The sequence below is a fragment of the Catharus ustulatus genome, chromosome 4 (genome assembly GCF_009819885.2).
Source record: "Catharus ustulatus isolate bCatUst1 chromosome 4, bCatUst1.pri.v2, whole genome shotgun sequence".
Lineage (NCBI taxonomy): Eukaryota > Metazoa > Chordata > Aves > Passeriformes > Turdidae > Catharus > Catharus ustulatus.
In genome coordinates, this window is record NC_046224.1 from 53,291,024 (window position 1) to 53,867,739 (window position 576,716).

Consider the following 576,716-nt stretch of genomic DNA (forward strand, 5'->3'; position numbering starts at 1 on the left):
TCATGATTTTTTTGCTAAGAACAAGAATTGGTATTTGGTTTTATTTCCTGTAGAATAGTTGCACATACACTGTTTATGTATAACTACTTTGCACGTGGTTTAGGATAGAAGAAATATATTTTCTTAAATAGTAGGGACTTGTGAATGGTGACTGGAAATCAAATCAATAAGTGCCTCTTTAGATTATTTCATATGTGAAGTCTGAATGATGGGTTTGTGTTGGCAAATTGGTTTCTCTCCTCCTGTATATTTACTGTTAAAAATATGGCAATATTCAATTTTTTTCCTTAGTTGCAGGACTTCTGGACTCCCCATTAATGTTTTAACCACTCTTTGTACTTACAGTACAAAGTTTACACAACAGCATGAAGGACACAGTCATTCACTGCTGGCAATGGATTTTTAATGTAGCATTTCAAAACTTGTTTCTTGTAGGTAATGTATAATCCTGACTATGCCTAGGAGCTCTGGTCTGAGACAAATATGATTAATTGATCTGTTCAGCCTACACTGAGTTTGAATATAGTCCACTGAAAAAACTGTGTAAGATTTCTCAGATCCAGACTTTGTTAAGCAGTCACACTGAAGCAGGACCAAAATAAATCATTGAAGAGTCTCTAAGCCAACAGATATCATTAGACTTGGAGTTACAGGCTTAGACAGATGTCCTGAGACTGCACTATGCATCCATCTGTAATCAGTGAGAATGAAGAAGAAAAATTTTCACTTGTACCTCTACAGTGAATACAGATTGAATCAAAAAAGTCTAGGCACTTCTGACCACCCCTTTTGAGGAGCTCTGACATTGCTTTATGAGGGGGGAGCTAGACTGTGTTTGCATATTTGCGAGTGATACATAGATGTTAAGTCTATTTAGTAACCTGTATCTCACAGACAGCAGTCATTGAGTACCACCTCCATACTCAGAAAGTGTGAAGAGGAAGGAGAGAAAGATTTTATCCTTTCATTACTTTGTGGTTACAGAATATCAACTGAAAGGTTTCAACAGCTGTCAGAATTTTTTCCCACTGAAAAATCTTACAAGAAATAAAAGCTCAAGTAACTTTAGATTTCCAGTTCTTCCAGTAATGGGAGCACTGGAAGACCTGCCAAGTCAGTACTTTCACAGCATTTTTAGTTGGTTGCAGAACAAAGAAACTCGGAGTATAGATATGCATATGAGATTAAATGTAGATTTTGTCCTTCAAATTACAATTTCAATGCCTTTGAATTTCACCCAATCAGTGTTCCTGATTTTCAGAGCCTTTCCTTGTAACCTTCCTGTGATAGATTCCTGACACTTCTTGCTGTCATCCACATTCAATCAAGATTCAGAGAGGGTGCTTGCAATTTATATTTTAATTTGATTCTTTTGAAAAGTAACTCTGATTCTTTCTCTCAGAAGGGACTGGCACATTAGGCAAAACACGAAAAAACAAACAAACAACAATTGGAACAAGTAGTGAATTTGAATTTCTATCATTTTTATTTTGTTCTATTTGATTTGTTGCCCTCATTTACAGAATCAGACAACATATCCATAAAATTTCATTCTCTACTCCTCGTCAAAGTTATTACTTCATTCATATGTTAAAAGAGCTTCAGAAAGTTTTCATATCTTCATAGCAGACTGGATAAATTAACTAACACATTACAGTGAATATATTTATGATGAACTCGTCTTGTTGCTATGAGTGTATCTAGCCAATGATTATGTTCTACTCTCACTGGATAGATTACAGAATCACAGAATCACTGGGTTGGAAGAGACCTCCAAGATCATTGAGTCCATGCAAGCTTCCTCATCACCCTGGGATGGATCCCATCTGGTCCCATAGATTTATGAACATCCAAGCAGCTCAGCAGTTCTCTGACTGCCTCCTCCTGGATAACAGGGGGACCATTCTGCTTGCTGACACCATCTACCAGCCCAGGAGGACAGCTGTCCTGAGGACAAGCCATCTTCCCACTAAAGACTGAGGCAAAGAAGGCATTAAGCACTTCTGCCTTCTCCTCATCTGGAGTTACTGAGTTCCCTGCTGCATCCAGTAGAGAATAAAGGTTGGCCTTACCCTTCCTTTTGCCTTTAATATATTTGTAAAAAACATTTTTTTATTACACTTAACAAAAGTTTCCAAATTAAAATTGAACTGATCTTTGACCTCTCTAATTTTTTCCTGCATTCCCTAGCAACCCCCTCAATACTTCCTGAGAACCTGACCCTCCTTCCAAAGATGATACATCCTCTTTTTATTCCTAAGATCCTTCAAAACCTTGTTGCCAATCCAGGCTGGACATTTGCCTCATAAACTCATCTTTTGACACACAGGGACAGTCTCTTTCTGTGCCTTCAAGATCTCTGTTTTGAAGCACTCTCACCTTTCCTGAACTCCTTTGTTTTAAGGGCTGTTTCCCAAGGAGCTCTCTGAATAAGTCTCCTAAATAAGCCAATGTCTGCCCTCCAGAAGTCCAAGGTAAAAGTCTTATTGATTGACATTCCTCCTGATTTACCAAATATCAAGAATTCTATACTTTCATGATCACTGTTCCCCAAGCGCCCTCCAACCACCACATATCCCACCAGCCCATCTCTATTTACAAGCAACAGATCTGACATAGTCTCTCCCCTGGTGGGTTAAGTCACCAACTGGGACAAAAGGTCGTCCTCCACACACTCTAAAAATTTCCTGGACTGCCTCTTTTTTTCTGTATTAAATTCTGAGCAGATGTCTGGTAGGTTAAAGTCACCTGGAAGAACAAGGGCTGATGATCCTGAAAACATTCTCCAGCTGCTTATAGAATAAGTTGTCCACCTCTTCTTCTTGGTTGGGTGGACAATAACAGACTCGCAGTAGGATGTCAGCCTTGTTGACCTTCCCCTTAATTCTTACCCACAGGCATTCAACTTTATCGTCTTTAGTTTCAACAGCCATGGCATTGGGCACGCCTCCACCTCTTCTCCCTTTTCTGTCTCTTCTGAAGAGCTTGTAGCCATCCAGTGCAGCCCTCCAGCTGTGTGAGTCATCCCACCACGTTTCTGCAATGGTAACTACATCACAGCTCTGCTGTTGTGCCATGGCTTCCAGCTCTTTAGTTTGTTACCCATTCTGCATGCACTGGTATACATGCACCTTAGCTGAGCTACTGATTTCACTACTAACCCAGGTTTATCACCCTTGCACCTGCCAGATAGTCCAGCTGCATCCCTTCCCCCCTTCAAACCTAGTTTAAAGGCCTTTCAACAAGTTCTGCCAGTTCATGAGCTAAAGTCCTTCTGCCCTTTACAGAGAGATTGAGCCAATCCAGTTCCAGCAGTCCAAGTGCCGAAAAAGTTGCCCCATGATCAAAGAACTCAAAATTCTGCTGATGACACCAACCCTGGAGCCACCTGTTGGTCATGTGGGGTCTTATTCCTTTCATCGTTTTTCTCCCCCACCAAAGGGACTGAGCACCTGCTCTGTCAATCCTTGACCCAGTGCCCTAACGCCCCTTTGAATTTCCCTGATACTCCTCTTTTCAATCCCATCACTGCCGGACTGGGGTACCAGCAGTGGGTAATAATCAGAGGGCTGAATCAGCCCAGGAAACCTCTCAGTGAAATCCCATAGCCAGCCCCTGGAGAGGCAGCAGACCTCCCTATGGGATGAGCCTTGTCAATGTATGGGCCCTCAGAAGGGAATCATCCACCACAACTACCCTTCTTTTCTTTTTGATGTTAAAGGTAGTGAGTGATCTGTCGGACAGGTGAAGCATAATTGGGTGGCCCACTGGGTGGGTAATTTTCTTCTACACCATCTGGCTGACCCTCTATGTCCAGGGCCTCATACCCATTATGAACTGGCAGCTGGGTAGGTGATGTGGGTCAGGAGGAAGTTTTATTGCCTCCCTGAACAGAAAACCATTTCCATTTCCCTTCATCCCCCAGATGTTCTCCTGTTGTCTGACACTGGAGGCATGGGAGTCCTGTGACTCCTGGTGGGCCTCCCTCAAGGATGGAAGGGTGGAACTCCACCAATCTATTTCCCTTTCTCTTTCCCTAATACTCCTTAGCCTTAAAAAGGATATTAACTCAATTGCACTTTATAATATTCATACTGCAATTATACCTTTTGCAATGAGAACAAACAGTCGTTAGAATAGTCTTTCTTGTGAGTTGGTGGATTTCCTCAACAGTGAACACCTTTAGGATTGATCTGGATAAGATGCTGGGCCATCTTGCCTAGACCATATTTTCATTAAAAAACTTTGATCGAGATGATCCTTGAGGTACCTTCAAAGCTGATATTCTATGATTCTGTGAATTATTTCTGATCCCTGATAGGATGAGAGATCAAACACCTTCAGCAGAAATGTTAAAAGTTATTTACTTTTGATTTCTGTACCATTCATGCCAGTAAACAGCATTTCTTTAATGTCTGTGGAAAATAAATATTAAAAAACTTGGAATTTGTCTAAATTATTAATTTATAATACCAAAAAATTCTCCTAAGAGATTTTGGATTGCTCACCATACAGTCTTTAAAGATTAAGATCTGAGGTTGGTCCTGGACATAACTTGGTGCCATAGGTGAGCAAGGAGATAAAGCTAGGAAGAAGTCATTATATTGCATCTTGTGGCCATATCTTTCAGCTTTCATTGCACAGTAACAATTTCTAATTAACTTGAAAGAAGGAAGTTGATCCTACAAAAGTCTCTGGTAAATGATGCTGAATATTTAGAACAAACGGACAACAGTTGCATAGATTTTTGGACGAATATGGTTGTACAGGAATGAAATTACAACCATTTCTAGTATTGAGCACTGAATTTTTTACACATGTATTTTTTGAGGTTTTTTGTCCTTCTAGTAAATTTTTTTTCAAATAAAATGAAATTGGAACTTTTTGAAATGTCCTAGGCAGGTTAGGTTTTATTTTGATAGTGTCAAACCAGAATTTTCTTCTATGGTCTCTTGTGAGAGAACATAGAGTGTGTCGATTGAAACAGAAATAGGCCTTATTTTTCATGTTTATTGTATTGCTGCTTAATTGAAGAATAGAACATATGACACAGAAAGCATTAAATAATATTTCTGATACAAGATTTTAGAATTGACATTCCAAGTTTCCAAAAGAACTACATTTAAGAAGGAAGGAACTGGATAAGGAATGAAATGGTTTCAGTGATTTTCAGACTGGCTCATCAATATGGATTCTTACTGTCGCTGCAAATCATTCTGTTCTGGAGAATTTAAGTCAATGGTTCATCATTTCTCCATAAGGGCAGTGGAAACATACCTTTACATCTCATGCAGTTTACCAGAGTGTAATTCATCTCTTACTTCCAATTGCCTTGCTGCCTCTATTTATACCATTAACACTTCCCAAGCAGACCAGACAGAACTGTAGAAATTAAACGTAACTCTGAAAGCACTCAGGTGTTTGTTTTTTTAAAAAAAAATTGTTAGTTTTCTCCCTTTATCTGAGAGAGTTGACTTTTGAATACATCATAACACTGCGATAAAAGAGGAACAATTTCTGAAGAGAAACTGTAAGCAGAGCTGATGATCAGCTGAGGAAGCTGTCAGTTCTTGGAATGGGGAGTAGATAGAAGTACTGAGCAACTGCTGAGATGAATAGCAAACAAAAGTGTTCACACAAGTTAGAGTCAAGAAGAAAAGAAAAACATACTTTAAAAATTACAGTAGAACAAAAAAAAAAACCCCTGCTTATTTACCCAAATCTATTCATGGCAGTCTAATTTTCTGAAAGAATAATTCCTGATTCTTATGCTGCTGCTCAGGATTACAGTGGTGTCTATACACCATCCAGGAGAAAGATATTTCTAAACACTGCTGTATTGAAGTGGAAGGGTCATGCCCTTTCAGTGACAATGACCTGACTCATAACAATTTCACACACATATTTACATAGTGACGTATACTTTGTCATTTATACAAGAATTCCCATACACTGCTATAACGGATTTCATGTACCAATCTATTCCTCTCAGGAAGAAATTCATATTCTAGCTCAATTTTTAACCTGATACAGAACTTGAAAATCAATTAGGTATGGAGATCTGCTCAGAAACCTCATCAAGTGGTCACATTATCTGCCTGAACAATGCCATCTGATACCCAAAATTAACTGGTTTATCCCGGATATTCTTCCCTTAATCTTAATTTCCTTTTATTGTGTGTTAAATGTTTACACACATATACACACCCCACATGCACCTATATGCATATCTAAAGGACATTTTTTGCCTTCCAAGGACTTTAGTTTGAAGAAACTCTTGGATGACAGTTTGTGCTATTTTCATCACATTCCTTCTGAAATGTCGGTCAAGCTTAGTTTTGACGATATCATCTGTTTTGTCCTGTGTGCTTCAGGCCAAAATTTAAACAAAACCTGAGAAAACTTTGTCATTAAAGTTTAAGAATGAGGTAAGTACTACGTAGCAAGACATCCTGTGTAGAAGTGGGAAATCAGACCTTCCTGTCAGCTCCTATTCAGGATATTTACAACTATAATGCTATCTCAGTTTTAATCCTGCCTTTAATCTTGAAGCCTTGATACATCTTTTTTATCTGATGCTTCTGTATTGACTTAATAGCAGTTTTGTAATTTGCTCCCTATTGTGAGTTTGCTCTCAACATGATGTAAGCAGTTACGTGCAGTACTTTCTAAATTTATCCTATTTTAAGAAAGAACCAGAATGTGTGTTGCAGAACAATTCGACTTCTTGACTTTTTCATTAATGACAAAAGTTGTGCCTCAGATGCTGTATCACAGGGGGTTGAATTCATACCGCTTTCGTATCATGGGATCCCACCTGCTATTTTTGTGAAAAGATATAGGGAAAAAAATTAAATAATGCTCTTCTATTTCCTCTCTCTCCTGTAAAGAAAAATAAGAGGAAAAAAAAAAAGCAAAACCCTGTAGTGAAAGCTGTGGTATGGTAGTCTAAGAAGCTGATAAGTTGGCTAGTTTTAATTCAATTTAACCAAAATATACATTGTATGTTGTGATAGAAATGCTTTGAGCTACTCTCGCAGCCTGACATATCCCAGCTTCCCCTGTACACTTTTTTTTGTCAGTATAGCTCTTTCTTTTGCCTTGTGATTTGCTGGTGTTTGGGGGAAAATAGGGAGTTTGCTCTGTAATACAAAGATACTGTTCTTCCAGTCCTACATAGCAAATCATATGATCTATTTTTTCTCTCCCAGATGAGGGTTCTAAGCAAGTACAGCTCTGGAAGAGTTAAGAGATTCAGTTGTACTCTAGATCTTCAGTGAAAAACAAGTGATTGGTGAAATACCCTCATCTTAGCTCTGATGTATAATTAAGTGTTGATTCCACCAGGGAAAGGAAATTTAAACAGATGTATATGCATTTGTGCACTTTACATATTTTCTCAAGGATCACTTTTTACTGAGAAAAACCATGGCTCTACTATTAAAGCTGTTAAGTCAATATTTGAAAGAAAACCTGAAACATTGTTTTTTTATCTTCTGACTCATGGAATTCTAGAACCAATAAGTTCCATTAGGGGAATATATTAGCATATGTAGTGCCTGCCAAAATAGTTTCTGGGACTTAGTAATAAACCAGTCTTTTTAAATAAGTTCTTGTTTCATGCTGAATGGTTTTACAAAAAGAAGGAAAGACACACAAGAAAGTGGTACAATCATTTTTAAAATTGTTGGGTTTTTTTAACTTTAAACATTTTTATCATTAGTCTACCTCATCATCTCTAAAATTAAGCAGCAATATTAACTTATTAATATCATCAATATATCCAAGACAAAATGTATAGTACACAAAATTTCCAGGAGGAATTCCTTTCTATAAATGTTACTAAGTATTCCGTATTCAGTATACTAGGTATAGTAATAAAGCTGAAACAAAATATGTGGCAATGGAAAAGTCAATCTGTTAATTTGGCACAAATTTGGTGCTTGATTTTAAAATGCAGAGGGAACTACAATATAGAGGTTTTTATTGAAACAATAACAATAACAATGCTCTCTTCCCAGAAATTTCATAGTCTCTTCAAAGTTCAATAAAAGGAATTGTTGAAAGAGCTTCAGTTAAGTTCATCTTTTAAAATTTCTAGACAACCAAAAATCGTTGAAGTTTCACCATGTTTGGTGGCTGTAATATTGGTATCTTTTATATTAGTGAGATCAGAAGTTCATCTGTAAGTTATGAGGTTGCTGCAACAATATCTCTAGCATATGTAGATATATTTTATATAGATATATTTTGGAGTTTTCCACATACCTATTCTGAACTACTGCTCTAAGTCATAAAATTCCGGTCAATCCATATTTAAGAGTTTATAAATTTGAATTTTTTATTTGAAATTTTACAAAAATTTCCCATAACAATCTCCTCTGAAAGTTTGTACATACGGTTTTTTATATATACATACAGATGAAATTAATACCTTATAATAAGAAAATAAATTTTGTAACTTTGCAGTTTGCAGTATTCCCAAGTTTGTGCCTGTTCAATACTATTTTTAGCACACCCAGATAGAATAAGATGTAACAGCCATGCATTATTTAAAAGTCATACCTTGACAAGTGATGACAATTGAGCATGACAATTTTGGAAACTCTTATTTGTTAAGATTTCACCATAATCACTTCTCAGACTTCTTCCAAAATTCCTGTTGAATAATAGTTTGAGGCAGCTCAGCAACAGTACTTTATTCTATTAAACTAGAAAGTTCCTCCCCAAACCATCTGGACTGGCAGGTGCTCATCACCAGATCTAGGTTGCTAAGAGACAAGATTTGTTTATACTAATTAGTCACGTAGCATGAAACTCCAGTTTTGCTCATTTGAATCAACTGCGAGGGCGTATTACCAGCACCTGTAAAGCTCAAGGTGTAAGATCCCAGTTAACAATGTCAGAAAAAGAGAAGACAGGGACTACTCATACATGTGAAACATTCCAGGATTGCTCCTAGCTCTCTGACCCATGGAGAGTAGCTTATTATGAATGGTGCAAAAGTGTTTGCCTCTGTGACACAGATTAAGTCACAAGGCCAGCTCAGTCATTCTGTTTAACTAACAGAAATTAAGAGTGTATCTCCAAGTTGGAGGCATTGTGGTGTTGAATTTTTCTCCTGAGAGCCTTCCTAATGCTTTCAAGCCTGGGACAGAAGACAGGAGATGCTATGTAGTTCAAACACTCAAGTTATGATTTTTTAAAATATTTGTATTAAACTGAAGCCCAGAAGATTAAGGTAAGATTAACACAGAATTCAGTAGCCAACATTATTAACAGCCAATAGACATGCTACAGAATTTTCCATATTAGAGTTGAAGTAACCTAAGGATAAAATTGAGACAATCCAAAATCAGTATAATTTGAGATAAATTCAGGCAGTATACTCTCCAACCCTGGTAGCATTGTAAGTAAAATATAATTCCAATTCTGAATCAAAAACTTTCCTACATGCTTGCCAACACTCCATATAACCATCTAGCCACTTAACTGTAAACCACATCAAAATTCAAAGATAGATTGGAAGAGGTATACAAGCATTGATTATGTTTCCACCCAGCTGAAGATGCTGAAAAGGGATTGAGTTCATACTAAAGAACATTTTTTCCAGGATTTCACACTCATTGTGGTTTCATTAAACTCTGTGTGAACCAGAGGAGCCAGCATAATGAACAATGTAATTCAAAAGTTTCAGCTTCTTATCCCTGTGTCCAGGGTAGCATACACCTATTTTTCTTTAATACAGTAAGTGTAAAGGTTTCTAAGAGACAAGAATATAGACAGTCCTTAGGTCCCTGGCATATAGTTCAACACAGTCTTCCTTATGAGTTTTTTTGCCCCATAAATCCTACAGAGCTTGCAGAAGTGCCTTTGACAGGGAAAAGGCAGGTTGTCACAGTCATACCCATAACTGGACAATACTGAGGCTTTGAATTATCTCTGATCCATTGATTCCCCATTACCCTTACCTAATACCAGTTTCTCTGGTTTTTTTTCAAATACTCAAAGCTATTTTTCTCTTCAATGTTTGTGGCTGTACTGACACCCAACTAAGAGATTCCTAATGAACAGCCTTTATTCAAGTGCCAAGGCATCTGAGATTGCCTTAGACATCTTCTTTGCCTACCCTTTTTCATTGTCTTGCTGTAGCTACTCCATGCTAAACCTGCAATAGCACTAAGTCACTCTGAGGATCCTATTGGATGCTAAAGTACTGAGCCTCACATTGCTGAAATTAAGTCAGATCCAGTAGAAGCGTCTGTATCTCCTGAGGTCATACATTCCAGGTATGTAATTAGTTGAAATAGCATGACAGAATTTTTTTTTCTCTTTCATTCACATCCTGTTGATTTTTGGTGTACTCAACACAACTTGTGTCACAGACTGACTCCAAGAAGGTGACTCCAGGGAGTTGTAGCCTCCCCAGTGATTAATACTTGATTATAACTGTTCTAGAAAAAGCATCCATGTGGTTTAATTAGTATATAGGGGCTCAGATTATATTTTCCTTTCTCTTGATAGCACACAACCACCTTGACAATAAAGCAATTATAAAAAAATTACTTATTTGATGTGACAGACAAGCTTATGATGAGTACAAAAATCCATTAGACTTTTAATTCATAATACTAATGAGCAACAGACAGCTTTCCACAGGACCAGTGATTTTAGTGTGTAGTTTATGCAGTTTTTTCTTTTTTTCCCTGATTTGACTGCAGGCTGGTATTCATTTAAGATCCTTCTGGGGATCTTTAACCATCTCCAGCTCTGTCTAAATTGGCAAGTCATAAGGATAACAGAAGTGGATGCTCAAGAATTAATCACATGATGCTAAAGACTTGAAATCCATACGTGTTTTGGAGGTTGAGACAGGGTTGTTAGAAATGGTATATTTTATTTCACGAAGTTCTAATACTTGACTGAGAATGTAATTTTGAATGTCAGTACATTTGTCAATTTTTGTTGTCTCAAAATACTAAGTCTCAAAATCCAGTAACAATGATGAGTGGAACTATTAGAATTCTTGCAGAGCCTCTCTATTTCAGATTGTAAAGAAATGGTCCCTCCTGCCTCCCAACCTTTGAAGTTTCCATAATTAAAAAATGTTGAAAAGAATTTAAAAAATAATCCCCACAGCAAAAAATGTTGTGGCAAGGGATGAAGACACGTGAAGTGTCCCGCTCCTTGTTGAATGGAATAATTAGCCTGGAATAATTAAATTCTTATTCATTCATGCAGCAAGGAAACTGAGAAGCTTGTTGATTCAAGGGAAATTTGATTATTTCATAAAGATATCATTCTTCAGCCAATTAAGGAGAAGCAAAATCTGGTTCTGTCTTGATGTGGGGGACAGCAAAACAGGCATTTAATTTTCTGGTAGCACAGAATTATAAATTGAGAAGGAAAAAATATAAAAATAAACCAAATTTATCCTAACATTTTTTGCTGAACCAAGTACTCAATGCCTTTCTTTATAAGGTTAGTGAAATGTAAAAAGCTGTATGGATATTGCGAGATTTACATAAATTATTAATGAGTACCTTCTTATTTTAATTTACCTGCAGTTCTGAGATTGATATTTATCCCACTAGCATTGTATTTTTGTTCTTTATTTTGTTTGTTCAGAAGAAAAAAAAAATTATCAGCAATTTGTGCAAAGTATAGTACAAACACTGTTTTTGTCCCTCTCTACCTGATCTGAAACGCATGGGTTACAAGACAAGGAAGGTAGTTTTCCAAGCCACTGAACAATCAAGTCAAATGGGTAAGGAGGAGGAATATGAGTATTCTTTTTACACAAAGGTCTTTTTCTGGAGAGCATTTGTTCATCAAACAAAGAGTCAACCATGTAGCTGGATAATAAGACAATTTGAAAGACTGGACATTGCCCAACATGAACTCTGCAGAACTGCACTTGTGCTGACACAAGCAAACAGGCTTCCTGAATCATCCAGACAAAGAGCTGATGCAAAGGAGAAATAGCACAAACAGTTCTTTTCTCAGGAAACACAAAATTAGAATGAAAAGGAAAAAGGAATCAGAAACAGAATAACACTATTTCTGGCTTGCACAACAACCTTCCAATAATATGAAGGCTGTTGAATATTTTATCATACTGTCCTCCTGTGTTCTCATTAGCCTCTTGTCTTCTGAAGTCAGGTCACTTAGTTCCCAAATAGTAATTTTAAAAACACTATTTGTAACTTTAAAATAAAGTTTTCAAGTTAGAATGACCACCCTTACAATTTATTTTCAAAGTGGCGAATATGCATCATTGTAGGCACTAAAGGGCAAAGAAATGCTGTCTTTTCTATTGTCCTCTTTGATGTCTTCAGGCAAACATCTTTCCTATCTGTTAAATCAAAGTTTGATGCAGCCACGAAGTTGAGGTGCTATGTATGTCCAGAAATAACCTGTCCAGACAACTGCCAGAAAAGGAACTAAAAAGAGAAACTTTCTTTTCATTCTGTAGTAATGAATGCATAACCCGTGGGTTTTATTCAATCTTTACTATTAGTAACACAGACCAAGACAACATGCGTATGAAAACACTCACACATAAACATCCAAGGTAGGAAGAAAGAGTAGGTGCTCAAATACTTACAACCACAAGACGGATGAAGAAGATGGTGTGGTGGGTGTCACAAAGTTTCTGCTGGGCATAGAACACTGATTTTGCATAGCTAAAATACTAATGAAATGGAAAGGGGACACTGGAAAAGATGGAAAGAAAGAAAGAAAAAGAGAGAAAGAGAGAAAGAGACAGGGAGAGAAAGAAAGAAAGAGAAAGGGAGAGAGAAAACCAAAAACACCCCAACATTCTAGAACAAGAACCTGAAAAATAAGCTAACAAAAAACATACCTAGGAATTTTGAATAATTTTATCAGAGAAAAAGAATTTAATGGTAAATTAATAGAGAAGGTAATAAAAATAAATTGCTTTTTATTTATAGCCCTATTAGTACCTGGATACAATATGCTAAGCTCCCTTAGCCACCAGTTTATTGGGGCAATATATTTATTTGGCATGATTTATTTTATGTTTATCAAATGTTAAGGATGGGAACTCTTCTCATAACTCTCTCTTAAATATTAATCAGTTTTGGAATTGCAAGCACTCAAAACTTAAGAAAAGAAGACAATTGCTTTCAGATGTTTAAATCTGTGAGATCAACTCAGAGGTGATTTTTTCCCCCCTTGGCGCGAAATGAAAAAAATTGCTCTTATTTTTTCTAGATCTTTAACCTTAGTTTGACTATGAAATTAATAGATATAAAATTACAGAAGCTTTTGAGGAAGCAAGTAGAAAATTAACATGAAAATATTAATACAGTAAATTCATGAATACAAGCCGCACTGACTATAAGCTGCATCTCTGGGTGTTGGCAAATATTTCGGTTTTTGTCCATAGATAAGCCGCACCCGAATATAAGCCGCTTTGTCGTTCGCAGCGAGGACCCGCGTGCAATTAGTAACAGAACCGCGGGAGGGCGGGGTTTACTGGCTGAGCTAAGGCTGTGCAGGCTCGGCCCGCTAGGGGCCGCTGACGGGGCCAGGTGGTCCAGCCCGGTGCTGCAGCTCGGGGCCGGCCGGCGCTGCCACTGGGCTCGGTCACCCCAGCCCGGCGCTGCCCCGCGGTGGCAGGCAGGGACGGAGCTTCCCCTGCTCCTACGGCAGCGGCGGCGGGCGGGGAGGGAGCTTTCCCGCGCCCGTGGCGCCGGCGGTGGGCAGGGACGGAGTTTCCCCGCTCCTGCCGCGGCGGGCAGGGACAAAGCACCCCGTCGGCTCCCCGAGCCGCGGCAATGGCGGCGCGCGCTTCCCCCCCTCCCTGGGCCACAGCAATGGCGGCGCGCGCTTCGCCCCCCTCCCCGGGCCGCAGTAATGGCTGTGCGGGCTTCCCCCCCCCTCCCTGGGCCGCAGCAATGGCAGCGCGGGGCTCCCGTCGGCTCCCCGAGCCGCAGCAATGGCGGCGCGGGCTTCCTCCCCCCTCCCCGGGCCGCGGTAGGGGCGGCCCGGGTCCCCCCTCTCCTCCCCGGGCTGCGGCAATGGCGCCGCCGGGCCCCCCCCGTCTCTCCCCTGGGCTGTGGCAGAGGAGGAAAGAGAGCTCTCCCGCCTCTCTCCCCGCCCCCCGTGCTGCCTACAGGGAGCCAGGCTCCACCCGCAGTGCAACAGAGTAGCGATTTGTAACAATCGCAAAATGCCGACTTTGCAGCTGCTCGGCTCAGCACTCTGGCAGGCACTTCTGAGGTTGTATTAGCCGCTCCTGATTATTAGCCGTATTTCCGGTTTAGGAGCAAAATCTTAGTCAAATTGGTGCGGCTTGTATTCGTGAAATTACTGTACATTTGTATTACATTATATTTATATCTTTTAATTACATTTTAATTATTGCCATGAAGTAAAAAATGTGAAGGAATCCACAAAAAAACCTAAAAACTCAGAAGCAAAACCAACAAGATGATAAATGCAACAGAGCTCCTGTTTTATTCTTGCTAACACAATTTGCAGGATAGCTCTCTTAGCTGTTGTACTTGTTCTGTCCCTGGGTAAGATTTTAAAGGAGAAACCAGCTTCAGTACAGTATATTATATGAACAGGACCTGTCATTCATAGTTTCAGAAAACACTTTTTTGTGTAGCAGGTGTTCTCTGGATGCAAAACCTTCAGAGAGATTCATAAGCAATTGAATTCATTAATGAATGAATTCCAGCTTTCATATGTCTCAGTTGATGGATAGATATCAGTATTACAGTTTCCTATGGAAATTAGCAAGGAAACTTTGGGACCCCATCATATTTTCTATTTCTATTTCCCCTTTATATTTTCTCCTGTAACTGCTTAGAAAAAAATTGACACTCAATATATAATTGGCTAATCTGGATGGAATGCCATATTTTTTATGTTCAGATTCAGCAAGCCTCTTACAAAGCTCAGCAAAATCATAGATGAGTTTCAATACCTCCAATAAAGAAACTTTTCAAATAAATAGAAAAAAAAACACCCACATTTATTGTGCAAACGAACTTTTTTTTTTTACAAAGAAACATTATCAACTCTCAAATGTAAATCTGAGGTATGCTTTCATAAATAGTTTTCATGAACAATAAGACTTGTATGACAGTCAAAGGTTATATCTCTATGGACTTATAAAACATTTGATCTACATGCAAGAGAACTCCATAGTAAAATGTGCTCATTTCACCCCACTCTAAAGTATAGTGTATTAAATTTAAAAATCCCACTAAATCTGTGGGAGAGAAAAATCTCTTAAAAATACATAATCTTAGTCCTTTTTTCTTTTTAATACTTACATTTTGATTACACAATTCCATATAAATGTAATTTGATCAAAATTAAAATGTTTTCTGTAATTGTGAAAGCCAAATTAATGTTTACAAAGGAAATTTTCTAATTCCCCAGAAAAACTTCACAACAGATAGTAGACTTCCATTGTATGCATACAAGTATGTCCAATCTCTCCTGGAGAGTCACCTTCTCCCAGTTTCAAAGTCATCAGAAGTGTCATCCCAAAGACAGGAGAAGGCTGAACAAGTTTCTTGACAGCAAGCATGTAGAACACATTGCTTTGCATTAAAAAATAACAAACGTTCCCTATTACTTCAAATACAATTTTCCTCTTTAACTCCTAGGAGGTTTTGAAAATTATTCCATTCCTATAGATTTCAGAGACATGTCAAATTGTAATTTTTCAATGAAATAACTTTGTTTATTCAACTTCAGTGCAGCAACTTTCAGGAACCTTTATCTTTGGCATAATCTCTTAAAATTCTACAACAATTAATTAAGCCACTGTTAATCACATTTAACCATGAAATTGCTGGTTCTTAATGAAATGAGGTTGCAGGAAAAAGAAAGATGTATTATTTTACTATTACAACTTCTAATATCAGTGATTTTAAACTGGAATTAAAATTAAATTTCAACAATTTTGGCAATGCACATTGGCACACAGTGCAAGCATTGCTGAAGATAACCACAGGAGTCTGTTTCAGGAACTGGTATGTGATTCATCCTCGGGACACGGTAAAAGGCTTACATTCACAAATATCTTCTCACAGTCTTTTGATGTGGCTGTGGGAAATGATTAAGTTGCAAACACTTATCTCTCCCATTTTCCTGTGTAAACAAAGACAGTATGTAAATAAAGGCTTTCAGAGATTAAGTGAGATGTATTGAGTAATAGTGCCATTAGTCCCTCACATTCCACATGCCTGGACTTGAAGAATATATTTCTGACTATAAAAATGCAGTCTCTTAGAGTAAAAATATGCAAATACAGTTTACTCAATAGAGTAACTCAGCAGAGTTAGAACACTGCTGAATCATTGAGCAGTTGGCAAAATGACTCAGGAAAGTTTGACTTCCATAACTCGCTGTGACAATGGGAATCTCTATGGGATTTTTCCCATCACATATTTGTGACAATATTATCACATCCAATTCTGTACTGAGAAGTATGTTCATCTAATCTTGTCCACTCTTATTGGGAAGCCTCCCATTAGGTAACATGACAAAAAAAGGCTCCACACACAAGAGAACGCAGAGGAAAGTCATAGCGAAGCAAAACCTACTCGTGGAGCATGGTGATAGAGGCAGTGTAGGGAGGCACCTGGAGAGAGTGAGGAACCAGACCCACAGCTGGGCAGGCTGAATGCCCATGACTTGGAGATGCACAGTTTGTGACTCACTAGACAAGCAAGTTCTCAGCAAGCTGGCACACACTGTGTTCATGACTCATGTTTTTGATATACACCCTTGATTCATCTATGGTAATGCTACTCAATGAAAGAGAAATTACCAAAATAAGGAACTTTTTATTTCAGATTTGAATCTATGTGACAAAACCATACATGACAATTAGTGCTGTTTCATTGTTTTTCCCTCTTATAAAGTGATTTCCAACTGTTTAAGAATAATTGTTTGGCAATGAGAAACTCTTGAGGTAGATTTAGCCTATCTAAGTACTAGATTCAGATAAACCAAACCAGAATACACTGCCCCAGCCAGGAGCAGGCAGCTGGTTTTTGGAAGAAACAATTATGTGTAATTTCTAGGGTTTATTGAAATTATGAATTACTTTGATTTAAAAAAATATCAGGTTGGATTTCTATCAGGCAGCAGTGAAAGACCTTGAGGAGTTAACTTCTTAATAGTTGATCTCGATTTAAACACTGTTGTTTTTCATGAGCTATTTCTACCTTGGTAAAACTCTTTCTTTCTTTGCTTAGTAATTTATAAAGTTTATCTTATAATATATTCTGAATAAAAGTGCTCGGCTCTAAGGTCCAACGAAACCCCCAAAATCTGGTCATAAAAATAATTTCCATGCTGTGGCCTAATAATGATTTTGAATACCCTTATCTTTTATGAAGTTTCTCAAAATAACAAAAAATTATTTAATTTTCAGCACTGATCTAGACTACCTACACTTTACAGCTTGTGCCAGTCAATTAAACTAATGAAGAAATGCAGGATGAATTCTATATAAATATTTTGCAATAAATACAAAATTTTTCTATGATATTAATTGTAATTTTTTGATACACAAACACTAGTAAGGTAGTATTGACCACAATTTTCTGAGTTATAAAACCATACTTACTAGGTTAAAAATTCCAGATTTTGTTTTGCTTTCAGCTTTAAAGAGCAGATTTCAAGAAGGTGAATTGGAATTCTTGCATCTAGGTCATTATCTAAAACAAACAAACAAAAATAAAAAGGAAAGGATGATCCTGTAGTTATACCATAATGTCTACTGGACAGGTACACAATACTAATCTTTGTAGAAAAAGAACGAAAAGATTTATTAGATGACTTACAAAGCCCAAAGTTACCCCTGAAATGAAACTGTACAGTATCTTCTTACATGTCAAGGTTTTTTGCATATACTTTTTCATATGAAAGTTCCTCTGATTTCTGCACACCTGGTTCTGGTGCATGCACCTGGACAAATTCACTTTTCCAAAGCATCAGTGAATTCTAGAGACTATGGGACTAATCCAAAGGTCGCTTGAGTTGAACACTGACACCTTTTCCTCAGGTCTAATGACACTAACAGGAATCAGGCACTCATGAACGGAAGGCACAGGTTGTTGACACTACCCAGTCTGCACATCATACTCACAGTTTTAAGTACAGTAATTTCACAATTATATACCTGAGTATAAGTTGCACGTCTGGGTGCCGGCAATGTCTTGGGTTACAATACAGAGTGTGATAAAAAGTGTCTATTCTATCACCATAGAGGGAGGGAGCAGTGATCCTTATCTCCACGGGAGATATTCTGCTAATGGACCATCCACTGAAACCAGGCGGGGCATTGTTCTTTATCTTTTCACATCCCATCCTTCCTCCAGTGAGTCATTTTCTGCTAATGGCCCATTGAGTCCCACTGTGGGACTGATAAAATTACTGCATCCCATTGGAAGTTGCTCCAACCAGGGGGAAGAGCCCAACATTTCTTACCAAGATAAAAACAGAGGTTTTGGGACACCAAGGGAGCCCCTTTCTCCACTGGACTCCAGAGGGAAACCGGATTTCTCCACATCACCACTGGACCTCCGGAGGGAAACTGCACCTTGTACAGGAGCACTGTTCCAACTGAATCACATCTGTCACTGCAGGAGGATGCAGCCACCATTTAATGGGACTGCTACCAACACCCTGCCTGACAGGGTGTCAGGTTGTACTCTGACTTTGTCAGGGCTTGGGGTTTGTTCTTTGTAGTACTGTATTTCTATTTTAATTTCCCTAGTAAAGAACTGTTATTCCTAATTTCCATGTTTTTGCCTGAAAGCCCCTTGATTTCAAAATGATAATAATTTGGAAGGCGGGGGTTTACATTCTCCATTTCAAAGAGAAGCTCCTGCCTTTCTCAGCAGACACCTGTCCTCCAAACTAAAACAGCAACTTTTCATTCTTTGTCCATATATAAGCCGCACCAGATTATAAACTGCACTTCCAGGTTTGGACCAAAATTTTAGTCAAAATGGCATGGCTTATAATCGTGAAATTACTTTTTATATTTATTTCTCTACCTTGGAGGGAAATAGAAAGTTCTAAATTTATGTTTCTGTATTTCATGTATTTCTTAAGAAAAAGGTTTAGTAGGCTGGATAGCCTCCTCCTCAGGAAATAGTATGAAAATCTACAGTTTAATTGTTAGACTACTGACTATCTTCAATGTTACTAAGCTCAAGTCCTCAAGCCCTTCTTCAGTTTGCATTATACTGCTATTGAATGAAGCAGCAGCAGCAACAACAACAACAACAAAAGCAACAAAAAGGTGGCAGACCAAAATCTGAGTCTATTTGGCAGGGAAGGTTTAATATAAAACCATAGAATTCTTTTCTCATCTACTTCCTGCAGGACAAGGATCCAGCATCTCAGCAATTACACAGGAGAACGATAACACACCCTTAGACACTAGATAGTCTTTCTGCTGGAAGCTAAGGAACTTTCTTAGAACATGCAGAACTTTGAATTCTAGTTTCCCATGGAATGCTGAACCAGAGTATCACTCTCATTAACAACACTTTAGGTAACAAGAAAAGTATAAGCAAAACCCTGAACTTATTGTACTATTGCCATCAAAACAAAACAAAACAAAACAAAACAAAACAAAACAAAACAAAACAACCCCAAACAAACCAAAAACCCCACAACCTCCCCACCAAAAACCCAACAACAACAACAACAAAAATCAAACAACCAAACAAAAAGGCATACAGATATATTCCAAGTAGCAATCCTCTGAATTTCAGGCTCCAGTTTCTAAGCAGTAGTTTTAATACTTGAGGTAAAGTACAGACTAGTGCTTAGTAGCCTGATGAGTAGCTCAGAGTCTAATCATAATTCTGGAAAGGAAGAATAGTTGAAAGGCACAGTGACTGCCTGTTTAACTTGAAGGTACCTAAACATTTAATTTGATCTAGTCTAAGAAAATACTTGCAGGATATTCTTCTAACATGTAACCATCTGTGCTTACATGTAAGGGACAATCACAGCAGAACAAAAAATTGGTATTGCCTTAACTGATAGGTTGTTCAAGTTATTATCCTTTGCTATTTGAAGACAATTATTTTTCTTTTCCTTTTCATTCACCACAAGTGGAGATAATTTCACGCTTTGACTCAAAAGAAAAGTGTCATTTAGTAACTGCCGGTACTAATTTCTGGATCATGCATCTTTTCCTTGATAGTCTCCAGACTGAATGCATTCACCTTTCTGTTCATCCACACGTTAGATCTGACAGGATCACAATACAAAGTAATATGGCTGCAGGGCACATAAATAATTATTTTACACCTATGAAAGGTGTAAATCTGACTTTTACAAATGCAAGTCAGAAGATTCTGCAGACACTCCACAGCACAAAAATGAGGTCCTACTCATGTAATAGAACTTTCTAATATTCTCTCAAACTGGAAAAACAGTCCTGAGGGCAGGGCAAGAGCTGCTGCCTCTGACTGGGGCATTGGGCTCTGCCCATCATGGCATTTCAGAGTTATTTCTTAGTCAAAAAAATGGTTCTTTCCGCACTCCATGAGGTTAATGTAAGCAGGGTCTGCAGAAGCGCTCAAAGAATGGTGGCATGAAACCTCCATTTTTCTTCCACTCCTCCAATCTGAGGGAGATACAATTATAGGTGAAACTGCAAAGGTTTAGAACTCTCTTTTTGCACACATTTGAGATCTTGTTATCATTCCACAAACCAATTTGGCTAACAAGTACAGGTATGTCTGTGTCTTACCCTTTACACACATTCTTCTTAGAGTAGTTAGAAGAAATACAATTTGTAAATGTAATAGTCTTGCCTGTCTTCCAAGCAATTTTCTCAATCCCATCAAACACAACTAGTGAGACTGCATTTCTCAAAGTAAATCAAGATTTTATATTTTAGAGTGGAACCCTGCTGGGACAGAAGAAAGTGCTCATAGAAATACTCACGTTCTTTTTAGCCTCTATTTTAGAGGCAATTATTAGCCATTATTTTTATTTTTTAGCCCATTCCTTGAAGTGCCTGATAAGAATAGATATTTGCAGGTTTTTAGCCAGAAGTTCTTTTTTTAAATAAACTTTTTTATTCTGGCATATATGTACTTTACCTGTATGCTATGAGTGTTTTATGTTCTTACTAACACTGAAAAGCAAAAGCATTCAGATTCTGATATATATGGATATGTCATTTAATTAATTAAAAGTTTCAGGGGCTCATTAGAGTCAACAATAATAATTAAGAAAAAAGAACAGTTAAAATACCAGAAAAAAAGTAAAAGGAAAAACATTCTTGAAATATAATTATGGACTTAAGATTGAGCAAATAGGTCAGAGAAGATGAAGCATAAAGCAACAGTAATTGTGTAAGTATATTTCACTAAAATTAAAGCAATAACCTCATTGCATCTGAGTTGGTTGATCTTTTATTTAACAATTAGCTAATGAACGGCATTTTTTACTACAATTATTTTTGTGTTGGAGATGTTGCTTAGGATTTTTTTGAGAATATCCAAGATAATGTTCCATTATTCATACTAATCATAAACAAAGGTCATCTCTCAAGGGGTTATTTAGAAATACATTTTCTTTTTAAATAAACTGTATAGTTCATTCACATGTTATTCTATCATAATTTCAGATTTAATTTTTTCTGATTATTAAGAGAAAGCAAATTGTACTTCATAAGCACATATTCCCTTAAGAGATACAAGGATTAATTTATTACTTTTATTTTTGTTTTGATTTGGATAAATTATGAGGGGTGATGCAAAGACCAGTGATGGAAACACTTTTCCACTGTTAATGTAGAGAGTTGAGTTCAGCACATGGATGGCAGTTACCCTTGTTCTATTTTCTCTAACCCCTCAACCCTTGCCCATGCTGCAGTCATTTATATGTGCCAGTGACAAGTGAGATAGAATTAGGAACAAGGGAAAACAAAAAGTTTTTTTATTCCCTTTGAATTTGTAAAAGTGGCTGAAGTGAATTCTGTGATTTGTCTCTTACGATGTCCTATTGAAAAAAGAAAAAAAAATGCAAACGAACAACAAATAGCTTCAATATCTCCTTACCCTATAACACATTACTTAATGCTGAAAAAATACTTCCAGTGGGATAGAGGATTCAGAAAGAATTTTGTGGCAGAAGATGGATAAGAATAAACTGAGAAGAAAATTAGGAACTAGAAAAACTTGTAACGATAAAATTAAAAATCTTAAGTCTGATCTGAAGATGTGTATATGAGTCAACTCCTGTATGGTTTTAGATTTATTTGATTATTCTCTTATACTTGGTTCAGCAGAATCTGATTCTTAACAATGACCAGGAGGAACCAACAATTACCATCTCTTTCACATCTGAGATGTTGTAGTAAAAACCAGCACATACTTGTAGAGTTTTAAAAAATTAAGTTCAAAAATAAAGAAAAAAGGAGTGACAGGAAAGCATATGAGCATGATGGGGAGAGGAGGAATATTTGCAAACTGGAAAAGATTGAAAAGGTCGCACAGATTTTGGTAATTTCTTTAGTGACAAAGAGACTAGATAGGGTGGCAAGCCATTTGGGTTTTCTTTCTGCTCCTCATCAAGGCTGACCCAATCTCGCACTTAGTAATTGCATCTCTTTTATCAGAAAACAAAAGTGCATCTTTGAAGTGAGACTCCAGGAGCCAATTAGGCAGATTAGTTTCAAAACACACAGGATGCAGCTGTTCCCATTTATTGACCCTTGGATAGCTGTGCTAATGATTTTGTCTCTATATCATCAATGCATTAGTTCACTTGCAGCTACTTTAGTTTTTAAAAATGTTAGGAACTTGATTAGCTACCCCAGCCTAGCTGGAATATGTGGGCAGACTGTCGAGCTGTATCATCTGTTGCTCAGTTTAAAAAAAGAGGACAAAGTCAGTGAAGTGGAGTGGTAGCTCAAAGTCCAGGTCTAAATGTTCCTAACTGTGATTGCTTTAATTGGCTTTATCAACAGAAATTTTCTCTGTAAACAGTGTATTGTTTATCTAAGATAGAGTCAGCAACACTGTCAGAAAATGTACATATTTTGCTCTTACTACATAAAAGTAATGAATAAATTCTAGCTGGATTTAATTTTTTTCAAAGCTTTTGATTTCTGTATTTTAAATTTCCATATCATGTTATTTGTAAATAGACAAGGAATCTACAGCTATCCCTTTCCCTCGTAGTCATGGACAATAGTAAGCTTGCTAACAAATAGTCAAACTTCAGTTTAATATTTTAACAGGAATAAGTCAGATCTTATCACATATCATATATCATATTTTCTTCTTGGCCTGTTGAAAATCTGTATTGAATCTAGTTAAGGCAAAAAAACCCTAAGAACTGAAACGTGATGATTTTCAATAAATATGGAGGAATGTGAAAGATACTACATAATTTCTATTGTTGTTAACATTATAGAGAAATATACTACTAGACCCAATTTATGCTATCATATTTGTGCTGGTGATCACTGTACTATGAAATCCATTAGACAGTTCTGGAAGGGAGAAAAAACAGTTCAGGAAGACTGTTCTTTGCAAAACATCATTAAGGTCAGGGTTCTGTGAAAAATAAATTTATGAACCTCAGACTGAACTAGCCCTACCCCAGGGGTAAACTGGGTTTATAATACTGAATTTTACTGCTTGATTAATAAATAGGTCTTAAAAGACTTTTTATTTTGATAACTTTACTAATTACTTTTTTTAGTTGATGACTCGCAAAACCAATTTTTTGTACTTTTTAAATGAAATATGAACACTGTAGAGAAAAGCTAAATTTTGCAGGAAGAAAATGAGTTAGGGTGAGGGAAAGGCATAGGGAGATGGAGAAGGAGATGGAGGAGGACACAGAGAAGGACAGGGACAGAGACAAATATTCCACAGTCACAGTGTGCAGGAAGAGACAGGCATCTTGAAAATTAAGTTACTTAGAGCTCTGAGTACAGCAGAAATCCTCTTCTAGAATTTATGACAACAAAGAGACAAGTGACTTAATGTGTTACACGGCTGAGGTATCAAATACAAGCAGCATACTAGTAGAGAGATATTTCCAAATAGTGCAAAACTACTTCAGTTGCAAAATGCCTCCATAAATAACTATTAGCATTATTGTTAATAGGGTTACAATGTCAGATCTACCATGTAGCCAACGCGTTTCTAGTGAAAATGTTTAGTTCAGTCGCTGAGTTCACAGAGATTAGGAGTTGGCATTTATATTCTTGGAATGCATTCCACTATGACTTCTTCAAACTTCACAAAACCTGTGCTGTAAACTTTGTTCTTTTTCTTGCTATCTGGGTGGAATTATTATGTAGGAAAACAACAATTTAAAAATAAATACAGTGCTTGTGCTGTGCAGAAATGTAGCAATAGTGTTGATTGTTCAGACAAAGATCTGAGCTCTCAAATGCTATTACTTAATCAAACTATGAATAAAGTTTCACTTGGATCTATTTTTACTTAAAACATGCGTTCATCTTTTCGTATATATTCAAACACTTTCACAGTTTAGGCATGTGACACAACAAATCTACTCATTTTTCCTGAATTTTTTTGTGACAAATTGACACCCTTAAAACCAGGCTTGTAGTGCTTCATATGATGTATGATTTAAAGAGTGAGTTCCTCAAATGGTCAAATATCAGTTGTTATAGTTCCTTTATATAGCAGTCAAATATCATTTAATTCTGGGAAGGTAATCTTAACTATTTCTTGCATTCTGTCAGCAATTTTTTTCTCCTCGTAGTGTTGAATACAAATACCTATGTTGAATACAAAGATCTTTCAGAAATATGCCAAGAAACTTCATGGAAACTTCTTTGCCTCTGGAGTGGAAAAAAACTCTTACTAAATGAGAGTCATGACTATGAGATTTTCCATAATGCTGTGGAAATAAACAGATGATTGCTTCCTTTGCACAGGGATTTACTGCAATGCTACGGGCAGGACACCAGAAGACCAGGTTATCAGAGAGGGTCAGAAAGTCATAGATAGCCATAAAATTGTAAATTCTCAGAGTCTTACATAAAGAGTTGCTTCAGCACATTAACCAGGTCTTTGATGACTTTTTGGGTTTTTTTTTTTAATGTATGCAATTTATTGTACTTTAGTCCACATCTTGAAACTACTTTAAAAGATGTAGAGTCCTAACTGGACTTCTTACAAGACGACTTTTTAAAGATTTTATCACTCTTTAAAGATTCAAAACTAAATTTCTAATTTCCTGAACTCAATTCTAAGCTGCAGTTTTGAAGTTTGAGAAGGCCAAAGATGCCTTTCATTTCTTTTGTGAAAGTATGGATTTCATGAGCAGAGCAGTAAGTATGCTTTTTGACTTTACACAACTTTGATTGCCAGAACATTTCAGGGCCATTTCTTTAATCTTCTGAGAAGATTCTCTTGATGACTCAGATCATAAAGATAGATCTCATTTACTGAGCCGTGCAAGCAGATGAAGTTTCTGACACTTTCATATATGTTCTTTTTTAAATAATCTTCCTAATGGAGGAACTTAAGTAGATGAAATATAAAATAGACAGTTAATTATGAATATAGAAAAACTGCCTGAATTAAATGAGGATTGTTCCCTATGAGCAAAAAAGCTTTAGAAGTTGAAATATGAAACTTTTAAAATGATTAATATTTTAAAATGGAAGGGAATCAAATGGAAATACAGCTGAAAGTTACCTGGAGAGCTCCATAGAAAGTGTATGTTTAGTATAGCAGAGTCTTATGGAACTTTGTGAATAAGTGCTAGGGAAAATGAAAGTGAAGAGATAAAAGCTATATTCAGAATGGAGATTTTAAGTTATTTGATAGGGAATTAGAATTTTTTTGTGTTAGTGATGAGTTGACAGATTCTTTTTACAACACTATTTTCTTTAAATGTAAAGAGGTCAGGAAAATAGTTCTGTAAAGTATTTGTTTTCTGAAGCAAATTAATAATTTTTTTCTGTTTGTATTTATTATATATATACACTTATATATATGTCATGTTCCCGGGGATTAATTTAAAAATTGCAGTTCTCTGCAGTCACAGTCAGTTTCCAGAACTGCTACCTATGTAACAGCTGATAGATTTCAGTGGTAAGATTTACCCAATGAAATACATGGCTGGTAGCTTCGAAGCTACTCCTGATTTCTGCAGCAGAGAGACACCAAATTATTTAGATCAAGTTGCAAGCAAGAAAAAAACTGCTGAACAACTCTGAAGCTTCCAGAGCTCCAACAAGACTCTCAGTTTCCATACGTACTCAGAAATTCATTAAATCCAATGCTTTGGATGAACATCACAACAGGCATGTTCATTCCTGCTCTGTATTAGAAGGTTAATTGTAGAAGGCCACAAACTGTCTTTTTAAAGGTTTATTTGTTCCAACTCTTCTCTAATGTAATGGAAATAATACTGTAAATAAAAACTGACATTCAGAATTGCCTCACAGCAGGCATAAACTCTGCATCTAACCTGTACGTCTCTGTCATGTATTGAAACTGAAGGCAACAGGCTAACTGTGATCTCCCTTAGTTCGTAAAATATTTCAGAAACGCTATTGCTACCTGAACCAGAGACTGCCACATGTTACACTTTATAAATCAGACATCAAATAAACAGAGCTGATCAGGTCTTCTGCGGATTGCACTCATTGTTTCCTTCCTCCCTTCTTCCTTTTAGTTGTGCTTTTGAAATCAAGGCTTTGGAGAACAGTAGATTTGCTAACCCTGAGAAGATGTCATCGTTTTCATTGTAGTATTCCAACAGGTAACTCATTTATGATTGTGTCACAGTCACATGTGGGTTGGAAAAGCTGAAGCAATCACATCACATGGCTCTAGAAGGCCTCCCCATTCTCTCTGCTCGCCTAATAGTCTTACCAACCAAGTTAGTTTGGAGTGCTGTTCATCAACCCATACCGCTCACACAGACATCCTGTTCAGAGTTGCTTTCAGGAAGATGCAAATAGGAAAAATAATGTCGTTTAGAGAGCTATTTGCTTGTTGATGTAGATCAGCCAGGCTTAAGGATAGCAGAAAAGAGATGGTGTGGATGACACTTAAGCAAAGATAATCTGTTTGTCTTAGGTAATCTGTTTCTCTATCTTGAAGCAAATGGTTACTGTGACATAAATATTTCACTGAGTGTCTACAACAATATGTGATAACCTGTCATGCAGTAGCAAAACCATATTTCAGTAAGAATACTACTCAGCAGCAATCACATATATTTTTAGGTAGAGACCATTTTGAGAGGCACAACAGTGCATTTAGAAAGTCCCTGTTAAAGAAAAATGTGAGAGAAGAGCTAGCCAGGTAAAGACCAGCTTCTAGACTCCACTTACCTGCTTTTAGCTTAGATATTACTGATGTATTAATGGGAAAGCAGAGATTTTCTCCTTTGTTGCATCTTGTCTCGAGACTAGAAGCTATGAAAGAGCATGCCCTATCTTGTGAAATTGTGGAAGAGATGGAAAAAGAACATAATTTCAACAGCATATGGTCTTTTTTTCAATCACTGCCAACAAAAACGGTGTTGTCTGTGTTTCAGCACAGCAGCTAGGAGTGCTCCAGGTTGTATGGACCTTCCTTGTGCTCCACATCCTCTGCAGGTCCACAACACTGCATAATGTAAACCAACTGATTCAATGTAGGGCTAGCCAGATGATTCAGACACTTGTTTTCATAGTAGAAAAGGAGATATGGTAACTGTAAGATGACTTTTCAGAAGGATTAGATGCTGCTTCTCAAATTGGTGATTTGTATTTTTAGCTTCAGAGAGCATAATATGTTCTTTGCATCTAATCCATTAGCACTGCTAGAAATGCCCATATATATGCTTTCCTATAGTAATAAACCCCACTTAAAAAAAACTTCAAACAAACAGATGAATAGAGAAACATCTTTAAATTTTTCTGAATTTTTCTGAGCCATGAAGTTCTTTTCAGGCCAGATGTGTTAGAAAGTGAGTGGCTGTGTTGTACTCTTTCTTCAGGGATGCTAGCAATTTCATGCTGAGAACTTATTGCCTGCAATTCTGTAACAGGGGAAGTGGTTCTTCAGCTGCTAAAAGCTGACATGAAAAACATTATGTGTTCTGAGAACAAAAAAATACTAGTAATCACCGATATTCATAGATTTCATCTTTCTTCACTGAGGTCTCTAGCCACAACTTCTTGTGTACTTAGAAAGGTAGGAAAATTGGTCCAGAAAGTTACTCGGAAATTCCCCATAATAATTCAGTATATGTACTGAATAATACAATATAGTACAGAACTGAAAGAAATTTAAATTATCTTGCATTTTAATTTCTTTTTAATTATATTGTGACTCTATTCAAAAGTACAATTTTCTAAAGGTATAAACTTTCCCCTAAAGTCTGTATTAAAAAAAACCTTTTCAGGAGTGAAAGAGAGATCTATGGAGGTGTTCTTATGTAATCTTGTTACAGTTGAAACTTGTGTTTTGTTCCTCCCACCCAGACTAAGGTACTTCCAGCATGTGATTACTAAGAATTTTTCCAGTCACGTGTTGGTCAAAAAATTTTTGACCAAGTATGTATTTTTCCATAACGTTCCATAAATGTTTCTTGGCAGATAAACCCTCCTAGGTACACACACCCTGATGTGCAAGAATCTATTCACAAAGACCTTCGATTGATTCATGTGAGTTTTTTCATGATTTGGTAAAATATATCAGAAAGAGAATTCCCTAAATTAAAACCTTTGCTTTTTCCCTGTCTATTATGTTCATCCACACTTAAGCTTACAAAAGAAAGAACCACATAAACTATTTATCCTAAAAGTTTTGTGATCATCCCTTGGCAGGGTTTGAGGTAGAGTAAGGAAGGGTCTGGACTGTGTTTAAAACAGATAGTTGTTGATGTAACCCAGTGAGATAAGCCCCTAACCCGAGCACCTTGCGGCACTGGAACAAGGCATTGCTTAGCGGGGTATTGTGGATGCTTAGCTGTATTCTGGAGAATGTGCAAAAAGTGTGAGGCCAGCAATTTCCACTTCAGGCTCTACAGTCAGCTCTGTCGTCAGCACTCCGGGGAAGGTGAGAGAAAGGTTATCATGGAGGCCTCTCAGTGATTGTTGCTTCCATAAACAGAAAACACATTGCTGAGTCTGAGCACACAGGTGTGGGAGTAAGTTATTAACAGATAGTCAAAAAGGGGTTGTAAATGGCTTCAGGGTGTTTCATGCTTCTTGATGATGCCCTACACCAACCAAAACACTTAAAACTGTTCTCTGATTGCAAACTCCCGTGAGTCTCATTCTTGAGACAATTGAGTATGTCACACTTTCAATATCTAGGACTACATATTTCTGCTAACAGCCCACTTGCAACCCTTTGCCACTGAATCTCTGGGTTGCTGCTGCTGCAAAGACAGAAGTTAAGAATGAGGTTTAATATCCTTCCCTTGATTAATTTTAAGAGAAAAATCTTGATTTAATAAACTTGAGTAGAACCCAGAATTAAGAACATTTAATGACTCTGTTACTTGTGGGAATACCATTGCCAGAAAAATTAACTCTCTTAGAAAAAAAATATGCTACTTGAGGCAATTTCTAATTTTCAGTAACCTTTTGTATCCAGACCAAACTTTTATGCCTCTGGGTTTGTGGATGGGTAAAAAAGCATCTAGTTCTGGAGGTAGTCATTTGCAATTAGCAGTGCAGCCTGACAGCCAGGAGGGCCAACACTGTCCTGGAGCACATCAGGCACAGCATCCCCATCTGGGCAAGTCCTGCTTTGCTCTGCACTGGTGCTACCTCACCTTGAATATTGTGTGCAGTTTTGGGTGCTGCAATATAAGGATATAAATATAGGAGAGTACCCAAAGAAAGGCAAAAAAAGATGGTGAAGTGTCTGGACAGGAAGGCTGGAGTAGAGGCTGAGGTCACTTGGTCTGTTCAGCCTGGAGGAGACTGAGGCAAGAGCTCCCTGCACTCTGCAGCTTCCTTATGAGGGGCAGAGGAGGGGCAGGCTCTGACCTCTTCTCTGTGGTGACAGTGACAGAACCCAAGGAAACAGCCTGAAGTTATGTCAGGGGATGTTCAGGTTGGATATTAGAAAAAGATTCTTTACCCAAAGGGTAGCTGGGCACTTGAACAGGCTCCCCAGAGCAGTGGTCATAACACCAAGCTTGACAGAGATAAAGAATCATTTGGACAACACTCTGGGGCACATGGTGTGGGAGGTGTTTTCCAGGGCTGGAACCCAATGAGTTGGACTTGGTCCTTGTGGGTCCTTCATGAAATCCTACCTCAAACAAATACAATAAATCCAATGTCTATGTAAACACAAAGCAATAACTATGGATTTTATTAATACCCAACAACAAAGCCTTTTATTATTTGCTGTGGACATCAGCTGAGTAAAAACAAACAGATTAGTAATGCCAATCTACTTTTTTTTTTTCACAGTCTTTCAAAAGCCGTGGGTGCTGTGACTTTTCAAACCAATGTATTTGCTATTCCACAGGGGATTTTTGGTGTGCAGATACTAGTGATTACTTTTACTGGTGTTCCTTCACTTTGTATAAAATATTTGATGTTGGAAGTCATATAGCCCAGATAGTACAGTGGCACTGTGCAAACTGGAACAAAAGATGGTTCACTTCTGTGGCAGTAAAATATATGAGCAGTAGAGAAACACAGTCCTGAATCCTCAGTAGATTTAGAAGAGGGAATCATGGGGTCATTCATGTCAGGCAGAACTGAATCTGTCTCTCAATATGTCTAATGAATAATGTGACCATTACTAAATTCTGTTGTTTCATAAATTGAATCAGATTTTTCTTTTATGTTCATTTAGGAGGTTCAAAATGGAATTGAAAAGCTTTGTTTTGTAATTAAGGCAAATAAGCACTTTTTCTGTGAGGGCAAAAAAAACCCTCTTCATTTCATCCTAAACCATTTTCCCCCAATTATTCAGTTCAGTGATTGAACTGAAAAATTATAGTGCCTAACTGCTATTCATTTATCATTCAGACCAAAGTGGAATTGCAGTTATTAATCAAAGTATATTATGATCGTTGGCAAAATGAATCACTGCTCCTCCAAAACAAACTCTTTGTAAGTGAACACTGACACATGTATGATATATCAAAAAATGTTGCCATTTCTTTTGGTACCTAGCTACAGCTTTAGGGTTCTACAGGACCATTTCTGAAAATATTTTTTTTGTGGAAAATACAAGCACAAAAAGTTAGGGCTATCTGAACAATATTATCTAAGATAAATTTTCTTTTACTATTCAGTTAAAGCTTATTATAAAACAAAGCTTTGAGAGTTCTACTAGGCTTACATAATACATTTTCCTAAATATTTCACATGAATTTTGTGCTGAGAATTTGATGCCATATAAAAGTTTAATTAAATGCACATGTAGTTTTTAGGTCTTCATGAACCCTGATGAGGACAATAAAGCTGAAACAGACTGTGCTGATGAACTTCTGCTTGTCTTAAATTAAGAAGCAAGTTAAGCAGCATTAGCAAATTTTCCTTTCCAACTTCATAGACGTTAAAGTGTTCAAATAGACTGTGCATATTTCCATCTTATGAAAAACGATATGAAGGGGAAGTAGGAACAGCTGTAAGAATTTACTTGAACTCTATATTGTTGATATATGAGGCACAAAAAGTATTCTGCTGTCACAGGTTTTATATATATATAAACATATATTGCTTGATTAACTATGTTTACACAATTTCCAGGGGAAAAAAATTATAATTCAATTCTGAAAAAAAGAGAAACATGTAAAAGAAAAAAATTTCATAGGTGTCTTTAATGAAACAAAATAAATCCTTGCTTAGATATTACTCTTAAAAGCATTCAAATTAGAATTGACAATTTCCGGGCAATTAAATCTAGTTCAATCTTAAATTGAAATAATGTGTGCAGGATTTTAGGACGTTATCTGCAAATGCTGAGCAGTATTTTCTCCAAGCATGCATTTTGATTCATTTTTTCTTTATGGAGACTTCACAATTTCCAAGAAATTTCTCATAGGTGCTTTTTATTATATAAGGTCCAAACAGTTGGAAAAGAAGTTAAGTTCTTGTGTTTATTAGTTTGGGTTTTGTTTGTTTGTTCTTAATGTTACTTACTGTTGTTGATGGGAGATTTCACACTGAGATAATTTTGTATGGATGTTCACTCCTTCTGTCACACCCCCAAAACCTCTCCTCCTGTCCCTCAGCAGCAGGGAGTGTGTGTGAACCTGGCCTCAGCAGATGAGCCCGTGGGCGGTGGCCTCCCTGACCACGAACCCACCCAGAGAGGATTTTCAGCACAGCTGCCGAGTTTGGCTTCCCTTGTGGATTCATTCTCCCTCAGCCTTGCTTACTCCTCCTTAGACCTGAGGTATTTGGACAAAAGTACCACTTTTATCGCAAGTTCCCATCAGAGTGCAAATTCCTGTCAGGAGGCATATTCGGGGAGGGGTGGCCTTCAGTGGTCAGTAGTCACTACAGTGGATAAAAGCACTTCGATGATCTTAACAATGTTCAAACCATTAATCATTTTCAGTCTCTCACAATTGCATAATCAGTATCAATGAGAACGTTAGGAGGAGAAGGAACATATGAAAGAAAGGAAGTAACTTAATTACCTTACAGGACCATTTACTCTAAATTTTGACAAAATCCCAGAAAAGAAGACAATCTGAGTATTAGTTTTGACAAAATACTTTAAATTCTCATATATTAATGTCAAATATTGATTTGAGGTAATTTTCAAATAATACATGAAATCTGTGATTATAAAATTTTAAACTGAATTCAAGACACTACAACTCCAGGTGTTTTAAGATCCATTAGTACTAATTGATAAAAAGTGAGTAAAATGTCCTTAAAATGTCAACCTGACTCAGTGTTTCTGGATTTTGTCCAGGTGCATTATCTTTCTTTTATGTCTTGTGAGAAGAAACAGTGAAATTTTGGATAGGTCAGGAGTTCCTTTGTACAGAAAAGCCAGCAAGACTGAGGTCTCATGCTAATCAAAAAAAGAACAGAATCATATTCTCGCATATAAGTTTTGAGGTAAGAACATCATTATGCTATACAATAAGAGTTGTCTGTCAAGAGTTTCCATGACAAAAACAGGCGTTCAATGAGTTGATATATTTTAACCAAGAAGGACTTACAGTTTGATGTCACCGGGCACAGGGTAATTAGAAGTCAATTATAACGACTTATTCAACCAGTGAATCACAATCACCAATTATGTAATGCAATATATATAGAATTTGCTTGCTAATGCACTAAATATATAATTTAATTTTCTTTGACTTAGGATTCAGACTTTATATTTAAAATACAACCTGGTGCCTCTGATCTCTAGGGCACAGCTTCATCTGTAATGTAAGAAGATGAAGAAAGACATAATGTGCTATGGCAAATGCAGATGTTTGCCAGCTTCTAGTCAACTGGTTCCTCTTCAGATTCCCAAAAATGTTGAAAAAAATTGATGGAGGTCTTGCAACGATATCAGTCAGCACTTGGAGTATTCTCAGATCAATCCTATCAAGTCCCATAGACTTTTAGGGAACCTGCTGGCACAGTAGATCCCACACAAATTCAGGGTTGGCTGCATGTTATAGATTAGGAGCTTCAATGAATGGTCATGTTTTTAAAGTCCTAATCAGAGGAATAAAACTCTGGAAGCTATTAATGTTGAATTGCAATGGCAAATGCAATCTGTTTACTCAACTTGGAATAACCAGCAGAGTTAAAAGGGCTCATTACTAGAATAAAATAACACTTGATGGAAAAGAATAACAGCTGATATTAGAGATGAACTAAAGATTGAGGTCTCCATTAATCTTGCTACTACACTATGAAAACACAAAACCTCAGTAATAGGGATGATTTTTCTGAAATCAGTATTTCTTTCTCATCAATGTATTTTAGTCATGCATTTTGATTCAGTGAGGTAACATATCCTTAGGTATGAAAGTGATATCAGCTGTGTCTTTGAGCAGGGTTAAATATCCTATCTTGTTCATTGTTCTTGTTCATAAATATCTTTATATTTTATAACTAGATATTTTTAACTTTTTTTTTTTTATTCTTTTGCTTGGTCAAAACCTGAAAATGGATTTTTAGGTATATTTAAACAGTCATATATGCAACTACTACAAGGATCCATAATCTAAACAAAATCTAAATATATTTTGGTAGCTGAATCAAAACTTTTGTATCATGAACTTGTAAGTATAATTCTTTGAAAACAGATGTTAGTCATTAGAAATGTAACAACCATTTGCTTTGATAAAGTTATTTCTTTCTTATTCAATAGCTCATCTTTTGCATCTTTGTTTCTCAGTAGCTTACTGTGCATCTGTAGAAGATATGTAGATAGTAGGCAAAGGTACATCTTAATACTGTCTATAACACTCCCTATCATATCTTAATGTAAAATATCCAATCGCATTCTGTAAATAAACAACAATTTAACTGGGGGAAGCAATCACAGACTGAAGTCAATCGGCAAAAACCTAGGAACAGACAATATTCAGAGGATACAAAGTAAGACATATCTACATACACTGTCACTAGACTCGGATAAATTCCTCTTCTGCAGCCAAATGACTATTGGTGATTAAGGAATAGCATTCCATGTACATGGAATATAGGAGCACATCCCAGTCCAAGTAATGGCAAAAAACCCCCCTGGTATCCAGATGGCATTTCAGTGATGTATGAGAATAAATCCTAATTATGGTGAAATTAGGAATAGCAAGGGGTTGGTACAATGTTCTGCTACTAGTGGTACCTTTTCTCCACAAGAAATCTTGAAGTTCTGTTTCTGTATGCAACAAGAAGTGATTTTGAGATCTTTGCTACAACTGAATAGTGAATCAATCTAAATATCTATGAATATTTGCACACTCTGAAAGTGTAAGTATTTAATATTAAGGAGCCTAAGAAAATATAATTTACATCCTTTCAGAAACTTTACATGGAAATTTTATTTTAATTTTTCTTTCTTTCTCCCAATTGCTTATTATACACAATTTTCATTGTAATTTCCCATAAATATATATGGACAAACTTGACATATTACACAGTAGTACAAGCCTAGAATAGAAGTTAATGAACAAAAATGCATTTAAATACAATTTAATGCAATGCATAAGCATTTTACAGGGTTAATATACATTATGAACAATGAATTTTGTCAGATCAAAAAAAGGATTTGGCATCTATAAAGATAATGTTATCATTCACTCATATCTCTTTGGAACATAAATAGCACCTCTAGCTAATAAATGATTGTAAAAAAAAATTCTAGCCAATATATTCAAGTAAAAACCATACAGTATTGCAAAATACAGAAAGGAAGAAACAACTTTATTAGTCAACAACAATGGTTACTGCATGTTTAATTATTGCATAGCAATACCAGGTTCTCTTGATAAACTGCAGATACCATGAACTTTCCAAGTAGGCTTTAAGTGGAAAACGTAGCTGTATCACACTTCAAAGAAGGGAATTTATGTAAGTGATTTATGTATCACTCTGAAAAATCTCCCAGTAATCTTAAGGTATAACATTTTAAAGAGTGAAACCCCAATTGTAGACTTTTCATGGGTTTGCCTACTTGCAGACAAATTAAAACCACCAAAACCTGTAAAAGGTATGATACATTGTCAGTGTTTTTAGTGACTAGTGTTCTGGAGAATTTCACACATTAATATAACAGGAATATTGTTTGCAGGCGCTTGAGTATTCTCACTTTCCATACTTATTACAAGAATATCATGTCCACCAACACTTCATATTAACTGTTCATACATATCACATTAGATGAAAACTCAGTATACCGATTGCAGTCTGTTCAGAGATCATTTAGTTAATTTCCACAGCAATGACACCCTACCAAGTTTACCAACAATGTAGGTTTTGCTGTCTACCTCAATGAACATTCTCAGTGATCTTAGGCTGTTTTGAACTGAGTCATGGTTGGAAACCAGTGTTATGTAATACTGCAGCTTTTTCTATGAATTTCTACTATAAATAAATCTAGCAGAAAACTGAAAAATAACATATGTTCTTACAGAAAAGCTTCAAATTTTCCTGTTGTTTGTGGAAGTTTTTTATTTGCTTACAATTATGTTTCATTTATCAGGCACAATATGCAACTTACTCTAAAACATTATATATATTTTATATATACATAAATATATATAATATATATAAATTAGAGTTTTGTATATAGGGGAATACATATATACACACATAACACATCAGCATATATATTCCCTTATATATGTCCATATATACATTCACAGAAGACATAAACCATTTTCTCTGGAAATAAGAAAAATGAAGGTTATAAACTGCTCAAAGAAGGCTTGAAAGGAAATAGCTAATTTCCATTGGGTTAACAGACTTGTTTGCACATTTAATTAAATATATACTCTGTATTTTATAATCTACATTCAGAGTGTATGGTGGGATTTGCTTTTTATTTATTTACAGAGACTATTAAAATAATACATATTGTGCGTTAATTTAGGGACTGATTCATTAGGAATATTATGCAGGCATAGCAAATTTGCCAGTTGTAACAAATCCTGCGTTTGCTGTGTTATATCTGACAGTCCTGAGATTTGGAATGGAGAAAATAAGGCTGAAATCTCCACTAAAGTCACATCATCTCCAATGTCTGATAAAGCTCTTTGATAGGTATTTATATGTTGGCTTTAGTGGATTTTGTAATAGGTCCTAGAAGGCAAGAACGGTTTGAAGAATATCTTTGAAGGAACAATCATTTCTGGTTTCGCAAAGACCATATGAAGAATAACCAACATTCCTTGGCCTCAATCTAATATTTTGTGATTACTTCCTTCAACTGCCCCATAAAAGGAAAAGTAAGCTAAAATTTGCTATTATTTCTAAATCAGAAACACTTTTTTTTTTTTTCAGGGATGCAAATTGCAAAATGTTCCGTAATAATTTTAAAAACTGTTTGGATATATTAACTTTGTTAATTTCTCTAACTCAGAAATTGTAAGAGAACAGGAAAGGAATAGTGGGCCAGCATGTCACAGAAAGATCAATAGACTTTGGGTATGTAAATGACATGTTGAGTTTTCATACCAGATCAGTGATGCAAAATCGTCACAGACATGGATTAAGAATAAAGATATGCCAACTAATATAGATGTGGTCATCAACATGCACTGCATTGAAAACAGAAGTGTAAGCAGCTTTAAATATTTGGGAGATTTTCTAATAGTCTGTACAGGTTTACCATTATGAATTTTGTTAACTCTGTTCTTCCAGGGTTGTGCAAGTCTCCAAACTTCAACTGAGAGGTAGATGATGAAAAAAATTTGAACTGCAAAACTACAGCATGCAAATTATGTTGCAATCACACAGCAATGCTTATGCAAATTCTGACAAAAAATGTGATAGTTCATGCAAGCACTTTCATTATATATATATATTTGCACAAATATCAGAAGTGCACCCACTCCCAAAAAAATCCAAACAACCTTGTTAAAACTGGTAAGTCATCTCTGAAAATAATTATTTTAAAATTCCCTTTATATTCTTCTCTGTGAGTAGAAAAATAGTCATCTATAGAGAAACTAACAAAAATTGCCTGGTTCAATTTTGTTATAGGCAAAATTGCCAGTGCCATTTATAGTATGTTCATCTATAAAAGTGGTGACTGGCTTTGTTTAGTGAAATCCTGATAGCAGTCCAAATTCTGGCTACGTGTGTTATTTGTAACTTATCTGTCCCAGTAATATCTCTCCACTAATATTCACAACCAGGCATGAAAAAAGCAAGTGAAAAATGTTGCATTTGGCAACATGGCAAATGTGTCATTACAGGAAAAACAATAAGAAAGAATTAAAGATAAGTCACTACTTACCCAGTCCAAATTTTTGTGTGAGATCAAAATAAAGTATGGGGTGGTGGAGCTGGGGAACGCTTAAAAGGAATGAGAATTGTCTGGGAGGAACAATCAGGTACACATTGCCAAATGTTTTTGAAGCACACTGGATGCTCATATGCAACAAAACCATTAAAATTCATGTGAATTTTGAATGAGAGTCAGTGAAATTGCTGCCTTTCTCTTCAGTAGTAAGTAAAGCTGAACTTCCTCTCAATAAGGACAGTGTCCCTTTAAAAAAATCTATTTGAAGACAAAGTAAGATGTTCCCTAGCTCTGTCAAAATAGTTCACAAAATACACTCCTGAAATAAAAGCATTGTAGTCATTCACTTAAAAATGCTTTGCTGAACTTCATGGAAATACAGAACGAACAACAATTGCAATCACAGTTCAATGAGGAGAGATGGAATGAGTGAAATTTTCATATGCTCCTGAAATAGTACTGAGAATTATTAGTGGGGAGTCTTTCTCTGGAGTTGCAAATGGCAATATGGGAGAATTCTTGAGTTAATAGTGTGTATGACATAAAAAAGCTCTAAAGAGAGAGAAGTGTCTGGACGTGTGCTTTAAAACAACTTTAATCCTGATATGAAATTGGGGAAAGTATTATTAATGCTATCCTCCTTCCTACTAGTTTTAAAATTTTGGCATTATTTTTTCTAGAAGAGAAAAGGGGTAATCAGGTTTAGCAATATTGTGGGAGAGAAATTAAAAGAATGAAGTATACATGAGTACAAATGAGAATAAGAGAATAAGAGCAATTAAGGATTTGTTTGCACTGACTGCATCTACAGATTCTTAGAGCACATAAGAGACACGTGGTAGGAATTTTGAGTACGTTTCTTCATCACTGACCAGGGGAATGCCTTAGTCCTGACCCTTCAGGTTCAAGCTGAGGGTGAGGAAATTAAGAGAAAACAGAGTAATTTAGAGAGATTATATATATACCCAGCTCTAATCTCGAAAGCAGAAATGTAATGATGAAATGATTTACAGTACAAATTACAGGTCAGTGCAAGTAGGAGTCATATTTAGGAGTTGGAAGGCAAGCTATACTCATTTTGCTACTCTGATGCTCAGAATAAAGTTGATTCAAGGCAATTTATTATTACCATTACTTTTAGAAATAAGAGCTAGCTATACTAGGCAATTGCCCCTTTAGGACCTGTTATTTGGAAGACAGGTTTTTAATTCGAGGCAGTTTTTGCATAGATACAGTTCCAATTTTTTTCACTCATCTCCGGGTTTCAACTTCTTTAATATTCAGTAGTATCGAGAGTATGCTGTTAGGTTTTATTTTGTTGCTATTATTAAGAGAAAGAGTAATGAAAGAGGTGTAAGGAAATGTTTAACTTCACTCTTCCTACTTTATATTGCTCTAGTTACCTGCCACATCATTTTGCATTATGTGATTAAAAACTGCACGATGGTGAGTGGTGGTAAAGCAGCTCTTGCGCTCCTATTATCTTTTAACATAATTGACAAGAAATGAAAGAGTAGCATCTCTGTGGAGTGTTAATAGAAATTTTTATTTCCTCTGAGATAGTGATGTAATTTTTGCTACTTGTGGTCAGGTGTGTCTATGGCTCAAGGAACTTTGTTTTTCCCTTATTTCCTATGCCATGTTGTTTTGTATTCTGAGAACCTGCATAGAACAGGCAAGTTGCCTGCTTATTTCCTGAGAGACATTTCAAAATAATTTTTCTGAATCCTTTATTTACTCAACAGCAACTTTCAACAGCCTTCAGTCAAAAGTTGACACTCCTGTCTTCTACCCTGTATTCTTAATCATGCTGCTTTTTTTTTGCAAAGAGATAATAAGCACCTACAATTTTACCTCAGACATTTTGGTTTACCTCCTGTATTAATCTCTTTTCAAATAATCTCTGCCTTTCCATCAGTGACTGTCAAGAGCAGAGTGATATTCCTGATGACTACTCTTCAACTAAAATTTCAGTTCATCTTTGACAATCCAGTATTTATAACTGATAATCCTCACTGTATGAAAGTTCAGTGTCTGTGAAACTCATCACTTTCTGGCTATGGCTTCCCCAGATCCTGGAATTTACCCAGTATGTTTGTACAGCCAAAAAGAGAGCAGTGCTTTCATGTTATGGGGTGATGGCAAGGCTAAGGTTCAGAGGGAGGTGCAATGTATTTACTTCCTCTCTGGAGGTTGGGAGAGGAACTGCAATTTTACTGGGGCTAAATCATTCCCCTTTACACAATACATGGCTTGAATTAGAACATGCAACACGTATTTTCTCCCAAAACTCTGAAATGTATATCTTTTGTTTCTGATGCTCCTAAAGATTTGCAGGATTTGTTGGAGAAGTTTGGTCTTCCTGAATATAACTAGGTAAAAAGTAGATATTAAATTCTGTACCATGCTGAAAGTAGACTCATGATGTTTGTCCCCAAAACAGTGATGAGAAAATTAAAAAATTCAGCACTACTGTGGAACTTTATAAAATGATAAACCAGTAAAACAGAAGCAAGCACTATCAACATCTTTAGAAGAAAATTACAATAATATTGAACACAATAATATTAAGAAACAACTTTCTTAAAATCCTCCCATATCTACTAGATTTTACTACTGATTTTTAAATTTTGTTATTGGCACTTCCAAGCGTGTTTATCACAGTTAGCTCTCTGTCCAATATATTTCCAACTTTTTGAGTTGTAGAAGAGGACTAAAATGAATAATTTTCTTTTCCTGGAATTGAGTGTAGGTGTATCCTGCATAAACAGTGCATAAATGTTTTATGAATCAGACCCTTAATTTTCACAATTTTTGCAATTTTTGAGGCATTTATAAGCATCCCTCCAAAATGAATAGCACCTTTCCTTACCTAGGAATAGAACAGAAATAATTTCACATATTACCTTCAAAAGCTTGCACTTTTAACTTTCAAATGCTATACTAAATGATTTCCGTAAAGTAAAATTGTAGATTTATGCTTTCTTTTGTCTAAAGGAAGAGGAACAATTGTGTACATTTTAATTTATGTGACAGTCTGCATGAAATTGTAGACACAAGACTAAACATCCTGCATAAAACTGATGTGACAATACAAAGCTTCCAGACTGGCATTGTAAAGGTGCTTTGCAGCATTTTTTCTCAAAGCAGCACTACAAGAAAAAAAAAAAGAAGTAGCTTTTCACTAAATTCGCAGGAAAGGGAAGTGGGAACTGGTATGAAGCTACTCATCTGCAAAGATCTGAAGTTAGATCTTAAATCTCCTCTCAGGAAGCCATCAGACAACTAACGACTTGTCAATAAAGCCAAGCATCTACTTTGAAGTCATTGTCATGAAACTCATTAAGGCCACAGAAGCCAAGGGTTAGTATGCTTTTAACATCAGCAGATTATGAATCTAGTCCCTTTAGGAAAATGGCTTCAGAGTCTGATCCAGATCCTTCAGCTACACAGGAAGACATAGTCAAACAAACTGATTGCCATTCTCGTTAGAAATGTTTATCTTGGGTTTAAATCTTTTATGTACAGGCAGATTTTTAGTTTGAATTAGCAGGGTGAATAGAATTCAAATGTATATGTTGAAGTACTATGTAATCAGCTACCACTGGAGGAAACTACTTCTGGAATATATTATAAGTCAGCTTTTTATTGTACTTTAGAGGTGTGTTCACCAATTACTTGTCTCCTACACTTAACTTTTATATCCATAATTGCTTATGCAGCCATATTTTTTATCTAGCGGGTGTACAAAAGAGAAGGATGTTTCAGTGTGCGTCAGTCAGGTATTATGTCTCTTTTGAAACAAATCTTTATGTTCTGTTTAATATTAGTGGTAAGTAGAATTTGGGCAGAATATTTCAATAGACTGCATTGTAAAGATGAATGCAAGTAACTTCCCAAATAAGGTAGAGATACTTTTGCATTAGATACACTTCTGAAACAAAACTGTCATTGGAAGGCTTTATAGCCTGGGTTATCTGACTCTTGATTGTCCAGAGTCAAAATTCAGTGGACTCATTTGCATAGAGTCACTGCCTCTGTAATTGTAATTTTGTATCACTGAAACAAATAAACAAATAAACTTCGCTTAGAGTCTTACCATAGGGCAAAAATCTGTTCCCATCCAATACTGTGACTGATCAATATTACCACAAAACCAGGCCTGTGTCTTGAAGACATATTCCTAATGGAAGTCATAAATGTTGCCTTCTGAGCTATATTTCAAATTAAATATTGGTTTCTCTTTCTGATGGATCTTCAAGAGCTTTATCAGCTCTGCTGGAAGCATCTTCATTTTCATTGTTTGTTAATGGTTCTGCTTCCTTTGGGTCAGCGTTCTTCTGTGCTTTCTGCTTCTCCTCTTCTAACTTCTTTTCTTTTGCCAAAAGCCTGTAGTTGATGGCATTGCCAATGAACAACCAGATACTGGCCACAGTCACAATCACTCCGCAGACAAAATACATGTACTGATATTCACCTGTAACATCTACTAACCAACCTGAAATACAAAGATAAGAGGAGACAAAAAGAGTATTTAGACTAGGGTACCTAATATAATCCTCATCTTTTCCTGGGAGATATGTCTATATATTTTCGGTTTTGAAGTTGGAGCAGAAATGCATTTTCAACATGTACAGCTGGCTGACATAGACAGTGGAACTTCTAAAAAACCCCTGTATTAGTCAAGATAGCAATTACCATTGAAGACACTGACAATAAAAAAATATTGAAGAACAAAGTAAGTAAAGCTTAATGAATAATGACAGTTTTTCAGCTCTTTTATTTTCATTCTTTCATTGCTTTATTATTTTATTCACCTCCTAATTGTGTTTCCTATTGTTTGGAGTGACAGTCTGACACTCACTAAGGCTGCATAAAGACAATAAGATGAAGAGGTATGTGCTTTTTTAGGCTGCTGTCTCTGTGCATCAGCTGCCTGCTTTTCGCGTTTACTTTCCTGTGACTGGCGAAAGAGATAGAAAGGCTTCTCCCTTCAGCCATCATGCTCAACTGCTGAGTTTTAAACTCTGAGTCTCTACCTAAAACTTACATTCAGACCTCTGAGTTTAAATTTCTTTATGACAAGGAGAGTAAAATTTAACAGTTCTTCCAATTTATGAGACATTCTTTCTAAATTTCCCAGCTCCCAAATTAACATTTGTACATATCCAAGTATTTAGCTCTGAACTTTCCTACACTGTAATTGAAACTCACAAGGTAACCTGCAGACTTCAATTTAGTATGTATTTAGATACTCTTACTGGGTTGAAAACAAAATGCCAGTGTATTCACCTGATACACATTTACAAACCATTAAATTATTCCAGACATTTCTTTTTTTTCATAAACCTAGTATTAGGACAAACTCAAAGAGCACTGTAAGTGTACGATTCACCTATTAAATACTGAAATTAAATAGTAAATAGTGCAATTTGCTGATTTTTATCAATGAGAAGTCTCATAAAAATACATGTCTAAAAGCAAAATTCTGAATTAGCAATGCTTCAGCGTATCACTTTAAAACATATGAACTAGTCAAAACTGAGCCTAGCTTTTCCATGTGTCTATCCCCTTTGTTGCCTCTGTTTAACAAGTTAAATCAATTATTCACAGTGTTATAGCACAAAAAAATGCTTTCCAAAACTCCTGAAAAGTTAATATACTGAAAAATAAGTAACTGCTTATGAAGCTACTGCTCCATAAATATTAGATTTAATACTTTTTGAGTTGATACTGATTTCAGAACCTGACTTAAAAGGCTAGACTCCAGTGGTTACAGGCTCAGACCCCCCACTAGGTGGCACAGAAAGAGTTTGTATGAGGATATATTTTGCTCTATGTTTGCCAAAGTGGATTTATATGTTAAATGACGAGAAAAATATGGAATGCCTTTAGAAGTATTAAAAATTTACTTGTACAAATATCATTTTACTGAAGTGAGTGGAATTGTTTTGGCATATTCAGAATTGCACACAACAATGCTATTTTCATAGAAATACTGACAGTAATCTGACTTTGTACTTTGGTATATATAAATGCTTTTAGGCACACATAATCTTGCTGACTTCTGAGGTAGTGCTAATCTGGGTACAGTAGATATTCATAAGACTCTCACTATCTTTACATTCTCATGTTGTTGGGCTTATACTGAAACACATACACCAAGATGCACACCAATGCTTCTCAATAAAATTAGAGCATCTAGTTTTTTAATCTCTTATATCATCAGAGATCTCAATAATATAAAGCTTGCTATCAGCATTACTGAATACTGACAAAAAAACTTGCAAACTGAAAATACTTTCTGAAAATACTCTTCATTTTTGCTGCTAGAAGATCAAGTGTTAGGAATACAGTCTAAGCAATACATCTACGCTCCCTTTAAGCTCCCCTTACACTTGGAAAGAGAATTTGGCGACACTGACATCAGTGAGTTTCAGTCAGTTCACCCTCTCAGTTGTCTTGCCCACATCTATTGGCTATTGAAACAGGCTAGGGGACTGGCTGTGAGCAGACCTGGGGTGTGAAGTCATGCCAAGGTGCAATGCTTCACAGCACCCTGATGGAATCCCATCATGTGTGCACCCTGCCTAAAAGGCTGAGCAGGCTTGTGCTCCTCCTGACACTTGGCTGTTAGTTTTTTCTCTCTGTAATTGCCAATCATCTCTGTTTAGATAAAGTAAAGCTGTTTAAGCAAGTGTAAATGACCACTTTTCAAGCTGGCCCTAGGTTGGAGAAAACTAACTGATGCATTATTTTTTACTATCGGACTGTTAACGGTGCATTTCTAGTCACAGCAAAAGCATTAAATAACATAAAGAACAATGTTTATATTAATTCAATGTTACATTGCACGATTATGCGGTAACGTCTGACAAAAATGGAAAGAAGCAGATTCTTACCTCCTAGAGGAGGGCCTATGAGGACAGGGCAACATTCCACGATGGTGACAAGTCCCACCGCACTGGAAAATCTGGCAGCTCCAACAAGGTCCATCAATGTCTCAAAAAGAACGCTGCTAACCATTCCAAATGCAAACCCAAAAAATACAGCATATATCACCAAGCCAGTGTAATTTTTTGCCAGAGGGCACAAGATATGACAGACACCATTATACAAGACAGCAAAACTAAAAAAATACTGAATCTTTGGCCGGATAAACCTGGAGTTTGCTACAAGTCCCATGGAAGGCCTAGCAAACATGTCTACAAAGGCTAAGATAGAGAGCAAAAAAGCAGCAGAATATTCATCAATTCCCTTGTGCTTGGCATAAGGAGCCAAGAATACTATTGGAGCAAAGAAACCAATAAACATAATGACATTTCCTGACAAATATATCAGAAACCCTCTGTGTTTGAAGAGGGACAGATCTAGATACTTATTTATAGTTTGCCAACAAGACTTCTTGTTGTTTTTGTGCAAGGCAGAATCTCCTGTGCCTTTTTCAACATCTTTTTTCACAGGAGGTGCTTTTTTTGGTCCAACAGGTCTCATAAGTGACCCAGCCACACAGCAGTTCAAAAGAAGTCCTCCCAGAATAAGAAAGCTTCCTTTCCAGCCAAAAGCATTAAAGAGGAATTGATTGAGAGGTGCCAATGTGCTCAGAAACACTGGACTTCCAGCCATTGCCAATCCATTGGCGATGGGACGCTTCTTATAGAAGTACTTGCCAATCATGGTCAAGGCAGGCTGTAAGTTGAATGCTAAACCCAGACCTAAACAACACATAAAAGACAATATATATTATAGCAGGTCACGCAGTGAAAATCACATTCCACTTCTTTCAAGTTATTTTTAAAATGATCAGTATTCAATCCAGTAATTCTCAATACAGAAACCAGCTAGCATCAGAGAATGAAATACAGCCTCATTGCTGCTTGTGAACATTAATACCAAGACTGTGTCATGGTGGCCTTTGGTCATTTTCCCCTGCAATGCTGCATTGAAAGCCAAATCTCCTTTTTGTGTTTCAGCAATAACAGAGACAGGCGAATCACTTTCAGAAGAATGATGGTATCAGTGCCTTGACTCACCATTTTCATATTTGCTAAACTAGAATACAATTCTCTCTTGGCTCATTTAACAAAAGTTATTAAATGTCACCTCAGCTACAATGAATATAGGGTTTATTTAAATGCATAAATCTCCTCATTTCTTAATTCCAACCCTAATTAAGATCCAACTTGTCTGCAAACCTGGAGCATAAAATGGCAAATTGCTTTCCAGCACGTTCAGCTCTCCTTCCTCAGGTCGCTATCAAGGAATTGTAAAGGACACATGTGGGAGCAGACCACCTACCCACATCAGTTAAGTGTATAAACTGAACCCAAAGCTGAACTTCCACACTTTCTCTCTGTATTAAGGCATCTAAGCCATAAACTCTAATATGCTTCTAGTTGATGGCACAGGAGAGAAGCTTTCTTCCTTGATGGGCCCATTCCCGGACTCTGACTTTACTCTTTCAGTAGGTGCCAAGTTTAGGATGTCAAAAGTAAGAATTTTAAGGATTAACCACTGAATAAAAAACTCCTTTAGTCCCAACATAAAGGAAGATGAGCCTGAATATACAAGTAGTATCTCATTCATTTCTTACCTGCCAATATTTCACCTCTCCTTCCTTTTTCTGAGAAGGGAGTTTTAAAAACCCCACAACTTTTAATAAGGAGATTCTTTAATTTACTGGCATTGCAATAACTTTAATTCATTGCTTTGGGCAATATATAGGCCTTTGATAGATGATTATGAATAATTTTATTTGGGGGATTAAAAAAAAACTATTGAACTGAAAGTTGTTACACTTTTCTGTGAGAGTATGCACATGTACAAACCTACAGAAAGCTAGTACAAGCTTTCACAATTCTACTAGAATTTGGCTAGCCTCTGCCACTCTGTTTGCAGTGCAACATGATTGAAAGCTAAAACAACAAATGTGAAATTGCCCACAAATTACTGTATTAAGTGCTGTCATGAGCCAATAAATTTTTATACCATAATTATAGTGCAATGTGGAAAACTGCATACATACAGCATTTATTGAATACTGTATTGTTTCTGAATTGTCCTAAAAATCATTTAACACCATAACAGTTAATTTAAAAGATTAGATAGTTCAGGTAGCTGAAATTAACTGATCTTACTACCTTTTTGGATTGCATCTGTACACAGAGAATTCTTGATCAGTGAGGTTAATTTGTGGAACAATATTAGAAATAATTTGATATAACTTAACCTTTTAGACAGGGCTCTTACCTCCAACCACACCGATACATATGTACAGTTCAAGGACACTATTGCAGAAAGAGGATGCAATCATTCCAAAAGAACACAGGATACCCCCTGCTATCATCACAGGTCGGCTGCCATACTTATTCACCAAAATGCTGCTTATGGGACCTGTGGGTAAAAAGAAAATGCAATTCCAGTTAACTGGCAACTCTATCTTTGCATTTACAACATGCTGGAATGTTTTCCTCTTCCATTCCGGAAAATGTTAAACTGTTTCTATACCAATCTGTCTTACAAACACTCTGCACTCTGCAAGTTTGCAGATACAAGACTGGATGTGGACATACTGCCTCCATGACAATACAAATACTGATTAGTTATAGAGACGGATAAAAAGATTAAAGACATCAGACAAGCTAGAGGGATTGTTACAGTTCACAAACAATCAATACCAAGACTAGTCAATGGACATTTTGAAAGTGCAAGGACTGAAGAATTTCAAGTATGAGACAGGTATCAAAACTCCAGAGATCAGGAGGAATCTCCAGACAAGCAGACTAAAATTACTTAATATGGCAGCATGTCCTACACTCCTATTTAGAACCATACATAGCCTTAAAAATCAGATTGTCAAATCAGAATATAAATCTCTGGCCCCTGAGAATGATTTCCCTTACCGTACCAAGAGGGGTGTGTTAATGAGCAGTAAGATGACTACAGACTGTCTGGGAAAATCTAAAATGTGGTTTAGAATAAAAACCCATAAAATTTTAAAATACTGTTATAGGTCCATTTTTCAGTTTCAACTGCAATTCAGTTTATGGTATAATTACATCTATACTAACCAAACAGCTAGCCTGCAATTTAGCATGACATACATTATATGTTTTTGAACAACCATGGCTAGAATAGATGGTGTGCTACATATCAAGATTAAGAGGTTGTCAAAGCTCTTTAGGTAAACCTGCATAGCATCTGATTGCACTATATTTGGCCCAAACCATTACAAATAGTCTTGCCTTTGCAATAACTAAAGTCATCCAAATATTTAAAAAATAAAAATTAAAAAAATAAAAGCGAAGAACCCAAAAAACCCAACAGCATAAAAAGCAACGCATTTCAAACTTAAGATAGAGCAGGCACCTAGCACAAAGTGGAATGCCTTGATTTGCATCTGAATTCACTGCAAGTTATTTACTATACTGATAATAGCTTTAAGTCTGTTTTTATAAATATCTAAAGGATTAAATGCCAGAAATTTCATGCAATGAAAAACCAAATCCAATGAAATTTTAAAGCGTTATTTTTTAGACTCCACTCTTTGAATTACCTTAAATGCACTGGAGTGTTATTATTGATAGACTGCAAGTGTTAATTACTATTTGGATAAACAGAAAACAGAAGTCTTAAGAATATGCCAAATGAAAAATTTTACCTTACTTCCATATGAAAATAAGCTTCGACAACAGACTTGCCCTGTGCCTGCCTGTCTTTTCTAATAGCCCATGAATACAGAGATCAACCTGAAATTAACTTGACTGGAAAGCAAAGATTTGAGTGATGTTTTGATCTTAGTTTATGTATTCAATAAATAGCTTGAGTCCCAAGGAGTCTTAAGCATAACCATGTAGCAAAGCTAACAGACTTAAACATCGACAGCATGGAATAGACACTCAAATAGACAGTAGCCCAGGGATATATTAAAAGACTTTAGAACACTTATGAAGCATTAAAACCCTTAACTAACAGCTTATACGATGACATAACTAGCATTTCTTTATTTCCATTTGAGGGGAACCACTAAGCAGAACTATGACAAGCTAGGCTTTCCCCTTTGAGACCATATGAAGAAAGCAGTGAAACATGAAAGACTTTTTCTTATATATAGAGCTATGTTGGGAAAATCAGTGGTTAGGCTCATGTCTGAGTTAGAATGCAAGCCTTTTAGCAATATGTTAACAATAGAAATAATTTATCTGAGTTAAAAAATAAGACCCTTTTAACTGGAAATTTCTTAACTCAAAGCAAAAAGTTTCATCCCCGTATCAAATAATAGCTATAGGTATGAAAATAAACAAAGACAAGTTAAAAAAAATCTGACCTTATTGCTAAACACAGCATCAGTATTGACTTAAGACATATCAAAACAATTACTTAAAATTTTTTTTTTATAATTTCCCAGTTCTTCTTCCTGTGACGAGATGGAAGTATTTACAAAATTGAAAATTAAAAATCTGTTTAGTATTTGTTAACAGATAGTTCCTTACCAGGAAAAGGAAAACTGAATCTCTGCAGATCTTCAATGTGGCAGTTAGGCCAGGACTTTAAGTTACAGTTTTTCAGATCAAAGCACATAATGTTAGCTTCACCTACAAGACCTAATAGCTGAGTTCAAATATGGAATGTCTTAATTTAGGTGGGTTGTCTGAGCCTAACTCTGTACTCTCAAATGGCATAAATCTCGAATGCATGATGAATTTAAAAATCCTTTAAACATAATACTCGCTTTGAGATGTTTTCTTTAGGTTAATGATGTGTACTTACCACCACAGCTCCACTTAATTTGAGGTTTTCTTTACGTATATTCCAGTATTTTGATTTAAAATTTGAACATGTGGGAAATATTAATTGTTCTACAATCTTTAGTTTAAGCTCCCTAAATTGTCTACAAACTCTTCCAATGTGATTAGTAGGTTAAACATTTTATTCTGACATCTGTGCATACATTTGATTATGAAGTCTCATAAAATAATGCATATTTATACCTAAACATAGATGATTCTACATAAATTCCAGCTGTTTGCCTGTCATCATCTACTTTATAGTCTTTTACAAATTTCATGTCATATCTAATATTTATAATTATTTAAGCAATGCTCACGTGTCAGCATAGGTCTATATTCTTTTTGTATTCTTTCTTTTTAGTTGAAGGAAGATTAAGTTGTTTAAATACTGTTCCACTGCCAAAACCTTGCTATACATTAATGTATGTTAATGCACGAAAGGACTGCAGGATCTCTGAATCTACTTTCTTGAAGCCTTAAGTAACTGCATAACAGATGTTAAGTCAGAAGACCCACAAGAATATTTATTCTGGTCTCTCCCTTAACACCCACAAACCATCAGCCACAAAAGATTATATACTCCCTAAACCAAATTTAAGACCATTATCATAATATGCTAACACTCTCCCAGCTGTATTCTTGTTTTATATCTTTCTGTTTCAGGAAAGGGACCAGGCTGTGAAAAGGTGTAAGACAGCAACTGCAACCAGTGCCACAGAAAAACATTTTCAGGAAGGGCTGTGCTTTATAAGACAAGAAATAAATAGCTGTTTTTCACATTATTTGTCATTGTGTCAAGGGAAAAGTGGCAAAAGTCATTTCAGCTGTGTGAGGAAAGATGGAATCATGCATTTTGGAGCTGTTTATGATGTTCCATACAAAGTCTATATACTGTGACACCTATGTTCTGTTTCAATGGCTCAGAAGAGCATTTACACGCACTAGTGCACAGAGTTGTGGATGCTGAGAGCACATTTAGATTAGATGGAGTCATGAAGAAAATCTTCCCTGTTGGCTGGTGAGGTGCTGGAAGGGGCTGCCCAGAGAAGCTGTGCCCCATCCCTGTGAGTGTTCTAGGCCAGGTTGGATGGAGCTCTGAACAATCTGGTTTACTGGCAGGTGTCCCGTCCATGGCAGGGGGGTTGGAACTAAATCACACCATCAGCCATAGAATGGTCTGGGTTGGAAGGAACTTTAAAGGTCATCTAGTTTCAAACCCTTTAAGGCCACTTGCACAAAGTCTCTCTCTATCCTTCTTGCAGGCTCCCTTCCAGGCACTGGAAGGCCACAATTAGGTTACCTCACAACCTTCTATTTTCCAGACTGAAATTCTCTCAATCTTTTCTCACAGGAGAGGTGCTCAATCCCTCTGATCAACTTGGTGGTCTCCTCTGGACTTGATCCAACAGGTCCATTTCCTTCCTGTGCTGGGGGCCTGACAGAGGAATGTAGCAGTGCAGCTTGCAGAATATAGGGGCAGAACAGAGCAGAGCAGAGAGGAATCCCCTCCCTGCCCTGCTGCCCACGCTGCTCTGGATGCAGCCCAGGACACGTTTGGCTCTCTGTGCTGTGAGTGCCCATGGCTGGGTCATGTCCAGCCTCTCCTCCAGCAGCACCCCTGAGTCCTTCTCATCAGGGTTGCTCTGATCTGCTCATCCCCAGCCTGTGCTGATACCAGAGTTTGCCCCCACCCAGGTGCAGCACCTTGAACTTGGCCTTGTTAAACCTCATGAGATTCCCATAGGCCCAGTTCTCAAGCCTGTCCAGGTCCCTTCTAGATGGCATCCTGTGCTTCAGATGTGTCAAATGCATCACTCAGCTCAGTGTCATCTGCAAACTTGCTGAGGGACCACTTGATCCCTTAATCTCTGTCATTGATGAAGATATTATATATTATAATTTATAATAATAATAAATAAGGTCCTAGTGCACACTCCTGAGAGACAGAATGTGTCACAGATATCCATCAGCACGCTGAGTTATTAACCACTATCCTCTGGATGTGGCTGTCCAACCAATTCCTTACCCAGCTATGAGTCCACTCTTTAAGTCCATCTCTCTCCAACTTAGAAACAAGGATGTGGAGGATCAGATCAAAGGATTTACAGAAACCCAGAGTGATGACATCTGTAAACTTTCCCCTGTCCACTGATAAAGTCACTCCACCACAGAAGGCCAATCACTTGGTCAGGCGGGATTTGCCTTTTGTGTAGCCATGCTGGCTGTCCTGAATCACCTCCCTGTTCTCCATGTGCCTTAGCACAGCTTCTAGAGGAGCTGTTCCATTAGTCCTGGTTTGATTTCTCACTGCTGTAATACAGTGATATAATTAGAGATCACTCTGTAATTTGTTTCACATACCACCAGTGCATTTATGCTTTTTATTTTGCTACCTCCATTGATTTTAGTATGGAACTAGAGATAAACTTTCCTTATAAAAATGTAATTTTTTTAAACATATATTGACAATGTCATTACAGTGTTCATAGTGTCATCGACCCAAAGCAGCATGAAATGACTCAGTCTGAACAATATGACATTTATTTAAATGAAGTGAATTGCTGAAACAAGTTGAAAATGAATGTAATAATATTTCAAATTGCACTAATGCTACATTGTAGATTGCATCCTGTCAAGTGGTTTAAACACATTTTCAGCCATCTGCTCTGCAGAGTAAATGCAGGTGTCTTTCCAGTCAAGGTTTATCTTTTATTTCTGTTTCCTACAAGGCTGGAATAGCCCAAGGAGCTCCAAGAATTAATATTAGTATAAACTATTTGTTAAGATCAGTGCAACTTTTTATTCTTCCTTTTCTTTTTTTAAATAAAATATGAGGTCCACTAACAAAAACTCATTCAATCACAAGGGCTTTAAGCAAGTACTTAGTACTGGATGGAATAGGATAGGATGAAATCCTATCTTTGCTTTACAGAGGAAAAGCAACTCAAAATGCTTAAAAACCTGTTCAATAACTTGAAAAAACTTTCCAAATATGTTCTTTTTTCTCAAGTAGGACTAAGTCAAAATATTATGCATTCTGTGACAGTCTTATCTCTTGTTCAAAAAACTTTTGGCTAAATTATATTAATACTCTTGGGCAGTCTTTAGATAGAAAAACCATTAAAAATATTAAAAAGTCATGAACTACTTTGTATTATTTTTTATATTTATATTCTTTATCATGTTTCTGGGAATGGCAACCTGCATTTCTGACATATCCTATGTGTTTGTGTAAATAAATTAGTTCATGAATCATTGGAAAGTTTTCTCTGTAGTTCCTCTATGCATTTGGCAGTATTTTTTGTTTCCATTTCATATAACATTTACAAGTGGCTGTACTGATTCCACAAATCTAGATAACACCAAAACCTTGACAGAAAGCAATGACAAAAAATCCTCTTACTGTAAATACCACCAAACAGAAATGTGTAACATCGAGTTAGGGTTGTTAGACTATGAGTTAGGAGAGCTCAGCAGCTGAAAGCTCAGCCTGCCTGGGAGGACGCCGTCAGTTGCTCAACCATCCATCACAGTTTGCCCTCCACTTCCCCTGCTCTCAACTACATTTGCTCAGTGTCATTACTCTGAATGCTCACATCCTCACTTGTGTTCTGAAGGACACATGTATTCTATCAAATTTTTATCTTTTGATCTCTAATGAACATTAATTTGACCTTCATCTATTCCTTAGGAGGTTTATAATTGTAATTGTGTGTGTGGTAACACACAGGAGTCTGACTGATGGAAGAGTGCTCAACTCTGGCTGCTTCCTCATCGTTCCTCCTCCCAAAAAGGTTACACCTGCAAGTTTTGAAGTACTCAAGTCAGAAACGCATATATCTGATTGCAAATATAAGCTGCCTTTTCCTGAAATGTTCAGGAGAAACAAAATAAGCGATCAGTGGTACTGTTACTTGCTCTAAGTACTTGCTTTTATGGAGAAATTACAGATCCTTCATCTGCTTTGGTATTTTATGTTTTTCTAGTGATACATCAGAGACGTGAATCAAGGGCTTTACATATTTTGATTAAAGCTCCTGTTTGGCTTGCAGGTTTTTTTCCTGTTTGCTAGGATGCAAATGTGTATGGAGTTATGGACCATGTAATTCAGGAAATGTCTTCAAGTTAGCAAATTGCTCTATATCCATGAATTTTAAAAGGTTGGAAAAATGCCCAGTTTTTAATCAAGGAGTAGCCATGTTGATTATTATTTACATGGATACGTATCAATGCGTTATATTAATTATGCTTTGCATGCTCTGCTGCAGAATTTTTTTCACGAAAGGCTAAAACACTTGAACAAAATGCAGGAGATTTTAAGATATATTATGACATTTCTTTTGAAATTAGAAATGTGAAACTTCATCATATTTAATAGTGAATGAGTGTAATTGTATGAGCTATTGAATGCTCAGCAGATTACAGAAACATATATGGTAGCTTTGGCCCAAAATTAACTCCCTGAATTTCACACTGACATCTTTATTATGAAAAGAAATAAGATGAAGAAAAATATTTTAGCATTTTTTAAAACTTTCCTTTTATTTGGTTTCCTGTTACCTTCAGCATCACTGAGTAGAGTGAAGCCCATGCATGGATATTTTTAAAACTAGTCTTTCAACTTATAAAAAGGTACGAAACAATAAAGAAGAAAGGAAGGAACAAGCTAATGATGAGATGGAACACAAGCACCTACAAGAGAGTTGTATTTAAACAGTGACCCTGTAACACCAAGTATGTATTTTTCCAATGGTCTGCATGCCTCTGTAAAGGGAAATAGCATCAGTGCATTATATGTGCATTGTAAATAATCTTCTCATAAAAATGAGCTTGTAACTTGAGCATTTAGTGTATCAACATGAACATCAGAAAATTCAATGGCAAATAATGCAGGTACTGGAAAAAATCAATGAAGTTTTCTGCAGAAGAGAAGACAATTTTGAAGCTAAGTATTTAACAGTAATTAAGTCAGAATGTCATAGACTGGCATGAATCTAAATTTAAAACAGATTTTCTGACTCAAAAATTGTGTTAGGGATTTCACTTAAATAATATTACTGTTAAATGTACAATGAACCTGTGCCATTAAAAGCTACATGTCCTTCAAATGAAAAACCAAACTAGGACTTATTCACTATTCCCCCCTGGAAATACAGTAAAGATAATAATACTAATATATAAATATTAATAAAGATAATTATCCCCAGCAGTATAAACTATACAGGGTAATAATAAATTTCCATTTCTTTCAGGGATTCATCTGGAATTTCATGAGGCATAACTAAAATGTTCTCATGCAAATGTGTAGTGGTTTTTTTTTTTAGAGGTATCATCTTTGGAGTGTTGTCCTTCTGCCTCTGTAGATTGCTGAAATGAAAGGCTAAGTTCAATTTGGTAATATCTGTGTTTGAGGACATGAACTGAAAGTATCCCATTTCTGAATATTTAAAATAAAGCCTAATAGGTCTACTTTAAGGGAACAAAGGGAAAATAGTACTAATCATAAACTAGAGGTTTATTTATAGCTAACCAGTATTTCTATCTAATAGTTTTTCTGTCTCAAAAATAATCTTATTTAAAAACTCCTATGCCCAGACATAGAGACTACGTACTCACACAAACAGAAAATGAAAAACCCCAATGCTTTCCCTCATCTGATTGATGGACTTAGTGATAAAAATGGTTTGTTTTTTCCAGGGATAATAGAAGATCCTTATCCCATTCATAAGTATTTTTCATCTGAAACTTTCTGAACTCACTCTCTCACTTTCAAAGAACTCAAAAATTTCTAATTGAAGATTTCGTGTTTAGTACTTGGTGCCTTCCCAAAGCAGGTAAAAATTTTAGATATGAAATTTGTCTTTACAGCTTGCTAACTGTGAACCAGATTGACAAAAAAGTTCTGTATATTCTGCTGTTAGGAAAGGGGGCGGGGGAAGGATTTTCTGCAGATCATAAAACTGGAAAAAAAACCACAGAGGTTACACTATACCATTGTAAAAATTATAATTATAGCAACTTGAAAACAAGAGATATGAAGTTAATCTAAGAGATAAGTGTTGGGAACTCTTTGCAAAACAGTCAAACAAACAAACCAAAAAAAAGGACAAAATAACCAAATTGAAGAGTTCATGCAAATATTTATTTTAATTCTTCATAGACATTTACCCTAAATCATGTTACTCGATAGTTACAAAGATTTTCTTTTTTTTCTTTCTGTCTTCCTCTTTGAGGAATAGCTGTCTTGTCTAAAATCTGTGTATATGCACATGTGAATACAACATTTGTAAATGCTCATTACTCACCACCTTCTATTTATTATTCCCTATTATCATTCATTATTTTTATACTCCTACTTAAAAAATCCCTGGCTACTTTATCTGGCAGAAGACTGATACTTTGTAAATTCTGCCTAGCAGAATTTTAGAGAGCAAAAATTCGTAACAAATACAATAGCCCAGGTTATTTAGTAGGTCTTAGGAATACAGGGCATATTCTCTCCAAGTCAAGCCAGTACATTTTTCAGATAATTCATTCACACTGAAAAATTCAGCCAACTTTGGTTAAGAATAATATTGTCATTTGGATTTCTCTGTCTTGTACAAATTACCCATCATATTAAAGTTCATATAATATCCTATTTCTATCCTGCTCTTCATCCTACAGTTTATTTGTTTTCTTTCAGAACAATATTATAACTAATTCAACTTGGAAATATTTCCTTATAGACTGTTACAGGCAATAATATGTAATTTCAGACAAAGCAAGAGACGTTTCTTTTGAGTTGCTCCTTTATCATACTCCTTTCTCCTCTCAGTTTTGCACTGTATAATTAAACTTCAAATTGAAGATACTGAATCTATTACCTAGGATGTTTCTGTGGACGACTTACTGTGAATTATGGATCATGAGTGGATCATTAAATATCATCTACATACTTAGAACAAATGTGATGAGAAGTATAAATCTGGATGTATTTATAACTTGAAAGTGTACAGAGAAGTCCTCATATTTAGGTCATTGCCAATAACATCGTAAGATTATTTCGAAATGCACTTAACACATCAGTATCATCAGGCTTAAACTATATTTTATAGAAAAAAAAACCCTAAAGCATTATTTTATCATTTTAATTGCAATTTACTAATATCTGGTAAAATGCATATGGCATCTTTCAGGGTTAACATTTAGAAGACTAAGTGTGTCAATTTCCCAAACTCTTTTACAAACCATAAATTACATAATTTCTAAATAATTTGATATAATAATAAAATATTATATTTAGTAATATAATAAATATTTAAAAATATGCGTTTCCCAATGTGCTGAGGGAATGGGAACAGGGAGGGAAAAGGTAAAAGGGAAGAGCAAGAAGAAAAGAAAGGACAAAAGAAATAGAAGGGGAAAGGGAATTTATCTGTGTTTTAAAGATATAAAATGGCAATTAAGCATTCTCGTTAGCTTTTGGCACCTATTTAGAGTGTAAGTGCAGACATTAGTAGTGTATTAATGGCATCATATAAGATGCATAATTTACATTTTTCTCACTATTTCAAAATACATTCATTTGCCAATTAAAACTGAGACTCTTTGTTGAGCTTCATTTGGTTTGTTTTTTCCCTGTTTTCAGGGAAAAAAACCCATGTGCTTATATTGAGAAAAATCTGTTAAATTATAGAGTGATACGTAAAGCAAAAAAACACTATTTGTCTTCCTGGTCAAAAAGACTAAAAGCAATAGAAACTGTTAAATGCCTAGAAACATGAAGGAAACAAAAATCAAAATTTGAATAATGAATAGCCAAAAGTTACCAGAATAACTCTTGATCAAAAACCGTAACAAGATTTATGAAATGTCTTTCATTTTTCCAATGCATTTTCATTGCAACTGTGCTCAAATTAGTAGCCTTTATTACAACCTAAAATAAGTGGAAACATTGAGGATAACTCAGTCAACATACACAAAATTCTGAAAGTGTCCCAACTCAACCTAGGGTCAACTATGAGTCTGTGATTTCCAATTTGCTTAAATTTAAGACAACCCAAATTTATCTGCTTTCTAAAAATAATATTCAGTAAAATATTTCCTGAACAATCAATAATTTGAGTGGTTTCTATTATCTTCTATTTTTCCTGCATCTCTCTAGCCTTTTACAGCCAATATATGTCTCAAAATAACTCCATTCAAAGAATTTGAAGAAGAAATCAGAAACATTTTTAAAATCTTTACATCTGAGTAGATGTCAGTTTATCTTTGCATATTCCCATACCCACCTCACATACGTTTTCTCATCAGAGCTGAATTTGCCTTTGAACTGTCACTTTTAGATTTCCATACATTTTAGAAAGAGCTTTACTTAATGCACTTTCAAAATTTTAAATTGTTGTCTGTGAAAAATCACATGCCCTTTATTTTATGGACTCAATCAAAATTAGCACAAATTATGACTAAGTTAGGAATGAAAGAGTCATGAAAAATTCATAGAAAAAGCCTGGGACTTGGATAGAGGAAAAGAAATATATTGTGAGGGAGTTAGACAAAGGCCGCTTTGGCATTTGCCCTTTGGTTGGACTAGAGAGGAAAAAACATTCATAACATTCTCAACACAGTCCGTTCCCTTGTAGCAGCAGAGAGCCCCTCCACAGACAAGATTTTCTGAAAGTGTGCAGGTAGGAAAGTCTAGATGAGGTCTGTTTACATGAACAAGAAGTATTCGAGCTCTGCTTTAAAAAGCAACATGAAGGGGCTGGGTGACCTAGTTCCATCTTCTTGCACTTGAAGATAGTATTTGTGTGGTTTTTGAGCGAGGGGTTTTTTACCTGCAGTGAAGAAATAAAACAACCTGCCACTGGCAGAAACCTTATTCTCCATCTAGTAATGTGAAGCAGCTTCCTTCTAATGACTGTGATGCATCATAAATTCAAAATAAATTAGTGCCCATTAAAATACAGGCTTTTCATGATTTGTATTACCGATACTGCCTAAGCATCATGCATTTCTGGAGCCACCTTTCAACTGAAAAATTATGTTGACATTCTTCAGCAAGAACATATTAAAATAGTCCAATGAAATATACCTACTTCTGCAAAGATTTACCATGTGTGCCTGTGAGGAGAATATTACTGAGATTACTGGGGAAAGTAATATTTTCTTCTACAGGAGGAATTATGTTTCTTTAGTAAGTTTTAATACACCTTACTAGAAAGCAATTGGTCAGAACTTGGACTGATCTAGGCAATGTGTATATCTGAACACCTTGTCAGGTAATTTTTTTATAACATTGGGTGAAATAAACTGGAAGAAATTCCATATTACAAATTTGTTCTTGTCTTAACCCCATTTGCCACTTCAGCTCTGGTTCTCTGAGCAAAGGGTCAAGTGCTTTGCACTCAGCTTACTGTTTACATTTGAGTAAGTAAATATGAGGAGCTTCTAAATCACAATGGCAAATGTAAACTTGCACACTCTTTCCACAGGTATAAACTATGGTGCTGTGTAAAAGCAAGAGAATCACTCCCACACAGGTTATGTGTTATGCTAGTTGATTTTTAAGGAACAATACAGAAAATTAAAGCAAGCATTGCATGAACCAACTTTATGCTTTAACATAAATTTTATTCTCAAGATGAAATAAAAATTTCAAGCCTCAGAATTTTTAGTTAAATTAAAACTCTACAAAAAGCTCACTCTGAAATATCTCTAATGTGTTCTGCCATACCAATAAACAAATTAAAAATATGACTGTATGGCACTACCATAAACTAATTCTTCCTCTTTGCTCAAAATAATTACAAACATTTTTTTCAAGGTTATTGGGTATCGTATTGCATTTCCTTACCAAACAGTTTCAGGAAACTTGCAACTCTACAGTTTCTTATTTTAGTATAAGCTCAATGTGTTGTTCATTACTGTATATGCAGAGACCTCACACACACTGAAGCTCTCTGAGATGAACTGCCACATCTCATTCTGTGAAGTGTTGTCCTCTGAGTGACTGTTCATGTAAGGAGGAATGAGCCCCTAGAATCATCTCCAATGTTGACTACATTCTCTTCCCATGTGGGAATCATACAATTTCATGTCACCACCTGGAAGTGTTCTGTCAACTTCTGCTGCTTCAATGAATAATCCTTACAGTCAACAGTCACACTGACTCTTGACTTCTCAGAGAACTTTGCAGCATTGGAACTCTATGGAATCCAATAATTCATATAAATTAAAATTTAAGTTAGGAGATTCATGCTTAAGGTCAAATTTTACTGTGTCCTTAGATTTTTGTTTTCTATTTATGAAGCAGAGATAAGCTTATTAACAAATAAGTCAGAAGTTTTATCCAGTGATTATTTCAATAGAGTGAATACCACCAGCTTTGCTCAAATCCTGTAGATCTTCAAAGCCAGTATTCTATATTTTATTTATATTTTATTTGAGGAAAAATATATTAATAATTTATGGATCATGTCTTTTTAAGGTAAATATAAATAAAAATGAGATTTTAATGAATGCCTCTGGAATCACCTAAGTCATTGAAGATACACTGTCAAGAAATCTTGATGTTGCAAACACACCTAAGGACGAACATATTTGCATACGTATATAAGCAAGTTTATATGCTGACTTTGGTAGGTAATTTAACTTTGAACTTTATGAAACCACTAAGATATTTAAAATGAAGCATTTCTTGTAGGATAAGCACCAATCACTATACTTGAAATGGAGTCCCAGGCAGTTATTTTAGATGTCTCAGATAATAGAGTAACATCAACAGTGAAGATGTTCCTTCTCTCCAGCTTTAAACCCTTATGTTCCTTAATTAAATGTTTCATGGTAACTGTTCTGGAGTCTTGGTTTCTTATGGATTGTATAGTTCCTCTAAAGGCAGTCTTTAAGTCAAATATCCAGAAGTAAAACCCCCTTAGTTTATTTACTTGCTGCTCTAAAAATTACAACCATTCTGATAAGGCAAGTAATAGCATCACTTTATTACGTACTCTTAAGGTTTAGCAATGCCACAATACAGAGAGATTAATTCTGTAAGCTGGGTATATGCCAATAATTTAAATAATTTAGACCAGCACTGCTCTAGGAGCTTTTCTGAGTGAAATTTTACTTCCAAGGACATAAGATTACTCCACCTTGTAGGGACGGCCAAATAGGACATCTGCTGCCTTCTCTTGTGACAGCCCAATCTCGAAAGCTGGTGCTGAGTTCTTGGGAAATCCTGCAAATCTGGAAGCAATATATGTGGGACAGAAAAGCTTATCCTTGGAAAAGAACTGAAAATTTCAGTCAAGTAAGTCCTGTTCCAGTAAGAGCAAAGGATTCCTCCATAGGAGAGCAGTATGAGTAAGGTTTGAATCATAACAAAATTGGTGCTGCCAGCTGATACCGATAAGAGAAGTGTTTGGGGATCTTGTTCCAAGGAGAATGAATTTAACTTTTAAATCATTCACAGAACATAAGAAAATATAACAGATCCACTGATTTCTATCAGCTTATAATCAGCTACAGAAGAATGTAAACCTGGCCAATTATTAGACAAGTCAGTTGTGTTTTTCTCTTATCTGGTTATGGAAGAAATGGAATTATAGGTATGAGGAAAGTCATTGCAAGGTAAGAGAAGATTTACATGATCAAAGGCACTGTTAAAATTACCAAGTATTTTTAATAGCATTAAAACTAATGCAACTGAGTCCAGTGTCACTGAAACTTGAGAGAATTATAGCCCATTGAACATACAAGAAGGTTAAAGAAGAAAAACCTTAAACACAACACGCTCAAAATTCCTAATAATGGGTGTGCATCTCTAATAAAATGTTTTTAGATTTCAAGATCTCTAGGTAGCAAAATATAACATATTAGTGCAGGGCAACAATCATGTAGGGTGGCATCAATTCAGATTTGTGTAAAATTTGAACTTTACTTCTAGATTCTTTTAGCACTAGAAAACCAAAGAAGTCTTTATATTTGATGTGTTTTGGACATTTAGTTTCAGAAGGAATGAATTAGAAATTCCAATCTTTATTGACTGACAACAAAAGGTGTCTAGTGAACTGGTCAGATGTAGATGCCTGTGCTGAGGAAGACTAAACACATGAATCTATTCATATTAGCTCGAGTTGCTACTGCTAAAAAGCTATAAGGATACCATTACTTTCTCAAAGTTTTCTAAAACTTAAAGCTCTTAATGGTAAATGTTTCAAAGCATTACACATAGAAAACCAGGTACACATTCCCATCATCAGTGATAAACAGTCAAAAGATGTGTTTGAATTATATGAGGAAATCAACATCTTATTTCACAATAGAGTTCTGGTTTTAATCACATGCTTTCATTTGGATGCCATGTCATCCAGTAGATATTCCCTCATACAAAAATCAGGTAGAATTGCAATGCAAATACTTCACTGTTTCTTGACAATGAAAAAATACCTGCCAAAATTTCTGTAAAAAAAGCTAAGATTTTCTTTGGTTTGAATGCACCCACAAAACATGTATTACCTACTAAAGCTGCATTTGTTTGTATTCTTTGACATACAGAGGTTCAATAGAGTATCACTATTAGATGACATGGTTCTGACTCCTGAAATGGAGTTCATGTGGTTTATACATTCAAACACATGCGCAATGTGGTCTTTGCAAAAATCTTCAAAACCAGTAAATCAATTTAAAGAGTGCCTAATATAATCATTAAATACATTCTAAACCATCAATTTTTTTAATTTCTCTTGTTCCTCTGGTAACACCATAAACATGCCACTATGTTCCTGGCACACTCACCTCTGTCAATGACTGCAGAACTACGTATCTTCAGGAATTACAGTACATCTCAGCTGTTGCCATTTGATACTGGCTTCTAAACATACCAGTATAACTCTGTTTTCCTTGAATATATCCTCCAAAATAAACAAGGGAATACTTCTTAGACATTCCAAAACAATGGACCAGTAAAATTCTATAATAAGTTCTTTGTAAAGTGCTGGGTTTATTATTTCATTTGAAGTGTTGAGTGACTACAATGGTATACACAGACTTTTCCTTCCCCACAGTTCTTCTCTTGTATCTGCATAAATGTCTCATGCTTCCCAGTTGTGCTAGACCATTGTTTCATTACCTTTGAATTACCCAACACACATCATGAGCACAACCATTGTACTATCCACTGAAAAACTATATGGGAACTAAGCCAAGATTTGCAGTACTCACAAAATAAGCATTCCTTCGTCAAAATTTTACAAGCTCAATGAACATATCAAAGACCTCAGTATGTCCCTTGATACCTTTCTTAAACAAACCCAAAGTTTTAGCCCCTTAGAAAATGATGCATGTTATTTGTTATTATTAGACTTTGACCTATTAACTGAAACTAAGTGGAAATCAAAAAAATCATCTTTTCAGATAAAAAAGCTGGCAATATTGATTTACTTATTTAAACCCCTGTCTACAAAACCAAGTCAAGATAAAGACAATGACAAAGTCTTACAAAGGGAAAGAGTTCTTAATTAATGTTCATTATGTAATCTGCATTGCCTACTTGTATGTAAATTAGATCTGCTTTAGTAAAAGGCTCAAGTTAATTAAATTTAAGTTACCACAAATATTTCTATAGAATCATGGAATTTTTAAGGTTGGAAAAGACCTCTAAGATCACTAAGTACAATCATTTACCCAGCACTGCCATGTTTAACTCTAAAGCACACCCCAGATGATTATATGTATAAAACCATGACCAATACCCTGTGGCTGGAACACCAAAAGAGGTTTGTAAAAATACAATGGGAACTCTGTATAATGTAATGTCCTTCTGACAATTACTCAAAATTAACACAAACATGCAATAAAAGGTAAAAATCTCCTTATTTCTCTCAGCAGAAGCATGTCCTTAGCTTTGAGACTGGCTTCCTGAATGTATTTGGATCTCAGCAAAACCTCTTTTTCATGAAAACTTGACAAAATTGGATCCTCAAAAGGCACTGAATATTTAGCAATTAGATCTTTTTTTTTTTTTCAGTAAAATGTAACAAGTTGCAGAGTAAAAAAGCAGCTTGTTCTGGAACATATGGTGATAAACCTGTTTGAAAAGTAAATGTGTTAAACCATCTTCAACATATATGTTTTGGTTTTTTTTCACCCTTTTTCCATTGACCATTTTAGAGTGTTTTCCAAACATCTAGGAAGACATCTCTGTTTAAAACATCCATTGCAACTGTAGAATACTACCCTACAATATCCAGTTTTACTAAAACTCAAAGCCTTCCAAGAAATATAAGACCTGGCTGTGTTATCCTTCCCAGGTTTTAGTATTTTCAGGTCTTGTTTTTTAAGAACTGAAGTAATGTATATTTATGATATTTTGTTACTCTTATCTCCATTTGCTAATAAGAGTCAAAATGCTCTGTTTTGTGAAACCTCATTACAACTCCTTTTCCTTTATCTGTGAGTCTCAAATTAACTTGACATAGATGTTTTACATATATCTTAGGCTAAATGGAAGTATTCCCTTATGCCCATGAGGCACTCAGAAACTTAGTAAGTTCTGCTTTCAAGGACACTCTAAATGAGGCTATTAAAATTCAACACTTTGCATATTCTGATGGGGAAAAACACTTGCCCCTGACAATAAAAGAGATAGGTCAATTCAAGAAAGTTTGTCAATCTCCATATGGATGGCCACTGAATTCCTTGTGCCAGTATTTGCAGAACCAAAACTAGAAAATGTTATCAGAGAGGAAAAAAAGTGTAGGAACTCAGGTCCTGCCCAAAAGTAAAAATCCATAACCATCTGTTGTTTGTGTTACATGGATTTCACAACTGTCATCTCCACTGTGCACGCCATTTCATCTTCACAGCAATATCACCAAAACACCCACTGAGATAAAATCACAAATATTTTGAACATACCATATGATACATTATTTTCCAAATTAATATTAGACAAAGTCAAAATGAGGACTTGTCTATAGGTTGCTTTTGTGCTGTCACATGAAAAATCCTTCTAGGGTTTGGAAAAACTTAACTTCCGACTCAAATAACTTAAGCAATACTGAAGAGAAAGTAAGATATTAAACACTACATTTTTTAAGTACTGGCATGTTTTGAAAAATTATAATGACCACTCCATACACTTATATAGCATCTTTCTCCAAAAGCAGTCTAAAGACACATTTTAAACTGTTTACTCAGAAATATTATGCAGAATTTAAATGAACCTTTTATGTTTTCTGAACTTCAGACCAGCAAGACTGTCCCACATTTCACAGCTGAGTATGGCTTGGAGGATGTATGAGCTCTCAAGCTAATCTTCATAACTCAATGTTATACTCAAAAAGTTTGTTTTGAGAAAACAACAAACAAGCAAAAGAAACAAAACCCACACACTGAAACTGCCCTTGGAAAAGTGACAGAAAAAGAGTTAAGGACCAGAGAGTGAACAAACTACTTTTTCCCTGAGGAAATATAAAACTCAAGGTCAGTTCTGTCTGAAATCACCAGACCTGTCACATGGTTTTCATAGCTGCCATTATAGCTCCTATCAAACCCGAACTGAAAGCAATGAAAACATTTTTACTGGAAACAGATCGAGCTCTGATAAGAAGCTCCTTAATCACCTTTTGCTGATAACACTCCACAAAGTGAGAGGTAAAGTTTTGAAAAAGAGAAGAAGGAACTAAAAGAACTTGAGGTCAAATGTTTTTGACCCTTTTCTTTTATTCCTTAATTTCTCTGTGTATTGGAGCAGAAATACAACTGTAAGTATGTGGAAGCATATATATTTTATAAACACAGGAATACATACATGCACATGCATTTTATACAAGTATCTGTTCATAAACACACAGGAACACAGATTGTGTTGTCAGGATAATGCAAATAATTCCATTTTATCCCAGCTTCTGTCCTCCAGTGACAAAAGTCTGGTGGTCCCAATCTCAGTCCCTTGGGTGTAGGAATCCATCACAAACCCATCACCCTTAATTTAATGCAATTGACAGTGTCTGCTCAAGAGAGGCAGAAGAAGGAGTTACCATGGAGACTGAACGACTGCTCTTCTCCAGAGGATGCTTTTATCAAGCATGGCCCGAACAGTAGATGCTGTGCAATACTTGTAACCTTAATCACATCACTGGATCTTGCTTTTTGGGATGCCTTTTTAGCAAACTCTAACAAACATCAAAAGGTTGGGGGGTGGGAGAAGAAGGAAGACAGAGCTTAAGAAAACAAACAAACTGACCCCCTAAAATACAACAGAAAACTGTATGAAACTGCATATTGTGCCAGATTGAGAGAAAAAAAGGATTTCATATTGATTTAATTTATCAGATTTGTCACCTCTGCCTGGTGCTTTCCTAACGGGGTGAATGCTGTGCTTGACCTATTTGCTGGAATTAACCAGGACTGCAGAAGACCATATGGATTGCCAGATGGTCTGCTATAATTTAATGCCATTTATTCTAAGTATGAAGTAAGTGATAAATATAATTAACATTCTTTTAGCTCCTTACCGGAGCTTTTTTCTGAGGCTTGAAAGGTAAGTTAATACCTTGTTGCTGAAACACAGATGCCAGCTAATTACTGCAAGAGGCTGCAGCCTCCAAAGCAAAAAGTGTCTGCGCAGAGTCTAACTTATCCACTGACCTCACTGTGATGATTAATAAGTTGAATGCTAAGCTGTAATGAGGATGACAGATCTTAGATGTTTTCAGGTTACCTTAATTAGTAGCATGATGAACAGTGTTTATTGCAGGTGTACATATCACACTTCATAGTAAACAATGCACCTTGTACTTGTGGCCTGAACATGTATTCCACATTATAGCACATCAAATGTGAAGGAAGAATCAAACCCCCTTCAGACAGCAAAAACAATGAAGCGATTTCCTTCAGAAATGTTTTTCCGGATTGCTATTTCATATTCTGCCAGTGATTGTCTAAATGGCCTAGTTTTTAGGAAGTGGTCCTAGAAAAGCTTTGGCTTCAAAGAGTGTTTATATCAGGCAGGGTTGTCATTCTCAGCATTTTAAAATCACGAGTCTGTAACAAGATATCCAAACAACTCTGCTTACTGTTCCTCTTCATAGTAAATGTAGTAGGTGTGAGCAGAATGAATAGCAAACAATTTTGTAGTTTTAAATGTCAATATACAAGTGGGGTTAGTAACTAGTAATCAGAACAGTCAGGGAAGTATAAAACAAAAGGCAGAAATACTGAATCATTTGTATTTAAAATAAAAAGTTGTGCACATTGAACCTCACAGATAAAAATGACCAGAGCCAAATGTCCTGAGATTTGCATGTGCACTGTTAACAAAACCAGGGTGACCTGACAGAAATGGCAAAAATTAAATGCTATGCAGAGAACACAACATAGCAGCACCTGCACTACAGAGCAAACCTGCTTTACATTGTTAAAGGAGCTCAGGGTCAGCAAGTCACAACACACAGAAAGCAGAAGAAAATCCAGCTTTTCAACATCTCTGTTCTTCCCAACGCTCCAGATTGCTTCAGCACTGTTCAGAGGCCTCCAAAGTTACACTCCACAGTCCAAGTGCTGATGCACCCTTAAGAATGTGCTACCTTAGGGGGAACTTGAATGTGATGAGACACACTCTCTTTTACTCCACACTTGTGGGAGCAATACCTTCAAGTGATTTCTTCACCTGGTGAATTTTGGTGAATTCACTTGACTGTTTTCACTGGTCCTATAAAATCCTTTATATTTCTCCACCAGCACATGAATAACTTCTGATTTTCTATTAGTATATAAATAAAAACAGTATCAAAATATCTGAATAGCATGTTTTTATTGATATTGATACCATTTGTCAAGATATCTTCATAAGGTCTCTGTGATTGACAGAATTTGAAAAAAGAACCATTTTTCCATACCATCAACAGAAAAGTATTTACCTGAGGTGCTAAAGCTAATGCTATGATGGCTCCAGCTTCATTATTGTAGTCAGAGGAGAAAAGGCAGTAGTTGGAGAGAGAATCCAGATAGCCTGATCCTCTTTGTAGACATGCTTCTTACTTCCCTGACTGCTAAGTAAGGTAGGGCCATTCGTGTGTCAGAGATTAGAGAGACTTAAATAAGGGATTAAAAAAACTACCATGCTGAAAATGAGACTTCTTTCATCCTTCAATAGCTCATTTGTTGAACCTGACAACACTGTACTTTGCTATTACTCAAATACCACTTGTGAAAAAGATTGGAGTGATACTCTTCAGTGACTAAAGTGTTTCAGTATCAGTATGCCTTCACTACAATGTTTGCAGTCTCTATGTCTATACATTCACACCTATGTACATGTACATAAACACACATTTATAAATGCATGCATTTAATTGCTCCATCAGTGCAAATAGTCAGATGCTCCAGGTACCATTGCTACCTCTTAACATTAAAGAAACATTAAAAGAAAGGGAAATACCAGATCTGTTGCCTGAATTCACACCTTTGAACTAAGTGTTTTGCCTAAGCAGCATCTAGCTCTCACCAACACTTAAAAGAGAAAAAAACTCTGAAAAAATGAAGAAACCATGAAGAATTTAGCAAGTTAGTCTTTGGAGTTGATAGACACAAAGCCTGTCAAAGCAGATTTGACACTTAGTTTTTAAACATAGCTTTATACTTTAAAATCCTTTTACATCTGTCTTGCTTGCTTACAAGAAAAAAGGTATCAGAGAATTTATGTTCACTGTTCAGTCCCAAGAACAAGATTATCTGCATCTTAGCTGTCATACAGATAGCATGTTTCAAACATTATTCTTGGCCTGAAAGGAAAATAGGATTTTAGGACAAAGAAGGACCAGATATAAACCCCTGGTCTAGAGGGATACCTGTGACTCATGAATGAACCTTCATTGTCATAATTTTCTGTGATTAAGCTTCATCATTGGATTTACTGAGAGATCTCACCAAGGCAATGGAAACCGACCAAATTTACCTCCAGACCCAGAAAAAATTATTTGGGCATTGACTTGTTAGGAAATTATACTCTCAAAAATTGTGAATTTAGGGAAAGACTGCAAAATCTTTTTTTATTTAAATTCCTAAATCTTAGGTAGAGGAACGAAACCAAGGCCCTAAGAGGAAAAAATGTTTTAAGACCATAAAAAAAAACAACCAACCAAGCAATACTATTTACTAATTTCACTAATGTCTTACCTCCTGCATACATGACAGCCAACATTATTGATGATATCCAAGCAATCTCACTATATGATGTGTGGAAGATCTCTTGTATTTCTTTGAAGAACACTGTGATGGCTTTGGGGAAGGCATAGGAAAATCCAATGGAGATAAAAGCCCCAAAGACCACAACCCATCCCCAGCCTCCATCAGGAGGTGGGTAATCTGGCGCTCCAGTTGCAGGTGGCATTTTTTGGTCTCTGTCTCTTCTCCAACTAGACTGAAAAACAAGGAAAGAAAAAGGATGTCAATTTTTTTCCCATATCAAACTACATTATTTAATAGTCATCTGCAGGGCTCACAAAAACCCTCAGAGGAAAGAACAATTTCCAGCTTCATGGGACCACAGAACAAGACTATCTGTTTTAAGAAGCAAAAGCTGTTCTTCCAAAAAAAATTGTGGCAAGAATATTTCCAATAGTCTAGTCAATATGTGGGAACTATCAAAAACCACTGATCTCAGTCACTGAAGTTGTGTTTGCAATTAGTCACTTATTGCAAAGTGACTAGTTTTTGTGGGCTAATTTACGTAGCTCTACCATCTACAGTGTGAAGAAACAATGGAAAAATGTTACATCTATATTATAACTAAATGTTATAAATAAGTGAGATTTATTGGTACCATAGCAAAATCATCATCAATAACAGAGGAACAAATTGAGAACATCTGAAAAGAGATCTAAGCAGAGATTTAAAATTCCCTGTGTATCCATAAACTAAATACACAGTAATAAAATTCTGTACTTTACTCTTAAGATTTTGATATTTTGATGTTGATATTACTTGCAGGAACAAGGTGTAGCTTGATGGTACTAATTTTGGACATATTAGAAGATGTCAGGAAGAGTTCCACAGCTCTTCTATAATTTAGAATCGACCATAAGAGCTGCCACCACAATGGTACCTTGGAGAGGTTCTAAGAGGTGCAGCCAACACATTTGGGCAGCTCAAAGCCACATAAAAATTCTAAGGCCTGAAATAAATTTCATATTGTTAATATCATCCTCATATCTAAAACCTTACTTTTTTTTACATTCTGCATTACCTTTTTAGAAAATACATAGCAGTGAAAACCCATTTTTCATTTCTGAGATCTTTTCCACTGACAAAACCCACTGTTATTAAACACTGAACTGGAGTCCACTGTGGTTTCTCCTGTGTAATCCAGCCCCGAGACAGTATGAACTGCAAACTCTTCTTTGCTCCCTGTTTCTTTCTCGGGCTTTTAGGCAACTTTTTACTCTTGATTGGTCTCCTGCCATACTAGTATTGAAAACTGTGGATGATAACAGTGAGTAGGTTGTTGTTATGCTTATGATTACCAGCAAGTCTCTACATGATTTTTTCTGCGCCACTTACAGCATATTCCAATTTCTCACAGTATTAGCAGTGGGAGTGAGATGATTACCTTAACAAAAACTAAAAAACCCCAGCTGTGGCAGCTTATACTTATCTCTTGGGATAGTGCCTGGAGTACTTTTAATGTAGCACTGCATGCAATATATGCCACAAAACAAGCAAAATGTTGTTTTTAAGATTAGTTATTGCTTGGCTAGCCCTGTGATAGAAACCCAGTGTACTTTTGATTCTCCAGTTCACTGAAGCTCATTGTAGACATCTCATGTAGCTAGCACACCTCTGGAGGAAGCTAAATCAATGACTACAATATCTGACTTTTAGACAAAATTTTAAAAGCCCAGGTAATTTGGCTTCTGCACCATATAACTGAGATTTCCTGCTGGTAGCAATAGGTATCTGTTGCTCTGTACACAGAGCACATAAATCTTTTTATATGCATGTCCAGAAAGAACCTCTGGAATGTACTTTGCTTCTTCTTATCCCAGCATCAGTTTAATGTTGGTTCCCTGAGAAAAGTCAGAGAGGAAAACCTGAGCCTGCCACTAAAACGAGTTGGACAAACAGAAACAACTCTGCTGAGACTTAACTTTGTCAACACTCTTAAATACTACGTTGTTTTTGCTAATAACGATCCATCAGAAGGAAGAGTATCTCAGAAAGCCCACTGTAACTTAGAGCACAAATAAAAATGATCAATTGCATGCTGAAGAGCACAAAACCTCAAATTTGCCATAAAAACCAGAATCCCCTATCTGTGAGTTAAGTGGAAGTAAAGAACAAGAGTTTGCCATCTATCCCAGAAAAGCTGTTGTTCTGCTCATCTGAGAAAACTTTTGGTTGTTTAATGGAAAAAGGTTAACTATTGTTTTCTTACACTTCAAAAGCTTAAGCATATTTGTTTTCATATTTAATATTCACATGACAACACTTCTATCGCTATTATAAATTTTTGTAATGGCACACAACATCAACACATTGCTCTTCATAAAAATGGCTTATCAATTTACTGAGGAAGCACTCCTTTTCCTAAAAATAATATAAAAGCACTTTGAAAAATCACAGCTACCACATTAGTCAAAAGAATGCTGAAGTTTCCTGAATGTCACTAACGAATGGTTTGGAGAGATCCCACCATATCCACCCCTTTAGGGCAGAAGAACAGGCTCTGACAGTTCAGTGCTTTCCTCCCTTTAAAAGCTTCACAGTAAATTACAGGAGCACTAAGGAGACACCCAAAGGGGCATTGGTTGCTCCTGTGCCTTAGCCTGGAGGCAAATTGATGCAAAGGCCACTGCATGGTTCTGTCTGCCAACCTACAGCGGGCATTACCCTGTCACGAAGAAGAGTCTGGATCATAGTATCTCACACCTCCTGTTTATCCCACAAAGTAGAGCTAAGAATAGCTTCCCTAATATTCCTTCATGATCATCATGGCCAATATTAGCTCCAGTCAATAAAAGGTGAATTGGAAAAAAATAACAAATACATGTTTGTACCAAGGTGAAAAGATGTATTCATTTTCTCACAAACACTAAATCCAACATCTCAAACATTCCATACATGGTCAGGAGCTAAAGCAGTATTCTCTAGTAAAATCTGCACTTACTGTCCTGCCACAATCCCTGAAACTGAATCCCTCCTAAAGAAGTCTAACCCATTCATATACCCAGCTCTAACCTAAGCCTAACTAATAAGATTTGAGCAATATAGGTAGTATTATGACAAATGCAAAATCCATCAGCAACCGAAAAACCCCGGGATTTCACATTGGTAGACACAAATGTTGATAAAGGAAGAAGCAAAATATGAAGGAATGAAGCAGGGATTATCAAAATGCCTTTTCAGAATGCTTATATGTTATTATAGGCCATGAAGAATGAAAATAAATATGGTAGAAATCACAAAAAAAAGCTAAGTACCAGTTCAAAAAAAAAAAACAAAAAAAAAAACTTGAGTAAATAAAGATCACCACCAGTGTTTTTAGCCAGTCATATGAATTCCATCATGTGCTTAGTTCATACCTATGCCTTTACAGGCAAGCAATGGGTGAGGAACAGTTTGCCCCCTCCCAGGGAAGCAGCAGGGGAATAGTGACTGGAGTGAAGCCATCAATCTCACTTCTTGCTGTCAAATACACAGAGATTCCTCAGCCTTTACATACCCTGAGTCAGACGTGCACAAGGATTTTCTCCTAAGCTCCTTCTAGCTCCCCTGTATAAATCCCATTTATGTAAGCAGTGAACAAGAACGTAGCTTACTGTAATAGGAGCTGCATGTGTCTGCTAACAAATAATAACAGAGAAACAAGAGGACACTTTTAAACATCTGATAAGCAACATTTTAATTGCAGTTTTTAGTGCATTTGAACTTAATTAGGCATATGAGAACTAGTGAACAAACGAGAGAAAGAGAAAAAAAGAAGGAAGGGAGAAAGGCTAGATGTGAAAGGAAGGAAAGAAGGGAGAAAGAAGAAAGAAAAAAGAAAAAAAATAGCAAGCCAGCAAGCAACAAGGTCAAACTAAGAGCAAACGCTACAAACAAAGAATGTATCTTGATATAATGCATTGTAGACTTCAGTCAGTTATAACCAACCTGTCCAAACTGCTCATGTTCCTACCAAAGCTTCATTAATATTCTGCAGTTGCCAGCTGCCAGAATCAGCTATCGATACAACAGCTTGTCAAAGACCCTTCTGAGAAGCCTTTATATTGTCATCTTGTTTACTAAGATTCTGATTTTACTGGGAGTTTTAGTTGTTTTTCTGCAATGTTAGAGTAACTATTTGCTTCCCTGCTTGCATTTTATCTGACTTGTCCTCAATGTACCCCATCACCACTTGACTCAGCAGCCACATGTCCCAGAGTAAAGACCTGGCATGTGAAAAATCTGTCCCCAGCTGCTGTAGGATAGGAGAAATACTTCACATTTGTGTACTGCCCTCCAGTTCCAGACAGTAAGCCAAGAACTGCAAAAAGCTTTGCAAACGTGAGCAAAATCAGTTTTATCCCTGTGAGGTGACTGAGAAGTATAATCCACTTTTAGACACAGGAAACAAATGTGACAATAAAATGAGTAACCTAAGTCTTCTCCCAGATGAATGTCAGAGCTGGCATATAGACTAATGTCCAAATAAAATGTAAGTTATTACTGAGATTTTCAAATATGTGTGTATTTTAGAATCTCATTAAGCAGCAACGCAGATTATCTGTATGCTGAATATTAGAACAGGTGCTCAGGTGGGGTACAATGTTTGCTTTACAGGTTTGAATAGTCTGCTGCTCCAACTTACCCTTAACACATATTAATTATACTGCTGTATTTGAAATAAATTGCTTTGTAGTATAATTAAAACACAATGAGTTAAATAAGAATTATTTATTTATCAAAGATCCTGGCTTAAATGCTGTAAGTTTTTCAATTTTCATTAACTTCTCTTTAATGAGTTCTAAGCAGGATGGTAGAATAGCAGGTATCATCTCATCAAATGGAATTGCCTCACCAACTTCTATAAATTATTGTCATAATTTTGGGAACAACTTTGAGCCTTTGAAGAAAAACATATCTTGATAGTTTTGTGAGAAGGCTTTGTTCCTATTTGAGATTTTTTTTTTTTTCTGGAGAAAGGGAAAGACTATAAGGCAGCAAGAGAGTCTGTTCTCTGCTTTTAGCTCTAACTACTCAGATCTGGAGGCAAAGTAGCTCCGAAGGAGCTCTGGTACCTAGCCTTAAAGAACGGGCTAATTGTCCTGAAATGGGAAAATAGTCTCCTATTTGTCTGTATTAAGAGACTAAGGAGTACGTGATAAATAAATCCCAGATAGATGAAAGATGCACTCTGAGTCAGACTTCACTGCCTTTTTTCCACTAGGGTCTAATCTTCAGGACAAATACACCCTGTGTGAGACCAAAAGTACTTAAAGTGTGCCCAAGCTAGATAGCATTTTAGAAACCTGTTGGGTTTTGTAAAATTTCTCCTACAGGCTTGAATCTAAGGGTCATGTCTGTAAATGCTTTCCAGACTTCTATGTGACAATAAAATAACTTACATACAATATATTACATTAAACTGTATTTATAGGGCTAATGTTAGAGTTTGCTACTCTTGCTAAAGTCCGAGCAAAGATAATCCCAAAATCACCATTGTTACTTAAAGCCTATTTCACTTCATTCTTCAAAATTTATCTACAGGTAGTTTGAGTCTAAATCTCTAGCTTTTTTGTTTTTTCTCGAAGAGCAGATGAAGGAACTAGCTCTAAATACTTGTATCTAAGAAAAAATGTGGAATTATTTGCAGTTAAGAATCAGCATTGTGGCGTACTTGTCATCCCACTGAAGCAGTAACAAAACAAGTGTTTGAAGCAGTGTGGGAAAGTAAGAGTCTCTCACACATCCAAGGCAGATGTATGCATATCATTGTTCCAACTGTCTAGGAAGTTGGCAGAGGCAGGCTCCATGGAGGGAAGCAGAAAAGAAGGAAAGGCTCATGCTGTAAGATAGAATTAAAAGAGCAATCCCCATAACTTTCTTTCTTCTTAGGGTCTAGTATTTCAATTGAATGATTCTTAGGAACACATGAACTGGGCAGATAATTGGATGTTACAGCAAAAATTCTTTGCTGAGCTATACGAGGATGATTGCAGATCTGAGCTCCTGATGGCTGTGGGAATATTCATGGAACCACTGAACATGCTGAGTTGGAAAGGATCCACAAGGATTATCAAGTCCAACTCTTACCCCTGCACAGGACACTCCAAGAGTCACATCACACACCTGAGAGTATTGTGCAATCACTAGAACTCTGTCAGGATGGTTCTGTGACCACTTCCATGGGGAGCCTGTTCCAGTGCCCAGCCACTCTGGGTGAAAAACCTTTTCCCTGATATCCAACCTAAACATCCCCTGACACAGCTTCCGGCCATTCCCTCTGTCTGTCACTGCTCATCACAGAGAAAAGATCAGTGCCTGCCTCTTCCTCATGAGGAAGAGTCTCCTGTTCTCCAGGCTGAACAGACCAAGTCACCTCAGCCACTTCTCACACAGTTTCCCCTCAAAGCCTTTCACCATCTTTGTTACCCTCCTCTGGACACTCTCTAATAGTTTAATGGCTTTTTTATATTGCAGTGGCCAAAATTGCACACGATATTCAAGCTGAGGCTGCACTCTGCACCAGTGCAGAGTGTATTTGAAGGTCTAATTCACTTTGACCAAGAATAAAGGTACATCATGTACAGTAATTTCACAATTATAAGCCGCACCTGATAATAAGCCGTATGTCCAGGTGTCTGCAACCGTCTTGGGCTACAATACAGAGTGTGATAAAAGGTATCTATTCTATCACCATTTGTTGAGGGTGGAGGCAGTGATCCTTATCTCCACGGGAGATACTCTGCTAATGGGCCATCCACTGAAACCAGGCGGGGCATTGTTCTTTATCTTTTCACAACCCATCCTTCCTCCAGGGAGTCATTTTCTGCTAATGGCCCATTGAGTCCCACTGTGGGACTGATAAAATTACTGCATCCCATTGGAAGTTGCTCCAGTCAGGGGGAAGAGTCCAACATTTCTTACCAAGATAAAAACAGAGGTTTTGGGACACTAAGGGAGCCCCTTTCTCCACTGGACTCCAGAGGAAAACCGGATTTCTCCACATCACCACTGGACCTCCAGAGGGAAACTGCACCTTGTACAGGAGCACTGCTCCAACTGAATCACATCTGTCACTGCAGGAGGATGCAGCCACCATTTAATGGGACTGCTACCAACACCCTGCCTGACGGGGTGTCAGGTTGTACACTGACTTTGTCAGGGTTTGGAGTTTGTTTCTTTGTAGTACTGTATTTCTATTTTGATTTCCCTAGTAAAGAGCTGTTATTCCTAATTCCCATATCTTTGCCTGAAAGTCCCTTGATTTCCAAATTATAATAATTTGGAGGGAGGGGGTTTACATTCTCCATTTCAAAGAGAGGCTCCTGCCTTTCTCAGCAGACACCTGTCCTCCAAACTAAAACAGCAACTTTTTGTTCTTTGTCCGTATATAAGCCGCACCTGATTATAAGCTGCACTTCCAGGTTCAGACCAAAATTTTAGTCAAAATGGTGCAGCTTATAATTGTGAAATTACTGTAATTCCATTCTTCCTCTTAGAAGATGCAAAATAGGATTACTGACACGGACACGAGTCCTGAAAGATCCCACCCTATAAAAAGCAAAAACATCTAAATTACACTGTTAGTGTAATTCAAATTCCATTTGCACTATGGCCAAAAGTTATTACTAAGTCAGTAAAGTGAGGTTTTTACAATACTGGAACCTCCATCTGAGAAAACTGTATTGTAAATATATTGGAATTGTTACATCATTGAAATCAGATTTGGAGCATAGCTAAGTCAGTAGTGAGATAACTAATGTAATCTGTCAAAACTAATATTAATTCAGTATTTATAATTACTTTGATTTTTGTTGCTGGGTTTGGTTTCCTACTTGTTTTTTTTATTTTAAACTTCACATGTTGTGCTGCCATATTCTCCTAGGAATCCATTATCTGTATCCAAGTCACAGGCATGAGTTGGACTTCCATTCACCATCTCTTCTGTTATTACCTTTTTTTACTGTTTTAAAGGGAAACCTATTTCACTGGCTTACTCCAGATGACTAAATACCTGCATGACTAGAGATAAGTGAAATGAATTCCAACCAAAGTGATTGCAATTCTGTTTTAATTACTTCAAAAAGACAGTTAATAGAATATCTAACCTAAAGAGGTTGTCACTCCACCAAAATTGAAGTGCACTAAAATGAAATGTGGATGGCTAAATTGAAAATGCCAGTGATCCAGTCTGAAGAATTAATCAGATTTAACAAAAAGTTGATGCAGTTGTTGACAAATTCTGCAGACCTGAAAAAAATACATCACCAAACTAATCAACCTTTCATAAAGACCCAAACCAAAACTTTCTTCTGCCATTAAAGAACTAGTTTTAATAAGCTCATCTTAACCCTTTATAAGTCTTAGCTCCCTACACTGCTAGAGTATTGATAAACTTATTAATTAATTTCTAACCACTATACCATCTCTTAAATTCTAGCACTATTCCCACATATTTAAGTATGGTGGTTACCAGATTCACAACTTAGAGATGCTTGATATTTTAACTCTTTTTGGACCAATATTGAACTGTTTTTAGTAACATTACCCTTTAAACTACATCAGCACACTCATCTTCTCCAAAACTCACATTGAATAAATGTTTTAAAAAGAAAACAGAATAACAGAATTCATGTAAATTTGGAGCTTTATGCTTGATATGTATTTGAAGAATTCTGATGTTTGGAAGTGGGGAGTTATAAACCCATAGAATTGTAATATTTTAAAAATGGAAGAACTAAGGTTTGAAGTCAGTGTTAATGGAGTTATCTGCACAACTGTTGAACACTGCTTGAAAAATAAATAGCATAATCTTTCTAAAGCAGCAGATTTTCTATTATCAATAATAACAGATTCATTTTAATACCATTCTTTAAATATTAAACTGCAGGAACAAGTGTCAATTATGGGAAAAGCTAGACTATTCTTAGGCTGCACCACTAGTTAATATTTCCAAAATCTAAATTCATATCTTTTTAAACAAACACATAATTTAGAAGTGGCAATATTTAATTCATTTATTGCTTAAATAATATTCATATTCATCTAAGAGCTGAATATTTGACATTAGGAAGATGCAATAGATTCCAATTGAAATTCTGCTGATATTAATTTCTGTAAACTTTATGTTAATTACTCTGGGCACTTGCGATCAGAATCCAACCCCTGGCTGTCTTCTCTGTTCCAGTATTATGGCCCAGTGTATTTTTTGTATATGTGCTACCACTCTTTTTAATCCTGGCCTAAAAGAATCATCTCTCACATACTGGGAAAATATTTTTCTCCTATTCTCACACAACACATGACTCCCATGGGTGGAAATAGTTACTAATGCTTAAGTCTCAGTCACAACTACTTAGATTATGTAATAGGAAGTAAACTGATCTGGATTCTATTCCTAAGAGCATATGACAGGGAATATATAGCAGGCCAAGGCTGGAAAACAACTCCAGACTGCAGAATTTTATACAGGGTTCATATTTCTTTTATTCCTGCCAATATGGAAATTGACACTAGTTTAAGAAATTTTTCTCTATTACTAATAAAATGGACAAACTTAGGAATGCTTCTGATGACACAGTCTTTTAGAAGTGTGAACTGGGAAAGCTAATGAATTATAAATCACCTTTTAGCAAAGCTACAGTTATCTTATGTACCTTATAGAGAAACAAGTAAAGAAGGCAAGAAGTAAAAGGGCAGAACTACCAAAATTTATAGTGAGGAAAATATCTTTTAAAATAAATTACATGGGGACCATTGCATGTTGAAAAAAACAGCAAAAATTCTGCAATTCTGGGTATCCAGTAGGAAAACCTCTCCAGAAACTAGGTTGGAAGTAATAAGATGTTCAGTTAATATAGACTTTAAAAGTTGTGTGAGAGTAGAGGAAGCAAGCCATCTATTTGTATGAAATAAAATTAAAAACATATAGATAATTGAAACTGCAAAATCCAATTGATTCAACTGTGCCTGTAAAGGCTTGATGTGTGAGCTCTTTCTGCTACTGAGAGTTAAAATGTGAGCCATTGATTCCAAACACAATATAGCCAAAAAAGTAAAATAATCCAAAAGTCATTCTGAAATTACTAAAGCATATTAGGTTATATATTAGTTTAGAAAAAAGAAAAAGAGAAAGAGAGGGAAAGAAAGAGAAGGAGAAAAAGAGAGAGAGAGAAATAGAGAGAGGAAGAGAGGAAGAGAGGAAGGGAGAAGAAAGGGAGAAAGGGAGAAAGGGAGAGAGAAAGAAAGAAAGAAAGAAAGAAAGAAAGAAAGAAAGAAAGAAAGAAAGAAAGAAAGAAAGAAAGAAAGAAAGAAAGAAAGAAAGAAAGAAAGAGAAAATTATTTCCCAGTAACAGAATTTAGTAGAGACGAAATTTTTTAAGCATTTATTAAAAAAAAAAATAAATTTAGAACCTAATCAGTGTGACTTTGCAAAACAAAGGGAAAGAGTTATGGAATGTCAACATTATTTTCACAGAGACATCTAACCAAAAGCTTTTTTCAAGCCAGAGGCACTAATTTTCATTAACTGTCATCTCATGACCACTGATAGCCATGGCTCTGAAAAAGCAAAATGTGACAGCAAGGTACGCTCCCCTCTCCAACAGTTTCCAGTTCCTGGCAAACACATAATCACACAGTATCATGTCAGGTGTGTTAACACAGTGCTTATGCTTGGGATCAACCAGGGGCCATCCCTGAAGATGCACTTGCCACTTCTTAACTGCAGAAATCAGATGCTAACAGCACCCTGAGGACAGTGCAGGGGAATTTCATTTCTCTAACCACCTAACATTAAAGTCAACAGCTATGTCCAGCCCACTCAACTTTCTGTCTTTCTCATGCTGCTATTTAGGCTGGTAAGAGATCATAAAATAAAGTCCATTCCTATCTAATAACCCACAACTTTGAGCAAACAGCTAAACAAACGGGGAGGTATACATTTATATGGGACAGTGCAGTACTTCACAGACACACTTGCCATGTCTTGATGACTAGACATGGCTAGTAGGAACAGAAAAGCTGTGCTAGCTCAGTATCCCATTGAGGGAACATAGCTCTGTTTGAGTATCATGGCATGGTGCTACATAAAATAAGTACACGTATGATGTTTATTCATCCAGTCTGGAACATAATGATAAAAATATTCATTTGAAGTATGTACCAAAACTAACATAATTTAGGCAGTGGCAATGCTGTAACATAAACAAATATAGGGAAGGAAGAATTTGTGATTGTATTTGATTTCCATGGGAAGGAAGAGGATGTTTAATTACAAACTTACTATGTACTTTGTCCAAGTGTTAATGAGACGAGCTGCTGGTATATATACAAAACAACTTTAAAGACCAAGATGGTTTAATCAAATTCTGACATGTACTCCTCCACCTATTGTAAGAAACCGAGCATGGGGAGATCAAAAAACCTCTCTTGATTATTACAGAGGACACTTTTTCCTAACACAGAAAGTACACAACACCCAAAGAGTACAACATATTGCTGTACCTCTTAGAGAACAGTTCTACAATGTGACAGCAAAAACAATCTCCAACCAATTTCCAGCAAGCTTAACAAGCTTTAGAATTTATCAAGGGTTTTACGTAAATTGTTCGTTGTAAACCAAATCATGTACATGTATTATGCCACTTACTGATTCCTCACAGAATACCCAGAATATACACATGAAGCCCATGGTTCTGCTCGGGCACAGTGGCACTGAAAAGTTGTTTAGTGCTTGTCAATACACTCAAAGAGATGATCAACCACTGAAGGATTTGTGAGAAGTACTAGATCTTTCTGAAAAAAAAAAGAAGGACCTCCCTTCTTATGCTGACATCAAGAATTTCTGAAGAATCCAGAAATCAATTTTGTCACAATTTTTGGTCATATTTTCCATATTTGAATCTCCTATTATAGATTTTCCATTTAATCCCACCACTATGGATTTAAGTTAATACCATCTATTTTCCAATTCATTTACTATGGGAAACATAATCTTTCTGGAACATAAGCCTTTTGACCAGAACTTACCAGCTATCTCAGCCTCATATAAAAGTGCTCCTTTCAAACATTAAGACAGAAGAACTCTTTTTCTTACCATGGACAATCCAAACAGGCAACTGCCTGGGTTGCAGACCCAAAAGGTAGAACTGAAAGCTGAAGTCCTGAAGTGCAACAGCCTGTTACTTACAGGATATTAACTTGCTCAAGCATTAGCTGTGTTTTAGGTGGTAAATTCCTCATTTTGCTTGATAGAGAATATGGGGTAGCACTGATTCATTGCTCAAAAGCAACCTGATAAATCCACTGCAAGATGCATTTTTGTTGAGTTATGCAGGACTCTTAACTGTGAAACTTTTCCCACATACCAACATGCTTTGCACTACATAACCCCTCTTTGCCAAAGCTATACCCATGTAAACTCACAAGCATCAGCATTTAAATCTCTACATCACCACAAGAAAAGCTTTACACTTCAGATTATTTTTCTGCAAACAGAGATTACATAACACTCCTTATTCCCATTATTTAGAATCTATTCAGAACAACAGAATTCAGATCCTCAAAATTTGAACTATAATAGCTATACAGAAACAGTAGTAGAGTTTACAAAAATATATAGCAAATGAGACAAAATATAAAGATCTCTGTGGCATTTGCATCTTGCAATTAGCAAAAGGGCACAAGAAAAATATTCACAGAAGGAACTAGTTAAGTCATATTTACCAGGAAACTTAATAAATCAAGAGCAAACCATATCCAGTGTAGGACAATAAGCACATCAATCTAAGAAATTAGTTTTGTCCCTTTCAGGACAGAAGTTTAATCAGTTCAGAGGCAAAACACTGAGTTGTGCTTTTCCTTGTAAAAAGCATATATATATACACATTTGGTTTTTCCTGAGTTCTGCTGAAGGCCCATGCACTCGTAAGAGTTTAGGCAAACTTTCTATTTGCAAAATGGTTTGTAACACATAAAAACATGTACAGGACACTCTGCACAACTATTCATTTTGTCTTGATAACAAGACAAAGAAGTGGTAGTGGAGTTGTGTAAATCTCAAGGTTTTTCCTTGAGAAGGAATACAATGCTGGGATTCAGAGCCTGAGCATTATAGTCCCCTGAAGACTTCCAGTTTGAAGACAGTAATCTTCTTTGTGTACAAAACAACTGTGGAGTTTGTGTGTTCTTCTAAAGCCTTTAAAAAACACATATTTTACTTCATTTCACTGAAGTCTTAAACTATTCTCTACCTATGCATAGATATGCAAAGACTTTCCTATACATAAACTCACATAATAGCCCAACTGACTTCAAAGGGGAGTAAATGGATTTGAACTCCATTCAAGTTTTACTTAGCTAGAACCTTTCTCAGTCAACAGCTGCAGATGAAACAACCACCACCTCCTGGGATGACTGGTTTAATTACAATTTGGTTTCTTTGCAGATTCTTCTCCAAACACACTTTTCAATATTTCCCTTACCTCTCAAAATATTACTAGATACACTGCAATGTGTTCCTGAGAAGTTACTCTTGCTGTAATCTGATTCAAGCACAAAATCTATTTTCTATTCAATCCTAGCATTATTTCATTTTCATATTTTGCAATTTTATTATTAAACATGAAATTTGAGTTTGTCCTTTTTCTTTTCTTCCCTTGAAGTTAAGCATTGTCAGATTCATCAGTCAACAAAATTTTTATATGAAAAAAGAAACATCGGGTAAAATGAGCGCTGCCCGAATGAGCTCCAAATAAATATGTATGGATTTTTTATATGGAAAAAGCATGGTTTGTTTCTTTCCTTTTTCCTTAATATAACTTATTGATTCAAAAAATCATGTCTGTAAAATGCCACATGCATTTATTGCACCCTTTAGATGATGAAAGAAGCATATGAAGGAAAAACATATTTAAGTGGGGGGCTTGTGACTGTGTATCTCAGGAAATGGTACAAAGTATGTAGATGATAGTACCTATGGAATGAAATTTCAATGCATAGATTTTTATATTTGTAGGGAAAAGTGTGATTGGCCCCTGCATAATAAAGTTGACTTTTAAGAGATGCAGTATTTATAAATCTTGATTTTTTAGGACGTTAAAAAGGACAGTAACAGAATGTACCTGTTCAGATTTCCAGAGCAAGTAAGTGTCAGAGAGCAAAAAGATGAAGTAAAGAGTGTTGGTTTCATCTTCAAAATGTGAGTAAATCTATAAATCCTCTGCAAAACAAAACAGGATTTTGAGCTGGGAGCAAATGAGACGTTAGCTGGCTCTGGCTATTTGAATCTTTCAATTGGCTCTAGCTTCTACCTGCTCTGCATCACACCCAAATCTGCTGTGTAGGCTTAGCTGTAGTCCTGAATACATTTCCAGTTCATATGCATAACAAAACAGTCATTATTACTACCCATGACAGCTGAGAATGTTTTAAATGGCAAATTAACACAAAGCACTTTTTAATTTCCACCAATCAGAAGAAAATAATACACTTTTTCTAGCGCCATCCCTAAAAGGACTATTATTTTAATATGCTAGTTCAAAGATTTTTTTTTGCAACCATTAAAAGGAAGCAAATAGAAATACAAAGATGATGTACAAATTCTGAAAATAAGTGAATAAAATGTTTTTTAATACAGACTTCTTTCATATTTCTAGAAACAACAGAGTGGGGATCCCACATCTTACACATCAGTACAATAACAGAACAGCAAAGCAATAACATAATGCTAAAATCTGATTTTGAATGATGGCAAGCTTTTAATACTTTCACACTCCATATTTGAACAGGTGGGTAGATGGTGGTTTCTAACAAGTGGATGTTTATGCATCTACCTCCTGCAAAATAGCTCATGAGTGCTCACTGAAATTTAAAAAAAAAAGCTCCCTTAAACTTAATTTGGCTTTGACAATTAATTCTGATCTGGAAGGCTGTTGCATGAAAAAAAAGACAAAACCTTTTTAAAACAGAACAGGTACTCTAATAATTGAATTGTTCTTAGATATAAAATTAAGACTGAAACTCTTCACTTAGAATATTCTGTTATACTGAATTTGTATTATTAGAAAAGCCAAACCCAGAAATACAATATAGTTCTCTTAATAAGAATACTTGACCAAAACTGCGACCAGAAGCACTGTAAGAAAACATAAATACAAAACCAAACAAATGAACACTTCTGTCATATAAAGTTGCATGCCTTCTGTGATCCAGGGAAAAAAACACAAAACAAAGAACCTCCTTTGAGGCACATAGGACAAAAATCACATGTAAAGCTACAGCAATACTACAGTAGATTTAAGGTTAAGATTAAGACTGAGTGATTGATTACTCATTACTTAATGCTCAGCAGATGTATTTCAGACCAGTGGGAGAATCACCCATTATATTTTTTTCTTTTATAAATGCTGTGGTTCATCCTGATTTCTTAAAATATCAAGAAACAAAATCATCTGGAAGAATATACCACATCTATCTGCATTTTTCATCGCTATGGGTTGCTCCTCACTGTTGGAAAAGGCTATTCTGCCCCTTATCTGAGCCTTGAGTCATTCATGTTCACCCTCTTCAACACTTTTGTATTATTCATGAAATTCACTGTATTTTGGCTTCTGCATGAGGAATGCCTCCAAAGTTCATTGGAAAATATGCTACTGCAGATACTATGGAATTATTTAGTGTCTTGGTTTTTTGGTGATTATAATAAAAACATACTTACAAGTTAACACAGTTTGAAAGAAAATCTTTACAAACAATATCTTTCTCTAAAAACCTAAGACAGCAAAACAGGACAATATCCTCTGTCAAAAATGATTATATAATATCAAAAATCACTCAAAATTGACAAAATTTCTTAGCCATAGTAATGATGTTGACATAAGCTAAACAAATAAGTTGTACTCAGGCCTCCTTCATAATCACAGAAGGAAAAAGTAACTTACTATTACGTAGTTCACATACCCAATATATGAACAAGTATTTGTGATGAACCTGTGCACAGCTACACCTTATTTCAAGATTTTTTTTCATCTGTTAACAGAGCAAAGTGATGGTTTATTTACTTTAATATATCCTAAATACCTGCTCTGATGTGAAATAATGTACTACCACCCTGCCATGTGCTGCCAAGTAACTACAAATTCATTGATAATTGCCAATAAAGCACTTGAAATAAAGTGCTTACTTAAGCACAACAAAGATTGCTCTAGGGCATATTTTTTATCATGGGACAGACATAAAATGGCTCCCTAACAATTCAAAGTGGAATCTTTATCCCTCTCAATCACAAAGAAAGGTATATTTTATTAATAAAGGGTTATCCAAAACAGAATTATCTCCATTCCAGGATATTACACTTCACAGAAGAATGTGCATATGGGTAAATTTAGATATAATAATTGGTCATAGATTTTTGCTTTATCTGGATATCAATGCTGAGCAGAAAGTGAAAAATATGCAGCCTTTCTGAATTACAATGTTTATTTTATAAATAGGCTAATGTACCCAGCATAGGAAACAAAGAGCAGAGAGATGTACTAAGTCTTTGAAAGTGTACATCAGCTCCTTCTGCTCGTAACATAATTCCACTCCAATATGAGTTGATTGGTTTGTATCAAGTTGATTGACACATTTAATTCCTCCTTTTTTGAAGATTCTTGCTTTTTCATAGATTCCACTGTCTTTATTCTTTTATCTTAATGATGAATTTTTCATTATCGGTACTTGTGAGTGTACCAATAATATTAAGTATGCACTTTTAACTACATGCCTGACATATACGCACAATCTTCCAGTCAAGGCAATGACTTAGGTTTCTGGTGACCTGGACCCATTCTCTCATTCTGCATCAAACTTTTCTTGTATTTTTAGGCAAGAGTTTCATATCTCAGTTCCACAAAGAGCTTAATAATGTGCATATATCCATCTGTATTTCAAACAAAACATTTAAGCTTAAGACCTTTGCAAACTGGTTGTTGATTACAGTTGTCGAATGCCTGTAGAGGAAAACCTAAAGCCTACAAATCCACATCCAAAGTGGCAATTTCTCCTGCTCAGAGTACATTTTGTTTGTACTTGAATTTTAGCAGCCAAGGAAACCGAGAGCATTTTCTTCAAAATAGGACAATTTTATCAAGATCAACTGACAATGCCCTCATGAATAGTCTCAGAATTAAAATTCTGTCCTGAAATGGCAAAGATGTTGGTTAGAATCTTCTTGCATAGAAAGCAGACTTAAACATTAAGAAATGTCCTACTTATTGTCCAAGTGCCTAAAAAAAGGAACTGCCTGCATCACCTTAAAAAACCCAACATTGTGGCATGCTATTTAACAGGAAATCTCTAAAACATAGAACAGTCCAGACCTAAAAAATTACGTCATGTTGTTTATTTAATATACCCAATGGGAGCAAGACATCCAGCATAATAGAATCTGGGGCATTTCTGACCATGTTAGAGCAGAACTTTAGCCCTGTAAGTCAACTAGGAAAAGAAATTTAAGGGTCCTTGCTATCATACAGCAGTTCTTTGAGGTTCTGATTACTAGAATTTATATATATGGTTATTTTTATCACATACCAAACTTACACATGAAACTTACAGTCCTTTCTGTATCAAACTTTATTGTAGTGAATTAAAGGATGATGACACCTGGTCAAATATATGTCTCCAATGCAAACAGCAAACAAGACCATTTTCTCCAACTATGAAAACCTCACGGTTTAGGTGCTTCTATATATACATGCATGTATGTATTTATATATGTATAGATAGATATATACATATAGATATATGATATATAGATTAGATATAGATAGATAGATAGACAGATAGATAGATAGATAGATAGATAGATAGATAGATAGATAGATAGATAGATAGATAGATAGATAGATGGATGGATGATTGGTGTTGTTATCTTTCTTCTGGTCTTTATGGGAATTCAGTGATGAGTGGGAGCTGTTGTAGAATACATTGTTTATCAGCTTCTTCTTTCCTCATTCAGTTTTCAGTGGGAGCCTATGTACCCTACTCAATGAAAGGTCTCTAACACTGTATTATTTTTGCCCTTTGAAGCTGCCTTTTGCACAGATCACTGTCACAACTTACTTAACCTATCTGCATTTTTAAAGTATTCATCACTGTGGTATTGCCACTAGAGTGGTGTCAACGATTTAAAAACAACAGGCAGGCTGTCTGCAGGTAGGCAGGAGAATCTAAGTGTTCAGAATACTGTGAGACCATGATGAAGTTTCTCTAGAACAATCAAGGGCAAAATAAAAAAAAAAATAGGTTCTGCATAAAACTTTCTGAAATGAAAATGGTAGTGGGGAATCCCCAATATCACATTTTTTGTAATGTGTTTATTTTCCTTCATTCATGAAAAACCATCAGTACTTTGTTTATACAAATAACATTTATCTTAATGGGGAAAAGGTTACTTCAGAAACTTTTTCCTCTTCCAAAATTAAATGAGATAAAATGAAAATTAAAAAGAAAAAAATCTACAAAACCATGCAAACTCCCCACCCCCAGCTTAAAAAAAAATATCCATTTTTTAATGCAATTTTCTTATTTGATCTAGTACACTTATTCACAATTTATAGATGCATATACTTTGCAGAGTGAACAAGTCTGGTTTTAGCTGAAAAGAGACAAAAATCATTAATGCCAACATTTCAGATGAGAAGTTTTAGTGATATGTGAAACCATTACAAATTAAAGATAATACTCCAGTCTTTAAAAAAAAATTCCCCTTTGTCTTTGTACAAACTTGGCAATTTCAATGCCAATCACATTTTTAATTCCAAATGAATGACGCCTAGTAGCAGTGTTAATCTGTTGACTGTATGCTAGCAACAGTCCCTCTGCAGTTCATCCCATTATTTTTCCTAGGCAAATAAATATATATTTTTTTATTATTCTGGATACAACAGAGTCCACCTTCAGTGGGCCAAGTGGAAATCCAATATTCGAGTCATTCTACTGGAAAAAATGACATCTTGATTTTGAAAATCTGGAATAAAAATATAACAAGAATCTTTTCTTTTTATTTATTGCAAATGAAAGAAGCAATCTGTTAAAAAAGTTCAGTATTCATCCTGATATGTACTGATTGAAAAATTGAAATCAATGATGGCTTTGGTGCTACACATCCCTTAGCTGGAACTATACATGCAAAGTCCACATATTCAGCACTAATCAAGCTATTACCTGTTTGCATTTTGCAGTATGAGCAAGTATTTCTTTAAATGGCATGCACAAAGAAGGAGGAGCAGATTAGCATTTTGTGGTGCCAAAGCAGAAGTCAATAAAAAAATTTAAAAAACTGCCATGAACAAACCAGGAAAGCATTCTAAGGGATTAGCATTGTATGTGTAACATTTTTTGAAGGCTTGATTTCTTCATCACATTGATCTTATTTAAACAGGCTCTCATTTCTCCAACATGTTAGTATTTGTGCTCACAACTCAAGGACCTCGAGAGGCCTCAGCTGAGATTTGGCATCACAGCCTAACAAGGTCACCTTTTAGTCTCATGACCAGCGCTTTTGGTTCACCCTCATTGACCCTGCCTGTACTATATTCTGAGTTAAGTCATGCAAGGAGGTGGAAAGGATTATGCAAGAAAATGTGGGCAGGCTCAGTAGCATGTATAACCTTATGCACTTAGAAAAGAAGCACCCAACTCTCCCCTCCAGCACGGTTTGCATCTCTCTGTGATATTCAGTCGCCTTTTTCTTTCTGTCCTTTTCTAGTCAAGACAGATACAAATCCTGTACTTTCACACAAAATTAAAGGCATCTTTCTTTTGTATGCTATGGCACAGTCACAGGTATTTTAGAGAACTATTTGTGGCTTCCTGACACCCTGAAGCACTTTTTCCAATGGCCATTCTCACCTCAGCTGACCAGTAGAGAACAACATGCCATTTCTGGAGAAGAACTGCCATGCCAGAAAGCTTTCAACTGTGAAATCATTCAACAGATATAGGAAACAATACAGCCAACTGAGTAAAACTGCTGGGTTTTATCTGAAAGAATTTATAAACACAGAATTTCAGGGATATTTAGTAGTTGATACTTTCTTCATCAAGTGGTGTGATGAAACATTAGATTTGGGTAATTTTTATTCTCTGCAACTGTTTTCTTACTCTTTAGTTTGTTTCCTGGTATCCAGCATATACCCAGTTCTTTCTTTACAATTATCAGATTCATTATTTCCTGCAAGAAATATAGATGCATGGGGATCTCCAAAAACAGTGCTGGCTAACATAGTATGAGCACAGCCACAGATCAGCTACAATGAAGAAAACAGAGCAAAAAATTGTTTTTTACCTTGAAAAATCAGATCCTGAACCAAATTAGGGAGGAATATCAAAAGGAGTTAATAACTAGGATCAAAGAAGAGAAATAGCTACCAAAATAATTTTTTCCTTCCCTCAATTTCAGAAGTCTTACACATAGGGGAGGGGAGAAAAGAGGGCAGAACACCAACCAGTTTTTATTATTGGAACAAAATTATATAAAACTTTTCACAGATTATTTTATTAGAAGTTTCTAGCAATTAAATCTGTATGAAACTTGGGCTTTGGATTTAGTTTTTGCCAACATGTCTGAGACAAAAGTTATATGAAACATTAATGTTGATGTTAAAGTAGTTGAAAAAAATATTAATTGAAATAGATAAACAAAAAAAAATCAGTATGATTTTGATGTTGAAATAATTCTCCATATTCATTCTCTGTTTGATTCATGTCTGTCTCATCTGTGCATGCAAATGTTAAAAGAAGCTTCTCTAGGGAAAAAAAAAATCTTACAACTGTTAGCTTTCAGTGAGGACTCAGAAATTATTTTTTAAATCTAACAGCTATTTAATGAATCTCAATTTCTGAGTCTTCAGCTCATGTCACGCCAAAGAAAAGACTTATCTTCAGAAACTGTAGAAAACACATTCTGCAAAGTAACATGGTATAATTAGGATGTAAGGCAATAGAAACATGATTCCATCTATGCAAGACACTGACCAAGTATTTCAAAATTATCTCTTAAATCAGAAATCACTATGAAGCAATGATGCTCATTTCACTTTCCAATTTCAAAACTGAAATATCCATTTTAAGAACATATATGAAATATCTCAATAATGCAAATGAAGAATGGGATCAGAGTATTTAATATCCCACACATTGGTTTGTATGTACCAAAAACAATTTAAGCATATCAGCCATGGTGTGTAGCATTTTCTGAAGCATGAGCAACAAGACAAATAAACCACAGAGCGAAACATTGAAAATTATGTTAAAAGGCATAAAAGCAAACCAAAATCAAACTTATTTTAGTTCTGTTCCACCAAAGCTCAGCAATAACTCTACATCCTACAAAACCTGTTGCAGGACTTAAACTACAAAACTGTTTGCTGCAACCTGACAAGAGTAATTAATGACCTATCAAAAGTGACACGGAAGCAAATCTTACACTAACAGGAATCCAGACAAATAAACCAAGGTACACCACACTACAGCATGGTTTGAGTACAATTTTCCTACTTGCATGGTATGCCTGTGACAAATACAGCCTGAGGTTTCCAACAACAGAGATACTGTTATGGCAACTGCACAGGGTTATAAAAGAAACCTTGTAAAAACCACACGTGACAAAAGTTGAAAGGAAAGTCACACTAAATTGCTTCTCTGAAGCTGGGCCTACTGCTATTGTTTGAATTACTTTCATGACTGCTTGTTATTCTGCAGATTACAATAATTCTGTAATTAAATTATTTTTATTAGCAATACAGTTATGCACATAATGTTAAATGCTGAAATGAGAAATTTGTAAAGTAAGCTTGAGGCTCGAAGAATGTAGTGACATTTGACTATTATATAATTATAGCATCAGTCCATTATCCTTAATGGACTTCATCCTCACTCACAGGGCATAGGAAAGAAAAAAAGTTGGTTCTCTATTCATAAATGTGCTAGGATGATCAAAACCTGAAAAAGTTATATATGCCTTTGAGATTTTCATGATAAATTTTTTCTTAATACCTGTTTAAACAGGTAAGGCATTTCTGGTTTTTAATACAGAAATGTGAAAATTTAATGGAAGAGAAATCAAGGTGAAAATAAATCAATAAAGAACAGGAGATAAAAAGATTAAAATAAGTACCAAAAAATTTTAAGGAAATGTGCTGATGTAACAACAGGTAGATTTGTGGCAATATTAATGTAATGCAAATAGCTTTTATAACTTGTAATGCTGTCAAAACTTCTTCCTGACATCTTCTACCAGAAATACTGTTGATAGAAATCTAGCATTTCTAATGTTGGACATACCTTTTCAGTTCTGAGCAGGCAGAATCACATTTGTACTGTTCATACTGTACAACAAAAGAAAAGATCAACAAGTGGCTAAATGCCAGTACCTAGGCACTTCTAAATCAGGTTACAGTTTAAGAAAAATCCTCTTTTCACTTCATTATAGTCAAACATACTTCAGAAATTATAGTACTCACCATGAAAAAACAAACAAGCAGTGCTTTCAAAACAAGTTCAGATACTGTCCTCGTAAGAAATAAGGAAATAGTGGAAGTAAGCCTTCATGTGAAAGAATGCCCCTCTTGAATTTTTGAGATTCTACATTGCCATTTTGAGGCTCTACAGCGAGGTATCTCACAAACCAAGACCTAGCTCATTAGTTTAAAATTACTCTCAGATTCATCAGCAATGTTTTCTGTCTGATGCCTCATTACATGTGGCCATCAGGACACAGACATAAGGACATAAGGACAGTTATATACAAGGAAAAATATTTTCAATTTCTTAAATATTATGGGTATCAGGGAAAGAAGGATGAGGACTTTATATGTAGATAAAAAACTAAATTTCCTATGTAACATAAAGAAATTATCTACTTTTCAGTGAACCTAAGTCTAAATTGTCCTTCAGCAACATGCTAGAACTTAACTGTTCCCCAAGAATAGATATCAACTGTTAGAAGTGATTTGGTGTCTCATCAGATATAGATGCAATAACTAAGGAAGCTCCATTTCTGTCATTGTTCTGTGCCACTGTGGTATGTATAATGCTTCTATTTGGGAAAGACTTGCAATTTCTCTTAAAATCTTCTATTTCAATCCTACAACACCTGCCAAATCATGAGCCTTACAGCATGATTTGATTGCACACAGTGCTAACAGCACTATTTTCCTCAGTTTGCATCAATTGTTTAAATTACAGTGACTTTTATTTTAGAACTAATGGCATTTTCCCAAATATAAAATGTTTCTGCACTGTCAGTCTGTTTAATCACCATTACACAAGAATACTGGGCACTTGAGCCTAAAATTATGTATATTTGCATGCCATTTTGTTCTCTTACTGCTATCACACGACTAATTCTGCTGCACTATGTGGCCAGATGTTAGTATATACTGTCGATCTATATCATTCTTGCCAACTCAAAAATGAATATCATGGGATAATTTTTAACAAATGAAATACTTACTGAGGGATAGAAAACAATGTGTTGTATGTGAAGGATGCAATGCATCCCACAACACTTTTTTTAATAGAGTGTAATTAACTTTAATATTTTCAGTGTAATTAACTTTAATATTTTCATACATGATAGAAAGTCTTCCTCATAAATCAGGGATGAAATATTAAACAAAATAAATGTAATTTTTTTTCCGATGGCGTGTTCCATACTGATTAATACAAACTAGCTTCTTATTAATACGCAAAGAACATGCATTGCTAAAGCAAAAATTTCTAATCTACAGAATTACATTCCTGTTCACCTCTTCTCTTACTTTCATGTTAAAAATTACTCATTTTAAAAAGAGAATTTAAAATTGAGAACATATCAATAATTTTATGTATTGCAGTGATACTAAAATTCAATTCCTACTCTCTGAAAAGTAGTAGACACCCAAAAGCCCAGACAGCCCAAAATGGTTGTTCTGTTATATCCCTATTTTAGTACAGCAATAGTCTACTTGTGATTAATGATTTAAAGTGTCTGTAATGACATGTTTGTTTAAAATAATCTTTAAATATTCCAAATTCCATGAGGGGGGATTTCTTGTCTCTTTTCCATTTTTCTTTAATTCTCTACTCAGTATCTGAAAGTTCCTCTTCAGTGTTCATGAAGGTACATGAAATGAAAAATTACTTCTTCCTCATACTATGTTCATTCTTGTGATTTGCACAAGGTGTAATTTTGTTCTGAAATAATAATTTTTTTCAAGTTGACTTTTAGCCCTAAGATGAGTGATTTTAGTAACAGGGAGAAGGGTGATGGCTTTCCCTCTTGCATCTTAAGAATTTCTGCATTTAAGTAGCTAAACTTGACTAATGATGCTCCAAAACAGATGACTTTTAATCTTCTAGTCCCATCCCTTTGTCCTAATCCAGAAAACATCAATAGGAAGGGATTTTTGGCTGCTTCTCATGAAGTCTTCTTCATTATATATATCACGTAATTCATACCAGTTACCTCCTCAGTTCTTTTGCCTTTCAACTGCATGTTTCAAGATTCCACCTGACATTCACGTCTGTCATTCCCTTTATCCAAAAGAGTCAATCCTAAGGGGCTCAAGAAGACTTTTTTTCCCAGATCAGCTGTCCTAGTTTTGCTTTTCTACCTCCTTTTCTTGACCCAATGCACTCTCAGCACATGCTGCTTGAGTTGCACACCACCATCAGGTGCTCAGCTGAAGTTACAGTGACCTCAGGCTGAAGTTACATGAACCTGCCATTTTCGGTTGAAATTAAGTTTCTCTTCTTCTAGTGCCCAAATTCAGATGCCTTCAGGCAAGGGCTAGCCAGCAACAGACATGAGCTACCTCCTAAGTTCTGGAAGGGCTGGCTGCAGTGCACAGTCTGCCAGGGGCTTCCCTTCTACCACAAACCCGGGCACCCAGGCTGCACCAGCATGTCTCCATCTCTGCCTTCCCAAGGAAGTGCAGGCTGCAAAGCAAACACACAAGCCAAACCCACTATGTTATCTAAGGAGTAACATTTTTTTGCAATATCCCTTTCTATCATACCCTTCTTTCACAAATACCTGGCATTTACTGTCAACCAGGGAAAGCGCTTCAGCTTTTATGAATCTGACAGCAGTGAGGGAGGGTGGAAAAATGAATTAACACTTGATACAGAAACCACAAATTGATACCCAGAATAAAGTGAAATACATGAAAAGGCTCTTCACACTCAATCTAAAGATGATGCAATGACATCAATCACGTATTCTTGCTGCTCTCTGTCCGTGACATAGTAAAAGCACAATGATCCAGAGAAGGATAGTAGATGACAACTATGTGCTATTTCTCACAATAAAAGGATGATGAGCTACTCAAATAATTGATAAGGCAAACTCTTTAATGATGCATGGTTTTAGGCAAAACTACAAAAATTGAATTTATTTAATTATAATTCCCTATATAAACTTTGAATTTGGCCTGAAACCTAAGGGGAGGGGTGCATGGACTAAACAGAAAACCACTACTATCCTTTCCTTAGAAATCCAACTCCTCAAATAATCCTAACAGTCACTCAACATACATTTCTCTCAAAACAAATATTAGAGGGTGTTTTCGTGGTATTTTATCCTGCTCCCACAGGTCTAGATTTCAGAAGTCACTCTGAATAGCCCTTTTGCAGTCACTGTCAGAGCATTTCCTGATTCTATTGCAAAATTTTATTTTGAAAATTACTCTCCATTACTTTCCAAGGGAGAGTAATTATTATTCACAAATGTCGGAGTGAATCCTTAGAGACAAGGCAATAGTATATTTGATAAAATATAAAACAGTTGGTTAATTACCAAGTATTGCAAACGAGTGTTTACCAAGAAAGCACTGATTTCTTGCAACAATATTCCCATAACAAACCTCAAAAACCAATCTCATTATCAAGTCCTAACAAGGCCTTTATTCTTCTAGGAAAAGACTCCTCAGTGATTCAGTGACACAAACATACACTAAATATTTTTCTAGGTCAAAGCTAGAAAGCCCAACATTCCCAAGGACTGAATTTTAGACAGGAAAGTGGCTGTGAAGTGCACCTACCCCTTGCGATTCATGTTTGCAACTCAGCTGCATGATGGCTCAAGAGCATAACTACTGCTGTCAGGCTGATCTCATGAAAAGGAGGGGTATGTACAGGACAGCTGGCCAGCAACAGATGGGAATATGTTGCTCCATCTCACAGGTTGGTAGAGTTCCTGCTGCAGCACATGCTGTCCAGAAGGAATTCTTACTCTAATGCAGCTCTGTCAAAGGAGGTTGGCTTTAAGCCACAGTCAAGTCCTACAATTCAAAGAACTAAAATTGTCTATCAACTCCTTGTTTGTGTTGAGAGTTAATTCTTTTAATTCTTTTTGGGTTTTTTTTTAAGGTGTAAGGTTTTATGAGAAGAACTTGACATAACTGTTGACAGCTTAAAAATTTTTTCCCTTGAAGAAGAGAATTATTTAATTTTCCAATAACATGATAGATGCAAAAAGGTCATCATCAGTTGCAGTCACCAAAAGGATTATTGCTCCTGCTCATTCTGCTTTATGGTAGCATTAGCTTTGACCACCAATTGACTCCTAAAATAGTTCAGCTGCATTAAAATTAGAATGTTGTTATTACAATTTACAAGGTAATTGATTTATCTTTTATTCATTCTCTTAACTTTGTATAGACAACAAGAATTTAATTTGGTTCTTTTGATATTTCAAATTAAATATTACTTGGGAAAAAAAGTAAAACTCATTTGAAAACTTAGAGAAACAGAAATTAAGATACCAGTTCATTCTGACCTTCTGAGTGGAAAGAAATGAATAAATTGAACATTCATGCCACTTCTCATTATCAAGGTGTCTGGAAACAACGGTAGGGAGCTCATTCCACTATGCAAACTCACCCTGACCCAACCAGTCATTGTGTGTCAATGTAAAGAATTAGCATCTCATCACCTAAAAATAGAGATACTGTCATGGATAAGGTTATCTATACCATAAAAGACAATATTCATTCGTAGTGATAGATCCACACCAGAGGTTAAATTGCAAGACACTAATATAAATTAATGGAAAAGCAGGTTAAAGGGGATTATGAAATAGGATTTGGCTGAGAACGATTGCTTTTTTACATTATCAACTTTGGCACTACGTACAAAGAGTGATACAAGTTCACAGGGTACAACAAGACACCTTGAGCTCATACTCTGCAGACAATTAGAATTTCTATGCAAACAATGCCTCTACAATTCTATCCGTATATGTAAGTGTTCAATAGGACAATTTTTTCCTTTTCTCTTTTCAAAAGGCTTTCAAGTAAAATTTATATTAACAGTGATGTGTAAACACAACTCTGTAGTAGATGCTTTTTAAGCACACAAATTAAAAATTAGAAAAATGGATATGGTCTAATATTCAGTAAATACCATTTCTGCATTTCTTTTCTTTTAAACTGAAAGATCAGTTCACAGAAATACATATACAGTCTGACATTTTGAAATGCCTCCCAACTTCAAAGAATATCTGCCTCAGAACAAGAATCAATGTTTTACAGTTTCTTCCTCATCAGAAAGCATTTCAGTATTCAAATGAAGGGAACAATTCTTGTGAATACTTACACACAGAATTTTAGTACTTGAGCATATTTTTATTATATCCCACAGCAATATAGTTCACTCTCATGAGCTTTAAGGAGGGTTTTGATGAAAAAGACCCATAACTTTGCGTAATATGCTCTACAAAATAAAACCACCCGGAAATTCTGAATATTCACATAAATAAAATGAATATTCTGTCGGAATGTTTACAAATATTAACCTTAAACAAATGCAGCAAGCTAGAATTGAGTTTACTTCACTCTGTAAGCCACTAATGCGTCCTCACTACAAACCAGAATATTAATATGATATAGATCTACTGAGAAAAATAAGTTGAACTTGTTGAATGAAACACTGCTATTTTAATGTTTTCTCTTTTTCTGCAAACTCTGAGCCAACCCTTTTCCTTTTTTATGGTCTCTCTGCTCTTAAATTTGAGACCTACAGAGCACCAACAGATTATCAACTGTCAAATATTTTTAAATTATTAAGAGTAAGAATTATTCTAGCCTCTTATTTTTCTACTTTCTTCACACATCAAATATTATTGTTTCACACCCATGAGTTAAAATATTAATTTAAATGATAAATCATGTATCAGAGTTCAAAAATTAATGTAAAAGGTCAAAAATAAGTATATATCCATAATTTGTATAATTGGTGCATATAGTATATATGGCTTTTATATCAGAAGACATCATATACACTGACATTTTTGTGATTACTACAATGCATTACTTATGATCTACTGTTGCTTAATACATAATATTAATTTGCTGCAGAATAATGAAAGAATAAAAATTTTAATGAATATCTGAAGATGGAGATAGCAGAGTGTTTTGTCAGATTTAAGGATCTTTAGAACCAAACATCACAGATGGCAATTTTACCTAAGGTTGAAGACCATTTCCATTTGTCATCTCCTAGAAGTTGAGTCCATCAGTTTTGTATTGTTGTGAATCACCAGATGGCACTTCTCCCTGCTCCTAAGACTTACCCTGAGCATGTAGGAGTTAGATCTGGGATAAACATTTCCAAGTGAACTGAGATGCTGTATAGCTGTTGAGATCTTTACCATTAAAGAAGCACTTGTCTTGTTTCAATCCCTCTCTTTAAATGAAAATATTCTTTCTCAAATTAGTTGCTGTAGACGAGCTATGTCTACAGAAAGGGAAAATAAAGTATTAATTCCTGCACACACACACTTTTGTCAACACATATGCACTGCCCTGCCCAGGAACATTTGTAAAAGAATTCTTTCACACTGTCCACAAGACTATATTTAAAGCTGCACTTCTAACTTGAATAAAATAATATTGACAAAACAAAATAAAACTGTGTTGAAATTTTGTCCATTTCTAAGCAGCATTGTAATTTCACAGCCTCTATTCTCATTCCATTCTTCCAATGATTTCTCTCTCTTGTTTCCATGTGCAATCCACAGGAAGGAAAAAAAATCAGAAAAGTATATAGTCATGGTAAGAGCCCTTGGTGAAGTACAACCACGATTCATTATCATCTCATACTAATGGAATATCTTGCTGGAAACACCATAAAGCAATGTTCAAACATCAGGCAGCAATTGCTTTATATTTTCTGTAACTACACTGCACATACATCTTTCCTGCTTCCCTCTGTTACATGGGACAAACACAAACTCCCTTTTCTCTGGGACTTTAGGAAGAAGAGACAGGTCATTTTGGATTTCCGTCCCCCGCCCCCCCAATTTCTTTCCTTCTTGTAGCTGTTTAAGGAGATACAGAGTTGTACTGGTAAGTAAGTTTTGTGTGAAAATCTGAAAAAAAACCCAGGTTTTTAGGAGATAAGTTAAAGCAAAAGGAATTTTCTCCATATTGAAACTTCACTTAGGTTGCACGCAGCATCATGAAAAGTCATTTGTTCAAGCATGACTCCTTTACATAAGGACTTGGGGACCTCTCTACTATTACCCTGTAGGAATACCCTTCTGTTATCTCCTGGTTTTCCTAACAGTAAAGGCAATATTTTTAGTGTTGGAGAGTTATTGTACAACAGTTCTACATGAGAGTGGGATTTTGAGAAAATACACTGAAGTCTCAGCCACTGGTGAAAAACAAAATATTACTCCTTTTTCGATCTCCCAACAATATTATTTTTAGAAACAATTTATGAATAATATTTCATGTAGATTTGTTGATAATCATATCATAAGCAAACTAAAACGAAAAAATATAAAGAAAGGTATAAAACATCCATTGGAAATGTTTGAGGACTCCATCGAGGAGTTTGATCTTTCTTCTTTTTTAAAATTTAACCCACTTAACTCCACAGCCTTAGTGTGTGAGAAGCCCCTACAAGCTTCTGACGTCAAAGAGTTGGGAAGATGACAGCCAAAACCCTGGCCTCTAAGCCACCAGCCTACTCTGGTGAAATCAAAGACAGCTTTAAACCCAGTTTTGAGCTTAGTAAACAGATTTAAACCCTTAAGCTTTGATAACAGGGATGACAAAAACAGCCCGAAAAATCACCAGGTCATCTCCATGAAATAAACTCAGCAAACTTTTCTTCAAAATTATGTATAATCAGCCTTTCTAAAACTGTTTGTGGACTACTTGTAAAACTGTTTAGGTTGGTTGGATATTTTAGAGTGGTTGCTATAATGAAATAAAAATTAATTGGAAATTGCTTTTGCACTTGATTCTAAAGAATCTAGCAATTTTTAAGCACCTATATCCGAAATGCGACATAGTATACTGAGTTCTGACATTGCAAAAGACAGAGTTACTTGTGTCAGTAAAATTACTTCCCATCTTGTTTGCTTTAAAGCAACCCCTCAACCTTTATGATAAAAATCTCTGGCGATGCAGAACTGTCTGTGTAAGTGCTCAGTGAGGATGAATAACCTTCATTTCAGCACTTGGTTTCATGCATGGGGATTACCTTATTGCTCCATTCCCAAATCCTTATGAAAATAAGATGTTTATCATGAAGACTTGTCTTGTAAATAAAATTGATGTTGCATTGATAAATCAGGTGTTACTTCAAAACACATGGCATAAATTCTTTCTATCTGATCTGAGCTACTGATGCTTCTCCTTCTTTTAACTTTCTCTTTAGCAGACTCATCTTTGAAGTCTTTATTTTCTCAGAAATTTTGGCAACTTACATGAACAAAATATGTCCATCAAATCCATGGAGTTTGGTTGAACTGGGAATTGTCACTATTCAGTTGTTAATCCTTGTTATAACTTAACAGGACTAGACAGAGTAAAAGAATATTTCTTTTTTGAAGTGCTTCACACTGTTTTGTCAATCCATGTTAGACAATCATTAAAAAGCCAACAGCAAATATTGTGCAACATGTGCTGGTGCACTGACTTGTCTTGCATTTAATTAGTCAATTAGTTTTGCATGGATTATCACAGTAATCTGAAACTGCCTATTGCTACTAAATAAAGCTAAAAGGAAATAGAAAAGCAGCACATTACCTGGCAGAGAGCTGCTGTCCAAGACAATAATCAGAACTTGAGAGATACAGAGCCTTTGTTCAGTTTGAACATTTAAAGACTCTCTGGAGACCTGATTGGCCGATTATCACACATGATGTTTGGACAGTTTATTTTGTGTGACCAATTGCCAAACCAACAAGCATCTCAAATTACTGAGGTGCAAGAGATTGCGGTGAAGCTCAACATTCAGAACACAATCCCACACAAGGACATCCTCAGTTTATTAACATTCCATCACCTGTTCAGGGTTTCCTTCACAGCTTCTTTGTCTGACATGTAGGATTTTTTCTCAGCATCCTCTGTTCAGTTTCAAAATTCTATTTAGATGCTATATATAGACTTTAAAATGAGTGCTAATGTGTGGGGACACCTGAACATAGTTTGTGTCTAATGCTCCAGGAGTTCAGCATATACAGTGCACCTGATTGGGAAACTGCCTTTTATAACATACACTAAGTTAAGACCAACATTAATATTATTTTGTTTAATGAATAAAAACTGTAATAAAAATGCTTTAAAGATCATCAGTAAAAGCTTAAAAGGAAAATTAGAGGCACTTAATGCAACTATCATGTTGCAAAAGTCCTATTTTTTCTCATTTAGACAAAATTGTCCAGCAATTAACAGTAAGTGTGCAATTAACTTAGATGTTTCTAGACTGCTCAATTAACAGTAAAAGTATAAAATACTGCATAAGGCTTTATAGAGTAATTAGAAACTGTATTAATAAGCAATGTTAGCCATCACAATATTTAAAAAGCTGTGTTTTGCTGGAGATAATGCAAAATTTGCTATAGAGCTCCAAAAATTATTTTCCATTATTTCTGAAATTTAAAAAAAATTCACTATATTTGTATAGGAAAAAAAAAAATGAATCATCTGTAGAAATGATGATAGAATAAATGTATTACAAGGTAGGTTGTACCTAAGACCAGATCATACCTTCACTCAAAAACTCTGAGCAAACTGCTTTTCAAAGTTCACATCAAAAGCCTTTTCTTTTTAAATGCAAAAATGTTCTTAACTATTTTGCTGGAAAACCAGGCAACAAGGTGTGTATGTCCTCACAACTGTTATTTTTCATCAGTCTCACACACCATACTTGCCTTGACCCAAAAAATGCTGGAAAGGATGAAACTGCCTGGCCAAAAGAAACAGAAAAACATTGTGATGACTCAGGCTGGAAAAAAAATTAAAACTTTCTCTTGTCCTAGATATTCACTAAGCAACTGATATTCACTAAGCAACTGATATTAAAGCCTCAAAGTTCTTAGAAGTGCTTTGTTTGGGAATTTCTGGCCATCTCTGGGACAGATTTTAAGGGCAAACTGCTGTTACTTTCCCTGACAACCACTTTGAAAGTTCACAGGCAAGAAAGCAATTCTCAGAAAAAATTTCTTGATTTATCTGAAAATAATGATGCTAATGATGATCTGCATTTCTAGGATGTGTGGCAAAAAGTAAAACAAGGTCTAGAATTATTGAACGCTAACCCAATAGGAGATTTTCTTAAAAAAAAAAAAAAAAAAAAAAAAAACCAGCCTAATCATGAGAAAGTATTATAATTTAATTGATCTCTGTATTGTCTAAAACTTTAATTTGAATCTGAAACAGTTTTCTCGGGAAGAATGAAACATACTGGGGATAGTGCATGGCAGTGATAGGTGAGCCTGTAATGCCAAACTGCGAGGAGGATGCCTGCAAGGGATGTTCATCTCAGCGCTGAGCACAACAGCAGGAAGGGAACTTGTTTGCTGACACAAGCACACAAGAAGAGGACAACAAAGAAAGTAAACACGGGTTGCTCAACACTGACAAAGACCCCGCAGTGACAACAATACCGCATTTCCTGTAATTGGAGTAAAGTAGGAAGGGAGACATTGTTATTGCTGGACACCTTCTGCTACATTTTGACAACTTGTGTTTAGTCCCGGGGACAGCTTCCCACGTGTGTCAGCAAAGCTGCTCTCCCCCACTGCGCCCTTCGGGGGCAGGCCCTTCCTTCCACAGGATCCCCATCCCACCCCAGGCAGGGGAAGAGAAAATCACCCCAAGGTTTCTGCACCCGTGAGAACCAGCCACACAAAGATGGATTAACAGCAGGTACCACTGCAAAGTCTCTAGGGATGCTGACCACAAAGTCCACAGGAGCAAGCACAGCACCAACTTGGCACCACGGTGGGGACCACAGCTGCCTTTTGTCCACTGACTTCAGAGAGCAATGAGAACTAAAATCTGTGCCTATCCTGTGGCTGAGCTTTTTAAATTCAGGGAGCTGAGCATGAGGTAGAAGTCAGAACTAACACTAAAGTGTATTTCTGAGTGACACAGCTAATTGGCACGGGCATGTCAGTGGTAGATGATCTGCAGTCCACTGTCAGCTTGAACTTGACAAAAACAAAAGTTAATACAGTCTTGGACTATTGTCTATATAAAAACATATCAATACCAAGAGGACTATTACTCAACTCACCATATGAGACTGTATCCATCAGGGTATTTTGTAAATAGCAATGGCAGTGGAGTTTTACATATAATACGAATCCAGTTACTAAAGAACTCTTCTGAGAAGGGTGCCTAGAGCTGGCTCAGTTATTGCACCTTGCTGCCCCTTCACACATAGGCGCATATTAAATGTAACTATTCCTCCCTGGAAGAGAACCAGACACCAAAAGGAGAATTTATTTTGGGATCATAAGACTTAACTCTTAAAATTGAAGTAAACTCAACCATTTAGTCTGGCTGCTGATGTGAACTTCAGCTCAGGCATTCTACACACTAGCATCTGCTTCACTACCTTGTTTTAGTAATAGACAGTTGAAAAGAAATAATCTTTGTTGCATATAGTCTAGTGCCACCATTAACACTGCAGCACAATTTTTCCTTCTGTCTCAATCCTTCTCAAAAGAAAGTCCTACATTAGCATTGGCAATAATAGCTAAAGCTAGATAGCAGCTTGTTCTAATAACGGATGTTTGGTAACAAATTGTTTTCATTTGGTGTGAATTTTTACTATTTTTTTTAATAACTCCATGCAAGACCTAAGGTACTGGGTGTTAATATTCTTTTTTCCTACTAGTATATACTCTAGATTAACATATTTTAGAGAAGATTTAAGCTTGTGATACAGATCTGTTAGACATTCTTTGACTTACACATAATTTGACTTTTTCTCATTTAAGGGAGCAATCCATCACTACAATATTTTGACATTAAGAGTGTTGATATCTGCACGTGACCTGGATATGTAGGGCTCACTTATAATCAGTAGGCAGAAATGAAGTTCTGGGACATCTCTCCCTGACCTGCTTTAGACATGTAAACTACAACAAAATGATATGTAACCTACAGGTGCCTATATCTCTCCATTATTTAAAGTACATCTGGAAAAGTTGTTTAATTATAGATGCATATGTTACTGAAGTCTGTGTTTGGATGAATCCAGACCTATATATAAAGTTGCAAAGCAGTTTCTTGGTATTGCAGTGGATTGAAAATAATGACCCAGTCCCTTCTTCCAGAACAGTGTTTTTAAATCTTAAGTGTCTCGGGGGAGGTAGGACAAGGGTTATCCTGTTGGATTATTTAGCTCTTACAAAACAAGGAAGTGAAAAATGTATGCTCTAGATTCTAAAAATGTTCTTTCCATCTCCTTTGAAACTGATCCACAGCTTAACAGCATGATGTTGAAATCTGAAATTCTGCAACCTTTTCTGTACCACTGAGAAAAATATGCCCATTTTAGTTGAGTATTGCATCTCTGAAAAGTATGTGTTGCAAGGCCCATATTCTGTCTCCGTATTGCTAAAATGTGAACTCAGGACTGTTGCATCACAAACATTTTCTGTGGTTGTCATGGCTTCATAGAAGAAAATTTATGGAAGGTACAGACCATCTAGCGCTTTGCATACCACAGACAACTATATTTTTTGAAAGTAAATCTTCCAAGTCAAGTCTTATGCAAAAAAGCATAAGAAAGAAAATCACTGGCATGATAAACAAAATAGTGACAAATTTCATACGTGCAATTTTAATTGACAATTTACTCAATTAAGTCACTGGATAAACCACTCAAAACTTGAAACAATGTTCAGTGCCTTACAGAACAACATAGAGGACAGCTTACCTTATGTCAAGGTTGGACATTTGCCCAGATCTGCAGAATTGGAGGCATAATTTTTAGAGAAAATTTGTGATTGCACTGATTAAATTGCTAACAAGACATCAATTTTTATATGCATACATACTTTGTCTTCTATTTTTGTAAAATTTTCTGAGATTGTATTTTCTAATGTCTCAATATGTGGCATTCTACAGTTCTGTAAAAGTACCTGGCATTAAATACAACTTTTTCCAAATGTGAAACAGAGGCAGCAGAAAAGATTTGATTCAGGCAACAACATAGCTAGGGCTGTCTCTGACGATATAGATCTCAAATATGCATCAGGGACTGCTCAAAAAATAACAAAAATCCAAGTAACTTTTGCCAAAGATAATGCCAAAACTTTTGGAATAAGCTCAAGAATTCTATTTCAGATCCCTTCACAGAACAAATTTTAAAAAAGAATTAAAAAAGAATAAAACATTTTAAAAAAGCAAAAAGCAACGTCAATTTAAAAACTACTCTCTGTGCAGATAATCCAGTCTGACATTTTGTTGGCTTAGATAACTGCAGATACACAAGAATCTGAGTAATTAGACATGCCATAGGGTGTGCCAATACACAAGTTTGAGTGTGTTAGGTATGAAGGAAATATAAATCTGAAAGGTATGTTGCACATCACATTGCCCAACATCCCAGCTTTTGGGTTGCTTCTTGTCTGTTTCTGTGTAAAAATTCTTCACCAGTGGGTAGACTCAAAGGATATTAAGGAGTGAATTGAGAATACCATCAGGAACCATGAATGAAGAAAAGCAGGGCAAGACCTGCTGTAGCTGGGCAATATGAAAAACAGATTTTCTCATCTGCCAACATGGCAGTAACTCTTACCTCTTCCACACCACTCTTCAGAATGAGCTAGACACACTGATGGGTTAAAAACCACCTGTGCACAAGTCACAAACACAGAGGTTAGAGAAATATCAGTGGTTTCCTTCTCACCAACTGGTACATTAACACTCGTTGCATGGTACTGCAATGGAAACACGTTCCCCCACCAGCCCTCCTCAGTCTGCAGACACTGCTTCAGACTGTCCACAGATTGCCCACTGCCCTCCCTCCACTCTTCCTCCCTAATCTCTCAGCTTCACCCAGCTGTCTCACCCCTCCTTGCTCCAAGAGCTCTAGTAACTCAAAAACATGCCAGCATACAAAGTCCAAGGTAAGGAAAAACTACTCCAGAAATTACTTAGAGCTTCATCATCACAAAACTGGTATTTTAGGTTTCCCTTGGTTCCTTGATTTCCCTTCCGTTGCCCTCACTATCTTGTATTTAAATGTATCTGTGTGAATGCATAGATAATCATATATAAAATAAAAGAATGCAATACCATAGAAGTAACTTTTAAGGCTCCTTTGTCAGGGCAGAGTTTAGCTGTGATTATTTGACTATCACTTTCTGCCTTTAATAAAGAAGTATAAACTTAGGCACTAACATTCTCACTTTTCAAAAACACTGCAGTAGCTCATGAAGACCAAATGTGTTCAAGTCTAATATATTCAGGTAATTTTACTCTTTTGCTCAGATTACTTTAGATGCTTATATGAAATCCATTTCTTTGTCTTTTACAGACTATTTGTGGGCAAGTATATTTTTTAGAGTATAAAATCTTTTTAGTTTTTTCTAGTCAGATAAGGTAGTATATGTGAGCCTAATTCAGTGGAACTGAGTGTGTACGTGAAATTATTAGAAACTAAAGGGTGTTTTTCAGAGGAGAGAGGATGCTGTGAGGACATTGCAAAATACAAGTGAAAAGGATAATGAGCTTGAATGCAATAATACTATTGTCTTTACTAGTATCTTAATTTTTATGGTATATATCTTCTGAAAGCCTGTACCTCTTACTTTTAACTTATCAATCTTTGTCATACACAATTATAATGTTAAGCAAAAAATACTTCTTTCTCACCTGTAAGAAAATGCAAAATGTTCTCCAGCTTGAAAGTTTATTATTTATGCACAGATATATAAGTTGCTAAATATGTACTATATTTGTTGGTGGTTCATTTAGATTTTCATCTGGATTTGGACCATGATTATGGGAGGCATTTAAAACAAGTAAGCAGTAAGTGTAGGTATAGTGCTATAGTGGGAAAATGACACTTGTACTTGGGTATGTACTACTTAGACAAGCACAGTAATAAAGATATTCATCAATTGACAAAGTGATTTTGTTTAAAGACAAGAAGCAGATACAACCCAAACTGATTAAAGGGTGTAGTATAATGTATTTCTACTTTGCCTTGAAGGGCAACTACGCTGGCAGAAGCTCTCACCCCTGCAGGATCAGCTCTTGACTGTAGCATCTACAAAGCTAAAGCGGGGGGAGGGGGGTGGTTTACATGTAAAAATCCACACAAATCTTGCAACTGAGGGTCCTCAGAAGACAGAAACATTTTATGCAACTCCCAGCAGGCCTGAACACTGCAACAACAGAGCACCTTTCCCTTACAGCTCACTTTTCTTTTTTTGCACTCTGGACTAATCAGTTTCTTCCAAGCCACCCTGAGTAGATATATTTGAGATACATACAACTTTTTTAACTGCCACAGGTGAAAGATGTTGTACAGTTTCACTGCAGCTCTACAGCAGCAGGTTATTTAGCAGAAACACAAACCACTTCCCAAAGGCCAACCCAATGTCTGCAGCAGAACTGCTCCAGCTATTCTACTTATGCTGCTGCATTTTAGGATTGAAATTAAAGACAGTGCTTCAACAGCTTCCTCTTTGAGGCACAGTGTACTCTTTAGGTAGCTCATGCTGCCATGGCTTTCCTCAAAAGCAGAGCAGTGCATTGCTGGACTGCCCGAGAATTAAAGCCCAGTAACCTGATAGTTTACATCACGTACACTTCCCTCCTCTTCCTCTGCTTTCAAGACCTTGTGTCTTTTCATTGCTGCCACTAGCCTTCCTACTCCTGCTTAAGGAATCACTGCAACATCCTCTGGATATTATCAGTTCTCTGAAAGGAAAAAAAAAAAAAAATTAGAAACCATCTTGGCTTTTCTCTCTTTAGGACATGAGTCTCTCATGATTCCTGTTTGCATCAGAAAGCAGGTAGCCCATTTCTATCCTCAGCAGGGCCCAGATAAGCAGTTCCACCAAACATAGAAAAAAATAGGGATTCCCTCTGTCAAAATCACAGAAGTCGAATAAAATGTGCCTGGGAGCATGAGTTCAACCAAATATAAAAGGTTCTGTGCTCAGCAGGGTTTGGTTAAATAAATCAGGTCCAAACTTTTAGGAACACAAACACAAACCATTCCCCTCTCAATGGGGAAACAGAAACAAACACACCAAGTTAATGAACGCAGCAGGGATTGACCAAACAGTTCAAACTCCTCTTTGGAGCAGTGAGAACAGCTATGAAGCAAAAAGCCTTAGCCTTTTGGCACAGGAAAACAGAACCTGCTCTGCTTTGGTTGGATGACTAAAAACTTCCTTGATTACAGAAGTCCTCAATTCTAAAATGAGAAGCTAAACTCTCTATGAAATGTTGACTAAATATTCATCCATTCAGTTCTGACAGTTCACATGCCAAGTCAAAGTATTGGCACTGAAATGTCTCCTCCAAGCATTTGATTCTGTTGTTTTCATAGCAGGTCCAAATACTGCATCTCCTCACACTCCTGTACTGCCAACATCACCCATCAGTACCCACTACTCCTTCTATGCACCTGGTATAGAACTGTTCCACGGAGGTCAAAAGGACCATGTGGAAAATACACATGTATATGCAGTATTTATGGCTGATTACTACAGGCTGTAAATCCCATACTGCAACACTAGAACTTTCCAAAGCAATATAATTGCATCCTTCCAGGGTTTATTTCATTTCCCCACTTCACCTCCTACTATGCACCATGTTGCATATTTCTTCGTTTTTTCACATCACCTTGTGTATTTGTATATACACATACAATTATTACTATTGGAAAACTATCTACTCACTTATGTATATTCAGCTGCCATACTGAGAAGTAAATACTTCTTTCAGACTACACCTGAATGCAAGATTCTCTGCATACAAAACAGCTGTAACTACTGTTCAATGTACGTATAGAACAGGGTGTTCAGCATATAGTTATAACTTCTGCTTTCATCCAGTACATGTTTGTTGGTAGAAGGGATTGATTTAAAAGTAGGATTTAAGCTTCAGTTATATTAGGAGATAACAACCTACTTACCCAGGATCCACTCACACAGAAATTGGAGTCTAATTTAGGTGGCTAATTTAGGTATCACAAGAGTATAGTCCTGCATTAAAAAATGGTTGTATTTATACATCTGGTTGTATTTATACATCTGGGATAAAACTGATAAATGGGGGACAAGAAAAAAAGTAAGAAAGAAATTTGTAACTACCTTAAAGTTAAAAGCATATCCTGGATACTTAAGAAAACATACTACTCAGTGCAATTAAACTATCAATTAAAGCATAATAATTCTGAAGTAAGCTTGGATACGACAACTACTATAGCTTTGCTATAGTGCATAGGAAATATATGCAAGAAAAAATGATCATGGTCTCATAGCTAAAATCCATTTTCATTGAGAACAGTATAATTTAAGTCACCATTTTACATATACAATATTTCAGCCATGCTGAAGTGTATCCAGAACTGCAAGCTCATTATCCAACTTAACCACTGCATCTTGTTTCATTAACACCTGTCTATGCTATTACACTCAAAAGAAAAATCTATTTTAATTGTGGAAAGGACAGGACCTATTATAATACTATTAATCAACAACAAAAACCTTCCTATGGCCTACAATTAGAATAAAGAAATCATAAAACCAAACACCAATATTCTCTCTATTCCTTTCTCAAAAAAAAAAAAAATTAAGATCAGAAGACAACTAAAACCTGCACTGACTGAAAACATGACATGTCATTCCACTTCTGCTAGGTTGGAGATATTTGCCTCTGTGAAATACCTCACAACACTATTTCCTTAGGGTAATGTGTTCTCCCTTCTACTCTGTTTTCACCTTCTAATGTGTCATTCTTCCAAGGCTATGTTTTTTAAGAAACCTAATAATGACACTTGAAAGGCAGAATTAAAAACCATAAAGATAAAGAATGTAAACATTTGTAACTCTAAATAATATAACATGGTAAAACATCAGTAATGGTAACTTCAGAGGAGCATTATCTGTATCATATGAAAAGAGTCCTAAAAATGACAACTGCCACTGGCAGTTTCAAGTTTTAGTGTGGAAAACCCAGTATGTTAGTAGGATGAGAAGAGTAGAATACTAACTTGCTACTGTATCTTGGTTTCCATTCTAATAAATGGGGAGAAGGACAAAATTCTCACCAAAATAAAGATGGGAATGGCAGAGAAGATGGACACAGTAAAGCACTTACTTGGAAACAGAGACATCATTTGGCAATCATTATGAGAAATAACTTTAATTTAACCTAATCAGGCAAGTCAAAGCAAGCGATCAAAAAGACTAAATAACGGAGTCTTAAGAAACAGTCAAAGAGTCTCTTCAGCCATCACTGGTTGTAAACCATGAGTAATCCCTTAAAACCCAGTAGAATGACACCAAAAGAATGGAGCTCAAGGGTGGACCTGGAGTCACAGAAAGAGAGGAAATGCCAATCAAGCACCATGGACATATTGACTGAGAGAAATCACCATGGTGCTTTTAGGTGTAACTTCAAAATGCCCTTTCTGTACTTTTCTATCTCATGTGAGCTTAGTCCTTATGTTCATTAGCTTAAAAAACACTTTCATTACTTTCATAGAGTTAAAACTGAAACAGATGACAGGCCATGCAAGGCAGTCATAAGGTTCTACTGTTGTTATGTATGAACGAGGAAATAAACTAAATTGAAATAATGTTCTCCTATTTCCAGCACAACTACAACAAAACATCCCTTTTTTAATAACTACATAAGAAAAACATGAGAAAAATGCCTACCTTATGCCTCTAGCCAACATAATTATAGCTGCACAAGAAAAAGAAGACAGGTTGTCTTTTTTCCTATTCTTCACAAATATAAAGTATACTTCATGCACTGTAAATACAAGCTATTATGGCATATTCTTTTCTTCCTATTTTCTTTATATATACAACCCAGAGGTCAAAAAATACAAGAGCTTTTTTCATTCCTTGCTAAAATATGTTGTTGTGGTTTCTAATCATGTGCTATTGAGTCCCCTGATTGGTCTTTTGTAGTGTTGGTAAGAAGAAGGGAAAGAGGCTGCCTAATGGAACATAAGGACTTAGGATCCCAGTGTGATAAAATGAGTAGAGCTCTTACAAATTCCTCAGGGCAGAAAGGAATCCTTTAGTTTAGTACTATGTACAAATTATTATAAAGATGTACATTCTCAAAAGGGACTGGTAATAGGTTGATAGGCCCACTGCTGCCTTCAGCTTCCAGCAGCGATTTCCTTCACAGTCTATTCAGTTCTCTCCACCTGCTGCCAGATGTAACCCCTTTGCTCAGTCTGCTTGAATCTTTGTTCTAGGCACACTTTCTTCTGTCTTTGAAACCAGTCTTCAGTTCTAGTTTGCAATATGTATATCAACAACTTTCATTTCTACCATCAGCAGGAGGCACTGCTGAGAACACAGGGTCCACCACCTAGATTCAGACCCAGGTCCATCCCTGGCAAAGCATGCAAAAGCAAATTCTAGAAAAGATCTGTTTAGTGGAAAGTATACTCAGAAAAGACTGAATTAGCAAGGAATTTAGCACATAAAATTCCAACTGCTAAGAAACCAGACACTTAGATTGCCAAGGGGAGTTTATTTGCATCATTAAGTTGTTCTTTTCTTGGTTTCTTTTGCGGATCTGCCCTGAAAACTATAGGAACTCAGTGTAGTAATGACAACTCCTATGGCATTTTAATTCAATAGCACAGGTAACCGTAGAAATATCCCATATTTTTAGGTTCCAATTTCCATCCCTCAATAAAGTCAGCAAAGAAAAGCAGCTATGTCTCTCAGAAGCCAAGCTGTTAAAGCCAGTAGTTTGAACATAGTCATGTGTCACTTCAAAACTTCTCATCTTCACCACCAAGTATTTATATTGCTATCCCAGAGATCTGAAAAGAATACCATACAGAACTTAATTTCTAATGGTTTAAAAAAACACTCTAATACAATTAATTAGAAAAGCATATGCTGGAAGTGAGCATATGCTCATTTCTCTGTCTGCAATACTAATCAAATACATTGCAGTAGGAGCTATGCTAAAAAAAATCAAATATGCATTTTGCATATATGCTTTTGCCATTTTTGTCAGCACAAAAATGGGGATTTCTTTTTGGTTTCTTCCTTCACATGTTTTTAGTATTTTAAAATAAATACTTGCTCTCAGTATTTCTTTATTTCAGAACAAAACCAATCGAAAAGTAAAGCTCTGAAGGTGACACTATGAGGTTAAAACTCACATGACAGACAAACTGAGATTTCATATTTTTTTGTCTCTTTTTTGCTTGTACCATAGACACCAAGAGTGTTGAAGTGCTGAGTGGCAAGTGTGAAAGTTAAAACCCTAATGAAACTATTTCTATGGGGGGAAAAAGTAATTTTTATCTTTAGGGATGATGTACTGCTGTTTTGTGATTGATTTTATTAATTTTGATTAAAACTAGACCACAGAAAAGAAGTCTGTCATTACCATCACTGCAGTGACAGAAAGGCTGAAGTTCTTTGACGACAAGCACATTTTGAACACCATTACAGCTCTTTGCTGTATATGCTATCCCCAGGTGCCAAACTTGGGAATGTTGCCAACAGTTTGCCAATCCTGAGGCCACATGGTGGAAGGGCACTACACAATAGTCATGCCTGAAGCTACAGCAAGAGTCTGTTTGAAGGTATGGGAAGATGAGCTACTCTGAAGTACCAGAACTTTTTAAATATATAAATAAGAAAAGCTATGAAATACAGTCATTCCAAGCCGTCTTCTGTGCAACAAGCTTTCTGAACCTTGATCATCACCTACACATGAGTCATCCACTGGAAAACCTTAAAGAAAGACAAAAGTGAAATAACTACCAATCTTGCTGTCAAAACAACTGGAAAGTGTTCTTTTAGTGGATACATATATTCATGCTGAAAGAAAACAAACACTTTTTCAGCAATGTTGCATGATTGGGCATCTCCAGTTTGAAGAGTTTCATGATTTGACTGGTTTTCGAGGAGTTTGATACCGCCTTTATCTTCCACAGTAACAGTATGAAAATAATGTCAAATCCACCTATTCTCAAATATTCCAACTTCTACAATGTTTGGGCATCCTGTGGTTTTTTGACAGGTGACTTAAAAACACAAGTTTCCTACAGCCTAAAGTTCACAGCCAATTTTACATGATTTACACTACTATTCAAAACACAGCTTTCTTGTTGGGTGGAACTGAAATACTTTCAACAGCTAGCATTCAATAATCATGACACTAAGTTGAAAGAAAATGCATTAGCACTAAAAAAAAAAAACCACACCTGGCTTAAGTTTGTTCTCTAGTGCTCCCTTCCTTTATGAATTAACATTAATTCCATTTCTTAAGTCTTACAACTAGGAAGGAAAAGAGTATATTGTGATAAGGCTCAATTCTTTTCCATTATTTTCCTCCTTCACTTTTGCGAACCTTTTTAAGTAGCCTAGACATGTTCATATCCTTTTGGAAATGCTTTTTCATTTTTACAGTTTTTCATGGATACCTCTTCATTTACACCAAGCTTTTCATATATAAGTGTCATAAGACAAAAAAGCACTGTGTCTCAAAAAAAAAAAAAAATATTAGCATGGAAACTTGACCTTGAAAATATTCAAATATACAAATAAAGGAACTACTTAAAGACAACACATAAACCAAAACTAAGATCTACAAAAAGAGATAATGACGATGAATCTTCCTTCTCACCACCATCACCCCCCATTCCCCCCCCCAAAAATACTATGAATTAAAAATCTTAAGATTGCAAAGATAAAAACAGAGCAATAAAGACTGTGACTCCTTCTAGTTCTTCAGCTACTGTGACCTAGTTAGATAAGTCTTTGCTCTTCAATAAGAGTTTAACAAGATTCTGATTGCTTGACCATAAGAATGAGAAATATAAAGATACTGGATAGATTGTAGGGTCAAATAGAACTCCGTAATCAGTTTGTCCAACATCTTCAACTCCTTAAGTCATACAGTATTGTCTCCTCACTCCTGTGGCCAAATTACTTTTGTTTGAATACTGCAAACTTTTCTTCAAACTTCCAAGATTCACAATAAAATTGGAGAAGTTGGCCCAACAGATCACAAATACATGCAAGTCAAGGAATGTAGGTCTGGACTGAGATGCGTATGTGGGACTCAGCCAGTTCCTCATTTGACACACAAAACAGCTGGTCAATGACATCATATTTTCCTATCTAACCTCCTCCTTGGTGCTGTGCAAACATTATGCCATATATACATTACACAAACAGACACAGAGACTGGTAACATTCTCTATCAATGATTTATAGCTCTGACCTAACCATTTTAATAAAACTCAAAAGATAATTACATTTTTGCAATTATAACAACCTTGAAACATAAACAACACAGATTATTAGCATGGCCCAAGAATCTTCTTGATTCTGACACAAGAAAATTGACAGTCCAATTTCTGGCAAATGGTGTTAAGTGATACAATTTAATCGAGAATTATATTCAGACACCAGCCTTGCTAAAGCAAACTTCTCCTCAAGAAAAATGTAACTCTTCAAAAGCAGCACATGATTCTGCAATGGGAAATAAAATCAGGTAAGTCATAGCTTCTTTCCTTGAAATAAAATGGGTCCAACAATAAGCATATTTACTGGAAATAAAGCCACCTTCTCATTGCAAAAAGAGGACAACATCATTTACTTAAGAAACAGAGGATACCAGAGAAGACTTTTTCCTAAAATGAAGAAAAAAGAAAAAACACTGAGTGCCAGGAAAAAAAAGAAAAATCAAAAAATAGAAGTATTATGTAGTGAACCATATCCAAGAAAGAAGAGTAATGAAAGAAAAACATTTTTAAAAAACACCAGTTTGTGATTCAATAAATGTTTTTTCTCTCCCTTAACTTGTCTGTCCATAAATTTAGGCTGCCCAAAGACCTACTGCCCTGAGAAAACTTGGATTCTGGAATAAGAACTCTGCCATTGCAAGAGCCAAGTGAGCTTAAATACAATACACACTACATAGAAATGACAGATGAAATCAGGTTAAAGAGTTGGAAGAAAAATTTTTAAATATACTATTAACAATGCATTTATTTACAATGAAAATTGCTGAAATGGAGTTCATTCACTCCTTACTGCAGCTGCAGAGTCACAATATTTAACTACACTGCAGGGTTTTTTCTTTATATTTTCAAAATATCAAAGTCTCGTCCTTTGCATATAAAATACATGTTCAGATCAGTGTATCACTACACAATCTAAAGTTTTCCTATCTATAAAATGCATGAATTTGGTTTTCCACCATCCATTAAGACCTTCCATGAAGACCACAGTTCACATTCAGGCTATTCTACATCTCCATCATATAAATAAAATCAGGTTTTCTTCACTACCAAAATTATTTAAAGCTGCAACAAATAAAATCCATAACCTCCAGACACCCCTCTGCCTTTTCAAAATGATCAGCTGTTTTGCTTTGAAGCCACGTACACTGTAAACACTGTGCTGCAAACTAAGCTAGCTGGGCCCTTACAGATACATGGAGTTACACTACTGTAACGAATTGCACAAAAAACAGAAACATCTGGAGTATAATCTCTTCTCTAAATGTATTCCATCATGTAGAAGGAGTTCAGCACTCAGGCTCAAGTACACAATTCAAAGTTAGCAACAATAATGCAAGGAGATAGGAGAGAGCTGATTTAAAAATAAGAAGGGAATCACTTATGCATTATTCCCATACCTAATACTTGTACATGAAAGTATGTATCACTTTTACTGAATTATTTGTCAGTTTCCTCCTTTAAATATGTGCACATCCCTCTGTCAATAAATAACTTTCCTGTCATGATTCATGTAGACAGAGCTAAGGCTCCCGAGTTGTTGGCTCAACTGGTGTGTGATTAAGTTTATGGCCCCATTCCTGCAATGGAAGCTGCAAACACCTTTTCATTACTACTTGATCAGTAACTTGAGAGCCACAGATGGGAGCCACTATGGAAACATGAGCGATTATTATGGACACTAACAAAACAAGAATGGGCACCTTCATGAGGTACCAGCTTTCTTTAATTTCTCTCTTTTTCCTGAAAGAGCTTTCAACAACTATTTCAGTTAAACTCCTTTACCAAAAGTTCAGGCTGGCACTGGAAAATCCAGGTACCTGCAAATGTTTTTCTGCTTTGTTTTGTTTTCCTATCGACCTCACTGGAACAGCAGAGGAGAACTTGTGTCAGTTCAGTGACCCTGCAGGACTGAAAAGTAATGGGCTTTCCCAAGAGTAACAGGGGTCACTTCGGTCTCTGAAACATGAACAGGGCAACTTCTTAATCTCTCCTAAGACTTACTGCCTTTTAGGGGCTACATAAACAACGATGAACCCCGAACAATTGCTCCTTGCCAGGGAGAGTCTTCAGACCATTCCCTTCAAGGACTGGGTGCTAGCAGAGGTCAAGTGAAGAGAATGATGGAGGACTATTTTCGTGGCTCTGGTACTACTTAGACCAGGACCTCTGTATACAGCCATTAACTAGAGCCAGCAGCGTTTCGAGATAATAACGCAAGAGCTGTGGGGCTCGGAGCAGCCCAGAGCACGGAGCTGCAGCAGGCACGGAGCAATTGCGGCTCCATCCAGATCACCTTCTCCAAGGTGACCTCGAGCACAGAGCTCCTGGCAGGCCGTGTCTGAGGGCGGGCGCGGCGGCACGGTCCGCGCTGCGCTGCTCTCCGCCCCGTTTGCCGGCGGAGCTCCGGGCGGGGGCCGCGGCTCCGCTGGCGGTGCGCGCTGCCCGGGGCGCGCAGGCAGGCTCGCCCCCCGCGGGGATGCGCGCAGCGGCGCGGGGGCGGGATCGCGCCTCGCTCCCCCCAGAGCTGCAGCCTCAGCCCGGCCCCGCCGCCCGCCTCCCTCCTGCCCCGCTGTCAGAGCCGCCCGCCCGCGTGGCAGCGGGGCACGGCGGGCCGTGCGGCGTCTCCTTGTGCTGGCTGCCTTGCTACTGGGAACGACAGCTGCGTCTGTCCATCCATCCATCCATCCATCCATCCATCCATCCATCCATCCATCCATCCATCCATCCGTCCATCCCTGCGTGGGCGCGGCTCGTGTGTGTGTGTGACTGACAGTGAGGCGCGCTCTGCGCGGGGGCAGCGCTCGCTCGCAGCCCGCCCCGGCTGCGGCAGCCACTTCTCCGTGCCCCGGAGCCCTCCCCGCTGGGGACAACCTCAGCGGCCTCGCTGCTCGTCCTCCTCCTCCCTCCTGGCGGGTAGGTTACATTACCTGGTCTCTAGCTCGGACTGGATCTAATCCCGCGGCCGCCGCCGGCTCCTCTCCCGGCCGCGGGGGTGAGTGGGGGAATTAATTTATTTATTTTCCATGAGGTGTCCTCTGCGGCGGAGTAGCGGCGGGAGAGCCGGGGCCGGGCGGCAGGAAGGGAGGCCCGGGTGCTGCTGTCCCGGGGGTGCTGCCGGGGAGCGGCCGAGGCGTTCGGCACCGGCGCGGGGGGGCGGGGGCTGCGGAGGAGACGCCTCCCGGGCTGCCCAACCCGGCTCCGCGGGGCTGGCGGGGGCGCGGCGCCCGGCCCGGGAGAAGGGGATGGAGCCAGCGCGGAGGGGGGACAGCGCGGGATGCGCGGGGCTGGGACAGCGCCCGGCCCGCTCCCCTGGGGCCAGGCGTGAGCGCTCCCCGCCCGCCGCTTCCCCGCCCCGCCGCCCCGGAGCCCCCTCGGGCGGGATTAGCGCCGGGGAACGGGAGGGCACCTCGCTTCTGGCAGCGCTGTCCATGCCCCGTCCCACCCCGATCTCCTCCTCTCCAGCGCTGAGGGCGCCAAGTATTTCACATTAGAGGGAGTTTGCGCTCTCTGGTTCGCCGAAAGTCTTAAAAACAGTGTATCGGTTTCCTCGTGTTAGGGGAAAAATGAAAAGAAAATTAACCGAATTCGTTTTGTGCTCAACGCAGGGCCTTCATCTTCTGAAACGGGAACTGAAATTTGGCCAGTCAGCATCGAGTTACTGATGAAAATATTGGTCACCTCAGCATTTGCCGTCTTTTTGTCTCCTTAAGGAAAAAAAAAAAAAAAGTTTTGAGAAGTGTGTTGTACGTATGATGAACATATTTACGAAAGTGACCGCTAAATTATCCAGAAATCCTGTCATTGAGGCTAAAATCCTGTTAAGAAAGAGATAAACATAATCATATAATTGCATAATTAGAGTCTTTACCATAATACCTATTCTCATCTAAAGTTTGCACGTTGTGTGCAATACTTAAGTACTGTGAGGAAACCAGAGTAATTATAGTTGTTGACATTGAGTTGTGAAATGTGCAAAAGGAAATGTTAATCTTTTTTTTTTAAAAAAAAAAAAAAGACTGATTGCAAGCACTTTGTTAGAGCTTTATGAACAGGATCATTACAGGCATGTCAGGAGCTGAGACTGTTTTTATGTAGAGGAGAACTTGGGCTGTAGTTGGGAGTATTCTAGTTTCCTGAGCTGATAATAAAGGAAGGAAAGACTTGAACTTGTGCAGTTTATTTTTGTCTTTTATTTTCCATTAATAACATTTGAATCCCTTAGCTAGAGTCAACCACTTTAGAAAAGTTTCAAAAAGTAATTTGGAAAGGAGCATATGACCCCTCAAAAAACCAGCAGCATGAATGCAAAGAATCCATCCACAGAGGACTGCTGTCTGAAGCACAGAATTATTAGAATTTAATAGTAATTAGAAATAGAAGTAGAAATCAGACTTCTTTTCTCCTTTTCTTATGAATTGATTTGCTTTTATGTGAGAAGTGTTAGGAACTTTTCTGTGTTTTAAACTGTCGGAAGACACAGACCTGGAAATATCAGTAATGTAACATTTTAGCATTCTTTCATTCTTTAGGATGTTATTGTTATTATTTATGTATCATCCATTTCCAGGGCAAGTCTTCCAGATTCAGGAGGGAATACTTTGTCACATGTTTGTAAAGCAACCAGGTCTCTACAGTCTCTGGGCAGATTTTGTAAAGAACAGTAAGTAGTTCACTGGTAGAGACAGCAAACTGTTCTTCCTGAAACAAACTGAGCAGCGTGGAGTCATTTTTGTGACATTGCATAGGCTAAATAGTACTTGAGTTATATATCTGTGCCCAGGGGCACTTTCAGGAGCAAACATGGTGCCTGCCAGGCCAGCTAGTGGAAGTCCCAGCTGCATTAATTTAGGTAGCAATATCAGTCATCTCTTGTGCAAGTATGTCAAAGGAGCCTGTGCCCAGCACCCTCACAGTCACAGTGCCTGTCCTGGCAGCAGGTTGCACTTCAGGCATTGGAAGACCAAGGATCCACGAGGAGCCCACTAAGCCTGTTGGAGGTGAGAAAGACACTAAGCCATGACTCGTGGGCATGAAAGCTCAGGTACTGGCGCGACACCCACGGTGAAACTCTTCCAGTCAAGCCCGCAATTACAGGGTTAAAAATGTTGAAAGTAGGATGAAATTGGATGTAAAATCTTTTGTAAAAAATAAGCTGCCAGTGCTGAAATCAAAGTTGTATACTTGACGTTACAGCAGTCTAAAGCTGCCTTCCATATTCAAACACTTTTTTTGCCTTGAAGAAAATTGTAGGCTGTATAGGACCTCAGACAGTTCTTGTAAAATGCAAAACATGTTTACATTGCCCTTCACAGTGAAATAGTGAAGTTTACATGCTGTTTTATAGAATTTTAGAAAAGTAATTTTCAAAGAGAGATGAAAAATAAACACATGAAGGTAGAAATTATACCTGTTTTTTATTGCATAGTTCTATTTCCTCCATTGATATGCCCTAATTAAAATAAATATATATTTATATGGATATAAATATATATTTTAATGTGTTAATGTATACTGTATTATACACAATAAATTCTACATAGTGTAAAATTTATAATTTTACACTTATGTGTGGTTAGGTATATCGCACACAGTATTTGCTGCCCTATATAGTACATACTGCGTGCTGTATGTAACAGTGCTACATAAAGTACAAGTTGATGTATTCTGTGCTAGTAAATAAATTTTTATTTATATTACACTGCTTGTATTAAAATCTTATAGAAATTGAAGATTATATTATCATATATTAACTATTACAGGCATATACATCTTCTGTGTATATATATAGATATATATATATGTGCTTTATGCAGCTTCTTTCAGTACCTCTTTTCAGAACACTCTCCGCAGGAAAGGTGATCTTAATTGACTTGTTGTTGCTGTGTGCTTCATTGCATTTGGTGTTTTCTAGTCCAAGGCAGAGTCAGAACATAAACCAGCTGCAGGTATGACAGTGTGGGATTCTGGCCTACAGTCGGCACAAGTTCAGATACAGGGTGTTAAGTGTCTGCAACTTGCTTAAAGTCACAAAAATTGCCATGAGCCCTCAGACTAGAAGTTGATGTATGAACCAATTTTCTACTTGGCCTTTGATTGCAGTTATATTGTGTTTTTAAGTGAATACACTCCTCTGTGAGTGTCTGTAGAGTGAAGGGGCTGAAGTAATTCGGTTCTCAATTGCAAATTGAAAAAAAAACCCTGTTGTCATTCTGCATCTTTCCAGTCTTAGTGTACCTTTGCTGTAGGAAGCCCATTATTCAAATTAAAAATATTTGAGTGGTAGAAATTAATAATTTCTGAGTGAATTTTAAGAAACTACTAAAGGTTCACAGCTCTGTGTGCATGTGTATGGGAGTGTGGTATTCTGCATTTTTCAGTGAATTATTTGTTAAAAAGAAATTAAATCAACTTATCTATATATGTGTATGAAAAGAACCACTCTCTGGTGGTTAGTTTTGTGTCCAGTTGATAGATTTTTGTGAAGTTGCATGTTAAATGGTATCCTGTTTTGCTTATAACAGCTTGAGTTTTTTAGAGATATTAACATAAAAGATTTGTAAGTATTATTTTTTCATTAGAGAAAAAGAAAATGCTGCAAATGTTGAATACCTGGCGGTACTTTCTGTAAGTCTCTCCACTCCCCACATACCACTTGTCACACAGCTTTAGCTGAATCCAGAACTTTACAGGTCCTCTTCTAAGGTTAGAACTTCTCTGCTACATTACAGGGGTTGTGTCTTCTTGTTACAGAGTCTGAATCTGAAGGTGCACGTTTACAATCATATGTCATTCTGGCCTACGTCGGATTACATTCTGATTATGTTCTATTTTTTTCTGCATTGATTTCGGTTCCATAAATACACAACTTGAACTTCTCTCATGTCCATAAGCAGGGTGGTGTGCATATTCTTCTCATCTCCAAGTGTTGCACAGGATAATAACATGAGTATTATATTGGCAAAATATCTAGACTACCTTCTGTAAACTTTACATCAACAGCCAATAATTGTCATCCTGTGGCTCACTCTACCTTCATTCATACCCACAGATAGCTCTGTCACTAGCATAGAATTTAATCCTAGTTCTGTTAGTCCTGTACTTCAAGTTTTGTGATAAAACTCATATAAATATAATTAGAATGTAGAATTCTGTGATACTATATAGCCAAAGCATGTCTTTCCATTGAGGTTAGTTTTCCCTGTAACCATCAACTGTGTCTATTCTAGGCCAAATCAAATTGTTTTCTTTTGCAGCTCACGGTCACACAGAACATCACATTGTAACTACAGGAACAGACTCGACTGTGAAAGATCTCTATCAGGCATCACAGAGAATTTGAGGCAGATGGCAGTTATCAGCTGAAGCTGTTAGTTAGTAGAACTGTACAAGATAAATAGATAATTGAGACGCACTCTGGAAAGCTGGAAGAGATAATAAGCCTCTCTTCTAGAAGGGAGGTAACAACTCAGGTAGGTGGCTGCTGAACTCAACTCCCAGATCAGTGCTTTGTCTAATATCACTAAAAATACTGTGGCAGTTCATGCCTGTAATATTCATATATAACATGAATATTATAAACTAATATTCTGAATATTCTGAAGTCATATTCAAGTTGTTGTTGCTAAGGCAGTTTGGCATATTCAGTTATACAAGAGTAAAGAAGGATTTTACTGCTGAAAGATGGGTGACCAAAAAATCCCAGGAGCAATATGGCCCTTTGTTAAATTACAGTTGCCAAAACAGAAAGCTAGTTACACACCCTTTTTACCCTCCATGCTACTTTGTTTGTACTGCCATGCAACCAATAGTATACCTGCCACACTGACCATGGTTGTCTGTGGGGCAAGTGATTTCCTTTTTTGGGTAATTTATACTTATATTAAGATAATGGAACTACTTCTGTTTTCTTTACCATGAGCACAGAGAGAGGAAGGAAAGGAAGGAAGTCTATGAGTAAAAGGTGTTGATCTTGGTAGCTGCTTTTTAAGAGTCCTAAAAAACATCTTTCTGTTCAAGTCACTCTTATGATTCTCAAATTACTGACTACAGAAGGTGTGAAATTTTGCATGAACATGCAACGAAACTGATACCATTTGGTAACTCTTCTTACTAGGTTCTGATCTCTTGTAGGGCTATATTGGTTATAGGGAGAGAGTATGAGATATTTTTGTGTGAGTGAGCACAGGAAATAAGTTTTTGGCCTTTTTCAAAACAGAAAGTGGCATCTTTTCACCAGAAAAGTGCTTGAATTGGTCCACTGACAAATATTTTGTTAAACCACTTAGGTGGATCACAGGAAATATTAATTCTTGTGGAGCTGAACAACATAAACAAGCAAAAAATCCCAAAAAAGCCAACAAAACAAAACAAAACAACAGCAACAACAAAACTTTTGCTGCTCAATTTATTTTGAAAGATGCTGTTAAAAATCTGTCTCCAAGAATTGTGTCTGAAAAATTCTGTCCATTTACACTGGAGAAAACATAGAGCAAAACACATGCATCAAAAATATTTTTACAGTATTAGTTGCTACAATTACAGTAGCAGTTACCATGTTAGTTGCTACAGCACAGTAGCCAGGAAAGTAACATATTAAATTCACAAAATCCATTAACAAAAAAATTTGCATGTGTCCATGCTGCTGGTTGCAGAAATAGTGTGATTAATTTGAACAGTCTCTAAGTCTTTAAAAGTGACTGCTGGTTTGTTTTTTGAATGTATTGTTCTAATATTTGTTTTACTGTCATACTGGACATGAATTAGTTGTGCACATATGTAAATCCTGCTTCTATGTATTGACTTTTGAGAATGTTTCTCTGTCATATCTCATTCTATGACTGTTAAAACAAAGAAGAAAAAAGACAATTTTTTAAAGCTTACAAATGCATCAAAAGTGTAAAATTAACATTTGCTGTTTTGAGGCCTGATTGATCTTTCCATTATAATCCTAGTGATAGACTTTGGTCAGTCTAGAGTAATTTTTTATATCAGTGTCTCAGTTCAGATTAAACTGTACAATTGTAAATTACCATTGTGTTGTGAGATATGCCTAACTTCATTAGATTACAAAACTTCTTAGGTAGCAGGAGAATTTTCTTTCTGACTTATGTATTTTTATTTTCTTCTAAATGAAGATGAAATGTATTAGGCAAAAAACAATTGTTTTTTAGAAAAAATTCCAGAATCTGCCTAAATATTTATTATATAAGAATCCAATATATCAATAATTATAGACTAAAAGGATGTTGACAACATTGCACTGTAAACAGTGTAAATAATACTTAGAATAATATGCAGAGCCAGAAGTAGAAAAGCATCACTCAGAGGCAAACAGCCTTATAATTAGAATAGAAACAGATCTATTTAACTTTTTTTTCTTTCTTGTGTATCCTTTGGGTATTTCAGTCTTTTTCTGTGCTGTGATCCAGATTCAACCAGAAAATAGAAGAATAAATAGTTCAGCTCAGGCTCACGCTATATAACTTTCTGAAATTTAGGTATTACTGTAGGAGGTCTGAACAGAGGAAAGTCTTAGAAACTCGTTATGGTCAAGTTTGCTAATTGTGCCTGAAGGGGGACATCCTTCATTATCTGGTTGTGCTCAAATATTAACTAGTTCTCTCAGTCCCAGGGGACTATATGGGCACATGTCTTAGATTAACTGTTCAGGCATCATGTCTGAGCATTCCCAAAGCTATATGCTTTACCATCAGGAGAAAGGAAAAGGCTTCTCCCTTAAGGGCTCTGAATTTCATCATGGAGGGACTTAAACCCGTCCTTTTTTAAGAGCTGGGAATAAGGCCCTTGAGAGTAGATGGGTTTGCAAAAATGTTAAGCATCAGCAATGGGACTTAAGCACACTGATGGGATCATATTCTGCACTCAAGGTAACATGGCAGTCCAACTCCTGAACAGTTTCACAGAACATAATAAACTTCTTGAACACCATGAGTACATTGAAATAATCTTCAGTGCTTCACTTGTTATTCATTGTGATGAAAGCACTGGAGTATATGATCAAAATCATACATGAAGAGCTTTCACATCATATTATTATGTATTCTTATTAAAATGCTAGTTTACTTTGCAACTCACTTCTGGCATAATCTTATTTTTACAGTGTGTAAAGCCTTAGAAATGGAAGTATGGTTGGAATACTAGTGCTTGGCATGCTTCAAAACTGTAAAAATCGACAGTATATAATGTATTTACTTTCTTTACTAAATAGGTCAAAAATGTGTGTCTACGTTTTGGGGGACACATATCAAACAAGTTCTTCTCCTAACACACAAATGAACACCAGAAGACTTTTGAAGAAGAAAACACACAGTATTTATGTGTTTGGTTCTAGAATGCAGTATGAGGAAGCAGAAGTCAACTTTCTTTTTGGGGAAGGTTTCAGATCAATAATCCAAACCCAACAAATATGTGCATGGCAATGTGTTTGCAGGTGTTCACATATGTCCTCGTACTTTTTAGTGACTTTCTTGTTCTTTAACAATAAGGCCTGATGTAACTTCTGCTGGTGCCCCAAGATCACAGTGTTGTTTTTTGTTTTTTTTAATTCCATGAAATCAGTGTTAATAATTTCTTTTTTCCCATTTACATTTTATTGTCGGTCATTGATTCATTGTCAACAATGTCTTTGGATGTGCGCAAGTCTGAATTGGTAGTCAGATATCTACTTCTTGTCAAGTAGCTTGAATTCTGCAACAATTTATTGTTGTCTAGGGTGAGATTTAGGGGCAGATCAAGACATCTTAGGCATCTATTTATATGGAAGGACCCAAATGTAAACTGTATGTGTAAACTCTTGTTCTAGACAACAAAAGTCAATGCAATATTCAGACCCTTCTTGATGCCTTGTCTGCTGGTGAGCTGCTTTGCACATGGTTCAGAGGGAATTGGGTTGTTCTCTAAGCTCCATCTGAATACAGACAAAAATTATGGCATCGTGAAATGTACTGTGAGTTTCTGTCTAGCAGTTCTCTACAGAATAAAATTCCCTAAAACTGGACAAATACATTTAAAATATATTTTAATCACTAAATTCCTGACAAAAGTAGTGAAAAAAACTTTCTTGAGTTTCTCCCAAAGACAAAACAGGATTCCGTAAAATTCTTGGATCTTCACTTATCGTTTGCTTTGACTCATGCATATCATACAACAGTGCTTGAAGATACTGGCCAGGTAAAGCAGTCTTGGATATCTTCATGTGCCTTTTTTCTGAAAATGTGTATCCATGTACCTCTTGGATCTTTCAGGCTTATTCAATGCATTTAAGATATTAACAGGATTATTTGAGTTGGTAACCTGAAATAATCTGACACTGCATTTATTGATGCAGAAGGTTATTCTGAATTTTATGTCCTCATGTCTTACTTACTTTACAGTTCCATGTGAATAAAATACTTCGCTTTAAACATAGTTTTTTCATTTCCTTTGTAGTGGTACTGTCTACTGTGGAAGGTCATTCATTCCTTATCTCCTAGAGATTTTTGCTTCTCGTGGCACTGACACCACAGGGGTTTTTAGAGCATTGGGTTAATCTGAAGATTTTCAGCTAATATAGCACGGAACAGGGTGGAATCCAACCATAAAATAAGATCAGAAAGCAACAGCAAAGGACACAGTCGAAGTTATGGTCAAACTAAGGTTACACAGTGTGGCTACTGCCCCAGCAACAGAGCCTAGACAGCTGCAGAGCAGTGGCAGCCAGCCAGCACGCCTGACTAGATGAAGACAAGGCCAAAAGGAGGAGGACTTAAATCTCAGATATTAGCTGCTCTAATATAGAATGAACAAGCTATACAAGAGCCTTACATGCCCAGAAAAGAACTAGAACAGCTATTTGGAAACAAAGTCCTTGAAGTTCCTTCTGCAACTCTTCAAATATAAATTATGACAACCAAAGTATTTTAAAAATATTAGCTTTTAAGATGTTTTTAGTTCTAAAAATTTGTTTTTACTGAGCACATCATAAACAATTTTTGCCCTCAAATGCATCATATAACCAGTAATTGTATTTTCTCAAATGTGAGGCCATTAAATTGAGGCCATGACTTCACAGGCACGTTACAGTTTATGCAAAGGTAATCCTGGTTTTCCTTCTTCGACTAGGAATTAGAATCTATTATCCTAACTATGCTGTTTTTAGTATCCTAACTAACCCACTCTTCGTGTTGGGTAGTTAGGATACTCTGCTGTGTCTTGTGTACTTTAATTGCTCTTTCAAGAAACAAACCTATGAAAGCCCCATTTCTCTCTGAATAGTAAATTTTTCAGATGTAATGTGTAAGCTGTCTTATCTCTGCTGGCTGAAAAAAAATTTCCCACTCTATTTATAAAGGATATTATTACTTTACAGGATAGTTGCAGACTCTGACACAAAGGCATGGCAATTCAAAAACAGGCAATTAAATAGCTCAAAAAGGAGGGAAAGAAATACAATTCAAAAATATCTATGCAGGGAAGCCATAGCTGTCTGTAACCCTCCCTGTTTCTTTGTGTAGGTAGTACTCAGGATTAGCTATGGAAAAAAATGATGTCAGAACCACTCCTCTAAACCTTTTGAATTTTCCAATACAAAAATATCCCATAGAACTGTGGTGTGATTTCAGATATGAAACAAACTGTTTGAGCATTTTTTTAATGTCAATGTATTTTTTTCAATTAAATTTTAGTTCATCTGTGCTGTATACTGTGTTGTTGTTTTTCCTGTTAAATAAAAAATCATTCCTTATCAGGACATCCTTTCTGAAAGCACTTCTAAAAATGGACTAGCTTGATGTTGTGGATAGTGCTTTGACATTGAAGAAAACCAGTGAGATGGAAAGAAATTCTTGCAATGCTGGAATTGATGCCTGTATACTTTAGAAATGGTTTGACTCATTAGTGGATTAATAGGCTGCACAGAGGGCTGGATCTTTGAAAGAAGTCACTGAATTAAGGGCAGACTATTACCCTGTAGCTCCCATCAGCCTGCACATTAACCATCTAGATCTACAGATATTTTTGTCCAATACAAATCACTGGAATAATGAATGTAGGTTTTATATAAAATCGTCATGGCCATAAAATGGAATGTAGGAACATTTTGCCACTACTGCATTTAGAATGGCCAAAGCATTTGAATACAGCTTTGTCAGGATTTTTATTCTCAAGAACCCACCTATTCACAAATCTAGGATAGCTGAACATCACAGAGTTAGATTTCCTGTTATGGTCGGATTTTTTTCCTGTAATAATTTATAATATCATTTAGCTACTTTCATGGAAAAGTACAATTTGACAAATCTGATGGAAAATATACCTACTCTTGGCTGAGGGCAAAGGAATGGCTAAGAGGACCTGTCATCTCTGATTGCAAGCTACTGTTCCTATCCTTTATCTTTCAAACAGTGATGAGTTATGATGACAGACACTGTGAAATATAGCAGCCCCTTCCAAAGGGCTTACAGTGTTCTGTGTGTGCAGCGAGGTCATAGGAAAGGTCAGGAGGGTCATAAACATTCCACATGAAAGAGTTCCTTCATGGGGAGGAGCCTTTCCAGGGGCATTTTGAATTCCAGTTACTCTACGTGAGATTCATAAAACCAAATGAAACTTGCAAAGAACTAGCTACATTGGAGCTAAGCATCTTGGCTTATTCTCAGTGATTAGTAATAGATATCTGATGGACACAGCTGATTTTATCAAAAAGGTCTAAAATGGGTCAATGGAATTGTGTTCTGGAGCTACCCATTGTCTCTATTGAGTATAAGGACAAGACACTGTGTTAGTACAAGTATAAATAGCAGCAGTTTAAAAATCAAAAGGTAAATGAAATTTCTTTTTTTCTGACTTTTCCCTCATTTTCATATTGCCATCCTTTTCCATGTAAAAAAGTGGAAACAGATTTATCCTACTGCTTTTAGCTGACTTTTGACTACTCAATAGTTCATTATATCCACTCTATAGTACAATAACTTATCCTATATTTCAAATTTTGGGTAATACTTCTGCACTAGATAAACACATTGCTTGTTAAACTGAAGAAAATAAAACCAAAAAGCCAAGTTATGCATGCTAACTTCAGAATTTCCAGGGTAATAGACTTTCTCCTGCAGTCTTCAACAAAGAACAGTGACAAAATTGGAAAAGATGAGGATTGCAATATCTTCCCTGATTTTATTTTAGATGCAATGAGAGAAATTTCAGCCTGGTCCTGCCTGCCCACCAGTATATGCACCTAAACACAAAGACAAAACTTTGTTGGTCAGTTCACTTAGCTGCAGGTTGCTGAAGTCCTCCAGAGTTTCTAATGTGCTCCATTTGAAAAATGTGCTTTGAGAGGATCCTGTAGTGTGGATGCAATATCCAGTAGAAGCTAAAAAATAGCACAACTTTACTGTATTTGGATTTTGTGTAAAATATAAAAATATAAAGAATCTTCTTACAGATGGTGAGAACCCCCATAAAGCTTTGCATGACCAGGAGTAGCAATGCAGCTACCACAGACCTGCCCTCAGCTGGCAGCTGAGCTGGGATATTCATGGAGAAGATATTTTTTTGGTGTGTGCAACATCAGTGAGTGTGTTCAGACTTAGCACAAGAAGAAATATTCAATGTTCAGCTATTTTCTGCTTTGATAGGAAATACTGGTGGTCAGTGGGATTTTTCTCTCCCATATGACAGCTATATTCTCTGTTTCTTACAGACTTCATAAAAAATTAGCTAACCAGAGCTACAAAAATGCCGTGAAAGAAGTAATATTCATTAAAAAACCCTTGTGACCAGTATTCTTGTACTGATATGGATAATTTAGAATTGTCCAATAAAATAAGACACTGGCACTCAAAGGAGAGCAAATTGGATGTATATGTAACGAATTCATTTTCCATTTATTTCTCAGTGAGGATCTTTGAAGGAGAGAAAGTTGGAAAATTATAGGCATGTTTTGAGTGAACACAATGAGACTGATTTCTGTTTATAAACCAACACTCTCATTTTGTTACGCATATACAACTATACAGTTAATTTTTTATATTATAAGAGTGTGTTTATTTGGTATTTTTGTCATACATTTCTGTCACTGCGCTGAAAATAAAGGGGTGAAGATAGTATGACTTAAAAACATTGAAAAGAAGCCACCCAAACAAATAGCTCACCTTCCAAAAAAAACCAAAAAAACCGAAACCAAAAGTTCCGAAGAGAAAATCTCTTTCTATATTGGACTAATATTTGGGTAATATGTTGGTGGTTTTCTGAGTGTTTAATTTTAATAGGGGTATGGTAATTATTTTTATTGTGAATGAACTCAGAAGTGTTCAGATTAGCAAATGAGGGTTTTTCTAAATCATAACATTGAAAGATCAATAAGTGATTATAAATTACTTGTGACATATCTCAGCAATAACAGAGGAATATAGTTTTCAATTCATTTGTGTACTTCAGTGCATTCATTCCAATGAGACTGATTATATGTTATGGGTGTGCAAAGAATTGATTTTTTCATTTAACTTCTAAATTAAGCAATTGAAATAATTTTTGTTCTGAAAAACAAGCGTTTTATGTTTGGGGTTTTATTTTTCACTGTAGTTCGCAGAATGATGAAAATAAACACTTAGTTTGAGACTAAATTGTATTGTGACCTTGTACAAACAATTTTCTTGAAACACGGGTAAGAAAAAGCAAAGAAGATGGACCAGATCCAGACAAAGCTGCTGGAGAAAGCCAAATCTTTCTGTTTGGGTGTTATAGTATCCATCTGCACTGTGCACCTTAGGTTTAGTTTCCAGTTCAGCTTATGGGAATTAAAATTCTGTAATCTTCAATGCCAAGTTGTGAATGGTTTTGAAAAGAGGACAATTCTACCAGACTTAAGAGAAACCTCATCTCCTCTCTTCACTGCTTTATTGGCAGAATATCTAAAACCCTAGGAGAAATTAATAATTTAAACATTGAAATAAACTGTTTCAGATTCCTAGCCTCAGTCAGAAAGAGAACAAACCTGAATTTGGGCAAGAACCATAACAGGTGGGATGTGGAGCATGTGAAGGCTGGGAAATTTATGGATCGTATATCCATATGTTGGGGATACTCCATTTTCTATGAGACAGCACTGAGTCAGAGAGAGCAATAGCTTGATAACATGGGGTTCAGAAAACCTTTCAAGAACCACTGGATTTAAAAGAGTTAAAGCTAAATGATCTCTCATTTCTGCTTTGTACTCTGAAGCTAGGATGGTAACCTAGGATCTGTCAGAAAGCTGGAATTGACTAATAGACTGCTGTATTTTTTATGAATGTCAGGAGCAATAGATAGAACAGGCATAATGATAAATTTGCATGTATGTAATGAAATTTCGAAAATTCTGGTAATGAGCACATTTGGCTTGCGCTTACATCATTCTGAAGGCACTGAAAATGCATTTTGGGAAAGAATTTATGCTTTGTCAAATTATCATCATCATCTCTGCTCATGTCCCCTCATCTGACATCAGCCTTAGCTGCAGTTCTTCAATGGATGAAGATGGAGCAGAAATAAGAAATTCCATTGGGAACACTTAGCACAATAAGGGTGTTTGATATGGATTATGTTTCATTTTGCATCATGTCACTAAATTACTGCAGTTACAGGAAAGGGGGGAAGAACTGCTTCTAGTTTATCAAATGCATCAAGTGTTGGACTTGCAGAATAAAAACATTTGACTTCAAGGATTGAAAAGATTAAATGCAGATTTGGGGGGAAAAATAAGAAGATAATGATGCATTGCAAATTTGGAACATGACTGTATGAAAAATGACAATTTGCAAATACAGTAATAGCTCCCTCTACTCCTCTACTTATGGGGTGTAGTGACTTCCTTGACTCTATTTGGACAGATTTTGTTTTCTTTGTCATGTATCTCAGTATTCTGTAGACTGAAGAAAGAGACATCAATCAGAATTACATCAGATCCTATTTCCTGCCATGTTATTACCTCCTTAATACAAAAGTCTTCTTTCTCTCTGTCCCACCTTTACACAGAGAAAATTAAGAATAAATGAGTTTTCATAATCTGATGGTTTCAGTTTATGGATGAGATTAGAGCCTAAATTAAGTCCAAATTAGCAAAAGGAAATGAGGCCATTTTACCATATTAGTGCTATATAAACTTGTTTTTGAAAGAAGGGACATGAATGATGTAAATTATATTGGTCAAACTAAAGTTACTCTTGATTACACAGTTTTGAGGTTTCTAGGGAAGTCAGAGAGAACCTAAAGAGAAGTCAGTCTAGGGAAGTCAGAGAGAACCTTGTCTTACTGAGAACCTAAAATTTCTTGGAGAGGAAATGTGCATTCACAGTGCTATCAGAGGTTTCTTTCTCTAAGTCTCAGGAAGAGTATTTCAAAGGACATATCAATTTTCTGCTATTTCTGACTATGTTGTTTCAATAATTTTTAAGATTTGGACATCTACATTAAAATAAACTTTTCTTCCCAGAGTTCCTCAATATTCCCAAAGCTCCTCACTCCAAATGGATGCATTTTAGAGCTTCTCTTATCCGGTAAGTGTTATGATCTCTTTCTACTGAAATGAGATGCAGTACTTGCCACATCCAAGGTTTCTGTTTGCTCTCCTTACTCACGTATTTATCTTTACCTTATTTTGACATTGTTTTAAAATTAAGCTCCAAATTAGTTTTTTGAATATATGTCTACTTTTTTAATTCAAGCTTCAAGTTGCTCTCTGTAATTATTGCCCTATTAGCTATGTCTTGACTCAAGAAAAGATAAAACTTATTAATTCAAAGAACTAATGATGTAAATTCATGAGTGAAATGTTTTCTTTCACTGCACTCGGTAGTTAGGTAAAACTGTCCATTAATAAGTGTATTAACACAAGCATTTTCATCAATCTGTGGAGTTTACCCTGGGTCTTAATTGAGGCCATTCACAACAGTAGGCAGCCATTGATTTAGCAAGAGTCTTGGGATGTGTCATGCAGAGAACTATTTTTGAAACACACTGTAAGAATTTTGCCAAAAGACAAGTAGTTATTCTCTCCAAAACTGATAATCTTTTGCTGCATTTGCAGAGGCTAGGCAGATTCTCTTCCTGCCATTTTTCCCCTTTGACTTCCTTTGCAAACCAAGAATATAATTCTTAATTCCTTCAACACTTAGTTACCTACTCCCTACAGCTATTCTAATTCAGATAGTAGCCTTTATATTATTTTTATGGAGCAATGTCTTTTGCCAAGACCTTTAAAATTGACTTTCTGTGATGCACATAGATTGAATTTTTGGGTCTATGCTTTCCATACCTGAAACTGATAAAAATGTTTCAGAAGACACATACTCTTCTGCTATTCTGAATCTAGAGATGTCCGTATGTAATGAGCCTGTCTTTTCAGTCTAAAGCTTTGTAGTAATGTACGTGATTGCAGAATTATTTTGTCTTGAGAAACACTGCCTTCTGTACATTTGAATTCCATTATGTTTTAGAAGCCTAAAGACTGTTTCCCAAAAAATCCAATCTAGAAACTGCTAGTTGGACAGCCTCATGCTCTGGCAAGAGAAACCATTGCCTAGGAAAAAAGTGATTACTGGGGTACATTTACTTGTCACACTGCTTAGAGGTTGGAGCATCCTGGTAGAAGGCAATATACATATGTTTCATCCTAGATAATTTGTGCACATTTAGTGTAGGATTAAAACAAAATAATAATGCCAACAATATTATTCACCCTCTATGAAGCCTATCCAAAACTAACACTTCTAGCTGGGTGCTTTGGATACCACTGTCAGCCCCAAGCTAAGATAAAGTTTTATTGGGAGGCAGTTTGCTTGAGATATGAAAACTGTGGATTTAAGCTTGCTGGAGTTGAAGGGAAAGACATAATTTTCTACAACATATTTATGTAGCAAGCTGCATTCAAAGAGTTGGTAGCATCAGATGCTCTTTAACACAGTTTAGCCATTCTTGATTGTTTATATGTTTAGCCTAAGGAAAGAATTTAGCACCTGAATTCAAAGTGCTTAGTGAAGTCTCTTCAGATAAAAAAAAAAAAAAAAAAAAAATTGAAAGGAAAACTGATTGGTCAAACCCTTCATAGAAACTCACTATCCCTCCAGGCCTTCATACTAATAATGTGTGACCCATAAATAGCTAAGCCTTGACAAGTTTAGTGACTTTCTGTATCAGAAATAACACTGACCTGCATCTTCACCCCTGCAACAACTGGTGACACCTCCTACTTTTGTGACATCACCTCCCTATGTGTAACTGCCAGGGAACACTCTTCAGCTCTAAGGACAACTGACACAGACTGGCCACAGCCATATAATATTCTTAGCCTTGGGCACATGCCTAGGAGAGTATCCTTGTATCCACATATACAGTAATGACTTTTAATATTCTTTATATTTGAGTTTGTATGTTTGAAATAGTGAAAGAATGTTGAAGCCCAGAATTTTGTTTTCAGAGCTTGTTACTGAGGGCATCTGTTATAGGTTCTGAGATGCCACAGACAGGATTTGTGGGTGTATTCAAGGTGGAAGACTTGCTGGAATAGTGCTGGAGGTGGCAGTAAGTCAGTAGGGGATTGCAGGGTGGAGAGAGCTCTGGGTGGAGGAACGGCCCTTGGCTCTTGCAATGCCAAGCATTTTCCAGAAGAGTTACAGGATACATGTGAAAACCATGCCAGAGAGTATGTAAATTATTAAGCAGTACGAATGGTTGAGTTCGGGGTTTGAGCTTGCTCTCTAGGCCTACTTTATTCAGCAGTGTAGACATAGACAAATGAGATAAGGTTTTACTGCTGGGGTCATTTTCCCCTAATCCAAAAAATGTTCAAACATCAGTAGGTAAGGAGATAGAAGTAGATAACATCAAGCTGGTTTCAATAACAAGGACTGGGCAAAGGTAGCACTAAAGGCTTGGTTTTCCCCTTTACATCTGAAGTAAACTATTCTTTTACCCTCTACTAAACATAGATGTTTAGCAGATTTTTTTAGAATGGAAATGCTGAAGGGACACCAGAGCAGAAACAGAAAGTAAAAGAGGAAACCAGATCACAGACATGCAAAGAAAGAACTATGAATGTATTATAAACCCAGAGCTACAGAAGTCAGTAAAGAGGAGCTTTAAACAACTGTTTCGTAAAAACAACAGATTGCAATGACACATTCATCCTAGGCCCACAGTAGAACTTTGGAAGGACTACTGACATCACTCCTATGGTATCACATTTTTTTCAGATATTTGTTTTAAATAGCAGTTCCAAGTAATAAATTAGTCTAGAGAAACATCAGTAAAACAGAATGGCTTCTTGAATTTTAAAAAAGAACTGATACATCTTTGGACAGCCCTGGTATCCAAATCTATTTCTCTTAAAAATTATTAAAGTGGACATCATCCTTTGAAACATTTTGAGACAGTATGTCTATAAAGTAAAATAAAATGGGAAATATAATCAAAATATAAACACAGAAATATAACAGTTTATTTCATTCTTTATAGATTTTTATATTAGCACTTAGTTCTAAATGATAATTTTGTAGCTTTTCAATTTACTCAAATTTCTACCATTAGTATAATTTGTGAGTCTTTGGTTGAAAATTACTGTAGCAATTTTTTACGGGCAACAGACACATGAGATTTTTCAATTGGCATGTTTCTGAAACAAATAATATGGTAAATAAAGAAAAAAATCTAATTGTATTAATTCCAATTAATTGTAATCATGTTACAATTCAGTTGTAATTGTTTTTAAAATGCAAGACTCTGTTTCTGCTTCTCGAAAAAATCTCTTTGTAATTTTCCTCCCAACACTCCATGCTGATGGTTTTGTGAAATATTTATTTAGAGGAATGTTGAATCACTTTTTAAAACATTGTAGGTGATCATCAGTTACACGCTTATGCTATTTATTTCAATAGGACAAATTTAATGCTGTGACTACACCCTCAACAAAGTACATTGACTACAGTAGAAATGTGAATCTGTCAAGGGCTGAACTGGCAGGTCATTCTCCATGCAGTGCTTCTACCTTTCAATTCCAGTACGATTTTTGAGACTCAGAGTGAGAGGTGCTTCACTGAATAATGGCCTGAAGTGAAGAAGAGCTGATCAAGCCTTTTGTCATTGAAAAGTAAATCATCAGCCTGCTGGGTTTAGAAACTCATGGACATGGCCTCACAGTGTGTCTATGAGAAATACTATTTCTAATTTTTCAAGGGGATAAGCAAATCTGTAAGAAATGCTTGCTGAGAAATCAAGATCCCAAGTTGAGAAGGAGGGATAAGATATAACTCTAACACATTTGATTCCTTTGATGATCCCCCACTAGAACTGTCTCGTACTTCTGGCAGGAGCACTAAGCTATTATTTTTTAGTGCATTGACAGCCATATAAAGCTGCAAAGGTACTGAATCAAGTACATTATTTACTAGCAAAGATGACAGTGGGAAAAGCCTGAATGACAGTTCTGTGCTCTACATTGCCATCTAAAGATGAAGATCTGAGAACAAATCTATCATAAGGGCTTTGTACTGTAAGGACTTCTCTTTCAGAACAAAGCCCAAAGGGCTGCAATCACGTTCTCATGAGCCTGAGAAATCTTGATCTCCTTCGTGACTAGGAGAAAAGATGCTGTACTGCATCGTCCAGTAGCTAGTTACAAGCACAAATCCCAATAAACTTAAGTAGAGTGTATAATACTGTATTAAAAGGTTTTTAAACTGTCTTGCTTAAAAAGATCTCTGATCTGCATGGAAGATATTATGATGATCAGCCTTAGCCACCCAGTCCAGTAATTTATTAAGAGCATGGATTTTGTCCAGATTCTGCCTGCTACTGTTTTGTGAATTGCTGTCCTGCAGACTCTAAATCTGAAGGAAACTAGATTAATTTCCTCAACTGTCTACAGTTCTCTACCTCATTCAACAGTGACAAATATTGGCCCTATGTGCTATAAAAGCACCTTTTTTTTTTCTTATATGAAAGAAATCCATCTTGGAACTAAACAACTTGCTGTCAGGGTCCTTTTTTCTTTTTTTGTTGTGTTGATGTGGTATTTTCAGATAACAAGAGAGACTGGCCTGTGCTGAAATCAGGCACTCTCTACAGATGGTATACTGGTATTTGCCAGTGAAATTGGAAAAAGCTTTCTCTGTCCTTGCATCTTAAAAGGGAGGGAACATGTTTGGATGAAGTATACAAATATGATTGTGGATGAAGTAAGAAGGCCAAAATGCATTGACAAGGACTGGAAGGAGTCACTGTAAGCTTTGGTGACAACATTTGCATTGCGTTAATCCTCTTCACCAAGGGGAGAACGCACTTAATACAACAGATTGATTCAAGGCATTGGGAGCTTGTGAATCCCTCATAAAGACAAGTGTGAATCATTTTTGTGGGAGAGGAATAAAAAGGAAAGGGACACCTCAACATCAGAGAGATGTTTCTCTGAGAGGCAGAGAGCCACATTCAACCTTCTCCTCTGTGTGACTTAGAGCAGAAATTAAAACTCTGCTCTCATTCTGCATTTAAGAGCAGAAATCCTGTTTTGAGAAACAAAAATGACATGAAATTGGTATTATGCATAATTGTGTAAATAAACCTAGTTATGCAGTAGCTGTAGTTTATTTAATAAAGTGCCATATTTCCAAGTTGCTGGGAATGAATATCTGAATACAGATATTTTCCACGATGACATAAATGTTTCATGCCTAATTTTCAAGTAGTTGTGGTAAAATAACTGGCATTTTTCCTGCTGATGTGGATGTATTCTTGTAGAATTCTTTTGTTGGCTAGTAAATCAGCTGAACAGTCTATCACACATCACAGTTTTTTAGAGTTTATGGTCATACCCAAGGAAAGCATTTCAGTAGGTGTCTCTCAGTAAATAAAGGAATGGCCATCTTGACTTCAGAAATGTAAGGCAAAGCTTTTGTTTGTTTCTTCATGAGGAAAACTAAATTCTACAAATAACTTCGATCTTTCTCCTCAGAGATAATAAATTTACCATTATCTTCTAGAACTTTCTTATTTTGTAATTCAAATTTGAATTTCATATTTAAGGAAAAAGTGTATGGCATCAGTAACAGATGAACCCACATTTATTGAACAAATTTGGAAAAACGACAGAAACAGTAATTTATATCCAAGAAGTACCTGATTTTTCTGATAAACAAGTAACAATATCGATTCCCAAGGTTGTAATTTCTATCACTATACACTACACTAATGAAAAAAGTATGTATTATAAAATTGGTGAATTTAAAGCTTCATGTTATGCTCTATATTTTATGGTATAGCTTTTTATCAGTATATTTTGTATTATGGTAATGGAGCTTGGTAAGCATAAAAATAGCATTATGCCAGATGGTTAATAAACAAACAAACAAAACCAAACAAAAATTAACCAAAAAACAACAAAAACAAAGAATCAAACCAAATAAACAAACAAAAACCAAACCAAGGGACAGGCACTCGGAGAGAAACATCTATGAAATAAATGTTTATATAGTATTGAATTTGAAGAAACAATTCAAAACCAGTTTTTATTTTTGTTTGTGAAGTATTTCCACACAATGAAAGCTCACACTTGTAGGTGAACGAATGTTTAAAAACTGCAGAAGAAATTGAAGACTGATAATAGCACACAGAAAGAAAAACAATCTTAGCTATAGATACAATCTCATGCATCAGTGTAACTGTTTCCACATGAAAAGAGATCTAGGGAGATTTTTGTGGTCAGATCCCTGACAATCTGAGTTTGGCATAGAGCAAAGCAGGGAATATAAATATCCTCATGTGTAAAAGTGGTATATGCAGATGGTAACTCTTTTATTAATTTCTGAAAACAAAAACATATAAAACCCTCCAAAACTATAGAAGGTAAAATAAGAGGTAGAAAATTGCTTAGGACAAGTGGAAAACAAAGTTAAGATTTTTTTGTGTTTCAAATTCTGATTGCTTCCTTTTCAGAGATGTAATTTCCAGAGCATGTGCTTGCCATGTTTTTATCAAAAGGACAAATAATTTAGTATATTCCAGGATGCTCTTTATCATTGTATGTATTTTCTGTAAGAAAGTGTATGAAAATCAGATACTAAATTTAGTCTTAGCTATCCACCTTAGCTATGGCATCTAATCAACAGGGAAAAATAGATGCTACAGGAAAGTTTCAGCTCAGCTTAAAATAGTGATCCAAATTTGCTCCAATGTGCTGCCCTTGAGGTGTCTACTTTCATCCATCAATCCTAAAGATGGCTGAGTGTCTAACTCAGCTGCAGTAATGTGCTACTGGTATTTCTGCCACATGTATTTCTGCCACCTCTTTGGCCTACAACTCTGTCCTGAAGAAATATAACGATGGAAGGTTGATCAGCTTTCACTTCACTTCTGAGATAGCTAACTTGGCACAGACTGTTGGCCATTATCTTATCATACAAGCCTTTAACCAGGGAAGAAATAAGTAGTTAGCAGTTTATAAAAGAAAAGCCTGAAAAAGCCCCAAAACGATCAGTTGGAGCTACTGATTGAACAAACTACTTCTAGTGCAAGCACTAGCAAGGAGAGAGGAGAGTTTGCATACTGTGTGCACTGCTTACTTCTCTTCAATGTACACTTATTGCAAAGCTTCTATTGTTTCTAGAGTAGTTAGTAACTACAGAAGAAAACAGATTTTCAGTGGAGTATGATGATCTTAATGGAATGGGAACACATGAAATACTAATAATATCGAACAGGTCATGAGTCAGAGAAACAGTTTTTCAGTTTCCTTGCAGACCATGCTGCTTCTCCTACCCTTGAAAAAAATCAGAGTGCTTAAATCTGACTGTAAGGAATTTTTCGTAAAGTCGTAATTAAGTTTCAAAGCCAGTTGTAGCCAAAATATTGCAGTGTAAATATTCATAGGAATTTTCTGCATGATTTTATTAGTTAAGACTGTGTATTTTTAGGCAGTTTTATTGTTATCTGAGAAATCCATTTCCAGCATAGTTTGTTCATGACACTGCTCAACCATTGTAAGCACATAAGATTTGTCCTTCAGCGCTGCATAACCTTCCTGTCAGTTTTTGGGATGATTTAATAAAATCATTGTTGACTTTAGAATGCGTAATGGTCTGGAACATTTTTGTATTAACAATTTGCATATTCCTAATGAAAACACTGTGAGGTATTTCACTGTCAGCTGTTTGCCAGTCAGAAATATCACCTTGCAACCCTTAGACAGAAAAACATTTTTTTCTCCATGTGCCCTTATTGCATGTTTTTGCTTCTTGCTATTTTTTGCTTAGCATTAAAGCTGATGTGAAATTAGGTGCATAAATATGCCTTTTCTTGTACATTTTTGCCCAAGACAGTAAGGCGGCAAACCTGAATCTTCTATATTTAGTAGCACAAGTCCAACTTAAAAATGCAGGAGTTTGATGTGGTTCAGTGAAAGCACACTCATATATTAAAGGAGGAAAATAAAGGTGTCAGGACTAAGTGCAGATTTAGATACAGAAGACTATTCAGTAGAATTAATGAATTCTACTAATGAATTAATTCCTTTTATTCTTTAGCACTGAATGTGAGAGTTATTTTATTCCAGACCATTATTATTGTCTGTATCCAGCATGAACTGTGGAAAATGTACTGTGATTTGCATTTTATCAAAGAGAAGTTATGCTTGTATTATAATTAGAAATATTAAACATGTAGTAATTTCACTCTTCGGCTGTCCCTGTTGATATGGCAACTATTATATTTGGTTTTTATTAAGTAGGAAAGATTATCTTTCATTTTAACAAATGTCTTGCACTTTTACTTTCTAATGAGAGAAAATGCCTTCCACAGCAAATTTGGCTGTAAGTTTTGTCAGTAGAAGTCTGCCCTATTTAACATTGTTCTTTCTGGAACTTCTCTGTCTTGAGGTTACTAGAGAATGCTATTGTTTTGAGGGGGGTTTTGTGACTTTATTAATACTGCTTCAGTACATATGACATCAACACTGGAGTTACAGAAAACAAAAAGAAGATAATAGGTTTTTTTTTCTCTTCCAAGAAGTTAGTGCACTGTCATTGATTCAGAACTAAACTTTTGGGCACTCAACAGAACAGAAAAGGGTCATTCTGAGCAAATAGTTTATTGTCAAGTTCAAATCAATCAAAATAATTTGAAATAACACACATTCCAGATTTTTTTTATGGAAATGTTTTTCTTTCCCAAGGTGAGACCTGTTCATACTCTATTTACTAGTATTTTTTTTAAATCTTATTGCCTCTTCTCTCAAATTAATACCCAAAACATGAGACAAGTGTACAAGCAGAAAAAGTCTGATTTTGCATCTCTGTTGCAATTAATTTTCTACATAGATATAGATAATAACTGAAGAAGAGAATTCACCTTTACTGTGGTTCTTCACAGGGGTGAATTTTAGTTTCAGAATAGGTAGTTTCCTTCTCTCTAGCAAGAATGTTTAGTCATTTATATGAAGACAAACAACTGCATAGAGATATTGATGTTTAAGACAATCACCTGGCATGTAGAAAGGGCAGGTGAGTTCTGAAAAGTCTCCATATTGTCAGTAAATATCAGACATGTTCTTTAATCTAAGGATCCCTTTCCAGGCTGATTATCCACAACTTCCCAATGTTCAGTGTTTTGTGAAGAGGCCATTACATGGCTGGGTGGCATAGCCTGTGATGAGTTTCTTCATCTTTTAAGTTCAGGATAGTTAAACCTTTCCTGGGATCTTTATTATCTTAACTTTTTTAGGAGCTTTCTCTGTACACCTGATATTCCCACTCATTTTTCAAGCATTTTTTTTTCATGCCCATATTGCCTGTGCATGGCCACCATTCTTCAGCATCCTATCACACAAATTAGCCTAACATTCCCACTGAAAAAACAGACTGAGCCAAAACAGTTTTCTCCTGAGTCCTGTGTTAAACAGACAATTATCCTTACTTGAATTAAGTTACCCTTAATTGAGTTCTAATAATTTCTTTCTGTCCTTGACAGATTGCTCAATCTCTACAACATACTGAAATACATGTGGTTCACAAGCACGGCCATGAACAAAACTTGGTTGATAGATGTTTTCTTCTCCTTCCGAGGAAAAAGACAGACAAGGGAGGAGCATAATTTGCAATGCCTCTCTTCAGAAGGAAGTTTACAGCTCTAGTCTTGAGTTGAAGAGCCAGTTAAAGAGCTGAAAGACGTAGTCCAGAGCTCTGCTGGCTGTCTTGGGGGTGGGTGTGTGTGGGTGTGTGTGCCTGTTACAAAACGATGGCGCCTGCTTTAAAAACCTTTGGCTCTGTCACAAATTTCCTAAACTGGACACACAGGTAGTTTCAATAAGGAAAAATAGCTGTCTTTAAAATATTCAGTTCCCTGGCTTTTGATAAACTACAATATCAGTTCAACAATTTTTCCTCTGTTTTTCTGAAAATTATTATTAGCAAAACTGAAAGTGAAATATGAGTCTGCGACAAATAAGGTCAGACTCACTCCTAAATATAATTTGCTCTTAGCATGCTGGTATTACTGTTATGTCTATTATGACATTTTTATGAATAAATAGTTCATATTATAAGAAGATCTATTTCCATTCCAAGTGATTTTTTTTCATTTTTTCCCTAGAAACATTCAACCAGAAAGTGATTTACAAGTATTACCTAGTTTTTATGTTGCAGGGTCTTTTTTTTCTGTTATATACTTACATACACATACTCATACATATATAAGCATGCATATATTCATATATAGTTTTCTACAGGTTTAAATCTGCCAATTTGAATTGTGAAATACTATAACTGCTGCAAACAGAGCAAGCAATTATTTTTGCATCAAAAAGTACTCAATATACAAACTTATGATTATAAGAACATTTCTTTACAGTGAAAATATTACTATTCTAAATATTAAGTTACATTGACAAGGTCCCCTTTGCAATGCAGCTTTATATACATCTTCAATCTTTCATAATCTCACCATTCTATGAAAATGTTGTCAAATAAATGAATGCAGTATGTTTTTACGTAACCCTGGAATCACTATATATAGAGCTCAGAAGCAGAACAAAGGAGAGATATAGAAGTAAAAGAGAAAGAAAATCCTGATGTTCCTTCCACATATGAGACTCTAGGAAGCATACGCTTGAATGAGTAAGAAAATCAAGCTACAATTATTAGACATCAATGTTATTTTAGAACAGCTACTGCAGATGAACAGAATTTCTGTAAACCAACAAGACAGGCAACCACTTCAAGCACGCAGGTAAAATCACAGAGGAGAACCTGTGCCTTATAGAATATTTAGCATTTTGCCATCTCAGAAGTCATTCTTCTGTTTTCCAGTTCTGGATGGTGAATGTCCTATTTTTGTAGACATTACATAGAATTAAAAAATTTCTAAGCAATTGGGTTTTGTGTCTACCTGCTCTTATAGAGAAATACATCCATTCCTCTAAAATGGTTTGGTGGATTTTTCTTTCATAGGAAAACATTGCATTTAACAGGATAAACATTACATGTTTACACAGGTGAATAAATATTTTACAGGGGAAATATTAAATAAGTTTTCCACTGAGATGGTCTGGAATAGTTGGAAGACATTTATATTTGCAGCATCCTCTCTCTTAGTGAATGGAAGGGATTGTAATAGTGTCAATTTATTTTGCTGACAAAGCTGTATTCTTTGACAGAACTCCATATACTGTATTAAGAGCATAAGTACAGAGAAAGAAAGTGACTGCAGATAAATATGTTTTAGCATATGACGTTTTCTTTTGTGGGGGTTTTTTGTCTGGGGTTTTCATTTTTGTTTGTTTGTTTGTTTTTAGTGGGTTGGTTGTTGGTTTGTTCTTTCCCTCACAGAAATTCCTTAGCCATAGAAAGAATAACTCTGATGATAATGAGGATTTCTATACTGGCAACAGAAAATATAGTGGTGTCAGAGTGTCTGTTTCCATCATGAGTTTCCTAGGGGACCAGTTTGAAATTAACCTAGTTAGCAGTCACAGCCAGCGTATAGCAGGCTCTCCTAAAATTCCCATTTCAATAAAAGCAACCTCATCTCTTAGCAGTATCACTGGGTTCCATAGAAGATATGAAAGCAAAATGCACTGTGAATTTTGTTGTTGAAATAATTTTTATAAAAATATTATTGTTGTTGTTGTTATTGTCTCTCATAAGTAAAGACTAGGCCATCTTTCAAGTAACAAAGTATTCTATACCATCTCAGAGTCTATGCATTTTTATGATATAATTTAAAATTAAGAATTATATCAAGATTCTGACATAGAATTAGTTTTTTAATTCCCTTTTTTTGTTCTTAATTTCTGTCCTAAGGCAAAAGTAAATAATACAGTTCAACACTGAGTTTTGCACTGGATTATTGCAGTATCCTTTTGAAGTATAAGAAAGATGTTAGAGCTCAGAAAGGCACCGCAAAACTTTTCTATGTAGATATCATGGTGTAACATATTTTGATATAGCATCTTATTTAAATTCCAGTCTGGGTAACCAGATTCAGAATAACAAATTTCTCTGTGTTTCGACTGAGAATTTCAAGGCTGTCTGTGAGGTGAAGTGTGGGTCTCCTGTTGACAGTACTGGAGACTACAGGGACTTCATTAGATGCAGTATCTGTAGAAAAACAGGCACATTTATAGATGGTATCTAGAGGAATGGCACAACAGGGAAAGATTTGAGTTATGCAATGATCAAGGCCATCAGGATTAGCAGGATAACAGGTTGCAAAGAGAAATGCAGTTTGCCGGGTTTTTTGAATTGAAAAATTCTTTCAAGGAACTCAAAGTATTGTAGTCAGTCATTCAAACAAGACTGTCCAAACTGTGGGTATTCTAGTAATTGAAAGACATGACCAATGGTTTTGATTTTTTAAATGTCATACTTCCAACTGAAATATGTTCCTTGATCCTGAGTAGCAGAACGTAGATTAACAGTAGTCAAATATTGATGGCATCTCTGCCACTATAATCCAGCTTTATAAGCTGAGAGAAAATGTCATCAAAGTTTATGACTTGGCAGTTTCTAATTCACAAGAGAATATTCTGCTTAAAAAAATCTGGGGAATAAAAAAGCTAAACTTGCAAGCTTTTGAAAAGCATCTAAAAACATTACATCATTTTGCTTTGGGCGTCTCATATGGAGATTTCTGTGTTAAACAGGGAAAAGTGTGATTAATTTCCAGAAACGGTGTGAAAGTTGTTGCAATGGTCAGTTTGTGTGAGCACAGTTTGCATCATTTACAAACTATGGCATGGTCCAGGTTGAATTTCATAAGTATGAATGCTGGATTAATTTTGGTATAAGGTTTTGAAAACTAATCTCTTGTTTGCTTGATAATACAGTTATTAAAAAGATTAGAAGCATCCTCAACATAGCACAAAAGGCTGAGCTTTCAAGATAGGAATGAAGGAGAGACTGGCCAAAGGTTGCATGTGGATTTGAGTGACAAGAGTAATAGAAGTTTTGGGGTTTTGTCAGGTCGGAACCCTTTAAGCATGCAGATGCAATAATAAGATGAGCATAAATCATTATGAAATTTATCAGTGGTAGTATGGAGTAATGAGTAGAAATCTGAAATCTACTCACAGTTCTGCTCATAGATTTTAACAGTTCTCTGCTCCATCTCCTTTCTTCATAAAGCTAAAACAACAATCTATTTCCATTGTAAATTTGGGGTGAATTTCATAAGTATGAATGCTGGATTAATTTTGGTATAAGGTTTTGAAAACTAATCTCTTGTTTGCTTGATAATACAGTTATTAAAAAGATTAGAAGCATCCTCAACATAGCACAAAAGGCTGAGCTTTCAAGATAGGAATGAAGGAGAGACTGGCCAAAGGTTGCATGTGGATTTGAGTGACAAGAGTAATAGAAGTTTTGGGGTTTTGTCAGGTCGGAACCCTTTAAGCATGCAGATGCAATAATAAGATGAGCATAAATCATTATGAAATTTATCAGTGGTAGTATGGAGTAATGAGTAGAAATCTGAAATCTACTCACAGTTCTGCTCATAGATTTTAACAGCTCTCTGCTCCATCTCCTTTCTTCATAAAGCTAAAACAACAATCTATTTCCATTGTAAATTTGGGGTGAGATTTCCCAACAGGAAGATTTTTCTGAATGGTGAAAGAATAGCAACAGTTACTAAACCACATTACCAAATCAATTTCGATTATTATTAAATAGGTGCCATGTTTGTCTTTTAAAAGGATGCTCAGTTCAATGCAGACATTCTCTGACAAAAGAAAGTGTTTCATTAAATTTGAGTTAAGGTTGCCCATGTATTTGTGCCCTACCTAAGAATTAGGGTCAGTGACATACAACATTAAAATCAGAAAATTCCAAATCATAGGGCATGGAGCTTTTAATCTGCCACCTTTGAGCAATGTCTTTAGAGGTCAACAGTTATACAGACTCACCCGCAGTCTTAGCCAGCAAGGTCGATTTGAGAACAAACAGAATGATCTAACTTTTTTTTACCTTTTCAAATGTAAAGGTTTGGCTAAATGAGCTACAGTGGGCTGAAGATGTCCCCAACAGCTGTACAGTGGGTTACGACTAGGAAGTAACCCCAAATAGGCAACGTTTTGAAATCGTTTTATATATTTCCATAAATTAAGTTGATTTTTTTTTCTGCAGGATTTTTACTCTCACAGCATATATCTATGAAATATCTATATCAAGAGATGGCTTGATTTTTTTTGCATGGATACTGGATTAAGACACACATACATATCTCTTTCCTTGAATAAAGCCAGTACAGGCTCAGACCCAGATCTCTTTAGACTGCCAAGCTTCTCCAACTAATCCCTTCACCATTCAATATCACTGCACTTAGCACAGTGAATCCAGTTGAAATTCATGTGGATTTTTGCCAGTAAGGGAGGAAGAGTACAGTCAATATTTCACTCTCATATTTTGGCAATTTTTTTCTAGATATTCACAAGTTTAAGTTACATATGCATCAACTTCTTGTTTCCTGGCTTTCAGATATCTGAAAGGCACTGGATTAAACATTCTGCAAAGGAACACAACTGTACTGATATTTTAGATCCTGGTAAAAGACATTTTTGTCAGACATTTGTTATGTACCACACGATTCAGATCCAAACAAACACGATTTTACTGCATGCCAAGGTAAGTTGCCAAGAAATGTTTTACACAGAGTGTGGAGAAACAGGGAGGGGGGATTATGTAGCTGTTAGGAACTGCTGTAAATTCTTGAGGTCATGAAAAAAGTTTGTGGAATAGAGCAAAGTAAAAAGAATGCACGGGATTCAGTAAGAAAAATGAGGTATGGTCAGAAGATATTTTCTTGATTTAAGCCCTGGAGCTGGGATCTGAGGTAGATGACAGACAAAAAGGGTTTCTCTGTAGTGCTTGCTGCTGGCAGTGATTATAAGTATCCTGGGACTAAGCAGTAGGAAACAGAGACATTGTGAATACCAGAGGGAACAGGATCAGAACAGAATCTGCAAGAATCTCAGCAGACGGTTTAGCCCAAAAGTAAACTATAGTTTAATGGATTTCTTTTGAACTGGGGTATGTCCGTGGCACTGTTTTGTATAGGAAAAGTGAATAGCTTTGTTTTCTGTTTGTCCTAGAAATCTGGGACCTGGGAGAGAAAAATACTGCCAAGCCACCAGTCACCCAGCAAAATATGAAAAGAGACTATGATAACTCATCAAGGATCCAGTAGGGCCTGTGGAAGCAAAACCAGAATAAATGTCAGAGAAAATGCATCATTCATCTCTGGAGCAGCTACATTCATGCAGTGACATTGTACAAGAGATGATTACTGATGAGGTGATAAAAGGCAGTAGGAAGCCATGAATAAATATAGCCAAGGAAAGTCACAAACACATGATTCATCAAAAAGGAGTATCTTTAGAAACATTTCACTGTTCAAACTGTTATGCAAGGTTTCCTTTAGGAAAAAAATTTCCAAGCATTAAATCAAATCAGTTTCTTGTTCCTTTCTCTTAACAAAATAATGGTCTATTTTTTACCTTGAAAAGAGACTCCATAGTAAAAAAAAACCTGAAAAACTAAAACCAAGCTGCTTAAAAAAAATACAGCTACAAATTTGCTTAAATTTTTAAACTTTATAGCATTATGAAAATGAAATGGCAGATTGCCACACAATTTGAATCATAGATAGATACAAGGTAGGTGTTTTCATGCTGCAGGATAATTACAAATAAATCTTCCATTTTTACCTACAGGGACAGCTACTGAAATTGTGCAACTATAATTAACAATAAGTAATAAACTATAAAGATAAATAGTTGAGAATGGCTCTAGCTGATAAAACTTTTGTAAGGTGGAGAGAAGAAAAGGGAAAATCAAAGGAGAAAACAAAAACCACAGATGTTTAACATTAATTTGATTTCAGACAAAACATTTAGAATTCTCTCTCTTACCCAATAACCCTCTAAATAACATTTTGTCTCAACAGAGTATTAGAAGTGCATGGTGGATCTTAGTGTGAATCTGAGAAAGTGACAAAATCCACCAATATCAGATGTTTTAATACTGCCTTTGCTACTATAAGACAGAGATTGCACATGAAAACAGTATTTCTACATTTATAATTAGGGAGGTGATTGTAGAGCTAGATTGGTGTTATGGGCATCTAACTGTGTGATTGCAATGCTGGTGCTACACAGAAATCTATTACCAACTTCTGGTCACTGGAGGTACTCAGGATTTCTGGATTGTGTTGTAATTTCACATCTGGATAATACCAAATACCACAGGATGAAGACTGCTGTCTCAGATGAACTCATGAAGTTTGCATCCTCAACAACCTATGTATTTGAAATAAAGTTTTCATTGTGTTTTATCCTTTCTCATGTAAACTATCCTTACCATAGTATAATTCATTTTTAGTAGGACATTATCATCAGTATTTAAATAACACCTTCCTCACTCACAAGAAAAGGATGTCAGATTATTCCTGAGATCTTTTTTGTCTTAAAGAATGTCTACTCATCAAATGTACTTTAACCAAAATAATAAAAATAATTCATATTTTTCTTGTTTGTAACATTACCTCTCATTTAAATTCTGAGTGAAGCAAAAGGACACTCAGAAGCATATGCACCCTCTAAAAACTCCTGAATTCACAGTATCCATTGCTAATGTGGATGAATACTTTGTGCTTATACTGTGTGTTGCATGTTGAGCTTGAAGGTTTATTTGTTCTTTACTTTCTTTAAGTCTGTGATAAATCCTTAATGGCATTTACCAGCATTGATAATAAAGAAAAATCTGTTCTGTTTATTTTTAGATAACATGGACATGTTCAAAGTTTCCTATCAGAGTAAATAGTCTTTGAATTCATATAGCTTCTATTATCTTTAGTTTTTGTTCCATTTAGAAAGTTAAGCCAATGCTTAAGCTTCATTAAAGTATACAAGAGATATGATTTACTACAAAGCCATTAATAAATAATTTTCATAACCATTAGCAACCATGAACAGAAAGAAGTGGGTATTGACATCATACATTTTATGAAACATTTCTGTCACAGGTTCTAAATTATGTAAACAGCTGCTTAAAAATATGCACTTTTTTACTATTAAGATCTTCGTTTATATTGTATCTGTATTAAAGTAGCACCTAAGGATTAAGAACATAATACAAGAACAAGAACAAAAACAAAAGAAAACTCTGCACAATTAAACAGTTATTGGTTGGAACTTAAAAATCTTTTAAAGATGACAAATTTTATTTATTATTCATGACAAGAAAAGAGTCCTAAAGGTCTTAAATCATGAAAGAAAAAGTAGAAACTAAAATCTAGGCACCTACTGAGCTTAGATTACTTTTAACGATTACCCACAGACTAGCAGTCTTTAGAATTGAGTGTATCATCATGGACAATAGGGTGATAACAGCTGTGAAAATAAAATGGATCATGGTTGTACAGGGATTTGTAAATAATCAAGAGTGATATAAAGAGAGTTAGTCTCAGCAAACTGAGACTCATTGCTGGCACCTCCAGGGAAAGTGTGAATGCTGAGAGAATGTGCCAGTTGCTCCTTTGAATTAGCTTTTCCTTGTGTAGTGGGGGAGTTATTTCTAGAGGTTATCAAAGATTAGGTGATCTATTTGGTCTGGTTGTGCATCATGTGTGATCAGAATCAAATAACCAAAATAAAATGGAACCAGCAGTGCATTAAAGAGAGGAATAGAAAGCCCAGCCTATGAGGTGAATCTCATTTATCTGTTTTGAACAATGAAGGCTATCTTCTGAAAAGCCCTTTCAGGAAATTAAGGACTTGACAAAGTCAGGGATCTGTATTTTAGCACTTACCTCCATTAGAGCAAACTCTTAATCAAGATGTGCTACACCACTGTGAAACTGAGCTTGCATTCACTGTAGACTGTAGCTCAGTCAGCCCCTTCATATTGAGGAACTCAGCCTGTTCAGGCAACAGATGTGTAAAAGGCAAAAATGTTTTGGAAGTGTATTGTCAGTAATCACTCATTTTCAGAAGATAACTATAATGAATATGAACTGGCCACACCCCTTTTCAAAGCAATACATAGGTTTTTTAATTGAGTGTATCTCAGGATCCCCCACTCTTACCCTTACTGCCACTCTTACTCTGTTCTCATATATGACAGCAACAATTTCTCCTTTTGTGCAAGCAGCTATGGGGGGAAGAGAGAAACATGGGCTCTACTGACTTTTCTTGCACACTGCTTTTTGTGCTCTGAAAGAAAAAAAGTCCAACATGTTCCAGATGCTAATTCCTTACCTGCACAGCAAATTGTGCATGTATATTAATTTAGGCAGATTTTCTAGCTGTTTGCAGCTATTCTCACCCCTGGTGAGGGGTGCTATGGATAAATCATTCATAGAATCATGGAATATCCATGGAATACTCACTAGAGTCATTAAATTTGCACTCCTGGCCCTGCACAGGACCACCCTAAGAATCATACCATGTGCCTGAGAGTGTTGTGCATGTTTCTTGAACTCTGGCAGCCTTAGAGCTGTACCCTCTTCCCTGGGGAGCCTGTTTGAGTGCCCAGCCACCCTCTGAGCAAAGAGCCTTTTTCTAATGTCTAACCTAACAGCCCCTCCCATCCCCACCCCTCTACCCAATGCAGTTTCAAGCCATTCCCTGGGGTCCTGTGCTGGTCAGCAGAGAGAAGATTAATGGTGTCTAACACATTAGCAGTACCGAATCCTCCTTGCGAGGGATGTTAATGGCTACAGTGTAAATTAATCTCCAGGGTCTGCTGAAGCAAATGTGGAATGCCAGAAGTGGAGATACAAGAGAATATGTCAGAAACAGAAGTGGTAGTGGAAGGAAAACCAAGACTTGACCATGAAAATGAAAAGAATTGCACAAATAGGTTTTATCCAAAATTAACTATTAACATGTAAAATTTTTAGATTCAATATCTCTGTCCACTCAGGACAGCTTACTGTGCTTCTTTTACCTGCAGTGCTCTTCATGGTAATTTGACTTGTATTTTAACTAAATCAAAGAAGTAACAGGCATCTTAAACATCTAAGACAGCCCACAGTGGATTTATTTATCTTTTAGTGTTTTAAACAACTTTATTTTTTCTTTCCAAATTCCTTGAAAGATTCCAGGCATGTCTACTCATTTATTACAGACTGACAATTGCTGAAGAGACTGTTTTGAAGATTGTAAAACTGGCCACTCAAAATTTTGATGACTGTCATTTCTGTTTATCTGTTTAACCTGATTTAGATTATATGTGGATTTTAAGATTGTGTTTAATGATAAAATTGCTATCCAGTTTTCTGCCTTCCCAATAAAAGCAGCATGCTGTGCAAAGGCTCCAGAATATACTGATGTAGTGAAAAAGCAATAATTTAAATTCCATATTAAGTAAAGGGAGGGAGAAGCACATCTGCAAAAAAGGTTTAGTTTACAGAGGGTGAGGTCTGATATTGTAGATTTCCTGATCTTAGACTGCATGTCCCATCTGCATCATGGTGCTGGCTTATTGGCATTTTTGTTTGTTTTATTGATTGTTTTTTAACCCCAACTGTCCATGGAATTAATGTGTGGTAAAGATTTTTACATTTATACGGGTTAGATTACATTTTCCTGCCATATTTATCATTAAATAGGGCCTCAAAAACTGCAGAGTTAGCAGAAGACATACAGCAGAACTGGGAGTTACATGCTGGAAGCTATGAAATCAGTTTTCCTTCAGACACACTTTGAATTTTCTTATTTTCTTTTTTTGTTGTTGGTTTTTTTGGGGGGGTTTTTTTGTTCTTTTTGGGTTTTTTAGCCTTCACAGAGAAGAGTCCAGTCTTAAACTAGGTAGCTACATCCTGTTTTCAGGAGTTAAAGAAAAATAGGAAATAGGAGTAGGAAATAATAGGAAATGTCCAATGTTTTGATTCTCTTGGTGTTTAGTTCATCTAAGGAAATAATTATTGATGTTCATATGAGATGAAGCACAGGATGTATGGCCTTCATAACAGATTAAAAGATTTCCTGGGTGAATAGGCTCTTCAACCCTTTTCTTACAATTGAGCTATTCTCCTGATTCCTGTGGACATAAAAGAGGAAAGAGAAGAGAAAGTCAGACTGCAGTGGTTTATTTGGATACTCAGCTGGGAGCCACATTATTCTAATTCTGCCTATTAAGTATGATAGGCTACTGGAGAAATAGGCTACAGCTGAGAAATACTTAAGTTCTCACAGAATCATAGAATCAGCTGAGTTGGAAGAGATCAAGAAGGATCATTGAGTCCACCTCCTGGCCCTGCACAGCACCATTGCCAAGAGTTTAGTGGAACCCACCACCCATCTACAAAGCAGTGAAATGCTCTTCTTCTGCATGAAAGGAGCAGCAGCAGGAGAAAACAGCTGAACAGGCAGAGGCTACTCAAGAAAGATAAATCTCTAAAATCAAACATTATATCTAGCATGTTATGTATAGATGCTGGAAAGCAATCTGTTGTTCTGTCTGTAGACACAGTAAATTGTGGTGAGTAACCCTGGTCTTGATAAACATGCGAATATTCAGACTGAGAACCTAGAGAATCATTCCTACTTCGAGTGATTTTAGCTAGATGTAAAGATAAATCAGATATTGAGAAGATAGATTTCATAATTGTTTGGGAATGTGAAATACTGAGGCCAACAGATCAGGCATGTGTGTTTTGGTTGTGTTTTTGGGTGATTTTGGGAGAGTGTTTTGGTTTGGATTTTGGATTTCTTTTAAAAAGCCGCTACACTAGAGGACAAAAATCCTTAGAGAGACAAAAATATCTTTCCAAGACACTATTAACAGAAGAGGTAATGTATCAGCAGATTATTAAATAGGGGAGAGAATGTCATTTTCCTGGAACACATGTAATAAAAGTACTCCTGCCATGCTCAAAAGAAATCTCTCAATTTAGGTAGGCCCATGGCACCTAGTTTTCTATGAAGTTCTATACTAGGTTTTGCTGGGAGGAGATGGCAACAAAGAATTTGTCCATCTACGGTGAAAAAAATCACCCCCTAGGCACTGAATAAGAGATTTTGTAGCACGAAATATATATGTTAAATTTTTTGTATTGATTGAGATTTTTTTCTTTGAAAAGAAGTTTGTTTTGCTTGAAGAACTGTGGCTTTGCTGGCTCACATTTGGATTTAAGTTTTAGACCTGAAGTACAGCCTCAAATAGTATAAATAGTTGAAGCTGTTCAGATTATTAAGGTATAACACAGAGTATAGTGTAAGGTAAGATGAAACAATGTGGGAACATAACTAGACATTCTGGTAAATTCTGAAATCAATTACTGTAGCATATTTAAAGCACAACAACAAAGACTAAAGGAAACATATACTTAGGAAGAAGTGTCTGATGGGATGTGTCAATAGGGTAGAAGTGATTCCTTTTACAGAAGAAAATTCTGTCCAAAAATTGGTGGGAAGTTATGTTTTGCTTATTCAGTTGCTTTATTAAGGGCCTTTTTTTATAAGTAAGAGTTCAGAACAGGGAAACGGTATCATCAAAAGAAGGAATTTGACATTCTTACACAATTCCAGCAGAAGACAGCTGTCCTGACATTCAAGCACAGTATGTGCCAGACAAGTATCACCTGATGCATGTAAGAGGGCCTCAGGGCACACTTGCACAAAGGCAGAATGTTCACTTGAGATTTGAACATGTTTCCAAACTATGGGCTGACTGAGTAATGGTGTGCAAAAGCAGAAAAAGGATCTCTAGCTTTGCTGCATGCAAAGAAGGATACATGTTGCTTCTTTTTCCTGAGGGAGACCAGTTTTAATAGAAAACATTCATGAGTTTTGAAAGATGACTGAAAAAAAAGAAGTTAAAAAAGACTTCTGGGTTTTCAGTTGTATGATTTACAAGCAGAGGTGGAAGAGGAAAAGACGTTGTGAGAAGAGGAAGCTTGTTTTAAGCTTGGGATAGAAATCAGGTAGGAAGATATGAAGGTGTGATACTGGAGCTAGGTGAGCTCATTCAGAAAAAATGCTTCACAAGGTGTGACAGTCCTCTCTCAGAGGATATGGTCTGTCACTGCAGAAGCCACAACATAAAATCAAACTGCCAAAGATAGTGATGGTTATTAATATCTTGCCCTTATAACAACTTCGAAGCAGATCATTCTGATGCAGATTGTAGTGTGTTTAAGAACAACAGATTTTATTCTGTGTTGATTTCTGGTTGTAATTTTCTACATATGGTAGTGCCAGAAACACAAATGTTAAACACAGACTTAGGCCAACTAAGTTTGTGGTTAAATTACAGAGTAGTATCCTTGAATCTGGTCCTTTCACCTGTTCCTGTGTTCAAGTGAAATCAGAAATCAGACTCCTAAATTCTTTTGCCAAAAGTAACACTATTTATTGTATGCTGCTGTAAATACTATAAAAGATTGGGTGGGGGGTGCTGTACAGATATATAGGCATGTATAGGGAGGGGGGATAAAGATAGGCAGAGACAGGCCCAATATATCAATTCTGTTAACATCGTAGAACTGGGTTTATGTGTATCTTATCGAAATTCAAATAAAACATGAGAATTGAAGCAAAATAATAGGATTTTTTGAGGAATTTTGTCATATTCTGGGGAGGTGATAGATAAGCAAAAGCAACTGTATAAACAATGGAAAGTATTCTGAGAGCCTTCACCAAGAGAAGACAGGAAACAGATGGACCCTGTATGCCTGTCCTCTGAAAAGGAAAAAACTAGAGAGCAAAAAGGACCAGAGGAGGTGTTGAGAGCTACAAGACACACAGCAAACGTGTAGTAGTGTGCCTTGTCCCTTTGTAAAGGGCTGTTGAAGGGCAAGTAATGTGTAACTTAGTGTTGCAAGGCAACACCTCTGGAACATTCTTGTAAAACTGGTTTGGCGTCTGTACACAAGGACAGCCGATTTGGATACAAGGACAGCTGCAGACCTTTGTTCTTCCTTCTCAGATCTTACAAAAATATTTGAAGCTTGCTTTATAAATAACAGAGATTTGCCTTAGAAATTAGTCCAGGAGTTTTGCTGCCTGCAGAAAAGCTGCACGTTCAGGGCTGGTTCCTGGATCTTTGGAGCCCATGGAAAGCTGTTGTGTCCTCTGCAGCTCCTGCCCTGCTGGGACAGCCGGCTTTTCTGTCAGGGGAACCAAGACGTGTCTGGCATGTGAAAGGTCTTGTCTTGGATATGTGCTGGGGAAAATGGGAGCTTGGAGTGAGCAATGGGGCACACCATCCCTTCGGGGCCAGTGCTTAGTCAGAGACATTAACTGAGTTAGAGACATTAACACTTAACAACATTTCTTTCCCCTGGAGGCTGCCCAGTTTGACTGCTTAGTCTAATCCTTAATTTTTGGCCCAGTTCTAATGAACCAAATTTGACAGCACCTATATTATTTCTTCTGTTTCATTACCAAATGTACTCTTCTCTGATCAGCAGCTCTATTCCCTGAAGCCCTGCTAATTGCCAGTCATTTGCTCGTTTTCTTTATTTCATTTGGGATATTTTTCAGTCTCTACAAGATCTGTAGCACAATCTGCTCTATCATCCATTTATTTGTTCCCATTTTTCCTCGACTAGCCCAAGATTTGGATCTTCTCTTCTCTTTTAGATCATGCTTAAACTTCCTCCTCCATATTTCTTGCATGCTGGAGAAGCAGGGTATACCACAGACAGCCTGTGAAGACACAGATTCCCTTTTATTTTTTCTAGTTCTAGCATCTGTGCCATCCCACTCCTACTTTCCTGATGGTGAAAATTGCTAAATGGAAAAATCTGGCTTTTCATTTAGTGACTCCATAACTTTAATTTACATTTAGGTTATATGATCCCACTGCTGAGCCCATGACTCACTGCAGAAGCTCTGAAAGAACATATGGTCTAGAAGCACTCTGAAGGTTTGAAGGGACTGAGCACAGAAAGCTGCCCCACAGATCGATGCCTTCACTGACTGGTCTGAAACTGTAATAAATTCAAATGTGCCAGGAATATTTGTTTCCTCTGGCAAGCTATTATTAAGCCTCTATGGGTGCTGTCAGCCCCCTGAGAGCACTAAGATGTCCCACCCACCCTCAGCTAGGGCCCTTCTCTGGACCCAGGACTCATTTAAGCTCAGGGTGGCAATCCTGATTTAAGGTATGACATAGTTGTCCCTGTGCTAAGACCCTCTTCTGGCCTTGTCTCTTGGCTGGATCCCCTATACAGACTCGAGCCCTAGAGTTTCCTAGCTCATCACTTGCTTTGTCTGTGACTCTCTGAAGACCCTATTAGCAGCCCTAGCACAGAGCAGAGCAATGGGAGCGATGTCACTTGTGACTTCTCAGCCCTGGGAGAGCAGCCATCCATGCTGAGCCCTGACACCCTTTTGGCTGGTTGAAGGTCAAAAGGAAAAGACATGTATCAAATGCCAGTGTTAAAACAGAGCAATAACACTAAAAGCGTACAGAATTATCTCAAATTATCCTTTCTTCTGGCAGAGCTTCCCAGTGAGCAGCTCCATGGCAGCTTTAACATCACGAGGAAGTTATTTATGGAAGGCACTGTAGGTGGGAAAAAGAAAATTCCATCCGTTCGAAGAGCTGGCTGCTTATGCAGCTCCTCTGTGTGCTAGATATCTCTGGTAGGTGTTTGTCTTCATGGCAGATTTCTGTTTAATGTTGTACTACTTCCTGCAGTGCACTGACTCTTTCAGCCCTGCACTTTACTTTACTGACCTTGATTATACACCCTTTTTGTGGGTAATAAGTGCAGGCTTCAAAAAAACCCACATCATTGTAATTCTTAATTCCCTAGCCAGTTCAAGATCCTTTCTCTTGCAGAAAGCGTTTGAGATTAGTATGAGACTTGGGTTTGTCTGAAAAACTAATGAAGCATTTGTACCTTTGGCTTGTGGGCCTTTTATTTAATTTCAATCCTCCTTCACAGCTTGGATCATGGAGCTGGAGCCAAGGGAGCAAGTGGCATGCCTTCAAATTGTAATTTGCTTTCAACTGCAGCTTTTCCTGGCTCATGAATGCAGTCCCTGAGTGTCACTGCCGAAGTGCTCCCATTCATGCTGTGTCTAACAGCACTTATGGCATACTGGTATAGGCACTTCTCTTTTTTTTATGAAGGTGTACACTCTAGTTTTATACAAAAGCTTTTACATTGGGCAACTATGGATTGCCTGAGAGGCTGGATGATGTCGTGTCTAAAGACACTTTTCTTCCTTCTAGTTGCAAAACTTTCATTCAGACACTTCTCACTGTTTCTGATTCTTGTCATCTTCCTCTCTTCCTTCATCGTTGTTTTTTTTGCTTATTATGGGTAGGAGGCTATTAGTTCATTACTTATAAATGATGAATTTTCAAAGGAGAGATGTTTGGGATTTTTTTTCTTCTGTTTCTGCTATGGTTTACCTCATCTGCTATTTATACCATCTAATCTTTCCAATCATATGATTCTACTGCATGTCTGATCATATGACTGGAGTAGTTTACAAAACTGTGATTCTTTTCTCCTTAAACAGAAGAAAGGTAGCATGCAACTTTTAGTTGTCATCTAGTGAATAATACTTTTATTTAAAAATTGTTTATTTTTTTCCCTTTGCCATGTATTTTTTCCCCAAGCTCTCAAGCAGAAACAGCAACAGCTGTTGAAGCATAACTTCTCTTTCCACATTTTTTTCTCTTTATAATTAGAGTTGCTTTAAACATTCAGTATTTATATCTGAATTTCAGTCTCTAATGTGTGATTGCATCTCTGTTGGAATGATCTCAGGTGGAAGATTTCACCAATGGAGATCTCACCCAGTATAAAACTTATCTGATATGTATTAGAGGAGAGTGGTATTAGCAGATGTCAGTGTAATACTTTCAGACAGTAAGATGCATCTTTCTAATGACTGACTATGAATTATTATGCTGGATTCCATGGCAGGAGAAGGCTTATCTATTTGGGGAGGAGGAGCTACAGATATTTCTGAATGTCTTTGTTTTATTTTTAATTTTATTTTACTTACAATCAGTTTTACTTACAAGAAGGATAGAAGAGCCATTAAGCCATTACAATCAGAAATTCCAGTGATTCACAAAGGAGTCTTCCCATGTGAGTGGAGTCCTGCTTGACATTCTTGCTGTCCATAAACTCAGAGTACCTAATTTTTGGGACAGGGATGTTGAATACATCTGAACACAATGATAGTTACATAAATCTTTGCAATCTGTTGGGTATGAAACCAAAATGTGCTTTGATTACTGTGGAATGAAAGCATTACATTATTGCAGCATCTTTAGTATGGCAGGTAGCATGGTGTAAAACGTGTTATTCACCTTCTTTCCCTTTTAATTCCATTCAACCCACTCCAACAGATCACACAGCCTAGGCAATGACGTGGCAGTAGTGTCTCAGGGAAGAATCTCTGAAGATCCTAGGGATGGTAGCTTTTAGAGGGATTGGGAACTTCAAACTTCACTAGATTACTGGGATAAAAGCAGTTACTAGCATTGACATTTGACCTGCTAAAAACGTGTCTATCTCAAAACATTTTTCATAGTTTCTCACATTTACTTTCTGAATCACTGTTTTTTCACAATGCATTTCCAGTGGCACCTGTGTCAAGTAACTGGCAAGGTTTAACCTATGAACATTAGAGATGGGTGACTCCGGGCTTTTATATTTGCAGAGGAGAAAGGATTTAAAATTAGTGTCCTGCATCCAGTTTCCTAGTTGTTTTTCCAATATTTATTCTCATAGCATTGCCTCCTGCTATTTCAATTTAAACTGCCAGTTCTGGCAATTTCTGTTTCTCTGTAAAACTCCTGTAAAGTCTGGCCCATTTCTTTGTCCCATAAATAGAGCATTCACGAAGCTGAATGTCTACTGTGGTAGTAGCTGTTCATATTTGATTTTGTCTGAATATCAGAGACATACTGAGCAAGGTGGGAGGGTGAATCTACCCTGTGTATTTGTAATGGCTTGCAAATACAGTCATATTTGCTTTCATTAACTGAACTGGCTTTATTAATTTATTTATTTATTTTTATATTGTATGGAATGCAGAAGAGAAGTTGCTGTTCCCATAACACTCTGGAACAGCAACACAAATTCTAAGAACTGATTTATGCCTTATTTTCACTAAGTCATGCAAATTGGAAAGCTTCAAAAGCCTTAGCAATTTGATGCAAATGGCAATATTATTGTTGGAAGCTGATTTCCATGTGTGTATGTTGTATGCATGCTTTCAGACAATGTACAGACCTCTACAAGCAAAAAGAAGTTGCATACATTTACTAATGATTAAGGACAGCCTTGCTTTCCTAGGGAAAGTTAAGAAATGTTTTTACCATGAACAGGCAAGAGTGGAGGTAAAAAGATGAAAAGACTAATTGATCATTCACTGTATGATACATTCATGGATTTTTAAGAAAATAATCAAAATAACCTATCTAAAAAACCCTGAATACAAAATAGGATTAAAACTGACTGTCGTGATTTAACCCCAGCCAGAAACTAAGCACCAACTGCTGCTCAGAAGGGGGAAAGAATTAAAACAGTAAAAGTGAGAAAACTCATGGGTTGAGATAAAGGTAGTTTAATAGGTAAAGAAAAAGACATGAACATAAGCAGAGCAAAACAAGGAATTTTTCCACCCCTTCCCATGAGCAGGGAAGTGCTCATTGGGAAAGCGGGGGTCCATCATACATAACAGTTAGCTGGAAATACAAATGCCATTGCTCTGAACATTGCTCCCTTACTCCTTCTTTCCCCAGCTTCATATGCTGAGCATGAAACCACATGTTGTGGCATATCCCTGGGGGCAGCTGGGGGCAGCTGTCCTGTCTGTGTCCCAGCTTCTTGTGGACTCCCACTCTGTGGTGGAGTGGAGTGGGAGGCAGGAAAAGGCCTTGACTCTGCCTAAGTACTGCTCGGCGATATGAAGACAGCTGTGTTATCCACATTTTCCAGCACAAATCCAAGACAGCCCCATGCCAGCTACTGTGAAAATAAAGTAGTTCTATTACAGCTAAAACCAGCACAATGGCCTAGAAATTAATGTTCAAAATACATTTTACGTTGCTGAGGAAACTGGGGTTCTTTATTCCGGAGAAGGCTCAGAGCAGACCTTATTGCTCTCTGCTGGTGAGTGATGCCATCAGTGCGGGCATCTTGGGGTGCAGCTGCATTGTGAGCTGAAGGTTGAACTGTGGGGGCCTGAGACAAGAGGCCAAGAATTAATAAAAAAAATTTATTTTTGCATAAAAAAGGGACTGGTTACCTGTGGCCTGACCAGGTAACCAGGCAATGGGAGACACGGCAGGAGCCGTATAAAAACCCAGAGCTTCCTTTGCTCGGTTGATCCTGATCTTGTTTCTTGCTCTAGCAGACCCCACACTGTTATTCTGTTCCCTGGCCCATGTAATGTCTTACATATAACTGTTTAAAACTCCAGCTATCCACATACACTACATACAGTGCTATCCTTACTTTATTGTAAGAATATTGTAAAATTAGCGTGAAATAGTGCCTACATTGAATCAGTATTCATACTACAACTATATTTTTGTTCTGGATTTATAGTCAACAGTAAAGTCCACCTAGAAAAAAGATTTCTAAGAAGTGTTATCTGTAGAATCAAGGGAAAAGGAAAAGTGTGTTTTGGAAAGCTACTCACTGATTCACAAAGAAAGGGGATGAGCCCTTCTGATGGACATGCAGATGCAAATCAGAAAAGATAAGTAGTCAAGATTTCAAGAGGAAGTCTTCACTGTGCTTAGAGGCTTTGCTCACAGCACTAAATAAAATAGAATTACTTTGTGGAATCAAGCACTAGTGTGTGACTGAATGTGTAATTTCTTTGTTAGCACAATGACTAACTGGCAAGACAATGAATGAAATAAAAACATTTCAGAAATTTGGTAGATTTACTTCTCTCTCCTTTTGAAAAGAGAATGTTAAAGTAGATGAACATGAACTACAGCATAGTGGCATATGTGAATTCAGGGTTAGAAATTTGCCCCAGCCTCTTTTAGTTTCTTTTGTAGATGTAATCACAGGCCTCAGAGAGGGGACAGAGCATGGATAATCCTGTGACAGCATTGTTGTACTGAGAAATGGATAGTAAAAAGTGTAGTCATTCATGGTAAAGTGTTGATTAAAGATCTGATTCCAAGCTTATTCTGCATTTTTAGTACTCCTATTAAATTCCATGGGGTCTTTAGAGGTGCCTTCTCTGCAGTCCCTAAGGGGAACAAACAGCTGCTTTCCCTTATAGTGCATCACTCCTAAAGACTAATGGGATTTGCAAAGAGGAGAAAAATAATTTGCACCTGTCTATGTTACCTTCAGAGCATCTGGTCAATTTAAACCAATTTACATCAATATTCAGAAAGTGTGAATATTGATGTAATATTACACTTTGAAATTGTTCTATTCATTATTTATAATGGATGCTGCTATGTGTCAGTTTCTTCATGGACTGGCTAGAAGAAGGTTTACTTGTTTCTGTGGCACAAACAGTAGTGTGGGAATTCTGGATTTTGATAAAAATGTGCATGAAGAGCACACTTTCCCCCTGAAAAAAGCTACTGATAAATGAATGAAATGAAAATTGTGGTTCTAAATTATTTTTAATTGGCACACAAAATAGCCTTGAAATATTTTATGAAGTTAATTTTCACAAACATTTCAATAGCTTCAATTTCTCAGAACTTTGCCAGTTTCTAAGCATTTGGAATGAAACCTTCCATCTTAGAGTCTCATCTTAGCCTAAATTTCTCTGGAAATCACTAATAAACAGTACATGGCTATTTTCTAGTACAAGGCTAAAGAAAACTGCATTTTTCTTTCAAGTTAAAAACAAGTAAAGGGATTGGGGTGGTGTTGCTGTCAAGCTTTAGTAACTCAAAATGGAAAAAGTGACTTGACATTTGACACCGGAGCAAGGCTGCATTTTGAGTGTTCCTTTTACCAGCAAGTATGTGTGAAACCTACTGGCATAAATTGAACCTTTAGGGCAGATCAATATGCTGGATGAAAAGTCAGTGATATGTTCTATGAAGTGTGTATTATGTCCGTGGGCAGAGGCTGTGTCATGGATGAGTTGCCAATCACTTCTTCAGTGCTCTTGAATATCAGGAGTATGTCTAATGATTCCTTGATTTTTGTTTAATTTATTTTTTTAATCAGATGGCAAAGTCAAGTGCAAGAAAGTGAGAGTTTATGTCTATTTGCAGCCTTAACTAAATACATACATATTAGGAGTGTGATTTTTTTGTGTGCTTACAGTATTTTGTTTTCCTGGGATCTTTCTTTTATTCAGTGTTCCTGGTAAGCCTGATGAATCATCAGCATGATTCTGAACCCTAACACACAGAATCACTACTAAACTTAGAAGATATGTAGTGGCAAGACAGGGCACAGGAAAAGTATTTCACAGTGATTGTCTTAGAACTATAGTATGATTTTAGGCAAGACAATGAAACCATGTTTTTTTAGTTGTGATCCCTGCGAGTATCTACACTCTTAATCAAGAACGAGTCTGGGCTTGTGCTGAGGGCCACAGAGATCCATGAGATCTTCTTCAAAGCACCCTTCTGACTTCCTGAAAATTTCACAGACAAAATTGCAAACAATGAACTTGAGATTAAGTCTTGACTTGCTCGTTAGCTGGTTGCCTAGTTGCTTGTCCACTTTGAGTAGGAAACAATACACTGAAAAATGGAATCCCTCAGAGATGCCTTGTCCTAAACGGGATCATTACATGGATAAACATGTTGAAATGTACTTCCAGTAGGAGACTGACTCTGGCATTTCCCAACTTGCCAGGTCTTAATTTTGCAACTCTTGAATTTTATGAGCATTGTGAAATGGAGAAATAGTATGGAACTTGATAATCCAAAGGTAAAACATACTCAAGTTAATAATTTTATAATAATTTGCATTTTACAGACCAAGGGCTTTTCCTAGTTTTTCTACAGGTTTGTTGGGGGTTATTTTCAAAGTAGGAGAATTATTACCATCTTTTCTTTCACTCTTTACTTGTTTTCTCATTTAAATTTAACATCATGTGGGATCTCCTTTTTCCATTTGTTTAGTGCCATTCACAGTTGGTCGTTCTGATCCTTTCTCCTTCCAAATCTTTCAACTACACAACAGTTGCAGTATTGGCCTTCCTACCTGCTGACCTTGTCTCCCTTTCTGTGAACAACTGAGCTGTTGCTTGTTATTTATCTGCATTTCAACAGATTCTCAACTTGCTTTGAATTTTTCTATTACTAATTAGAAAGTGTATGCACTGAAGCAAAAGGTGAAATCTCACCTTTGGCAGTTACTTGGACACTTTCAATAGTTCTCCTTAGCTGTTCAGTATATAAGCATGATCATCCCATTATGAAGAGCCCTGGCAGGTTACAATAGCTACTGTCTCTTACTCATGCTTGCCAAACCTGTTCACTCAGCAGCAGATGACATTGCAAAGAGAGTTTGAACAAGTCTCACCATTAGGCAGCATCTTGTTGGTCCTCTCATTACAGCAAGACCTGATTTCCTTCATTAGCTGAAAGACTTACACTTTAGTATGAATATGCATGTAGTGGCAGTAACTTCAGACTTTCTAAACTGGGTTTCAAGCCCAATTAGAATTGGTTAGATTGCTTACTGGAAAGGAAAAAAAAAGGAAGAAATGTTTTAAATCTCCAAACACATACACACAAAAACAAACGAACAAAATCCCCCCTCCAAATAAACAAAATTCCCCTTCAGCTAATTCAAATACGGGATTTGTTTTTTAATTTGTGGGTTTTTATAGAAGACTCAGGACTTTGGATACTCTTGTGAACACACTCCTGTGAAATACTGTATCCTACTTATTTCATAGTCTTGAGACTAATTTTTTGGCATTAGTCTTTTCTCTTTTTAATGTTCTATTCAAATTCTACTCAAATATCTATTTGCAAAGAGCTGCATACTAAAGTAACTGCAAATACATAAACTTCTCATAATATTTGTTCCACAAACTTTTTGCAAAGAATAAAATAAACAATATCAGACCACTTATCTGAATGCTGTCTAAAAGGTTTATTTAATTTTGTAGATTTTTTGCTTATATATCTGAAAATTAGCAGCAAATTTTTAATAAAAAAGGGAATTTTAAAGGCATTCAATTTTTAAACTTAGTTTTATTTTTGTGACCAGGCTACTGTTATGCAGATATTCATAAATATGTATGGCAATAAAATTCAATGCTTTTCTTTCCCAGAATATTTAGAAATTCATTCATTCCTACTTCTCCTTTTGCTTACACTGTAATGGTCCTCTCTTTACTATTAGGTTATAGAAATTGTTTAAAAGGAATTAACTGGGCAAGATATCTACAGCCAGAATATCGCTCTTCCTTTTTGTCATACCCACTCATATTCCCAGTAATCTGAGAAGGATGACATTTTCAGCTGTATTGCTAATAAAGGCTATGTCTATGCTTGGTTTATTTATGTGCTTTGTTTGATTTATGTACTTCCTTGCTTTGCTTCCTGAACAGAGAAAACAATACCTGACTTTAAATTAATGGTTTGAGTTTTAATTTGAATTACTTTCTGATATGATACATTAATTCTCATCACCAACTGCAGCATCATAATTCTTCAGAACCAATTCAGGTGAAGCTAGAGAGTCTTATACCTTGCTGAGGTCTGGTGCTATAGCATTAAATTATTGTTTTCTACTGCTTTGCAATCTGAAGGCACTTTAATTTTCCTGCTGGCAGGAAATGATGAAGGCAGGAATACACTCAAAGCTTTTAGTTCCTTGTAATTAAGATGCATTTGTACAGTTGAGCAAATCTTTTTCTCTCTATGCACTAGCCAGTTTTGGATGTATTTGTATTTTGCTATTCGCTTGTCCCCTCTAACGCTGTGGTTGATGACAGTACAATGAATCCTTGCACAGTTTTATGTGGTATACCTGAAACCTATGTGGCCTACATTTGTTCTGAAATTTGATTTCTATACAAAGGTGGTAGAGAAGCAGACTGAAAATGGAAGAGTTAGGTTCTGTATTGTGTCACAATATTATATTTTTTCAAATTGGGTCACTCCTAGTTCACCATCTTGGCATAACTTTCAGTAAAACCTTGGAGGAACTGTTATATGCAGGTATGATACACTGATACATCTTCTGAATCACATTTGGTCAAAAAATATATTGAAATTAAAACTTAACATAGCAAGGTTGTTTCTTTATGAATATCTTATGGCACATAGAAATGTGATCTAAAGTATCTCATTATCTCTATTTGTAGAAGAGTTTATGAACTTGTTTACCACATAGAACCAAGAATTTTCTTGTAAAATTTGTCCTAATTTAGGTGAATGCTAGTGACAAAAAAATTAAATTATATTTACTACAAAATCCTACTTCTTTCCTTACCATTTTTCAATAATGAAAGCAGCTGGGAAAAGAAAATAAATTTATATGCCGCATGCAAAAACTGCAATACGAACCAGTTTCTGGAACACTACAGTTTCCCCTGATATTTACAGTTTAAACTTCATTTTCAGATACTCCCTGGAATGTCAATGGTCCCATAATCTCAAAAGGAGCTCCTGCTTTAGATTGGGTTTTGACAAGGATACAAGTACTATGATGCACTTGTTAATATTTCCAGGGAACTGTTTAAATTCTCAACAATTCTCCAACTATTTAAAAGTACTTAATATCTTTAATAAGAAAATTCAATATGTGACTCAGCTTTTAATTTGTGAACCTAACATACCATTTATTTGAGGGAAACTTGAATTATCCTAAAAGAAATAAAAAAGATTTAGATAAATGTTAAATACTTTCAGTGCCACCTATTGGCTGATAAATTACTTCAAATGAACATCAGCTTCATCATTGTGGAGAGTGAGGTAGAGCTACTTATAGTAACACTTATAATTAGTACTGAAGGTATAACCAGCATCAGGGTCTATAACCATGTTGGAAGACATTGTTCCGTCTCAAAGAATTTAAAGTGTAACCATTTTTTTTTTCTTTACAGGAAACAACAAATCCTGTGGGATGCTTCAGACATATTATGGTGGTATCAATGTTCTAAAGCATTTAGAGAATAAGTATGGTGGTGGGAGACATAACAAGAGGTCAGGAAGTGATTAAGTGATTAAGTGATTGCCCTTTTAGCCTGAAAATAGAGTTTTATCTGTCTGAGCATATCATCTAATCAGTTTAGCTACAACTAACTTCTCTGTAAAATTTCAAGCCACAGATACTCTTTATTGCATCTCAGATTCCATTTCAGGAATATACTGAATTCTGTGGCATCACTCAACATTTAGGCATGTCCTTAACACATTCATAATTTCATCAAGAATATGAGGAATACCATTCAACTGGAATTACACACATGGTTAGAAGTAATCTCATTATTATTTTCTAGAACAAAGTTTGCCATTTTGCATGAATGAAGTTTATATATTTTATCATTTTTAAAATGTGTATGTTTCTTAATTTTCCTAATGAGTTTAGTTTAGGGTTTCAGGTAAGCTACCCAGAGGTTGTGTTTATACAAGATAGGTTCATTTGTTATTTATTATAGTTATGAAGCTTGTTATTTCTTTGAAGAAATGATAATTGAAGATTGTAATTATTTCTTAGTTCTAGCAATTCCACCCTTAAGTATGATTTATACTTATTTCCTTAGTATTCTGAGGGGTTTTGTTTGCCTCCCGGATAAATTGTAAACGGATGGAATTATGGCTCAGTTCAAAGAGCCTAACTGCTTTGAAAACTGGGCTTGATCACAGTGCCCTGTGTCAGAAAGGAACTTAGTATCCCATACAGCTCTTCATTTGTATTTGTTGACACCTTTTTAAAGAGAGTCAGCTTATCTCTGATAAACTAGATCAGCTGCTTGGGAAAAGAGCAGAGCTACACCTATGCCCAGAGAGTCCAACCCCTGCAAACTGGTAATGGCTAGTTCTGTCCTGGGAAAAGGAATTACATCTTTTTTTTTTTTTTTACCTTTTTTACCTTAGAGCTAGCAGTCAGCTTAAGGTGAGCCTGTAAGTTCCTTTGTAGTCTAAGACAACCTCTCCAGATTGGCGACTTGGAGAGAAATCCTTGTTATAGAAAAATGATCCAGAACAATAAAGTATTTTTTATGAGATGCCTGTATCAGGGCCTATACAAGGAATGCAGATCACCTTAAATTTAACACTAAAACTTTTTAGGAGACTGATATTTTGAAATGAATTTTACCCTTACTGTCAAATCTTTTAACTTTGAACAGATCCTTTGCGAGCATTTCCAATTGTTTCAGTTTCTTTAAAAAGAAAAAAAAAAAAACAGAACAGATTGACAAGTCTATGTAACAAAAATAATCTTGGGATAATGTCCCCAGCTGGGGGGCAGGCAGGGCAGGACCTTTCTGGCTGAGGTCCCAGAGATCATGGAAGTGGCCCTGGCTGTTGAGGTTCACCCTGTCTGGCCCATGGGCAGTCTCCAGCATTCCTGCCCTCATAGTGCACTGACACTGTCAACATTTTGGCACTGATTTAATCCGTCCTTTCAGGTCTTTTCTACTCCTGGCATTAATTTTTGCTTCTCCTTTCTCCTTATGCCCTCTCTGATTCAGACTGCCCTTTTTTGGCACTGAAATGCAGCTAAGCAGCCTGAAGGCTATGAACTTTTGGCCACAGACTCAGAAGCCATGACAGAGGCTGAGTCAACAAAATGACTCAAGGTCTGAAACACATTTGAAAAAAATAAAAAATAATCTGTCCCATAGGATTTGAAATAAATTAGGTTTTTAAAAAATGATGACAAATTCTCAGCCAGAGCAGAAAAATCCCAGAATGGGAGCAGTGGGTTTTCTCAGGCTAATATGGTGAAAATAACATGTACATCAGTGCTGAGCCATATCCATTGGTGAGGGAAGAATGCAAAAGGCAATAACTATTTAATGACAGAAGAAATGCCTGACTCAGTGTTCCTCTGAATCCCACCTTACTACCTCTAATTTAATTCCCACTTCCAATGGGATATTGGAATGATACTATATAGGCTTTAACAAAAATGACCCTTTGCTGTAGAAGATTATTTCTTGACTAGAGGCAAAATCATATGAGACCATCTAATCTTGCCAAATATGAGGACTAGAAAAGTAAGTATGGAAGCTCATTTGCAATACTTCTGATGTGAGAAGCTTTACATGAGTTACAAGTTTTTGGTGCTGTCATATCCAAACAAAATTTGCATTGTAAGTAGTTCTCTGGATAAAACCAAATTTTGACTTGGAATGCTATTTATAACAGAAAAAAAGCCAATCATAACTTGCATAGCTTTTTTTGATAAATATATCAATTATTAATAGGTTAATTTATTTAACAGACTCAAATTTCCAAATTTGGACAATTTTTCATATTAAATTTTTAAGCACATACATATCTATAGATAATTTTTTTGAGAGTTGCCTATGGCATCATCCTCACTTTGATACTCACTTTTCCAAACAAATAGAAATCACGTCTTTCATCTGGGTTCTTTATAATTTTTGAATTTTAATATCATTTGACTTAGAAAGCCATTCCTCCTGTCCAATATTCAAGTGATTTCTAATAATTTTCTAAGTGAAAAACATTTCATTTCTGTGATTTATCTGAACTGATGACAATGTACTGCACAACTAAATTGGCACTCTAAAAAAATAACTTTGTTTAACAGGGTTTCTTGGGTCATGATACTTGTTCAAGTATTATGGAGTTCATAATAAATTATCTCCATATGGTATTAACTATATTCATGTCCAAGACATAGGTCTCAACTGTATTGATTTAAAATTTCTGCAAAAAATGCTTGGTAGAATCAGTCCCTTGAGAACACAGTAGCAGTATAACTTCAGCACTGATTTGCTGTCACCAAGACTGTCTAAACAAAGTGGTTCTGGGTTTTGTCTCACTACAATGTATTTAGTTACAGCTCACTCTTAGTTAAAGATCTCTCAACCAACCAGTGTGCTGCTTGGATATATAGTAAAATTGAGTAAGACCCTTTTATACTCACCAAACTGTTCTGTGTTCTCCCTGCAGTTATTCACAAAGATTATTGCTATATAAATTAGGCTCAATTGCAGTGGAATGTCAGGAGGGAAAAAAGGAAAAGTGTGGGTTTATATTGTTGAGGATTCATATCTATGGAATAACCTTGTATGAATCCTATGATTCCATGAGCTTTAGGTCCCCAGGGTTTCGGTGAAAATGTTAAAACTTGCTTTCTGTTTTAAATCAGCTGAAACCAATCTCTTTGTTGACAAGTCAAATTATTTATTTATTTTCGCTTAGGACATTGCAATGTTCCTAGTCCAGACTTATGTTCCCTGGATACCCTTAATGTGATGATGTTGGTTCACTACGTGCAACCTGAAAAGAGATTAGAAGAAGAAAAATCTTAGTTATCTTTCATAAAACACTTAATAAGAGTTTCATGGTATCTAAAAAGTGTTTACTACAATTTTAAAGTATTATGTCAGGAAAAAATTCAATTCTGGACAGCTTGTTTTTTATGTCCCACAGCTGTGTCACTTATATTTTTGTGGACAGATTTATGCTGTAGAATTTCAAAATGCACAAGATTCCGGGCTGAGTGGATCCAATCTGATGATGCATTCTGAGAGTGCTACAGTTCCTTTAATTCTTGTTTTAAAAGCCTTCTCAGTCTTCATCTGAGTACCAACAGTGACTAGACTTCCTGTTATTGCTGAAATGTCAGGTTGCTTAGAATTTGTACCCATGGTGTCACTAGGATAATGTACCATTTGATGTGGCCACGAGTCTTTAAAGCAGGAATTATTTGGCTATTTAAGTGCTAGTGTGTTTTTCTGTGAAAGATTAATAAAAATGACTGTTCTCAAGTAAAAAAAAGAAAAATCCCTAAACCCTTAGAGCACCTTAGACTGGCAGCTGGTTTAGGCTTTTAACTTCCAATATCATTTCCACTGTGATGGTGTTCTTATGGGACTTGAATTTCTTTTAGGCCTCATTCTGGACAGAAAAAAGGATGACGGTTATTTCATTAATTTGTATGACACAGACCACCCATGAAAATTTTCACAAGTAATGCCTTATTGATGGAAATATACTCCTCTTGAGTCTTTTTTAAAAATATATTTTGAGGCATTGATTTAGCAGCTGAAAAGGACATGAAAAGGCAGTGAAAGGAAAATAAATAAATACATATTAAGCACAAATATAGTTTCTACCTGAATACATGCATTATATTTTCAATGTTTTTCAGTGTTTTCCATATAACACTCTGATATTGTCCTGTCATTAATTCAAAGAAACCTAGAGCAAACAACTTCAAGACAAATAGCAGTATCATTGGATAAGATCAACCTCATATAACTAAATTTTAGCTACCTTAGAGTCAAATATCTCATCTAAACTTCTCAATGCTTCTCTCCACTCTGTGCTCTTTTGGAGAGCAGTTCAGGCAGAGTTTGAGTGAACTGACATCTGGAAGAACCTGTCAGTCTCTCTCTATTTTTATTTGCCTCTGTGTTGAGGTTGGATGAGATGGGGTGCCTTTCCCTCACCTTCACAGTCACTTCAAGGTTATTTGAATAAAGTGAATATATGAGAAGTGCATGTGCTCTCCTTTTCTTAACCATCCTTTGTTTTATGAGCAAACATTTCACAGTTCTATCTTTTTCTGATATTAGTCATCATTTCTATTTTGTCATTACTGTCATTAAGATCACTAATATTTTTAATATTTTCAATTGAAAAAAACTCTTCTAATTTTTTTAATGAGAACCTTTCACTACAAAGGTGAAAGAAATACACAAAAGTGCTACATATTCACATTTTTATCAAATAATTTTAAAAATATTTTTTCTTAGTATAATTATAGCAAAAAGATAAAATCATATGTATTGTTCTTTTTTAGTTGACAATTCAATCCCTTGTTGACTAATTCCTCTACCTAAATAGATCCACAATAACATGTTTGGGAATCAGTCCTTTATCCAGGAGCCAGTGATGGAGCTTTCACTGTAAATCTGTGATGATCAGTGAAATATATCTTGACTCTTTTCAAATTTTGCAATGTCTTGTAAAATAAAGGAAGGTTTATTTTATATTTACACATATACTTTGTAATTATTTAATCAACCAAGTCAAAATTTTACAAATAAAAAACATTTGTCATTTCATTATGCATTCTTTAAGGCTGAAAAGGCATTTGATTATCATAATTGTGTAATGGATATTAGCTACAGTGATAATCCAAATAAACACAGAGCATTTATATAGCATCTTTTTATAGTCCTTTTCCAAATGATAAAATCTATGTACAAACTACACATGAATAATATGCTATGGTTAAACAAACAAGCCTTTAATGATCAGCAGTGGTGAAGTCAAGAGGTTTCTTCCAGACATATGTCTCAAAGAGAATGGGACCTCTTTAACTTAAAGACTAAACATTAGGTTATGTCAGCAATAAATATTTCTTGTCTCAGTTCTCTGCAGTCCCTAAATTTTTTTTAAAGGTTTAAAGACTTAATTCCCATTCCACATGGTGTTCTACAGAATCATTTCACATACTCATGAGATGCTTTCCAGAGGGGTGTGATTAGTGTTGAAGTGTGCCTGGCCTTGTACACAAACATGAAAGCCAGTTATATCAGTCTGCAGCTTTGCATTAGAAAAAGATGACTTGCTCATGTAACAAATGATGGCATTTGTTACACTAGTTTCAGGTGTCCAGGTTTTTTCTCTTTTTATTTCTGATTAAACTGCAATATCAAAAATGCCCCATTAAGGAATTCCATTGAAATGGTCCAATATAAACTTTTCTCTTTCCAAAACTTTTTGTAAGAAACTTGTATATTTCATGCATTTTTAAAGAATGATTAAAAGTGTTGCCATGATGTTCTTAATTTTTATTACCCAGAAACACATTTTCTGATATTCTGTAAACGCTCTGTAACAGTCTCTTCCAGTACTGTTTGAAACAGATAAAATGTTTCTTCCAGTATAGATGAGATCATGAGTCCACTGCAGAAAGTGGGAAAGTTGTGACCTTCACTTGGGCAGGCTTTTCAACACAGGTTGTTGAATTTTTTGTCTCAAACACAGACATCAGATACCAAGTGACTATGCTGTAGACGTAAAATTTTATGCAGGCTGAATCTTAATTGAGGCAGCTGAGTAAGTTTTAATTCCAGAAACCTGGAGAATGCAAAGGGAATAGTCTGAATATTCAAAGTTCTGAGTACTAATGATTTCAATATTTGTGTTATTTGAAGGATATAGTCAAACTATATTGTTTGTCTGTTGTTTGTTTTATATCACAGGGCTATGACCATTAAGAAATACTTTTCATTTAGTCTTGTTTTCATGTTAGCAATATCTCTTTTCCTATTAAGTTTAGTGAAGGCATATAACATGCATAACCATTTGTCATATATAAAGCTGGAATATTCATTCCTATAAGAAACACTGTATTATATAATCTGTGGTACATATAAGCATCATTAGAGCAATCTAGGTAATTGTAGACTTTTGCTGAATTTATGCAAACACCCTACACAAAATGAGAAGGGAGACTTTTCAGGAAAACCATTATTGTCTCCAATATTTCTTTTGACCCTTTTTCATTTCAGAAATGGCATAATGTTGAACTTAATCTCATTGACACAGGTATTTAAATCTAGTGGACAATAGGGCTGACAAAAATTCTAGGGAGAAAAGGTATCTTTAATATACCAATACATAACAAAGGACAAGACTTCAGGGTTTTTTCACTGTGAAACTGAGTCAGCCATTAAACAAAAGTAACAGGTCTATGTCTTCTGAGCTAGGTACATTCAAATATTGCTATTTTCCCTAGACAAGTTTTTGGGAACTATGTACAATGGTAAATGTCAATTTGTTTCACCCAAATGATTTAAGGAATAGCCTGCTTGTTTTCCTGTAACCAAAATCCTCCAGACAATAGATAGTAATACATTATTGATACTTGGTAAATTCCAGAACACCTTAAAATGCATCAACCATTCTAATTTGTGAAAACATTTTCTGCCTGTTCGGCCACCTCTGTGTAAACTTAATAGTGAAAACCACTCATTCCTATATGAGGTTGTTCTTAATATGTATTTTCACTTTAATCTCAGAAAGGCAGGGGGGAAAAAAAAGGAAAGTTTTAGTTTTTTTGAAGAACTTAGAGGACTGGAAGATAATCTGTAATTTGAAAGAAGAAGAATTGGATGGAAAAAAGTCATAAATTGTTGCCCTTACTTTTCTATTCCAGTTTAGGGAGTTTTCTGTGACATTCAAAATGAATATATATACTTTCTTGCAGTAGTTGTTATGCTATACTGGACTCCTTGTAAAAGTGTAACTAAGGAGGAATTTCAAGAAGTTTCTCAACCTGATTCTCAATGCTAATAATTGAAGAAGATAATGGAAAGGTTTCCAAGAGTGTAGATCTAGCTTTGTGCTCATAATAGTTCCAGGTGTACTTGGTCCTATTGGTGCATTTGAGGAAATATTTGTCAGAACTCACTTACAGTATGCTAGGTTTAACATCAGGAAAATTAGCAGCTTTGCGGCTGAATCTTAAATAAGTTTAAAAAATAAAATAAAATGTTCATTCTATATCTTGCCTATTGCACACTACTGTTGCATAAATTTTGAAAAATGTAGCTTCATAATTGACAGATTTTTTCTATCATCCTGACTACTTAATGACATATTTTTTATCAAATTCCACAAGCAAATAACGATCCTTGTGATGAACATGGACACATGAACTTTCATTGTGGATATTAGACAGTAATACAGAATTCATGGTTTGTCTGTCACAGTCCTTTCAATACAGTGCTTCTTCCATGAAGGATCTATTAGTCAGACTAATTCAGCTCTGCCCATACCTGCTGTCCAAAACATAATATCTCCCCTTGACAGAAGTATGTGTTCCAATGGCAAAACTTTTCATCTTCCTTTTGTGTTCAGTAATTGAAACCTGACACACTTCACATGCCTTCAATGCCATTAACTGTTGTTTTAATTCTACGTAATGATTGTGTCATTCAAAATAAATCTTTTAACAAGGGTGACTGTTTTAAAATAAATTTAAATGTCTTACAATACACAGTATCTTTCCAAAACACTTTAGATTAGTGAGGGTTCTTAGCCTAACTGACAACTTTAGTTATTTGATCTCTATATTAGAAATGACATCAGTAGAAATTTCTGTATCAGGGTCCTGAGTACACCAAGGTACTGAAGGTACCCTGGCAAGATTTCTCTGAGGCCTTTACCCATTCAGCCTCTGCTCTCTGACTTGGGGGCTGCATCAATCTCAGGCTCTTGCCCTTCTTGGTCCTTCCTGAGTTGTGTGGTAGATGTGCTGTCCCTGGCCCTGCCGTTAAGGCAGAGGTTTGTAAATCTCTTCTGTGCTGCATGGTAGCTCTGACCTCTGAGGTACTGGAAAGAGACTTTCATCCAAAGAAAAATGGGTGTACTACCTGAAGAGGGCTTACAATTCAGAGCCCTGTAAGGCTGATCCAAATCTGAGGGGTACTTATTAAGACTCAAGTCTCTTCTCATATGGTTTATTTTCAGTCTAGTATATTTTGCGACTGTTCAGCAACTAATATTTTAGCTTATTCTATTTCCCCAGAAGTCTCTTTCTGAGCCATTCAGCATTCAGCATACTCTTCCAATAAGTAAGAAGTGGAAATTGATTTCCATCCTGCCTAAGAGTATTTCATCTTCCCACCATTATGTGCCCTAAAAGCTGCCAGCAGAAGTGGGTGGATAGGTACCTTTTTCTTGTGTAGGATTAAGCAAAATAGGTAAAATAAAATCTGTTGCATATAAAATACTAAAATAATTTTATGTGGTAAATTAACCTGAATATTAAATACTGTGCTACACATTGAGAAAGTCTGTGAATCAGTTGTACAGTTCCCAGGCTTAAGCTCTTCTCATTGTCCTTCAGCTTCTCTTTTCTTTGCAATATAATTTCACACTAAGCCATGAAAATGTTAAGAATTGTGCATTGTTCTTACAGAAATTTTCCTCAAAGCCTAACAGTACTAGAGGAAAATGAGAACTGTTTCTTGCCTATTTCTTGCCTATAAAGATGAAATAATCAGGGCCATTATTCAGGTTTATCTTCTTTCTGTAGACTGGTCTTTTGGCAGTGTTTACACACATCATGACTTGTGTGCCAAGTAAGGATCTGTAACTGCTACTGAATGCAACGGCTTTCACTGTCTTTCTACTTATAATGGATCACATTCAGAAAAGTAGAAGCAAGGAGTTCATAGAGGGATTTAAAACACAAATATATTTGGCTACTTGCTCACCCTCGTGAAGGACACTGTAATGGTGAAGAAGAATTAACAGAGAGGAACATCCCTCAGCAGAGTGAAAGGTAGAAATGAGTGCTTTTTAACCATCAAAAGTCATACCATTGTCCAGAAGGTTAGCTTATAAAATTGTTCCTTGAAGAAAATAAGTACTTTCATCATCAATAATGCCTGTGGATTTTTTTTTCTCTGTCTTCTTACTAGTGAAGGAAAATCTTATACCAGAATTTGCTACCCAAATTTGTCCTAGTATGAAATAACTTCACATTGCAGGTCTAATAGCATCCCCCCAAAGAAAACTTATTTTCGAAATACTTTCAAAATTACAAAAGTTTCCTAATATTTTCCTCTTTCTCTTAAATGACATAGAGTAAAATAAGGTCTTATGTGAGGTAGAATAAATTTAGAGTTATATGGGTTACACTGTCTCGATGACAACTTACAGATGACTGTGAACTACACCTGTGTCCATTAACCAAGTGCTCTGAAAAAATGCTTATTTAGGAACAATATAACACTTATCCCACATAGGAAGTCATAATGATTAAATGTGATCTAATGCAGGTATATATTGTTTACTTCAAGGCACAAGCAAGGACTACATTGTTCCTTGGTGTCACAGGGAACACACATTTAGGCAGGACCTCTGGCAATCTTCTACAGTAATCTGTTCCCAAGCAGGATTTTATGTGGCTGTGTTGCCACAGCCCCAGTTTGAACATGGTTGGAACATTTCCCAGATGAGTGGAAAAGAATGTCATAGCCAGAATTACGATCTGCCTAGCAGACACAAAAATAATTGTACACAAGTGTATACATGTGAGGCCTTTACTGAGTCCAGATTTTGTCTCACTTATTTATATAAATGCCAGATCTATGGCCAGGCAGTGTTGGTGTCTGCTGGGTATTCCCCCCATCCCACTTAAAGTGCCATCTGCTGTTTCATATATCTGCCAAGTATATGGATTAAGTCTGCTGTTTCCCATTTATGTCACGTTATTAATAATGGTAATGAATGTTTGCTAAATGATAGTTGCACAGACTGTAGTTGTAAAATTCATGGTCACACATTCTTGTCCTTTTCTTATTTATGAGTGCCAGAAATCTGGACATACTTTTCAATTCTCAAATATTTATTTCTCCTAATGATCCCTTCTAATGTCCCAACATATCATAGTGCTTTACAAAATATTACTCCCTGATTCTATTAACTGACTGCATGTACATACCCATGCATTTTCAACCTATGCAGGCAGTCTGAATACCTATGAGTACAGAAATATAACAGGATTTTAATGCAGAAAGGAATAATCCTGTAGGGTTATTTGTTTCACATATAATTTGAAGAAGACCATCTTTTCTCAATCCCAGCAGCAAAGATAGTAAGAAAAAAGACCTTTACCTTACCTGTCCTGATACCAAATTAATTAACCCATTGTGATAAACAGTGTGCAGCATGTTTTGGTATTTTAAAACATGATATAATGTAATTAATTTAATTTTTAAAAACCTCATACAGGGATATTTTTTCCCTTTCAATATATCTTCCTTTAAATGTCTGAGCTCTGAAGACTCTTACATCTATAACATAAATGAAGTTTTAAAGGGACATCCCATGTGTAATTTTTTTGATATGTAATTCAGTTTCATTCAGTACCTATGGATACTTATGATGGTTGCATGATATACACTTCACATATTTATGGTGATTGTTTTTCCACTGAAATCTGGTAGCAGACTTCTGTAACGGGACAGTGCAGAGTACTCAGAAGTAATCATGTCTTTCCCATCAGAACTGTCTCTCCCGTGTTCCCAAGTGTGTATAAAGAACCACTTAATCACTAACTTTAATATGTTTGTTGGCAATTTCATTTTTTGTTTCACCTTGAGAACTACAATGAGGTCAACCTGCTTTACTCTGCTATAATAACTTGAATATTTTTAAACCTACATACATATGAGGTCAGTGCAAATGTAAATATGTCTGTTGTTGGACAAGTATTCTTGATTTTGTCCTTGTTCTCTGACAGTTCTAGTAGCTTTTAATAAACTTTTGGATACAATTTAGTAGCTAAAGCAGACTTAACCAGGTCCCTAAAATAAAAACCACAGGAGTGAAAAATGTGGTCAACTTCTGCTTAGCCTTGGAGGTGTCACAGGTCCATGAAAGTCTTTCTTTTCACGTGCAGGATTTTGAAGTATTCTGGAAATTATGAACAAATTATCCAGTCATTTAGGGTTCTCCACAGTTTTGCCTAGTGAGCTTTAATCCAGTAGCTGTTCCCAGTGCATGCGTTGTCCACTTCAACATGGAATTGTAGAATCATCTCAGATGGAAAGAACCTTAAATATCATCCTCAACTTCTCTGCATAACCTGTTCTATGGCCTCAACACTCTTACAGTAAAGATTTTTTCCTAACATTTAATTTAAATCTCTCCTCTTTTAGCTTAAAACTATTTCCTCTTGTCCTATAGCAATCTGCCTTTGTAAAATGGCATGAGAGGACACCGCACAGATGGGGGAATATGCATTTGGCCAGTCTACCTGAATTCACATTCATGTTTTGATTTCATTGTGCATTGCCCTGTTCGACTAGAAACTACCTATGAAAGAGGGACTTTCATTGAAAGCAAAGAGAAAATGCAGAATTTCACTGGTCAGGCTGGTTCAGAGTGACATGTATCAAAAAAAATACTGAAAAATATCACTATATCCCAAAAGAGGAAACACACGGGGCTAAAAATCATGATCCTCCTCCTTCTGCACTTTTCCCTATGTGCCTGTCTTCCCAAGGCAGCACACCATGGCAGCAGGTGGAGGAGGGAATGAATACCACCACAAAGCAGCCATGAGACAATGAGCATTGCCATAGAGGCCACAGAAGGCAAAGCCTCTCACCAAGTGAAAACTGGTTTGCAAATGTGAGACCCCCACTGCCCTTGATGAAAGGCTACACTTTTACCCTTAGGAGGGAGCTGCAAAATAACAAGATTTTTTTCCGTGTATTGGAGGGAGAGGATGAGGGTCAATGACTTGTCTTTGACTTTCTTGTTGAGCAGCGCTCGGTGACAGCTACCGGATGATTGCATGCTGCTAGGTCCCCACTTTCATCTCTGTGGACACAGGAACAAAGATATCTTTGAAAACATATGTAGCATTTTGAAAAGTTTTCTTTGGGTGACTGCTATTAGACCTGCAGTGTGAGGTTACTTCACACTAGGACAAATTTGGGTAGCAAATTCTGATATAGGATTTTCCCTTGCAAGTAAGAAGACAGAGGAAAAAAAATCCATAAAAATTATTGGTGATTAAAGTATTTATTTTCCTCAAGGAACCATTTTATAAGCTAACCTTCTGGACAATAGCATGACTTTTGATGGTTGAAAAGCATTCATTTCTGCCTTTCACTCTGCTGAGGGATTGTTTTCAGTGTATGAACTCTTTCAGACAGCTAAAGAATAATATAAAATCTCCTAGTGTCCAAAGGAATAAAATTATACATATACTTAATTCTGAAGGTTTAAGACAGTTAAAGGTTTTCTTTGTGTAATATACAAATATATACATACATCAAATCACAGAATGGTGATTTCTGAAGTAAATAGCAACAGATTCTACTTTTTATTGCTCTCCACTTGAGAACTGTATTGACTTGCTAGCTGAGTGTCTTTTATCGAATACTTTATAGTTGGAAGTGAGCTCAAGCATTTGAAACTGCTCAGACTTGGAGCTTAACCCAGGTCTATTTCATATAGTTTATCTCACTGGAAATTAATACTTGTTTGTTACAAATATGTTTTTCACATCCCAGTGTTCATACTCTCAATTATTCCAATTGTTCACATAAAATTATTTATTATTAGAATGTCTACAGTAAAGACATTAACCAGAGCATAAAACCATTTTAATACTCACATTTTTGCATGTGAATATAGCTCCTGTTTCTATTATAGTGTAATTCTACATATTATATTTAATTTGCAAGGTATAGTACAAAGGATAATTTGGTTGGCTCATTTGTCACCATTATAGTCATCCTAAACAATAGTTAATTTATTCTAAGTATTTCTAGCATTAAAAAAAGAGATAAGCTATGCAAGAAGACTGTACAATCATATTAAAGGATATTGGTAATGTAAATACTTCAGAATGAAAGTCTTAATTAGCTCTCAAACAGGCACACAAGGGCACGATGATGGTGAAGCCGGCTGTAACCAGTTCTCAAAAAAGAGACAAAGAATAAAAAAGAGAAAACCATCCTCTCATTTAGTCTAAAAAGGGAACAGAATTTTTTAATTGCATCATTATGTCCACAGAGAGCTATTTCACAGCATAGTTACAGAATTATATCCACTTTTTAGACTTTTTAGATCTATCAAAGCCTGTGTTTCTTTACTCATTTTTGATAGCTAGGGTCTGACAGCAGTATTCTCCATACTCACAGAGACCTGCCTTTGACTGCAGCTTTTATTAATCTCCTTGTATGATCTTTGATGTAGGCCCAATGCATGTAAAAATGGAATCCACATTTTTTTAAGTTCTCCTTACAAAATTAATACTACAAAACCAACCAATTCTATTTAATAGATTCTGTGAAATATATACTTTATTTTCATCATCCTTCAAGTAATTTTGTAAGAGCTTTTCTCGTAGAGAAAGAACATAGTAGATGTGGTAGGTACTGTATGGGTGGTGAAGTAAAAGTTATAGGCTTTCCTCCTGTCTTCATCTGGTCAATTTAAAAATGACAAATACTATAGAACATGTTTTCCATCAAACTTTAGCAACTGTGCAACAATGAATACAGAAAGGCACACCTGCCATGTTTTTCATCACCTGACTTGGCTCAGAAGTGTGGCACAAATTCTCACTCTTGAAAACAAGGCAAGTTTAGTGCTACTGTGGGCCCTATCCACCAGAAAAGCCTATCCATGCATATGACCCTAACAAGCTGGTGTCTAAGAGCAGCAACCCTGAAAGAAAAGCACAGGTCATTTAACTCATGAGATACAGCTTTCACAGTCTCTTGTATTAGGGTAGAATATTCTCACAAATTATTTCGGTGTCTCTACCAGTGTATCTCTTCTGCTTACCTTCTCTTTTAATTTCCTCTTCTCAGCATCAGTTTGACAAATGTTTGGTAGGTCCTTTCCGTGCCAATGAGTCACTCGCTGCAGAATTATTCTGCTTCTGTTTGCTTTTAACTGGGCTCCACTCCAGATACATGGAAATATGGTCTTTTGATGCAATAATAATTTGGTTTTTTGGATACCTTATTTGAACGATTGGCCATTTGCTTTCTCCTGATTTCTGGATAAATTCACTTCCTAGCTAAGGTAACCGACAAGAATTTATCAAGCCTAGTGGTGAGACAACAAGGTTCAGCATACTAAAAGAGAAGCAGATGCTACTTCTGCAATGCTCATGTTTTGCTGGCACACCAGCTGATTATGATCAGACTCTGTCCTATTCAAACTTCCTATTGCCAGCCCAGAAAATACCAAATGTGTTTCACCTCCTTAGGTACAGAATAGATGAAAAATAGTCTGTATATCTAGTTTTGTGAATGACTCTATTCCATGGGTTCAGGGTTAAAGTTCACGGAAGACCTTTAGAAGTTTTAGGGTGAACCATATTACCAGTCAGTGTAAAGCCTTCTTTAATGAATTCTCCTTAATATGGAAAATTTATACCAGGGTTCGTAATTTATTGATTTATTGCACAGGAAATTCTTAAAAAAATGTTTTAATTTTTTTTTTTTTTTTTTTTAGGATTTTTAAGAGACCACAAAGATCCATCTTATTTATTAGTCACAGTCACTGGTTTAAAATCCTAGTTCCCTTTTTCTAAGTCCTTTCCAATCTTCAGAATTTCAAAAATAAATGTTCCTAATTGATTTAAAGCTCATCTTATTGTCTTACCCTGAAAAATGACTTTTTTTTAATGACTAAACTGTAATTGTTAGCACAACACGGAGTATGTAGCACTTGGAAAGGTGATGACAAGAATCCACTGTTGCATCTCCAGTAAAATTTTGTTTCAGACTACCAGTACACCTTTCAAATTAATCACCAAATTCTGTATTTATGATGATGAGTTTACCATGTGTTTCTTTAATTTCCAAGTTGGTTTTAGTTTAAAAACCTAGATATTTTCTGGATAAAATTAAGCTAGAACATATTCTCATGTTTTAATTTACTATCTTTCCTTTTGTTCTTGCATAATACATTTGAATTATGTAAACAACTCAAGGAAATAGATAAGAAGTCCAAGAATGTGATTTATGCTGACAATTTTCCTCCTGAAAAAGACAGAAGAATGGACCATGCTAAGCAATCAGTTTCATTCTCCAATTCTTTTGGTTTTTCGCTATACCATCCTTTGGCTCTCCCTCAACAGCTCCAGCTCTCAGGTGACTTTTGCAATTACAGATAGCTCTGGTGTTTGTGTAGTTTTTTCTTTATGCATAGTAGATAGAGAAACAGATGAAATGCAGCAAGGGTTAGTCCCTTTTCCCTATCATGATAAAAAGCTAACTGAATCACAGGAAATGGTGCTGGGTTTGTAAAATCAGAAGTATATTTTCTGCATTAATTAATGCAAATGATTCGTGACAGAAAGTGAAACTAGTTTGACTTTCCCTTCTCAGAATGTTTTTTTTTCCCTTTCCATTAAATGCTTTTTCTTCTTTTACCCTAATTTTAGATCTAGCAATATCTTACAGTCAGATACAGGAACATACCTAAACTGTGGCTCCGGTCCAGGACTGAACATGACCTTCACAACTGCTCCCCGCTCTTGCCTTTCTTCCTCACTCTCTGCTTGCGAAGGAACTCTAGATAGATGGGCTGGAAGACAGTTCTGTGCCTGCCAAAATGTTCCCTGAAGTAATCAGAAGACCAGGACAGGGCAACACACTGTGAGGCACTGCTGTCTGTGCAAGTGTTGCCGCCAACTTTCATTGATCAGGTACATTCAATACAGCCTTTGCTCTTGCCCATTGTCTGTTCTCTGTACTGTACACACATTGTGATTTCTTTCCAGTGGTGTAGAACCCATGTGAAAATAGACATGAAAATGGTGATGACATCCGTGCTTTCATCAGCCTAATAATTATTTGGCTGATGGGTTTGTTGCGCCTGGACCAGATCATTCTTGAGTTTGAAGAATATGGAAATATAAATGTTCTTGATTTTTTCTCTCAAGTTATATTTTTTTTTTAAAGCAAGGATTTATTTGGTCTTTTATTCTGTGATCATCCTGTGGTATATTGTCTGACAGTTCCATTCATGCAGTGTTGGATTCACTGTTTCTCAATCCATGCAAGAAATGTTTGTCAACTTAATGAATTAAGTGCAATAGTTTTTAGTCAGCTATATTCAGTAATACTGTAAAAAGAAATATATTAGGCAAATCTATTATTACACTTTTTAATATTATTTTAGTATGACTTTATATCTCACATGATTCTCTTCTATAAGAGGACAACAATTGTGAGTTGTGTCACGCTCATTTTATGTAAAGTGTTACATTCATTTAAACAACAGTAAAAGGTAATCCCTAGTAAATCCTCTGCTGTGGCTGCTTTGAACTTTGGTTTGGAAATATTTTTCTAATAAAATGTGCACTATTTTTTTTTTTCGTTAATAAGATTTTTCTCAATGCAAAAGATCATGGTTAAAGTTCTATATCTGAAAAGTGTATCTTTTTGCTCTATTGCATACTGTAGTGAAATTAAAAAAATAAAAATAAAAACAAAAAAAAAAAAAAGTGGAAAAAAACCCCAGGCAGTTTATTTTTTCATAAAGCTGCTGAGAGATGCTGACATCCAAAGGATGTGCTCCAGGAGTTGTGCCGGGGAAGCAGCTAGCTGATGTGAGTGATGATGATGCAAAGACATGGAAGGAAGAACACATAATGAAAAAAAAAAGAAAAACAACCAAGGGAAGGAATTAGGTTATGGCACTGCTTGTATCAGTTTTACAAAAGGAAATAACTGGTCTAAGAAGAAACACTTATGAGCTGAAATGAAATGCGGATTTGAAGGCCAAGATGCCCTGTTTATAAGTAGTTTTACTGTTTTAAAATGACTGCAACTGTTATAACTTATTAGTTCTAATAGCATTTGTTACTATTGAGGAACAATATTGTTTTACAGCTTCTGGTTCCCTTCAACACAGACCATTTTCCTAGCTGTGTAAATATTCATTAGCAAAATTCAGCCCTCTTCATTTTCCTTCTTGCCAGAAAAAGTCTCTAAAGGAAACCAGACTATAACTACTTTAGTCCTTAGGGTGAAAATTAATTTAGTTTTCATTCAATTAAGCATTATTTAAATGATAGTTGCTATTAACAATTGTCTTCTTCAGCAACAAATCACAGCACATAAACAAACAATGCATTTACTGCAGACATATAAAAGGTCACAACACCTTTTAAACAGAAGTATTGAGTCCAAACTGTGCAGCCAATTAATGGGATGATTTTCTCTTAAAATTGACAACTGTTCATAGTAGAAACTGAGTCGACAGAAGTAATAATCAGAATAAAATGGCGATAACAGTGTATAAATGCAACCTGTAAGAGAAAAAAATCTATAAATATTTTCTATGTAACATTCCTCAAGTATTTAATACATGCTTATGAAGAAATGTGCCTCACAGAATTAATGTACTCCAATAAAACATTTTTCTCCAGTAAAGAATTAATGTTATCCCTCATTACTGTACAGTAAAATCAGTTCACAGCATCACTCTATAGTAAGTCCTGTTGTCTGCTTTAATAGGGAAAAAATTTAAACTATTTGGCCAAGATCACACAGTGTGCAGCAGTACCCAGAATTCTCGAATCCTGATGTAATCTACTGCTCTGACACTTTGAATTCCCAAGTCAAAAAAGAAAAAAAAAAAAAAACAAACCAGCAGAACAATACCAAAGAATCTTAAAGCACATGCAGTGGTGGTAGGACTACCAGTAGCTAGTTGATTTTCTAATTCCATTTGAATCAAGATTACAAATAATTCTGCCTCTAAAAAATCTATAAACAACTTAAAGGCTGGATTATAGTTTCTCTTTTGCCATTCTGTTGTATATCAAGACATTATAGGTACTCATTGCCTGTACATTGTAACTGTTTAGTAAGTTTTTCTGTGCACAATTGAATTCTCTATGCAATTTTAAGAGTTAGCATCCTAAAGACTCATAAAACTCCTGACCATATGTTCCCTTGCTCTTCAAATTCTAGTATAAAATTAGAAGTATGCATTTTAAAAATATCTATAGACTCCTAAACAAATGTTGCTAAGTTACGAATAGGCCATGAAAACATTGTTAAAGCTGTCTAACATTTTCATTGCAGTAGAGAAAGAGCAGTGAAATAGCAGAAGTGAAGAAAAAAGAAATCTACTTTCCTTCATTTATGCATCAATTATTTTCCCAGTTTTCACACCATTATGTACTATGATTATATAATATTTCATAAATAACCTAAAACACAATCAGGTCTTCAAAGGGAGTCAACAGTTCAAATCGAAAAGCAGTAAGAAGTTTGATAATAATTGAAACTTTCTTATTTTTCGTCTTTATTGATACATTCCCTGGCACAATGTTCTATGCCACTGATCCATTCATTTCATAAATTCCACATCCAAAGCACTTACAGTTTTGAAAGATAATGTAGTTTTGTGTACATATATATATATAATTAAAGAATTGTTCAGGACACATTCTAGCTTACATCATCTGTATTTTTGAGACTCCATTTATTTTTGATATATATTTTTCTCAACAAAACCCATGTAGTAATGATGTATGGTGCTGGAAAGGCCTTTCATACTCAGTTGACTGAGACAACCCCCATCCCCTTCTCCCTGTGCCGCTGGGAGAAGAAGGCACAGCCTAGGAAGGAGGGAGAGGTGGGGGTAGGTGTTTTCAAGAATCATTCGATACTTCCAAGATAAATCACAGCAAGCTAAATTTCACATTGGATGATCCCAGGTATTGTTATTTGTTCAAAATGCTTCCTTTTCTTCCTGCTACTTAATCACCTGTGTTGTGATAAAGTAGAAGGAAGAAAAGGAAACATTTTAAACAAATAGAAATACCTTCTTTTCAACAATTTACAAATCTCACGCAACTCTCACTGTTCTTGTTTGCATCCTATTCTTTCTCAAGAATCTTAGGTTTCAGTGGTGCTTCTAAACATTTATATGCAAAGTTAATGTGCTTTCTAAAGACCCTAATTTATAACTGTGTCCTGATTTAGGGCAAATTTTGGGAGGAAACCTCTAAAGGGGTCTCCCCTAGAAAGCAAATTTCAACATAAAGTCATGAAGTTTTGTTATTAGGCTTCTATCAGCAGGAGTCTCTTTTAAACCGCAATCCCTAATAATCTGTTATTTTTACCTGTTTTCAATTGCTGAATCTTTTCTAGGAATGATAAATTTTGTAGGGATTCAAACTTGTCTTCTTCTTCAAAACACAGATAAGATGTTCTATAGAAATAAAAGATCAACTAAGAAAACGAAGCCTGCTAAAAATGAACTCTTTCCAAGAATATTTACTTCGAAAAATTGATTAGAAACTTTTGATATTTAGGTATTCACAGTGTGTGTTTGAAATTAACTAAGGAATGACAACATGGACAATGATTTCCTCAAACATAAGCATGGCTGAAATGAGATCCAATATATTTTTTATCACAGAATGATACCTTCATATTTCTGTGATACCTTTACTTTTCTGAACTAAACAGCATAAAGTCTGCTCAGCTCCATTGAATAATGCACATTTTTCCTTCATTGAAGGCATTTCATATATGTATTAACGGTCACCAAAAAGCACCTAAATATTCACTGTGTTGAATAATCAGTATGAAAAATAGCTTCTTGAAATCTCCTGATGTATTCTCAAATCCCTTTTCCTTCAAGCATAGATTCTGGCTGACAGCTGCTACTACTATCAATCAAAAACCTCGGAGAAATACCTGCACAAGTGTAGTCCATGGGAGAGATAACAAAGACGAACTTTACATTCCATTTGCTGTTTTCTTGTCTCTTTCCCAATGACAATTGCTAAGAGAGTTCATGCCAGACTAAGATCTGTAAGCAACCCAGCTACATGAAGCATTTTGTGTCCTCTTTTTGGAGCAAAGGGCATTATTTTGCTGTATTCCGTTGAAATTATAAGTAACTTGACTCAGACCAGAATTTCCTGTTGTTGTTGTTTTTTTGTTTTTTTTTTTTGAGTAGATGATGTGAAAAATATGTTGTTGGTCTTTTTATTTTTTTCCCTTTGCCCTTTAAATGCCAGTTGGGCTATTCATTACAATTTCCCAGTTACTGTGCTAATTAATAGGAAAAACAATGACAAGTCTGTGTCAAAGACTGACCTCAATTGAAATTGTACTGCAGTTTATTTCGGTTATAAAAATTAGAGAACAAGATACATTTTTTCTTCTTTAAGAGCAGAAATCTATTTGAACATCACTTATAGTAAAAATAACATTTAATCATTACTGTTCATAAGCTTTTCAACTGTCCCAGATAGTGCTATAGAAGCTAGACCTAGTAGAAATGTCTGTGAAAAAAAAAACAAACAATTTTTTGTGAATATACTTCTTTTATTTAAAAAGCAAGAAAACCCAACTGCATTTGTGCCCCCCATATAGCAGCCAGAGGCTAATTAATGCCTGGTGAGAAGAGCTTAATGAAATGTAGCCACACCACTGTCTCTCCTCAGAAGTGCATTTTTCTTTTTATAACCCCATTAAATTTGCTCATGTTCACTACAAACACAGGTCTGTCCCTTTTTTTAAAGTTATGATTGTCTTGTGATGCAGAGAAAAAATAAATACCTAATGATAATCTAATAAAAAGACAAGGTAAAAACTTTTACACTATTTTAGGTATTTTTTGTGTTCCTGAAATTATCCTTGAAGCTGCAAATAGCAAGTCTATTTATTGCAATGGTGCCTATTATTATTATAACAGAGACAGCAAAGATACTTTGGGAAAGCACTGGGGCAAGCATGAAAGTAGACAAGGACCAAATTCACAACTTCAAAATTCTCTTGTACAATTATTTTGTTGGTGACAGAATCAAAGTAGAATATTAAAAGAGGTTTGCAGGGACACACAACTTCAGGATAATAGAAAATTAACTTCGAGATAACACAAATTTGTGTTTATCTTTGACTCTTGGTATGGTGCATCGATTGGCTCTTTATTTTCTCTCTTCCCTGATATTTGAAATACGTATTTTGCAAAATCTAAGCTCTGGTCATTGTTCATGGCTTGCTGTTCACTAGTTTCCTCAGACTACTTTATAGTCTGGGCCTAATATCTGTTACTACTGTTTCATTTCTAGCATTGTCAGGAAATTTTGATTATGGTTGAAATTCTATCTGGCAATGAAAAAGATTATTTTCAGCAAACTTCAGACTTTATGACCATCCTAATAGCCAAATTTGGACATTATGAATAAAAGAGAGCTCTCCATGAAGACTGAATGGAACACTGAAAATGCCTAGCATTGTGATCACCTCCCACTTCATTTGAGAATTCTTGAGCTACCCTACTCTAAGGACCTCCTGCAAAAGTTTTTTCAAGAACCACCTAAATGCCGCTGCAGAAAGAACACCAGTACTTGTATTACCTTTATTATGAATAATTAAACCCTGAAGTCAACTTTGTTGCAGAATTATATGGTTTTGTCTCCTGGAAGATACTATGCCATTTCCCTTATGGGGAACTTATTGTTTTAGTCATGAAGAATTTTGACTAGTTTTCATGAGATTGATTGAGTTCCTCCAGATCTTGTCATGAGTTTCAGCAGGTCTGCACTGACCAGAAGGGGAAGGATAATTCACACTCACAGGCTCTGGCAAACTCCATAAGGAGCCAAGCACCAAGGCAGTAACTGCAAACAGAGACAACGAGGCATCCAGCTCTGCAACTGGCTGCTGACCTCTGTGTTTAACAGTGCAGACATGGTGTAGTGACTGGAAAGAGGTGTTCCCGGGCCATATTAAGACTTGGAAATGAGCTGGCAGCATCTGTTTAAACACAACCCCTCAGTTTTGCATCATCTCACTTAATTCTCTTTCCCTAAGCCGCTTCCAACTCCTGGATAGGAGTTATATCTGAAAGCAAGCTACTTCATTTACTTCCCTGTCCTTAGAAGAGAAAACCATGGGGGGGAATTTTGTCTAAGATAATGCTGCTGGAGGGGTACACATGTTAATTTATATTTTTTATTCAAGATTTAGTATTACAGTTGAAGTTAAAACCTCTAAGGAAATCAGATATTTTGGACTTCTGTAATATATTATTTTCTGATGACTTATACATATCCCAGTATTAGTCTCAGAGGACAGATTTTTATTTTGTTTTTACTTTTTGAAGTCTGTATGAACCCAAAGCTTCTGAGAGAACAAGAGGGGGAAGACTTCATCACTCTTATCAGATGGTAGAATGTCCATTTGGCATTCTGCCTGGAAACTTGCAAACTCAATTAAATGCACATATGGTCCATAGCAGGCAAAATCAGTCTTTGCCAGCACACATCTCTCTTACAGGACTTCCAAACTGTACCACACTAGATAGCTTTTTCCACGTAGGTTATTTTTTCCACTTCTCCAGCAACATCAGCTTAGCATATCGTCTTCTCTGCCCTGGAAGGATATAGGGAAGAATGCCAAGATGAACATCAGTTTGAACTCCACAGGGTTGATTTTTCTACTGAGGAGTTTTGTTGAGGAAGACAGGTATGTAGATACCTAGATTTAATGAGTGGTGCTGGTAGAATTAATAAATCTTCTCAATACTCCCTGAAGCAGCTGCTCTATTTTGAAATAATGAGCATATGGTTTCATTATATTTCATTGATTTGATCCCCTTCAGCTAAAGAAATATTTCAGGGGAATGCAAACAACTTACGGAATTTCTGCATATTTCTCACTCCTTTTATTTTTCCTGGCTAAACGGAAAGCTGACTAGCATGTAAAAGGAAAAGCCAGAGGCAGCATTCAAATTCCTTAATAGGGGTTGTGTGAGGGGTGATGGGGCCTCCAACAATAACGAGGATCTGTGTGTGCCTTGAAGCTGAAATGCTGGGAGATTTCCTTAGAGGTTTTATTTCTGTGAAAGAAACTGTCTGAAAGAAACAAGCTCAAGCTGGACTAACACGACCTATAAGGTGTATTCTATATTTAAAATTTCTCTTTAGAGGCAGGGGATGGGCAGGGAGGAGGCTGAGAAAACATTAAAGCAGCTTGTGGATCTAAAATATTCAAAATCTATAGAAAGAAAGGAAGTTATGAGTTAATTTTCTATTGTTTACAAGAACAAACCTTTCAAAGCAGAGCAGACCATGTTTTACTTTCTTAGTTGCTAGAGCCATTTCCTTGCTCAACTGCTTAGAGGGGAGACTGTATTCAACATTTTGTCCACTGTGCAGCCCTCTGCTGACATTCAAAAACCAAAATCTGAATTGAGAGCAATTGGCAATTTTTTAAAAAAGTTCCACCTAGAAACTGATTTGAAGCAGCTGCAAGCTCATGGGCTATATTTTTAAAGGCATAAGAATAAATCAGGAAAAAATATGTTTTCCTTAGGTAATCAGACAGTCTTGTCACCTCTGGTGCCTGGGGGGCAGGAATCATTCCTGGAAAGTCTGGTGACTGAGAGGGAGGCACCATGTTCTTTGCGTCAACTCTACATGAGGAAGATGTACATTCTGCTTCTGGTTTCTTGACTCTCTTCCTCATTATTTTCCATTATATAATTCTGCAATAAGCATATATTAATATGGTTTACTATTCAACCTGCCTTTTAAATATATATATATATGTGCCATATATGTGTTTCGTTATACAGTATACATTGCAGTTTTTGTGAACTGCAAATTATGTAGTATCAAGCAACGAGATCCGGTTTCTTTACCTGAAAAAGTGATACAATATTGCTGAAAGTTCTTCAGTTTTCCAATTTTATTTAAATAAAATCTGATTTTAAGAATCCCTTTGGGACTTCAAGGCATTTTTCCATGTTGGTATTTTAGAAGAAAAAAACCCCTTTTGTTTTTAATGCATCAGGATCTCTCTCAGTTACTTAAACACCTAGTGTTATATCAGGTAATTATTGAAATTGTGAAACCAAGGCAAAAGGATTCACTTCAAGGTGTTTGCCACATTTGAAGCAATTATGTCCAATTGTAGATTCAGGTCTAGAAACTACAAGACCAAAAGGAAACCCTTGGTGGTATTTTTACTTTAGAAGTATTCTATGCTTCTGAGGAAAAGAAAGAATATACTTCAATTTATTTCCAGCAGAAATAAAAGTGGTCTGTGTTTTGATGGATTGAAAATTGATATTAGAATTAGTCAAAGCCATCTTTTTCTCTATTAGAACAAGCAAAATAAGTTTGGACATCACAAAAAGGGAAACAAACAGTCTTTAGAAAACAAATTAATCTCCCCTGCCCTTAAAATGTATGAGAAATATTACATTTGCTATCAAACTCAATTTAAAAATTTATTTCTGCCTCTGTGGTCTTGCAGAAATTGTGGCAGGTGATATCTGCTCTTTATTTCTGACATTCAAGTGGCAGGGAGACAGATGAATGCAGCACCTCCCTTTTTGTGACATAATCCATACACTATTAATTTTTGTTGTTGTTGCTCTAAAGCTGTGAAACAGATGCTATCTTGAACTGAAAATCACCATTCTGATAAGAGCAGACACAATCCGTGAACTACCCAGTCAACTAATTAATGCTGCATAATTTAATAAAGGATGGTAATTACTCAGTTTTCCCCATCTTTTTCCCCCTCCCTGCTCATGATAACGCTATTGAACTTAGATGGGGGTTGTGAGAGTGTGTGTGTGGAGGGAGATAATTTAAAATGGAAGAGGATGAGTAAGCAGATGAAGCAGCAAATGTTTCAATCCAGGAACAGTCTTCTAAAATCTAATTTCCTATATTGGGGGAACTGCAAATTGGCAGTGTTAAACAGAATAGCAACAATTTTTAATTTTTTTAAAAGAGGTATAGGGAAAAATAAATAAAAAAGGTTAATCTTCATGCATTTATTTATCAGATTTCATTTTTATTGAAATTTTGGTTAGTAGGTAAATGTATTTGTGGACAGAAATGGAATAACTTCCTCCACAGGCTGTTTTCTTTCTCCCTTGTTATACCTGAATGGACAACAATGTCCCATCATGATCAGCAGGATCACTCTGGGAAGCAGAAATATTTCCTTTAGGCATTCTTTAATAGTCCTAGCACATGGTGCAAGATTTCCTCATTCAAAGGAAGGTGCCAAAAGATGTTGCAAGCATCAATACACTAATCCATACTTCTGAAATCTCATCCTGGCACATTAATGCTCTTTTGCATCTTTTAAAACATCTCAGTGGACTCCAAGAACACCTGTATATCCTGTGTCCAAATAATAAAATTTAAGTAATTGCAATCTGATAAAATTTTCAATCTTTTAATTTGATCTAAGCTTTTAAAAAAAGTATATATATTCTCTTAAAGTAAAAAGCTGCTGAACAACAGCAAGTTAAATAGTAACTGCATTGGTAGAAAATTTCGATAAGAAGAGAAAAATTAAGAGGTCTTTCTGAGTTTATAAGATTCACCTGTTCAAAATCCATACCCATTGAATTATCTTCCTTGAATTTGGATTTAATTAAATTAGATTATATTTTATTAGATTACCTCTTCCTAGAATTGCTGTACTATTGTTTCTAATGTCTGAATTTTTAACTTGATTTGGAGCGTAAATGTCTCATTGAGGGAAAAGTTTAAAATAATAATTAATTGAACTTATTTATTACTAATTTGTAGAATTTTTCAAATAATACTGTCTATTTAATGATAAACATGGTACAGTACTTCTTAGGTAGTAAATTTAAATATAAGAAAAGATGTTTAAAACTTAATGTTTTCTTAGGATAGTCATAGATATAAAATAAATATTTTCAGACCACAAAATATACTGAAGCTGCTTTGAATTGGGAGCCTATAAACTCTTATAGACTAAACTCTCACATTCAACCTGATTCTGAAGGCAATTCACTGCCTTCTCAAGGAGAAATAAGGACAATATAAAGGATAGGTTAGTGGGCAAACACCATATTTTTTGAGGTTTTGTCTCCAGATCTCTTATTTTACTGCTCTTTAGTCCCCTATTCCCTTTATGCATTAGGTTGTCATAAAAGAACCTGTTTCGGAAATGAAAATTCTTTTCTATTGCTTATTTATCTGTGTATACTTGGCAGATTGATCTGAGGTAAAGTATGTAAAACCTTAAGGGTTTCTTTCTCTTTTTCGGTCCCTGGTGGGTTTCAACGGGACCAGAGAGTGCTAACACGTAACTATCTCTCAGAAATCCATATATTTCATCAGCTGAGAAAGACCGGAGGCCACGCTTGACGATTTCCACATGAGTTTATTTCATGCGAAAGGGGGTCAGGCAGGATTCTCTCAGAACAAAGGGCAGACACCTATATTTATAGGTTCAAGAAGGATCCAACTACAACCAATAGAAGTTTATACAAAGAACAGAAACTGACCAATTGAACATCCTAATTTCTAACCAATTATCTTCCGAAGTGTTAGGAGAGTGACCAAATTCCTAAGGCATCTGGTTCAGCCTTGGTATCTAGGATATCTTATCTATTACAGCAAATTCCAAGCGCCAGAGGAAGATGGTTTTGGAGAAATTGTATCCTCCACAAAACCTCCTTTTTTTTTTATCACCTGCATTTCGAAAGATAAGACCGTGATGGCCATGCTGCAGCAAATCCAGATTGGTTGCTACATACCTGACTTAAAAGAGAGAGAAGACATGCTCCTGTCATAGGAAGGACATGAATTGTGGGAAGGAATCCAGAGTTGAGCTACAAAGACGATCACAGGACTGGAGCACCTCTCTAGGAGGACAGGTTGAGAGAGTTGGGGTTGTTCAACCTTGAGAAGAGGAGGCTTCAGGGCGTCCTTACAACACCTAAGTGGGGCTGACAGGTGGTACAATTTGCCCAGAAAAGTTGTGGATGCCCCATCTCTGGAAGGGTTGAAGGATGGGTTGGGTGGCTTTTTGAGCAATCTGGAATAGTGGAAGGTGTACCTGCCCATGGAACTACATGAGAGCCAGGGTCCTTATCTCAGTCTGTGGAAAATGCCTGAGGACCCTGTGGACAGTAACAGGAGAAACAATTAGAGAAGACTGAAGAGCTATATTAGCATTTTAACAGGAGTTATAACAGTACAGAAATTATCAGATAAATCACAGTTGCTGCCGCCTGGATGAGATGCTGTTGGCATGACTTGAAACCTAGTCCATGATGATGCTCTACACACACACACACACACACACACACACACACACACACACGTGCCAAGAGGGATGGAATGGAGTGTGGAACAGAGGGGAGGCCCTGCAGCCAGAGTCTGCAGAAATCCTTGCAGGGGAGGGAACTCGGTGCTTTGCAGCTCATAAACTGCATACCAGGAAGATAAAGGAATACGTCCTGCTGAACCAGCAACTGTGGCAAAATCCCTCTTAGATGAACTTGCTTCATTAAACCTAAAAATAACAATATTAACCCATACCTCCAGCCCAAATATTACCCACCTCCAAGGTACGACCACTCCTCACTGGACATGTGCTCTACATTTGTTTTGACTTTAAAAGTGAAGTGAGAGAATTTTACACACAGTAACAAAGGTATGTATGACTGGAGTCACTCAAGTTCCACCTAAACACAGAGAAATAATATAAAATAAACCAAGAACGGTGAAAAGTCAGGGAAGACTCCATTGTAACTGCTGGGATTAGCTGATGGGCTGAGCCTGTCCTCTCCCCCATAGGGACAACTGTTGGGTAACAATCATACTCTATATACTCTGAATGTTTTCCTGGGGATTACAGACTGTTTGTATATTCCTTCAAGTATATTTTTGCAGTCAGACATTAGCACTGACAACCCTTGAACCTTAACCTGTCACGATTTTGTATTAAAAAGAGTTTTATTCCTTAACTTGTTAGTGTGAGTCCTCTGCAGACACTGGCAGTCACAAGCAGCAGATAACACACTCTAATAAAGAGGAAGGTCTGCTGAGGGGGTTTCCCTTGCACTGGTGGTGGGCTTCCTAAGTCAGTGAAACCACTCTCCTATCCAGCAGGGCTGCTTAGTGAAGGATGTCCCTAACAGGATGCTGATAGTCTAGTTGGGCACAAGGGTCTTGACTTTCCTGGGATGCTCATAGACAAATAAACACTAGGAGTTGAGAAAAATTCCCCACTCTAAGGGTTGAGGAAGCCTCCCCTTTCCATGTGACACAGTCATTATGGATGTGATGGTAAAACAAAGAGCATTGGACTAAACAAAGAGATATTCATGCATTTAGAGGCATGAACACAAGAAATAAAAATGTGAATCACCTCACAATTCAGCAAGAACCTGGAAGAGCGCAGGTTAAAACTTCTAATAGCAGAATTAGGGCTGTTTGATGCAAAATGAAAAGTTCTTAAAAGCACTTCAGTTTCACCAGAATGTTTAACCACAAGGTTTTCCTAATCACTGTGTAGTGATTAGAAACAGGACAGCAGAAGTGTGCCATACAATAGTGATCTCAAGCAAAGGGAAGTCTGAAAGGAGAGATACACTGTGAAGTTTGAAACCAACCAAATAATTCTGGCTGCAGAAGATGAATAGCTCTTTAGAAATGAGTAATGCCAATTTCCAATTATTTGGCTAATGGGAACTGAGTAGACTCACAAAGGAAAATGTGACAATTCCTTTAAATCTTTGTAGGAATTAAATTCACAAAGTGTTGAGTTGCCTCTCCTGTCAGCAAGTGGGAAATACCATGACTGTGTTTGGGCCATGGTTTTCTTTTCATTACAAGGGACACTCTGGCCTGTCTAGCAGCACATATATTCTGAATTTTGAACACCTGCTTAGTAACACTCAAGTATGCACAAGCAGAGACTCTTGACAGAGACCTGTCTGAGATCCCTTACAAATAAAACTTAACTGAAAGTACAGTGTTCCCACATCACGATCACATAAATTTAGGAAAAAACATTTAAATTAATATATCCCTTTTTTTACTGTAACCTTGTCCTGACTATTCTAGAACACAGACTGATTCTATTAGCAGTAAGCAGAGCAGGCTTGAGGCTCTAATATTCCAACTTGTGACAGAACCATATCTGGTATATATTTGGTACATATTATTTCCACCTGTCATATGGTATATAGACAAAACCAGGAACAAAATGTTGCAATTCAGAAAGCCTTTGGGGCTTCAAGTCTTTCTCACTCTGTATGAGATCTAATGGGGGGTGTGTGCATGTGTGTGTGGTATATGTAGAAAATCTAAAATATAAAAATATTTTTGTTAAAAAAATTAAAAAACCTTTTGGATCCGCTGAAACAATGAAACAAAGAAACTAAAATTTTTATAGTGAAAATGTGAAAATAGAAGGTTTTGAAAGTATCAGAACTTCCCTCCTTCATGTTTCTTTATCAGGGAAGTAGAAACATTGACATCACAATTTACTATCTAGATGTTTGACAAGATGTAGAATGAAGATCTATTTGGTTTGGTTTTTCTGTCAATACCAAATGAAAAATAGAGAAATGCAACTTCAGTACTTAACTAAATTAACTTAGACTTCTCATCTTTAAAGTCTATAGATGCATCTCTGTGGTAGGGAATCATGCTATATACAGACTCAGTGCCTTCAACTGATTTCCTAAATTTCCTGCAGTGTCAATCGTGCATTTTATGGTCACAGGATTCTTTCCTCTCAGGTTTACTGACCTAAGCCTTCACTGAAAAAAAGTTATTTGTCACTGCTAACACGTGTTAGCAATTAATGAGCATTTCTTAATTTCTTCCTTAGTAGTTTTTGCACTCTCTTGCTCTCACTAAGTAAATTAATACTTTAAAGTAATATATGTAAATTTTAAAGAAGATTTGTTTGCAAGAGCTATACAAAATAAAGCAATACAACAGCACCGATAGCAAGAAAAAGTAGACAAAGCATTTATGCAATCAGAATATTTTAGGGTATGGAATTCTTATAATGGCTCAAAACCACGACAAGAGTTTTGTTATACCTCTAAAATAGTATCTGTTGGGCAAGAGGCTTATTAATAGAAATAAATAACAATATCATGACCCAAGTAGTTTTAAAAGCAGATGAAATATCTGTAGATTGAAGTAGAGCTTTCATAAACTCTGAATTCTTGAGCCAGAATTATACTTCATTTTATTGCAGTAAATCTGGGAAGCTACCTTATACAATTGCAGACATAAAATAAAATACAAGATGTTTCATGGGTACCAATTAATATATAGTATGTTGATAGTTATTTGATAGATCTGAATGAGAAATAAGAAATGTTTCAATGAAACAAACATCAGTATTTCATAATATGATTCTGAATAATATGATTCTGAAAAGCCTCTTTTTACAAGGCAAAGGATGTATTAAAGTAATAAATAGAGGGTCATCTCTCATGTATTCATGAACTAAGTCCTGGGGAACTTAACTCTATTCAGTCCACAACAATCAACATTACACAGCTAAATCTTTGCATGACTTGGAATGTGGCATACATTTTGCAGGAAAATTGTGGCATTTGGTTTGATGCAGTTTGTAGCTCATTTTTAATAGGAAAATGTTACAGAAGGGAATAATTCACTCTAATATTAGGAGTGGCTTTGATAGCACATAATGGTTATGAATGTTACTACTTATGGACAGCACAGCAAGAAAATGCATGGAATCTGGTCATAAAAGCCAGCAGAGGATGACAGACTTCCTAGTTCTGCTCTTTGGTTTGTCTCTTCATATCAATTACCATTATAATTCTTATCCACCTATTTTCCTATGTTCTGATTTACACCCACCTGCTAAATATGGTCTTTACTGTTCTCTTGAATTACCAGTTAGCCTTTTTTTTGACAGAAAGCTACTTAATATAGATATTATGACAATGTTATAATATTAAGAGTTGTATTAATAATAAAATAAAAACAAAAATATATTGCATCACCAAGCCCAGGTGCAGTGTGATTCACTGAGCAGATGCTTTCAAAAGTGACACTATGCATTTTTCTGCTGTGCTTTTAGAAGGATTTTACTGTGATCTTTGCATTCCATACTGCTTTATTGTGCTTAATTATCTTCTATGTCTTCTCCCCTTAGAGGTAGATGAGTGGCAGTTCTTCAGTTCTTGAAATGGAGGATGACACGTGCATTTCATCTCATTTACTCAAAGCATAGAAGGAGAAAAAAAAAGTTGCTGTGGACTTCAAACACCTGCCAGTGACAAATTACTTCAGATCCCCTTTGGAGCTATTAATAACCATGGCTGCAATTTCAGCTCTTCCCAAGTGAGGGGAAACATTTTAAATGAACTAGTGCAGTGGGTGGTGAGAAACTCCTTGACGCATCTCATGCATTTTTCATCATTATTTTATGCAATTATTTGCCAAGAAAGAGCGCAACACTAAAGACTCCCTTATCAGTTCCTTCAGCTTCACCTGACTACGTTTTAATTTCCTAATCTGTTATTCTAGGTTACATATATATATATATATATATATATATGTGTGTGTGTGTGTGTGTGTGTGTGTATTTTACAGTTTTTCTGTATGTTTTGAGCACCTAATCTGGAGATTAAAATTGTAATAACAGTCACAAAGTCACCTTGGGTTTGCTGGGGTGAGGAATGGGAAATTTGCATTGTCCCTCCTGACATGACTCAAACTTGTTGTCAGACAGAAGGCAAGTTGCAGACTGCTGCATAAAAATTGTTTCACAGAACTCAAGGAGCCTGGACTATCTTCCTAACTTTATCTAGCTTTTCGTTCTTTTCAAAGTTCGGTTTGCACTTGAGGCTACAGAGAAAACTGCTGAAGAAGCCAAAGTGATTGCTGACAAACAAAAGGGAGATTAGGACTGATTGTCTTTGCCAGTCAACAGATATTGTTTAGATAGTCCCTGTAGGTTTCCTGCTGCTAGATTGTTTATTAAAAATAGTAATAGTTTTTAAGCTGGTCCATACAGATTGTCAGCAGTCATTAAGTACCTTACTTAAAGAATACTGTCAGCAAGAGTCATATTAGCAGGCATAACTTCTGAAAAGAGAATAATAATTCTCTTGCTTAAAACCTAACCAGTTAGTTATATGAGGCAGCTGCCATCACTGTGGTACTTCAGAGCTCTTCCTGAGGCAAAAACTGCTGCAAGTGCAAGGGTAATTTTATTTAGTTATGGAAAGAATTGGAAAATGTTCCATTTCAGCTGACAAAAAATTTAGCTAAATGTTGAGAAAGCATCAAGTTGGTTTACTGGGATATTCAGAAAGATCAGGGAAAGACACTTCCACAGGTGGTGTTTTTGTGAGGAGAACTAACTCCTAGAAAAGAGTGGAAGTGATTAAGCCTGGAAGTTGTGCTGTATGTGAATGCTTCATTTTTATAGAATTTATGTGTTCATTTCAGGAGCAGAATCACTGAGGCTGATACCGTGATAGAAACAAGCCATCTTGAAACATGATTACACCTTGGAAGGCCTTAACAGAATATCATGTCTGTCAGTGAACATCCATGACCAAAACCATCATCCAAATCAACTGCTGGCTTTAGCTCAAGATGAGCTGTATTTTCTAGGCATGAGTCAGAAGAGATTTATTATGTCATCTTATATAACTTGTGATATCTAAGATGTGTGCACAAAGGAAACAGATAAATAAGGATAATCCACCTTAAGACTTCTGGAATGGAAGCTGGCAGACTGAGGTGCTTTATAGAGGAGAAAATTACAAGAACAACCTGTGCTAAAGTCAAAGATCCCAATGTGGCTCATAGTTTGACTGTGAAACTTTCTTGTTCTCTGAGCAATGATTATGCCATGTCCAGGATTTCCCAGTGCTTGGTGGCTCAGTTAGAATTCATAAGAGATGTTTCTTCCCAAAGACCTCATAACTGCACATTTTAACATGACCATATTAATTTTTAATGGTCTGTAACTGAAATTACTTGTGTTCTCACTTAGCCTGCAAAAACTTCTGTCCACTCTTTTTTAGCTGTTAGATAAGACTGAGGAAGATAAATCAAGAAGCAAGTTTAGCTTTGAAGGTCCTAGCTTAGAAATTCTGGATCTCTGCCTTGCAACAAAGTATAGTCACCATAATTAAGATCCTTCAGTCAATCAACCCCAGCTACTCACCTTCAGATGCTGAGTGTCTATACCCAGTATCTTGAAAACACGTAAAACACGTTCAGTTTGATATAATTTATGTCTGTATAACTGACATGTTCTTGAAATCGTAGTAAAGAATCTGAGACACAGTTAAGGAACATACTCTGCTTGAAATTTCTTGTTTGCACCTTTTTAGAGGATGGAAAATGGATGGGAACAAAAAAGGCATTAAACAGCAAACGAAAAAAAAAAATCCTGGAGCTGCTCAAGGGAAACCCATAGGCTGTGTCCCTGCAGAAGAAACAACCAATTTTCTTCAGAAGTGCATGATGGAAAGTACTGAGGGTTTGAGGTATGGTTGATCTTAAAGATGCCTTAGACACTAACCTTCACAGTCAGATTCAGCCAAAAGTTTGTGTCACAGTAAGAACACAATTTCCTACGTTTTTGTGCACTAGAAAGAAGTCTTAGTTTCCTTTCTTATTTATGTCCTCTGCCTTCTTTGCAGTTGAATATTCTGCCACACACCTTTTTATTTTGTGTTATAATCTGAACAAGAACATTATTGAATTATGAGTGAAATAGAAATTATCAACCAACATTTACCTTATTGAGCATTTAATGTAACAGAGCTTAGTATAAGGAGTTTAAGGAGTTTCAAGAGTATAAAGGGGATCTACAATGTTTAGTCATGAAGTAGAATCATCCATTTTCATTGCATAAATAATTAATTTTAAACTGGAGTTTGCATTTGTGCATCATTGAAATAAAACAGAATTAGCATGGTGTGAGATGTCTCTGTTTAATCAAAAGTACAATAAAAATATCCACTGAAATACATTTAAAGAGTGTACCAGTCTGCTTCATACATTGGTGGGGGTCCCTCTTTTGAGTATGGTAGAGTAAATCTCAGAGCTGGGGGGAAAAGAAACAAAGATATTGAAGAGTAGAGATATGGTGGTGTCTTTATATTTACTGAAGCCAGAGATTCTCTTCTAAAGAGTGATTCAATCCACCCATCTTAAACACTTCTATGAAGGATTTAGTCACTGTTGCATCTGCCCATCACTGTGGACAAGAGATCCTAGATGAAGGGGTTGAAAAAATACATCATTTTTAGATGGCAAAATGTCAATTAGTAAAAAGAACCCCAACCCCCTAAAAAGGAGTCATGCACTACACCCTCTGCATATGTAGTCAGTTGCTTTTTTGAAGATGGGGAGTTGTAGTTTTTCATTAGGATAAGATCATGCATTGCTTGGTAGGTTAATGCAGCCAGATTCCTCATGCACAGCTGGAGAATATCTACTAGCAGCAGGAAACTAAGATGAAAAGAACTAGGATGAAAGACTACATATAAAGAAAAAGGAAATTAATTTAAAAATATAAATTAATTTTAAAAGATTCCTGAGTTACTTTTAAAGCATGATATATTTTTTCCCACTAGACAACTATAACATAATACCTAGTGCTTCCTTATGGGTTTATTTCCATTTATTCTTGATTGTAAAGATTCACCTGTTAGCAGGTGCTCACTCAAAAATGCAAAGAAGTAGGATTTTGTAGTGACTGATATATTTTGCATTGATGTACATTAAGTAGGAAAAATTAATGGAAAATAATATCAAAATCTAGTTTAGAATATTAAAAATTCTGCTACAGTTGTCTAACCTAATTTAGTGAATTTTTAATGTCTGAATTTCCAGATGGAATGATGACTATTGAGACACAGTAATATTCTTCCCTTCAGTAAAGTAGTTGAAAGACAGAAATACATGGAAATAACATTTAATCATTGAACAACAGTGCACTGTGACAGATTTTTTTTTTACCATGCCTTTACTACTGAGATGTAAGTATATTTCCAAAATGCTTCCAAGAAAAAGAAAACAAAAAATGAAGATGCTGGAAGTTCTGCGAGATTCAGCCTTCTGCATGTTGTGTGTGTGACTTCATGTCTCTTGCAAACCTGAGACAATAACAAAATACACAGTGTTTGTTCAAGCAATAGAACACTAAGAGGTGGAATAGGTCTTCAAAATGCAAAAGGTTATTTCAAAAAGAAAATTATGAATCAGAAGTCATTATGGGTTAGATTTGTGTTGGATATCAGGAAAAGAACAGCCTATGCTATGACAATAATTAAAAACTGGAATAGGGTTCTCAGGGAGGAGCATAGTAAACATCCATGGACAGCAGATATCTGTGGAGGGTTTTCTCATTTTTTTTTTTAAATAGGTTATGCAAGGTTTTTTCAAGAGTGGTTTGAACACATTTGCTCCTTCTGTTGGCAAGCAGTTGAACTAGATTGACCTCTAAATGTGAGTTCTACACTCTGCAGTTGTAGGAAATACAGATTACTTAGCACAGAAGTGAAAAATGGTGTTAAACAATTGGGAATAAACACACACATAGTTATTTCCATGTTGAAGTTGAATAGACTACATGTCATTTAATATGAGCCCAGAGATAAAAATGTATGCTTGACTACAGATAAAATAGAAACTCCTACTATTTTTAGGAAAATATTGCAATAAATATTATTTATCAGAAAAATATCAAAATATTCTGTGCATTCTGATTTTATAGGGTATATTTGGCGCAGTAAAATTTTGATGTAGGCCAATAAAGCTCCTTTTTACTTCCCTGAATGAATATGCTCATTTGTGTGCCAGAGAAAACCAGAGAGAAACAAACTCAGAATTACATAGTCATAGAGCTGCCTGACACCCAGGCAAAAAGTGCCATGTGGATCTTGAGTTTGATGGGAGCCTTACCCGGCTGCTTACTGGATGTTGCAGATTCACTCACAAACTATGGCATTGCAGAGCCTGGACATTTAATCTGTGTGTTTGCACAATAGGTTTGAAGACAAAAAGAAATTAAATGTTCTTGTGTTCATGATGGCCTGGTTTCAGCTGGGGTATAGTTAATTTTCTTCCCAGCAACTGGTATAGTGCCATGTTTTGGATTTAGAGGGAGAATAATACTGATAACTCTCCAATGCTTTAGTTGTTACTGAGCAGCTTTTACACTGAATTGAGGCAATTTTCAGAATCTCATGCTGTCGTAGAGTAGACCATGCAGCACAAGAGGCTGGGAGGGGACACTGTTGGGACAGCTGACCCCCAAATGACCAAAGGGATACTACAAACCATACAGCATCATACTGAAAAATAAACTTGTGTGGAGTTGGCTGGTGGCAGTGGAAGGGTGTGGGATGGGCATCTCAATGCTGTGACTGACTGTTTAAACTCAACCTAGAAGTTTTATCTTTTTACTGATTCTTTCTCCCAGCCCAATAAGTGAGCAGCTGAATGGTGTTTAGTTGTATGCCAAGTTAAACTGTGATACAAGAAGACCAAGAAAATGTAATTTACAGTTGGATTTGCTTTCCACCTTGCCAGGGTTTTACTCCATAGATGTCCAGCTCATCTTGAATGCTGTCTTCATCCTCTTTCATCTAGCATATGAAATCTAACATGCAAAACTGCACTAATATATATCATAATTAGCAGAGAAAAATGAGATAAACTTTATATGAAGTTGGCTTGGAAATAATTATGGAAACTGGTTCTTCCAAAATAGCTTGTATAATAATTCATTTTAGTTTAATGAAAATTAAATTGTATTTACTAACATTACTGATTTTTTTTAAATTATGGCAGTCTGTAACAACTGTTTCCTTATGTCTGTCAAGAATTTAACATAGCAACTGAATGCAAAAACTAGTATATATGCTTTCTAATCTTAGACACAATGTCATTTATTTTAATTACCAGAGTTGTCTCTTATCACTTGCCAGTGAGTCTGTAAATTTATTAGGCTCATTTTTCAGTAAGGTCCTGTAAGCACTCACAAGATGGTTATACACGGATATCTTCTCAGGATCCAGCTTCATTCAGAAAGCAATGACAGTACTGTGATTGAGAGTCCTGAAAGTGTTCCTCACACCAATGTTGTAGTAATTATGTTAAGACAGACATGACTGGTACCATCGCCAGTTCTTTGTTAAAAACTTTCCATGCCTTCTCTCAGGCAGCTCCACACAGCACTGACTCCTCCCTGCACATTTCCTCCTTCCTTTTGCATGACTGGCTAACCCCAACCTGTCCCTTACCTGGCCACCTAACCCTAACCATTCCTCACACAGCATCTTCTTACCTTGTCTGTCCCTTGCGTGACCACATGTGCCTTCTTCCATCTCACAGACAGCAGACTCCATCTCAAACTCCAGCAGACTCCAACTCACCAATGACCTTCTTTCCACTCCTCTGTAATCAGTACAGCAGTAATTCATTGAGGAAAATTGCCTTCTACACTATCCTTGCAAACCATCTTCCCACACAATATAACTGGGATTTTCTCACAGTATGAGTAATTGTACTTCATCAGCTATTGCCTTGTTGTACACAACAAATGACAAGGCTTTCAGTTCTTTCCCTCTCACAAGAGTCAACAGCAAGTGTCAAGCAAAGAAAATAGTGTCAGCAAGGGGATGCTGGCAGCACAAAGAGGTACTATTAGCAAATGTGCACACGTGCAGCTGTTAATGTTAGAGGTGCAATGAAGCCCAAAGACTGGATTACTGTGTTCTGCAGCAGAGAAGTGGTGAATCATCAGGCACAAGCAGACCTGCTCTGTTACAGAGGAGTCTTTACATTTTCAGGTAACAACTGAGTTTCCTAAAAGAGCAAGAATGTGTCACTAGAGGGAATTTTCATTTCATTTTTCAAATCCTCATTTAGTATACTCTATAACTGGGAAACAGACCCAGATGATCTTTATTGAATTATGAGCATAGATACAGATATTCCAATAAATTTTCTCAGATTCAGTCCACACTGGAAAGTTTTTGGTGTTCTCTCCTTTCACTGTCTTATAAATAAAGGTAATACCAAGTTCTTCATGAGATAGTGACCTACCGTACATGTTGTGAGACCATTTTATAATCTGATGATACGTTTCAACCACTTGAACATCGCAGAAACTTTTCAGATATCATTCTGTGTAATTCTGCCTGATTTTTAATACCTTCCAGGATTTATTGGACCGTGAAAAAGCACAGAAATAAACACTCTTGTGTAATGTTTCTTCTTCTCATGTACTAAAGAGACCAAGTACAGAAAACTGAAGACATTAATCATCTGGAAAGGTAAAAAACAGATCTTAGCCCAGCACTGGAAATTATGAGATCTGGGTTATATAACCCTTGACAAATTGTGTTTCTGTTGACAAAAAGGAGAATGACTGCTTTTTTCAGGGTGGTAAAATAGAAGCAAGAGCATACAGGTAATCTATCACCCTCTTTCCCATTCTTATTTTCACAAATGATAATCAGCTGGAAGGATTTGAGTATAATTTCTGAAAACCTGAAGCCCTTCCCCTAAGTTAATACTTAAAATATTAAGGTATTTGGTGTGGGAAATCGCACTGTAAGTGAACGGAACAGGCTGGGGCAGGATTAGCAATAGGGACTCAGTTGCAGCTCCAAGTACTCTCTCGTCTTAGAAGTCAAGTTTTACCCAGAATGTTGCAGACACCTGGTCCTGTCTTGGCAGAATGGAGGTGAGCAGGGAAGAATTGGACTGAAGCACTGGTACCACATGTAGGGCATGGCCATGGCACAGAGGCGTTGTCTGTGTATAAAGGAAACCGAAAAAATGCCATGGAGGTAGCCTGAAAGACGTGTATCTCAGTGTCATCCTAGGAGCAGGGAATGAAACATCCTTTAAACCAAGCAAGTTTAGGGGTTACTTTGCTTTGGTAATTTGGTTGATTGTTTGATTTTTTTTACTGTTCCATAGTAAGTTGTGATGATGACTCAAAATTAGAAACCTTCATAGAAGTCCAAATTAATAATATTCTGCTTATTGAAAAAATGAAAATTATCATGATAGGGTATGACCTTGGCAATAGTTTGGTCTTGTTTAGAAGTACAGACTTGGGAAAAAGAACTAAATTACTAAAATAATTCCCATATCCCTTTCAGAATATTAACAAAGCATGTTTCTATACTGACAATGGAGTAGGCAGACAATCAACAAGGTTGGCACCTTTTAAATAGAATCACTAATGCTTTTTGTGTGGCAGTGATGTTGCAGCCTTATTGGAATTGCAAAGAAGATGAAGAAGGGCAGGAGAGGTGAACTAAGTGATAAAGGATTTTAAATGATGCCTTTGTGCAATATGCAAACTTCTCTTTACTGTATTCGTTGAATTACTGACTGAATTACATGGGGTGAAAAATTTATGTCACTACTTTTGGATTTTTTTCTATCAAATGGATAATTTCAAGGTCTCTACATGAAGTGGAATCATGCCTGCTTAAAATTTGGTAACGTTATTTGGTATTTACAAATTCTTTCAAATAACACCAAATTATGTGCAACCACATCTCATCTTCATTTGAGTTTGGCCAACCAACAGCAGAGAAAGAGTGTTTTCAAAATAAAAAAACCTCATAATGTAAAAATTTTAAAAATCCCTTTATAAAACATACTTTTAATTTTAAAAAGCACCTATAAATGTATCAGCACTAATTTATTTTTTAATTGCCCTTGAGGGGATTCAGCAGACATGGTAAATATAGTGTAGGTTTCTTCAGGACTCCCTGACTTCATAGTTAATTTGTGATTCAAAAATAAAGGTTTTTTTCTGATTGTACTGATTGCATGGGGAAGAACATACAGGCAGAATTTAGAGCTGCATTTCAAATGGTCCACAGGACAGACAATTTCTGGAGCTTTGAAACTGATATGATTACAGAGAAGTCATTGTTAGAGGAGCAAGGATTATTCCTCCATGGGTGATGTGAATCCAGAAGCAAGACAGAAACAAAGCACTTGTACCCAGGTGTCCCTTATCTCCTTCCTTCAAACATGCGAGCTGCAGGCATTACAGTCCTGCCACAATATGTCTTCTGCAGGTACCACACAAAATTAGTATTCTACTTAATGTCATTTTCCCTGGGGTATCCTGAAAGAGGAGAATGGGAATCCACAAAGGTCCAAAATGTGGAGACCTTTCGACTTAACAACCTCACTTATTTGCAGGCAAAGCTCCCCCCACCCCAACTTGCAGCCTATACAAGTTGAAATAAATTAGTGTCCGAGCTCTAGTTCACTCTGCAACTTTGATTCTCTGAGTGGAAATGAATTCAGAACCCTTTTTGGTGTTTTCTGGAAAACTAAACATCTGTATCTGCTCTTATTTTATGGAAGTATAGTTATGTTAACAATTTACTAATCTCATAGAAACTGAAGAAATTTGCTCTTCACCATTGATGTTGACTTTGCAGTGATATGAATTGCAAAACTGAGTACTCTAGAAGTACAAAAAGAGGTCTTTAACTAAATCCAGAAAGCTTTGATTTGTTACCTGGAATGGTAGCATTTCATAAAATTTCTCTTTATTATTATGATTCCTTTCCGAAATAGTTGGAATTGTTGTTTTGATTCTTTTACTGAAAAGATGATTAGAATTTTAGATTTGACAGAATAATCCTAATAATTCAGAACTGTTAGAATTTGTATTCATTACTTGTATTTTTAAATTTTTCATTTTTCATTTTTCCTGTGTGAATTGTACCTAGCAGATGATTAATATAATTTAACACAGGTTTTAAGAGAAAGGTAATAAAAACTGCACAGAGGTAGGAGGGTGCTAAAATCCCTCATAATTCTGTGCATTCTTTATTGTAGTGATTTGACCCCATCTACCTATTTCAAATAAGAAAATAAAAAATGAGATGTAGAGTTTTAAAAAAGTAATCTATTAGTTGTTTTTCTTTGGTCAAAAGTAAGCTTGAATTGGATTATATTTCACAACTAATTCAATTAGCTTCAGAGAACAATGCCTTTGAAAGCTTTGTCTGAAGCTTTGCCCAAAGGACACTATCTAAAGGAAGAACTGTATTCTGTTACTAAATGGTTTTGTTGTTAGCATTTTTAAATGAAGGTTGCCCTCATTTTGTTTTTTTCTTCATTTAGATATTTGAAGAGATAAGAATGTACTGCATGCACAGAGAATTTCAAGAATTGTGTCCAGGCTTGCTTGGTATTGTTTTCCTGGAAAGAAACCCCAAACCATACGTCCAAAATAAATCAGTGTTTATCATAGTGCTTTAAATGTCAATAGATTTCTATTGTTATTATAGTAAAAACAAGCTACCACATTTAGTGGTTTTATCATTAAAGAGAACATCAGCTGAACTGAGAATAATATATTCATATTTCATTGTTGTCTTTAGGGCAAACGAGCCTTTCTGCTAGATGTGTATTGTGATGGAGATGATAATATGTTAAGGCTTGATTTTGCAAATAGGTGAGGTTAGTTTGGCTGCATTGGGATGGTCAGTCTGTGTGTGACCTGTTGTAAGACTGGATCTTACTTTTTATGTATTATGGCAAGACATTTCATATATCTTCTCTTCATAGTGTTTGCCTGCCTTTCTTGGTTTTTTTTACTCATGGAATCACAATATTCCAGAATCATCAAGATGGGAAGAGACCTTCTTAGCCCAGTCATCCACCCAGCACCACCACAATCACCCCTAAACCGTATCCACCTCCAGATTCCTCCTGAACATTGCCAGAGATAGTGACTCTACCACCTCCCTGAGTAACTTATTCCAATGCCTAAATTCTCTATGAAAAAAAATTTTCTGCTATCTAATCTGAACTTCCCCTGGTGCCACTTAAAGCCATTTCCTCTTGTCCTTTCACTTCACACCACAGGAGAGACTGACCCCTCAAAACAATCTCCTTTATGTCTTTCTAATACAAATAAAATTTCTCAGGGGAAACAGTGATAGGACCATGCCCAGTTATTTAGAGCCAACTACTTTGCTCCCAACTAGATATACACCAATGCAGTGTTACTAATAGATAAAAATCTCATTATGTTTTCTAGCTTTTCTCTTTGGTTACTAGCTTTCTTCATTGGTTACTGCTGGTGGTTCTTATATGCTCACTGACATCTATGGTCAAGTTTATATTGGTCTCAATTTCTTTTAGATACTGCCTTGAAGTACAGTAATTTCACAACTATAAGGTGCACCCTTTTGACTAAAATTTTCGCCGGAACCCGGAAGTGCGCCTTATAGTCCGATGCACCTTATCTGATCTACAAAGTTGCGAAATTTGCCAACTCCCGGGGGGTGCGCCTTATAGTCTGGTGAACCTTATGGTCATGAAATTACTGTACAAATGTGTGGATTTCAGGATGCTTTGGAGGAGCCACCAGTTTTATCACATAAATTTGTTGAGTGATTTTTAGAAAGCCTTTCTCAGCAGTAAGGGCAAAGTTGAATTTTGTTTCTTCAATTTGGATGTACTCACATAAATTAAAAACTTGAGTTTATATAACTCTTATACTGCTTAAAGCTTTGAACTATGTGTATCTTTCTGACTGCAGAGCTTCTTTCTCTCTTTCCACACTCCTCTTTAGTCAGAATGCAACTCTCACCACTTTTGGATATCACATGAGAGCATCCAGCTGTGACTGCTTGAAAACAGAGCAAGAGTAGGAAAAGTACACATCTCTGTGAACATTCAGGGATAATTTGACTGTTAGATAGTGATATGGGCTACAGTCATCTTCAGGACTACTGTAAGTACTTGCAGTCTAATAACTTTTAAAGAACCTTTTACAATTGGACATCATTATATCCTCTGAATTTTATAATACTGAATTTAATACTGAGAATTTCTCAGCTTTTCCTCTCTCGGAAAGTCATTAATGACCTTTTATATCTCTTTCAAAACACTCCTGTTTTATCAGTTCTCCAGCCCTTAAGTCCTAACCTATTCAATTACTGTACAGAAACAGTTTAATACTTCTGGTCATCCTTTTCTTCCTTCTCTGAGTTGTTCTTGGTTCTTGTACATTTCCTTGACACAGATGTGATCAAAATAATCCATACAGCAATCAAGATGCGGACTTTATTAAAACTGGATTGTAAATTTTGTCTAATTTTCTATATCTCTCGCCCTCATTTCAGTACCAAACTGAACAATGAGAAGATAAGCAATCCACAGTGATTCCAAAATCTCTTCTCTAAAAACAAGGAACAAGTTTGGTGTCCATCAGGGTATATGAGCAGGCATATTATTAAAGTAATACATTATTTCTTCACATTTCCATCAGAGAAATTAAATGGTAGGGTTGTAAGCCCTTCAGTTAATAATATTATTTTATTCATTGTATATCTCTCATGTTTATTTTCTTTCTATGCCTGACCAGTAGATTCACTGACTTTGGTTGCAACTCTGTCCCAAGATGTTAGAAATGTACTTGTCTCATTACATTCACCACTAAATCTACTGGGTTTTGTGTTTGCTCCCCATCACAGACAAAGTTTAACCCTCTCATTTTTTAATCAGTGCATATCCCCTGCAGCACCTTTCTCCCTCTGAGCTGAACTGGATTATTGCTTGTAACTTTGCATCTTGTTTTCCGCTTTGTCAATTTGCCTGAGGCTTCTCAAACTTATTCTAGCACGTTAATAAATGCCATCTGCTTTTCTCTATTATATGCTGAAACATAGTTCTTCCCAGTGTATCTGCTATCAGTTTTGACTTTCAAAGATGATACTTTCCCTTAAGATGGAAGAATTATATTTTCACTGATATTTCTAGCAGTGACTTGAATCTAGATTTATCTCATTCAACTTCAGGGAACTACCTGAAGTGCCTGTAATAAGAACACAGTTGTCTTTGGTTAATTGTGGAATCAATGCAGTGAAAGTATGCATAAGATGATTCACTTCATATAAGGATCGGCTCAGAAATTGCAGAAAGACAGAAATACCTCTTTCCCTAGCAGAGACTGATATGCAAAACCTCAAAGTCTTCTGTGGGTAATTTAGATACTCCATCGCAGGCTTATGTTAGATGAATGAATTCCAGGCAGTGGTACAAAATGTGAATTCTTCAGAATAAAAAAACTACTGAAAATACAGGATTTCAAAAAAGAAATAGACCAAAAATGAAGCAGAAAAAAAGTAAAGAAAGCAATAAAAATAAAGGAGAAAAAAGATTATAAAATCCAAATTTCTTAAATCAAAAAATGTATAAAAAATTCTCTGAATGATATTGACAAAAATCTGTAATTATTTTTGGGATCCGCTTCTACAAAAGCGGTTAGTGGTGGTACTTCCATACAAGACAAATACATATGAGTATATAGTTCACATAGGTAAAAGACATCAAAAAAAGCAAGTGCTAATTAAATGATCTTCAAAAAGAGGAGGAATAAATGTTTTGACATTTTCTGCCCGTACTAGAAGTCATCTATTTCAGCTGGCCTTGACACAGGAAGAGAAAAAAAAGGTAAGATGAGGTGGAAAAGGTTATCAATAACACTTACCTCAACAAAGAAAAAATCAGGTTTTATTGCTGGGTAGAGTAAAAGAGATTTTTCAATGGGAAGTACAAATAAATGCCTGATAAGCCACATATGAATGCATAACTGCACTTCAAAATTATACAAAAGACTACTAGAACATGTAAAAAGGGCAGTGTACGCAACGATAAAAAATGGAGAACATTCCCAACCACACAATATCTGCATCAACAACATCTGGTAGGTTCCTTCTCTCCATTTCTGGCGCACTCCTCACTAACAGGGTGCTCGCCCCACGAAGGCTGCCGGCTGAGGGAGCACAAAGGATCCCAGACCTGCAGCCAAGGGGGTCAGGCTGCCCTGCGGCCAGCAGCAGGCAAAAAGCCGCTGGGCTGGGAAAAAGCCCTGGCCTGCTTACAGGCTGGGCTGGGGACCAGCAGAGCTCCATTTCCCCCTGTCAGGTGTGGAGACAGGGGCTCTCACCCTGCTTGCAGGGATGCCTCTCTCTCCAGGCAGCCAAAGGAGCACAATGGCAAAAGGCCAATGACAGCAAAGACCAAGCCCTGCACACAGGGATGGTTGCCCAGCGCAAAGACAGCTGCAGCACCCAGAAGGTGCCCTGACTGTGCCAGGAATGTTCTTTGCCCAGAGAGCCTCTCTCACCCCTTCTTTAGCTCCAAGCTGCTGCCCTTCTGGCTCCCTCTTGCCTCGTCATTCCACTTGCCTTGAATACAGGAGGTATTTTGATAAAACAATGTTTGCTTTGCTGTTAAGTTACTCTTCTGTGTTTATAAGGTTCTAAGCCTTTGAAATTGTTGTTAAAAACTCAGGACACTTCTCAGTTTATCCAAAACCAGAAAATACACTTCATAAATCACTAGCATTTAGCATTCTCAGGCATGAATAACAATACCAGCTGATAGTTCATTGATGAATTCTCATGGAGAGATTCCTTTCTCATGGGAAAGGCCGTGATTGTAAAAAGAGGTTACACAATGATATCCTATTGGAAATTGCAGTTTCATCACAGTTCGAATAGCATTTATTAATCTAATAGGATAATATGCATCTGGGGGGAAAGAAATTACCTGATTACCTCAATTTTCCTATAGTGGTAATGTTTTAAACTTTTTTTTTCTAGATCTTGTTTACATTCAGGTAGTTCTGAATTTTATTTGATACTTAAATTGTTTTGTTTCATAGTATATAAATGAAATAATATTTCATTTACATAACATTTAACATTAGAAAATTGCTTTTGTCAACATGCAGAGTTTTCAGATGTCCAGGTTCATTCTTCTGGGGGACTGAGTGAAGTGCTCTTTTCACTGATAATTTTAAAAATCATGCTTTTGTGGTAATGAGGAAAAATAATCTGAAGTGCTAGACTTCCTCTTTACAATATGAGATTTAGTTGAAATGTGACACTATGGTCTCTAGCCTGCTATATAGCCAAGACTGCTGTGTCCTTACTGCTGCAAGTAAAGCAATGAGCAAGAGAGGAGAATCATGTCACTGTTGTGTTCTCTACTAATTGTCAGTTCCCTCATCCGGCTCTGGATCCAAACCAAATTCTCTGCCACAGTTTTGGAGACAGAAGGGGAATTCTAAACAGCTTAAAGTTTTCTAAAAAACGATGAAAAACAATATATTGCCATCCTTGTTCACATAACTTTATCGTTCTTTCTACTCATACCTTTTTTTGAAAACATATACACCAGAAATGGATCTCATTTTTCATTCCTTTTTTTTTTTCTGAGTGGCATTCAGGAGTGCAGACCGTTTTAATTAGTAGTTTCTAATACATCTAAGGTGTATTATGCCAGGTTTGGAAGAAATTGATCCTTTCACAGTGAGAGCATTACAGAGAATTCCAAAGTCCTTTTTCAGTCCATGTGATCTATGCTGAGATGCATTCACTGGGAAATACCTTTCATCACACCACAGAGAATTTCATGCTAGTATATTAATGTTAAGAATAAACTTTTATAATTTTTTCCACAAAGCTTTTGGTAAGAATTTATATGTGCTGTCACATAGTAGGGTGTCTGTGTATATGTTCCACAGCATGTAGAATAATGATAGCATAAACCTGAGGTGCAGCACGAATGTCAGCACACTCCCTCAGCTATCTCATAGAAGCACTTCAGCTTCTTAATGTGTCAAGCCAAAAGTAGCTGCCTTACATCTACTGTATTCACCTACAATAGAGAGGCTTCCACCTCTGTATTGCTGCTATTTTAGAAAATAGCTTGCACTGACAACATTTCTGTTTTCCTTTAGAAAATCCTTGAAACAAAATGGTCATATCTGTTGCTTTCTTGTCTAAAATAAGTATCTGTCATTTATACTACACCAGACCCTTAAAGGGTGTTTTTCAAAAGGTAATAACTATTTTTCGCAGTGCTCAGTGCATTAGGACTTGCTCATTTGTCAGCTGGGTAACTGAAGATGTAAGGACAATAACTGACTTATTCAAGGCTGCACATGAAGTTCATGATAGCAGTAGCTGTAGAGTTCAATCTTTTCACTGCTCTGTTGAGTGCTTTTCCACTTTTTGAATAAAACACCATTTTTTTCTGTTTTTCTCAGGACTGAGGAATGAGGAGAAATAAGCTGAGTTTTCATTTCTTTTTATAAATATATATATATATATATATATAAATTGTCTTGAATTTTTAAAATTATTGTCCAATTGGACAGCAGTCAAAGCTGTTTTACTATTGCTCTAGGGATGATTTTTTCACCTACTGAAGACTGGGTTACAAACTCCTGTACTTTGTCTAAAGAAGGAGTTCCTGAGGTTTCAGGATGGGAGATCAGATTTTCCAAAGAAAAAACTCTCCTTACCAATACACAATGGCTTGCTTCAATCAGGAAATATCATCTTATTTGTTTATATGCTCTCCATAATATAGAGTGGGATTTTATTATATTCGTTTTATGCTTCCCTCTGTATAATAGAACTAAAGACTTTATTTTCAACAAACATGCATAACTGCATGAACAGTGGTCAAGTGCAGTCATGTGGGTCATAGTTACAATGCTCATACTTTAGAACTGGCCAGTTCATGTATGGTAGTCCAGACTGAGACCTCTTAAGTTTACTGAGGTGAGTGTTGCCAATGTTGCATTCTGTTGCATCCAGAAGTTTAGGACCATTTATTCTTCTCAGCCTAGCTGAACCATACAGATAAGAAAGTAGATTTTTCCTGTCCTTCTCATGGGGATCAAACAAAATATGTGGCAGAGAGATTACAGGGAAAAAATGGAAAAGGGTGTACTTTTCTTCAGTTCTGTGAAAAACTGAGGCCAAAAACCAAACTAAAATCAGGAGAGTTGGCACTAAGTCCATGAGTCCCATCTAAGGCTGATGGGCAGTAAACTCTGCAGAGTTTACTTATTTCTTATTGTTAATAAATTAATAATTAATAATTATTATTAAGAAATCATTAATAAAGTCACAACAAAGAGGTGTATTTGCAATCAGATCACTTTCATTTCATTTAATTGCCATATTGAGAGGAGAAAGTATTATTGGAACAGTCTTAAGAACAGCCACTGGCACATTTCCCCCAAATGTATGGAGTATTGTCTGGAAAAATATGAGGAAGCAAGGGTAAAACAATGACTGTGAGTTTCCTTACAATTAATACCATAGATTGTTTCCTGTCACTAAACCCATCTGTGCCTTGGTCTTGTTTTATTTAACAGGGCAGACTTAGGCTCAAATTCTAAATTCATCTTTGTCAAGTGCCATGATCAGTGAAGTCAACACCCATGGTTCTGGCCCAATATCATTTGTATGCTGCTTTTGTATACATTATTCACTTTTAGCAATCTTTCTGTCTTCATTTCCATGTAATAAACATGGTGGAAAAAATTTTCTACACAACAGTACTGATAAAAGTTGAACCTTGTGTTTAGATTATAAAATTGGATTAATTCTGAAAGACAGCACAATTTGATCTTATTTTTCTGCCTCAAATGGAATTTCTTCCTTTCTTCTCACCTGTGTAAACATATCCTTTTATTTTATAATTGATTTCTCATGCCATCCACATGTAAATTTGCAGTTCCATAAATCAGGATGCAAATGCATACTGAACAGCCCTACTGAGTAGGTGTGAATAGGTCATTGTCGCTATAATTAACAATACACCTGTTGATAGTGATGATTATTTATTGTACCATTGTTATATGTCAGAAGACCCCAAAGATCAGTTTGTTATCTAGAATTCCCGACTAAATTTGGCAGATACCAGAAGAAAGGCCAAACATGAATTTTATCTCATGCAGTTTTAAACATTTTCTAAAGAGGAGGTTTGATGCACTGAGAAAATTCTTAAGATGCATTTTATATTTGTATTCATTGCTTAAAAGTGTTGTCTGATAGAAAAATTCATATACAAGTACATCTAGGTAAGTTTTTCTAAATTACATTTTTTCCAAAACAATGCTGATATGTGCTTTTTCTAGTGAAAGTTTTTCTAAGTAGTAACTCTGGGTATTACAGGCAGTAAACATTACACATTTTATATATTGATATTCCTAACCTGAAATCAAAATATCCCTTAAACATAAAATACTCTTACTAATTCAGTCTGTTATGCAGAAGAAGGCTAGCTATGCACTGAACTGCACTACTCACAGCCTGCCATAATGTCAGTCCAAATTATTGTTCCCCTCTGTTCAGAACTTGTGATATCACACCTATTCTGCATCCCATTTTGGAATTACTTGTGCAAAGAAGACTTTGAGAACTGGACCTAAGTCCAGAAAAGGACCCTTCTTAGGGACAGTTTAGAGGACTGAAGAACTGGAAAACCAAAGACACACTGAGAAAAATGAGTTTATTCATTCTGAAGACAAGAAGGTTTATAGGACTGAAAGACTGTTTTCACCTATCTAATGCAGGATTGTGGAAAAGGAGGAGTTAGACTCAGAGGTGCACAGCAAATGCACAAAAGCAGAGATGTAAATTGCAGAAAGGGAAATTCAAACTGGTTGTAAGGAAAAAAATCACAGTGATGGTGGTAAGAACATGTAACGGGAGTCCCTCTCCATGGAAATATTGAAAATTTGGTTGTGCAAGTTTGTCTGATCTGGAAAGTTTGATTCACCTGGAAGTCATATTCTCTGAGATGTGTAAGAGTTCTGAGGAATGATCTGCCTCATATTATAGACAAATTGGTTCTGATCATTTGAAGCAAACCCCAAACTCATCAGCATTCTACAGCCTCTTGATTTCCAAATTGCAGTGCCTTACTTGCTGCCAAAGACAACTTCATATTCTCCTGAGGTAAAACAAGTGTGTCTGTACTTTGCACCCTAAATTTCTGATGGAGGCTGCTATTGGAACTGATACAGTCCCAGTGACAGATTTGCTTTACCATACAACTGCAAAGAAAGGGGCATGGGTATTGGCACAAGGGATTTCCTGTACCATGTCAAAGGCATTTTCGTTTACCTGCGGAAGACAGCAAGTGGCAGTGTATGTGGATTAATATATATTTCAGGATGGTACATTTCCTCTTTCCTGAGTTTAGACCAAATGTTGCCTTTAAGTATTCTGAAATGGAATCCCTGGGGATAAAAATGCAAGATGCAAGGGACTACACAGAGGTGTTCAGAAGCCTGAATAATGCTGCAGGTACCAGATCCTTTGTTAGTGATACTAATGTTTTCATGTTCTCATTGTGTCTGCATATCTTATGAACTGTTATTTGTAAGAGTTCTAGAATCCAATTTTCTTGTAAGTAACTTATTCAGTACTTGTATAAAATCCCTATTGCTGATCACTGATAAGTCTCAAGAAAATCCCTAGAGAAGTCATCTTTCATTTGGGAATATTCAGTGGAGGTTTTGTAGTTCCCAGGCCTCAAGGGATGGTGACTCATCCCCATTCTGTATTTGGTAGACTCAGGATGCTAAGACAGCATCAATCAGTCTGGCTGAGTCAAGAGGCACTCTTATTTTATGTAAAAAATAGTCAGGATAAATAAAAGGAAACAGAAAAGATAAACATGGTACAAAGGGGGAAAAAAAAAGTGGAAGATATATAGAAGGAGGTTTTCTAGAACAGCTTTCTAGATAATACAAGGAGTAGAAAAACAAAAAGGCTGAGAGGAAAATGAGTGAACAAATTATGTTCTTCACTTGGGAATCAATGTATTACTTTGCAGCTTGAGAAGCCTGGAAGGAAAAGTCTTCTGTGCCTTACATGCTAACCTGAAGATATATTATTCTATTCTCCCATGCAATGTCAAATGCCTCTTGGAAACCTAAATAGATTACGTCTACCACATCAGCCCTATCTGCTCCCTGCATTCTCCCTTCGATAAGACAGAGATTTATATTCTTATTCTTCTCTGATAAGTGCATCAATCTCTGCTGTCAGGTTGCCTGTCCAAATAACAAACCTGCATATCACAGAACTGTTTTAAATGTAATGTTGATAGATGTTGTTTGTGGGCACTTGGCATCAACTTACAGTCACTTCCCTGCAAATTGCAACCTTCTCAAGCAATCCATGTTTTCTACCTTTTCAAGGTTCTCGCCATTTAGAATTAATTATGGCCATAGACTTGGGACGATTGTAGGAATTCTGTGCTTCCATGTCACTAGTCTGATTCCCTAAGTTGCTTGCAGCATCCAAAGCTACCATTCTCATTCTGGCTTCATAAAACATCAGGACAGACAAGCTGCCAACATTGAACAAAGCTGAGTGTTTCTAGTGAAATCTCTGGTCTGATAAAGCATTGCAAAGTGTTCTGCCTCTGTGACTGCTGCTGCTTGCCAGCACTCACCCACACCCTCTGATAACCTTTCAGAGACCTTGTGCTGTCTCAGCTCGAGACAACAGCTCCCTGCTCCTCCCTCCTGCCTACCACACACTTACTTCCACGTTTCATCTATTCCCAGGTAAATTATTTGTCCAAATACCATCTTTTTCTTCCAATTCATACCCTCTTCTGCTTCTTTATTTTCCCACAGAAGCAGTGAACAGCAACTAGACCTTGATCAAGTAGTGGTCTTAGCTGGTTCAGTCAATGGCAAAATCCTTCCAATATATTGGTTCAGTTCCTGCTCTTGTGGTCCTACAGCAAGGAAATCACCCAGAGTGACAAAAGCCAAGTTATAATCTCTCTTGGGTGTTGCTGCACTGGATCCTTACATAGGACATATAGAAATATGCTTATAAGCAGCATATAGAAATAAAGTCAGAACATCTTCCTATGCAACTGATGAATCATTTACTCATTAACATGGCACCATTATAAAACTCTTGGGGTTTGTGGGGTTTTTTGTTTTGTTTTTTAAATATTATTCTCCTACGTATTTTGCGTTCCTAATTCACCTCCCTCATAACTCAGAGAGAAGTGATTTAACACACTGCTCAGCACACTGCATAGGAACTGTTAATTTCTTGCTTAAGCTACAGACACCTTCATCTGTTTTTCAGTTTCAGGTCTCTTGAAGTGCTCAGTTTGCAAACTGGTGCTTTACTAGTAATCTGTCATTATAAAGTCACAGAAAGTCTGTTGTAATGCACTGTTTATGAGTTTGCTGTTTTCCTCCATACCCTCATATATCCTTACAACATCTATAGCTGCTCAGTGTGCATCACATACAACAGTATATTCTAAATGTTATTCATGGTATTTTAAATTCCTTTTGCCTCAAGTATTTCAGAATTCTCACATTAAAGATCACAGTCCTGTGGGATCAATATTTTTTATGTGATCACAATTCCATATAATTTTTTGAAACTATTTGATCAGTGCTTATGAATATTATTGATATCTACTGAATTTGTTATATTTTTCCCTGCTGTTATCCTAGGGAAGTCAGTAGAAAACTTACAACAGGTCACAGTGAATCCAAACTTAAGACCAAACTTAAAAAGCTGTGGCATTATCATTAAAATTGTTTAACAGTGGCTATGACAGAATGAGGGTGGCCTCAATTCTTTTATAAACAGAATCAAGCAATGGAAGTACTATGCATATTTCTTGGAAGAAATCAGGCTTATTTTTTCAGGAATGGCTGCATATCAGTTTCTAGCAGAAAAGTTGCAATTCATAATATTCTTTACAGCTATACATTTTCAATGAAGCAATCAGATATTTTTTATTGCATACTGAATATGGAAATTTTTTGAGGATATGATGCTTACAACGAATATCTTATGTCACTTTTCCTTAGGATTAAAAAATCAACAGTCCTGTTAATTTTTTCAATTTGAAAGTTAAATATGACCACATTTTGGATGAAGACAATCCTTAAGTCCTGATATTAAGGGTTTTTTTGCAGAAGATTTTAAAACATGTAAAATGAGGATGTCCAATCACAATTAATTTCAGAATACTTGACGATTTTTTTCTAAGTTAGATAAGAATTTAGCAACATAACAGTAGTATATTGCATAGCACAGACTTTTGCTTCGGTTGTGTGTTACAGACTGTTATATTATGTTATTGTACTTTTGAAAGACTCTAGTTTCTTTACAATTCTTTGGCCAATACTGAACATTTTGGTTTTTCTTCCTCTCCCTTGACTCATATATGATTACAAAATCTAGTCAGAGAGACCAAAGAGTTGATTCTAAAGGTTAAATACATTATTATTTACACAATGACCACAGGGTCTAATTAAAGAAGGAGAATGATCCAGCAGATATTTTGGCAAAGTGACAAGGAATCTCAATCCAGGAAATACAAAACAAAATAAGAAAATACTCAACAACAACCAAGCCAACAAACAGAAAGAGCATAAAAGTCTAAATATTACTATGAGTCTAACCAGTATCTGGAAAGAAAAATGGAGGAAGGTTATTTCATATAAAACTTGAGTCGAATAACGCAATAAAAATTCTTATGCCAGGTCCTCATCTAGTGGATGTTATGGCTGTGTTTCCTTCACAAAAATTTGGGAAGGATTGTTCATATGGGTACTACACTGAGTTTCACTGAGTGAGGATATCTACTGAGTAGGGTAAATACATGTATTTTGAGAAAATTCATTGGTTTGGTTGACTTGATCATTCTTATTCCAGGACTTCTAGTTTTATGTCTCTTTGTTTCAGCTGTAAAGTGAAGGCTTATGCAATGTGAACTACCTGTTATCAATCAAGGAATTCATATCTTCAGTGACTACGCTTCTTTGAAGTGCTGGGAGAAACAGAAATATTTATCATGTTCTCAAGGTGGTTTCTGAACCTTTCAATCTTATATCTAGATTACAGCCAATACCTCTTTCGTCAGCCCTTTCATAGATTGTGAAATCAGCAGTTTAAAAAGACATTCTCAGCACAGAAAGCACAGAGGAAGCAGGACACATAATCAATCTTCAGACTCCCATGAAACCGGCTAACAGGTTTTTATTTCTGTAGTTATCCAAAGGATTAGACTGCTTGGTAAAACATCTTCACTGTCTCTCTCTCTCTCTGCCTTTCATTCTGTGTGCTTTAGCCCTTTTCCCTCTCTCTGGTGTGTTGCTATATGTTGCCTATATTTTCTTTTTAATTATTTTTGTAAAATATACATTACTACTTTTTCATTCAGCCAAGCACATTCTGCTGTGAGATGACAGTTACTTATAACACTTGAAAGATACATTCAGCATGGTATCTTTGGAAAAAAAGAAAACCAAAATGTACTAATGGGGTTTTTTTGCTGGGTTTTTGTTTGTTTGTTTGTTTTGGGTTTTTTGGTTTGGTTTTTTTTGTTTGTTTGGTTGGGGTTTTTTGCTTTATTTTGGTTTTGGTTTTGTTTTTTCTCTTTTGGAAATTCAGCCAGAAAGAAAATAGCAACAGTACAGCTGTTGTATCTGTCATTAAGTATATGTGAAAAGTAAGGATCATGATATCACAGAACTAAATAAGTTATTATTATCTTCTCAGCTGATACTTTGTTCACTGATAAGTAGAAACTGATGCTTACTGTGCCCTGTTTCAATTCCACCAGCATCTTACCCACTCCTGAATGCATGATTTGATTTACAAGTATTGTTCTACTTTCTTAAACTGTGCTGTCCCTTAGCTTTTTGTTGCTTTTGGCCATTTCCCTCAGCTCATGTAATAACCTTGATCTCTTCCAGTTACTTCGTTAGGCTCCTCTGGTAGCTATCCTCATAGTGAGCTCTTGACAGCACTCATCAATTCTGGATGTTTCAATTAATTGAGCCAGCACCAATCTCCTGCCTGCCTCTGTTAGCTCCTTCTGCCAATACTTCAAAACCTCCAGCAAAGCAATACTGTAAGATGGCAATAGCTCAGTGACCTCAGCACAGTGAGACTAGGCTGGTAGCTTAAGCAGAAATTTTAGTCAGAAACACCCTGCCATGTCCCTCTGCTCCAAATTCAATTTTCAGCTCTGTTTCTAGGGATGTGTAATAACATAGAAATCCCAAAAGATTGGTGAATTAGTTGGCTTTTGATTTTTTTTTCCTTATTGTCAGTAGGGGTGTGCTGTTTCCTGGAGTTATGAACTCATGAGGGAATGAATTCAGAGGCCTTAAAAAAATGTACAGTCCTTTCTAGTTGTCTTCTACTCATACATTTGGTACCAACATGTGTACGTGTGTGAGTTTGTGTGTATGTGTGTGCATGCATGCATCTCTGGTGTGACCTGAAACACCTATGCACGCCAGGTGAATTTTTCCACACAGTTATTTAATTTTGAATTATTATCTATGTAGCAATCAAAAGTAATATTTGCATGCTTTTATGAAAATTCAAGTGAAATGAAAAGAAATACTCTATGCTGTAAGCTTCTCTACAAGTATTTGCTAGTAAGTGCTTCAAAATTATTACTTGTATTCTTCCACTTTAATTCAGTACTTTTACACTTTTAACCATATCAAATAATTTGAGCTGTGGCCCAATGCAAGTGCAAATTAAATCCACTCTTCTTATGCAGCTGTTCAGTAAGATGTCACCAAGGTTTAATTCAAGGCAGTTACCTTTAATTAGGAAAAAAAAAAATAAAGTAATTGAGCATTGAAACAGTTATTGAGAGGCTAAATGCATAGTGCACAAACCTGCTTCTACAGCAGAAACAGATATTAAGATATTGAAGTCAATACAGATAATTTTTTACAGAAATAAAGAACAGTCTTATCTAAACTATTCTGTTACAGTCTTTGGTGCTATTTCAGAATTGGCTCACCTTTAATCCACACACACATTTACAGTTACATGAAGTATCATAACCAAAGGTTTCTTTCTACCTAGCTTGGTGGAAATATTCATCCTCAAATTCAAAGATCAAAGATGCAAGATCTGATCTCATCTTTGTATATTGTCAAAGCATTTCGTTATGCTGAGCATCGAGTCGTGTATGTTTGGGCTAAATCCCAACCAATCCTCTGACTAGGATATTTCACTTGCAATAGAGTCAGTGGGATCTGTGTAAGTTAGTCCGGAAGAAGAATTAGAGTTTTAATGAATAAACTTGATCAGAAAGATTTCTACATCTTTTATTTCCTTTTTTTCCTTTCTTCTTACTAGCAAGCAGAACTGTTATGTAAGGTATTATGGTGCAATTGAGTGCCTTTTGCATTTGAAAAGGGAGCAGCACTTTTGCTGTATGTGATGGTTATCTCATTGTAAAATGTGCTGTTTCCCTAGAGGAATCTGGGTCTCACAAACAATGGAGCTGAGTGCCTTCTATGTAGTTTATAACTTACTGTCAGTAATGGAATGATCCAATTAGTTAAGTGATTAATCACAGGTTCCTTCAGGTCTCAAACTGTGTGTTGAAAGTTTATGGAATAAAAGAGTATTTTATGCACATGTCTGTACCTGAAGAGTAATAACCACCTGGGAATGAGAACTACATTTTTAAAAAAGAGCAACAGGGGCAGAAGCACAAAGTACTAATCACTTGACTAATTCCTGTTGTCACTGAGAAATCCACCTTTGCCAGACAATCATAATTATAATGGCATTAAAATTAATTAATGTTTTATTGTCAACAAATAGTAAGAAAGTATTCAGAATTTCCCTCTTTTTTGGCATTTCAGTAGCATACAAAAGTAAAGTTTACCATACAGAATTTAATTCTGAGATATGAGACATAAGAAAATGTGCATAGTTTCCAAGGTTTTAAATGCTAGAATGCTAATTTTTAGAGAAACCTAATTAACATGCAAAGTGAAATATTTTATCTTGTTAAAAAAAAAATACAAAAACCAACGTTTTGAATATTAAACACAAAATACTTTGATAAAATACAAAATTTTCATATTTTTATTTTGTGGATGTACAAATGCTTGTAGCACATATATTTCACCATGATTTATCAAACTATTTTATATGGGTCTGTTATTACATGTTTTCAATTTTTCAGTCACTAAAGGTATCTTCCAATTTTTCTCTTTTCCAGGCTAAATGATCATAACTAAATTTCTGATAAGGAGTAACCTTTTGATGTCTAATTTTGACACTAAAGTGGAATACAACAATGGAATTTTGATGAAGTAGATGATGAAATATGATAAAAAACCATAGACTATTCAGTGCTGAACCATAACCTACAAATCTTTTCAGTTTTGAAAAAGAGAATCAATGGCTATTCAATACAGAAAAAATGGAAGTGTGAAAAATTGATAAATTTAATGTTTAAAGTATCAGTTTTCAGGTGAAAAAGCAGAATAAATCTCCATCATCTTCAGGTGGTTTGTACCTCAAATTAGTAGAACAGTATCTTTGAGTACTGTAGTAAGAGATTGGAAAGGAACACTTTGAGTGTGGAATCTTCACGGGTGCTTCTTAAAATCATATTTTGGATATTGCTTGTTTAATCAACGGATCCTTGATCTTGGTTTACTGTTTGTAGTTTAGCTGCAAGACTGACCTAGGCACCCTGGGTTTCCTTCTTAGGCAATAGAGCAAACTGGGATTGCATCAACATGATTCTTTTCATCCCAAAGTAGACAGCTAAAATATGTGGACTAAACCCACACATTTCTCATGATCAGTATAGCATTGTAAATCCATCAGACAAATGCTTGCTCTGGCATGATCTACCTTCAGTAAACCAATGAAAATAAAGTATTCCTTTGTTTGGAAGTCTGCCTTTTTGGTCTTGTCTGTAATTATCTTCCACAGGTGTTATATGGCAGAAAAGACAATGAACAAATGGACTTAAGACTTCTCAGATCATGTAATTAGTGAAAAGCTAGTTGCTCTGTCTTTATTTATATTCTTCTCTAGCTGATTTTCAAATAAAAATCACTAGACTGATTTATCTGTGTTCTGTACTCACAGTTAAACAGTACAGACAGCTACTTTACCAAAAAAAACACAGAGAGCCCTACTGTCCTTCATGGTACCAAACTTTTGTTGTGCTTGACCCTCAGATGGTAACCGCCAACAGATTTCTAAAAGTGTTTTTCTAAAAGAATCAGATGATGAATAAAAGGCAGCTCTGCACCTCCTTACTGAATAGCAGCAGAAATAATGGTTTTGCTGTATTTATTCAGACAGCCTGGATAATGGTGTCATAAACAGGGAAACTTCTCAGACAGAGCAAAAAAACCCCTGACTTTTCATATTGATGGTATATGGACCTCTTTTATTTTTAATTCATCTCTTATTTCTAGAGAGACTGTACATATGTCCATCAAGGCAATTCTAGACTTCTCAGAATTTATTCAAACATAATCAAATTATTTCTTAATATTTTTACTGTTTGGGAAACTGCTAAAGATATTTAAGTCTGCTTTTAACCATCATCAGAAAAAAATAATTCCGTTTTGATTCTGAATTTTTCTATTTTTTAGTGTGATTCAGAAACATATTGGATAGCTAGTAGTGATGTCAGAACACAAGCCATTCCTAAGTGTAGGTCTGTGAGATTCTCTTTTTTCCAGAGATCTAGCTAAATTTTTAATTTGGTGCACGGAGACTTCATTACTCTTACAGAGTTTTATTTCAGTTACTGTTGGAAAAAAAAATTACTTGATTGTCAGTCCTGTTTTGTTCCAATTTAATTCACTAGCACCTCTAACTTAAATGAAACTGAGAAGGCACATCAAGAGAAAGCAAAATGCTGGAGGACTTATATAGCATTTGAATGACTTCTGTGAAACTCACTTTAGACAAGACAGAGGTAACACCTTCTTCTGATGACTGAATAGGAATTATTTCTCCTATTTCTCCTGGAAAACCTGTGTACATTGTTGAGGACTGTATTAATGAGTATTTAGATTAGGTACAAGTCATGCCAGTATTTCTGTTGCATAGGCTTGTCTGAATCAACCAGCACACAGAGGGTAGGCATTCCTCCTTTACATTGTGAACTGAAATGCTGACTCTTTCGAATACCAGCTTTAGTTTATTGATATATAATTTTTATTAACCAATACATGAAAATCAAGAGGAAAACACAGTTGAGCAAAAATGCAGATGGTTGCTTCGATTATAGTTGCACTAGACCCATATTCCACAGACTAGACTGGTTTTCAGTTTGTTTTTGGGAACACACACTCTGCAAGAGTGTTTTCACTCACAGTGTGATAGAACGTGACCTTGTAGACAACTAGGGCTTGTTACTCTTTTAACTCTGTTAAAAAACTTTCTTGCTTAAGCCTTTTTTTCTTTTTTTTTTTTGTCTGAGAAAGTTCTAAAGACTTCAGACAAGAAAATTTTCATTGGGTCAGTGACAGACTCCTGGTCATACTGAGACATTGAAAGAGGAGAACAATTGTGTTTTGGGGGAAATAATTGAATATAATTATTAGCTATGTTATTAATTTTTGTAAGGTGTTTTGAACTTTGGTAAGAATTTAATATCATGGGTTGGAGTACAGGAATGTTTTCTTAATGTGGTGAATTAAATAGATTTAGCCTCTTTCTTCCTACTTTACAGATTCTGCCTTCACACAGATTAAGTATCTTTCACAAAACTTTAACATGAAACTATCATGCTGTGATGTGATTCTGGCATGAGTCCTGTATACTACAGATAACCCAGACAGCGGATGGACACAGCGTTTGTGTTTCTCATACATTTTCCCAATGTTCTGTGTCTGTGGTCATTTAGGTAGAATTCACATCTACCTACATGGTTTACTTAGATCATGTTATCTCATAATTTATCTTTCAATTTATTCAAGGATAAAAAATTGAAATCATACAAACAAGCCCTCCACCCAGTCCAAGGCTCCTTTAAAGAAGAAGTTAATATGGCTGAATCAGTTGAAATAGATTTTCAACGTTTTGTTGCCTTAACTTTTAGAAAGACAGCAAGACAGAGAATGGAAGAAAGGGGAAACTCTGTGACTTGAATCTCAAAGTAATGTCACTTAAAAGCTTCTGTTTTCATGAGCTGTGTGAAATGAAAAAGCATTCCAGAATGTGGATGGTATACCTCATAAAGTTGTTTGAAGTTCTTCTCTTGACTGTCAGGGAAAGTATAAGCAGAGAGAAACAGTATCATTTCAGTCCCAAAGAAAACATTTAATTCCCCCCTTGTTGTTGAATACTGGAATTGCACAAACTGATTCAGATAATTTTAATTAATTTCCTCCAGGCAGGATTTTGGGTGGTGACTCCAAATTTACTTGATATTAAAAGAGAAATTTGCCAGTGAAATGAAGTCTAAGTGTGCAAGTTACAGCACCCTTGGGACAGAAGAGAATTCCAGCATGGTAAATAATGTAAGTTTATAAACCTGTTTATTCTGGCTTAGTGGAAAAGTACATTGATATTTCCCTTGATAAATATTTGAGGCACTCATCATCTTTTAAAAGCATCTTATCTAAAAGCAGAACAAGAAAAATAATATAATTTGTACTCACTTTCTCTTCTGCATTTTTGAAAAGGGTAATATTTTTATGCAGCAGAAGGCTACAGCACCTTGGGTGTGGAACTCTGCTTGTCTAAAGATTGAAGATCTGTGGAACAGACTCTGCATGAACATGAACTTCCACAGTCAGCACAGCTAGGCAGTAAATATAATGCTACAATGCTACTTCTCTTTTTTCTCTTCATATCTGAATTATTTTCTTGTTGCATGTAACCAACATCAAATGTTGACAAACTAAGAGGAAAGGTGAGGTCAGATCAAAAATTTTACTTTTGGTCAGTGTCCTTCATTGAATCCAGACCTTCCCCAGCAATTAGGTCTCTTCTGTGACCTGTCATTGGTGGATAAACCAGTTCTAAAAAAGCAGTATTCAAAATGTTTTGGAAAATATCAAAGCCAAAACTATAAGTCTACCCTTGAAACTGACTGCTAAACGTGGATGAAATAATAAGGTTACAAAGTACATATTTTAGAAGAAAGCACCACTCAGGTAGATGTAACTTTTGAATGGTTTTGAGGTACACAACCTGATGAAGGGTCAGAAGTGCAAATTATGGAATCAAGAATAAGAGGTTTCAACCTGGGTTCTGGACAAAAACCAATCAGACTATACAGCATCAGCTACTCTGGAAAAAACCTGCAGATCATCCCAGACATGGAAGCTGTAATAGCTTCTGATATTTCTTCTTTTTGTTTCCCTTATTTCTGCAAATCACTTTTCAAATTTACTGAATTTTTACTCCCTACTTTTATCTTACTATATAAAACATGTCTAGGAATGTCCTGGATACAAAGAGCAGCTGAGGTAATAAATGCTACATTAATGGAAAACAGAGTTTCCAAAGTGGGGGTGGCAAAACTTCCTTGTGAGAATGTTAGCTGAGACCTCCCGAGTGCTGAATCATGCCCGGTTTTGTCCGAGATAATGTTAGTTGGCCTGAGCCCAAGGGAAGTCAGGGACAAATCTCACAGATAGTTGAATAGATTTTCCGATTCTGGTGGCTGCTAAAGCCCCTGAATGCTCTTCAATATGCTTGGCTGTCACATGCAGCGCTTCATACTAAGGGCAATTTTCTTCCCTTAAGCTATTGCTGGAAAAGACCCAATTTTTTCACATTTATACAACTACTTGAAGCTTGCCATGCTGGGTTAAAACATTGGAGTCCTACATGCCAACATTTATTATGTAAGAGGCTTCAATCTGATCCTGAGTATGAGACACCTTTTTTGTGTCTGCGTTGCAATACTAGTCAGTTCAATAAAAGTTTCAAGTGACAATGCTTCCAGTTTGATTTTGGGGTGCACTTATCTGAATAAATGTTTACCCTGAGCTATCATGCTGTCATCAAGAAATGGTACTTATGTGCAGGTGTAAAGGCACTTGTAATGCAGTTATTAGAAGATGTAGATTTGTATATGCAAAAGTAAAGGCCCTAAATTACATTATTAATTATCTCTTAGTCACAGCACAAGCTTGGGCTTACCTGACATATTGCCTCTGCTTAATAAGACACATTCAAACATGTCCCTTTTCACCTAAATTCATATTCATACTGTGTCCATCCAAAAAGCCTGATTTTGTTTCACTGCTTCTGTCCTAACTACCTGAATCCAGAGCCACACAGAGTTTAACACTGTGCCATTGTCCTACATAACATGCATCAGGAAAGCAGTTCACAGGCATAAAGAGCAAGGAGGCAGGAAACTAAAATCACTAACTCCTGCTTTTACAAACAACGGTAGCATGCTTGCTGGTAAGATCTGCATTTCTCTTGGCCAACACGCCAAGTAGCCTCAACTTTTAGGCCTAACTGGACTAAACAAAAATCATACAATATTTAATTACTCATCCAATGAATGTCTTATTTTCCTGATTATACCCATAGATATGAAGGAGGAAAAATCCAAATAAACTTATTTCCATTATGAACAGAATTGGTTTCTAAGAGAATGTTTTCCTTGAGTCATCAGTAGAACTTTAATTTTTATGCCAGAATTACTCCTCCTGAGACTGACTGCTTAAGAAACTAATTTTTTTGCCATTAATAGGCAGATGCTAAATGTTTTTTAAACCATCACTTTGGACTAATTAAATGGAGTATTGGACTCACTTCATAATATCACTCTGCAAGTTTTCTTTAATAGAACTTCCTCTCCTGTTCCAAAATGGCCAATTAGATAAGAGTGACAGCTGTTGGGGTGGCACATGCCAGTATCAAACTGATGATAAAAATAACGACTTCTCATTTTTTTTAAAAAAGACATATTTTCACATACTGTGGTGGAAAAGATGCAACAAATCAACTTGTAGTGGCAGACTGGCATTTCTTAACCTTTTCAAACACTTGCTTTAGTTTTCTTGATTGCATTTAGGGACCCAGAAAAGGTAGACACAGGAAAAAATGGACATACTTGCCAGTATAGGTCTCAATCTAATTTGCAACCTATTCCTAGAATAGGAGGGGAAGGGATGGGAGAGCCAGTGCTGGCTCACATTCAGCCTGATGCCAGCTGGCACCCCCAGATCTCTTTGTGCAGGGCTGAAAAAGAACTGAAAAGACAGCGGGGAAAAAAGGAATGTTTTAGTCTTGACATACACGTAAGATACATAAGACATATTTTTGGGGTTAGCAACCCCATGTAATAGCTTCACAGCAAGTTGTGTGTCTGACCATGTTGTTCAGTCTCCCTGTGGGCAGTGGGGACCATGCCTGTGCTCCTCTCATGATGCAGTCCCACCGCTCACCCTACTATGGAGCTGAGTCCCAGTTCACAGTTTCCTGGTTCCTCTGCCAAGTCTTTGGAAGACTGAGCTAGGTTTTCACCCTGCTAAAGACTTTCCTGATGGTGCTGAGTTTGAAATTTCTCTACACTTAATGAAAAGTTTTTACACAGTTTGGTATTTTTGTTTCCACCAAAAAATAGCTATTAGTCCCTTGTTTACTTGAAGATACATTTCTCAAAGACTAAATAACTTTTTCCACCTGTATCCATTATTTGACATTTTTTGCCCCCATGCTTAGAGTGTTAATACTATTTTGAAGGCCTGCATAATGAAATTGTTATGGGTGACTGAAACAAGTCAGAAATAAAACCATTACATTACCTCCTAAGGCATTGGTTTATATTTAAAAAAAACTTCACTTTAACTTTGTCCTCTCCTGTATTATCATAGTACCACACTGGTCTTCCAGCAGATAGAGGAAATCAAGAGGTGAAATTTTCAACATCATTTTAATACACACATATGTATCACTTAAGATACACATATCTGTGTAAAGCAAAGAAGGATACCATAAACAGTAGAGTAAGGCATTCATCTCACAGGTCCACACAATTTGCTGAACAGCTCATATTCTGATAATAAAACACATTTCTTTATTATGAACAGATGTGGTTTGGAGAAAAAATCCCCATCATGATCAAAGGAACAATTTTGGCAAGTATGTGGATGGTCTTTCGGTTTCTTTATAAACGTTGGGCTACTGAGCAATTTAATTAATAAAGTAAAAAGCAAGCTCTATCAGGACAGTTTAAAGAACTTGTTTTACAGTCTGGTTAGATTTTCAGAATATGTTAATTCCTGGCTTTACTGTTTTAAGGAGTACAGATTGATCCCACTTTTTTTTTTCCATGCAAATGGTTTTTTTCTAATTATGGTCCTTTAGCCTTTCTGGCCCTCATCATATTTTAATTTATATTGTTCCTTTTCTTTAGAAAACAACTCAATTTTACATTTGGGAAGTGAACCAAGGGGAAATTATCAAGCTGCTTCTTTGACAATACTACACCTAATTTTTCTTCAGCTTTAAAATTTATTGCATGTTTATATCCATGAGCAATAAGTCTTAATATTATCTTGACAAGCTTTTTTTTACATTTGTCGAAGTCCAAGGGAGTAGAGAAGATCACCATGGCAAGTGTTCTACCTTGGACCTTTTAAATAGACAAAGACACAAAAAAGGAGAACTCATGTCTGTCCATAATTGCAGTTACTGCCACATTGTTCTACTTTCTGAAGAAGGAAACTTTCAAAGGTCTTTTTATTGTTTCAAACTAGTTCTGCTTATACTCAAATGAAATTTTCAAGCATCAGTATATGTCTGTTGGCTAAATGCATCTTCTTTAATCAGAATAGAGATATTTCTTCCCTGATGCAGGTCAATGGGGAAATTCCAGCATTTACAGTGAGTATTATGCAACATTTATGCCTTCATGTGCCTTTCTCTAAGAATTGTTATATATGTTGTTCAGAATAAGATCTCTGAGGCAACAGATCAGTCATATAAGACAGAGTCAAAAGACTAGGCAAAAATCTGACAAATATGCTGATAAAAAAAATATCTTGTGCATGGCTTAGCTCCAGTGTTGAAGACAGGTGTTTGAAGAACACTGACATCTGCCACTGAAGTCTAAGAAAGGTGAATGAAAAACTGGGGTTTAGGTCTTCAAAAATCCATTGTTGACTGCTTATCCACTCTTCCAATATTTTTAAAAAGCCTTAGATTACCTTAAATGCAATTTAGAGTGTTTCTCAATGTTTCAGAAATCTTAAGTTTTGGAAATTGTTGCTGAGTCTCTAAAAGCACTGTCTAACTTTGGTCCCAGGAGAGATGTTTACATCATTACCATGTGCTGCAACAGTTAGAAAATGGGATGTTTTTTACCATCGTTAAAAATACTCCACATAATTGGGGCTTAATCAGAAAGGTCCCAAGGGTAGTATAATGTTACTTAATTAGGATGGTAGTGTCATCAGGCAAAGGTTGCTCTGTAATTAAAACACAGAACTATGCAAATCACTTCATCTCTCTCTCCCTCTCTTTTTTTTAAGAAGTGAAAGGTACTTTTCATGTGGGCAGATAGTGACAGGAAAAAGGGCAAATGGGTTTAAACTGAAAGAGGATAGGTTTAGATTAGATGCTTAGGAAGGAAATTTTTACTCGGAGGGTGATGAAGCACTGGAACAGGCTGCCTAGGAAAGCTGTGGATGCCTCAGGCAGCCCCATGTTAGATGGGGCCCAGAGTAAACTGGCCTAGGGAATGACGTCCCTGTCCGCAATGGGATTGGAACTCGGTGATCTTTAAGGTTGCCTCCAACCCAAGCCATTCCGTGATTCTATGAGTCTATGATTATAAGAACAGGGAAAGGATCAGCCATCCATTCCTGTCTTTGGCTTCAGAAGTAACTTCTTATGTTAATAATAGAAGTAAGGAAAGATGAAGGTTTAACAATCTTCCTCTGTAATATACGCAGGGCTAGTAGGTTCTGTATTCATTTAACACTCTAGTTACATCCCATCCAATTTTAGATTCATTTTGATCTCTGGGGTCTCTGGATACTCAGTGTCTCATTTATCCTTGATGGTGGGACAAGCATGTACCCTCTTTAAGAGGCTTTAAGAAGCAAAATTGTCTATGCTGCACCATATATCTCAAAAGAATACCTTGAAGATTGAGCTTCAAATTCCTGTTCCAGTTAACATCCGTCAGAAATGTCCTTTTAATGAAGAATTTGGGGGGGGGGGAAGAGAGAAGAATTATAGTATACATTTTTTCAAGAACAATGAATACGAGACTGTGTGTGAGGGTGTGTTTATGATTTACATATCTGTGGCAGAGTGCCTGTGTGAGAATAGAGAGTGCAAAGAGAAGAAGACTCTCAATTTGTTGTGAACAGTTATTGTCTCTAAACTAAAAGAGTTTCTATCCTTAGCTTCTGGGAAAGGCAATATCCCATATATTTCCTTCTGCTGAATATTTTGCTAAATAGGGGCAATGATATCTTGCTACCCAGTAAAAGAACTTTTCTCCTGATAAGAAATTTGATAATAACAAGTGCCATGCACATACTTGCTCGACAATAAATTCTGTACACTTTTTTTTTTAATATGAAGACAATTTATGGTTAATGTATTTTATAAAAACCAAATCACTTTTCAGTATTTGTTACTCATTACAGACTCATTTTCCAAGTACCACTGTTTGCCTGAGGATGGCAATGCATAACCTTTCATAATTGTCTGTTTATAGCTGGGCTGAAAGCCTTTTTCTCATGGTGTAATTTATGGAGAGTGGCAGTGTCCCCTCTTCCCTGCTTTGAGCAACAGTGCCAACAGTAATCTTTACACAACAATCCTTGTGGCTGGAATGTGCTTGTATGGAGAACATCACAGGAACAACACTTCATTGCCAAAATTCATCATGTAGCTTCAACAGATTTTATCCTGGGAAGAAATCAGCCTGGGAAGAAATTGGTATATTAGCCAATGGAGAAGAGGAAAAATTCTTGAAGACCTGTTTGGTTGTTTAAATAATTCCCTATTTCCAGAGAAGCAAGTGATGCAACTTGGCACCCAGAAAAAGATGTCTTTTTTTTTTGGTTTGTTTTTGCTGAAGAGTTTATTTTGGTTCACAAGATGGGGGTAGGGAAATTTTTGTACACAGACATAAATATTTCTCATATCTATTTCCAGTACAGCCCAGTGAACTTGCTGTTGGGAAAAAGGTTAAAAGTCTCTTAGATGCTAATCTTCTAAGAAAATGTTTGCATGATGAATCTTTCCATAGAAAAGTATTTCATATTAATATTATCTGAACTCTAGGTGAGACTGCGCAGTAGATTCCATAGACATGCTTTAGTTCAGTAGTTCAACAGTTTAGTTCAGTAGTTACCATGCTGACAGCTTCACCTTTCTTCCATCTGGGCTTCCCTAAGTCCAAAACCAGAACATCAATGTTTTTTAAAGTTCTTTCACTGCACCTTTTAGTTTATAGTGAGATATCCAGCTTTTATATAAGTTACTGAATTCCTGAAGGAACAAAAGTAGTAATTCTTAATGAATATGTATTGCAAGTAATTTTGTGAAAATACTTATTAATTTGAAGTGATAGGAAGAAAAATGGCTTTTGCCAATTTTTAGATTTGTTCCTGGGAGTGCATACGGTCTTGACTGTAGGCTGCCATGAGTGTGATTGTCAGATGTCCATAAAAATAAATACTATATGAATCAGTATCCATATAAATCAATGTCCATAACCATACACCAAAAATCCATCCTGACTAGGAAAAAGAGAAGCTGGAAAGCCTGGCTATGTCACCAGCAAGTCCTGTACAGGGAGATTTTTTGAAGTGAAAAGCATCTCCAGCATTGTAAATATCTCTGATGAGTTTAGGGGAGTGAATGTGCTTTTAAGTTTCAAGTTATTTTCAGAACCAGGAGTGAGTGGTGAGTAAAAGGCCTGTGATTGAACACAAAAGAAAGGTACTTTATAAATGACCAGGTACTTTATAAAAGATCTCTGCATGCTGATCTCAGATGTCTCATGTCCTTATGCAATTTTTAATGCCAGAACAGTTTGTATTATATATTTCATTGCCTCAGATGTAAAGATTTTGGAGTATTTTAATTTTTCACTTGCCAAGTTACTTTTGTGTAATTTTAAAATGCATAAATAATTCATTGCTGAGATGACATAATGAGGGTATCACTGATGACATAAAGATGCTGCATAAATATGATTAAAGGTTTATCAAACTATAGAAGTGTCAGCTATACTTGGTAGAAGTGTTAGACAGTTTGTGACAGGCCTTTTTTAGAAAAGACTATAGGTTTTTTACTCCATAGATTTTTCACAAATAAGTAGAAAAACTGTGTGAGAAATAGGTTTGGTATGATGTGCACCAGGGGAGAAAATGTGAATTAAGAAATAACCAATTTAATCTCAATATAAATTCATAATAAATAACACCAACATCCCATGACTATTCTTTTTGTGCTAATAGTTATTCATCTGAATGGCATTTGCAAACATCAGTATAATCTGCACAAGAACAATGAAATCTTAAAGCATACAAGAGTAAATTAAGGTTTAAATTTAAGGTGTAAATTACAAATGGAAACTCACTTTGAAAAGAGTTTAATTTCTTTTGTTTCTAGAGAATTTCTCTTTCCTGCTTGTAACTATTGTTTTGGAAGCCTGTGGATACTTCCTAGGAAGTTGGAATTTCAAGTGCCTCTGGTCATCTGACTTGAGGGTACAGTTTTTGGCATGCCTGGTTCTGATGGAGCCAAATTTAAAAATGTAGTTTAATCCAAATACGAAATTCCCTATTAAATGCCAAAATTTGTCTGTGCTCTTGCAACAAAACCACTGGAATGGGCTGCCCAGGGAGATGGTGAAGCCATGGTTCCTCAAGGTGTTCAAGAAACAGCTGGATGTGATGGTTTAATTGGCAAGGTGGTGATCAGTCAAAGGTAGAACTCAATGACTAAAGAGGTCTTTTCCAACCTGAAGGATTCTGTGATTCTTTTCTAGCATATGTGACTGAAAAAAGACAGAGCTGAGACCATAATATTTCAAGTGAAAGTCACCGAACATCTTTCATCTTAAAATAAGGATAATGGAATTGAAGTTAAAGTGCTTACACTGAACTTGTAAACATGTAACCAGATTCAAATGAAACAAAACATAATATGTAGTGAGGATAATGGGTTTATGTGCCTAATGATCACTTTATGGTTATGCAAGCATGAATAACTCAGCCCACACATAGCTCAATTAACACATAATAAATATCTGTGAACAACATTTACTGTCACTTGTCTATCTCCTCCTTCTAGAGAAGATTTTATTAATGCCAACCACTACAGGAAAATAATGGCTCATTATTCTTCTGCAAATACCAATTTGGAGATTCCTGTGAAACAAAGGGCTCATTTGTCTGTATCTTATCCAGGTTAGAAGGTTTTATCTTAGCATACTGTTTTTGTTTAGGCTGCCCTGATGAACTGGCCAAATGTTTTCACTTCAAAAAGCGGCTATTGTTGCTTAGTTGGTGAGATATCTTGCTAAGGGGAGTTCTGCTGGAGAGGATTCTCCAGGTCAGCATTTTTCCTGGAACTTTAGACTGAAAGTTAAGAAAATTAATTTCAGGACAGTTATAATTACAATTTCTCTAATATTAAATACAAACTGGTGCTATTCTATAATATTATATATAAAACTTTATTTAATAAAAATTAGACAATAAGTTGTCTACACTACTTTAAGGAGAGATATTTGGAGAAAGGAAAAAAAATCACATTGCAGCCAAGGACAAGTCTTGTTACTATTACTGGCAGTTATATTATTTCTGAAGTGTAGGGACAGGACTCACTGATGTGTACAGTTCAGACAATAATATATATTTTTAGTCAATACAGTAAAATACAACTTTCTCCTCTGGTAACCACGTAAGTCTCTTGAGCTTACTGTTCCTTTTGTGATATCCAAGTGAAATAGAATCAGGGTGAAAGCTAAGATAAAAATCCATCTGGATTCAGTTATTTATAAATCCAGTAAGCAGGAACAGCTTTGATAAAAAGAGCCACTTTCTAACTGTCAACACTTTATATTCTTCTACCATGAGCAAAGCTGAAGCTTATGAAATCTCTTGCTGTTTGTAACGCAGTCTGTATCCTCTAAAGGGTAAAAAGAAAAGAAAAAAAAGAGTTAACAAATTATTTTGTTTGATATGTTCTTCTAAAAATACTTTTTCTGGCCTAAGATAGATTGGCAAAGGGGTAATACAACACCGAGATTGTTTGTATTTCTTTGCTTCAATATTGTACTCGGTCTCCAGAAACAGTGGAGCCTGTGGATGTAGTTGAATATTTGCAGGCAGTGCAGCACCAAGGACCAACCTTGCTCCTCCTCAGTCAGCAGAGATCTCTTCAGTGCCACCAACAGGAAATGAATCATATGCCATGTGCATGCAGTGAAAGAAAAGCAAAGAGGACCATTAGAAAACCACTGCTTCTTAAATCGCTATTACCAGCTGGGCATAGTCTCACTTGGAAGCGAATTTTAAAAAATTAAAATAATTTTTAAAAAATTTAGAAAGCTAAATGTATTAATAATATTAATGACCTCTAAGTAGGCTGAAGGGAGTTTCAGGGTGTCCAGTTATACAGCATGTAGATGGAAGGCTTGAACTTCTCCCGTAGATGCAGATATGGGTTAGATGAGTGGACAGTGAGGTGAATGGGACACACCTGAGCTGCTGGTCCCAAACAGAACTGATCAGTAACACTAAGTCCAGATGCAGACAAGCCATTGGTTGGGTATTCTAGAGGTTACTACAGATGCCAATATTACAACCTATTCATTAACTATGTGGATGGGGGACAGTGCAGACCCTCAGGCAGTTTGCATATAATACAAAATTGAAAAGACAGATTGTTGGCACCAGATGGGTGTGCTGTCATTCAGAGGGACCTGGACAAGTTGGAAAATTGGGTAGTCAGGAATTTTATGAAGTTCAACAAGAGAAACAATCAAGTCCTGAACCTGGGAGAAATAACTCCAGGCAAAGTACAGGCCCAGGGACAAGCAACTGGAAAACAGCTTAGAAATGTCACTGGAAAACAGTTTAGAAATGTCTCTCTGGCCTTGCTCCCAGCACTCATTGCTCTGTCCTCTTTTAGCCAGCTTAGACCTCTGACCAATAAGCTGATGTATTGATCCATCTGAGAAGAAAGTGTATTTTTTAGAGTTAATTTTCATCTAGATACAGTTCCTTCCTTAGCCAGCACAAAACCTAGTACAATGGAAATTACACCAACAGGCAAAAGGAATAAAGAGGGAACAGGTGGGATGAGAAACTTGTGTTGCATCTAAGTGACCATGTAATTATAAACTGAATGTGCATACCATCTGTCAGAGAAAAATTTTGCACATCATCTACAAAGAGGTATTACTCTTTCACATAAATTATAGTATCATGAAATTTTCCTTTCCACAGAGTTCTTGACAGTGTTTCTTAGTCAGATAGTTCTTCAATGATAAGTTTTTCACTAAAGGGTAATTTGAAATAGCATATAGTTTTTCTCTAAGACAAAATGTCCAATGTCCTGGATTTATTTCAAGGCACAAAAATAAAATGGGGCCATAATATTTAAATACATATATTTTCAGTTTGTCTTGTTTCCAGAGCCATCAAGTCAAAGTCCTAATCAGAGCATGCAACAGTGTTGGGTTTTCACTGAAGGTAAAATGCTATCTGAATTTGTGCAAACAGAAACACAAATAAAAGATTATTCCAAGAGATTTGAACATTCCAGTGAGGATGAATAAAAGATAGAGTGTGCATATAGTAAGAAGAAAGTGGGTGTTTAGAAGTTAAAATATTTTATAAAAATATGTTGGAACAGAGTGCAGTATAAGTACCCTAACTTACAGAGCCAAGATGATACATTCAAGTTTAATTTAGTCATTGTAATCTCCCATCCCATCCCATGAAAAGAAGCAAAACTCTAGAGAGGGCAAATAATCTCAATCCATTATTGATTCTCTGGTCTTAAGAGCCAGAGAATTTACGCTCTGGAAGTACCTATTTCACTCCATGCCATGTAACAGTTTTTTAACATCTCCAAGTTCATTTTCACAAGGAATAGCTAAACCAACCCTAGACCATCTCTGCACGTACAAAGGCAGCAGGAGGGGAATAGAAAACAAAAGGCAAATTTAGACAGTAAATGCCTCTTCCACTGCATTTCCTGGGATATGGAGAAGTTTTGTACTGCAGTTTCCCAGTTAATTTCAAAAGTAAACGAAAACCAAAGCAGCAGAGTCCATTGTTACTAACAGGCATCAGTTCTGAAGGCAGTGATTAGAGTTCCCACTTAAGTACATTCAATAGGATCTTCTGTTTTTTTATGCAACAATCTCCATTGCAAAGGTTTTAAAAAATAAATATTTTGAGCTATTAAGTGTGTAACTATATGATTGTATCAGTTTAATATTTTAATTAGCGTAGTTTTAAACTCTTCATACAGTTTCATTTTCTCAAACATCTGAATAAATAAATCTCATTGCAGAAGTGAGGAAAGATGACCATCCACCATGTAAAATTCCACTTTACCTTTTATCTCTCCTTAGGTTATGTATTAAAGTCAGCTTTTGAAGGGCTGCTGTGAAGTAGCTGTCTGATTACTTCTGAAAGTGGCTCAGTGTGATATATCATCTCTAGAAATATTGACAAAAATCTTGATTTGAAGATCAGATCCCAAGAAAATGGAGACAACGTGTTCAAATAATAAAGCTGGACAATGTCATTTTCCTTAGCATGAATATTCCAAAAAGAGATGTTCCTCTTCTTCCTTGCAGTTCCCAGTGGCTGCTGCAGACTAACTCATCTCCCTGCATCTGGAGGTAGCTACTATTTTGTGCACCTTTCTAGTTTCTTCACTTCCTTCCAACACTGCAACAAAAGTATGCTGGCTGCCACTGGAATTAGGATTTTCCTGTCAATGTGTCAATGTATTTATAATAGATGATGTTTTGAATGGCTGGATGTTTGTTATCACTCACCCAGTACGGTAGATGAAATGATGGGGAGGAAGCAGTCAGTGTAGAGGAAGGAGAAGGGCTGTGAGTGCTGAGAAAGTCAAATATGTGTCTGTGTGTCCATCATAGCTTTTAATAATGCTGGGCCACATTGTCCCTATGCTGCCACCTATTCATGGGAGATAATTATTCCTTGGCTATTTGTTTTCACTACGAGCTGTAAATAAGCCTACACAAGGAATAGACAACAGCATAATGTAATCAAGTAATGATCAGTCCCCCAGGTAAAATTATCCTTGTATGAAATTATCCTGCCATTACTTTTTAATAGGCTCCCTAATTAAGGCAATATATCTTAATATATTGAATCCTTGTTGAGTCACAAAATAATTGATACATTGAATGCTTGTTGAGTCACAAAATAATATCTCTGTAAGAAAAATGCAGAGGTTGCTAAGGATTATTTTGGGACTGGTGAAGCTGTTTCTGACAGCTCCCAAATAAGCTCTAATATATTATATAGCCATTATTAAATTGGCATCATATGCCTTGAGATTCCCATTTGCTAATAATTTCTACATGCTTGCCTTTTTACAACAGTGCTTCTCAATAGATAATAAAAGTTAGAAAGAGGTAATAGAACATATTGCAAGGCCTAGAGGAACTCAAACTTCTCTCAACAAAATCAACAGCATTTGTGAGAGCGCATAATGGAAAACAACAAGACACGGGGATCTGACCAATAAATCACTTTTAGCAGCTAGAAAGTTTCAGATAGGTATTATTTTGTCACTATACCTAGTTTTATATGGACTTAGCTAAAAGCCAGAATTGTTTATGCCAAAGACTTCCTTCTCCTAATGAAACAATTTGAAAAAGGGATTCCAGTATCAAAAAAAATTCAGATTGTAGTCACAGTTGTGTACCATGGCTGACTGAGCATCTTTGGTGTACACTTATACATTACTTACCATTCCAGTGGTGTTTCTGAAGAAATGTCACTAATTCTATCCAATTATGAGAGGTAAACACAAAAATGTTATATTCTGCAACAAAAAAGTAAGAAATGAGAACTATGAAATAAAATTGATCCAAATAAATATAAGAATTGTGAGGTTAAGCTCAATTACTTTAGCACATATCTATAATTAGGCAGGCAAAAGTCCTGTGTCATTATTGATCCATGCTTTTCTAATTTATTTCTTGTGTGCAATTTCTCTGAACTCTGAAATAGGTGAGTTTTCCCTTTTCCAGAAAGTATATTCCCCAGGTGAATTGATCCCTGAAGGGAAGTTGTACCAAAGCCTGCCTTAGCATTTTGTAGAAATGAGTATGTAGATGCAGCATTTAACTTTGGAGCCAACATAACAAAGCAAACAATGAAAACAACCAAAAAAGAAAAATAGAAAAGGAAATTCAGATAACACTTGAAAACAGTCCAATTTAGAAAATTGCTGTTCATACTCTGAACTGGGCATCACTCATAGCATACCATAAAATTGGTTTTCTTGGTCAGATTTTGCAGGTGACATGCCATGCTATTAACCAAAGAAGTCCTTGCAAGGAAGTGAAATACTGCAAATTGCAACAAATAGATATCTCCTGCAGCTTTACACAATTTTCAAGTCAGTGTAGGTCTGGTCCATCTGAGTTCAGATGTGTTTAACCCATCATAGGGTAAATAGAAACAGCAGGAGGAGTGTAAAAAAGTTGGTTCCTATATTAGATAAGCATAGCAACAGCACAAATAGGGGTCTGGATTGCAGCAACAGCCCTGCAAGAGCTACTTGAACCCAATGTGGCAGCCAGACGGCAAGATTAAAACTGTAATCAGTCACACAGGAGAGGAAGGAAAAGAGAGCAGATATTTTCCTCAGTGTATTTTTCTTGATGATTCTTATTTGGTGATAGGATTTTAAGGCTACTCTGTGAACTTTCCTTTTCTAGTTACTGAAGGCTACCAAAAAGCAATGGAAAGAATTTTTCTCTTGGCCTAAAAAATTAATTACTTATTTTTAGGTTCTCTGTTCTGCATGAAAATTGAGCAGTGAAGCCCATGACTTAATTATTTTAGAGCTCTTTGACTCTGAAAAAAAATTGAAGTGAAAATAATTTAATCCAGTGATTAATTGATTTAAAACAAACACAAACAAACAAAAACAACAAAAACCAACCAAACAAACAAACTCAAAACAAACGAGCAAACAAAAACCAAAACAAAAAATCAAGACAATATTTACTTAAAATCATCCGGCCAAATATATATGCTTAATAATCAGCATCATCTGTTCAGGAATTCAATTCTGAATGGGATTTCAGGTTTCTGCTAGTGGGCAGCACTAATGCATCTGAAACTGATAGCTGACATGCAAAATTTAAGAAGCCAGGAATGACGCATTAAAAATATATTTATTTTACATATGGGATTTTCATATTTATCAATATTATTGCTATAAGATTATATAAAGTTTAGAGTTTGTAGGAAAGGAAAAGGAGGAGTGCAATCTTTGAAGGAAATGTTTTTACTATGGATCCACCAAATAGGGTGGGGAGGAGGAAGGGAGGAAGGGTGGGATGACCTGTAGCTGAAAAATATATCCTCTTCTGATGGTTATTGAAGATACTGTGTGAGGAATTCACTTAGGATAGGTAAGGATAGAGATTATATCTACACATTTGTTTAGAAGTATCTTGAAAAGTAACAAAATCCGTTATTTACTACACACATGAAAAAATCAGGTGTATTTAGGAAAGCATTACCTATGGCCCTCATGAGGTGCCAGCATGCAGAAGGGAGGGTTGGCCTAAAAGATTACCTCAGTCCAAGTGACTGTCTATTGCCTGAGAGTTGCCTGCTTATTTTCCATATTCAAGGTGTAGGTAGGTATCTTTCCATGCTGATGGTGGCTGTATGTAGCACAAGGTGCATCAACATCACCGAGAGCCCTACATTATTTATTTCTGGTTTCCCATTCCCAATGCATTCATTGTGGCTTGCTTGGAGAATTTTCTCTTTTGTTCTTTAAATTTTCTAATGCTTATTATGGAGGAAAAATAGCAAAAGGACACCTACTTCTATTTCATAAAAATTAGTGTTGTCTGTACCCAGTTCAAGTACTCAAGCAGATTTAGATAGACTACAGGGAAAGCTGAATTTCTGCCATTGTCTGTGGTCTGTACATCAGCAGTGACGTGAACACCATGAAACTCACTGAAACATTGATCTAATGGGAATTGTGTCTTTTTTTACCATTTGTGAACTTCTTCTCTTGAGATCTGAGAGTTAAAAAAAGAAAAGGTGAATAAAACATTGTCAGTGTTCATCTTATGTAAACTTCTTTATTCCTATTCTCTGGGCCTGACTGTCAAAGCACAGCAGTTGTCAAGGAAAGGAACATTTTATTTTGTTAAGCTTCTATCTTGGACACTTCAAATGAAAGTTAGACCCACTGGATTGTGTGAGAAGCAGCTGAAGCCCATCCAGCTGTTAGAACTGGTTAGAAATTTTCCAGAGAGCAACTTTGTGTCAGAAAACACTGGTGGTAATTTCTGCAAGTTTTACACAAAAGCAGATCCCAGGCCCACCAGCAAAGTCTGAGGCTCTTGTCTCACACATGGTAAAGAACACCCAAGTTCACAACATTTCATGCCTTAATGCAGGAAAGTGTTGAAATACAGAAGAATAGGTTTGTGTCCAGATGGAAATACCATCATTCATTTTCCTCTGCTGATGTAATTTCTTATTGTATTGCTAACTATTCACAGGATCAGGGAAAAATCAGTTTTGAAATCCACATTATCTGTGGAAGGAAGAAAAAAATAGATAGAATATAGAAATTATACTGAGGTTGGATTAAGAAGATGTAAGTGTTAATGATAGATAAATTAATATGGAAAGGCAATTGAGACCTTTTGAAAAATGTAACTATTTCTGTAAAAATACTCAAAAATTAAATTTTTGGCTATTGCATAACATAGCTGTGGTAGTTTCATTAACATATTTTTAACCTGTTAGCCTATAAACCAAGAGGTCATTTTAAATTCACTGACCCATTTTTTCCATACTTTTAGTTCTATTTTTCCCTAGGAGCTGATAATAATGATGTTAATGAGAGTGAATGTACAATAGAAAATATTCTCAATGTTTTCATTTATGTTTTTTCAAATGCTGTATTTTGATTTATAAATTATTAACTCAAGTCTTTATCACCAGAATAAATGATGCTTAAAGGTTAGTTTTCTTAAAACACCATGATTTGTTGAGTTTTAACTTAGGCCTTACTGTCAGTTCTTAGAATTTTCCACATAAAAGTAACTCAATGCCTGCTAAAGGAAAATAGACCATAATTCATCAGAAGGAAGTGGGGTCTGGGAAAATATTATTCATATTTCACCATTTGTCCTATTATTACTCGTCTCATTAAAGGTGAAGAAAATAAATCTCATCTTTCCATTTTCCTATCATGCTACTCAGAAATGAGGTGTGCAGTATTCTGTCTCAGAAATGTAATTTCATTTTGAAGTTGGTTTTTCCTTCCATGTTTGAAAATATTTTTTGAATAAGGAATCATATCAGGTAAAAAATTAGAATAGAAATAATATTCCTTTTTTAAATCACAGAATTTTGTTGAAACTTCAGCTTGCATTCCAGTTGTCAGATTCCTGGTGTACTGTAAAATCCAATCGTTTTGTTAAAGAACCATAAAAACTAAAGTTAAAATTACAGTTCATAATAGACAGAACTAAAATGGACATACAGAAGAGATACAAAACCTCAGGTGAAATTATTGTAGTCTTGCTTAGGACCTAATCGAACCACTAAGGAACACAGAGAGGTTTACACTCTCACGTTTGGTTTGTATATGCAAGGAAGAGCAAGATGTTTTACTATCAAGTGAATGTATTTATGTGGAGTAAGTTTCTAGAGGAGTTTCACTGTCTGAGAAAGAAAACTGCTCTTTTTTTATTCCAGGCAAGCTCCTTAAAGACTCAGATGTCAGCAACACATCAAAGTGGCAGAGTCCCACCAGACTCAGCAGCCAAGAGTCAGAGCTTTTGCTCCCAAAGGCAAGGTGGCTGAGCCTGCTCCTCCATCCCTCTATGCCCCTCTGGATTGGTTGTTCCTCCATCTCAGCTCTTTCTGTTTTCTACTTGTCTTCTGTTTATACTGCAAAGTTAACTGCTAAAACTGAAAAAAAAAAAAAAATCAAAGAAAATTGCTTTCATTCTTTGATGAGATAGAATTTTTTTCAATAACAGTAGTTAATAAATATAGTTGAGAAGTGGCAGAAGATTTTGTATGCCACTATGTGATATTCTGTTTAAAAGAGTACACCATACAATCACAGTAAGGCATAAATGAATGAATAACTGGCAGAGAGAAATTGTCAGTAGTACATCAGTTTTTTATGAAGGCTTCCTTGTAGGTATTTCTGGGACTGACTTTTTCCTATGAATTGAATTCAACATCTTTATTAATGAAATTGATTCAAACATGAAATCACAGACAATAAAGAACACAGATAAGGAGGAAGGCTTAGGGGATAAATGAGAAAATGACAACCATATTATATATGATCCAGTTTCTTACTTTATAGTTGACAAGTCCTAAATACACTTTAAAAATATCAATTAATAGGAAAAATAAATACCATAAGCCTTCCTGGCTTTTAAACCTATTGGAGTGAAAGTCAACAAAGATGATCAGAGGGTTGGAGCACCTCCCCTACGAAGACAGGCTCAGGGAGTTGTGTTTGTTCAGCCTGGAGAAGAGCAGGCTCCAGGGACACCTTAGAATATCTTCCAGTAGGTAAAGAGAATCAACAAGAGCTAGAGAGAAATGGTTTCCAAGGGCATGCAGTGATAGGGGAATGGCTTTAAACTAAAAGAGAGTAGATTTAGATTGGATATTAGGAAGAAAATCTTAATGGCAAGGTTAGGAGCAGGTTGCCTGGAGAAGTTGGGGATACCTTACCCCAGGAATGTTCAAGGCTAGGCTGGATGGGGCTCTGAATAACCTGGTGTACTGAATGAAATTCCTGCCCATGGTAGGGGGGCTGGAACTAGATGATCTTTAAGGTCCGTTTCAACCCATTCTATAATTCTATGATTCTGTGCTCTCTAGGATTCTCTTTTAGTGAGTAAAATGTGCTAAAATGATTCTGTAGGATATATGTCTATATAGGGAAGCAAAATATCTCTGCAACACAATAGTGCTTAGAGCAACGTTAAAACACTCAATGCTTTCCATAATAGATATTGTATTTATACTTATTAAAGTAATATTTAGAAACACAGGTACCTATTCATATAAATATATGTGATTTTTAAATAAATTAATCATTTTGCTGTCATGCATAATTAATAAATCAAAATAAACTATGCAATGCTAAAGTAATTTCTAATATGGTGGACTGATGTATAAGAACAAGTGTTGTGTTGAAATTTAATCAAGACACGTTTAAATGAGAAGTAAAGCATTATTTCTTAACAGAGAACAATTTTTCTACTGAATCAAAATACCAAGACAAGTACAATTTTTACACACCTTCAGATCAAGACTAAATTCCTTTTGAAAAGAGTTACTTTGGTTAAGTGGTAATTAATGAAGTTTGATACAGGTAAAATGCAACTTTCTGATACATATGAGGTCAGATGAGATGATCTAATGCAGCAACTCAAATGGAAAAAATAAAACCTGTATGATACAGAGGTGATTTTGATAAAATTCACTATATATATGTATATATATAAAATCTCAAAAAGCTGCATGTAGCTAACTATAACATAACCACACACTGAAAATGGAGTCAATGTTCTCACAGACTAAACTAATACAAAAAACAAGGCACAGCCCTAAGAAATGACATGATATATTGCTTAATTACCAGCACACCTGCTGTCATGGTTCAGCTGTTTAGTATTGTTACAGTGTATTTAAAACAGTGCCAGGCACAGTTTAACTGGATTTTATGATAAGAACTGTTCCCAAAAGGGCATTATGACTGCAGCCACAGTCTTTCCATAAAAAATTGTTTTGGTGGGATGAAGTTAGCCATGTACTGTCATTTGGCCTCTGGGGTTTTTAGTACCAAAACCTAGCCTTGTTTTTAATTTTATCTGAGACTCAGAGTTTAATAGGAAAAAGCAATTGTTCACCAATGTGCCATTAATTGCAGGCTCCAATGTCCATGCCCGCAGTAATGTCCCTCCCAGATGATCACATTAAGCATTTTACATCTTCTAGGTAATTCACAAAGTTTAGTCAAATTGGACAAATCAGAGCTGCTGCTCTGGCCTTAGGATCTGCTCTCAGAAAAGACAGTAAATCATGAGCACTGCTAAGGTGCCCAGAGCTGATTTTATATATCAACATATCAGGTTTTTTCTTTATACAGTCCTGAATCCTGAACGAGGGAAAACTCAGACCATGGAAATGCTCTATGGAATTCTGTCCTCAGGTTCTTACAGGAGGTACCTCTGGAGGTCATTTCCATAGACATGCCAAGGTGTCAGGAAGGAGGTTACAGAACAAAACTGAATTTTATCATCTCCCTCCTCACTTTTATCCAACTATCCTGAGTTTAGATTAGAGATGGATTTGAAGCATTTGTCTGCCTGGGTATAATCTCAGCCCAAATGACCTCCTTCCTCTGACACCACAACCTAACCATCAGTGGGATGAATTCTTGGTCCCATCTCTGGAGCTGCACACCTGCATGTGCAGGACACATCCTGCATATTAACTTGCCCAGGAATGCACAAAACTTAGTGGCATCTTACAAAGCTGGGCATGGGAAAGACTTGGCAAAAATCTCCAGGGCAATTGTTCCTGTCTCACCCAGGATAGAGTTTATTTTCCTTTTAGTAACTGGTACGGTTCTGCGTTTCAGATCCAGTATGAGAATAATGTTGATAACGCATTGATGTTTTAATTGTTTCTGAGTAGTGTTTACCCTAAGTAAAGGTTTTTCATTTCCCATGCTCTGCCAGTGAGAATGCACACAAGAAGCTACGAGGGAGCATGAGCAGGACAGAATTGGCGGAAAGGATATTCCATACCACAGAACATCAAGTTCAGAATATAAAATGAGAGGAATTGGCAGGGAGGGATGATCACTGCTCAAAGACAGGCTGGGCATGGCCAGTGGCTGGTGAGTAGTTGGACTGTGCATCCATCTGTTCTTAACACACAAGATTTACTGTATTTTTCTGATTCTCCTCCTCAGGGAGGGGTTGGGGAGGAGAGTCACCAAGTGTTTGTGTGGTGCTTAGTTGCTGCCTGGGGTTAGACCACAACAGAAATGTTTGCTGAGAGACCTGTGTATGACAGGTCTCTCACTCCCACCTGAGTGCTCTCACCAATGGGTAAAAAAGTGAAAATTGTTTTCTGTACTGTTTCACATCGAGTTACAGTTTTCTGGTTTCTTATAAAGCTCTTTTCAGTTTAGGTGGACTAATAACAATGGTATAACAAAAGAGTACATAAGATTAATTTCTAGCTGCGAATCCAGAATGATAATGAAAAAATCAAAACCATGTTACTTCGACATTTTAGTGTGAGTTCATTTTCTCTGTATCTGTGAATTAAATTGAGTGGAGCAGTTAACAATTTAAACAATCTTGAAAACTCAAATAACATTTTGGAATAGGATTAATGTTTAAAATTTAAGTTTCATAGATGGAGCTGTGGGAGAATGCAGTACCTTATCAAGAAAATGTTAAAAATAAAGCACATGAATAGATGTTGAAAAAATAATTCTTGATTAAGAACTAGTAGCCGATGGAAACATTTATTCAACTGAAGATATTACACATTTATTCTTGGAAACACAGATACTATTCAGACTGATGGGATATACATTAGCCCCAAATTAATAAAAATAGATGAGAACATTACTTTTGTTGCTTGTTTAAAAATGTGTTGCTGATTTTAAAATCATGACCCTAGTTGAGAGATGTGAAAAAACTGACTAAAAATTATTGCAGCTCTGCACTATGTTTCTTTTGGGATAGCAGAGGCAAAGTATGGAGGTGAGTGATCAAACTGAGACAGAGACAGCTGAAGCAGCAGACCTGTGATCACAGATTGACAAAAAAGAAGGGGATTTTAAACTTGTTCTGCTGTGCAGTAAAGGAGGTGGAAGTCCACAACTGCCCATAAGTAGTTGTGAAGATACTTAAGGCTGCCCACTAATCACTCCTTTGCCTTATGAGGGAGGGAAAAGGAAGGAGAAGCTTCTCTTCTTTGGCCAAGGACCTGTGGCCCCAATAAATCCATGTCTAGGCTTGCAGTCAGAGCACCTCAACACAAAGCAAAGCACTAAACAAAAACTTAATTAGCTATGACCCAGGTTTAATACTCCCTCAATTATTTAACCTCTGAAGACATTAGTGTATCTAATAATCATTTCCAGAATAACAATGGGCATCAATGAAGAACAATGTTCATCTTTATGAGGATGCTTTGATTGCATCTTTGTTTTCCTCCTGTGCCCACAAGAGCACTGAGTATCACTTACTCTGCCAGCACAATTGCCATTAACTGAAAGCCTTTATAGAATTGCAAGTCATTATGTTTAACTTCATTCTGAAAATAGATGGAGCATTTGGAATTGTATGTATAAAATAATTCTCCTCAGGAATATAGGAAATCTATATAATTCGTTATTTCAATCTTTTTTGTTATATAAATCCATGTATTTTCTTGTTAAGACACAGTTTATACTGCCTTTGGAATATCAGAGAGTGAAAAGGCAAAGAAAACCCTTAAAGATAAATGCATCATTAAGACAAAACCAAAGAAATCCCTCTGTTTGTGGAATGATGCCATGAGCATGCTATGTTGGTATTTCTTGGAAGAATGCAATATCCACAAGACTGTATATATAATATTACAGGATCTAGGAGACATTTAGTAATCTCTTTTTTAATCAATATGTCTAAAAAAAGAAAGGCAATGGGAATACTGTTTATACTGTTTTAGGTATTGACGTCAAGGAGGACTAATGTATTCACCATGCAGAAAAATACCGTGCTTTCACAGTATGGGGGACACTTTTTTCCCGAGAGAAGAGACAAATTTAATTATCCTGTAACTGGACAGTTGCATTTTTTCTCACTTGGCTTAATAGAGAAGAGCAAGGAAAGTTATGCCTTCACTGTACTCAGGAAATGAAAAACAATTTGAGGATACTGAAGCGATATCTGCATCTATTCACATAAGGTAGTTCTGAAGCTTGAAGCACAAGAAAATTTGATAAATACGTATCCAAGTAAGTTTCACACAAGCTATCTTGCATCCAGAAGCAGCATAGCCATGTGCATGTAGCCTGCTGCAACTTCTGAGCAAAGCTCTCAGCTGCTCACTGCTGGTCTCAACCACTTGCTTTACTCACCAGAGTAATGTGCTACTGTCACGGTCCGCACAACCTGAGCAGGGGTCGTGATGGTTCGTTCGACCACAGGGTGCAAAGGACAACAGCACGACACTAAGGTTTAGTTCAACAGCAAGCAGCAAAGCAGTTTATTGAGGGCACTCATTTTACGAGTTAGAGAAGTAGAACTATCATGGAAAAGCTGATAACTTAAATCACACACATAGCCTTCACTGTGTTAAGCCCCTTACTTCCCGGAGTAGGAGAAAAGAAACAGAAATTACACACACATACAAGCTACGTAGGAAGCACCCTTTCTTCAAGCAAAGTCTATAAAACACATATAACAACTGGAAAACTTGCGCTACTTCAACCCTCACCCTGAGTGGAATAGCTAGTGCAGCACCCTTCCTGAATTCAAGGAAGGTCAAAAGACAACACAAACGAAACTTGCACAGTTAAACGCTCACCCTGAGTTGAATAGTCTGCGCAGCACCTTTCCTGACTTCAAGGAAGGTCAATAGACAACACAAACACAAATATTCATACACAACCTGCGTAGAATCCCCCCACTTACATTTAGCAAGGGGGAAATATTACATTCAAACAAGAATAGAGAGGGAGAATAACACAGTCATGTCATTTGCACTAAGAGGCCTTTTGTGACTTTCTGAAGACAGAGCCCTCAAACGAGTGTAGGGATGCTTTGATCACCTAGGTGTGTGCAGTCTGTGGGAAATCTGAAATGCCCCCCTTGCTTTCTAGACTAGCTCACCCCTTTCGAGGTGGCCAGCTAGGTGCGGCTGGAGCAAGACGTCCTTCCCCTGTTACAGACTACACACAACCAGCAACCCTTCTGTCAGAAAAACCTGTCCGACTATGCCATTTAATGTCACAGTGTGCACAACCTGAGCGGGGGTGGTGATGGTTTGCTCGACCGCGGGGTGCAAAGGACAACAGCAAGAGACTAAGGTTTTGTTCAGCAGCAAACAGCAAAGCAGTTTATTTGGGGCCAACAATTCAGTTTTGGGGTAATGGTGAGAGAGAGATAAACAGATGACAAAGTGGAGAGGGAGAGAAGGGACACAGAGAGAGAGAGACAGAGAGACAGATAGAGAGAGAGAGGGAAATAGGGTTATAGCTACCAACAGATGGGACTTCCTCAGATCATCCAATGATGTCTTCTATCCATGGGGAGAAAGAAGTCTCAAAGTCTCTTTGGAGAGTAATAATTTTATAGTCCATTTCAAGGCGAAGCGCCGCTGGCCAAAAGGTGAGGAGATTTATGGACTATTGTGTTCAGAGGACCATGGCTTCAAAAATCAGGTGCAGAAAGTACGGCTGTTCTAGCCTCATCCCTGCCCAAGGCCATTGTACCATGACAGTACAGCACACACACCTCTACACAGTCCCTTGGCAAGCATCCACCTTGGCCAGACCAGAACTCCTGCCCAGAATGAGAGGTGGGGTCCAGGGGTCTCAGAGTCTCAGGGTCTCAGTCTCTGACGATGATTGTGAGGTAGATCAGGCAATCTTCGGACCGACCCTTACAGCTACTGACCTCAGCCATGTGGGCCAGCAGTCATGGAGGAGTCTACTCTGTGTGTATCTCTGGTGTCAACACAAGCTTAATTTCCTGAAAGATATCATCAAGTGGAAAACCTGGCATGTTTGGAAGGCTTGAATTCTGGGGAGTGCTGACTGAAAACTATGATAGATTACAACCTCTATGAATAAGCAAGGTAATTGTCTTTACAATATAAAGGCCATTGCTGAATTAAGAAGGAATATGCAAAATTGTCAAGAGTAAAATTAAGTTAAAAATTAGGACAGTATTTCTGACTATCAGAGCAGTGGGAATCAGAAACCATCTCTCTGCAGTGATGGGTAACAGTAATTACCAGCTTCCCTCTTCTGTCTTTTATTGGACTGCACAGAAGTGGCTACTGTGAGGGAGGTTACTTCCCAGAGATTGCAGCATTTGCTATTTTTAAGGCAGAATGCAAATGCAAAAAAGCATTAATCTGATTTTTTTTTCTTCTTAATGAAAATAGTTATAATAGGATGCGCTTATTTCTGTAATTTCTATTCTGGTTAGGTGTAACCTTCCAAAACTTGTCTGACAGAAAAGGAGGAAAACTGGAAAACTCCACAATCAGACATCACACTGCTAGGTGTCAGTGTGGGACAGTGGGTGCAACAACTGCTGGAAAGCAAACTTCTTGTTTTAGTCACAGAAGATTAACATGGACATGGCATGTAATACAGAGGTTGTTCCCATGTAGCAGAATCATTTCAGTCCTTCTCTACACAAATTCTCCTCAAAACTTCCCAGCCATTTTTGCTTCATACCAAAATCAGACTGCAACAAAACCTCAACAACATTATAGCCTTTAAAATAGAGGTGCAAAAAGCCTCTGGAATCTTAGGTGCATTGTATCTTCTGTCAGGACAGCATGAAAAATCCAAAGCAGCTAAGAGTTTGAGAAATTTCTTGGAATAAAAACACAACATGGAAAGAACAATGGAGTACCTCAGCTACAATATTTTCTCACTTTAGTTTTTTGTAGCACTATTTCTTAAAGTATTTAGAAAAACACCTACACTTAGATTGAGATGGCCATCAGAGTAGCAGGTCTGTATGAACCAAAGCTTCCCTGACTGCATGAACACAGTCTTGTTTTATTTTCACTAGGTACTTCAGTCCATCGTGCTGTGAAAATAACACAGAATAAAATAGATTTAGTACCAAAATGGAAAAAGCCTGAAAAAATCACAGGAGTAAGATTTGTAATAAAAATCCATTCTACTAAATTTTGAATTGTCTATTATATCTTAAATTGTGAAACAATGTTGGCTACAACTTGTGGCTCTGAGATATATATCAAACTCCTGCAAATTACTGTACTTTAACAGCATTTTAGTAGGAGCAGAAAAGATACACCTTAGACAGATTTGAGAGATTATCTTCTCTGAGCTCACAAGGTTGCTCACAAGCTTGAAGCTGTCATGCAGTAAAGACAAGTGTGTTTTAGGACTGTAAGTATAATGTCTGTGTATGGAGAAGGAGAAAGAAACACAAGCTCTCAGGAGCCAGCTGGGCCAGTGGGATGTAGCTTCTATGGTCTCTAGAGAGCATTCTGTTGAGTGTATTTGATATGGATATAATAAAGGTAAGGTTCAGATTCTGCTTCAATGCATTCCTGGGTAAGGAACATTTTACTTCACACAGAGTCGCTGCTACCATAGCGTAAATTTTAGACTGCTGTTTTAAAAGGTTGTGCTTTTCATAAGCAGGCTAGTGATTGTGTGCAGGATTGGGTTCTTCCAAGCATATATAAATATTTACAAAAAATGCCTTTATCTCACAAAAAAAGTTTAGATGATTGATTTTCATATAAATAGACTTATTTTAATCACATCTGGATATATTTGCAAAATCAGGAATTAAAAATACATCTGCTGAGAATCACTTTTGGAATTTCTTGGCAGTCATTCCCTGTTAAAATATTTTCTTTACATGGAATTTACTAATGTTACTCTTTATAGCCTACCATTTCACTGACAGTTTTTCCACACAGGCTTCCTTCTAGCAGAGGAGGAGGACTAGGTAAAAGCTAACAGTATATTCGGAATATTCAATGTCTATTTTATTGTGACTGTACTCAGCAATAAGCTTAATGCAGAAAGTTTGAGTCAACTTCATTGTAGGGAAGTTTTAGCAATTTAATAAAAACTAATTATTAATAACTCAGAACTTGGAGTTTCTCACACATGCCCACATTATCATATAAAATATCTCTGCCAAACTTTTTTCTTATGAAACCTTCAATTTTATTCAGAGACAACAAAAGCAATTCACCATTTGTTTCCACTTTGTGGCTTGAGAAGTGATTTCAACTGTGATGTTCTTTTTGGTTGCCTGTGATATGCTATTCCACATTCAAGTCCCTTTGAGGAGACATTGATTTAATAATTAAAAATCACCATTTTTACTACATTATGATAGCAAATTATCTAGGAAACCTGATTTATAACGTGTCTTTGAATGGAGAAAAATGTCTTGCTAGATTCATACTGAAGATTGAGATATTGCAAGTATGCATATAAATAAATAATTCTTGGAGAACAGTCTTTTCCCATTGGATAGTTGAACTGTCAGATGCTGAGCAAGATAGGATACTGCTATCTTCAGTTTTTTTCTAAGTTGGCACAATCTGAACACACATATTTACTATATACTTGCATTTCATAACTGACATGTTCAGCCATGTAATTTTTAAATGTTTTGGTATATATAATTGATATATAGAAATACATTTACAAGTCTAGATTGTTCACATAAAAATCAGAGAGTACTGTGAGAGTATGATCTGTACCTAAATATGGGATTCTGGGTTTATCCTATGTTGTTTATACTGACACATAATGTTGCAAGTTAATGACTTCTGTAATCAATGAGAGATGACGATTCAGCTGTTTAGGTCTCTTCGTCACCATCTGGAAAACATTCTGCTTCATGGGATCAGCCCTAAATATCATTACTGGTTTAAATCTTTGGATATTCTCTCTCATTACCTTCCTATAGCAAATGGGGGATTTTGACCTTCAGTTTTGACTTCACTTGGGGCAACCAACAGGCTCAGGACTCTGTGCTATGCAGGGCTCTGCAGCATGGATGCCTCAACACCCTGTCTGGCCTGCTCTGACTCCAACAACCTTTTTTCATGTGTTCTTTCTGCAGAGGATTCTTACCTTTAGCAAACATAGGAAGATAATGAACTAACTTTCTTAACTGAGCAGTATGGATTAGCAGTGTGTGTCTAAGAGCTGCAAGAATTTGGATAGCAGCTCAGCAATGGCAATTACAGGTTTCAACCCTGGAAATATATCGAGGAGCTGAAGGAACAGCTAACATTAAGCAACATTCCTCATTTATACTCATTTTGTTTTGTCTGGGAGAGTTATTGTTTCTGTCTGCTCATGCCCCAGTTCTTCCTCATGTCTATCTCTATTTCAGTATAGACTCATTTTAAGACTGAGTGTATTGCTGGACTTCTATCTCTGTTGCGACTGTTGGCTAGAAGGATTCTATTAATCACTACCAACCAGTGTCCCAAAGTCATGAGTCATACCACCAAATCTTTAAAACTGTGGAATTAAAACCAGTAGTTTTCATTTATTTTGTTTGATTCTAGGATCATAGAAGTCTCTACAATCTCTGAAAATTCTGTAATGTCACACAGTTTAAGAAGCTGGCACTTTAGGGAAGCTTTCCCCAGGCTTGGATATCAGAGTGAGAGACAGGGACACTGATAACTCTGTTGTTCCAGTACAGTTACTTTAACTGCATGTTCTACCTCACCTGGTGAGAGACCAAATTAACACTTTTGAATTTAAAAGCAAGTGTCATAAATTCTGCCTGTGCACACATCAAGTCAGCTTTTGTTGGGCATGAGACAAATGCATATATCACATGAAACAAGTGATAATATATCATGCTGGCTATCCAGTCTGAAGGAAGTCTTAATAAAAAGGTCAGAGTATATAAAAAGATCACAGTAATACAAATCAAAGCAGGCAAGGAAAGATCAGACAAGATCTTTCTTTCAGAGAAGGCAGGAGAAAAGAAATAAGTAAAAGAACATTGAAAAGTTCTGCATTTCAACTAAATTTTTTACTTCAGCCTATTTACATTATACTTTTTGATCAAGAGCCAGAATATGGATGGCTCTACATAATTAATGAAAATAAAAATTATTTGGAAGTGAGATTTTTTTCTCTAGTGAAGACTTTAATATTGCTTCCACCAAAGCAGCAGAACACTACATACTATGTGAAATGTTTTGAGAATTCTGACATCTGCAAATCTGATCACAGTTTTTATATAACACCATGAACTCAGTCAGACTTGCAGAACAGGTATCATAGAAAAGCCATAGAAGAACTGTGCCATAGATTGAAATATTGAGTTATGTTGAGAACATATTGATATAGTTATATGAAAATCTACAGTTATAAAAGTAAAGATTTTTTTTCATTATATATGAAAAAAATATATTTTCATGATTTAAGTTTAAAATTTACTAACAAACCCATCTGCACTCAGAAAAATTCTCTGTCAGAAAAATTTCCTTGCTTCCTGAATAGATTAAAAGTAAAGTTACTAACATTTAATATATAATTGCCTATAATTGTAATGAAGAATTCCAACACAAATATTTATCTTTGTAGATTTGACCTATTGATTAGCAGCAAGGTAGACTCCACATAACTTGTGATCAGGCTATATATACAGGCAGGTTCAGGCAAATCAAATCCTCTGGCCAATGTTTTATAACATGCACAGATGTAGGACAGCACCAGGTCACACTAAGACAATTAATGAACACATTTTCATAGGGAGTTTAGAAGAACTGGTTTCCTCTGCTGTATGGCTCTGGACTGGTTACCCACAGGACCACACAAATTATTATATAGCTCATTTTTAAACAAAATTCACCCTAAAACAAGGCTCTCACTTAGATGTCTTACAAAATGTTTTAAAGCCTTTGCAAAAACTATTCTTATTATAAAATTAAGGTAGTTCTAACTTTTTGTCATGTTTAATATATTGGATGTATCTGTCAAACCTTCCATAAATATTAATTTTTATTAGCCAATTTTATATAAAAAGTGTTTCCCAAGTGGTAAAAGCAAAACTTAGTATGCACTAATGAATATTTTAGTCTGTAGCTTTCGATTTTTAAATATGAATGGTCCTTTTCTGAAAAATAACATGCTACTGGTATTGTGGATACCATATCATTACCGCTCAAGAATTTCTGTATCAGATGTGCTTAGTTTAGAAATAAAATGGGGTATCTATGTTTAGTTTATTTTTCATTTTGTTCTGTTGCTTGTTTGGTTTTTTCCCTGACTGCTTTCCATGCATTCCTTAGAAGCCAGCAAGATTTTTTTAGGGTGGTTTTCACATCTCTTATCAGTGCTTGTTACCAATGTTGTGCAAAGCAAAGGAGGTCCTAGCTACATCTGTGCAGCACCAACTCCCAAACCAAGCTGTCTGTGGATGGCACCACCAGCCCATTTTCCCAACACAATGGCAGAGGTGTGTGCAGATGAAAGCCATTAAACAGGTCTGTTGATGACATACAAGATGAAACAAAATTTGCAGCTTGGCATTTCCTAGCTGTGCTGGCTCTGCAGGAAGGAAAGCTTATTTATATTACTAGCACAGACAACTATTACAGAATGCATGGAGAAAGGAGATTTGCTGAATAAAACAGTGTTATTTGGAAGAAGGAAGGGTTCAAAGCAGAACTATGCTTTATGGTCTTTTGTACTAATATTCTGTAATCACAATAGTTTTTCTTCTGACGTGGTAGAACGGGGGCAGATGTCAACAAGAAAAATTGCTACAAATGAGAACTTTGTAACCTTGGAGAGAGGTAATAAAATGCTATGACTTTCTGATCGGTTGCATCTACAGAAAAGAAGTATATAAGTTAGTTATAGATGACCTTGTTTTGGTCATGATACTCTGATTCTTATTTCAGAAGATACTTCAAAATATTTTTCATGAGATTCTTATGGTTTTTCTGCTGTCATTTATTTGATCCTTCAAATTTCTGCATTTCTGTTGCTGCTGTTGCTTGCAGAGAGGAAACTATTATGGTAGCTTGCAATATGCCCATGAATTTTTGCCACTTGGGAAATTCTTGAGAATGTTTTGTACATTTAGAATAGCAAAAAAACCAAAACAAACCAACCCCCCCTCACCCTATTATTTAATTAGAAAAAGGGGGAAAACCCCAAACAAAAAACCCAGAAGTAACTTGAAAATATTTTGCTTTAAAATTAATATGACCTTCCAGTAAAGATTTGGGGCTAGTCTTTTTCTTCCTGAATCAGTCTTTCCCTTTTCAGCTAAAACTTCACCCTAGACTCTTCTCCTTAAAATTTATTCAACCTTTAGGTCGAGTCAACCTTCTCTAGCATATTTGGAAATGTACAGTATGCAGCTGTAATTATGCCTAGAAAAAAGAGTCATCAAAGAATAGAGTCTATTTGAAATACCTAGATGAAAATAAACTGGGCTAAACCCCTCACTTCAGCATCTAACTGCATACTCTCCTGTAGTGCCTAGAAACTTAAATGGGTAAAACTTATTTGAAGTCCACCATTTGCATTGACATTTTCAGACTGACAAAAAGTAATTTTAATCAAACCACTCTACTCAAATCCTGTGGTTCTATAAAATATGAAAATAAACAAAAGCCAATACCTTTGGTTCCAGAAGACTTTCAGGACTACCATTGTTCTAGGATATTGAAAATAAATCATATTATTTGCATACTTGGTTATAATCTCTTTTATTGTCTTGTTAGAAGAGCAGAGTTTTCTCTTCAGCTTGTTGAGGATCACTACAAAGTAGGATTGTAATTGTCTTATTTTTACTACACTGACCCACATTCTAATTGTTTTCCTGAAAAACTTTCATAGTATCTTCTTTTTCCACCCCCAAAAACTGCATGTATTCTGAAAGGACTCCACAGGCAAATGCATGAGATCTTATCCTGAGGTGTGTGGATGAAACTCAGGGATCTCTCACCCAAAAATCCCACAACTGACCAGCAGACCAATGTCAGCTAATGAATCTCCTGTGCAGTTTTAGGAGCACTGTATGGCATGATGGGAGTGGAGTTTATCTGACTATATCTATGCTGCACTTGAGACATTATTTCAGCCTAGAAAACAAAACCCTTATTATGTCTATTACTTTAATCAAAGGCCTAACAGATTTCTCTTCTCCTGTGCAAGCCTGATGGATCAGGTAGAGGCAAGCATATATGTGCCCTACCCAGTGGCTAGTGCCATGGTCCCTGCACTTGGCATAGTATCATCACTTAGTTTGTAGAACTTAGCCAGTGACAAGAGTAGAAACCACATGCCCGCTATGCTTAAGCTGCTTTCTGGATTATATAATTATAAATGGTTAAATGCATCTTTATTTCTTCACTGTCCTCTCATCTGTTGCTTTTTCTGTTATTCACCATCCACCTTATCCACTTACATATACACACAGGCCACTATTTCTGTTATGGACTTGTAAAGTACAGATTTTTATTTCATGAGTTTCCCAACCATTATCTCGGATTTTACATGATTAAATGTGAGACTAACATTGCATTTACTGCATTAAAGTTAATAATCCATTCACCTACCAGATATGACACATCTGAAGTCAAGCTAATTCTCTGTCTCATTAAGCAGTGTAGGGAATATTATAACCATCTCACACTTGTCTTTCCTTTTAAAATTATACAATTGGAAAACCCCCATTTATTCGGTGAATTAATACTCTAAAAATTTATCTAAGTTCAGTTATCTTTTACAGGTGTCTGCATTAAAGTCTAGGAAGCAGTTTCTCAGTGGATTATTATGTTAATGATGTTGTTCTCAATACACTTTGCAGGAGGATAGTTTTTTAAAATTTGTTTCAGGCTTATAACTTAGGAAACATCACTCTTTCATTCCTGGTTCTTTAAATAACAAGTAAAACGAATACTGCAGCCCTACTAACTGTCCCTCCATAGCATATGTGTGTTTGTGTATGTGTGTGTGTGTAAGTGTAATGAGATAACCTGAAAGATTAAATTCTGTTAATTCATATTTATAACAGTATTTCATGACTGCTTAAACATTTCATATTGGAAGTCTTTCAGTGTAAAATTGGGATTTTGACCAAACGAATTTTCTCTTCTTAGCAAAAAAATACGCACATTCCATAGAAAACTGCTTTTGTTTTATTTCATTTTCCTTAAAGACCAGAGGTCTGGAAACCAAATATTTTGATTTGGCTGTGTTCCTGTAAAAGGCACATAAAAGCCCAGCTGGGGTTCCTTGTTTTCTCTTCTAGGGTCTGGACTCCCAGTCAAAACATTAGTATAGTATGTTACAGCCAAAAGTCATCAGGAGGGGAGACCATGACAATTTGTAGGAAGATACTGACTAAATGCAGATTCAGATTAATGAAAATTGTTATAAGTCACATGGACCACAAGCAATACTTATTGTTTCAAACCAAAATTGTTTTAACCAAAAAGGGAATGAGAATGAGTTATTAAAAGCAAAAAAGCTAAACAATTTATAAACTATTCTGAAAAAAACATATGTATTAGGCAATATATGAATAGGCAATTAAACCTATGCTTAAACCCATATGTTTTCTGTAGAAACCACAATGACCAGTAAAGTCAACCATCCTGAGGCCTCCAAAGTTAAGTTCCATTGTGCAAGCAGCTCTGAGAGATGCCCATTCAATTTTATTGATAAAGTGCACCATGTGAAGAAGATTAAGAGGTACAGGCAAAACACAGACACCAGAAACACGTATTAGTTTGATTGTTCAAATTTTTATCATCAAAATGCATATCACAGAGGACACTGCATAAGTTAGAATGAAATTGAAAACAGCAGTCTGTATGATAAAGTGCATATGCAGTGTATTAATCTTCTCTTAAAATTGACCAAGGTTTTGTCCATCCAAAAGATGGATACAAAAGCAATCTGTACAGCAGTGCAAACGTCATTGTGACTGACCTGAGTTGTATTTGTTACATGAAATGTAATAAACCATTCACAAGTATGTAGTATTCTAGAGCTCCCCACAAAGAATAAGTCACCATGATGTCAGTATGGTTTTAACTGAGGAACTGAAAAAAAAGATTTAGCTATTAAAAGTTGGTTTTTTTGTCTGGAAGTTATGTGGGCAAAGGTAATAAAATTAAAGCATCACTTCTAAGTGTTTTTAGAAGACTCCATTATGCTCCTGTGCTGGCTAAAATCAATATCCACACATGCCCTTTTCTCATCTGTGCAAGTGTAACCATCAATTTCTGATTGTAGCAGTTGGGAGGTGCAGAAATAAAGTAGTGCAATGATAACTGGTTAAAAAATTTCTTGTAAAGTGATTACCTTCAGCAAGACTTGATTCATTAAAATTTTGGGGTGTTTTCCCCCTAGAGCACATAAAATTCTGTGAAATGCTTATTCAAGAACTTTTGGATACAGAATAAGAAACTTCAGATAATCACCTTGAACATTTAATAGTCCAATGGTTAAAACATTTTTGTTTGTTATTAATTTTGACCAAAGTCCCTGAACTTTTTGTCAGCTTATGTGACAAAACCTTCCTCCCACCCTCCCCACTACCAAGGGAGTGCAGAGGAGCACTGCAGCTGGGGAAACTCCAATATCCCCTTGTTCTCCTGGAGCTTCACAGGGGTCACCTCCCTATCAAAATCTCATCCCCAGAGCCCCAACGACACGAGGGGACCCCAGAGAAGGGACCCCACCCCAGGCAGTGCCTGCACGGTGGTACCCGGCCAGTCCCACTGCAGACACGGTGCTGCTGCAGCATCCTGCCCCTGCGGGTGCCCGGTCCGGCCGCTCCGACAGCTTCTGTGTCTGCAAAGCAACTTCATCCCAGTCAGTGCTCCGGCCACAGCGCTGCTGACTCTTCCTTGGAACAAAAATGCGTGCATTTCCCACATTTGCAAACTAATAAGCCTGTTTGTTCTAATGGGTATTTAGACCCCAAGGCTCAAACATTTACCACGTAATTGTGATGTCTTCTTTGCCTTGTTGTCTCTATATAGAGCCTATTTTTGGCAGACTGCTGGTTCTTGAGACTGGGCAATTAGATTGTAATTCCTGAAATATGAGACAGCCTTGATTCATTTTAATGGCTTCCACTTTACGACAAATACATTTATTTTACGTAATGCAAGTTATTCTTCCCTTATTCTGTGGAAGAGAACAAATTTTCATTTTACATCTTCTTCTTCAATAGAAGCCTTCAATGCCTGGAAATCTACTTTCATTCAGTCAGGGTACAGAAGCTTATAAAAGCCAAGATTCATCCCACATACAGTTAATTGCTTAAGCATTGTTGAAGCCTTGTTGCTGTGGCAACTACTGCCTATATGGAAATTATTTTCAACTTGTGATCCAAGGAACCCTTGCATCTATGGTCAGCTCTTGAAAGGTCTGGCAACTAAGAAAAATAAGTTTGTTGTCTGAAAGCTTGAATAAAATGAAACTCAGTTCACATCTGTATTAGAGGAACCATGATAATAAGTGCAAAAACTGGTGGGTGAGGAACAAGAAAAGGTTTCACAGTCAATCAAGGAGGGTAGATTAAAAAGGCAACTCAGCCCACCATCTGAATCACTGTCTGGAGGCAGCTGTTACTTTCCATCAACAATCAAGGGAACTTTGTGTGAGCAGGCTTCTGATACACATTTTAACTTGGCATCGTAAGTTAGGTGGGCTGATAATGTTCTGAACTTCTATGGGGAATTTGTGGCACTCCATAACTAACTCAGAAAATAACTTGCAGCCTCTTAAAATATTTTCCACAAAAAGGACTTTGCCTTAAATTTTTATTATACTCTTAAAGGGTAAATAAGAGGCATGCACAATATATCTGAAATCTCCTAATATCTTGATTTTCCTATTTGCATTACAGGGAGGAGGGGAAAAAAACTCATTTCAACTTTATTTTCCAGAATCAATTTGCTTTGGGAGATACTTTCTTAAGGCATTAGGGTAAAGGTTTCATTCATTCCTTCCTGCAGTGGTCAGTAGCCTGGATTGTAATGCAGCCCAAGAGTAAGGAATGTAGGTTACATCAATATATGGCAGATGTTGTTTCCAGCACTGAAAACCATTTTAATGATTTCTATCTGCCATTTTATGACATATTTACTACTCAAATTAATTAATAACATTAGTGAAATAATATTAATTTTTAATAGTTTTTTTTATGTAGACAATATTTTGAGGCACAATACCACGAAACAAATTGAGAACGCCACGTTATCTTAATGACTCTTGTGAAAATCATGCCTGTAACAGGTTGTTTAAAACTTTGTCTGTCTTTCAAACAATTACCCACATTAGTATACTGAACAGTAAACAAACTCTGAAAATCCTAAAGTGAAAGCCAGTTACAGGAAATAGAAAATCCAAATAAGCTTCTTGAATCTTAAACTCTTGTTAAAGAAAATATTATTTCAATAAAGAATTATTTAGAAAGTATTATTTCCATCAATAGTTAGTCTCATAGAGATAGGTGTTTCACAAGGTAATTTTTATTCTACGAGGGTTAGTAAAGCTGTTTGGACTTGTCATCCATAAACCTTGGCCCTGGATTTTTCATTAATGAATCAGCATTTAGATATAAATTTATAAATATATTCCACTCCAAAAAAGAAGCCAAATTTGCATGTTACAGATGCATGACTAGTCACAGCAACAAATTTGGAAGAAATTGCCTTCTTCATTGCAATGTGCATGACATCTGTCTCTGCATTCATTTTCTTTGATGTGTTTCTTTTCATATTCTCTGCTAAACAGAATATTTTTGTATGATTTTCTTTTCTTCTTGGAAAAGTTTACCATTCCTTTCAATGAGACAGCTGAAGACATTTCTTTCTTTTTTGGCTGCAACAGGAAAGCTCTCATTATTCTATTTTATATAGGCTGCTGCCTTTTTCATAAAAAGAAAAGAGAAAGGGTAATAAAAGATTTTTGAGAAATGAAGATAGACACGTTGCTAGTTGACTCTTCTTATCCACTTTTGTAATATTTTACTTTATATCTGGTACTACCTTTGATTTGCTAATTCTTGTATTTCTGCATATCCCCTCGAACGTGTTCAAGTGCAAAGTTTTTCCAAATAACTCTTTACTATGACAAGATGAAAGAACCTTCACAGGAAGTAAATTCATCTAGCTGTTATTTTTATTTTCCTATGCTCTGTCTAAATCTGAATTTTTACTTTACAGCATCACATAACACAAGCCAGTAGGGATGGAGCACGAATATGATTCAGCCCTTGTCAAGACTGCAAGTGAGCTAACACAATGTAAGCTGTACATCTGAAGAGCAGATGTGGCACTATCTAGACTCACAAATAAAAAAGAGTGGGTTTTTTTTTTTCAGAATCCATTTTTGGAGCTGTCAAAAAGACATTATTTTCTATATATAAATAACATTTTTCAAAACCTTAATAAACACAATAATTCCTTGTAACCTTGATTTTTCAGACAGTTGCCAAACAATTTTGGAAATAAAGGACAACAGTGCATCACATTTCAGCATAATGACGTTTATGTCGCTACTGGGAAGAAACTTGAAAGTGGTATCGTTACAACCCTAACACATTTCTTCCCTGATTTTACTTTCTTTTCACTAGTGATAGGCTTCCTAAAAATCATTTAAATATAGAGAAAAACCCAAAACCATTAGAACTCTGAGTAGCAATAAAACTGGAATAATCTCCACTTTTATGTCCACGTGAAGTATATCTGGCTAAACTGGATGTAAGGACTTTTTAAACTAGAGATTAAAGCATCTCTGAGAATCTCATCTGGTGCAGGCAAAAGCTGAAGGAATATAAAGAATTCTTGAAATTCAGACACCAACAGACATGGGAATAAATATGAGGGAATAAATATTTTACCATTTTCTTTTTTTTTTTTTTGTGTGTGTGTGTGTGAGCTTGACAAGCAAGTGCGGCATGCAATAACTAAATATAGCAGAATTTTACCACGAGAGGGCAGGAATGCTCATCAAACAGGTTTGCCACTAGTTGTTTCTCCACTTCTCTGCCAGGAGGGTGACCCAATGTGCTTTCTCTCTGTTTGTATTTAGTATCTAAGTGTGCACCCCACGCACTTAACAACATGACAAAATGCTTTGACCTCACAGATTGACCTGTCATTAGTCCAGCTGATTAATCCCCCTGGATGGGGCTCAGGGGCATGGCTGAACTGCAGCTGTGCAAGGCTCAGAGCAAAACTAGAACTTCTCACTCTGGGGTGGCAGAAGCAAACAGCTGTACCAAGGCATCCATCAGACTCACCAGGGCAGGCTGGATGGTAGGTAGATGTGAATCAGTGCCTGCCTTTCTTCCTCATACAATATAACAGGAGACTGAAGGAAGATCTTTAGAGACTACTATTATTATTATTATTATTATTATTATTATTATTATTATTAAATATTGGCAGCACTGGCTTATTCAAGAACATTATTTAAGCTTTTCTGTAAGGGCGACAAATTTTGATTGGACCATAACAGTAGCCAGACCTGAACAGTAGAAGACTGTACTGCACAGGATACTGTGTAGAAAAGTTCCAGACTATTATTGAAGTGAAACAGATTTGTGTGGAAAGTCCTGGTTAACTCATAAACAATTTATAAACTGAAGCATTTAGCATAGCTTGATTAAAGGCTTGAGTTCTTGTAACTATTTGCCAACAAATACAGTATTTCACTGTTTCCAAAAACATGTTTTGGAAAAAAAATCTACTGTGGGGCCACTCAGAGTTGTAAGATTTTAATCAGCTAAAATTAAGCTCAGTAATTTACACGGAAATATCCTCTCTTTTCCTTTTTCAAATGGCAAAATTGTTCACCATGAAGGAAATAGTTGTGGAGTTGTGACAGTGACTGGATAAACAACATTCAATAGGGAAAAAAAAAGAGAAATAAATGAAAATTTAACCTTACTCTAGTCATAACAATAGCTTTACTCAAATAATAAGAAAAAATATTTATAGAAGTTATTTTCCATTACTTATGGCAATTGAATTATGCTTTCACCAAGTTACCACACCCTCCTCCAGAAAAAGAGTGCTCAACAAAATTATCAGTTGTTTAAATCTAAAGATTCTTTGTTACTTCTATCATTGGGTTAAAGACTGTTTTTCCCTGCCTTAAAACAGAAAAGGGCATTGCCTTCCTATTGTGTGGCTTGGCTCTCTCCTATAAGAAGCTCTTGACTTATCCTTAGAGGGCTGCATACCTGCTAGGAGCTCTATATTCTCAGTGTCATTTTACAAATCTCTGCTTCCCCACGTTGCAACAACGTGCTACTTGGCTGAGTAGGTAGAAAAGTAAGAAAACCCTAAAAGATCTCCTCATTGATGATTTGGCATTTATTTCTTTGTGTTTCTAAATCACCCAAAATCTATCTGTGTGGCTCTTTCCAAAGCCCTGGCAACATGCAAACGTGTTTCAGCCCAGACTGAGCAACAGAATGCCACCTGGATTTTTGCTGAAAAAAGAAAGGGTGTAACTGGATAGCAAGCAATAATATGGAAACAGCAAAATGGCATAAGACTAAAAAGCCCCCATTTTGTTAATTTTTAGGATTAACAGTCAATCTAAGTGAGGACTTCTGCAGAAGCTATGCAACCCCTGTGAAGATGGACAATTTCATAACTTTTTCTAGTAAGACTTTGAAGCTATGAATGATGTTCTTGAAGATGTCCAATATTCATCTGCAGGAGAATATTACCCACGACCTTTCAGAGCAATGACACACAGGGTGGCTTGCCCAGCGCTTCATAAATGGAAAGCCTGTGTCATGCTTTGGTCAAAGAACAGAAGGAATTTCTTTCCTTTCCTTTTATTGCATTTGTTGTGTCATAAGAATGTAACAGGTGGAGAGTCCAGGTCTGGGTAAATCTTACAGTTTTGCTCTTGATCCTGTAGTAAGATATATAGCAAAGAAATAGCAAAAGAAAATTTTGTTTTGATTCCAGGGGTACACTGCAAAAGGAAATAAGAATAGGATGATATTTGTTCTGGCATTTCCTTTTCTGTTACCTTTGGAACAATGACATTTTGGACAAATTTATGAGCCTGTCTTTGAACTGGTATACTCGTAATGAATCTACTCACCTGTACATCCTCTCTGGATGTAGAAATCACTTTTTGATTTGTTGCTCAGTGTCTTTCCCATTAAGTGTGATTCTAGGGAGATCAAGTAGGATTTCAGTGGATGAAAACTCTCCAGCAGACAATCACCAGGCAATACCTTAGACAGGGAGCAGAGCCTACAAAAATATGTCATGTCAGACAGGGCCACATATGGTAAATGTTATTAAAATTCTCACTTGCTATTAGAGACACCAGGTGTTGTAGGGAATTTTTTGTGACAGCAGTTCTTACTCAGAATTACTGTCTACAGGAACTTTACCCCTACCCTTTTGTTAATCTTGTAGCATGCAAAAACACTTTGTGAGATTAAGAAATTTAATATTTTCTGTGCAGACTGCTGGTCCTATAAGAGAAATTTGACTTCTTCCTAAAATGGTACCAATTTAACAGCAAAAACGAAGTAGAGAAAGTATCTGAAGAAATGTCTACGTTGGCTCTTTTCGATGCTAGAAGTAGCTTAGATGCAGGTTTTTTATCTCACTTGAAAAGGTCTGGGCTAGTGCAGTTTATGGGGATGCTTATAAAGTGGTAGATTTAGGAAGGCTTTTAAATCCACAGGTGCAGAGATGTACATTAGCTCTCTCATCCTCCTATCAAAGCAAAGCCCGAGCAAGCACCTGTGTTAGGAAGTTGCAACTCATGATCAGGATCAATTTAAAATAACCTGAGTTGAACCATCAATGAAGAAGGTGCTCTTTAATCCTCCCCTCTGCTGTACAGGTGCTCAGGGGTGCCCAGAGCAGGGGAGGGAGTGCCTAGCCCAGAACAGCCAGCACAATGGCACTCCTCATTCAGCACTGCACCAGGCTTCAGCTCATTTACAGCTTTTATCAACCTGCAGTCTGAGAAACCTGTCAAATTGTTTTGTTTTCCTTTTGGTTTCATTTTTTACTTGAATGTGTGTAACTGCAGTTTTATTATTGAATTTATTATTCAATAAACAAACGCGTTTTTAAAAATATTAGCTACTCACATCTAATCTCAGTTTGAAGCTTTCAGATCAAAATGTTTAGCAATACAGTAATTTCCTATATTATTCGTTCACTTTTCTGAACCAAAGTTGAGTTGATGTGTTTCAGAGGATTAAGGAACTTTTGCCAGTTTTCCTCATTCTGAAACATTCATAATTGCTTTTATTACAGCTCTTCTTCACTTAGCAATCTGCTCCACAAACTCTCTGTTTTGCCCTATTATGATTTTAAATTTAAGTTGCCTTAAAAGGTTATATCAAAAAAATTATTTCTGAAAGTTTTATTTCCTCTTCTGCTTGGCCATACTGGCTCTTTTTCAGGGATCCTTTAGAAGTAAAAGAACTAAACCAAAATTTGTCATGAGCTGGAGACTTGAACTAGTCTCCTCCTTAACTGCACTTTAACCATTTGAATTATTTCCATGAAAAGAAATCATCATCATCATCATCATCATCCCATCACTAGGCAACAAAAACTCAATTAAAAACCAGCAGAGAGTTTGATACAAAGCAATGGTTAACTCATTGAAGTCCATGGACAACTTTTGTTTGCTTATTTGTTCATTCTTAGAAAGTTGCAGTATTTTTAGCACATTTATACCTACAAGACTCAATCTTTTGTTTGTTTCAGAACAAACTACAGAAAATCTGTCTAAAAGCCACAAAGTCACTTGAAGGGTTTATAAAAGTCATGAACAGCATTTTAGGAACACAAATAGTTTGGTGTAAAAAGTCCCTTTTTTATTATATTTAAGAGGATAGGTGTCCATCCTCCAATAAATTTTTAGAGAATTTCAGGAAATACTATTTTTGTATAACACATAAAAGTATTTAATGAGATCTGAGCACTACCTTTTCTAGGTATCCCAGACTAACCAGTTTCTGAGAATGGAAACTGCATGAGTTGCTTTTTCTCCCCAGCTGTTTGGGGGTTTTTTTTCTGATGGGTTTCTAGTTAGGACCACACACAGGATTGCGAAGAGGTCAGCATGGTGGAGATTGTACTATTTTCAGGATGGAAGCACCAGACATTTAATGAAGACATGTTAAAAAAATTTGAACTCAGTTTTACAGATTAGATATACAAAAATACCTTTTTTTCATAAAAACTCATGTTCCTCAGTGCTTTATTGGAACCTATCCTTTTGCAGTATGTGAAGTTCTCAGTTTTAAAAGTCATATATTTCAGCATATGTAATGTAAAATGCTTGCCAAATGTTTGCAGAATGAGTCATGGCAACATTAAAGAGACTACATCTAGAAATATGATCTTGAAACAATTCTCTTCAAATGATGTCTGTTCCCGAAAGACTAACCTCCATATACACCCTGTTTTTCCTGCTGAGAACCTTACATCCACAGAGCTACGGATTCTGTAGTTAAGCCTTATTTTCTCTGTTTGTATGGTAAGTCTACAGGTTCGACTTTAATCAAAGAATGAAATAAATCTAGTTATAGTGAAGTCTGAAGCATTTTTTTTCATTTGAACATGCAGTTTGGAAAAAAAAGGAATACCCAAGCTTTTCTCAGCTTCTGTGATAGTATTCAACTTTGGACCACATGAAATATTCAAGTGCTATTATCTCACTTAACAGATACTTGGGAGTGTAGATATTTGCAAATCCCTTTCCAAACAGGCAGTCACAGAAACACAGCTATCACGAGGCCTGGGTCAAGAAAGGCGATGATATTTTTAAGTGAGACTTGGAATTTAAGAACCTAAAACTGAATTCTTGAAAGCTCCTGCTTAATCTTTGGAGGTGCCCAGACTCTATCAGCACCTCATTTCTCATTCCTGCGTTTCCTCAGATGCCTGAATTTTAGGTCTGCAAAGCCTTAAGAGAAAATCACTGTTGACATGACTGACAACAGCTTGGCTTCTGTCTCATTTTAAGTCTCATCAACAGCAGCAAGCTTGGTTCCCCTGTTCATTTCCACTGTGTACCTCAACTTCAAAGGCATTCTCTCAGCAAACTTGCCAGCATGAAAGGGGGAATGCAGGAGAGAGGTTAGGTTTGTAGCTGAGTTGAACAAGAAGCTTTTAATGAGACCCTAAACCTTCCTTGGCCGTGGGCCTACACAGTTCACCATCAGCACTGCAGGATCTGTGATAATGCAAGAAGCTGAGTCCTATTTTCTTCCCTTTGGGCAAATTCTTTAATCACATAACTATGATTGCAGTTGCCTATAGGCTTGTCTTTCTTTTGAGTGAAAGGCTATAGAGAGCTGGGAAGAAATATTACATCCATTACTCAGTACTGAACTGGAAGAATGAATGAAAGAATCAGCAAAGAATAACAGAATTCACAGATAAAAAATACAGTAGAGAGGTTTATGTGACAGATCAGATATTAAGAAAAACTTCATGGTAGAAACTATGTGAAGAACTGAAAGAGGCCGTGGAAGCCTGTAAGGTACCTCTGTGTTTTTGAGAATGACAGGAATATTGCAGATTCTGATCTGAGTTTAACTCCTGCACTCCTTTATCTTCTGAGTAATAAAAAAATAGTGGCTTCTTCCTGCCATCTGCTATGTCAAACATTTTGGAAATTTATGGATAAATATGAAGTTTAAGATCTATGTATTAATTTTTTTTCTTAATTTTCTCTTATAGATGTAAAATCAAAAATCAAAATCAAAACTGGGCTACAAAGGTCAGGACCAACATATTAAATTTATATATTGGATAAAAAATTAATTGATTGATTGAACGCATTTAAAAACAGACAAACATTCCAAAGAGTTTTAATGAAGCCAGAAATGTGTTTCTAAACAAATGTGGCACCACATGGTTGCAGGAGATTGCAATACTTTAATAGACACGTGAGTAATGCTCACATTACCATACTAAACTGACCAAAAAAAAAAAGACTGTGAAGTCCTAGCATCAGACCCACTGCTCCACACACAGTCCTGTTCAGTAACACGAGTTACTTGGAGGGGGAACCATTTGATGATGCAGCTTTGGCTGACAAGCTGAGCAAGCCTTTGGCATGGGAAGGAGGTTTTGCTGAGGAAGAGCAAAGAGGCTCAGAAGCTCAACAATGCAGTACCTGTGCAAACAAAAGGCCTCCTGAGGAGACACATCTGGAGAATCAGGAGAAACCTCAGCAGATTCCATGGCTTTTTTAATGTCTCTCCATCAGAAAGCCAAAAGATGCCCTGAGGCAAACCTAGAGTCAGGATAGAAACAGAAAGAAAATTTTAAAAAAGAAAAGTTTGCTCCAGGGAAGCTGCATCTGCTCACACTGTGGCAGACATGCTCACCTCAGTGCCCACATTTTTTGGGGGATGTAGTCTGGTTTTGCTTTGCACCAGACACATCTGGGAATGAGAAGCCTCATCTTGACCTGTCGTGCATGCTGTGGCTGTGACTCCCCGGTCACTAGCACAGCAAAATGTCCCAGCAAAAGCCCCCTGGTTTCCTTTGGGTGCCCACTGGAATATATCACGCCTCTTCACACAAGCATATATACGCACACATGTACATAATTTCACAGAATCAATCAGAAAAAAGTACTTAAAAGATCATAATTACCTTTAATGATCTCTTCCTGCTCATCTAGAAACTGTAGAAAAATCACATCCTGTGTACCCACATGTATTTAAATGCAAGCATTTAAGTGGCTTAGACCCAGTTTGCATGTGAAATGTGTGCTGCTGTTTCAAGACTAGCAAATTATCTGATGTTTTGTTTCCCACTGTTAGGGTGCTATAATGCCTGAGCTGTTATGTTGATAAAATATTCCTCATCTCTAACAGCAACTTTTCTCAAGTGCCTCTTCCCTCTTCTCCCCTGGTGAAACCAGACTTGTTCTCTCTCCAGTGAATTTACTTGAGAACAGTTAACATTTTGGTAATGTAAATCCCAAATAACATATTTTTCTCACAACCCCAGGCTAAGCACTGCCCAAAATCAGTTGGGGAAATGCATTTTTAGGACCTTCAGTACAAGTGAACATCAAGTATACACTACAACATAGCTGTGCCTAAACCATGTGCTTAGACTCCTGTTGCTTTGGCTAAGATGCAAAGCAAGTGGAGATGTGCCCACTTCTGACCAAAATCTTTGCTAGGAAAAGCCCCAACACAAACATCATTGCCTCAGCAAAGCTGCATTTTTACAGGGATAGCTGATTTATTGGGGTGGTGGTATGAATTTATAAATTCCAGATTTGCCTACAGCATTGCATATTGCATTGCATATAGAGGTGCTTTATCAGTAAACAAACTATGAACGCTCTGCTGAAATATTTCCAGAGAAAGCTGGTGTTAGAAGCCTTGCTGTGCTCAGTCACAGCCTACTTAGAGGAGTACAGTTCTGCAGTTCCTGTGTGCAGGTGCTGAAAGCTGTCACATCTGTGCTTATGTACACCAAAACCATGGAGATGTGGATCTTCAAAAGTGCTTCAGGGCTCATCTCCTTCTCTAAGTGCCTCTGTTCAAGAGCAGCAATATTTTCAAAATGATCAGCCAGCTGCCAGTGGAGCTGTCAGGTGCCAGTTGTTTGCTGGGGGTCAGTTTGTGCAGCAAGGCAACACTGCTCCTTGTTGGAAATTGCTGAGCCTGACACTGGATCTCATTTGCATCTCTCAGCAGCAGTATGGTGTTAGCACACTCCTCTTCTCACACTCCAGTTAGTTATTTCTGCCCTTGAATTGCTCCTTAAAATGTGCTGGCACAGCTGTGGGAGTACTGAACTGAACCTGGAAATCTGCTGAAAATTATTCTTTTCACCAATCTTCCTTTTTTTTTCTTCCTTTCCTTTGCGTTTCTCTTTCCTTTTTTTCCCTGTTTCTTTCTTTTTTTGACCCTTCTTTCCTCCCTACTGTCTCCTTCTCTTCCTTTTATTTCCTTTCCTTCATTTGCATCATTCCTTTCCCTTCTTTTGACAGATAAGTTCACCAGTCCAGTTTTTTTATAATTAAAATATTTTTAATTTACCAAAGAAGTGGCATTAGGTTGTGATAAGAATGTTTATGCCAGTTGAAGAAACTGTTGTGCTGAACCATTCTGATACTCAACAAAGTGAGAACAGCCATATCCATATCCATAACATGTTTGTTACAATACTCACCTCCTGTAAATTCAAACCTCAGCTCCAGATTTTAACAGCGCTTAGAGTCTGCAGTGAGCTCTGCTGTGGTCCTTGAAAGCCTGATATTTTAAAAGCTTCACCCTAGAATACTTTTTTAATTCCAGCTCTTTAGCAATTATCCTGGTATAGAATAACAATCTAGACTTACATGGCTCCAGGTTCCTGCTCCTTATGGCTACTGCAAAAAACATAACCCTGTCCTTGGTTGAAACCAGGACAGCATTATGGGAATTATTGAGCAAACCTTTCAAAAACATGGAGTTAATTTTTATTACAAAGTTTCCAAGCGGTTGTGCGCTTATGTATAGCTGATGACACTTTGTTTTACTGTGATGTGCATGCACAACACACGTTTCAACACATTTTGATGCTGAAGGTTGAAAAAGGCATGGTAAAATAAATCTGACTTCCTTACATTTTATATATATATATAAAGGAAATTTGCACTTGCAAAGGATTTAATTGGTATATTTAGTGAGTTTTTATCTCGTTGTTGTGTACCTGAACATGTGGGCTTGTTCCTGAAATTGGAAATACTTTTTGCACCTGTCCTTCTGTCACATCCATTTCACTTCTACAGATCCTGTAAATTCACACTCCAGAGGCTCACAAGCATGCAGCTCATCTCTGATTCATCTTCTTTTTCATCTCAGTGATGCAGAGTCCTAATACTTTTCATTTAGACAAGAAAATTAATCTAATATCGAGTAGAATCACTACTGTTATTTTCCTTCTGAATATATATGGGCTTTCAAGTGGAGACAAAGGCATTTGTATTGACTTCTGTTTCTACTAAGCTAATCTAAACCTTGCTAAGGTCAGGATTTTAAGCACTGATCAATGCAATAACATTCAGCATGCAGTGTGTTCTTCAGCAACTAGAGTGAGTTCAGGGAATTGCTTGAAATTTGTGATATAGATTCTCCAAGGAGTTAAATATTTCCAGTTACACTTTCATTTTGAACATCATTCCACTGGTTTACTTTGGCTGCCCAAATAGCGACATTGAATATAATTTTAAATTCAATTGAGTAATTTTTGATGTTTTCCTTTTACAATGAAGGGAAATGCTACTGAATGGCTCTGTCAAGAGGAGCTGAATTACATTATCTTCCTTTCTGGGAGAAATATATCTTGTTTCTCTGACTTTAGGTAAAGTTGTCACAGAAACACTTTATCTCAGCTATTCCTTTCTTTTTTCACTTTTAGCACAGAATATAGAAAAGACCTCACTGACTTGAATTTGGAGGCTTTCAATTTGATATTAAATACACTTAGATTTACACTACTGCATGTACCAGGACAAACCTCCCACATATCAGTATTTTATTCACCTTTGAACAACTGTTTAAGTCTCAACTAATAACAGAGCAGAGCAACTGACAGCACTTGGATACTGATTTTATACAAATGACAGGTCCATGGCACAGAAGTTGAACTTTCATCTGTGGAGTATGACAAGTCCTTTTCAAATGAAACAAACAACACCAGCTGAATTATTCTTGTCACAGTAGAAAGTATGCTGGAGGAAAAATTTAGAAAAACTTGAAGTATAGTCACAACTTTTACTATTGCTATGGTTAATGAAATTTACCACTAGTGATTTATGCCTAGGTAAATCACTTACTGGTCCTTCTAAAGATCAAATTTACCTGAGAAACACATAATTTGTGAAATCTGCATCTTGGGATTGTTTTCTACTACTCAGAGGACTAAGAAGTCCAGGCTGACAGAGAAATGCTTCTGAGCTGAGATACATGTGTTTTACAAGAAGAGGAAATTTCTGTTCTTACAACAGTTATTTGCCGCTTCCTGAGACATTATTTAAAATGTGTTGCAGTTTAATCTGATTTTTTGGGGCTGAAGTCAATATTTTTGAGAGTTTTTACCTATGCCTATAGGGACAAGACAAGGGATAATAAATTTTCAACTGAAAGATGGTAGGTTTAGATTGGATTTAAGGAAGAAATGTCTTATGGTGAAGATGATGAGGCACCAGAACAAGTTGCCCAGAGAGGTCATGGATGCTTCATCCCTGGGAATGTTCAAGGCCAGATTGGATGGGACTTTGAGCAATCTGGTCTGGTGGAATGCGTCCCTGTCCATGGCAAGTGGGAAAAACTTGATAATTTCTACAGTCCCTTCAAACCCATCTCATTCTGATTCTACAACTCTATTTCATGAGGTGCACTTTGCAATAGGGAAAAAAGTTTAGCACAACATTTGTAATTGGCTGAGATTCCTTTTTTCATTCATATCAGTAACAGAGTCATTTTCTATTAAGCAGATAACTTACAGACACTTTTGTTTGTTTAAAAGAGATCAACTTGATAGTTTAGTAAAATCCATTAATCAAAAATATGGGTTTTGGTCTGCATGCTTAACTGCATCGCTTTTCTCCTTCTTTCTTTTAGTTTTCTCTGACTTCTATTTTTTCACTTTGATAGATTTAAGCAGTAGTGAAAATTAGGCAGCAGTAGTTATGTTCCCCAGGTTTTAAATTTAAATACGCTTCATGATGATTTGTGTTAATATAATTCAAAATCATCAGTCTCTTCACAAATAAATTTTGGTTCAGATTAACTCAGCAAGGCACATAAAGTAGTTTTCCAACCTTGTTGATACTTCAGGATTCTAATAAAAAAGCCAAATAAGTTAAAAATGTTATTTAAATATTTGCTTTATTTTATCAAAATAAATACTTTTTTAGAACCTAGTAGCTTAGGGGAAACTAACAAAAAGACATTTCCAGATTCTAGCAATAGGAAAATCAATCTCCAAAGAATTTCTACTTTGAAAGATATCCTGGAGGCTTCTATTTTATCTTCCTCTAGAAAAGAATAAGCTAAGTTCAGTCCAGGTTAAGACATTGCTCTTGTTTGCCCAATGCAACCTACCTGGTGTCAAAGTTCCATAAACGAGAGCAGGTTTTGGTCAAAGCAGTGCTTTGTGCTATCCTTTGTGGCTGAAATTTTTTTATTCAGACATTGGAGAGCCAGCATGGAGTGCTTGACTTCAACAAAAATGTGCTGCACAAATTCTAACTTTATTAGATCTTTATTAGATTTATCAAAGCAACAGCATAACTTATTTTGACTCCAAAATTGACTAGTATTAGATCCCATATTAGTACAGCTGAGTCAAGCTCTCTTTGCAAAATTATCTATTTGTCAGGTAAAAGAAGAAAAAAGAAAAGTTTTGAGGGACTAGAAATTATACTGAATTGGTGGAAAATAGTGATTTTCAAAGCAACAGTTTAATTTAGAAATTATTGTTCAGCACTGCAGAAACGTCTTGGTTTGGGCAAGATAAGAATGATAAGAATGAAGGAAATAGATTCACAATACAGCTGCTGGTCCTGTAACACAGAGTGCAGTGGTTAAAATAACCACCTAGGAGGTGGGAGATCAACACTCAGATCCACCTGAAACAGAGGTCAAATTCAGAGAATGGATTTAAAAAGAATGTTTGTTGCATCCCCTGTGTATTTAAAATAGCTAGCAAATGCAGTATTTGATGCAGAATAGGAGAGCATCAACAAAAAGCAAATGAGTTAGGAATACCAGCACTCAGAATACTGGTAGAGGCATTGGCTTGGGAATTTTATTTTTAAATTTCATATTAAATGTAAAGACAGAATGCCCGCATACCAGCTAAGTATGCCAATCAGTCCTTTTGTCGCAAGTGTTACCAGGGAGGAAAAAAGGTCAGGATACCAGGGCCTGATCTTCCACCACCACCCCACTTTCCATCTCTGCACAGCTCCTGTACTGTTGCCAGTCACACACTCCTCAGTGGTAAATGGTGCCCCAGCTTCTCACTCGCTCCTCTACTGTTGAAAAGTACCAAAAATGGAAAAGGGAACAGGATTATAGGTGTGTGAGGGTGTATCTGCTCTTCTGTTATTGACAGGAGCATACCTGTATCATGCATCTTGGCATAAGGATGTAGCACCAACACATAATTCAGTGCAGAACCACCACCCATGCAGAAAGGAAAGAAAGAAGCTTCTCTTCTGCATGTCTTCATGTTTGCTTTCATGGAATCACAGAATGGTTTGGGTTGGATCTGCCCTTAAAGACAGTCCCTCTTCTTCCTTTCCTTCTCTTCTAAATTGCCCTGCATTGTACTGTCAACTTTAGTTCATCATTTGAGATTATAACACTGTGGAGTCATAAAGCATTGATAAACAAAGCTTTAGTCTTTACTTGGTGCATTCCTAGAACAAAGGTGTTTCAGTTAAATGCACACTGTCATGAGTACATTCCATAAACATGGCTCATCAGAGACTGGAAAGGGGCAGGCTAAGAAGAGAAGCAGGGCAGGTGAAGTATTTTAGTTCTACAAAAACATTAAATAACCTCATATTTTCACTTCAGGTTCATCACTCTAGCATGGTGTAAAGCAAAGGAGAGGGAATATTTAGAAGGCTCCTCTTGCCTGTGCATACAGTTCATAAATAGGTGTGCTAGAGATATACATGCAAAAAAGGGTTCTAATTCATTAACTCAGATATACAAGGGTTGTAATGTGGTCCCACAAGGATCCTACGTCTTTTCAAAAGCTACATTTGTCAGACTGATGTCTCTATTCCCTTGCACAGCACATGTGCTCACTGGGTGCCTTAGACACTAAACCTTATCACCTTAAGGATGTATGTAGCACTTCCTCTGTATCTGAGCAGAAGAGGACTTCATTTGCAGTAGAAGCAAGCAGCATTCTTTCCAGACAAGTCACTGAGTGACTTCATTCATGTATCTAATACATGTGACTCAGCCTAGACAGCTATGTCTGGGTTCATTGCTCTATTGTCTTCTGCAGTCAAAGGGCATAAAGTGATACTGGTTAGCTATCAGATCAGACTTCTGGTGGGGGCTCTTCAGATCCTTATGTCAATTAAGCTTTAAGAATTTTTAACTTTATTATAAATACCCATGCGAACCACACAAAACAATTTGAGATTTCTAGTTGAAGGTTGTTACTGTAATCAAACCATCTGATGAAAGCCAAGTTCCTTGGAGTGGTGTATTTCTACAATGTTAGTATATGGCCACTTAGGTTGGTACATTTTTGGTATGTAGATTGTCCTCAAATCTCACCATCTGTTAGGTTGTAAAGCTATTTGCTCTTCAAGCAAATTAGACACTTGAGAGGCTTTACACTATAAAAAGAACTATTTTTTTTCCATAAAAATCATGTCTTCCTAATAGCAATGAAAATCAAAGAGGGGTATATTTATCACCAAAGGATAACAGTTGGAAAAAAGCCATCCTTTCTAGCAGTATGCTTTTGGTAAATTCTAAATGATTTACTCTCACTCTTTATTTATTTTATAATTTCTCTCAAAACAAAGCTACTGCAACATCTCTGTTCAGACCTTTTTCTGTCATGTATACCCACTGGATCTTTGTTTTCATCTTTGCTGCTCCTTTTGTGGCTTTACTCATATATCTGATGCTTCTTTTCCAAGTAGTTACAAACTACCAATAAAATTTCGGATTATGAATTATCTCACCTCTTGATAAGTATCTATGTTTTGGGTGGAGGCTGTTCTTGTTTCACTCACCAGACTCCATAAAAGAATGAATGCATACCTTCTGTAAACTGAGAGCTGATGGTTATGCTCAATAATTCCGATGGATGTACAAACCATAAGAAAACAAATATATGTGTCTAATAATGGGGAAACATTCTTAGTAGGAAACATGTGAATACTCTTTCTTCTACTTTTTTAACTGTTTAATACTGTAGAAATTAAGGTATTTAAGTAATAGTTCCAGCAAGTCTCCTGCTATGACTGTAAGGTTGAATTCTGGATACATAGAGAATCCAGTTAAAAAGAATATTAGTCTTGTCTGTTGGTGATGAAAGCTTCATGAATATTGGGTTGCATTAGTAAAATCACAGCCAGCAGACTGAGGGAAGGGATTACTTCTCTGTACCCAGCATTCATGATTCCCCAACCAGAATATTGCTCCCTCTCTCTACAACAGAGAGTAAAGACCTGGAGAGAACATATCAGAGGGGCACCAAAATGATGGAAGGGGAAATGCATATCATGTCAAGAAAGGATGGGAATGCTGGGTTTGTTCAGCTTGAAGAAAAGGCTAATGAAGGATCCAGTTTTAGTCTTCAGCTGCAAAAAAGGGGCTATGGAGATAATGAAGGTGAATTTTTAGTAGAAGTGTACAGTGAAAGAGAGGATGCAGTGGTCACAAGGGGCAGCAAGGGAAACTGAAGCTAACTGCAAACAAAGAACAGTGACTGTGAGGGTAGCCAAGCACAGGGATGGGTGCCCAGAGGAGCAGTAGAAGACCCAATCTTGGAAATAACTCAGTACTTGAACAGGTAAGGCCCTGAGCAACCTTACCTTACCTTGAAGTTACCCCTGCTTTGAGTAGAGGTCTAAAATAGATGATTCCCTTTATTCACTTCTGGTCTGGATTACCCAACGGTTTAAAGCACCTCAATACTTGTCAAAAATGAGGAAATCTACAGAGAGAAAAGAAAATGTAGTTTCAAGCAGGAGGAAGCATAGCACTAATATATGAAAATAAATAAATAAAGTTTTGCAGTTTGACAATATCCTCTTCCACTTTGTTCCTGTCCTTCATTAAGGATATGTTATGGCTTAAACCTAGTTAGAAACTGAGCACCACACAGCCACTCACTCAATCCCCCTCTCTCCTCCCAGCCCTCACCACAGTGGAATGGGGAGGAGAATCAAAGTAAAACTTGTATGTTAACAACAGTTTATTAATTGAAAACAATGTAAAATACAGTAATTATGGTAAAATGTAATGATAATAAAAATGAAAAAGCAAGTGATGCCCTGTGCAACTGCTCACTACCCACTGACAAATGCCAAAACCCCCTCCCCAAAGCCAGATCAGGTAACTCCCCACATTATATACTGGGCATGGCATTCTAGGGTGTGGAACATTGCTTTGGTCAGTTGAGGTCACCTGCCCCAGATATGCTCTCTCCCAGTTTCCTTTGTGTACCTCCTCCCTGGCAGAGCATGAGACAAGATATAAGTCGTTGAATTAGGATAAACATGACTTAGCAAAAAATTAAAACAACAATATATTACCAACACTGTCCTTATTACAAATCGAAAAGCACAGTGCTATAAGAGCTACTGAGAAGAAATTAACTCTGTGGTAGCTGAAACCAGGACAGCGTGTCCCACAGATTGCAATCTATTTGCTTAACCATGTTTTAGCCCCTACTGACAGAAATAAAAGTATTACATTTTTATCACTGCATAAATAAGCTTTTCACCAAAGAGTAAGAACAAGCCCTCTCATCAAATCAGCATGAGAATCCAATAGGCATCCTCAAAATTTGAGATCAACAGATTATGAAGATTTCCAAGACGGTTTATGCTAAAGAGGTTCCATTTTCACTTAATGGGAGTGAGGACAGATGTTTTCCCTCTCAGTCTTCTGGCAAGAAGTTTACACTTAGTCTTTCATTGAATATGTACCTTTCTTCCTTCGAGATCTGTTTTGCTTTTATTTCCCATAAAGCACGTCATTTGACTTTTAATTGATGCACTAAAAAACATGCAAGGTTAGTGACATATTCAATTACTGTGGCTGAAATTATTATTATTTAATACAATATAAAGAGGCTTGTGAATCCTTTATTTCATTTTAATTATCTCTGATCCTCCTGTTCTTTTATCAACTTGAATCAGATTTATCAACTTCACACTAGAAATGAACAAAGCAGTAGTACATCTTAGAGATTAATGTAATTAATAAAAATAAGTGATGCTAAAATTTTTACCTAGTAAACCACAGTGGACCTTATTGAAGCCCTATCCTAACTAAGATTAAATACAACATTTTGATAAATTTCAAACCTCTAGATATTTGGAAGTAGTTATAGGCCCAAAAAGCCTGGGATTCTGAAATAGAAATCCAGTCTGAGAGACTGCTATTTTGTTTGTGAATGCAGAGAATCTAATAGATAATTGATTGATTTAAAAATTAAATAAAACACAAAGTAAAGCTTCAGTTGACTTGCCTCTTTGGAGAGTTAAACTTCATATAGTTCCTCTGCCCTCTCTATGGCAGGGGCAATGAAAGAAGGACTTGCTGCTTCAATTGGAGCTACTCAGAGAGAAAGATCTGAGAAGAGAAAGAAATCAAAGTCAACAGGGAGCCTTCCACAGGATCCTTCTCATGCTATCCTGTCCTACCTGTTGACAGTACATGTCAAAAAATGGATTTTGGCTGGATACCGTTTAAATACTCAAGCAGGAAGAGAGAGATATTTGGATTTCTGAAGCTACGACTTTCTTGTGCTTTGCAATTTGTAAACACCATAATTTCTCCTAATTACAACTTTTTTTTTCCTAGATCATCCACATTTCATTATGTCTTCCACATAATGCTTTTGGCAGCTAGATACTTACTAAAATTGCAGGGTATGAGAAAGCAGGATTGTTTTCCTCCTGGCACTAATGAATGAACCTTTTCTAGGACACAGGTGCTTTCTTTGAAAACTTCTAAACCTTTCTCTGAAGAGATAAGATACTGTTCATGTTATGGAGTTTGGGTTTAGAAATAAATAATTGCTGAATGTGTTTTTATGAATAGATATTTTTACTATTTGACAGCCAAGATAACGAAGGGGATATATTAAATAGAGCAAAAGCATGGTTAAAGCACACACCCATATAGCCAAATGAATATAGCCTTTTTGTTTTCTGACAAAGTGATGTTAAAATACTGCTCACAGTAAATATTTGTTATATTCCCATTGATTTCACTCCTTCAGTCTGAGGTGTATTGCTCTACGTCAAAATAAGAATCGTATTGTGGTTGCATCTGTCAAGCTTTTGTATGTCATTGCCACTGAAATTTTGCATATAGAATAGGTTTGCAAATTCTCTGAGACAGAAATCAGCTTTGGTTATCTTTCTGTAGTTCACATAAATTAATTAACCGTGATAATCACGAATTTTTTTGAAAAAAAAAAAACCCAGGGTTTTTTGCACTTCTAATTGCAGAAGCAAAAACTGAAATGTTTACTAATACAGTCCTATAACTGGTAATTATGTAAATTTTATGGCTTTTAAATTATCATCCACCTGCAACATGCCCAGTTGTCAGTGGAGGCAAGTTGCTCTTAAACATTAAAAAAAAAATCTATACACATTATTCATGCTTTGGAGATTTGTCTTCTGGCTTCAAAGGTTGCAAAACACAGCATGTGAGAAAATAATGCATCATCAGTTAGAAATATAAGACCTCTGAACCTTGCTATCTCTGTAAAGCAAACATTCAGGAAGGTTATCTTGTACTGATCTTCTCCAGTTGCATCAGGACTTCCTCAAGAAGAATCTTTATCTACTACTACTATTATTATTATTATTATTATTATTATTATTATTATTATTATTGTTGTTGTTGTTGTTGTTGTTCTTGTTGTTGTTGTTCTTGTTTGTTGTTGCTTCTGTTGTTAGTAGCATTACTATTACTGTTTCCTTTGCCCTTTCTTTTCACATCCATTTGTGGAGGAACTTCCAACACTGTTGTACCAAGCACATGGCAGAATAGATTCCCTATAGCAAAACTGTAGACATCAGGGATCAAAACTCCAATATAATAAGTGATCTTGGTTAATGCAGAGATCAGACTCAAGGATTTTTTCTGTGCTATTCTGATCCATCTTATGCAGTCTAGTTTTAAATAGTTATTGAGAATGGACTCTGAATATTAGACTTTTTTAGCTATGTTCCCTGAGAAGTACTATTAAAGATTTTTTCCTGACTTCTTTCCTCTGGACTAACCATAAATACATGATTTCTTTATTTCATGTATTTTAATTAAGAAGCACAACTTTTTACAATGAAAAGAAAGAAAGACTTGTAGCTATAAAATATGTCAGTATTGTTAAACAAGAGTTTAAAACTTCCCATCCAGGGAACATGTGTATGCATTTAAACTAATTTAAATACATTTAAGTAGCATTTCATTGATAGACAAGTAAAACCACAGGCAATCCAAACACATTTCTGTATGACATTAAAATGTGTGTTAAATACATTTAAAAGGTAAACGGGAATAAAATTTAAAAGTCAGTCAACTATGTTTACAGTAACAAAGACTAAACTGTAAAAGGAATTAAGATTTCATTGTGCAGCAACCTTACAGAAATGAGAACAAAATAATATCAAAATAACAGAGTAGCATATTTTAAAAGAACACAATACAGAAACTTCTAGAAGATCTAGCAAAATTGTTGTAAAATAAATTGCTTTTTGCCCAGGACTTTGAGAAAAGAGAGAAAATTTTAAGAATATAAAAGACTGTGGCAGGTCTTTCAGACTGGCATCTTGAACAGGAGTTTCAGAAACCTTGAGAACCATCTCATCATCCTGCCCAGCCAGTGACAATCCTCACTGACTTCTTTGGTAAATAATTAACTGAGTAAGAACAAAATTCCACACCTCCTTCTACAGAACAGCTCCACTCTGAACCTGCTCTGGTACATACCAACACATAAAAGGAGGGAAGAGAAGGGAAAGGCAAGGCAAAGGAAGGCAAGGCAAGGCAAAGGAAGGCAAGGCAAGGCAAGGCAAGGCAGGAAAGGAAAGGAAAGGGAAAGGAAAGGGAAAGGGAAGGAAAGGAAAGGAAAGGAAAGGAAAGGAAAGGAAAGGAAAGGAAAGGAAAGGAAAGGAAAGGAAAGGAAAGGAAAGGAAAGGAAAGGAAAGGAAAGGAAAGGAAAGGAAAGGAAAGGAAAGGAAAGGAAAGGAAAGGAAAGGAAAGGAAAGGAAAGGAAAGGAAAGGAAAGGAAAGGAAAGGAAAGGAAAGGAAAGGAAAGGAAAGGAAAGGAAAGGAAAGGAAAGGAAAGGAAAGGAAAGGAAAGGAAAGGAAAGGAAAGGAAAGGAAAGGAAAGGAAAGGAAAGGAAAGGAAAGGAAAGGAAAGGAAAGGAAAGGAAAGGAAAGGAAAGGAAAGGAAAGGAAAGGAAAGGAAAGGAAAGGAAAGGAAAGGAAAGGAAAGGAAAGGAAAGGAAAGGAAAGGAAAGGTGGAGCTCTAGGCTCTCTGCACTGAAGCAGCTCTGTCAATTACAAAATATTAAACTATTCCTAAAAATGGTGGGAGGTTTAGGGGTTTTTGAGCAAAAACTCATGGCAAATGGGTGGATTTCCAGTCATCCTCGACTCTAGTCCTAATCCTATATATCCACATGAAGAATTTTCAAAGAACATGTAATTCCTGTCCATATCTTAGATCAGAAAGTCTTTCATTTGGTTTCCTACTCATTCCTTTATTGATAATGAATCATAATTAGAAAAATTAACACCCACAGAGCACTTATACCGAGCAGAAGCTAAGCCACAGCTTTCAATTTTTCACTAGAAGAAGAAATATTTTATCAGTCCAGACAGATTTCTTGTCCTTTTAGATTGAAATAAATCAGCTCTCTGTTCCTTTAGTAATTTTGTCTTCTTTCAGCACATTGCTTCATCTTTTAATGACAAAAATTCTTGAGCAATTTTAGTAGATAGATCTACCAGTGAACCCACTTTTGGTATAATGTAGTAATTTATTTGATTAGACTTTTTGTGAATGTTATGTATTGGAAGCTAACTTGCAAACCATCTGTTTAAACAACCATCAACTCATGATTTATCAGGAATCTACTCAGAAAATTTTCACCTCATTTTTCTCTTACTGATGTCCTATGTCATGACATTGCTACTCAATGCTGATTTCTTAATTTGCATACAGAAAATCCTTTTTGAAAAAGAAAAAGTAATTTAGACCAATTTCAATTTTCATTTCTTCATTAAATGAATCACTACTATAGTAATGAAATTATTTTTTATAGACAACCATAGTATCCAATTTAACTAAGAAAGTAACAAACAATGTGAGATCACAGTGTGATTAGGAAATTTTAAAATTATTTATTACTGTCATTATTTATTTACTTAAAGTGAGCTTGTTGACATAAGCTCCTAACAACATCCATGCTTTGGAAATAATTAGAATTTCTCAGTTACCAGAAAAAAACATCATTTGTGAGACTTACACAGGCAACTCTCTTGTAAAGTCATTTACAAGATTCTCATCATTGTAAAGTCAGGGCTCCTCCTTTCTCCATTTTACTTATCAGAGTTGAGCACTCTTGCTTGCAGTTCCTTGCAGACCTGATGGCATTATCTGTTCCCACTGTTATTGTCCAGTTACAATACTGCTGCTGATGCTTAAACTTCCTGCAGACAGAGAACTGAAGATGGCAAATCAATGTTTTATAAAACAATAAAGCCAGGCAGCATCAAATAAACAACCTGTTTCCACAGCAGAAGGGCAATTTATTTTAGTGGTTTTCAGAGATGAAAGTGAGTTTTAGTGACAGACTGTACTTGTAGTACAAGGACTTAGAAGAAAAGTAAGAGAAACTCAAAGGCTACCTTGCTCCAAAAGTGTTTCAAAAATAAAGAATAAATAAGTGCAATATTGTTCTACTCCACATAAGCAGAAGGTAAAGATTTGCACAAACAGAAGACAGATGTATCTCATGGCTATTCTGCATTAGTGTGGTGGTGTTATTTTTCCAGCCCAATAACCAGTAAAATGTGATGGCAAAGATTCAGTGTATTTCACTTCCTCTCCTCTGATAAGCCCCATTTCAGTTACGCAGGAAAGAAGAGGTAGAAAAATTCAAAGTATTTTTTTTAACTTGGGAGTAACTAAATTAGGTAAAAAGGTTCTAATCTAACCAAGTTGAAATCATATTATAGCCTTTAAATTATTTTTAATGGTATAAAACCTTTATAAACCTTCGGCACGTGTCCAGCTATCTTGCTAATTCTCAACCTCAATTACTGCATTATTGTGAAAGTGCTTTAGCAGCAGGACACAGTGCTCTATACTAAATACAGGTCCTCAGCTGAGATCACACAATGTATGTAGGATATAGCATGCCTATTTTGATGGCAGTAAAAAAATCCTGTGAATTTATTTCTTGCAAGATTATTGTCTAAAAGAGAGAAAGCAATAATGATTGTGTAGTTGTACAGGATGGGTTATGTGCCACTCCAGTCCTCCAAGTGCAGCTAGAATATAAAAGGGTAGGAGCAGAGTTAGCAGAAATTAGTTCATGTTATTGCAGGTTTGGTGGTTCACAGAGTTCAGCATACTGTAAATCTAGCCCAATTTCCTGTCTGTCTATTTCAAGAATGGTCTACAAATCTCTGCTTGCTCTAAATAGCAGTGAAGCAAGCCATTTCCTAGAATATAAACAGGGAAAATATATCTAGAAAAAAAATGCAGAAATGTCAAATACAGGACACATATTTGGAACTATTTCTTGATCTTAAGGACCTTTTAGAATGTTTTTTTTTTCTGATGAAAGCAGTAGCAAATCCTGTGAACTATTAGAGTATAAAAGGACAACATATGGGAAAGGATGTCTAAGATTCCTGTACTGTGAACAGGAAAAACTGATGGGTCTAAATGGGGTGGTTTTGCAACTGATATATTTTTTCCATCTCCAGACTCCACAATCTCATCTAAAGAAAAGCAACACAATTTTTACCAATGAGAAAATTATAGATGTGGAAGTTACAGTGCAAAGGGTCCATGCCAGGCATAGAGTATGATTTGTGGCACCAAGTCATTCAGTTAATCAGTAAAGGAAATCAGTCTCTTCTTGTAAAAATGTGAGACTTTGAATAAATTTCAATGCAAAATGCAAATTTTGCAATTCAAACAAAATTGCAGAAGTCACAAATGATAGGTAGAAATGGTACCTAGAAATCATATTCATCACTCCCTCATTATTCTCAAACAATTTTCATTTAATCTCCTTCTTCTACCTCTGTGTGTAGTATTCTGTCAAGTAGATTAGAGTGAGACTTCTGGAATTTTTAAAGGATCAAAAGTGATGATGTTGGTGTCCTCATTCCCATAATTTAAGGATGACAGATTTGGATTTCTCCCTTATGATTTCTATACCAATAACATATAATAAATCTGAATATAAAAATAGAGAAACTGATTATGGCATCAGAAGGTTAAGAATATAATATAGTTTATATTATTTTGCAAGAGATGTTTAAAAAAGAAAGAAAAATGTCTTTTAATTTTTAAAATATCCTTTCACTGAAGAAGGTGGATATTTACATATTCATGAAAATCTCTTATCTACAGCTCTGTGTTCTTGTTCAGCATTGCCATTGGTCAGAAAAGGTTAAAAAATTATGATCAAAATTCAGCTACACATTGTCTACCTCTGGCACTTGGAAGTTTTCAAGGTTGGATGGGCTTTTAAGCAATCTGGTCTAGTGGAGAGTGTCCTTGCTCATGGCAGGAGCATTGGAAGCAGACAATCTTTAATGTCCCTTCCAACACATGATTCTATATTTCTAATAATTCAATATGTCTTATACAAGTTACAGTTAAATTGTATAATTCATATATAATTATGCAAAATATCATATTGAATATGTATGTAATATTATTAAATGTCAAATAACAAAAGTTATGTGTTTTAACTCCCTTCCTATAGACAATACTCTAATAAGGTAATTGCAATATGTCTCCCTGGGGGTCGATAGATTGGATAACCTTAAGTGTCTTTGCCAACCTAAACAGTCTATGATTCTAAGGCAAGTAATTTGATATAAACAATTGTGCACCAGAGCTTTGGGAAAAGCAGCTCCCCTGCCCATCAGCACAGCAGTGAAAGAGTTGTGATAGTAATTTGCAGGAATCTTGGGGGTTCAGACATATTGCATGGCACATCATTGCAAGCAAAGAGAGCATTCTTGGCTGGTGCTGCTGCACAGCCTGGTGCTGTATTGCACTGTTTCACAACAAAGTAGAGTTGGTGGAATAGGGAGAAAAGCACTGTAAAGCACAGTGAAGTTTAGAGACTGGTTTTTTCCAAGAAATGGGAGATCTCAGCATTATGCAGCCACCTTGAAACCATTCTGAACTCAACTACCATAAAGACAAAAGTATATATTTGCAAAGATGAAATATGTTAGAGAAAGTAAAGCATCAAAAGATGCAGGTTTGCCAAAAAGAAACAAACAAACTAGTTTCAATTAGCATTTAGATTAGGTTTCAAACTTTCTTTTGCCTCTGTACCTCCTCTTCAGCCTGAATGTAGATTCTAACCAAGAATCTTGATTATCACAAGATCGCTACATCCTCACATAAAAACACTAGTGATTCTTTAGTTTTCTGAATCTTAGGCCTCTCTTTGGGATTTGTTCAAATTAAGGACTTTTTTCCTCTTCTCTACTGAGGTGTTTCTTAGGATATGACTTCAGGTTATACTGAATCAGAGCTGACTGGTGTCTGTGAAAAAATATGGAGTTTTCACCCTTTCCTACCCAGGGCAGTGGGTTTCTGCCCCTCCCTCACACTGGACTCAGTATGTGTGCAGCCAGAAGAGGGGCTGACTCAACTGGCTGATCCCAGCACACATAACTGCACCTTTATTCAAACTGAAAGGAGTTATGACCTGCTTGCTACTCAGCCTGCAACTTGGAAAATGCCTATATAGCTGGTCATAGCCCTATTAAGACTCTAAGTATCTAAATGAATTAAAGTACATACTTACTGATCCCTAAAAAAAGGCATTATTTCTCTTTCTCTTATTCTTCAGCCATTCATCTCTCCTGTGTTCCCAATGTGTACTTCCAATCCATGCCAGATCCAGTGCAATGTATTCACCAGACTGTTCTGTAAGACAATTGAACTGACAGGTTGGCCAAGCTTAATCTGAATTAAGCTAAAATTATTTTTCTTTTGCATTACTAAGGTTATTTGTACTAGAGAAAAGTCCTAAGAATAAAGGTTCCATTGGATTGAAGCAGAGAAAGGACTCACAGAGACAGATGCTGCTTTTATATTAGATATTGGCCATTTCTTCTTAACACTAATTGCTGCTTTCTGATGTCTGAATCACAGAAGATGCTTAAAAATGGCATAACAGAAACATTTAAACAGAATGCTTCATGAGTTTTGAAACATTTGTTATGTTGACCAAAATGGTTCTTGAAACTCAACCTCAGTACACATATGGCTTCATCCAGTCATGGAGCTGTACTGTGGAAAGGAGGGGAGGAGGACTTTTTTATTAAAAAAATTAAAATTAGCTTCTCTTCTCTTCTCTCTTCTCTTCTCTTCTCTTCTCTTCTCTTCTCTTCTCTTCTCTTCTCTTCTCTTCTCTTCTCTTCTCTTCTCTTCTCTTCTCTTCTCTTCTCTTCTCTTCTCTTCTCTTCTCTTCTCTTCTCTTCTCTTCTCTCCTCTCCTCTCCTCTCCTCTCCTCTCCTCTCCTCTCCTCTCCTCTCCTCTCCTCTCCTCTCCTCTCCTCTCCCCTCCCCTCCCCTCCCCTTTCCTTCCCTTCCCTGAAACTTCCCTGAAACCTCCCTGAAACCTCCCTTCCTCCACACTATGCATTTTACAGAACTTGTGCAAAGAATTTCTCTCAAAGTGCATCTACAGGTCTGTGTCAGGTTGAATGCAGGACTCCCAGCATTACAGCAAACCCTCTCTGCCTCTGGAAGGTTTAGTGCTTTGATAGCTCCAGAAGATAGAATTAATATTGCCCTTGACTGTGGCAATTTTATCGTAGATTATCCTGATTTTATTTTGCATATCTTATAATGTCAGCTAGTTTAGCTTTACTAAAAAGATTTACTGCATAAATGTCAGATGACCAAACAAAACCAGTGTGAGTTCAATAGATTTAACTTGTCTAAAATCAAGAGTGGATCTGGGAATCTAGCAATTGGCTAGTGTACACTATAAAGTACAGAGTACATGACAAAGAGATAAGCAAGTCCACTGAAGTGCACAGAAACTGCAAAACCACTGCTTTGGTCCTCTTTTATAAAATACTTTCTAATTTGACTTATATGAATTGAAAACATCACTAAATATCCAATAGTGTAAAGCTCTTCAAATGGTTGAAATGTTTTTGCTTACTAAAGTTAAGTTTTATTCTAAATGCAGAGACAAATGCCTTCCTTGGTAGAAGCTTTAACTCTTTGGCAATTCTTTAGCTTTTCAGAGTCCTGCAAAAACATTAACACAGGGGTGTTGACTCCTGTGAAACAGGCAAATATTATTATCCTCCTTTTACACATGGGCAGCTTGCGAGACAGAGCTGTGGCTTGCTCAGGCCCAAGACCACACAGCAAGCTGGTGGAAGTGCCAGCACTAGGATTCAAGCATTCCTGGATCCCAGCCTAGTGCACAATCCACGAGACAGCCTGTCTGCAGCCTTCGCTATTGCTGCATGAAGCTACCCAGTTTTTGCCTTATGAATATAGGACTGTGAAAAATTATGCTTTTTGCAAGTGTTTATAGGATTGCTTCAGGGCACAGTTTCCCGATTGCTGCTGGAAAATATAGATTATTTCAGCAAAAAAGAGGGGGAAGGGAAGGAAGCATTCTAGAATAAAATTATAAACCAACTGGTTTACAACCAGACATTGACAAATTGTATAAAAAAAGTCCCAGTCAAAACTGTTGTTTAGTTTTTCTGACACAAAAGAAACAGTGAGGAGGTTATTTTATTTTTGTCACCTGTAAGGGCAAATTTTCATGTTATGTTACAAAATAATGAAATCATATGAACCCAACTCACACAGAAGTTGAGTTAAGGAAGGAAAGATAATAAATAATTGTTTAGAACTGATGAAAAGCTTAGTGGTTGCCTCTGCAAAATGCAGCTGCAGCCTGAGGAGTGGGGACAAACCAGATCTTCAAGTGGGAGGGATGGAACTGCACAGCTGCTTTAAATCAACACTGCCTCATGACCCATCCTGCATCTCCAGCAATAAAAGACATTTGTGCCACCTTATCTTGCTCAGTAAATTCATATTCAGCAAAAATACTATATTTGCATGCAAACATTGCAGAAGGAAGAAATGCAGTGATAGGGAGTTTGGTTAATGTAATTTTTGGAATTGACATTTGGCTGTCAGAGATTGAAGGAGTACTTCAATTACAATTAAGAAGGTGATGGAACTTCAATTATAGAAGGTGTTTCTGGCTTTCCAGACCACTCTAACAGCTATGTTAGGGTAAGATTTTTGCCAAACTCAGGAGATAATGCTGCTTTATGAATATTTCCTAGTGATTCACTACCACTTTTCAGTTTCATAATGCTGGTTCCCCATAACTCAGCTCTGGCTGATCGCAAGAAAATAATGGAAGGTATCATAGCAAATTGTATTCCCAGTAAAAGGCCAACTTCCCAGTTTTGAGAAACCTGCTTTTGAAATAAGAACCACGGCTTGCTACAGCCCTGGTCTGAGGAAATGCTGCTTCCTGCAGCCCTGGTCTCACAGGCATTACTGCTAGAGCCAGCCTCAAAAGGCAGGTGTACATGGGAAGGATGTGTAGGCAGTGAGGAGTGAATAGAGTGTCCAGGGTGAAGAAAAGTATGTTTCTGCATTCTGCTAGGGAGAAAAGTAGGACTCTTCATGCAGCCTGTAACTTTTTTTGGAGCATTTCCTTGGACAGATGTACAGGGATAGCATTCCTTCCAACTCTCCTTCAAAAAGGTTTAATAAACAGTGCTTCATTATGCTGGCATCCCACCTCCAGGTGATGTAGATTATGCTGTTTTGCCTGCAGTGTGATATTAAACACCTAGATCTGAATTTCTGCCTCAGTAATATACTGTAAACTCTGCCGAACTTGCTCTTTTCATCTGTGTCTGCCATTTTTTTCTCATTTCTGCTGCATCTTGTTTTCTAATAGACTACATTGGCTCTTACTCTACACTACATCTGCACAAAAAAATTACATAGAGGTGGAGCATTGGCCTATGATTGCCCATTTTACAAGTGTTGACATGCTTCCTTGCATACTCTCAACCTTTGGGCATTATCCCATGCATGGTTTGGGGGTTCACAGAGGACAGGACACTCTCCAAAAGTCAGTAGGAACTGAGACAGGAGAGAGGAGACATTTAACAGTAGGCATGATAGACATGGCACTCACATTAGGGGACAGACAACTGGCCAATTTAATTTTTTTATTAGAAGTAATTTGTGTGACTGCCATTTTTTGCCACACTATTTGACCTTTCACCAGTCTCAAAAGAAGAAAAGCAGACCACAGTAAAGACTTTGTTTCAGTAGGGTTTTTATATGTTTGTGTCTGGTATTATTGGGATTTTTATTGTTTTGTTTTAATATAAAGCATTTAGTGTTGCTGTGCTTTAATAAGGTAGGGGACCCAAAAATTTAGGTTTTGCACACTAGAAGGTAATTCAACCTGTGATGATCCTAAGTCCCTGCAGGAGTTAATTTCTGAGCTTTGGGGAAATCCTGGGAAAAAAATACAGTTCCTGCACACTTTAGCATTGCTCTTTGGCAGAGGGATGTTCTATCCTTGAGCAATGAAGACTTTGTACCCTGCTCATTGTATATTCCTTATTTTACTTGAGAAATAAAGATGTTGAGTGTTATATAACCATCTCAATAAAAAGGTTAAAAAGGTTAAAGGTTAAAAAAAAAGGTTAAAAATTATTTGACCAATTTGTATCTTGAATGACAAAATAACCTTGATCAGGGATGAAATGCTGTACTACTTAGGAATAACTGATCTTTTCATTTAATATCTAAAAATGTTCTTTGAGGAATATTAGTCAAATTTTGCATTAATTCTGTTGATACTGAGTCAGAGAAAGATCAGGAATCTTTCTGAAATAATACAAATTTATTTAAAATATCACATGTAGGCATGAGGGTTCCTTTAGAGGAAAGCAGAGGAAAGGTGGCTGGAGCTGGACTAAGCCTGGAGGTTGACAGTCTAATGTAACAAGAGAGTGAGGTGCTGAGTAGCTGTGCTATGGTCACAGAGATGTGATGTTCTGAGAGCAGTAGCTAGTATCACAGACTTGAATGCTGTCCAAGTTACCAAGAAAAAGAAATAAATTGATAAGCATTATAGACATCAGGCTCTTCCCCTTTACTGAAGTCAGTAATTCAGACAATTTTATAAAAATTCACAGTTCTGAGCCAGCATATCCTTGTTCTCTGATGTTCTCTGTAAATACATGATTTTCATGTAATTACTATTGATATTAATAATGATGACAGGCAAAGAAAGGAATGTCAAATCACCCATTGTTCCTTTTCCAGCATGGCCATGCTTCAAACAATTGGGAGCTCAGACTGTATTTATGAATCCTATTTGAAAACACAATAGATTTCACCAAAAGCTATATTAAAACAAAGGGTTTTTCTGACAATTTATCTAGTAAAGGAGCCATGGCATTTTCAGGCATAAAAAACACTCAGAAGCATTTAAGAAAGTGATTTTTTTAAACCCATAGATACACTGCTGACTTTTCAGAAAGGTTAGAACTTTATGAGATTCAGAATCAAAAACTGATGTGACCTACATAAAAGAATCACTCTGATTTCTTAATTAAACCAAGCTGTAACTGCACACTTGGTTAACAGCCACAAAAAAATTATGCAATAAATCTTATGACTGTCCTGCAAGAATGTGGAGAGGAAGGCAGTGATGAAGAGGACAGTGGTGAGAAGAACAAGATGGGAATGCTCCATGTTCTTCTCTTTAACATTCCCTCACAGAGGGTCTAAGGCTTCTAGGACATGAGCCAAACAACTGAAATGATCAGATGTGTAGCACTAGGTTGAGGGAAAAAGCCCAAATATTTTAACAGCTGCTTTTTTAGGTTGGGTTTTTTAGTTTTGTTGTTTAGGTTTTTGGTTTTTTTTCCTTTTACCTAGTTTGCTTCAGGATCTGATTTCTTTCTGAGAGGGTGGGCTCAGTGCCTGCCAGGAGCCCAGCAGGGAATGTTTACTCTGAGACATACAGAGATGTTTCCCTTTCTTCTCCAGTGAATTTTTTTATTTTTAAGGAGGCAGTATGGGGAATTCTCCTGAGAAAGGTTCACTTAAAACAAACACACCTTAAAAATATGTATTAATCTGAAGGTTCTTTTTCTTTCTTATGAAAAATTTATGTGAAAAATGGATCAAGAAAGACAACATCACATGTAGCTGTCCTCTCTGTCTACTGGACCAGTCATTGCAAAACACTTGTCCTTTACAGTGTCTTGGGCAAGGACTTGAACTGCCCTGTGGATTTCCTGTGACTTCAGCCTTTGCTTGCTCTCCACCAGAACAGCTGTATCACTGCCAGCCTGTAGCAGAGTCAGACAGAGCTGCTCTGAGTTGTGATTTGCACCAGTACAGCTTATTGCAGCTCCACGAAAATTTCTATTATTAAACCACATTTCTTCAATATTCTCCAGAATGCAGATGCACTTATGGTGAATTTGCTGGATGGACAAACTCTCATAGGCCAAGCACTAAAATACCAAATGTGGTTTATCAGAGATAATAAACAATGCCAAAGATCCTGACAATGTTTCTCTTTTCTTCTCCTCATTTCATAAACAGATCTTCCCTCCTATATTTAAGAGATTTCAAGGCAGTGGATGTACACACAGCATACAGGGAGCAAACGTGCTTAAGTCATCCATGATAAATGAACAGAGTGACAAGAACAATATACTTCATTCCTTCCTCCAGTCTCCACATATGCCCACTCTTCACAGTCACATGGGAGACAAAAATAATACTATCATCTTAATGCAGTTATCCAAGATGGCATGCTAGGAGTAAAACAAACAAAAACCAAAAATAACTACCAACAAGGAGACCCAGCTGACAGTAAGATTTATTACTTGGGTGATGATTCCAATGTAATTTTGTCTTGTCACTTTGAGACAGCAGAGCAGCATGTTCATGTGTGGTCCCAGCATTCGGTATATGGTCAGATATTGAGCTCTGGGAAGGAGTTTTGGAACAGTCCTGCTAGTTTTGTTAAGCAGTCAGTGTTTCATCCCACAAGGAATATTATGAACGCCTGGCATCTACTGCTGTCAGTGTCTGCCAGTCCTCACTGCAGTCATCAGTACAGAACAATTCCGTTTGTAATACCCTACTTGTCAGGACTGAAGTCAGATCTTTTCCTGGTTTATTGAGTGATAGGTCTCTGATGACAAGTTTTTTTCCCTGTCTGTCTCCGGTTGGGAGTATGGAGAGAAATCTCTGCTCTTTATTCCTTGGTTACACTTCAAGTCTAAATTATCTTTAGAAAATGTGTTTTGGTTTAGTCATCTGTTTACAGAGACGCGTTTGCTTAACTTTACTGGATGGAATTTTAGAAATGGCAACCCAAGAAAACTCATTACTTACTTCTTGGAGGTTATTACCAAAATAGCAGAGGGAACAAAAGGGACACCAGTTATTTGACTACTGTGCCAGGATCTCAGAGACGCGTTCATTCATCCCGTCAATGGAGACAGCTCAGTACAGTAAACTCTAATCACTTTCAGTGTTAAGTCTAGCCTTAGTCAAGGTGCTCTGTATGACACAATTTGTTGCTTCTAGTTAAGACAGTGTAGTCAAACTTAAATCCGTGCTGCTAACATGAAGGGAAGTCTTGTGCCTGTAGTTAACTCTGCTGAATAGTTCTTCTCCTCCTTCAATCTGAATTGTGACAAGGAAACTATGTAGGCACTCTAATCTCAAAACTGAGTTTGACAATTTCTACTGTGCACATAGAAGAGAAGGTGGGGTTGTTTTTTTGGGTGTTAACATTGCCCAGGTTTAGAACCATAGAATCACAGAAGTTGTGAGGTTCCTAAGAGATCCTACGGTTATCAGATCAACATCTGAGCAACACCACCTCTCACCAGTGGACACTTTGGCTTTGAACTTTAGCAGCTACCCTTTGACACAGGCAAAAGTGAAAGGGACAGTTGCTGGTCATCACATAGTTACTAATCTCATCCTTAATATGCTTTAGGTAGTAAAGTAGAAAATTATGTTTGTCCTATGGCAAAATTATTGTAAATCAGCGGTAAATAAATTTTAAAAACCCAATAAAAATTTAAAGACATTCTATATTTTTGTCAGACAACAAAGTCCTCAATGGGAGTTATTCTCTGTTAACCTGAGAAAACTGATTGTGGTTTATTTGTGCATTCATAGAATCATAGCATTATCTGAGTTGGAAGGGACCTTTTAAAGGACATCTAGACTAAAAACCCTGCAAAGATAAAGGGCATCTTCTCTGGCTTTGCTCCATGATTTTATTCTCCACAGCAATTTCTCTACTTGAAATTTTGGCTACGTAAATTAGAGGGAAATACACTCACAGATTTAAAAAAACATTAAACCATGAGTTTGTCTTAGCATTAATCAAGGTATGATTTCACACAGCTATTATGTATGTGACACACACCATCATTTAGACACAAGCATTTCTGTAAAAGGTGGATTAACTGAAATCTCTTTCCAATATAGCATGGACAAAACAGGAAGAAAGCAAAGCAAGAAAGTAAACACCTGTATTTATTTTCTAAATGAGGGTTCCTTCAAGGCAGAGGAAGAACTTCTGTATCCTTAAAGATGTATCTTTTTGTACCTGCATTAAAAAATCTGTTGGTATAGATGGGTACACAAATACGAATGACTCTCACTTAAAGAGTAAGTGCATTTGGATTCAACAGACTTTAAGGCTAGAAATTTCCTGTAGAATTTATTGTAGCTCAGATGAAGAGCTCACTTTCACAACCTGAGTGAAGGTAATTATATTTTACTACCAGTCTGACTCAGTAATACATGTGTCAGAGATAAAAGTGGAATTCAGTCAAAGAGCAGCAACAGGAACAGCAGATCTTATGGCCTGTGACGCACACACCTACAAGACCTAAGATGAGAAAAGCCTGTGAAGGCTTCTTGGTTCTCAGGTCCAGTCAAACACACATCATTTGTGTCAGGGGAAGCCCTTTATGTGAATGGTGTTTTCCTTCTGTTTTCCAGAAAATAAAAATTAATAATGTATGTGGGAAGAGAATCATGGCAAACCACGGCCTGATCTGAAGACTTCTTGTGAAGGGGAATCTGATGTAAAGTAGCGTGCACATTTACTGTGGTGGTAGTGAGTGCCCAATATTTCTGCATCTATGTACTGCTTTCCTGCAAAAATTCTGGAAATATCTTTTTTTATTATTATTCTTCAGAAAATGTAGGGGGGAACTGGCAGAAAATATTGATTTTTTTTTGCCAGGTGTATTCTTAACAAGCCTTTCCCCCCTCAGTGATGCAGTGTGACTTCTTAAATTGAGAATTTAAACTCGGTGGAGAATATCCTCTGTAATATCCAGGAACTAACCTCTATACTACCTACAAACTACTTGTCAGAGTCTCCTGCCCAAATTTTCAAGTTGAGTTTTGAGGACCTTCTCAAAATATATTTTTATTCTCCAAGAAAATTAGTAAGCACTTTCTTCATTAAGCAGCAGTTAGATCACATTCTTGTTCAAATGAAATAACTTTCACTAGATTGAAAGGTTCAGGACTGGTATAAACTAGAAGAGGAAACACCATGAACCATATTTGCAAGATGCATTAAAGGTGTGCAGTATCCTTTCCACTTAGATAAAGCTGACTCTTACAGCAAAGTTCTTTGGAAACATTCTCAATTTCTTGATTTTATGTCATTGCTATGCCATTCTTCTGATGAACACAACCAGAAATTTGAGTGAAGGAACTTCAGCAATCAAAATAGCTTAATAATATTGGTTTTGAAACTACCTTTCAAAAAGATTCCTGCTTAACTTACAAAGACAGAAAAGAGAAAATGCCCTTCCTTTACTCTGCTATTAAAGTGTTCTTTACATACTCCCTATGTGGAGTATGGCCTAAACATAACAGTTCCATATGAGCATCTGCCAACATTTCAAATGACATAACTCTCACAGTCTCTCACTTCCTTCTTTCCAGCCTGGACAAGATTAATAATCTTTTCTGTCTGGAAGATGAGTGACTAATGGATGAGGATGCACAAGGGAACCTCTCTGTGTAGTGTACTGAAGAAAATGAAAACAAAAGGATCACAGATGGTGTCACCCCTAATTTCAAAGCCAAAATATTGGATCTTAAGTGACACACAAAGGTCACATAGGGAATATTAGCTGCAGGAAAGAAAACAAAGTCTGAGTTGCTACAAATAAGTTTTTGAAAATATTGATACCAGACCAAGGTATGAACTAAAGTGCAACATGCAAGCCAAAGCAATCAGTACTTTGAGGAAGAAAATATATTTCATTTAGAACTTTCATTTCCATATGAGGTTATGGGATTAAATTGAATCTTTGAAAGGTAAACAAATAAAAACGTATGAGAAAGTCTATTGCCTGGACTTGAGTGAAGGAAAAAATAGCTTTAGATTGATACCTAATCATTCAACTTTTCTCAGTTTCTTGTTTTAATCTTTGACAAAACAAACAAGCCTAAGAAGTTCTGTCTGCTCAACTCCTGGGAAGAATTTGCTCTATGAAGTCAGGGGGAGGCAGGAGGAGCCAAGCTCTCCCTACACATCGCCCTTCAGTCAGAGTCAAGTAACAGGGAGGGGTTGAAGCAGAGTGCAGCCCCAGCAGCAGGCAACCAGGACTGTGGTAGCCAAAACTGCCAAGCGTTTCACTGGAACCGGCAAGAAAACCTGTAATAGGATATGGATGTTAATTTACTTGGAAGGAGTCTGTAACACAGTCCTCCTTGTCATTATGGGAGGCTGTCCTGCACCTTGATCATTCACACACTCTCTAAAAGTCTTCATTCATATCTTTATTGTATAAACATCCCATTACCATAAGAAACTTACTATGTTTTTGCTTCGTGGAATTTAATTTCAATTTGAGTAGACGAACTATGGGGAATCATTTAGATCAGGTTGCAGTCCTAGTATAAGTTATTCAGTGTTCTTTAATAGTTAGTAGAGGAATGGCCGTCTCATAATTTCATATTTTTATGTTAAAATGAGAGGAGTAAAATAGCTTTGGGAGGTTATTTTTCAAGTCTCTTTTCCAAGGAAAAATTTTGTTGTTTTTTTTGTACTAAACATTTAATAGTAACCTAGGTGCCTGTCTTGTCTGCAGAAGCAGATAGAAAAGAGCTTGAGAATCAGTACACAAAGAGGCACATTCCTCCTCTGCTTATAGTGTGATCCCTTCCTGTCAGCATCTGGTAGTTTGTAGTTTTGAGACTGACTGAGCTACAGTCAATATGTGGATCAAACTTATTTGTAAGTTTTGCAAATCCATTCTGAATGTTTGTCTAACTCCTTGAACTCGTATTCAAGTGAAACTCTTAAGTGATAATCTGTGACAATGAGTTTAATCAGTTAATTGTTCCTTGTGTTCTTCAAACACAAGACTTGATAGCAACAAGAAATTAAGCAGAACAAAAGTTTTCTTTCATATTTACCAAAGCTGTTTCTAGATTTAAGTTTAAATAGGAATACAACTGGGATATAATATCCCTCAGGTGAGGGATACTATTTAATTGTATGTGAATGTCTTTTATGAATAATATAACTATTTGAAATTGCTAAACAGAATTCTAGTTTTATACTAAAATGTTTATGTTGTATAAATAATAATCTTTCATATTTTTGCTATTAATATATGTTCTTTGGATGCTAAAACTTCAGGAATTCTTATGACTGTTAATCTTAACAGTTGGACTGGATGTAAACAGTTCATTTTCATAAACACCTCAACAACACAGAAGCCTAGGATCTACTACTATCAAAAAGACATGTTCTTAGCCCTCATGAATGCTATGGAAGATGATAGACAGCAGTTTGGCACAGCTATATACAAGATTGTGTAATGTCTTTGTCTGTAATTTATTACACCTTTAAAATAATAAATTTATTTTTGGGACAATAAAACCCAAAATATTTCATTATATGGATAAAAAAAATATATGGGTAGATAATTGCTTAGGCACAATTGATATGTCTTAAAAATCCAACCAAACAAAAAAACAAAGCATGGTGTCTGCAAGCCTGATCCTACTTCTGATCTACAATGTTTGTTCACTTCATCCAGTTCTGTGTATGCAAAGGAACTTCATCTAAAATGTTTGTCAACTTAAAATATACAGTGTAGATTGATGTAGTTGATTCAGTGTAGAATCAACATGTCATCACTGTAAATTATCAAAGAAAAAAACTACATATTAATTCTGGGTTTGAGACAGAATTTCACTACTATCCCTTTACCAGACAGAGTCTTCATTCTCCCCTGTTGATAAAGATCCTCTATACTCATAACAGCTGCCACTTCTGACTAAGCTGAATAAATTCAAATTGTAAGAAATGCCTTTTTATATTTGGTGCATCTTTACTAAAACACTAAATACTTTTAAAATGTCACTGAGAAGCAGAAGCCTATATCCTTATATTCTCTTTGTTCAAACTAAGTGGATCATCTTGTATTAAAGGAAGGTTTATAATATTAAGAAGTTTGACTAAATTATTTAATCTTAGACACAAGTGTTACTGTGAAGAAAAGCCACACTGGTAATAGAGATCTCAAAGCCTGTTTTATACCAGAGAGGAGCTGGTGTTAGCATTGTCTGCTCTAAGTGGGTACCCCAGGATCCTGAGTGCAAGTGTGTGCATGCACACACCCAGGGGGTGATTTCTGTCCCACGTATATAGTCACAGCTGCTGTACACAGCAGGTTAGCATGTGCTGACCCTAAGACCAATCTGTCTGAAAAAAAATCAGACACAGATAATGAGGATGATGCTCTTTCCTAAGTTGTCTATGAAAATATGCAGATATGCTGCCAGTGATCAGCACTGAGGTTTCAGTGTGATTACTTGGACAAATCTGAAGTTACTTATATGCTGCTTGTATAGCTCATCATACTCAGTTTGCATTAAAAATATCAAATTTGGGCTAACACTGAATAAAGTGAAATTAAATCACTGCGCTGCTCTAGCCACCCTAGTCACATCCACACATATCAAAGTCTGCTTTCTGCAATGTGAATCGAGATCTTTGGGTGTTGAAAACATAAAAACAATATGTTTCATAATACACCAATTCAATTATATTATTTAAGTGCCCTTTTACAAAAATAAAAATCTCAGATACTTCATTAGAAAGCTATCAAATCTGCTTTCCTGAAGACAATACCTGTGAACAGTTTAATTAACTTGTTCTTTCTTAAATCTTCTTGCCAAGAATCTTTACTGGATTAAGTATTCAACACCAAGAGATTAAAGAAGTATATCCCTCTAGTTCCCACTGCACATATCTCCACATAATCACCAGGATTAGCTTTCTAAGTACATCAAAGCTTTATTTCCTTCTGGCTTTCCAATAATAAAGACTAAGGGTAAACCAAACTCTCATCACTTTTTCACCTACCCCTCCACAACCAGATCGTGACTAAATAAGAATGTGAATAAAGGTAGTCAATGTAGAAAGCTGAAGTACTTTACAACAGCAATAATAATAGGAACACAGCAGAGTAATAAAAAGAAGCAAGAAGGATGGTGAGTTACATAAAGTCTCTAAGGGGACATAAAGGAAGGCAATTAATAAACTGCAAAGCCTTTTGAAAGTGACTGAATAAATATTCACAAGTAAATGCTACTTGTGTAGCATATCTGAGGAGCATATGTCCGTTAATTACAAGATCCTGTGTTGCATTATGACCAGTGCTTTGAAAGAAGGATTTCATAGAAACTATCCATATCTGATCAAAGTTCTCATTCTAAGCAACATCACCAGGGAGCTCCACTGTTAAATGCACAATAACCACATAATAATTTGAGTTGGCACTTTGCAAAAATCAGTTTATATTTTATTATTTTCCTTTACTGATCTTGATAACCATGGACCAGTAAAAAGATCTGTGTTTATATGTAAGGTCATTAATTTCTGCAGAGTTATATGAAAATGGATACAGGTTGACAGCAAGGCGTTCTGGGCATGCACTTAAATTTTCCTCCTTCTGTTGGGCTTATCTGAAAACAAGCCCTCAGCGGCATTGAGTTAAGTTAGAAGGAAGACAGGACTATTACAAAAATGTCCCATGGTTCTTGATTGGTTTTTAAAAGCCTTAGCATAAATAAAGACATTTGTAGTTTCACTGCCTATACCTAAGGAAGTTTATACATGCTCTGCTTTGCCCGAGGTGAATCTTGCACTTGAACCCTACAGGTGTTTGCCCTGCTTCTCCTGCCTGTAGTTATCCCCTGGAAAAAAACATTCTTTTTTGTCAGCAAAAAAATTGAAAGTCAAGGCTTCTTATGACTTTGACAAATCACTTACTCACTCTGATACTCATTTTACCCACAAAAAAAATTACATCTGAGTACTGTTCTGAAGCCCAATTAATGATTGCAAACCATTCTAAAGTCCCTGAAGGATGACTCCGTAGAAAAATATCCTTGTATTTTCTTCTGCCAAAAAAGAAAAAAAGATCCATTTGAGATTCAGTATTTTTGGTAAAGTACGTAAATTATAACACATTCATGTTGTGCAAATAATGATTAAAATAATTTGTAATCTGCAAATTGAGTACCAGTTTTTGTTATGCTATCACTAAAGTTTCTTTTTATTATTCTTTATTCTAGAAGTCTGTGAATAGTACCAAAATACATTAATCTTTTTACACATTATAACATTCTCAACTTGTAACAAATACATGGATACACATGGAAATGTGCACACACACACATTCACCTCCTCCTGCATGTATTGAAAAATTCATAAGCCATCTAATAAAAATATCCAAAATGTTGATTAAACATAAAGCATTCTTTTCTTATAAAATTTTGTAAAGACCTCCATCAAACCTGCATCAATGTATTTACAATTCTCTCTTACTTTAGAGAATCAGACAAATTCCTGAATAATTTTTTTTCTGTATTTGCTACCATGTTAATCTAAATTTAATTAAGATAGTACCAGTGAATGAGCAGAAACAACTTATTTTTCCGCTGGTGCTTTGTTAGCACTTTGAACTTTACTATACATAAAATATATGTAATATACTATATTTCTTATCTTCATGAGAGCCCAAGTATTCTTACTAAAAACCAGGCCTGACCTTTACAATCTGCTGGAACCCCATCATCTAAGTGAGGGAGACAGGAAGGATGAGCCACTGACATCTACAGTTAGTCAAAATCGTCTCTTGCTCAATATCCAGTTTCTCCAGTGATGACTCCAACACTGGCAAAATCAAAATGAAATGTTGTAATTTCTCATATCTAAAATCAGAAAGGATTATTACTGCAAAATCAGATGAAAATGAAACTAATTAACAGACTTGGAGTTAAAACACTGCAATGAGAACCTCTAATTACAGTTCTTCCTTTTCAGTATTCTTCCTAGTCATTACAGACACCAGTCCAGATGAAGGTGATCACAGGTCTCATTAACTAACTCCATTGCTAAATTAATCTTCAGTTGTCATCAGGAATATAATAAACCTTGCTCTTTTGATTTTTATAGCCTTGAGACCCTCTTGAAAAGAGGCCTTGTTATAATCATGCTTACCAGCAAGACCAGTTTGCACAGTGCAAACTTAATGATGTAAGATCTCTTGTGATTCAAAATGGACAGAAAAACAGATGTATAAAACATCAAGATGATTGTCATCTTTGTGGAAGAAGGAAAGCAGAAAGAATTGGAGTGATTTCACATAAGATTTGTAGAAATTCTCATTTGAAATAAAATACGATTAGTTAAATTGTTGCCCTGAGTTTATCCCCATTCACTTGCCAATTACTGCCACTTGTCATTCCTGTACTATTTCATGCATTTCCAACTGTCTTTTGATGCTAAGCAGTATATGAAAAGAGCAGGTCCTGTTAACACCATCTGGTTAACTAGATTTTCATGGACTGTGACAAGATGCACTACATGCCACCAGCAACAAAGAGCTATGCTCTGAAAACAGATCCATCTGAAATTGGTATTTTCTTTTGTCACTAGTGCTTATTTCATGTGAGGTGTGCAGATAATCCATCTTTAGCATGTAATGCATCTGAAGTTCCTACATTGCTTTCATATTGCCTGTTCATGCCAATAGAATGTCAGCTTAGGCACTTTGTGTCTCGTCTTCAGAAACTTTTGGGTATTTGCAAACTCTATTGATTCCAGCTGGAGTCCTAGGTGTTCACCACTCTCCCTGCAGCTCCATCAGTGCTGGCAACAATGGGAGTTCTAATGCAGACAAGCTGTTTGTCTTTTTATGACCAGTGTTTACTATACAGCAATAAATCCATATGGTGAAGCAGAGCAGCTGCCAAGACTTTTTGCATGCTCAAGCTGATGTCACCACTAGCTCGTGTTAGTCTAACAGTGGGAAATTCAACTAAAAGGCTCGTTGTAGACATGCTTTTCAGTGCTGTGGCTCTGCTCAATAGATCATTCATGAGCACCCAGCCCCCTCTCCAGAGAGCGTGTAGAGTCGAGTCGTGAGCAGGAAGGGCTGGAGACAAGGCTGAGTTTCTTACTTAAAGTCAGGCTTGGAGCTGTTTTATTGTCGTCATGGCTACAGGCCCCACATGCCTCCAGTCCCTGCTTTATGAAAAGAATGATGCAGTGTCTAGCCTTACAGCTGAATATATAAACCAAATTAGTCTACCATGCCTCTACCTGTTTTGCGGCTCACAATGAAAGAAGCAATGTATCAAGCGATCAGTCTTGTGGCAGTTATACTCTGTAAACACTAAGTCATTACACCCAGACTTTTTTATTTGCTCTTTAGAGCCCCTTCTCAGTATAATAAACTGCAGATTTCAATAAGAAAGCTGATTCAGAATAGTCCTCTGTGATTTCTCACAATTTCTGCAACATACAAGTTAAAAAGTGCATTTCAAATCCCCTTTCACACTCCATTTTTGCATAATCCCGCTCACTAAACAAGAAGTGGAAAGACAATGATGAATGTCTTTTCCAAAGCTGCACTGCCAGGGTATTACTAGAATCAAACTATGTCTAATATAAGTAAAGAAGAGTTATATAGTCCTGCAGGAACCATTAACTCTTCCTGAATAGAGTAAGAGCCTCATACGGTCCCATCTCTGCTAGGAGATTAAATAATCCCTGGATGGCATTGAGACAGGGAAGACGTGTCCTGTGATACTGCTGCTGCCAGTGTTGTTTAGAAGAGGGGGAAGGAAAGCAGGGGAAAAAAACTTTAAAAATGTGGTCTCCGTCAAAAGATAAATATACAAGAGGGAGTAAAAGGGTATCAGAATAAAAATGTGTAAATATCAGGATAGACGGTGTAGTCTGCATGCTAAAGATTTGGCAAAAAAGAAAAGCATAGAGGAAAAGGAACTACCATGAGGGGTAGGAAAGGTGTAAATTGCCTTTAATTTCCATCTCATTATACATTCTTTTTTTTCCTAGGTTTTAAATCCCACCAGTTTTGATACTGTACATGCTCATTTAGACTGTACATGTCAGTAAGTGGAGAAATGCAGTCAATGGTTCACCATCATTTTACATTCTTTCTCTGTGTCTAGCAAAGTGGGGCTTATCCTCACTTACCTCCACAATTCCATTAAAGCATTTTGGCATTGTAGGCTGTAAGTGACATTTATAGCCAGGGAAGTGTAAAGGGATCTCAATGCAAATAAAGAACAGGAGAAAATTCTATGTTTTTATGGATCTGAAGTATTTCTTAAAAAACAAATAAAGACAGCTTTATTATCTATCAGGGAAGGAACAATGTAATAATGCATAAATTGAACGTAGTCCACCAAATTAAATTCACCCTGGCTACAGCAAATTGAACGTTTGGACTCATCAATATATTACCAGTATTTCATGCTACACAAAGTCTCCCATGCTGATATTTTCTATTTCTTGCTGCTGTGGAGAGAATTGAAAATACTGAAGTGTGTTCAAAATAAAATATCTGAGTGTTATAGAATAGTGCTGTAAGTCTCATCTAGGCTGCTACATGCTCTGTAATGACTCACATGACAGATTTTAATGACTTGGACATTTCAGAAAACATGAAGGTTGAAAAAGCAAAACAAAACCCGAAGAATGTTTTTGCTGTAATTATGCAATTATTTCAACTTTAAAATAAAGTATTTCTTCTATGTAGCTCTAAAGTGATATTAAAGAAAAAATTTAGACTTTTTTTTTTACTTTTTGATAAGTTTTGGTTACAAAAAGAGTTTAAAATAAAATAATCACTCAAGGAAGCACATTTAACTAGGATCTTTTATGGTCATGTGCAGTTGTAGCACATCTTCTTTCTTAAAAGAGATGTCTACAGCACTAAAAGAAGACATGAACCCAATGGGAAAATATGTTGCTGCTATGATTTATATTTATACGTGTTTTGGAAAATATGTTCTCTCTATGTCATATAGATACTGACAACTTTGCAGCAATAAAAAGAAATAAAATTAATTTTATTTTAATATTTGTTGAGTGGATAGTTCCACATTTTACTTGGAGACACACATTCAGTTCATACATTTTTAACCAGTGTTTTATGTGTCATAGAGGTGGGAACTACATAATATTTTCTGTAGCCCCCCACCTCAAAAAACAAGAAATACCATGTATATTTCAAGCAGTGCATTTTACTATTATTTAAATTATATGAAAAATTGCCAAGACACTTCTATTTTTCTCACATTGTCCAATCTTATTTACATAAAATGTTTCCTAATGGGGAAAGTGTTCAGTAAATATGAGCAAACATGGCCCAGTGTAGAAACTCCTATCTACAAGAGGTATGAATCCTGTTCTTTTGGCCTTGGAGCAGGAAGTGGTATAGACCCTTAAACAGGTAGTGAGCTTCCTATTAAACTGTCTCTTATTTTGAATATTTTTTATCATTTATTTAAGATGTGTTATTGTAATTTCATACTGTAGAAGAAATTATATTACATGTATTAATTACAGCACAGTAAAACATTTGTCATCTAAATTTAATATAAATAGGAAACTCTAAGACTAAGTAATAAATGAGACAAATGTATAAATATTTTATTTTACTGTTGCATTGTACAAATATTTATAATACATATGTTGTATGGGACAGCATAATGTGAGAGCAGGATGGCTATTAAATTCCAGTCTGTGTTCTAAAGATTAAGTGAAAGAAATTCTTTGAAATACTTTACATTACCTGTATTTTCAGAGCTTTTACATGCAGTGTATGATATTTTTCTTTTCTTTTACCAGAATGATTGAGATATGACATAAGTACAGAAAAGAGAGGACTTTCTAAGAAAAACTATACAAATTACTGCTAATGGCTTTCCTAGTCTGTAAGTTTTAAAAGTTAAGACATTTAGATCATGTATTCCAACCTCCTTTATTCGCATCCTCCCATTCACAACCAATTTGCCAAAACAGCTAATACTAAGGCCACCAGATTGAGTCAAACAAAAACATTTCATCTTTTGAGGGCTGAAACAACTGCTTTCTCTCAGCAATGAACAGGAAAGACTCAGGATCCACCACAGCCTGAGGCTTCTTGAGCAGCAAGGAGCTCATTAAGTAAGAAATGTTCCAAGGATCTGAAAGAGATGAATCATAACCCATGACAAGGAAAATCATAAGTAAATAAACATCCCCCTCTTCTCATTGACAAACACAAACCAATGAAAACAACAATAGCAAAACCTAATCCAGTCCTGATCTGCAGAAAATGGAATGTATTATTTGGTCTCAGCAGTTTGAGCTCTGGCATATGGAAGAATACCAACCCTGGTCATACAATTAAGATTCTTTGTACCTTTTTTGAATCATAACCTGACCTATATTGAACTGTCCATTTACAGTGTGAATTATCCTTTTATTGCAGCTTCAAACTAAGATCTAGCCAAACAAAGAAATTCAAAAATACATCTGTCACTTGTAAAGCAAAGTTCAAAGTGATTCATTTGCTCTTGTATATAAGTGCCTGAAAGAATCAGGCATGTTGTGTTTGATCATAGTCATTGTCATGGTTTTTTCTGAGTCCAATGCAAAATGTATTGTATGCAAATATTGTTAAGTATGTTCTCTTTTTCCTTGAGGAAAATGGAGAAAAATTCCCCAAAATGGAGAATAAAATATTAACATCAAGAAAACAGTTGTGACCACATGACTCGTGTGCCATTTCTGATTTCCTCCCTCTTAGATTTTCTTCCAGGAGTTTGACTTCTTTTCCTCAAGAAAGAACTACAATCTGATTCCAACAATTTCAAGTGACCCTGCATGTGCTGCCTTTCTGCAAGTATTTCTGCATTTAACTGTTGTTATGAAAGCACCTTCCTTTGTCATTCAGATTTGAGATACATTCACTAGAATTTTTAACATTTTTCTTCTCATTAGTATCAAAGTTTTCCTCAGTATCACCTGAACACAGGGGCTGTCTTCTATGAAGAAAGAAATTCACAGAAACTGAGCTCCTTTTAGCTCATAATATAAGCTTTATACTCTCAAGTTCATCTTCAGGACTGATTGAAATTTTTAGCATATCTGCATTCTTTTCAAGTATAGATGATAGCACTGATGTGCTAATCTAGTATAACAGTGCTATGTATAGAAGTAATATCACTTGTGTTATTCCATCTTGTCTCTTGGTTATCTCTTAAATAACTAAGATTCACATGGATTCTTTTTGCCATAGTCTTTCATTCATAATTTTCTCGTACCAAAAGTTATTAATTTCTCTGAATGCCCAAATCTTATGTCCTTCATTGCTTTCCAAGATAGAGTTTTCTGTCCTTTTATGCTAACCTTTACTCTTGGTTTCCAACTACACTATCTTGCATTTGGATACTAAGAAAAGTTTTTGTCTGAAGGACACCCACTTAAATTATAAATAATTATCTGTAATCATAACTTGATCTCCCTCCTCATTATTTCTCCTTACACTCTTTTGCACCTACAAAGCTTGCCATGAAATATATTATCACCTTCTTGATAACTAAAAAACTGCTGCATGACCTTTACAGCAAAATAATTTGAATACAAATGAATATCACCATTAATAGTATAGAGTGATGTATAACTTCTGATTCTTGGTCATATTTGTATAAATCTGGCATAACTTCAAAGATATCAGTATGAAAGTGGAATTTGCCACCAAGTATGTACAAGAGTCTAATTGTACACAGAATTATAAAATCATAGAACCACAGAATGTCAGTGGGACTTAGAGAATGTTTAATCCCATTGGCCTCTGCTATGCCAGGGACACCTCCACTAGACCAGGTTGCTCAAGGCTGTGTAAAATTTGACCTTGGAACACTCCCAGGGATGGAGCATCTGCAACTCCTTTGGGCAGATGTCCCAGTGCCTCATCACCCTCACAGTTAAAAATTTCTTCTGTGTATCTAGCCTAAATTTGCCCTGTTGCAGTTTGAACCCCTGACTCCTTGTCCCATCGCTGCAATTCCCGATGAGGAGTCTCTGTCTGGCTTCCACGTAGGCCTTTCCAACACTGGAAGGTTGCTCTGAGGTTTCCATGCAGCCCCAACTTTCTCAGCCTGTCCTTGTAGGGGAGGTGCTCCAGCCCTTTACCAGCCTGATGGCCCTGCTCTGGACTCACTCCCACAGCTCCATGTTTTTATGTTGGATGTAGTGCTGCAGGTGGGATTCCAGAATAGAGGGGAAGAATGACCTCCTTCCACCTGCTGGCCACACTCCTTTTGATGCAGCCCAGGATTTGGTTGGCCATCTGGGCTGCTAGCGCACACTGCCAGCTCATGTTGAGTTTTCCATCAGCCATCATTCCCAGGTCCTCTCCACAGGGTTGCTCTCACCAGCCCTGTAGGTGTGTCTGGGAGTGCCACATGCCAGGTGCAGGACCTTGCACTTAATGTCATGCTTGACCACTCAGAAACTACATAAATACCTATATAAACAGATATTTCAGTCTTGAGATTCAGAAATAGAAAGGGAACTGCAATGAGGGAAAAGAAGGCAAAACCATGAAGTTTATTTAGGATCTCAGTGCCACATTTTACCTGAATTTCACAGAAAGGATTATTATCTCAAATATTTTGCATACACACTCATCCTGAATATTGTCACATTTTTCATAGGGTTACTTTTCCAAAAATCATCACCTGGATTTGCCATAGTGAGATCCTCTTTATGGTAGTAGAGAAATTATCATAAAATTGTGCTAACATGTATTTCATACACAGCCTATGCTGTTTGGTTTGCTTATTTTAGAAATGTTTATGTATGTTTCATCTCTTAAAAAAGGGATTATGAAGATTTGATGAAAAAGCTTTAAATCCATTCTACCCCATCCTGGTAGAATGCAATGCTGCCTAAGTTTCCTGGGAATGCAGCACAGGAACAGATGAAGATAATGTGGTTGCATATTATGTGATAATGAATATTCTGACTAATGTACTCACCCCAAGGTTTACTGGAACATCTGTTAGTTTATTTAGGCATGACTCATCATTCTTATTTTCTCAAATATTTAAGTGTGTTAAAATATTTCTCCTTGAAGACTATCTAACTGGGAAAAAAAATAACAAGAAGCACATGGGATTATGTACTAGTGATGACATGGATTGTGCATCCAAGTGAGAGATGTACTTTATCAGTGTTCATTGCCTTATGAACTTAGGGTCTATATTTGAGGAAAATGCTAGCCTGGGTTTGCATTGTTTACACAAAGCAAAGGCAACACATTAAGAGCAAGTGTTGCAACTGTGAAGCCTTACTCATTACTGCACATATTTAAAAACAAGGTTGATATATCACCAGTAAAATACAGTACAGTATGGGGTTGTATCCTATCATATCAAGCCCGAAATCTGGTTTCAATGATTTTTCTAAACTAGTGGGCATCAAAAAAGATTATCTGCAATATGAAGTGCATTACATGGTGAAAGGTTCTGTTCTGTGTTATAACAGAAGCTAAAACTAAAGGACATAATGGTCCTCTTTCATTCATAAGTACAGGATGTCTAAATCATTACAGGACTGCAAATCTACCCACTGTACTATAGGTAAATGCAATGTTGGATCAAAGAATCAGTACCTGTGACAGTGTGAATGGTTTCCTCTTATTCTGTGAATTACTCACATTGTAAACATTGTATTACACAAGCATCATGTTATCTGATTCTGATTTCTGAATACTAGTGTCCTCAACTTTTCACCCATTGGTGGGAAGAGAGTGAGTTTTCCATGTTAACCCAGCATTATTTAAATCTGATTTTTTTGGACTTTAGCAAAGCCCTTAAAATAAACTTTAGGAAAATTGCAGACACACTGGCTGTGCTAATTATTTTATTTTATTTTTCTTGCTAGATTTATCATTGTCAAAGGACAATTACATACACCAAGAAAAAAAATACTAAAAACCTTAAATAATTAACCATAATGTAACAAAGTCACACAGAATATTTACACCATTCACAACATTTACGTATTGATCCAACCTTTGGGATGTACTAGCCATAAAACATCCTGAGCAGGAAGTGAAAGGAAGTCTATCTTTAAAGAGCTCCAGTGATGAAGATTAATTGAACAGTAATGGTCCCAGTAAAGACCCCCCAGGGACACCTCTCAACACTGACTGATTTCCATCTGAACATTGAGTCATGACCATTCAGCCAATTCCTTACCCACCAAAGAGTCCATCCATCAAATCCATATCTCTCCAATTTAGAGAGAATTTTATTATTGGGGATCATGTCACAGACCTTAGAGTAGCCTAGATAGGTGACATTCTTAGCTCTTCCCCTGCCCACTCACAGATGCTTCCAGCCTCGAGCTGACACGTTTTTGCCCAAAGACCACACATGGACCTGGAATTGAGGTCCCCACACTCTCAGTGCTGGGCTATAGTTATTTCCACTGCAATTCTTCAGATGTGTTAGGGCTTTGAGAGGCTATCATGGGTGAATCTACTTTCTGTGGTTTAAGGTGCTACTGTTCTTGGTTGTCAGTTCCACACCTTTTCCAGCAGGAACAATGCTGTAGCATATTTAGCAAGTGAGGCTATGTCTGTGTCAACTACTCTTTGAATGTATAAGCTGAACCAACACTTTGCTTTTAAATGAGCAAGAGAGTGTCCATGTACAAAAGCTCCCTACCACACAGTAACTATTTCACAAAAATATCTGTCAAAGTTTTGGAAACAATCTTTTCAGCAGAATGCACATACTGATTCATACCCTAACACCATTTTTACCTGCAATATTGCAATCCTAAAAAGTTCAGTTGGCCTCAAATGGTCTAATAAAAATTATCTGAATGATGTTGCTTCTCAATGATTCTCTCTTTCAGCCTACCTTTTATTTATCTCTTATATCCATTTTCATTCTCTGTTCAATAGTCTTTACCCTGATATTTAGGAAAACTTATATATTCAGATAGGTGTAATTTTTTATTTCCTTTTTATGATGTCAGTTAATAGGAGATACTAAGGAAAGACTACAAGATAAAGGGAAACATACAGTGATTTATGTCAGGTAGGGAAAAAATCCCTTTACAATTACAGTAGTTTACACTTAACTTTTCTAAAACTTCATTCACACATTAGCTGTTAAAAGTTTTCTTGACACTTGCTCACAAACTTCCCTCATTCCTTCCATGGTGCTCACAGTAGCCCCAGGCATTGTCAGTTGATTGCTGGTCTCTACAGCTAAGAGAGGAAGCTGAGAAAGACGTTCTCAGAGCCCTTGCATATAATATGTGTATGGAGAGCAAGAGCAATAAACTCGAAAGAGTCTGGGGTAGTAAAGACTATTTTGGAAGCTGGAGATAATGAAGAACTGTGAGCAGGAGTGCTGGCTGGTTGGAATAATTTCCTTGCATACTTAAAAGGGAAATACAAAAATTGCTTATAATTATCACCCTCGGATTAAATTCTCAAAACCCAACTACAAGATACATGCCTAAAGTTTATGCAGACTGAACCATTCAGGGTGAAAAGAAATACACCTTGAGATCACTTTGCTGCTAATAAGAATTACACCAGATTGAAGCTGAGAGTCTATTTATTTTGTTGCTTCCACCAATTGTTCTTTTCCAGCATATTTTATCACATTACGAACCATGCGCTGATGAAAGTGTTCATTGGTGCCTGGCAAAATCTCAAGCATCCACACACCCAGAGCAGTAAGCACCTGACTCCTAGTACTTGCTGACACATTGGGTTTAATACCTTGGAGCATTTTGACTGTTTTTACAGCTAGGTAGACAGGCCAAGCATTTAATGCAGGCTTCAATACACAGAAACAAATGTTTCTTTAGCAAAGTCTTCTTTCCTTCACCCCCATCCCCTTGCTTTTTCAGTCTCAGCTTTTCACTATGAGTTTGGTTTTTTTTATTTTTCGAGAAAATGAAAATTGCTTAGAGGATATGAGAAAAATGTGTAGATATCTCAATTTGGTTTTTTATGTTTTGAAAAATACAGAGATGTCATTTCCTCAGACTTTGCAAAAACAGCAGAACTCATTAAAAACCTGAATGGTATTTTACAACCATTTTTTTGGACGGAATTTCTATCCTCAAATAATTTTTAAATTATGCTTTGGAATAATATAAGGTGACTAATTTCTTTCTATTTATAGCATTGAAATTATGTGAAATAATGATATAATGATCACTGGTTTAAACAGAACCAACTCTTCTAGAGGTCATTACCTTCATCTGTAATGTCACTGCAACAAACCACAGTGGGTGAGTTTGGTTGGGTCTCCCTACATTCCTCTTTCATATGAAGGAAATAACAGCAAGTCTCTGCTAGCCCAGTTTAATATATCACTTGAAAAAACAAACTACATGCAATATACAAGCAGGAGAATATGACCTAAAGGAATACAGTAAAACCCAGTCCAGATTAATAAAACCAGAATTGCTAGGGTTTAGCATGCCTAGGCATAGAAGCTATACACTTATGCCTCAAGAGAATAGCTAATAAATTATTTTCAAGTTAAAACTTCAAGTTCATGCCAATACATGGAAGAAAGCCTAGTATTCAAAGTCAGACTAAGTCTTAGTCTTAACAAAAAGATTTCTTTATCTAGCCAGAGAAAACTTGGAAATCAACATATTTAAGAAAATTAGAGTCATGTATTCTTACTTAGATACACTCTTACTGAGAAACTTAGAGGTAGATACTCACATGCTTGGAGTCTTAAATCAAGCCTCTGCTTAGATTCAGATTAAATGACCATTATATGAAAAATTTAGATCTTGGCTGGTATCTTTGAAAGTCTGGTCAATCAGAGTCTTTTGTTTCCATCAAAATCTTGTTTTTAGTTGAAGTTATGCAAGAAATTAACTCTTCTGAAGAGCTGATCTAAAGCAACTGAGAACTGCCTGTCAGCCTAAATCATTCTGAGGATCTTAGGCACTTCCTGTTGGCAGCATTCAGGACTTTGCTGCACATTCAACATTTGATTAATTTCTACAGGACAGAGAACATGGCACTGTGCACAACCTCATGCAGGCAGCAAAGGACAGAGACTGCTGGAGAAAACTGAAGTAACATACAAACCAGAAGCTGAGCATCATTTTTATTTATTTGTCCAGGAAAGCAAAACTTGACAACATACTACAAGGGTGGGATGTGGGGGTTCTTTTCATGGTTTTTTGCTTGGGGTTTTTGTAGGGTTTTTGTTTGTTAGTTTGTTGTTGTTTGAGATGTATTTTTTCCCTCCCCCAAAGCAGGTAATTCTTGATTTTTAAAAGCTGAAAGCTAAAAGCTCTGACTTACATGACATACAACTCCAGCTTCTGGCTAAGCTGGAATTAGTCTGAACCTTTAATAAGGCAAAATTAGGCAGAAATCTTGTGGCATCATTAATTAATTTCATAATTCTTAAAGCAGTTTGTGTTCATGAGGAAAGAGGCAGAGGAATGTAACAATTAACAGTAGTTTCTCTAGCCAAAATAAGTGAAGGTCTGAAGCCAACAGTCTGCACCTCGCATTCCCAGGCATGTTGATCATACTTTCAGAGTGGAAAAACAAGGACACTCTAATCAAAGAGGAAGAAGCTAAAAGAGAAGGGTTTTACTGAGAACAAGGGAAGATGGATGGCAAGAGGAAGAAAAAGGGAAAGCGAAGATCCCCCATATTTTGCAGCAAAGAGTAAAATGTGGAGGATTCCCCTTGTATAACTGCTACTGTTCATTCCTCCCTCAACATCTTCAAATGTATTTGTGCTTTATCAGTTGCAACACACTTCTCCAGCTCATTTGCTACATTATTGAGCTCTCTTGCATTTGGTCTTGATTAACCAAACTCCCCACTCATAAATCTTCTGACTCATTCTCACACATCAGCCTAGTTTCTGTGGTGTAGGAGCACCAAAGAACAAAAGCCCAAGGTGATAATCCCTCCTCTTCACACTTAACTCCTCCATGAAACAAATTCCTTCAGCTCTGAACCTTTGCATGCCCTCTGACACACACAAACTTGTATTTGAAATAATCATATATATATATATATATATATATATATATATGAGACTTATTGAACTATAATATCAGAAACTTTGCTCACTTGCGATTTAGCACTAAGAGCCTCAGAAGATTTAACATTTAACATGGATGTGAAAAGCGATAACAGAAAATGCCACTGTTCTGCTTCTGGAGTGAAAAAGACACCCTTCATATTAGTTTCTTTCTCTGATGCCTACAAATATTAGGCAGAGAAAACAATTTTTTTAATTATTCTCTAGTCTGTTTTCCTTGTGGTCTCAGCATCAGATGATGGAAAAAGCAGAAGGGCCATTCAGCTGAAATGCATCTTCAAGGACTGAGTGAGTATGCTGTAGCACCATCTGTATTCCTTTCTGAAGGTATACACTGCCATGAGAGATGCAAGGAATATTAATCACATTATTGGGAGCCATTGTTTGCAAGACTCACATTTTCTCTGGACTTTCTGAGTCATCAGAATAAGTCTGACAAGTCTCAGCTCTGTCCTTGTGATCAATGAACCACTTGTGTAGTTAATGGCTCGTTATTATGGAAGTAACAATCAAAACAGCTTCATATTTTTGTAATTATATACTTGTTTTCAACCATGGCCAAATATTAATTTCCTTCCAATGATCTAAAGTAACTAACCTAAATAAACCTAAGATCAATGAAACTTTCTGCAGTTTTATCTTTATTTTAACTTCTTTGCATATAAATCATTTAAATTACTGATTAGAAAACGATTACACTGAAAGACTTGCTAAACAAAACTTCAAAATCAGTCTGGCTTATCCCAGCAGGAGTGGTGGAAAAATGTCCACGTTAAGGGCTCAGAAGTATTAGGGAGGATATGGAACACAAAGATATATGTAATAGAAAATAGTCAGGATACTTTTTTCTTACTGACAAACTCATCAAAACTCTTCAGGTAATCCTAGCGTTTCAGTAAGCTCTATTGATTTAAAGAATAATTCACAGTTGGACTGGAAAGGAAGGAGCTTTTAAAGTGCAATCACCAAACCCATATGGTTTATTTCACATCTTACCACTCAACTTTAGAACGAATATAATTCAAATCACAATACAATGATGATTGATGTTTTTCATCAACACCCAATTATCATTCCATCATGGCACAAGACTTTAAGGGAGAGTTGTTTGAGCCAAGTAAAGCACAAAGTGAGCATCTGAAAATCCAGATCTGTGCTCTTGCAAAATTACTTACCAAACCACATTAATTATTTTCTAACATGTTAGGTCATGTTAGTTGTCTATGGGTATACAAGATGAGGCATTAATTTTAATCTTATGTTCAGATATCTCATTTCACTCTTTTCTGACTAAGAATCATATATTCTAAGAGATTTTTGTTTTATTTTAAACAGGCCTAGAATTGGAACACTTCATTTTGGTGGGATCATTTCCAAGTTTTTCAATTTCACTAGACTTCTGAAATTATTTGATACTGTGAATTCATAGGTTATCCTCATATGTTGCTGGGTACTCCAAGATGATTACAAATCCACTAAACTGTGGGCAATATAGATATATACATACATGTTATATATATATAGCCTAACATGAAACAGAGGAAGAGTTATCTCTACACCATTTGACATGACCGGACATGACTGTAGTTGAAAATTAAGTTCCATAATTCAGAACCCAGTTGTTTGGGGTTGGGTTTTTTCCAGCATTGCACAGTAATAGCAACAAAATGATGGGAGGTTATGGGAATAGGAGGAAGTGTTTTAAACATGCAAATACTTTAAAAATGTTGATGCTAGAAGACCTACTAGTAATCTATGCAAATTGTTACAATATCATAGGTTCTACATTTCTTTTAACCATGATAAGTATTACCTTGGATCACAGTACACATGTTCTCCTCAAGGACAGTAAAATAATAAATTCACAGCTTACATAAAAAACACATCATATATTGATAAAATGCTGTCACCTCAAGTGGGCATAAAAACCCATAAAAATATTAAACTTTTTTTTTTTAAATAAAACATACCAATAAGAAAAAGATAGATAATTCATTTAAAAACCCCCTAGTGTCTGTTAGCTAAGTGCAACATGGTAACCAAAATTGGAATTTATCTTTTGCCTGACAGATACCTCAAAAAAGATAAACATTTTTTAAATTTTAATCTGTGGAAAGGATTTTGGTTTTATCTTGCAGCTCAAAGTATGTTATCTCCATTACTGTGCTTCCTAATTCTGAATTTGTGGTATTGTGCTATAAGCATTTGATGGTTTACAGATTTTTCAGGGAAGAAACTACAGACACATTCTAATGTGGTGAATATCATTTCAATGCACTTGAACTTTGCAGCAATGACATCTGAAAGAAAATGAAATGGTTGTTTTTAAAGATGTATTTCAATTGTCTTTTTTTAAAAATCCAACAATTTTTCATAAGCATTCAATTTTTTTTTGTTTAGCTTACCATATGAATCGTATTTGACTGATTCAGTAGTTCTAACAAGTTTTTTTCAGAACGTAAACTTATTTAATTCTCAATTTCATTGGACGAGAAAGGAGAAATGTGTTTTAACACCTTTTTAACCCAGTAGAAACAGAAGAATGAAATCACACACTAAGATAAAATGCCTTCAGGTACGTGACCTGTGATCATTAAAACATATTACTGCATCTCCCCACACGTGACACACACTTTCTACATTTAGTCGCCTGTTCTTTTTAGATAGCCATTTAAAAAAAAAGACTTTCACATTGAGGTTTAAAACAACTTTCTTGACTAACTGCTTGTGTGACATTTTGATTACAAATCTATTTTGATTTGATATTTGTTCTGTTGTGCTTCCTATATATTACCTTGAGGAAGAAATTATTAAAGAGAATGCCTGTTAAATTTGGTTTCCTATCTTATGGAAATCAATGTGAATATAGTGTATTTTCCCTTAAGATCTTCAGAAATTTCTTCAAGGATTTCCAAAATCCCCTTTATACCTATCTGGCAGTATAAAGCTGATGTAATGTGGATGCAAATAAAATATACATTTCCTTTAAAGACAATTTACATTGCTTACACATAGTGTAAATAAGAGCCATGTCCCAAAATGCTTGCTTCCAATGGACTGATTTTTGTTGTTTGTTCAAAATTTAATTCAAACAAAGCTATCTCTAGGAAAGGGAACTTGTTTACCTCAAAGAGTCCTATAATCTAACACTCTAATTTTTATTACTCTCTTTCACTTATGCACATTACCAGATGCCTGTTCAGACTATAACCCTGTGGAAAATCACTTCATTATGTGCAGGTAACAATCCATCATTAGTTACCAATTAGAAATTCATGAGAGACTGTGGAAACACTCTACATTCAGTCTGGTTGCTTACAGTGTGTGAGGCCTATCTTAAAAAGAACAGTTCAATGTCAGCCAGAGTTCTGTGCTGTGCTGCCATCCTGAATGACAACTCTTCTACTGCAAATATTCACTCTCCTCTTCTGACATATATACTCAAGTATTTCATTCGGGATCCCCAAACTGGAGAATGGGGCACTTAAAATAGGAGCTTACTACACCAACTGAAATTAATTTTCTTCTGCTCTTATGAGCATAGCAAATGACAGTAGCTTAACTGTCCATGCCTGGTTTGAGATCGAACGGGAAATGATACCCCCTGGGTGAAATTCATAACTGTAACTGGAAGTGATATGACTTCTTTTAAAAAATGTGATCTTCTAATTAACAGCAAAACAGATAAAGAGTGAGCAGTGAGTAGGAACAATGGCATGGTATTAAATTACTTTCAGGAAAATTGCTTTTCCTGCAATCAAGAAAAAATGCAATATGTCCCCTTGAGAGACAACTACAGTTCTTAGTCTTTGGTCAATGAACCACAGGTGCTGATACCACTTCTTTTCTTGGTCAAAAGTTAAGTGATGCATTAAGTAAATATGCTGGTAATCGTTTAGACTAATGCCTTATGCATACATCAAGAAACGTCTTTTTTCGCGCTGAACAGTAATGAGCATCAAATGTTGCAGAAGAAAGCAGATAGCACTTATCTGCCCTGTGTATTCAGGCAGGATACAGTTCATGCAGAGGCCAGCTCATTCCTAGGCAACAGTCATCCATGTGCACAGTTGCCTCCTGGTGCCACAACCACAGGTCAGCTGTGAGCTACTCTTTTGAAGTTACTGCACTATCTAAACCTTGTGCTTCAGCCAATGGCAGACAGACACCAGCCTTCTCTAATTGTATATGAACTAGTGGAGCAGGATAATATTTTGGTTCTCAGGTAGGTCTAAAAATATCTTCACTTATTATATTTTCATAGCTAGTGTGGATGCTAACTTTTCAGCAAATGCTGATAAATGCCTTGATATTTATATTCCACTGATTGGACCTATTTTTAAGAGGGGCTTACATACAAAGCTGAAGACAGGTAACATGAATGATAACAAGATTACTGTACAGAAATGTGTATGATAACTTAAGAGCTGTCTGGACAAGACAAGTAACCCTAAGCAATGCAAATTTTAACACTGGATTGTGAATGGTTGCTATATTGTATGAGAAGAAATCCCGCTGTGTCCCAAAGGTGCCCATTGCACATCTGTGTTTGCACAGTTCATGAGCTGGGGTGAGACATTAGCACATTACCAGACTTTCCATTCTAGGGCACATTTACAAAAAACCACAATGTATGATGGAGAACTTTCAAACTGCTCAGGTGCCAATCCTGGCCATAATTTCCCAAGACTATTCAATTCATAATTGCACACGATAACAAAAAATTAAAAGTCCATATTGCCTAACTACATGTTTATACTCTAATGGCATAGTTAAGATATCCAATTTTAAAATTAGTGTGGCATTACTCAGTAAACAGATTTTCAAAGCTTTATTTTACTCATTTGAAATTACCTCTAGAAAACACAAATTTCTGTGCACAGTACAGTACACAGTAAGAACATTTAAAACTATTTAATAATGCATATTCACAGGAAGCCAACATTAATAGATATACTTGACTATCTGTGTCTTGGTTTTTGAAACCTTAGCAATATGACCTTAATGTTCTGTTATTATGGTTTGTCTCTGATTGTTTGAAATAGTTTCTGGGTTTGAATTTTCTAAAGAAAGTAAATTCCTGCTTTCGAATTGTGTAATCCATCAGCAGAAGTTTGCACATTTCATAAATGAAGACAATATTATTTTTCTATATTATTATATTGAAAATGTTTTTGCAGGAAATCAATGGACTTACCTGAGGACTGTCACTTTTATTTCTAAGCAGGCATGAATTCAATGTGAATTCAATGTGAATCTACTCATATATTGTTCATTATTGTGTTCAGTGGTTCAGCAGATATTTTCAAAGAGAAATTATTTTGTGGTAGCCTTTGTTCTATGTCTCTTTTGGTCTTGGAAATCTTGCCATTAATTTCAGCAATATTTGCTTTTTAGAGCAAGTATCAACAGCCGTCCTCTACTATAAAGAGCAGCAAAGTGCAACAAAATTTATTTTGCTTCCAGGTGCCAATAGGGGATAAAAAGTTGTCTTACAAAGTAATATTTGCAACACTCAGTACATAGCAAAATTGAACCCAACACTCAGTCTTTTTCATCAATGTATTTTCTGTACTCATTTTTTTTCAGTATCTATGATAACTAATAATTCCAGAAGCATTTATACTACAGAAAATATTATTTTTCCAATGCCTTCTCTTGGGAGTGGCTAAATGTTTTAAAACTAAAGAAAATAAAGAATACTTTAAGGAAAATAAAAATGTACAAAAAGTGTTATTTAAAAATAGTAGATGTTTCAAACAAACTGGGAAACTGACACAAGCACAGAATCCAGTCTAATACCACTGGTGGATAAACTGTGACCAGAAGATTAACAGGATGTGTCTTTGTTTCTCCTCTTTGGACTTTGAACTAATGATTCCAATTACATGATTTAGCTGAACTACTACATTTATTTTAGAAATATAGCAAGTGTTGATTTTAAAACACTGGTTAAAGAGATGTCCAAAGAGCACTTAGGGAACTGGTTCCAGTGACTAATTGTCCTCGTTCCTAACTATTGTGTCTATTGATTTTTCTTGGCTTTAACTTGGATCCACTGGACTATACCATAACATTTTGCCTGAGCTCACAGTGCACAGATGAATACAGACTCAGGTAAGCACATAGTAAGAAATTACTCACCTAAGACTAAGCTGTGACTCCTGAGGGAGTGACTGACAAAGAACAGTTTCATATTGCACATAATGTTTTAATCTATTCTTTATACCTTGTATTTATCTTTTGACATATAAGTTTTTGACTGATAACACTATGTGATATCAAGCAATGTGTTACAGAAGTCTAGCACAGTGTAACATTCATTTTCACTAATCTTACAATCTCAATAAAACAAGTGGCTATTTTGACAAGATCGTATTAAATGAACCTCTAAATATTTTGATTGCTTATTGAGAATTATCTAGCATTGAGTGTATTATTTACCATGTCAGATGTATAACTGCTTATTTCAGAATTAAGAAAACATACCTAGAATAAGATGGCTCTTCACTCTCTTTTTTTTGAAAACTGTCATTAGAAAGAGTAACTTCATTGCAGTTTCATTTCTCTGAATTATTAGAAAGCAGCACAAGCAGATTCTAAGTATGACTTTAAATTACCTAAAAGATCCATATTATGTGAAAAAGGCTATAATAGAACCTATTTAATAATGTACCTAGACATAGTTGGAAATAAAAAAAAATAGTAAAAATTATTTGGAAAACACATATAAGCTATCTTTTTCTCCAAATGCAGGAATGGAGTATTTGTCAAATCTATCCCTGATTTTCACCCCACTTCAGTCAGGAAGAGCTGGGTTAGTTTCAGCAGGTTATAAAGGGACTTTTAGACAACACAGATCATTTTGATAGTGTTCATGGTGAGCACTGGGAACAGTAAACTGTGGAAAAGCACATGTGGTCCAGCCGTAACCAGTGTTGTCTCTGTGAGGTGCTGGCCTGAAGTTCTAAAAGCTGAATTTAGCCCATTACTTATACGAGCAAGGCCAGGCTTTTCAATGAGCTACCTAATTATAAATACACAGAGATGGCAAAGAAGAGAAAAAAAGATATGAGCGTAGTCAGATATATTCTAGATAAGTAAGGAAACTAACATCTTTAAAAAAAATCAGGGTGAGTGTGTTACAAAAAAGAGAATAACAACAGAGATCAAAGTAGCAAGCAATTGAGCTACAGATACATAACTAAAAATATAAGTGATACTCAGGACTACAAGATGTCACATTGTTCTTTTGAAATGCTGCCCCACCATTATTTTTACTTCATCACACAGGCCTTGTGAGCTATCTGAAACCTGGAATGAAATGAATAAGAATAGTAAAATCTTGGGGTTTTTATCCCCCAACTCATACATATTTACTTAGGTTTGTTTGGGTTTTGGTTTTGTTTTTTCCAAAAGCAATCTATTTAGTAGGTGAACAGCTCACCATTTCTTTTTTCCCAACGAGAATTGCTTTCTGAAGTGATCCAAGCTATAGGGTCTCAAGTCAGGCACACAGCTAGTGAAAGCAATGTTTTTAGGTTCAAATGAAAAAAATACCATCAGAATTGGTGTTGGAGTTTCTTGGGTTTGGGTTTCTTGGTTTTTTTGGTGCTTTGTTTTTATTTGTTTGGGGTTTATTTGGCATGGCCCTGATAATGCTACAGAAAACAAAACAAGACATTCTGCTTTTGTTAAAATGATTAGGCAAAATTTAAAGCTTCTTGCAGGAAAAAAAAAAAAATCTACTGTCAGTTGCACACATTCACATTCATCCAAGAGCAGAATACATCCTTTGGGAAGCTATATGTTTTCATTAACTCTAATTTCTTCTGAAAAGACAAAAAATAATAAAGCAGCCAAATTCCTAAGTGACAACTTACTAGCGGGGAAAACCTGATTAGAGAATAATTGCAGTTCACCATCCTTGGCCTGGCTACTGCTATGTTGGCAAGATCTGAAAAGCAATTAAACCCATCTCAAGCATTGCTTATGTTCTTAGGACAGAGAATTTGGAAAAGAAAAATCATGTTGAAGAAATCACGACATGAAGTAATCTGGACATGCAATTACATTGAGAAAGGCATTGCTAATGTGTCAAAATGACAAAAAGGGACAACATATCCCCTGTCTTACCTAGTGGTCTGCATTTACATTTTTAAGAAATCAAACTAATGTCACAGTAATAGAAGATGATCAAAAACCACAAAAGAAAGAACTGAAAAAGTAGAAAGTGAGCTCAAGCCTAAATTTCACTAATGCTCTCACCGAGCTGTTCAAAGTTTTGTCTTAGCTGATAATGGGGAATACTGATGACTTTAGGCTTTGGGTTTTATTAATGCTAAAAACATAAAATAGTTAATACATAAAATATAGTCTAGAAATTAGATTAGGGGTTGGATTTTATGCTTCTGTGAAGTGACTTGGCTACTGGCTAGTCCAACGTGCCAGCAAGGCAGATTATTAATAATCAGGATCAAAATACCATGCCAGGTATTCATCCTTTTATCTCAAATATCAGCAAAATATTATTCCTTCATTTCAGGATTGTTTCATCTGAATGCCAGTTATGTAAACTAAGGTAAAGTGTGGTTGTTTTCTTGTGTGCAGAAGGTTTTGAAATAATTCCAATTTCATTCTCATTCTTGGTGGTCTTATTAGAAGAACAGCATTTTTAGTCACAAACTTTTCAGTTATAAAACTGGCAGCACTTTCTTAGAGGTAGACTTACATTTGGATTTAGTAACTGAAAAGTATGGGGTGAGCATACATAACAGGATTTTCAGTGCTAAACCCTTTTCCCATCAGTTTGCTCCAGCAAGTGGATATTAAAAATGCATATGGGGCATTTTACAGCCAATGGAAAGAGAGATTTCTGTGGTTTAGCTAATACTCTCCATTGACCATATCATGAGCCTGGACACCTCACACAATCTTGATGGGCTCCTACTTTTCAAAAGGGCCTGAACCAATTTCAAGAGCATCATCTGATGTAAAAATGCTGGGAAGTCTGGGCCCATGTTAGTTCTGTAAGTCTCTCCTAGTACTTGTCTGCATCTTTAGATGATGGAATACTTCTTAGCCTCTGCATGCTTGTTTGAAAATCTGTAAATGTATTTAGAAATGATTATATAAAAATGTATTTGGAAACAATTTATTATTGATTAAAGGGTCTTTTTTTTTCTTTTTTTATTCCTTATATCTTTGCCAGCAGGTCTTTTTTTGCTAAAATATATCATAAGGTGAGAGTTTGGATTCACAGCACCCTTATACACACTGACATTCCCATTGTTACTCCTGCTGGCATGACCATGTATCAAATCAGCTCATGGCTTTCGTGAGTTCCACAACATATTTAGGTGTGAGACACTCAATGAGTTACTGACCTGGATGTTTTATCTTTCTATTCCAGTCTTTGTTGCTCTCTTGATTAATTGCTCACTTAATGCCTAGAAAAAATAAAGCCATCAATATCAATAATAGTGCCAATGAACTGTGGCAAACTGAGGGATACAGTAGATTAGCAATATTGAATGTCAGAGGCTTATGATTTAATGATGATGATGATTATTGGAATACAAATTTTCCTCTACAAAAATACCACTGTAAACAGTTGGAATAAAAGATAACTTTAAACTATTTGTAGCCTGCTTTATCCTGAGTGGAGTATTAAGTATAAAGTTATAGATGAAAATGCATGATATTTCAATTGTTTCTTATACAGATGCAAGGCAAAACTCAAATTAAACCTCACTGTGATATTCATAAGTAACATATATTTTAAGCTACAATATATTTGATGTATAATACTATAAAACTTGCACTCAATTTAAACAAACTTCATCCAACTAATGTTTAAAAATTATCAAGTTAAAAAAATGTCATGGGTTTACCATTAAGATTATTTCTTTAATTTGGGAATTAATGCTATCTCTACCCTACCAGAACTGCCTTGTTTAAATCTTTTAAGACATTAACCCCACTGACGTGATAAATGTATTTTTATTTCTGCTGCTGCTGTGAAGAGGAAAGTTGTCTTTTTTGCCAACTTCTACTTATTCAATATACAAAAGACATTAAATGACTTAAAACTCTGTTCACATCATTGTGTAGTCACTTTCCAGTCAAATGAAACCTCAGTCTAAAGCATGCATTAGCACTCTTTTCTGACACACAGTAATTGGTCTAACCTCCCAAATGAAATTAAATTTACCTTTCTTTTGATGACTCAAATCTGAAAGGAAATAAGCATATCCATATTTAAAGCTCCTATTTACCTTTCCCTTTGTCTTCTTAACAGAGATAATCTGGAGCTTTGTCCTAGCAATATAGATGCTAATTTTACTATCTGGGAAAATCAACTTGACTCTATAAAACCACATAAAAAACTCCACTTCTACTTTCCTATTGTTGGCATCCATAATAAAATTTTGTGAATAATTTTCTTTTTTCTCTCTCCCTCAGACGTTTATACAATTCACATTACTAAAGGTTTTCCTTCTCAGGACAAAGTAGAGAAAAATATATGAAGGCTGCTATGACTAGGAATCTGGAAAAGTTGCTTTACTCTCTGAAAAAGACACATATCAGGTGACCCCCCCACCCCCTGCTAAATATACTAAAAGTTTTTTATTAAGAATTCTGTGACCTGAAAATTTCAAACCCAAAAATATACCCTTAGAATTTACTCCAGATGATAACTTCTTCTGAAATGGCTTAGTATTAGTGAGATTCAGTCTCATCTCGGCAATCACCTTGCTGGCACAGAGAACTGACATTGCACTTTCCCTTCTAGGCAAAGTTAAGATTGGGCATAATTTTATGTCCACCTATTGCTCATATTACCCCAAGCTCCATCTTCTCATTCCATTAGACCCATCAGGTCACCAAGATAAAGTGCTAATGTACTTCATTTCTAACCTATTTGGTCGAAAAGATCAAGGTTTTTGGCACTTCATCTGTTGAAACTGATATCTGTGTGGCTGAACTGATTCAAGAGCAATTGCACAAGCAATTATAACAAGGCTGGTTGATGCACACCTGATACACACCAACCCATCCCAATTCCTTCATTCTCCCTTCCCCAGGCTCCCCTTGCCCTGGAAGAATTTGCTGGAGCTTCTAAATCTGCAGAAAAAAACCCTCATGCAGGATCAGCCAAAGTTCAGATCTGGTAAAAAGGAGGTGACAAAAAAAAGTAGTCAAGAAGCAACAGGAACAGAGTAGAGGTTTAAGGAGGAAGCCAGAATCTGGGAATAGCAGAGGTTTAGACAGGGACAGGGACCTTCTCATTCTGCCTGTAGGCATTCTGGATAGTGGAGGTGACAGACTGCAGAGCACTTGTCCCTGCATTCCCTAGTCTTTCTCCTGACAGACTGAAAGGCATTTTGGCAATAATTTCAAGGAGACCAGAACTGGATTCCAAGAGAAACAGAGTTTACTTGAAGAAAGACTTGGTTAGGTAGTGGACTGTTCCAAAGGGAGATTTAAGTGCATCCAGATCCTTTAAACCCATATTACCAGATATTTCAGCATGGAGTTCTGAAATAAATGGAGGAACTTCCCACTTAAGGTATTTTTAGTACTGAACTCCCTCCTAAAATTAGGAGCAGATGTTTTTTCTTTTCTCCAGCTGGAGATTCCTGCCCCAGGGCACTTGTGACTGACTCAGTCAGTGGGGCAACTCCCTACCTCACCCCAAGGAAATTCAACCAAGTTGATGCCAACAATCTGCAGTGTTAGAGCTGATCTCTTTTGTTGTGCCTGAAGCAAATTATTGTGTTTGTGCTGACAGCCTGAAGAAGGTTGGGATGAGCAGCTGCTGTGAGCCAGATCTGGCACCCCTGGACCCAGCAGAAAGCATCTGTCCTTGATTGCAGGTCCCTAAACAACCCCTTTCACACAAAACACAGGAAGAGGAGTGTAATTACCCCTCTCTTATTCTACCATGTAATGATTAAATCTCTCACCTTGGACTGGGAGACAGAGGTTTTTTCCCCTGCAGAGGGAAATGTGCATCTGCATGTTTTGGATGTCCAGTTTTCAGATTACTGAGCATTTCAGAACATGTAAACTTATCCTTCCCTCTGCAGTGAAATCTAAATCAGGACACAAAACCCCTTACCATCATCTAGTGAAATGCTTGTCATCTAGAGCTCGTTCACCCAGGATGAAAATGAAGATTCCAGGCTCTTGCCACCTCTCCAGTGAACATTCCCTGTTTAATTTGAGCACAAACCTCTTCCTGCTCCCTCAAAACACACCCCAGACAGCAGCAGTTTGACACAGCTCTCTGTCAGAGTGAGCACCTCATCATCCACTTGCTGAGATAAGCACTCAAGCAGAGAAGGAAATTAACTACAGGGTAATGCTGTAATGCTGTAACCACAAAAGTAAAAGGGGTATTATGTCATCTGGTCTCACTTTAAATGAAGAGCAGAAATTAAGATTTGATCTGAGTCTGCTGGCTGGTTTAGGCCCTGCCAGCCAGCCAGGCAGAACGATGTCTGATTTATATATACCTCAAATATGTTTGAAACCTAAGCTAAAGGCTGTCACATGATGATGTTTTGGCAACTCCAATGCATGAGCAGTTGCAAACTTAGGCATGGAAGAAATTTAACTGATAAAAACTTCAGTTCTTATAATAATCAACCTCTGCAGAGTTAAGTGACAGCCAAGGAGGCCCTTTCAGGCTATATGTTTTAGACTTTGCAAACACAGCAGCCACTCAGATACCTGGAGCTATTTATTCGTCAATAACAAAATAGCCTAAAGCACGGTCTCACCACCTTGAAGGACAGTGTTGGTGTGACAGGTATCCTCTGGCATGTGGTTTCTGGGAGGGTGGGAGTGAGGAGAGATCTGGGAGACCTTGCTGGTGCAGCTCCTCTCTGCCTTAGTCCTTTGCCCCTTAACAGCCAGCACTTGAAGTTGCAGTGACCAACAGCAGTCCCACCCTTTAAGGGTTGTGCATGAGCAGCTTGTTTACTAAACCTCCAGTCCTGGCTTACTTTCTGCTGCCAGGAGTTTTAGGGTCTGTTTTCCACCAGCATTCATTAAGTTATCATACAGTGAGCCAAGTTTCCATCAGCCCAGCAAAAACTTTTTCAGTTCCAAACCCTGTTTTCCTGATGGCAGCGCCTTGCACTGTTAGACTTTCAGAGCTGTCTTGGCCAGAGAAATTTACTTATGAAGTTAAATTTTCCTAAGAAGCTGATGGGAAATGCACATTTCAATAAGGCAGAAGATTACTGGCCACAGGGACTAGTGCTTTCTAAAATCAAAACAATGTGGAGGGGGAGCAGTCAAACATAAAAACACAGCCACAAAAAATCCCCCAAGCTGAATACATATATAGAATTTTGGACAGAGATGCCCAAGGCTTCAGGTCCTGTAAATCCAAAGACTAATCCTAACACTGTGCTCCTAAAATTGATTTGATCTTCCTGAGAATCAGTGAACCCAACCTCTCCAGGTCTTACTCGGTGATGAAACAGAAATCAGTGGAAATAAATGTAGCAAACAAAAATCTTTCCGGCCTGAAGGTGTAACTTCAATCCTTCTCAGCACATTCTGTGAGTATGCAGGTATCCAGGTCCCAGCACAATTACAGTAATTTCACAAGTATAAGCTGCACCCTTTTGACTAAAATTTTGGTCCGAATCCTGAAGTGTGGCTTATACTCCGGAGCAGCCAATATACGGATGAAGTTCAGAAATTTGCCAACCCAGAAGTGTGAGCCCACAGCAGCCCCGAGCCAAGCCTGCCCAGCCCCGGCAGCAGGGCAGCTGCACTGAGCCCGCACAGCCCCAAGCCGAGCCAGTAAACCCCGTGATCCCGCGATTCTGTTACTAATCGGCAACTTTGTGAACTGCAAATGAAAGTGTGGCTTACAATCCGGTGCGGCTTATATGGACACAGAAAGAAATGTTGCCGGTACCCAGAAGTGCAGCTTATAATCAGGTGCGGCTTATAATCGTGAAATTACTGTAAGTCCCTAATGCCAGTCCACTGAACTAAACAGAGCTGAAGTCACTGATTCAGGTGAGTTCCCAGCTTGCCTCGGTCTGCAGCTTGCAAGGATGTGACTGCAATGCCCAAGTGCATTACTAATACCTGCTTGTTTCTTCTGGGAAGGAAAAGCTGCTCAGCCAGAGGCTGCTCAGTGGGATAAGGCAACTGTTCTAAGCAAAGCAGAATTTAGCGATTGATTTTTACCACACAGAGGAGACCTAGAAATCTGCATCCATTTTTTAACTACACAGCACAACTAATGACAGGTCTGTGTTTTTGGAAAGGGAGTTGGAATTTCTTTATCAAATGGGACATGATCTCAACAACAGAGCAATGAGAAGTATTCATTGTGACAAGGATTTTTAAAAACCTTCCAAAAAGGATTAAGGAACTCCAGGCTATGAAATCTTGCCTTCTTATTGGGAAAGCTAGTAGAAGCCTTCATAAAATTTCCAGTCATCAATCAAAAAGAGATAAATATTTTATAGTAAGGAAGAATGGAGAGTATTATTGCAGAAGAAAGTTGTACCTCACAAATTTGCCAGCAGTTTTGAAAGGTTCTCAAGAGCAGGCAGACATGGGAAATACAGGTTATGTTGTGAGTGTAGATTTTAAAACTGTTTTACAGCATTCATTTCCAAGAAAAAAGATGGAATCATAGCTTGGAAGATCCCATCAAAAATTCAGATCTGATCCAAGTATACAAGGAGTAGAAAAAAAATAGCTGATTTTACAAGAAAAGGAGATGCTCACGATCAGTGTTGAGTCTTGCATTGTTCAGCATAATAATAATTTATTTAGAAAATAATTAAATAATCGTTCCTGTCAATTCAAGGTTTTAAAGATGAATATTCATAATATTTGCTGGCTGGGTAATGAACTGTCAGGGGAAATGTAATGCTTACAAATGCAGGATCATAAGCAAAACAAGTTCCAGTGAGATCTATATATTGGTGGGCTGAAAACTAATATTACTATTATAGAAAGAGATCTTGGAGTTAGTGAATAAGTTTGTAAAAATCTGTTCAATGCGCAGTACTGGATACAAAGGTAAATAATGAAAGTCTTAGAATAAAGTTAAAAAGCAAAATTATTATGTGATTATTACAAATCTGACAGGTTGCCATTTTGATTATTATTTTGTTATTCGTGTCAAAAGAATACAGTGGCATAAGAACAGGTACAAAGGCAGCAATTATAAACAAATATACTGATTTCTTTCCATATCAGGCACAGGTTAAGTTGACTAGAACTTGTAAATTTGGAAGAGAGAAGACTCATTGGATTATGCTAGAAGTCACTGGTGACAATTGTAAGTCAGAAAATATGAAGACAATCTAGTTATTCAGGACAAAACTAAGGGGCAACAAATGAAGTTATCAAGCACTAGTGTGCAAGGAAAAATAAAGACCTGTGCATACACTGTGTGTAACTACTTAAGTCACAGAATTCACTGTAAAGAATAGTAGAGAAGCCAAAATATGAACCGGCTAAAAAGTAATATAAAAAGTTTATAGTAAAATAATTCATCCATGGCCCTAAATTACAAAGATACAGCAGTGGTTTCAGGAAATCTATGGGCTACTGAAGGCTGGAAAAAACAGGCAGGTGAAATATCATGCATGATGCTTTTTTCCAAGGCATGAACTGCTTTCCCCAGGGAGAAACAAGGTGCTTCTTTGACCCACTATTGGTTGTTCTAATATTATGTGCCTAATTATATCAAGCCAAATACCTGAGCTTCTGTGGGATTCACATAAAAAATTATTTCCTTCTAACAATAAAACATAACATTGAAATCACAAGAAATACCTCAAGTTTGAACATTTTTCCTGAACTTCTTTTCCAGGCCACATTCAGATAAATTTCTTTCCTGAAGGCAGTTGGAATACTTCTAGCAGTCCCAATGCCTAATTCTCCCTTTAGAATTTTTATCACACATATGTCCACAGTATTTTAAACAGTACTGAATAGAGAAGGCTCTCCCTGGAACCTTTTACAAGTCAGAGACAAAATTCTCATTGATTGCTGTGGGTTCGAACATTGTTAACTCATTAGGAAGAGATTGGCTTTTTGACGATTTAAAGGCAAGGAACTGGAATATGCAGGTGTTTATACTTCATTGGTAGTTCTGGGAACCTATTATCATAATATTTTACTACACTGCTTTCTTATTACTAAGTGTGGGCAGAACTACAGTGTGTATCAAGCAGCATAATGCTTTCCCACAAAAAATTAGCATTGCTCTTTTTCTTATCTGGGAGCTTTGCTAGTGGTTACTGAGCTGATTACCCCACCAAGCACCCAAGCACACTCTGTACACTGCTCTGATTAACCAAAGAGTAATGTTTAAACAGGAAGCTTACTGGAATTAGTGCTTCAGTCCTGCCAACAAATTTACCAGATCTGTGAAGAGGCCACCCCATATGGATAGGGATTCTCATGAAGTCTGCTTAGGTAAGGAGACCACAGAACTTCAATGTTAGTTTTATGCTACAAAAATCAGACTTTAACAGCTTATACTAAATAACCTCTGTTCTACTACCTACCTAACCAAGACTGAATAACAAAGAGCAGTCTTGCTAAATGAAACACCTCCCTTCCTATCATTTGAGTGATAGGTTCTTACTCCTTGGGACAGGCTACCTTTCATGTTGACAACTATGGAGAAAAATCTCAACACAACCCCTTATTTCCAAGCCTCTTGACTGAGTATCCACACACAGATTGAACTTTTCCTAGCACTGCATGAAACTACTGCTGCTATGCAAGGCTTATTTTTGAACTCTGGAACCTCATGTCCCAACCAGTAAAGCACCACACACAGCAACATCTTAATCAGCTGAAACCAGTAAGGTTAGTTGGTTAGTTGGTGTCTCTTAACCAAGATATTGCTGTAAGGACTTCATGAGTGATGTTGAAGGAGTTGATCCTTTGAGTCCACAGAAGAAACTTTGTAAGGATTAAGGATTTTGGAAAATACTGTAAAGTCATTCAAAAAGGCCCGGCTGAACACAACAGTCCCTGTAACTTAATTTATATTCTCATGATAAGATTTTAATATCACTATACTAAACTGATCCATGGTTATAAATTCAATGGACTTTACTTAGGTCTTTCACATAAGAAAGACAATTAGGCAAAGTTGTAAAGGCCACGTGAATTAGATGGCAGCAGTTATATTACTGTATAATGAATGCAGCCACTACCTTCTAACTTCACAATACTTCTCTACAGAGATAGCAATGCTTCAACTAAATGCATCATAGGAAACAAAATGTATTCCAAACTAGGTAGGAAAATACTTTATGATCCTAGAAAAGAAACCTAATCCATCAAAACTCTTTCTTTGTAGCATTTTGTTAAACATAAAGCTGTTTACAAAGTACTTAATCATACATATTTTACAAAGGCATGGTGATTTAGAAGACACTGAAGAATGCTCAGCTAAAATAGTAACTCTCATTTGGCAAAACTAATGGGGAATTCAAAATAGAATTTTTCACATATTATTCCTTCAGACAGGCCACGCTGTGAATTCTGTGTGTTACATAAGCTAGCAGATATTCAAAAGCTGTACGAATTACAGAAGGGCAAACAGAAAGAGTGGTGGACTTGTATCATTTGTATCAGAGGGCAGATCAACACTTCTACCAGTTCTTAGTGCAGCTGGTTAAATTGTGGCTCCAGCCAGTCCTCTCCACTGCTCTGCTGCATGATTAAATGGCTGCTTCTGTTCAGACCAGATTTTCACTCTTTGTGTTCATCATCTGGTATTTCTGATCAAGTTCAGTAGAATTGCTTCTGCTCTCTCCCAGAGACCTTGACATAGTGGATTTGCCACCATACAGTTTTCATGCTGCAGAGCATCTCTAATTTTAGAACAAAGAGACACAGGAAAACAAGCCATGAGAGAGCCAATTGCACACATCTTTAGTTTACTATATGTCAGGAGCTGTATACACAAATTCATTAAAATGCTCTATTCTCTTTGCTTGTCCTCTCCATTCCGCTTCAGGCTGGGGTCCTGTCTCCTGCCTATCTCACACTCATTAAAAAATTTCTGTGTTTATCTGGCTTTATGAATCAGGGCACCTTTCCCAGAGGGTGGTGTTTTCCCAGGCTTGTTTACCTGTCTGAGGAATTTGCATTAAACTCTCACTCCAATGATCTGTGAATATTATACTTGTTGAAAAGCGAACTTTTTTTTTGGAGGAGTGGGGAGGGGGCGAGGGAGAGTTGAGTTTTGTGAGGGTTTTTTTTGTTTGGGTTTGGGGTTTTTTTGTGTGTGGTTTTTTTATTTGTTTGGTTTTTTGTTTGTTTGGTTTGGTTTTTTTTTTTTTGCTTTTTTTTTTTCCATTTGCATTTGCATTTACATTTGCTGATATTTTAGCATAGATTACTGTATGATACTTTTTGAAGTTTACAGGTTTCCAAGATCTCAATCTAAAACAAGTTATCACTAATTAATATAGATAGTATAGAAGTACTTAAAGGCTCCCTATCTGCTCTTTTGTGGGGAAGCCATTTTGTAAAAGTACAGGCGTACAAAGATATAAAGCCTTCCAGAAATCAGAAGTAAGATATTAAGATATCATAATATCACAGGTAACATACATTCATAAATCTTGAAGAAAAAATAGAATACTTTATTTTTTTCCACAGATTCTTTTAGACATATTTGCTCAGAACATGTTTCATCTAAAATGTGAAATGGATGTCCAAATCTTGCCACAGTCTCGGCAAAAATACAATCTGTCCTAATTTTCAGGGTTGTCCCATGCAAACTACATAAATTCATTAGGTGACACCTTTTTAGTTTAAAAACTTCAGAGGAATTAACCTTTAGTCTTCCACAAATACTCAGAAATGAAAAATGGATGTTTATCACTCCCCAGTTCCTCTCATTTAATGGATGAGTTGGTACTTGAACCCAGTTAAAAGCCCCCAGAGAAGACTCAAATGTTAATTTGGCCAGGACTACAATAAACCTCATCTGATCCTGTGGTAGCACAGGGTACATAAGTGCTTAGTTGCTAGAACCAGGAAATTCTCTCAGGAAGTAAGAGAACTGAAAATTATTTCTGAGTTATCCCAAGGGAGTAAATGCTCATCTCCAGCACACCAGTAGCAAAGTACCAAGCATCAGGGTGACTTGGAGAAGATCACATCCCCTGGGATGTGCAGACAGGAGTGACAAGGCTGGAAGAAGAGCAGATTGGAGATGTTCCTGCTGCAGCCCATGTTTGAAGCTGGACCCTCGGTTTGGAGGGGCAGGGCTGGGCTTCTGTCCCCAACTCCCAGTGCCACTTGTGTTCACTAGAAAGTGATAGTTAATATAAAACTCCTACACGTTTCAAGATTCAGCTGCATAATATCTGTTCTGGTCTGACCACTCTTTCAGTATCCAGCACAATACATTTTCATCTCGTCTTGGTAATACAGAAACAGGAGATGAAATGGATAAAGACCTAAGTTATCTCCATTTAAAGTGAGATCAGTAATCGAACTTAAATTATGAAAGCAGCTCCACAACATAAGTTATGGCCAAAGTGAGATTAGAATAGATAAACTGTAGGCAGGATTTACACACAGACAAACCACTTACACTTCTGAGACGTAAGACTGCATAAGACTCTGCTTATACAAAACTGTGATCAATAAGAATGTCATGGAACAACTAGGACCATTACAGTAATATTTCTAAAGTGCAAAAGAAAAAAAAATCCTCTGTTTGGTAGTGCCCACATGCTTGAAATTGTGGGCAGGATGCTTTTCAAAGTGACAAAGATTTGATTAATCTTTAAACACCAATGTCATCAGAATCCCATTTATTTTGTTTTACCTATCATGTCTGACTGCAGCCATATTATGTTATTAATGCAAAGTCTGGATGATATTTGTCCACTTTAGACTTCTCCTTACAGAGGGAGCAGCAAACATAACTCTGATTTTTTTGTACTGTGTCACAGGTATCTTCTGTGCCATGCAAATGGCCAAAAAAATAGACAGAATCCTCTTACCTGCTTTTATGTTTTCTTTTTCATATAAACAATCCTACACCCAGTATTATCACTGAATTTCATAGAGACTGTTTTTCAGATCTAGATTCAAACACATAAAATATTTGGTGACAGCACACAAATCCAAGGTTCTGTATCTCAGAACCAGCTGCAGAAGCATCCTCTGTAGAAGTCAGGTGACTGAGGTCCTTGAGGGAGGACATTCACAAGATGAGTATCCTTGATCTCAGGACAGAGCAAAAGTGACATTCCAGATGAAACTCTTTTGCAGGTAGGTCCTTGAAGGTCCAGGGAAGCATTATTTTAGGTCCTCTGTTGATGCAGGACTCTGTGCAGCATATACCTGCAGCTGAAATGAAGCTGCAGCATTGGTGCTGGAACTAAGCTGTCAACACCGCAGTTGCCAGCACCTGTTGCTGCAAAGCGGAGAGAGAGAGGTGCATGCACAAATCCTCATACAGACAGTCTAAATCTTGTTATTTAGTATAAAATAGGTGAATCAAAACCCAGGATACCTCTTTCCATATGACTGACTAACCACCAGACTCTAAAGCCAGGTTTGTATGGCTCACTGATTTGTGAAATTGCATGCTCCAGCTCCACAAGAAGGATCTGTGAGCACTTTGTGTGTCTTCTTGCTGCTCTGCCCTTCATCCTCTGTCAGCGTGTGGCTGGGAGATTCACATTTCCCTGGGAGGGAGGTGGCAGATATGCATATGAATTCTTTCAGGGTGAGAAGCTAAATTAATCAAGTGCTTCCTTTGCAACTGCTATAATCCCCAGGCTTTTATGTTAAAAGGTCCTTGTCCAGTCAATAACTTTCAGAAGAAGGGCTGAATCCTGCTCAATTACTTAAGGGAATGGTTTCAAGTTTCTGTTGCAGGGGGAAGGGGAGCAAGCGGCAGATCTCAAATAGACAGAAGCACTTTTTGGCAGACATTCATTGAGCACCTCAGTGTATGTCAGCTCAATATATATGTCTGACTTCTCTAGTGACCCTGAGCAGGTCTCTGCACAGTATAAGGATCTGGGGTTCCATGTGAAGTACCTGTTTCCCCAGGCCTGTCAGGGGAAAGTAACTGAAACTTTTGGATTCCATTCTACACTTTGGATGTAAAACAATTAACAGCTTTGGTGCCTCATTTATAAATAACTGCTGACTTTCTTCAACAGAGATACTCTTTTAGAGAATATCAAACAGTAATATATTTGAAAATATAAAAAAACATATTTTAGAGCATTACAATAGAGATCAGATTATATATATAGAACAAAATATATAATATATAATGTATAATATATAATATAAAATGTATAATATATAATATAAAATGTATAATTTATAATAGATAATAGATATAATATCATATTATAATTAATATTACTTATATTATTCATGGCAATTAACATGAAGCATTTTGCCAAATTTTCATTTTGTGAGAGATAGGGAGGGAGAATATTAAGCCAGATGACATGAACTGTCAAGTGCCGTTTTCCATATATTTGCCCACCAATGCAGAGGTTAATTCAAGAAAGCAGAATATGCCACAGACTCTGATTTGTAGGTATAAAGTCATAGCTGGGATATGTTTGTGAACAGCTTATATTAAAAGCAGATAGCTTTAAATAATGCTGAATTCATAGTAATCTGCTTTTTGAATCAGAAAGCAAGAATCAACAATTTTCTTGTCTTTCAGCTGACTCTTAAGAGTCATTTCTCCAACCAGACAAACTAATAAGAGAATCATGTTTTCCAAGTGACTATTCTGTTGACATAGAATACATTTTCACCACAACCCTTCTTCCCATTAAAGTTGTTGTTTCACAATACAGTAAATTCAGATTAGAGATTTTAGTACCACATTCTAAAAATATCTTGGCTGCAGAATAAAAAAAGCCCTCTAACATAGCCTGAACTCAATCTACTGCAAGTCTGTTCAAACCAAAGCTGGTGTTCTTGTTATGCTGTCAGGCTTCATGCAGAATCAGGCATTGTTTGTCCCTCCAGTCTAACTTTGTGACAGATCAGGTAGCATTTTGCAGCACCTGCAACTGCCAGAAATTCCAGATAGAAGCATAATGTCAACATTGTTTGTTGTGTGCTCTGGGTAATTCAGCATAGATGTGATTGTTTGCACATAACTAATCCATATCCTATTTGAACTGCTGAGTCACCTGGTAAAGCAGAGGCTCTGTAAGAGCTATCATAGAAGCAAAATTTTATTTACCCACCACAGGAATGGAAAGCAAATACAACAGAGTGTAAGCAAAACAGAAATTAATTATAAAACCTGCAGGAGCTTAAGGATGCCAGGAACATCTTTCATGAATATGTGTACTCTGTGAGATTGCACTTAACATACACCTGGTGCACACACTCACAGCCACTGCCTGCAGCCTGAGAAGCTCCAAGGAATGGGTCTTGGCATGTGAGACTATCATGACTGCCTGACCCAGCATATCTGGTACTGGACAAACCACATGTTCACTATCTTCTCAGAATAGCAGCCCAGGCGTTTGCCCACAGGAGCTACAACTTGCAGGGCATCCTGTGAAACAACTGCACAATTTGCCCTTCACATTTGTGTATACATGGGGTGAAAAGTTCTATTTCACTAAATCTAAATTGGAAGAACAATACACTCTTCTTCTTTTTAAAAAAGGGAGTTGGATGAAAAATATAACAAAACCCCCCACAACTACCTTTTCAGAATTATAAACCTTTAAATATTGACTGCACACTGGTAGAACAAATGTGTTTTTCCCTTATTCTTTGTAGCTGTCTTTTTTTTTTAAATATTTTGGAGTCTTAGTCTATTTGTTAAGAAAATTCCTTTTTTTTCTCATCAAGCTTCCTACTGTCATAGGACATCTCATTTTCCTCATCTTTTTTTGTCCTCTCTCTCCCAAATACATCCTAGAACATCTCTTCTTATTAGAGAGGCCAGTGCATTACTCCAGCATTAGTTTTTCATGTGAACAACTTGGAAAGTGCCATAGACTGGTACACTACTGGATATGTTCCCTTCTAGATGAAGCAAATCACAGTGAGACAAACTTCGATGCCCTGCTGCTTTGGCTTCTGATCACTCTTGTATTCACAGAAAAAAAAAGAAAAAAAAAACAACTAATAAATCAAAATCTCTGTTAAAAGTTTCTTGTTGGTAAACTGAGCAGAGTATATATATTGAAGGCATCACTGAAGCCAGTTAAAGTAACTCACTCAAAGAAAATAGATTTTTTTCCAGTGTGCTTCATTCATTTGAGGTTAGTGGTTAAATACAAAAGATTTATATCAGAGTTTCCACTTAAGTATTTGTGTGGATCATCTCTGTTAGTAGGGATTTTGCAAGATTTAATTTCCAACAAAGTAGCAGACTATCTTATTTAGACTATTATCAAAAGTTCATTAAATTAGAGATGTTGATTGGAATACAACATAACTGCCATTCCTGATTTCTTATGTTTTTCTATGTAGGAAGAGAAAGAAAAGTCTTACTGGAGAAACTAATACATCTGCTGTTCCAAGAGCACAAATTGAATCTATTACCTGGATATCCTGTACATATAGAAAATAACTAACTATATAATCTCACCTCATGGTACGTGGTGATAATGTACAGGAAATAAGAAAAGGGAGAAATCTTATGGATCTCCTATTACACATTTATTGTGGTGCCATTAGAGGAGGCCAGACTGAACACAAGAGAAAAAGATGAGGAATCACGTAGACATCTCTTTTATATTCACAGGAATTACTCACATATCCCAGTGTCTGAGGTGTTCAACCCTGGCTGTCAGCTGGAGTTACTGCCTCCACACTCCTGTCAGGACCACAGAGTTTCCTCTGTTGTGCTTCCCAGAGAGTCACTGTTAACTTGGGGCTCTGCTTAAGCTGGTCCTGTTTTAGCCATTCACTGCCCACACTGCACTCCATCAGATCCTTTTCTTTGTGTCCCTCCCAGGTTCTTGCCTTGTCACAGCTCCAGCCTGTCACCTCCACTTTCCCTTCTCGCTAAAGAAAAAAATGTCAAGAGGCAATTTGTCTACAACAGCAATGAAGTATTTAATAGCAAGTGAAATTATGAATTTGATAAAAGTAACAATGTAAATAAATCAAATATTATTTGACAGGACACCAGACAATGTTATGAACAGTAAACTAGAATGCTGTAAAGTCAATAGAGCACACAGTACAGATTAGAATCCAGCAGCTCTTGAAATGCAACCATAAATACGGAGTAATTTTTGAGTAAAGTCCTACAGGAACAATCTTTGACCCTAATTTGCATAAATATTTTAATTAACTAATTAAATGAGGGGAAAAAAACAACTCAGATATCACTGCAGTTTGCTTTTGTCACTTTTGTGAGAGGAATGGTGAAAAAAACCAAAAAAAAACCCGTTGCTTTGATGGCATTGTTTTATGTCACTTGCTTAGGTAATGATATTACTTTTGTCATGATCAAAAATTAAGTCAAATACTTAATCAGGAAGATGAACTGACTGTTCTCCCAGGCCTGGAGGAGGGGATCCAGAAGAAGGAGACTTCGACTGGACCTGAGCCCCTGGTAAGTTAGATGTCCCGAAGTGATGGCTGCAACAAAAGGACAATAGAGCTCATTAACATATAAACAGGGGGAAAAGGTCTGAAGTAGGAAGATTTTTTTGTGGTAAGCTGCAATTGAATCAGACTTGAAGCAGTAATTAATATACAGCATACGAGATGCCTTTGTTATGTATGAGGTCAGATGAACAGTCCCTTCTGGTCTTAAAATATATTAATTTATGTATAGGGGGGGAAAAAATACCCTCACAAAGCTCTATCCAACCTGAGAGACTCAGTGGAGTGCACAAGGAATAGTAATTAATTGTCTAGTTATTACTTTAACAAGAAAATTGCAAAGCAAATCTCAACAATATTTTAGATAATTCAAGGTTTTCCAAACCGGCAGTAACAACATTTCCACTGTTTAAAGTTTTGCATTCCTGTCCTTTCCCTTTCCCCCTCCTTTTCACCAGTGAATGAATGATGCTCAGGGATTTCACTCCATTTCTAGTTCACTTTCTCCCACCCCCTTCTCTCTCTATTATTCTCAGGAATTCCTCCTTTTTGAAAATGTTATGGAGCAGTTCTAGGAAAACTGAAGGTCTCCAGTCTCCAGTCCAGGGCTGTTTCCCCCGAGCTCTCTGTGAGCAGCCCTGCCAAAACCCACACAGCTGCCAAAACCCACACAGGGCAGCAGCCAGACACCCACAGCCCCACCAACACCTTCTCCCTCCCCTCTCCTCCCTCTCTACTGGTGGCTGGTGAGTTTAGCTTAGGAGCAACTCCTGCAATCCACCACCACCTGCACTTCTCCCCAAGGAAAAGGATCTGGAAGTTTTATGGGGCGATTCAAAGTGGCTACAGCAGTTAGGAGCACCTGGGCGTCTGCACTGCTCTCCTTTTTCCTGTCGTCAATGAGGTGTTATAAGGCACATGCAAATCGTCTTGAAGGGAAAAAAACAAACGAGGAACCTTGCATAGAGTGTCCATAGAGTGAAATCTGGACTGCCTGACAAAAGGACCAACAAAAAGTTAATGATTCCTCCACACCAGGACTTAATCATGTACTCACAGGTTATTAAAAACAAAAAACAAAAAACAAAACCTCATAGTGTTGTCTTCAGACAAATTGCTAATGTATGTGTGTAAAGTTTTCTTTAGAGTTGTCTGGCAAGAGATTGGGGGAAATGCAGACCCCACCATTAGAGACATTAAGGAGTAGTAGTTTTATCAACAGTTGGATTATGAATGTGTGAAAATATTGTTCTAATCCTTTCAAATTGCTATTTAATTGGTATTTAATAAAAAAACAAACATTTAAAAGAAGAAAAGGTATCACAGAAAGAGTTTCCTTAAACTAGCACAATCTGGCATTGAGGAATTTGGAAGGTATTTTATATGGATTTTTGTGGGTTTTAGCTGGGTGGCTGAAGCATACTACATTAATTTTGAGTCTGCACTTACAGACTGCAGCAGAATGAAGAGTAAGCAATTAGGTTTGTTTGCTCTCTGAATTGTGATACTCTCGGTTTTTCATTGATTTAAGGTATGTTGATCATATTCTATGCTTTGACAGCACCTGCTAATCCAAGATCCCAGATGCTTTATAGTAGTTAATTAGCAAAAACTACAGAATATTTCTTCCTCTTTAAGCCAGATACTATAATGCTGAAAATGCAAATACTTTATATGCACTAATGAAAAAAAAAAAAGCATGATAGTGAAAAAAAACTCTTTTGTTGTGACAGATGTTAGGAATCCTATTTTGTATAAAGAAAAAAAAATAGTAGAAAAGTTGATAGTCACAGTCAGCAGGAATGCAAACACGTACAAACTTACAACCACTCTAGCAGTAACCACGACTGGAATATGGATTTTGAGAGGCGCTCAGTACCCAATAATTCCTGTGCTTCTTCAAGTAAATGCCCCAATAAAAACAACCAGAACTGTAGTTCACACAAACAGCCATCTGCCAGCTCCCTTCTTTACCTCCGGATGTGACAGGTTTGTTTCTGCTGTGATGGTAAAGGGAAGATGTGGTAAGGAGAGGCCAGAGAGAGCATGTGCTGCCCCAGGCAATGCTAATGAGGGGGCCATTCATTAGGACAGTAGCCTTCCCTGACATAAATCTGCCCTGACCTTTTAACATTTGCTAATATGTAGTTTACTGTAATAAATTAGAATAAATTGTACGAGCTAAATTGCCTGTGAAGCTGCAGTTTCTCTTTGCAAGACTCGAGCTGCCTATTTGGTTCACTGGCTTGTTCACTGCTCTGCCCTGTGTGGCTCCCTGCACCACCAGCCCCAGCTCCTCCTTACAGAGCCTCATGCACCCAGGAGGTGTAAGCAAAACAAAATCCCAGCCATGGAGTTTCACTTGGTTTCATTCTGAAATCATGCAAAACCAGACACCTTATTTTTAGAGAAGGTAGTGAATGAAGTTCACAAATGAGTTTTCTAAAAAGATTCCAGACAAGCTGTGCTGAGATTTAGAGTAGGTAGTCCAGACTGAGACGTTAAGCCAAGACAGTACTGCTCCGAAGATCAAGCTCTTTTGCAAGTGCATACGGGAAATTGTTGATGCATATGCTGCCATCAGCACTGTTGACCACAGAATCTAGTTGGATAAGTAGAAAAATTAAACAGTTGCTCTGTAACCTGTTACTTTTCTTAGGGTGAAGTCTGACATGGGAAACAACAAAAGGAGGGGGAAACTACTTTCTGCTATTGACTGTGAATTCCCTTTTACCACTGATGCATGTAATGCATATGAGCAGATTTAAGAAGCTACACAAGAAGAAAACACTTTTTTTCCCCCTCCATGGGTTTAGCATCCTGATGATCCAGAAAGCTGAACCCAGTTCATTTAAGAGTCAGACAACTCACTCATCAGTGATCATGAAAGAGGAAGTGTGCTGCTCCCCTTTCATAAGAGCAGAACGAACATAAGTTGAGAGATCTTTTATTAAAGCAAAATTCCACCCTCAAAGATCCTACATATTATTTAAATAGTCTGCACTCAGTAACATCCTTATGTACACATAATGAATAGAATCTAGATGTAATATGACAAAATGGTTGAGGTTGGCAGTGACCTACGAAGGTCACTTGGTCCAACCCTTCTGCTCAAGCAGGGCTGCGCAGAGCTGGTTGTATACAACCTGCCTGGGCAACTTCTGCCAGGGCTCTGTTACCCTCACAGCAAAGAGTGCTGCAGCTCAGAGGGGTCCTTCTGAGTTTCAGTTTGTGACTGCTGCCTCTGTCACTCAGCACCGCTGAAAAGAGACAGACTCCTTCTTCTTTGTACCCTTCCTTCAGATATTTGTACACATTGATGACACACCCCTCTCCAGGCTGAACAGTCCCTGCTGTCTTGGTCTTTATCTATATGAGAGATTGCTTATCAAATTCTCTGAGTAAAACTGCATATACTCCTTCTCCTGTGAGGTCAGGTGATAGAAAACAGGATGCAATGGGCATTAGAATATATTATTTGATTATATTGAACTGTCTTTCTTTATAATAATTTGAAACCTTGCGTGTATGATCAATAGACTCTAAAGATTCATCCCATCTTAAAGTAACAGTCTAAAACAGGTGAGATGAACTATGCTCTAAAATTCCCTACTTCAGTAAAGAAGGCATAGTGTAATTATTCTCACTGAAGGAGAATAAACTTGGACAAAGTTATGTCTTGTAAGTTACAGAGACTGCTAAGAAAGACTGCTACAACATAAAGTAAAAATACGACTGATGTGTTTATCCTGCACAGAAGATATGCAGGGGGTATTATTCTAATGTGTTAAATTAATACCATGGTCCCTAAAAATAGCATTCAAATTATTTTTGAAAAATCTCTTCTCAACAGCAGAAATCTTATGTCTTTGACATAACAAGATCTTGAAGTTTCAATCTTTAAAAACAGTCCCTGGCAAACAAATTTACTGCAAATATGCTATTATTTAGTTCACGTGGAAATATTACACAAGTTGGCCTAGACCACAAAGGTTTTTATATCAGCTGCTGTTTCTGGGATAATTTATGAAGCAGGATAGGACGCAGGATAATTGTCATTGCAAAGAAGATATTTAATATATTGGATATTGATCACATCGTAATTTACTGTAGAAATTCAGTTTCAGTACACTACTGTATTCTTTTTGTTTAATCAATAGCCTCGGGTTTGTCTGAAGCTTTTTGCACATGAAAGTATGTACAGAGGGAGAAAGGAAAAATTATGGATGAGCTTCAGAGGAGCTTTGATAGGATACAGATTCAGCTTCCTTTTAATCATCTGGATATCATCTGGACAATCATCTGCTTCTTCACAAAAGAAAACAAACACCAGACATTTTTGGCATGAGATTTAAGTTGGCTGGTATTAAACAGCAGCTGTAGATCAAATCCCTCTGTAGTAAACCCTCTGCCCCTCCCTCAGTAGTGATATTAATTTTAAATATTTAGGTTTCCATGTAGATGAGATTGTGTACTTCTGGAGGCACACTCATGGATTTGCTTATAGAAAAGGGGCTGAGATGAAATTAGGTGTGTTGTATTATTTGAAGACGTGTTACACTGTGCCTGTCAGGAGAGGTTTAGCACTGTAATTAATGTTTCCATGAATTAAACACAGAAGTCGAGTACATACAGTGACAGTATTTAAGTAAAATATTTGGTTGCTCTATCATCTGTTTAACAGATTTTGTCAGTTCATATTTCATGTTTATTTTGAATATCAATGAATCTCTGATTGTTCTTCCTCTAAAATACCATTGTTGCGTTACATGGGAAAGAAATGTAAATCTATAGTACTACAGAGAACAAGAGAGTCTTTTCAATATTCTCCAGGTACTCAGAATATTTGACATGGACTTCAGGTGCAGATATATATCTGCAGAGCCATATACCTCTATCTCATACCTCTACGTATGCCTTATTGGTCCTGAAAATACAGTAGTTTCACGAATACAAGCCGCACGGATTATAAGCCGCACCCCCGGTGCCTCGACAATGTTGCTGTCTTTGTCAATAGATAAGCCGCACCCCGAATATTAGCCGCACCTTCGTTCGTCGCGAGAATCCGTGCGCAGCTTTCACAAATTGGCCAATTAGTAACAGGATCGCGGCATAGCGGGCTTTACTGGCTCAGGGCGGGGCCAGGCAGGCTCGGCCCGCTCATGGTTGCCGATAGGGGTGGATGGCCCGGCTCGGCGCTACGGCTTGGCTGGGCCGGCCGGGCGGTGTTGCTGCCGCCGCCGCCGCCAGGCTCCCTGCTCCCGTCTGCACTGCCACTGCTGCGTTTGCTTGCCCTGCGGGCGGTGCTGCTGCCGCCGCCGCTGCCAGACTCCCTGGCTCCCCGCTCCCGTCTGCACCGCTGCTGCCATGTTGGCTCGTCCTGGCCGGTACTGCTGGCCGCCGCACCGCCGGGCTCCCCCACGCTGCTAGCCCTGGTTCCCCTGGGCTCCCGTGCACTGCCAGCCCTGCTTCTAGGGGGCTTTTCCCCGCCGCCGGGCAGCCCTGCTCGCCGGGCTTCCTGCTTCAACTGTCCTCTCCTATGCAATGTGGCTCCTGTGCACTGCCAGCCCTGCTTCTAGGGGGCTTTTCCCTGCCGCCGGGCAGCCCCGCGCCGCCGGGCTTCCTGCTTCTGCTATCCTATCCTATGCAATGTGGCTCCCGTGCACTGCCAGCCCTGCTTCTAGGGGGCTTTTCCCTGCCGCCGGGCAGCCCCGCGCCGCTGGGCTTCCTGCTTCTGCTATCCTATCCTATGCAATGTGGCTCCCGTGCACTGCCAGCCCTGCTTCTAGGGGGCTTTTCCCTGCCGCCGGGCAGCCCCGCGCCGCCGGGCTTCCTGCTTCTGCTATCCTATCCTATGCAATGTGGCTCCCGTGCACTGCCAGCCCTGCTTCTAGGGGGCTTTTCCCTGCCGCCGGGCAGCCCCGCGCCGCCGGGCTTCCTGCTTCTGCTATCCTATCCTATGCAATGTGGCTCCCGTGCACTGCCAGCCCTGCTTCTAGGGGGCTTTTCCCCGCCGCCGGGCTTCCTGCTTCTGCTATCTTCCCCTATGCAGTCGGGCTCCCCTGCACTGCTAGCCCCAGTTCTCCCGGGCTTCCCCGCCCTGCTGGCCCGGGCTCTGCCGCCCTCCCTGCCCCGCCCTGCTGGCTCAGGCTCTGCCGCCCGCCCCCCACACTGCTGGCCCCGCCTCTGCCAGGCTTTCCAACCTCAGCCGGGGCCGGCCGGGCTCCAGCTTGGCTTGGGGCTGCCGCGGGCTCTCACTTCCGTGTTGGTAGCTTTTAGAATTTTGTTTATGTATTAGCCGCCCCGGAATATTGGCCGCACGTCCGGGTTTCCACCAAAATTTTGGTCAAATTGGTGCGGCTTGTATTCGTGAAATTACTGTAATTCCAAACACTGAAAACACTGAAAGTTGAAACAACACTTTACACATCCTATTTCACTTCAAAATGCTGCCAATAATATTTAAAATATTTTTGCCAGTTTACAAGAATATAAGCTAATAAGCAAGTAGATAAACATACTTTACTGGAATATCTGAATTCAGATTTTCAAAATTTTAAGGGTCTGAGAGGAAAAGAAGTTATCAAGATAGTTCAGATACCCATTTTCCTTATGGTCAGTAAGGTATTTGACAAGTGGAAAAATTTAAAAGTCCAGGTATTTCTGCACCTCTTATAATGAGAACTGCTGGATGTGAAAATCCATTTGATAAAGTGAATGGTCGTTAAGTCCAGTTGACAGTCAGCAGGATAAACCCAGTTTGGTTTACTCTCACTTCTTATCCCATTATGTGTCTGCAAATTGGGTCCTGAAGAATCTGTGACTTCAGTGTTTCTCTGGCATTGGATCTGGAATAACTGGGAAACTCCATGAACTAAAACGTTTCACTCAAGTGAAGAGGGCTGCAATCAGACATTATCTTTCAATATTCTGAAAGAAAACAGAACAGCAGCTGAAAGCACAAGGAATGCAGAGGAGCCCACAAGCATCATCCAGAATGAAATGCATACAGAGGATGTCTTAAGAGGTTCTACCATTCAGAAGCAAACCATAGTGTTATTTCCTTGATAGCAGATAAGTAAAGAAGCATAATAATGACATGCAGGATGATAGGGTCATGCTGACATCAGGACAGATTTTGGGAAAGACAAATGCAGGAGAAATATGGTAGATTACAGACTAGAAATTAAGATAGAAAACCACTACAGAATATAAGGAGAGGTTTTCCTTATTTCACCATTTCAACATTTTTTTCAACGGTTGAAGCCCTTTACTCTGGTTCTCAATGTAGGGTCCAGATAGTTTCAATGACAGGTGACTGTATCTCATCACAACTGTACTTGCTCCTGAGATGAAGAATACAGGACTAACTCCACAGACCATTCCTTAGGGTTATATCAAATAAAGAATGTTCAGAATTAAATAAGCCTATTTTATTCAGGGAGATGGAACTATTATGCTTTGGAGATTTTTAAGATTTTAATTTGCCGAGAAAATGATTGTGACATGATACACTTCACATTTCCAAAGCTGCTTTCCAAAAGTATATATGAATTCACACTCACCAGTTTTGCTACATATATTTAGCTCTTTTTTAACTATTGAAGCTATTATCTAACTAAACCTACATTAAATTAAGAAGCTATAAAAAAATTTACACATTGTTTATTTTTAAATACAAACTTAATTGAACATATGTTTTTACCTAGAGAGGAACCTGTTTGTTTGCCTGTAGCCACACAACATGGTGAGATTGCCACATAAATGGACTGGGCAAGTGAGTGATAAACTTGGTCTCCAATATTTCTGACCTCTCATTATGTCAGTGAGGAAAATACAGGCTCGAGAGATACACAATCAAATGAACTTATTCCAGAGACAAAAATAAGCAATGAAAACTGCAATATAACAGAGAAACAGAATAAGATTTCAGAATACAGAATAATTTATTTCCATCTTTTTTTCCTTACATTCTTTATGATTCTAATTACTTTTCAAAGCTCATGGTTAACTCTCCCCATTTTAATCAGGAGAAAAACCTATGATTAAATAAATCAGTTTGGTACCTATTTACCTCTTTTTCTACCTGTTCTACCACTAAACCTTCTACATCAAAATAACATATTCCTTGAATTTCTGACCAGTTTTCCTTAACTAGCACATGGGACAGTTTAGTATGTGCAGAAAATTATTCATATTGCATGTGACTTAATCTTTATAGCAACAGACTTTTCAGAACAATAGTTTATAAACAACAAGCCATTCTGTTATTACTACAGAGGCAAAGAATCAGATTTTGCTCTAGAGTGTATGGGCAACTCTTTTCCTCTATTGAAATTCGCAGAATCAACACGGACTTGTACCTGAGAACCTGGAAGTAAGGTTTTTCCCACTGTACAGTGCTATTGTATGGATATGATCACACATGCTGAAGTTACCACTGTTATGCCCCGTTCTGCTCAGTGAGCTTGGGGAAGGATTGTTTGGTTCACTCTGGGCAGTGCACAGGAAAAACAAAATTCTTAGGAGGTTCAAACAAACTTTTACTTGCAAACTTTAGAACAGTAAGGTAGAATAAGGTCCTAGACAAATTTTAAAATGTAGCCAGTTTGGTTAGAACTGCAAAAATATACAAGTGTAAAAATAACACTTCAGAAAATGTTTAAGGGAAAGGAGGAAAGAGAAAGAAAGGACAAGAGTAGAAAGGTAAATACTCAGCACCCATGGGTCCAGCAGCAAGAGCTGGTTGTTGCACTTCCAATGTCTGCTGGTCAAAGCGATGGTCACAGCCTTGATCTGTTGGGGTGGGGGAGCCCACAAAACACAAAGTCCAATGGGTTAATATAGGTTCAGGCATAGGTGTGAACACCCAGGTACCTCCCTCCCCTGGGGTGGGGAATTTTACACTGTATGGGTATGTACCCTGTATGAAAATGGAGGCTAATTTGATTGACTTGAATAATTTTTTGAAGATGTTATTTTAACTGGAACAAAGTTAGTCTTCTACTTTCAGTGCATAGGTTTGAATCACACCCAAACTAGACACTTCAAACAGTCCAAAATCTAATCTAAAACCTCCCCTGGGGTCTCTTTTGGATGAAAAAAAAGACAGATCTCAGACTTTTTATGGTAGAAAAGTCTCTTCCACAGCATCCCTGAAGGCTGTTGACATTAGAATAATTTTGATTTATTCTGTTATGGTAGCAATAATAAATGGACCTGAAATTTATCACCATAAAAATAATTTAGAAAAAAGAAACTGGTTAAAATATTTTTAATTGGACTACATTAACATACCCTCTCTTCCTATAGCAAATGCAGTGGAGTGATCGAAAAGGGGAAAATACCCCAATACTGAGAGTTTAACTTCAGCTGGTTTGCCTGATGCTAAGTAGAATGAACTCAGCAGAACCATATTAAAAATTGATCACAAGTTGACTTGATTTAGCCACAAAACGAGCTCCAAAAGGATATTTTTACAGTCATTTATTAAATAAAAAACACTATTCAAACCATTGTTGTGGATACATAGAAGAAAACTGATGCTGCATGTACTTCAGAGACTCACTTTGAACTACCTCTGCTCTGATTCTGTGGACTGAATACCCATGTCTAGGTTAAAACTGATAGTAGGTCCAAATGATAGGAGATGATCATAGAGTATCTGACTTAGAAGTGACCCACAAAGATCATTGCACAGGACAACCCTAATCCTTGATGACCTGACAGGCAAAAATACGGCATGGCTGACAGCTCAATCCTCAAAACTTCATTTTCTTCGAAAAACGTAGAATAAAGCACCCAAAACATTACCAAAATCACCACAGAAATCTCAAAAAAGTATCTACTTTAAGTAAGAAATACACAATTCTTTATAAGCTTTGCAATCAAACCTCAGGCTGCCTCAGCATGTGAGAGCAATGGGACACTGCAGATTTTTTAGCTGGAGTCACTAGCTGTTAAGCAAATATCTTTCTTTCAAACTATTCCCTTCCCTTTTGGTTTTAAGTTACAAGGGCAAACAGAACTAAAAGAACAAGATGAAGAAAAGAGGCACTGAAATTCTGCAAAGGAACCAACCAGAAAAAGACATTCCTTCATTTTCTCATATTCGTACAAATGGAAATCTGAAAAGTGAAATGCTAATGATACTTTCAAAGTGTTGAGTATCTCGGGCAATTTAAATCCCTACTGCAGAGAGAAAGGCATTTCCACAGAGTTATTCTCTGCCAATATCAGAAATTCCCTTTTATTAAAAAGTTTAAGTAACAGTTCAGTGTTCTCAAACTTAAAGAAAATGTTATGTTTTCCACAGAGCAAAAAAAGACATATTTTCTTCTTTGGAATAAGTAATTTTACATTAAGTGAAACAACACAATCAGAAAATTATTATTATTATTATTATTAAGAATAAGAATAATAATAAGAATTTTTTTTTAAGTTCCATATGGAAACCACAGCTAGCACCTGAGAGAATAAAGTCCTGGAAGCATATCCCACATGGAAAATAGAATTGTTACTGCTGTATGTGACAGTTTCAAATACCTCTGTAATGGCACTTCTGTTGCTTTCCTTTGGAACTGGAAAATATTTTACTCCATGATTCAAAATTTCACTGTATTTGGTATTCCTGACTTATGTCAGAGCCAGTTCATATTCTAGAAGATTATAAAATATTTGTTATAAATACACAATTTGTGTAAGAATAAAGTAGTATGGACCCATCTGGAAGGGATGACATTAACAAATATGACTGGTTTGAAATGAGATAATTTCTTTATCTAAGAAAGTAACAGAATTTTTTTCAATCAAGGACCTGACTTACTTTCCTCAAATTCCAATTTGAAGTTATTCCTAGAGAACAAGCAAAGATAAAGAAATTCAAGACAGATACAGTCTGACTACAAATGTATTGGCTAGGATGGTACAATTCCACATTGTGAAATGCAAAACAAAGACAGGAAAAAAATTACCTATATTAAAAGTATGTAAACTGGAACTCTATTATATCTTAATGTCATATTAAGAATCCAGAAAGCAGCAATGCATCCTGTGATGAGGTCACTGATAGACCTGATCCAGGATTTTCATATCTTGAGGATTTTTAGATTATTTTCAGAAAATATCATATCATTTCAAATGTTTGCTGAGAGAGATAATGTTCCCGATGTACAGGGCAGCTAGAATTGCTCTTTCTGGAGCAGTAGTAGCACTGCATGAAAACCTAAGTTCATGTTCTCTGGAAAGGGATGAGTTACTGTGATGCATGGTCTCATCATCATTAACCATCGCAAAGAAACCACCACATGCTGCAATTCACCTTACTGAGATGCTACTGCAAGGATAAGGAATAATTCACTAACAGCATTACTAACGACAGAGATACACATCAAAGCATGCCTTCCGGAGACAAGCATCCTTACAGCTCTATAAAGCAGAAAATGTCTGCAAAATAAAATACTTTGTGTATCCTATGAAAGTGCTGAGAATGGCCAAGTGTCCATATTCCAGAGGTAGCCATATCTCAGGAGAAAACACCTCAGGAAATTAGTCCCTAGTATGGACAAAGCCATAAGATGGAATTTGGTTTAAAAAGGCAGGATAAAGCTCTGGAGGATTTGGAAGCTGGCACAAAAGTTTGCATCACGTTTGAAATAAGCTGAGGCCCATCACCAGCAGAGATGCTAAATCAGTAGCACACACAGATTTATGAAAAATTAGTCCCAGTTAAGCAATCAACAGAACTAGGAGATATGTAATGCATATGTTTTAATTATTAAAAGTTACAGGAATTCCAATTCCTGTAACTAGTAATTAGTAGTAATTCCTGTAATTAGTAGCTGATTAATACTCCATTTTCTATGAAGTGCACTGAATGGAAGGCAAAACTGTGGTCATAGGCAAAAATGTCTGTATTGCTTATAAAGCCTACCAGCTGGTTGCTCTGGTTGTATTGTGAACTAACACCACTCTGACCAAGAGTTTCTTATTTCTTCTTTGTGCTTCCCTATCATTTCTACTCGTGTGTACTGATTCTCCCTTACAAATTCAGGTAGAGACTCTTTTGATCTTTGAAAGATGTGTAACAAACCTGACTTTCCGAGACAACAGGCCTCCATGCCCCACGGTAGAACACAAATCAGTCAGTGTCAATGGGGAACTTAAGCACAAATTATCATCTAATGGGTGCTTTGTAAACAAATGAAGACAGAGTTGCAAGACATCCTAGAGTGTCACAGCAGTTACCAGGCATACAGTGAAAGACCTCAGAGAAGAATGCATCAAAGAACAACGTTTTTGTTTCACACTAGCAGGAGAATGAATGAGGAAACAAAAAAAGCAGTAAAATATAGGGGATGATAATGATCCAAAGCCCAGATCTGCTGACCTGAGTACAGCTCTCAAGAAGTACTTTTAAGTACTTTTAATTAAGAATACAAAACCCAAACTGCATTGGAACAAAGTGCATGGGCGATACATGGCAGATTGCCCTGCAGTAAACAGGGCAGGCAATGAAGAGTTAGTTATCAGTGACCTTGTCATATGCAGTTATGTCATGTATATGCCAGGACCTGAACTAAACAAGAATCACACTGGTCAGTGACACTCACTCACTTTTGATTTCATGCAAGATTTGCAAACATCACATAATAGCAAAAAACATCATCAGGAATCCAGAGATTACATTAAATAGAACCCAAACAATCGCATAGAGAAGACTAGTACAACCATGATGATGTGGAGGGAGAAGATAGATTCCTGGCACATCATGGCACTGTTAAAGCCTGGCTCCAGCAGGTCAAGAAGGCTTTCACAGAGAACACAAAACAGTTACTAAAGGAACCTGTGCATACAATTCAAATTAAGGGATATGGCCTGCAACTGCTCATTAGTTGCTTCCTAAGGTGTGAACAGATTTCTTTAAGAAAGCAAGACACGCCTTTTCCAGTTTTGACAAGTTCCTTCGAAATCAGACTATAAAGCTATAGTCCTTCCATTAATTCCATCCTTTCAGAAGTCTGTGCAGTCACAAAACCTGCATGAAGTAAACGGGCATCTGCCTATTCACAATTCATAGTCCAAGCACAGGGGATGGTTTATGATCTACTTTCCATTTGTTTCGCCGGCATTGTCCACTGTCTAATGGATAGGATATTTGGTCACAAACTAAGGGAATAAATTAGTTAGAACTGAAGCACTGCAAGTTCCTGACTGGTATGCATTGTTGCATTTGCATTGTGGGTTTTGGTTTTCTGGTCGGTTGATTGGTGGTGTTGGAGGGTTTTGCTTTGTTTTATTTTTGGTGTGGGTAGTTGTGGGTTTGTTTGTGGGGGGGGGTTGTTTTTGGTTTTTTTGTATAAGTGATTCTCTTAACAGAAGTTTGTGTGCTCTTTTTTTCTGTTACTTAAATGGAAAACCTTGTTCCCCTAAATAAAGTTCTTTCCATTTAGAGGTAGAGTGGTAGAAAGTGAAACACTTGGTTAATATATTCCTTGGCAATTTCCACCAGCACAACCAGAGATATGATCCTCCTTCATAATAATATTTCTCAAGTGCAGTTGGTTTTACCATGCTTCTTTTGGTGTGTAAATGAAGTTAGACTATATTTTGCTATAATCCTTTAAAAAAGAAAAAAAATTAGAAGCTGACCGATTTTAAAAATCCAAACAGTGAAAGTCATCCCATTGACTTAAAAACGTTTATGGGTCTAATTTTCTCATTCTATTTCCTTTCAATGTTTTGTAGTCATACGAAATTAATTTAAAAGAAAACAACATCTAAAAAGTGTTAAAGAGTTCTGCCCCCCCACCTCTCTTCTTAGGCAATAAACATCATGAGACTTCACAACGGGTCTCTCACTTGTTTTGTTAAAACACATCTTTATTACCTCTTTCAGCTAACATGAAAAGGTGAAAGCATTTCACTATACGAAAAGCTTTTTGCTGTGGTGGGCCCAGAGGAATAAACAGACTTGAATACTTGACTCTAACAACGATGCTCTTAAAAAGTAATTACCAAGGCGCTTTCTGAAAAGACTTAATATGCCGATTAATCAGCTTCTAAATAGTGAAATTTTAAAATCAAAACTGAAATGTGTCTAATTGTACAAACAGAATTCTTTCCAGAAAGGAAAAAGTGCTTGGTAACACTTTCATTGCCTACCTATTCTGTCTGGCCCAATATTTCATTTAAGGGTTTTCTTACTGTGTCAGTAACAGCAATGAACACCCCGTGGAGTTGAGTGGGAGCGTGGGTGGATCGCTCTGCCCGCAGGGACACCATGGGGACCTGGCAACACTTTGGGAGAGATGGGCTGGCACTGCCACACCAGGGATTCTCCATCCCCTCGGGAGAGATGGGCTGGCACCGCCACACCAGGGATTCTCCATCCCCTTAATGAGAGATGGGCAGGCACTTCCACACCAGGGATTCTCCATCCCATTGGTGAGAGATGGGTTGGCACCGCCACACCAGGGATTCTCCATCCCGGGTGCTCCCGGCACTCCGCGCCCACGCCGGGGCTCTAAGAGCTAAATCTTGCGGCTCCTGCAGCTCTAACTGCTGCTATGCATTGGAAAGGCCTCCTGAAAGCTTCTTACGACCTCCCACTCGAAGGCAACCTCCAAAAGCCAATAAATAGCAGATAAATACCTTATAAGAGCCCAGTTAGAATTATAATTCAATTAAACTTAGGAGTGCTCTGCCTCTTTCTCAAAAGCACATATAATTTGCAAAGGCTTGTTAAGAGGCTTGTCACACCCACGTCTTCACAAGAACTTAATGAATGGAAAGTGTCAAATGTCCTGTCGGGTGAAATAGATTCCAATCTTTCCCCTGTGCTGGGTGGTCAGCTAAAGCAGGGCACTTCCTTTGCACACCTACTTTTGTCTGAATTTTCTTGCATTCTAAGTACTCTCCTTTACTGCAATCTGATTTTCAAAGTATGCTTCACTACATATAGTGGATTATATATATATATATAATATATATGGATTTAACATGTTGTACAAATTAACTCCAGAAAACACTGTGCTCATGTCTTTTGTGACTTTAGATACAGCAGTAGACTGCTGGAATTAAAAGACCCTCACATGCTTAAAATTAAACAGCTCTATAATTGTTTGCAGAATGGAGGCCTACATTGCTTGCCTCTATTTCTAATATCTACAAGTTGTGTTTATTATTTGCTGTCCTTCGTTGTGTTTGCAGTCTTTACTAATTATAAACATATATAAAACACTTTTTTTACTCATTCTTTAGGGCCACAAATTAAAACAAAGAAGTCAAGCCTTGGTATCAGGAGTTGGACTTTGATGATCCTTGTGGGTCCCTTCCAACTCAGGATATTCTAATCCTGTGATCCTACAGGATATTTTTCACCAGTGTCTCTCCGGACAGTTTGTTGGTCTTTACAGCTGAAAATTTAGTATGTGATGGATCAGTTAGGAAAAAAAAACAAACAACAAAACAAAACAAAAACCTCAAACCACCACATCAGATTTAGTGATACAGTCTAAAAAGCACTCTATTTTATTTGCCAGAATGGACCAAATTTGTTTCCAAAACAAATAATAATTCACCAAATCTACAGCAGCTGTAGGATTGGGTTAAGGTCACTGGTGGACAATATGTGATAACACTATTAACTGTGGGACAGAACAGCATCTTTCTGATGATGAGAAATGCCTAGCCTTTTCTTTCATGTGGAGAAATACCAGCCATTTTTAAACCATGTAATAAAACACCCACTAGCTGCAGTGTTATCCTCCTTACTTGAACGGTTTGTTTTTTTTATTTTTTGGAGGGTTTTTTTGTTTGGTTTTTTTGTGTTTTTTGGGGGGGAGGGGTGTTTGGTTTTTTGTTTTTGTTTTTGTTTTGGTTTGGTTTTGTTTTTAGTTTGTTTTTTTAACAGTATGTGTGGCAATAACACATATCCCAAGTGTAGCATCAAAGAGACTCCAAGTTGCAGTTGTATAACAATTTGGTGAGTTTGGAAGAGTGAAGCAAAGGTTTCTCATCTGGGAACTTCTAACGCCTCAGCAAGGAGGATGTTTCCATCAACACTGCAAATCACAGAAATCCGTGGGGTGCAGCAGGATTTGCAGGTTTTCCTGCCAGGCTGTTGAGCCTGAGGCTGACAGAGATAGTCTCAGTTGAAAACTGCACTAGCTGTGCTTGGAACCTACTGCACTTGTGAGAAAAACACATGCCACACATAAAGTTAAATATCATGTGCACAAAAAGTTAAAGTACATATAAAATATATTTATGTGTATGTATGAATTTCCAGGTGCAATATATAAATGGGTGCCTGAGCAGTCAAATCAAGAAACCAGGACAAAAATGTGCATTAAAGAACTGTACCATGCATGCAAACTTTGTGGCTTTTGACAAGTTTTAGACAGCACTAGAAATGGAAGAACTTAAAGTACAAGCCCTGATGCATGCTGGCAGGTTTGTTGTCAACTATTTTTCAAATTCTGAGCCCCTACACATTACTCCCTGGCATTATGAATGTCTGCCAGGCTTATGAAAATGAGCTTGTTTTTCTTGTACTGTGGGTTCCATGATCATTAATGCCCCGCCTGTGCATTACTGGAGTAAATAGAAGCGCACATTGCAGATAGATCAGGTTTGAATACACAAATGCATTCTGCCAAACTGGACAATAAGATTTATAATGCTGTCTTTAGGATCTTACTCTAGCTTTTTTTTTTTTTTTTTTTTTAGCTACAGATCGATCCATTCTGGTTTTGCATGAAGCAAATCAGGGGAGGCAACATTTGAGACAGTGAAGCTTCAAGATCAAAGATGTCTTTGGAAAAAATATTTAATTTGAAGAGTCAAAGTGAGGTTTTTTAAGTTCAAGGGACTGTTATGTTTCTAGACTCAGACTTGGTGCACAAAGACTGGATTTATTACCACATTAAATGGTACTCCTTAGGGCACAATGTATTTGACATGCTCTTTTCAGTGGTAACAACCATTTAAGGTGCACCTAGGACCCTTAACGCCTTGCCACTGGTTCATATTACGGCAGCTGGCATCATTTGTTGGGCCAAATGACAAAGCAAACAAATTAACAGAGACAGATTAAAAATAACTCTAACAAAAAAGTCATGATCTGGCTTCATCTAAGGCACCACACGCAGCTGTGCTCACACCGTGGAAAGAGTGGTTAGGGCAGGTCTGAGCAGGCAGTATGTTGGATGGGAAAATCTGAAGCCACGGCTGCTTGAGAAAATGGTGTGGGGAACCATTCACAGGGATACTCCTTCTGTTTGCTCTCCACTACCTCACCCTGTCAACTTGAAAATTTGTCCATAGGTATGCAGAGTTCCTTGGGCCACAGGCAAAAGGCTGTTCAGGCACACCTGCTCTGCTGAGGGAGAAGTGCTAGAGACAGCTTAGGAAACACGCTCAGAATGCTTGCAGCTATCATGATTTCTCCATCCACTGTACTCAGGTCTGCTTTGTAACAAGTCTTGCACTCAAGTCTAGTTCATGAAGGTGAACTGGTCACAAAGGGCTCCTGCCATCTATCTTACTGGGTTTACAGTTCTGTGTCCAAACCTCCCTCCTAAATACATGCCAGAGTTCTCTTGGAATAAACGACATTTTTCAATAGTCTGTTTCAGCTCTGAAGATCAGTGTATGCTCCTAAAGAAAGATGATAACAAAGGATTGTTTGCATTTGCAAAGCAGCTTCTCTGGTAGAATTACTCATTTGTGTGAACTGCTTTTACGTATTTTATAATTAATTATACACTTAATTTTATCTGCTTAAGAAAATTAGAGAATTAAGTATTTGGAAAGCAGTAGAATTAAGTTCAAGAGATTTAAAATGCAAGAGAAGCCACCTATACCTAAAATTTTTTAAACAAAATTCTACCCTTTTATATTTAGCTGTTGACATTTTTTAGATAATCACATTTAGTTTGAACCTTGAATGCTGTCTTCTTTTACTTTAACACACTTTATGGGTTTTTTTATGACATGCATTCCTATATATATAATTTATTTATAATTTATTATATTAATTTATATACTGAAATATACACAAGGCTGTTTCTTGGATCGATCTCTTTTGATCCTATTTTTAAGCAGTATTATTTTACTAACAAGATGCAAGTCCAAGGATTTAACATTGCCCCAGGAGAATTAGTCTCTGAGAAACACATTGCTCACAGCTGCAGCGAAATACCCATCACTGAAAATTTCAGCACTTTTAATTCCCTCTCAGTGACATCACTGGAATAATTGAAATATTACTCGCATGTGGTACTCAGTAAGGGCATGTATGGTTTTACCAAAATTCTAAAAAAAGTAATTTTGCGTTTATCATTAGCATTTTGTTTTTCTAACAAAAAATCAGAACAAAAAATATTACTGTGGTAATATGGTGTATTTGTGGTGGATTTTTTTTCATTATGATTAAAATAAGATGCAATTTTCCCAAAGTTTAAAATGATCAGCAAACCTCTTCCTGTTTACTTTAGTTTATAGCTTCTTTCTTTTAATCCCCCCACAAAATTGGGGAATTCATACTGCAGCAGTATCCTAGCCAACCTTATGGAGACTTTGCTGATTATAAGTCACTCAGAGGATAACTCAATTATTGAGTGTTTGCAACTCGGTGAAAGCCATGGTTTCTTAATCACCACTGTCAGACTTGTGACCAGCCTGACCACATGTGGGATAGTACTGCTTTGATTTTAACACTGCACATGTGCACCAAGGTACAAAATATCCCACACTGTGGCACCCTGCCTTCTCATCCTCAGGTCCTCATACCTCAGATGTGGTAGGAGGCTGACAGTGTTGTCGATATCTTTCTAGAAGATTGCTTTTCCTAATGCTGAGGTCAGTACCATCCAAAGAGAACTGTACACTAAACTGTTTGACTTGCGGCAGTGCTAAAGCATTGCACCCTTATATCCTATGTATTTCCTTTCCACGAGCCGAACAGCAATTGAGGACACAACTGCAAGGAGAGTCCCTGAACCAGAAGCTCCTTCTTTGGAGATTACAGCACACTACCAGGAAAGTATTTGAAAAACCAACATACGCAAGTCTCTGACGTGCTAAGTATTTTGTTTGATAGATTGAAGAGTGTAGAGAGGTTAGTGAAAGGGAGAAAATAGTGAGAGGAGATGACTAGGCTTCAAACAGGGAAAACAACAAAGGAAAAACTTCACAACTGACAGCATTAGGGTAATGTATGCTGAGGGTTGTTTTAGCTTACCCTAGCAGAAAACTCATTTGATGAAGTTACTTAGGGTCAAAAGAACTGTCATGACCAGTAGGAAATTGAAAAACCTCAGCTTCTCAGTGCTCACTGGCAGCTAACAGGGTATTGGGAAGGTGATGTCTCCATTTCAGAGACTTCCCAGACCACATTGCCTGAATGTCAGAGATGTACAAGAAGCCACAGGAACTTTTGCTTGTATAACGTTCCTCAAATGGATTCATACCAGCATCCCTTGCAGTTTCTCCTGATTCCATACTAACAAGATCAAAGCAAAGAGTGTGTTGCAGACCATTGTTCACCCATCTGGCCAGCTGGTGCACAGGGCTGGTGTTGGTTGCAATCCTGCTGGGATGTAGCTGGCACCCAGCCCATTCAGATCTGCAGGCTGTGTGCTGCTGTCGGATCCAGCCTGCTCTTTGATGCTCCGACTCAGAAAGTCAGACTTTATTGGCAAACATTTCAAGTAACCACTTGAACAGCTGTGGAACTGGTGCAATGTGTGTTTGGCCAACTTCTTACCAGGATAGTGCTTGCTTATTTTGTTGCATATAATAATTGGGAAAGCAAGAGGCAGCAGACAGCAGAAGCGGGGGAGCTAGTCCAGATGACACTATAGTGTGCAATGACTCACTGGTTTCCCAATGATGGCAATGGGATAGCTTTTTGCAAAATCTGAAATGCTACGTGCAGCACTGCAACACTGGGTATTCATTTTGTGAGAGCTGGAAACTCTGTCTTCCTGGCCTTGCTACCTGCTTTTTGAAGCCTACTCCATTCCTTTCCTTTAATACGTGACTTCCAAGTGGGACATAATACTTCATCCCAGTCCTCACCAGAACATTATTTCTTTCTTTTGCATAGAAAACTCCAAGTGATAGATCCCAAAATGCTTCCTATATTGTTGTTGTTGCTACTTATTTAGTTTGTGATGCACTACTAGATCTTTCTTCCATATGGTCCTAATTTTGTATGTGCACATGATACTTCATTTATGCATAGCACTTCCCCTTTGGTCTACTTAATCTCGTAAGATTTAACCTGTTAATAAATCCTTAGTTATTTGTTACATCAGCAGGAAAAAAAGTAAACTATAACAGGGGTATAATAAAATTTAAAACTACAATTTGTGATAAATTTTGCTTACTATTGTTACAATGACAATTAAGGTACTGTCATATGTTGACGCTGGCCAAAAGCCAGACACCCACTCCTCTCCGTAGCTGGACAGAGGAGAAAATATATATCAAAGGGTTAATGGGTTGAGATAAGGACTGGTAAAGATCACTCATCAAATACCATCACGGGCAAAATAGGCTTAACTTAGAGATATGAAATGAATTTATTATTAATAAAATCAGAGTGGTATAACGAGAAGTAAAATAAATCCTGAAAAATGCCTTTCCCACACCCCTTCCTCCTTGGAGCTTTACCTCCTACTCCAGTGGCTCAGGAGGCAGGGAAGGGGGTTATGGTCAGTTCACCACCTGAGGCTTCTCCCACTGCTCAGGGGCAGAAGTCATTCTGTTCTCCATTAATTTCTCCAATATGAGTCCAGCGCACAAACAATAGCTCCCCACAAACTGCAGCAACAGGAGTCCATCCTATGGCCAACAAAACTGCTGCAGCCTGAGTCACCCTCCCATGGGGTGCAGTCCTCCAATGACAGGCTGCTCCAGCATAGGAGCAGGGCTTCTCTCTCCACAGGCCTCCCATGGGGTCACAGTCTCCTCTCGGGCATCCACCTGCTCTGGTGTGGGGGTCCTCTATAGGCTGCAGGTGGATCTCTGCATCCCCATGGTCCTCCATGGTCTGTAGTGGCACAAGCTGTTTCGCCTCCATTATCACAGCCTGCAGGGGAATCTCAGCTCCAGCACATGGAGCACCTCCTCGCTCTCCTTCTCCACTGACCTTGGTGTCTGCAGAGCTGTTCCTCTCACATGTTATCACTCTGTTCTTCTCTGGCTGAAATAAACTATGGCCACAACTTTTTTTATCGTTCTTCTTAAATATGTTAGCACAAAAGCATTATCAGTATGTCTGATTGGCCCAGCCTTGGCCAGTGGCATGTCTATTTTTTAAGCCACCAGGGACTGGTTATGCTGGAAATGGAAGAAGCTTCTAGAAGCCACCCCTGCAGCCTCCCCACTACCAAAATCAGGCCATGCAAAACCAATACAGGTTCCCATTACAGAAAGAATTTTGAGAAATATGCTCCCGTATTATTCTATTTAGCTTAATGTGTATATTTGAAGGCAGACATTGATAATCATCTGAAAAAACAGGGTCTAGACTAAACTAGTCATATGGCTCTTTTCAGGTAAAAGGAGAAAATCTCCAGAGGCTGATTCATTCTAAATTCTTTGATTGTCTATTTTAGAAAGGTAGTAATCACTTCCTGGATTTGTCTTTTTCCACTGACTACAGAAGCCAATACAAATGCTTTAGAAGAGATACCAAACTTCCAAATTGCTAAAATTACACAAGATGAGTCCCGGCTGCAGCTTATTCTCCCCCTAGAACAGACAATCAGACATAAATTCTTCCAAGATTTAGGGCCTAACTCCCATTGATTTCTCACTGTGAGATTCTTTAAGCAGTTGACTTCAAGGAGAGTTACACACCTTAAGGTAGTGAATACTCAACATCGGGTCTGCAAAACACTGATAAAAATCTTACAAATCGGCCTGTGGCTATTTAAGCAGATAGAGCCTTCAAGCTCTTTTCCCTGTGGCAAAAATTTCCATCACTACTGCAGAAAGGAACTTACGTTTGAGCTTTAGGTTCCATAATCCCCCACCCCAAGGAAGTGGAGCAGGGAAGAGCCAAAGACATTACTGTCTGGAAGAGCTGCTGCTAGGTTCAACAGAGCACACTTTCAGATTCCCTTTCAGACCACTTCTTGATCTTTCTTACCACAAAATGTTTACTTATTTTAAAATACTACAGTAATTTCCTGGCTATAAGGCGCACCGGATTATAAGGCGCACTTCCAGGTTTCGAGCAAAATTTTAGGCTTTAAGGTGCTCCTTATAGTCATGAAATTACTGTATTTAAAACCCTCAATAAACTAAAACAACAGGTAGAACAGACCTGGCAGGTGTTTTATTACAGTAGCACCATACTGAAATTACATCTACTTATTTTTTATTCAAATTGACAACATTTCAACTTGAGTGTTCCATAATGACATAAAACTATGTCTTATTTTTTCCTCTTTGAAGTTACATCATTGTAGCTGTTGATTGTTTAATTGTCCTTCCAATCAAGCACTTAACTTCCTACTTAGCCCTACACAGGACATGACTTGAAGACATTAACAATCGTCACTAATGTGGATTGCCTTAGGATGTTTTAAGTTTATTTGTAATGAAGGCAAACACTCACTGTTTGGATGAATTCTATAAAAGCTGAACATTTTCTGCCCTAGGGAAAGTTTTCAGAGTTCATATGGTTTTTCTGGTTGTAATCAGTGGATTCAAATTATGCATAATTTGGTTTTCATGGTTTCACTGTTGGATCACATAAAGTCAATTATAATTACTACCAAAAATAAATTTCTGTATGCACCTTGGAATATTCACCGTGGAGTTATGACACACTAGAAGGAGAATCACAATTACTAGGAAATTATTTAAGAATATTTTATTATTTTCCTCAAATGCAAATGAAATTGTAATGGTTAATCACAGGGTTTGCAATAAACGGTCATGAAGTCTTAGTGCAACTATAATCTAAAAAGAAATATCAATTGCTGCACCAAATGGGCAGAAGTAAAGGAAGGTTTAGAGCAATTTCCATGAAAAATATTCCATTATACTGGATGTGATTATTGTTTACACACTAAGAAGTGAGAAGGCTCTTCTGCATACAATACCAAGGTTTAGTGGGACTCTAGCCACTTCCAGACAGATGCCTGAGGCAAAACTTTCTCTTGCTTATTGCAAGGTATTTCATGTAGGCAAGTAGCCCGCACAAAAAAGCATGTCCTGCACCACTTTTGTTTTATAAGCAGGATGGGTGTCACTGGTTCATCTCTACTTCCACCTGTGGTTTTAGAAAAAAAAGTTTTGTTAGCCTTAAGATTATTCTTTTTAATGGACTAAACTGGTGAATCTCCAACAGGCAGTAATAATCTTGAGAGCATGAACATTTCCTTCTCTCAGTTAGCTCTAAACATCTTCTTTGACAATAAATAAAACTGAACAGTGAAAGTTTAAAAATAGACAGAACATTAATTCTGCCAATGCTCCTACAGGGTTATTTACTGACAGGAAAGTAAATGGATGGTTTCATCTCACTCTATAAGAAGTGAGATGTGCCGGAGTGTAAGCAATGTTGTTCTGATTTGCTTCTGCTTTTTGCTGCTGAACCCACCCGAATCACTCCATTTACCCATAAAAAGTGGAAAATCCTAAATGAATACCAGACACAGATTTGGATTACAAAATGATCCAGGAGTGCATGGGGAGACTTTTAATTCCTGATGTGGCCTTAGAAGACAAAATCATTTAGTATTTAGTAGATGTAACTGTTCAGTCCTTTTGACCTTCTAGTATTAATCCTGCAGATCTAACTACACATAACTATATACAGCTACATGTAATTGTCTGATGTAATGACTTGAGATACCTTTGCAAAATGAATAAAAAACCTGTAATTAGATTAATTGAACTCCTACTAATGTTATAAAAGATGTTCTAATTTGAATTCAGAACAGAAAATGTATAGCACCTTAATTTAGTTTTGCTTAATTTAGCAATAGGTAAATTATTTTTAATAATCTGCTAAACCCATTCTGATTTAGAGTTGACCTTTTCTGGAAGTAGATTATTTGAAAGTAGTGCCTGATTTCCGTGCATTAATGATATGCAAAAAAATCATACTTAGCTTCTGGGTGTGTCTTTTGCCTGAGGTGAATACATATTTTAAACAACATATGTTTGGACTTGAATCTGTAAACCTGTGTTTATCTGATTTAAAATAACCGGAGACTGAAAATAATACCACTAGAATCAAGCCAAAACATCCAAAGCAGTGGGCTGTATCTCACTACACAATCCCCTGTCCTTCACTTCCAACTCATCCACAGGACTATGGCTAATAGTGCGGAGGAAATTAATTTCATTAGCCAAAGAGAGAGCTTGAGGGTCTAGTTTTACAAGAATCTTGCTCTGCAGCCATGCTTCCCCCTCCTCAACATCATTCCCTCAGGCTGACCTGCATTCAGGCTGTCATGGAGAGGACCTGCCTTTGCATAATCACAAGTCAAGTCTCTTCCTTGTGCAGCTAATGGAAAACTAAGGAAATAATTCCAACTCAGAATTAAGGAGTGTGTATGTGTGTGTGCGTGTGTGTATGTGTGTGTGTGTGTGCAGTATTATTTTTAAGAGGTTTCAGTCAAATCAGTCCCCTAATCCTGGTGAATCTGCAGTTACGCTAACACCAATGCAAAAGAATGGTCACCAGAAGTTCCTTGCTACGTGTGGAGATGAATGGGAGACCTCTTTTAAGCTTGTAAGATATAGTCCAGCCAAACTTGTGAAGGAGGGACTTTTATTTGCTTATGTACAGTCACAGTGCACACTCAACCGAAAACCAATGATGACGAGACTCCTGGAACTGAGGGTTGCCAGTCCTTGCAGTGCTCATATGAGGTGCAGAATCAGTCCCTGAAACTTCTGAAGAGAGCAAATCTCCCTGTGGGAAGAAAGACTTTCTGTCATGGATTTTGAAGTACACATATATATAAATATATATAAGCCTTGTAGGATTCATAGTATTGATTATTTTGAGAAAAGAAGCTGCAAAGATAAATGAACTAATTTTCTGAATTGATTTACTTTGCTTAATTTAAAACAGCTTCATACATTACTAGCACTAAATATGCATTAGGTTTTTCTGAGGACACAGTATTCCCTGACTGCATGAGTGGTTTTCAAAATTACAAACCCAAAAGTTCCTGCCCTTTTCATGTTTTTTCCCCCTACTTTTGTTTCTCAGATTCTCTCTTGTTCCATAGTTCACAAATGCACCATATATATTATTGACTGCTACGATAAATTAAGTTCAAAATGCTTTGTTTCTGATTTTTCTTTTCCTTGGATATTAAAACTGACAGCTTAATGATCCCTTGCCACCTACTAGTGAATCACCACCCTTACTAACACTCAAGAGAAGCTCACTTTCCCCAGAAAAGTGAGGTTCGTTGCTGTGCACTCTGGGAACTATAATACAAAGCTCGGTTATTTTAAATCTATTTTAATTTTTGTAGATCGTTCAAAAACTACCTGGAACAACATAAAGCTCCTTCTCTTGAATTTTTGATTACTTTGCAAAATTATCAAGTATAACATATCTCACCTATATATAAACACAACATGTTCAAGTGTCTCTGTATCTTGGTGGTATGGTGTGAAACAACTGGACAGCTAGAACAAACGCTGGAACTTTCCCACTCACTTCCACGGAAACAGGTACAGATTAATGATGGTTAGCTTCAAAAATCCAAATTTGGCACTGCCCTGCTGTCTGTTTAGAACAGCTCAGTGTTTCACAGGCTTTGTTGATCTAATGTCACCCTAATGTTTTCCAAAGGAAGACTGGAAAAGGCAACACAGACATGCCACTGGTACCAGGACAGTCTTCATTCACTTTAAATAAAAACCAGTAACTTGTAAAGACTTACAAGTATTTTCTATTCTATATTTTGTTCTTTTGCTTGTTTGCTTGCTTTTGTTTGTAGAAAAAAGTGTGTTCCTGCAGCATTTGTTTGTTTTTCCGTGGTAATTTCATTAAGGAACAGCAGTGATCAATGGAGCACAGCTCTGCACACCCTATACATCTGCAAGTCATGTTGATAGTGGCACATGAATGTTTGTAGTTAAGACTTGTCAGTTTGGCTTGCAAACTCATGACTCCTGGCTAAAATGTAGTTTTGTTTCTTTAGCAATAATCCCTGTATCATGACAGAGACATGGAAACAATAAAAACCGGGACAAGGTTCCAGCCTTACAAATCTAGATACTGGAGCAGTCAACCTTCTGGAGGCTCCAGGTTCACAGTGTGTAAGATGTCTGCCACCTTTCAGGTGTACACACAAAGGTGGGAGGCAAAGCAGTGTTCATGCACAATTCGATGGTTGCTGCTGCAGGTTAGGGGGGGTGTGAAGCCTTCAGTAATTGAATCCATTGCAGGGTCCGGGCTTACATATGGAACTTGAACAATAGGTATTTACTTAAATTACATCGATTACCTCAGAGATGTGGAATCTGTACGTTCTGCCCACTTCCCTGAACCTTTGGAGCCGGGACCCTGTGGGGAACATAATGGGTTTAATTATGGTGTCTGGACTAGCCGTGTAGGACCCGGAAGGCAGGAGTTAACCTCACCTCACCTTTTACATGCCAGTGACCCCAGGCTTGGCTGGGAAGCCCTTGGGGCCTCTGGAGCAGCTTCTGGATTACCACGACACGCTACCTGGTGTGATGGCAACGGGGAACCCCGCGCGAGCACGGCCACGGTGCCCGTGCCTTCTGGCCTCGGCCCGCGGCTGGCGGGGGATGCTCAGGGCACACGGGGCCCGCTGCCCGCTCCCGCCCGCCCACGGAGAGGCCGAGGCCGGCATCAAAATCCCGCCCGCCGTGCTGCGCGGCCGGCCATGTGCTGCTGCCCGGGGCGGGGGCCGAGGCTGGCACCCCCAAGGCCTGGCAGCAGCGGGGCACGATGCCGGCCCACCCCCGGCCCGGCTCGGCCCCGCGGGCCCGGCCGCGCCTGTCACATGGCACGGGGAGGGGGCTGCGACGGGGCGGGCCGTGCTCGGGGCTCCCCTGGCCGCGCGGAGGCGGGCTGAGGTGGCTGAAAGTTTGCGGAGTGGCTGGCGGCCGTGGCGGCGCTGCGGTCCCTTCCCGCTTTCTTGTCTTTACTTTTTTCTACACCCCCCCGTCTCCCATCGCCTTCCCCCCTCAGCGGCCGCTCCGGGGCATGAGCGGCAGCCGCCACCCGCGCTGAGAAGCAGGAGGTCGTGCCGCGCTCGGCTCCGTCAGTGGGGGGAACGCCAGGGACGGGAGCGCGGGCAGCGGCTCCGAGCCCGCCATGCTCCGCCGGCCCCGCACGGCGCCCGCCGTGCTCCCGGCGCTGCTCCTGCTGCCGCTGCTGCTGGGCGGCCGCCCCGCCGCCGCCCGCTGCCCCGCGCCCTGCCGCTGCGCTGGGCACCTCGTCGCCTGCAGCCGCCTGGAGTTGAGCCGGCTGCCCGAGCGGCTGCCGCGGGGGGCGGTGCAGCTGTGAGTATCGGGGCGGTGGGCACCGTGGCGGGCTCGGGGCACCGGCCCGTGTCCGCCCGCCCGCCCGCCATCTTCTGCCCCCGGGGCCGCGGACGGGCGGGCTGTGACGGGAGCGCGGGTGCGGTGGCGGCAGCGAGGTGCGCTGGGGCCGCGGCCGGGTGTCAGCGGGACAGCGTCCCTTGGGGCGGGCTGCGGCCCCGAACGGAGGTGGCGATAAGCGCCCGGCTGAAACGGGCCCGGGAGTGCTGCTCGGTGTCGGAGAGGGCCGGGAAAAAGTTCTGTGGACTCTCTTGGCCAACGTGTAGTGATGATCACGTTAATGCTGATCGGTGTGTCGGGAAATGTCTATTCGGTTTTCTTCGTGCAGCCCTTCATTCCTAACCGGGTAGTTCCTGCGCTGGCGATGGTGCGGGCCCGCTCGGCCCCGTAGCGCGCAGTGGCCGAGCTGACTTGGGTTGGCAGGGCAGCGCGAAGCCAAGTGCTACCTGGGGAAAAGTTACTTTCAGTGACAAACTTTTATAGCAAAGACATAAATTAGGTCGGCTTTCTAAAAACTTGGAAATGGCCGAGGGACTTCTCACATTTGTTTTTAATCGCTTGTCAGTGAAAGATCTTCTATATTAGTCGTATTAATTTTCTATTACATTTTCAAAGCAGATCGAGATAAGGGCTTTAAAGTAAACAGGAAGACTTTCAATTAGTTGTGGCTAATTCTGTTCAATTGCCTCGTCTGGAGGTCATGCTGCTTTACTCATGAATGTGGATGGCTGTATTGACACCATATGGAACTGAACACAGGCATGGCTCTGGGAGTTGAATATTTCCAGGACTGGTATAGGAAAGTGTGAGGGGAAAGAAACTTTTTTTTTTTTAGCTTATGTGACTGAAACATACGGGTCTACTACAGGATCTGCTTTACATTCAACAACTGATTTTGCTTTCTATTATATTTCATCCTTCTTACCCTTTTGAGCTGTTTCAGTATATGCCCACTAAAGTTTTTTGACAAAACCTAAGTGTTTGATTTTGATACAAGATAAGCTTTATAGTTTAGTTTCTTAGCATACATGAGTGCTGTTGAAATTCAGATGTGGTAAATAAAAACACTAGAACTTTTCATTTTTTTAGAGTTGCTTTTTTGCTATCAGTAATCCAAATTTGTCTTTTCCACTTATGCTCCCGCGAGACAATAAAACACATTGCAGGAGTTTTTTTTTGTTAGCACAAGGGACATTTTTCTAATTAGAATTCCCTTGGTAGTGTAAATTGCCCTTATGTAAGTTCACATTCCTTTAAAAGTGTGAGAAAATAGGTTCCGCTTGTATAAATAAGCTTTGGTCTGTTGTAAGAAACCCTGCTGTGATTACTCATTGGACAGCTGTGTCACTTGCTTTTAAACTCACAGAAGTACATCTTTGTAGGTGTCACCAAACCATGTGGTCTGGCCGCTTTTGTGTAAATACTTCTTTTGTTTGTGACAAATGCCTTAGAAGTACCCAGCTCTTTCTTCCTTCCCCTCTTAATAAGAGCAAGGAAAAGTGCGGCGTTGTCTGTTACCTCCAACTACCTCAGTACCTGGGATCGTGCAGTCTGATAATAAATGAGTTCAGTTTTACATAAGCAAAAAAAAGTTTGACTTGTCTGGATTATTGTTGCGACAAACTGCACGTTATGAATTATAAAAGACTGTTTATGAATTTTATTGCTATATGTCTACTATGTTTTCCATGAAACTCTGTAGTGGGTATAGCCAAAGGCTGGTAGTTTAATTGCAGACTTTCCAGTCCTCTTGAGAAAACAACAGTTTTTTTATCACTTTCTCAACACATGCAGGCGAGACCCCCAAGCAGCAGAGTGAAGACTCTTCTGCCTGAGAAGGTCTAGGCCCATTTTTGGCTTTATTCCTCCCTCTGCCCATCTGTACTCGCCCATCTGGAGAGCAGGTTTTGGAAACTCCTGCTGCATTCTTTCATGCCTTCTTTTGTTCAAATTCCCTGCTGAAATAAAATGAGAGTGACCTTAGAACGGACTAAGAGGGGAAAAAAAAATAACCTGAGTTCTTCTTGGTGGCAGGTGTGAGTCTACTGCCTTGTATGAAAGCAGCTTCACAAAGTGGATTTTAAACAGGCTATAATTGCCAACTTCACTGTGATTTTAGCCAAAAATACCTTCTTCTATTACCTTGTCTTCGTGAGAGATAACAGTCTGCTGGAAACTGATAAACATTTGTACTGGCTTTGTGTACAGATAATTTTGAAGTTGGATTTCCATTTAATTCCAGGATGTGTATCTTGATATTGTAAGAATGTGGAATTAGAGCTTGAGGAGGAGGAAGAGTGTTGAGCATTGGCCAGCGTCCTCCATGTGTGCAAACTCCCACTGGCACTGCAGTACCCTTTGCCAGGTTCACTCAGGAATGCTAGAACTGTCGGTGGGGCAGGAGGGAAAGTCTGAAAAATGGTTTTCACTTATGTTTGTATTACATCTCTAGTATTTACATTTTATAAATCCTCTAGTTCTCTACCAGAATTGCCAGAAAAAAAGCTGTATGGTTTTCACAGCTGTTTTTCAATATTTTCCAGACTAAAGCTTGAACATAGCAAGCTGATTTATGAGTCACTTTGGATCAGTGTCTTAAAACAGCTACAGCCTGGCTTTTTGTTTTTCAGCTCTGCTGATTTCTGCTGAATTAGCAGCTCTATAGGCCCCAGTGGGACTGATTAAGGAACTGTTGCTGGATTTGCATTTTAAAATTTGACTTGGGGCTCAGGTTTCTGAGTTCTCTATGGAAGAAGATGATAATTGTAACTTAAGTGTCGTAAATTAAGTTAGAGTCTAAAAGTTACATCCATAAAATGTGTGAAGAAGCACTTGCCTTCTCCCTCTATGCATTAGGCTTCCTTTCAGTTTTTATTCACACATTGATGTTCAGAGCTGAATTTCAGCTAATGTGGAGACTTGTGAGTTATGAAAGATGGTCATACAAACATAATGGAACATAGAGAATAGTTTCTTTCATAGAACAGGTTCTCAGAGGGTAAAACTATGGCATGCCTTCTCAAGTGGAGGCAATTCTTCTTAAATGTCCAGTCACTTCTATTAGAAATGCAAAGTGAAGAACAGGTATATATTCTTAGAACTGCTATAAAGAATTCCTTAATATGTTTCTGGTTTCTGACGTTTCAGAGTGTGTTCTGTTCTATCTTCTGTGACTTTTGAAATTCTAGTGGCAAAAGTAATCACAGAGGGAATTTTCTGCTCCCTTGCAATTTGGTTGTAACATACAAGGAAAATTCAGAAATGGAAAACACAGAGTAATAATGTTTCAACAATGTCAGTTCCATTTCTGTGAAGGAGAAATAAAATTTAATTTCCCGACTTTTTCTCTGTACTTGTTTTAGGTATGTTGAGAAATTCATTGGCCTGAAATAAACTTGTAGCTTTGCAACTGGGATGATAGATTTTTGTATTTAAAAAAATTGTGCCAATCCAGTGCTTATAAGTTTGAGAGACTTCTACAGGCTGAAGCTTCAGTTAGATTATTAGTAAAAGCCAAATATTTTAACTCTTGGTTCACTTCCAACCACTCTGATTGAACTAAAAATGTTCTTGCAAGGCTTTTTTTCCTGAATTTTCATGAAGTTTCCTATGGTGGTAGTACTGAAGTAATGTTTAATAAAATATTTATAATACGTATTTTATGCAGCTGTTGGTAGACAACCATATATACTGCATGAAACAGGCAATTCAGTATTGTCTGGAGGGTTGGGCATGTTTTGTTGGTTTTTTACTTTGGGATTTTTTTCCATCTTGTATTTGACAACCTGCTGTAAGTAAACCAAACATAAGATGTTTTTATGTATGTATTTTTTAAAGTAGGTGCTACTTGGAAAATGTGAATGTATCTTTAGTGTTAAAAAACAAACACAAAAAAAAGTAGTTTGAAACCTAGTGTTAGTTACGCTCACAGTTGCCTTGATAGACTCCAGATGGATGTGAGCTTGAGCTATGAGTGAAAGTGTCTGGCTCCAGTGTGGTGATCATGCACAGCAGTGGTTGTAATTGCAGGATTTTTATAGTTTAAGGACTCTGCCAGATTTTTTTTTTTTTTAAACATGTTATAACTCCAGCAGAACAAATCTACTCACGTCTGTTACTGTCTGGTAGGTCCTTTAGGCAAATATTCCTTAAATAAACCTTTTGCAGAGTTTTTAGATGAAATGAAGAAATGCAGGTTTTTAGCACTAATGTTGAAAACTCTTTGTTGTAATAATTACTGATTCCTAGGTCTTGTCTTAAGCGTGAACAACAGTAACATGGTAGGCACTAACAGCCATAACTTAACTGAATTTTGGCTGTTTATTTGCATAGTTCTTACAGTCCTTTCAGACTAAAGCCAAATATTGAATTAAGGGCAAAAACTGTCTCTGCCTTTAAGAACCAAGTTAGATTGCTGTCTAGATTTTTGTAGCAGCATGCTTTTTCAGTGTTTACACTTAAGAATACAGTGTGAGAATTTCCAATCTGTGAAACTAATGCCTTCAGATGTTAAACAAAGGGATTTTTCTCCAGTGTATGGCCTGGAGAATGTTTGCACTAGATTTTTAAGCAGTGAAAGATGCAGTCCTCCAACTTTAGTGTGGTTAACCTAATATGCAGAACTCGAAATCATAATGATGAAACTAAAATTAGTGGGCTTTTGAAAACATTGACACTATATTGGTTTTCTCTTGTTAAGAGGAAAATCTGTAGGGGTTTACACACCTGAAAGAAGGCACAGATAAATATACATATATATTAGGTGCTTGAGGCCAGAGTTAAGTCTCTGAAAACATCCCCTCTGTTGCCACCTGAGTAGAGTGTGTTCCCCTTCTGTAGGTGGCTCTCCCTCAGCCCTCTTCTTTTGTTCTGGAAAATGCCATTCACACCTGCAGCTCTGCCCTGTGCGCACTCCTGTGCAGCCCTGGCTTGGGAAACGCAAGCGCATCTCTTTTTCCCTGCCTGTGGCCCTGAGCCATGCTCTGGTGCCACAGCTCATCAACCCACTGGGTCTGGTCCAGTTGGCTGGCTCAGATCACACCTTACAGATGAGTACTGGTGGTACCCCACATCATACCCGTGTGTGCCTGGGATTATTTTTTATACTTAATTTTTATAGTTACTGAGGGCTTTTTTTAACTGCCAGCTGCAAGAAGGAACAAGAGTGACAATGAAACTGTCCTTGCAACATTGATCAAGTCAGTTGGGAGAATCTAAAACAGTTTTACTATTCACATGTTCTGCTGAGGAAACCTAGGTGCCTGGCTGGGTTGCAGTATTACACCTGTGTCTGAAGATGTGGAGTCATGGGTCCAGGGAAACTGGAGTTCTCTGGATCTGTGGGTTTTCAGGGCTTAGTCACAGAGCAGAATACTTAGCACAGACACTGAACTTGGCTTCATTTAAGCCAGTTCTGGTCTGTGTGCAGCAGGGATATGCTGTTCATCAGCTTTCTTCACTTCTGGAACTGTGGATGGAGAGTAGACATGCCTATGGCAGTCAGGCCTGTGTTTGGCATCCTCAGCATGGATGACTGTATTGAGTCATCTTACCCAGAAAAAGTGAGGAATCGTGTAGTTTCCTTGTAGATTCAACTTGAAATAACAGTTCATACCTGTGTGGCTTAATGAGGACCCCAGGTAGGGTGGATGACTCTTTAGTGCTTAATTAGCATGGGGAAAAGTGTCATGGAGTGTGAGCAATATTTTTTTCAAAAGGATGCTTTTTAAAGCACCATTTACCTGATGCTGCAGCTACTCACTACTGAGGTGTGCTGAAAATTTTTTTATATATCTGCGTTACAAACGCTCACTGGAGTGAATTTAAGAACTCATTAAAAATAATGTTGGTTTTGTTAGTTGGCTTGGATAAATGCAGTGTTTTAACTTGGAATAAATGCTTGCAGATGGCTGGATTGATGCTGGTGAGGTAGTGATAATCTGTAGTATGGGAACAGAAAAATGCTCGTGTTGGTGGGGTGAGTGACTGAGAAGGGGGAGGCCTTCAACAGAGCTAGTCATGGTTACAAGGTCAGTTGTGAGTCTGTGAGGTTTAGAGATGTGCAGGTTTGCATTCCTGCAGTTAGCTTTTCTGTCTTTTACTTTACGGTCACTCTTATTTCTGTTATGTTTCCAGTACTTCTGAGGTACAGCTAAAATTTCTTAGGACTCTTGTATGGTGTCAAGTGTTTGAGAGGGTAAAGATGTATGGCACTGTAAGGAAAAGTATTTCTTGTGGTCAACAAGTGTTGCATTTTTAGTACCTGGCTTGTTTCGTAGCAAACATTACAAAGGTGATAACAATTACTTACAAACTGCATCAATATATACTGGGGATCTTCAATGCAATGTGGCACAAGCTAAGTGTTTGAGCTACTTCTTCAAGTGCAGTTAAGTGGGATATTAATATCACTAGTACACAGACATCTTAAAACTCAGAATTAGTCCTTGCTATGTCTGTTGTCTTCTGCTATTTCTTAAGATCTCTATTAAATTTGGTTATTTGTGGTTTATGGACAGTCCTCGTTGTGTATGAGCTATGCATGTGGGTGAGAAGAGTGAAATATGGTTAACCCAAGGAGTGAGACTGCAATGACTGTTGTTTTTTGAATTTCCTTGTTGAAGTAACCAAGAGGTTGTTGTAACCAAATCTTCTGTTGTGAGGGGGTGTGGGAGAGGGATTCTTGGGGTATCTGAGTCAAAATATAAGATGTTTTCCATGGGTCCTATGCACGTTCCAGTGAACAGTTCTATACTGTTCAGAAATACTAGGAATTTCTTTGATAATGCTTGCAACAATCAAGGTATTTGCATTTGTATCTGTATATTTATACCTTGTATGAGCAAATTAGTTTCTATTACAATTTTACTAATATGAAATAATCTTTTTATGTACTTGGAGACAAGTAAGAACATAATTTGGATTGAAATTGTGCTGCTTTACCTGATATTGTATGGCAAAACTGACAGGGTGTTTATTTTTGTAACCTCATAGGGACTTAAGTCACAACAAATTATCTTCAATCAAGACTGGTATCTTGGATCACCTTCATAGTCTTCAGGAAGTGTAAGTTAATTTGTCTTAATTAAAAACCATACCAAAACATAAACCCCAACCAAAAATACCCAACTGGTGTTTGTGTATGCTTATTGTATAGTTATTTCTCTAGGGATGGTTGCTTGAACAACAAAGGTGCTGTTCTGATATTTTACATTAAGTGAAACTGGAATTGTTTTTTAATTTTGAGGTGACACAGTTCAGCAGTTTAGCAAGTTCAATGCACATATTTCTGATTAACATCAAAGCTAACTCTCCCTTTTGTAATATTAATAGGAAGCTGAACAACAATGAGCTGGAGATCATTCCAGATCTGGGACCAGTCTCAGCAAATATAACCCTTCTGTCTTTGTAAGTAGATCTTACTTTTGTCCCTGGTTAGTGGAACTAACTCTACAGGGTTCATGGAATTGTGTGCATTACAGAGATTAAAGTAAAATAATTGGAAATAGAGCAGCTTGTGGTTAGGAAGCTGATTATGTCATATTATTTAGTAGTTTTTTTAAATGTATATAATTGAGCTTAATCCCCATCGTTTTTGTGCTTCCCAGGTACAAAGACTGCATTACAATTAATTTATGTTGTGGTAGTGCCCAGAAGCCTCAGTCCTGTTGTGCTAGGCACTGTACAAGCATCCATAAATGTTACACAGACTTGTACAGTGCTGTCTTTAAAACAAGACTTACATTCTGTCATTATGCATCTTGGCTGAGTTCCTGATGTGTTAAATCAAAGCAGAATCCCATTAATTTCACTGGCCAATACAGGGAAATCCCCTTGGGATGCAGCTTCAGAGCAAGTATCTAGGTTAGAAGATGTTCTGCCAATGTCTTGAAAAAATTTTTGAGCCCATTTTAATGTGGCACATTTTTTCATGACTGCAGGTAATACATAAAATTGTGACAGCAGATTGTGTCCATGTTCATGAAAGAAATGAGTAGGTTACTTGGTGTTCATTTGTAATGTGAGTATAAAGTTGTAAAGGGCATATAGGGCCCATAACCAAAACAGTTGATTTTAAAGGGAATCTTATTCCTGATGTTTTAATGATAAATTAGTTGGATTTTTTTATGTGACTTAGTTTCAATAAACTGTTGAAGGAAGGTGTAGAAAAAAAGAAAAGACCTGGTTTTCGTGTGTGGGATTTGTGTTTCATCAGTGGGAATCTAAAGTGGCTAAAGCTTTTAATATGTAGCCCCCTGGCCAAATCCTGTCCCTGAATACAAATTGCAAGTTACCTTTCTTGAAGAATCCTGAAGGGTTAAAACAATACAATAAACTTTGGAAAGCTGTTCAGTTAATTAAATTGATCACTATTCAATTGCTTACATCTGGTGATTTATAGGGGTTTGTTTTCACTCTAGGCCTAGGTCAGCCAAGTCAGCTGGTGCAGCCGCTGTGTCTGGGCTACTCTGTTTGAATAAGAACTAAGTGACATTTGATACTGATGTGGTTTCTTACAGATCAGAATCAGAAAAGAATGAAAGAAAAAGCAGATGGTGTCTGAAAAATAACTGTTGAATTTAAGCACATCTTTTATTTTGCAGTAGTATTGGCATTACTTTTACACTGGCATAACATTCTGTAGCATCTAATTGATTTAAAGACTATATTTCTTATATACACACACACATATATATGTATGTTACCAGCTTGCTAGGTCTTTTTTACCACAAGGCTAGAAATATTAGCATAATAAAGTGGTTTATATCGTCTTACTTTACCTCTGAATTCTTAGCATTTCTCCTACTCATGGAAACTGAACAGGTTTAGAGGAACCTAAAATCATTCCTGTGCAGCTGTGCAAAAATTTTGGTATTCCTTTGAGAGAATAAATTATTGTCAGTGACTGTTGAATTGTTTGTTTCATATCCTTAGGTCCCTGGCTTGGGGCATTTGCTCAGGTGGTCAAACATGGAAAAATCTTTGTTAGATCTGTGCTATGCACCGCATATGTTAACACTTGAAAGGAAAAAAAAAGTATTTTCTAAAACCTTTTATCGCACTACAGTGCAGTTAAAGTTACTCTGGTTGGGTGTTACTTGTTTTCATTCTAATTCTGTGTGTGGATAAGAAGATTACTGAATGTATTTGTGCTGCAACTGAGATGTAATACCTATTCTACGACTACAGCAGAGATTCCTGGAGTTTAATATGTCCGAAATAATTATTTTAATGTTTCATGTTAACTTACAAGTTCCAGTCTACAATAGTTAAGATAATTGTTTGTTCTGTATCAAATTAGATGATGATAGAGCATAAAATTAGAGTGACATTGTATTGTTCAAAAATAAAATATCTTGTCTCTTTTGCTCAGCTTTTCTTTAAAACATAGAGTAGAATCTTAGAATCATTTAAGTTGGAAAAGACCTTTAAGAGAATAAACATACAGCTGTTTAGCATAACAATATGTATAGTGTTTTGGTAGCATAAGTGGACAAATACACAATCTAATAACACTTATGTTTTAGAAGTGAAAATATACGTGCATTTGTTTTTTCTGTGGTGAATGTTATTTGAAGGGATTGAATCGAACTGAGTTAATATATCTTAAGTCAGGCGAAGAGAACACATATGGAACAATTAGAATGTAAGTTTTAGAACCGCTCTTCAGGGAAACATCTGATGACTTTCTCCTTTTTAAATGTCTGTAAAGAAAAGAGGTTGTAAAGCCTTTCCAAAGTAAACCAGTTTCCATGCTGAGTCTTTGTTCTGGCTTTCAAATAATAGCCAAAAAGAGAGTGATGATAGTCTTCTGAAACTCAGTTTGATTATGTTTCATATGAGATACATATATGTTGGTTCATTACTGTCAGTTGAAAAGTCAGCTGTTTTTTTCCAAAGAATCTTCAAGGAATGCTATAGAAGTGATACCCTCTTTTCTTGCCAATATCTTCATTGTTGAAGAAGCTCTATTACAAGATTTTTTTTCTTTGACTTGTTAAGAATTCTCACTGAGCTGGGAAGCCTTAGAATTTTACCTGTCCTGCAAGAATTTTCTTGCCCTGCAGAAGAAATTACACTGCTGGTATGTCTCCCTAATAGTCCAGGTATCCCCACACAGCCATGTATGCCTGAATTCTTTGAAGAATATAAACAGGCATGGGTGGATTATCATGTTAGTCCAGTTTCCATTTCTGGAGCTACCTATCTAGCTATCTAGTTGATACTTTATCTAAATGAGATATTTGCATACTAATGAATTATTCAGGATAAATATACCCAGAGCAGGAGATGTTCCCAGTCTCATGGTCCCAGTCTGTCTGTAACATGAAACAACAATGCTAACATTCTGTTTTTACTGATGCCAGTTGAGGGTTGAGCATCTTGGGAATGAAAAGTATTGGGCACACCCCCTCACCACCACCCTGGGAGAAGTGTCAGTGTGAAGGAGTGAGTATACCAGGATATTCAGGCACACACTTATTACATGGATGGAGATGTATCTATGATTTTATTCACGTGATAAGTATGTATCTTGTTAGATGTCACTGGAGAGCTTGTGAGCCTCCTGGGAATCTGGATACTACTGTAAGCTACACGGGTGGTAGTTCAGGTTGTATCTGGTGAGGATGCTTAGATCAAGTCTCTGAAAATTAAATTCCAGGGTGTTCTTTTTGCAAGACCACCAAGCCCTTTTATATACCTTATATGAGAGAAGGCATGAAGAGAGCAGTATATTAAGGCAGGAAGAGGAAAGTTCAGGTGTTTGCCAGAGGTTGTTACCACAATAGCTCTAGCCAGGAGGTCAGGTCCCCCATGTGCTGGCAACATTTGAGGAGAGTATTGGATTTAACAGCTGCTTACCACAGGTATATAATGTGCAGACACCACACACTGTAATGTACGTGTATTTATCTATCCCTAGAAGTGAAGTATGTTCGAAGTTTTCTACTTTGCATTCCTGAAGTAAATGTAAAATAGGTTAAATTAATGGAGAATTGCTTTAAATGGTTGTAGTAGAAAATTCTTCATTTCTTGGAGAAAAAACAATTTACTTTCCCAAGATAGGTGGATTCCTTTTGTGTTAGGAACAAAAATGGGCACTAATGCCCTCATTCCAGGAGAACAAGTGAAAATTCTGAATATTGTTTCCATTCTAATAACATTGCTAATCCAAGATATATCAGTTCTGTCCTGTTTATCCTAAAAATCTGCCTGAACCAGTGATCTTGACACATGGGAAGAAAACTAATACTGCCTTTTAGGTCTATTGCAGTTGTAGTTGGTGGACTAAGGGTAAAAATCCAGAAATAGATTGCAACTAAATAGTCTAAGTACAATAGCGTTGTATAGAAGTCCTTTTGGTGTTTAACTGCCAACTAATATTTGCATAGGAGTTTCACTTTAAAATTCTTCCAAAAATGTTAACTGCTTTTAATATTACTAGTATTTTGTAAGGAAGAGACACTGATTGCAAATTCAGCAATGTTATATAAGATTGAGTATAGAGTTTAAATAAGAAACCAATGCTGTTTTTACTTGTAAAATTTTAAAAAATATGTAGTTGTATACGCTATCCAACATCATCAGTACACTGTATCCTTGAATACTGTGAAAAATGGAAGGTTGCAGTGACTATGAAGAGATGGAACAGCTTTAAGTGTTAAAGTATCCTGCCTCTCCAACTAGAATTTATTGTTCTTATCAAAACAGATGTGTAGAACTAATATTGAACCCTCCCTGTTTCTCTTTACCTACATCCATATTCCGTAGTAATTCACTTGCAGTCAGTAGGGACTAGAAAAGCTGTACGTGCTCAAGTGCATATAGTGAAATTCTAACATTAGACTAGTTTTCAAGAAGTGAGTGTTTTAAATAAATTGTGAATTTTACATTTTATTGAATAGAAGATATTTTATTTATAGGCAATAGAGTGTATGGCATAGGTGATTCAAATTATTATATTGTGAGGACTGATCATGCTAGTCTAGAATACAAACTAATATTTGGTCTTAGTAGAACCAGAGAGGAAAATGCAAAAGTCATGGTGTGGAATTTAAAGGGTGCATGAATAATTCACAGTTCAGGAATGTTTTTCAAGTCTTACATTAATGTGTGTTTTATATTAGGTTCCTGCTTCACTTTTTTTTTTAGAATGTGAAATCTTCTATTTATAAGAGACACAATGAAAATGTGACATGGTAGAGGTTTTTCTCTGCTGTGCTGGGGGAATCCTCCAGCTCTATCTTTACAGGAAACCTTTGAGGCAGAGACCATTCACTTTTGAGTTCTGGGATCGTTCAAAGTGCTGCCAAAATTGAAGCAGTTTTTTGAAATGTGACCATGTGTTTGTTAGATGATGAACAGAGTCCAAAAGTCACTTCTCTGAAGGTTTTCTACAGCCCAAGATTAGCCTGGTTGCTTGTCTTATTTATGCAGAAACATAGTTACCGAAGAAAAGTGGCAATTAATCCCATCTACTGTTGAGAGGGATATAATGTTTTTGATTTTTTCCTTTTTTTTTTCTTTTTTTTTTTCCTTTTCTGTTTAAAATCTATGTTATGTGATAACGGACATCCCAGATCAAGCTTCAGATAGTTGTATTGAGAAATAAAATTCAATTAATTGAAGTAAACACTCAAATCATGCATTTTTCCCAGCTGACAGTTTGGAAAGGAGAGTGATAGTTTGCATTTTGTGGCAGTAACTTAAACCCCTGGGAAGGCCCTTCAGTAAAGACAAGAAGGGTGTGTATGAGAAGTTTGCCTCTTTGTCATCTCACAGTGGTCTGGGAGCAAAAGCTGTGTGTAAAATCCAGGAGAGCACTGTCTTGGTATGCAACTAGAAAGCTGCAGTCACAAGAAAGATGTTTAGATGAAACTCCTGAAAATGAAAGCTTGCATTCAGTAGGCGTGGATGCCTTTCCTGGCTGTGCTTGCCAGAGAAAGTGGTATTGTTTGTTTATAAAGCTAGCATACTAAACTGGAGTCTGGATCCCAGTATGAAGAAAATGTTGGTCAAATATTTTACATCCTTGTCATCTCTTCAGCTACCACTTTATTATGGGAAGGATTAAGAGCTGGATGCTGCCTGGAAGAGTTTGTTTTGAAGGATTGAAAGAAAGGATAGAGGAATGCCAGACTGGGCTTCAGGCATAAGGCTACTTGGAGAATGTCCCGAAACTGAGAGTGGTGGTAAACCATATGTGACTTGGTCTGAAGTTGTGAGCAAAAAGCTAGAGCGAGGAACTTACTGGAATTAGTTCTTGCAGTCTTTGACATTTGCTGTGGAGACTTAAGAGGAAGTAAATGAAAGAATTTGAGAAGGAACCTGGCTTAGTCAGACTTACAGACATGGAAACTCAATTTTTATGGCAGCAATTTAGGCTGAATGATGGGAAAGAGAAGAAGTACATAGAAACCCAGAGTTTGTTGTATAAAAATACAAGGAGTGAGAGCCTAGATTAATGCTTTTGCAATGAGAATGGAAAAGAATGCAAATTTTATGAGCTGTTTGCAGTGGATAAGTCCATCATTATTTTCTGGTGATAGTGGTAAAGGAAAAGGTGAATTAAAAAGGATAGTAATGGACTACAAAAATAGAGAACACTGTTCTGATATGATGAAGTGAAAGAGTGGTAGGAATTTTACAGAGGAGTAGGGCATGTGATACGGAAGATGAGAAAGGTGAGAATGAAACTGAGAGGTCAGGCATAAGTGTTTGGATTATGTTTAGAGAATTGGTGGTGGTGATTGCAATAGAGCAGTGAAATCACTTGTGCCTTGAGTGGAAGAGAAGTGGCTGGGACAACATTTCTCACCTTGTATTGATGATTGAAGTTAAGGGTACATGTAGAAGGGTGTGCAGTCTAAACTGCCTAGACTTTGGTCTGGACCATCTAAAAGGGAGGGTTGGTCTGCAACAATAAAGAGTAGGTGCTTTAATTAGGAACTCTATATGTTAGTTTAGATTTATAATACTGGAGGGCACTATGTTGGTTTTATCTAGGTCATATTTAAAATTTTCCAAGATTTTAGCATTAACTAACTGTCACACAACTCACCAAGTGTGCAAGGGGCTATTATTCCTGTTGTCAGCTCTTGCAAAAAATAATTATGCTTGCATTGCTTTTGTTTATAGTTATTAAATAAAGAGATGAGCTTACACATTCACTTGCCTATCACATGTTAAGTAACTTGTGATTATTTTGGAAAAACCAGAAAACTGAATTGGAAACAGACATCAGGGTATTAAGAAGAGAGTTTGGAAGGAAAACTTAATTAGTTGCATATTGGTACTATGACTGGAATCAGAAAAGAATTGTTATGGAAGTATCATGTGTTTGAAGGTTTGGATTTGTCTCTTTCTTCTTTTTGATGATAAAAACATATCTGATCACAGAGTTGTTTCAGTCTGCATCTTTCCCCTTTCCCAGTTTATGTTTGATTTGAGAATCAATAAACCTTTGGTTTCAAGTTTTTGGACAGGGGATCAGTAGCCTGCAGAGTTCTGAGTTTTCATTTTCTGTGTTATGCCTATATACCATAAAAAACACAAAATATAAAAGCAGAGTCTTTCTGACATCTGGCTTGAAAGAGGAATGAGAACCATGGATCCTGGAATGAAGGAGACCTTCAAAAGAGCAGCTGCTTGCCGCAAGGAAGGCAAGGAGCTCGTGTGTGAAAGAGGCATCAGACTTGTAAACCTACCAGTCGAACTGGAAGTGAGCCAGAACCTGGGCTCTATTTCTGCTGACTTTTGGAGAAAAACAGTTTCACTTTCTATGACTAACAGTTGCAAATATTAAAAAACTGTTAGGCTGTCTTAATTCAATCCAGTTGGATGTCTTAATGGTGAGAAGAGCATGTAGTCCCATTCATATCAGAGGCTGCTTTTTTGTAAGGCTGGTGTTGAGCTTAAAACTGCAATTTAAGTATTTTAAATTATGTAATTATTCATTACAATATGGCTTAGTGTTCAAACAAGTGGAAATTGAAGAAAAAAAGAACATTTTTGCTCTTCTTGGAGTAGTAGTTACTGAGGCTCTTGGGATAAGAGTTCCTTAAAGTTGTCCAGTTTTTTTATAAAAGCCACAAGGTGTGTATCTTCCAGCACTTCCAATTACAGGCTTGATCCTTTGTATTTAATATAGGTTTTTTTCATTTTGCTTCAGTTTTCTTCCACACGGTATGTTTACATCATTGCTCCAAAAGGAGTTTGGGAGGAGAGGAGGGGGAGTGCAAGAAAGAATATATCAGCTGTGTGAATATGATGTCACCTAGTGAGGGATGGGAAGAACAGGTGAAAAACCCAGAAAATTTAAAAGGAGGCTGAAAGTTGCTGTGGTATTCAATGGAGACCACCAGAACAGGCTCAGAAGTGGCTAGTCACATTGGTTTTGCAAGGACTCTGATACGGCTGCCTCCAAAAGAGCTGTAGTCATGTTGGACTAGGCATCCATGAATTTCCATGTTTCGGCCTCAGCACTGGTCATAAAGATACATCTAGTCCTAGCAGAAGGCTTTTTTTTGTCCTCTTTACATATCCTCTTGTTTTCCAGCAGGAGATTCCCCTATGGTTTAATTTGCCTGTTTGTGATTCAGATTATTCTGCCTCTCAGGGCTTAGTTGAGGGACATGAGGTACTCTATTAGTCCAGGTATACACATGTTAAGATAGTTACTTTACATCTAACAGTTACGCAGAACAGGCTGCGTGGACTCTTCTCGAAAGTTGTCTTTTTGAACAACTTTTTTTTTACCAGGTTGTTCTACCTCCAGGCTCCTATACTTTTTGTCAGGATAGTAGGTGGAGATCCAATGAAGAAGTTTTCAACACACTGCAGATCTGGATATAGCTGGAAGAGAAAGTTATGCTGGAAGTACAGGAGTGGGTTTTTTTGTGGTGAGATTTCAGAGAGAAACAAAAGATAGGACTTCAGGTCCTAATATGTTCCTGCCTTGGATTTTTCATGTTAATACCTGCACGATGAGTTGCAACTCATCAGAACCATGAAGGTTTCCTGGATATTTTTCTTAGGTAGAAAACGTTTTATACTGATAGTATTTATCAAGAGAGACAGTGTGACTCTCTCAGATCTTTAAAAACTGAGGGGAGGGGGATGTTTCAGCACTTAAGAGCTTTTGTATCTGAAAGGTGTTAACTAGATGCTAAGCAGAATGAATACAGAAGTTTCTGACCTGCTTTGTATTTCCCCAGAGTGAGGAAAGTACAAGCCATTATGTCAGATACGTGGTAGCTGGTTATGTAGAATGACTCTTAAGGTCAGGATTGAGAGGGCAGTTAGAGGATTTCTGGCTTACTGGTGCATTTAAAGTCATGAATGCTGAGAGAGAAAGCTAAGGTTTCTCATACCCCTAATGAAAAACTGGTATTCTCTCTTAAGCTGGTATTCACACAGGCTTATGTGAAAGTAATTAAATCAGGCTGCATGGACTCATGGTCATTGGTTTGTGGAGTTTCTGCTGCAAGTCAGGGTATAGGCAGTCAAATTGTAAAAGGCACGTTCAAATTCTTGTAGATACTTTTGGTGGGTTTATCTGCATTCCTTGATGCTCTTAGTTATAACAGAAGTTGTAAGGAAGCTGCAGCATGTTGCTGTTCCTTCTACATGAAGAAATTGTTACCAAATTGCTGTAGGTTCCTTTCTGGCAGAACTTGATGTGCTGGTTTTATTGGTGCAGAGGATCTTTGCTTATGTCATCTCCTCTGGAAGGTCTGTGAAAATAAACCAATGGGGGCATGCAGCTCCTTTTGTCTGAACACAGAAGTAGTGGCATTTCACAAGAAAGATTTTCTTTTGGGTTTTGTTATTCCCACCCTCCTCTCAGTAAAAGAACTTTTATGTCATTGTGTCCGCGCACATACTCTTTGGTTGTGTCTTGACAGTTAGATAGGCTTCTGTTTTCAAACGTGTCCTTCTGACTAATTTTGATGGTGATCTGGCAGTTATGAGGAGGATAATACATTGTTTTTTTCAATTTGCTTAAGTGAAGATTATGAACAAAAATCAAAATAGAGTTAAACTTTTTCGTGTTAGATAAAGTTGGGTCTTAAAGTAGAGCTGTTTGGATATCTTCAGTGCTGAATAATCGTCCAGGTGTGAATTATTATACTTACATTCTTTTGAAGAGAAACTGGACTAGGCTGTTGGAGCAATAGGGAGTGAACCATTCAGCTATTTTGCAACTGAGTAACTTCTACAAATATGATTAAGCAAGAAGTTGCAGTGAGGACTGGTTTGATTTTGATTGTGAGGTGGACTAAGACTATGATGTGTAATGCAATTTCAGTGAGCAAAATAGGTTGCTCATTAGTCCTCAGTATGGCTTCACCGTCTTCAAAAAAGAAAAATGTTCCTGAAACAAACAAACTCCAGATTTTTTGTTTGGTTGTTTTTATTGTAACCTGGTCTGTGTCAGGTAATTTGCCAGTTGGTTTAAGTGCTACTCTGAAGACAGTGTAAGGGTTTTATTCGGTTCCATTAAGTCCACCTAAAGTTTGTAATACAGGGGCTATTATCCTGCCAGTTGTAAGGAATTTCTGTTTTATGGAGCAATGCTGACACAAAGACAGTACTGTGCAAGCCGTCTTATAACTGAACACTTTCACACTGCAATTTAGGAGGCGTGCAGTTCAGGAAATTGCTGGCTTCTGCTGGAGCACACTTTTACTGCAAGGAAAATTTTATTCGTCACTCAAGTAATTGGCAGTTTTAATACCTTGTTAGTAATTACCTTGTAAACAAACTAATGCATAAAGGCAAGGCTCTATGATCTGTTATCTAACTCACATTATTATTTGGCTGGTGGAACTGACACATGGTGGTGGTGTTTGTTGTTGTTTTTTATTAAAGTAATTTGTTTCCATTTATTATAAATACTTTCAGCTAAGAGTTAAAAAACGCAGTGTACTTCTACCAGAAAGCCTAAGGAATGAAACATGATACAAGTTCAGCATTGGAGGGGCTGCAAGATCACTTACCCATTCCCATATGTGGTCAGAAAGCCCATTAATCTCACTTCTGGTTCGGTTTGTGAGTTAGGACTTTTTTGTCTTGAGCAGTAGTTCCCCCACACCCGTTGGATAAATGAGAGTTGTCCGTGCTACCCTAATGTGTGGCTTACTGTTTGATCCAGAGCAAGTATTTCCAGTAAGCACCCTCCAGAATTCATATTCTTGTTGATAGTTTTACTAAAATTGCATTTGCCTGCAATCTCTAGGAGGATCTGGGGAAAGCTCCTAAATTTTGGTAGTTATCAAACAAGGTATAGAATGTACCACAGCTGGAACTGACTTGAACTTATGAGGTAACAAGAATAATTTCAGGTTACATTTGTTTAATTGGTCATGATTTACTTTCACCTATGTACTCATAGCCCTGAGCAATAATGTTGCTGATATGTGTGTGTGATTATGCAGCTGAGATGGAAACACTGGTAGGTTGCTGGGTATGAACATGAAATAGGGTCACTGGAAAAGGTTCATGTGTGAAAGCAATAGAAGGGGTGTTCCTTGGGGCAATACAATACAATACCCACATCTTCAGATTGTTACATGCTTTTTGTTGTGGAATTGGGTGTGATGCTGAGCTGAAGATTGACCAGACATTAAGTCCAAAACTCCTGTAATGACCTCTAATATGTAGGAGTTTTGTTCTTTGCCAACTCATTGGAAAAATCTGTAGGTTAGAATACGAGGTCTAATTCCACAATTATAGAATTTTTTCAGGAGGCTGCACTGTCATCCATCTTTTATAATCTAGCTCTGTGTTTTTTTTCTGGAAATACAGTTGGACTTCCGTGCCAAAGGAGTTTTCAAAAAACCCCTAACACTGTGTTTAGCTACTGTGATTATTAATTTGTTTAAAGGAGAAAACAGCTCTAATCTTATTTCATCACAATACTGTGACATACTGTTCCATGCAAGTACCAGATATTCCTGCTGTTCAGAAATAGGTGATTATAGAGTTTTACTTCTCTTTTTAAAAGCCATGAATTGCAGTAATTTGATTATATTGCATTTTTTCATAGTTTCCTGGAATTATATTTTAAGAAATATTAATGGAAATTTATTTAGACTATTCCAATTTGTGATTTTGGATTAATGTTATGCATAGAGAACATACTTTATTGCTTTTCTGTAACTCAAAATGATTTTCAAGTAGGAGAATTAAGAACTGACATTTGCCAGATTTGTGTAGTTAAGGTGTGTTTACTCTGGAAATGACAGTCTTTTACCTACTGCCCTTAAATTTCAGGACCAGTAACAAGATTGCCAACATTTTGTCTGAACATTTGAAGCCATTTCAGAGGCTAGAAACTTTAGACTTGAGCAACAACAACATATCAGAGCTAAAAATTTCATCATTTCCATCATTGCAACTCAAGTATCTGTAAGTAAAAATTGGTTTTTTATTTCCCCCAGTTACTTTCAAAAATCTTGTTGGATAATTTAGATTGGCAGCTGTTTATTAAGATTTAGTGTCTTAATACTACATTCTTTTAATTGTAATAACATTAAGTATTCCTACTTTCACCTGTCTAGTTTTACATGAACTTGAATATATGAGTTGTTACAATGAGATGTTTTAATTAATTAAAAAAAAAGCTGAGGCCATTATCTTGAGATGAAATAAATAGATGCATCTCTTGAGAAATAATTATGTGATAAAAGGAATTTAAGTTCCCCATGGATAATGTTTATATCTATATATAGATATATCGATATCTATCTCTATATATAGATATCTATATATATATATCCATATATATTATATTTATATGGAGTCTGATAGACTTCTTGTGAATAGACTTCAGTTCTTATTCAGGAATATTACAATGCAGATATACTGGATGATAAAAAAGTAGCAGGATTGCCACATACTATCTTCTTCCATTATCACACTCTGGCAGAGTAGAGTGAAATGGTGGTGGTGAAATACTGTTTTGACTATAAAATAAGCTGTCAAGAGCTCTAATTAATATGAAAAAATTCCATTTATAAATGACTAAGCACCACAAGAGCTTTGTGTTTCACTACTTGGTGTTAAGAATTTATTAAATAACTGTAAATTTAACCTTCAAGACATTGTTTCAACAGGTATATTAACAGTAACCGAATAACCTCTATGGAGCCTGGTACCTTTGACAATTTGTCTACCACACTTCAAGTATTGAAACTGAACAGGAACAAAATTTCAGCAATTCCTCAAAAGATGTTTAAACTGTCCCATCTGCAGCACCTGTAAGTGTAACCTACAATTGACTAATTGTTTTCAGGTTTTCCAAAGCCCTGGCAGTGCTTGAACTTTAGCCTTTAATTTAACCAGAGGCAGAGTGAGACAGACAGAGAAAACATATTACTACAACCCTTACTAACTGCGGTGTTGTACTGAACAAAACTAGTCTTATGTGTTGGTGAGATGTGAACAGTCTTTGTGTTTAAAATTGTGTTTGCCTATTAAAAGTTTAAAAAAAATAGGCTGGAAAAGGGGTAGTAGCAATATTTCTGTAAAAAAGCATCAGGAAAATAGCAAGTAAAGTAAACTTACATAGTTTACTTCAGCAGTCATTTACTTTGTGCTTTCACAGTGAAATGAAGGAAATTCATTTGCTTTCAGATGGCATGACAATAAGCAATATGCTTGAATAAATAGACTTTCAGCTTGACTGATACAGTACTGTCCATAAATGTTTTACCGAATAAATAATAAAGTTATATGAAAGAGACTGTGGGTTTTTTTTAATTGGAAAACTTAGAAAGTGCAGAAAAAGGACAAGAGAATGGGTTGCATTTTGTCAAATCCTGGATAGTTATTTTCCATATCAAATAGTCAGGAGTTGAAAATGACAAAGTTTCTTAGGTTAGCCTTGAAAGTGATAGGTTGTAAGAACACTGAAATATTAGGGTGCTTGACACTTCGGGAGAGAGTGACTGTGTTTCTTCTGTATACTGATGCTGGAACAGTTTTACTTAGGCCTCATTAGAAGAGTGTGAGAACAGTCCTGCAAAACTCAGGATTTGTTAGTGATCTTGGTAGACTTTCTGATCTTCTGATTCAGCTTAAATTTTGGGTGTTGGTTATATTCTTGTCTCAAAATATTCACTTTGTTCATAGTCAGTATGTTGACTGAGATATGTTAGGTAGCTTATCTGCAAGGAAGCCAAAAATTTGTGTTATCACATGAAGGTATTGTATTCTGAAAAGAAGGGGGAAGAACTAAAACCTGTTCTTACTGAATATTCTTCACTTTTTATTCATATTTAAACACCGGATGAGTAGTAGGGTTCTTCCTCAGGACTCTTACCAGGTAGATTTTGTGTCAGACTGCTATAGAGGAAAGCTGAATTCTTAAAGGGCTAGTCTCTGGAAAATAATGATGGTATAACTGTGGGGAGAGGATTATTTAGACCTTTACTTTGCATGAGGAAACAAGTTTTGAAAGGAGAGATTCTTCCTAGTTTGATAGACCGAAGACTTCCTTGAAGGGGCAGATGATCACTGCTTTCTGGTAGTATTGTCTAATCCTGTCACTGCATCTTGCTCTCCAGCTAGTTATGCCTACATCTCACTCACAGGATACGCATTGCTCCCAGTTTCTGACCTGCACAGGGAGAGTGTAGAAGGTGGCAGAAGGGCGAGTGCCAAGACCACTTAAGAAATAGGGAAATGTGTAACTGTGGAGGAGGGAGAGGTGTAATGAGTGCTTGGCTGCACATACAGAAAGAGATCACCCAGGATATTCAATTTTGTCTAGTTATCACAACTAAAATTTTAACATTTTCTTGACTGTTTATTGATTGCAATTACAAACCAACCTTAACAACTGTACTACTGGAAAAACACCACTTTCAATTCTGAATTTGGGAACAGGATTAACCCTGGCATTCTAGGTCTACAGGTATTCTTTAAGTCTGAAAATCAAGGAAGTACCAAGTACTTATCCTCAGTATCAGAAAGAGAGAACATTATTAACATGGTTGAGCATAATGTGTTACAATAAAGCATTTGATTTTTATTACTTCTTGTCTTTATTTCATGTGCAAGAAGAGTGTCTAAATAAAGTTGGTTCCAGAGAGGGAAGAAAGGTTGTTGGCATATAGGTAAAATTACTGTGCTGTAACCATAAGTTCTATTGATGCAGGGAGCTGAATCGCAACAAAATCAGAAAAATAGATGGGCTCACTTTCCAAGGACTTCCTGCTTTGAAATCATTAAAACTGCAGAGAAATGGAGTTACGAGGCTCATGGATGGTGCTTTCTGGGGTTTGACCAACATGGAAGTCTTGTAAGTATCAAACATTTCCTGGTAGATTCTGCTGATAACATATTAAGTAGATTTGCACAAAATTAATAGAATTGCGTGGTAAAATTTAAAATTTAATTTAATTTTTGAATTAAATTGTTTTGTTCTGGTCCGAAAAGCAGCAAGCAGTCAGTAGCGAATGTGTAGAACAGCACATTTTAAGTGCATGCACACAATTTGAGATTTAAATAGAGACTCCAGCTGTCTAGCCAGTGTCATGAGGTTAGATGTGGACCTGTGGCATAGCATGCATGCTGCTGAGGTGCTGAACCTTATGTCTTTTTCTGTTTGTGGGTGTTTGTAGGCAGCTGGACCATAACAACCTAACAGAGGTAACCAAAGGCTGGCTTTATGGCTTACTGATGCTGCAGCAACTCCATCTCAGCCAAAATGCCATAAGCAGGATCAGTCCTGATGCCTGGGAATTTTGCCAAAAACTCAGTGAGCTGTGAGTACCTTTATTCTCTTCCAGTTTCAAAAGTCGGGTACCTGCCAAAGCATGAGCTTCTTAGCACTGATCTGTGAATTTTTCCTAGCAAAGTTTCCAAGGTGACAACAACTTTGCTGTATAAGACAGTTACATCTTGTTGAAAGAAGTTGAAGTTAACTGTGATTGCTCCATTTCACTGTAGCAGTTGTACTAAAGCTGTAACACAGTCATTTTCAAATGAGAGGAACTAATTCTGCTGTAATTTGCGAGTTGTTCAAAACAATGCAAAATGCTATGTGGTCAGAAGTGGTGTAGTGGGTTCTGTGATAATCACAAGGGGAAAAATTGTGCTTCACCCCTGAAAATTCGTGTGGGTTGAAGTTAAATAAGTACTGCAGCGTGAACATTAAAATGCTTTTTTCTCGCCTTAAATTTGCAGAGATTTGACATTCAATCAATTAGCAAGGTTAGATGATTCAAGCTTCGTTGGTTTAAGTGTGCTGGTTGGTCTGTACATTGGAAACAACAAAGTAAATTACATTGCTGATTGTGCCTTCAAGGGACTTTCCAGTCTACAGATTCTGTAAGTTGACAAACTCAATTTGTAAGGTCAAAAACCTTAGGAGAAATCCTGTGTTTATAGGTTATTTATTTTCTTTATGAAATAGACAAGTATGCTTTGTTAACTTCCCCTGATCAGTGTATGATTTTCTTAAAGTAAGAATTCTTTTCAGAATAGTTGAGAAAGGGAGGAATTCCTCTTTTGTTAAGCCTGTGCACAATGGACGGTGGTAACTGTGATGCAAACTTTCAGTAGCATTGTTGTGGGAGAGGTACATCTCTGCTTGAAGGCAGCAAGCAGGGCACTGCTACCCATAGTTTTAGGGATGTGGATGATAGTTCAATGTCTTAACTGAGTCATTTTCCCTTATAGCAGATATAAGAAAAAACTCATTGTCATGACTGGACAACTGCTTTAAGTATTAGAACATGTTTTGAAACAGCATTTCTTAAGGGAAAGAACAAACTAAACTAATCTAAATACATTCCTCTTCATTAAAACCTTCCCATTGCATACCACTGACCCATCTGTCAGCCATATGAGCAAAACTATTGCCTTTCCCTCTAGGCTTTATTTTTAGGGGTTTTCTCACATACTCACACTTAGGGCATCTAGGAAAGATGCAAATTAGAGGAGTGTACACTATGTTTTTTAAGACTATAGAGAGCTGGAGATCATAAAGAGAGGAAGTTAGAGAATTGCAAGGTGTTCAGGTATTATGTTTTCTCTCCTAGATTCTTCTTTCTGTTGTAGCCCTACCTGGTAGATTTTTTGCTGACACAACATTCTGTACACAAGTCTCTAATGTCTTTATGCTTTATAGATAATGAAGTGAATGTTTTGGGATGTCAAAGTGATTCTCTAAGTGTTAATGCTATGGACTTATAAAGACGTGAGGGTGTTTAGTTTCAAAGGAATGACAGTTGGTCGTTTCCCTTCCTGCGATGCACATTCCCTTGAGATAGTCCTCTATCTAAGTACCTTTGGGAGGTTATGTGGGTTGGTTTGCTCACAAAATTGTAGAGCTTCTAATATTTTTAATTATCAGTGGGAAAAATACTAATGGTCTTCAAAGTCTCTCAGTAAAAATTGAAATTACAAAGTTAATCAGGAAAAACTTCTTAAAAAACCCACAAAAAACAACTGAATAAAAATCCATCCTAACAAAAAGCTGGTTTAGAATGTTTTTTTAAAGTAATACATGCTGCTGAAGAACCATGTGCCTTGTTCTTTTTAATATCTTTTGTGGTTTGATTTCCCCTCCCGTCTTAAACAGGGATCTGAAAAACAATGAAATATCATGGGCTATTGAAGATATGAATGGTGCTTTCTCTGGCCTAGATAAACTTAGGAAACTGTGAGTATTGCTACAATATTTGTGTCTCATCATGCCTTAAAAAAATTAGCTTATTGTATGTCTTTCAAGGGACAAGCCCAACACCTAAGGATATTAAATTTTCCATAGCAGAGATAATTCCTTTCTCCCTTAATACTTTCTTCTCTATAACATGGTCCTTTTCAATAAAAGGAATGCAAGATTTTCCAAGTCAAACTAATCTGAAATATTTTACGTATTATTAATATTTATGGACATATTTATCAAGGAATGAGGTTTTCCCATACTAAGAAATAATAAGTGTATCATTTGACAAAGGCATAGTGACAGGCTTAGTCTTCAATAAGGTAAAGCAGCATCCAGTGGAAGTGGCTCCATTGCATTGAAATTTTCAAATGCAGGTTTTTGAAATGAAACAATGTTTGTAGTTACACGTTTAGAATAATGTCTGTCACTTAACTGTACACTATAAAGGTCTTCTAAAATCATTGCAAAATCTAGATATTTATTCGAGGGCAATAAATGAGTATCTTTTAGATATGATACATTTTGCTGCATTAGAGGTGGGTGAGTGGTTAATACTAGTCACAGTTCAAAAATAAATGCCAAAAATGCAATTGTTCAGCTCAAAAATACTCCCATTTAATTGCATTTTCTTTGCATCATGTGTTTAAATTTTTCAGGATACTCCAAGGAAACAGGATTAGATCCATTACAAAGAAAGCATTTTCTGGTTTGGATGCACTTGAACACTTGTAAGTAGTAGAAATTCACATTTAACTCAAAATTGGAAAAAATGAATTTTGATGCTAACTGAGTTTAAAGTAGGACTAACAAGCTTTAGTTATGACTTGGGATGAAATACACTTACCATGGTTGCTACTGCAGTCTTCAGAAGATTTTTCAGTTTTGGTGTTAGGCTGAGTGGGAATTTTGGAATTAAATTCTTATGTATTAAGCATGCTATGAAACTCCTTACTTGTGTCGCACTTTTAAGCTTGAGAGTCCTTTGTGTACCATTAAAATAGCAAACTTGCTTGAGTCTTAAATCCATTCAGTTTAATAAATGATTATTTTCTTCTAATCCTATTTTTCTTTTTTTTTTCCTAGAGATCTAAGTAACAATGCAATTATGTCTGTTCAAGGAAATGCATTTTCACAAATGAAGAAACTCAAAGAATTGTAAGTTTCTATCAAAAGACATCATCTCTTAAGTATATATATATATCTTCATAAATGTATTTAAAAAAGCCTAGTAGGATGTTGCCTGATGCAGTGATAAACCCTGCTGTATTCTCACTGAAGTAATATAAAAAACTTGTCAGTGTTCTGGGGTTTTTTTGGTTGTTTGTTTTTTTTTTTTTTTTACCATGATGGGTGTATTTAAGGGAGAGTAGGATAGGAGACATTAATTTTCTGCTACATTTGTTGTCATTAAATTCTTATTTTAAATTGGGTGATCTCTAAAATGTTTTAGATAAGGGAGACTTTGATGTAATGTGCTGTAAGATCAGCAGTGCTGTCACTGAGCTAAAGCTTGCTGGACCAGTGAAATGCAGTGCTGTAATTCTTCTGTAAAGACCTGGTTGTCAGTGCTTGTAATTGGGTCCTTCTCTTGTGTAGTAGCAGAGACAGATCTTCAGAGAAGTCAGGCAGCGGTCACTGCAAAAAATGTATTTTCATGAAGATGGATTTTTATCCTATCACCCTTTTTGTTTTCTGTTGGTCAGTGCAGAACAACTCTGGCTTGTGGGTTGGGTGCAGAGGGTTATACTGAAAGGGGTGACATATAATTGGCAACCTGTCACTAGTGGGGTTCAGCAGGGCTCCATCCTCATCCCTATGCTCTTCATAAATGACTTGGATGCAGGACTGGAAGGGACACTGAGCAAGTTCACAGATACTGCAAAACTGGGAGGAGCTGTTGACTCCCTCGAAGGCAGGGAGGTCCTGCAGAGAGACCTCAACAAATGAGAGGGCTGGGCAGTCAGCAGCTCTGTGAAGTTCAACAAGAGAAAGTGCTGGATTCTGCACCTGGGTAGGGTAGTCCAGGGTGTATGGACAGCCTGGGAAATGAGATGCTGGGAAGCAGAGCCATGGAAAGGGACCTGGTGTCCTGGTTGATGGCAAGTTGAATTTGAGTCAGCAGTGCCCTGGCAGCCAGAAGGGCCATCCCTGTCCAGGGGGGCATCAGGGACAGCATCACCAGCTGGGCAAGGGAGGGGATTGAAACTGAACAATATTGCCGTCTTTCTCTTGCAATGTGTGTGTTTAAACTAAAACCTTAGTTTTACTACAAAAGTGTGCTTATACAGATCTGTATTACAAACAGAAAAAAACAAACAAAACAGGCTTTGATTTTAATTGCTTTTTCTTAGGCACTTCAACACATCAAGTCTCTTGTGTGACTGCCAGTTAAAATGGCTACCACAGTGGATGTCAGAGAACAACTTCCAGAGCTTTGTAAATGCCAGTTGTGCCCATCCTCAGCTGCTGAAAGGGAGAAGTATTTTTGCTGTCAGCCTGGATGGGTTTGTCTGTGGTGAGTGTAGCATCTATTTCTCACTCCATAAAACAAATCTTGCTGTGTGCTTGGGATTTTTTGTGGTTCCTTGATATATTGCAATTTTATAACAAAATGAGAGGATGTGATATTACTAACATTTTCTTCTGTTCCCAAACTGTGATGTAGATGCTCAAAGCTTGTGGTTTTGTATAAGACAGGGAGTGATGATGGTAATTCTGACTTTTATTTCAAGTACAGCTTGCTAACACAGAATATATCATAGCGTGTGAGTGAAAGCTCAGTAGTTTGTGAGGGTAAATGGATGTGTCTCCAGCTTTAAAAGATACTGTTTTGTTAACTATCATTTTTAAATGAGACATGTTTTGGCAAAATTAAGGTGTAGTTTTTGGGTTTGGTTATTTTTAAATTTTTTTCGTACTCCATTAGTCTTGAGGTTATTCCAGGACTGATAAAACTTGAAGGCAAAAAACCAGTGTGGCTCAGCTCTGATGTTTTTTGTGTGTGCTTGTTGCCTGCTTTTAAAATTATTTGGAGTATGTAAATTACTGCCTTTATATAAACTATGTTCAAAAAAAATACCTGATTACCGCAGTTATGATACTGGTATTTTTTATTTCAGCTTGCCAGATAGTAAATGCTAGTAAAATATTTTTAGTTTTGGGCCTGAGAATTTGAGGTTGATAGCATCTGCCTTAAAAATGAAATTTTTCTATATGTGTTTAGTGGCATTCATGAACACCTGTTATGTTCTGTTCTCAGTTAAAGCAAAGTGAAGCTAAACATTCAGAGAAAGGATGTGTGTTTAATTCCTCTGATATGGTAAAGTGGGAACTTTGAAAATATCAGGAAATTTAAAAGCTAACTGAATTTCATGTGTTTTTGTTAAATATATTTTATTTTTCTTACTAAAGAAAATTACTGTTGCTATTCATACCCTTTTTCAGTGGGAAAGCAGGTCCAGAATACAAAGTGGTGTACCAAAATGTTTTTTCCCTTCCTGTTAGCAGTCAAATATTTAATAGGTTAAATCATGAACTAGCTACTGCTGAGAAGGAGAGGTTGCTATATTGCAGGGAATTACAAATTACTCAGTGGCTAGAGGAGCAGATATGAAGTAGACATCCTAATTTATGCTAAATGCATTTTGTCAAAAAACTAAACTGGGGATTTAAATATATATCTTCCGTTTGTTAAATTGGGGAATCGTGATCTTTCTTTTGGCTGCTGAATGCTATTTTTAAGTAATTAATTTTAAAGAGTATAAGATGCATTAGCAAAAAGAAATGTGCTGAGTTAGTTGTTGTACTTGATACTTAACTCAATTGCCATGCAGAAATAGCTAAAATCTCCTAATACATGGAGTGTTTCAGTTACATCTTTAAAGTGTGTTATCACTGGACATTCAGGTGTTGTACACCTTGCCTTACAAGTTTACTATGGCTGCTTTTACTTTTGCTTTTATATAATTTTTAAGTGGAGTATGTTGACTCCTGTCTGAAATGAAAAGGTGTGTATATATATGGATGGATGTCTTTGTGATATGTTCACTCAAATATACTCTCATATTATTCTGTTCTGACAAAACATAATGCTAGTCTTATCCTAGTGTGTTCTGTATTCTATACTGTATGCTTATTGGAGTGACTTTTTTATCACCCCTTCCTGTCAGATAATTAAGATTGAAGTATGTTCTCCCGTCCTTTCAGAAGGTTAATTTAAGTACTTAGAGTGTTTTACTTAGTTATTCCTGTGCAAAGTCAGTGGATGTTTAACTCACTTTGCAAATGGTAAGACATGGGTAGAAGCATGAAAAGCAAATGGCCTGGGAGGTCCTTAAAGCCTGTGCTTAGAGTCCCAGATCCATATTGCCCTGTCACTGGAGCACAGCTTCATATCTGCAGGAGTTTTGCAGACAGTTCAAGGTTAAGCTTAACTGCACATCTCATTTTCTTCTGTAACAGAGTGGAGGTTCTTCAAGGAAGTAACACTTTGACCCCATAGTTGTTCCTAATCATGTGAGATGTAATAAATGAGACAAAGGGCTAGGAAAAACAGCAGGGTCTGCCAGGAGGAATTTTTGGGGCACAGGGCTTTCCCTGCAGTTCTGTGAAGTTTGTCTGGAGATTGGACACGTCTTGAAAGTTGGGAAATACAGCAAAGCTGTTGCTTTTGTGAAACCAGGCATTTACTTGCCCACTTTTTTTGCACATGCAGTGTACGCACAATTGACTAAATAATTCAGAAGGCAGCTAATTCTGTAAACTCACAGATGTTTGGCACAAATGGCACTTTGAAGGTAACTTTCCTATAGTAAAGAGACCTCCAGGAATTCTTGAAATTCTTGTGTTCTGCCCTGCTTAAGGGACCGACCATCCCCTTTGGCCCAAACAGATGCAGATCACTGGAACACTGACTTTTGTACATGATTATTTTTTGTGGGTTTGGGTAAAACCCTCAACTGTAACTTGCAGTTTCTGATAGCACAAGAACTATGCTTTCAATAAAGGAAATCTCACAGCAGCCTGAGGTGCTGTAAAGATGAGAGGCAAGCTTCATGATTGATGTTCAGAATAGTTCCGGTGGATGTCAGGAGGTAGTTCTTCCATCTTTAGTGCTGCTGTTGATGAAACTATGCACATAGTCTGCTTTTAAATGTGCTTTCTCTTCAATAAGAGATGGCTTACAACTCATGATGGCAAAATAAGCTCATAAATACAGCATCTTTAAATGCCCTAAGGCTAATGAAATTTATAACAACAGCCTTGTGGATCCATTTAATAAATACTTTATCTGACTTTTCTCTTAAACCTATAAAACAAGGCTTACTAACTCTCTGGAAAGAGTCTTCAGGCATCACATATATTTTTTTTCTTCTCCTCTGTGCAGATGATTTTCCTAAACCACAGATCACTGTCCAGCCAGAAACCCAATCAGCAATTAAAGGCTCCAATTTGAGTTTTGTGTGTTCAGCAGCCAGCAGCAGTGATTCTCCAATGACTTTTGCATGGAAGAAAGACAACGAATTACTGCAAGATGCTGAAATGGAGAATTATGCACACCTCCGGGCCCAGGGTGGAGAAGTGATGGAGTACACCACCATCCTTCGACTGCGCAATGTTGAATTCAGCAATGAAGGGAAATACCAGTGTGTTATTTCAAATCATTTTGGTTCATCCTACTCTGTCAAAGCCAAACTTACAGTAAACAGTAAGTATGTTTTGCTTGTGGACTTGAAATGATTTTCATCAAGAAAGGGAATCATAGATTTTCCATTCTCGTAATCTGCATCTTTTAGAAGATCTATAATATCAGATTATTTCTTAAAAATTTATCCATTTCCAAGGTCACCATTCTGTTTACCTCTGGTCCCAGTGTGCTGAAGCATAGTACAGGAAAAAACAAATAACATACCCAATTCATAGTAAATCTGGCAAAATCGATTTTACAAGATGGAAAAATGTTAACTTTTTCTCACAGGAGGTAAGCGTATGCTCTGTTTCAAGATGCTATGGAAAGGTCATATAGGAGGCTGTTGGCAAAAATGAGATTTTGATCTAGGTGGTCTCACATACTTCACAGTTCCCTCCCTTTCTGCTGGCAACTGATCAATTTAGGTTGTATGTTTCTCTAATGTTTTTGGGCCCATGAAGGATGTTCCAGAAAATGCTAAAAAGGAAGAGTATGTTTCATGTATTGATTTTGGTGTTACCCACTTTTCTTTAGTGCTGCCTTCATTTACAAAGATCCCCATGGACTTAACCATTCGAGCTGGGGCAATGGCACGTTTGGAATGTGCTGCAGTTGGCCACCCTATCCCACAGATCGCTTGGCAGAAAGATGGTGGAACAGATTTCCCTGCAGCACGCAAGAGGCGCATGCATGTCATGCCTGAAGATGATGTGTTCTTTATTGTTGATGTAAAGATTGAGGACACAGGTGTTTACAGCTGTACAGCTCAAAACACTGCTGGAAGCATTTCAGCTAACGCAACGTTAACAGTACTAGGTAAGATACTGGCAAACCTTAACAGCACAATCAATATTATGATTCAAAATAATGAAAGTTAGTTATGTTTCTCAGTATATGCACATCTGATACACATAGGATGGGAAGAAGGAGTTTCTGTTTCCATTTAGAGAGAGTAGATTTGTTTAACTTCTGATTTCTTGACATTTTGTTAACTATTTTTATTGTAGTTTTCTGCAATCTTAAGCATGTTTGATTCGGCATTTTTACCTTGTAAGGTAATCAAGCATGTAAATTGGATCAATTGACAAGTAAGTTGTAGGCTTTAAGTACAGATTCTTGAGTTTCTTCTCAGAACAAGAATAAGCTTTATTAGGCCTTACTGATGCATTTAATTTAGCTTTTCCTCTTGGGCTGTGAAGAGACACTTCTTGCTCTTGCAGGATCATTTAGAATATAAGGCTTGTGCTTTCTTTTCAGAAACACCATCATTTTTGCGGCCTTTGCTGGATCGAACTGTAACAAAAGGTGAAACTGCAGTCTTGCAGTGCATTGCTGGTGGCAGCCCTCCACCCCGACTGAACTGGACTAAGGATGACAGCCCTCTCGTGGTAACAGAAAGACACTTCTTTGCTGCAGGCAATCAGTTGCTAATTATTGTGGATACAGATGTCGAAGATGCTGGGAAATACACTTGTGAAATGTCTAATACACTTGGAACTGAACGAGGCAACATCCGTCTTAATGTAATTCCTACTCCCACCTGTGACTCTCCTCAAAACATTGCCCCATCACTCGATGACGATGGATGGGCCACAGTTGGCATTGTGATCATAGTTGTGGTTTGCTGTGTGGTGGGCACTTCCTTGGTGTGGGTGGTCATCATCTACCAAACCAGAAGGAGAAATGAAGATTGCAGCATCACAAATACAGGTGTGTAAACTGAAGGTTTACCTTGGAAAGGGAAAAAATGTTTGTGGTTGCTTTGCTGTGACTTTATTGTGGAAACATTTGTGTGCTTTGACTCAGAGGCAGAAAGGTGAATTATTTGTTACTTTCAGTGCTTTGCTGACAAGTTTAAAAATGTTTTTACAAACTGAAGTATGGTGATGGCTTTTGTATGCGTTTTGCTTCCCCACAGATGAAACAAATTTGCCTGCTGACATTCCAAGTTACCTGTCATCCCAGGGGACACTGGCTGAAAGGCAGGATGGATATGGCTCATCTGAAAATGGTAGTCACCATCAGTTCCTCTCATCTCCTGTAGGAGGGTATTTCCTGCAGCAGAGAGACAGTAATGGTAGGTAGAAAATGATAAGCAGATTTTTCATGTGGCTTGAGGAGCTGCAGTTTGGCCATTGTCTTTCTAACTAACAGAAATAACACTAAAGAAGCATGTTTGCAGAAATTTAATAGAGGATGTGAAATCTATTGCTTGGGATTTTTTCAACATGATAATAACTGGAACTTGGTTCCATTAATCCAAATTACATCATGGTGTTTATTAAATCAGGAAGTTTTTCTCTAGTCTAGGGGGTAAATTTAAACTGATGAGGACATGAGCAAATCAAGAGTGTCCAAAAGAAATTACCACAGCATCTCTTCCTCTCTTAGAGCTTGAAAAGGGTGCTTTTAGTGGAATGTAGGCATGTGTGGTAATACCAGTGGAACTTAAGTGTAACTGTTTGAACTTGCCAGTTAAAAGAATCGTTATGATCAGAGTCAATAAAGGATTTAAGGTGTCTGCAAGTTAAAAGCTGCAGTACTTGATGTTTATACATGTGGCCCCAAAGAATCCTGTACATGCCTGCACTAGGGAGGAAATGGCACCTTTCTGGGAAGGGGCTTGGGGTTGAGTTACAGTCAGGAGCTGGGACAGGTGAGAATGGAATGATGGTGAGATAGTTTTTCAGTTGTAGGGTACTGAAAGGAGTAGTCTCTCTTTGTGGATCAAGAACCAGAGACTGTGTCCAAAGTTTTCAGGAGCCATCTTTATAGCTGCTTAGCAGCCAATGACTCCCTCAGATTCTTCCAGCCAGGACTTTGACATTGATGCTCTGCTTTGAAAGGTAGCTGTCAAACAGATCATGAATTTGTCTCCTGTGCTTTAAAAGAAGGAAGTCCCTGGTTCTGATCCCTGTGACTGGTTTGGTTTGGTTTGGTTTGGTTTTGTTGTTCAGGGATTGTACAGTGAAGTGACACATTCTCTGTCAAGCTAATTAATTGAACAGTTGCTAGAATTAGAATTCTCATCTAAAGGTTAGGTTAAACATAAGCAAACTCTAAGCTACACTATGAAATGTAGTTCAACATGTGGGATTCTTAAAACTTAGTCAAGAAACTCTAAGCTGAAGATTCAAAAAAGACCATGTGCTGACACATCTATTTTATTTTTAAGGCATTTGCCATCTAGATAACAGCAGTGAAACAGACTTGGAGGGTGTTGCAGATCCATTCCTATGCCACTGTCTGGGGACTTCGGGGACTTTGTATTTAAAAGGCAATGCTTACAGTTCTGACGCATTTGAAGCATACAGTACAAGTAAGTTGGTGGGGGGTGGTTCTCATCCTAATTGTCTTTGTTATGATGAATCTGTATAAACTCAATTTTTCACTTCCTTTAGGTTGCAGCCCTGACCAGAGAATAGCAGGCTTGGGCCCTTCTGAGTCTGGATACTTAAAGAAAAAGGAATGCTATCAATACTTGCCTCCACAGGAAGATCCCTTTGACCAGTGTGTTGGCATTATTGGGACACAGGCTACAAGTAGCAGATTGATGAACTCTATTTATACTCAAAATGAAGGAACTGGACTGAAAAGCAAAAGTCTCAACTCAGACACATTTGATTTAAACAGAAGTTTGGAACCCTCATCTATTATGAGTAACAGCACTTTCATGGGTATGTTCTAGCTATTATTTTTTTATTCAAGCTACTGTTTTCTTCGCTGTCTTGTTTCCTACCTACAATACTACAATACAAAACTGATTTCTCAACTTTTTCTTTCCCAAATGTTTGAAGCTGAGGAACAGAAAAGTGATTATAGTAAAACTGTGTAATGAGGACATTTAGATTACTAGATCTTAATAGCTCACGTTTATGTAAAAATATCATCAGTGATGCGATTCTTATCTTCTGTCTTAATATAGCTGGCAGATTTCTGTAAATGGTAGCATACATAACTTAAATATATTACAACAAACTTCAGGCATACCAGAAGTTTTGCCTGACAGGCAGAAGGTATGTAAGGAGAGCTCACATGGGGAGACTTCAACCTGTATGCATATATATTGTAAAACACAGCCAGAATTATTTACCCTTCAAAATAAGGCACTATGTAAAAGTGCGCTCTCTATCCCTCCTTTGTAATTTTCTCATGATGTGCATGGCTAAAGAATTCCCGAAGTTTAGTTTAGGGTTTCCAGTTTAAATCCAGACTCCAGGGAGAGGTGGGGGAAGGAGAAAATCATTGCTTTATCCTTGAAGCTCATTAAATTTTGGATGTTGGTTTGGTTGCTTGGTTTAAAATGCATATAAAACCACATACTGCTTTCATCCTTGTTATATCTTAGCGCCAAGAGCAGCCCTGGTACCATGGATTATCTCCTGGCTGGTGTGTCAGCACTGGCTGATTGAGATCTGGGTCTGCTGGCTCTGAAGGGGACCTGGGGGAATGTGCATCACTGGGCTCTTTGTTCTCAGGGGGTGGGGAGGGAGGCACAAGCTCTGAAGTTTTCCCTCTTCAAAAGCCAGATGTTTGAACTGTAAAATGTTGCAGATGCCAGGACATCTGGCAGAGACCCTGGGACTGCACACAGCCGACCTCTTGGCTGCCTGCCACTATTACTGTGGTGGGACTGTGCAGATAGGGCTTTAGCATCTCTTGCAGAAGGCAATCCAACTGTATGTTCATGTATCCAGGAGTTAATGTCACCTCAAGGGCACATAGTTCTGCCCTAAAAATCTGTGCAGAGTTAGTTCTTTCATCAATTTTCTGAGCCTGATACCCCCTTACACTGTATTGTCATTGCCTTAGATGCTTCATAATCATTAGCATTCTTCCCTTGAAGAGCCTATGGCTAGATCTTGGAGGTAGTGGCTGTGAAAGAAGTTGTGATAGATTTCTTGTCTTTAGTTGAGAATTTGCTTCTTCAACACAGTCATCAAATGGAAGCCCCTTTTGGCCTGTGCAATCACAGTGACCAAGACCATCTGGCATTAGCTTCACAGTTGATGCACTAGCCAGAAAGTTCATAGCTTGGATTTTTGTTTTTAGGACAGTTCATTTGTAGCTTTGGTGCTGTGAGGAGCATCTTTTCATATTGGGTTAGGTCAAAACTGCTCTACAAATCATTGATAGAAATAGGGGTTTTGTTCAATTTGTTTTTTAGTAACTTCTCAGATCACAGTTTTGCTTGAAACCCTTGCTTTTAACAACTGAACAAAAACAGAAGTGTTGCATTTTGGGTTCAAAATTTATTAAAAAATGTAGTGTTAAATTATTAATAAAAACTTGAGTTCTTCAAAGTCAACCTTGTGGCACATTGTCCTCTGAAAACAAGTGGTGAATAGAGCATGTGGCTGTCTTCATCCTTATAGATCTCCCATCTTTATTATTAATGGGAGATGCTAGCCAGAAAAAGATTGCATTAGCATTCAGATTGCACTGTGGGACAGTGTTGTATAACCTGATAGAGGTTGTGGGGTTATGTTTTTTTAAATTTCTGTTTTATTTTTTCTGAACTGCATGGCAGATTGTGCATGCCATTCATTTATTGAAGAACAAAACAGGGAGTGACTTTTACATTAGAAAGTGTCTTGTGATATTTTTGCAGTTTGGTCTGTGTTCCCACTTCCCCCCTCACCAGCCTCCCCAAAGAAAAATGGGTATGGAAGTAGTCATGAAAACAAAAGGAATGAAGTTGTGTGTGGCTATACAACTACTGGGAAATGTTTTTAATGCCTCTGGTGACAGAATCTTGCCTTATGCTTGTGATCATGTGGATGTTTTCTTTTAAATGGTAAAGCAACATTTAAGTAAAATCTCACTTTGGTGAACTTTGTCAATCCTTGTCTTACATTTCAGTGTCACTTCTGTACACTAGGGTGAGACACAAAGCTTTTAGCATCATTATTTCCATGCTCACTCTTTTACTGTCTTTCAGGAACATTTGGAAAGCCTTTATGGAGGCCTCAGCTGGACTCTCTTTCAAACTGTAGACAGCCAGCAAATTGCCAACCAAAAACACCCCATAATAGTCATCATGTCTCATTGGACTTTGATGCAGAGGCAGAAGAAGAGGGAAAGGAAAGAGCAGTTTCTAGAAGAGAAAATAGCTTTTATACTTGCAAACAGTCATTTGAGAACTTTAGGACTTCTACATTCCAATCCTGTGATTCGGATACATAGCTCCTTTTGGACTGAATGATTTCTGGAACTAAAGAAATAATTTGACATACTACTACCTCAATATGGAACTTTATTTAAAAAGGGAATGAGGAGAAGAAGGGAAGAAAGAAACCACATGATGCTCTGAAATCAGAAGAAAAGAAATATATTTTTTTCCAATAAAGCATAATTTCCAAGATGTTCTACATTAGTTATATAGGGAAAAAAATCCTTATAAAAATTATATTTGTAATTATTTTATAGCCTTTTTTATGCAAATAATATGTTTTGTAAATTAATGATGTAAATAATACAGTGTATGTATTTCTATGTCAGACTTCATTTTCTTGAAATGAGTAGTAACCATTCTAATTTTGTACTGTACCTGTACCTTTTTACAAATGGAAACTCCATGCTGTTTGCAGGTATCATGCATCTTATTTGCACATTACTTTAATAAAATATGCTGCCATGTGGTCTCTGACCCACATTAGTGTATGAAGAATGAAAAGTGTGAATTATGTTTGTAGATAGTGTTGCAAATGTAGGTGCTTTCTGATGCATGTTTGCACCTTTATTTGACTTAAATTTGTACCTTTAAATTCACTGTGTAAAATATGTTCATCTTCAAAGAGTGAGTGTGGTCCTGCCATGACCACTGGGAAGGTGGATTGCTATTTGAACTATTTGAACCAAAGCAAGGCTGTAAATCCTCCGGTTTGTGAATTCCTCCTGTCAGATGTGCACACTTGCTCTCAGTTTTCATGCCCATGAGGCTGTTTGCCTGTGCCTTTGTTAGTGTGTCTGTATCTGATGGAGGGATATATACAGTAGATGGACAAATTCATATCAAGCTATTTAGTAAAAGAAGAAAAAAAGGCACTGGATATCTGCCTGGTAACCTAGGTTTTCTCTGAGTGGATTAGTGTCAAGTGTTTGCCAAATATGCAATGCATGCCTGAGTCTTTGCTTTCCCATACCCTTTCTCCCTCTTTTTTGCTTCTGCAGCCACTCCCTGCTCAACATGAGGAGGTAATCCAAGAACAAGATAATGTTTTCTTTGGTTTAATTCATGCTTCTGTTCCTTACTTGGCTGCCCTTCTCTGGTTAGAGATGAGATCTGTGCTTTATTTAATTGCTCAGTCAAGTTGAGCGATTGTAGACTCTTGCTGGCTTATATTTGTAGTAGTAATGAACCCATCTTAAACTATACAAAGTCAGAGAAAGAGGATTGCTTACTATAAAACAGTAGTTAAAACTGAGTGAAAATGGTCTTTATTTTGTGTTTCCATGTACAGATGCCTATTGTTTTAAAAAGCTGTGAATCCTGTTGTCATCACTGCACTAAAACAGCGTGACTTCAAAATGGTTAATTCTACAGGACATTGGCTTTTTAAATCAGCCTGCTTTGAAGGTGCAAACTTACATGGTTGCCAAATAGTTTCTTTTAAACTAAATTAAAAGCAGCTGTTGGAATAGGCCATCACAGGCATCAGGGCTAAAGTGGGAGCAAAGATTTTGTTGCCTGGTGTAGCTGAACTAAGGGCTTTTAGTTGTCTGCAGCCAGAAACCTGGTACCCAGATTGCAATGCAATTTCCCTTTAATTTAGACTCCAGTATTAGAGACAGGAAGTTAATCCATCCTTAGTCACTGGTGGTCTGAGCGTACAGAATGGATTTTGCGTGCTTCAGTTGATCATATTGCCAGATTTTTTGACTTATTGTTAATTTGCCTTCATTGCTGCCAGATGTGCTGATGTGGTGACAGACATTGGTACGGGTATTTGATTATAATTAAGTGCATTTGAAAGAGATTAATTTTTCCTCAGTTAAGCACAAACCTGTAGGTCAATAAGGCAAGAAACCTAAAATTTGATTCATTCAATATCTCTCCTTTTTCTCCCCCAAATGTCCCTCCCTAGTGACCCTGTTTTTAGGGAGAGGAGAGCTGGGGCCTGTGATAGCTCCTGTTTATAACCAGACATTGTTTATTTGACATACTGAAAAACACTGAAGTTAAAAACAGTAACTCCAGATTTAGTGTTTATCCTTAAGAACTCCGTGTTAAAGGTCCATCATGAAAAACAAGCTTTAAATTCTGTAGTAGGTGAAGGTTGAGAACAGTCACAATGTCATTTCTTTTTCATCTCCCTCACATTGATACTAATCTTCCTGAGGCTTGGATGTCTGTACCTAAATAAATGTTCAGGGTCAATGGCTGGATCTTAAATGCTTTTCATCAAGTTGAATTTAGCAATCTAGACATAGGAATGACTTAAAATTTTAGTTGATGCCTTGAATGCCCAGAAATGGAAACGAAAGCTCCCAAGTCCTCTTTTCTGATAGCTTTTGTGTTTTATGAGTGGATTGTGCTTAAATACAGTGGCAATTTCTAAAGTGCAAGATAATTTCCATATCTTAGTAGCTCTTTTTAAATCAATGATGTAACTAAAAACCTGTTTTAAAGGCTTGGAAGTTTGTTTGACTTCTCTTTTGTTTTTTCTTTTTTTCCTTTTTTTTTTTCTTCTTTTATTTTTTTTTCCCTTTTTTTCTCTCTTCTCCCCTCTAAGATGCAGATGTTACTAAGCTGTTAGTTGGGTATTTACCCAGTTGAAAGCTAAATCATAAGTTGATGTGATGGGGAAATAAATTGCAGCCAACCCTGAGTAAAGCTTACACTGCATCTCAAGAACTAGAATGAGAAACAAGTGGTGTGTTGCTGAATGACAAAACAGACATTTTGCAGTTTTATGACCAGCAGCAGCTGGAATGTTGCCATGGGCTCACTTTAAAACTTGTAGAATCTTCTTTAGGGGCAGTATCCACTTGATGCTTTACACAACAAAATGTTTTGCCTGTTGAACTCACACAAGCAGTTGCTGAGGTATAGTTTCTGCAAGCCATAAATAGTTTTAGATAAATGGAGTTACTCATTTACCATAATCTCTCTGGTGCAAGCATTTCCTAAATGAGTAACCTAAATGGTGTATGAGATGACACTAGGGATGCCTGCATACTGAAGAGTGTTAAAATTTCAGACACAACCTTATGGAGTACTACTGTATTTCAGCAGTAAATGCTTTAATTTAGAATTCTTGACTGTAAGGGGATCTTGGAAAACGGCAAAGAATTAGGTGCAAAGCTTTCTCTAGCCGAGGACTCATTAGTGTCACCAAACATTTCTTATTTCAGTCTCGGGCATCTCTTGAACACTTAAGCCTTATTCCTTGAGCTACTTCAAAGAAGCTTAAAACTAAGACTTAGCTTTGCACTGCAAACATTTTTGTTCTGCCAACCTTACAAACCAGGACTATAATTGGGGATTGTGTTCCTTCTTAAATATAAACATAAGCAGAAATTCTGTTAGCTACTTGCAAGATTTCTTATGTGGATATGACACATCTCAGAGAATTACACTTTCTCAATGAAGTCTTAATTTTTGTTCAGTGTGTTGCTTTGTCATAGAGAATGTGTCTTGACTGGTTGGATGTTAGTTTTCAAATCTTGTGATACTATTTCATTAAGAAAATAGGGAGAGAGGGGAACTTCAGCCTGTTTAAGAAAGGTAAAAATAAATGTATAACAACATGCAGTTTGTGTACATACAATTTTACTCCAATTAAGAACTTTCCTTTTTTATGTTCCAGGGACGTGTTATAGGATAGAATAAAAGCAACATCTTGGCTCAGTAATGTGTGGCAAAAGGTGCTTCTTCTGGTTGTTGTGCTTAAGTATTAAAGGGTTAGTTGTTCCCCTGAAATAAATATGTACACACCGACCTCTTACCGAAAGGCACAGGTGGCCTCTCCTGTTTCCCATGCTGCTTTTTTTCTCATAGCTCAGTACTGCTCCCATGTCCTCAGGGGACCCTTTCTGGTAACCTGCACTTCTCAGTTTCTAGTTTCTCTGCTTGCCCTGTTACTGTGGTGACAAGCTGGGACAAATGGACTCATTTTACAGAGCACAGTGCAATTGCAAGCAGTAAGTCAGCAGCAGTTGTGTGCTGGAAGAGAGGAGGGGAAGTGTTGGAGAGAGGTTGGCCACAGCTTTAGGAAGAACTTGGTATCAAGTGTGCAGAAAATGCATAATTCAGGAGACAGGGATAAAATATTTATAGTACAATGTTATAAGCATAATAAAGAGCATTTTTGTACTTTACAAGTTTTACAATGCTTTTTGTATATTTAATTCCACTCACTCTCTATGTTTTCAAGTGCCAAAAGCAGCAATGCACTAAAGGGCACATCATCTAGAGAGTTACCTCTTACTGCATCTAAAATCTCCTTTTCTGGTAGACAAGAAAAAAGATCAGTTTGTTTTTCTGTGTTTGGGTTCAAGACTGGATATTGCTGGTGCAGTGCATAGTTTCCCAGAGTCATGTGGTCTATGGGGTCCACTGTGTCAGAATGTGTGTGATCAATGTGACTCTAGAATGCCATGGGACAGCAGGACCTGAGGGTGAAGTCAGAAGCGATTCTAAATTCATTGCTTGTAAAACAAATTTAGGCTTTGTGACTTCAAAATTTTTCCCCCACACAACAGAGAACAGAACCATACATTTCTTTATATTGGGGACTACTGAATAGCACTTCTGCAGGATTCTTGGACCTCAGCCACCAACAAGGGCATTGGTGTTCTTCCTAATTGAGTTTGGCTGTTGATCATGGGCTGTTAACCAGCAATTCAAGAGCAGGAGTTGGCAGTCTGAGTACATGTATGTACTCTGTTCTGAAATCAGTGGTGACCTGTGTTAAGGCATGTGAATTTCAACTATGGCATTGGAAATGAAGATCTAACTTACTTGACAGAGGTAGTAACATCCCCTGGATACAGAACAAGCTTTGGGAGTTTGTAGACCTCTACTTTGAAAGACTGGTATGCAACATTGTCTAAAGACTCATTTGCCATAGCAGTATGTGACCTACTTGATTTTCAGCACTTCCTTTGTAGATGTGCATGCAGAAGCTTATGATTTAGGTCTGCTGCTGGATTATCAAAATTCAGGTATTGATTATAAAGATGTGTGAAATTACATATTTTTGGACAGTGAGGCTTCAGATTCTTTTATGGCAAAATGATGCAAAGCCACATTAGTTCCTATCCAGTTGAAGAAGCGACCTTTGGTACTATTCCTGGTGTTCAGTTCAGCCTACTTATTTTATAAATCACTGAAAAAGTACTGCCGTGGAGGAATAGACATTGATGTCCTTTGGTTGCTTGCAAAATATTTGCAAAATGCTTGCATTTTGTTTTGCTGTGACATGGAGAATTCAGGTCTCCATTCAGCCTCTGTTCATTAACAAATGGTGGAGTACTTTCATCCTGATTTTCACAGATGTGCCAGCACTAGACAGACATACCTCCTTCGTTCCGGGGGTGGCATGCTAAATCTTAGGGGGCTAGTCAGAGCTACTGTAAGGCAGAGCTACAGAGGTACTTTAAAGGGAATTCAGGGGAGGAGGGCTGTAGTTCTCCTCCATGAAGGGGTTTCTGATAGTTCCCTTATTTCAAGGGAGTAACTTGTGCAGGTTTTAACATTTACTCCTCATAATTCTGTAATCTTATCAAGGAGTTAAAGCTGCCCTTTTTTTAGCCCTTGAATGCAGAAGGTGTGCATTTTCTGCAGGACAAAGTATATTGGACTTTTTGGAACTGCTTTTCAATCTCACTGTGATTCTAGAGTCTGAAATGTAAGCAGAAAGACTTGGTACTTCATTTGGCATATGGATGTCCCTCATGCCTAACTGCATGCAGAAGAATTTTGCAGTCTATTGACTAACCAGTGAGCTCACACAAAAAAATATTTGATTCACTGGTACCCCATTATTTTTAACACATCTTCAAATGAGTCTTTTGTTCTATGTTTTTTAATAGCTGTGGCTGACTAGCATGGCAATGAAGAAGCTGCTGTTTGAGTAAGTGGTAGAAGACATTTATAATTAAGCCAAGTCGTAACTGAAGCTAGCCATTCTCCTGGCTTAAAATAAACTGTATTTGTGCTGCTACCTGCTGTGGGTCTGTACTCCAGCAGCATTAAGAAAGCATCAGTGCTACAGCAGCCAGCTGCCTGTAGCCTGGCCTCTGCCACGGAGTGATCAGATTCTTTACTAGTGTAAAGTTCTTTCTCTATTAACCTTCCCTCAGGAAAGGGGAAACACGGCCTCCATTGTAATTAGCTTACACAGCCTTCCATGTAAGCTAAAGAATGGAAAGTGTCAGGGGTGCTTGCAGCAGCCTCGTAGGTATTTGCTGTTAGCAGGGAAAAGTTAATCTGCTCTCAGATTTTGGCAAGGGCACAAAAACCCACGTGTAAAAATGTTCTTAGAATGAATTAAATTTCACGTAAATGTGACCACACAGTAGGTAAAGTAGTAAAATGGCAGTGATGATGGAAAATATGACTAATCAGAAAGCTGCATTAACTTAATGAATAAAATTATCCTTGAACATAAACTGAGGTTCTTAAGTGCCTTATTTTAAAAATGTGTTTGTTTATTGTTCTGTACCTTATAACAACTGTGTTGTTTCACCTACCAGCACACTACCAGTTTTGTCTGAAACAGCACTTACATTCAAAGTATGAGTTTTTTTGGAAAAAAAAAAGAGAAGATTAAATCAAAAAGCAACTCTGTGACACTGAGTCACTGAACTTGTTTTACTAAGTGGCTTAAATCAGAACATGAAAAAAGTGTGAAAAAATAGAAATGTTTTGATTTTTCACTTTGAAATGACTTGTCTCAAAATTATTTTCAGTTTTGTTTTCAAATTCTCCCTTTTCCACTCAGATTTGGAATATAAAGCGCAGAGACCCTTGGGTTATCAGGGCAGCACATAGACCAGGCACACAGCTGGAGTGTACAGAACTGTTGCTTGTTCTTTCCCTGCTGTACATCCATCTTCCCAAATCCATTTGATCTGAGTTTGGCAGGTCCTTGTGGATTGATTCTCCTTCCTACTAGAGCATGTTTCTCTCCTTGATTTCTTATTGAAAGTACTGACTCAACAAGTTCCTATAATCGTAAAGAGTCAGGCTGGGTATTTTTCTGTGTGATTAGGAATGTTCTGCTCCCTGTGTGCTTTGAGAGCTGTAGGAGGTTGGTCCCAAGGTGGATTCTGACAAACCCCGAGTGTGTGTGCTGTTGGCAGGGGAGCCACAGTGGCTCTCTCCCATGGCTCCTACCCTGGGGGTGCCTGGATCCATCAGATCTCAAACAGCACCTCAGATTCAGGAGCTGTGCAAGCGATGCCCGAATCATCTCTTCTGCTAAACTGAAGTGCAAATAAAAGGCTGCATGAGATAGTTATCTCTCAGACAAGGCAGCTGGGCAGGCATTGCTGAGTCTGTAATGTCTGGTCATTGATCAGGTGAAGGGGTTGAGGAGGGGGATCTGGGAAAGGCATTCCTACCTCTTTCCTCCACCCAAAGCTTTCCACTATTTTATAAGTTTGGTGGGTTTTTTCTTTTTTTCTTTTTTTTTTTTTTTTTTCAGTGAAGTCTTTCACAAAGGAGTTTTAAGTTTATGCGGGCTTCCTGCTCAAGCTTCATATATTTGTCAGGAAAGAAAAAAAAGGGGTCTGCTTATTTCAGGGCCAGGTGTTTTATATAGCTAAGTTAAGACATGCCTGAAAAGGCTGTGGTTATTTTCCTGTCTGAAAAGTATTGCATTTATTTGTTATTTTTTCTCCTTCCTTTTTGTAACATTGAGCACATAACCTTTCAAATGTGCTATTTATTTCTGTGTTTTCTGTTTGTAAATGCCCTCTGACCATTAGTTTCTTTGGGATGCTGGAATCGAAAGTGGACATTACTTTCCTCCTCTCCTCAAATATTCTTACAGATGTTGCTGTAAATCCATTGCAGGGCTGACATACCATTTGGCTGCCTGACAAATGTGCCATAATAATGCAGCTCAGTAAGATGTGGAATTTCTGGGGCACTGCTTGTAACTTTTCTGAAGCAGTTGTAAATTCTCATTCATGTTAGCACAGGTGGAAAGATAGTCACAAATAATGCATGCACACGTGTGTGTCTGTGTGTGTGTGTTTGTGTCTGTGTGTCTGTGTGTCTGTGTGTCTGTGTGTCTGTGTGTCTGTGTGTGGGCACCTGTGTGCATGTGTGGGTGTAGAGGGTGGGGTGTAGAAGTTGCCTGTACTTATTCTTTCTAAAGAGTTCTCTATGTGGTTCACCACTTCCATTATTTAATTCAGCTACTTGAAGCAAATTTTTAAAAAAGTACTCTCATTAAACTCAAAATGATCTTGCTAACAAAGTTTTGGGGAGAGAGAGTGCACCTGCAATTTGGAGCCAGGAAACTGTGGCAGCTGAAGGTAGGAGCTGGGCCTGGTTAACCATGACAAGCTTCACAGAAGGCCCTCAGGTAATGATAAAAGAGCCATTTCAGGTACCCACTATGGATTTTGCTTCTGTGAGCAAAACTCTGAAGAGCACCCAAGCTGCTCTTCATCTTAAAGGGAATTCAGCAGTGAGCTGGAACGCTGTGCTGGTAGTTCACAGCACTGGGCAGGGATGGGAACCTGTTGTCCCAAGACCTTTTGCTTTCCTGTTTCCTTGTGTGATGAGTTCCAAGAGGCAAGATGTTTGGTTATATTTAGGAATACAGCTAATCCTACTGAATGGTCAACACTGACAAAGCAGCCCCCATTCAGCCTTCCTGGCTGTGCCAATCATTCTGCCTCCCTGGTGAGAACTTGCTTTTATTTTTCTGAACACATGCTGAGCAAGGAGCTAGATTATCCTTTCCCCCAAAATAAGAATTTTCTGTCTGCTTCCTTTGCATACATTAGACTACTCAGGAGTTGTTACGCAATAGCTAAGACCAAAACATTTAAAGGAATCTTAGAATTTGATGAGCTGCTTCTGCTGAACTACCCTGGGAGAAAGTCACACAGAAATTCTGGGAATGCTGGTTTTAGAAATTTCCTCTCATAATGAATGGTAAGAAATATATTTGCTTGAAAACTAAATAATTAGCTCACCCTAGAAACTTCTTTCTTAGCTATTATTTCAATCATCACTACAGAAACATGATTTAGAACAGAAATCCAACTTACACTACATAATAATATTTGCAGAACATAGATACAGTGATGAACATCAAGCTGCACACAAAACTAGCATTAAAAGAATATTTATTCTCATAGTTAGAGACTTTAAAATTTTGTGGTTTTAAATGTAAAAATGAGTATTTGCCCTTGTCAAAGTCTGAATTAACTGTCTTTAGCTGCTTGGAAAGAAGCAGTTTTCTGAATCTAATAAGGTAGTAGGTATAAGGTGTTCTCACTTCTTATATTTTAAATACAGTCCACCACTAAATGCAACACAATTTTCAACAGACAAGAATTACTAGAATTTAAAATTTGTGGAATTAATCAGATAGCTTACTTAGAAGACTTGCCAGTGAACATTCTAATTTTTTTCTGTTTAGTGTTAGTTATTAGTGTTATACCAGCATTGCCCAAACAAAAAGAGCATGTTTAAACCCAAGTGTTCTCATTCATCAAAGTTTGATTTTATGGAAAATTTATAATTCTAATCTCAACAGACTTCAAAATTGGCTGATTACTGTTAAAAATTATTATTACCCTGCATGTTGCAAAGTAGCATACTTCTAGGTCCCGCATAATTTAAAACCAGTTGATGAAAAGGTGACCCAAAATAATGTAATTTCCCTCGAGTGATAAAGCAGTGGCTCCTTGTTTTTGCTTCCTGGTCCTTCTTTTATGTCAGTGATGAGAAGCCACACGGGACTGGCTCCCATTTGGTGTCTCCTGCCTTGGACCTCTAGCTTTCAGAGAAGGCAAGGGCTAAAACAAGGACGTGGTGTTGTGAGGTAGCTTGTGTGGTTTTATCAGGAGCTTAGGGTGGAAGGACTCAATAGACATGAGGGGAGCAAATGCAGGAAAAGAGAGTGACTATGGAGAAGTGTGGGATAGAGGGATATAAGGAGTGGACCATAGAGGTATGCATGGACTGGGAGGATTAGGGGTGATCAACTGCCTAAAACTCTGAGAAAGTCCAAACAAATCAGCAGAAAGGGTCTGGCTGGCTCAACCCTACAGCTGTGTCTGTAGGCTGGTTGGGTTGGGAAGAAGGAGAAAATTGAACAGTTGCCACAAAAAGGATGTTCTCTTCACAGTATGAGCTATTCTGAAAAAAAAAATTAAATATCTCTTCTGCCAGAGATCACTACAAAAATACTTTCACTGTCTTGTATTAGCACCCCTCAAACCACACACCTGAAAGATAATTCACATCTTCAGGTGCACCATATGAAAACCCTTTTCTGTACAGGCAGTCTTCAAAGGAAGATTTATCTCATACAAGCAGATACAGGAGGTAGTTAGGGCATGGGTTCTTCCTGATTCCTTTTAGCTGATGGAAGGCTGGGCCTGTAGCCTCTGGTAACAGTCTTGGTTTCCTCAGGGGATATGTGATAAGCATCTCAGGAGATGCTTCTCCCATGTCTTGGAAACCCATCTGAGAAGGAGCTGCACTGCTGTTCAGGGCTGCCCAGAACTCTGGTGACAACCTCAGAAAACAGACCAAACTAAAAGACTAACTTCTGGTCAGATAGAGATATGGCAGTAAATCTTGTGCTATAACAATCTTTTTTATTCACTAGAAATGAGAAAGAAAAGTACAGTTCCGCTGTGTTCAGAAAGCCCCAAACAAGTTTATAGAAGCTGCAAACTAAAATCCCCCAGAAATTTAATTGTAATTTGTTGCCTCTGATGGTGAAGCTGAGATCACTAACATGATACCCTTTTCTGCTGACTTTAAATGTTTATAATGGGAATGGAGTTGGGTCTATTTTGACAATACTATGACAAGAAAATGATTACAGAAAGTGTTCCTTTGTAAAAACCATCTGTGTTTCCTCCTTCAATCCACTTAGAAAGGTCTGCTAAAACCAGTGTTTTCACCAATGTAGGAGTCTCTTTCTGCTTTCCAGCCCAAATTTACCCAGGACAGATATTTGCTCTTTGGAATAACAACTTTCTGTTACTGAAAGTGGGTGGAACAGTATCCAATATGTAGATTCCAATGTTTTCATAAAGACAAAGCATATTCCTTCTCTGCCTTCCTGGTCCAGAGAAGCCAAATTTCTGCAATTTCCTTTGAATATCATGTGTCTTTTCCTTAGCATTTTAGGCATCTCTTTCCTTTAAATTTTTAAATCAAATGAAGAATCACTTTTAATCAACAATTTTAATGATCTGAAAAATTAGCTTTATTCAACACTTTGAGTTAAATGTTGACTAATGTAGCTCCAGGAAGGAAGAAATCAATTTCTGTTGAGCAGAAACACAAGAAGATTCTGTCTTGTTCTCAGACAGGATGAGTTACACTAGGTGCAAGTTGGCCTTGTTTGAAGTCAATGGTAATATTTCTATTTAAATTAGGATTTTATTAGTGTTCTAACAGTCAAGAATAAGATGACTGAAGGGGCTGGTGACAGTGAAAGGGCACACTGGGTTTGGATCTTTCTATTAAAATGAACTAATCTCTCATTAATGCACTAAGCAACTAATTGGCATTTACAACTAACGGAAATAAATCAATTTGATCAAAATTCAAGATGTGTCACTTCTCAGAAAACTGAATTTTAATTAAAAGCAAGAATATATTCTTGCTTTAGTGGGTCTGATCTCCATTCAAATCACACTGAATGTTAGTTGTTTAAAGCACTTGAATAATTTTAACTACACTGTACCAATTCATCATTCTAGGTTTAAACCTGAAATTAAACATACAGAAGGTAGTGAAAGAAAAAAAGCAAAGCCTCAACTTTCCTGAGCTCAGGAAACTGACTCAACTAGCTAAGCAAATTCAGACTGCTCACATGTTCAACATAGTTGCAGCTGCCTTCAAAACTTAGTGGTCTTGGTTTTTTGCTTTTCTCTGTTTTGCTTTCAACTGAGATGCACCATGAAAGAAATATGGCTTTTTCTCTGAGTTTATAATTGCTTGAATGATAAACTTCCTGTGGGAATGGCTACCACGCTGCTATGCTTAGGCATTTATGAAATGTCTCTCTGTCTGTCTGTCCTGACATGGGGCAAAGGCCAAGCAGGAAAAGCAGGTTATTCTTTGAAAGGGTCATTCCTTTGGGACGCAGACAGAGCCTCACAGCTGCCTGCAGAGTGTTCCTCAGTTCCAGCTTATTTTACCCTTAAAGACCAGCTTTGGGCACCAAATGCTTCTTTTTTTTCTGTGATCCCTCATATTCCTCATGATTTCACAAATCAGACAGGTGACTTTGCTCTGCAGCTGCAAGATGAATCTGCACTAATTCAAAATGTGCTTACTTCTAACTTTGGCTTTGGTTTGACTTTTGATTTTGTGTATTTGCTAAAGGGTTTTGCCCTTTCATGCATCCAGCATTATCATTAGTTTTCTCACAACAGATTGCTTAGTCCCACATTAATACTTCCTTAATGGAAAAGGTTGTTCAAACCCCTAACAAGCTGAGCGTAAAACCACCTAAAAATAAAAGATAATATACAAATTAAAACACAAAATGTAACTATTTTACTTTTTAAATGCATCCTTTCATTCCTTAAACTCTTGGCAAGAGGGCTTTAATTGTACCATTCTCATCCATGCCTTGCAGAGTCTGGCTGAGCCCATGGCCTAGACTGCCCTTTGGATGTGCCTGTGTTTCTCTAATGGCAGGAAAATGTACTTGTGGCACAGACCTAGGGAAGCATCTTGGTTAGCAAGAATCACTCCTGGGCTTTTGCTTTATGTTGCTCTTCTCACATGACGGAGAGACTGCTTCATCACTAACACCCATTCAGAAATGTATTTGTGTGTGAGGTTCCAACAGCTGGGATCTCATTATTAAGCTGGGTAGAACTGTAAAGACTTTGTTTAAGCACACAAATGTGAAAACAGGCACAATTATTATTACACACTTCCCAAAGACCTAATTCTGAATCCTGAGAGGTGAGGCTGTAGAACATGAAGCAGTACTGTATTTAATTTACTGTTTTATTGTAAAATGATCCACCAGATAGATATTTATTTTGTAAGTTTGAAAGGCAGAATTATATTTTGGTGCTGTAAAACCCTTATAACTTACACCACTAGCAAGATAAAGAAATAAAGGATATACTGTTTCTTAATAAACAGAATAGAAAAAGTGATTAACAATTTTTTTCCAATGAAAATATTGTTCAATGTTTAGAAAATCCTGAAAAAAAATTTGACCTTCTCAAATAGATGTAGACTGAAAAAAATATTTTGTTTTCTTTTTTCTAAGTTTGAGTCTTTTCATTTTAGTTTCCTTTAGTGAATTTTCAAGAGACTTCCAAAACCATATCCTCAAGTTTTCAGAAATATCCAAATGTCTTTATCATTTTGCTTGATGAACCAGAAATACTTGATATTATGATACATCAAAGGCCTGTCTTTCTTATATCAGAAAGAGTCACTCTTAGTATCCATAAACTTGCACAGCAAAATGAGATTTCCTGATTGGGACCCTGCAGAAAGGTGGGAATGTCTTTATTGTCTTAACATCTCTGTTTCCCTGGGGTTTTTTTTGGTTGGTTTTTTTTTTTTGTTTGAATTTTTTTTTTTTTTTTTTTTTTTTTTTTTAGTGAATCAACCAGATCCTTCTGTGATTAAATCCAGATGTGCTTCTGGGGACACTCAACTCAAACTGTGTTCCCAGTGGTCAGCTGGGGGAGGAGTAGCAGTGGTCCCCCTGCAGAGCCTACTCACATGCCTTCAAATCAGGGCTTCCAAAGCATTTTATAGGCTGTAACGCAGTCCTGACATCTTATCTTGGAGAAAAAGGGAGAAGGGAAGGGGAAGGGGAAGGGGAAGGGGAAGGGGAAGGGGAAGGGGAAGGGAAGGGAAGGGAAGGGAAGGGAAGGGAAGGGAAGGGAAGGGAAGGGAAGGGAAGGGAAGGGAAGGGAAGGGAAGGGAAGGGAAGGGAAGGGAAGGGAAGGGGGAAGATTCACCAGATATAATGATATCACAGAGGTGCCAAATGGAGCCTGTAGGTGACCCAGGCCATTTGGCAGAACTTCTGCCAAGGTTTTGTAGCAGAACTTGTCCTGAGCAGTGCACACAAGCCACAAAGTGTCATTTGATCCAGAGCCAGGTATTGATTCCTTGATGATCGGAGCCTAGATGGCTCTGATGACTCCGTGATGCAAAACAAGTACTGGCATCTTAAAGTGCATTTTAGGTTTTTGACTGCATAAATTCCCAACCTGATTCCCTTTAGGAGCTATAACTCATCAGTCTCCATGTGCAGCAAGGAAGTAGGAGGAATACCTTTAAGCATCTACCAGTTTGCAGTTTTTTGGGGTGTTTGTGTGTGTTTCTACTTGCTCATGAGGCCTCTGAAGATAGTATATGATACACATAATTTCTAATAAAGCTGTGGCGATGAACTCTGTTTCCACAGTGAAGGCATGTGAAATGAGAAAAGGGAAGGAGAGGGTTATGAAAGGTCTTTGGGGGAGTAAAAGGGAGACTGTCCCAGCTTTGGCCCCTCCCCCAGCACTGATGCAGAAAAGGCCAAGATGATGTGAAAGCACTGCTCAGCAATAGCAAAATCATCAATGTGTTACCAACACTGTTCCAGTCACAAATCCAAAGCATATTGCTTTATTCAAACTACTATAAAGAAAGTTAGTTGTGTCCCAGTGAAAAACAGTATAGGAGGAATAGACAGAGATCGTAATTGGGGAATATTTTAAATATTTACCTGATAGCATTATTTTTTACTTATTTTTAATGTCTTTTCTGTTTTATTTCATTGCATTCAATATGGCTTCTTGTCTTTGCTAAAATCAACGAGCTTTAGACAAGTCAGCATTTCACCTAGTAACTGCTAAGGGAAAAAAACCAACTTGTATCAAAACATAAAAAAAGAATTTTGCAGATAAACCCTATTTGGGGGCTTGGCAGAACCAGTAGAATATGAATTGGGAAAGCAAACTATTTTAAAAATTAATAGGAACTTTTCAGAAAAAGAAATTTGCAGAAAAGGTCATAGTTTCAAAATTTGGAAAACAGCCATAAAATCATCTAATCAGCATTCCTTGGGGAACATTTATTCAGGGAAAAATAAATCAGATTAACTGAAATAATTGCCTTCCAGAAATAATTTGATCAGCTCTCCATTTAACTTGACATTAATTTGACCAAAAAGAGGAAAACAAAGTAATGTCTGTGCTGGAATCTTCTGTTTATTGTTCCTTCCTTGTTAAAAAGTTCACAGATAATTTTTATTGGTAGCAATTTGGTGTTAGTAGATAACCAACAATTTATTACTAGATTCATGCCATATTGCTTCTTCAACTTGCAAAAACCCATTTCTTTCATCAATAAAACACTTTTTAATTTATCACCTCTCGAGAGCACTTAAGCAACTGTGATTCAATTAAACCAGTGTTCAATGTCTGTGCCTGTGTTTCACACTTGGCTGATAAAAGAAAAAGATGGGGCACATTATACCTACTGATGGACTATAGCTTATTTATGGTTTTAACCTCTAAGTCTTTAACACTCACATGAATTTTGCATGTGTGTGTGTAGAGAGTGCTGAGCTGATAAACGAAATCTACAGGTACAACCAACACAGAGAAAGGAGAAACATGTTTTAACATTTCATCTGTTTATGTAGTGAATCTATAGCTTTTGGTTTTGTCAGTTCCAGAGAGGAATTTTCCCTCCTTTCATGCACAACAGGGATGCTATAAGTACTAGCAGTGCAACCTTTCCTCAACTGGAAGAACCACCAATGCTATTTTAAGGGATTTTCACAGGGATTCAGCTTCTCATCCATTCTGTTTGCTTCCTAAATTCCTGCAATAGGCTTTCTGGCAATGATGTAATTTCAACTTGTGATATTGATGCATCAGAGAAAGGAAAAATATGCAGGTGAGGAAACTGAACCAGACAACTGTAAACTGATTTGTCCAAGGTCATGTAGAAAGAGCCAAAAAACCTATTATATATATATGAATATACACATATATAGAGACAGGGAGATGGATAATATAGATATACAGATAATATAGATAATATAGATACACAGATGAAGAGATATACAGATGATATATAGATATATATAGATGTAGGCTCAGACTGGGTTTAAATCTAAATGGGAACACAAAACTTCAGAGGCACCTAGTTTAGCTGAGGAAATGAAGTACACAAAAATGGATAAAACTCAATCTTTCAAAATGTAAAAGGAATAATTGCACTGTTTTCAGTTTCTTTTTAATCTGCCATATTGCTCTCACAAGGAAGCTTTGAAATAAAGACAGAATCTCAGAACACAAAATGGAAGGATGGATAGTGAAAGGTAGTTTAAGTTCTTGGTGTATTCATCAGGAATAAACCCTGATGTCTATCCCACAAGCTCACCTGAATATGCCTTTTGAAGCTGTTCCATGGCAGGGGTTCAAAAGAACAAGGCAAAATATTGTTTGTGTTTCTATTAATTCGTTGTGCAAAATGAAGCTTTTGGGGACGTTGTCTCACAAGTACAGCTGCCAAGATATTGTCTTGGAATCGAAACACAAAATCTTACTGAAATAAAGAAATTTGCATGAGGTTCCTGTACTTAATAAATCCTGCACAATCCATGGAAAAGACTGGGTGAATTTAAAGAGCACAAAATATTCTTGTAATGAGAGGTTTAAATGAACATGAAAACAGGTGGAATATTTTTGTTTAAAATTTTCTTTGACATAGAATGTCTTTTATCTTTAATATTTTTTTGTCAGAAGCTCTGACATTTTATATTTTTTCCACTTTTATATATACCTTTTCTGTAAACAGAGAAATTAATTTTGTAGGATTCATATCAGGTTCATTGTTGAGGAAGAAATTTCTTTTTTCCCCAATAACTTCTTTGTGTCCAGCAGGTAGTGATGATGATGATGACCCAAAGGTGTCAGCAAGGGTGGCTGAGCTGTCAAGTGATGGTGGGAACCAGCAGATCCCCAGGGAAGGTGCAGTATTCCCCCAGAGATTTCTGATAGGAGCTTTTCTTCAAGCGGATGTGAGAATTAAAGATTAATAATGATGTAATTTTTGTTTTATTATGATTTTCTCAAACTTCTCATCACTTAAAAGGTGCAAAGATGAGGGTTTTCTTTATTTTGTTTTGTTCTTTGTTGGGTCTGGGATTTTTCTCTCCCGACTCAAACTCTCTTCTGTGTTGTTGCTGCTCCTGGTGTTGCTCCCAGTTTATTTAATCCAGCTGTTTGGTAGGCATTCTGTTTTACTTTGTGTTGAGCTGCTGATTTCTGGCTGGGGCTTCTACCTCTAATTTTGTACATAATGAACAAAATAGAAGAAAAACAAACAATAGCAAAACATGTCATGATCCTTTGCATCTTTTCCATGCTTTTTGTTGATCATATGCACATCATTTGTCAGGCTGCCAAGAGCATCTGAGCTTCAGTCAACTACCTCTGGGATTGTAATTCCTTTATGATCTATTCTCCTATTTATTTTGTTCTGAATGGTTTAGCAGTGCAGCTTGGAAAAGATACAGGCAGAGGTCTTTGGACTAAGTTTCTGTTGAATTAACATACCATTGGCTGCAGGCATAATGCATTTTGGGCTGGCAATTGGCCTTGAGAATGCAAATCAAATGAATTTATTTTCTTTTTCAACTCCTATCTACTTGGAGCAGCAGACATTCTTATCACAAGTTAATGCTGTACTAGCAACATATTACAATCAGAGAAGGGTAATGGATACAAGAAGTTTATTCATCTATTCATCTGTGTATCTTTCTATTTATCCTATATAAGTTAATGGAACATGTCTGCTACACAGAATTCATTATATTTAGTTTCTTCTGCTTAGTTCTTGCTTATGGTAATATAACTGCATTGGGTTTTTTTTCTTTTCTTCTTTTTTTTTTTTTTTTTAATGATGTGAGGAAAGAGGAATATGATTATATGATTTGCATTATTTGTAGGGAAAAAATATGGCCAAGAGGTAGGTTGGTCAAATTGAGGTAAATCACAGGGTAAATATATAATTAAACTCAACTATCTAATATACATAAGAGCCCCCCAGTATAGTTCTCTCTGACTGTTTCAGAAGGTGCCTTTGCATCAGACAATAGTAGTTTTCAATAGTAGTTTTCAAAATGTTTCTAGTATAGAGAGATACTGTATACATATCTGTGTTGTGGAAATCTATAATGGTATTCCAGTCTCCTTTTTCAGACTGCTATGAGAAACAGCTATGCCTAGGAAGCACCTCATCTCACCCTGATTAACAGAATTAAACTAGCATCATAAATGTAAGATTTAGTAATGCCATTTGCCGTCCAATAAAAAGAATCTAGCTGAGTAACCCAGATGTACCTGCCTTCTGCAGTTTGTTTAGATGAATGCCATTTACTATTTTACAGAATTTGAAATCTTGCACTGTTTTTTGACATTGAGATAGAGTTGTGTTCCAAAGCATGGTATGCCTCATGATAGTTGATAGCATTCTTTTCATGATAAGAATGGCATATGCTGTGTATTCAGGATCCTTAATAATTCTGCAGTGAATGAGAATCAAATATTGATCAGTATGCTTCAATACAGATATGAGATTTAATCATATGCTTGAGTATGATCATCAAATATTTGTGCATGTGGATCGATAAAGATTAAGAATAAAGTTAACATGATACAGACAACAATTATATAAAAGGAAAAAAAATCATTTTCATATGAACTAAAAATTAATTGTTACTGTACCTATGCGCCCTTGTGGATATATCTGAGATAGAGACTTGCAGTTGTGACGCAGCAGGTGGTGAGAACATTGCAACTGCTCAAAAATATCAAGGGGTTGGCTACATTGCTCTTGGCCTAGTCATTAGCTGAATTAAAATTCACTTACTTTAAATAATGATATGAAAAATCTTGAACTGAAAATCCCTGTGGCTGTCTAGCTGCAGAATCCTAGTTAAAGGGAGCAGTTGAGGTAGAGAAATAATAAAACTGTATGATACGAACCTATCTGCTGGGGAGTGAGATTAGAGCAGAGAGTCAGCACAGCCAATCTCTTTGCCATCTGCTCCTGCAGTTTCTTGACCAGGTTGCAGGGTAGGCAGTGCCCTCCCTTTTGTGCTATTAAAAAGTGCCATGTGCTGTCTTCTGTGTCAAGGTATTTGACACAGTCCAAACTTTTCACAATCTGAACTGAAATTCATCAGAGCAGACTTGGACTGAGCCATAAGACATTATCCTACAAGAGTTCTCAATTGAAGCATTAAACTCACCAAATGTAAACTCAGAGTAATGACTAAGTGTATAACTAAGCTATAAGAACCACTCCTAAATGAGCTAAAATGTGTACTGGAAGAACAGGAGTATGTTTTTTCCCATGGTGTTTGATACCACTAAAGAAACTCTTCTGAACCAAGTCTCTAGGGTAGTTCATTTAAAGTTAACATGGATATTTCCACAAGGCTTTGCCCTCCTCACACATAGCCAAGCCCTCAGCAGACTTGTCCAAACTACAGCAGAGGATGTTTTTATACATGTGAAATTGCTGCATCAGAAATATACTCCATGGAGAAAAGACAGGCAAAAAGACAAGAAAAAGAATTTAACTATAACATTTTGCTCTTTTTACCCTGACTTCTTCTACCAAAATTAAAAAACTTGATGATGTTATTTTGAAATTAATTTTCTCAGTATTTCTATGTGCATTCAGTATCTCTGTGTATCTTACTTAAAATATATTTTCATTTAAAGAAAGCCATCATTTAAATATTCATAAATATTTTACTAAAATACAAGAAACTGATTTTATTTTTTCTTCCCAGAGCTATGTCAGGGACTAAACATTACTTAATTATCAGGTTTTTAATACTAAAGATTACAGCCTCAGAACACAGGTTCCCATAAAATGGAAAATATAATTCTGAGGAATGTGTACTTAGTTGTGTACTTAATCTTAAATATTATTTAAGAAATTCTAGATTATATTTATAATTATATATGATATATATATTAAGGATCTATTCTGTATTCATAATATATTTAATCATTAAAAGGTAGGTGATTTAGGAAATCTATTTGGTTGGCAGATTCTCTTCATTTTTTCCTCTTTTTTTCTTCTCACAGTCTTTTCAAAACAACGAGTACCAATACCTTTTGTAAAGAACAGTGGAGGAGGTGTGAAGAGAGGAAGAATCTAGGTGTAGTCATCACTCATCACTGGCTGAATGCCATTTTAAGAGAGCACAAGAAAATAGAGAACCTTGGTTACACAAAGAAGGGTTCAAGGGATGACAATTCCATTAACGGTGTAGAGAGCAGAAGTGAATTAATGAATCACACTCATAAAGGATCAGAGACTGAGGGTGAGGACTCAGCCAGCATCTGGAATGAGAGGTCTACATCAAGCAAATGGAAATACCTCAGCTGCAAGTACTTTATAGCCATCCTCCATTCTTTTATTATTTTCTTTGTTACTTTAGTTGCACTGGGAGTTGTTCCTTGCTGTGAAAACCACAGCATCATTCCTTAAAGAAATACAACTGGTTTTGTATGTGGGTTTTATAATTTCACAGCACATTATAAGACTATAATTTATTTTTAATTTACAAAATAGAGCAAGGTTTTCAACCTGGGGACACAGAATCTTCTGTATTGGAAATTGGCATTTCTTAGAGTCAATAAATCTAAAACATTTCAAATCTCTGATGCAGTAGAAAAAGATATTTAAAATCTAAATGTATATAAAATAGTTTCAGGGGGAAAAAATCAAAATCAGCTAGTGAACAATTGAATTATCTATCCCCCCAAACCAGTTATTAGCTGCCAATGTCTCTTGATGTAATACGCTTTTGTGACAGCAATGCTTTTCCGTGTTGTGACATTCCTCTTGATGCTAATAGCCTTTTGACTTTGTAGGATAGGCTTTTCAGTGGGTAAAATGTAATCAGTTGTTTTCTCTTTGAATTGTCTCTTTAAAAAAAATGAGCCAAGCTAATTATTTGTATTCTGAAGGCACTTTCACCTTGTCCTCCAATTTTCAAAGGTGTATTTAACATTGGGCAAACAAAGCAAAATTGATGATGCACTGTTAGAAAGTAACTCTTCCAATGCTGTGCAGTAGTACGAGTTCCTGGGGAAGAATAATTTTAATCTTTTCTATTTTTAAGCAGGGGACATCCTCAAAAAATGAACATTTTTCTTGTTGTTGCCAATTAAAACAAAGGAGGAGGTAAATAAGCAGTTAATGAATCACAAGGAGCAAAATCCAACCTGCTGTAATTCCACTATAGTTTCAGGCCAACATGCACTTTTTTTGTCAGATGCCAAAGGTGAGGCTAGAATCCAATGTAAAATGTCAGATTCTCTTTTGTAAAAAAAACACATTATGTTTTTTCAGGTGAGCATTTCCAAGGCCTCATACAACACTCAGAAATACCGAACACTTCCTATGTACTCATTTTAAGTCTCACATTTTATGCTGCATTCTTTTTGACCAATATTTAATAATATAAATATAAATACTTACTTTTTTATCAGTTTAATTTTTTTATTATTATGACAAGTTGAAAATTTATTTTCACTTTCTCGACTGTCAATAACAGACCACTTTCAACTCAATAAATGCAGCTAACTGTACGCGTATATACAAGCAGAACAAAGTTGAACCAGTCTATATACACTCAATTCACTTGGAGCCTTTGAACTAAGCCAGTGAAAGAAGGCAGCTGGGAAGGGCTGGTGGCAGCCAAATCTTGAAATGTTAACAGAAGCAGCTAAAGAAACTCTCGCCAAGTCAGCAACACCACTATCCCAAGTGCATCCATAGCACTGAGTGCTGCCAGCAGAGGAGATTACAGGGTTTGGTTTATTAGTTCTTTGTCTGCCAGGCAGGCTTTGTGTGTGGCCATCTATGTAACAATTAGTCCTTGGTGAAAGGATAGGTACCAGTGCTAGTGTGCAAGGAGAGAATGAACAGGTGTTCAAAAGTGTTTCTCCTCCCTCAGACATCGCTGTCTGCCATCCATGAGTCAAAAATGACATTACAGGGCTGATCTGCTCAGTGTGGTCCAAGATTCAGTTGTATGCAGTGGTCATTGAGCTCTGTAATTAATGTGGCTAAACTAAAAGGTCCAGCTGTTGGGTCCCCATTTTGCCCTCAGCTGCATGTGTGTGGCTTCCGTGCTTCAATGGGAACAGTGTGTGCATAGCTGGGGATGGGATTGGCTCTGTGTGTACACATTTGAGCTTCTGTATATACAATAGCTTAAAGGAGAAAGAGAAATATATTTTCCTGAATTATAATATTCATTAGCTTTCAGTTTTCTTTCTGTACCAAATCTTACTATTTGCTTTTAGAGTTGTGGACTTTGGTGTGTAGCAGTCTTCTTTGGCAAAGCATGTAGGTAATTTGGTGACCTTGTTTCAACCAAAGCAGAGCTTTTGTCCTAATCTCTAGCTCAACCACAGCCTGAGCTGTTTGGAAAAGTTAGAAGGGTGGGCAGGGAGAGGGGAGGAGAGGAGAGGAGAGGAGAGGAGAGGAGAGGAGAGGAGAGGAGAGGAGAGGAGAGGAGAGGAGAGGAGAGGAGAGGAGAGGAGAGGAGAGGAGAGGAGAGGAGAGGAGAGGAGAGGAGAGGAGAGGAGAGGAGAGGAGAGGAGAGGAGAGGAGAGGAGAGGAGAGGAGAGGAGAGGAGAGGAGAGGAGAGGAGAGGAGAGGAGAGGAGAGGAGAGGAGAGGAGAGGAGAGGAGAGGAGAGGAGAGGAGAGGAGAGGAGAGGAGAGGAGAGGAGAGGAGAGGAGAGGAGAGGAGAGGAGAGGAGAGGAGAGGAGAGGAGAGGAGAGGAGAGGAGAGGAGAGGAGAGGAGAGGAGAGGAGAGGAGAGGAGAGGAGAGGAGAGGAGAAAACCCAAATGTTCTGTTTGTATCCAAAAAGTGAAACAGCAATGCCAAAATATCCCAGGAAGTCTATTCTTGCTGTACTACTTACCCAGCCAAAACCAAGTGCTTCTGGAAATCCTTCAAGAAGTCCTGTTTGAGTTATTTCCAGTCTTGCTTCCAGACCAGAGAGGCTTGGATAGGACATTCAAAAGTTTGAATGTTTATCAGCTACTTCCTTTTGCCTCTTCCTATCTAAACAAGAGCCCAGATTCATCAGCAAATCTTCATGGCTATGTCACTTCCTTCTGAAGACATCTCTAACTGGCTCTCCACTCACGCAGGTCAGAAAGTTGTAACAACTGAATTTAGCTTTTCTAATCATAAAGCAAAGACCCTAAGACAAGCAAGTTATTAAAAAAAGTTATTAAAAATAACTTATTATAACTTGCTATAACTGAGCAAGAGTTGAAGGTGATATTGTCCTTCCTCCTGTGCTCCCATTTGTGCACTGAAATATTTTGAAAATCGATAGGTATCCTTTTTAGCTCAATAACTGCAGTTTATTCAGTAACATGAATAATCCTTTGCCTCTTGTTGCCAATGTGGTGTTGCATTTCTCTCTGAAGCTATCTCTGTGTATCTGTATGAAGTTGAGCTTGTAGCTCAGGCAGCAGCTGTTATTTTTAGTCTATTTTTTTCAGAGCAGAGCTAAGAATATGAATTACTTGTTCTCTTTAAACTTAGTGATCATCTCCCTTATTTCATTTTTCTCATAGTCATCCACATTTGATTGGAATCTGGGACAGAGGTGGTTTATTTCATATTCTAACTGAACTGTTTTCCTCATTCCTCATTATCCCTAAGAATTAAGTGTTGGAAATAACTGGGGAAAAATGTCAGTTTGAATAAGAATCAGAAAAGAACACTACCTTTTTCATAGCTATTCTGCTTCCTAAAAAAAATTAGTCCATATATATATATATATATATATATACATATATATGTATATATATACTTTATTTTTTTAAAGTATGCTATCCATACTGAGCCTCCTTATTCTTATAGTCTATCAAATCTTTCACTTTTCATTCCTGCTTGGTAGGTCCTCTCCAGTCAAGACATACCTTTTAAAATATGATCTCTTACAAAAGTCTCAAAACTCTAACGATCTACAACCTTACTTCTAATTATTGAAATTCAATTTATAATTGTTTGGTTTGAAATAATAGTATTGCATGACTCATAGGTTACATGTTCAAAAATGGAGCAGTGTGGTCAACTACCTCAACCTGTGACACAGCACATCAGGCTAGCCCAACTTAGATATTACTGGAGCTAAATCATGACCTTTAGAACAACTTTTTATAATTTTTTTCCTCACATAGGTCTAAGCAGGCCAAGATCACCTCATAACTTCAAAAGATAAAGTACCTGGATTTTTTTGCTATGAGTCATGTTTTCTTAATAATCTAATTATTCACACAAATCTTCTCTGAACTCTTTCCAAATATCAATCCTTCTTGTACTGCAGGCAAAGGAATTTACTTGAGTATTCTAGTAAAGTTTACTTTGGGAGAAATACATAAATGTTATTTACACTTGCTCGGTAACCGCTTTTTACTAAATTCAAGGTTCTTAGCCTTTTGAAACACAGACTTTCATGTGAAGCTCAGATCAATTTAGAGTATAACCATCTCAGTGGTTCTTCCCAGAATTACTCTTTCCTGTGTTGGCATCTATCTCCTCTTCTGTTGGTATCATTTATGTCCTTCCTTCTTTAGTCTCCCTCTCTTTCTCTCTCAAAACACTGTTTGCAAGCTGTTTGCAATACTGTTTGCAAGCTTATAGCTTATCAGGCAATCAAGACTGCCCTTTGTCAATAACATTTCTTCTTTATTATTTGCCAGACTCCAATTCTTCCTGGTAATTGCAAACTTTGTTAATGATATTCTTATGTTATCTTCTAGGTCATTGATAAAAACTCATTAAAAATGTTTTGAAAGCATTGCCTATGGGACCACACTAAAAGCACACCTGCTTGATTATGATTTCTCTGACGTCTGTAACTTAGTTAATGGATAATGTATATAGTGTTCACTGTGTGAAATTTGTAGTATTTTAGACTTTTAATCAAACTGTCCTTGATATGCCAAGTTTTGGTTGATCTTTGCTTTCATACACTGATATTACTTCTTTTGTCAACTCAACTTTTAATCTCATTAAAAAAAATCATGTTTCCTTGGGAGAACCTGTTTAACAGAAGAGTAGTTTGAACGGCATTCATAATAATTTATTATTTTTTGATGTGTCTGCTCTACTATTTTGTTTAGGGTCAAGGTGAGCCTGGTAGAATACCTTCAGGCATTTCATCCGGTTTATCCATTTAAATACTGATAGAGCATTACATTTCTTCCACTTTCTGAAATTTCTCCAGTATTTCTAAAGTTATTGAAAATAGAAATAATAGCTTAAAGACCCTTTCAGTCACATCTTAGGATTCATAACTTTTGTAGTGCTTAAGTTATAGTTCATGAATATATGAATGCTCTTGAAAACCTTACCCAAAGTCCTGGGCTGCTGAGGCACAAACTATGAGTAATGTAAGTGTTAACAAAGAAAAATAGTGTGCTTTTTTTCTCTTTTTCACTATATCTTTCTGATATTTTTGTTCCATTTTCCTCCTTTAATAGGAAAAAACTTTCAATGCTATGACATATTTGAAAAGAAAAATATCTGTGGTTAACACACTTAGCTTGGATGGCACAAAAGGGGAGACATAACTAAGCCTCCTGAGGTACTTGTTATAGCATTATTTATAATCTCAGCTAGCACTCTCTCAGTGTATGCTTGCCGAAATAATTTTGAATGCTTCAGATAACACTGAATGAAACCAGACTTCCTTCACCAAATCTCCCCTGACAAAATGATGCCTTGCCCATATAGATCCCAGTTTTAAAAATATTTTATTATTTGCAAAGAAGATCCTGAGGAATATTCACTATGAAACAGGAAGAAGAAGATGGTGAGAGGAGTCTAGTCATGCTTTCACATTGCAGCTGGAGCAAAACTGGTCAAACCTTGACTAAATGTTTGTTATCACCTACTCTTGTTGTCTCTTCTTGAATTTCATCTGTTGGTTCCATGAACTATTTCTGTTTCTGCCCTGGCTTCTGTGGGGGTCAATTCAGCAGAAGACAGCAGGACAAAATTTGCAGATATGGAAAAACACAACAAATGAGAGCTATCCTACTTAGAAATTAGCTGTTATATGCATTTTAGATGCTAAAAAAAGGAAAAAATACAGCTGACAAAATAAGAACACATTAGTCAGTTTTGAATGCATGCTTTACATTTCTAGTTGTATCTGAACCATCATTTATTAACTACAGATTAAGCTTAGACTAAAGATGAACTCCAGGTTGTGATCTAAACATATGGATTTAACTTACTTTTTTTTTGGCCATTACCTGTAAGTAGAATGGCCAATGCCTTTTTTATTGCCAGTTACAATGAAACAACAAGAAATATGATTTAATATAGTAAGAATTCTAAACTGCAACAATTTTACCATCTGAGAACATCAGTATGAAATGCAGGAGATATGAAAATATTATTAAATTTAATATCTCAAGATGGGAATTTCTTTGCCTTTCACAATTCATTAGCACAATTAAAGCATGGATAAATTACAGAGATAGATATGCATCTAATAAAGAAATGTGCAGTTTAACAAAGAATTGAGCTCGACTAGAATAATGTTTCAGAAAAGCCGCAAATAATGCATTTGTTATAAAGACTTAAAGGAAGCAATATATAGTACACTGTTTGCATATTGCTGTGCCAAAACAAACATGACCACATAAATGCAAGACTAATTTGGAGAAGCAGTTTCTAGACTGTAATTCTGATGGTGAAACCTGTGATTATGGCTGCAATCCTGCAATCCCCAGCAGTTGTACTAGGTTTATTCCAGCCAGTAATTGAGTTGGGCATTCCCACATTCTGACTTGCTAAATTCTTCTGATTCACCACACATAAAGTGCCTCAGCTCAGTGTGTGCTACCTTCTTCACAAGTCCATTGCTACCATTTGTTTAGTTCTGGACTTGATAACAGCCACAAACTAATTTCTAAAGACCATGCATACAGTTTTGTATTATTTGCATGGTTTTGTCATCTCTAGATGTTTTTTTTTTCTACTTTGATTCTTTCTCAAGGTTTCCTCTCACCATAGGAGGCAACCTTAAATGCCCTTACAATCCCACCTTTCTAGTTCCTGTAAGTTATGATTCTGGTCTCTATTCTTTCATCATGACCACTTACAGTGGCCATACTACTACTACTACTAATGTTGTTGTCTTTATCTTCCTTGCTTTGTTTTTCTCTCCTTTCTTTCTTCCCCAGTAGAAAAAAAAAATCGATGAAAACTCACTTTTGGCAAGATAATGCCATCAAACCCTGCCTTAATTTGTATTTTCTGCATATAACATGGTTTGGTTGACTGCTTATTTGGCCCCCAAAGAATGATCTGTAACATTTTCCTTTTTACAATACTCAATAACCTCTAAAATAATGTCAATTAAAATTTTAGACTTGAAATGAAAGCATATGCCACTAGGGCCCTGCATTTGTAGACATTTAGAAAGAGCACCATAGCAAAATTTTCAAATACAAGTCATAAAGAGGGGACTGGTGATGTAAACTCTGCACTAGGTCACTGCTGTGAGAGAAGACACAACAAGTGAAAATAGTCGAAAATGTTTCTGGCAACAGAGGAAGAAAAGACTGACTTGTAGATCTCTCTGCATGTAATGATTGGCCCTATAATGATTCTGGATGCAAGGGGAAAACATTGATGAGTTTCTCAGATCAACCAGGTAGAGTCCATGTCATCTATACTTAACCCTCTGAAAATGACAGACTTGTGTGGGGTCTGCTTTTCTCTCATAAACACCTCTAAAGAATGAGTCATCAAATAAAAATAAATATATTTGAAACCAATTAAATCAATTAAATTCTGTGTGACTGATTTTCCCCATTAACTAGTTAATTTTAATTTTTTTTCTAGATGACTATTTTAAAGATGACAACTAAATATTAAAATAATACTTCAATACTGTGAGAATGATACTGTTAATTTCGCTGCTCATGGCTTTTCATTGATTAAGCAAGAGTCAGGAACTTTTGGTCACAAAAATCTTCTCTGTTTCACAAGTTCTTTTCATGCCACTCATTTCATATTCTCAAAATAATCTTACTGATGATGCAAATGTAAAGATCTGTAAAGACATTTTGCTAGGGGTTAAGAAGTAATCAAATAATCATCTCTAGGAGTTCTCTACCCAACTATTCGAAGTTTGTTCAACATATACTGAGAAAGAAATAGAAAGAAAAAATTATCTTTGTATAAAGAATAAAGGAAAAAATTGCTAGTCAAGTCTGTTTTTTGACAGGATTTGCAAAGCTGTCAGTGACAAGTGAGGATTTTGAAAAATGATTGAAAGAGATATCAAAAAGTTATTAACTATTTGAGGATTGCTGATTCAATTTCTTGAGAGCTTGAGGGGAAAGAAAAAGGTATAATATTTTTCTGATATTTGTGAGGCAAATCCCCAAGAGATGGAATTTCCATCAGAATATCAAGAAAGTATAATTAAAAAAAAAAAAAAAAGAAGTATACAGATCCGCCCACTTCTTTCATTGACTCCACAGTTTTACCTTTAGGAAGGTTTCAATTCAAGTAAGCTGGAAAGCTAGAAATAAACTTGATGAGCTTTAAAATATGGCAAAGAAAACCAATGGCCAGTGGCCAACTTACAGATGTTATGGAAATTACACATACCTGCCACCATAACAGGGTTTAGCTCTGAGTTTCTGCTGAATTAATAAGCCACAAAGAGATTCTTCTATAAAGTCCTTTTTTACTAATGACACTGCAGCTTTGAACAAAGCAAGCCCTGGGCAATTCCAGCATTATACCCTGAATTCCCTACCTGTCATGTGACACTTCAGACCAGTTGTAATGTTGTGGTTTGGGATCTTCCCATCTCCACTGTCTCTAGATGAGCCATTTCCTTTCCACTCTGAGGGCTGTGCTTCTGGTAATGAATGTAGCTTTTTCATTTTCTGGCTTAAGCTGCCTCTGGAGGCTACTTTTCCTTAACTAGGTGAAAGTTACACCCAGCAGTTCAAAGTTTTAGCAAATTTAGCTATTACTGCAAAGGAAATTATGCTAAACAAGTTCTAAGGGTGCAGTATACCAAATATCACAACACAGAAGATGAGTAGGAAAATTTAAAACAGTCCCAAACATAAATAATAATTATTTAAATATTATTAAATATTATTTAATATGGGAAAGAGTCTTGTGCTACAAAATTCAAATTCATGTTTGCATACCAAATTTTGGCAGTTGTTTTTGGGTAACACTGTTACTCTGACCCTTACTTTCATGTATATTTTTTTTTCCTTAAGGCTCATAAAAGAACATAGAGTACCCTTCTTGAGAAAGTTGTGATTTTTGTGACAAACTAACATGCTTTTCTTTGTATCAATAATAATTAAGTGACCCAGCATGTAGCTTAAAAAATTGCCTGATCATTTTTTACTCTGTGTGTCTTTACATCTCTTTCACAGCATAGGTGGGCCATTACAACTTAGTGAAATCAGATAGATGTGATGGATTTTATTAAAAAAGAAAAACCAATACAAACATATACCAAAGAAAAAGCCTGGGTGCATGTGATGTAAGGTAATTTATCTGTGTAATGTAATTTCCAAGTGAGGGCTTGCAGTCAGTTTGTTCAAGGACAGGTAAATTACTTTAAGAAGTTGAAGTCTCAAGAAGACTTTTCCTCACATTTTTCACTCCCTGCTGAATAAATTTTTAAGTCCACTTCCTCATGTTAAGTGCAAAGTAAAGTGTGTGGCACCAAAAATAACCATCCAGAAAAAAGTTTTAAAATATGAGCAATTAGTTTTTCAAATAGGATATCAAACAGTGGGTGGGTGGGAGAGAGAGTATGGATTTAGCCTAACAAAGTCCCCTGACTTTTCTTGAGGTTTAGGGAAAAAACTAACTAGGTATTTTTATGACTGATAGTCCAAGTTTGACTAGGTTTTTTTTATGGTACATCTAGAATTAAATCTATTTTCATACCTTCAGGTAAACAAGGATTTAGGAGATCTGTGCTGTATTCAGGTAACAAGACTATGTTTCAAATAAGGAATGATTTTGCATCATTGAATTCCAAGTAACTGAGATTCAAGTGCATTTTATAAGTTTACAGTAAAGCAAAAAGCATCTTTCAGCCCACTCTTAAATGTGTGATAAAGGTCGGTGTGCTGTTGTTTGGTGTATCTAGAACCCCTCTACTAATGCAAACATAATGCATTAATAATATGTGCAAATCCTTTTTTTGATACTTACTTTGATATTTGAAGTTTGAAATAAGTCTGAAAATAAAAAATGCTAATGTAGAAAAACCAGTTCAGCAAATACTAGTGGAAGAAATATACATGCAAAGTAAAATATTCTATACAGTACAACATAGCACAATGCTCTACATACTTCATGCATGTTGAACATGAATTTTAATTTGGAGGGACTTTCAAAAGAAGAAGGAATAAGACAAAGAAACAACAAATGCTTTCTTTCCCTTCAGCTCTTAAACACGACTTGGCTCAGAATATCCATCATTGTGCAGAATGACACAGGAACAGCTCCTTGGCTCTTTTTACTCTACTATAACTCATCTTTGTCAGGAATTGTCACCCCATAACAACTTAGAGTTTTCCCTTGGCTTCATTCTCACAAACAGTAGCCGTGGAAAATGATTTACTGCATCTGCAGAGGTAACACCAGAGGAAGAGATCTCTGTCAGGGCAGTGCTCTGATGAGCTACATGCGGATTTCCCAGCACACACCAGCACGAAGGACCGACTCTCCTTGGGTTTGTTCAGCAAAACCCGGTTTGCTCCAGCATCGCTGCAGCACTGCAAAAGTGCTTACAAGTCCTGAGATGACACTGCTCTCCTGGGAGCCTTGGATATGTGCTGAGTGTGCCTAGATGGATCCTGACCCTGGATTTTTAGAGGTGTAGAAGCGTGTGTGTTTCTGGTGCATTACTGGTGAGATCATTTACTAGACATGACATTTAACTTCATCAATTTCATGCACAGCCAGCCCTGAATGACCCTGATCCCTTTATTGGGCTCTACCCTCACCCAACCCATGGCCCAGGACTTGTTCTGCCCATGCCCAGATTGACCTCTGCACATCTCCAGGGCTTGGTCTGTGCTGGCACCTGCCAGTACTTAAAAGCAAAATATCTTCTTAATATATAGTTGAATTTCTATGTCTACCTAGCTAGCTTATAACTTTTGGTTGTCAAGACTATGATAATAGACATGAGAAGATCATGCAAAGATATTTAAAAATATTTTTGACTAGTTATTCTTGTCTGATATAAGTGGAATTATAATTGTGATGATATTTATTGCAAGCTGCATAAACTATACACACTTTGGAAGTGATTTTGCCCCTCAGGTCCCACATAGTTCTATAGTAGATATATTCAGTGGGTTAGATTTCCAAACAATATTAGTCATTGTAAAATTTTCACTGTTGGTACTGTACCCTGCGGTTTTGTTCTCTGTGCAAAGCCTTAAATGCAAGGGGCCTGTCAAGGCAATTAAAATAGTTTAAGTACCTTGATAACTTGCATACCTGATAGGAGGAAATCAGACACTTCAAAGATCCAGAAAACCTCCACCCAAGGGAAAGGCTTGTCTGGACTTAGCCAGTAAGAACTATCTTACTGAAGACACAGATTCGTGTCTTCAATTTGAATTCAGAACATGAAGGGTTTGTCTTTTTTTTCTTTCTTCTTTTTTTTTTTTTTTTTGTCAGTGACAATCATTTGATGTGAGCTTATACTTTCTAAAACAGTTTTTATGGAACACAAAGGGAAGGGCTGTCCTAAAATACAAGGAGTCACACACCTTTGACACTGAATAATACTGTTACTCCCTGCTGGACATCTGAATTCAGTTCTCTTTCAGAATAATTTCCCTTGCTTTATTCCCAGGCAATGCCAGCCGTAAGCTGGTCCAGACAGGGAAAGTGTAAGTGGTGGGCATGAAGGAGAAATATAGGGCGTATCCTGAGTTAAGAATAGCAATAAACTGAGGTTATGGGTTACATTTAGCCCTGAGTGAAAAATTCTCATGGTAAGCTAAAACTCAAAGTGTTTATAAGGCAAAGATATACTTTGTATCATTAGATAAGTGATGATTTTCAGTCACTATCAAAATTCTGTGAGGCTTCTTAAAACATTGAAGATGTTTGAATGAATGTGCTTTGTCAGTAGTATAACCTACTATAAAATTGCCAGGATCATTACAGCTTTACTGAAGAAATGTGATCTGTAGAGTCACAGCTGTAGATCTAAATGTGACAGAGGATGTGATAGTGAGATAGACCTAGTCAAGTATCTTACTGAGCAAACTACGAGCTAAGTGGGTAAAGCAGTCCATTTGCATGAAAAGGGTAGGTGGTGGGCATGAAGGGGAAATACAGGGATTTGAAGATCAAGGCAATCCATAGTATACTGAGCTGAGTTCTTTACTCAATTGTCTTTTGTTTCAACCTCACATATGGAAGCAGAGTGAAGCCAAAGTTAAGTAATGAGGTCATTTTGAGACTCGAACATTTGATGGCTTGGCAATCATTAAATATAAAAATGCACTGGTAAAATAACCCTTTTAAAGAGCAATATCAGAAAAGCGTGCAATAGAAATTGCATAGCAAATATATATACATCTATATATATATATATATTTGCATAGCAAAGAATTTACCAGGTGGAACTTCCACTAAACTGAAGAACAAAAACAAAGAGCTGTTAAATGTTTTGACATAATGGGTTAGTTTGGGTTAAATAGCCCATATATCCATCATGTTTGTGGCTGTAAAGCATCTGCAGGATACATTGTCCATAATAATGTAAAGAATTCGTTACAAAAACCTACTTCTTATGTTCTTAGAGAAGCAAGAAAATAAATAAGTTACATTCATTTCTAAATCTGTGAACAGAAAATCTGACTATTTTGGAGGTAGAATAACCAAAACATTATTTTAAAATTAATAATAACATTTTTAATGTTGGCATTTTTGCCCTAATAAAATAAGCATTTCAAATTTCAGTTCATGATTAAAAATTGGCAGACTGCACAAGGCAGACTGAGTGGCTCCACTTCAAACAATATAATGAAAAAAATATTTAAATAATATCATATTTAAGAACTATATTTGGCATAAACTCTGCCATTGTAGAGATTGGCTATGTACCCTGTGGCCTTCCCCAAAGTTCTTGAACTTGATTCTGGTAATCAGACCAAAAGTCATGAGACGTTTTAGGAATGGAGAAAATAACAAAAGTCAAAACTGGTGCCATTCCTGCATCTTGGAGGATGATCTGAGTACTCATACGCGCTATTTCTTCCTTCCTGGATGTTAGCATGTTTAATACAGGAAAGATTATTTCAAAACAGCAATTTGATCCTGCCACACTCAGTGAATAATCCCGTAGTAGTCACAACATATGTTCTTTCCTGTCCAAGAGTGTGTGGGAAGAGACAAATTCAGGAAATGACACCCACCCCCACACACTTCATACACACCCCTCATCTTGACCTGATCTTTCCAATGTTCCAAGAATGCAGCTGGAATACAAAATTCTCAGGTAGACTCACAAGTAAGTAGTAAAGCTCAGAAGCTCAGGTCTCAGGGGACTCATGGATTGTGAACCAATATGAGTATTTTATTGTGATTTGGTTGAAGCACTTTCCTGTTGCATGCCCCTGAAGCAAGGATGACATATTTGCAAATATGTTCCTGCTGCTCTAAGAGGAAGCAGAAAGGAGTGTCAGAAACCAGGGGCTAGTTTAGTCATTGCTACACTCATAGAATCACAGAATTATTTGCGTTGTAGGTACCTTTCATGGTGATCTAACAACTCTGCCATGGGCAGAGAGACCTCCTACAAGACCAGGCTGCTCAAAGCTCCATCCCCTGGGGTGAGGCATCCACAGACTCTTTTGGCAACCTATTCCAATATCTCACCACTCTCACAGTGAAAAAATTTCTCCCCAATGTCTAATCTGAATCTATACACTTTTAAATCCATTACTCCTTGTGACTTCAGGCCTTAGTAAAAAAATGAAATTACTTTTTGTCTTGCAGGTACTTTTTAGGTACTGTAAGACTGGTGAGAGGTATCCCTGGAACCTTCTCTTCTCTAAGCTGAACAAGCCCAACTCTCTCAGCTTTTCTTCATAGGGGAGGTGTCCTAGCCTTCTGGCAGTCTTTGTGATCTCCTTCAGGACCTTCTCCAGGCATCCAAGCTGGACACAGCACTCCAGGTGGGATGTCACCAGAGCAGAGTGGAGATAGATAATCACCTTCCTGCTGGTCACACTCCTTTGGATGTATTAGGACATAGTTTGCTTTCTGGGCTGTGAATACACATTGCTGGGTCGTGGCTATTTTGTCATCCACCATGCCCAAGTCCTTCTTCACAGGGCTCTAAATGAGTCCCTCTTCCAGCCTGTATTGATATTGAGGATTGCATTGGCCCCGGTGCAGAACCTTGTGCTTGGCCTTGTTCCTCAGGAGGTTCACATGGACCCACTACCCAAAGTCTTCTGGGTCCTTCTGGATGTCATCCCTTCCTTCAAGTGAAGCAACTGCACCACACAGCTTGGTGTCATTAGCATATTCAGATGTATTCTACTGTTGGTTTCTAGATGCAAGACATGAACCATTCTTAAAGCAGCAAACCTTTTGCAGAGAAATATATGGTTAAAGTCCACATGAATTGCAATAGTAATGACAATATTGTGAATTAGCTTTTCTTCTCACATGCTGAAACTATGTTACCAAGGAAAGAATTAAACAAATTTTAAACTACCATCAACAAAGATCACACAGCTGACATTTTACAAGTATTAAAGGAGAGTACATGTACAGGACAATACTGAGATTGTTAGGAGACAAGGTACAAGGCCTTATCCAGTTTACAGCTGGTGATTACCTTAATTTTCATCCCACCTTCATAGCTCATGTAACATACTAAAAATCTATAGCCTGGGAATGTAGCAAACTGATAGACTGAAACAAAGCCTTACCCTGCTCTTTCTTTTCCAGTCTTTGAGAAAGAGTGCTTACTGCACATGTCTAGTGCTTTTGCTCTTATTCAGAATGTATGCTGTCCTCTGCAATGAAAGAGTTCATGCTTTGTGACAGTTTGAATGTAATTATATACCACATTGCAAGACATATACCTGAAGAAAAAGAAATTAGAGTTGTATGTATTTTGGTATTTTGTAATGTCTGCACTTGGATTCTGCATTTGGATTTGCAATAATACATTCTTTTAATGCTCTTCAGACCGTGTTTAATAATCATATGCCAAAATATCTCTTCTGTTACTCTGAGTTTCTACTGACTTAAAAGTTTGGCTCTTCAAAACATATTAGTGATACTGAGTCAGATGCATGCAACACAGTGCCCTAGATCCATCCATACATGTTTAAATAGCCAGTCAGCATCTATATCTAGGTCATGAAATTTCAAGGATTTGTATGGAAAATACAGTACTTGTGCAACTATGCTCAAAATTGCCAAGTCCAGATGAAGTATTTCAGCGCTGGCTGTCCATTTTGGTACACAAGCTTCATTGCAGAGCATTGGAAGCTGCAGAAGGGCTCAACAGTTTCAAGGAGCTTCACATATGCAGCTTTTGTGAGGCATGGTGAAATTCGTTCTTTACTGATGTAATTTCTACACACAAGCCAGTGCTTGGCCCTTAACTGGGCTCCTTTACATTCCTGGACTCCTTCACAAAGTTGATACTAGAGTCCTGGAGCTAGAAATAGTCCTCATTCAAAAAACCGGACAAGTCACATATATATGGGGAGATTTTTACTATTCAGAAAGAACTCAGTTTCTCAGACTGACTGAAACTTTGGGAAATAGGCAAGGAGGTAGGCAAGTCTCTGGAGCAGAAACAGAAGGAAATTGTTGAACCTACAGAGACATTTAAATTTACTTACTGGCCACTGGGGATTTTCTCAGTGTATATAGATTAATTTACCAATCCATAGGAGTGTAACATCATCTCAAATGCACCATTGTATCCTGTCCGTCTTCTGTCTGATTTTGTAGAACAGTCTCCTGAATAGATACTATATGATACAACCTGGTCACAGACAACTGACACATCTTTGCACATTTTAAATGACATTACATGACCATGTCTAAGCAAGTGAATCCCAGCCAGTGTAATATTTTACTTCTTTCCTTGCATTCAATCAAAATTTTGGCATCACTGATTTTTAATTTTAAGGGAGTAACTTAGGATGCTTGAACCTCTGGCATTAATTTTTAGTTTGTTGTGGAAATCTTTGAAACTGTTTTCATTGTGCTTTGTAAGATTTTCTGCTTACTAACCTGGTTGGATACAGATACAAAAAAAATCAGCATCTCCTTGTGTTGCAGAAGGCTAAATATTTTTCCCACTGAGCAGTCCCATCATTGTCTTTACAGCTACCAGGGTTCACTCAAGTATGCTTTTAAAGGAAACAGCACATACAGAGAAAAAGCAGCTGACCTGCTGTTTGATACTGCTTTCACAAATGAATGGAGAGTGTCTCTGTAAAAGGGAAAAAAATGCTGATGGCAGTATTGTTAAAAAACAAAAGAGAATGAAGAAAACCTTGAGTGTCCCTTGGAATGAACTCACTGACATTTTTCTGTGATACAAGTTCTGTGAACATGCATAGAAAAATGTGCTAATTTGCAGCTTTCTTTAAAAAAACCAAAAAAGCACCATGTGAGTGCTTTGATTTACTAGCCTAATTTGTGGCCACAGCAACTGCAACTATCAGCTGTATTTATGGTAACTCTAATACATCACCCAGAAACTTATAAATGTCATCACTGCAGCTCCCTGTAATAGAAGTTTTTACTGATGGAAGACCACAGACTAATTACACAACCCAGTTTTTGCTGTTATTTGCCTAAGATAGTGCTGTAAGCCACCCAGTAACTGAGACCAGTGAATTAGCATAGCTAATAAATATACTTAGAAATTCGTGTGTGGAAATCTCATGTTTTTCCCAGCAATTTTGAAATTCCTCACCAGTATTTTTCTCCATCTACTAAGAGGTATTAGTGACAAAGTTTAAAAAGTGTTTTAATAGTGTTTACAGTTCAACTGATCTGTCGTAATATCCCCTTTTGAAGCTATTCAAATAAACATTATAAATATGTTTGCTATTAACATATGGTGCTGATACCAGAAGAAGACTTAATTCACTGTGTTATTTATGCAGCAAAATGTCCTAATGGTTCCCAGACTAAGATGAAAAGCTGCTGCGGCATCATCCATGTATTAGATAATGTCTTGGCACTTTCCCTATTACACTGTTATAAATAAATGCAGCAATTAAACCAGGGTGCTGCCTGGTGCTTTAAGATGCATTTTTGTTTTTTCTCTGTTTCCAGACCAGATCCACCCCCTGCTGGCAGGAGGTTTCTTTACACAAGTCCGATGGAGAAATAAAGCCAATAAAAAGCACAGGGGTTGTTTTAAAGCTTTTGAAGCTAATTGATGAGTTCTAATCAAGCTGGCAGATCCTTGTTGTGTTGCACTGGTGACATATAAAGGAGCAGTCTCAAGGGACCTACCCTGCCATTAGAAAAATAAATGAACATGCCTTAGGTAGGTCTTATTTCAGAAAAAAGGAAAAAATCATTCTTTTCTCTCATATTGTTTTTATCTGCAGAACATTTCCATTATTTCTCTCTGTTTGCCCTCTTCTTTTACCTCTCTGTGTGAGATATCTCCCTCTGTTCATGCCTTTCAGAAAGGCAGAAATAAACAGGTTCAAACCAGCTGTGAAAATGAATTTTCATTATATCTTGCAGCTATCCAACATAAATATTAAACACGTGAAACAAGAAAAATTTCCATCATAGTGCTACACTAAAGACACGGCAAATGAACAGGTAACCATGTGTGATAAGTTCAGGTATCAAATGGCCCCTGTATCTGCCTGTGTGAATACTTGGACCCTGTGGTAAGTCTGAGGTAAACAGCAATGAAAGACATTCCTAAAATGAGCTAATATGCAGAGACATTTACCCAAAACCATAAAAGCAGTTTCATATACTTCATTCCATTCAGGCTGCTGCTACCATTTCCTGACTTACATGAGCACTTTCTAAAGGGAGTATTTCATGGTCTACTTACTGAGACCCACAGATCAGCTTGTGTTCTGCTGGCTGCTTCCCCGAAGTGCATGATCCCATCCCGGGGGCCTTTGCATCCTGGCCATCATGCTGATAGGGAGAACTGGACCCACTGGAGGCATGGGATGCATCTTGCAGAATGAAGGTCCCAGCCAGGAGAGTTTTAGGCCCACTGCTGAAGAACCAGGTGTTGATGATTAGATGGTCCTCCTGAGTAGAAAGGACATGTGTTGCCAAGAGGAAGGTAGTAAACATAAGGGCAATAAAGGAAGGGAAGGCAGGTATTAGCAGACATTATCTAAACCATGCCCTGTCTTTCTACATTAGCATTGAAAGTTGCAATCTGAATTAGCATTAAGCCAAAAGGGACGGAGGGGAAGGGCAGGTATTATCTATGATGTCCTCCAGCTTACAGAGTCCAGACCTCTCCCTTATCATAATCTTGCTGAAAGCCCCAGCCTCACTGCTGTCAGCACTTTCAGGCTCACTGTACCACACCACGGACACAGGATCTCAGATGCACAGATAGGAAATATTTCCCCAAGGCTGAAGATGTGAGATATATTAACCATGAAGGTGTGTTGCTGTTTAGTGAAAGTTTCATTTAATTAGGCCAGAGAACAATAGGACTTGAGCTGGGACAATACAGTTTTTAAATGAGCTCATAATTAGACAACACAGTCTCCAGAGCTAGGACAGGTGTTTAGATATTTTCATGTGCTGAAATTTGTTTGCTTTGTTACTGTAATGTTTTAACCTGTCTAAACAAATGGCAGGATGTTAGCACATGATAGCACCCCAGCTTCCTCTTTTTTGACAAGCATTTTCAAAAGTACCTAAATGACCAGAGATCTTTTAAGACAAAACTTTGAATTTTGCTATTTCGTGGAATACCAATTGAATGCAATTATGGATCTGATCTAGAGACTCATCTAAAGATACACAAGTCTCTTACTTTTGGTCATTTAATTAAAATAATCCATACCTTTTAGTTGCTGCTTTCAACCACAACCCCCTTTTTTTCCTGTCAAATTCCATATGGATAAAGCACATTTCCTGCCCACTTGTTTATAAATAGATCTGATTGGAATTAAAAAATGTGCCCTTGATGAAGGATATCTGTTTTAGTAAAGTACACACATTTTGGGAGGATGTTTGATTCTCAGACTCATCACTAAATTTTTTTTGTAGGGCAGAACAATCCATCCATTTCTTACCAGAAATTTAGTAAACAATGCAAAGAAATACCTACTTTTAAAAAGCAAAATAATAGTATTTTTGGCAGTGACATTTTATTAAAATGCCTGACATTTCTTGATTCTGTTCTAAAGTAAAACGACGCAACAAGATCTCCCGAAAGATACCAGAAAAAAAAAGTTCTTCTCTTATGACACTTCTAAATAATGATATTACTTAAAGAAATGAATGCTCTACAGAACATAGAAGTCAGTGTTTAGGAGGATTTAAAAATGCAGAGGAAAAAAATCTGCAAAGTCATGAAAAGGAATATGAAAATTACATGTTGATATATTTGTCCTTATTATTTATTGATAACATTTCTAAGGCTGTGAGTTTGTCTACAGTTGGCTAGAGAAAAACACAGACCCAGAAACAAAATGCATACATCTTAGCTGCCTATAAGTTAAATATCTAGTTTTGAATTAGTTATTTCCACAGTTAACAGAGAGAATACTAGTCAACAGAGAAGGACAGACTGAGAATGGATGAGTAAAAGAAATCCAGTGGAGCAATGGGAGAGACTAAACAAGTACCTTAAATTGGACATCCATCTTACAGGTGTGTAAACACAGGCAGATTAATTCACCTGTCCTAATGTGAGTCTCACCACCATGATCACTGCATACACTTAACGCAATTAAAATGTTTTTTCCTTGGCTGGAAATTTATTTTTATTATTGCAGAAAGTGCACTGCTACAAACAAATAACTAATTCCAAGAAGTACTTCTCAATTACAAGCAACATTATCCTCAGATGGAAAATGTTCTGTGCTAATGACTGTATACGTTTCCACAGGAGCCTGAAAAATTAGTTTGGGTACAGTTTTACGTTGAAAAGTAGATATTCTCATATTTAGAGAATTATTATTTCATATTATTATCCATGCCTGTCTTTGGAAGCAGAGTAGGATCATACTCTGCTATTATCTCCTTTTGAAATTCCCTTTTTATTTTGAAATTTCCTTTTTACTTATTTTTAGACATGCAACCAATTTAGCAACTTTACAAGCAACAGCAAGGACTCAAAGATCTCCCTTTCTTTCATCACTGATTTAAATGAAAACAATATTGATTGACAGTATTCAGGTTGCCTTCTCCTCAGACCTTCCTTGTTTTGCCCTCTAATGAGATAAGGACAAAAATGATTTGTTTCTCTTACTTAGGTGCTAGGGTATGTAGCCTTCTTTTTTTTAATGATGCAAATTCAGACCACTATTTGCATAAGTTTTATTAGATGACTGAAATTATTTATGTCATTGAAACAGCAGTGTCCAGAAGGCCCAAGAGAACATCTGGGTCTTGCCTCTTCTGCTGTGCCATGTGCATTTTCATTTTCCTAAAATAAGTTGCACTTCATTGCCATGCCCTTTAGCATCTTTGGGCAGCAGAAATCAAGCTGTTTTCCTCCCTTATGCATCATCCTACATATTTAAAACCTACTTATTGTCAAAAATCACAGGTATATATATATCATTATACAGAGATGCTTGTTTATCTCCTTCTTTTCTCTTTGACTTTTGTTCCAGCACCCCAAAACACAGCCCTCCTTTGTATCCATTCTACTATTTAGATCTTCTTTTTTTTTTTTTTTTTTTTTTTTTTTTAATACAGATCTTCACAGCTTAAGCACCATCTCTTAGAGAGAAGTGGCAGAGGTTTGTCTGGATTCAAATGGAATCCAGGTATGGAGCAATCTGTCTCTGGAATAAGATCCTGATTAAAATTTTACTTTTAAAATGTCAAAGCTTGTTTATTATAGTGTATCTTTATATTGTCCCAACATATGAATCTGCTAATTCATAGCTGGGGATTCAACCCAACTAACCTTAATCATCAGAAAGGCAATACCAAATTTAAGACAGATGTCTCAAATTTATTCTACAGTGAATAGAAGATTGGCACCTTCATAGCAAGATTCCTGTTCTCTCAAAAGAGGTACCTGATACAGGTGGGATGAACTGTCCTACAGCCATGCCTCTTTTCACTGACAAAAGTAAGGTAGACAGTGGGATTTCAGATAGAGTAAGTAAAACAAATCATGACAGGGAAGCATTATAAACCAGTGGATTGGTATAAGGCACCATGTTTGAAACTAAAGATGCAGACATACTGAGGGAACTTCAGGAATCTTGTGTAGCATGACCCAAAGAAAGCAGAGCCTGCATCACTTGCTTTACCATGTACTTGCTGTGTTTGCTGCAAGGGCAATACATAAAATTGCACTTGCAGTTTCTCAGTGCTTTTAATGTAAAATCCTTTCAAATGCAAAGTTTAATTACATTTTAGTTCTACTTTCAGACAGATCTGTGCCTTAATTAAGGGCCTGGAGCAAAGCTGTGTTTAAAAGTCTCATAAATCTCCCTGTAGTGCTGGGGTGATACTCTGCTCATCTTGCAGGTGTTCTGGCCTCCACATTTCATGCACAAACAATTTTCCATCACAGTTTTTCTATCCACTTCTCCCTCCTCCTCTTCTCCCCCTTCCCAGCATGCAACTTCTCATTTAAGAGATAGGTGGGCAAGTAGGTAAATACATGGTCGATATTTTATTGAAGAGCAGTTGATCACAATAGTCTTTAATTAATTCCCTCCTACCTGTTCCTCTAAACAGGGCACACAGAAATTTATGTGCTATTATTCATATTATTTCACAATTTAAAATGCATTATTTGCTGAGAGCTTTTCTCCCTGCAGCTTGCCTGCAGATTTGAGTTTTGGCTTTCTACCAAAATCATATTGCCTTTATCCTTAGGCAAGAGCATAAAAATTGAAGTTAAACTAATATCAATTCTCTTTTGACCTTTTGGGCTCTGTGCTACTAGTTAAGTGCTTTATTGTGTCTCAGAGTTACAGTTCTAGGGTGGTAGAGTGATTTGGCATCCAGAAATGGAATCCAATGGGAAAACTTTTTTCTGAGGATTAGAGAAAGAGAGAGTACTAGCAAGCACAGTGAAGCCTTGATTATAGAGACATAAATCTGCCTTTCTGGGTTGTGAAGTTTGTGCCTCTCCTGGGTATTGATTCTGGCTTCTCCACTTGGCTCTTCCAGCTCTGCTCTTGGATTTTTGCCAGAGAACTCTCCAAAGATACTAGGAACAGATTTGTACATGACTGATGGTAAAACTGTAAAGGAAGTTTCCCAACCTGACTTACATTCTAGATGAATGGGAAGAGTATGTGTACTGCCTTCATGAATTAGAAAGTAAACCATCCCAGTGCCCCATGTGTACCTGTGTACATGGCCATATGAGTTTGGACAAGGTTCAGTAAGTGACAGGGGCTTTCCACTGAGACAGCCTTAGTGGAAGTGGGTGATGAATCCACGCTCCTTTGACAGCTGGTCTCATGCCCAAGTTCTCAGTGGGGGATTTCGGACAATTCCATCCATACTGCTTGTAGGAGCAAGTTTCAATTAGCAGATATTCTTTTTGACTTCTCCCTGCCAGGTGAGGCAGACAGGGGACCCCAAGGCACAGGGAGAATAGCAGTCACTGTGCTATCAGCTGGTTGGAGTCACTCTGAGACAAAAGGCTGCACTACCATTATGTTAAAAGTCAGTAATTTATCCCCAGCAGTGGTGTCCTCTCACTGTCCCCAGCCATACTTGAGCACATTTGGTCCTCTTCAAGAACAAAAGCTGTGTGCAGTTTGCTGTGCAGTGACTGTGGCTCCCCCACTTCTCCTTTTGCACAAGGCTTACTGAGCCAGGCCTCAGTATGGTCTCCACTTGACCACTGCAACCGCTTGAAATGAGTTTTGCCCCTAAACTACCACATAATTTTTGTTGCCAATCACATTTATGCAGGTAGAACTTTGCTTGCCTTGATGTTTGCAAAGTGTTCTGTACACATGGAATATACCATTTCCAGCAGAGGTATAAATAATTTCATTAAAATTTCCCATTACCTATACAGTCCTAACAGCTTAGAGCTAACTTCTGTCAGATATAGCACTTTAGTACGTGAGATAAAAGGCTCTCTGTAATTGCTGAATGTAAACACCAATGGTGAACAAGAAATATTTAGTATCAATAACAGAGCTGTAACTATATGAGATAAGGTTTAAGTAAGGAAGACATAATTTTCATCTGAGTAGTATCTATAAATAGTAAGCACCTCCTAGAGGAGGTATTTTAGAGGTGCATTTTAAAATACATTGGTAACAATTTTCTTAATGGTTTAATCATGAGTAAGCCTAAAATGTCACAGACATGAACTACATAGTTATAGATTACATAAAAATAAAGAAGAAATTAGGCTGTCACTCAGAAGAGAAAGACGAGAAAGACTTTATTATCCTCACGGAACCTCCGTGCAATGTCAAATGAAACACTGAATCAAGATCCCAGAATTTTCATTATGTCTCTGAACTTAAAAAGTAATAGTAATAACTTGACATTGGTTTTGAACCAACTCCAGCACTCCCCCAAAGAGCAGAAGCAGGACTGTAATACACTGAGCAAACACGAGGGTTTCAGTTACTGCATGGGTTGGATTTCTATTGCTGCACCTGCGAAAGGGAGTATGTGGACACACCTTTCTGTGGATGAGATCACTCCAACACTTTCACTCAACTTGGCATGAGGAGAGTGTAAGGAACACCATTCCAGCCTCATTAAAAATAAACCTTGGGATCTGCTAACCTTCTGTGCTCACCTGCGTGTGAATTCATTCACTACCACCAGACTTAAAAGAAAGTGGGGGCAGGAGGTAACTTGAAGGAGAAGAGAGCAGAGAACTGAAACTGAAGTTTTTCTTCTCAAAGAAACTTGTTAAGAAAATAAAACTGACTTCAAAACAAAAATTTAAACTAAGTTCAGTATAATAACATAAAAATAGTAGAACTGGAAAGTATTTCCTTAGCACATTTGCTATAACACTTATTAAAGATATAAACTAAATCCAAGATAAACAAATCCCAGGTGTGGAAATGTGGTTAATGTATGACTAAGTTTAAATTTAAAATGTAAAATAAAACATTCAATGTTCACCATTTTGCTTTAATTCTAGACAGGCATTAAAAAAGAAGATAGATCCTTACAATTCTCCTTCAAGAGGACCCAATGCACAGCTGGAGAGCTGCGAACAGCCTTGTAACAAGTTTTATAAAGAAACAAGAACACACCAGACTGAAAAACCTAACTGTTCATAGCTTTTTGTGTCTGCAAATATGCATGAGCTGCAGTATGCTCAGAATGGTGCCACACGCAGAGAGCTGTAAGAAGATTAGAGCAACATTTTCTTCTCCAATATGGAGTTTTCAAATCAGCAGAAAGTATTGTCAGAAAACTGCTATTACCTCTCCTGCCTGAAAGACTGTGCATGGGTGACAAATAGCTACAGTCTTAGGGAGGGAAGAAAAGATGAGAAACATATGCTACCAGTTCCTTAGGAGGATGGGTAATACTCTCTCTTACTATGGAGGAAATAGAGAGGGTACAGGAAAGTTCATCTGAAGCCTTCCTGAAACCAAGTCTCCACTGAGCCATTTTGAGAGGGTTAGATCCAGAAAATAAATATGATCTAAAAATAACGATTTTCACATTCAAACTGAGATATGGGTGGGTTCATCTTTAGCTTTCCTTACTTCAGCATTTTGTGTCTGGGACAGTAAATTTAGCAACATTAATCTGTAGTGAGAAATATTCCAATCTAGAGGACAATGTTTTGTGATGCCCCTGTCTCCTTTGTCTGGGAGAGGGGAGGAAGGGAGAGGAGCCTGGAAGATTGGGATCACAGATTGTGTGCCTCTCTTAGGTGAGGAGTTAAGAAGATTAAATGTTTGTAAAAATAATAATAATCTACTTGTTAGAGCATTGACTAGAGAATGGCAACTAGGAAGAGTAACTTACTCAGAAGTTTCAGTCCTCTACTTTTTGTCCCACTGCAACCCTGCTTAGAGGGAAATTTAATACTCATAGACAAATAGAAATGGATTTTGAAGAAGGAAAATCTGTCATTAACTATTTTGGTGCTTTCATACAGAAAGGAAGAAACCAGCACTCTTGCCTTTACTCCTAGAAAATTGTCATTGTACTTAATTGGTTCAAAACATGAAAGAATCATGGTAAGAGAGACCAAGACCCTACGTGTTCCATAGATACCAGTGATACCTTTTATACTTCCATTCCCTTTAGAAGATAATTAGATGGGTCTTAGTAAGGTGGGAATAATCAGACACCTTTTCTGAGGAGAAAACTAAGCGTGGATTCAAAACAGATGAAGAAAGCTTCTTGCATCCATATCTGTGTCTATGGGCTCTTATCTTTTGGTACATTGGCCTGATGTTTTTCCAAATGACATATTTTCCTAATCTGAAGGCCTGCCTCCTCTCAGACCTGCCATGAATAACCTTGACTCATTTTATAAATAATCCTTTGTATAGTCCAACTAAAGCAAAAAAAATAGTTTCCAAGTAATTTACTTCAGAATCATGATGGTTTTGTTTTCATTTGACAACATTAAAGTGTCCTTATGCTCCGCCTTTTCATGAATAGGATATTTATTAAGTTGCAAAGAGGCTGAATTAAGTTTTAAGCAGAAAAGGAGCAGAAGAATGAGTCCTGTGTCCAACGATTAACCTAAGCACTAGAGGTGTGCTTTCCCTCTCAGGGTTTCTTAATGGGGCAGTGGCAGCCAGTGGAGCAGTAACAAACTGCTGGACAGTGATGATGTCTTAGGCCACTGCAGATCTTTGTGCAAGCTAAATTTCCACAACGAAACTGAATACATTTTTTAGAGCATGGCAAACAGCAAGAATTTGAGAGCAGGATGAAAAAATCATGGAGATGAGATGAAAACATGTTTTATCACTTCTTTCTCAATGCAGAAAAGAATGTCAGGTTGGGTATTAACTAAATGCTTGCTTTCTGGCGACAATTTGTGTTTTACTTCCCACACCTAGTTGCTTCCAGCCACACCAAACACTCTGTATTGGTTTTTGGGATAACATGAGGTAGTCCTCATTTATAGACCTGACATAGCCATGAAATGTTTCTAACCTCTGTCTTATGGAATGGAGGAGTCCTTGAACTGCTGCTTTCTTTGCTTAACTTTGTACTAAGCATAGTAAAAGTATATGCCAAGCATTCACTAAATAGAGTTTCTTGAAACTTTTCGTTGTTCAGACAGAAAAGCATGAATCACCACTGAATGTGATTGCTTGTGCTCTAATATGTTTTAATTGATTTTATTTCTATAGTCTTGGATCATTCCTTTGTAATAGTCACCTATCTTTATCTCATAAAAAAATTAATACACTTTTCCTCATAAACATGAATAATACTAACTGGTACTTTAACTACCTGCACTCTCTATATGCTCCTAAAACACTGCCATGTTATGACTTGTTCTCTGTTGTTTTTAGGGAGCTTGGCAGATGGTGTCATTTAGAAAGACTATATGGAGAATGGTAAGTATATGACTAGGAAACCACTGTTAGCTCCCAGTCACCACCTAACAGCAAATACTTTTTTGCTCTGACTACAATGTTACTTAATTATGTCATTTTTATTGTTCAATATGGTTTTAGGCATTCTCCCAACATTTTACATTTATATTCTGGAAATAACCATTATTGTTAAAAATCTTTCAGATTTATTACTATATGCACTTGCATATACTATACATTTAATCTTGTGTTGATATTTAGGCTTTCATTAATAAAAAATAGTCCAAAAAATGCTCTGACCTGAGGGTATAAAGCCATCGTTTGATAATATTCTGTCTTTAATGGAAATATGACTTTTGCAGTTTCCATCCCGCTGCCTTCCACCTCCCCACCTGATGAGTGCTCCTCCCTCCCTTCAGGTTATTTTGACACAGATGACCATGGACTAAGCAGTAAATGCAGTAATTGAAAAGTAACCTTTTCCTGACCTCCAAAAGAGAAAAAAGATCTTTCTTCAACCCAGATCATTCCATGGATTTTATTTGCTTCTTGACCCCTCAAAGGTGTCACCGGTAAAATGGAATATTAAAGAGTTATTGAATGGAGCCTACCAGAGGCAGGAAAGAGGTATGAAATCCATCAGCTAGTCTCATTTATTTGAATACCAGTATCATGGAACTATGATCTCATTCTAAGTCCTGAGACAAGTACAATTCATACTTGAAACAACATATATTAACCTTTATAATTCTGATTTTCATGGTCATGTTTTGTCTTCCCTTTAGACCAATCACATCATTCCTAAAGGAGATACATCAAGTCTTTAGAAAAGTAGCATGGGAGGTGAGAGCTCAAGTTCAATTTTCTGCTCTGTCACAAATGTCCCATTCCTTTTGAGACAAGATGAAATTGGCTCCTCAATTTTGAAATAGTTTCTTGGCTGGGGATGAGGTGCATTTAGGGTGGTGTTGCATTGATGTACAGACAGGATGGTGCTGAAAGGATAATTTCTTCAGTATTCCTGCCTTACTGGGTAAGCTTCTTGTGACTTTAGCTGCATAAGGGCTTATACACTAAGACGTGTGTAAAAGAAGCAGAAATGGCAAACTGGTGCAGAAGGTGAAATGGCATCACCACTTTTGCCAGCAACAGCAAACCAGTTTTCCATTAACATTAAAATATGCCCTTGATTATCCTGTGTTGTTATAAGGATAAACATATTAAAATCCATTAAGTGTTTTTCAGTTACAGAGGCCAGTAGACAGTATTTAAAATATATTTTACTAATGAGATTGGTAAAGAAATTAAATTATGATTCTCTATGATTTTTTTTCAGCGGGATTGTTTAAAAATTCATTTGTTTACCCTAATAATTTGGTTATTTAACTAAGTCTCTGATAACTAAGGTTCATATTGCAATTTGTGTGGAGATGGACAAGGGTGAATTTGTAGCACTGGTGTCTCAGAGAAGGCACTCACAGAAAGGATATGTGAGCTGAATTTTGCTTCCTCTGCTCCTGAAAACCTCTTCTTCCCCACTAACTTCTGTTGCCTTGTCCTGCCACGCAGGCTGAGATGGCACTTTATGTTATGCTTATTTAATCTCAATGAGTCATATTGATGACTGTATAGTCTTGGTCATTTGTGCCTTTGAAAATATGGTGCAGAGAGACAATGTACAAAATCAGACTTCATGGTGAAGATAATTTTACAATTCTAGATCTCTTCACATTATTCTATCCCTTTATCTCTGATTATTTGAGTTCACACTAAAATTTCACTGATTTTCTACAAAATAATATTGCTAATGAAAGAGTTTCAAGATTTTGAGTTTCAAGTACAGAAACTACTAAAAGACAATTTTTCCTTCTCATCCTTACGAGTAGATGCTTTCTCTCTACTCTTTCTTTCATCATATAGTTACATTAAAAATCCTTTTGGCCAAATGTCTCCTGTAGATACTCTGAGACTTCTCAGAGCCCTTGAGAGAAATGCCTGGAAAATTAGTTCCATGTACATTTTAGGAAATCTTGCTAACAGCTGCATTTTTCCATTAGAAATAGTTTCAAAGGCTACATAAGAACCCAAAGCCAAATGAGGCAAAGTTTAAGTGAGAAAACATGTGTGCAATATTAAGCCAAGAAAAGGGAACAGTTACTTTGAGAAATCCAGACCTTCCTTTGCAATGGTTTACAGAGAACATATTAGGAAGTATAGGTCAAATCTTCATTTGGTGTAAATGTGTGCAGCTCTGCTGAAATCAATGAAACCTCCTTTAAATAGTTGCACTCGGAATCTGGCCAATTTTCAGGTTTCCAAATGTGTATCAAAGAACTGCAAATACCTTAAAATGAACTGACTATATTAATTTCCTATTTTGCACTACTAGGAATGAAATGCTTAACTGTGTGTACAGAGACTTAGACACTTTGAAAGTACTTAGATAACACATACAGGGGAAAAAATTAATAAAAGTATTTAAAATGTATTCAAAAAGAAAAGAGATTGTTTATACTTGCATCTGCTCACCCTTCCATCCTATTCTACTTGATTTTTGATGAAAGAAGCTCTAACTCTATTTTCCCTGCTTGTTTTGAATCTGCTTCTTTCTGTCTGAAATTCTGATTCTGAAGAACTGGGAGTGTGTTGACATCATCAGAGACAGCACTTGGAATTGTTCAGAGAGAAAAAAAGAGTTGCACAAATTAAAAGTGATTTCCCAGGACAAGGTTAAGAGAGAATGTAAATCAGTTTTTAATTTGGCCTCCAGACTGCACAAAGACAGATTTTTAAAACATTGCCTCATTTTTCACACCTTTGTTTTCGAGCACAAATAAAGTCTCTGTTTAAATGCTTTTTCTTCCCTTTGATTCATGTTTGTGAGCAAAGTCAAAATTATCAGAAGTCAAGATTCTCTCCTCAGTTCCAATCCAGGAGGCAGGACATAAACGCAACATGCTAAAACAAAGTGAATCTATTGTTGTGTCTCTCCCAGCAGCAGACAAAATACAGCAACCAAGTCCATTGTCTTTGAGTAGCAACTTTACTTCTAAATATTTTATTTTTATTATTCAAACTTTATTGGCTCAATCAGACTTACCCTGGGACATTAATTAGAACTGATTAAATATAAAACTTTTGCAAACCTGTCTTAAAGATATCTAGTTTCTTTTTAAACTTTCTTTTTCTACCAGAAAAAAATAACAAGTTTTATAGTAGAAAAAGAAAATAAAACAAACCCAAAGATTTGTAGTTCATAATATGGTTTAATAAAAAAATTCCACCTTGAATTTTTTCCTCTGTATTCTAACACCTCATACTTCTGTCACTAGTTCTCTCTGTTTTTCTTGGCTGTTTTTCTAGTCTTTCTACAACATTACTTTCCCCTGGAAAATGCTGGGGATTTCACATCATTCCATCTGCCAAAATAATCAGCAGCTAACCTAATGTGCACCTTGAAGTGCCATCCTAAAACTAAGCTTTTAATTTAATCTTTGCAAAAACCTACAATCTCCAAATCCTTGGGAATTTTCCTTTCCAACTATATTTTAATTGAAATTCAATCAAGAAGATCGAGGGGAGAACAAAAAAAAAACTCAAACGTGCAAACTGCGATTATAGGGTCATAGAATCATTAAGGTTGGAAAAGACATCTAAGATTACCAATTCCAACCATATTTAGTAATTTCATCTCCCTGGCAGCCCACCAACAGGGCTGTGAATCCCTAGTGTGCCACTAGAACTTTCCTAGTGGGCGGTGCAGGAGCCTTAATGTCTGGGGAATTGGAGAGCAGGAGAATCTGGAAGCCAGAGTCAAAGGGACTTTGGCTGTGTGCCTGGAAGGCTTCCCAGAAGATGGAAATTTCTGGCAGGGTTGCCTTGGGTGGATATGCTGACACAAAGCTGAGCAAATCTCCATCTGAAATCCACCTGGTGGTAATCAGAATTGATTTACTGCAGTGAAACATCTTGGATAATTTCTGAAGGAAATAATTGAGATGCGTCCCTGCCTTCTCCCCGGGATGTTGGCTCTGCATTGCAGCATTTTGGCTGCCCTGTGGGAAGGTGTGTGTGCAAGTGCAGGTCTCAGTGGCCAGCAGAACTCCTGCCATGGCTGGCCCCAGTGCCATGGGACTATAGGCATGGGAATGTTGGCTCCTTTAATCTACTTCTTCCCCACTGGCTGACTTGGCAGGAGAGAGTCAGAAGGGAAGACAGATTCATTAGAAATTTTTTTCAGAGTGCCTCATGGTAATCAGGTCAGGAGGAAGAAGGAAAATAGGAGAGAAAACTAAAAGGTTGACTTTAGCTCTGGAGGTTTCCCTTCAGCATGACAGGATTCAGAGAAAGCAATGGAAAATTGATATTGTAATATGAAGTGAGGGTAGTCTTACACTTTTTCTGAGCAATTTTCACTGACCACAGTAAAGTAGCTCATATCTTTAACAGGATGTGTCACTTGAGGAAGACCTCAGCCCCTGGCAGTGTAGAAGTCAGGGTGACAAGGTGGCTTCCTGCCTGCCTGGGGACATCCCCTGGTGTTTCTGCTTGTTTTCTTTCGTTTTACCCCTAGAAGCTGAATTATTAGGAATACTGAATCAGCATGCTATCAGTGATATGGAGCTGGGTGTAGGAACAGAAGGTAGAGAAGGGATGGGGGCACGGAAGATGAGAGCCTCCCATTTTGCCTTCCTACCACGGCTGTTTAACAGGTTAAGAAATGAGGCTCTTGCAGGCACTCTAATGTTTTACTTTTACTACACCTTCCTTGAGGCAGTTCTCAGGCAAATAAATAAATAAATAAATGTATTGAATAACAAACTGGAATCCTCAATGAAACCAGCAACAGAGAAAATGTAAGTGCCTGCCTTGATTTCCTTGAAGACAAGAGTAGCTCAAAAATATATTATCAAAACTGTGCAATTTTTATACTCATCAGATAATATAATATATTGACGGAATTTTTCCAAAGCAATTCCTTCTTCACACGGTTTAGACTTCAGTTCCTTCCTGTTTTCCAGTTAATAAATATTTCCATAAAGAACTGCAATCTACTTTTGCAATCTTGGCAGTAGTAGTAGTAGTAGTACTCCTAGGTCTGTTAAAATGATTTGTGGATTTTTTTTTTTATGGCACAAAATTACTGTGGAAGGGTCTGAGAGCTGGCTCAAAGGATTCTAGCCAGGAGAGAATTTGGCCCACTGCATTACATTTAGATCTTCTTTATAGGGTACCCCTGAAAACACCCTGGTCTGCTAAGTTCTGTATATCTATAGCTACAGTAAAACAAAAGTATTAAATAATTTCATTATTTTCTATCAACTATATCACTAAAATTCATCTTTATTCATGCACCTCGAGGATTTTGATGCCAGGGAGAACCAGAAGTCCTAATCACATTTTTTAGACAGTATGATATTCTTCCCAGGGCAAGTCATTAAGTAGCATAGTGAGAAGACTCTGAGGCTTTAATCAGATTACTTAGTAAATTGATGTAAAACCCATCAAATCTAATTTAACTTTCATTTCATGTGACAGAGGAGGAGAAAAATGTACTCCAAACTATTTATTTCTGATAAATTTCAGTGTAGTAAGAAAGCAGAGGCTTGTATTCTCGGTGAGTTAAAATTTGCTTGCATAATCAGGAAATGTGCTTGTAAAAGCTAGAAATCAGCAGGTGATGCATTTCAGTACTTTTCCAATATCTCAGCCATTCTGGATCTTACCAGCCAGAACCACAGCAGTTAATGTGAGACACTTCTCTTTTTGCAGAGTTCAGCGTTCATCATGGATGCATTAAGATGTTGCTGGGAATGCCAGGGTTTAGCAGCCCATCCTATGTGCTGACATAATTCTGTTATTGATTTCTGCCACCCTGCACTATCAAGAGCTAATTTCCCATTGCATTCCAAGGACAGCACGGCAGGCAGGGACACTGTGGCACAGAAAGGACACAAATAGAGGGAACATGTTTAGTTTACTGCACATTATGATACCCTGTGTGCAACTGGGCCCTTTGAGGGGTCACTCCTCTGATGGCATCCAAAAACTGAAAAGAGCTGAGTGATCAAGTAATCAGGAGCAGGTAGGAGAGACAATATGTGCTGCTAGGTGAAAAAACCATTGCTACTTGTAGCTTCGCTTAAAAATCTAACCTTCAGCAAAGTCAACCAGAACATTCAAGTTGCAATTATTTTTTGTTGCAAAGAAAAGGAAGTAGTGACCCCCTCAGGTGGATGCTATCCAGGGCTCTAAAATTTTTATTCACTCCCAAAACAGCGCTGTGCATACACTATGTTCACAATACTGGAATTCAGGACAATGACGAAGTGTTCAGGGAAGATGTCAGTGTCTCCAGGAGTGCAACTGCTTGAATTCTGACTCAGGCAAATATTTCAAAATTACTGCAATTTCAAATTTGGACTGGAGATATGATAGAGCTTCTATCTGTTTATTTCTCATTTCACACAGTAGCCAACCTGATTTTTATTTCAATTTTACTGATGTAGAGACTTTAGACTTCTTTAATATTAAAGCATACTAAGTAGCTATCTAGGGTGGCACTAAATGGCATAATATCCAAAGTACACTTGCACAGTGAACTTGTGAAAGTTTTTTTGCTTTGTGTGAAAAAAATGAATTGATGAAGCAACTCTGAGTACATTCATAACATACTTGGGTCTGTAAAGTCAAATATACAATCTGTAGAGTCTTGTGGAATCTGACATCAGGCATAATGAGGATCAGCAACTGAAAAAATTCTGTTAGAAACTCACGAAATAAAAGTATAAAATCCCTGTGAGAGATTGCTGGACTATGGAGCAGAATCAGAACAGATTGTGTGATACAATCTTTGTGTTGCCAAAGAGAAAAATCATAGGAATGGTAAACAAAAGATAGAAGACTACAAAGTGAGGTAACATGTCTGAAACCAGAAGGTGTGAAGGAAAACACAAACCAAGACTAAAACACATCTTCAGACTTTGGACAGAGCTGAAAAACAAACAAAAAAACAAACAAACAAACTTGCAAAAGAAATTAAACTACTTGGAAGAATATCGGACAGATATATTGTTAGCTGGGATTCAAACTCAAAAATAACCAAAATTTTGATTACTTGCTATATGGCTAGTGCAGACATAACTATAGTTATAAGAATGGCTGGTCTTATATTTAAAGATATGCATCTGTTAACTATAAATCGATTCTAGAGGACCACTTCAGGTGGAAATGTATAAATTGAAAATAGAATGAGGTAAGGAGTCCCTGAAACAGGTGCTGTGTGTTAATGTGAGGAGTCCATTAAAACAAAAATAAAATAGAATTTAAAACAAAAGAAATTAAGGTATAGTAAGGAAAAGAAAAATTCCCTGGAAAATTAAATATTCTCTGCAAAGAATTACAAGGAAAAAATGTTAAGCGTTGTCAAAGGATGTGAATGAAGTGGCAAAAAACTTACTAGCCCATTATTATGTTTGTGGGTAAGTTTAATAAGACTGTTATTCTCCTGTCCTGGACTAGGCACATTTGCTTGCATGCACTGCTGAAAAAATTGTGTACCATTTTTGCCTTCTCACCATGAAGAAGCATTATCACAGAAAATTACATATAATTTCACAAGACTTGTATTTATTAGATATGACATCGATGCTATCATAATGACAGGTAAAGGGTGACAATTAGATTTAAACTGGTTTAACTGTTCCCCAAAAAAAGTGTGATTTATGAATATTATATTAATATAAGACACTGAAAGTCCTTTGGTGTTATGTAAAAAAGGTGTTGGAATCTTCAAAAGGATCCTTAGAAATGCAGAATAACCTAATAGGCAAGGAATAGCAGTTCTCATCTAAACCAAAAAATGTGATTCAAAACACAACATAGACATAACTCTGAATCAACAATTTCCACTACCAAAATGGGGATGTCCTGTTAGCATCTCCTAGCTCCCATCCTTCCTAATCCTTCTTCCCTTGCCCTTTCTTCACTGATCTCCTTCCATGATTGTAGTGCTGGACCTGGCCTTCATCCAATTGGAAAACTAAACTAATAAAGAAAAATAACAAATTAATAAATTTATTTAGTTCAAAAAAATGCCTGAAGAAAATTGATAGACATCCTGAGCTTCCTCCAGAAGCAGACAGGAAGAAATGGCAGTAGAAGAACCAGAGACCCAGACAGTATGACGGGGAAGTGCTGACTAGAGTATTAGAGTGACCAAAGACTGCAGCCATCTCTTTTCAGACTTCTACAAGCCAAGGAAGCCAGACTGGGGACAGATAGAGCATTGACATGTACTATAAAGGATGACATTCTTTTTTCCCTCTGGAAAGGGAAGATATAAGGCTATCCACAGATGCAATGAGAGAATAGATTTTATTGATCTAAAGTGGTGGTACGAACAGCCAGACTAAGTGATGTGTACAAATCTTTTCTTTCTCACAAGTAGCCTCATCTTTTATCTGTTTATTTTCACTTTAATGGTGTGACACCTTGTTTTTAAAATTTGTCTCAACATTTTCCCAAGTGGCCACCAAGTCATATCTGCTCTAATATAAATAAGGCTAGGTCTAGGACTGAGTAATGGCCCCAAACTATCCCTACAGCCACCTGGTCAGCAGAAACCTTGGCATAGTTTTAGAGTAGGCAATTTTTGAGCACAGCTTGGGCTTTAAGAACAGTGGGGGCCACTTGGATGTCTATACCTTTCCAGATGAAAGGTATTGAGGCTATATGGTAATAGTCCTGCCATAGGCTTGTGACTAGGTCAGAATAGTTCTCCTCAGTTTGTTTGATCCAATAACAGACACAGGCCACAATTTCCTCACACACTGTTTAGAGGTCTGGGTTTGTACCTGTGTACCTGAAGTTGTCACATAAAGGAAATACCAAGGCTTAACACTGCCATTATTCTTTGCAGAAAAGAGTGTTGCATGAATTTCTTTGCTAAGTTGCCATGCCTGTTTGGAAAAAGAAACTTGGGGTGATGCACTGTGTGTGATTGACTGTTAATAACTTTGAGATGCAAGCTGAAGTGCAAAGAATTTGTGCATATATGTGTGGAAAGTGAAAGAAAATAGCAGAGGATTATAACTCAGAGATTTGCAGAGCACACATAAAATCATCCAGCATGTCCTAACTGTTTTCTGTCTCTGGAATAGCGTGTCCTGAAAAAAAAATATAGTCCTCCCCTCTTGATTTCTATCCCTCTCTCAGCCTTAAGGTTCCAGTAGTATTTGCTATTGTTTATCACAGGATTTAATTCCTCCTCTCTTTTCTCCACAGAAGATTTCTATGTCATCTGTCATTCTCTATGTACCTGTTCTTCTCTTGCTTCTGATAAGTTTTGACTGTCAATTAAATCAACTAATTTAAATATTTTCTAAAAAACAGAGGGGTATGCAAATCCTGCTGATTCCCAGTGGGGGACGAGACCATTTTCTTTTTAGGCACTCTGCCAGTTTTACAGTTCTGTATTTTCATGGATAACTCATGTCTCCTGGAAAGAACAGCTTCTTAAATTGAGTGTAGCTTTTCAGATTCTACTTATATGTCTAGTTTCATTTAATATTGTACCAATATGTCCATATTAATGACAAATGCTTCAAGACAGGGTTCTGATGACATATGACTTTTTGCAAAATCACATCGTAATATTTTCAGCTTGTGAGTTAGATTATTTGGAGTGAGTGGGTAATGATGCAAATCTGTTACGTTTTTACTTCACTTTTTTCAGTACACTGCATTGTATTTAGTTTGGAGTTGTTTTTGTTTTATTGACTTTATTAATGTCAGTATTCACAAGTGGCTGAAAGCCATTGTGTCCTGTTCTGTCCCTTTTATATGCCATGAAGGGGTACAAGTATAAAGGGAACCTATACACTTAAAAGCTCAATACTCTCATTGTAACTAAGCTAAAGTTTAGCAAAAAAGCAGTACTGAAGTCCTACCATCAAGAGAAGCAACTCCCAAGACTTCTCTTCCCCATTTCTTCAGTAGTGCGTGTTGCTCAGTCGTTTCACCCTGCAGATGTGTATTCTGAGCAGTTTAGGAGTTGCTGGTGGTACACTGGATTTATTTACAACATTTTAATTAGAATTCAAACAAACCACATTCCTTTTCCATTTGACAAGCACATGAACTATTTAGGCTTACAGTTAGTTTAAAACACAAAATTTGCAAGCAAACAGCAAACTTTTCTTCCAGAATAAGCAAACATATACCCTTTCCAAATGCTAGATGGATGTGTACATCCCCAGGAACCAAAAACACTCAGTGTTTCTCATTAGCATTCTCATAAACTTGATGAACTCACTACAGAATCAAGTTGGACAAATATTCTTTATATTTCTATTATAATGTTCTTTTAAATATATATTTATGATATCAAACCCTAGTAGAAAATTTTAATTAGTACAACACAACCTTCAACTGAGTATTAACACACACATACCAAAAAATTAAAAAAAAAAAAAAAATCTGAAAAAATCACAAAATTAATGCACACAAAAAAGGGGAAAATACCCTAGCATCATTTCACAGCATTTTGAAAACACATTTGTCAGCTGACTCTTAACGTACTGCATTTTTCTGTGCCCCTGTAAAAGAGGGTTTTGTAGACTTTCAAGAAAGACCTGAGATTAGTATTTCTTGGTGACTTTTTTCTTGTCAAAGGTATCCTTTCTTGTTGTTTCAACAACAAAGCAGAAATAGCAAAATGAAAGCTCTGTTCAGCCAAAATATTTTTCTAAGAAGAGCTGTCTTCTTCTGCCATTATTCTCAGATATTGAAATAAAGAAAATTTTAGAATATAAAACCAAAAAGGCTGTCAATGTGGTCTCTTTAGTATTTGGATGGTTCCTAATGCATTAGGATCTCTTCTGTAAAGAAATAAAAAAAAATACCTCTAAAATCCATCACAAGGGAGGAAAGTGGCTGCATATGTATTTGCTTACAAATGTCTTACATAGATACACTGTTCCTCAAGGCATTCAGTATTATTTAAAATGGAGAATAGCCTCTGATACCCAAACTAAGCAGCAGCATAATGACTCATGTACTTATGGCTGGATCAGCTATTTCAGTATCCATGAATGAGTGTCTTCTGTTAAAAAGTAATGTTGATCACAAATTTCTGATGAGTCATCTATTCAGAACATAAACTGAAATTTGCTAAAATACTGAGTCCCTGTCTCATTTCAGTGCAATTCTATCATTTCTCTAGTGTCAGGTAGGATTTATTTTCCTGAATTGTAAAAAAGCTGTGATATATTTCCAAGTCAGGATTTCTTTGTTGGACCACCACACATCTTCTGTTCTGTCAGCAATTGCAAAATAAATGCAACAAATTACAAATTAAATGTGACAAGTTCAATTATTTTCTCTATCTCTTCAACAAAGTATTGCTTCTCCTTTTTTGTGTACAGGTTTATCTCCAGAGAATATACAGAGTCACATCAAGCAAAAAGGCCCAAAGAGCCAAATTCTGAGAGCTCTAATTCCAACATTCTAATCCAAAATAGAACTTCTGTTAGACATTTTTCTTCCACCAGTATCTTTTTTTTTTCATCCATGAAATGAACTATTACATTTTTGGAACGAGGAAATAAAGCTAGCATTAAAAGGCTTGCACAAACAGAAACGAACCTGGACACGCTGCGCTGAGGATCATATCCAATCCCTCTCTGTAAGGTTGCTTTCACAATTCAAAGCATGTTATGTTTTTTTAAAATGCAATTTGATGTTATACTGTTGTGCTGTAAAACATTTGCAATGTATAATGATGTAAGAGGCCAGCTGGCCGCTAATGGTAACAGCACACTTTACCAGAACTACCATCAGAAGGACTGTTGAAGACAGATGGCCCCTTTTTCCCAGCTTTACCCCGTTAGAGATCCTACCAAGGACAGGCGTCCTACAAACCTCACAGTAATGAGAAGAACATTGCTTTATTGACTATAAAGCCTTCCTGCAAATAATCTGGAAAAAGCAATATGTGCTGGAGAGCACCAGTGGCACGTAGGCTCATAACCAAAATAGAGGATTCTGGATTGAAGCTTTGCTAAATGACTTCAATGTCCTGGAAAACTTTTTTGATAAATACTGGATTGCTATTCGAAACTGCTGTAATACAGAGAGCTACTTTCCTGTCTTTAATTAGAGAGAAGCACATTACCAATTATGATGGTTAATTATTGTGCATCCTCTCTTTTCATGCCCATACTGCAAGGAGTTAAAATACAAACATAAGGGGGAAAATGATCCAGACTCAGTTGATCATACAGAGATTAATTTTGATGAAAGGGTTGTTGTTCTATAGCTTGATAGCACAGATGCACGTTTTCCCTGGTAGCAAAGGTTCATTTGGTTATGTTTCTTTTACTTTTAGGGCTATTAAAAACAGTATTGCCCTGGTCTCAATTTCTTTTTGTCTTATGACAGAAAAATGTATAGAAACAGTATGCCATTTTTTGTACAAGTGACAAGTGCTATTTAGCTTTCTGGTGATAGCAGTTTTGTTCTTTCAGTTTTTGGTGTTTTTTCAAATGTGTTTTCCTGTGATTTGTCTGTCAAAGCCATAGTGCTGTTGCTAAAACCATTATCTTCATAGCAAGTGGATTTTGTCCTCCTGTACTCCAGTCACCTCCTTTTTAATACAAGAGAAGAAAAAACAGTCAGTTTTCTAAATCCTATTCACCAACAACTTCCTTTTAGCAAAGATAGTCACATGTACAGATCTGTATTATTACCATGTTTATGTACATAATAACTAAAAACATTAATCCATTTTTATTGGAATTATTCTGAGGTTCTTCTGTTTGTTTTGCTTAACTCGTGAATTAGACAGAATTTAGGGTTCTATGGGCTATTTCCTTTAGGAGGAAAAATTGTTAGCTATTTCTTTGGGGCATAATCCTTCTTATTTAATAACTACTGGAATTCTGGGCCTTCACTGTTTAAGAGGTGGGTACTTTCTCATTCTTTTTCTCAGACTGTCCTCTGCTTATTCAGTTTAAAACACTGAGCATCTTAACAGATGCCTTCTTATAGATTAGTTGTTTTGTTTTGAGTTTTGGCTGGAGATCTATAGTATTTCTTTAGCTTCTTTCACAGAGAAACTTAATAATTCTCACAAGGGAGGATACTGGCTTTGTATTCTTTTGTTCAGCAAGGATTAACTCAGTGCAGAATATTTACTGAACATCAGTAATTCATTCTCTTACGAATTATGGAACATACACAGTTAAGATAAAGGATGTGCAGTCTTCAGTGCAGCAATCCATGAATCAGGGGAGTTTGCAGAAAGTTGTGAACACGTCTCTGGAAATATTTTCACCAAAGAAGATTGCAGATTCAGCATTTTCCTGTGGCCTTCCCTATGTCCTACAATCTTTCATAAAAAAAGATCTGAATTTGAAATGAAGTTATTTAGTCTCAAGACTGTTAGAATACTTGATTCACTTCAGAAATTTGATTTTTTTTCCCCTACACTTTTCAGTTCACTGAGCTGTGGATTTTAACAACTTGACCACACAGTGGAATTTTCAGATTTTCCAAGACATTGGGGAATCAAAGACCAGTCAATCACATAGTGTTAGTTGAGGAAATAACAGAAGATTCTGTCTGCATTGATTTCATTGCTTGGTTCCCATGGACAGGTTCATGTTCTACTTGATTGCAGGCAGACTTGGGAAAAACGATTCTTCCAATGTCCGTGTTGTTAATCAGAATTGCAGTGTTGTTCCATTCCACACAGAAAATGTCTTGAGAAAGGAAGACAGATCAAAAATGACCCTAAGGCATTTGTTGGTGTTAAAAAAGTCCCCTGTTGGACATTTAGTCTCCAGTGATTCTGATCAATATCTTGTGATTGAAGAGATTGACCTAATTTCTTGGTGAGATTCCTCAAGCATGTAGTAGCAGTGAAAAGGAGCAGTGAACATGAAAAACCTCAATGAAGACACTTCAGAAATACTAGAGCTTAAAGATTTTCGATCCATTATGTGGCTTTGCATTGCAAACCCTCTCTCTGTTACTTATGACAACATGTTAACTTAGAGTACTTGGCAATGTTTATTTTACTTCTTTATTTTAAATTTGAAAATTTAAGGACCTTGGTCTCTCTGATCTCGTATTTTGACTTGTGCACAGCCCACTTCTCTTAGTTGCCTGGAAATTATCTGGTCTAAACTAGCTAACTAGACTTTTTTTTAAAAGCAGTGGAAAGAACAAGTACCTCCACAGCATGAAATATTTCACCTATGTTGGAGATCCATTCTAAATTGAATGAACTTATGTCTGGACAGATTCCAACCTTCCCTCCTGATCATAAAGAGAATTCAAGGAATTACCTCAGGGAAGGCACCTAATTCTTACATAGCTAAAGAACATGAATCCCACCTTTCCTCCTCTGTGTTTTATGAGAATGTAGATTTTACTCATCACAGGTATTTAGCTATTTCTTGGGGTAGTTACATGTTGCAGTTTTGATCTTTGCAGGGATCTCTTTATGGTCATTGTGATTCAAACAATACCGATATTGATTTTTATATTCTGAACAAAACAACATCTCATCTTTTACAATCTGGAATGTGCTTCTTCCTCCTGAAAGCATTGCAGTGTTTATTTATTGAGCATCAACCAATGTTGCTTGCCAGGCTATGTCAGGAAGTGGCTGTGATTCCAATAATATCACTTGTAACAAGTATGATAGGGATGGGGAAGGAGTTGCTCAAGGCAATGGCAATTTCTTCATGATACAACATCCCAAAATATGCATCATATAATGGGATGGTAGTAATGAGAGTCTGAAACCCACCTACTTCCCCAAAATCCATTCTATGCAAATCAAAATACACGACTAAAATAAAATTTAATTAGATTTTTCTTGATGGTTTTATTGCTATCTTGAGACTGCAGAGCAGCTTCAGACAACGACCGTGTTTCCTTTGTATATACATAGATAAATGGTATATATATATAGATAGACCTGGTACTATGAGTGCTGCAAAATTAATCTAATAATGAAATGCACGCTCCTAGCAATACCTATTGCTGTGTTTTTGATATTCAATTTCCAAAGCTTCTTTTATGAAATGCCTATTTGTGACAAATCAGGTATTTTCCCAAATAAGTGTTTCCAATTTTCTATCACTTTATTGATGAGCAGAAGAAAGGACTGAAATTTTACTACTTAGGAAGGAATCTTAGATCATATTTAAAGAAAAGAGTGTCTGCTGATGTGAACTCACCTGTACTGGCCCAAGTGGGTATTTCTCAGCCATCTTCATTGCTACTCTGCAAGAGCAGCACTGCACAGAAAAAGGAGCTGGACCTCAGTCACTGCACTTTTCAACCTTATGTATTTAACTCAAAGCTTACCTGCTCACCTGTGAGCAGTGGCTGGGCAGAACTTGGTATCTAAATTGCTGCAAACTTAGCATGCAAGAAGTCAGAAGAAGAGGGAGGAATAGGCATTTGTTTCAGCCTGGTTTAGCCTTCCACCCAATTTTTCAGATTTCAGGGTAGGATGTGCTTATGCCAGATTCCTGAAAATATGATAATGAGTGTTAGCTCTAATTTAGGATATCAGTGCTGTGTCCCTCCATTAGTTCGTGGCACCAAGTCTGGAGCGTCCTGGGTTAAAATTAACAGTTATGAGTTCAGTTAGTTCTCAACAATAGAATTAAATTCAGTAAGCAAGCAAATAATACCAATAATACCAATAATACCTAAATAAATAAATTAATTAAAAGGATCAGTTTTCCTTAGGATGAATGATCTGATTTTGTCCAGTGAAGAAAAGCCCAGTGATCCACTGGAGTCAGTGCAATAGAAGGAAGCGGTTGGCAAGAAAGGGACGTGAGCACAGGTGAAGGGATGATGAACAAAGTTTGGCTAGACAAATTGTCACGTGGGATCAGCCACCTTATGTAGCTACACCTTCAGAATGTTTAATCCTGATGAGTACTTTGGGCCCAAGATGATGTAGGAATTCTTTAAACTGAAAATATTTTAATGCTACTGATATTCTGACTGGCTAAGCCAGCTATGTTGAACTATGTTGATGTTTCCAGGGCAAAAGCACTTCCCTCACCCCCCAAATATTAGATGTCCCACTGCCAGTCATTTGTGAGTTAAACCTGTTTGTTACTTCACAGAAGCAGATGTTTATGGGATGTGTTTACAGAAAGAAACTCAAGAATATTTTCATGCAACAATGTAAAAATAAAACAAACACATCAAATGTCCTTGCGATTTTCTTCGTTTCAACAATTGTTGCTTCTTTTTTTTCCCAATAAATAATGCAACATTCAATATTATGCAGACTATACAATGAACTAAAATATTTATCACACTATACTTTCTTATTGGACTTTTATTAAGTCTAATAACTGTACATTAAAGTAATTGCCTTCTGCCTGCTAAGAAGTATTAGAAGCTTGGAACAATAAAAGTTTAAGACATAAGAGAGCAGGGTGGTTTGTTTGTTGTTTTCTTTTTTTCCCAAAATGTACACATTTGGCAAGGTCTGCAGCCTAGCACAGTAGCATCTTTTTGCTTAGAAAAAATTTAGGCTGGTTAAATCTGACTGTAAATCCATAAGAAACATAGTTGATACACAGATTTACTTTTTCTGGCTAAGCTTTTTCTTCCATCTCTTCATTAATAATCACCTTGACATATGAGGTTTAAATCTTGTTTTAGATTCTAATAGAAAAGATTTTTGTAAAGAAATATTCCAATGTGACACATATATTGAGATTTACATAAGTAACATGGGTGATGTTAAGTTTAGTTTCCCAGTTGGAGTTATAAGAGGGTAAATTTATAATTAGTTACTTGAAAATGAAAAATTTCTGTACTAACTTCTGTATAACTTATTAGTCTTACTGTGACTGAGTTCTTCAGTGTTTTGAAAAGTTATGTGTAGTCAATGAAAATGTCTAAAATCTTGTCATGTTTTTTTCAGCATCATCTTCCAAGTGGGGGAACTGTGTGTAACAATTTACACTATGGTAGAATATTTGTGTCTATAAAAATGGATATAAAATATACCTGTATGCATTTGTAGCTTTTATATTTTCAAAGCCATTCTCTGATCAAGCTGAAAACTAAATAGTTAAATCCGTGCTTTATTTTAAACAGGTAAGTACATGGACATGAGAGCCTAACCAACAGAGGAAGAAGAAGATTGGGGAAATCCTGTGTCTTACAAAAAAGTATGAAATATAATGTAGATGGATACCCATATTTGCATCAAATATTTTTCTTAATAAAATTCTTCTAAAGACAACCTTATAATATTCAACAAATGTTCTGAAGTTTTGTAATTTTATTATTTGTATTTTTTGCACAGATTTTAAGCTGTGTTGAAATACTGAGGCAATTTTGCACACTAACTTATTAAAACTATGCTGTTGTGCTGAGGTCAGTAGTAGCCCAAATGAAGGGTTATTTCATTATATTGTGGTGTCCACAATGTAGAAGAAATATGGACAAGAAGCTTGTAACTGAAATGTCTTGGTAATTTTGATCTCAAACTAGGTGAAGTGTATGTGAGTAATTTTTGAGTAACAATCAATTGTGATATTTAATGGTATTTTAAATTATTTTTCATGTCTCATTTTTGTAGAGGAAAAAAAGAAACAATGAAACTTTCAATATAGAAAAATAGAACTTAGGAATTCATTATTTAATATTATTATTATTATTAGTAGTAGCAGTAGTAATAGTAATTTCACCCTAGTGGCTGATAGTATTAAAAAAAATTCAATTATCAAAAGTAGTAAGATAATAAAAAAGAAAACTAAAAATATGCTTCAGATATAGTTTGTATCCTACAAGTCAGTGGGTTTGAACTGAGGTTGAAGTGTATATACTGTTCTGTTATTAATCAAGAAAATTATTCAAGAAAAAACAAATCCTCTGCCAAGAGCTATATTGTTTCTTAGAGGACTGGTTTTTATTAACTTTCAAGTCCTATTAATTAACTACATTATCCAGTGCACAGAGAGAATCTGTTACACTTTTTGTCAGGGCACTCCATGTTCTCCAGTCCAACTCTGTGCCTTCTGTGCAGAATTTAACTCTGAGGCCACAAGTTGTTGCAGCGTGACGTGCAGCACCGCGCACACAAATAATGCCATCTGGGACTGCTAATGAGGGATTTCACAGTTCAGAGGATGCTGCTCATTTGCATCATCTGTTGAGGGGATGACAAAGATGGGAGGAGGCATTTTATTTCCAAAACTGAGTTTTCATTAGCTTTCTTATTTCAACCCAGCTGAATTTTTCCCAGGAATTGATGCCATCTCTTGGGATGCCCTCTGTAGGGTTTGACATCAGGTGTGCTGTGAGGAGCCCTTGCCTGCCAATGCATCACAGCCCCCAGCCTGGTTCACAGCCTTGGTGGAGACCAACTGGGAATCTACAACTGGCAGATCAGATTTGTCGGGGGAATAAGGGAAATGATTACAAGGCTGGTATTTAAAGTGATGTGAGAAGTCATGTCCGTGAGTTACAGTGATAGATGGCTTAAAGAGAGGGACTGCCGTCCTGAGGTAGAATCCCTCAATTAGCAGTGGAAAATTTCCCTCCTGTCTGATATGTCAGGTCTACAACAACTAGCCAAATCTTTCAGATGTTTTATAGCCACAGGAAGAAAGCATCCTGAACATATGAAGCCTGAAGTACATTTTTCCACTTCTTATCTTTAATCAATACCATTACACGTAACGTGATGACCTGGACCCTTCCACCACCTAGAGCTACACATTACTGTGTGAAACCACACACATATGTCATCATATCAGCACACCAGACTTTTTCCTTGCTGCTGTTTCATTTGGCTCTACAAAGTTATTCCTTCAACTTTTCCTTGGAAAAAAAAAAATAATTATATATATATATATATATATATATATATATATACATTTCATTGCACCACTTACTGAAAAAGAGCAGCTCCATGAACTGAGCATACATTTACTATTGCATTTAAGAACCTCAGACAACAGACAGGTCTCTTGGGTTACTTAGTCTAATCTCTACCATAGACAATGACATCATATAAACCTTTTAAAAAAGTATTGTCATTAACTCACTAGGATTTTTTTTGCTGCTCTCCCAGAAGACTACCTTAGAATTTAACAATTTTGATTGATAGAAGCTATCTCATTTTTAGCTAAAATTGGTTTCTATCTAGTTTACATCAATTTCTTGTGACAACATTGTCGCCTAGTTTAAATAGATTTTTTTCCCCAACTTTGGTAAACATTTCAGATTATTATATATATGTGACAAAAATAGGTAGTGCTTTACTTAAAAATTATTTTTATATTAAATCATGAATGTGAACCTTAAATTGAGCCTTTGAAAAGATTGGATTTAACAGAACATTACTTTCAATTAACCTTACAGTGCCCGAGCATCATAGGATATTTTTCTTGAATTCTGTCTTTGTTCCTCAGATTCTTTTTTTTTCAATTAAGAAATCCTTTACCCTTTGCATAAGTTTAATATGCCTCCTGTTTCTGTACAAGAAAAAAAAATCTCAGAAAATGTTGCTTCCTCCCCACCCACAGCCTGGTGTTTCTCAGTGTGTGTGAGACATCAGGTTCCCTTGTCCCCAGTTAAAAAACTTCTGTGGCCCATTTTGTTTCCACAACTGCTTCCTCACTCTCATAGTACAGAGCCATAAGCATTAAAGAGTAAGAAAATTCTGAATGAGGAATACATTGACCTCATCAGCCTTCAATTTTTACCTCAGTCATCTAATAAGTTACAACCAACAATATTTCCAATATAAGTGATGCCTTACACAATCAGTAAGCAAATATTTTTCAAAGTTTGCGCTATTGAAATATACACATATTGAAAAGCAAGCAGGTTTGCAAAATGATCTATACTATGTGTATAAATAACCTTTACTTGTAATTTTTTCTCATCAACTTTTCAAACCACTCTTTTGTTCTGAATAATGCTATTATTATTAGTTTCTTGGGTTTGCTTTTCAAAACTATATAGAATTTCTTGTAAGTACAGACATTTCTTTTTATAAGAAACTATATAGAAGAGAGAAACAGAAATGAGGAAAAAATGGGAAAAAAGATTAATATTTCTTTTCACAATTCAGAGATTTTAATGAACTTGGAATTGAATGTTTTCTTACTTCCTTCATTTGTTCAACACCTCCTTCTGTACTTGATGCTGTATTCTGAGCAAACAAAACAGAAGCTGCATCTCAAATCTGAAAGAAATCATCTGGGTCAAAATGCACCCATTGGTGGAACTTGGATGAAATTTCCAGTTATTTTCTGTGACTCATTACTGTGATTTTTTAGCACCCTTGGCCCAGGAGCCTCTTGCCTAAGTTAAATGTCAGGAAGATAGATGTCTATGCTGGAGCTAGTCATGCTAGAATCCCTTTATATTCAGTGGAAAGAAATAGGCCCTGCCAGGGAATGACTGATCTGGCCATTTAAACATCTAACTTACAGTAGAGGTACCCTGTCTCCATTTGTGGTGTCTTTACATGCAGCCTGTCCAAGGTGGAGTAAGAATCACTTTTTACAGGTGAGGATATGAAACAGAAAGACTGCTTCTAGAGCATAGCTTTAAGAAAAATATCACCCACCTTCCAAAGGAGCTGTGAATCCCCCAGGTCCCTGGCAAGGCAGAGCATAAGCTATATGTAGAGCTTTTACAAGCAGGCTTTGCTCAGGCTGAGCTCAGTTGCCCACAGAGCCCATTTATCCTCACTCCATAAGTCACAACACTGATGCTTATGCAAACCAGGTCCTCTGGGCATCCTGTCTGCCTGCCATTCACAAGGGCAGTGGGAATAGCTGTAGCTGAAAGGATGCTTACACTGCAGATAAATACATTTTGGGACACCATAAGCACCAAATGTAGTCATGGTTTCTCACTGATGATACATGCAGGATCAATTCAGAGAAGGCACCAGATAAAAATGTACATTTCTTGATACTCATATGGGAGCAACAATATAAATCAATATTTTTACACAGTGATTTGGAGAGATTTGCAGTAGACACGAGATTGCTATGAATTAAATGCGTAAACATTGGAAGAAATTGTAGAACAAAGGATTTTAAAAAAGTCTGCATGTGTAACAAAGAATATTCCTCCCAAGAAAACTGTTTCAATTACGCTATTCCTTGCAGTAGTATGGACTACATGCCTTTGGACAAGTCTTTGGAAATTAGTAATATGAAGATTAGTTCACAGTTGCCAATCAAAAGGTACCCAAAATCTAAGTACTTGACAGTTGCTGTCTCTTTTAGTCTTGTGTTGCATGCACTAGTGATCCTGCCCAAGCTGTTGAACATGTGTCTTGATGCTTGTGAGTATGTGAGAGTGCATCTGTAAAATCAACACACTTAAAGATGATGTTTAATAAAATCACTTTCCCTTCCCACAGGGACTCCCACTTAGTTTTTTTAGACTAATTTTCACACAGTAGCAGTTACTTTGCTTTATCCTTGCCATGTAGCCCTGCTCACATTATTGTGAAATTCAACCTGAAAGCTTCATAACAGGTTCTCCAGATGTCAGCTGCTGATAGCTATTATTTCATGGGTCACCTCTCTCTCACAACAGCCTAGATTAACCCCATGTAATTTGTGGAACACTGTGGAAATGTTTTTCTGGATCATAATTGGTTGTGATTCCCCATGCACAGGCAGGCATACTCTTAAAGACTGCTATTCAGTGGCCTGAATTGACACCTAGAAATACCTCTTCCTATAAACTGAATATATGGCATCTGTTGGCTAGCTGCATTCCAAACTTTGGGTGCTCAGACAGATGCTGAGCTCCATGCCAGAAGGTTTAAATTTTACATTAACATTCAGAGAATACATTAAATTCCCCAAATCAGAGCTTAAGTCAATAGTATGAAGTTGACAGGCTCCAGGAGTGAGCTTCTGAAAGTTTCACGAAGTTCAGCAAGACCAAGTCCCATGTCCTGCACGTGGGTTGGGGCAGTCCCCAACATCAACATAGACTGGGGGATCACCTTGGGACAAACTGATTGAGAGCAAAGAAGATTTTAGAAGTACTGCAAGTTGGATGTGGCTTTCAGCAACCTGATCTAGTGAAAGATGTCCCTGCTTGTGTCAGGTGGAGTGACTGATGACCCTTAAATGTCCTTTCTAACTCAAACCATCCTGTGACCTAAGACATTAGAGGAAATTCTGATTTAAGTAATAACTTAGGTCTGATGATGATTTAGAATTTTTATTCTAGAATGCTTGTGCATTACAAATGTACTGAGGAAAACATTTAAATACCACGTTTGGTTTTATTTAAAGCTCACCCTTAATTGATTGTGGCTGCTACACAGGATTTAGGAAATTCTATGAATTTACGAAGCTATGAAGCAATGCATCAATCAATGAGGCAAAAAATAAAGAAATTAACATTTTACAGGGAAATTGAACACTAGAAATAATGCCACTTATCTGAGAAGCAGTCCATGAGATTAACATTTAGGCTCTTAAGCTTCTTAACTCTTTTCGGAACATAAATAATGCTACGTGAGCCAGATTTATTTGCTATATATGAGTTCCAAAATCTGTTTTATTGGGGGAAAAAAGCTAAAATTATTCTAATATGCCTTTTTGACTGTAAACAAATGCTTTATCATGTATTTAGTTTCTATATTTCTCCCAGTTTCTGGATGTTAGTGTTCCAGAAAAATAAAATCATAGAGTGGTTTGCATAGAATGGACACCTTGGAGATCATGTAATGGTCCCTGACTGTGGGCAGGGACACCATCACCTAGGTCAGATTGCCCAGAGCCGTGTCCAGCTTGGCCTTGAGCACCACCATCCATGACTTCTCTGGGCATCCTATTCCAGCACTTCATAGTAAGGAATTTTCCTGACAACGAATCTAAACCCACTCTCAACTTAAACCCACTCCCTCCTGCTCAGCTATTTGTCTGGAGGCTTCTCTAATGCTTTCCTTTCCCTGAATTGGTCTTTGCACAGAGTCTGCATAAGTGTTTCAGTACCCTGAACAGAGAGTAAAACAGCAAAAAGAATGCAGAGTAGAATCCCTTTCCTGGACCAGGTCTTTCCTATTTAATTTACTGGGGCATATAAAGATAGTATTTTAAGAGGCAGTGTTTTTAAAGAAAATGTAGTTCTGGAGGATCAGTCTCTCACATAGGGTGATCCTTATCTAGAGACACTTGGAAAATTTTGAGTAGAAAACTTCAGTCTGGAAAAAAGAGCTACATGAAAATACGCTGTATGCTGATTTTGCTAAACTTTGGGCTTAGAAGAAGATTTAAAAAAAACCACACCACAGTGACCTGTCTTAACAGTTTTTGTGTTAAATGCTTCACAATTTAGAATGACTTTTCAATTCAATATTTTGGATTTTTTTTATACTAACTGTGTCATATAATGGAGGGTACTAAAAAGCTAAAGTCAAAACAACATTTCACACTGCCAAAACTGACAAAATAAAACCAGACTGGCCACCTAAAATAGATGGATTTGCGATTAACCTGTTAAGAGGATAACCATTCTCCTACCCTAGTCCTCCATCACAGTCAAAAAGGTGTCAAGTTAAGTGCTACTATACTCCAGCTCCTATTTGCCCTTGTGCTACGGGCTACAGATAAAAATACAAAAACTTTTCACAGTGTTCTTTATCTTATGTCATTACCCTTATGCTGCCTTAGGTCATTAAAATAAATGTTTTGTGCCTGGGTCCATTTATTCTATTGTCAGTGATGAATGTACCTGCTTGATTTAATTTTGTATGCATTTTATATTGCCCATTGTATGTTTTCAGGTTTATTAGATAAGTACTCCATCTTATTTCAAAAAGCTCTAAACATGATATATTTTTTATTTTTTTATTTTTAATGATCTTATTTAAAAGTCATACTTTTTTGCTTAGCACATAGTAAATCCTAAGTTAAACCAGACTGTGTTGTCTTGTTAGTACTTGTGGATAGTTTCATATGTTTCCATATAGAGAGAGAGCTCAAATTGTCCTATATGTCAAGAAATGAGGGCTGACTTACTCTTTCTCATTTTCTCACCACTTTTCCATCCTTACCACTATGTAAATTTAGTCTCCTTAAACCCTTTCCTCATTTCTCTGCATGTTTCTTCAGCCAACTTTTCCCAAAAACCTTATTTTATTCACTGAAAACAATGTTTTCACACCCTTGCCAAATTGCACAATGAGATAAGTCACTAATAAAGGGATAGTTATGCTGACCCTCAAAGATCTGCTGGGAAAGGGCAGGACTGTGCTCTGTTGAAACCCCATGAAAATGCCTCTTTGCTCTTTCTTCACAGGAACAAAATGAACCCTGTAGATCTTTCTTCTTCAGGCAGCTCTAATTGGCACCTCAGCTGGGAGAGATACACGCACTTGGCCCTGTTTATTCTATTCCTCTACTTACCTACCTATTCCTACCTATGCCCCTAAATACAGCATTTTTTTCCTCTGGTGTGTGAGATAAGGAAGATCTTGTTTGGACTGATGGAATTTAACCTCAAATCCTTGTCACTAGCACTTCACCATCAAGCCAATATCCCAAGATTGCCTTTGTGATTGTTGGGAGTCTTCCCTCCAAAACGGAAGACAAAACGAGGAGAGACTTTGAAAATCATGTGCAGAACTATAATCATAGAAAATCATCATCAGAACTATACATCAAGATCATTAATAACTTAGAAATGCTAAATCTATGTATAGGTGGATGTACATACTATGTAGATTGTGTAGAATCAAATAAAGATTTTGCTAGACCACAGTTCTAACTCAGTGTCCAGGAAATTCTTCCTGATATTCACCTCAGGTATCTTGTTTCTCAAAAGTATGGTCTTATGAGGAGACTGGATAGAGTAATACCTTTAAAAAACCCCAGCAGAAATTACAGCATCTTCTAGTCAGAATTTATATTAACAGAAAAGAAATATTTTTGCAATTCCATTCTGAAATGCTACTCCCCCTATTGCTTTGATATTTTTCGGCTTTTTTTTCTGAATCCCTCCAATTTTTGCGGAGGGTATGAAGAGATTAAAAATAGGGTGCAACCTAATTTTAAAAATATGTAATAGAAATCCTGTAGGAAAAAAATATTCTTTATCAGAATTTCTAAGTCTAAAGAAAATTCATTCAAAGCTGTATTAACCTGAAAGACCTGAGGTTAAACAACAGTTTGCATCTGTCCTGGTAGCATGTTGTGGTGAAAAGAAGATTAGTTTCAAGCTGTCTAAGCAGAGGTATTGCAATAGCCAGGTGGTAAATGCTGTTATTTCTAGGAGATCTTTCTGAAGAGCACACCAGGAGCACATCAGATGCAGCTCCCATTAATAGAGATAGTGGTTCACCAGCCAGATAAAGAGAAGGATGATTCTATTAAAACTTTTGCTTCCCGTTTACTTTCAATTTCACATATTTTCATACTTACTTGTCCTCTTCCTGATAGTATTTGGGGAGAAGCTCTTAGTTTAACAGAAAGGCCTTGAAATCTCTAGGGAAAACTTGAATTATTTGATTTTTCATACTGTTTTTTCAGGCTTATTTTAAAAAATATTTGGATGAAGTTCTGTGCTGACATCTCAAGTCTTGTGTGCATACACTAATTGAATTGAAATTCTGACCTCTGTAGTTCACCCATCTGCTGAACCCACTAGTTTTATCAGAGAACTATTTTAATAAGCTGAGAAAACAGGATCAAAATCCTCTTTATAGCTTTGTTCTCAACTTATCTCCATCGAAAAGTTATGATGAGACTATAATTCTTCAAAATTCCTGCTTAAGATAGCATTTCAGGTATTTAATAACACTTTGAAAACTTAGATCCCAGTTGACTCCATTGCAGATTTCTTTGATTATGCACAGAAATATCTTAAACTCGTTTACCAGCTGTGCTACACAGTGCTGAGTTGCACAGGATAACTACACAACAACTTTGAGTATATTTTCTTACTATCCTGAATTTATCTAGGAAAGTGACAACATTGCTGACATTTCTGATTGGTGAGAGCATTAAGCTTTGACTTGTCTAAGCTTGCACTTTGTCTAAGGTCTCAAATATTTTAAGACAACTGCAAATGTAATCTCAGTTATTATCAGAAAAAAAAAATTGGCAAATAGTATCCTTATATTTGCTGTAGCTGATAATGAGGTATGATTTCAATAACCCCCACCTTACTAATAATGAAACTGCAAGCATCAGTGCCAAAAGACGTTTCAGTAACCCAAACTACTCTAAAAAATGCTGACTTTAAAAAATAAGTTAACATTAAGAAGGCTTTAAGTTGTTTGGAGAGATCTGCAGGCTTACACATCTGAGGAATACTTAGCAAGCATCTGAAAGCTAACCAAAGCTATTTTTAAGCCGTACAGAATTGAAGAGGGTTGTGAGCATTTTATTGAAACTCCAGTCAGCAACTTGGATTAGACATCCATCCTATATAGTGTTGTTTGTGTCTGGATTACTCTCCAGATGAGGTGTTCAGACAGACTTGTACATTTGTCAGCTCTGCAGAGACAACTCAAGAAGAAGGAAAAAATAAAATACTAGTTATGTGGTCAGAGTCCAAAGTCTAAAAAATGTGTTTTGTTGGACATTTCTGTCAGTGTATCATAACATGTCATCTCTTGTGAGGGGATATAACTCCTGGAAGCCCTCACAAGATGTCATGGCCGAAACAGTAATGATTTACCAAAATATGAGTATTGGTCTAATACTGATACTCAACTGTGACAGACAAAAGACTCTCTAACAATTTAAAGTTAGAAAGGGTGTGTTTATTCAGCACTGGTAGCAGCGTGGGGTGGCCCCCTAATGCGCACTGCAAAATTACAGGTGGTCACAGAGTCTATTTTTTGACAAAAGATTCAAACAAATATATATTCATGATACCAGCCCCTCCCGTCCCCTGCTTCCCATGGTAATTAGCTTGAATGGCTATTAACCATGCGTGGTTGGCTTCTTGAATTAAGTCTGGGGTCGTTTTTGTGGAGAGGGGTCTTAGAAGGAGGAAGTAAGGAGAGTCTTCCTCGCCCTGACCTTTTCTATTAATGACAATACAAATGGCTTTTGGGGCAACTCCAGTTCTGCAAAGAATGAGTTTCTGGTTGCAACTGTTTGTGTTCTTTGGACCTACCTACTAGTTTCATCCTTTTCCATTGCAAGCACAGCTAAGCAAACATAAATTGACAGGCAATCAATTACTTAAGTTTCAAGTAACTATCTCAAGCCCAGTTTCTTTTAACTTTTAACTATTAACTTAACTTTTAACTTTTACCTTTTAACTAAATTTTAACTTTTAACTTTTAACTAAAATCCTAATTTCTTTAAGATTAGTGTTTCAGGAACTTATTTTTTCTTTATCAGTAGAAATACCAAGTTATAATAAGCACCTGTGTTGTAGGCCAAAGGACAGATTTCAACAAGGCAAGAGCTTCCCATTTCTACACAACAGCACTCTGACCCAACACAAAATATTTCTGCAATTAACACCATCCAGAGGTCTGTTCTTTGCAGATGCCCATTTCTGAAAATACCGACCTATAGAGAGGAAGAGTCAGAGATTTGTGTTTATCACTTCTGAGTCTTCTACAGACAATAGAGCTGGATTAATCTGACTCCTGTCCATCATTTGTGGGATTACTTTGCACTGTCATCTTCAACATTTTCCCTGAGAGCCCTTCCAAGAGTCTGACTCAATGTTATCCTACAGATCTATGTTGACCTCCTGTGCAGACCAGCAGCAGGCTCCTGAGTTCACTTGGGGAATCAGGTGGGTCATGCAGAAGATCAGAGTGCTCCTAGAAGTAGCAATGCCACCAGCAAGGCCTGAGTACCAGCATGTGATTGCCTGCAAACACACCCACACACACAGAGGTAAGCAGATGTACATGTCTTTTCCTCCATCTGAGTCTCCATTTCAGATAAACAAAATGAAAACAAAGCAAAAACAAAACAATACAATATGCAGGAAAAGAGAAAGAAATTCAATGTCCATGGAGACTTCTCTTCTACAATGCATCCTGCTAATCCAAATAATTCAGATATAATTTTAATCAGTCATCCATTTTTCTGAGAGTTCATTAATAAGCAATAATATTAGGTATGAGAAAAGGTCTGTGCAGATGTCTTTATTGCTTTATTTATTTTTGGTTATTTTTTTACCTTAAGTTTAAGCCAAAGACCAGATATTATTTTAATATAGTCCCTTGTATTTAATTATTAACAGGTTTAATAACAGACTGCATCCAGTCACACCAAAAGGAGAACCTTCTTCATGTTCATACTTAGATTTACACACTTTGCAATAACACAATTCATTCATAGGAAGTGAATTACAACAATAATGTAAGAGAGAAAGTGCTACAAAAGTATTTTTTTCCAGTAATTCAAAATACGATGTCTGTAGGTGAAATTATACTGTCACAAACAAGTGATATTTCTGTCTCTTATCAGTGACAGGAAATAGTTATAAGAAAAGGAAACAAAGAAAATCACTTCAGATTCCATTCTTTCACTCATATTATATAAAGGCATGAGTGTGAGTGTGAAATGTTTTCATAACTTCTTCATCATCTGGCCTTTGAGGTTTGCTCTGCTGACAAGGGTTGAGTGATACTTTTTTATTATTATTTTGTACTACAGATTTTCAAGCGATATTGCTGTCAGACAAAATCATTGTTTTCAACAGAACTTTTAAAAAAGAAATATTTCAGAAATATTATATTATTGAATAACAAAGAAAATAAAACATTAATATCACCAATTCTTATATTTTTCACTTTATTTTCTTTTTTCCCTCTCAGTTCTGCTTCATACTAATATGAAACAAGGTAGGAAAAACTAAAATAATATTCAGGATAAAACTTTGATGCAATTAATTATATATTATTTCAGTGGCACAGAGCATCATGAAATTTTCCTTTTACACTGTATTTATAGATTTCTTTGAATTTAGAAGTCCAACCTAATGAACATATATCTAGTGGTTTATAAGAAGTTGTTTATTTGACTCAAAAGATTTCTCTGGGGTGGATTCCTATGCCTCTAAGTAAATAATTATTAGAAAGTTTCAGCCATTAGGTACAGGTATGTATGAAATTCACAACAAACACAATGTTACTACCTGTTGATGTAGATAAGAAAAGAAGGTGCAAGTGTTCTTTGATTGGCTTCTGCTTTGGTTTAGAGGTATTTTGTGTGGTCTCAGATGGCAAAAAGAGGAAAATGCCACCATCTCAGATTTCTGTATTTTCTGCTGTACAAGATGTACTCACATTGTATGTAGGATATGCCTGCAGTGAATGATGTACAAAGCAGTGGGTTCCTCCCTACTTCTGGAAGGTTTATGGATTGAGACATGGCTCTATGGCAAAATGACTCCTGGGTCAAACCTGGCACACCTCTGATCAGTTTAAATACTGACAAAATGAGATAGCATCTGACTGCTTCTATCCAGGTACGTACATCCTAGACCCTGCACCACATGCTAATTATTTAATTAAAAACCACTTATCAAATTAATATGAAGTGAAGAAAAAAAAAATTCTGTCTGGTAAAGATGCCACTCCCTGGTTAAGGCTATTAGAGGTACCTCCTACTGATTTAGGACAAAAACTTTGGTTTTTTTTTCATATCCACAGTGTTACAAAATACTATTTACCTTCATGTTAGGAACAGAAAATGTTTTTTTTTCATCTCCACAGTGTTACAAAATACTATTTACCTTCATGTTAGGAACAGAAAATCATATCTTGATTTAATTTCCTATTCATTGGTACCTCACACCTTTTGAGGCTTCCCAGGTGTTTGAAACATTCTCATGGAAGTAACAAATATTACAACCCAATGAGACTTTCCAGGATCTACTGGGCATTTTACTCTGGGTGGGCATTCACAAAGAGGTTCATACACAATACATGAGTGCATAAAAATGATCTTATTTATTGGTAAACACACCCAATAAATAGCTGGACTGTAGTCATGGGCTTATCATTGATATTCTTAGCACTTGTAAGACAGATCCCTGATGAATGTCTGATGCCAGGCATCAGGTACTCCTTAGTCAGGCAAGGAAGTGTCAGCCTCCACAGCACTTGGTCTGATTTTTTACCTTGCTGAATTGACATCTCCCAGCTCTTTTTTGTTTTTTGCTTTCAGGTTATCATAAATCCATGCTATGTGCATGTGTTTCTCTCTGGAGACCTTCATCTAGCAACTACTTCTTAAGCTAATTATTTTATCTCTTATTTTATTTTACTTTACATAGAATCATAAAATCACAGACTAGTAGAGGTTGGAAGTGTCCTTTAAAGATTTTCTAGTCCAAATTTCCTGCCGTAAGCAGGGACATCTTCAACTAGATAAGGCTCAGAGCCCCATCCAGAGTCCTTCTCAGCAGGGCTGCTCTGATCTCATCCCCAGCCTGTGCTGATATTGATGTCCTGACTTAAGCTCAGCACATTGTTCTTGGCCCTGTTGAAGTTCAAGTTCATGAGGTTCAAGTGGACCCACTTTCTCAAACTTGTCTGCCAAACAGTCACTTAGGCCCTCGGCAGATTCAGAAAAGCCCTTTGACAATTTCAGAGCATGACACTTTGATTTCAGACAAGTAGCAGCAAACAATCAAAGTCATTTTTTGTTGTTAACATATCCAGATAGTTCTGTGTTTAATGCTGAGTATAGCAAATGTGATAGGACCATGTCACTTTGCTCAAACTGAGAGCAATATGAAGAATACTTTGCCATTTTATAAATTGTGTGAGATAGCCTATTTTTGAATAATCACATATTTTTGATGTTGTCTGACATGTAACACCTTGTCGTTTATTTTACAGACCCTGTGAGTAGTGGATCTCTGTCTTTGCTGTTTTGTTAGCTGAAATTCTTTAGGAATATGATTATGTAACCTTAAGGTAAATGAGAGCCTCACCTCCTATTTCAACAGGGATGTGATCAAGATGCATTATGCTGCTAGACACAGACATGGCCAGGAAGACATACATAAACTTAAAAGGAACCTCTTATTATCAGTCAGATTTCTCTTAAAACGTTGCCTGTACTCAGCACTATTTGGGAAAATATGTTGGCAACTGGACATTTTAATTCAGTCCTTGTCCAGGTAACTTCCCACTGACTTGAACAGCAAAATCACTTAAAAATCATGGGCTTTGAGAAATATTGCAAGTTAGTAAATGTTTTGTGAAGGAATCATGTGGCTTTTGGAAATATCATTGATTTCCCTAATACAAAGGCTATAAGGTAGATGTTATGAACAGAGTGAAATTGTATTATGACCCTAAATTATGATTAGTTTTCTAGGTTCCTCCTGAATTTGAGACTCCAGGCACTAAGAACTGTAATTAAATCCATCTTAATAGGTTTCGACATATCTGTCTGACTCCATACTATGGTCCATTTTCCAGAGAAGATTAGGGTAATAACATTTTTTTTTAATATTAAGCTTTCAGATTACCAACTGTTCAGTCTAATGGTAGCATATAATTGAAATTCTTAAGGCTCACCTCCTTTAATCACAGAGCACATTTGATTTTTATATTGTCTGAGTGTGTGGGCAGTTGGTATGTCATCATCCAAACAACAATCTCCTTCACAATGACAGAGAAGTTGCTTATCCTGGCACAGTAATGGACACAGTGACTAAGCACAAATGATGCAGAATATTTGACAGTGAGTGTTATTCAAGAGTTATTCATAGCTCCTTAGAAGTGTTTTAAAAGTTTTTCTCATTATTTTTGCTCTGGCATTTTATCGGGCACTCTTTTCAAACACATTCCCACCTAAGCACTGGTTGTCACTTAAAAGAAAGAGGAGAAAAAAAGAGGTAAAAAAAGGAGGTATATGAAAGGATTAAAGTCTATTGCAAAAAAACCACAACAAACCTAGTCCACAGTTTCATAATACTTGTCTCTGTCTTGAGTGAAGCAGAGATTTAAGAGTTAGTTTCTCAGTATCTGTTAATGTATTGAGTTTGTGTGGCAAGGTTTTTTTTTTGGGGGGGGGGGTGGTGAGGAGGGGGCTACAGGAGTGGCTTCTGTGAGAAGTTTCCAGAAGCTTCCCCATGTGTGAGAGACAATGCCAGGAGGCTCCTAGAACAACCCACCAGTTGGTACAAGCCATGACACTTGGTAACATCTCTTGGACAATGCTTTTGAAAAGGGAGAAAATGCCCAATCCCAAACTATTGCTCAGATGTAATTGTGGCCAGAAAAGAGTGGAGTGAGAACATGTGAAAGGAACAACTCTGCAGACACAGAAGTCAGAGGAGAAGGAGGGGGAGGAGGTGCTCCAGGCACTGAAGCTGAGATTCCCCTGCAACTTGAGTCTGTGGTGCAGAGCACGGCAAGGCAGCTGTGCCCTGCAGCCCATGGGGGCTGCAAAACACCATCACGGTGCAAAAAAATCTGCAGACATCCACCTGCAGATCATGAAGACCCACACTGCGGCAGGTGGATGAACAAAAGTAGTCAGTGACCCCATGAGAAGCCTGCACTGGATCAGGCTCCTGGAAGGGACATTTGGAGAGAGGAGGCCACACTGTGGCAGATTTGTTGATAGGACTTGTGACCATGTGGAGGACCCACACTGGAGCAGCCTGTTCCTGAAGGACTGTACCCCATGGAAGGGGACACACACTGTAGAAGCTCGTGGAAGATTGTCTCCTGTGGGAGGGAGCCTTGCAGGAACAGGAGAAGGACTCCTCTCCCCGAGGCAGAAGCAGTGGCAGAAACAGCACCTGATGAACCGACTGTAGTCCCCATTCCTTGTCTTCCTATGCCTCAGAGAGCTGGCAAGGAAGGAGGGGGAAGGGAAAGATTTTTAAATATTTTTTTTTTTTTTACTTCTCATTTTGCAGCTGTGATTTTAATTGGTAATAAGTTCCCTAAGTTGTGACAGTTTTGCCCACGATGGTAATTGGTGAGTGATGTCTCCCTGCTCTTAAGAGCCTTTCATTTTATGTTTTTCTCCCCTGTCCAGTTGAGGAGGGAAGTGATAAAGTGGTTTTCATAGGAACCTGGCCTCTAGCCAGGGTCACACCACCACAGATTCATAAGAACATCATCACTCAGGTCACCCAAAAGTAGACAAAAATAAAGCAGAAAAAGACCCTCCAGATCGCCATTAGGTAAATTTGGCTTACATCCTAATCTTGCTGCTGTGAAAATCGCCCTTTGACTTGGAGAAGGAAAAGATTTCTATTCACAGTGAAGGGAAAGCAGCCACAGAGCGATTACTTGGGTAAATATATGTATTTTTGGAAGCTGGATGTTTGTAAATATCCTCAGTTCAAGAGTGGTCTGCCAGCTACAATTCATACACATACATAGGACAAAAATACAGTCTCACACTATGATCATCCTTTTCAATCATAAGGTGAGTGCAAGTGAAGCATGAATAGCAATGCAACATCTACCAAAGCATGACTCTACAGGGCATGGGAGAAAACTAGTCAGACAACCAATGACTTCATCACAGGATACCCTGCTCAGACCTCCAGAGGACAAAAGTTAAATTCCTGATCAGATGCTTACTTCTCCTGTTGAAGAGAAATGCATTTAGGCACAAGAAATGTAATATTTTTCAATGGATAAAGAGAAAATGTTGCATCACAAAAAAGAATAAGCTGGAAGTTACTAGAAGGTCCTGCTAAAGGCTTCTGAACAACATATGTAAAGTTTAATTTTCCATGGCCAAAAATGAGGAAGGCCATGAGTGTATCTGGCCATGAGGAAGGCCAGATTTGTCTGCTAAAAATCCGCATTCTCCAAAGGGATTCTGGGGACCAAAGGCACCAGCAGGCCCCTTAGACAAACTAATACATGAATGTGGTCTGTGCCCAGCTTGATTCTGCATTTCTGCCAGCTCTCTCTGATATGTGATATTTTTGGCTAAAGAGGAGGGTCCCAGATGCTTGCCTGGGGTGAGCTGGCTTCTCTGAGACAAGCTTTTTATGAGAGTCTAAATCTTGCTGCTTTTCATGAAAACTCTAACACCTTTGCAGATCAGTCCTAACCCTCATCCTTAGAATATCTAGCAGTTTTGTATTTCCTTCTTCCCTGAGAGAGTCGTGATAGCATCAGTGATAACAACAATTGAACAGAAACTCAGAGCTCTCAGTGAGGAGAAAGAAAGCAAAATCTGAGTTTATGTTCATCTTCCACGTCAGAAGTTCAACCTAAATTCAATCTCTGTTGAAGCATTGCACTAGTGTATGTCTCAGATTAGATATCCATCCTTGTCTTTCTTCTGCTTGGCAAGATTGCAAAGGTTTGTCAGCAGCAGCTTTGGAAACCAAGGGCAGATGCCAAGGATATCAGGCAGCAGCCGAATGGTTTGAGAAACTTAATGCAAAGAAAGAAGGAAGACTGTGCATCCCCAGGCACTTGCTGACTCTTCTCATGGTCTTCAAGGAATCCCTGTTAGGTTATGGAAGTTGCTTTTTCTTTTGTCCTTATCATTAGAGCCTAATGAGGAAGCTTGTGATTAAGGAAACCAGGAGGCAAGCAACACACTTCATGCATTTCACCCAGGAACAAGGTCATGTACAGATAAAGATGAAACTGATGAGCTTAGAACTAAATGGGAGAACTACTTTTGTTTTCCAGATGTTATTTTTCTGGGTGGCCTCCAGAGCTTTCAAGGGCATTTTTCTCGTAGACAAGTGATTTTCTGCTACAGATGGTGCTTTTAACTCTCCTAAGTCAAAAAATGACAACAATTCTTAGAGGGGCAGCTGAGTCCTTATTTTCACAGATTTCCATTCACCACTTTGAAATTTCAGGTACAGCAACCTCCCACAAATCTTAATTTTGGCAGTTAGTTGACACAACAAACTTTCAAACAATTTAATTTATTTAGGATATTAATGTATTCATAGGGGGATGATTTTTAGCTAGTAACAAGTTTATGCCTTTAAGACTGCATGGAATAGATAAAAATATTTTCCATAGAATATGTCTGCTCTTTTTTTGCTTTGACCTACCACTCCTTCCCAAACTTTTGTCCAAAGCATTTCTAGTTGGTTCTGCCTAGAATCTAATACGTTGAGCCAAGAAAACAAGAAACAACAATGATGAAAAAACATGCTCAGGGAAAGTCTTTTAGACTGTGAAAGAGTGAACATAGGAAATGACTTAGAAAGAATGTGGTGCCTGGAGAATTAAATTAGAAAGGCACTGAAAATATATTTTCCATACAAAAACATTTTAAGAAGAAATAAAATGGTTCATGTGAGGAAGTTGTAATGATGAGAAGAAAAATTAATTATTTAGACAAAGAAAAAGAAAACAAAAATAAAGTATATGGGGTCCTTCAGTGTGAGCGATTTATTCATAAACAGACATATGTTCAGAGACTCTTTGTCCACACTGGATTTGTGTGACTCTATTCTATTTGGCAAGATTTAGAGTTTAAATGAAGAACACATATGGCAGCTTCATCTCCAGTTCTGTGCAAGCATAGCCCAGAACACAAATATCTCACCTTTACTTGGGAGTTGTGCTTGTGCACCAGTTTGAGCCCAGACTACAATGCCTCAGATGAGAGTAGTATATTTCTGCTGGTTCTGAAATTTCATCACTTTGTACAATCTGTATCCAGGCATAATTTCTGAGACCAGGTATTTGACATAGGTTTGAATATATCCTCATGGTCTATTAATGTTTGGCAAATAATTTAAGTGCAGTTTGTAGGCACTAAATTTAATTTTATTCAGGGTGTATGTGATGGATTTTCTTCTAATTGGTTACATGAAAATTGAAATTTTCATCAAGAATGCAGCTTGAATGTCCCCTGTGATCCTGAGATTATGCATGACACAAATGGAGCAAGCTAAAAAGAGCAGATGGCCATACATTAACTGTTAAGTGAAGAGAAGCATCCCTCAGGATCTCCGAGGACATAATCTATGAGCCCTAGGGATGAGTTAGGAAGATCACCTTTTAACTTCGTTTGACATCTCTGAGAGTACTCTAACCTGCAGTCAGTGTTTTGCATCTCTCAAACTCTGCAAAAGTATCAAAATGTGTGTAAATATGAAATGTTTGAATTGTGATCTTTTAATCCCTTCTCTACTTCCAGGACCAATGTTGTCACATGTCAGTGTCATGAGGTGAAAGAGAATAGTTCATTAGATTTCTAGGGCAAAAAACAGAGTAGGAAGAGAGTGGGTGAGCCCCACAAATATCTTTATGAGGCCCCTTCTTTTCTAGTGGAGAACAAGGATGGTGAAAAATAAATGGTTCTCTAATGTAATCATCTTTATGTAGGATCAGGAAAGAAATGTTAACTGTAGTATTCTAAATCCCCATTACATCTATGGGGACTGTGATCTATCACGGGGAGCAACTGTTAAGTCAAACCCTCATTGGGAAAGGAAGAAAGTCACAAATGCCAACATCAGTGAGCAATTTGTCTGAGGGAGAACACAGATGATGTTTCTTCTGGATGTGAAGGGAGTTGAACATTGATGAGCGAGACCAGACCTATACAAAAGAAAGAAAACTTGGTCCACTCAAAAGGTTCTCCAAGTCCTTTTTTTACACCCATTTCTATATCAGCACAAGGACTTCATTTTTCAGGAGCTGAACTGCATGCTCTAGCCTGCAAGACCTGGTGACAGAGCGCTCTTAAAGTGTTTGTATTCATGGGGTGAGTTAATACCTTTGGAGAGTTTTATCTGCCCTCTATCTGGTTTGTAGGAAGAATTTTATTGCAACCACTCGACATATTTTTGATCTTTCCTGCTACCCTAACTTTCCCTTCCATTGTACAGTCCTTTCTCAACTCATCTTTCCTGTTTTGCATGCTATTACCTTAAGCCTTATTCTTTAAAAGTCATTACACTTCTGAAAACCCACATAATGCAGTTAAATGGATCTGAATTCAGTCTTCCTGTGAAGTAAATCTAGCTCTTCAAATCAACTAATGCTTTCTTTTCTTATCTTATCCTTTTTAAAAGACTTCTTAAAAGGAATGTCTTAGGCGATCTGGCTTTTAACCTATGGCAGGGAAACTCTAGTTTTCTATCTGCGGTTTAAGCTGCATCCATAAGTTTTGTTGATTTTGAATGAACTAGCAGAAGCAGACTGTAAACAAAGGAGTTAATGGAGCAATTTTCACAGAATATCACATTTTACAACATTGGCATTTCCAAAAGCATATTTTTAATCACATGTTTATTCTGGATTAGAAGCATAATTAAAAGGACAATCCCCCTTCCAGCTGAAAGATTATAGCTAACAACAATTCAGTATGCACAGAAGGATGTGTTAAAACCACAGAGTAAAATCACCTTCCATTTTGTTATTATTTGATTAGCACATTCCCCTTAGACCTAATGTGCTTTTATTTTGGTGTATTTGTGATAGGGTTTTATTATTTTAACAAGGATTTCTGGTTTTCAGCTTGAAAAAGCCTTATGCAATTTCTGATCAGTACACAGCAATTTTTCAGGAATATTTTAATCATGCTTACAACAGGACAAGCTTATGAAAAAGTAATTGATTACCTGATTTTTGTCCTACCGAGAGGCTATGGAAATGTAATGTCGTATTGATTAAGGACTTTGGCTTTCTGTACAACACAGGTTCCTTTTATTTCCTGCCTCCAGCCAACACAAGGTACAAGAAATCAGAGACACTACCATTTGTTGGTAGTATCAAAAAAATTTATTTCTAAAATCAAGTTACATATTAATTATGATTCTATTAAATGAATTAGGAAGAGGAAGAGAATCTCATGTATTTTGTGTACCTCAAGGAAACACAATCCACATTTTTACAGTTTGTGACCTGTAAAGAGAGTGGACATGTTCCTTTGTTTAGGAAATGTATTGGTACTGAGGAATGACAGCATCCACCCGAGTCACAAGGACTGGAAAGCACATGTGATACAGAATGGTACATGGGAAATCTGAGACAAGGAAAAGACAAAAATAATAATTTCTGTGTATCTTTCAGAGTACTGCTGGCTAAGAGTTGGCTGATTCCTCTCTGAAGTGCACTCTTTGCTGCTGAGAGTGCAGCTCTCAGTTTAAGAAGTCTTAGTAAAGGTTTCAGATTACTTTGGGCTGTTCTCTTCCCTACCACAGAAACTTGTTTCACACTCTTTTAGTTCAAGGAAGCCTCTTGTGCTTTGCTTAGACATTCTTAGATAGAAGAGAGATTCAGAAGAAAATTAACCCAAGTTGAGCATGGGAACATTTCCTCTACTCTCTTTAAGATCTGATTTCCCCTTACCTCAGTTCTCTTCATTTTAGCTTCAGAGAAGACAAAATAGGGATGCGTACATAGAATATATCAGTCTGCTCCTACTTTAGTGAACATATATTATCTAATTATAACTCACAACAGAAAAAGTTTGGAATTTCAGCAAGTTTAGTAAAAATTACAGAGGTTTATTCTTTTTTTTTTTACTGTAACAGTCATTGTAGAATTGGATGGGAAATAATGAATAAGATGATTGCAAAAAGAATTTGAAATACTTCCTAAATTTATCTATCCGAGGATGGAAATTAAAACTTCCTTCTTTCTGAGGAAATAAATACAAGGCCCAGCCATTTCTAGACATGGTTCTTCTACTTTGTGAGAAAAACAACAACACGATAATTTCGATGTATTGGACTCTACAGTTTGGAACTGAATACCTGTAAAAGGGACATGGATGGATCAAGGATTCTTCTCATTCCTTCAAAGGGCTGATGTGTTAATCTTGCTTGCATAAATAAAATTCTCTGAATAAAGTAAAACCCTAGGCGTACCATGATGTATTGAATGGGAGAATGAAAGCTCTGCCTTCTAGCTGGAATAATATAGCTATTTATTACCAAAGATGATATTTTATTTTCCTTTTTCCTTTGCCAAATAATGACTGTAGCCTTCTAACAAGATGAATAATCAAATGATGACACAGGCATTAATTTCACAATATGGTGAATATGCTGTCCAAGAATACTCCTAAATGTAGCAATAAAGCTTCCTCCTTCTTTTCTTTTGCTAAACTGAAGTGAAAACATCTGAGAAATAGCATTGGTGTGTGTCTCTACAGATAATTTTATATCCTGGTTACTTTGACACAGAAGATGAATAAAACAGGATTTTCCCCCACAGAATTTTTTCCTTTATAAATGCATAATTAAAAGAAATCTAAGAAATATTTCTATAGTTCTGTGGATTAATGGAGGATTGATCCTGCTTTTAAGAAAGTCGTAAAACAAGAGTTTTTCAATAAAAGCAAAGTGGGTTGTCATTCCTTAAATGGCAAACAATGGAGGCTGTAATGGTTCATCCTTTCTTCAGCTTCATTATTGCCTTCCAGCTTCCAATCTAAAAGCTCTTAGCACCATAATTACCTCTTTTGGCTTTTGCAAAATGTCATGGCTTCTGTTTAGCCAATGGATCACGTCACACGAGTCTGCAGCTTCACTTTTAAATGTAGTATTAATAGCTGAAATGTCTGACAGGCTGAATTATAAACTTGGCAACAAATTGGTCTCGCTTTTCACCTTTCCTGGATATGCTGTTATTTTGGGAAGCAAGAAGGAAATCTGAAGGCACATATATCTGGATTCAAAGGCATGCCTACTAAGAGTGATCTTAATCTAAGTCATCCACACCCTTTTCTAGACAATCTAAACATTATACTTGTCACTTCATTACTTTGTAATAGGTCTAAATCCTTCATAGCTTTTGTATGCATGGTGGCCTCAAGTACACAGGTACAGTTTGAAGGCAGAGGTTAAGTGGTATGAAATAAACTCTTGCATCTGAATAGAAAAAAAACCACTTCCCATGACAGACCTCATATGGGCATTAAAAAGAAGACTATGTCTATTTTTTCCAGCTGTATCAAGTAGAATAAAAAATAAATTTTTACCAACAAAATTGTTATTCTCCTTACATACAATATTTCATTTCACTAGTTTGCTAGGGCATCTGACTTCCACTCTTCCTCTTTCCCCTAACATTATGAAATCTTTTCTGAGTCCCTCAGAAAGTCAAATTACTTCTGTGCAATTAGCAGCCCTGCCAGCCTTTCAGTGTGGTGAGTCGGATGTTATGCTGCTCTAACATCTGCTGCTCAGCCTTTCATCATGCGTGTGTATGCATCTTAAAGTTCTTCATCTGTTCACAGGCAATTTTTTTTTGGTTACCTTGAATAAACACAGAGCTGTCCTACTAGGACAGGTAAGCTGTGTGAACTGTCGCTTTCTCTCAGCAAAGTGTTCTTTTCCAAGACCAGAACATTTTCTATGTGTAGAATCTGTATTTCACCCCTGAGAAAAGCCTTCCAACATGAATAAAATTATGAAAGTTTGGTTTCCCATCCTCTTCACAGAAGAGGATAATGTGTTGATGAGTACTTCAAACTCTCTGTGGGACTGGCAACACGACAGAATGTGGTTATTTAGTGAGAAACATGTTGGGTGAAGGGAGAACAAAAACTACTCATCAGTGTACTGATTTGATCCTCAATATGGCCAGCATATCCTACACAGAATTGTAGGATTAGAAGCAAAATGAAAATCAAAGCTAAAGTTTAAAAATTGCTCAGTGCTTTGTGATCTGTACAAATGAACTAAAAATACACATTTTTATGTCAATATTTGAGAAAAGATAAGATTAATAAGGTTAAATTGTCCAAAGAAAAGCCCATTTATTAATGGAATAAAACTGAAATCACATGCATGCTCTACCAGATAATTGTGGGATAAAAATACACTTTACTTTTTAGATATTTATGGAAAATAACACTCTGATAAGGAATGTGACTGGAATTGGGAGTTTATCAAAGTATTTGTAAAAGCATCATTGCTCCATACCTCTGCATCCTGCTCTGGGGTCTGCAGCACAGGAAGGACATGGACTTGTTGGAGTGAATCCAGAACAGGGCCACACAGATAATTAGAGGGATGAAACTCCTCTCCTACAAGGTATGGCTGAGAGAGATGGGATTGTTGAGTCTGGAGAAGGCTGGATGGTGATCTCATTGCATCTTTCCAGTTCCTGAAAGGAGCCTAAAAGAGAGCTGGAGAGGGACTTTTTACAAGAGCATGCAGTGACGGGACAAAGGCAAACACCTTCAAACTGAAAGAGAATGGGTTTAGATTAGATGTTAGGAAGAAATTCTTTGCTGGGAGAATGGGAAGGCACTGGAACAGGCTGCCCAGAGAAGCTGTGGATGCCCCATTCTTGCAAGTATTCAAGGCCAGGCTGGATGGGGTCTTGAGAAACCTGGTCTAGTGGAGCATGTCCCTGCCCACAGCAGGGGGGTTGGAATGAAATGATCTTTAAGTTCCCTTCCAATTCAAACCATTCCATGATCCTATGATTTATCAGTGAGTTTAATTGTTTGAAATTAATCTGGGATGTCTTTGTCTAGTATTGGAAACAGACCACTTATAAAGAAAAAAAAACAGGGTTTCTAGGATCTGATTTGTCTGAAAACATGAGAGAATACTGAGAGCGCTCACAGATATAATAGGTTTTTTCCCTTTAGTTTTATTCTTGTGGAGGGTAGAAGGATGTGTGTTTTGCTCTGTTTTCCTTCTTTGAGATTCTGAATTTCAGAGTTTGATCATCTGAATACTGATCAGGCTCAGAAATTATGAAATCTAGGATATTGAGGAGCTTGATGGCATAGAAACATGGTTTATAATGTGAAGAAATTTTATACGCACTCTCATTTCCCAGTGATACCCTTTAGAATTTGAAATTTTATCAGTTATAAGAGGGTCTTGATAAGAGGGTCTCAGATTGAGAAGATGAGTCTAATTTTGTAACAGCATCAGTTCTGAGATCCAGTCTAAAAAATTGTTTTGAGCATTACTGTTAAAAGAACTCTAAAAAGATCTTCAGCTTGGTAGCTCCTACAGTAAAAAAAAATGTTAAAACTCTTCTTAAAATAAAAGTGAAAACTTCCTATGCAGAGTTACCTTTTATTAATTTATGAAAGGGGTTTTGTTGCCTAAAGAGTTGAAAAATTAATTAAAATAATATTAAAAATGTATGAAATAATATTTGTTGTGCTTAGATTAATGTAATGTTGTTTAAAAATAAAAGAAAAAATAAATTAGTTCACCAAGACACACATTAATATTGATCCTCATCAAGGAAATTGCTTTCAAAATTTTTCCTGGACTGCTTTTCCCCAAAGGTGCTAGTTGTCTTCAGTTTTGCAAAGTTTTTGCAAATGGAAAACACAAAACATTATGCAGTTGCCAGAGAGTGTCTCCCTTTGAAAATATATGAATTCATGATTACCATTAAGCCTCTGGGTGGGCGTTTAGCAGGAATCTGCGTATTTGTGAAAATATTCCCTCTGAGATATATTTTTTTGGCTCAAGGAGTTGATGGAAACCAAGCTTGTTGGCTTCATGTTTATCATGAAGCCCTAATAAGAAAACAGTGATTTGACATGACAAGTTCAATGTTTTCATGTTTAGCAGTGTCTATTCAGACAGGTAAGCCTTTTGAGCTTGGCAAGGTATTTTCTCATATGGCTGTACATTCAGTCACTAAATTTTATTTCCTTGTACACTTCAGTTATCTTTAAAACTGGAACCGTCCTCTTCTCTGTATTTTGGTCTTGGAATTTCTAACATCAGGAACATAATAGGTTGTCAGTCCATACTAACTAAGGCTGCCTCTGGCTGTTGTCAGAGGAAAATATACTGACTCAGATTCAGCTTTAAGGTCTTGGTCAGCACATGCTACAGGCCAATTGACAAGATGGTGAGACTGATGATCCTCTGTGTGTCCTACACCTGCTCTCTAGTGCAGGCTGCCTCCCTGCATCAGGGAGCCAGGCTTGAGTCATGGAAGCCTCCCTCACTTTGACTACATGTCTTTTGTTTGCATTGCCATAACTCTGAAGAATTATTGTGCTGGCTTTTTAATCCCACTGTGACATGACAACCTGCTCCTCACTGCTAGCCAGAGCCTGAGTCATGTCCACCAGACATTTAGTTGCCTAATGGGGACTAATTGCTGCCTTAGCAGTGACCAGATTCTTCTGTGAATTGAGCCTTTGGGCAATATACAAAGGAGAGTAAAAAGTCATAGCAGATACAGTTGGCTGAAATGATCTCCCAAAGTCAAACCGTTTCCTCATTTGGAAATTGTGTTCTTTCTGTTATAATAATTTGCATAAGATCACAAACCATTTAAGTCATATCACTTAGACATTTTTAAATGTCAGATGAAAGTAGACGCCTGTGTATGACACTCAAGCAGTTTGCTTGTACTTGTATTTGTGTTTTTTAAGTAACCAGAAAGATCATTTCATGTTGACAACATAGGTGTTGATTAAGCTGAGCATGAAGTAACAGATCCAGAGACGATGAGATGATAAAAAGTTTAAATCCCTAGCAGAAGGTTGGATAAATCCTTTTTATTGTCTGAGATATACTTGTGAGTTAACTAATTGTGAAGGGATAATAAATGATTTAATTATTTCCCATCTGTTAGTAATTCAATTAGATCCTGCTCAGTTTGCATAGCTGCGATCCTTTCATTACTCTGCTTTGCATTTCCTACCAAGTCTGAAGTCCCCAGAGTTAAGCCATGTTATTACCCTCCGAGGTGAAGATGGGAAAGTGATATAAAATAATTTTTCTCCCTTAAATCCATCATGTCTGTATTATCACTGCATTTCCAGCAGATTTTTAACATAATAAATACTGCATTAATTTAGTTGGGGGAATTTAGTTAATTTAGCTGGGGAAAGCCCAAACAAAACAACAAAGCCTGAATTGGTTTTTGGAAAAAGTTATTATAAAAAAAATCTGTTGAGAACTTTGAGGTGAAGATTTAACCATACCTTAAGTACACTTAAAAATACTTATTCTTAGGGTAAGGACATAAAACTAGGAAGTCAAAGACAGGGAGTGACTTGTCTCACATATATGGTGAATACACAGGGTATACTCCTCTGCATTTTAATGAGAATAATTCAGGCTATTTTTGTAAGACAAAGAAAAATCCATTATTTTGCCTTTATTTCTAAGGCAACTGAGAGAAACAGCCTTAGTTTAAGAGGAAAGCTAAGGTGAAAAATATTTAGTTCACAAACTTGTCATTTGCTCCTTGTCATTTGATGCCAGTGAAAGAGGAGGAGGAGGAGGTTCTCCCTGCCCCTACCTTGGCTGATGTGTTCATTCAGCCCAGAGAGCAAAAGCAGGGGTAAACTCTCACTGTGAATTTAGGATGGTTAGGCAACACTCACAGTTAACATTCTCTGTTCTGTGCTCGTTGTAGTTTGCCAGTTTTGGCCGAGGTAAGTTAATTCTCTTTGCAGTGGCTGGTGTAAGGCTCTGTTTTGCATTTGTGCTGAACACAGTGATAAAAGAGATGATTTTGCTTTTGCTGAGCAGGGCTTACACAGAGCCAAGGGCTTTCCTGCTCTCGTACTGCCACACTGGGGAGGAGACTGGGGGTGCCTGAGGGGATGGGAGGAGACAAAACCTGGACAGGTGATCAAAGTGACCACAGGGGACTCCAGACCATGTGACATCATGTTCAGTGTGTGCAGTGTGGGGAGGAGAAGGAAGGGGGACGTTTGGAGTGATGGAATTTGTCATCCCCAATAACCAATACATGTGATGGGGCCCTGCTCTCCTGGAGATGGCTGAACATCTGCTTGCCATTGCAAAGCAGTGAGTCAACCCCTGGGTTTGCTTTACTTGAGTGTGCTCAGCTTTTGCTTTCCCTATTGAAGTGTCTCTGTCTCAACCCACAACTTTCTGGCTTTTATCTCCCTGATTCTATCCCTGATCCAGTCGGTGGGAGAGTAAGCAAGTGGCTGCAAGGGGCTTGGCTGCTGGGGTTAAACTACAATGTGTAGGAAATGGGATTTATATTTCCCTCCTTAACTGGCCTCTGGGGATGGATGAGGAGAGGTTTCTAAGAGGTTCAGATGGTGTTTTCCTCTATTCTTCTCTTCCTGACTCCCTCCCCCCCTTTTCATCCTCTTTCCCTCTCTTTTCCTGTCCCACTCCCGCTCTCTCCCTCCCTTTTTCCCTGCCTCCATCCTTCCCAATGCAGCAGTCAGACCTCCTAGGACAATTTCTCACAATTCAGCGTTACTGACCTCTTTTCTCTGAACTCCAGTTCTAGACTGGAGGAATACCCAACTACCTAACTCCCACAAAAATCAGATCAGAAATCCCCTGAGGACTTTTGGCTGCATTCAACTGAAATAAGGAAAATTCTTTTCTAGGTAAAAGAAAACATGTATGGTTTGAAAATTAAAGAGTTCTTCACAAGCATCCATGTCTCAATATTCTTAAAAGAGATTTTAAAAGCATTTTGCCTATTTCTCCTGCCATAATTAGTCAACAACTTTGTGCTTCACTTTGTTTTACACTGTCATTTTAAGCTGTTTTTAAGAAGCTGTCTCCTCTTGCCCTTGATAAGATACACTAATTAATTGGGTGACCTAACTGCATTTTTTACACAATCATATTAGCTCTTGGATTAATGTATTTAAACCTAAGTAAACCAAACAGATTTTACCTTTCTTTTAAACCAATTGTCTTTTGAAATTGTTTGCCTTTGAAAGTATGCAGCAAGTTCTCCTGGAAGGGCATAAGGGAAAAAAAATCATTATAACCTTTTTCAACTCTATGACTGCTCTTCCCTCAGATATGAAGAGCCTCAGGTGACATGACTTAGGCCAATTGTTTCACTTATCAAAAATAGGTAACATAAACCCTCAACAAATCTGTGTGCATGGTTGTTTTTGACCTCTTATTGAGCACTTGTCAATTGTCACTTTGACTCACAGTCCTATATTAAGAGGTTTGAGAAATATTGCTTTGCTGTGTCAACATATTGACACAGTGAGGGTTTTTTCAGCACTATATCAACAAGTTTATGTTTTGCTGCCCCGATGATCTAACACATAAAAAATATAGCACCAGCCAAAGGACAACAGCAAGGAGTGTATTTCTTTTTTTCTGTTTTATCTCATTTTACTCATGCTGAACATAGAAAGTTTTAAACTTTATGTGGGCCCTATAGACTTTAATGCTGAAAGACAATTTTTGTCATTGTGGGCATCTGTAAATACATAACTATTTAAAAAGTAAGCACATACACATTTTCTGCTCTGATAATCCCACTTAACACCATGTAATGTGGCATTACATCCTCTGAAAATCCTTGTTGAAGGGTATTTCATTGCATAGAAGCTTTGGAGTGAATTGCAATTTGTAATTGTAAATATTGTAATTTTTTCAATCTCATCATTTTACCCCCAGGACACAGAAAGAGAAGGAACATGTGCTGGGTCAGAGTGGCTGTTTAAGAGTCACGGGAGTGTGGTAGAGGCCTCAGTTTGGTAATATACACTGGCTATGAACCATCTCTGCTTTAACATGTACTGGGATTGATCAGTCATGGGTCATGGAGCAGGGAATTGCAAGTGGCTCTTTGCCACCTCTCTTTATCACAGAAAACAAAGTAAAGTTCAGATCCAGTGGAAAATCAAGGCAACACCATATAATGATAAATACAAATATCATTCCATATTTACAAAGGAAAAAATAAATGAAAAGGAGAAATATGCATCCAACATATAAACAGGACAAATATTTTTATGTGGTAAGCTAACAAACCATTTTTAATTAATTTCTTTACTGTATCTTTGTCTATTATCTTTCTCCTTTTTACTCACTCTGGACTTAGTCTTCCAATTTTCCTGATCCACCTCAAATAAACAGATTCCAGAAAACTGCTTTTGAAAAAATGCACTTAGTGATTGTTGAAAAAGTATTTACTGTGTTCTTGAAATGTACTAAACCCTTTGTCCATGTGCAGCCAGGAGAATATTTGAAATGCATGTTCAGCAAAAGCTTTTAGCTGGAACTCTTTTTCAATTTTTCAAAACATGACTGCTGGAGCCTGTTGAGATTTTATTGCAGGACATGAGTTGGTCCTTAAGAGCTCACTGTTTATATTGCAGGTACTGCAAATCTGACGTCATACCTATACAAAAAAATCACACACATTGAATAAAGTCCCCTGTTTTTTAATTTTTTTTTAAATAAAACTTTTATCAGTACTTATCCTGGTCCAAGAAATACCTATTTCAGTGCACAACAATGAAATAAAATAACAATCCACTAATTTGTTTATCAGCGGTCAGAGGGCAGGTCTGTGATAGCTGCTTTGATTGTCTCCCAGTCCTGCTCCACAGTGGGATGTGCCAGCCCCAGGAGCACCTGGGTAGGTACCTGGACCTGAAGACAAGAGGGATTGAAATGGGCAGCTCAGTCGCATCAGAAACACACTGCTGAAATCTAAACTGTTTAGGAACCTCGTGGATTTTTAATTTTTTTTTTTTTTTTAATTTATTGTTTGAAATGTAAAGGGTTCTTACCCATTTTCAAACTACATGTTTGAAAAGCAAGATAACACCTCTGAGAAACAATGAGCAATCATAAATTGTAGCTGTGAAATATGTCTTATATTCTTTGTTTAACATTTCTCAGGCAATGAATATTCTTGCAAGCTCTTAGTATCTCATCTAAAACAAACAAACAGACAAACAAACAAACATAGAAAAGGCCAGAATGGCTTGACAAGTATTCTGTGATTTCTGTCAAACTCAGCTAGTATTAAACTTGTTATTAAGAAGTATAAGCTGCAAATTCCTCTGCTTATGAACTTGAGATTGTGCTCTGGTCCAGTCAAAATAGACTTTGTTTACACTGATTTAGTGGCCTTATGAGATTGCCTGGTTGCTTGCCTGAGTTCCCTCAGCAGGTGAAATTACTTGCTGAGCTGCACAAAATCATGCTGGGGAATAGCTATGCCATGTCTTGCCAGTATTTATTTAATGTTGTGTTACTGCTTGAAAATGAAAAGCATTTATTTTTAAAACATAGCCCATGTGATTAAGACCTATAAAAGCAAAGGAAAAGGCTGGGTAACAAATGAAACTATAACTTACATGCTGGTTTTGATGTCATTGTTTCTATTGCTTCAACAGCAGCTGCCTTTGTGGTTTGGTACACCACAAAGATTATGATAGTTTTACATCCCTCCCTTTCTCTAGTTATAGGTCCCTCTCTAACCACTGACGCGCTGTCTCGTTAAAACCTGTGTACCATGAACTGCTTTCGGATTACAAAGGCAGGAGATGGCTGAAAAGTCATGTATCAGTCATGGCACCCATATCTGGAGGTCCTCAGGAGCCACACATCTCCCTAGGATGGGTCTAGAGAATGGTACAGACACCTGCCTTCCTCACCTCTGTATATCCCAGAGGGCTGAAACTTGTTTGTGCTAAAATAGCAAATACAAACCCAGCAGGGATATTATATCCTTGCTCTATAGTGCTTACATTAAAACAGAGTCTCATTCAGGTGATCAGTGTAGATGTTAAGTAATAATGGCCCTAGTATCAACACTCTATCCCAGGAAAAGAAAAAATAAAACCAACTTCCAACCAGACATTGTACTGTAGATCACAACCCTCTGAGCCTGGCAGTTCAGTGAATACACTGTATTCAATATATATTACTGTACTCCTACACTCGAGGATGTCCCAAGACATTGCATAAAATTTTGCTAAAGCTGAGACAAATAAACACCCAGCCCGCATTCCTCCTCCACCAAGCAAATCATTGTAGGAAGTTGCCAAGTCACAGATGACTTTCTGTTCATAAATTCATGCAATACTTGCAAATACTTTCATGTCCTCCATGTGTTTGGAAACTGGTCCCAGGATTATTTGTTCCACCACCTTTCTAGGGCCTGAAAAACAGCTGACCAGCCTGTAGTTCCCTGGATCCTCCTCCCTGCCATTTTTGAAAGACGTTTGCTTTTCCTCTAGTCTGCAACATCCTCTTCTGTCAGTATTTTCCCTAAGCTCTATATTTTAAGTTTATTTCTGAAAAGTTAAACGTAAAGTACCAGTGTCAGCACCGACCTTCTGTTCTAGTTCTTCCTTTCTTCCTTCCTTCCTTCCTAGCAGAGCAGGTCTTTCTTCATAGTAGTTTTTTCTAAGTCATTCCTTAGCTGCTTCAGACCAACCTTTTGAGCAGACTCAGCAGGAAAGATGATGGCAGAGGGTGCAGGGTGGTTTAATGCAGCGCTAAAGTTACAATATAGCCTTGCTTTTGTATTCCCGTTCCATAATATCCTGTTATATATCACAAAGGGTCCTGATCTTCCAGGTTCCTTTCCCAGAGTTGCACTCTGTCATTTCAGGACTTTAGGGGTAAACAAGCTGTATTGGTGTGTATGCATACACATGTACATAAACACCTGAAGTATTTTTCTTTTCTTTAAACTAAACACTTTAAATTGCAACCTGAACACTGGAGGGAGTTCTATGAACCTCATTTTGCAAGTCCTATGAACTATTGCTGTCTGCTATGTGCCTCTGTGTATATAAATATTATTGACAGGCTGAAAATTACTGTCTGCATCACACAAGGGCAGTGTTCTAGATGGTTGAATCTCAAGCTATTGTGCCCCAAAGCAAAACCTCAAGCTTTTTAAACGACAGATCTCTAGTTGTGGCACAATTCCATGAGAAGATGCAAACATGAAACTCACAATAAATCCTGAATAATATGCAGCTTAAGCCTCACACAGAGAGTGAATCCTAATTCACTTGCCAAAGCAAACAACACAGGAGAGTGATAGATATGCCAGTCTTCCATGATTTTGAGGACAAGTGCAAATTCTATTGACATAACTAAAAGGCTGTTATCTTTAACCTGCAGCCTTGGGTGCTGTCAGTTATCACCACCTGCTGTCTAAATATTAAAGTTCTTAAGGATGGAATATTTGAAGAGCATATCTGTGACAGGAAGGAAAATAGTAACAACAATGGTGGCAATAATAATACAAACATAATAAATGACAGGAAAAAGCATATTCATGTGGAAGCTGAAACTTTGTCATGTATAAGAACCTCTCTTCCCATAAAGAGTTCAAATTGCAAGGGGCTGAAGGTTTTCAGATAATCTGCTTTAGGGTGGGTTGTCTATTTATGTGCTAAGCAGAATACCTTTATTTTCCTCTATATGATTTTTCCAATGCATTTGAGAAGAATTTTTTTAAAGTGTTTCTAATCTTTTAAATCAAAAGCAAATGAAGTGAAAGAAGCAAAGATCAAGGATTTGATATCCCTAATAGGAGAGATATGTCCTTTTTTCAGTAAAACTATATGAAATCAGGTGTTAGAATTTAACTTCTTTATAGCTGCAGCATTGCAAGGGCATGAACATAGCTGAGAGGTTGCTGATGGTTTCCTTAGATTTATCTGCACCTAATCATACTCACAATACTAGAGACTTCTGTCACTGCATGAGCCAGCAGAATTTAGTGACTACCCAGAGAAACACTTTCTGGAGATCTGTCCTCAGAACAACATTGTTAGCAAATCAACGCAACTAACAAAATAGCTTTGTTCCTCACATATCCAAAAGCTTTTTTGCAGTTTGCATCTCTATCTCCTTCATTTTAAATCTGCCAATATTGCTGTTAAGATGCAGAATAGGCTTTTCAAGGATTGTAGGTTTCCTCTAAATTTCAAAGGCCAAGAGAATTCATTGTTTATTTAATGAGATTGGGGGCTAAAAAGGCTACACGCAAGTTTATCACTTGTATTTTCACAGCATATTTTTGCTTCAAATTCAGTGATCCATTTAGCTGCAGTAGAAGGTCACTGTTACTAATTTACTTTCATTCATTGGTCTCAGTGACAGAATTTAATTATTTCAGCCTAGTTCATAGTGGGAGAGCAGCTGCAGTGCTTAAAACACTGTAATGAAAACCAGTAAACCCTCACCTTGTCTCAGCAAAAGACCAGGAAAACAGCAGTTAAACTTATGATCTGTCATCTCAGCTCCAAAAAAAGCCATGTGCATTGCCTTAATAAATTGGAGAATTCACCTGTCTTACAGCCGTGTAATTGTTCTTCGTGTTAGAGCTGCCACTCACTAATATCAAGGGAAGCCTTCCTAAAATCTGAGGAAGAGGTTATATTGAGTAGTGTAAGTATAGAGAATAAGGGAATCTTTGAAACAGGATCCACAGTCTTTTAGATAAGGCTTGCAGTGCTTTTAGGGGCAAAGGTGGTGTTAGTGTAGAAAGAACAGCACACTGCAGTGAGAACTCCGTGGATAATAAGCTGGATACAACACTACCAGAGAGGAGGATCTGGCCTATTGATTCATTCTAGGATAACTAGTAAAATGATAGGAAATCTAAAAGAGCAGTTAACTCTTCTTCCACATAAACATGTGAATAACATGCTACGTGGCCTGGTTGCTCTGGGTAAGATGAAAACCCAAAAAAGCCCTCCAGAAAACAGGACAGGCATAAGGCATTCCTGGCTAAAGGGACTGGCTTGTCAGCCTGGCCAAACTCAGCAGGTCAGCTCAGGTTCAAATTCAATAAAATGTTCCACTGTGGAGTTATCCACCTTAATAAACTCTTGTTTTACAATACTCTGTGCATTTTGGCAGAAAAAGGAAAGATAAAAACTGTGTCCTGGAGCACCTCTGCAGGATTTCCTTCTTGTCCAAAGACAGAGTTCCCTGTAAAAAGTCCCTTTCCCTTTCCTTTTCCAGAAAAACCTCATTTAAGATTCCTGAACAACATTAAGCTTGTTAAAACAGAAGGCCTGTCCTTAATTCTTTAATTGTGTTCTTATTGAAGATCTAGATTAAAAACTCACTGCCATTGCAGAAAAGAGATATTATTGGAGATCCTTATTGAAAGGATGCATTGCAAATGAAATTGTATAATAAGAAAATTCTTCATCACGACAAAATTACCAGAAAGTGGTTTCAAACATTTCTAAGACTACTTTTATAAAAGTAATTCTAAAGTAAGAAAATGAAATATTTGAGAATATATTTGTAATAATATTAATACATCTACTGTCTTTCATATGTGAATAGAATTTCTAAGTTTCCAGTCCCTCAGGAAGTGTTCTTTTATAACACTGTAAAAATTCTGTTCATAATTTGTTGTCAGGATATTTGAAAACTTATTAAAATTCATAGAATAGCTACCTTTTCACTGATGGGAAAAACTGTTCCATTTTATCCTAGGTGTTTTGACATAACAAATAATTCACCTGCTTTTACATAAAAATATTAAATATTCTGTAAACAATAATTAGAGACTGGACTGTGTAGGTTATCCCTGTTCACAGAACATACTAATAAATAGACTAATATTTCCAGTATGGTCTTTGACTCACTGCATTTTTCTTCTGGATTAGTTATGATCAGTTGCCCATGAATGAGTTTAAACTGTCAATATGGCCATTCACACAACAGAAAAGGCTTTTTTTTCTTTATCACTTACTTACTGTTTCTGGAAACACAAACACTGGTATGGTACAGGCTTGGACTATTGTAGATCCAATTTTACAAACTCTAATTTCCAAATGTAGCTTTTTAATGCAAGACATTTGTGCCATTGGAATAGAGGTTTAAACAGCTCTGGTTATCTTCAAAGGGGTGCATGTGTGGAGTACAGATATTTGGAACAGGCACATCATTTCACAGTCTCAGAAATGAGTGAATGCCTTCATGGCTGCCACTGAATAAGGTGAATTTCTGTTAATCTGTTATTGCAATTCTCACTAATTAAAAGGAAAATAATAATTTTTGTAGTGGTCCATCAGATTAATTTGGAACACCTTGGGGAGAGACACTTTCTTTAAATAAGGGTTATTTTAAAATTTTCTTAAAACGAATGCCTTTCTCATCAGTTTCCCCTAGAAATGGACTATTTTTCATGGATCAAAACTAAATTTCTGGAGTTTTACCTCACTTAACCAAGGCCTGAATCCATCTTATATGACACCAAAAAGTCACAGGTGATTGACACCTGTCTGATTTGGGAGTGTCCAAGTACTGTGTTTAGTAAGGAGTATTAAGACAAATCACACCTTTTTCTGTGGTAAGATAGATATTTACTTTGAAAGTTCAGTGAAAAATATATGGCTTTGTTTCATTCAAAAATCTCTTAAGTTGAAGAAAAGAAGACTCAGAGCGCTATTTTATGTTAACCTAATAGCAGCAGTGGACAAGAAAAAAAATTCCCTTTCTACTAAATAGTGAACCAGAAAGATTGAAACACTAGGCAAAGCTCGACTCATTTTAAGGGAACAATAAGTATTTTGATTGCTAGGGAGTTAGCAATATGACATTTATCCTTTACCCATCTTTAGACCGCATTTTACATGTACAGTTTATAGTCATAAGGGAGATCCAAATGGAACAGGCTGAAAAAGGTTGCTCTGGATACTTTTGTCTTCACTCGTCTGAAATCAAATAAAAACTCTCTTCAGCATATCATGTTCTGGCCTTGCATCCAGCTCCCTTCTTTCTTTCCCCATATGGATAATGTCTGGCCAGGAAGGAAATGACTACATTTTCAACTACAGGAATGAAATCTGGGCTAATGGAAACTTGGTTGAGTTACTTCCTGCAAGTTAATGACTGAAGAGAGCTTTTCAGGGGCATGCCCAGTAAAAGCCATAACAACCTAAAATACCAGCAACACGGGCTCCCAGAAAGCTGTCTTCTGTTTCTGTGCAATCTCGGAACTGAGGGTTAACGTTGGTTGAAAAATAGAGATAAAATATTTGAAAAATAAAAAAGGTTTTACCTTTATTAAACGGATATGGTCTGTTCAACAATGAAGAGTCTCAGAAGTCCCACTATCCAATATGTTTGTTAGAGAACATTCAGGAAAATAGTTGAAATTTTGAGAAAACGGCGTTTGAGGGGTCACAGTCCCTTCTCAGATGCCACTGAAAGTTGTCACCTTCCAATGTGGACACTTTCAAACTTTCATTCATACTGTTCAGTTCAAATTTCCTGTACACAACAGAAATTTCCTGTTTTACTTTGATTTTTCTGCACTTATTATTGAAAGAAGAGATGGATTTGTGACTTTGTTGGATTCAGGGAATGTCTAGAAGAGAAAAAAGTAGGTGTTTCCCAGGTAGCCATATGAAAATTAAATAATAGTCAAGTTCAAAAATTCAGCCAGTCCCGACAATTTCAATTCATTCAATGTACCTAATTTAAATTTGCATTAAATGTATGCAATTTTATAATAAATACTTTGGGATTTATATGTTAAATTTATTAATATATGATTTAAAATCTCCTTTGATTTCAGAAGGAACCAATCTTGGTGTGACCTCTTCCTCTTGAATATATCAAGATAATCCTAATGTGTCTGGATTAGCCACTTGGAATGGCAATTGTTTTAACCAAATACAGTACAATATCACAAGCTGTTTCTAACAGAAAATTCAGTATTTATTCAGGAAAGTTAATTATATTTCCTTTTTTGACATCTTTCTGTTGTCTGATCCCTTTTTTTCCCATCTGACCATGCAAACTCTGAATTAACTCTCCAAATAGTGTTAGTGCATTGTTTGGTGTCTTTCATGCTGTTCGTGCTGCCTGCAGGGATTAGCTGAGGTGACAGAAATTGTAATAAAATTTTATACCATTAAACTTGTTTTGAAGAGCAGATGTAAAGGTCCTGCTGATTGTCACACATTTAAGCATTCATTCATAAGGAAGCCTGCTACTGTGCATATGTGGGACATGATTTTTTGCTATGCCAAAAGCCAATCTTCATGCTATTGGATTGCTGCATTTCCCACTACTCAAAATGATATTCTGAGTACTCATGCCAGGGAGCTCTCTCTCCGTGGAAAATGCACATCTTCAGTTCAAGTCAAGAGGTCTGACTTGTACTCTGTTCTCGATTCTGTGGCAATTTGCAGCCTGTGTTTTCTTTATTGCCACAAATGAATGAGGGAAAGATTGCAGCATTAATTTTTCTTTCAGTGTGATGTTATGAAAGAGGTAATAAACGGCAAGAGAAGGGAAGAAGAAAACAAACCAGACACTGCAAAGATAAATGTAATATCCCCTTCACCCTCAAGAAATGAAATTATTCTGACAGGGTCAGAGATTCTGCTTGGTAAACCTTCTTAAATTAATTACCTGCCTGACATTTTAAAGGAAGGTTTCAGATCGTAAATTTAACCAAGACAAAGCATTCTTTTTAATCTTGTCAGTATGCAAACTACTTTGCACTGCAGTCTGTGAATTATTTATCAGAAAAGCGACCCCAAAAGGGTGAAAGGAAAATCGGGAGTATTTGATCTTGGGTTCTGCAGGCTGATGTACTTCTCTAGCCTAAATCCGTACCTGTTACAGTTGCATAAATTCCTTTTGTTTGATGCTACTGATATACGTTGGTCTCACACTGTGGTTCTCTGAAGCCTAAATATTTTTTCTCCATTTAAATTACTTTTAAAGCAGTATCCTGGTGAAGAAATGTATCTCCTTTCCAGGGAAAAACAAAAGTTAAATAAAGGGGACAAACTCACCTGTCTTTGTTTTATTCTTTTCATTAGCAGAAGCGTGCAATATTGATGGCTGTTGATTTTTCTTTTCCTGCACTTGGTTGAAAGTACAGTCTGTAATAATAACTAATCTACAAAGGCTGACTTTTTGCTTGCAAACTGCAGAAAACATTAATTCTGTAACAAGACATGTAACAGTAATGATGGAGGATGCTCACCTGCAGTAAAAATACCTTGGAAGTTGGGAATCCAGAATCCAGTTATGATACAGGTTTTCTGGTTTGATTTTTTTTTTTTTTTTTTTTGTGTGTAGAGTCAATTTTAGTCTTCTGGTTTTTATATGAAGCCTAGACAACTTCTAATTTCCTATCTCTTAGTCTTTTTATGTTGCAAGTTTATTTATTCAACAGCATTTCATTTAGGATTTACTATTACTGCAGAAAGAAAAATGTCTAAGTGCAATGTAGAAGACAATTATAACTGAGGGATCAAAACAAATCAGAAAATAACCTAATACCTGGTCTTGTCTAATGCTGGACCTTCTTTCTTAGTTACCCTGGATTTCTACATGATTCTCTGAAGACACCAATCAACTTAGCATCTGATATCTAGAAGAAAGTCAGAATTGGAAAATCAGCAGGGAAGAAAACACCATTTACGTCGTAATAACTTAGAGATGTCATACTACCATTCCACATTTTTCACTTTGAGGATGTTTACTCCCTGGATGTGTTTTGTTAATTTTTGATGCTTCATGTTTCAAACAGTTCCAATATTTTCTGTTTAATCCCTATGTAAGATGAACTTTAACTGAGTAAAAGCGTGGAAAGTTCAGAAGAAAGGCTATCAATTTGCAGAGAGAAATTATAACTCCCTTCTGCTTCTGCCATGTAGTATGAAAAATTATTTATTGGAAGTTTCTGCATGTTCATGTGAGCTGAAATAAAACTGATGAAAAATTTTTACCCTTCTTTGGTTTACTATGATACCTAATGCTTTGTTTTACAATTTTTAATTCTTTAGTATGGAGGGGTTTCTTTCCTACAAGCAGGCTTTCTTCTTCCTTTGTGTCAATGCTGAAATGTTACAAGAGCAAGACACAAGACACTTCATAATAAAAATCTGCCTAAACAAAATGTAGACATGCTTTTATTTCACCCTGCAGTCCTAATGAAATTAGTCAGTTCTGACAGATAATTTTGTGTTCAATAAATATTTGTCAGATTTCTACTTAGGCTTTTAAGTATCCCAAGCATCTCAAACTTATTTCAGTTTTCTCTGATAATAAAAAAAAAAGTTTAAACTCCTTATGAGATGGCGAAATATTAACTATGTAGGATATAAAGGCAGGGAATTGAAACCACTTAATTGCAGGTCTCCCCAGTTTAAGGCTGTATACACTTTTCATCAGTTTTTATCATAAAACTCCCAAGAAATAGTTAAAGTACTGTGTACATCCACCACAATGTATTTATCTTTCTATAAATTCCCCTTTGCAGATTTGTGTATCCATACAAAATACGCATTTAAGAAACTGAAGACTTTTGCTTACTGAATATCCCAGGTTCCTCTTTAAGGACACGTAAGTATAAGATCTAGTGTCCATGGATACATTTTAATTAGGGATTTTGGCTATTGTTATCTACGATAATTTCCTCTGTGATTTTTGTTCAGCTGATTTCACTTCTCCCCTCGGCCCCAGCATAAAGAATCTGCAGCATCAGTGCTGGGGCTATGATTGGAGACCATCCTAACAACAGCTGCATTTCAATGTCTTCCTTCTGCTTGAAAGCTTTTTTACATTTCCCAACTGATTTGTGAGGGTGGCTAAGAATCATAGAAGTGCAAAGAATTACCTTTATCTATATTTAAATATTATTTTATGCTAATTCCTGAAGCCATTCTTTTAAGATAAATAAAATCGGCAGTCCTCGATTTTTGTGTTCACCAATAGGAATTAAATTTTGATGTTCCCTCTCATAACTGCTTTCAGAAATTCTGACATTAAAATTACTGCAGAACTTTTTCAAGCTGTTAAAATACATTTTTTTTAAAGTCATAATGAGTAGACTATACATTCTTCATTTCCTGGGCAGCTGAGGCTGAACACTAGTAGAGAAGTAATAAAATTCTTCTATCAAGATATGCACTGGTGGTCTTGGCTGTGCTCCCAAGCCCAAACCACTCTGACTGAAATTCACCCCTCTGCAGCACCAGCTAAACCTCACTTGTGCTGTGCTTGCTGGAGCATCAACCTTTCCAGGATGCTGTGCACAAAAGTGGATTTCAGACTCTGTGCCTTCAGATCTTTAGCATTTCAAATCTATTTCATTGACTGTGTGTCTTCTTTTATTTCCCTGAGAGCATTATTATGAGATTCTGCTATTCTGGTCTGTACTGAAATATCATTTGTATGGGTTTGGTTTGGTTTTATTAACCTTGCATTTTCATTGATCATCCTTGTACTTTGTTCTTTCATGATGACTTTTCCTTACCCTTCACAAAGACCTGATACTCATAATGAGATATCTGTAGTGCAAAGTAACTGTTGGGAATTGTTCTGGAGTAGCAAAATAGAGGATCTAGCAAAACTTTCCTCTCTGCTGAGAGGGTGGTGGTACTTCATGTTGCACATGGAGATGGCATGGAAAAGGAGATAGCCCATAATTAACATTCTACACATTGTTGATATCATGGTTTCCCTCGTGCAAAGTGTCCACGCTTGGCTCGCTTAATATTTTAGTCAGAGAGCGAAAATGTTCCTGAAATGTGGCACAGGTCAAATGAGGGACACACAGGGGCAAAGCTCTTGTTTTTGCCAGTAGGCTGGTGCATAAGCCTGAGGCATCACATAGAGTTTTAAAGCATATTAGGGTCTATAAGGCTGTTGTTTTACTGTTTAAAACCTATAGTTTGGGATGAGGATGTTTTTGTCAGCTTTCTTTTGCTACTTTCCACCAAATAACTATTCCATTTGTTTTGCCTGTGTGCTAACAATTTGTGGTGAGAATGCCCTTCCAAACACAGCATCCCTAACAATCCAGCACACTACCTTTCACCTTGGATAAGGCTTTTATTTATTTTTAATAAATTCCACCTCATTTCTAACACATTAAACCTCATTATGGTGTAATTTCCCTTGGTATGAAAAGACCTCATTAATTGTTCCATTCAAAACCGATTATCTCTCAGGATGGATGCTATAAGGGAAGCGTAATGGATAAGGGTTTTTTTCCACATTCTGCTTGAGCATTACTTTTTCTCAAGTGATTAGTTTTGCTGCATCTGTGTTTACTTAAGAACCTGAAGCTAAAATAATTAGTAACAGGTGGCTGAGGTCTTACTGATAATCTGCCTGCTTTTCAGATGTATGTCTATATGAAGTTTGCAATTCCCACATTCTGGTTCTTTCCCACATTTAACAGGCTGTAATGAGAAGTAACCTTGTATGGTATGGTACTCGGATTTACGTGGTTCTAGGAGAAGTTTTATTTTAACAGTTTTAACTGACTGTATGACACATATTCTACTCTTTAATAATTAATTACATACCATGTTTCTCCTGTTGTGTAGGGGTTTTCCTGGCAATTGTGTCCTATAGCCTGTTTTTCTCAGGATATGCTTGCATTCCTAGTTTATTTGGTATTTTCACATGTGTTCTCAGGAATTTTCAGTGGACTTGGCCTCAACAGCTGTTCACCAAAATTTCAGATCCTTTTCTGCTGACTCTGGTAATGTTTAAGAGACAGGTGTTAAGCTTTTTATATTGCTGCTTTTGGGAGGTCTTGAGAATTATGACTGAGATTCTTTAAAGTTATATACAAAAGATGTTTACCTAAAATATGGTATCTTCCTATCTGAGCTTCTTAGCTATCCAGCTATGTATGCTGTGAGAACAAGAAGTCATTCAGCTGTGCATGATGGGCTGGATATGGTTTATTGACATTTATGACTGCAGGTAGGAGATTGCTACAGCTATTTGAACACTCAGGCAGGGTGGTCCTGTATCAAGACCAGGATGGAAAGCCAAGATTATGAAACCATCCATGCAGCTACTCCACAGCCAAGTGGTTTTGACATATGCTAAGGATATATGCAGCTATAATTCAAGAGCCCCACTGTGCCTAGATCATTCCAGGGGTTTGAGGTGTAGCTTTTCATATCCCCAAATATAAAAGGGGGGAGAAGGGGGGAGTTTGTATCTTTTCTTGAAACCAATACATTTTCTGTAAATATACACTTACTAAGCTACAGTGAAGATGACATTACATTTTAATGTTTGACATTCTCCTGAGATGTTTGAGAACACTGATTTGGGGACAGTGACATTGAATCAGATGGTGATTGGAATTAATTTTTTCTGAACAATGGGCAAATGTCTTTAAAACGTTACAGAATCTTTAAAAACACTTCAGAGATTTGGGGTTGGATTTTTAGGATGTGAAAAGAAAATGAGAAATCCTTGCAGCTGTTATGCAGGGCGTAAGATAGCTGACATTGCTAAGACAGCCTTACACTGGAATCAGTCAGAAGGGCCTGTGCTAAACAGCACAGGTTTTACAGTTCTCTCCATTCATTTAGAGTCGACTGCACCCATCGTGACATAAAAAATCGACTGTTAGCTAATAAGTCTTCTCAAAAAAAATCTAATTTTAAAGGATTGTGATCACTGAAAAAACCAACAAACCAAACAACAACCAATAGTCTGTTATCTTGCAACACTAGGAAATACTTATGCTCTATAATAAGTATTATTATCTAGGTTTGCATTAATTTTAACATTATTTTTCAACCACATGATTTGAGCACAGAATTCAAGATCTTTGTTCTGTACCATATAGGAAATACAAACCACATATAGAAGCTACATACTTCTGCTCTCCCTTCAATGCCCAAATCCTGTGCAAGAAACAAAACCTGTTGAGAGGTGGGTAGATTGGAGTTTTCTTTATGTCCTAATTCCTACATTGTCCTCATAGACTTTTATTCTTAAGCAACCATCATTTTTAGCAATGGTCAAATTTAAAAATAAATTAATGTGAAATTTTAAAGGGACATCTCTGTGGAAAAGTTAATAGTGGCACGCAAATAACATCTTTCTAGCTATAGGGCGAGATAATGCAGTCTGAAGAACTATGCAGGAAAAATTGCATCAAGTAAAATGGAACTGATCTAGAGAGAGATAATAACGGCATACTTCTATTTCTTGATGTAAAATATTATTAAGGAAGATTATGGTGAATTGTCTTTCACAGTTCAGAGAAAATGTACTTACACAGATGCCTATTTAAATTAAGAATCAAATTATCATTCTGCAGTTCATTGTGAAGTAGTCAAAATATTAGCAGATTATTTAATCTCAATGATTCGGAGTAGGAAGAAAAGAAAACACACTACAGAGGAATGTTAATATAATTATTATTTAAATTTTCTCATGAAAACACAAAAAATAAGATCTTCAGGAGCAGAACCTGCAGACATTGCCATGCCTTGACCAGGAGCAGTGAGTAGGGGAGGCAACAATCATAACAGGGTCTGAAAGACTCTGCTCCCTTGAGGGGTCCTTCATGGGTTGCAGTGAGATTATTTTCTCCTTTCTGGTCCTGTATGGGCTGCAGGGGAACAACTCTCTTTCAGCTACCCTGTAGAGTTTTTACCCTTTCCTAAAGATGCTGTCACAGATGCAGCACCAGCACTGCTGATGTGCTCAGCTTTGAGCAGCATCAGCCCTTCAGCTGGAACTGGTTCTGTGACGTGACAGCCCCAGTCTCTTCTCACAGAGACCTCCTGTGCAGCCCCTCTGCTGCTGCCAGCACCTGGACATGGACACTCTGAGCAAGCTAACAGCAGGACCTCCTATTCCCATAATAAATAGCACTCCTGAAGAATCAAAAACTTTTCCTCAGGAATAGTGACAATTCTCTATTTTCTCTACACATTGAAACATAGCACTGCATCTGTTGATCTCTCATATTTAAAGGCACCTTTTCATTAGTGATGGGTTGTCTGCTGCCTCTGTGTGGTTCCCAAGTCAGGTTACAAACTTTTCAGATGCAGTGGTCCAGATCCTCTTTTACCCAAATTAATTTATTCCTACACAACCCAATTACAGAGTAGAGAGCCAATGCTCTGATCTGAAGCTATACTTCTCTCTTACTTATATTTTCTGTTCCAAGGGAGGGAAAAATTATTCTCTATTTCTTTGACTCATTTCTTTCAGACTGAAGATTAATAACTGAAATGTGGAAGTATGTGTGGATGTGTTATCTGAATGCTCATAAACTGAACGAATTTCTCTAAAAGCTCTTGATATCTGAATGGTGACCATTTGTATCATTGGGTGATGCTATCAGAAATTCTACTGTGTAACAATCCTTGTGCCTCTGGGGCTGCTATTGAAATGTGGTTTTAAGAGATGTTTCATAGATATAGAGGTTTTCCTGTGTAATTTTGGTGCTCTTTTTCCTGCATTAATCTGCTTTTTTCACCATTATTATTATTGTTGTTGTTGTTATTTTTATTGCTGTTACTTTTATGTTTATTATTGTCTGCCAGGTGCTATCAGAATAATACTACTAAACAGTAAACCTAGCAAGTCAAGAATTTTCTCCTAATCAGAGCACTGAAATTACTACATAAACTTCCTAAATTTAATTGGGGAACTAAAGTCATCCTCTTGACAAACAGTTTGTAGAAGACAGTCAGAAGCTTGCAAAAAGAGGTTTCCTCCACAGCAAGGTTCATGTCTTTTCCCTACTCTGGAAATTCCCCACCAGCTAAATAGAGCTGGTGTAATAAACTGAAATTGGTTAATGGGCTTTGGAGAACACAACTTTAAAAGAAGCTATTGGTCTCTGTGCATTTGTTAGCATTGCAATAATAAGCATGTGAGACAAAAAACATGACATTAAATATCAGAAGTAGTCCTGAGAGGATGAACCAGAGACAAGTTCCATGCCTTCCAACTGTGTGCTCAGCTGGAGAAGTTAGAGTATCACCTGTTGCCTCTTTTTATATTTATGTATTCTACTCCAGAATTTTTATTTCCTTGTCTGTCAGGAGGTACAGCTCTTTATGGCACTGGGGAGCATGTTGCCCTTCTCATACAAGGTTGCTATAACATGGTAGATACAGGTTGGACTGTCACAGAGCACAGAAGTCTCCCAGTTTTGGAATAAGCTTGCAACCATTCTTAATTACATCAGTACTTTTGCTGCTTAATTGCTGCTCCAGCAGTTAATTTAAAAAGAAAACCACTGCAGGCATGTTTTGTGAGGGACCCATCCTATTACTTTTGTTGAGCTTGCTCTGTGAGCCCCTGTCAGATCAGACTCCTCTCCAATGGTTTTGGGCTCACAACAGGACTCAAGGAGGAGCTGCCCACCTCACTGTGCAGGCCAGGTGGATTTGGCTCAGAAACAGAGCTGCAGGTGCCTAGAGAAAGGGTTGTATGGACCTTCCTCTGAGATGGGATTGTGTTTGGGATATTTTGGATGTGAGTTAGAATTCTGATCCCTAACTCCACCTATGTCTTAGACTCTCTGTCACTCTTCAGGGATTAGTCTTTAGGCAGATCTGAAAATCCCAACTGCTGTGCTGAACCCCTTCTTTCAGTGTCTTTGCCTCCAATGCGATATTCTCTTGGAATAGCAGTTGATTTTTTGTATTAACTACCATGAGAAAATAAAATGTGAGTTATCCAGAAAAAAAATACGTGTATGATAGAGCTGGGGAAAAAAAAATCTCTGAGGATCTATTTCAAACTTTTGCTACAATCTAAAAAGGTATAAGAGGCAATTAGCTATTACAGAGAGAAAGTTGTGGCTTCTAACAGAAATACTTGCTTTAGGTTTGCAGCACATTCAGAGAACAGCCTTGTGAATCCCCTGGGCTCACCTTCATCATTTTACTCACAGAGCCTGTGGCTGCAATTACGTCTGAGCAATGTGCTACACCGTGGGGAGAGAGTGGGCACAAACAGCAGGTGACCAAAGCAAGCATAAATGAATCTAGATATTTTCATTGCATTCTGGTTGTAAGCTTGGAAAAAGGAAGAGGAAAAATTATGTCTTGTAAGCGACGTAAGCATAATGTTCAGTGCCTGGCAAGGTAGAGCAACAAAATGTTATGAGATTTGCTGAGAGCAAGGCAATTCAGAATAAGGCCAATGAAGAAACTGTGAGGAAGCCTTTTGGAACACTGCTAAATGTCAGGAGCAAGAGACAGACATTTTATTTCTACAGTGTCTCTCAATGAGCTGCCTGCTTTGTCCCAGGCTATGCTCATGATGCTGTTTGTGCTGGAACTTGGAATGGAATTTAGTCATGTCAGAAGGCAGTGTACTTTTAATTACATATCAAATTAAAGAAGTTGTTTTTCTATTCTAGCAAAATCAGAGCTTAAGGTTAAGACAAATCCATCAGCTTTATTTTTTTTTCTCCTCTTCTTCCTCCAGTTAGCCTGCTGGGGTAGTCCAATCCTTCACTGAAGTAAATGTGAGTGACTTTTCCTTGAATTTCACAATATTGTCACTCACATGAAGTTTTACATTCTGTCCAAGCTGTGGTCAAGATAACCATTCCATAAACGAGTTCACTTTCATTAGCATTATCTACAGCATTCACACACAATGATGAGCTGCAAGATAAGTCAGAGTGGCAGACACCTCCTACAGACTCCAATGGCTTTTCCCATGAGGTCTCTTGTATCCTGCTGACGTCTCAATCTGTTTCTCCCCACGGGTCATGAAATCAATTTGTTGCCAAGAACCTTGTCAGCCTTGTTCTACTACTTGACTTTCAAATTTAGTGTGACAACTTTTTTAGATGAGATGGCATGACCATAGCTACTTCTGATTCTGGGATCTGGTCAAGCACAAACAGATGATGCTTGAAAGAGCAAAATACCTCTACTCACTTGATTAGTGAGCTTTTGTGTGCAGAATCAATTGACACAGAGCAGTTGAGCGAAGACCCTCGTAGCAAGGCTAAGGGGTGAAATCTCACCCTTTTTACTTGGAACATCTGCAGAAATCCTGACAGCATGGTTTATTATGCAAATAAATAAATAACGAGTGCCACAAAAAACTCTTTGGTTTTATGATGCCTCTGTGATCAGCTTTTTAAGGATATACAGGACTGCAATGGATCTTGCAGCCCCTGGGAGACAAAATGTGTGATTTCTCCAAGAGACAGTTTCAGGACCAATTTCCAAGCAGAATTTTTTTCATGGGTTTGGCCACTCAGGAGCTAAAAAGTACATTAAATGGGGTGCCAGTCCAAATAGTGTTCTGGTCATTTCTGTCTAGATAGACAACTGGTACCATTCAGTGCATGAAACCATACTGATAGTTGCATACTTTTTATACACTGAACTTCTGAATTTTCTTTCCACCTTTTCAGTAGTTACCTCCTAGTAGGAAAAAAAATATTTAACTAAGAAGCCTACTCAAGGATTGTGTGCCGTGTGAAAGCTTCTGGAACTTTCAGAAACTCAAAGGCTTTTGGCATGATGCAGTACACCTGCCCTGAGTTTTTTGTCTCTCTCTGGAGTCATAAGTTGAACTGGAGATACTTAATATATTGGAAAAGCATAGACATCCAGTAACATTAAATGTGAGAAGTTTATTATTGCATCCAATACTGTATTTTCAGATTGTTAATTTTTCAGTTTTTTTATGAAAAAAAAAAAAGTGCATCTCATGGAGGATGGTTTCAGAAGAGAAAAAGCTGATGTGTTTCACAAATAAGGAAAATACTGTTATTACATCTGTATATATGTATGTATATGTGCATAGATATTTGTGTTTGTACATATATATATATGTTCTGGGGGTTTTTTTTACTTTCTTGATCTCTTAAGTTTAAACTAAAAAAAAGTGAAGGAGGGCAGAAACAGAAGTCTATTAAAGTCTATTAAAAAAAAGAAAAAAGGAAAAAACAATTGGTAGCAGCAGCAAAAAAAACCATGGACAATTTATACCCATTGTGGTTAGACCTGTCATGGCCTCTGAGTTTACATCTTCCTACATTGTAATGTAAACTTTTGTTTTGAAAAGAACAAATTAAAATATCTTAAAAAGCCTTCATGTAACAGCTTGTAATTTATGCAGGTGTTGACTAAGAGCACCTTTTGAGCAACAAAAATAAAGCCCCAAACTCTCAAACTGTAGGGAGGTGAGAGTAGAAATAGAAGATAAGGAAGAAGCTGCAGATCAGTGTTAGTACAAATATGAGTTATTAATCTTATTTACTTTGGGATTGGCTGACTGATTTGCTGCCTTAACTATATACTCTTGCTAGTTTACAAAAGCATTTTCTCCTTATAACCAAATTTCTGTGACAAGGGCCCTTTCTGTTTCTTTTATCAACTCACACTGAAATACCCTTCTTGGAATGGTCTCTTTGCCCCAGTGGTCCAGATACTGCTCTGTGCACACCCAAAGCTGTGAACTTCAGTGCCAGCAAGCTGGAGAAGAAGGAATGCCACCTCTGAGAAACTGAAGAACTAGACCATAGAACATTCTGATTTAGACAAAAATGCCACTGAGATCAGGAATACATCTAGGCATGAGTGGATGAGGATTTGCATGCAGACTAAATACCCACTGGGATTTCAGCATGCCTAGGAATATTTATTTTTGTGGTATCAAAGAATAGGACAATTTGTTGTTAGAATAATTTTGTATGTGTCACATATTTAGCAGTACCTGCACTATCTAGACATCCAACACTGGAGAAACCACTTTATATCCTTTTTCCCTGTCTTTATACCTCAATTCTTTATTCTTCATAAGGGAGACCATGAAACCTGCCTTATATTACTTCTTGTCAGCTGGTAGGACAAGAATACATTTTTTAAAGTTTACTTTGCACTCCTTAGTTTGATGTGGTCCCAAACAAGGACCATAGGCAACTAAACAGAGATTTAAGAAAGCGTTCTACATGCATAAATACCATAAATAAAATGAGGCTAATAGCATCACAAAACAGAAATTGTTGAGTGACCACCTGCTATGACAACCTTGTCTTAAGCAGGATGCTTAACCTAAAAGAGATGCTAATCACACAAGATTTTGGAACTAAGCTTTCTTGAAGTGAGTCTGCTGAAAGGAAAGTGATGGCAATAAAAACTGGTGAGAGTATATTTCCAGTCTCTTCTGAATGTGCTGTACTGCTCTCCAATGCACCTGGGCTGCCAAAGGAAGAACCTGTTACTTGTGAGCATTGTCCAGACACCAAGACATGAGGAGGAGGAGAGAAAGGTGTGGATTATTCAGGGTATAAAGCAATACTGAACTAAGCTATAGGATGCTACTTGTGATTTGAGACAGAAAAAAAAGGTGAAACCTTGTCTGATGAACACCAACATCAAAAGCAGGGGGACAGCTCACGTTCTGCTAGATTTATTTATGGAACTCCCACTGATGTGAATGGCAGTCTGAGGACAGAATAAAATGCATGGGGACAAAAAGAATCAGAAATAGGTAGTTTAGCAAATACCTATAAAATAAATTTAAATGCATGTCCTACGATGATCAATCTAAGGTTTGTTTTAAAGTTCACTGATGTCTAAGGGAATCTCTTTATTGACTTTTGTGGACTTTGAAATCAGGCACTGGAAAGGATGCTCATTTCTTCTGAGAAAGCAGCATTTTATTGTGAGTCAAAAATTATGCTGTCCTGTAATTTTCTTGAAATGTAAAATCAGAAGAAAACTTTGAAAAGACATTTATAAACCCATCATTTAATCTGTGATACACAGTGTTTATGTCTATGGTGGAAAATGACAGTAAGAGAGCAATCTGCAATGCTACTGTAAAAGCATGATCATTCCATAGATGAATTTATACACTGGTGCCACTAAACTCTGCCACATGAAGATCTCATATTGAATATGCTGACTTTAATCCAGATTCAGAAACACAGAAATGTCTTAAAGAAGTAACTTTTTAATTCTCTCTGGGCTCTCTCAGGACTAAAATTCAATACTTTCAAATTATGTAATACTTTGACTATGGATTTATAATTTTGCTACCTTCCTCCATTTGTTTAGAAATTAGGTTGAAATAAAGTTACTTTTGTAGTTAAAGGTCAGATTCTCATGGAATGATGCCTTCTTAAAAAGCATCTGACTCCGTATTTCTTACTGCATATTTTTATTGTGATTTTTTTTCTATTAAGAGATATGTGGGTGAGTCACATTCCTTTATTGTCAGTTGCACTTTGAGGTACTGTAGTAGAATTCTTCTGACTTTCTTATACAATTAAGTAGCCCCAATGGGACTTCCTTTTACAGGTTAACAGTGGCTTTTTTTTTGGTATGAATGTGCAACTTCCCTGTTTGACAGTAACTTCAAAAAGTCTCTTTGGAATATCTCTTTCTTCCTTCTATTACAAGGAAATGCTTCATTCTGTACATTAACAAGATGTGCTATAGCAAATGACATGAAAGAAACTTTTTAAACTGAGAAATATACTGCTGTGTTCTTTCTTATACTTGACAAGATATTGAATATATCTGTGAACTTGAGATTTCCATCAGCACTTGAGAATAGTATGAAAATGATCTTTCATTACTATTCTGTGAATGGACATCTGCATCACTTAAAGCAAATGAGGAAAATCCCATTTATACACAATCCTCTGCATCAAAAGCAGCCAGTCGAGGAAGGAGATTCTGCCCCCTATTCTGCCCCAGAAATTCATTGTGCTAGAATTACCTCCTAATATTTTTATATGGGTTGAAACAGATTCTTTTGCAGCTAGGATATCACATAAATCAGTAAATGATCATCTGCATAGCTAGATACGGTACCCATACAGTAGTATGCTCAAGTTTGTGGATATTTTAATTTTATTTTTTTAACAGAATCATGGTGTCACATTTAGCTGAAAGATATTGTTCTTCAAATATGCATGAAAAAGAAAAACAAGACAAAGGCTAGTTCAACTTCCAAGTAACTTACATTCATCTGTATTTTGTCTGAGCTGAATTTCCTCTGAGATTTTTTAGGCAATGCCTTTTACTGCTTAGTAGTCCTGATTAGTGGTTCAGAAAGACCTGAACCACTCTGCCTTGAGTAAAGAGTCCCATTGGAGCAGTCCAAGGAACTTTTCTTCTCAGGAAAAATGGAGGACATTCTAATAAATTGTCAACATCTTTTAATTAATTAAAGAAACTGTCAAACAGATAGAACTGTTGGAGTGAAAAATGTATAGAGCTCTCTTACTGCCTTGCCCTGAATTCCTGGCCCATCAGAGTAAGAGAGTGGTGGAGTGTGAGTACATGGCTGTCTCTGTATTCTGCTACACCGAGCACTCCACCTCAGGCCACAGGGAAAAGACAGTGGCTCCTTGCACCTTTTCTTGGCTGACTATACAAAATGGATAGATGTTGATCTGGAGCTTTCCCAGGCTATACTGTTATACAGAAAGGCAGTATGAGCGTAATGATAATGATGTAACCCATGGCACTTTTCTTACGTTCAAAGAATGGGACAATTTTAATTTCTGATATAGACATAAATTAAAGAATTGGAAACAACAGTCAGATCTCTAGAGACAATAATTAGCTTGTCATAGTTACTATTATTCAGAGAGTATTAAATAAATTTTTGACGCTAGAACAACAAAGAAATTGGGATTCTTAACTAAGAATGGATTCAGCACTACAGAGATAGATGGAAGATGGATACAGAAGGACTGAGGGTCCAGTAAGTAGGATATCAAGGAGAAGGAGATTTATTTCTTTTTCTCTAGGTTCTGACTTTCGCGAGAATTTTAAATTTTTCCAGCCTTCATTCCTCATTCCTCAAAAAAGCTCAATTTTTATTTTCTGGGGTATAAATCTTTCTTTCACATAGACAATATGAGTCAAGCTATTTTACATTCATTCAAACAAAACAACAGGCACCTAATTCCATTCTTAATATCTCAGAAACCTTGTAAATAGAGAGGAATCTTGTTCCAGAATGGAACAAAGTGTAAACTTTTTGCTCTTTTGTAAAAGAAAAAAAAAGAGAACACTATCTACATATTGAATTAAAATAAAAGAATGGTTTAATTTTAACTGTGGAACTCTAATATTTTTTAAAATTATACTAGTTTCTGGCAAATTTCCTCTGTTTTTTTCAGGTATAAGTGTTTGATACAATAACATGAGTTTATAAATTTGATCTGATTCAAAGTAAACTTGGTGGGATAAAATTATTGTTTTGTTAAAAACCTCAAAAACTCCTAGAATAACAGTCTTTTTTGCCATTACTAAATCTTGGTAGGAATAAGGTGATGGGATAGAGGAGTAATATGGCCACATCGTTTCATGCATTTATTTATTCCAGCACACATAAAATAAAAAGAAAATGTATGGTTTGTGCGCTATGGGAAGACAGAAGTGCTTTTCTATTCTATTAGAAGAAAATTACTAGAAGTCTGGAAATTCTTTACCAAGACCTGAACTAAACTCTTCTGCTACATAAGATTGCTTCCTCCACTTCTAAGATGCTTTTGAAAATTAAATGTTTCATATCAGAATAGATCCCTGGAAGTTATTAAGAATAAATAATTGGATAAGGGAATATCAACTGTCTCAGCAAATCTCACTACTTTAAAAAATGCTTACCCTGTCAGGTTGACTGGATTAATATTCTGAGAATATAATAGTGCAAATGAGAAAACTTGAGTGCAGAAATTGCACTGGCATACTCAAACTACAGTGTTCAATAATGAAACTGGGACTTCTGCTGGGAGTCTGGAATGTTTCAGACTCACAGAGGTAGTCACTGCAATACTTATGCTTTTAAGGTGACTTTTTAAATTGAATCAATATGCCTGAGATCCACATTGAGTGTAGCTGTGGAGATGGAATCTCATCTTGAAAAGCAAAGGAAATAATATGCACTGCATGCCCTCAGCCCACGATTGCCTCAGGCACTCCAAGAAAAACTCAAACTCCCCCTCTTCCCCAAATCCAGCCTTAAAATTCAGTCTTAAAATGAAGAGCTAGTAACTAGGAATGTTATTTTATGTATATGTATGGCCTACCTTAAAATTCAGGGAAAGCAGACAGAATGAAAATCTTGGAACTAGTACTATTTATTTACTCATTTTTGTGTGTCTATGTTCTCAGGTGAACATAACACATATTAGCGTCAGGTGTTTCACACTGAAGTTGTAAAGACAGTTTTCCTCCAGCTTTTGAAGCACAGAATAAATTTATATGCTAGCAGTATCTCTATTCTCATTTTTCAAGCTCTGAATTCCTTTTTCTTTAAAAAGGGCATCCTCCATAGGAGATGAACGGCCTTGGAATGCTAGCTCAGTTGGATCAGAGTGAAACTAAGCTTTAAATCCTTAACATAGAAAGAAGGGAGTTGAAATACAGAAGAAAATCAAGGTTTTGAAATGTGTCTTGCATTTATGAGGAAGCTGTAGAAACTGTGTCAAGAAGAAAATTATCTTTAGTCTCACAAGCAGTGTGAGTAAATGTCTTTTGTTTATTGGGAATAAGTAACTCTAGGATTCCTTCAAGAAAAACAAAGCAATGTGCTCTGTGTTTAGTAAGGGTAGAGACCCTCAAGTCAATGTGCAAAAGCCCTGTTAGCTGTACTTTGGCTGCCAGTGCCACTGAGTCATGCCTGCTTGGGTGCCAGGAGCTTTTTTCTGCAGAGGGGAGCTGACTCACGCAGCACAGCCCAGCAACCTGACAGGAATGCTCCAGGAGATCCGAACTCAAGAGGCTGCCATAGGTTTGATCACTGATTTATTCTCTCGTGTCACACACAGGATTTTTTTCATGTCTGTCTCCATGGTGATGAGTTTGACCATCACCCCCGGGGCAGCACAGGCTGATGTGGAGATCACACCTAGGCAGATTTACACTCTGCTGTGTACCACAGGAAACAGAGACACAGAACTATTGACGCACTGAGCTGCTCAAAGTCGCTTCCCATTGAGGCATAAAAAATACTTTTTCTCATCTGGCAGGCAATCCAAACTGCTAATTAATGACAAAAATGTTTCCTTTTTTGCTAAACAACTAGCAAATACAAGTTAGTATCCCTTTTTTTGTCAAGAAAAAGGAGCTGACCTAGAACATACCTGAAACTCAACCCAAAATTTGCTGCTCTGTTACTAAGTCAAATACCTCAACCTCTGCCTTTGCTCTACCCTCATTACCCAAATTATATAGTAAATCAAAGAGAGAGAGGTCAACTAAGTTAGATTAAATTGCAATGCAGGTGTGGGAAGTGAAAACTGAATGCCAATTTGACTGTCAGAACTGATACTGTTTCATGTACTAGGAGAACACAATATTCTGGAAGAGGGAACATCAGTGAAACATCAGAAAAGTATTTATTTAATTAAATAAATATCAATGTAGACAGTTTAAAATCACAGTCATTTTCATTCTGTTTTGGGTAGGATGCTATGCTTTCTTCTGTTAATCAGGATTTTCAGTAAGCTGAGATTCTCAGGGAAGAGCAGAATATTTTATACCTTTTGCTAATGCAGTTCGAAAGCCCAGACAAATTGCCATCGTCTTTTTCTACAGGACTGAGCAATTGTGCATACTTTACTCCGGACAAGAAGCTTTTATAGCTGTTTGGGGACTGAATTTTTAGGTGACCATGAAGATCTCAGTAAGTTTATTTCCCCATCAAATCATTAGGACAATCGCTGTTATTAATTTCCTCTATTAATGATAGAAACATATATGTACCTTTGTATTATGCATGATACATGTATTTCATGCATTTATGACATTACATGAACATATTGAAAGACAAAACCTTAGTGACAATATAAGCAGTCTAAATATGAATAGCACTCCTGAAAATCAACATTTGATACCGATACGTGCCAGATTCCTGACTCTATGAACCCAACTCGCTTTCCTGTCCTGAAAACTTTGGATTGTAAGCAGGGACTCTGCTAACTATGGAAGTTTTAACTGCATGTTATCTGTTTAGATTCTAGAGGTGGATGTGTGTGGTTAAGCATTCCTGGATTTTGCAAGTCTTTTTTTATACAAACAAAGTATATTGAGAAATCGATATATAGATTCACTGTTGACTTCCCAGAAATGCTGATGGTTTCACAGAATGCAATAAAGCTTTGCAAAACGTGTGGTTTGTTGTGTTTGGGACTTTTCTGAGTATGATTTGGACACCTGGTATTTACTCCTGATATGAAGACGGATTATGGATTTAGCATACATATTTTCTTTCACCTAAAAAATGTTAATAATTTCTCGTATAAGCCCTATCACAGCCGGGTAAAGTTTAATACATAATACATATGTTCGATGTAGACAGAAAATAGGATTTTAGGCCTTGAGTTGAAGATGTGCTCAATGATTTGACTTGCACATAGTTACTGAAACCTCTAATACTGGGAGCTATGATCATAGGCAGACGTGAACTATTTTAAACATGCAAATGGATTTGAAAAATTACTTTGATTATGATGGAATTTGTGTAAGAGTGCGTCATGGAGCACATCAGACATAAATTAGGTTACTTTTCAGTAATCACAGATATTCTGCTTTGTCTGGCACTCTGGAAATGCATTTATTCCACACAATCTTCCATCATATGGTATAGAATTAGTTTCATTTGGCATTGCACTATTTAACTTCTGGAGTGGGCAGAAATGTGATATCTGTATATGTCATGACACACAGCATTTCAAAGGTGGAAAATATACGCATGCTTATTTTGTGGAAATTTATGTGTGCAGTTTTCTCTGGCCTTTGGAATGGTATTTGGCTCTGGATTAAATTATCTAGATAGAGGTGTCCATATGTGCTAGGTGTCTAAACTCCCACTTCAGTCTGAGGAGACGGAGCTCAGTTCATCCACCCACACTGAGCTTCCTGGTGTCATTTGCATGGGTTGAGAATTTGCCCATCTGGCCTCCAACAAAAGCACAGGTCCCCCACAGATCAGCCACCCTCCCTTTGTCAGGGACACATGAAGCTGTCTCAGATGTCACCAGACAGCCCCTGTTACGTGGCACCTAAGTTATTAACCCTACATCTCCACTGACTGCAGTGGGAGGTCAAGGAACCCTCTCCCACAAATAAACCTGTATTCAGACACTCTTGTTCAGACATCATCATCTTGAAATTAAGTGTGCCTTCAGCATTTCAGTCTTCTGGGACAATGTAAGTGAAATGCACAAAAAAGCAAACATTCATATTCAGTCCTGTTGTAACATATCTCAAAATTTTAAGCATGTTTTCTCACATTCACTGCTATCTATGGAAATGCCTTTAAAAGGATTTGTCTCTTACAGAACTTCTCTACTTTATGCATCACATGATTTTAGACAGCTCCCATTTCTTCTAAAATGGTATCAAAAGAGATGAAAACCAGAAAGAATAATGGTTTTTCTTATTTTCTGTCATTATTTTACTATGTTTAGGATTATATTTCAAAATGGATTGAATGAAAGAAACATAAATGCTCCTGGTAGTGTACACCTTATTTTCAATAAATATACTTCTTGCTGTAAAGAATATTTTCTATGAATTTTAAAACAATATTTATTGTAAATTAATATTCAGTAAAATTTACTATTAACCTGGAAGGGCAGGAGTCAGAAAAGATGCATAGAGCTGCATTAGGAAGAGGTTTCCTTTATGCTCAGTCTCAGCTTATTTTTACCAGTGTTAACTCTTTCCTGGTCAAAGGGAGTTGCTTCCTCAAGATAACATTTTAAATCAGTTATCAATGCTTTGAATTATTGCAGCAGCTGGGATTTGGCAGATATCTTCTCAAAATGCTTTATGTAAATATCTTAGCTGTTTCTCTAGTGATCTGTAATGATGTTTACTGAGGAACAGGTCCCACGAAGGTAAATGACCAGTTCACCATGAGGGATAATGGTTGCCAGAAGAGAAAGAGTATTTCCTATTCAAGTACAAAACTTATATTCAAACTTATCATTCATCACTAATTTAAATCTGTATTTTTCTTTTATTTCCTGCTGAAGAGTAAATTAAAAAACATATTTCTAGTATATGCCAAATTTAAAATAATGGACAAAACCAACATTTTTGTGTTTCTTTATATCAGCAATGTATAACTGCAATTTAAAGGATTAATAAAGCTCCTGGGTCACAAAGAACAAGCCAGATTCACACTTGACAGTCTTTCAAAATGGTGGAAAAGTGGTGTTAAATACTATTTTAAACTCTGTTTAGGAGAGTCCTTTGTTGAAGAACAGAAGTATCCAGCTGTTGCCACAGCTCTTGGCTCCCTGTCATGCGCAGGGCAGCTCAGCCTTAAACCTCCCTGACATGAAGATCACAAGCTGTATTGTTAGTTATCTTGATCGTGGGAAGTGCTTTTGCTTATCAGATGCTCAGAAAATGGATGTTTGATCAATACTATAGACATAACAGGGCATTGGCCAATGGATTTAAAATGTTCTCTCATTACTGGCAGCGCTTGATTATTGGTTTCCATAATCTTTACCTGCACTTATTAATTAGGCAATACAAGCTTAAATAGTTCTAAGCTTTAAATAAAAGCCTAAATAGTTCTAAGTGATGATCACCTCTCTAGAAGATAAGCTGTGCAATGTCAAAAGAATATCCATTAAAAATTTCAGAAAAAGCAATCTTTTACTGCGTGCTCTGAAGTAATCAGTGTCAAAAAACTTCCTAGAATTTAAATCGCCATCTAACTAAAAGACAAGTCAAATGTTAGCTGTAGCACCACACTGACAGCAAGCCAAGGGAAGTGGTGCTTCTGCTCTACTCAGCACTGGTAAGACATTCCTGTAGTGCTCAGAGCAGTGCTGGGCTCCCCAGCACAGGAGAGGCATTGCCCTAGAGTACACAGCTCAGCAATGAGGCTGGGCTGCTGAATATGATTGGAACAGCTGTCATTTCAGGAGAAGCTGAGAAAGCTGAAACTGTTCAGCCTAGAGAAGTCTCATGGGGTGCCTTACCATTTTATATAAATATCTGATGTGGGAATTAAACATCTCCCTCAGACTCTTCTATGTTGGTGACCAGGGAAAAAACAACGGGTGATGGATGCTACCTGAACTGCAGGAAATTCATTCAAACAAATGAAAAATCTGTCTTACTCTAAGAATAGTCATCAGACAGAAGCAGATTGCTCACATAGGTGCTGGAGTTTCCATTATTGGAGATATCCAAACTCCAAATGGACGCAGTCCTGACTAACTGCTCTGGTTGGCCCTGAATGGTGGGGTTTGAATTTCTGTCCCTCCAATTCTGTTTCTTCACACCTGGCCAGGCTCTTAATAACCGAGCTTCTGTGACAGGCTCCATTTGTAGGAGTATTGGGTTTTTGTAGCCATCTCTCCTTTTTCTACAGAGCATTCAGAGTTACACTTCTATGTACGTGGCTTTCCATAGCAAATGGATGCTCCCAGACCTTTCTTCTGAAGGAAACCCTCTGCTGTGACTGTTACTCAGCCTGAAACCATTTGTTTATGCTTGACGCAACTATTTTCATTAGAATTATTTTACCAAGCAATTTCTTTTTCCTTTTTATTTCCCTATGACTTACTGACATCAGACTGGATGCTTTGGTTTCTCATTCTTTCTCTTCCCCTCAATGCTACAAAACACCCAAGCCCAGTCTCAGAATTTCTGACTGGTGTGCTTTACTGGATATAAGGCCAAGTAATGAAAGCTTGATCTGGCACATTCCTTCCTGAGCTGTAAAACACTACTTGTGTGTTTTCTAAGAACCAGGACAGCCACAGGAAAACAGAGTCAGAATGAGTATCAGAAAGGTTTCTGCTACTTGAAATAAAAAGTCCTTGTCTGAAGACAGGTCACTAAGTGTTCCTGTATTCAGTACTACTACTTCTTCATGGTGCTGCTAAGCACTGGCAGGCAGGGATTTTCTTTCCAGTGTTCTTATAGTTTTGCATTTCAAAGCTAGAAAAAGCATCAAAGGACATTTCCAAGGTGGTAGCAATGCTTACAGTTAAACCCCTAATTTTTAAAATTTTGTCAGGCAACAACATCTCGTACAACAATCCTACAAAGTGCAAAGCAATTTCTAATTGTCATTATGTGTTCTGGAAAGAGTGGCCTAGTTTAGCATAGGTTAAAATGAAAATCACTCATTTTTCACGATTCAGGAAATAAGAAATGTAACTAGATGCTGAGAGGTGATGTTTTTTCACCAATAATATCCCTGAAAAATGAGATAAGGACTGCTTTGTTTGTGTTCCCATTTCAATATCTGATTGTAAGACTCAAGATGGACTTGCTAACTTCTTTAGGAAAAGCTGTTGTCCTCACTGAATTCATGTCATAAACCCAAATGCAAAAGAAATGATACCACATTGCCCTGAAATATATCTCATTCTTACGCTTAGGCCCAAACTGGGGAGGGAATCATATCTCCAGGCAATATGTATGTAACCAGAATGCAATGGATGAGAGGAGACCCTGGTTTCTCACATCCCACAGCACTGGCATTTTGGATAACATCTGCTGCACAACCAGCCTGAGCTGGGATTGAGTGAGTGTGGAACATGGTTCATCTGCATATATCTGCATCCTGTCCCTGCTCTTCCCCACAAAGCTTCTCCTTTCTCAGCATCCTTAGCAAGAAGTAATCCAAATGTGCTGGGATTACTAGGGCAAGTTGAGTTTGCCAGTTTGTGCAATGACACATACCACTCTTGGAGGGAAAATTATTCATATTTTGCTCTGGGTTGCAGATTTGTGCAAAGAAACATGTCTGTGTCAGTCTCATCCTTGGCCTTATATACTTTTATGGTTGCAAGACATTTTACACTTCTAAGAGTTTGGGGAAAGGGAATGTAAATAAAAAAATTAAATAGAACATATTGCCTGGGGAATAAATTCGGTGAAGCGTGTTGTATTCTGGTTGTATTACAACTTGAAAACTACATTATATGATTATGCTAAAAGTTTGGTGAAAACCTGTAAGGTATCTTAAAATAACCCCTGCCAATTATGCTACAGTACATATGTTTGCAACACTGAAATGTGGACAAAAAAATCTATAAAATACTTTGAATAACATCCTGTGGGATTGCAAAGTCCTGCTTGCCTGGAAAACTAGATATAACTTTAATAGTGTTCCCATGGCTACCATCATGCTATGTTTACCAATAAATCTGAGGAATCTGAAAAGAAATACTAGGAAAGGGTCACATACCTCTGCACGTAACTAGGAAAGGGAATTTTACTGATTTGCATGCTCAGCTCTACTCATTGTCAGTGGTTTTGCAGTGCTCTCTTTTCCCTGCTGTTCTCTCCAGTTCAGCTGGAATACTCCATTTGCTCACTGCAACACAAACCCCCAAGAAGCAGTGATTCTGACTGTTCCTCTCACCTCACACCAAGTGAAATACGTCCTTCCATTGCTCCTGTTAACTGAGGAAATAATCAAGCTGCCCATTATTCTCATGAAATGGAAAAAAACCCTGACACAGACCTTTCCTTTATCACTACACTTTAAGGAAAAACAGGGATTGCGATTCAATTCCATTTTGCATTTTATTGTCTTATTTTTATTTGTCAAGTTCTGTCAATAGGCTTGGCTTTTTACAAGGCTGAGGAAAAAATTCCTGCTGTGCTAGGGAAATCAAATGTGTATAAATACTAAGTATGCACTAATTTAGCTGCTATTTTACAGATCCCCCAGTGAGAAGTTGTAAAGGTTTAGTCCTGACGCCCTCCTGTGTTTTTCTTGAAAGCACAGATGTATACCAGAGGCACATTACAGGGATAAGGATGTGCAGGCATCCTAACCATTTAAGAGAGGTCAAGTTTCACAAAGAAAAGAACATATGGAGAACAAAAATATACAATCAGTTTTGATCCTTTGTACATAGATTATGAAATGTTGACCTGGAATCAGCATGAACAGTGGCATGATATCAACAGGTCTAAAGAGAATAAGACACGAAAAGAAGGGGAAAGTGGAAGGAATGGACAAGATGAAAATTGGCAACCACAGAAATGTTACAGCAGCAATCCAGATGAAGGTGCAGAGTGAAAGGACATTGTGGCAGTTTAAGTAACAATTAACTGAACTGAGATACCCAGATACACCTTTGTTAGGGAATGCAGGAAAAGATGAAAGAGATCCTGTTTAAAACCTAGAGGGGAATAACAAGGGCTAGAAATAATTCTGACTTTGTGAAGCCCCATATGATAATGGGAAAGTAAATGAGAGTGAAGAATGAATGCAGAGAGAGAGCTCTTACTTTTCAATGTAAGAACAACACTGGAAAAGCTGTTACATAAACATGTATATGCATACATATGTTGACACAAACTCAAGTAAAAAAAGCTGAAGATAGTGCCTGATTTTTTTGAATAATATCATCCAGGATCAGAAATAATATATTGAAGGGAAAGAGAAATAATATTAATGGAAGTGGAGCCTCATGAGGCTTCAGTGTTAAGTGGAAGGGAGGGGAAGAGAAGGCAATTTTAAGAAAGATACAGTTGAAGGGCATTTAGAGAGGAGTTGCAAAACTGGAGTGCCATGCAGGATTAAGGCAGAGAAAATGATAGGTTTTGCTGAATGTAGCCAATAGACTGAGATGGATGAGAGTAGAAAGGAGGTCTATAGGGAGAAGAGGTCACAGCTGACCTTGGTAAGGGTTGATTCAGTGGAGTGGAAATAGCAGAGAGCAGCTTAGGGGGATCTGAGGGGCAGCAGAACACAGAGAGAGCCAGAGCATCCGAGGCAGGTAGTGAGTGAAGGGTCTGTGACAGCCAGAGGAAAGCAGCAGCTGCTGAAAAATAAGGGGCATCTCATCAGGGACCAAACCACACTAAGACATACAAAGAGAAAAATCAAAGGAGAAAAAGGAAAAGAAAAAGAAAAAAAAAGAAAAAAAGAAAAAGAAAAGAAAAGAAAGAAAAGAAAAGAAAAGAAAAGAAAAGAAAAGAAAAGAAAAGAAAAGAAAAGAAAAGAAAAGAAAAGAAAAGAAAAGAAAAGAAAAGAAAAAAGAAAAGAAAAGAAAAAGAAAAAGAAAAAAAGAAAAAGAAGGAGTAGCTTGAATTAAAACTTATGGGTGACTGTAACTGAAGAGAAACTGGACAGGTGGAAGTGAGTGGGAGAAGAAAAAGGGTAACAGATGAAAAAGATTCCCATGCCAAGGATGCTGGCAGAGGACAGACAAAATATGATGTGTGTGTAGGCAGGAAGACTGGAGCTAAAAAGGAGGGGGATAGTATACCAGCTCAACAGAGGCTGAGTGATATCTGGTCAAAGTATATTCTAGCATGCTTGTTATGGTATTCTAAGATGTGACGAAGTTCAACACAGCAGAAAAAGATGAAATTTATAATATTTTGCTTCGATTTTTGAGAAAAAGCACCATTCATCTAGTCTGCTCTTGAAGACAATGCTGATTTAAGGGCCATTAAAATTCAGCCAGGTATCCTTGTAAAAAGCACAGTACAAACAGACAAAGGCATCTGGAGAGATGAAAGTGGCATATGGAGAACTCATCGAGAAATGCTTGCCTTTATCACAAAGCTTTTCTAGTTTCAGTGTTTCCTGTTCCGTACCCAGATGAAAATAAAATGTTACTGAGCTTCTTTCTAATAAAAGAAACACAAAAACTCAATTCTGAAGTAGATTTTATTCACATAGCAGAATCAGTTTAAAACTGTGTTTCTGTACAGGCACACAAAATTTTTGTGTACATTTCATTTGAGTTGATTTAAGTAATCTAAAAGGAAAATAATAAACAAGGCATATATGATGTACCAAAAGATTATATATAAAATTGTCTTTTTCAAAATTTTTTGCAGTTTTTGAAGAAGTTCAGAATTTGACCTGCAGGTAAGATGTCTAGCTGTCAGACTAGCTACTTTCTGCAGCTGGAACACCAAGGTTTGTTATTTCCTCTAACCCCAAAATATACTGAAGACACAATCTGCAATTCCTTGTGAACCAGTACTGCTCTTAGGACAGAAATATATTTACTGACTCCACGGAAAGTATATGAGATCCTAACTAGTTACCAAGAGAAGCAGTAATGTAAAGCAATGTCCTTGACTGGAGAAACTCAGTATTGGTCTTCTAAAGTTTTTATATGCCTTTTCTGATTGAATAAATACATATGAGTTTCGTGCTTTTACAGCAGTTCTTTGCAAACCATTCTTTCTACCTAATGGTCCAGGTTTTACAGCCTTGCCCTGAAATTAGTTTAACAGAGCCTTTTTACAGAGGCATGGAAATCAGACTGTCCTTACGGACAAAGCAATACATTCCTTCTTTCCCGAGTCTGTCCAGCAGTCAGAACTTCCCCACCACTTGGAAACTGTAATTAGAGTAATGGTTAATTGCACAGACTTACGGTCAAGTCATTTGTCATTCCAAAATTATAACAAAATCAGCAACTTATCTTCAGTTAGAATTTCTTAGTTCTTTGTAAATCATTCTTCTATTATCACATTGATTATTTTGCCACAAATTTTCCTAAAGATTATATCTGCAAGTTTTAAATTGCTGAAATAAGAAAACATAGAGGATAACTGGAGCAATGCAAGGAGTACACATCTTGCCTGCTGCCTGTCAGCTGGAAGCACATCTATTGGCAATACGCCTTATGTATTTTCCTTTCAGGAGGTTTAATATTTTAGAAAATCAGAAATTCAGAACCAATTAGGCCCTTTCAAATACTAAGCAAATATCTCAGAATTTTTACTGTACCTTAAATAAAGATTACTTTTGCATCCATATTGACACTCTGAGGTGCTGAGCAAGGCAGGGGTGGGGATGACTGAGTCGTGTTTCTCCCTCATGTGAATGTTTTCACACTAAAGAGTAGAAGTGATGACAGGAAGGTTCCTCTGCTCCTTCCCTCATGAATCCATCCCTGCTTGAATGCTATTTTAAAGTATATGGATGTATAATAAAACTACTAAAATTTGGAATTTTAATTGGTACTGTTCAGATCCACCCATGAATGAGGAGTTCAGCTTCTCTCATCTCCTCTCTGAAAAGGAAAACATTGTCCTCATTGTATTGAAGATGGCAAAAGTCTTGTATGAGGCAAAACCTTGCACGTTGCAGAGAGCTTAGGATCATGCTTAGACGGTTCTCACAAATCCATCAACAGATGGAGATGAGTAGCATCTAAAGGTAAAGGGGAAATTTCCAAATGGAAGCTAAATGAAATGCAGAAGTGTTACTGCAGAGCAGTAGAGACCACTCCTTTTGTTAATCATCCAAATGATGGAAATAGTCCAGCCACTCCCTTGATGCTTTAAGGCGTTCATAATTAATTCACTCCTGAGATCCCAAACAAAGTATCAGTCAATTAACTGTTAGATGTGCCTCCTGCAGCAGGAATGAGCTCTCTGAGCTACAATTGCGAAGAGTTCTTTTGTAGATGAAGACAAAAAGGGAAACACCAGAATACATTGGAGAATGACTTAAGATGGACTCAAATAAAAAAACAGAACGATTCTCCTGTGGATATGCTCACAAACCCCCCTCTTAAAGGAAATCACATGGACAACACATCACAAAGAAACACAACCTAAAATTCATATTTTTCAGTGATAAGATAATCATTATTTAAAGACTGTAATACTGCATTTTTAGGCACTGATACTTACTTGCACTTCAAGAAGTGGAATGTGGGTTTGGAAATAAACATACCTTTTGAAACAAGCAATTAATTATCATTTGTTTGAGACTATTACGAAAAATACAGGCTTAACTACTGAGGTGGAAAAGGCATGATAATATGTATTTAGAGATTGAACCGAAGATAAAAAAGCAGTGACATTGAACTAAACAATACTAAATTTAGGTATTAATTGTACTATCAAACACTAGAAGCATATTATTTACAAGTTATTAAAATCTCAAATCAATGCATCTAGGTATAGATTTTCAATTAAATATAAGGTTGCATAGATATTACTCCTTGAACTTTGATAAAGATGCTTAAAGATAAGAAATTGATATACATGTTTTTGAAGCATATAGTGTAACATTGGTGCACAACTCCACGGCCTTAATAAAATTTAAGAAGACTTAAAGTCTGGGATTCAATTAACATATGGAACAACTAGTGATCAGGCTTTCAAACTGTGAAGATATTTCACAAAAACCCCCAAACCTTTAATGAATGAAAGTGATGAAAACTTCAGGCGGAATAGCAGACAAGAAGTGCCACAGGGGCAGAAATAGGTAACAGGGCTGTTTGAAGCTGGGAGCTGATTTAAAGCCTAGGACATCCATTCAAGGATCCTACAATTCTGTCAGCACTTATTTACGTGTTTACTTCCATATGAAGAAAAAATTATGAAAACCCAGACACACTGTCAATCACTCATTGGAAATTCTATTACCGACAACAATTCCACATTAAGAACCATGTCCAGAGATGTGTTACCCATCCATGTTTAAATCAATTTCAACACATTTTATTGATGTTATACAGCATTAATTAATCAGAATATAGGCAATACATACAAAATCTGTTATGATTATGGAGTTACATTTAGTAAGTCAACTTTTACTCTTATCAGAAAATTAAATATTTGCTAAGTTTCTTTAGAAAACTACAATATTATTGGCAACAGTTCTTACTAACTCAAACTATTATTTGAAGCATTGTTATGTCTTAGTTTTAGTTATTAAGTACTCTAAAGTTATATGAATCATTTCACTTACCTCATGAATATTAGCAAAAAAATTACAGAGTTTTCTAATACACTAAATTTTATCCTGAAAATCTTCATATTATGAAGCCAGTGGTTTCAGTTGTCTCTTCTAAGACTCCAGGGTATAAATCAGCTCTATTAATGTTTAAAAAAATGTGATTCTAAGAGGTGCTGTTTACCATCATCTGAAGTTATCACTGTAGAACAAATTCGTTATGATTAGGATATGAATATTTTTTCTTTATTTTCCTGAACACAAACCCATCATTACTACTTTCGTTATCTTCATGTAGTAGCTAGCACATAGCACTGAATTTTGTTTAGAGACATCTCTTTTAATTTTCCTCATACCCTACGAACTTTTCCCTATAATTTCAACTTCTATCAAATTTTTTTCTTCAGACAGACTGTTTTATATTGATAACTCTTTCCTCCTTCTAAAATATGTATTTGTTTCTAGTTGTTTGTTTACTTGGTTAGATGTGGGGAAATTGCCACCTTTTTAGCTATAAAATCTTAAGTTTCTGTATTAGCATTAATAAAAATTTCTAGCTCTTACTCCTGCTTTTTTTCTAAATATGCCTTCATGAACTTCACTTATAATTTCCCTTAATTTTGAAATTTTCCTTCTTAAACTGATTGGACAGGCTACCAAACAATCAATGAAGAATAAAATTTGCTTAATAGATGTGTTTGTGCAGGGCTGAATTTAATGCTCTGATCTTCAGTTCAAAGTTATAGCCTCACGTAGCAAATTACTTTTGCTCAAATGCCACAATTTTGAAAAAAACAACTCAAAGAACCAGACAACCAGCTTAATTTTTAGTGATGTTCATGGGTTTAGATGGTTCTTAACAAGAACACACAATAAAGTCTTAAAAGGAAATAAAAGCACAGGATTAAAGTATGGTGACTGGAAAACCAAACACTTCATATCTGTAAATTAGAAGGAACTTATTCTAGGAAAAGACATCCATACCCTCCTTATGTCTAATGAAATATTATTACACTTCTAATAATGTAAACCTGCTTCTTTCACTTGCATGTCACTGTCCTTTAGTTATAAACTAATGTAGTGATACTGCATCAAAAGTCTCAGAAAATTTGTGATAGGAGATATTTTGTAATTCTGTCATTCAGCTGCTCAGTCTTTACCAGACATCAGAGAAGACATCACTTACTTCTCCCACAAAGGTAGATTTCTCTCTTACCAGAGAAGATACTTCTCATACCAAGTGCCAAATGACTGTATGGAATTGATCTCACTGAACACAAATCAAACCCAAATTAACAACTGACTCAAATGCTATTTTTTTGTTTGTTTCTTTCGTTGTTTTCAAGTGATACCCATTGTTTTGTGGAGACCATTTATAAGGATTTACTCCTAGTGAGAAACTGATGGGACAGATTGACTGCTCCGTTGCCAACAGTCAGCAATTTGTGGGCATAAAAGGCAGGGAAAGGGAGCTCAGCTTGCTAAAATTGTGTTTGCTGTAATTAGCTTCTGCCAATGGTGCAGTTCTAACAGTTCTAGAGCTCATTTAAGTCTGCCGTAATGACCATTTGAACTCGGTGTGAAATTTCCACTGTGTCCCGACTTCCCAGAGTTCCACATTGTTTCTATGGACTGATTGCATCCAGAATGGATTCAAATCTACTGCCTCCCTCAGCAAGAACCTTTCAGCCCTTGTCAAGAAGGCAGATACCTCTATCCCCTAATGTAGTCTACATTTACATGTTGACAAATCCAGACTGACTTTCAGCATCCCCATGCTCTGATGGCCTCTGATAGCCTCTCTCTAGGTCTTCCCATTTGCAAATTAGAGCTGGAGTTAGACCTGGTGGGCAAAGGAAAAATCCTTGGCAACACCTGTAACCTGAATGAAAAAAAGAGAAAACATCTGACACATTGGTTGAGCTAAAAAAAAATACCAATGAAATCAGGTGTTTTTAGGAGAGTTCGTGGACTTCAATTATGGTCTGATTCTCTACAATAGCATTAAAATAGAATATTTAATATATTAAAATATAAAGGACACAATTAAGAAATTTGACCAGTAGACTGATCATTTTGTATTTGAAAGTCAGCACGAGTGCAATTTTAGGCAGGAGACACACAAAATTAAACCCCTCATTAAAATGGAATGTAATTCACACTTATGAAACATGCAAAGAGTATTACTGCAATTTAATAAACTCTGTTCCTCTGTACCTATTATAAACCAAGCCATATACTCAGGAGAGTAAGAAAATACCAGTGGAGAAAACCTACTTGAAAAATGTACATTCCAGATCAGAGACAGTTTACAAATTAAAACAAAACAGAGAAATTAAGTAAAGGATGATGCATAAGTTAACAGTGCCTAGAGGCACCCTTAGCTTTAATGCCAATAAATCATGCAGGTTTAATATAGTTATTCACTCCAGTGTTCAATAAAAAATGAGGTTACTGCAAGTATACCAATCATATCCTTAAAGAAACACATGCAGCAATAAGTCATATGAACTTTACACTGCAGTGTAGAGGGCAAATATATTATACATCTAAATAATGCATGTTTTCTCAGGATTTGAAACTTACCCAAGCTACAAGTTGTGAGGTAGGAGTGGAAAGCTACTGTCAGTGAATTGAATTAGGAATTACTATATAACAGGACAGGATAGTCATGTCCATGTCACTATATTAGGGAAGTTATGACATGAATTCATGAAATTGGTCATATTATCTTAAATATTTTAGAATTTTAAAAATGCACAAAATTATCATTTATTTTCTAGTAAAAAGATTTAGGTATTTTTTTAGTTTCACCTTTTATAAGGTGAAAATTGAATAAAGATGGCATAGTGAAGAATGAAAGAGAAAGAGAAAGAGAAAGAGAAAGAGAAAGAGAAAGAGAAAGAGAAAGAGAAAGAGAAAGAGAAGAAGGAGAAAGAGAAAGAGAAAGGGAAAGGGAAAGGGAAAGAGAAAGAATGAAAGAGAGAGAGAAAGAAAAAAGAAATAAAAAAAAAAAAAGAAAAATAAAAGGAGGGGGAGAAGGACAAAACTCGACTTAGCAACCTTAAGTATTTTTTGCATATTTAGGAGGAAAATGAAAGCTCAAAAAAACCCATTAATGCACAAATTTTAGCTCTCTTTTCCATATAAAATGCACCCCCACTCCCAAACTCAGATTTTCTCTAGAATTTAATGGTTAAATATTTCCTAAAGAACAGCATGTTAGAATGAATATTTTTTTAAAATTTGGTAACTTCAAAAAGCCTTTGACAGAGAAAAAAAATGCTGATTGTCATTATTAGTGATGGTTCTGTTGTTGCTCATGTTTTTGCAACTGGTGTATATTTTAATACTCATGGAAACTTCCTCTTTTCAGCAAAAGTCTTAGCTTTAAACAGATGATCTTTACATTTTTAATCATGTAATCACTTTCCTTGCTATTCTAAGATCCGTGTATATTCAATTGCTTTAGGAAACAAAAGAGAAATAACAAAGTGGAAAGCACTGTGCCTAAGCTATCTTTCTTGTCCAAACAGTATGAATTTAACAATCAAATTGAATGAATAACTCTGAATAATTGAAGATTACAATCTTCACAATTATTCATACCAATGACTGATTTTATTTTGATATTTCAGCAGCATGCACTTTCTTGTGGCAGAGGAAAAATAGAATTTTAGGTGGTAACATGAGGAAAAGGACAGGTAAGAAATAATTTCATGGTTTTATTTTTGCCTCCATGTAAAAATCTGCCAAGTGGTTCCATGCTGGGGCAGAGTCAGGACCAGGCTGTAACTAACCCATCCATTCCTTCAGAGGAAAAAGCCACATGTTTTCTTTTACTGCTAAAAGCTGCTTTTCCCATGGCCAAGCAGGGAAGCAGAATGAAACAAAGTGCCTCCTAGTCACTGAGAATACAGTGTAATTATACCGATAGCTTGAGATGGACTTTTTGAAAAGTTCCACCTCTTCTTACAATATGTAGCTTTTGGAAGCTTGTGGGATGGAGCCCACCTCTGACAGATGTCCACCGTGCAATGAGAGCACAAGAGCAGGTGGGACATAGGACAGACAGACTGCCTTTCATGCAATGATTCTTTTAGTATTAAATACAGAAACATTCTTGGCAGCAAAAAACAGAATAAATCGGAAGTGGCCTGGCCACATAATACAGAAAACATGAAAGGTACCACAACACAAAAATTACACCAACCACATGTTACAGATTTCTGCTCATTTTGCCTAAATGAAGTTAAAATTCTCGTTTGCATTGAGACTTTCCTTGAAAATGGGAACTGAGTGTTTCCACCAGTCAGCACTACTCATACCATGAAGATGTACACTTTCTTGGAAGAACCCACAGGTGACTTAACCACACAGAGCTGAAGTTTGGGCAATTTTGGCTGTTTCTCAGCTTCCTGAATAAATAAATAACCGATTAGGCTATTACATAAAAAGCAGACACCTGAAAATGTTTTGAGTATCCTTGGTTCTTTAGATGTGCATAAGACACACTGAGAGGTCATTTATCAGACCAAAATCCTTAGGGGACTTCAGCAAAAAAACTACTTTGGCAAGATTAATCTGATCTATTTTATATGTCTACAGTGCAGACAGCCACTTGGGCACATCAAGGCTGTGATTCATCTTCTGATATAGACATTGAAAACAGACCAGTTGAATACTGCAGCAGAAATACCTATTTTTTCCCATTGATTCTGAAGAGATTATAAAATCTATCTCTTTATAAAACATTCTTTCCACTGGTTTGCACAGATATAGATATCTGAATATTAAAGACATCTAAACTTAGAGGACATGAATTTTATCCCTACTTTGACCATGACCAGACAAGAGTCAAGTCCTGAGTTGCTCAGAATTGGAGCACCTGGTTTCAGACACTTTGATATGCAGTTTGAAAGGCCTTTTGCTTTTTAAAACAGATGAAGTACCCAGCTAGTAAATTGAAGCACTTTTAGGATTAGGCAACAGCAAGTATGATTTTCAGATCATCATTCAGGCCTTGTGCAAAATGAAACTTTCTGCTTTAGAGTGCAAACCTTTATGAGACTAACCTTTGGATTCATATTTTCACGTAAATTCGGTTTTTCTTTGTTTAGAAGCTATTTCTAAACATCAGTACTAAACTCTCCACTCTGGCACATTTGTCCACATTTGGGTAATGCATTTAGTGACTGCCAGTTTACTTGCCTCTGAACGTACTTCTATTACAAGCAACCCAAAATATGCATCCCTTTTTCAAGAGAAGACCTAGAAAGAATCTTGACTAAGAAGATTATTTATGAATTGCAGTAGGCCAACTAGTGATTTTTCTACCGTATCCCTTTCACAGCAGTCAGAATAAACTGGTGCTGTCATCTATAGCTCATAGGCAGAGCTTGCTAGAGGTCAATTTATGATTTAATTTGGAAACGACAACTACATCCTCTGTTATTTTCATAGTTGGCAAAACAGATATGAAAAGATATCAAAATACAGGAATGGATGTAACTCCAACTGATATTAGATTCTGGAGAGGCACATTGCAATTTTGTTTTTATATGCAGATAACACAAATAAGGCAGAATCATTCATACTCTAATACCCTGCATATAATTGACTGTGCCTTTGTATCATGTTTTTTACTAATTTGCATTGTCTTGCATTTCAGGCTGTTCTGAATGCATCTCATGAGACTTAAATAGATGATACTGAGCTGTGCCCCACACATTGACATTCTTTCTCATTGCCAGCCACAAGGTTGTATTAGCTTATTTCTTTTCTGAAAGACACAAAAAATATTGCTTAGATTCTCACTGAGTTTGTAGCATCATGAATTCCACCTGCCAGAACTTCTGCCCACATTTGATATCCCTGCTCTATCACAGCTTTCCAGATAGTATGATTGAAATTCCAGTGTTAAACTTCCCCAACTGAGCCCCAAAACACCAGTTGCTTCCCTATAGGCTACAGACTGCAAGACTGCTGTCTGCTCCTTCTTTTAAAATACACTGGCTCGTGTTGATCAGCTTCTAAAATTATTCCTTCTCAAGTTATTTGATCAATGTCCTGTCTTACAGTCTGCACTCTGGTATTTGTGTTTGAATATAAGACCCTTTCCTCCTTCCAAATTAAACTTTCTATCATCAAGACTCCTTTTATTTTAAGCGGGGGATAATTAAAACAGGGGATAATTAAAATCTTAGATTTAGCATTACCTAACGACACTAAGATGAACCCCTCTGGTTTATCTGTTTGTTAAACCAGTGGTGTCTTATTCCTCAAGAGTAAAATAAAACATTTTTTATAACTAAATAGTGTAGTCATTAATATAAGTAAGGATCAGCTCCTTGTGCTGGTGACCCTGGAAGCAGCATTTTATAAATAGAGAGCAAAACCAGCTACTGGGAATAGTGATGTTTTTGAAGGAACTACCTCAATTACATTGTCACCAGTTTCATGATATACAAGTGATTCTGAATTATATGTATACACCACACCATTGTTATGTTAATAATCCTATAGTCAGATTCAGAAAGTGCTGTGGAAAGATAGTGCAAAGCAATAGAATTCAACTTGGGATGGCATCACAGATCCATTCACACAGAGGACTGGGTTCTATGTGTGGGTATATAGGTTGCCAATATCTGAATTACATCACGTAGCTTTTTGAAAAAGTTGGGGGTTTGCTGTCTTTTGGATTAGTGGATGTGGGAGCAGGTTGTTTATTTCAGTGTTTTGCATTATTTTCCAGTTCTGTTGCACAATTTCTGAGTGTGTTTAAGAAACACACCTTGCCTCTATTGTCCTCATTTAAAACTAAGATGATGTGGGGTTTTCCTCCATGCAGTAAAATAGCTAAGTACAACTAGAAGCAGAAGCTCTCAATGACTTTGATAAGAGAAGATAAGCACACACGGATGAGGTACTAAAAAACTTTATGTAATTGCCTGGCTTTAATCACGGTGGTGTCTGCTTTATTTCAAGACCTTGTACTTCTGTCTCATGTGTCCCTGTGTAACAACTGAGTTGAGGGTTAATTCTGGGTTTCAGTGCCTGTTTTTTATTCAAATGTTAAGAAAAAATTTATCACTAAAACCAGCAGAACCTTTTGTTACCTTTGACTTGGGAAAGTTAATATTGGATGCAAATTAGACTTTTGTTTGAAAACTTTGGCCATCTCTAATGATTTTGGATACCTTTTATATCCAGACTCTTTAAATGACTGGATATGTACATTCAGAGCATCTGTGTGTCTGAGCATCCTCTGAAACATGTGCTAGTCCCCTCCACTGCAGTTGAGATTGTCTGCTCAAAGTCTCGACAATCCTGAGGGAAAATGCAGAGAAAGTACAAAGGATTCTGCTGATGAGGTACATTTCAAAGATGAGCTGAGTGAATCTGTACCCCTAATGACTTGCTGAAGATCTGAACTGCATTAGCATACACATCAACATAATCAGGAAAAACAGATGAATATTTGACAACTAAACTTTTTAAAAGTAATAGTGAAAAAAATACTCAAATTATATTATTGACATAAGAAATAAAACAGCCAATAATTATGACACATATAACATTTTTCATGATTTAAATTGTTATTATGTGCCTCAATAGTCTCTTTCTGCACAGTTGAGCTAGCTGAAAACTGTGGATGTGCTTTATGTTAAACATAATAGCAAAAGGGTGATTCAAGGTAGTAGAATAAAGAAGAGGGTTAATGCTTTGAACTAATTTCCATTTGGGTTGGTTTTTCATTTTTTTAAAATCATGCATGGGTAGATGTGCATTATCTGTTGAGATTTCATATTTTTCTCTATTGTAGCAAAGCTGCTTGCGTTGATAATTACACAGATTTGGAAAATGACTAATAATTTTCTTATTAAAGCAAATTCATTCTAAATTCCTACTGTGTTTCTCATATTTTTTTTTTCCCTTAGAATCGTTGTGTATTCTTTTCAAATTCTCCTGCCTCTCACATACTAGAAACTATGCATTTCAATAACTGGGAAAGCTGGAGCTTCAGTAACCCATTAGAGCCTCAGAGCAGGGCACAGAGAGGATGGGTCATGGAGTGCTTGTACACGTCAATTATTAATTGATCCTAATTCTTCTTTACTGATGAACCCTTCAAACCTTTTTTGAAGCTCTTCAAACTATTTACCTTTCTGTCCCAAAGGAAAAGAAAGAAAGAAAGAAAGAAAGAAAGAAAGAAAGAAAGAAAGAAAGAAAGAAAGAAACCCCCCCAAACCCCAAAAGTAACAGAACAGAGAAATAAAGCAAACTGTTCTCTTTGTGAAATAGAATTGGCTACTTAATATAATTTCACATTTAACAGTACACTAATAAAATTAGTTTCACAGTAAGAGGCCTGGTTTTGATTTCTCTTTAAAATAGAAATATTTTGATTGTTTCAAATAAGAGCATGCATTGTGGAAGTACTGTAGATGTTGAGGCAAAGTGTTCTTTTGTATTAAAGAAACCAGTTTTAACACTCGCGTTTGCTAAAAATAGTGTAAAATGCTTTACCACTGTCACCAGAACAAACGAATTAAGTGAAGAGCAACATTGTCCCCTAGTGGTTAAGGAAACATTTTATCCCATATAAAAAGAAGGCTGATTCCTGCATTGAAATACTCAGTGTTGTGAATTTACAGAGAACAATACACTCCCCAGCAAATATGGATTCTGCTAAAAATCTCACTGGATTCAAATGCGCTGGTTCTCTCAATAAATTGAATTTAGTTTTAATAACTAGTAGATTATTCAAATAGCACAGGAATTTAATTTCACCTATCTTAGCCCTCAAACAGAAAAGCTATTTGTATGATGATCAAGTTGAATCATATACATATATCTATCTATGTATGTATGTATATATATATGCACACAAACATGTATATATAAGATGCAGTGAATTTGCAGGCAAAAGACAGTCTGCAAAATGATGAGGTGAGAAGGAAGGAAAACCATAGACTTTACTCAATTTGACAGAGGATGATGCATGTCAGCACTTTTGTTTTGTTTGGCAAAGGATCAGAAATTTTACATGCACAGGTCTCACTGATGTGTGCCATGGCATGCAAACCTGAGTAGTAACACTTGGAAGGAGTCCCCAGAAACTGTCCTCACATGAGAGGTCCCTGGTTACTTCCATCTGTATGCACTAATTTACAGAAGTGGGCAAAGCTTATTAGTATTCCAAGTTTTCCTACCATCTTTCAGTGATGTGAAGCAGAAAAGCTGAGAACAATCAAATAAACTCTGCCAAGAACTTTCAAGCATTGCTGATCACCCAGGATGTCTCAACAGAAAGACTGCCCTGACAAACTGGCTGCTCAAAGACAGGACCAGCTGCTGGTCCCTGCTCTGGAGCCAAATGTCCTTAGGTTGGCAAGAACCCTACTACATTGTTCAAAATAAGGTCCATTGAACTACTGTAAAAGAAAAAAAAAACAGACATGGAGAAGATTCCTTGTCCAATAAATTGACATTCTCTTATTAAATTGATTTCTGCTTGAAAAATTCCTGACAGTTCTAGTGACAAATTTGCCAAGGTCTGACATCCTTTCATAGATTCTACTGGAACATGTTTTCTCCTTCTTCTCACATTAAACTTGTTCCCTATCTTCCCCTTTCCCTGCCTTCTCAGTCTAAGTGATACTTACTCAAAATAAATCCTTTTGAAAGAGAATAAAGAAATTAGAAACTCTAAGAAGTCATGGGACTGGCAATATTTCCAAATTTCACAGTGCCCAATGCACCACTTCTTCCTACCCTCTTTTTGCAGGTCCTTGTTGTCTACCCAGCTAGCTTGTATTGACATTTGTTTGAAACTAGAGCTGTATCTTATTTTGCTTTGAACATGGTCTCTCCCATTAAAGTTCAACATTTGTAAGTTGTTTGGTTTTGCTGTGGAAACAACAAGGTACTCCATTTCTTGTCATAAGTTGAAGTGTCAGAGCAGTTTTTAGTATGCTTCTGTATATATTGTACTGATACTTAAAAGTTACTTATGAGTCTTTTCTAAAGAGTTAGCAAGTCTTTCCTAATAAGTCTAACTGAGTCTTTGAATGATAGTTTATTTCTGCATTAGGTAAGGTAAATAATTCCGTTTATCTTCTCCAGAAGTGGTAGGTACATGGTGAGCAGATGGGAAATTAGAATTTACAGCTAACTTCCTAATGCTAAATTAGAATTTTTAAGAAGAGCCACCAGTTGCATAAATCATATTTATGCTACATCATAAAATGAAACTCAATTTATGTAGCTTTAAATACATCCTGTAAACAGTGTTACATTGCCAACTTTTCTAAACTACACGAAGGAACACTGAAGCATACTATACTGAAAAAAAAATCCTTTTCTTATTTTCCAATAAAAAGTGTTGATTGTAAACAGCCAGCAATATTACAGGAATGTAAATGTACCAGTAAATATGGATTAATTTTCATATAAACTAGCAGTCCAAATGTGATCATTGTGTCATGGCTGTGAATAATGATTAGTGTCCTCTATTTCAGTGAAGGGACCACACCAACAGAGCCTCTGGAGAGGAGCTGTCACTCCTGATGCCTTTTCAATCTTGACCATCACAAACCTGAGGAAACCTTTAGCATAGAAAACCTAGAGGCCGCTTAGTCCAACCCCCTTTTCATCACAGGAGAGTTTCAAAATTAAATCCAGCAACATAATCAGAGCAGACTCCTTTGGGTCATATCTGGTGATGTGCTAAATAACTTCAAAGACAGGTTTCCATTACTTTTCTAGGTAAAATAGAGGAAAGCAATATGGAAATGAGAAAAAAATTGGAAAAGACATAAAGAATAATAGATGATGGCAGAAAGAAGTAATTCATACTTTGCATAAAACAAAAAGGTAGTTAAAAATCTAAATTCATGCAAGTTCGAGATAGGAAAACAAACTAGATACAACAATATTTCAAACAGTACAAAAAGAGAGTCTTAGTATTACCCACCACTGAAATTAAGAGTCTACAAGCAAAAACTTCAAGTTATTTTCAAGTCCTTCTCTGTTCTGGCTAATGTAGAATTATTTGTTTATAAGATTATCTAGATACAATTAAGATTGTCATCTAAGATCAGAACATGTAACTAAGGAGAATATGACCTTTTAACCATCTTTTTCACAGAAATAGTGTTGTAACCTTTCCATGAGAACCTGTGCACACAGACGCTTGTAGATCCCTGCCTGCTTGTATTTCATGCAAGCTCTTGTAGGCTTGTCCTTGTACTTGCCATTACAGGATTGTCATATAAATTTTCCCAGGTAGATGTCAGACTAATGTTTGAATTCTGCATAGCTACATTTTAGCTAGAACCTCTCTAATCCCCACAAAACTTTCTGAAAATATTGCTAGCATGCTTCAGAAATAAAGAAACTTCTCTGATGGCTTTACAATTTCTGCCAGCTTAACAAAAATTTGGGAAAAAAAGCTGGTGCCTTTTTTCTCTTAATAGTTAGCAGTAACGTTTGTGGTTCCTGGATGGGATTGAAAATTTCTAGTTGCTCCACTTACTCCCTAGGCATAGCAAGGAATCTTATGTTTACACTTAAATATTTTATCTTGGCAAGTTTTGACTGAAGTTAAAGGGCCATTAGTTTTTTCATTATGAACTCAATTAAAATGTCCTAGCCTTTATTGATTTAAATAATATTAAGGATATTACTTAAACGCAGTTTTGTATTCATCATAGAGCTAATTTTAAATCTAACCATTTGTTCTTTCCCTCTAAACATTTTCTCAACTTTCCAAATTATCCATAATCCTTTATTTTGCATTCTGGAGTTTGTCTGTGGTTTGGATTCTATTAATTGTTTATAGACTATTATGTGCTCTGAGGTTTATTTTTTGACTGTCTTGCAGTGAAGTGAATAATACTTGAAGAGCTTTCCTACAGAAAACCAAATCTGCCCACAGTCTGAAATTCAATCCTGTCTTTCTTGACAAGTTTTGACCCCCCAGGAAACTTTTAGGGCAATTGTTAATAAATCTTAAATCTTTCTCTAAAAATAATGACAAAGGAGTCCAAGTCACACAAGTTTCAGTAATTTAAGAAATTATTTCTTAGACCGGTTTTGTCCCTCAGCCACATCACTGCAAGAAGAATTTTGCATATATTCTGGCCTCAGTTTTTAGCTTTATCAGAAATGTCTTCATTCCAGCATAATTGAATCCTTCAAAAGGTTTTTTTTATTTAAACCCAAACCTCAGGCTACAAAAAACAAGGTTAGGTTAGGTTAGGTTAGGTTAGGTTAGGTTAGGTTAGGTTAGGTTAGGTTAGGTTAGGTTAGGTTAGAGCTGAGCAGTGCTAAATTGTGTTGGTTTGGATTAGAAATATGTTACTCAATGGCAGAAAAAAATATACATATTTCTGAGTGTAAATTTTACACAAGCTTTTAATGTTGTGCGATTTCTCTGGTTTGTGTAGGTGGAGAGAGCAGGAAGGGGAGACCTCTCAGGTAAGATACAGGGCAGTAATGCTTACAGAGACAATTGACAGCTTTCCCTGAATTCTGGAAGACACTTCTTCAGTATCCTTGAAATTCCAGATCAAAACCAATTTTGGAAATTACATGCCTTATCATAAATACAGTTTTCCAGACTGTGACATACCCACTGTGATGCTCAGCAGGACACAGACATTGGGTGAATATCCAGCCCAGAAATTAAAGTCAGAATTTTGAGACCAGTGTTTCTGACAGGCTGATGACAGGTTTTTAGTAATGATGATGAGAGATTCACCCAGGACTTTACTGAATGACATCTAAGCAAGTTTGTAAAGAAAATGGAAGAACAAACTGCATCTGCAATTCAATGGTTTCCGTATCAGCGTCACTGGGGGTTGAATTTAGACATCCTGGGGAACTGGGATCTACGGGCTAATGCAGCTTCTCCTGAAGCTGGGCACCTGCAACATCCTTGTGGGTAGAGGGGAAAAGTGCATCCTTAGCTCTAAGAAGGTGGCTCACAGTAGCCAATCTCTTCATGGTTAACAGACTTGCTCAGGAAGGGAGATCCCCCATCCCCGAGAGATGCCAAGTTGCAAACTCATGCATAAAAGTTATGGTCTATGTCTCCTGCTGATGCTGAGTTCATGGTTCTGGAGATGGAAAGAGCTAAAGCAATTCTAAATCTTCAGTTTACTTCTTGCAGCTCTCAGCTGCAAGATCTGAACCTCCCCATAATTTTGAATAAACCAGTTATGCTGCATCATACTGGACTAACCAATCCCTATTCTTCCAATGCAATACTGTAGACTTATATTTACACTGGATTTTTGGGGGGAACAACTATTTTAAAGTGCTTTATTTTATTTCTTTAAGGTTTTCTTTCTTCTGAGGGCACCTTTCTTGCTCACAACTTTCTTGACTACACAAACACTAGACTATAAAATAAAAAAAATAAAAATACTTAGACTCCCTTACCAAGTTTCCATGCTAGAGAAAATTATTTAATTCCTCCATCGTTACCTTTTCTCTTTATAATTTTTATTAAATAAAATGAGGCAACTTCTTCATTGAAATTTCCATGTTTTAACTTTGGGGCAACAAAACACCTGATTCTTCTTTCCCCCTCCTTCTATCAAAACATTTCAGGCAAATGAAGCATAGGTGAGCACTCCTTAGGAATCTCAAAAGAAGGAAGATTTCCACCAATCCATTTAATGTTTACCAGTATCTAGATGGTCTTAGATCTCAAAAGTCCTCTGAAGGCTAAATTCATTGCATTTACATGAGCCAGAGAATTGTGAGTCTTTGAACTATATATATATATATATTTTTTTTTTTTTTTTTACTTTCTGTGATTATTCAGTTCCAGGTAGAGCTTGGTTAAGAATGACTCAGATTTACATGGTCCAGAAGGTTTTTCAAATATCAGTGACTCTATAGATTTTATGGGCAATTCCAAACACTATATTGTTTGCTGAAATGGTGAGGACAAACATTTTGGGGAACGATGATCTGGTAAATATAAAGATTAAAAAAGTATGCAGGTAATTAACTCTCCCAGTCAGGCAGCAAAAGAAAGAGGTATACGTTCAGAGGCATGTCCAACAGTTAAGGGAGGAAAGCCAAATTACCAGGAAATTTAAATCAGACAGAGAGGGCTAATCTCTGAGCACAATGTGGATAATCTCTACTACTGAAAACAAAACAACCTACCTACAAATCAGAATTAACTCACTTCTTCATATATTTGGGTTTTCAAGGACTGGAAATACTCAAACCACAGGCATGGTGAATCTTATGGATTTTGCTGTGGCTTGTGACTGTCAGCTCCTTGACAAACAACTAGAAAGTCTCACATTCCTGATCCACATGTTCATGGAAACAAGGCTTCTTTTCCCAAAGACTCCCCTCAGCTTGCTGTTAGTCCAAAGATGTAGTCACAAAACAAAACTCAAAGAACAAAGATCCTGAAGGGAGCAGACACAGAAAAAAACCACATAAAGTACAACACCTGCAGACACTTTGATGGCCAGAACAGCGTGCAGTGAGCTATTATTTGACCACAAAAGCCCAGCAGAGATTATTTGGTCTCATAATAGCTTCAGGGTGCAATTTCTGGTCCCTACCCCACCTTGCTTGATTTAATCCAGGGATCTCAGTGCCATACTCCATTACATACACTATGGTCACATTTACAGGCTATTTGCCTACATTCAGGAGCTCGCTTCTTATCCCAAATGTAATGACAAAAGTCACTGTAAATTCAGAGTGAACTTTAGCACCTCTTCAGTGCTTCCTCCCACTCATCAAATTCAGTTCTGACACTGGAGATCAGTTCAGGTAATTACTCTTTCAGATACAAAAGTCAAGAAAATTATCAAGATTTTCTAGTGTTGCTTAGCAGTAAGAATTTTAGAGTGCAGATAGTATACAAGTTTTTCACTTTGATGGCCAGCATGGTCACCTAGGCTACTGTGTTTCTGTATCTGACAGCTCTGAGGAAAAAAGGAAATTGGCCAAAAAAACCTAGCACTCTTGGTGAAAGATTTTTTAAAATTTTCCTTCATTTAGATAAAAAAGCCTCATCCCATCCACAATTAGCTCTGCAAAAGAGTGAAAGGATAAAACAAAGTCCATTTGAATCTTCCCATAGGTTGTTATTTCTCGTAGATGCTTTTCATTTAACAAGTTTTGCAAATGTTCTCATTAATAAACTCCTAATTATTCAGGAACTGCTAAACATTGACAAATGTAAGCCTGGCACAGACCTGAAAAAATTATTTCTGAAGGCAGAATTCTTAATGTGATTCTTAATGTTTATTCAGTTTTTCTTGCCGTTATAATTTCTTTTCAGGAGAGGTAATATTGCTTAGTCTAACTCAGTACAGCACCTAGGACATTCTGTGCCCTGTCAGCAACTACTGCTCTTCTTTCCATGTATTTGTGTTTATTTAGAAAATACTCCATTCCTTGGTGTATAAGTTAATATCCTACTTTTTAAAAAAAAAGTAAAAAAAAAAACACATTTAATTTCCATGTATTGAATTTAAATCCAAGTAAATGTAAAGAGGAAATTACTTTTTGGCACATGGTGTGCAGAACAGGCCTGTTTCTAGTGTACAATTTCTGTTCCCAATTGCCAGCATTGTGCACCCTCTTTTAGTTATTAACATTCATCTGCAGCTCATGGACATCTAGTAGGGAGGACAACTGTGAAGGCATGCACAGGCTTTGTATTCTTTCTTAAGAACAGTAATGTTGTTGCTCTAAACAAGATAAGTGAGGTAATTGATAAATCTTTTCCTTTCTAAAGGATGTGTCAGAAATATCCAGTGGTTTTCTTATGTTGACTCAGACGACTGTTAGTGTGCAGAGGGTTGAATTCTCCTGTTGCTTCTCCTTCAGAAGCATCCTGAGCTACTAAATAAGATATAACCTTCTATATTTCACGCTCTTTCTTAGTACTGGTATGACATTTTGTTTTCTAAAGAAAATCTATCCACTATCCAAATCCACATTACCTACAGGAGGATTTCTAATTAAATTCAACTGTTTCCTTTGGAGTACTTCAAGCCTAACTTTACATTTGATTATTGCATTCCGTAGCTTTACATTTGCACAAATGTCATTGCAGATAATAAAATTAAGGTAGCAAAGATTTTTATCTGGCTAATGATTTCTGGTAGTTAGGTTCATTCAGATTACAGGAGATTAGCAAAGTATATTTGTGCAGAGGAGCTGTGTGGTCAAAGGGAAAACCAGATCTTTAATTCTGAATCTCTCTTCCTTCTTACAACACAAAAGCTTTCTTTATTACAACACACAATAAGTTTCTTGTTATTAACCATTCACTTGAACAAGAGAAAGTCCTATCTCTCTGCTGTGATTTGGATTATATATTATAATTGGCGTTATTATGATGCCACAGAAAAATAAAGGAAATCGTTGGACAAGTACTAACACACTACCCACAATTAACCTTAGGAAATTACTAAAAGTTAAGGAAAGAAGTTAAGTGAATCCCTCACAAAATGCTAAAAGAGAATTCTCAAAATACAAAATATGCATTTTAAATCTCTCAGCAATGGAAATTGGCATATTTTAAAAATATAAATACACTTTAAATATACTTCAAAAAATATATATATACTTTAAATATATACACATTTCTCTCCTCTTGATGGACTTGACTATTCTTTGAATTTAATTTTACTAAGTGATCTATGCATCCCTGCTACATTGAATTTATTCAATTTGAAGATTAAAGCCTTTTGAGGGGAAAATGCTTGACACATTAATGTAAGATGATGCTTAAGAGTAACCTATATGAACACATATAGAATAAATTTATTATTTACACGAATAAACATCAGTTTTTGGTTTAAAGAAACATTTTTTTTCAGTTCTATTTAAGTAAGAAGTTATACACCTTAAAATAAACATCAAAGCTACAAAAAAATCTAAACAACAAACAACCTTAGGCATACTGACACTTGTGTATAGCTTTCTAAGTTAATTTAAAATGCAATTAGTTGTCCCTTGACAGGTCTTCTTTCTGAATAGCTAGGAAAAATAGCATGCAATGCTAATATTTTTCGGGACTGTAATGAAGAACTTCAAAAAGGAAAAAAAGAGATGAAGAAAACAAAAGTATTTGAAAAACAAGATTCAGGTTATTAAAAATTTTATCAGTGAAAGTGACAGTGTAATGAAAGGAATATAATAATTAAATTTTCAATCAGAAAAATGAGGATCTGAGCTAATAGTAAGAGTATCTAAGCTGTATACTGGTGTCCACCATCTCTGACTTCTGGGAGTGCACATTTTCCTTTGTGCTTTTTGGAACATAATGCTATCCAGGTTGAAGTGGTGATAGTATTTCCCTTCTTCTATGACCTCCTGAACCTCATCTCATATTTTTTCACATTTGTAATAAAAAGTCTTTCACAGCACTTACAGGATTTCCTGAGTGGTTCTTGTTTATTTTTTTTATTAGTGGAGTGTCCTTGTTAGATGTCTTTGTAAGATTCCTCCTGTGGCTTGAAAAATAATCCATTCCTTTTGGAAACTTTTGAATTTAGTGGTTTTCTGATGCAATTTATCCTTGACCTTTTCATGGCTAAATGACTTCTGCCCTCATTCAGTAACTCACCATAGTTTCTGACTATTTTGTCTGAATTTCTGGCTATTTGGATTGAAGCCATCAACTGCCCTTTTATCTTTTACCTATTGGCAACCTCAGAAAGAATGACATGGAAATGTCATTATTCCTAGCTGGACAGACTCAGGTTAGCAACAGGGAAAGTAGGGGCCTTTTGTCCTCTATGTGTGAATACTGCTGAGAAATTGATGGCAGGATAAAATAAACCCATTAGAATGGAGTATGAATTGAAAAGCATCCAGGAATCAGAAAGGAGTAAGGTGGAGGCTTGGAGAGCTGGGTGTAATGAACAATGAATGAGAAAAGCTAATGACAAAAGTGAAGACTGAAGAGTCAAGGAGCAATAGCAAGAGATTATATAGTAACTTATTCCCTTGAAAACTATCCACTGTGGAGCAGCCATGTCAACACATGGCACAAATATTGATTATTCCAATTCTCTCTTTTGATGATACAACTCTTTCAAAGATACCTCTCAGGATCTGCCAACTTTAGAGAAATGATCACATTTTATGAAAATTTTTCTTGGCACACAGCAATGCCTGATAACACAGGAACTTACAGAAAAAAGTAAATTTTTTGTTTTCTTCTCTCCTGAGACAAGAATCAAAGATGACTGGCAGTTTGGGGTTTACTCAGAATGTGTCCTATATTCCTTTCATAAATTTTAGCATGAAAATGCCATCTCCTCCTTTTAAAAAAAGGGAAGTCCTCACAGAGGTTTGTTTTATTTCACTTAATCAAACAGAAAAAACCCGTTTTATGGGGTGTTTATGAAATAGTGCCTGTGTAGAGAGGTGAGCACTTTCAGATTACTGAATCACTATTACTAGTCTTTTAATAGTGTTACAAACTGCCTGAATAATCAAAAGTGTCCTGATGCAAAGTATTTGATTCAAGACACACTGTTAAAGTGCTGTAATCTGCATTTAGTAAGGCATAAGGTTATTTGCTCATTTTATGCCAGTACATTGGGGCATGGATAAACTCTTTTTTACCACAGTGGCCTACTAATAGTACAGTAAATAGAAGGACAGATTGCCTTCTTTTAGCTGCAAAGTTACGGACAGACAGGAAAGATGATAGAAAAATATGCTTAAACTAGGCAGATGGAAATCCATTATGGAAATTTTCAGTCAGAATTTGCTGTTTTGCACAAATTGAATAATTTTGGAGAAATACAGTAGCTTTTCCTGGTTTGTTTTCTAATGGGAAGAAGGTTCAAAACTAATTATGAGTTCAAATAATTCAATTTGTGTCCTTCACTCATTATTAGCTGGTGCTTTTAGTACAGAACTTTAAGTTCACAGAAGGGGTGAGAATGTTGTGTCCATTCTCCATACAAGGCAAAGGCTTTTCCTAGGACAGAGAAGCAATTAGAAAGTACAGAGGACACATGGAAGGACAAGGTCAGATGCTATCAGATCATCAGGAAACTGGGACAGGTGATTGTGGATGTCATGATCTGGGCTGGGAGAGCAGCTTGGACCACTGCAGGAGAAAGTGATGATCAAGTCCTTAGTATGAGGCAGTTTGAAGGGTTCTTAGGAATGAAGAGGAGAAAGGGAGGGGATAAATGGGAGCAGGAACTGAGACATCAAGGAATTCCCTTGCATTTGCTGTGGGCTCGGTTTAAGTTCCTTGTCCTTCCCACCTAGATCTTACTGATCCTAGGGTGATTCTGAATTGTATCCCTTATCCATGTATTTTTCAGACCCTGTCCTCATTCTCCCAACTTTCATGTAAATTCCTTCACATCAATGTCCAGCAATGACACTGAAAAAAACCTATAATTTCAGTAAAAATATAGTAATTTGAACTTCCTCAAGGTTCTTACCAGTAAGTTCTCTTAGCATTAGCAGAATACTCATCAAAACAAGCTTCAGACACACAGCACAAATTATCCTTCCTTTCCTCAGCACAGGCTCTTGACCTTGTGTGTATGTTCATAATTCTAAATAAACTTATGGCATTTGACACGGACGCATACAGTCCCTATGTACCAGGAAAACTTGGAATGTTAAATATCACTTCAGGAAAACTGTATTTACACACATGCTGACAGTTCATTTTCAGGTAGGAGCTTCTCAGCTGATTTGTGCACAGCAGCCTCAATCACCAGTCTTCCCACTGTGAAATTTTAGACAGCTCGTCTGCTGAGCACTTGCCAGACCTATTAATATTTATATATTCCATACACATTTCAGTCAGAGCATGTAAGTTGCAGATCTCTCTGATTTAGAAGCTATTAAGATTCATGACCCCCTTAGCTATTTCATCTATGGTCCTAAAGCCTTTGCAATCAGCTTACACTTGAAGAAGAAAGGACAAATCATTACTGTTCAAATATTGTCCCACACAGTGTCCATTTGTAGTCCATCAAAGAGTAGTTAAGAACTTCAATGCATTCATTTATTTCAGGGACACAGGTTATTATAGGAGCCAATTTTTTTCTTGGAAGAAGAGAGAATAGGAATGTTATTTATTCAGTTGCATTTAATTTTGGATTAATGGCCTTTTTAGCTGTGGCTGCTGCTCTGCATATGAAATTAATCTAATTCTTTTTTTTTTGCTTTTTTTGTTCTCACAACTTGTCATACATTTGGGTACATTTTACAAGGGTACATGGATATTTTGTCAAGGATATTCTTCTAGAAAAAGCACAGTCTGCCTTCTGAAACATACTGGTAACTCCACCTGAAGGAGTCAGCATCCTCCCCTTCTTAAAGGTTTGTATGTGTCTTCTTAGGACAATGCAGTGTTCCATCACAGACTTCTTCAGGATCCATGAGAAATCTCAAAGACAGTTTTTTCTAAATTCAAGTCAGTTTTTCTTCTGTAACAGTTCAAGAGTGACTTAGATCTCCACAGCTCTCAGTGAATGCAGTGAATGACAGGAATTCAGCATCTCTAAAGATTTATGTCTGAAGTCTGTAAAGGAGTATGCCTCTGTAGAAGAAAGCAAAGATGGAAAAAAATAATTAAAATAAATGTTAGAAGTCTGAGAATACTCAGATTTTAAAACAGAATTTGTAACTATGATCTTAAGAGTCTCCTGAGAGTTTCTCTTCTGGAGGACTGGATGTTCTTTCACTTTGGGACATCAATGATTATCAGACAATCAGTATCACCACTGTGCTGCTTTCTTGGAAGTAGCAAGTGTTATACACTGGTGGATTTTGAAAACTCAATCACTTGTTTTTTAAAATTTTAGGGGAAATTTTTGCCTGAAAATTTTAAAGAAAACACTGAAGTATTGCAGCGGTATTCTGCACAGAAAAAAAAAAAATCTTTAAATGTTGCTCTCAATAAGTTGTATATTTTGTCTTGTGTGGAGAAGCACATTATGTTCAGAAAAGTAATTCTTCCAGTAAATCCAGAACTTTGTTAGTAGAAAATGATGTTTCTAGAAATTACATAAAAGCCTGTGGTTAGACATTATCTTCCTGGAGTACGTGTGCCACAAAAATTGGTGGAAATTTTAACCACTGACTTCAACAGGAGGAAGACATATGGCATTTATAGCATATGCAGTCCATCATATATATTTTGCGCTTTTTTTGTTTTTTGCATTTTTTTATGTCTAGAAATACTCAATATGGTCTTTTATTTAAATTATTTTTTCTCAGCCGCTGCCTTCTTACAGGAAGTCATAGTTTCTGTCAGCAACATTATTGTTTTCTGTGTGATAAAATGATGTGTTTGGCAACAGTTTAAATCATAGTTTATCTAAAAGTTTAATTCCTCAGCAGCTTGTAAAAAGTTTAGATTTAACAATGTGTTACTTTTAACAGTAAGCAACTGTTGATCTCCTAGTGTGAGACAGGCAAACATTTTGTGCAGATCTTAGAGTGTAACCCTCTGACTTTAGAGCGCAACCCTCTGACTTTAGAGCACATGCCCCTTCAATATGTTTGCAGTATTTCCCATCACTCGTCAAACGAAGATTCCCATTGACAAAGTGTGACTGAATTATGACTTGAGGAGATGACATTTGAAAGTCTATTATTAGTAGTGGGAAGATCAGGTTCTAAGTGGAGCTGTCCTGAAAACAGAATAGACATTTTGCTGGAAATTTTGAAATTGTGGCATTTGTTGTTTTCATTCTGCTTCAGACATGTGAAAAATATGCAGTTTTTATCAGGTGTCAAGGGTTAAAAAAATTATTTTTGGAAGAAAAAGAATTTGAGTTAGAAATTTTGACCTGGGATCCCGGTTCATAAGCAAGAATCTGGCAAGATCTGGAATATTCTAATTTCCTCATATTAAGAGGAAAAATATTTCCTCTGAAAACTTCTTATAAATGTACCTGTTGACTCCATACATCATGTGATAAAGACAGGACAAGAAGAGAAAACTGACATACATACTTAGGCTTTCCTAAACCCAGGAAAAAGTGTGTACATGCACGCAGTGTTGTTTGAAGCAAACTGGGGAAGAATTTTAAAAAGAAGGTGCTGGGAGTGCCAGAACACCCTCTGTGGCTGCCAGAACTTACCTCTGATCTGTTGGAGTACTTTGTAAAGGACCTGATTGCATGCAGTATGACAACAGCAAAAAGAAAAAGCAGCATTTTGTCAAATTCTTACTGAGCATTCAAGAAATTATAAAGTCCTGGAAAAGTAAAATTAAGGGTCTGCAGAGGATTATACTGAGTTCAGTGATGGGGCAAGAGGTGATCTAATCTCTGAGATGGGACTGCAAACAAGTGGTGCCAAGTTCTTCCCAGACACCCACTGCTTCCCTGGCAGCAGCTCAGAGCCTTGGACACCAAACTCGAGTATGCTTTCAACAGGCTCCTCTTAGCTGGCAACTTTTCAGAACTGGTCCTTAAAATCTCAAGAGCCTGTGGCTCTCCATTTCAAAAATACTGAGTCTCTACCACAAACTGGTATGCTCAAATGTTTCTAAATTTAATTTCTCTTCTGTGCACAGCAGTCCACTTCTTTGGATAGCAGTAAGAAAATCTTATGGCTAAACATAGTGTTTGAACAGCCACATCATGGAAACAGAATTCAGCTCTGACAAGCAGCCTACTGCATTTATGCTATAGCAACATCAGAGGGTTTTAAAATTTTTGCTAATGAAATAAAGGAAAATAAATCATTATCATATTGATCTTCTGAATAACAGTTTTAATGTAAAACAAGCAGCATCAGGGCAGATGTTGAATAAATGCAAGTTTCCACTAACAGACAGATTTGATGCTTTTTCTGACTGTGAGAATTACACATTCCTGGCAAGGTGAAAAATCCTTCCATCTAGTTCTGGGCTGGCACCCCAGTGCTTCCAAGCCATTGTGCAATGGGCAGTTGGTAGCTGCTGATTTTCCTATGATTGTGCATAAGACATGCCACTGTTGGGAACTAATTTATAGTACAAACTGGGGCAACATAGCAGAACTTCCTTCAGAGCTCTAAAGGGCAGAAAAAGAAAAGCTTAATCATTGGAGGGCTGTGAAAGCTGTTCCTCCCCTTTGCACCTCCCTGCAGTGCAATGTTTAATTCACACACAGCAAAGCACAGTTGCAGCTGTGCACAGTGTCAAAAAAGCACAAAATCACTCAGTGAAGAGATCTGTAAGAAGCTGATTCATGCTGTCTTTTCAAAATGCTGATTCCTCAGACCCTTCTTTCATTTTCTTTACCTCCTGCTATACCCCTGACAACTTCTGATCTGCCTTCCATTGCAACCAAACATTCTCTTTGGTAACAAACCTGAATTGTGCTTTTCAAGGAGGTTTCGCAGTGCATCATCAACTATTTCAGTTGCTTGACATAGCAGGTCATCATTGTAATTATGTAAAGTTGCTGTAAAGGTTGTCATAATCTAGCAGGTTTCATTTTAGGGTCTAAATAGGCTCCAAGTATATTCAGAAGTGCTACAGAGGAAGGGAGAAAAGTAAAACTAATATATGCACACAGTGTTATGCTGTTGTCATTGAAAAACGCTTATTTCATGCCAATTCACATGGTAATTGAGCTAGGAAATGCTTGTAAGGATATGCAGATAATATTCAACAAGTGGTAATAAGATGTATTTACATTACTGCCGCACAAACTGTGCAAGTGCAGTTCTCTGGATGTCTCAAGGACAAACATCTAAATATAGTTTTCCAAAAGGTGCTGATAGAGAGATATTTCTTTTGCTGGATATATTAAAGATGAATTACATTTGGAACACATCCATTTAGTTATAAAACCACCCCACATGCCTATTTTGTTTTTCGAGACCCCCAAGCAGAAAACCCTATATACGATAAACCATCTGGAGATGTGTTATTAGAAAATCATTACTGTAAGCTGACCCTGATCCAGTTCACAGGTGTATAACTCAGTTAATTTCAGTGGCATTTTAAATAGTGGTTGGTTAGATACTTGCTCTTTATATTAGGAACATTTGTCTTGATAACAGGAGCATGGTGGTGTGATTTCCTTTAAGTCACAGTCACTTGGCAATTTGCATATTTGCTAATTCATCCTTAAAGCTTTTCCATCTCCAAATCTGTATTTCCCAGCATATACATTTATGTGAGCAAATTTCTGAAGATGCTGGTTTGTAATAACACAGGTAAAAGCTATATTTAAATGACATAGTTTATAGTATAGCTTGCACAAAGAAACAAATGTTAAACTTCATTTTCTGATCTTTTACTGAGAATTTATTGAAATACCATCTAAAGCAAAAAAAATCCCAGTTACCTTCTTCTGAATAGCTTTTTTGAAACATTTATATCAAAGAAAGAAAATTTAGATGGGTTGGAATAGGTATTGGTTAGGCAAAATTTACTCCATTCTTGATCTTCCCTGGGAAAGAGAGAGTTAAAAATAGTATGGTGAGATATTTTACTTGCAAAGATGAGTTAAGCCTCAGGTCTACTTAAAAATATTTGAATACAAGAGGATAGGTCAGTGGCAGGGATTCAGCTGGCAGAGATCAGACCGACTCCAGTTAAATGATAATATTTTTCCTCCTTCAAGGTTTCCAAATGTGCCTCTGAAAGGGAAATGGAATGTGTTGCAGTTTTTGCTCCCATCAATTTCCGTTAGAAACTTCAAAAGAGGATTAAGTCCTGGGCCTGACACAAAGGACACAGTTGCTAGTTTTTGAGAGATTTTTAATGAGAAGTTCCAAGTAAAAAATGCATTTTTTTTTTTCTTTCTTTTTTCCCCCAGCAATGCTTGCCCATTGTTATAAACTGAAAAAAAAGAATATAGGAGAAATATAACCTGATATATATGGGGAATAGGGAGACAAATATGGTATTTGCATGCACCATTACTCAATGGCAGAATCCTCCGGGTCCTGCTTGGGTTCTAAATGGAAAAGTAGTAAGAAAAAAGGATTATTTAAGTACTCAGAATCCTCCGGGTCCTGCTTGGGTTCTAAATGGAAAAGTAGTAAGAAAAAAGGATTATTTAAGTACTCAGAATTTCCCTCTAGATGACCTTCTGAAAGAGTATATGTTCACATTAGATATTAGGAAGAAAATTCTTACTGAGGGCCGTGAGGTACGGGAAGATTCTGCAGAGAAATTGTGGGTGCCCCATTCCTGATCAAAGCCAGGTTGGATGGGGCTTTGTGCAACCTGGTTTAAGGGAAGGTGTTCCCTCCCATGTCAGTGGGATTTTAACTAGATTATATTTAAGGTCCCTTCCAACCAAAACCAGCCTATGATTAGCTGAACGTTACGCATCAAAACTTTGTGCTTATGGTCAATTCTGGGCAAATAACTAATTGTGTTAGCAAGAAAATTTTAGTGCTTATGCACTGCAGAATATTTACTGTTGAAATAATGATCTACTTTAATCAGATTATAATCTCTCTGAAATTTAAAATTAGGCATAAATTGTACTGTCTTCTAATGTCCCCTCGTTCTTTACCTTTATGTCTTCTTCTTTGTTTGAATGACAGAACTCTTTTATATAAGTGCATGTATACGTACATATATATATATGCACACACATTTTTTAAAAAACTGTTTTTTAAAAATAATTTTATTCTTATTAGAACATTTATTGATTGAACAACCAATTTATAAATGAAGAAGGAAATTTGTCAAGCAGTGTTAACACCTCAGATGTTTATCAGTGATGCAGAGTCATGACTCCTCTTCCCTTCCCACTTTCTAGCTCTTCCCTACCCAAACATGAGCCTAGAGGAGCAGAAAACCCAGCAATTCTTTTCTCAGACTGCACAGCTCAGAAAGTGTTTTGCTTATGGGTGCTGTCTTCAGGTCTGGGGTTGTCTGTTCCTCAGAGCACACAGATTTCCTGACAGAAATCAAAGCCTGTATGATCCCACTTTAAAATTTCATGCAGATTTTTAATCAATTCAATTAGCTTCATGAATAAGGTAACTAGATATTAAGCAACATAAAGGTGACCTGTCTGTGCAGCCAGAACTGGATTGCCCTTAAACACGTCCATCTGTATCTCTCAGAATGTGAGTTACACAGATAAGTTATTATAAATAAATAATCTGATATCTATGTTAATTATTATGATTTAATTATGGCGTCCTACTCCTTGCAGGCATATTTATGAGTTATTTTTTCTATGTTTTCCCAGAGAACATTATTAATACACGTCGAAGGACACAGTTTAGCCATGAATACAAATTACCCATTCAAAGTTATGCATAAAATTCTATGAAGCAGTGGCTTTCCCTCATTAATTCCACTTAGAGCACCCCTATAGTTATGTTGTCATTAGTTAACAAATATTACATTGTGTATGGTGGTATTGCCCTTTCACACTCGTTATAGCAATTTTTGATATATCACTCTCATATGTGTAATGTAAAAATCATGCATTATATTAAAAAACCAACCATATGCAGTAAATTTGGAGTTGCTTTACAGATTTTATGAGTTGTTATTCAACATAGTAAGAAAGAAGATATCGTTTCCAGCATCAGTAAGATAAAATTCAGTCAATTTGTTTTAGAATGCAGAAGAAATTGGTGAAAAAATAATTAACTCTTTAATAGGAAATGTTCCTTAATTATATGTACTTTACCCAGTTTCTAACATAACTTTTATAAACTACTTAAAAATTTGGAAGCAGTTGTCTCACAGGTGTTCTGGTTAGGCTGTCAGAGTAACTTACATTTTTTTTCTTGTAATCAAGAATCAAACCAAAACTGAATGTTTTCTAGATCCTTTTAGTGTGATACTTAACTTAGTATCAAATTAATAAACCCAGATAGCAAATGTAATTCTAGACACCCCAGAGATACTCCACCTAGACTGCAGATGCTGCTGCAAGAAGGGAGCCCATGTTTCATAGGTCTCTGTGCACATCTCAGGCCATTCAGGATATTTGGAATGGTGTTAGATGTCTCTGCTTATGTTCACAACCTTCTTCCTAGGCATCAAAAAGCCAATAAGTTAGTTGTCCAGATTTCCTGTGTGATTCAGTGAAAGCCAGGAGCATTTCCAGAGTACAATTTTTCTTTCCTAAAGTGGAAGTCTAAGATAAGATGGATGCCCATCAGTTTTGTTTTAGTGCGGTATGGTGTAGGTAACCAACTTCCACTTAGACATGTCAGGCACGCACTGTGACTGGAGATGCCCCAGACTCCACAGACATGGTCTAGGAAAAAGCATACCATTGAGAATAAGCAGGTGCACCAGGATATCCTACAGAGACTTCTAAATTGCATTAAGCATCTGTGACTGCACAGATGAACTTTAAAATGGCATTCAGGATGAGATTCAGGTACCTTAATCTTGATGTCCATATTGTCTTCATGAGAATTACTTATTTCAGCTCCTGCATGCTCAGAGATGATGTAGGGCATAATGGTTTGCCTGGATACAGAAACTTAGTGCCCTGTAAGACCCCTAAGAATATTTGATACGACCTTGTGCATAGACTTAGTAGAGACACACGTTCCTGTGAAATGCCATTTGGAGTCCAGGTCTCACATCCCAGGGCATCCTAAATGGGCGAGTGAACCTACACCACTGACAACACAGACAGTGGTGTCAAGAGAGGTTTACCCATGATACCAACTCTGAGTATCATGTCTCAAAAGGACCTAGATGCTTATGTTTGAAAAACTGAATTGCAATTTTCATTTTTTGTAGAGATGAGTAATTCTGAGGGGAGCGCCTACCGTATTAATCATGGTGGGGCTCCAGAGACCATAATGGAAACTGAGACACGCTTTAAAAGTATACACAAAAGTATGCTTTTTAGTCAACCTAAATTTAGATACATAGTCAAACAAGACATTGAAAAAGGAAAAAGAAACCAAATTCCAGATCATTTTAGTTCCTTCTCACTCCAGTCTCTCAAGCAAACTTTAATCTAGAGTGAAAACTTGTGCATGTGTGTGGCGACACACAATGTCAACATCTCAACAAGTCGCTGAAGAGACAAAGTGATGACTTCTAAAACTTGTCAATGTTGTCAAGCAATCGTGGGATGTTCTTCTTGAGTGATCTGACTAAAATGAGTCCTGCATGTTTGGCAGTAGTCTCTGTTTTAATTCAGCTAACACTTAGCTACTGTTCATTGATAGAAGGCACTGGAGTAGACAGGTGTACTCCTGTAGGAGTACTTTTCTTGAATTCATTAGTTTAATGAGAAATTGCATAATTATTTTGAATCCTGTTATGTACGGATAGAAAGAGAGAAGTAGAGTTGCAACTGAATGGTTTAAATCCTGCTTATGCTCAAGTTTCCTGGCAAATTGAAAGTGCTTGAAATAGAGAAAGATGTCATTACTAAAAAGGGAGTTTTAGCAGAAATCTTTAAATGATAAAGGCTGTATCTTTCCCTTTGATGTACATGTGAATCTTCCACTGAAGTCAACTGGAACAGTGTTCATACCTTCAGCATCTGGATTTGTTCATAATCCTCTGAATTTTAAATTCTCATTCCATTATATCAAGTAAGGAGAGAGGATTAGTTGGCAGTAGCTAAGAGCTTTAATTTTTTATGGGATTTGTACATCTAGTAGAAAAGTAAATGAAAAATTGAGTATGCATTACTCGTGAAGGTGAGCGTTTTAAAATGTGTCTTTTACAAACCTTGATTTTTGCATCAAGAACCTTCTCACTGTCTTTATCATTAACCACTGGGTAGGAAAAAAGAGATTAGAATTTCTAACAAAGAGAATCCCTTTCTTTTGGATTGAATATACACAGACAAGGTTCACAAAATCTACATTTTCACATTTTGCCGTTGGCCTTTTGCAGAGGAGAGTCTGCCTGTTCTGAATTGTAGGCTGCCTGAATTTGTCTTACCACTACTCTGATGAGTACCATGAAAGTTTTACAATATTTTATTGTTTCTCTATAACAGTTGGTTTGAATACAGGCTTTTTAGAATGTCACAGATGTAGAAGATAATAGCACACTACAAAAAAACTTAGCATAATGCCATGTTAGATCATTACTCCACAGAATTGGCAATAATTTAAATGTGCTTAATCTCCCACAGACAATTCTAGTAAAGCTTTCATTGCTAGTCAATTAATGCATTTCCCACTTATTTTAAAAGAGTCTATTGTTTCAAATATGTTTATTCATGGACATGTGACATTAGAATTCAAATTTTTAGTTCCTTAACCTAAGGCTAAAAGGATTGAAAGAGCATAGGATTTATTAAGTTACCCAGTTGCAGACTATTTGTGTAAAAATACACAAATAGTTGTACTATTGTACAACAACAACAAAAAAAAAAGATAACAAGAATAATGAAAGATTAAGCACACACTTTTGCAGCAATATGAAGACGGTTTTATTGGAGACAGCAGTGAAGACTAGACTTCTTTGGTTGCTGCCTGAGAGGTCACTGAAGGATTTTCTCAGGCACAGAGGGTCAGTCCAAAATATGTCACTGGAAATAAGAGTCAAAGATATAATTCTGGGGATATCAGGAGGAACTTGTGAAGCTATATTAAGAGATGTTTAGGGGAAGCACCAAGGGTATGGAAAGGAAAAGATGAGAGCAGATCATGGAGGAGTAAACATGGGAGAATAAGGAAAAGTGGGAATAAAATGAGTAAGACAGATTTAAGTTGGCCAGCGCGCTACTCTCTCTGAACCTAGAGCCTGGCTACAGCCAGTCATATTTTGCTGCTAAATCCTATTCTTATTTTTTTCAGTATTATTCAGTCTCCTCTAAGTGTGATTCCTGCATTCTAAGTGCCAGCAACAGGAAAAAATGTCCCAGAGAGGCCAGCATGCAGAACGAGGTTGGTTGGCAGCAATCAGAAAAAACTATGAAATAAAAGCTGTTCATTCAGGTATGTCTATGTAATCCACTAACTTTAAGCTGGACTCACTCTAAAGCAGGAGGAAACCTGCATCTGGAAGGACTCAAGGTCTGAGTAAGTGATGGGCAGGGGCGCCTGGGGTCTGGGCATTGACATTAGCCATAAAATAGAGAGCCCATAGAAAACCCAAGGGAGCTGTAACAGTGGGACTGCCTAGGAGTGTGAGTACATACATACATAAGGCTGCAGGAGAAGATCAAACTGGACAAGCTGCTGAACGGGGGAAGCTCTGCACACAGGGAGAGGGCACCCAGGGCTTGGGCATGGGCTTTACACAGAATTAGACACTGTGCTGCTATTCAAGACCATCATCACTGTGGGTATGAATTTGGAGAGTGAATTGGGGAATTTTCCAGTGAATTCTCTCCTGAGTTTGGATACTATGTGTGTGGGGCTGGTTTCTATTAGCAAACTTTAATCTTGATCAGCTAGAGGGGAGTAACTGGATATGGCCCTCTGTATCTCTGTTTTCTGGGAGTTTTCACAGTGGTGCATATTCATGTTGCTAAAGACAGCAGTCTGCATGGCCAGCTGCATTAATGTGGACATGTGTGCTCCAGCCTCTCTGGAATACTGAGTGCTACAACTGGCTGAACCTGTACATGGGCACAGCAACAGCAGCAGCCTCATCTGCTGGGATGGATGGGTGCTGAGACATCCTGTCTGGACTGCAGTGACACGCAGGAAATACCTTCCATATCCTGGAGACTGCTCCCCTACACCCTTAATACTCAGCATCTTCATCAGCTTCTGTCAGTTCTGCCTTGAGTATCTTGTTCAAGTTTATAGTGTCAGACCTTTAAAAAACAGAAATTACTTTTATTGCTAAAAATGGAATTAGAAAACACGATACAAATGAAACTGACTGGTTTTGATTTTGAGGGGGTTATTTTTCACTTTAGAGTTTGGAGATCTTGATGGATGCCAGTCTTTTATCATGTCATCTAATAGAAAAATGAAGAATGCAAAAGAAAGCAAACCAAAGCAAGGATTTGACCTTTTTCCAACAACAACAACAAAAAAACCTCTCTGAAAGTGTCAATAGTTGCCATCTGTCAAAAGTTAGAAAATGCTAAAAATTTTTAAAAAAGTGAAATTCATAATTTCATAGATTACACTACCAAAAAAACCCCCAACCCTATTACCCCTTAAAATCTGAGGTCTTTTTTCTTAAAAAACATATTTCTTTGAGAGGAAAAAAAATCCAACCCAATTAAATCCCAAGCAACTGAAGATAAACCTTTGCAGAATTTAATAGTTCTCATTTTCAGATATTGAAAGAAAATTCTACTCACGTGGAATGGAAGAGTAATTTTTTTGCTTATATTGATATTTTGCTTTTTCTCTAAGCATCTGCTACCAGCAGACATCAAAGATGGAATAGAGACTTAGATGAATGTTCTTACATTAAAAAACTTATTTCTGTTCTTGCCACTCTTGAGTTAAACAGCTATGGAGGTCCTGTTAAAATCATGGCATCAAGCTGTTTGGATTGAAATTAGAAAATAATACCATTGGTACCAAGACAGTTCTTCCTTACCATGCATTACCAATTTTGCATTGCAAAATGTTTTTTGAGCTATTTACATCATTTTGCACAGCTTGCTGAAGTCCAGCAAAAAAAAAAAAAAAAATCCTATGTAAGTTACCAGGCATTGTAGGATCAGGTCCAAATCCAGTGAGGCATTTAAACTCCTAGCATCTACTTAGTTCTTCAATTACCCATTTAAACAGCTAGGAACCTAAATATGGGCCAGAACAATAAATCATCAACCGTATTTGAGACTGAGTTCTGCACTGTGATGCAAACTCATCCTCAATCAAGGCCAAAATAATTTTGTCAGGAAACTGTGGCTAATTAGGATGCTACCAGTTGTCTAGACAGTCACAACTGCCCTGAAACCACTCTTGGAAATAATTAAAATTGATGGCCTTCAGCCTTTTGATGATCTTTGCAACAAGGCAGCATCAACTCTTACAGTCCACTTGACTCTCTCACAAAAGACTCTTAATAAAAGTCAAGGAGCTGGCTTTACTAGTTACTCGATGTTATTAGCAATGTGTTCCATATTACTGATTTTGTATTCACTAAGTAGCAATGCTTTTTCCTTTTTTCATCTCCCAGCACAGTTGCATTTGAGTGTATGAGTACACAGGCAATAATCCACTATTGCTCCTAGGCCAGATTAATTTAAACTTCCATAAAAGCTGAAAAAAATGGTAGGGCAGCAAGAAAGAGGCAGAAATTTTAACCTTTGCTCATACAGCTTATCAAAATGTCCATTCACATACTGGCAGCAATGTCAAAAAACCAGTGCAACAGAGTGTTCAAATTTCAAAATTGCTTGCAACTTTTCATGGAGTGACTTGTGTTGTGACAAGACAAATATTTTTCCCTTTTACTCTTTGTTCCCTTTTTTACACAAGTCAAATTGCTGCTGAATTTTGTGCTGCAGGATTGAGGACAGGGTGTGAGAACTGGATGGGGAAAAAAAGGCTGCAGCACAGCCCAGCTGGCCCCTTTCACCACTCCCCAGTACTTGTCATCAAGAAGAGTGAACCAGATTTAGCAAGATCATAAAGCACCGGCCAGACTCTGCCCTTTTACACGATGATGAATCTACATTAATTCAGTGCCACTGGTTAGATTTATGCCTGTGGAAATCATGTACTCTGTTTTGCCTTTCTAGAGCTTTCTGTTTCTCCTAGCCTCAGGGCACTTTATTGAACAACCTCCAGGCACCCTCAGCAATGCTCCTGCCATCATGTCACTTCCACAGCTGTTAGGAAGTTGAAAAGAAACCTTCTGGGTATATCTTTTTTACACACCTTGAAACAAAGTACATTAAATTTGTCAAAAAATCAGTTGAGTGAGTAGGAAAATGTCTGTGAGTATTAAATGCCATCACATTTCCCAACTAATATTAATTGCTGAAATAAGACTGCAACAAGTACTTTGATCCTTTGAATGCCACCTGACAACTTTTCTTGAATATGATGTTTTTTATCTGTCTAAGATGTAGCATGCATTGCTGTTATAAACAAATTATAACAATTTCTGCTCTATTTCCAACAGTTGAAACACATTTTTCCCTCTCTTATCTAAGGTGTCTCAATGGCTTATCTCCTTGGCTGTCTTTGCCACACTCAGAGCAACTTCAAGTACTATCCAAGTTTTGCTGAAAAGAATTAGAGGTTAGCTTTGAATCCTGTAACTTGACTTGCTTATCGAGGTCAGATGATCAGTCTGCATGCATCCAGTGTGAAATTATACCTCTGGAGAAGGTGATGCTGTCGTTCAAAAATTGATTATTTAGCTAGATAAATTTATGATCTTCCAGAAAATGCATTAATCACCAAGACACACTAAAACCAGTGGATTTGAAGACAATGGCAGAAGGTTCTGTCTAACTGTAGGGAGGCCGGGCTAAACAATTATTTCTCCTTCCATAAGGTTGAAGAGCAGATATGAATGTCATTTCAGATAAGATCGATCACTATTCAGAAACTTACAGTCATGGATAGTAGGCTGTGCATTAGCATCACAAAAAGGTTTCATTGCTGCTCTGAGGATGCAGTGTGTCTTGCTTCAAAGAGACAGGTGATTTACATAATTTCACAATTATAAGCCGCACCTGACTATAAGCCCCACATTACAATACAGGGTGTGATAAAAGGTATTTATTCTATCACCATCTGTTGAGGGTGGGGGCAGTGATCCTTATCTCCTGATGGGCCATCCATTGAAACCAGGCAGGGCATTGTTCTTTATCTTTTCACAACCCATCCTTCCTCCAGCCAGTCATTTTCTGCTAATGGCCCATTGAGTCCCACTGTGTGACTGATAAAATTACTGCATCCCACTGGAAGTTGCTCCAGCCAGGGGGAAGAGCCCAACATTTCTTACCAAGGTTTTGGGACACTAAGGGAGCCCCTTTCTCTACTGGACTCCAGAGGAAAACCGGATTTCTCCACATCACCACTGGACCTCCGGAGGGAAACTGCACCTTGTACAGGAGCACTGCTCCAACTGAATCACATCTGTCACTGCAGGAGGATGCAGCCACCATTTAATGGGACTGCTACCAACACCCTGCCTGACGGGGTGTCAGGTTGTACTCTGACTTTGTCAGGGTTTGGAGTTTGTTTCTTTGTAGTACTGTATTTCTATTTTAATTTCCCTAGCAAAGAACTGTTATTCCTAATTCCCATATCTTTGCCTGAAAGCCCCTTGATTTCAAAATTATAATAATTTGGAGGGAGGGAGTTTACATTCTCCATTTCAAAGAGAAGTTTCTGCCTTTCTCAGCAGACACCTGCCCTCCAAACTAAAACAGCAACTTTTTGTTCTTTGTCCGTATATAAGCCCCACCTGATTATAAGCCGCACTTCGGGTTTGGACCAAAATTTTAGTCAAAATGGTGCAGCTTATAATCATGAAATTAATGTAAAACAAAAACATAACCCCTTCAGGCAAGACCAGGCAGGAGAGATGGTTTGTTCCTATCTGACAGAAAGGTGAAATGCTCACAGAAAAGCATGTTTCTAACAGCATGTTAATGAGTTAAATGCAGCAGTTCATCATACTGTTTAGAAAACAGGGAGACTTTACAGTATTTTCTGATGGAAAATTTCTGTAAATACTATGGAGAACTTTAGTCAGTGAGTATTAATTTGTTTTGAGAGGTAAAGAGGCTACAGGATGAAGCTATTAATGACAAATACCTAAAGAGGATAAGAACTGATCAAGCTACAGGTAATTCATTGCCATCTATTTGATTGCAGTCTGTAAAGAACTACTTTTATAATACAAAAGCAGCAACAGATTGTTTTTACGTGTAGTCAGCTGTTAAATCATCAGAAAATTTTCTTTATAGTACGAGTGGTTAGCTTTTCCTTTTCACTATTTAAAAAAAAAAGAAGGGAAAAAATAGTGCACTATAAATGGATCCAGAAGTGACATTACACTTTTGTGATGTTTGGAATGGTTAGTGTCAGTGTTTTATAAGATGATTGTTTTGTGTTTGGGGTTTTTTTGCCTTTCTCTTTTGTCAAAGGACAATTTGATGGGTTAGGATTTATACATCCTCTTTTCCTTCTAAAAAGAAACAGGAAACATAGGATTTAGTTGTGAAAGAGACTAAAATGAAAGTATTTTGTGGCAGATGGGATTTTTATGAGCTGTTTGTCACTATATACCAGTCTTGTTAAGGAGAAATCGTTTTCTGCTTCATTACACTAAGATAGCTCTGTTTAGGGCTCCACTCAGCTGTGAAATTACTTTAAAACTTCTATAAGGAATAGAGATGGGATTTTTTATAAAAAAAAAAAAAGATTGCTAACGCAGTACAAGGAATAGAAATAAAATGGTCAAACACACTGTTTTTTTAGTAGCAGAGGGGAATATAGAAATGTTGCATTGCATACTTACACTTAATCTGCTGGTTTAAGATAAAAAGAGGCTCCAGAGTACTATTATTTTCTACACCTAAAAAAGGCAAAGTTCACATTAGTCAACATAAAAAGACAAAACAGATATTAGGAGGGAAATTTAAACTATATCAGATTCTTTATGCTGCTTTTGAGGCAGATAGAGTGCAAGCAAAATAATTAGATGGACACAGATACATAAGTATGAAAATACTGGGCCAGATCCTTATTTGCCATCCCTCCATGGGCCCTGGCAGGATTATGCTGTTATGCTTTTCTCAAGTGTAAGCTCTGAATCCTTAGACCTTTGCATCTTACCCTGGGCAATTACAATTCAACATACCCCTCATAACCTCTCTCTGTGGTAATTCTTCATTTTATGTTTCTGTCCCTTTTCCCCACATAATTTCTCTTTCTTCCTTTTTAATGCCACATCAAACCTTTTTCTCCATGATATAAATTTTACATAATCTGCAATAAAACCCCTTTATTCTTAGTGTATCTTACCATGCTTTCATGGAAAGTTAATCAGGAAAGAGAGTTGACACAAGGCAAAGCCAGGCTGCAAGGACATGGTTGACTCATTCACAGCCAGGTGTCAAAACCCACCTAGTGGGCAGCTCCTCTTTGTCTAGCACTGCTTGGTGTGAACTCACAATTTTGGTGTATGGTCTTGTAGAAGAGGATGATCCTTGTCAACCCCTCACTCACTAACTCCACACTCTTCAGGTCAGCTTCTGGGAGTTCTCTATTCTTTTAGTAGCTGGAAACTTTCCCTTAATCTTCAAGATCATTGTCAAGCTCTCTCCTGCTAATATTTCATGGGCTATGTATAAAGACACATTCTCTGACTTTTCCAATCTTTCTACCAATGGGCAAGAAAGGGAGGAATTTACGCTTTTTGTAAGAGTGTTGTACACCACAGTGTTCTGGGAATTATTGTACCTGGAGAAGCCCAAATTATCTCTTTCATCACTGTCAGTCACCCCAGCCTCCTACTTCAATTGGGACAATCTTCACCAATGTTATATTTTCCTTGGGACTCCCCAGCAGGAGAATTTCTAAATCTTTGGATTCTACATCTAATCCATTGTATTCCACAGAACACTTCCTTAATGTTGGAAAATCTCAACAGGACATCCATATATGAGGCAATCACACCAGGTTCTATTATAATGGATAATATAGGTACTTAATGTTGTTATCTGTTACCTTTGGATGACAACTTTTTTGGATGAGCTGTAATATGGTCAACACCCAGGCAGAGTAAGTGCTTCTGAAAAAGAAGATGGTAGTTAATGAATATTGATGAGCAGATTTCCCACTTTATTACCCCAAGTTTTATAAAGAATAAAATATGTCTTTAGTCTGGACAAGAACATTTAAACAGAGGCAACTTGTGCTTAAGAAATTTTTATGTCAAAAACCTGGGTATATATTTTCTTTATATATGCATTTACAAGACTGACATAAGCAGGAATTAATTTCTAATCTTTTGAAGGGCCTTGGCTTTCAGATTTACTTGTATATTCTTCTTACCAGTCAAAAAAAATTATCTCCTGAACATGTTTGCCATGAACAACTGACTATTTGAAAGTGTATTAGGTGTTAACCTGCACAAAGAAATTCACTGGTCAACAATCTTGAAGGAAAAAAGTCACATGGATTAGCTTTAGACTAGTAAGAAAAAAAATCCCAACTTTTTGGGGTTTTTTTGAGAAAAAAACTGTTCATTGTTCATTATGCAACTGTGTAAGCAGTACTTCGGTAAGCAGAACCATGTCTTTTTATCAAAGGTCCATTTCCCTATCACAGAAATAAATAAATAAAAAGCAACATAGCAAACTCTAGGAAAAGGTTCTGAGACTACATTTTTTATTTTTACGAAGTAATAAAATTTTTTCATGTCATACAATTCACTACTGAGATGGAGCACCAGAAAAATGCTTTGGATTATTCTTATTTTTGGAGACCTTCTCTGTAGGAAAATGCTGTGCTTGCTTGAGCAACTCCTCATGTATTTGGGGGTCATTGTTTCTCCTGGTAATGTAGTTAGTTGTGCATGGGAAATGCAGGGATTGATGCTTACTAATACAGTTACACTTATAAGTATTGTGATTTTCTCCCAGTATGTGAGAATAAAACTAAGTTATTGAACATAGCTTTTTCTGTCTAAGTAAACTAAAATTAGAAAACACAAAATAAGTAGTGCACAAGGGTAGAAAAATTTAACTGCTTCTTGAGCTATGGAAATCAAATTAGAGTCTTAACTGAGAGAAAAAGACATAACTCTGTGACAGCCAAAGGCAGTTTATCTAAGCTGAGGATCTCTTTAACAATATTTTTCTCAAATGATGTCCCTAAGCAATTAACATGACTAACAAGGAAGTCAAACTCTGTCGTTTGGCCACCAATTATGACCTGATGCGTAGCACACTAACTGAAGTCATATTTCAAACTGAACATACTTACAAACTGGGAAAAGGCTTGAGAATCCAGTTAAGGAAACTTTAAATGACTAAACTCACAATTTGAAAGTAAAGCAGCAGTTGGTTTGCTTGCCTACAGAGGATTTGCAGGCAGATTTTATTATGAAAAAGCTTAAGTCCTGAAGGCTTAGTGGCAGCTGAATCATACAATATGCTCCATTTGGAAGTAACTCTTGGAAGAGATATATGTCTCCCTTTCTTGTTAAAGATAGGTGTTACGTCTTCAGTATTACTGATGCTGAGTACAAATGCTTCCGTCATAAAGATGAAGAACTGGATAGTTACTCTCAGGTGGCCCTACTAGATAGGTTTTTATAATCTTGCTATATGCTTCAGAATGTCAGGCACACTTTATTTCAAAAAATGTAGCAGGATAAAACTCACAAGGAAGGAAATTAGAATTAGAGGAACAAACTAAACTTTTGGGCAAATCTGTTTTCCTTGCTATCCTGCGTCAGTTCATCTGTTTCTCTGCTTCTTTCTTTATGTTCCAAATTTCTCAATGCCTTTCTGCAGTGTCTAGGGGGAATAACCGAGTTTGTTTGTTGTTTTGGTTTTGTGTTTTTTCCCCTGCAAACTGATGGATTTTTGACTTGGGATATTGCAGCTGTAGATTTTTGAGGTTAAAAATGAAAATCTTCTTTTTAAATTTCAGAGGTAATTTATTCCCCCTATTCAGACAGTTTCCTGTAGGGCTGGAAGTGCTCTCTTTGTCTTCCACAAGGGCAGCAGCAATTACGTATGGGTCACAGAGGGACCTAAGCAAACATTTGTTGGGAATTGGCAACTTCTGGAAAGACATACGCATTCCATAATTTTTTTATTACTTCCTAGAAGAAAATTTCACAAAGATTTATATAAATTTTAAAAACAGTTAGAAGACCTTGATCGTTAACTAACTACTGTTAGAAGGTACAGGTGTTCATACTGAGAATGAATCTTTGATTAAGATTTTGTTTAAGTCATGACTCAAATGTGGGAGCAAGGTCCACTGTTAAATGACATACAAATATTGCTCAAAGAGCAGTTTTAAAAGAAGACTGAAGTGCCTAAATGCTTTTGAAGTGCAAAGGACTTCTGAATCCAGAGGTCTTCTTATTTGCCATTCTATAATCTCTTCACTGAACACAAACATGATTTTTTATCTGAAACTTCCCTACATTCTTTGTGTAGTTGCCTGCCATTAGGCAAGCTGCCAGGTGCCTTAGCTTCAGAGTTGCACAAATAAAATCTGGCAGTGACTACAGCCCATGAACAAACTGATCTAACAGGGATCCACTAAGGTACAGTTCATCACAAGCAGTACTCTTGGCAGGGCCTTGAACCTTGGGGAAAAGCAAGGACCTATTCAGACTCAGAGTAAAGTGACTCAACTCATTTTCCTCAAATACAGGACTCTAGTGCCATTCCAACAACCTGGAATATTCCACCTCTCCTCTAGCCACATCCCTAGGTAATCACAGCTACCCAAACCCCATGTCATCCCTACCTTGTGCATATCTTGCACACCACAACCAGTGCTATCTCAATGTAAGAAGACAAGCAGAAAAGGCTCTTAAGAACATGGTTTAGTGTTGAACTTGTCAGTGTTAGGTTTACAGTTGGACTTGATGATCTCAATGGTCTTTTGCAACATAAATAATCCTAACATTCCATGATTCTGTGACTTGAACACCTACATTTGGACAGTCAAATCCTGCTGTATTTTTTTTTTTCAATCTCTCAGATAAATTTTTAGTTAGGAGATGGCATATTTTCTAAATTCACAAGGATCATACACCTTTGCAGGAAGCCTCTGAAACTCTGGGGTCAGTTTCTGACCAGCAAACAACATACTCAGACAACATCTGCTATAAAGGATTTAGAGGAAAGAAAGAAGAGACAACATAGAAAATATTTATGCATAAAATGTAAACATAACTGCACAAAGAGGTATTTTTTTAAGGAGGCAGCAGCCTCCTGTTGCAAGCAATAGCTGGGCAAAAGAGTGGGACTTCCCAAATTTTTTGAGAAAGGATAAATAATTATCAAAACTGTCTATATACTGAGAGCTCCAGGTCTCAGTTCACACTGAGGACAAGCAGCTTGGAGCACAAGCGTACAGACCATTAATATATCTCTCTGAGTGGGCAAAAATGGGTGAAATACACAGTATTTACTCTAGGATACTGAAAACCTGTTGTCTTTACTGTCTTTGCAGGCCTTACTCTTTGCTGTCCTGCCCTGGCTGGACTGCAATGACAACTTTACAATTTACCTTTTTTGTTTCCTCACAGGTATGGACACCCCCAGAGGCACTTATGGCAGCTTCTCTCAGCGACAAGCTAGGGACTACTGCTTTCTTCTGCACACCAGATAAACAAGCTGAAACTCAAGTATATGTTGGGGAAAAGATTTTTGAGTGTGGATAGTAAAGGGATTTAGACTAAAATAATTGACTCTTCCTCAAGCATAAGCAGCAAGTTCTGGGGATTAGTGTTCTTTTTTTTCCCCCCTTTTTGATAAGCCTCCTGTTGTCAGTGTGTTTCTTATTTAATTAATACCGCAGACAGTAAATCATTTCCTTGTTCCCAAATTCTGCCAGCTTTAGCCACTTTTAGAGTAAGAGCTGTTGTAGTGTGAAAGAAAATCCAAACAAATGTATGCTTCAAAATGATTATTTCACCCTAGAGACTTAATTTATACAAAACAGATTACCAGAATACAGTAAAATTCCCATTAAAACATAAGTCATCAATTTTCTGTTGAGTGAAGCATAACTTAAATTATGAGGATTTAATTATAGTAATGATTATACTGTTGGGGTTGAAAGGTGATTCATGTTCTGAGCTTGATTTTTTTTGTGCTTCCTTTTCTGTATTTCTCATTAGCTTCATTCTGTATGTTCTTTCTCTTACAGGAGTAACGGAGTCACTCCGTAACTGTGACTTTGTTTTCCCAGAAGCTGGTTGAATTTTGAAGGTAATCAAATAAGATGTTTTTGAAATACAGAGTGTGTCTCTGGTTAGTGCAGCTTGGCACCTCGGGATCTGCAGGGATTGCTCCACCATGGTTTAGCATGCAAGAGTGCTATTTTGAAAACACTTTCTACTTACAAATTTCACTGCCACAGAAGCGTGCTGCCTCCAGTCCCTTCTTCCCTCCAGCTGATTCTTGGCTGGAGACCGATCAGCAGCTTCACTATGGTTTCTCAGCACAAGTATTACATTTTAGCACATTTGTCCCCTCTTCCTATTGCTTAGCATCCTTATTCCTCTCTGTCTGGCTTTGCCCTCTGCCGGGAGGGAGTGCTGGGCTGCCAGCACCCTATTCTGCAAAATGTGTGCACAAAACATCGCCTTGGCCTCACCTCACCCATGCCGAGCAGGGGCCAGGGAAGGAAGGAGCTGGGCCACCAGTCCCAGCTCAGCCTGGCAAGGGAAGTCCCATCAGAAAGCAGCACCATGCAGCTGGAGAGGGAGGAGTTGGGCTCTACCCCAGAGTCAGCGCAGTGTGTCTGCTGGCGTGGAGCACAGGGTGACACACACAGATGGGCAGGCAGGAAGGGACCTCAGCAGGTCCCTTGTGCTGCCCAAAGCAGGGTCAGCTCCGAGCTCAGACCAGGTTCTGTCAGACCTGGACTTGAATGGTCTGTTCATCCTCACAGCTAAACAAGAGAAAACCACCAAGAATCTTCACTTTAAATTTACATAAATGCAGGAACTTCTGAAAAACTGACCAATGTGATTAAGTAGAAGCCACTTTATTGTTTACCTTATACATTATCTTACACATATCCTACTCGTACATTCTCAAAACTGCTCTCCACATGATCATGCATTACTTGATTGGTGCCTCTATCTTGTCCATGAACTCTGCACACACCTTTCAGGAAATAGGATTGGTTACAGTCCAGTGCTTCACCTTCCTTATCCCAGTCCTTGCAATCTTGATATTCTGTTTTTCAGCTTTTTCTTTCCCAATTTAGCCCAATTTAGTCATTTTTAGTGGTACTTAATTAAAATAAAATAAAAAAAACAAACAAAAACAACCCTCCCCCCCTCCCAAAAAAAAACAAAACAAAAAAAATACAACCCCTCCCAAAAACCCCCCCACAAGCACATAAAAATAGTATCTCTGACATCCTTAGGGTGTAACATCACAAAAAAACCTCCAAAAAACCCCACCACCACCACCATCAAAAAACAAAACAAACCAAACCAAAACAAAAAACACCCAACAAAAAACCCCTACAGAATGAGAAAGTGCTTTAGTTTATTAACTTTTTGGCTCTGAAACAAACTGCTTGAACTCTAAAATGAGGGCATACATTGAAAATATTTGATTTTTCCAGATAAATCTAAGTATTATTTTTGTTGGAAATGGATTTTTTTTTTGTATTACTCTACTGTGAAACCAGCTGTGAAGCTTCCAAAAGTATCAAGCATAGCTGTTAATATTCAGATAAACTGCTGAATGAAAAAGCTACAGTTAAACCAGAAAAAAGGCTTCCCCTGACTTGCAAGTAAAAATAAATTCTGTAGAATCAAAATCGAGTAAAGCTACCTGAACAGAAAGTGTAAGTCTGCTTCATAAAAAAAAAAAAAAAAAATCAGATTTTTCATGGTATCAGTTTGTAAAGCCAATATACATGAGCAACTACGCTCAGTGTTTAGCGTTCTGAGCATTTAAATGTGCAGAATTTCTGGGTCTATAAGGAGAAACCAGGTGCATAAATACTGCATCTTCATATGAACCACAGCCACAATAAAAGGCATAGTAATGAAAACTAATGGCAGATTTTTATATACAGAAGTCTAACAAGTTAAGGAAAAAGTCACTCCACCTTTTAATTCCAAGAAGCATATCTAGTGGAAAATGTAATTAGAGCACTTGCTTCCAGAAGATGGACTTATGATCATCTTTTAAAATATTGCTTTCCTTATTTTAAAGAGTATACTTTATTGTTAGTTTGAATAGCTTCTGTCTTCTAGAGCGTGTGTCTTCTGGAGAACTTACACCATGTTCTAAATGAGTGAAGTCTGACTAATCTCTCTGATGTTGGGAAGCTTTCTACAGAGCTATTAAAAAAATGTAAATTAATCTTTGTAAAAGTGGACCTGTGCACTGTGTGAACTGGATGGACAGATAGAACAAATTGCTCTCACATCTCACTCTGTTATAGTTCCCAGGACTTGGCCTGCAATTTTCTTATGTATCCAACATCTGCTTCAAAACCGTTGGATTTTCTTCTCTATTCTTGCAGCCTCCATGCCACATATGAATCATGAAATCATAGAATGGCTTGGATTGGAAGGGTCCTTAAAGTTCATCTAGTTCCAACCTCTACCGTGGGCAGGTACAACTTCCACAGTACCAGGTTACTCTAAACCCTGTCCAACCTGGCCTTGAGCACTCCCAGGGATGGAACATCCACAGCATCTCTGGGCAAACTGTTCCTGTGTCTCACCACCCTCACAGTAAAGAATTTCCTTCTAATCTAATCTAATCTAAACATAATCATTTCAGTTCAAAGCCATTCTCTATTGCTCTGTCCCTACATGCCCTTGTCCAGCTCTTTCGTCCCTTGAACACTTGATCACATCTGTTTTTATGTAGTTCAGAACACAAGATGCCATTCTGTGGTTCTATATGGATTTGCTTTCCTCAGCTTTTCTTTTTGTGATAAGGATGCAATTTGTAGCAAGAAGCATCCTAACAAGACTGTATTTCTAGCAGAAACTGAAGTATAGACATCTGTGGAGGCAAGCATTGGTAAAGATTAGCCTATTATAGCATGAGCACTCCTAAATGTACAAGTTACAAAAAATAAAATTCCTTTCACTGCCTCAGGTAGACAAAAAGACTGCTAGGGTGGTAAGAAGTGCTTATTTTATTAAGAGCAGACCAGAGACATGAGTCTGGTTTGTTCCATAAAAACAGAAAAGGAGGGTTCTGAGTGAACCCCAGAGATGGTATATGTGTTACCCATTAGGGAACAGAGAAATTATAGGAGTAGAATGGAACCCATGTAAGATCAACAGATATAAAAAGCCAGGAATAAGTATAGTCTTGTGACTAAAAGACTTCTGAGAGAAGCAGAATCTAGACTACTCTTCTTGCTTTTACTGTAGCAAATTTATAGGAGGAATTATCTAATACAATACTTGCCACTTTCCCAAAAGATATCTTCCCTTCCTGTCATCTCACAATTCTATTTCCTAGCAGGTTATCAAGTGTCTTAATAGCTAAATAATTTATATTTATAATGCACAGCCCTTCTTTAATATTTAGCAGATCTAGGGGAAATCATTGCTGGAGGTATCTTAGATAATTCCAGAGAAACGCTGGGATTTCTTACTCAAAATACCAAACTTCTTTTTGCAGAGCTGATTCTTAGAAGTGTTTATTTGA

At 36.9% G+C, this 576,716-nt stretch overlaps 2 protein-coding genes and 2 long non-coding RNA genes across 7 annotated transcripts; 2 read left to right on the top strand and 2 right to left on the bottom strand.

Moving 5' to 3' along the window:
- Positions 1-33,712: 33,712 nt before the first annotated feature.
- On the bottom strand, positions 33,713-116,828 carry SLC16A7 (solute carrier family 16 member 7). Of its 3 annotated transcripts, none has more exons than XM_033059169.2 (5): positions 116,614-116,828; positions 68,888-69,131; positions 47,184-47,327; positions 44,837-45,649; positions 33,713-42,432 (listed from the first exon to the last, which is right to left on the bottom strand). In XM_033059169.2, exons 2-5 carry the CDS (start codon positions 69,099-69,101, stop codon positions 42,161-42,163), a joined length of 1,443 nt encoding a protein of 480 aa, XP_032915060.1. In that variant the 5' UTR covers positions 69,102-69,131; positions 116,614-116,828; the 3' UTR covers positions 33,713-42,160. The 3 variants fall into 3 exon arrangements, with proteins under 3 accessions (XP_032915060.1, XP_032915061.1, XP_032915062.1); XM_033059170.2 differs by lacking the exon at positions 116,614-116,828 and adding an exon at positions 91,247-91,289; XM_033059171.2 differs by lacking the exon at positions 116,614-116,828 and adding an exon at positions 83,038-83,120.
- LOC116996006 lies at positions 116,246-117,852 on the top strand. The gene is made up of 2 exons (XR_004417850.2): positions 116,246-116,678; positions 117,292-117,852. It is a non-coding gene; the product is annotated as an uncharacterized LOC116996006 (long non-coding RNA).
- Positions 117,853-120,146: 2,294 nt separating this feature from the next.
- On the top strand, positions 120,147-403,039 carry LRIG3 (leucine rich repeats and immunoglobulin like domains 3). 2 transcript variants are annotated; one of them, XM_033059168.1, is made up of 19 exons: positions 120,147-121,155; positions 373,007-373,078; positions 373,346-373,420; positions 385,292-385,426; positions 386,134-386,277; positions 388,179-388,322; positions 388,645-388,788; positions 389,210-389,353; positions 390,609-390,689; positions 391,352-391,423; positions 391,779-391,850; positions 393,047-393,210; positions 396,082-396,402; positions 396,919-397,200; positions 397,642-398,094; positions 398,303-398,461; positions 399,560-399,703; positions 399,786-400,061; positions 402,326-403,039. In XM_033059168.1, the coding sequence occupies exons 5-19, from the start codon at positions 386,162-386,164 to the stop codon at positions 402,568-402,570; spliced, it is 2,817 nt and encodes a 938-aa protein (XP_032915059.1). In that variant the 5' UTR covers positions 120,147-121,155; positions 373,007-373,078; positions 373,346-373,420; positions 385,292-385,426; positions 386,134-386,161; the 3' UTR covers positions 402,571-403,039. The 2 variants fall into 2 exon arrangements, with proteins under 2 accessions (XP_032915059.1, XP_032915058.1); XM_033059167.1 differs by lacking the exon at positions 120,147-121,155 and adding an exon at positions 365,787-365,974.
- Positions 362,873-365,284, bottom strand: LOC116996007. Its single transcript, XR_004417851.1, has 3 exons — positions 365,089-365,284; positions 364,948-365,006; positions 362,873-363,392 (listed from the first exon to the last, which is right to left on the bottom strand). It is a non-coding gene; the product is annotated as an uncharacterized LOC116996007 (long non-coding RNA).
- Positions 403,040-576,716: the final 173,677 nt, after the last annotated feature.

What these genes read in the sequence shown, in the direction of transcription:
- SLC16A7 (XM_033059169.2), bottom strand. Translation starts at nt 69,101, where the DNA reads ATGCCACCTGCAACTGGAGCGCCAGATTACCCACCTCCTGATGGAGGC. An exon ending in GGCTGTCATGTATGCAGGAG is followed by an intron (nt 47,328 to 68,887) that starts GTAAGACATTAG and finishes TTTTACCCACAG; the next exon opens with GTCCCATAAGCAGCATTTTG. An exon ending in CATAGGCCCTCCTCTAGGAG is followed by an intron (nt 42,433 to 44,836) that starts GTAAGAATCTGC and finishes TTTGTATTTCAG; the next exon opens with GTTGGTTAGTAGATGTTACA.
- LRIG3 (XM_033059167.1), top strand. Translation starts at nt 365,787, where the DNA reads ATGCTCCGCCGGCCCCGCACGGCGCCCGCCGTGCTCCCGGCGCTGCTC. An exon ending in CTGTCCCATCTGCAGCACCT is followed by an intron (nt 386,278 to 388,178) that starts GTAAGTGTAACC and finishes CTATTGATGCAG; the next exon opens with GGAGCTGAATCGCAACAAAA. An exon ending in ATTTGAAGCATACAGTACAA is followed by an intron (nt 399,704 to 399,785) that starts GTAAGTTGGTGG and finishes CACTTCCTTTAG; the next exon opens with GTTGCAGCCCTGACCAGAGA.